Source organism: Ammospiza nelsoni, chromosome 1, assembly GCF_027579445.1.
Source record: "Ammospiza nelsoni isolate bAmmNel1 chromosome 1, bAmmNel1.pri, whole genome shotgun sequence".
Classification (NCBI taxonomy): domain Eukaryota; kingdom Metazoa; phylum Chordata; class Aves; order Passeriformes; family Passerellidae; genus Ammospiza; species Ammospiza nelsoni.
Window position 1 is genome coordinate 116,224,704 of NC_080633.1, and position 576,716 is coordinate 116,801,419.

The window sequence follows — 576,716 nt, forward strand, 5'->3', positions numbered from 1 at the left end:
GGATCAATTGGTCCTCCTAGTGATTCTGACATATCCTAGAAGGCCTTCCTTCTCTTCATGCTTTTATAGGATAGAAAATAAATATGTATGTTGTATATATACATCTGCAGCGTTAGACACATACACGTAAATCCCTGCCTCACCAATCTGTACAAATATTGAAGAAGCAGGGCTTGCTAGGCAATATTTGCTTTTCTCAAGGAAGTAGCTAGAAGTAGTTTTATTATTTTATTTTTGATTGTAAACAAAAAGCCCACAAATTATATCTATACACCCTTAAGGTAAAAAACAAATTAAAGATTCTAATGAAATCAGTGCTTGATTCTTCTTCTAGTCTACTTAATTGAAAGCTCAGACATGCCTAATAGTTTGTATAAAACACTAATGCAGATGATTTTCTCTACTTTGATGAGTTACAAATCCTTCCAGCAGAAATCACTGGTTAACACAGAGTCTATTATCCATTTGGTTTTCCAGTCATGTTTCAGTCTTGCGAAGATTTAACATCCTTGAATAGCTTTGTTTTGCAAGACTCAGACCTTTGACTTCAGCTCTGCTGTCTGACTCACATACATATATAAGCTGCTGACTACAAGAGAGGTAGAAGTCTTGTATGACATTGGATTTGAGTAATTTAATTGTAACTCTTTGATACATGAAAGGACCAGCTGGGAAATGGCATTTTGCATATTACTGGCTCTCTGCAATGAGAAGCACCTCCATGCAGTTATGTGCTGCCTTTGTAATCTCAGAGACCGCACCATGCACACCTCCTCCAGTTACATGGGTTGCTCATGCCAGCACTTAAACAACAGCAGTAGCAAAAGGAAGAGAGAAAAGTGCAGAAGTTGCTGAAAAAACTGTGTTTTCTTGCAGGTGAAATGAGCTCCCTCAACTCTGCTATTTATCTATATTTTTGTTTAACAAAAGAAGGTGGAAGAGCAGGAGATCAAGAAATTAGAAGAGGAACACTTGAACTGAAAAGCAACTGTTTAAAAAATAAACCCAGATGAAGGTTCAAAAATTAGGAATGTTACCAAATACAAGAATATCAGCCAATATTTCTGTTGGGTGACTAACAATTTTGAATTCCTCACTTTTCAGATCCCAGATGCAGTATTCCTGTGCACTCAGCATCAGACATCTGGAAATATGACCTCTCTTTCACCAACTTGCTTAAGAACTCAGAATTGTTACTTGCCTTTCAGAAGCATTATTCTTCGTGAATGTACCCCACAGAAGGTAGGTATTTGTCTTTTCATTCTCTTTTACCTTACTTTTTATGCTTCCATGATTATTTAGTCCCAGGCTGCTGATCCACTCTATCAAATGGACTCTACAGCTGCAGTTTAGCACAGGAGTATGCTTTAGGATGGAACAAACGAAGGGATTACTCAAGTAAAGGTAACTACGAGTAACTTCATTTATGGAGGAAGTGTCCTCCCATGAGTTTTCCTCCATGTTACAGGTGGGTGGCAGATTAGACTCAAAAATTAGAGTTAGCCCTCGTTTCAGTTGTGGTTACCCAAGTGTTTCTGCTGTCAGGGTAATTCATGCTTTAGCTGAATCCATTATTGGATTACAAAATGTGTTCACTGCACAGAAACCAGCCCAGCTCCTTCTGCCACTTCAGTCTGACAGATGTTCAAAACCCCCTGAAGATTTCACTTGTGGAGAGACAATACATGTGAGTAAAACCAATGGTAAAATCCTAGCTTCATAAAAATAAATAGAAATGATCCTATTGCCAACCATGGAACTAAGACATCAAACTAAGTGGCTTTGTACAGAGCATTTCTTTCTCAAAATAGCCTTTATGCATGGAAGCTTCCACAGTGAAGCTGATTTATAATCTGGTCAGGATCTGTGTACGGGTGTGTACATTCATATGTCTGCCCTGAAAATTTTCTACCAGCCAATCAACCCACCAGAGCAGACTGGGAGCTGGCAGAATAGCTAATTACTCTCACTAAGGGAAACCTGCTGCCTTGATTAATGCCTGTTTACCAATTGTTGCTGTTGTTTCAGCTGTAATCTCAGAAAAGGGTTTGCTGAGGATGACTCTCCTGGAACTTTGTTTTTCAGTTTTGCTGTGCTGCAAGCCTTGCATCATTCTTCATTCCCTGAGGCAGTTCCCTGGACTTCCACAAATGGCAGACATAGTCATGAGTACGTAGTAATTAATACAGTGTCTGTGCAGCAACATCCTCTTTCATAACACTATTCCTCTGTAGATCTAAAACTGCATCTGGAAGGAGGCATCACTATCCCTGTTTAACAAATTGGAACTGTATGTTGAGGTTAGCCCCAAAGCTTCCACCTTAGTTAAAATCTTCCACTGGGATGAATAAGGACTACCTTAACCAACAACGATTTTGGCAAAGAATATCCCATTCAGTTTGCTGTACTGAGACCTATCAGCTTCTAAATGGTATCTTGTCTTTCTAAAATGAAAAAAGGAAAAGCTATTACTGTCTTCTGAAGAATTTCAAGTGCATTTTAAGTGACAGAAGTGTTTGTCCACCTGCACCATCTGCACCATCCCTCTTACTGCACTGATTCCCATTGCTGAGGAGATGGAGGTTGTGGCTCCTTGGGAAAATCAGATTGTGTGAAAATGCATCCCATCTTACTTTGCTGGGAGCAATGCTCCTCAGTTGTCCTGTGGGATCACTCTGGGGGCAGGAGACAGTACTGAGCTGAGTCTGCCAAGACTTTTTTGACTTATACTCCTTGGCCAGGGCTCCCACCAGATCCTGGTGCAGTCAAAGATAACCAGAGCACAGGTCACTCTCAATTCTCATTGAGAATTGGTGGGAAGGAGGCCACCAAGAAAGGCTGGCAGAGGAGCAACTTCTGAGACTCAGAGTCCCCATAAAAGCGGTGCAAAAGGGTATTTCTCAGCCTGTGCAGTTAGGTCTGGCTTATCTTCTTTGTAATGCCAGCGCTGGTCTTTAGCATTTATGTATTAAGTGATGCCTCTGTGTTTCAGCATTTAAGACTGGCCACACCAAAGGAGCCAAGAGCTTCCCCTGGCTCACTCTAATTTCCAGCAGCAATTTGTAGCAGATGGGTTGGGAGGGAGCTGCACCAAAGCAAAGAGAGCAATACCTTCCGTGGCACTCCCTCAGCATTGCCCCCACCAATCTGTGGGTCAAGGGTTCCCATCCCAAAAGTGGTATCCCTGCATTTGTGCATGTGTACAGATTAACAGGGCCCTGTGCATGAAGTGCCCCCACTGCTGCCACCATCCTTCTACCAGAGCATGACCCAGTGTGCCCAGCAGCAGCTTGCAGCCACTTGCCCATATCCTGCCTGCTCAGAATGGGACAAGGATCAGGGACTGGAGCATGCGTTTGAACAGGCTCTGAGCTATGACGCTCAGCTCTAGATTTGTGGCTGATTTTTTTCCTGGAACTGGCCATGTTCTGACTCAGTGTTCTGGTTTGGTCTAAAGCTATGATTTATGTCTAACCCTGAGCCCAGAGCCTGCCTGAATAGGATCTGTTGTTCTCTTTGGAGGCTATTTCAGATAGCAGTGCTCCCAAAGGAGTGACTTTGTGTCTTTTGAAGCAGCTCCCACTCCCAGTGAACACTTTCATCCCAAATAACCACAGAAACAGTCAAGTGAAAGGCTCTTTCTTGCAGGAAACTCAACTCAGACTGAAGATGGAGCTCAGTATTTGTGCACTTGTGCTGTATTTTGTACAAATTTGCAATATACAGGTATAAGACATTCAAGAAGCTAGCAAACTCTACCTTGGCTCCAAGCACAACAGTAGGAGAGGGGAAGGAGGAAAAGGCTGAGAGGAGCACAACTGGCCGTGGGGTCTGATTCAGTGCCAGCCTCCTCAGCAGGCCAGTGGGGTAGCTCACACCTCTTGGGAATCAAAATACATCACTTGTGTATCATTATTCCAGAGATGTTTCACAAATTTTACCTTTGTGTACCGTTGGATAGCAAAGCCTGGGAGATGGAGCTGAGGTAAGATCCAGCCTCACAGGCCAGTCCCTGTGCATGTGGTGCACATGCTGCTGCCCACAAAGCACTGATTAAGGGAGCTGGGGGCCCATTTCAGCTTTGAGAAGTGCAAGTAATTCTCTGCAGTGAATGAATTATGACCTTTTCAATGAGAAAATTACCAGGCTCTATTACCTTCATTTCTGTCCCCTTCTCATCTGTTGACACACAGGCGTTCTGGAAGCAGCTCCTCTCCCAATGACACAAGAGTAGTTAATTTGCTTAAGTTGATGTTTTCGTTTAAAAACCAGTTATTTCTATTGTCATTCCTTACCAATCCAAACAAATAAGGAAAATAAAATTAGTGCTCTGAGAATCTAAACATTTCTTTGTCAACACAGCAGAAAAGAATGTTTGACAAAGCCTAAGGCAAATGATTAAATTCTTTATCTATCACACCAAGGAAAGCAGTGCTGCTGCTCTTGGTAATAAACCTATATTTGTTGTCCCTGAAGGAGAAGGTGAAAAATAAATTAATGACTAGAAGACATAAAATTTTACTTGTTGCATGGTTTATTTCAGGACAAAAATAGCTCCTTTGGGTTTGGTAATACATATGCCTAAAGTGTCAATGGTCATATTTATCACAGAAATTTGAGAAAATTATGAATTCTTGCACTTAAACCAATAGCATTTCCCTGGGAAACATGGATGCTGACAAAATCTACAAAAGTAAGTGCTCTTGACATAATTCTCCTTTTCATACTTTGTGGTTTTGTCTATCAAATCTATTATATTAGGGTTTCCTATATATGAGTTATTTTCAAAAGAATGATTTCCTTTTTAATTTTAAAATTAGCCCCCAAGTTGTGATGTTAGAAACTCATTGTGAAAATGTCCTGGAGACCATGTTGGCATGAGCAGGAAGATGATTAATCACAGGTTGCCATAGAAAAATCAGATTCTGTATCAAAGGCACTACCTTGGAGAAGAAAGTGTTATTGACAGAATTGAAGCAATGAAATCACAGTTGGAGAAAATCACAGATCTTTATAACTTTTATTTCCTTGCCATAGGTCACATTAGCAGAGGTGAATGTGAACAATTTAGATTTCTTGTGCAGTAGATAGGAAATATTAGGATTTAGAATTGTTATTTAATGCTAGAATAATTCATGAGCAGGGAAAAAAAACATGCTGAAGCATATTTATTTGTGATAATGGTAAATAAGAGAATGGAAAAATATTGAAGATGGGCATAATGGTGGCAAAAGACTTAAGACATGAGTGCTGAAGAAATGGTATTACTGGAGAAGGGATCCTTCCAAAAGCATCACTGACTGTGCTCAAAGCTGATACAGGGTTTAGAAATTAATCTTTATTTAAAGAGAGAAATATGTGACAATGAGCCAAACTGTGAGTTTTTGTCTTCATGTTCTGCCAGAGTCATGATTAAAGGAGTATCTGGTTGTAGTATTAGCCTTACACTTTTAATCATTAAAAAAACAGAATAAAAAGCTAACTAGTCAATTCTCTCTGCTTTTAACTTCTCTGAGGCATTTGTTGGCTTCAGGAGACCCTGCTGTGGGTTTTATCCCAACCACAGCTCCGAGCTGCAGGCAGAGTGGGGCATGGTCCTGTCAGAGTCTGCCTCTGCAAGCCCACTGGGCCAGGAGGCAGAGCTCTCTTCTGCACTGCCATAAAAATCAGTCCTCTGTTTTTAATGTCATCCCTGGGCAACACTGGTTTATATTTCAGAAACAAGAAAACAAACTCTAATAAACCTAGAGAGTATCTGGCAAGTACAAACCCCGAAACCACTGAGAGGCAGGGGGAGCACAAGACATTGTTGCAGTTCAGAGGTGAGGTCAAGTAAGAGTGATGGGGAGGAAATTGTGGAGTATTTGTTGGCAGTAGCAAAGCCCTTGGCTGCCTTTTTTGCTGGATGAATTCCTAAATCCACTCATCTGTTTTGCAAAAGACAAGGCAACACTTCTAGAGTTAATAATAACCAATTTATATTTCCAAAAGTGTCAAAATGTGATATAGAGAGAGTATTTTCTTGACTAGCTTGTCCTGTTGAATACAATGGCTTATTATTACTGTTTTCATTACATTGTGAATATTGCCTTATATGAATGGAATGAATAACAACTTCCCTATTGAATTAAGTTGTTCAAGATTGCATTTGTACTTGTTGAAGCCCTCACCTTTCTTTCCTGGGTTACCTCAGCTCTGAGGAAAAGGTGAATAGATTCCTAAGAGATGGTGGCTTAATTGTGAATTAATCCACCTGCTGGGCATTCTAACTAAGTGCAGTGTCTGGCATCTTTGCTGGGGCATCAAGCTTGCCATTGCCTCCACAGCTGACCCAGCTGGTAGGCTCAGTCCCAGAATTGTGATATCTGCTCAGATGGCATACAGTCTTTGAGAGAGAGTGTATAATGTGAAGACATTTTTTATGAGGACTTATGTTAAATGAATTTCTAAAAAAGTTATCTTCATTGCCTTAAAGAGATTTATTAAAACTATCTGCATGGTAAGCTTGTATCATATAGAAGAAGAACCATTTGCACATTGCCTGTAAGATTTCAAAGCAGCTGCACCCATTCTTCAGCATTAACCTGGTCTCTTGTGACATATTTAGAAGGCAAATTCTCAGGTAAAAATTCTTAGAATAAGATACTTTAACACATGCCAGAGTTTTACAGTATTGCTCCTTAGCTTCCTCACAGACACCCCTGTGTTGTCATTACGCTCTGGGAAAGTTGGTTAGCAAAACTTGTGGTGGTCTGGACTGTAACAAGAACACCCTTACCCAGCCTCTGGCAAGAGGCTGTCTCTGACTCTTAATAAACCAACCAAGTGCTGTGGAGCTGGAAACAATTGTTTTCTGTAATATTTTATGAGCAGATTAAAAAATCATCACTTGGCAGTGTAGGAAAAGCTACACTTTAGTGCAGGAAGACAAGCTGTGATTAATTGTATGCTTATAGCCAAACTCTACAGGGAGAGGCTGTGGAAATATCTAAACACCTTGGGCACTCGCTCTAGCTGATCATGTTTAAGCAAATGGTTTGGATTTTAGAGTCTCCAGAGGTCCCATCTAACCTCAACTACTCTCTGAGAAACCAAAGAGGTACTAAAAAAAACAAGAGCGTATTGATCATCCTAAAATATATTGTTATATCATAAGGTTAAAGGTCTATAGCACCATTTTCATGTATAGGAAAATAAAGACAAGCTGCTTGAGGAACAGTAAAGAGATTGAAAAGAAACACATATTTTAAGTCCTTTAAAATAGTAAGGAGAGGGTCTTCCAAAGGCTTAACAACACAGTGTTCATTAGCTCATGGTTCAATACCATGACATAATTTCACTCTTTTGCATAATTATTTGTGCTCTTCCACACCCTAGCAACGTGCACAGCACAGTCCATCTTCTGCTTTTTTCACCTGTAAGCAAAACTGTAGCATGTACAGATGTACACATGCAAATTTTCTCATGCTCATGACAGATCTTCAGAGACTGCAGGAACTCACCACATCCCCTCTCCAGGCAGAGACAGCTCAGCTGGACAATCTAACACCCTCCGCAGCTATTTCTTCTATAGGATGGCTTGAAAGTGACCCACACTGCCCCGTGTGGTCTCTCAGGCTCTCCTCGCAGGGCTCTGGCACACCAGCTTCCTCCACCCTGCCTTGATTTCATTCTTTCAAGACAAAATCACCCCTCAAGTGGGGCAGCCCTGGACAGCTTTTAAACTTCAAAGGTTTTTGGCAGATTTTTGCATACCACCAGCTCCCAGAGCTGGAAATTATGCTGAAAACCTTGGGAATCAGTGATGAGAGCATTTTAATTTAAACTTAATATAATATAAACCACATTATTCTGTGCCACTGGCGACATAATAGTTTTGTCCCTCCATTTTGTCTCTCAGTTTCTGTCCTTCTTAATGTGTGTATATCCCAAAGCCTTGCATTAAAATAATTTGTTTGTCTTTTGAAAGGGAACCTTCCAATGCATGTCTGATAAAGCCATCAAAAGCCTCTGTTATTATGTGCTATAATGGTCCACAGGAGCGTTTGATTAGAGCATTTTCCTTGTCACACTGACAAGCTATGAGATATTATCTGCCTCCAGAGGCTAAACGGAAGACTTGAGGGATAAAAAGGTCTGTTGCTATTACATGCATAATCTTGTGACTGAAAATGCCACCTGGGATTAAGAGAGCTCTTTGGATGCATGGAGTGAAATATTATATGTAAATTAGTTTTGTTTACCAACACTGCTGTGTTGTAATTATTTTATCCAGCTACACTTAAACTTTAGAGTGAACTAGGGAATACTCCAACTGTGATTTGATTGCTTTCTCGTTTGTATAAAATGTTGTTTTCTTTATAATGGGAAGAAAGAACTGATATAGATAACGAGGTAAAGACACTTTTAACACAGGAAGCTCAGTAGTGATATTAAACATTAACATTACATCAAACCTTGACATCCCCTAGGACTACTCACCTATCTCCAATGCCATGGTCAGCAGGACAGCTTCTCCATGTAAGCAAATAGCCCCAGCAGTCCAGGCACACTTGGAAAAAAAGAAACTGATCCTGCTTTCTGCTAAACTTTGTCAGTGCCATGTAATATATTTTTATAGGTTTTGCACTAGGAAAAAATAGAAACATTAGAACTGTGTGGTGCAATGGAAAAATATTCCTGAATATACCTGGTTAAATGCATATAAGGAGAGGAAAATAAAAAGGACAAATTATGGCCCTGTGGGTGCTAGATCACAGGATGTTGGTGTGCTTCTTCATTTAATTGTGTCAACAGTGATGTAATTGCTGTCAATCTTAGGCAATACACCCCAAATATATATTTATAGATCTATTTATATGATAGATGCACTGCTCTAAGAAAATGCTGCTTTTCTTGGTGGTAGAGCAGTTGTTATGGTGACTCCTTCCCTCATTTAAAACAGGAAACAGAGCAGCAAAATAAAAATAATTCCATTTATGGAATTTATAAGAAACCCACTCTGATGCTGTAACTCCAGAAAGAAACCTTTTGGAATATTTAATCTTTATTTTATAGCATTTGTCCTTTCATTCTGGAACTTGCAATTTTGTGAAAAGATTTAGTAATAGGAAATAAATGGAGGGAATGCATTTTTCTATGGTATACACTGTAACATTTGCTCATTTATAATATTTTTACAGTATTGTGGTCACTGAATGTACAAGTACGTTTTGCAGGTTAGGTACCTACTGAGTAAAGGTTATGCAGGGTTCTGTTTGGAAGACCTCACTAGGAAATAAGATGGATGCTTTTTTTCTCTTGGATGATTCAATTTTTGATAACACTTTGTAGGTTTCCTATGGGTGTTAACTACAGTCATAGTGCTATAATGTTAAACAACATTTCTGTAATTTCTTGATTGTACCTATATATTTCACAATATTGAAGCAGCAGAATTTCCAAGAGGCCTCTTTTTCTTCAGTTTCTGCTTAACTCAAAGTTGTTTCTAAAGCTAATTTGAAGATTAAATACTCCATGACCATATAAATTACTTAACATTTTATGCCAGCTCTGAATTTTGAACACCTTTACTCCAAGCTACCTGATAAGCATTGGATTTCTACTTTATAACTAAGAAGCTGAGGCAATCAGGTGTGCAGGTTGAACCCAGACTGAGGTTATGTCCACAGCCAGTGCAGATGTGATTTTGTAAAATCTCACTCTCTCTACAAGAATTTGAGCATGTCTTATGTTGGTCAAAGCTTCCAGGTGGACATCAAGGATAAGCAGCTCTGTAAAGTGCTTGATCCCTACCCGGTGGAGATAATGATCCTTTCAAAGTATCTTCTGCGATGCTAATGAAGAATTTGTGCTTCCACAGAGCAGATATACAGAATGCAGAACGTGGGCTGAAGCAGTCATTGTCAGGAAGGGACAGCAGAAGCTGATCGACAAAAGTGCTCTGGAAGGGAATCTGGGAAATTATCTACTGCAAATATTTAGAACAGGAAAAAAGGAGCACACAGAAAAAGGGAAAATACCTTAAGTACATACGTGTCAGGATGCAGCTGGGGATGTGCTCAAAGAATTGAGGGAATGCCAACTGGTAAAAGTGAAACTCGTCTCAGGAAATGCACAACTCAACAACATTTTTTATTTGAAAACATTAAAAGGTATCTGTGGTGAAGTGTTGCATTTTAATTACTGTGAGAGGAAAACTTCCCCAATTGCAGTGTTATCTTTCTATCAGCCTCCTATAGGAAAGTAGCAATATCACAGTAGACAAGAATTGATAAAGTTTATTAGGACTAGACTACCAATGTAACTTTTAAATGAGTAATTTATCACCCTTACAAGGCCTGATTTTTATTATCCTCACCTGCAGCTGAAGATGAATTACTTTCCTAGTCTGGGAGCCAGCAGCCACAGAGCATCCCCTTAGCAGCAGCAAGTCATTTGCCTGACCAGCAGGTCCCATGCCACAGCAGGCTCACACCTGAGAGCACAGTCGGGCTACCTGCAGCACTTGGACTGCAGAGGGGCACCAAGGTGCCCTCAGTGCTGGTGATGGCAGCCCACTGCATCTATTTTCATGCTGAAGGAGCCAATTTGAACTAAAGTTCTCACACCCTATAAACATCTGTCACTACTTCCAGGTAGAATTCCTGCTTCTCCCAGGTGCCTTCTCTTTTTTACTCTTAAAGCCTCACTAGCTTAATTAAACATGTTTGGAAACCAAGTTACACCAAGGAGTGACATCCTTTGCATGGAATCCCTGAGCTCAGCTCTAGTGCTGCCCAGAGCAGGAGCAAGAGCAAGAGCTTTAAAGAGGTGTGCTGAGGCCAAGCAGAAGAAGAGCAAAAGCCAGACAAACAAACCACAAGTCAATCTAAGAGGATCCACTTTAGATCAAACTGATGACTGCTCAGTTTAGGTTCAAAATGTAGCCAGAAAGCCTGCTGGGATTTTTTTTTTTAAGACTTCCAAAAGAGAGAAGGGCAACTAAGCTGGTGAAGGGTTTGGAGCACAGATCTTATGAAGAGCAGCTAAGGGAGCTGGGGGATGTTTAGCCTGGACAAAAGACTCAAGGGCTACATTATCCCCCTCTACAACTTCCTTTAGAGGAGGTTGTAGCCAGGTGGGGATCAGCCTCTTCTCCCAGGTAATGATAAAGCAACAGGAAATGGTCTCAAATTGTGCAAGGTGAGGTTTAGATTGGATACTAAGAAAAACTTCTTTACCCAAAGGGGTGGTCAGATAATGGAACACTCTTCACAGGGAAGTGGTGGAGTCACTGTCCCTGGGGATATTTAAAATATGTGTTGTATCCCTGGGGATACTTAAAACATGTGGTACGTAGGACATGGTTAAGTTGTGGCCTTGTCAATAATATATTAATGGATGCACTCAATTATCTTTCAGGTCTTTTCCAACCTAAACAAATTTGTGATTCTATTGTGTTATAAATCCTGCAACTGTGAATTTGGGAAGGCTGATTTTATTCTGGTTTTAACAACTTTGAAATAATTTTTGTAAAGCCCCTCAGCTGATACCTAAATAATCTATAGGGGGCAGATTAAAATAGAGACATTCAGAAGAAAATACCTTAAAATTTTTCACATAAGGGCATGCAATTCAGTTGCTGTTTAATTTTCAAGTCACACACTCGTAATTAATATTTTGCAAACATTTAACTTTCATTCACAAAAAGTTTGATCTATTAGGAATGTTGGGAAGCAAGAAAAGAAGATTAGGTCATTCTGCTGTTTGATCATAAAATGTTGATTTGAAGAAAGAAAAAACAGATGCTTCTGAAACACAAGGAAATGAATCCTGCTATATGCTCATTCCATCCACTCCATTCACTGCCACTCATTCTGACAAGACATCCAATCTATGAGTTTGCAGGACCAAAGAAACAAACCCACAACCACCCTGAGATAAGGAATGCCCAAGCACATTCTTAATATAAACCCCATGAAAAAAATTTAGCTGCTCTCTGGTTTTTATGTGATTCTGGATTCCCCAGGAAGATACAGCAGTGACTACTCCCAAAGCTGAAGAAAAGGAGGTTTGAAAGTCATCTGACTGATATAAGTAGTTTTATTTTAATAATTGCTGTTGGAACAGACCACTCAAATTGGCTGCTATGATTTCAAATAACTCAATCAGTAAAAGCCAAATAGGATAGCTTAGAATGCAAATACCACCAGCCACACAGCTGGAGTAGATGGGTATCACAGTGGTATTAATAAAGGAATTGTAAAGTATCACTAATAAAGGAATTATAAGGTGTGAGAGGGCAAAGCAGAAAAAAACACCAAGTGATGTCCTGGATGAGAAAAACAAAGCCTTTTAAGGATAAAAAAGAATACAGAAAATTTCCTTCAGTGCTTACTGCAGTGGCAAACTAGGCAAGCACTATTGCAGGATTTACCTGTGCTAAATGAAAAGGAACCCTCGGGAGTCTACGTTCCACTTTATGGAAGCAAAAAGACAACATTTAAAAAGAGCACATCTAGCACTCACTGCAGCATAAAACCATGTCCCAACACATTGCCATACTAGTTATACATCAAGCCAAGGGAAAATGAAATTCAACCTTTCTTCTTTCCTTTTGTGTTGGTGCCAAGGGACAAAAATATACCATAGGATAAAGCCCTCTCTGCCAACCCCAGACAGTTCCAGCATAACATACAATTAACTTTCACAGCTGGTCACAGGCTTTGTCAGAAGCCTGGGGAAAACAAAAAATCCTCTGTGCTGAACTTGATTGTGAATGTACTTATTAAACATATCTCATTAAATCCATCTGAGTTACCCTTGCTGCTAGCTGGGTTAGCTGGCTGATGGTGTGCTTACAGGACCACATGGGAACAGTACAACGTGATCTACCTCATCAATAAAACCCCTTAACTTCCATGGTCCAAATTACTTTCGTTATTACACTGTATGCAGACACAGCAAGACCACTGAAATTGTGCTTTTTTCCTCACTTTGGCTTCAATCCTGCCCACAATTGCACACATGCTCACAATTTACCAATGAGATTTATTCTACTGCAATATTTGGACCCCACCTGTTAACTCTCTATGGCCAAAGCTATCATTGTATTACATGCACTCATATGCCTGGGTGTCAAAAACTCTATTTCTGTGACAGTTGTCCCTTTTTTGACCCAGGAAAACATGGAGGGATGAGGAAGTTCTCACTTATTGCTCAGAAAGACTAGTGAAGAGGTTTTTCGACCATCAAACTGTAACCTAATGACTTTAGGTCATCTGACAAAGACTTTCTCCCCTTGTAGTACTTGCATTAATGCTTTAGATATTTGCCACATGCCTCAGAGGTTTGTGAACCACTCTTTTGTCTGATCCCAAAATAAAATGGTACTTTTTTCCACCATACCAAAATTATATTTGGCTACCAGCCTGGAACCAGTCTGGTAGGTATATTGGATTTGGAGCGTTATCTGAATTCATCCAAATTGGTTTGATTTCCATAGACAGGCCCAAACCCAAGTTTTTTAAAGGGATGATCACCTAACATTAATTGGGTTTCTGGTAACTGCAGTTATAAACCTAGTCTAGCAGAATTGATAGCTCTTTAGAATTACAAATAATGTAGTTCCTCTAGCTACACAGATCTGTTTATTTTAATTAAAATGAAAAGTCCTGATCCTTATCAAGTACTACCATAAGATAAGGTAAGGGGTACTGGATGAGGTGAATCAACCCAAATTTAATAATTTCACTTGTATTCTTGTTATTATTTCCAAACAATCCCCTGGCTGGTATAATAGCCTTAGTAAAATGAATGGAATGGTATTTTTTCTAGGTGTCCAATCTCCAGAGACAGATTGATATTTTGTGTTCAACAACTCTATGTGAGCCGTGTATGTTTTTATTTGTAATTCACAGCATGATGTTGCTGCTAGCAAGGAATAGCAGTTCTCCTGAGACCACTTTAACGTATGTACATTCCTATGGGAAGGCTGTGAATCTGATGGATAAAGTGTGTATTTCACTACAATTCCTCTTTAGCTTTTCTCAAGGTTCACCTGTTTTCCCTATACCTATTACTGGGAAATGTTAAATCAGATCTTAATTGCTCTTGATCACAGTTCTTTTCTAAAGCAGATCGTCATGGAAGCCAAAACAGTGAGGAAAACATAAACACAATCATCTGAAAGTAATCCATCGATTAGCTTTGTTAGGAAAAAGAAGCTATCCCAGTGTGTATATCCATCCATTTAATCATGAGCACTATAAAATTCCTTTCAAAAACTGTCTGGCATTACAGAAGTGGTAGCCTGTTTGCTAACAAAAGCATTTACCTCTGTTTCTACATCTGTTTGCACTTGCAAAAACGTTCAGCCTAAGAGCTGGGCATTGGAGACAGTATTAAACCATTTAAATAGCCAGCAAGGAGAAAAAAAGCTGTTCTAAATTTCACTGTAGATGTTGAGTGTAACACCAGCCTCTCTTAAAAATATACATTTATAGATCATAAAAAATGAAAACCTCTCTTCTAGAAAGAAGGAGTGTCCACAGGCACAGAAACTGGAATCATATTTACTCTTAAACACCAGAAGGGTCTCCAGAATGTATGTGGCATTGATTGATTTGCACTTTTTCTCACAGCTCTCAGGCATCGTGTGAGACATAGTATAAGGCAAGGACCACTCCCAACATGCAGCTCTCCTATTTTACCTGATAGTTGAGTATTACATGGGATATTTGGTTCCAGCTGTCACCACTACCATGGAAGGGGTCCAGAGAACTTTAGTATACTACTGTAAGAGCATATCCTTAAGGAACCCTTGCTCAGCGAATGGAGCAAAATTAGCTTTGCTCATAGGCTCTTTGCACATGAGAGAAGCCTTTAGTTTACACTTCAGTATTTATACAAAAAACCCTATTTCACTGCAGCATGTTTGACTTAGGTAGAGAGAGATAATCCTTCCATAGCCTTGAGACTTCAGTGAAAGCATCTGCTTATCTAGTTTGTTGGCATGTTTCATCTCTGTGGAAAACCCTGGTAGAGGAGACAAGTTTTTTGCTCCTTTGATTAGGAAGCTGTGTTAGATGTAAAAGCTAACTTGATGCATCGTTTTTGCCATGACTTTAAAAACCAACCAAACAAAAGGGCCTGGCAGATGTAATGTGCTGATTCATAGACACAAGTCCATATGAACCATAAGGTTCACCACAGTGTTCATGAACTACAGGCTTCTGTCAGGATCCCATTAGCCTGCAAAAGCCTCATCTTTAGTCTCCTGAAACTGGATATTCAGTCATGTAGAAAATCAGCTTCCCTTCATGCCCATTTGCAATTTATATAATTTGAGGAAAGCTCATTTCTGCATTTCAACAAATACATTTTATGGTTCAATTTCTAAGTTCCACTGTCAAAATGATGTTACCGCATGTGGAAAGGAATAAACTCAGGCACTTCTAGGATGCCTGGCTGTATCTGAAGTACCCAGCTCACGTACAGAGAGCTAGCTGTGCTGTACAGATAGATAACTGCTTTCTGCCTACACTGACATATGGCTCTGAACTTCTAGGTCCTGGACCTGAGGACTGCTCTAATCTCGCTCAGCATTTTGTTTGTAATTTTTTCTCCCTAGTGAAAGACACTCAGAAAGGAAACTATTCATTGTTTTCAGTGGCTACTTCCTTCCCTAAAACTGCTTTTAGTCCATGTGGCATCTTTTATGACCTGTACAGCTTTATCTGTCCCAAATTAAGCTTCTGAATACTTCATTCCTTCTTCTGTCATCAGAACACTTATCGCCACCTGGAACAGGAGACTTCAGATAAAAGTTGCCATGTGCTCCCAGGTCATATTAATTGTTCACCATGATACGTGCTTTTAAAAAGAGAGGGAGAAAAAAACATATTCTATACACTTTGTTTTTAAATTGTATTCTAGAGGTATATATCTTTCCCCAGAACAGTTCTTAGCCAGATTTTTAATTATAAGAGTCTCTGCCTTCCAAAGAGCAGGACAAGCTCTGCAAAGATAAATTAGTTCCTCAGGAAGTCTGAGAGAATATAAAAGAGAGTGTCCCTCAGAGACCATAGTGAAGGTAAAAAGGAGCTTGTAATAGCACCATGTTCTAATGGAGTCCTTCTGCCAGGCAGGAATAACTCCAGAGGAAATATTATAGATCACACTCAGGAAAGGACTCATGTGGCCTGAAACTGAACTTCCTCACATGATATCAGAATGTGTTCCCATTGCCTTCACTGCAGCATTCCTACTCTCAGTGAATTTAAACACAGCCTAAGCAGTGAAAGTTTTTTTTTTTTTAAAAAAAGCTAACCCCTTTTCCCCAAATCTCCAAACAAACAGCCAAATTTACCAAGTGGAAAACGTGTTGAAGACCTTGTCAACAGAGAAAATCTAGAAGCTGTGTGGCAGGAATGCTCAGAGTTTTGTATTAATTTTGCCTGCTGAATGCAATTCATCAGATGACATCACTGAGAATGCTTGCTTTGAGTCATGGTTACTCTGCAAGTCCTTTCCAGAAGAGCAAGCAGTCAGCTAAACCTAGCTGTCTTGGAAAAGTTTCGGGTTTTTTTCATAGGTCCTCACACACAAAAGAATGCCCAAGTGTAAATTAATGATACACAACCTCTAGCAGTGACATAAAGCTACTTCAAGAGTGAAAGACTGATGGTAGTTCATGTGGTACTGCACAGCTGCAGTATTTGGAGACAGAGAATTCATGGCTGAGGACAGAAAGGTGAAGCTACTTCATAAATTAGCGAGGAGATTTTTTAATGTCAGTGCTGCTCTGACAGAAACACAGCATTTGGAGTCTGGTCTTGAATATTCAGCATGTAGCAAGCTGAAGGGAGTTCAATTTATTCAATGCAGTAAGGAGAAGTGAAAACTCAGTTTATCAAAGTAGTTTTAGCAACTGATGCTGGAAATTCTGCCAGCTGTGATATTTTAAGTTTCATTGGAAAACTTGAAAATGCCACTGCCCAATCTAAACAGTATCACCACTGCAAGTAATGCTGAACACTTCCTTTGAGTGCTCTGCCATGATGCTGTGAACTGTCTGAGAAGGCACAAAGGAAATTTTATGCATCACCACAGATGGATTGTGACATTTTGCCAATCATATGTTTTTTCAGCCACCAGAGCGACCTCAGCAGAACCTTGACACATCACCCTCTGTCCTCAACTTCCTTCCAAAAACCTCATCAAGGACCTTTGTGGAAGGGAATCTGTGAAAGCTGCTAGGATTCTGAAGGCATGCCTGGACCCTGTATTTTGTGTGTAGTCACCTTCCAGGCTGCTGCAACCTCCCCTGATGAGTGGAGCCATAGCACTGCTACCAACACACTCTCCTCCACAGTGACACTCGTGGCCTCCTTCCTTGCCATCTGGGACAGGACACAGCTTTGGAGCTGGAGGTGAGATAGTAACTCCGAAGTCAGTGAGACCTGCAATAAAGCAAGAGAGGTGACAAAAAGAGATAGTTGCTTCTAAGAAATACCTATGGAGCAGGTAGAACACATGACTGGGAGTCTGAAGTAGGAGGAGGTGTGGAAGTCTATGAAGCTGTATGGGGAAGTTTCCTATGGGATGAGCTGTGCTGGGACTGGCCATCTGGGTTTGTGTCTGCTGTGGGGTGACACAGTATGCATAGCCCCCTCACCCTTTAACGGTCTGACAGAAATGCCTCTCCGAGTGAACCTACCCCACTCTTCACTCGTGTGACCAGTCCTTCCACGGCACTTTTATATGAACACACATGGCATCTCATAATTTATGATGGGATATTTGGAAGAAGGAAAGGTGATATAAAATTTGGACTTCTTTTCCAGTCTGAAATGATTCTTGTGATTCAATTCTCACATATTTTGTAGGTTTACAATATTGCAATCCTTGGCCAACTCCAATGCTGGGTAGTGATGGAAGTAAAATAAAGAGGCAAAGGAAAAAGAAAGAGCCCTGCAAGCTGCTGTTATATGACTTATAACATCAAAAATCACAGATATACAACTCTTGGTGTTCTTCAGGAAAAAAAAAGTTTATTTGATTAATATTTAAGGCATTCATAGCATAATACAGAGCATAGTATCAACAACCATCAACAATAAAGCCAACAGCATGGGAGTACTAGGAAATGCAAAGGCACCATAAATGAATGGAAGGAAAGCATCCCTAAGAGCATATATACAGCTTGTGCTATCTCTGGCATCAAGACACTCCCTTTCAGAGATCAGATGAAGAGTTACAAGGTAATTTTAGATGGCTAAAGCAAAAAGAAAGTCTTATTGAGAGTAAAGAGCCATAGAATGCTTTGGCCTTGTATCTAGTGAAATCATTGAGACAAAACAATTTTTTCTCTCTACCATGAAGAATATATATCCACATGTAGACATGACTCATCAACAGTGACAGCTGCCTTGAACAAATGGAATAAGAGTCAGAAAAAGAAGGTGAACTAACTCTGGAAGCTTCAATGGCTATGATTTTTAAAAGTTGTGCTGGAGAAGCTGAAGTCCATATTCAGGAGAGGGAAACCAGAGACTCATGGCAAAGAGATTATATTAGAAATACTTTGCTTTGATGACCTCTCTGTAACATGAGAGACATTCACATCCCCTGAAACACGGCTGAGCTGTCATCAGCTTCACCCTTTCAAAAGCAATACAGTAATATCAACGGCCTGGTGTTCTGTGTCAAGCTCTTCTGAGAGGCTCTGAGACTGATGACTTCATGTGAATTTATCAAATTTTGGAGTCTGCTCCAAGCTGGTCTGGAAGACAGAGCACACAAGAAAAGAGGAAATTCAGGCAGATAATATTCATCTGATCATTTCCCTTAGGATATTTTGTGGCTCAGCTTTTCATGGGAAAGTTTTCTTTTCAAATTAAACTATATTATCTGTACTTCATACCACAAAACCAGAACTGTTTCCCAAGTGTCTCAAAGGCTCAAGGGCCAATGTACTTTACATGTTTGCCATCCAATCCATTGCCCAAAAAGGAATTAAAGTACTGTCTTTCAGCCATATAAAGACACATGGCAGAAATGAGAATCTAAAGTAAATCTCTTAAATGCTGGATTTACTTTCAGCCATAGTAAGTATTTCAGCAAAACTACAGTCAAGATTTCTCATATTTATTGAGGTATGGAGTCCTTTTATTTGACACTGAAATGTGCATTTAGTGGAGGTTAAACATTGGGCAGCACTGCAGATACTCAAGTTGTGCTTAGATCGTTCACTGACACTGTGCATGATCCACCAGACTGCCTTGAATTCCTGCACTGTGGAAGCACAATACTCTTCCTGACCATCAGCACTGCAGACCACCAATATCATTTTAATGCAGTGTGACTGTCCTACTGCTTTGTGCAGCATCCACTCACCTATCTATTCTTTAGTCCCTTGCCCTATCCATCCCACTAGGAAGAAATTCTTTCAGATTGTTACATTTTTGAATATGTTTTCAAAACAGTAGCAATGTATGCTGTGCACACCTCATCTTTGTTCAGAATATTTTATGATCATTATTTCAAAATCAGCTCTGCACATCCCACAACACAGTGCTCTAAGAGTCACAACTAAGTCACAGAAGTTATAGGCAAGAGACTTGCAGGGAAAGGATTGGTTTTGTTTACTTCTTTCAAGGACAGCAATACAGAATTTCAAAATTTGTATGTAGTTTTTTTACTGGAGAATGTAATTTTTTAAATCTGAATTACAGATTTATGCATTCTATCTACAAAGCACATACATTTTTGTGTTTGGGAATAACAATTTTTTCTTATATCTTGAGAATAAATTGTGTATGGTTTCAAGTCCTTTCATGTTGTCAGAACAGTGTTTTGGTATTAATGTAAAGAAGAATCTGGTCCTACAGGAATCTGATTTTCAGAATCCCTACTTGATTTTCCATAAGATGTTTCAACAGAAGAATACAAAAATTAATCAGTACCTGAAATATATTTATTTCCTAATAGCTATTAGGATAGGGAGCGAGCATAAATCCTTTCTTACCAATTTCCCCCAAGTACAAAATCTGAGAATTTGATTTAAACATTAAATATATTCATGTGACCTAATGGTATGAGAACTGAAATCACTGTAGATGATATGCCAGATGATACGTTCACCATTTCAAATGTCATGCCAGTTACATAATGCAATGTTTTCCCACAGTATCCATCAGGAAATGCACACTAATGTTAAAATTATAAATATTTTTAATAGTGCCTGAAATCATAAGTTTTACCAGTCACTAATCAGCATGAAATCTATTCACTGTGCATCTGTTTATATCAGTTGAATCTAGATAGTAGATATTTGATTCTTCTTGTCAGCCAATAAACATGAGAATTTAAAAAATCTCAGCAAGAAAGCAAGAGGAGAGAAATGGTGCTTTTCTCACATAATTTTTTAGTGCTAGGGAAACCATTTCCTTTTGCAGCAGGCTACAATACTTATTATATTTCTGGTGTTTATTACATTTGCTCCAATACAGTTCATTTCATTGTGTGGCGGCAGAAAGACTTTAAAGTCTCATCACTACTATTGAATACATTTTAAAGCACTGCCTGGTGACAGATTTTGTTTCTCTATATTTCATAACACAACCTGCATATATTTTTTTTCTGATAGCTGATATTGTTCATAGGTTGAAGTTTTTGACACATCTGTTTACATAATTTTCACTGTTTGAGAACTAAATTATATACCAAATTTTTATATAATACATGCAGTACAGTGAGGAATGAGTCCTTCTTTATCATTGTTACTTCCAAGCAACAATAACTTACCCATCTATGTATCATGCCAAGTAGTGGGATAAGGTAGCAGATTATATGACCTGGAACAATCTAACTGAATGTCTTTGCACTGCATGGTCAGGACTATAATGTTAAACAGAAGAGGGCATAGAAGTGAATTCAGAAACCAAAGCCCTGAGTGCCCGTATTACTTAATTGCCAGCCTGCTCTGTTTTAGCCTGTTTCAACAGGGTCTCTCCTTGAAAAACCTACTCTAGAGTGGTAGAATGCTAAGTACTGTGCATACAAGCAAGTCAGTGCCACTTGGCCTCTTTCATACACCCATTTACATGCAACTGGAAGTACATCTACATCACAAAAAGGAGAGACTTACAGAGGAGCTCAGAGTCATGGGAACCCAGATGTCTGAGTGGGTCAATGCAGCACTGCTGCCCAGCATTGATGTGGATTGTCCCAGCAGGTGGCCAGATGCAGCGCAGATGTGTAGGGTGGCAGGGCTGACTGCACTGTGAGATAAATTCTGGTCCTGAGGTGACTTATTACAAGTCACTGCCTGATACCTTGTAACCCACAGGGATTGTTGTTGGAGCATGGTAATTTGCCAGAGAAAAAAGGATCATCTTCTATTGGTTAATTAGTATGGAAATCATGAGGAACCTTTTGCAAAAGCTAGACTTCCTAACAATATCTACTTGACGTTTTGATTCATTTCTACTGCTGATCTTTCTATTCAGTATCTTGAATGTTGCTTAGAAAATCCCATGATATCATTTCCTTTAATCAAGACTTTTTCTTTTTTAGCCTGGAAAAAAAGGAAGGGATAAGCCTGGTACTTTTTCTCCCCTCAAAGATTTGACACTTGCACTCTTTGTTAGTCCTGCCTTCAATAACTGCATTGATATTTTTGGACATGACAGGCAACATGATTGTGACTAGCAAGTAGTGATTTAATCATATTGGCTTCCACAAGTGTTTTCTGTCTCCTAATGTTGTTTGCCTACAGAGTTAATGATAACATTTTCTTCAGTCAGCTCAGCTAAGTCTGCTCTGTTGCACACAGCCCTGTTCAGTATGTAACCACATGACATATTCTTGGAACTGAGTAGAATAGGCTGTTGTGTGGGCTTTTAAGGCTCTGCTGCCTTTGATGAATCTCAATATAAAATCTCCATGAAGAGGCAAAAAAGTCATCCATTCTCTTCCTTCTAGTTTTGTAACATAATAAAATTCACCAAACATAACCTTAAATTTATAAAATAAAATATTGCTAAAATGTCAAGGTTCAGTCCTACCTGGACTCTAACCTCAGTCTAGCAAGATAAATTTGCCTTGTAGAATAAATAATCATAATATTTGAAAAATAAATCCAAGTAATCATATCTGAAAGGTCACTTACAGCAGCAAGGTTCATTTGATGTTTCATGGAAGAAATCCCTCTGACTTACCACATTTCACAAAGAAAACACTGGCAGTACTGTCTGATGAAGCACTTAGAGCTGAAATATTTATGCACTGTATGTACCTGGGGAAAAGTAAGACTTCAGACATTTCTTCTCCACACATATTTGCATGACCCAACCCTTGACAGTTACATCAACACAAAACATTGTGCAAGGCCTCAAACCCTACCTCAACCTAACCACAAGAGATGGCATGGCTGGACCACCTGAAAAATTTCATTGTACTGTTTTCAAAGCTATACTATTTACAATGTAGGTAGGATGTTTCATACTTCTGTAAAAGGAGCACTTATCTCCAGTGGTTGGGTTTTCAAGGGCAGCCAGGAAATCACACCTGCTGCTGAAGGTTTTCAAGACATGGGATCCAAAGTCCCTTAATGCTTGGAAAATGCCATTCAATGTACTTTAACCTGATATATTTATTTCTCAAATGTAGCACAAACAGTAGCATAGCCAGACCTCCAGATCTGGCATTTCTAAATGTTTTCTCTCTGTCATGTGGCTATTTAGTTCAGCTCCACTAGCTCCCACTGGCTTGGGGGTGCAGTCCAGCACCTTGTTACTCAAGTGAGGAGATAAAAAATGTTTCTGTATTTCATTTCAATGCACGGGTATTTTCTCAAAGAAAGAGCCCCACATCCCTGTGCAATGTCCTGAGTCCTTCCCTCTTTAAAAAAACTCCTCCATGCAAAATAACCACAAAAATTCATTCCCTTCCCAAGGACTGCTTGCCAAAATTCTCACCTTTGGAGCATAGCTGGCTGTAATGGCTACAAGTGGCCCATTTTGACTACAATGGTGTGCGGATGATGAGGTTTGCCCAGTACTTTTAGAGAAAGCCTAACACTGCTGAAGGAGCTGTTCTAAAAGGAGGGCATGGGGCTGTAAAACTGGTTGGGTTTTTTCCAGCAGGAAAACAAATGAGTATATCAACATTAGGCTAGAACTAGCACCAGCTGGAGGTGAGAGAGAAAATATTAAGGAGACCACCACATCAGTGCAGTCAGGAGAGTTTGATGAAGTGGCTTCTTCTTGCCTGTGATTTCCTGAAGGTGTAGCTGCTCAGGACTTACAAAATTCTCTTGTTAAATTTAAAGGACCTTAGATCAAGCACATTGTAGTGTAGAGTGCATTTCCTGTATTGCTGGCAAATAAATCATGTTGCTTTTTGACATCTTCCCTGCTCAATAAGCAGTTGTTGTGTCTTACACAGTGTGTAAGGTTTGTCAGATTGGTGCAGTCTGAATCAAAGAGCAATTTTAACTCAAATGCCAGTTTTCTGCAAAAGCCTTCCTTCAAGGGGGACTCATTCCCTTTATATTCTCCACCACCCTGAGGGGGTCTGTTTAGGTACTGAGATATTTGTAGATTATAGAAAGGTCCTGTTATTTGGATTTAAACATTTTCTTTTAATACTTAATGTGTTTTTATACAATTCCAGGGTTTTGTATCTTTCAACCACTTGGATTGGTCTTTTGAAGTCTGGTGGGAAGCATATTTGTCACTAACTCAGAACAAAGGGAAGCAGATACACAGCACTTTTCCAGCCTTGTTTTTTGTTCTACAGTGCACTTATGTTGTCTGGACAAAAGCACAAACTCCAATAAATTTAAGATTGCATAAAAACCACACTGAGCTTCCATTATTTTTTCCTTTCTCATGTAAATTTGCCTAGGATTAATTCTTTTAATTAGAGTATAACCTCCTAAGTGACACATATTTTGCATAATCTTACTTCATTCTCAGATATCTTTCTTCTGCAGCAATATATTTCTTATCCAGTGAATTTTGTGTCTTCCTACCACCTGTTCAAACAAAATTTTAAAATGAAATAGCAAAATGAACTTACTGTATATTAAATATATTTGCCACCAAGTCAACTGCTGAAGTGTCTGAGGAGTTCCTAAAGGGTTCCCCTCATTTTCCCACACCTACCTTCCTTTATCCATCCATGTCTTTTACCAAAGGTATTATCTTGGGGTCTATATTGTAGTTAATGATACTTGGGTTTTTCCTCTTTTCATATGCTAAATTTATGCAGTCATAATTTGTTTTACTTGTTGTTGAATCTAAAGTGAATGAAGTAACAAATTTATCTTTACTGTTAATAAAGAGAAATTGGATTATAGATTCTCTAGATGCTCTGCCCAAATTTTCACTTGGTAAAACATGCTGTGAAACAGCCTTTTGGAACTTGGTAATTTCCTCTCATCCTCAAATTTATTACAGCTGTATATTTTCATCAGCAAAGCAAATTAAGAATAGGTTATGCTGGTTTAAACAGAAATATTAATGTGATGTATAAATTAATTCACTGCATTCCACAGTGCTAAATGCAAATAATTTCATCAGTCACTTCCTGTCTAATTAAAAAAATAAATTAGAATCTTCTCAAAATTGTGCTATATGTCACTTTTAAATAGATTCTTATATATTACATTGCACCAGAGCCATAATTCAGCTTTCATGTTACATAATTTTGTGTCTCTGACCAACAGCTTAGAAAATTCTATTTTCTTTCAGCAGAAATATCTGCCTCCAAATTGTATCATAGTGCAACCTTCAAGATGCATAGCAAGGGCAAGAAAATTGTCAATGTACTCAGCTTCATAACCTCTTTCAGAAACTTCTTTGACATCAAATATGGTATTTGCAGATATGAGCATGACTTCAACTGCTCTCAGACTAAATTTTTGAGTTTTGAGCCCCTCTTAGGGACATATTGCCCTGTTTTAAGTCACAAGAATATCTCCCCCCTTTCCTCATCTCCCATTCATCACACTTACTGCCACTCTAAATACATATATATTTTTAGCCTTGACTGCCCATGCATTTAGGGACCCAAGTGGTGGAAAATGGTTGTTGTGCCTTATTGTGAAGAAAAAAAATACAGTGAAAACCGAAATAACATTTCTGTCATTCTGAAATGACATTTTTTCACCATTTCACTCTTGCTAGGACACTCATAGAGAATCATAGAACCATACAATATTAAGGGTTGGAAGGGACCTCAAGAATTCTCTAGTTCCAATTCCTCACTGCCATGGGCTATGACTCTTGGAATTGACCCCAAAGCAAATGTAGTGAATCAGCTGCAGAATCACCACGTAGCTGAACAAGATTCTACAGTGCTAAGGCCAGAGCATGAGCATCACCTGTATATCCATACCACAGCTTGCTTGTATGCTGTATTAGTGAACTAATGCTAAGATTTTCCAAAGTAAAACTAGCTGGTGACAGCATAATGGAGGATGGGAGGCTACCTGTAGCCCTAGAGATAGCCAGTAACTCCCAGAGCCCCAGAGCTTCAGCTCTGCATTATATAGGATCTACATTACATAGCAGAAAAGAACAGTCCAATATTCAACAGTGCTTTGGTGTTTGCTCTGTCAAAGTCAATGCAATGTAGAACAGACTAAATTCTCATCAACTTTGTCTCATCTTTACCTGAAAAGAAATTGCCTACTCTCAAATGATACCTCAGGTTTCAAGATGTCACTCAATATGACAAAATAAAACTCTATCCTGGAGAAAATCAATAGGTTTTCTGTGAATGGTTTTAAAATAAATATCTCTGTGGTGGAACTGAGAAGTTTTCTTACTGTGATATTGAAACACCATGTAAGACACCCCAGAATACTAAAGCATAATGAAACAGAAAGTCACTTCTAAAGGTAGTCTTCCTTATATTTTGGGGACAATGTATTTCATGAAAGATGCACTCCTGGATGCTAGTGAAGAATACGGCCTTTTGTGTCATTTTAACATCTTGCACAAATCTCAGTAGACAGACTCTATAATCCAACAATCACAATCAATGCCTTGTTACGCCGTTGAACAGAAAAAGGGTTCTTTGACAGGATGATTTGGTGTTATACATGCTAATGTGAGCCATAGCATCTGCAGAATAGCTCATGAATACCCCCAGTACTGCTCAGCACTCTAGTCAAAGATGTGTTTTACTTAGCTGTAGTGCCAAGATGCCGTTTCATTAACCTTATTTCTCTTTCTTTTCTGTAAGGCATAATTCTGTTGTAGCATAGACTCGCCAGGATACGTCATGGATACCAAGTAGAGTAAATAGTATTAACATAATATGCACAGTCTGTGCTTCCAATTTCCATGCTTCACACAGGAAGATGTGTAATGACTAAAGTCTGACAGTTTAATTTATTCAGCCCTATGAGACTGGTTTGTTAAAAAAGCTTTCAATTTCAGATTCATTTTCCTTTCCTTAAACCATGAAGAAGGAAGTAATTTACTTCTATCCTGCCTTAATTTTTAACTGACCTATAATGCATACGGTTAATAGAAAAGCTCAGATTTTTCAAATGTCAACAGGAACTCTGTCTGTAGTCTATATTTAAAATTCTGACCACTTCTTAGTATTGACCTCATGCCATGGTCTTTCAAAGTCAAAGAACAAATGAGTTAAATGTATATTCAGAAAAAGAACAAAGTTAGAAACACTATATTAGAAGTGAGTTCCAGGATGCAAAGAGGTAGTTTGTTATTACAGGAAGGAAGCTGTTTCATCCCAAATTTCAGCAAAGCTAAACAAAAGAGAACCTGTACTGTGTCAAAAGTTGATGGAAATAAAGTCATTGCAAAAAAACTGGCAAATATTAGTGCATGCTTCTGGAACGAAACTTTTTCAGAGAGACCTTTCCTAAAATCTCAGTTCAAGTCTCCTTCACAGGTTTGCACTGTAATCCTAAACAAATCCCTTATGAACAGATTCTTTAAAGTATTTAAATGCCAAATCCTGTTAAACATTTTTTTCTGTGTCTGTAGCCACTGGGGTAGCTTGGAAAAAATCAGCCTCTCTGCCATAAAATTCTATTGCGGAGAGGACAGACATGCTGACTTTGCTCAGAGGTGTTGTAGAAGTCAATAAAGTACACATTCAACTGATAACTTTGGTAAATTAAGATACAAAGAATGCTTCCTTGTAAATCTCAATTCTCAACATTCACAGAATTCAGATTTTGAATTTTGCTTTCTATAGTCTTCAGTGGTTGATTTCTGGCAAACTTCAGTTGCAAAGGAAGGTACAATAATTGACTACGTCAGGACAGTTAACCTGCAGAGATCACATTACAGCCTGAAGGCTCTCCAACTTCTTCCACATGTGAAAAAGTTTTGGACTCTGCTATCAGTATAATTGTTCTGATGACTGAACTGCTCCTGTTACATTATGTCTCTTTCAACACTCTTATTTTTAACCCTTTCCAAGATTTCATAACCTAAATAAAAACACCCAACTTTCTAACTTGAACTTTTTGTAAGGTTACAATATTCACTCAAAGGTGGGTAATCTAAGTCATGTTTCTTCATTTTTGTCACCAACTAAAAAGACACATGAACAGCTATCTCCGTGTGGTTGACAAGTAGCAACTCATCAAATCACAGATCACAATTGTGAACCCTGTAATCCATATTTTACCTTAAACCAGAACTTTCCACAGAATCAAACCTCCAGATTCCAAGACAAATTCCACACAGTGGCCTCCTTGGTTTAGCACTGAAAGCAGCTTCTCATGAGTGAAATGATCCAGAAGTTCAACAATGTAATCCAATACTCCACTCACATTCAGAAGAAGAGGGATTTTGAAAATTCAGAGTATATTTAGACAAGCAATTTGAGCTAAATGTCATTGCCAATAAGAGAAATTTAGTAAAGTCCCTCAATGGCTTAAAATATGCTTATTTTGATATACTTAATCCAACAATATTCTGCTGAGCAATTCACTGTATTTTTCCCCTTTTCTTCCACAATAAAAATCGGTTCATTTGTTTCCTTACACAAATGCAGCATCTAATTGCCTCACAGATGTGCCATGCCAGAGATGTCACTACAAAAGAAATCTCTCAGTTGATCAAAGATCTTTATTTTGTTATTGTTTCTCTCCTGGAAGAGGATTGCTGATAGAGCTCACCCATACCATTTGTTCTGGCTCTGCTAGACCAATGTCAGCACATCTGAAAGTGCTACACCTTGCTAGTGTCTTTAACTCCTGTGCCAATGCCAGCTACTTGGTGAAGCTAACAACACTGAATGTGATTCTACAGTCACAAACGTTAAGCAACATAATTGTTAACAAATCAACAGCTCCTAATAGTGACCAAATTTGAAAAGTTTTGATAGCAAATTGAATAAAAATCCAGTAGAGTAAGAAACTGATACCATGTAACACCAAGTAATTTCAAACAAGAACCAAAATGCCCTAGAGCCTACTTGTGCAGATACCTATGAGACTTGGGAATCTGTAAAATATTCCATGTGGAAGAGTTTTTACAGAGAGATTGGCTCCATCATAACTGTGTGACCTTGAAATATCCATCTTGGGAAGATTCCATCTTTACTAGTGTATCATCATGTAGAATGACACAGTAAAGTGAAAATGAGGGGTGTTGAAGACCCTTTTGTTTTAAAGTGCTTTTCACTTAAATACAAAACAAGTCAGAGAGAAAAATCAAGGTTTATATAAACACACTAGAGAAAACTCCCAACAACCTCTTTTTTGAAGACAGACAGATCCATGGACAGCTTGTGGATCCTAAATAGCAGATCACAACAGAAGTATGAATTAACTCCTCAGAAATTCTTTAAATAATCTAAGTCCTGCTAATGTTGCTTTTCAGTGCTGTAGCAACCAGCAGTTTTTTCCTTAATTTGTGGTGAATGGGAGGATATCCAGGATCAACAGGATGCACACAAACCTCCATCACTGTCAAACCTGGGACCATTCTTACCTTACTCTTTCACTAGCTCTACCACAATTTGTTAATATGCTGTCACATCAGTTTGAAATGAAGTGCCTCAGCAAGGCATATAACAAGAGAGTGCCTTGACTCAGGCAAGAGACTTTACTATTGGAGAAGCTCAAGAGTACTTTCTTAGTTATCTGCAGGGAAAACCAAAGCAGCAAGACTGCAGAACTACCTAACCCTCCCCTCTTATAAATACAGTTGAGCAGAAATTTCTCACTACAGGGATTTTTTGACTCCACAGTGCCAGATTGTCACAGTTGATATGTTAGTGAGGAAAGGGCCTTGGTTTCAACAAAAATTTGTTTCTAAAAATATTTTGGGGAAAACTGGTAAATTTTGAATCTGTTAAAATATCTATTAGCATATTATTAATTGGGATACTCCAAATCTACTAAGCTGCTTATTTGGAAATTCAAGATACTTCAAGCTATGTAAAATAAATAATGAAGAAATCCTTTTTAAAAAAAATGACCTATATAATTTTGTTCACAAATATATTTCAAGATTTCAGTTCTTCATCTCAGTTTGAGCAAGGGCCAAACCTGAAATTAAAAAAGTAAATTAATGAAAGAAAAACATTTTACTTCCAAAAATAAGTTGCAGTTCACTCACAGCTACTCTAGTTTACAGAATTCTGCAAGCATCAATCTACCAATTTATGTCACAAGAAGTGACCTTTCCTGAACTCCTCTGCTTTTGCCTCGTACAGAGCACTTCAAAGACTCAGCAGAGATGTCTCTTTTTCCAGGATTCTTTCCTTATAGACATTTTTCAGGTGATGTCTTTTTCCAAAGTTCACATGCACAAATGGCACAGGTGGTGTTCATCACCTCTCAGCTGGAAAGGTGTGGCAGGTTCTAGGACTTCACCATGGGCTGCCCCCACTAATGCAGATTAATGGGAGGGTGATTTGTAGATTTCTGTCATTTGTCTCTAAGAGCCTAGACGATACTGTTGTAGCTGAGAAGTAGCAGCCAACAGCTGTCTCTTGTTATTCACCTCCTTTAATTCCTCTTTCCCTCCTCATTGCTTCCATTTACTCTTTCAGCAATGAGGGAAGATTAAAGAACTGCCAAAGATGAGAAATGCAAAATTCAGAAATGAAAGGAAAGGCTGCATGGACAGGATGCCTGTAGATGATTTTCTGGAACTTACATTGATTTAAAGGTCAGAAGCTTAAGTGAATGGGGATGAAGTATTGCCCATATTTCCAGGTACAGTCTTAATTTCACTCTCAAAAAAAAAAAAAATCAAGAAAATCAAGTCAAACTGTGTTCTAAGATGTAACACAGGATAAAAGAAACAAAGACCAAAAGAGTAAGCATCCCTTAGAGACAAGAACACAGCTGAATGTGGGGATTTTTTACTAGATGTGTCTTTCTGAGCATTCCTGTGCAACTAGGCTCCTTATTTAAATAGAAAAGCAACAACAACAACAACAAAAGACAGAATTGTAGTGGTTCCCTAAAGAACTGGGGACTTAATCAAATATTATAACACACAGTGCAAATAATGGGAAAGTAAGCATGAGAACTGTGTGTAATTCTACTTAAAAGAACAGAAAATTAACAAATCAAATTTAACAATTACCATTAGCAAATTAAAGAACAAATTAGTATTTCCTGGGATTAAATTCCTTGTAATGTATTACCTGAACTTTAACTGATGTTTCCTAAAATTTTGAAATTTTGCCTTAACTTATGGTAAAGTTCTGCTCTGACAGACAGGAGGAGAAAAAAAAAAACAAGGACAACTGATGCTTTCTCCAACAGCATAACCATGGGACACTTGTATTAGGAGGGCTTTCTGGATAATATGTTTTTCTTTGAATAAGTTACAGGGTAAATAATCCCATTTCAGATAAGAAGTTGAAGTGGTTGGAATGTTATTCTATGCAGAGAATTTTCTCTACACATTCTTTTTCAAGTGCCTGCCATACAATGCAACATTCCAGGCCTGTCTCTTTATGTTTGCAGTAATACAAAGGTATTCATGCAGGTGAGAACCATATTGAAGGTAAAGAAACCATCTCAACTTGACCTATAGTTCACTAGTAGCATTTTGTCAAAACTTCTGAGAATTTCCATAACTGCCATGTAACATGTTTTTACCTGTTTGCCTGAACCAGCAGAGGAACAGAATGCTGTATAGTGTCTTTTTGTTCTCTGTGTATGCAGAACTTACACCTGTGTGGCACTGGTACACAGCTACGGCTCTTAGCCTTCACAGCAATAAGATGTCAATATTTAAAATTAGAAAGTGACGTGGTGATGGTATCAGCTGGAAGGAAGTCTTGAAATGTTGGCTTTAAAGCTGATCCCGCAGATCCTGCTTGCTTGTTGTATCAGCACCACCTGCTGGTACCTCACATCTTTTCCATTGTAATGCTGGCAGAAAGTTTTCCCTTAACATTTCACTTAAGCTCTAAAAATATTTGGGGAGGCGTCAGAAAGAAAGATTGTTGTTTCCTAATCTCTTTGGAGACCCCACTGAACAATTTATACTGATGTTAGTTCATCTAAGGAGAACAGAGAAAGACGGTTACTCAAATCTCTTAAATCCTAACTTAGGAAAACCCTGCTCTGAAACCAATAGAAAGGATCCAGGGAGTTGACTCCTGGTTTGCATAATTTTTTCACATGTTATCTAGCTCATCATATTTTGGAACTGAAACAAAATTGGATTCATCAGCACAGTGAATGATTCTGAACAGATGTGTACACACAGTATGATTCACCTCTTGAGACATTTCTAAGGGAGGATTCATCTCACCTAACACAGTAACATCCAGGAGTATGTTTCCAATCCAGCTGAGTGCATCTTTTATTTTTAGCTGACAAAATATATCACTATTTTTACATTATTTCGAACTCAAATTCTCCTTCTTTTTTGCTAGATAGTCAGATCTACCAAATAGATGCCCATGTGAAGTGGAGATACCTTATTCATGCATTGCAAAAGGGAAACATAAGGATAATGAAGCCTGTTCATTCTTCTGGGAGGCAGTCAGCTGTACATTCAGCTCTGGACAAGACTCAGCAAATGACGTCCATGATCCAAGTGAGGGATCAAAATAGGTGTCCATGATACATGGCATGGGAGATGGGCCATTGCAATGCAAGTGTTCTGGGGACGTAAAAATGGTAATGGCACTTACAGGAGAGGCTGGAGGTTCCAAAATGGCTTTAGGGAGGACACAAAGGGAGAAGCTGATATTTTGGCTTGGAAATGGAGAAGGATAATATGGGACGAGATATACAGGGAGAAATGGAAATAAGGAATACAGGATATAGATTTGTAGGTATTGGCTTCCTTGGTTCTGTTGTACTGCTCAATATGTCTATTTTTCCAGCTTCCCTCACAGCAGAAGCAGTGGAAGGTCTTTTTCAGACCCACTGCCTGTAGGCTTGCTCTCACATCGATGTAAATATGTCCTCACTGCTTTTCCTCATCAAGATGCTTTCCTACTGCAGTCTCATAAATCTGGTTTGCAGCAGTTGCTGCACTACAGACCAATTGTCAAACCTCTGACAGCTTCATCTTTGTCTGTACTATGTCTCTGCACCCATTAGTTCCCCTGAGGGAGGCAAGGGCATGGCTACTGGAGCATCAAAATGAAATAAACATATATTAGCACTGGCAGAATGAATTTAAATATCCTGATTTCAGAGCATCTGCAGGAAAAGCAGGCTTGATCTCAAAATAGCCTTAAAAATACAATAAAATATCTACTTTACTTTTTATTTCTTATCTATTGCATACAGAAGGTTTGTCTCATGTCCTTAAAGCCCTCTTGTGTATTCTTGAATCCTTTGCTCATGGTGTGAACTGCAAGGTTAAGGTTGTCAGGGATCCTAATGACGTCTACTTTCTCTTCAAAGATATGAAATGACCAGCCTCATTTGTGCACTGTAACTGGAAGCAGTTCAATTCTGGTCTTATATGCTACACCTGAAGCCATAGTTTTGGAGTTTTTGTTTGTTGGTTTTGATTTTTTTTTTTTTTTTGTTTTTGTTTTTGTTTGCTTGGGTTTGTTTCTTTTTCCTTTCTTCTCTCCTGTCTTAATCTTTCATTTTTTTTCTACTGTTTAGGCTTTGACAGAAAACTTTGCCATGTTCAATTCTCAGTAAGTAAAAGGCAAATACTTGTCATTTATAGATCCTGTAACTGAATGATACATTATTAAATCTTTTCATCATCCTAGGTAAATATAACCAGCAAAATGCTGTCTGTGATGAAACATTTGGAGACAACCAAAGCAAGCAGAGAAATGAAGACACTGTTGCTCTTTTGCAGTTATTCTAATACAAAGCTTGTAACAAAATCCAGTACAAATTGTGGAGTTAGGCCAAAGCAATTCTAGGTTGAAATGATGATGAAATAGCAGAACATCAGACCTCAATAGCAACAAAAAGCCTATTTTAACATACTGAGTTTAAGAAATGTAGTGCTTTAGAAATTAGAAATACATGTTGGTTTTTAACAGACTATGTTCTATTTATTTTGGAGTTTGGTGGTGATTTTATTTTTTTAATACAAATGTGAATCTCTCAGCCCCTAAGAAATTTCCTTTAATTTATCATACAATGTTATCAGTTGCAAAACAGCTGGTACATTGTGACCATAGGCCATGACAACCCATTGTGTTTACCCCAAGCCTTTTCTTGTTCCTAAATTATTTTCTGTGGGAAATTTCCCTCTAACACAGTTTATTTCACAACCACAAAGCACAGATGCTCTCCTCTTTACTGCATTCCTCTCTTTCCAGACAAGCTTCATGGAACTGAAACTCATGGAGAAGTAATAGCATCAGTGAATTCCCTGCTGTCCACTAGTCACAAAACCAGTTTTAAAGGACTATGCATTTTTGGCAACAAAAAAAAAATAAAAATTTAAATACAAATGCTATGTCAGCATTTACTCATTTGCCTCTTGGGTAAGAGAGATACAAGTTCACTAATCAAGAAAATATTACAGTTCACTGGGACTTCAGAAGTGCATTTAAAAGTTTTTCTCTTACTTATCTGCATTCTCCACACTCTGGCATGGAGAATTTTTCACTGTATGTATGTGCTTTTTATTTCTTTTTTTATTTGTGTTTTTATGTTTGTTTCTGGACAGCACTGACACTGTAGTGAAATTTTGGGGAAAAAAAAAACCTGACTACCAAAAAGAAGGTTGTAAATGCTGCTAGTTTTAGCCTCTAGGAGGAAAATATCTAGGATAGTTGAAGCATATTTTAGACATAAAGAAAAATACAGTATCTAATTTAATTAAAGAACTAGAGCTGCCAGGTAGTAATTAACTGTTTTAAATCTACAGCTGTGTGAGAAAACATTGGTCACAAGAATAATGTTATGCAAATTAAAATGGATGCTTGCATTGCACAAATTTAAATTTACAGATATCTGTGACAATATAAATTCCACTGAGAAAATAATTATGTGCTGATCTGTATTCAGGTGATCTCCTGAAATGTTGTTGACAGCCTTAAGCAGAGGAGGCAATCACAGAGAAAGACAGACAAGAATAATGCCAATGTTTAGGGAAGATATGCCTGTCAAAATATGGAACACCGAATTATAAAAAACAGATTTTATAATAAAGTTACTTGGCTTTTAAAGTGATTACAGTTAAGACATCCTCTCTGCTAATTCAGTCTGCATCACCACAGAACATTTTGACTTACAGAGAAGCGGCACACCACATATCAACCCAAGGAAGGCTGAATGAAATAAAGTGACTAAAGCTTTGCACTTGGCATAGTCCTCACACGAATGCTTCAAGTACAGGAGTCAGCTGAGGGAAGATCTATTTCTATTCAGTTTCCATTTTTTCCTACATCAAGCAAAGAGGTCTTTGCAAGCATACGTCATCAGCATTTAAAGTTCTGAATGTGGGAGCTGCATGAAATGTATTTTATCTGCAATGTTATATAAATATGTATACATAGAATATATCTTCTCAGTGGTGCCATTCTTCTTTGTCAAGGACACAATATAGTTCTGTAGGAAAAACCCAATCATTCATATCTACATACTCCATAAGAACAATATTGTCACCAGTGTAGAGACCAGTGTCACCAGTGTCACCATTCACCCTTGAGATGGATCTGGGTACCAGATCATATGCTTTTTCCTGTGCTGTTTGTGGGCTGGGACAGAATGTTCTGTCTGCATTCTCACTGAGAGTTTGGCTGACTATGAAGGCATGAAGTGCAGAGTTTAATAGTCCAGCTTAAACATTTCTATGAGATCCCAGCTCCATTTTCCACAATTACCAGTGTTTCTGGACTGTAATCCAGCATCAATAGGGTCTAGAGAGATTGATTAGAAAGCAGCAGGTGTTTGGGCTGCACAGCCCAAGAGAAAACTGAGGATGGTTGGCTGGCTACAGCTACAGCTTTACAGTACTGCAATTCAGCCTTCCAGTCACAGTCAAGAGTTCTTCATCCTGTCTAGGCTGCAGTTAATTTTCCATAAATGCTGTGTTTTGGATTTGTGACTGAAAACCAGTGTTGGTAACACAATGGTGCTTTGACTATTGTTGAGCAGGGTTTACACACACCAAAGCTTCTGCTTCCCACCCTGCCCCATCAGTGAGCAGCCTGGAGGTACACAAGGAGTTTGGAAGGCACACAGATCAGCTGAACCCAAATGACTGCAGAGACATATCATATAATATGGCATCACGCTAAATTTTAAGGAAAAGGAGCTGTTTCAAGGAAAAGAGAAGACACTCCCAAGATGGAAGGTCTGCCTGGACAAGAGCCACCAGGAGTGAAGTCAGCAGAACTCAGCAATAACTGGGGGAAGAGAAGGATCCAGAGGAGGGCCGCAAAGCTGGTGAAGGGTCTGGAGCACAAGTCCTGTGAGGATTAGCTTAGGGACCTGGGGGTATTTAGACTGAAGAAAAGAACTCTCAGGGATGACCTTATCACTCTGTACAACTCCCTGAAAGGAGGTTGTAGCCAGGTGGGAGTTGGCCACTTCTCCCCAGCAAAACGATGAGACAGCATAGTCTTAAGCTGAGGCAGGGAGGTTCAGCTTGGACATTTAGAAGAATTTCTTCTCAGAAAGGGGGATAAGATATTGGAATGGGCTGCCCGGGGAGGTGGCAGAGGGCTGAATGTGACACTCAGTGCATTGTCTAGTTGACATGGGGTGTTTGGTGACAGGTTGGACAAGATGATTTCAGAGGTCTGTTCCAGCCCATTTGGTTCTGTGATAGGTAATTCCGGCAGTGGGTGACTACAACCACCAACTCTTTGACGGAAATGGACCCCAGACTCAAATGGAGGGAAGAACAGCACCTGCAGACTAAGTAGCACGAGAAGCAAGACATACAACCAGCAAGCAGGGCTTTGTCGACGGATGGACAAGCTATGCAATTCGCCACGAACGGATGCTAAGGGCTTTGTTCGCTGAGGCGCATAAGCGCGGTAAAGTTGTGACTATCCGGCCACCGGCCCGCGGCGGGCCTGGCGCGGCCTCTCCCGTTGCCATGGCGGCCGCTCCGGCGGCGCTGGCCCCGCCCCGCCCGGCCTTGGCCACCGCCTCCACAAGATGGCGGACGGCGGGGCAGCGCCCGCGCAGCCGGACGGGGATGTGCCCGCGGCTCCGGGCGCCGGCGCCCGCAGGGACCGGCCGCCCCGGAGCAGCGGCCGCCCGCCCAGCGCCCGGGATTTGCAGGTGAGAGGGCGGAGGTGCCGCCCTGCTCCCGGGGCGGGGCGGGGTCGGGCCGGGCCGGGCGGAGCGCCGCGTTCCCTCGGGGCCGCCCCGGGCCTTCCCTCGGGCCGGCACTGAGGGCAGCGGGCGGTGTGCGGGACCCCGCGGGGCTGCCCCGACGTGCCCTCTGCACCCACTCGGCTCCGCTTCCTTCAGCTCCCACGCCCTTTTGGGGCTGGGGAGGGGAGGACGCCTCTGGAGCAGCACTAGGCCCTTTAGGAAACGGTGTGTGCTCAGTTCTAGGGCTCTCCCGACACTTCACTAGTTGGGTTTTCACTGTCCTTGAAGTTATTGAAGTGCCATTGCATTTCCTGATTAATCGATAGGAATGTCTTGTCCCGTATGAAAATGTCAGTCCGTGCAGATGTGGTGTAAGGCTAAGGACAAGATCTTCTCCCAGGTGTATGTGGGAAAAGTAGAGTGTGATCACAAATGTAATTCAGCATCAGTACTTAAATTTACAAACCCTTTAGCAGTATTACAAACCTTTTTTTTTTTTTTACATGTGATTTGACAGTTTATGAAGGTGCAAAATCTTTTAGCAAGAAATTGATTGGAAAACAGGTGAAACTTAGTAACTGAAACTGCCCGTGTTCTATTTAATTGCATGTAATTGACAGAGAAAGATGCGTATGTTTTTTTTCTTGATTACTATTTGGAATTTTCACAGGTTCCTCTTAAGGTTAATTTTGCTGTAATAGGATGCTTTGAGTTGGAAAGGATCTTAAAGATCATACGGTTCCAGCTCCTGTGCTGTGGGCAGGGACACCTTTCACTAGACAGTGTTGCCCAGAGCTCCATCCAACCTGGCCTCCAACACTCCCAGGGATGAGGCATCCACAACTTCTCTGGGAAATCTTTTCTGGTGCCTCACTACCCTCTGAGTAAAGACTTGCTTCTAATATCTACTCTAAATCTCTCCTCTTGTAGTTTAAAACCATTCTGCCTTCTCCTATCACTATCTGCCCATGTAAAACGTTGCTCTCCCCTTTTTTTGTAAACCACCTCTAAGTACAAAAGGCCCCAGTGAGATCTCTCTGGAGCCTTCTCTGCTCCAGTGTTACTGTTGTGTTATTCTCTGAGGTTGCTATTTTGTTGCTACAACGTGTAACAGTAACAAATTCTGTGTTAATACTTCAGGTTCTTAAGGTTGTAGTCAGCTGAAGCAGGCTGGCATTTTGGCTAGATACTTATTGATAAAGTGTTAAACCCCACAGAAGTACCCTCCTGGGTCTGTACTTGATTTGTGGTGCTGCAATACGAGAGGGAGCATGAGGAAAGCGCAGAAACCTGGCTGTGAAACCCTTCCATGCTCTCTCAGCATCCCTCAATAGGGATAGTACAGGGTATGATGTCTATGACTTACCCATCAGCTTTAAATATCTGAAAGGTATTTTCTTCTATCCTCAGATGGAATGGAGGCCTTCAGCAGATTTTTTTGTGCTCACTTTTCTCAATTTAATTTTCTTAATGGACATAATTCCTCATATTTATTTTTTCCCTGCAGGAAATACCTCATAATATTATAAAAACAACAAAAAATAATATGGGATTAATACCCTGTGTTTGTAGCAGTGTGTTTTCAAGGACAGATGATGTTTCATTTTATTTTAATGTGTACCCCCTCTGCATAAAAATGTAATGAAATTGTAGCCTAGTACCTTTTCTGATGTATATGATAAAATATTAATGTCAGTCACATAGTGTGAGCAGAGTGGCTTGGGGACAAAACTAAAGATGATTTGACAAAGTAGAGTCTTATTCAGGACAAAAGAAAGGTTGCTGAAGTGACATTGCAGGTCCCTTACATCCATTTCTAAGAATGAGCTTGCCAGTGACGTGGCAGCATTTTGGGAATCTTTGGGAAAAAGTCATTGGGGTTTGTGTAAGTTTTTGTGGAGTGATGCCTTGAATTCAAGCAAGCAAGGCTGAATTTGTTCTTCATCCCAGTACAAGCTTATTTGAATTATGTTTTTTACATTTCTATGTCAAATGTTTGTAAAAATTATTGTTTGCTTCTATCAGAGGGTTAGATTGCTGCTTTATTTCAATTTGTTACCGTTAATGAGCTGATGCTCAATATTTCTTTATGTATTTACTCTCATGACTGAATTTAATACAGATTTTATGTAGCTGGTGAAGCAGTGGAAACTAAAGGATAGCAGAGTGCAAGTTTGAAGTCATAAAGGCATTTAAGCATTGTGTGGTTTTTTTTTTTTTTTTTTTTTTTTTTCATAAAGCACAAGGGAAGTTGAATTTTAGTTGAGGTTCCTTGTGTTGATATTTCTACTTTTCTAGAGAGATGGATATTTCACATTATTTTTTGTCTTATTTCTATGCAATATGTAGTTCTTGAGTTACAGACTTACAAAAATGAGTTTTGTTTCCTCCAGCTGGCCTTGGCAGAATTATATGAAGATGAAGCTAAAAGACAGTCATTGTGCTCTGACAAGCCAACATCTACAAAGATCAGTAACCCAAAGGGATCACAGAGGTAAGATGTGGGGGTTTTTTCAGAAATGTGTGGATAAGTGTCTTATCAGCTCACAAAACTTTGTCATTCCTGCTTGATCCCTCCTAGTATTAAAAGCAATCTACAGTAATTCATAATCAAAAATTGTGAATCCCTGCAATAATTCATTGTCTGTCTTCTCAGAATGCTATTAAAATTTATTTAGGAGCCTTTTTACCAATTGGTATTCCAGGTATTCCAAAACACTTTAAACCCATTTCATGTGAGGTGCTATAACCAAAATGCTGTGTTGCTCATTTTTTACACAGACATAATTTGGGAATTTGCTGTATCAGAAAATTGCTGCAGTTCTTTGTTTCTTCAAAATTCAGTAAACTAGCAGCTTGTGTGAAACTTGGCAAGTGAACTGCTTTCAGTGTTGTTTTTATGTCACTGCCTGATGAGGCAAATAGTGATTCTAAAAATTATTAGGATGTTCCTTTGGGGTGACAGAAATAAGGGCTTCTTAATGAATTTGTTGGGCAGGTGGAAGGAAACATGCATATCTGTATTTCAGTCCAGCTTTTCCTAGAACACTACTAAGCTGCAGTGTTTGCAGTTCACATAACATTTGAAGATTCAGAATAGTCTTGGATGTTTTTTTATAAAATTATCTTGCTAGTTTTTAATTAATTCAAAAATAATTTAAAGAAGATAAATATTTGTAAAACTACTGACAGCCATAGCAGGTCTTGTATGTGGCTTGTTTTTGAATCACTGCTGCCAGTATGGATCTCAGTGTTAAAGGAGGTCAGGCAACAGAAAAAATCTTAGTCACCAGTTATGCTTCAAGTTCACTGCAAATGCAGAAATATCTTCAGGAACAGAGACAGAATATGGGACACTTGGAAGTAAAGGGGGTTTTGAGATTTTTAGTTTATTTCAGTGAACCCACCTAAGCTGACTAACCAGCTACACAGGACTAAGTTTACAAACAAATAAAGCAAACAGCTCAATTTCCCAGTACATCTCATGAAGTTAAAACTCTCCACTCCCAAGCAAAGGAGAAGCTGCAGTACCATATCTCAAATACTTCAGTGTGACAGTTGGCAAATAGTTGTTATTTGCTGCCATTCATACTGGAATCTGCGTGAAGAGGAAGAGATGAATTAGTAGACTTCAGTTTGCTCTCAGATGAGAGCAGTGCATTAATTGCATGGAAGCAGTGCTGCTCTTCTATGGTAGAAAAAAATAATTCAGTTGGAATTGACCTTTAGTGACCATCCAGTGCAACTGTTAATCCAAAATGACTCTGCCATGTGTGTACTCTTTCCTCCTTGTTCACTCAGAAGCATTCATGGCTGTGTACTTCAGCAAAACAAACCCAAAAAACCAAGCAACCAAACAAAACTCCCAAAACCAGAAAACACAACTCGATATTCTTAGTTTTTGAAAAAGAAGTCGTTTCAGAAGTTAGATATGAAGTTTATGTGCCAGTCATCTTCAAATGTTTTCTTTTATTCTCTTGGCAGTCTTAAACTGGATTCTCTTAAAAGGTTGAGAAAACCGGAGAGAAGCATGAGCGATGACAAAGAAAACCAAAGGTATTTTTAAAACAAAACAAAACAATTTAACAATTGTGAAAGTAATTGGGGTTTGTGTCACATTCACACTTTGCTCCCTCATGTTCTTTCAAAATGCATGTGAGCTAGGTCTGCCCTGCAAAGAGCTAAGGGACTTACTAGAGTGTTAGCTGTACATTGTTGTTGTAAAATTACATTTAGCAGAATGTGACTGGAGTGATGTAGGACCTGTAGTTGCCTTAACCTGTATGGTCATAAAGGTTGTAACTTACACTTGTGCTCAAAAACTTTTTTGTTATTCTGAATATCCTGAATTGTTCTGTGTATCTATTGCTCAAATATTTGAGTACTTCCTTTCTTTCTTGAATACAAATTCTGATAAGAATTCCTGTTTCACATCCTTACCACTATCATTCTTTTAAATCTAATAATTAAAGATTTTCCATATAAAATCTTTGGGGGTTTGGGGGAATAAACACAGATTTATGTACAAAGGAGACATGTCACTCAGGGATTGACAATTATGTGGCATTATAAAAACAGTATGATTGTACAGTAACCTCATACCCAATACTCTCTTCTGATAATTGTAAAATATGATGGAATCAACACATTGTGAAGGCATTGGTCTGAGAAACAGTTTCACATGGATTGACTTGCCTTCCCCCAAATGGTTAAATGTAAAAGTTGAGGAAAGTAGAAAGCAGTTATTAGTTATTAATGCTTCCTGTAATCAAAGGCAAAACAATCAGGTTTGCTAGATTTTCATTTATTTACAGATTTTTTTTACAGCATCTATTCCAATGGTATTTAGAGATTGTAGTGCCTTTCTCTAGATAATTGTTGAGGAATATCTTGATCTTTATCATCAAACAGATACAGTTTTGAACAGAACTATTTGTAGTTTAGCATTTTGTCTTCAAGAGCTAGTTATGGTGCTGTAAAGGAAAAAACCCCACAAAGTAGCTTTCACAACATTTTCTGCACGTTTTAAAAAGCCTTGGAAGTTAATAATATTTGTTTTAAAATTTCTATTTCTGATACTGTTGAGAATGAATGTATGCCACATCTTTGAATTAAAAAATTAAATTGTGGCACTGTTCAGGTTTTCCAACAGTTTCATACTTGTTTTGCTAAGGTGGTGTTAGCTCTGAGTTTATATTCTGTCCAATCCAGGCACAGTCCCATGCACAGGACACCCCTGAGGAAATCAGTCTTTCTGGGAGTAGGTGACAGCCATATAAGATGTCCAGCTCCATCAGGACTGTGTTCACTTAAAACTTATGGCCTTGGCCTCTGATCTTTGGGATGTGTTCTAGAAGGCACCTTGGTTCTTTGTTAGTCAAATGTGTTTAGTATAGTGCTGCTTGGATTATTGAGAAGTTTGGAACCAAGTGAAGCATTTATTAGAATGAAAAGGATTTGTGCCAAATTTGCCTCTTTGTTAATTTTTTTTTCTTTTGATGGAAAGAGAAAAATTGTGCTTTTTATTTAAGGCATTGTTGCTTATTTGCATTACTATTCTAAAGATTTTATTCAGGTGACTCAGAATATAGAGGATTACAGATTTCTGGGGCTTCTACAAACCCAAGTAAAATTGTTGCTGAGCTCTTCAAGGAAGCAAAAGAACATGGGGCTGTCCCATTAGATGAAGCCTCGAGAGCATCTGGTGATTTCAGTAAAGCCAAGGTAAAAGTTAAGAAATGTGTTGATCTCTCTTTACATTTGTGTTTCTGAAATTCATCAAACCACAGGAGAGCAAGTGCCTTATAAAGTGATTTATAAATAGCAGATTTGCTCAAAACAGTTTTATATTGTCTGTTTTCAAACAGCTTGCTCTAGAAAATGAAGGACCACACAATTTCAGAGGGAATCATTAGAAATCATCATGAACTGGAATTATATGCTTTCTTTTTAATTACAATTGATTAAATAAGAAACCAGACTAAATTTGCATCCCAAATCTTACCTATAGAATTGCTCCTAGAGTTGTGGTCACCAGTTCAGTGTCCAGATGCAGACTGGTGACAAGGTATCCATAGAGGGACCAGTGCTGTTCAATATCTTCATCAGTAACACAGACAGTGAGGTCAACTGCATCTTCAGCAAATCTGCAGGTGACACCAGGCTGAGTTTTGCAGCTGATGTGCCTGCGGGCTTGGATGCCATCCAGAGGAATCTGAGCAAGCTTAAGAAATGGACTCAAGGGAACCTCATGAGGTCAACAATGCCAGATGGAGCATTCTGCATCTGCATCAGGGCAACCCCCAGTATCAGCACAGGCTGGAGCTTGAAAGGATCAAGAGCAATTCTGGGGAAGGACATGGGGTAGTGGTGGATGAAAAGTTGGACACGACCCAACAACGGCACTCACAGCCCAGAAAGCCAGACATGTCCTGGGCTGCATCACAAGAAGCATGGGCACCAGGGTGAGGAAGAGAATGCTGCCCCTCTACCCCACTCTGGTGGGAGCACACCTGGAGTGATTCATCCAGTTCTGGGGTCCACAGCACAGGAAAGACATGAACCTGTTAGAGTAGTCCAGGGGAAAGCTATGAAAATAATCAGAGGAATGGAGCATCTCCCCTGTGAGGAAAGGCTGAGAGAGTTGGGATTGTTCAGCCTGGAAAAGACAAGGGTCTGGGAAGACCTCATTGCAGACTTCTAATACTTAAAGGCAGCCTATAAGAAAGATGGGGATAGACTTTTTAGCAGGCCCTAAAGTAGGACAAGGGGTAAAGGTTTTAAACTAAAATGGGGTAGATTCACACTAGGTATAAGAGAGGCATTTTTTACAGTAAGTGTCTTAAGACACTGGAACAGATGCTCAGGGAGGTAGTGCATGCTCCATTCCTGGAAACATTCAAGTTTGTAACCTTTAAAGGTCTCTTCCAACCTGAAGTATTCTATGATTCTTATGTTTGAAAAAGTGTACAGAACAGAAGCTGAAATGTGTCACAAAGCTTTCTTAGTCTGACTGTGGCTGCTAGATATAATTTTCCACTTAGAAAATGCGTGGTAGAACAGTACTTGTTTTTTATCTCAGAAGCAAGCTTGTGGATGGCTTTTTTTTCTCTTGTTTTTTTTTTTTTTTTGGACCTAGAATTTTGATAAACTGTTTTAGATAATTATTTTATAAGCTTTTCTTTTTATTTTTTTAGTCATTTTCTGGTGGTGGATACCGATTGGGTGACTCATCACAGAAGCACTCTGAATACATATATGGAGAAAATCAGGATGTAAGTAAAATCCATAGCAGAAAACAGAACCTCCAACAGAGGCCTGCTTAATCATGTGTACACCTTGAAATGCCAGTATTATTGTAACTATGTTTATGAGGTGAAAATAAAATCTAAGTATTAGCTACATGTTCAGTAGAAATTGTTGAAGTTTCCAAAGAGATGTTTGTTGGATACCCCTAAGGCCTCCATTATGGAGCTGTCAGATGTAAATTTGTTTAAAATTCTTAGCACACCTCATTTTCAGTGTTGTCCTTTCCAGGTGTTGTCCTTGATTCTCTTAGCTATGCTAACATTTTAATGCTTTTAGGAATTGATTCTTATTGTGGCTTGCAAAGAAGCCCATCTCAAACTGGAGGGCATGGATGGTGTTCTAGGGAAGGGGAAGCAGCAGGCTTGAGGCCTTTCTTTCCTATCACTTAAAAAGCAGGATGTGAAGGAGAGGATGAGGAGAAAAGAAGTTCTCTGCACTTTGCTATTTTTGTGAATGGCTAAAGCAAATTTTCAGCTTGTCTAGAAACAGCTACTAAGGCCAGAGGATGTGGTCCTGGCTAGGGGGTGCTGTTGTGCCACACAAGGAGCCTTCTGGTCTCCAGCAATCCTTCTACTCCAAGTAACAGCCAGCTGTACCCAGCCAGAATCTTTTTTGAGTGGGCTTTCCATAATTGGAAGCATAAATAGCTTTCTAAGGGTAGGCCAGTGATACTGGCTGGGAAGCCTAGTTTTGCTGGATGGCAAAGCACTTAGAAGGAAGAGAGGATGCAGGTTTTGAAGCTGGAAAGCCCTGGCTGGACCTTTCATGTAGGATGTAGCAAAATCAGAAGGGAGCAAAGGAGGCTGGTGTCCACGATTCTTAGCTTTTGAGCTGAATGGAGCTACTTTCAGCTTTGTTGGAACTCAGCATGTAATAATCTGAGGAAAGTGTAGGTTTTGCTGTAACTGATGTATCAGCAGTAATTTGTAATTTTATGGGTTTATTTCTTAATTTCTCTGTAAAAATGTTTACTACTTTTGGAAATAATTAGAACACTATGAAGATCACTACACCCTCACTGTATCATACTTTATGTCATGGATAGCAGATTAAGAGATTCTTTTTACCAAAGTACGAGAGTGGTCTAGAAGAAGATGGTGGTCTATAACTATTGGGCTTTTTAAAAAATAATCTAACAATGACAGTTATAGTGCAAGGTATTGTTCTTATTTTTTCATTTGCCTTCTTGTTTGTGGTGTTGTACAAAATCTGTTTAGTGTACATCAAAATTTCTATAATTAGTCTGTACACAATTGTGCTGCCCTCTTTGTCTTTCTTCACTTTTTTTTAAACTTTTTTTACTTCATAGGTTCAAATTTTGCTGAAACTGTGGAGGAATGGATTCAGTTTAGATGATGGCGAGTTGAGATCCTATTCAGATCCAACAAATGCTCAATTTCTTGAGTCGGTTAAAAGAGGGTAAGTTAAAATGACAACTTTTTTGAGGTATGTCTTTGAAGTGAAGTGAACAAAAATCCTTTCTCCACACACTTATCAAAAGCTCCAGATTTCTTCTCTGCCTGAACCCATAAAATGTTATCTGTATTTGCCACCAGATGCATGGGGCACTTAAAAATTTGCAATACTTTTGTTCTTTTGGTGGGTTAACTCTGAATGATACTTGCTACAACAGCTTTTATGTTCACAATTTTTTCCTAGCTCATTCTATGATTCAGGTGTCAGTATATTCTAGGTTTTGACTGTTAGTTCACTGATTTTTTTTTTCTTCTTTTATGGTGAAATCAATTCATAAACCAATTGAATGTGACTTTGAAAGTATACATAATCTTAGTATTGACTCATACTGTGTGTGTACTTTTTGGTTGATTTCACAGTTCAGAATGTAATTGAAAGTGTAATTATTGTAATGTATTATTTTTGTAATTCAGAGAAATTCCTTTGGAACTGCAGCGACTTGTTCATGGTGGCCAGGTAAATTTGGATATGGAAGATCACCAAGAACAGGAATATGTGAAGCCCAGACTACGATTCAAAGCTTTCAGTGGTGAAGGGCAGAAGCTTGGAAGGTGAAAAAAGCTAGATCTGTTCTGTGCTCTGTATTCATATGCTGTTTCATTCATGTGTCTGAAAATTTCAGACTACTTTGTCATGATTGCATTAGTAACATCTGCTTTGGTTTTCTTCCAATCCTATAGCCTTACACCTGAAATAGTCAGCACACCTTCTTCCCCAGAGGAGGAGGAGAAATCCATTCTTAATGCACCTGTTCTGATTGATGATTCCATGCCAGCAACTAAAATTCAAATTAGATTAGCAGATGGAAGCCGGTTAATACAAAGATTTAATCAAACACACAGGTAAATTGATTCTGAATCAATGCAGGTAACAGTAACTATTTCAATAAGTTTGTGTTTTGTTGTTAAATGAGTCTCAGCAAGACATCAAAAAGGGGGAAACACGAGTCTTGCTGAAATGTATAATTCTGTGTCACTTTCATTACATGGATGTATGATAAACTGACTGTCAAAAATTCTGTACTTGGAAACACAATACATTTGATAACTGCAACTTCTGTTCAAACTTTTATAACCAATGATGTCCTTTGTTTTTTTAGGACATAGTACAAGCTATAATTGTTCCCAGGACAACTGAAATCTGTGTAGCCCCACTATGTAGTCATCCCAGCCCTGGGCCCTCCTTGGGAGGACCAGGTGGATGAGTTGGGAAACACTGTGAAAGCACTTTATTGCAACGTGTGGAGTATAGTCTTAATTGGAATATAGTCCACACTATGGGCAGAGAAATCCTGTGGCCCATAATCAAGAATTTCAGCTTTCTACCTTGTTATACTTAAGGTTGTGACAAACATGACATGGGCTGTAAGGGTAGACTGCAGCTCATATGCAGGAGGATATATAGACACTTCATGCTCATTTGCAATTCCAGCATGGGAGTAGGACATAATACTGAGAGGTAACTTCTGTTTTGGATGGTCATCTCCTAAGAATTGGCAGTGAACTTGATGGAGGTTTTAGATTTGTTAGTAGCTTTGCTGATTAGAGCTTGGCACTGGTTTTATTGATGTTGGGGCAGTGCCACAAACAGTGTTGGCCAACCCCATGAGGTTATGTTAGTGCAAGGTTCTGCAAAGCTCTGCTCTCCACTGCTGAGAGATCTTTGGGCAGAGGACAGAGATTTGGGCAGCAGTTCCACCCATGCTTTAGCACTGTTAAAGCCAGCCTTAATCTGAAATCTGCACAGTTGTGTTAGAACATGGCTACAGCTTGAATCCTGACTTGGAGGTGGTGTTGGCATGGACCCATTTCCTTGTTAATATTGTTACATGGAGAGGTCATCTGTTTCCTTTTTTCCTTCTGGCTCAGAATAAGGACAAAGTGTAGTTTTTCTACCTGACAGTATACACAGACCACAGTGAGGATATTTTAGCTGAGATACCAGTAGGGGGGAAGATACAGCAGTACTTTTTTGATAGTTTAGACCTGATAATATATGCTGAGAGTGCAGGCCCAGATCCTTTCTTCACAGCATCTGCTGAGAAGTGACTGAGACAAACCATGGGGCTTATTGGGAGCCTCTGTAGCTGAGTTGTGTGTTCTCTTTGCATGGAAGGGTAGAAGTGGTAAACTTGCCAGTAACATCTGTAACAACCTAGATTGTGTTGACAGGAACTTGTTTAATTATTATTAACTTTTTCTTGACTGTGAATCTTTATGGTTATCTTCAGCAGCTGATTTTGATCATAAATATGGCAAAGTGCATTACTTGTGTCAAAGGCCTTGAAGACTGATAGAAAGCAGAAATCACTACTTATTTGGCTACAGTAAACTTGCCAATTTATTAATTACAAAAGATCTTCACAGATTTATTCTCAGCTTAATGTCTTAATAGAAAACCCTCAAATTTCAGGATTTTATCTCTAAAATACTATTTTTTATCCATGTCTTAAAAAATTAAATTCTTCTTGTTATACTGTTTATGTGACTGTTTTATTAACTATTGTTCAGAAGTTCGCTACCAAGTGAAAATAGGGGAAAGCTCTTGCTATTGAAGTGCATTAATGATTCCTGTCTGCTTCCTCTTCACTGTGACTATATATTTTAAGATTCTTTCTTCTTTCTAACAACTTCACTTTTTTGGAATATACCTATTAATAATGAAACTTTTGACAGTGGTGTTGAGTTTACTTGACTTCCTGTGTTTGGTATCAGTTTGCAATATACTTCCATGTTAAAATTATCTTTTCTGTTATTTGAGGAAACAAGCAACATTCACTATCATTTTTCTGGGGATTTTTTTTATGTAAGAACCAAAAAATTGTGAGCTATAATCATTACATCTGGATCAGAGAGAAATATGAAATCTAGAACTTACCTAGTGGTTTAGTCTGCTTAATGGTTTTGTGTTCTCTGATCATGTTAATGTTCAGAGATGCATGTCAGATGGAATCATACAGAGGTTTTATGTCCATCTCCTTTTCACAGGATTAAGCATATTCGAGATTTCATTATCCAGTCCCGTCCAGCTTTTGCAACAACGGATTTTGTTCTTGTGACTACCTTTCCAAATAAAGAGCTAACAGATGAAAGCCTGACACTACAAGAAGCAGATATACTTAACACTGTGATTCTTCAGCAATTAAAGTGATCTTGTGATTGTTTTACAACATAGGGACCCTGCTGTACTGTCATACAATATGTTTCCAACAGATGAAAGAAAGGAGATATCAGTGTCTTTTTATTTCCTCTTTTCCAGGGATCATATTTTTGGATTTCATGTCTTCCAGCTATAACATATCTAACTTTTTTATTTTAATTTCTCAATATTATTCAGGTTATTTTCAGTCTTAAAAATAAGGTTCTGTATGTTAATATGTTTCAAACCACGTCTTATACTAAATGTGAAATGAGATAGGACTTTGTGACTAAGTTTTTTGAGGGGGGTGGGGAAAGGAGCATTTTTCTGAAGGGGACAGTATCTTTCATAGAGTTGGTAAGATTTGCACTATGGAAATGTTCTATGCTGCATTGACAAACAGCCATTTGAAAACTTAGACTGTAGGTTATGTTTACCTTGAAAATTGTATTAATATTAAGGTGTTCTTTTTAATAGGTTTACAGATAATTAATGCCCTAATATAATTTTTGTATGTTCTATTTGTAGTGTTTCATGGTGTAGTATAATATTTATATTATAGTTTTTATGTCATTTTCCTTGTATTGTTGCTCGTATGAGTGAATCAGTTCAGGAGATGCAAACCTCAGCTGTTGCAGACTATAATAGAATGTTCTGAATTGTATTCTAGTTGTGCTACTTGTGACAAAAATAAATATGAATTTTTTTCTTCTTAGAGAAATGTGAGAGACCACTGTCATCTGGGGAAATTATGTGATTTACAGGAGGCCTCTGGTCATTATGAATCTGAGTGTGCAGTTGGACCCTGTGCAACAGCATGACTCCTTACACAAACAGTTACTTAACCCCAAACAAAAATACATTGAGGTGCACAAACACAGAACTGGTCTACTTTTGTGCATGCAAGTGACAGCATAAATGTGTTAATTGGTCACATATTTTTGACCTGAATTTCAGTTGTTTATATTTGGAATTTTGGCCAAAGGTATTTTGTAGTATTCACTGGGGATTTGGTTGTACAGCTTTCACTGTGCTTGTTTGGAAGCTGTATAATTAAACCCCTTCATCTTTGAAATTACATATTTTATAAAAAAACCTGCCCCAACACTGCACTAAGCAGACAGGAGTCTTATGTTGGGGGAAACTGGCTGCTGTGCTTTAGTAGTATGCAGTTTTTTAGTATTTTTGGATTTATATCAGATGAGTGGATCACACTCTGAAGGAGTATAGGTGGGCTGTATCTCTTGTACCAGTATGTGTTGAAAATTGCTGTTTTCCATGTTTATTTAGTTCTGAAAATATCAATACTTGTTTATTTATGTTAAGGTTATAATTGCTTAGTATATTCTTACATTTTTACCTCAAAGTAGATATTTGACTGAGTAGATTTTAAACATGCAGTTGTTTAAAGTATTAAAGTATTTAAAGTATTTTGTTTTGCAGTCTGAATATCTGCATGATTTTAATCATAATTAATTTCATGTGCTAAATAATTAAAACTTTATGTTTAAGATCGCAGACAAGGTTTCTTGTGTTATTCCAGATTTATGTTGTGATAGAGTGGTAATTGTGTTGTCTGCCAAATATTTAAGCCTAAATATAAAGGAATTGTCATGTACTGTGCTGGTGTTTTATATCCAATATACAAACAATTCTCTATGTAAATGCGAGGCCAAAGTTTGTGATATCAGTTTGGGCAGTCTGTGGTTTGGGCATATTTTGGTTCAGGATACAGGTAAAGTTACATGGCTTATTACTTCTGAAGACCATTATTGATTAAGCAGTGATGTATGAAGAAAAGGGGTTAACTAAATTGTTTTTTGCCTCTTATGCCAAAACCTACAAGTACATATTATCACAGTCTCTTTGTTTCAAATACCTGTTGAATTTTAGTGTTTAATGGCAGCTGAGAGTAACTGGGGGTCCCAGAAGTTAACAATATTTTGTCTAGCACTAAGAAAATGTATCAATGCTTATGTTTAAATATTTCATGCTTCTCAGTACTTAAAAGCCTATGGAATCTTCCACCTCATAATTTTAAGTCATAACTTTTATTATATAAATTGTCACTTATAGCTAACATCGTGGCATTTTTGGCACAAAAATGTTCTTTGAGTGCAGACCTATGTGGATATGCAGTTAAGATGGCTACAAGGGAGAAAGAGCTTGGTAGAGGATGATGATCTTTCTCTCACAGTAAGGCTGCTATGTTTAGGAGTAACATTTAGTTTCCCTTAAATAGAGGTAATAATCCTATTGCTTGCTCTTGTAGGCAGCCTATGAAAGGCTGAGGCTTCACCTCTGCTTGGCTTTCCTAGAAATCCTTTATCACACAAGAGCCAAATAATCAAAACCTGAATGTTTTCCTTAAAGAAAACTCCTCAGTAATAATTGATTGTGGATAAACACAGCCTTGTTAGTCTTTGGGTTTTGGTTTTTTCCTCAGCAGACCACTGAGATGTTTGCAAGCATTCTGCTTTAATTAAACTACTGGACACACTTGTATAATTAGCATATATTAGCAGTTATCTCATGCTGTTCTTGCTCTTTGGTGAAAATCTGTCCAATGTTAAATGAAGCAAGGAAGAGCACAGAGTACTCTGAGGAGCTATTTGCTAGCTCCCTGCTTAGTTGCTTGCACTAAGTTACAGGTCCCATGGTCCTTAAATTGTCTTATGCTGTGCAGGGAGAAGAGACAGAGATGCATCTCCCCCTTGCCCATGCTGCTTAAAGCTGGCAGGCCTCAGCATAGGCATGTGCTGCTCTGGGCAGGTGAGACAGCAGCAAGAGGTGGGGGAAATGCTGAATCAATGGCCTGCCAAAAGCATGTCTGGTGTTTTTGTAGGATGGGTATAATTGCAATGGGTCCTGAAAACAATAAAAGTGGTGCTGAATCTATTTAGCCTGGAAAGCACTGGCCCTGGAATGGGGTTAGATGAAAACAGTGCAGCAGAACCATCTACACCTATTTGAGGTTTACAGAATTGGCTTTGTGACTGGGAGATGATTTTAATCCCTGTGTTTGTAATTAGTGAATTTGATCAAATTTGAGTTTATGATGCTGGTTCTGCTTCTTAACGACCTCTCTTGAGAGAGCATTTCCAGTGAGTCTTTGGTCCTAAGTTAAATTTCTTATCTTAAAAAAACTAAACAGGTAACTTACAAGGAGGAAAACAGGGATGAGGTGATTTAAAGTGGGCAGTTACTTCACAGGGAGGAAAGCATAACACTAATTAGAAGCTTGTACAAAGCTGGAAATTCAATTCAGGTATTCTCAAAGGGAAATTCAAAAACAGTTTTCAATAGCTGAACTACTGGAATGAAGCAGCCTTAAAAATCAACTTTCTTTTTTGTTGTTGTTTTTTTTTGTTTGTTTTGTTTGTTTAAATTTTATTGTTATGCTGGCTTTCTGTAAGATTTGTTTTAATTATACCAAATTTATTTAGGTTGGTACTGATGTAAAATAAAGTAAAAAAAGATGGCTTCATTTTTGAAAAGCAACTTGCTTTGCCTTTGTCTAGTCATAATTAATAAATTCTGATGTATGTTTCATATTCAAAGGGCTGGAGATGTTATGTATATCACTGTATGAATTCAAAATTTCCTTTACAAGCCTTCCAAAAAAAGTCTGCTGAATATCAAAGAACTCAGATACTAGAACTCAACTTCTTACACTTCTTAGTTTTAATTCTCCTTTAGTACTGGTCTTGTTCTGCCCATAATATAAGAGCTCCCTGGCAGCATATCTGAACGTTAAAGCAAAGAAACTATGTTTAAAAACTTTTTCATCTAAAACTGAGAAATGAGGAGAGTTCTGTTCACTGGGAGCTGTCTGCTCTGGAGTTAAATATGTGATCTACAAGTTATGTGGTTTGGCTCTTTTTCAGGGATATGGGAAGGTAGATTTGTTATTCCACACTGCATTAAGATAAATCAAGAGAGAAATTCTTAACTTTATTAAAATTATTAAAATTAAGTTTTAAAAAATTCTTCAGGGATTTATTCTGGAAGAGCTACTATTTTGCATTTATAAACCTTTTCCAGTCCAAATTTATTTGGTGAGCTCTTAGACCATTTAAATACTAACAAGCAAGAATTCACAAATGGAAATAAGCATGAGTCATTTTTCTAATCTGATGTTTCTAGCTGAAGTTTGAATAGAAGGGACTGTTTATGCAGGGCCAAGATATTGGTATTTGTTTTGTAGAATTTGTAGTGTCTGACTAGGTGCTGATATAAGAATTTTGATTGTCTATTCTAGAAAAAGAAAAATCAAAACCATTTATAGTGTTTGCTAGCTCTAACCTTAATGCTACCAAGTAACTGCACTTTGAGGACAAAGTAAATTTTCTGATTTTCGAATTAAATTTTCATTTTTGTGAACTTTTTTATGACAATAGCTTTCTACAGTGTTTTGCACCAATGGAAACCTCAGAACTTCAGTGCTTACCTTGTGTAAGCCACTGACAAATTTCCATTTCAGTGCAAAGAATTAATTTCTGTTTATCTTATAACAGTTCCTAATCAAATTACACTAAGTCATCATTAATCAAATGTTCACAATGTAAATTTCCTTACAGGCTCTCATGACAATTTAGTCAATTTTAAACTAGATTTTGCCAACCAATACCTCAGCCTGAATCTGAAAGTGTATGTACTAGTTTTTTTGTAAGTTTGCTGTTAATAGAGAAAAACATAGATAACATGTTTACTTCTATTTGCATTCGAAGTCTTCTTTACTTAGCAAACTGATTCTTGATACAAGAAACTGAGAAATTTTCAATGGAGAAGACTCTGTCTCTGAATGCAGAAAAATGCTACCAATCTTTGTCCATGAGTGAGTATCTCAATACATGTCAATAGTAGTTTCCACTGATTTATTTATCACTTTTTTGGTATTGGTTCTCTTGTTTTGATACTGTTTTCCCATGTATTCTTTCACCTCTTTTAACTATAAAATTATATTCTGCATATTGTTATTAATGTGGGACTTCTTCCTATAGCCCTCAAGTCCTGTCATCTAAAAGGAATCATTGAAAGCAGAGGAGGGAGCATATGTGGATATAGGCAAATGGTTGTGTCAAAAAGTTTTTTATTAAATTATTTGCTCCTGCTCTTATAGTCTAGTAATTTGTTTCATTTTCTAAGGCCAATTCCTGAAAGCTGTATTTCATGGAAAGAGACACCAACCTTAAACCAGGTCACAACTGCTTGGTAACCTTGGTCACTACACAAAAAAATTGTAAGCCAGAATTTGCTTGCTGAAAGAACTGGAGAGATCAGACAATTAGACCTTAAAAGGATCTGCTCCGGGTTCAGTCTTACTTTTTCCTCCCCCTTACTCTTAAACCCTAAGACTGGAAAAGTTTGGATAAACCACACACACCTTGCCACCATAGGACTCAATAATATGTAAGGTTGACTTAGCTAGTATGTTCTGTATTCCTGTTGTTGCAAAGCCTGGCCTTTGGAGTCCAGTTCTGTCTGAGTTTTGTGTGTTTGTATTAGTATCTCATGGCCCAAGTTAAGAAAGAAGCTTAGATCATGTATATAATAAGGATGTGGAGTAAGTCATAGTGTCACCAAATAAATAAATGTGAGAAAACTAAACCTTGAAAGGATTTTGGAGGAACTTTGACTATTCATGTTTCTTCTCTAACCTGCACTGGCCTCTTCCACACAGAGGTTTTCATTTATTTACTCATCTAAACATTATTTTGGGCACATATAGAAAGTCTCTTTAAATTCTGTCTTTCTATACAATTCCTATTGGCCTGCTTGTAGGCACCTATGGGAATAATGAACTTTATGTTCAACGCTTTCATCCTAGGTATTTTTGTGGCTGGTTTCATGTCTCTCAGCATAAATAGTGGCTGCCTTGTTGTAGTTGCAATCTTCAGGCCCTACTGCAATGAAACTTGGAAACAACAAAAGATCAGATTCATGTTCATTATTGTTCCCATCAGCTGTAGCTCCTACTGCTTTGACTGATATCCAGTATCAGAACATGTCGACCTGGCAAGGTCTGTTTGCCTTCGCTGTCTCTGTGGGTGCTATTTCCCAACCGACTGCGCAAGCAGAGAAGGTAGAGCTGACCCAAAGTCAGTGATTTCCAGATGGCCTTTACTCATAGTCAAGGCCACCAACAAACACACATTTAATTTTCTGAGTTTTCTTAGAACAGTAGTCTTTCCAAGCTCAGAGAGTGCTGCTGGCTTTGTACAAGTACACTAACCACTTATTAAGTGCTGTTCAAATAGTGAGATGTCTTTATTATTAAGAAAGCTACATTTAGCTAATAGGCTTGCTAAGAAGATGATCAGAGGGATAGAGCGCCTCTCCTAGGAGGAAAGACAGAGAGATGGGATTGTTAAGCCTGGAAAAGAGAAGGCTTTGGGGTCACCTAATTGCCGCCTTCCAATAGCCAAAGGGAGCCTTCAGGAATAATGGAGAGGGACTCATTATAGCAGGGAGTGACAGGATGTGGGGAATGGCTTCACATGGAAGGTAGGTTTAGATTGCATATTGGAAGAAGTTAGAAGAAATTAGAGCATTCTCTGTGAGAGAGGTGAGGCACAGGAACAAGCTGCCCAGAGAAGTCGTGAATGCCCCATTCCTGGAAGTGGTCAAGGCCAGGCTGGATGGGGACTTATGGAAGATGTCCCTGCCCATGGCAGGTGGTTTGGAATCTAGATGATTTTTAAGCTCTCTTCCAACTTAAACCTTTCTATGATTCCATGATACTCTTAGATGAGCAAATCAGTCTCTTTCCTGTGGAGTAAAAATGTGAGAGTCAATAATGTGTTTTTTTGTAATATTTTTGTAACATATTCACTGAAATTGAGATTCTGTAGCATTGTTATAGAAAGCTTGATCATACTTATAAGTATATGCAATTCCTGCAACACAGAGTTAAAAAAAACCATAACTATATAATTATGGTCCTGGCAAATGACTAGGTGCATGTTCTTTCTCCTTTCTTTATCTTCACGTTCTGAGGGAGGAATAGATTATAATTCATATCAGGTATTTCTCCTAGAGAACCTTCAACAGATGTGAGTGACAATGAAAGACACTGCTTTCTTACTCCAGCTATCTTAGCACCACAGAGCTTTCAGTCCATACTTCCCATGAAGGCGGCTGCCCATCTCTGATAAATGTCATTCCTTTTTTCCTATTCTTGCCTTCTTAAGCACCTGCCACTGAAACTGAGGGAATCTTCTGACAAGAAAGTTCCATTCTATACTGTCAGGATCTCATCTATTATGTTGCACCTCATCCATTTTATTTGGACTTCTGCAGCTAATGCTTCTGCTCAAGTAATGACATGCTCGTGTGGCTGATATTTATATTCCAGCTTATATTCCAAGGACTCACCTTCTTTCTGAGAACTATATTTTTGTCCATATTTAAGAAATTATTTGGAAGAAATATATTAAAATAGAAGAAAATAACTCTTCCTCAACTCAGCAATGATTGTCACTTTTCATTCAGTCATCACTAATGGATTCTGCTTTTTACACTCTGCACTTTTTTTCCCCCATAGCTAAGCTAAATTTTTCATATCAAAGATCTTGATTATCTTTTGACTTTTTTTGACTAAGTGGACAATTATCATGTTTAACTTAAGTTCAGGGCACTTTGGCAGTATTACCTCCCCAGTTTTACCCCAGTAACTGTGGTTTCAGCCATCATTGCAGCTGATCCGTCAACCCGTGACATGCTAAAAACTGCAGATAGTGCAGCCTGGGAGAACTTCCCCTTTCTATTGTTTTTCTTTTATTTTTTCTTGTTCCTCTGTGTTCTAAAGCAGAACAGATGGAATTGCTGTAGAAGTCAGCAGGAATTTGTTCTCATCCTGTGATCCAATGGGTTTGTTTTATAGATAAGGAAGTTAAAAGGCAAACAAAACAAAGCAAATCTTGAGCAGAAAATGACTTCTTGTGACCTTCCTCTGAGCACTGCATCAAAGGTTAAACAAGGCCAAGTGCAGGGTCAGGAAACTGCATGAGGGCAACCCTTGGTACTAGCACAGGCTGGGGCATGAAGGTATTGGGGGCAGCTCTGTGGGGAAGGATTTGAGGGGTGCTGGTGGATGAAACGCCAGGCATGATCCAGCAATGCGCATTCACAGCCCAGAAACCCAAACATGTCCTGGACTGCATCAAAAGAAGAGGTGATTCTGCCCTTCCACTCTGCTCTCATGAGACCTCACCTGGAAGAGCTGTGTCCAGCTATGGGGTCCTCAGCACAGGAATGAGGAGTGAGTTCAAAGAAGGGCCACAAAAGTAAAGAGACAGCACCTCTCCTATGAAGGCAGTCTGAGAGAGTTGGGGTTGTTCAGCCTGGAGAAGACAAGGTTCCAGGAAGACCTTCTTGCAGTCTTTCAGTACTTAAAGGGGACCTGTAAGAAAGATGAAGACAGACATTTTAGCAGGGCCTGTTGCAAGAGAACAAGAGTAAAGTCTTTAAACCACAAGAGGAGACTAGAGATGAAGAAATTTTTTTCTGATCTGGGTGGTGAGACACCAGAACTGGACACCCAGAGGAGTGGTAGATGCCCCATCCCTGGAAACATTCAAAGTCAGGCTGGACTGGGCTCTCATGTAGTTGAAAATGGCCTAGCTTATTTTAGAGGGGAGTCTGGACTAAATGATCTTCCAGGTCCTTTCCAACCCAAACTGGTCTATGAGTCTATGAATTGCCTGGCAGAGGAAAAATATGTGATGCACATTTCAAATGGGAAGATAAAGGTGTGTGGACCTGTTGGGACCACTGTCACCAGTGACAACTCTTTGAAGAAGGACTTCTTTCCCTTTGTTTCACAAATGTTGGGAATAGGCATTAAGAAAGGGAATGACCGCAAAGACTAAAACATAATCTTTGCTCTTAGAATCATGACTTCATAAACTTTTTAAATATGACTTAGTTTTTTATTGTATACCAGTGAGATTTAGGGTACAATTCTTACCAAAAAGAATTTTCCAGTTTTCTTCTGGTTTCTTTAGAATTATTTCTTTGAATTACATGATTAATGAATGTAATTTCTTTGAGGGGGAAGAAGTAACAATGGAAGTAGATTTGACATGCATCTATGAGCTGAGCAAGACAGGATTTTTTTACTTTCTGTTTTTTGCCTTCTGTTTTTTTACCTTCTGAGACTGTTTTCTTTTGCTCTCTGCATAAGCAAGTAAATTAATAAAATTTCCATGCAGCAAAGAATGTAAATGTGTAGAAGTGTATCAAAATAAATAGAAAACAAAAAATGTAGTATTATAAGATACCAGTCAGTGACTTTGATTTGACAGTGATTAGGAATTTGGGAATTGGTCTTTTCTGTTATATTTTAAAGTAGAAAACCAAGATGCAGCACTGCACCTGAATATTTATTGTAAATGGTTTGTGCAACATCTGCCTCACCAACTGCTTTGTGCCTTATGGCTGTGATGGTCATGAGACACTGGATACCAAAATTTAATATCAGCAGACAGAAACATCTCTCTAGTTTGATGGATCTGTATTTGTGCATACAACAATAGATGGAAAATAATTTTTGGAATCTGCTCAGATACATCTCTTCTGTTCATTCAAGTTAACAGAAATACACAAAGTTATTCTCTGTCCTTATTCTAAATGTTATAGAGGACAATTTCAAGAGCAATACACAATGATTTCTTTTCCTGTGGTGAAAGTTTTAGATTAAGTGCCTTTTGATATTGAGAAGACACGAAGCAAACCAGTGCTAAGTGTCTTGGGGAACTTTTACTGTGTAAGAACTCCAAAGAATTTGTTGGTAAATATTTTTGAAAGTAAATACTCTATGAGTTTTTCTTTGGTTTCAATACATGAGTGCCTGGTAGCAGAAAGTTAACAGTTCTATCAGTAAGATTGAAAAGAATTTTTAATTACTAGGGAAATTATGAAAATAATTAATTCCAGAAAGAATTGGATTATAGCCATTTAGTAGATTTGACCTAAGTCAAATATGTCAGAGTTTTCAGCAAACCAAAATATTTTGACAGCCAGTATAGATCAATTTAAATAAAATCATATGTTTTCCATCTTTTAATCTTTTAACTTGAAGTAATTTTGAAATGAAAGCTTTTTAAATGGAAGAAAACCAGGAATGTGTCATTTTGAATAGAACGGAAGGAAAGAACTAATTTTCTTATTTGCAATTGAAAAGGGAATATGAACCCTGTATAGCTGGTTTGAGTGGTTACAATTTGCATTTTTCCCTCAGAAATTGTTGACCAAACTATTTTTGAGATAGGTGCAATCTTGACTTGCCTAGTTTATGCAAAAATTGCATGATACAATTCCCACACCAAAACCACTGTCTCTCCAGGACCTCCTTTCAGAGTATAATCAAGAGCGGAAATGTCCAGGGCAGTTTTATTATTTACATGCTCGATAGCTTTCGTTCCTGTTGATATAAAAATTTACTTTTGAAAGCTGATGACCAAAACTGAGTTCAGAGCTTGCATTTCTTTGAGGGTCCTCAAAACTCTGAGAATGGGATTCAGTTCAAAGGTTAGGGCACTTAAATGTAGGTATCTACTTGTGCACATTTTTGTATGGGCAGAATGCCCAGCTCCCATTCTGTTCAGTAGAGGTTTAGGGCTTGATCAGGCAGCTATCCCACAGCCAGATTCCTGGAGCTTTTCAGTTTCTGAAGGCTCCATGAGGTCAACAGACTCAACACCTGACTTTTGGGACGTAAGTCTGCATGAAGGGAGCCTAGAGATGCATGGGTTACTGCAGGGTATTTCAATGTCTCTGCTTCCTGTGTGGGGACAAATGAGTCAAACCCCTTGTGAGTGCCATCATGTCAATTTAGAGATTTTTTTGGTTTACCCTAAAGTAACACCACATACTTTGGCAGCTGCTGGTGTTCAGCTGCCTGCATGTGCTGGCCAGATCTCTGCTGTCTGTATGAATTTTGAAACTAAATTCATGTTTCATAACCTGTGAACTGACTCTTATTTTGGGTGTCTGTCACTCTCAAAACAGGACTTTAAATATTTTTTTAATCTTATTTTCCTGTAGTCTTTGGCGGCACAAACTTAATATTTTTCAGACTACAGCATAGTTTCAATGTGACACCCATTATTTCCCTTTCTCGTATTCTTACCACATACTCATTACAAAAATCACTATTACACTGAAATTAGGAACTAAAGTCTCTTAGGTTATGAAAAAACCTTGCCTCAAAAATATTAGAATTATTCCCTAGATAAGCATAAGAAGCAGTAAAATCTTGTATTCCTTTAGCTACCTCTTGTTATCCAGCATATTTTTGACAATACATAAATTATAATAGTGGCTACATGTGTGTCTTATTTGCCAGGCTCCAGATACATTATACTCTGTATGGCTCAGTGGCAGTCCTCTGCACAAGGTTCAAGGCTGATTGATGGTACACTTTGATGTACTGATCTTTAGCAATAGCTGTAGTAGTGGAAAACCTTAATAAGCGCTGTTCAAGGCCAGTTTCAAGGCTGGACATTATCACCTAATTACTTTGATCAGAGTGGTGGCAAATATTTGCATAGTACATGCATGTGGATTCAGCCTGTTTTATTTTATTTACAGAGTAACTTTTTGGAATAGGGTCTGTCTGAGGTCTACTCTGGAAATTGAGATTCATGGTTTCCACAGAACCATGCTCTTGCAGACCTCTTCTCCTCATCCTCTGACTCCATCCTATTGCATCTCCTCAGAGCCACCCTGTCATGCCCTCCCTTAACCTTTTGTTCCTCCCTAAATATTGTTACCTAATGCAAACTTATTTCTGTGCTGTTCATGTTCTGTTCCTTTCTTGCTTCATAGCTTGATGAACGCACATTATAAAAATCACATTGTGGAACACTGCTTTGAAGTGCTGTTCTGGCTCCCCATCAACTGAGTTTATATCTGCTTCACTCAAGTGATGCTGCTTCACAATGTCTTCAGTTGGGCTCAAGACTCAAAATCAGTACCCCATCCTCACTCCCCCTTGGTCACCCATCAGCAATCTGTCACTGTCTGTGTCCTCTTTCAAATGTTGTCTTGCCTTCTGCAAAACTGCTGATAAGATATAGCCTTCCACAACCATTCTCCTAACAAACATTCAGCCAAGTGTTTCCTCCTTGTGCTGCAGTAATTTTCCAGTGCTGTCCTCCTCTCCTACCTCTTTTTGCCACAAAGAGCGTTTATCCATGCTGTCATCCCTCCTCCATTCCTACCTTATCCTGAATTCTTTATAGCACCAAATATAAACTTTTTTTGCTTCCAAGGAGCTTTGTATCTTAATCCTCATGTCTCTGTCATCTGGTATTAACTGCCCAGTTCTAGTGTTTTAGATCTGACCAGATCAAGAGGAATAAGCAAGGAATTTTTGCTATAATTTAGCTTTAGGAATCATTAATGGGGCAAGATGGTGCTGGCCTTCATCTCTCACCTCTGCTCTGCCTGTGCCACAAACATCAGCAGGGAGCTGGGGTCCTCTGAATTGCAGCCAGGCTACTCTCCTGTTGCACTGCAGTGCCTTCCCTAGGAGCCTCATCTGCAGACACCTCTGCAGTGTGGTGTTTGTCTTATATCTGCATCCAGCACCCCTATTCTCTGGCTATGGTTTCTGCAAATTCACAGGATTATTAAATCAACGGGTTTTAGGGACAGTCCTCTGACTGTAATCTCTTTCCAGACACAGGAGAATTTCTTCTAAGTGCAGACATAGAACTTCAATGGACAACAGTTGTTTTGGTCTGTTTAGCCAAATTTACTGTGTCTAAATAACACGTGTAAGAAGCTAATGTACCAAGAGTATGAGGCACAGTGAACACAACTCATGTGATTGCATCATTAATGGCTCTCCCTCTTGTTTTTAACATCAGCTTTTCATTCTTATAAGGACATTATTCCTTGTTCCAAGAAGAAACAAAATAGCCATGAAATTCTCCTTTCAATGTGGAGGATGTATTTTTAGGGAGTGTTCCCTTAACTATTTATCTTTCCAAGGTTTTGCTAACTTGGGCAGAGCAGTCGAGCTGAAATGTAACATGAAGCAGAGAAGTCTTTCCCTCAGCCTGAGGAGTGATTATCATTAAAGAAGAGCAGAGCTGAGGTCACTGCAGGTCATCAAGGCCCAGTTCCCCTCTTGCCTGGTGATTCAACCCTTGGGCCAATGTTCCTCACCCTGTGTCTCAAACCAGACATGGAAGTTCTCGGCAAGGGAGGAACTGAGCTTTTTTCACAGGCACAAAGTGTTTGTATCTGCCTCCAATTCCCTTGCAGGATCTGGCTTACCTTTAGAGTCCAGGTGTCCATATGGAACAAGGGCTGAGACGAGGTGGGGTCTGGTGCTGTTCTCTTTCCAAACCCAGTGAGAGGCGAGTCTGGCCCGGAGCAGCTGGCAGAGCCACAGGCACATGCTGGGGACAGTGGGACTGACTCTGTGCTCCTGCCAGCCAGCACTCTGCACAGGGTGCTTACTGCAGCTGACACAAACAGGAGGCCTCCCAAAGCCCTCCAGAGCCCAACACAAAACCAGCTGGTTTTTTGAAAGCTGCTGAGCACCTCTGAGAGCAAGTCTGTTCCTTAGGAACCTTGCACAAGCATCCCAAAGAAGCTCTGCTTGTTCTTGCCCTGGGTAAAGGGGAGCTCGTTCCATACCTAGAGTGAAGTGACTTCTAGCTTGACTTCTTCCAGCCTATGGTATTTAATGTTTTTCCTCTGGGTGTTTTTATGTCTCAAGTCTGCAATTACTGGGGGCCTTTTCCAATCCTTCTCCAGCTGACTGTTACACAAATGTTACTGAGAAATAATCACACGGCCAGTCGCACTGAAGAGTTCTCAAAACAACAGAGATTCAGCCAGCCAAGGTGTGTTAATCTTTCAAAATTTCTGTGGGATCCTGCTATCTGATGAGACAAATTTTAGTAATTACTGTTATCTTTAAAAAGATAATTGGAACCCACAGGAATTTATTTATAGGTGATTTAAGTATAACAAACTTTTAATTTTAAAAATCTGTGGCTCTTTCGTGAATTGTTCTGAAGTGACCTCTCTCTCCCTTCATGACTCACAGGTCACTGAAGATCATTTGATTTGAAATGTGTCCCCCACAGAGTTGCCTGTCTTGGCAGAAAACAAATTAAAGTAAACAAGAGTTAGCAAGGTGGGTATTTACACTGATAGCACTCCTGTTAATAGTATGTAACCTTTTTATTATTTAATACTAAGGTTATTAGGAGGCAATCACTGCTTTTATCACCAAAACCCCTGTATGCAGCAAAACATAATTATGGTCAAGCCTCATCTGCATGTTCTTTAACTGTATGGAGCTGGTGGTGTAAATGAGAGGAGATAATAGAACCATAGAATCATAGAATAATTTGGGTGGGAAGGTCATGTAGTCTAATTCCCTACAATGAGCAGGAGCATCAGAAGATTATGGTCCAACCTTCAGCCTGTTGACTTTCAGATAGAACAATCTGTGCAGGTCATAAATGGCAAATACCTATTTATGGTGCCACAGCTTTCTGTTTAGACAAATACCATGAACAAATTGAAGATGCTATCATCAGCTAAGCAATAGTTATCTCTAAAATGTATTTCATGCTTTCAGAAAAATTATGCCATGATTTTTCCTCTTTTTGCTTCCTCTTTTATTTCATCAGAAACTTGCATAAGATGTCTCATAATAGAGATACCAGTTTATCCTGATATTCTTACAGTAAGATAAAAAAAAAAAATGAAGAAGGGTTGAAGAATCTATGCTCAAAACCACTGTTGACACGTTGAAGAGTGGCTGCCTGAACTCAGCTCTGTTACATCAGCTGTGGCCAGCATGGCTTCAGAACTGTAAAACTGTCCTGTTTTCTGACATGGTGTCATGTTTCATTAGTAGGGTCACCATGTCAGTTCCAAGAGCTCCATGATCAGTAAATATTTCTTTTAGCCTGAAAAAACTCTAGAACATTTTCACTGCCTAGGTTCACTCTGCTCACCCCAAATGCTCACCCTCCTTCTGCTGGCTTATGAGCCACGCGGTCTCATTCCGCCAGCCTTGCTCCTAATCCCCAAATCACTGTTCAGAGGCATCTGACCAGCCCAATGTCCAGCTCATCTGGGTCCAAAAAAATCTGAACATTTAATTTCCCTGACGTGCCCAATCTATGTTACACTTATGTGTTCCTTAAGGGTTATCCCTCTCTCTTACTCATCCTACACAGGACAACCACAAGCATTGAGCTGTCCCTGGGGGTGTGGGAGAGACTGAACTCACCAACTTCCTCAGGGACTGCAATCCCAAACTGAAATTGAATCTTCTCTCAGCTAAGAGAGCACTTTGGCTCTAAGGGCACTGTCCAGAAGTCATGCAAATCATCCTGTTGAGTCTGTTACCTTTTTTATTTTTTTGAGAAAACACACTACAAATTCCCTGAGAAAAATGCCTGAGCTATGCTAATGGTTAGGGTGCCCACCTGGAGGCTGAGGTTGTGGCTCCTCTTCTGCCCCTACCTCTTCATGCATTTTAAATAGTAAGTATATAATGTGAAATACACAGCCCACAGCAGAGGCTGCCTGCTTGTTACCAGCCTGGATCTGTCCAATATATTTCTAATTGCTCCTATGGTTTTAGTATTATTTTTCTTTGTTTTCCTGTCTTAATACAAGTCCTGCTTTTAGGAGAGACCACAGAAAGAATTGCCCTGGTATAACCTTGTGGTGTTTGTGACCCTGGCAAGGCAGATGAGTATTGATTGCTGAAGTATTTGATTACATTAGCTGAGGCATAGTGCCACAGACCTTGTACTTTCTTTTCTCCCCTCACTTGCATCTGTGCAACCCCCTTAATAGGTTAGAGGGGGTTTTCTAACTGAGGTTAGAAAATTAGCAGCTACAGCAGTAAACAAAAATACTTGTATATGTAGCCCTACATATATTAAGAAAAAAAAAAAAAAAACGAAATCCATATCAAAGCTATTCAAACAGTTCATCTGTGTGTCTTTTGTCACAAAGTGGAAGCATACTTAGGGGCTTATACTGGGTCTTTTCATCTGCATAACACAAGGTCAATATGAAAAAGAAGAGTCCCCTGCAGACATGTTTTATCATCCTCAGGCTACAGGAGTCCTGAGCTGAGCAGAAAGGACTGGTTGCCTCTGTTCTATACACTGCATATCAATCTACAGGTTATGTGCTCCAGCCATCCATGGAGAGCTGCTATCCCAGCCAGAGAGGACTGGCCCAGGCTGAGTGGTGAGGACCATGGTGCCACAGGAGTTTGGGCAGGAGCTCCTGAGCCACCCTTGCAGGGCCCTGTCTGGTGACAATGTTGGTTTCTACCAGCTTGTGGTGATTCTGCACTTTAATCATTATTTTCTCCACAGTGGTCAGAACTGGACTTTAATCTGTGGAGTGATCCTCTGATGTTTTCACCTTCCCCTGAGTTCTTTATTGTAAGTATTCCTTGGTGTGTGAACCAGCTCAGGCAGGACACAGGAGCAACCACAACAGCATGGATGAAATGGAGAGAAAATTTGGTTTTGTTGAAACCAAACCACAAGTTTTCTAGCTTTTACCCTTCTGATTCTCTCTCTGATCCTACTGCTGGGGGAGTGAGTGACTGGCTGTTTGGGGCTTGGTTGTTGTCTGGGTTTAAATTGTGATGCCAGTGGGAGGATTCCCAAAGCAGCACACAGGCAGAGGCACACAGGCAGGGATGCAGACACCATGGAGATCTCTGAGTGCTAGGGGATCACCAAACCTTCTCTTTTTCCTTCTAAATCAGGGATTCATGCAGGTGTAGTTTACTACAGTTTGGTTGTTCCCACAGCAGGACAGGAATCTCACCCATGCTCAACAGGATACCTCTAAATCTATCTCAGGACTATGTTATCTGAACACAGGTGTTGTCCAGCACATGAGGCTAAACAGTAACTGGTATGATGTACGTGGCTTTTGACACCTCAGCTTGCAAGCCATTTTACCATGTTCACCAATCTTCCTCACCCATCTTCCATTATTCTCCCACTCTTGGGAAGCTGAAAGCCAGATCAGCTTGAGGAGCTACTGAATACTTCAATCTCTCATTCACCAAAGGAACTCACAAGAACCCCTTAAACCACAGCCAGAAAAGTCTGGAGCAGTTGGTTTGAAGCAGACAATGGGATGTAAAAGAGGCATAATTTTTGAAGCAACCTAGAATTAGTTTAGCAGTTGTCTTATCTCTTTTCTGTTGTTGTTTTCCATGTTGAATTCCTTTTCTTCAAGGCAGTGCATTTTTCTTAAAATATTACATAGCCACGCTGCCCTCAAAAACTGCTGTTTCAAGCAGGATTTATTTAAGAAAGAAGGAGCAGATATTCTAATGATAACAACAAGTACCAGGGTGCATGTCAGGCTTGCATTCACTCTCCAAATTAGCTTACATTGAATATGCTATAATTTATATGAATCATACAAAATATAATTGGCAGAAGTGTGGAAACAAGCTGTACTGGATACTACCCTTCCCAAGAGAACCAAAGTAATAATTCAACCCTCCTTGCATTATATATAATTGTTTAATATTATACATCGTGCATGAAATTTATGTTCTCTGTTCTCCTTTGAAAATGCAAAAAGATTAAATAAAATTACAAAGACAACACACAGATAATAAATGTGTGTTGCACAAAAAATAAAGTGTTATGCACATGCTGCATAATCTTTTTATTAACCTTTGAATATTTAGCACAGTGGATGTGAGAGGAAAAAAGAATAGATAATTCAAAGTAATTCTAGAACTCAATCAAAAATTCCTTATTTAGGAACAATTCTATCAGCTAGGCTGGATATCTTGCCAGAATGTGAAAATATCAAATAGTCCTGCATCTCATCTTCTCTCACGAGGCTTACTTTTGAGTTAAGGACAAAAGGTCAGATCAAAAGTTCTTGGAAAAAAGCAGGATAAAAACAATGTTTAAGTCCATATGTTCTTTTCATCAGCAAATTATAAGAAAGCTCGCTCTTTTAGACCAAAGAAATTTCATTAAAAAATGGACTTTTGTGACAGACATACATACATACATCCGCCACTTGTAGCAGAAAAGGACGGGAATATTAGAGAGAATTAAATTATATTAACCTTGAAACAATGGTTCTTATGGACATGCCATCACTAAAAATAAAATGTGTGGGCACACCACTACCCATGGTAACTTTAATGGAATTAGACTAGGAAAAAAGACTTAAGGAGGCTCATGGAATATGGAGTTTAGGCAATGAGGTTAAATGAAGCCAGAACCACTGGTGAATATGTGTTAGATATTTATTTATCTCCATATTGGTATTTGAGCTGGCTAGTTTAAAACTGGTGTGGGTGGCTTTGGATGAGTGCATAAACCTTTGATAATGCTAAGATGTTAAAACAACAAACAGTCTCGAGATGCAATTGGTTTAGCCAATATAATTTATTTTAAGACAGTTAGTACTTTCTAAAAATAAGTATCTTACAAAGAATATAATACAAGTTTTGAGGTTTCACTTGAACGTGAATATTTCTGTAGGTTTTTTTCAAATCTTCTTCCAGTTTTTCATAAAACCATAAATGTAATTCCCCAGGAAACTCTCTCCTCCCCACTGTGAATCTGCCTTTATACAACAAAAACTTTATTTCACCTATGAGGAGGCCCAGCCCCCCACCCAAGATTTCAATTATAGAAAAGATTATATTTTAACTGCAGTACAATTTTGAAATTATTATGAATTAGCTCATGAAATTCTACCTGTGGGAAAGTATTTGCTGACAGAAAAAAACCTGGCTGCTGGACACACACAATGGAAAACCTTAACTTGCCTTTCAAAATGGTTGGTAAAAAGGGAAACATTTGCATCAAAAGAGAGCACTAAACCCACTGAATGCCGGTACCACGCTGGTGCACATTTTTCATTAAAATGGTGAAGCAGCATCTTTACATATATTTTCCCCCCAAGACTTGAAGCATTTCATTTGCATATATACATAAAATGTATATAAAGCATATGTTATACAGTGCATTTAGTACTGTTAGTATATACAGTGTATTTATGTACTACTAGTACATAGTGCATATGCATAATACAAAACATGTACTCATAAGCATTTCAGCCTGTACCTGAAATCAACGTCATTTGATGGCTGCAAAATACCCAGTCCTGCACGGGACTGGTCTAGAGAGGGACACTTCACATTACTGTCCACAAGCTCTATCTCAAAATATGAAAAAATCAGAGCCAAAAACTGTTTAATCTCGTGGACAGCAAAGAGCCTTCCCGGGCACTTGGCTATGCCTGTCCCAAAGGGCATGTAGTAATGCTTCAGCCTCCGGCCGTGCCGGTAGAAGTCGGTCTTCTCCTCTCCCTTCTCGTTCAGGAAGCGATCGTATTTGAATGTCTGCAATTAAACACACAAAAGGGTTCCTTGGTATTTGGATACCTCCAGATGCCAGATAAAGCTGCTAAGCCAGGCTGGGAAAAGGATGTCTCCCCCAATCAGAATTGTAGAGTACCACCATTCCCCATGGGGTTCTTTACGAAAGAGTAGCTGCTGACAAGTTCTGTTATGTGGGACAGGATCCCAGGTTCTTTGCTGATAACTCCCCTTTTCTTTCCTGACCTCTAAAAATAAGGATTGTAATCTGCATTCTTATTCATGTAGCAGAAGGAGAACTGGAAGAATTCTAATTCTGTGCCTTAGGGAAATTATTATCTTTATCCTTCTTTAAAAACCCTCATAATGATGATCTTCCCTCACTGAGGAAGGCAGTAACTAGAGGGCTGTCTGGGGCTCGTAGCACACCTTTTGGTTGCACTAAAATCTGTTTTGCAGATAGTGCTTTCACTGCCTTTGTTTTTTCTTGTTATCACATCTTCAGGTGTAAGAATGGATTGTCTGGGGTACAACAGAGAACCAGCCATGGGGCACCTCAATAAGTGCTTTATCCAAAGGCCTGTTAACTTCTGCCAGAACACCAAGTTCAATGCAGTTTGCAAAAAAATGCTTACCAAGGGATCAGCATAGATTTCTGGATCGAAATGCAGCAGCTGAGGATAAAGAGCTACAATATCATCTTTGCGAATTTTGTAAAAGTCGTTCTCCAAGTGCAAAGTGAAATCCTCCTTGGCCACTCGGAAAGTCATGGATGCGCTGGAGAGCCTCATCGCCTCCTTGATGATGCTGTCTGTTGGGACAGGACAAGGAATGATTGCCATGGAAACAGTGAAACTGGGGGCAGGTCATGGATTTTGAACTATTTCAGAGCCGTTATCCAACCCTAGATTTATTAGAAGAAATATTTTATTATTAACTTTCTAAATGCCTAAAAAAGTATCTAATTTCTTTTTAGCATTTCTATCCCTTCTGCAGATACCACTGAGAGCCTAATCTGCTTTCCCCACAAAGAATGCTTAGAGTGGACGAAACAGAATGTTCAAAAGTGAGACATATTTTCACTCTGATATAAAGACCAAACCAGTGAAAACTGAAAATATAACAAAGAAACAGTGCAGTGAGCAGTATTTTCTGGAGCTTTAAGAGGTCCTGTATAGAAACCCATACTCAGAAAAAAAGTAATGTGGGAAGTTTTTGTTTCAATATTAGCTGACTCTTTTTTTAAGTAACAGTAGTTAAAAAACAGCATCATAACAACTCTCTGTAAGTTCTGAAAATTATAATTTAAAAAATATTGAGAGGAAATATAAGTAATGATATTAGAGAACATTGCTTCACATGATAAGAATAAGGATTTAAGTTTTGGCAACACCTTTTTATTTGATTTAAAGACATAATCAAACAAAATATTGTTTAGAATTATCCATGTGTCTATGTTATGTTCAGTATAGGATTATTGAGACATACCATTACCCATGAAAAAATGCTGTTCATGTGAATTTTGATAGTCTCAGTACCACCTGGGATATTGGGAAGCCTGGTTGTGTTGGCTACTGTTAAGCAACATAATAGTTTCCTGTTCTCCTGTTTCTTTGCTAATTCCATAGGAATTCTATAGCAAGCATTTATATGGTAATAAACAGAAGACCATGGAAATTGTATTGTGATTTCTGCATAAAATAATCCTGCATAAAATAGTCATACCCAGTATTGGCATATTATCCAGCTGTTTCCGGTTCAAGGAAATATGTTTGCCATCTAAGCTGATACTCTCTTCAGCACTTTCCAAAACACTTTGCACTTCTTTGGTAGCTGCTCTCATTGCTTCTGGATTCCTAAGATCAAAAGAGCAAAGGTATAACATAAATTTAAAAATTCTTTAAGAAGTGGTTTTGCTATTAATTTTCTTTCTGACCAAAATTTGTTTTGTTGAGAGAGAAGTACAACCTTCTAAAATAAAAATGTTGCAGCAAAAAGCTGCAGTTCTATTTATTTCATGTCTTGGCAAAGGTATGATAACTTCAAAGGAAAAAAACAAGAAAAAAAAGGAATCTCAAGTATTTGATTTTGTCTGCAATGACAAGTGGGACAGAACTGATGTGTATAATTCAGGTAATAAACAGTATTGGCACTAAAAAGCAATGCCAAAAATAAGGAAAAAAACTGCCAGTTGTAGATTAGGAAATAGCCTCACTGCAGGTAGAAAGGTTAGGAACAGGATTATAGATCAATTTTATAACATCATTTATTCTGACTGCTGTGACAATATTGTGTCTAGTTGAAAAGAATCTTCCTAATACCAAGAGCCCACATAGCACCCTTCACTGTCTAGCCTTTCTTTCAGACATGGAATATATGAGCTTTGGTGAAATATATAAACACAATAAAGGAGGCCCCAATTGTGTCTTGAGGAAGGCACAATCAGGGTGTTAAAAGACCCCAAGTTCAGAAAATCTAAAGCAAATGCATTATTGGAGCAAAAAGTACTAAATAATCTCAAAAATTAGCATTGGAAGTAGGTATGATAAGTAAAAGTGTTAGCTGAAGCAGATAATCCAGAAAGGCCCACTCTAAAATGGACATTTGATAGCATTATCTGAGCTGTGCACTTGTCTCACAAGTAACAAGCTCAGCACGTGCAATCTACAGTAGAGCTTCAGTGGGGTTCATCAACATATAAATTATTTTCTATTAAGTATCTGTGAAAACAATAATGAAGTTAAACCTCATTTTGCCTGCTCTAGTGAGATGGTCTAAAAATGTCTAGTTATATTTGTAGCCTTTAATACAATTAATGTTTTGACTGTAACTAGCACTTTTAATGTCATATCATACAGATTTACTCCAAAGCTTTCTTGACAAAGTGTAGCATTGCCCTGGAGTGCTGTTCCTTAACAAAAAAAAAGAAAGTTTCTAAAGAATTGCTCTGTGCTCCCACCACTTGTTCTCAGATGGGTGAAGGGCTTTTCTGTGGAAGTCCTGAACAACACAGCACTTCGGTTGCAAACAGTAAGTTTTTTACCACTGATGAGGTATCAAGGAGTTGAATTGGCGTGTACTAATGAATTGGTTTCTGAAAGACAAATATTTTGCTTGTTTGGGAGCAAGAAGCATTGGGACTTACTTAAGAAGATAGAACAAGGTCCAAAAGGTGGCAGGAATGGTGTTTGCCTGAGAGGCCCAGAGCACTGCCACGTGGGTCTTGGCCTTCTCCATGTCATCGAAGGTTGACAGGGTGTCGTTCAGGAACATGCGCAGGGTGACAAGCTCAGAGAGGTTGTCCCTTTTCAGGAGGTTCTTGTGCAGGAGGGCCTCTCCCAGCTTCTCACGTGCACTGTGGGCACTCTTGAACAGGTGGATGGGCAGCCCTGCCACGAGGGCTGGGAAAATCTTATCAAATTCCTTGAAGTTTTCAAGGGCATTTAGGATATGAGCTCTCTCAGTTTCCTGCTTTGATGATAGGTTTTTGTCATTATTTGAATTAAATTCTTTACCAAAAAGTGTTAAAAAGCCAGACTCAAACATCACTTGGCAACAGAAGGTATAAAGTCCTTCTGTCACCCAGGTATTAGACTGAAGCTTAGGTGCTCTTGACTGCAGCATGACATACTGGAGGTTTTCCATCATTGCTTCAATGAGGGCATCTAGGGCATTGCCTTGAAGGGTTCTAATGAAAGTCTGATGAAAATTTTCAGTGGTGTTTCCCTCCGCTGGGTCAATGCTACCATGCCCAAAAGCCTGTCACAAAATAAATTGTATGCATGATAAGTAAGGCCTGTCATTACCTGGATGATAAAGTCTAACAGAAACACAAGCCAAAGTATAACTTCATAGCTTACTAGAGGAAAGGATAACAATGTAACAAAATAATGTACAGTCTTAGAATGATGTATAGTCTTAGAACATCCAAATCACTGCAAATTTCTTTTACATTTAGGAAGAGGAAAAAAAGATCTCAATATTTTAAACCAGTAAAAGTGCAGAAATGTGAAACCAATCCATAACTATCCAAAGGCACAGTTATGTTTAGAGGGATTAACTGGGTATGCCAGCAGATACTTTGCATGTTAGATATTAAAACCAGGAATACCTTGGCAGAAGTAGCAAAGTGGAACTTTTTCCAGTCCAAGTGTTTTCCCTGGCGCATCAATTCATGGTATGAAAAAGGGTCAGTGAGGAAATGAATGTATTTCCCTGCTACATGGCAAGTGAAGATGTGGCCGTGCTTCTTCTGCTTTTCTTTGAGGAATTCAAGGGGGTTGGCACCAAACTTCAAGGCACAGCCCAGGTATGGAAGGAACCCATTTTCAAGTGGTGGCTCACCTTGCCGCCTACAAAACACAAACAAAAGCTCCATTTAAAATTATGTATAAAGATGTCTTCTCCAGAACTATCAGGCATGTAAAATACTGATGGTAGGTTTTGTGTAATGTGAAAAAAAAAAAAAAAAGAAGACAAAAATCACAAATAAGTAGTTTATTTACAAGTAATTTTTCTCCCCTTTAAGAGCTAAGCTATATAAGAAAGAACAACTTAACTATTAATAGACATAATAATACACATAATAAACCACTTTGATTATGTAATATTTCTTTTCCCTGGATCAGATGTATATTTTTCACCTGTCCAAATGCAAAATTATTGCTATTAGCTAAAACACAGTTATGAAATTGTCACATTAATAAATAATCCATCACACTAATATTATCTTATACATTTTTGGACAATTTTGTCCACAATTTAATTTAAATACCAAGCAAAGACTCTTTTTAGCATAGAAAGGTTGTTATTATTGGCATATCTCATTAATAGACCAGATCTTTCTAAAAATATGGGAATTTTGCTATGATTCTCAGTAAGCATAAGAGCTAGTGTTCCAGAGAATGTGTCATCAAGTACATGCTGTAAATTAAGCAGATACTTAAAGTGAAGCATATGTTTAAATTATTTTCTTTTTTTAAGCAGAAACAACTTTCCTGCATAAGGACATTGACTGCTGAAATAAATTTCATATAATATTTCAACTTTTCCAGTAAATGAAGTTAATTATTTTCACCTTTTTTAAAATTAAACTTTTAAAAATAAAACTAGAAAATGACTGTGGAAATTAAAAGATAAGAAGAGTTAAGCAAATTACTCACTCCTTATGTAAATGTGTCAGCAGGATAAATGCTTTTAAGGAATACACCTCATACATAAATATTACCTGTATTAAATTGTGTTACTAGATATAATACAAAAATGTTTGTAAGTAGGTATTAAACAATAATTACATATAAGTAGGTATTCTCTGTGATTACAATACAGGTGAAATTACATCTCAGAACATTAGGAAATCAGGACATACTTATTAATATTTTAATTACCTCCCTGATGCATAGATTTGTATCTACAGCTACCTCTAGGCATCAATACACTATTATTGCAGAGTTCATACACAAAAATTCGGTTGGAACATAAATCTCTCAAAAGACCAAACTACAGCATTGTCTATGCTGTCCTGCGTGTGTCTGACAACAGTTCTCCTAGTGATGTACACAGGATATTTGACACAAATAAGGGCCAGGCACACTGAGATGCTTTTACAAAGAGTCCTTACCTTCTCCTCCTCCCTAGAAGAAACCAAGACACGCAACAAAGTATTACTGCCATTCCCCAGATCCAGGATGCCAGGAACATTTCTGGTAATGCCCAAAAGCTTCCAAGTGGAAAATGGGTAGCTACCAGGATGGCAGGAGAGGTGACTGAGAATGAAACAGAAGACAGGTCACAATTTATATACAGTGGGTACACTACTGTATCTAATGGCACTGAGTCAACCTAGCAAGCTATTGATTAACCATTTCTGGAGAGAGCTTGTTCCCTCTCTTCTCTGTCACCTTTCTGCAGAAAGCTTCGCCAGATTGATGCAGACAGTTGCAGATCTGGCCTTGAGCTAATGTCACGTAGCAGAAGCAGTTCCAAAGTAACCAAACAGCTGTAATAGTTGATAATTTGAAGGTTAGCCAGGTGTATTTTGATGAATCCTGCAGATTTACCAATTGCAGTTTATAGTTCAAGTTTAGCAATATATGAAATGGTTACTGACCGGTGTCCAGGAGATTCAGGCTGTGCTAGCTGGTGGCTGCAGCCCGTGCTGCCCTTCAGCTGCCAGCCTGTTCCCCTCCCTTCTCCGTGTGGGCTGCCCTGGCTCTGGAGTGCCACTGCAAGAGGGAGCGGCGGGTTCAGCAGCTGGGCAAAGGGATGGCTGCGGAGGTGGACCTACTTCCTCTAACAATGTTTGTCTGGAAGAAAGGGTAGAAATGGTCTTTCACAGACTCATAGAGTGAATCAAAGAAGAAAAAGAAAGTAGATCTAGACAACCACACTGGTTTCAGTTTTGTTTTTTTTTTCATTGTCCTTGGACCACCTTTTATTTTCCCACTAAATATTTTCTCCTTTCTGTTGTTGACTTATGAGAATTCAAACTTTGGCTTGCTTCTAGAGCTGGCATCAAGCCATCAAGGAGGCAGCTCAGGTACAATGATGTTCCATTAGTCATCCAAGGCCTAATATGTCTTTAAGAGAGAAACTGAAGGGTTTTTCAGACTCACTTTTGTACCAGTTTTTGTTGGTGTGCCTACAGTTATGTGAAAAAACAGTAAAGATTTGGGCATCTTGCTGTTGCAATAGAACACTACACTGAAGGCATTGACACTCAAATCTGGCAGGTGGAACTATTGTCCTGGCTTCAAACCAGGGCAGGCAGTGAGGCATGGGATAACTGTGCACATGTCATTACATTTGAGTCAAATTTTAAATTACTGTACTGAAGAAATTAACCTTATTTGCAGCATCAAGGATTGCCCTCACTTAATCTAAAAATCACTCCTTTTGCATGTCAGGTCCAGTCTTCTATCCCATTTTCATTTAAGCACAGGTGTTTAATTTATTTTCCCATAAAAAGTTATTCTTCATTAGCTGAATTTAGCTTGATATTATATAATTGCTTTATAAAAACCTTGCTTTTCCATTTCCTGTCTGTTTGCATTATTGAAAAATTCAGTTCTGGGCATCATCTTTGATTTCATCCTGTGACTTCTTCATCCTAAAAAATAATAATAATTTTATTATATTGGTGTCTAATTCTTTTTGGATGTGTAGTTGAAACAACACTGAAAAAGTCAGAAGTTACTGTCAATTTTGTGTCCAAGACCCAGGAATAACATTTAACCAGCAGCAGTTGCCTGTGTCCCCTCATCATATCTTGTGTTGCACTAGGTAGAGCTGCCATCACAGTTGCCTCCTCTCTCTGTGCTTTGGGTTGTTGTGCTGCAAAGTGATGATAACATAATTTATAAATGGCATCCTGCTGCCAGAAAACAGCAGCAGTAACTTCTCTAAAGCTGCCCACCTTCTTTCACTTTCTGCTTTGTACATATGTAATAGCTCTAAAATAGCAGAGCACAGGAGCTCCCTGGCAACTTACCTGAAATAATTTCTTTTTCTCTCAGGAAAGTCTTAAATAGGCCAATCTACAATCCCAAAGCCAGCCTGTATTACAACAGGCTGCAGGCTGTGACTTGTGTCCTTGTGATAAAGGCAAGCAGGAGTCTTGTCTGCCACAGATACTCCACCAAATTTAGCAGATGATAGGTGTGAATCTCCTTCCATTTATATTAGTGGGCATTAGGCTTTCCTGATTTTTCAGCAGCACTAGTGGAGTGCCCTGATGTTCTGGGTGTGGTATTTTGGTGTTCTTCAGACAAATACAGTATTTCCCACAGACAAAGCTCAGGCAGTTGCCAGTCTGTACAGCAGGGATTAAAGGCACCATGTGGTCCTACTGATTGACAGAGAGCACGTTTTCTGCAACCCTTTGTGTGTTGTGTATGAGCTTGGCTGTCTTGCCCCAGCCCAAGGGGATGACCCACAAGAGTTATGGGTGCAGTCAGAAAAAACGTACTGCTCTGGCTCAGTGAAGAAAACTCCTCGTGTAAATGGTAAGAAGAATATTAATGTGAAAAACTGTCACAACTTGGGCTCAAGATTCAACTCAGGCCAGTGACAGCATCAGGAATAAAGCACTGCATATGTTTGAATGTATAAGCCTTTGTTCACTGCAGGTTTGAGCATGGGTGTTCATCAAAAACTCAGCAAGGTATCAAATAGTAGGTAGAAAATGCAAAACCTTTTAAGAACTGTAATAGGACATTTTGGTCAAGCCCTAATGAGCACTGAGCTAGAACCAGTTCAGAAAGTCCAGCTCAAGAGCACGTGGATGCAGGCATGCTGACATTTCACCCAGTACCCGCTTTTAGCAGCGCTTCCAGCCCAGCATGGCTGCCCACACGGGCTCCGGGGGCAGCCGGGCCTGCACAAGGTCTGCTCGTGTCTTCAGGGCCAGGAACTGTGGTGAGACTGCTGCATGGTTAGATTGCACCACTTTCCCCCTAAGGGCACTTTTCACCCAGATACACCCACTGGCTGTGGGCAGAGGCTGCCAGGAGCACTCTTATCTATCACCGCTGCTCCAGCCAGCCAAGTGGAGCCGGGGCCTCCATGGAGCCAGTACCCTTCCCATAAAACAGATCACTTCTGTGGTGATTCCTGAAACCTAAGAGAAGGCTTAAGGCTTGTTTCCTCCTGCTACCCCAAAACTGCTCACTATCCAAACCTGAACTTTATCTCATATGTTGTAGCTGTACGGCTTTTATTAGTGACAATCCATACATGGTATTTAAATTAACAGAAAAAAATAGATAGACCAAGCTGAGGGGAATAATGTTTTTCCAGGGTTACTAATGGCTTCATAACCTGGGAGCACTGATGTGCAGAAAGGGTGTGCTGGACTTAGGAGAGGCTGCTGATTACATTTGGCAGTAAATAGCAGATTTCCACACAGATTTCCATACAGCCAACTCTATAACTTGTTTATTCATGGGAAGTAAATAAGAGATACACTGTACAAAGAAAGGATTGGCTTTTTTTTCTCATGCACATGTTGTGAGAACTAGTTTATTTCCTTCTATCAACAGACAAAAATCCCTGAAACCACACAAACCAAGCATTTTGCCCAGCAGTGGGAAGGCAGCCCTGCATTTCACAGAACACGAGCAGGCTAACATGCTACAGCCAGAAGATGCAATTGCAGCTAGGAAGCACGTCTGCAGCTGTGAAACTTGTAAAAGAGATCTCAGAAAGGTGGAGCAATATAAAAGGAAAGCTTAAACAAGAAGTTTCACAGTGAAGCTGCTTGTAGCTCAGAACCTTTGCAGCCAGAAAACAGCTAATAAATAATTATATGTCACCACCTACTGGTAACCTCCTTGTGTGGCACTTGTGTTTTACAGCAGCCACTGAACTTGGCGAGTCAATATTTGTTTCTTGCCTCCATACACCAAAAATGATATTTCTTCCATGGGTCTATATATTTTTCTTTGCATTTACATCAAGTATCACTTAAATGAAGATATGGAGATATGCTGGGTAAGATCACTGAGGTTTCTGAGGGCCAAGCTGAAGACCTGGCTTTTTTGGGATCACTGAAGATGTTAAACAGAACAAGAAATAAGGCTTTAGTCCTCACCAGCCACAAGAAACATCTATTTTACGAGAGGAATGATGGCTATCAGCACACAGGATCCTGTACTGGGGACAGTCCAGAAATTGAAGGTTCTTGTGCAGCACCAGTGTTGACTTGGCACAGCCATCATATGTCTGCAAGCTGAAAGGCATCAGCAGTGCCCTGGGCACAGGGAAGAGAACACTGGCTGCCGTGTCCCCTCACAACAACAGACCTGACACACCATGGCACACCATGGCACAACACTGCCCAGCCTGCCCTCATAACCCAGCTGCTGTTACCAAGGGATCATGCCAGAAACGCAGCATCTTCCCCAGAGAGATTGTAATTACAGATATAGTTCCAACAGATCCCTAGCTGGATTCACCTTTTTCCCCTAGTTTTCCTGGGTCAATGGAATAGGTGGAAATCTTGTATACCTAAATTATAACAGACTATCTAAAAGAATATGAGTAAAATTATACTAAAGACACTGTAAAGAATAATGCCATAGTTTAATTATTTAATAATCTACACAACCTAAAATAAATTCATGCTATTACAATATCACTCCACAGCTCTGTTAGCAACTGTCATGGTTGTTAAGAGGGCAGACTTTGCCTGCATTATACCCTGCCTTCTGCAGAATTTGTGAGTCATCTGACTCCAGCAAAATAGCATGTTCCTGTTTCCTTAAAAAAAGAAATTAAAAATAAAATTTTTAAAAAATCATTATCAACATCATCTTTTTTTTTTTTCTTCCTGCTGATTGTAAGTCAACTGCAGAGGTACAACTCTTTTGTAATCTGATATCATTGTATATATTACAATACATATGTATTTGATATATTTGACCCTGTCATTTTTTTTCATGATGAAGCACTCTGCACAGACAATGCCTTGTATTTACATTAGGATAACCAACATTGATGGGCTATAAAATTAGACAGGCTTGGGAACTTGCATCCTGTTTCAGAACAATTGCCCTGAGCATTTTAACAATAGTAAGGACAGATATTTCCTCTAATGACCAAATTAATATTTCCATATTTATCTCAGAGTATCTTCTGAATGTGCTTATATATCAGATAATCAACTTGATTTACTTGCACCATATCAGTTTATTTTCTTTCTGGAATTTTCTTTGTTTTTTAGGAATGTCAGTTGAAAGTTTGGCAACCTTCCTGTCAGACCTGGGATTTACAATGCCACTATCTTCCCTTTAATATCAAGCATTAGAAACTAAATCTCAATCAGAAACACCATCCTTCACTTGAATTTTAATAGGAAAAAAAGGAAAGGAAACTATTAAACATATGATTAAAGTAACAATTGATAATATTAAGATTTATGAAAGTTACCTTTTTCTAAGTTTTGCTGAGGAGAAGCTGTAAAGAGAGCAATTATGAAAGTGGAGACAAAAGAGAACTCATACGGGAACCCAAACAGGAAAAGGAAATGGCTGTAAAATAAACCACGAGGAGTTATTACCATTCATCCAGTGCAGCAAACTGCATCTTCTTAAAGCAGTTTTTTCTTTTTTAAAACCCTGGAGTTGAGTTGTACAATTTCATAACAAAACAGAAGCTTCTACATTATCCTGTTACTCTAAATGTGCAATTGCAGGTGCTCAAAACACTTAACAGGGAGAAATCAAATCTCAGATGTGATTATAAAAATTATGCAGCTCACTGCTACAAAATAATTATTTGAAGAAAGGTAGTTAGGTAGCAAGCCAGGAGAAGATTGCAGCAATCCAATTGTCTGGGTGAATACTACAAGCTGTTCTGGGCTGCTCCAGCAGATGGAGCAGAGAATGCAACGGCACCTTCTGCCTCACTTTGCTTGTCTTATCTTTTCTTCTGCTGATGCTCTTTTCCTTCCTTCCTTCCTTCCTTCCTTCCTTCCTTCCTTCCTTCCTTCCTTCCTTCCTTCCTTCCTTCCTTCCTTCCTTCCTTCCTTCCTTCCTTCCTTCCTTCCTTCCTTCCTTCCTTCCTTCCTTCCTTCCTTCCTTCCTTCCTTCCTTCCTTCCTTCCTTCCTTCCTTCCTTCCTTCCTTCCTTCCTTCCTTCCTTCCTCCCTCCCTCCCTCCCCCCCTCCCTCCCCCCCTCACCCCCTCCCTCCCCACCTTTTAAAGAGCTGCACTGCTCTGTAGCTTCCTAGTTGCTCTTTAGCTGTCAGTCCTGCAGTATGTAAAGGGGGCTTACAAGAAGTATGGAAAGGAACTTTCTGCACAAACTTAGTGATCAGACAAGTGGTACAGGTTTTAAAACAAAAGAAGGTAGATTTTGATTAGATACGAGGAAGAAAATCTTTACTGTGAGGATGATGAGGCGCTGGAACAGGTTGCCCAGAGACATTGTGGACTTTCCATCCCTGGAAGTGTTCAAGACCAGTGTGGATGGGACTCTGAGCAGCCCAGTGAAAGGTGTTCCTGCCCATGGCAGAGAGTTGGAACTAGATGTTCTTTAAGGTTCACTTCCAATCCAAACCATTCTATGATTTTATGATTCACTGCCTGAGTTTGGCATCCATTAAGTGTAGCACTTGTTTCATGTCCCCGCCTTCATCACACTCACAATTCACTCTACATCTGCATTTAGAAGCCATGGAGACTCAGTCACACCTGCACCTATTCTGTAAGAAGGGTGGCATCTTAGGAACCTCTCTGTTGTTTACAGCTATTTCCATCTTCTCTATGCAAGTGCTGGTGCTGCTCTGGTCCTGCAGTCTGGATTTGGGTCCCTTTGGCAAACCTCACATCAGGTTGCTGTGGGGTTGGATTCATGCTCCTTTTCTTCCTGAAGTGACCACCTGTGCAAGGACAACATCCATTGCTCCAGGGTGAAAGGAAATCAGAAGGCCCACCACCTTACTGGCAAGAGGCAATCTGCCTGGGAGCCAGCTTGGCGCCTGTAGTCACAGTGGGGACTTTTTATTTCAGCTATGGCCACTACAGTTCTAAGGGAGACAGAGGCTGACAGCTGCTGGAAACCACCAGCAACTTCCCCTTGATGGTGATTTCAGCAGCTATTAGGCCACTTTGGGATTTTAGAAGTCTCCAGACGTTTAGGGAAAATGGAGAAGCTGGACTAACAGTGCAGCTGGAAAGGATCCACAGCCTGAAAATGATGGGTGTCATCAGCAGAGCTTTCCTTAAACAGTTTTTCTTTGGTTTCAGAATATTTTTACTTTTCTTTTGCATTTACACATGAACACAGGAATCATCCTCTCAGAGCATCCCTGGTGGATTTATGCAAGCCTGTTGCCTAGGTATGGAAAATTTTGCCAAGAATGGTTGTATATAAATATGGTTTTTAATGGAGATCTGAGCTTCACTGGACTGTGCAAAATGCAAAGAAGTAGAAGTGTGGGGCACACAGTTATGCAACTGGGCCACATTTTACTCTTCCAAGGGAAAATACACATTCTTCTACTACTAGATTTAAGTAAAGATTTCTTTTTCCTATAGCTATATTCTACTTTTTATAATACAATATTTCTTGGAAGATACAAGCCAAGATTGAAGAGTGAGTGCCTGTCTATATTACAGAAGAAATCTGCCAGTCATCACTTCAATTCTTCTCTGCGATGCATTCCTCTTCATGATCATACTTCTGTGAGCCAAAGCTTCTTTGATTTTCTTTTTTTTCTTTTTTTTTCTTTTTTTTTTTTTTTTTGAGAAAGCAAACTGTGGCAGTGAACAATGTCTTCATTGTGCAAAAGAAAGGAAAAATAAGGCATGGTGGTGTCACAGACATAATATGAAACCAACTTCAAAATGTAAGGCTGTTCAACTACTCAGATTAGATTAAAAAGATATGAATATGGGGCTAAATAAACTGTCCAAAGTGCAGCCCACTGGTTTTACATGTGAATCAGCCTTCTGGCTTAGGCAAACTGAATTGCAACTGAATGCAGATTACTAATTTGGAAAAGTAATATTAATTTTCACTACCAGAGCTGCTGTAATACTGCATGTGGCCCATTTATTTCTATATGTTTCTATATTATTTTTTACTTAAATAGGCAAAGATCAGAGATCTACCTCTTACAGCTTTGCTTTGCAGTTGAAAAAACAAACTATAGGTGGAAAAACAAAAATTAAAACAGAAACACACAAAAAGAACAGGGTAACAGGAAGAAAGAAGCTGATGGAAGAAGGGTGACAGGTAGATGTAGCAGAGAACAGGAAAATAAAGACAAAACACAAGGTAAAAGATAAAAGGATTTAAACAAATGGTTAGTTTACAGATGGGGACAATTATTGCTTTTTAAACAAATAGACAAACATTGGTGCTCCAGTCGTTATATAGCTCAAGACTGGTCTTATAAGTTAAACAGGTTTGGTGCGGTCAGAAATGCAGTGGCAGGCTGCCAAAAACCACTCCTGAGCTAAGGGAAGCATTTGACTTGCTGAGTCAGCATGGAGACAGCTCCCCAGAAAAGTAAGGGCACTGTGCCAACACCAACACATGCCTTTGGATGAGCCATCTCCTGATTGCTCACAGCAATTCAAGTTCCCATGACAGTCTCCCCCAACATTTTTGGCTTGGTCCAAAGACTTCCAGTGGTGACAGACATATAAGCGAAATTCTAATTATAACTGTTCAGCAGTGGTAATTTGTGACTGAGGAATGATCTGGCATGGAGAGCAAGGAGGGATTAAACTGGCTGGAAGCAGGAATGCCAGAGCCAGAACAGACTCCTTCCAAGGGAGTGAAGTTTCCCTTGGTGATGAGATAAGAAACAGTCTCAGCTTTGTCTTGTAGCCATCCTGGAATAAGAGTGCTCAGGGAGCCAAGCGAAACTCAGAGCAGCAGAGCTGGGTGAAGGGTGGATCCACAGGCTGAGGTGCCCCATGCAAATAATCTTGGATTGGTGCTGTGTACATAAGGCATCTGTTTGTGGTGCATCTTTGCAGATTCCAGTAGAGGCACATATTGTGATGGGGACTCTGCCCAGTGCATTGTTCATTGGCTTATTTTGTAATGAAGCACAAGGGTGCGTTTAATTCACCTCGAAAGTACCATAAAAATTCTCCAACAGGTGCCACTAGTGAGCCTTGCTGTAGCAGCTGCTCTTGGCCTCTGCCCTCCTTTGCCACTTCCAGAGGTTACAGCCCCAATAGCCAGAGCAGAGCAAAAGGACTGCCCACCTCTGTCCCACCACCCCATCCCAAAGGCAGATGTCTGCTCAAATTTATCCTTGGAGGCATTTTAAGACAAAGAGCCAGGCATCAGACCTCATGATTCCTCATGCTATATTTGCCACAAGCACTTGTGCCCAGGATAGGTCGGATGGTTGGACCAGAAACCTGGTCTAGTGGAAGGTATTCCTATCTATGGCAGGAGTTTGGAATTATATGATCTCTAAGGTCTCTTCCTACCCAAACTCTTCTGTGATTCTATGAGGGCAGAGGGATCTGTCCTTTTGTCTTGCTTCAAGCTTCATCTAGACTATGGAACACCACCTATATTAGACGACAGCCTTGGACTGAACTAGACTATATCTAACATGAATGTATAAAATGTTAATTCAGAGTTCCCAGGAGAAAGGAAAAGACATTGAATCCCTGGAAAAACAGTTAAACACAAAATATTACAGCTACTGTGAAATATACACCTCATTTCCGCCATGTCTATGTAGTCTTTACAATATGAAAACAAAGAATATAGGTAGTCTTTACAATATGAAAACAAAGAATATAGATTTTTAAACCCTGAATTGTGTATGTCAGAGGTAGGAAAGAACTGTTCAGGTTATTTAAATGCTTTCCAGCAAAATCCCTCTTGTGGATAAGGCACAGGAAGAGCACAGTCACTCCTCCCGCTTGCCTGCATAGAGTTCAAATCCACCCCTTCCTTGGCTCTCTTTCCTGTCTCCTGTCTCCTAGGACTGGCTCAGGATCATGAAGGAGCTTGTTGTCTGCAGGACCTCTTCTTCATCTGTTGCAAAGGCTACAAGGTGTCTGAGGAATGAGAAGGACAGAGGAACATACTGCTCACACCCTAGACTGTCAGGCAGTGGAGTTGGATGCTGCTGTCAGGCAGTGACAAATAATTCCTCTCTCCAGACTCTCCACAAAGCAGTTCCTGTGTTTTGCTCATTTTCTATCTGCCCCACAGAGGCTCTAGGTCTAATCTGCAGAAGTGTTGGGCACACTCAATCATGAGTGAAGACAGGAAGGTGGGGATTTAACAAAATATCTCCTGTATTACCACAAACATGAGACATGAGTTTGTAGAACTGAGAGCTCAGAATAATGCATTATGAGCATATTCAACTTGAGTGTCTGAATGCCTTGTCTGTACCCCAGAATTATGATGGAAAATAAATGAGCAACTGTTTGCACAGCACTTAGAGCATTACTTAGTAAGGATGGGGACAACATTAGTATTTCCATCTTTAGAGTGGAGTTTGAATAGTAGACAGGAAATCAGGCATGAAACTGCCAACTGAGCAGTGGAAAATAACTCACTGAGTGCCATCCACCCCATGGGTGTTACGCCCTTAAAAGTAATATGCAATAATATGAAATTAATATGTTATAATGCCCTTAAAAGGCAAGATCCAAAAAAAATATGAACAGGGAATGAGGAAAAAAGTGACCGAGCAGTATCTAATGCTAAGTACATTACTGGGGCAAAGCTCCTGTAATGTAATCTCTTCTGCATAACAGGGGTTTTTGCTGAAAAATCTTATTTCCACATGGAAAGTACAAAAATTCTGGTAGATGAAGTCTAGAGGTACAGCTCAAGTGCAATGCAGCCCCACAATTAAGCTGGTTTGGGGAAAGCTTGTTCTAGAAATGCAAACAACATGTTTGGACACTCCTTTCAGCTGGCTTAGAGCAGGACCCATTAACTCCCTCATAACTACCCCAGGTATGGAACCACCTTAATACAATTATTCTGTTTCCAGTGCTGACAGGGTGCTGTCTTGCACAATTGGTACATGTTTTGAGCAACCACTAATTGTGGAGTGGGTGGAGAACTTCCTTACAAACAAAAGCACAACCTGTTTTCAGCTTCAAAGGAGAAATGTGTATTTTTCAGTAATAACTATGTATTATTTTATTAAGATTTTTTTCAACAGCTGAGACTGATACCAATCAGTGGGTGGTTTCTATTATTCTTTGAAAGTTGGCACTAGGCCAGCAAAAAACCCACAAATAGTACACTGATGATGGAAAGTTATCACACTTGCCCATGGGTATTCTAACTTAAACAAGCAAACTCTAATAACTTGGCTCTTTGTTCTACTTCTTCCAAACAACAGATGCACATACCTTAGGAACTAATCTTGGGCAATTCACCTCTGGCTCCTTAGAGCTCCTCAGTCTCAGTGGAGTTCTTAGAAAGATATGGCCTGGCCCTTCTTCTGTCTCCCTCCAAACTCCAGAACACACAAGTATCTCCCTTGTCCCAGGTGCTCAGTTCATCTCACAGAATGACTGAGACACCAAGACTCTGACTGCTACCTCCTTCCAAAATTTGGTTTCCTTGGGAAAGATACGAGACTAGACCAGCAGTTGGAACTGTCTTTGGTCTGTGTGTTTAAAGGATGAGGATCCTGAGACATGCCAAACTGCATTGGTTGCACAGATTAGACATAGCCATTTTTCATCAATTATCTTTCTGGTCTATTAAGTTTTGTTCCTACATTTAAATGAACAATTTCTCAAAAGTGTACTCTTTCTCTCTCCAACAGCTGTTCTTAAGCCAGAAGAAACACCTTTATGCAGATTTTCAAAATCTTTATTAAAATCATGTTTCACAATATACTGGGAGATGAGGATGATAAGATTCACTTTTGATACCAAGATGGATGTCCTGCAGGTGGACGCGGTGCCAGAGCTACTGCCCATAACCTGGACTTGGCTTGCTCTTAGATTATGTATCTGCAATAGTACACAGATGGTATGCTCAATGAGAAATAAACCACATAGAGCCAAGTTTTTGGGCTAGGACATCTTCATAAAGAAAATGAACATCCATTACAGTCTTGTGGGTAAAATTAGGGAGGGTGCATTGACAGTGCAAGTCAGATACCCACTAGAAAAGGCTGCTCCCTGCATAACAGCAGGCTGTCTTGAAAGACCACAAGGAGATAGAGTAATGCAGAGGACAGCAAATAACAGCCTAGCTTTCTGGAGAGAAGAAAGGTCTTTGCAATGAGAGGAGCATTCAATATCAAACCAAAAGAAAACATCATCCTTCAGCTGTCAACACTGGCACCCAGCAGAATTGCACTGGAAAACTCTCAATCATACACCTGCAATTTCCATGCTACATGAACACTACAGTGCTCTTCATTCTACAGATTGGGTCCAGGGCTTCACTGCCCTGAGGTCATTTCAGGATGAAGAGTAGCACACTTTGTCTGAGCACAGTTTTAAAACTTTCACTGCACTTATGTTAAAATCTCCTTCGGCTACATAGAAAATTTAGCATTTCTAAAGCAGTAATTATCAGTCATTATTAAACTAAAGCTAGATTCCCTCCTTTCCTCCTGGCCCAGAAGACGCGTAATACAGGGTTTTTGTGAAGACTGTGATACCCTAAGCTCAAGATTTCACTTCATATATATTTAATGACCCGTAGTTACACGACTCAGCAGCCAATGGTTCAGGTAGTGGCATGCAGGAAGGTTCCAGGTCTGGCTGATTATTGGATATAGAAACAGAAGCCTCCTGAGCTGCCAAAGAGTTGCTGCTCCTCTGCATTCAGCACTGCTGTGGCTGCTACCCCAGACCCTTGGATGCTGGCAACTGGAGAGAATCAAGAACTGGAAAACACACTGCAACAGCAAGAGAAAAATATATTGCCACAAAATTTCTGTTTAGCTTAACTAAGGTTATGGTTGTGCAGACAGCTCAAATGATGAAACAGCCTGTTAGTGCCAGAGTGAAGCGAAACAACCTTCCCTCTCATTCCCATTTCTCCTTCTGCTTCCTCCTTTCTCCTGTTTCCAGCCACACAATCCCTTGCTTTGGCTCATGCTTGTGTTTGAGAGAGCCTTTTATTGCTAGTATGGCTCCAACCACCATGTTTTTTGGTGGATTTGATTTCTCCTGGGGCAATGAGTTAAGCTTTCTCTCAGAAGAGCTGGGCAAATGCTGGGACTGGCTGAGGGCAGGAGAAAGAGACTGTAGGTGGGAGCAGACCTCCTTCTGGATGCTGGAGGACTGCTCAACTCCTGAATGCTCAACCTCCTACTGAATGTTCTTCTTAGGTGAGGAGAAGCTTTATTTGTGTGATGATTATTTGTGTGATGAACAATATTTGACATCAGGCAAAGAATTGTAATGAAGAAGGGAAGACTAAAAAAATTGATGCTAGAGAAGTGCATACTCTAAATAAGGCAAAGACAGGTAATTATGGTAATTGACTTATGAAAGTTTCTTTCCGAGCTTGTTCTGGGGTTTCTCTGTTGCTGGTACGCTTTACATCATGGTTTCTTCAGGGCAGCCTCTCCAGGATAAAAGCTGATGCCTGCCTGTAGCAGAAGGCAGGGGCAGCTGTTGGACTGTGGGACAGGTGATGTGGTCACTCCGGCTCTGATGTGTCACAGCTTGCCCATCCATGGCAGACATACAAAACAAGGCACACACGAGGCCGTTAATGGAGTGTGCTTCATTACAGCAGAAAAAGGTAGGAAAATGAGCAGAAAATAGTACTTTTTCTCCACGAAGACGGCAGCTATCAACCAATAAAGGCATACAAACGAGTCTAAGGCCTGAGTCTACAGTTCCCTGACTAGAGGTTATGCTGAGGTGGGGGCTGGACTCTGCCGTGCCTGCAGTGAGGGGACCAGAGCAAATGGCCTTAAACTGAAACAGGGAAGACTCAGATTAAGTATTATAAAAATTGTTTCACTGTAAGAGTGGTCAGGCACTGGAATAGGTTGTCCAGGAAGGTGATGGAGTCACCATCCCTGGAGGTGTTAAGAGGCGTCTGGATTTGGCGCTGGGTGATGTGGTTCAGTGGTTACAGCGGTAATGCCAGGTAGACAGATGGACTGGATGATCTTGAAGATCTCTTCCAACCTTGATGATACCAAGATTCTGCGTGAAACAAGGAGCCTGAGGCGAGTGAGCCCACCGCCACCCCGCTCGCCGCCCTCCGCTCCACAGCCGCCGGCAGCCAAACCCAGCCACGGCCCCGGCCCCGGCCCCTTCCCCGCCGCCGCCGGAGCATGCGCGGGGCCGGGCCAGTTCCGCCGCCGCCCCCGCTCCGCTCCGTTCCTAGCGGCGCTGCCGGGATCCAGGGGAGCCGCTCCCGCCGCCCCTCTCCGTACTGCGGGCCCCGACGGACGGCAGCAAACAACCCCCGGGGCCGGAGGTAAGCGAGGGGCCGGCGAGCGGGCCGGCCCCCTCCCCGTGGCCCTTTGTGCGCTTCTCGGGGCAGGCGACGGGCGGGGGGCTGCGGGCCGGGCATGGCGGAGCGGGGAGGGGGCGGCCGGCGCCGGGGCAGCCCCGCTGTGCCGCTTGCGAGGGCGGTGTGGGTGCCCGCTCCAGCCGCGGAGCCGTGTCGTGCTCCTGCGGGGCCGCCGCTCCCCGCAGCCGGCCGGGGGAAGGCTTCAGCCGGGCTCGGGGCGCTGCCGGCCCGGGGGGCTCCTCCGCCCGCGGACAGGGAAAGCAGCGCCTGGATAAGGCCCTGTGTGACTGCCTGTGCCCGGCCCTGGGGTTTGGGAGCGCCTTCTGGCCCCTCCTTGGGGCTCCGCGGCCACTGCACGGCGGAGGCTCGGGCATTTCTATTGAGTTCTCTTGTGACGGGCTGAAGGGTGCTGCAGCAATGGACTGATGCGACGGGCCTTTTCAGGAGTGATATACGACGAGCCTTTTCAGGCAGACGAGCCCTGCTTCAGGTCTGAAATGGAGGCAGCAGGTTTCGGAGCTGAGCGCATAATGAGGGCAATTGCTCCCAGGCTAATTAGATGTGTATCAGAAGGGAAATACTGAGTTATTAGTAGAGAACGCGTCTTACGAAACCGTTCCTCGGTTCGTGATGTCTCAGCCTGACCTTGGGGAAGTGTTGTCCTCGGTCTGCTCTAAAGATGAATTTCGGGGCTCATAAGCTTCTAGTTTCTGGAAGTGGGAACCAGTGTTCCACTGTAGGTGCCGACATAATGGCCTGCTGTACTTCTTCCACGGGCTACAGGAGGAAGACATATGGGTGGGGGGACGGTTTTTGTTTTGTTTTTTTTTCCCCCCTCCCACAGTTTTGGCTACTGGTGCTTTCAAAGACAGCAGTCACTACAGACTGGCCAGGTTGGGGTTTCGCAGGACCGTCCTGCTGTGCTTTGTTCATGCTTTCCGATCTGAACAATGCGTCGAGAAGGCCGTCTCCTCCCAGCCAGGCCGCCGAAAGCAGCTCGGGATCGCTCCCACCTTGGAGACTTCCTGCTGGCAGGCTCGGGGTGGTGTCACGAGTGACGCCTTTCATGCCTCTCCCGTCGGTGGCCCGGTACTTCCCTTTGGCAAACAGGATCTCCTTAGTGGGACATGCTGGCAGGGGCAGTCAGACTTTCCAGCCAAGTGTACTGAAGAGGGGGCGAGGTCTTTACTGCCAGGTTTTGTTTTGTGGGTCGCCAGCTGAGTTACAGCTCCTGCCCCATACATTTCCTTTTGTTTTCATTTCTACGGCCCTAAACACTTGTTCTCCTCACAGTATGGAAATGATTCTGATGTTGTTATAGATTGTTAAGAGAGGAGAGGAGGTTGTAGTGACTCACGTTTTGTGGTATCCACTCCCTAGTGCCTAAAACCGTTACAGCACCAGCTGAAATTCATGTTTATACTGTGAATAACACTGTACAGAAGTCGTGGACAAGTTCTTCCTGCAATTACTGGTGGTCACTGACGGTGGCAATTATTACTTAACAATCCTTTTTTAAACTAAATGCAATATTCTTGTGGCTCTCACATTGTCTAACATGGGGTATTTGTGTTACCATATGCAAAGTTATGAGCTCATTCAATGCAGTTACAGTGGTGACTGTTCCTCTGGCTATTTAGTTGGAAAACCAAAACCAGGAACTGTTGAGTTTATGGCGAGGGAGCCAGCCTAGCCAGCCAGCCTTTGTGGCAAACACTTGGGTCTGTTAACCCTTGGCTGGGGAGGGAAGGATGAGGGGGTTGTCAAGGGGCAGGATAAACTTCTGGAATGTTGTCTTATGTAATCTGAGCACTAGTATTTGTTTAGCTTTGCTAATGCTTTTCTGCAGAAAGCACTGGGCTCCTCTTTCTAACTAGCGGAAGACTGGGGTTTTCTGGTAATCGAGTAACTGTGTGCAGAGACTGGTCTGTGGAGGAGAAATAAAGCTGGCCAGGGTGTTCCATGGAAGTTGGTCACTGGGGCAGGGGACCTGGCACTGCCTGTGCTGTGCTCTGCAGCCCTGTGGATGCCAAGATCATCACCTGCAAAGTGCTGCTGTTGCGCCTCTCCTCACCCTGCCATGGGGTGACTCCTTTGGGAACACACTGTCCTTGGCCTGCCCTCTCCTGCTGCCGGGTGTGCTGGCTCTGAACATGTGCCAGTGCTGGGACCAGCACCTGAACCTACCGGGGCTGCTGTGGCACATAAGGACATGCTGACTCTGATGCTGTGTGTGCCTTGGCTGGTGTGAGCAGCAGAGTGGAGCATCCAGGAATCACTTTCCTGATCAAGGGCTTTGGCTAATGTTTGCTATTACCCATTTTGGATGAGCAAAAGCATTTCATTGTTTCAGGTTGATACTGGATTAAAACAGGACTTCAAACTGACCTTAAATGCATGTGTTATAGCTTCCAGGCTTTGACTATGTTTGGTAGAGTTGCAACAATTAATCAAAAAAGTCAGTGGCAATTAATTATTGTAATATAACAGACCACGTGTTTACAGTTTAGGTCTCTGTCACATTGAGAGCATGCTTTTTTTAAGTTTTAATTGCAGTTTGACATGATACTGGAGCTATTGGGCGCTGCTGAGCAAACATAAAAGCTGTTGATGAATTTAGTGTAATATGAAGAGATGTCTATTGTGTTACTGCAGTATCACATTAAGCATCTGTGTGTGTGGCATTCATTTAGAAATATACTGTGTCTGCACTTAAGGAAGCAATCGCTCAAGGATTTATGCAATGGTCACTTTTAGTCTGAAATTTTTGCTAAATTGCTACTTTAATAAGAACCTCTTTACTTTGAATGAGAAAATGAATCCCCAAACCAAAAACCTTTAGTAAAACTTCTGTATTAACTATGTTTTCAGTACCTTCTGTGACTTGCAAAACTGTATCACATTTTGTTGTCTTCTGGTTATGTCCCTCCCCATCCCTCTCACTAAAATGTTCCCATGTACTGATGTGGAATGTTTTATTGTGGGTTTCAAAAGTTTAGCTGATCTCAGTGAGAGTGTGAGTTAAGAAGCTCTGGAAAACTGGGATTTCCTGAAGCCTCAGGTGACTGGTTCTAGGAGAGCTGGATGTCAGCGTGGTGCCTTAGAGTACCATGTGAAGTGGTTTAGTTTTTTGGGGTTTTTTGGGGGGTTTTGCTTTAGGTTTGGGGTTTTTTTTCCCTTTTTTTTTTTTTTTATTACTTCCTGGTAAGTTGTCACGGGGGCTCTCTGAACATCACATGACAGCCAGCCTGGAATTTCTGTGTTTTGAAACTCGCCACTGACTGAATCTTCCTAGTTTTTACAGATCTCTTGCTGCAATTGATGCGTTGCAAATGGAAGCCAAGGTCTGTCTAGAGGCCTCTTGCTGGATCTCATGGTTTAGCTCCAGCCTAAAACTGAGCACCACAAAATTGCTTGCTGATTCCCCCTGCCCCAGCAGGACGGGGGGAGGGAATCAGGAGAGTCAAGTGAGAAGTCATGGGTTGATGTAATTAGATAGTTTATTGTGACAGAAAAAGAAGAAAAAAAATTAAATAGTTGGAATATATAAAATGAGTGATGCACATTGCCACTGCTCACCACTTGCTGACCAATGCCTGTGCCTTTGGCCAGGTTTTCCCCCAGTTTATATACTGAGCATGATGCCACATGGTGTCCCTTTGGCCAGTTTGGGTCAGCTGTCCTGGCTGTGTCCCCTCCCAGCTCTTTGTGCCTCTGCAGCCTTCTCACTGGCAGGGCATGGGAAACTGAAAAGCCCTTGACTTAGTCCAAACACTTTTTAGCAACAACTGAAACAACTAGTGTGTTATTAATATTCTCATCCTAAATCCAAAACACAGCACTAGGAGGAACATTAGCTCTATCCCAGCCAAAAGCAGGTCAGTGGAATATTAGAAGTGTTGAAAGTGTTTAAATATTTTAGACAGCAGAGCGGAAGCTTCCACAGTTGAATGTAAAATGCTGTCCCTGTTGGGACAGGAGTGATTAGGTTTTTCCTCCTAAACCCCATTGTAATTGCTTCTTGGCCTCCTAAAGTCCTTCTTTGCTTCCTGCAAAATGTTTTGCTCTGTGTAGGTTTTCTCTTCATTGAGACCTAAACTTTGACAGTGCTAAGTATATTAAATAAAGCCTATTAGCCAAAGGCTGCTGTTGATAACAGATTAAATGGGTAGTCTTAATGGAATTCATCTGTAGTGCCAGATAGCTTTACTGCTGACTGGCAGGTCACAGAACACTTGTTTAGCACTTAGTCTGGTTAATTTATTTAAAAGAAAAAAAATTAAGGAGTTAAACTCTGTAAATATCTGAAAGCTAATCCTCTTGTTTGTTTGCTTTCCCATTTGATTTTTTTTCTAGTCTGCCTTTGCCCGGTAGGACTTCATCAAAATGTCTCTCTATCCTTCCCTAGAAGATCTGAAGGTGGACAAAGTTATTCAGGTATGGTGGACTTTAAAAAAGATGAGTTTTGATGACAATAACTTATCTGATATTTAATCCAGGAAAGGGGAGACTTATTGTAGTTGAGAACATGTTGGAAAAGACAATGTGTTTACTTTGTAGCTTTATCTAATATGATTAATACTTATTTTACTACCTGGATATATTTATTTTGCTTTATCTATTCATTTGTGTTCATTTGTCTTTAATATGTTTGGGGTTTTTTAAGTATAGATACATGGTCTTAAGTAGACAAATATAGTCAGTGTCTTCACATACTTCAGCTCTGACTTGATGACTAAACTAATAAATCTGCTGCATCTCATTCCCAGTGTCCAAATCTGTGGCAGAAAGTTTTTGTGGTCATTGGAGTAAAAAAAAAAAGACAAAAAAAGTAGCACTGGTTGTCTTAATGCCATCTGGAATCAGACTTGTCCTCTGGAATCAGACTTGTCCTCTGGCTATTTCATGGTAGTCACCAGTTCTTACAGTACATCCAAGATTATCACCTTTGTGCAAAACCCTTTATTTGTAAGAATATTGGTAGTTTTATTATTAGACATGATGAGGACTAAAACATATCTGTGAAACAAAATAATGAAAAACACTTGAATGAATTAACAACTCTATGAGAAGTTTGATGTGGATGTATTTCACAAGGAGTTTCCTTACTTTCTTCAACATTTTACCTCTTCCTGAACTTAACCTGCATTTCTTCCTGGTTTAATAAACAGCAAGAAGTTATAGTGTGTTTTAAGGTGGCTGATACTTCTGTCCTTGCTGTTTTCATTGGGAAGCCATCAAGCAAACTCCTAGAACAGCTTCTTAACTCTCCTGTTCTATCCCAAAATGCAGTGCCCTGTCTCATCTGTGTTTGTATGTGTGGGGTGGGGCTTTTGCAGTTGTGGGCGCTATGTTGGGATTGCTCCTGGTTGTGTCCGCCCACTCCATTCTTCTTATGTAACCACAGTCCTTTATCTACAGTCTGGTAAAACTGAACCAAAAATTGAGTAGCCTGGAGCCAAGAACAGGCTCCTTTGGCTTTTTATTGACCAACTGCTAGAGCTTATGTATTGCAGTTGAAAATTTTCATAAATGTAATCAGTAAGCCATTCCATTTTCACAGATACTTTTCATAGTATCATTGAATAGTTTGGGTAAAAGTCCTCTGCAACAAGCAGGGACATATTCAATTCCATCACTTTTTTGAGAGCCTTAGATGTCCCAACCTGACCTTAAATGTCTTCAAGGATGGGGGATCTAGCACCTCTCTGGACAGCCTATTCCAGTGCTTCATCACCCTCATTTTGAAAAACTTGTTTCTCATATCTGGTCTAAATCTAAATCTAACCCTCTGTTAGTTTAAAACCTGTATCCCTTGTCCTCTTGCAACAGGCCCTGCTAAAGGGTTTTGTCAGCATCTTTCTTATGAGCCCCCTTTAGGTTCATAAGAAGGCTGACAAAGGCTGCTGTAGGCTTCTCTTCTCCAGGCTCAACAACCCAGCTCTGGCAGCCTTTTATCATAGGAGAGGTGTTCCATCTTCTGATTTGATTACTTCTGTGATAATTTCTTTGGGGCCTGCTCCAGAAGGTTCATGTCTTTCCTGTGCTGGGGGTCCCAGAGCTGGACACAGCACTCCAGGTGGGGTCTCACAAGGGCCGAGCAGAGAGGCAGAATCACCTCCCTTGACCTGCTGGTATCAAAGGCTAAATTATTTCCTTCTCCCAAAGAATGCATTTTAAAAATGCTGTCTCTTTAAATAAGTTTGAGGGCATTTTTAGGAGAAGAGGGGGCAGAGTGCTGAAAGATGTCTGTATCTGCAGCGAGTGACTAAGATTCAAATGACTGCTGGCTAAAACAAACAGACTTGTTACATTAAATATTATTCTAACCTGCTCTTTTTGTCCCTCATTTGAGTTGGAGCCTGTGCTTCTAAATACACGTGATATTGCTAAATAATGACTCATTCTTGCTGTGAAACCTTTTTTTAAAGACAACTTCCTGGAGTGAACAGGACTGAGAAGTTTTCTATTTTCAAGCGTTTCCTGAACATCATGAAGTAATTTGACTGTCATGTTGCGTTAGAAAATTTATGTGTCCCGTTCAGCATAACATTTCAGTATGCATTGAGTACTTCCTCCCCCTGCCCCCCCACCTCTGACATTCAACCTCAGGAAAGTTACTGGAATAGCAATTTCCATCATGCTCTAGAGGCCTCTCTAAGGCTGTATTTTTCACTGGTCATGAACACACAAGGCCAAAAAATAGAGCTGAGGTATTGAGAAGGAAGGAAACTGACTCACAAATATAAGAGAAGTTAATAAAGTAAGCCAGTCAGCAATACAGAAATAAAGCTTAATGTGTTCACTGTAGTAGCTGTAGAAAAATCATCTTGGAAGATCTGATTCTTTCAGAAGACATACTAGTAGCACTGGATTGTGTGGAACTTGACACCTGAAAAGAACTATGGATCTCACTTAACAGTGTCTATAAATGGTGTGAAGAAGTAAACCTGCTGCTCTCTAACTGAAAAAAGTAATTGCAAAACACTCTGCTAAAGGTCACACCTTAAAACTTATTTGTTAAGCTTTTTTGGACAAAGGTAATGTTTCCTTTAAGGCTTTTTAACTTGCTTAATGATGTAAATAGACCAGGTTGACAGGAAACCCTTTTTGCATTATCATTGTAGCTCTTTCTCTCAGGAAGATATGAGTTGATTTGCCAAAGTAGCTCTGATACTATTACAGCATGTTGTATTGAAGCTATTTATTTCACATAAAAAGTTTGACTTCATTACTTCAAGATGAATAGTAATTATCATGTACAAGAAAAAAAGAAAATACTGAGTCTCCTGCCTGCATAATTAAGATTTATTTTTTTCTTCTGCAAGATAACATATGTGAGTTTCTTTGCTTTTAGGCTCAGACTGCCTTTTCTTCAAATCCAGCTAATCCAGCAATCTTGTCTGAAGCTTCTGCTCCAATTCCTTGTGATGGAGGTAAGCTCATGTACTGCATAGTATCCTATGGATGATGTTGTGGAAAGCAGTTATTAAATCCTAAAGTTAACAGTACAGTAAAAAATAGCTATAAATATGTTACCCTATTTACAAAGGGAAATAAATGTTACCCTGTTTACATTTCCATTTTGGAAATGCTAACAGCCACCTTGGTAAGGTGCTATAGGAGTCAAAACAGTGTTTGCTTATAAAAGGAAGTTGTGGCAAGCAGTCACCCTTCTCTTTTTGCAACCTTTTCCAAGTGAGCCTACCATAACAAGATTTGATGTTGGTGCCTTTGGGCTCTGTTAGCTCTTACCTCAGACACTTAGTTGTCCTTATTTATCACATATGTATTTGTAAGCTTTAGAGGACAGTGTGAGTCAGTCTTTGCTCTACACTGAGCTTGCTTTGGGACAAAGACAAATCTCTGTCAACAATTCCCAGGAAGCTGGCACTTAATCCTGTTGTGCAACCAACATAAAGCTTGCAGCAGATTTTGGAATCAGATTTGTGGTGGGAAATCCATCAGATCTAAAGCTGAATGATTTGTACTTGTACTTTCTCCTTCTTTTCTTCCATGCACATGTACATCCACAAAGGTGCACAGGTATGTTTGAGGTTAGAGCTCTGCTTTAGTAAATTTAAGTCTAAAAGGCCTAAAGCCTTGTGACCAGCAAGACCAGCAGCAGTGCTGGAATGGTGGTCAGGAATTGCTCAGATATTAAAGGCTGGTGGATAGAACTTTGTCTCCAGTTCTCCTCTGGATGCTTCTGTGTCTAAGATGACTTTAAGGCAGATGTTTGCATAGCTCACCAGAGTTGCCTCTGGTAGATCCTATCTGGATTAGGTACTTCCCTGGCCTAACCTCACCAGACCAGATTTGAGATTGCTTCAGCAGTCTTGGCAGCTCTACTGTCCATAGTTTGAATTCTCCTGCATGTGTTCAGCAAGTAGGAACCAAAACATAATTTTGACATCAGTTTGTGTGTGAATTGCTCTGGAATTCTGTGACTGAAGAATGATCAATCATTCAATATATCCCAAATGAAAGAAGGCCTTACATCACCTATAGGATGTGCCAGACCCACTGGAATTGCTTCTGTTTGACAGAAACAGGAGACTATACAACATCAAGAGTTTTGTGTTCTGCTATGAGTTCCATTATTTGGAGCACTCTCTGTTTTAAATGAGAATTTGATTCAGCCAGCAAAGAATGCATCTGGTGTAGTAAAGAACAAAACAGAGGAATTGTGTAGCTTCAGAAATCTTGTGCTGTGTTGTGTGTAATCCTAGGGGCTTGCTTGAAAAAGCAAGCAAAAATAGAAAAATTATTCATCAAAAGCTTTTTAATCAATAGTGGTGAATTATAAGCTTCTGGGTTAGTCCAGAAATATGATCAGACTGCTCTCATGCAAAGCAGCATATTAAAGAGCAAAAAAATCTCTTGTTTATATTGGCATTCACCTGGCATTGACCTTTGCTCCTTCCCAGAAAAGTTACTTTCTGTTGCTGGTCAGACATGGATTCTTAAAATAGCTGGTTTGATACATTTTTGCCCATAAATGAACGCTAGAAACCTAAGCCTTGTGTACTGGGCTGCTTCTGAAGCCTTTCTTTACGCTGCCTCTCTCTCCAAGCAGCTTTTTCTTTTCCCACTCATTTAGTGAGAATATCAAGGGGACTCTTAAGAGTTCTCATAACTGGCACTTGTTAGATGGCACCAGTTAATGATCTGTGGAATGTCAAGAGCAATATCAAGGTTGTTTCCAGAGTTGTTCAGCTCAAGGTCTGTCAAGTCTGTCAGTTCAACTTCCTTTCCTCCCACTCCTTGTGCCTCCCTCTGCTTGGGTATAGAGCATTGTTTTAAAGGCTGTGTGTGTTTTGTCTTGTTGAGAGGCATGTGTAAAGTCCCTCCAGTTTGAAGCTGTGACAAACTGACAGCTGCTTTCTCATGAAGACTCACAGCAGACTGTAGTGTGAACCTTAGAACCAAGAGGTTTCTGCAGAAACCGTCCCATGCCTCAGATCTGGAATATCCTTGTTGTGAATGCCTCTTGCTGTTTTTGAACTCGGTGGAAGGTCTCTGTGTGTGTTCTTCAGCACACCTGGTTTGGGAATGGGGAGGGGAGCAGTTCTCCACTAATTGCCCGGAAGTTCTGGAGTTGAAGAGCGTGTCCTTATGCAATGCAGCACAGTGTTGGTTTTGGAACGTCACCGTGTGTCTATTGTTCTTAGTGTTGTAAAGGGTGAATAGAGTAAGTGAAACTGAAAGTTCTCCTTTAAGTTCTTTCTCTCAGAAGTGCTGCTTGTCTGGTTACTCTTCTGAACCAGGCCAGAATAACAATTCTGATTCAAGTGAGTCTTCTGCCATAATTTTCCAGTTAAATAATTACAAAAGCACAAGATTTGTTGAAATACTTGTTCCTGTGAAGGCAGTTAACTGCTCCTTCTTTTAAACCAACTGTTGTATTGATTTTTGTTTTGTTTTTCTCCTCTAGGCTTGTACCCCAGATTGTATCCAGAACTTTCTCAGTATATGGGCCTGAGCCTCAATGAGGAGGAGGTGCAGAGAAACTTAGCAGTGGCAGCAGCTGCTCAGCCACAGGGTGTAGGTACCAGTCATGCATATTCTAGAAAACAAAAGTGTAAAGACTAAATGTGTACCTAGCATTCTAGAGAGCAGATTATTATTTGCCTTAAGTACCATACTTGACTGAGAGGTGAATTATTTATGTTGCAGTGTCTATTTTAGTCTGTTCTGAAACGGAACAGTCCATTTCCAATGTTGGGAGGTGATGGGGGAAACTTGGTGCTGTGGCTTATTTTGTGCGTTGTTTTTTTAAAATACCACTTCATACAAACTGACATATAGCTGTTCTTAAAAGTTGAAACTAAGTTGTCTGGCTGTTTTGTTTTAATCAGCAACTGGTAACACGACCTTCTACTAATTACATGGTAGCTCCAGTGACTGGAAATGATATTGGAATTCGCAGAGCGGAAATTAAGCAAGGCATCCGTGAAGCAATTCTGTGTAAAGATCAGGATGGCAGAATTGGACTTCGCCTTAAGTCTGTTGATAATGTAAGTGTAGAAGTTGCTTTTGCCTCCAGAGATTTTATTGCTGGACTATATTAGCAGTGAAGTTAGGATGCAGTCTGGTCACAAAATAGTCTTATGTATAACGGTTTCTTATCTGTTACTGGAATTTTAAAGTCCTGCATTAGACTGGTAATTAGATTTCCAGCTTTCTGGACTAGAAACTGAATTTACAGCTGCAGTTTAATGCCTTGTGCTTTATAAGATCTGAAAAATACTTAAAATATTTTTTGTTTCACTTTAGAGTGTGAACTTGTCCTTACATAGTTGCTGTGATACTTTTTATCAGTTCAGGACTGCTTGTCTTTACCTTTGTGCAAATACTGGGCAGTACTTAATGTTCAGTAGTATGTAATAACTGCCCACTGTTTACAAGTATCTCCTTTTTTGTAAAAGGTGCTTAAACAATTTAAGTCATTTAATCTGAATGTTTTAAAAAATTTGTACTGCAGGTAGCATATAGGGTTAAAATACTTTTCTGTAGTTCTTCCTATACAGAAAATGGGGTTTTTGTAGAGTAGCATGGGGTGATGTTTTTTTAACACCCCTCTCTCCCAAGGTATTATTTATAATTTGCTTTGATATGCTTTACTTTGATTTAGGGGTAGTTTCATTAGAAATAGTTTTGTAACACCTATTAAAACAGACAAGTATTTACCCCTTTGCTTAAGACTTTAATGTTATGCTAATGGGTTTTTTTAATTTTTAATATTTAGAGATCTAGATAGATTTGCTTGGTTTTGAACTTTGTTCTTGCATTAAGTATCTGTCAGACTTTTAAATACATCTAGAAACAGACTGAAATTTCAAAATTGCCCTTTATGAAGAGATAATTAGCATGTCCTTTTGTCTTGTCTGTTTGGCTGATATTGTGTAGAATGGGAAACTTCAGGGGCTGTGTGTTCTGTGACTGGTCTTCATCTTTAACCAAGAGCTTCCCTTTCTCCTCCCCTCCCCTTTTTACTCCTCTTTTGTAGGGTATATTTGTCCAGTTAGTTCAGGCAAACTCTCCAGCATCCCTTGCTGGTCTGCGGTTTGGGGACCAAGTTCTGCAGATCAATGGTGAAAACTGTGCAGGATGGAGTTCTGATAAAGCACACAAAGTTCTGAAACAGGCTTCTGCAGAAAGGATTTCAATGATCATTCGGGACAGGTAATGCCAGCTGCAGATATGGATTTGCCGTAATCCATCACTGAGTAATTCTGAGGGGTTTGGGTCTCCCCTTGCTTGTGCAGGTTTAACAAAATCTCATTGTGCATGTGCTTTAGTAGTAAAGATCTTCAGAAATGGTCCCTTTTGTGGGGAGCAATCAAAATGGTTCCTAAATTGTAAACTTCCTGGGCATGATGAGGCGTAACATTTTTCCAAGATAAACTAGTGAGTGAGAGATGCCACAAGTTAAATTTAAACTCTGAAGAGTTCTGTGCTTTTTTTCAGACAGAATTTTTTAATTTAGTTAAGTCAAAGTCAACAATGATAATGCAAAAAGGGTTTCCTGTCAACCTGTTCTATGTGAACTCTGTTGCTTACATAGAAATGAATGCGAATTTTACTAAAAGCATGCTTGATGACCCAATATGTTTTTTAAATAATGATCTTGTAGCTAGCTGTATGTAGTAACCACAGGTCAGATTCAACATAAGGCTTGTAGGCTGCAAGAAGACAGATGATACTTCATGTGACTAAGTGTATGCCTCAAAGCTTTTTCCATGCTCTTTCCTGCTTAAGAACCAAGCCTGACTCAGTGGAGGGCAGCTGCTTTGATTGGGGGCAGTTACTTCAAACACTGAATTAAAATATTGTGCCAGTAGATTCCCTGCTCTGTCTACTACTTCTGTGCCCAACATGGCACCCTCTTCCTATATCTACTGCCTTTTTAAGACACAATTTAAAGGTTTATTATTTCCAAAGCAGTTGAAGTGTTGTTGGGAAGCCTTGAGCTTTCAGAATCCTGTAGTCTACCTACAGTTGTTAAAACTCCCTGCACTGTTTTATTGACCTTGTAATGTTTGTAGAAAACTTTATCTTTAGTGGATGTTTGTTTGGTTGGGGTGGTAGGTGGGTGGATGTTGTTTGGGATTTTTGTATTATTATTAATCCAGATGGTGAAATATCTGTAAAACAGGGACAACATGTAAGGTTTTTAAACAAGTATATTTTAATACAACAATATTAACAAAATTAAGTTAAACCAAACAACTTTTCATTATAGAAAATATGAGTCCCTTAGAGTACAATTACTTTTTGTAAGCTAAAGATGCTAAAATAGGATGTGGTTTTTTCTGTGGTTTAGTAGACTGAAGATTTTAATTTTAAATGTCTTTTTAGACCTTTTGAACGGATTATTACCATGCATAAGGACAGCACAGGACATGTTGGTTTCATATTCAAGAATGGAAAAATAACCTCAATAGTGAAAGACAGTTCTGCTGCAAGAAATGGACTTCTGACAGAGCACAACATCTGTGAAATTAATGGCCAGAATGTAATTGGGTTGAAGGTAAAATAACCACTATGTGCGGGGTGTGGAACGCTGTGAGCTTTTTATGTTTCTGTAGTGTGTTTTGGAGAGACAGAAAAGGTTGTAATATATTGTTCAGTGTTCATAAAATATAAAATTCAGTCATGATGTAACTTGACTGGAGAGACAGATGTTTTAGCCTCTGTGCAGTTTTGTATTGGTTGTCAGGGCAGCTCATTCTCATCCTCTCTGCCTCTACCTGGCAAGGCAGATAAAAAAATTCTGTTTTTATCTGTAGTCCAACCTTGCTGGCAAAACAAAGGGTCAGCTTCCTCATTCCAACCTGCATCAAATTTTAGCAGGAATTGTGTATGTCCCTTCTCTAGTCAGTTCATGCAAGATACTTTTAACCAAACATCTGTGAAGTGGCATTGCAGTTTCAGTGATTTGTCCTGAAGGTTGAATGCTCCAAACAAGGAGTTGGGAGGGGTCTCAAAGCCACGTGAAATATGTCTAGAAGAAGCTCTTGAACCGCTGCTTTCACAGGCAGCTTGAGTTGTGTTGCTCATGTGACTTCTTGTTTCTGACAGGACTCGCAGGTTGCAGACATCTTGGCAACAGCTGGAAACGTAGTGACCATCACTGTCATGCCTTCCAGTATTTATGACTATATAATAAAGAGGTAGGTAATACAGAGCAGCCGTGGTGTTATTTATAATCCAGTGGACAGTGACTAGAAAGTGTACTTGTGGTAAGATGTCATTCCAAACTTGAAGACTGTAAAGGGTGGGTGGAGATGCCTGAAAATTTGTTTAATCTGATGTTTTGGTTAAATTGGTGTGTGTTGGTACTGTTTTTAACCTATTCTGTGTTTGTGATGATTCTTTGCCTTTTCCTCTCTGGAAAAAGCCTTTTCTAAACTTCTTTTGACTATGCCTGAATTTCTGAGAAATGAATACTAAGGTATTTGTTACCTTTTAACTAAAATGTTGTTTGTACTGCAAGTAATTCCTGTGGCTTAAAAGTGATTCTGGGCAGGATGGTTCTGGGTTTCTTCCTAATCCTTTGGAAACAATGGCTTTCTACAAGTAAATCTGTCCTGCATAAATACTTTTTGAAGTTAGTAGACATTAATAATGCTTCAGGTGTAATTGAGTCTTTTTTTCAGGTAAAGGAAAAGGATATGCCCTTGGCTTGGTATCCTCTTTCTACAGAGCAGTTTTCAGTCTAACAGCCACCTTTTCCCTCTGCTCTCCTTCCCTTGTGCTTGTACTCTGCTTGCCACATGTCCATACCTTAAAAGATACCAACAACACAGCTCAGGTGCTAGAAGAAGTGTTGAGCACTGGGGGCTTCTATTCAATCTCAGGGTGCAGTTTCATGAGCTGTCTGTAGCAACTTGTCAAAAATAGTGGAGTGAAAGTCCAGCTTCTGGTTTGTATTGAAGGACTGGCCATGACAAAGCTACTGTGAGCAGAGGCTTGAGTGGTCTTCTATAGTTATCTTACAAACCTGAATGCCTTTTCCTTTTCCTTAGGATGGCAACTAGCATCATGAAGAGCCTGATGGATCACTCTGTTCCTGAAGTCTAAACTTGCACCATGGATGTGTGTGTATATAAATAATGATGATTCCACTAAACTTGGGCTATTATACTCAGTGATCTCTTTCTTCTGCACATGAGCCTTTCTGGAGGCTGAGAGAAGATATGCTGCATCAAGCATTTGCATCTATAATGGCTGGGAATGTCACCGTTCAACATATCTCGTGTATTCACACACTGTAAAACTTGCAGCCTTACATGCTTGACAATGTGAAATTCCTATTGTGTTATGACTTCTTTTTGTAGGTCTTTTATTTAGCTTACTACTACTATAAGCCATTGCAACTAAAGGAACCAGGTATCACTTGCAAAGCTACATGTTGTTACCCAGGACAATGCTGTGCTTTGTATGTCTAAAAAGAATGAGTATTTTTACTGCTTTTTGTCTGCAAGAGTAGATTTGAAATAGCATATTAGAAGTAAGGCTAGTACTAGTTAATTTTTTGTTCTAGTAAATACTGTTTACACAAAAATGCCACTTAGCTGAATATGGCTCAAGGCATCAGTAAGCATTAATTAAAGTAGTGTACAGATACTCAAATCTTTTTATTACTTGTTATATGAATTGTAACAAATATGCTTCTTTCTCGCCTTAACCATGTTGTTTTAAGGATTTAGACATAACCAAATAAATGACCAAAAGTTTACATCCTGTGTGTGTACCTACTTCAGGTAAAACAGGCTTATTTTATTGAGGTCAGTTTCAGCCAACAACTAAGATAGGAAATGCAGTGTAAAATACTTTAAAAATCTTACTCGTTTTAACATTGAAATGTTTCAGAAGGGGTAGCTCTGGACTACTTTAAGTAAGATGTGTTGAATGGAAAAAAATTTTCACTGTGAGGGTGGTGAGGCACTCGAACAGGTTACCCAGAGAAGCTGTGGATGCCCCATCCCTCAAAGTGTTTAAGGCCAGGCTGGATGTGACCCCACCAGCTTGGTCAAGTGGAAGGTGTCCCTGCCCATGGCTTAGGTGATCTTTAAATCCCTTCCAACCCAAGCCCTTTTATGATTCTAACTCTCTTTCTACCTTAAGCTTAACATACGGAATAGCAGCCAGCTGTTGTACTAATTGTAGAGATGCAATTTCAGTGTAAAATGGCCTACAGCTTGCTGGGTGTGCTAGGTCTGGCTGGGTTAATGAAGGTAATGAAGTAGGAGTTGAATTTAATTTTCTTGTAGGAGCAGGTGTGGGGCTGTGTTAGAGGCCTGTGACCAAAGCAGGGCTGATAACACAGCAGGGTGTTTCCTGAGTTGAATGTGCACAGTGTCAAGGCTTCTCCTGCTCCTCAGTCTGTCCCCTGTTCCTAGAGGGAGAGAGGGAGCACAGCTGAGGCCACTGATCCAAACTGACCAAAGGGAAATTCAACACCATTTGACATTGTGCTCAGCAATAATTAGGGGAGAATTTTCCAAGGCAGGTGTTGGTCTGGTCATCAGTCTGCTCTGGGAATAGGGGTATGATTACCTTTGCATCACTTCTTTTTTCTTCCCCACTTTCTATTTTCCCTTTGCTTAGTTCTCCTATCCATTGCAATCCATAAATTCTTGTAGCTTTTGCACTTTTGAGTCTCTTTTCCCTCTTGCTATGGGGTAGGGTGAGTGAAAAGCTGATCACTGGGATCAGCCCACCACAACAGTTCATGTTCAACATGGGGCATGTTCAACTGAGACTTGAAGTTTAGTGATTGCCTTTTTACTATTTTTCCCCCTCTGCTCTGTTCCAGGTTACAGCTATGAAATCTAGGATTACTGAACTTCAGTTTCCCTCATATTTGGCAGCAGCATGAAGTCAAAGCAAAGAACTTGAGTTCAGTAGAGGTATTATTTTGTAAAGATGTATTTGGGGAATCACTTTAGCTATTCCTTCAGAATTTACTTGGATCAAGAATTGGTCTGGGGGTGGTGGTGGCATCTCAGTTATTTCTTTGTTTGTCCATTTAAGGGACATATGCAAAAGATTCTAAGAGACCACACCCAAAAAAAAAGCAAACACTTCAGAGCTTGGCAGTCTGCAATAAACAAAGTCTCATCTACCACTTCCTCATTAGCATGTGTAGCTAATTGTAGCTTTTCCTGGGTTGGGAGACCTGCTCTTCCAGGAAGGACTGAAGTTCAGCAGTGAAGAAGTGTCTTGATATGTAGCTTGCTGTTTCTCAAATGAATTTCTTTGTTACGGTAACCCAGAGAAAACCATTACAGCACTTCAGGCTGGAGAGGTGACCAAATTCATCCTGCAAGCCAATTTAATGGGACTGTTTGGTTACTAAATGATGGTCTCTGGAACCACTGTGGCAAGCCTACACTGGCAGTAATTGTTGGCTTCATGTAGCATTGGTATAATTCAGCCTCATGGGCCTAGCCCTGTGCCTGCAGTTATCTCTGAGGGCTTTGCCAAGCTCCTTTGCTTAGCTGTGAAATCCCTGGAGCCCAGACACTGATCTCTGCTTCTAACCAGTTTTAACTTAGGAGCAGATGAGTCAGCAAGGGCTGATTATAGATGTAATTGGGCTTTAAAACTCTGTTTACAGCTTAACAAGTGGCATTTGGTTACTTAAATCTTGTGACTCCAAAATAAACAAATCACACTAAAACTAAAACTGAAAAAAAAGAGTAAACCAAGAAAACAATATGTTAAGGGAATGTAAAATGACAATACTTATATTTTTTGTTATCAACCAGATTGCTGGAACTACTGGGGCAATCCACTGGAAAAAACAGTGGTAGACTGTCAGTACAAGAACTTCCAGCTATAGCAGATAGCAACCAGAAGTAAAAGGATAATCAAAAAGCTCCTGTTTTAAGGCAGAAATTAGCTAGCACTGGAGAGTAACTTATGATTAAATATACATATGCATATACATAAATACAGAGGAACTGGAAGGAAGTATCCAGTCAACAGGGTTAACTTGATTTTTCCCCTTTAAAAAGCTATGGTTGCTTTAGGCAATGGAGCAGGGTGAGGGCTCTGTTTTGTGAGCATGCTTTACAGCACAAGGTAACCTCAGCTGCACTCAAGAGCTATGCATACCATGCATCCATATTTAATCAAAAGAATATGATGTCTTGGTGAGTTTGACCCTGAAGCTTCTGCTTCTTCCTCAGGTTTGAGTTATTTTCATCTGCTTTAGCTCAGCAGGAGGCCCCCTAGTGACAAAGGACAATCCTGAATTCACCCAAGCCATTTCCAGGCAAGTGTACAAGAATCACGTTTGCATACACACAGATATGTTTGGGAAATAAATTTAAAGGTGAAGAAACAGGGCAGACACCAAACATTCTCCTGCAAGATTAAGATTGGTACAGCAGGCATGCATGGTATGGCTTAGCCTTTCACCATGTGTGGCTTCACCACACACACTCATTGATAACATAAAAATAGTTATCTGCTAAGCCAAGAGAGTAGTGCAGCTGAAATAAATACCACTTTGGTTTAATAGCCTTACCTTACTGAAGAATAAGCTCACACTCTGGCATAATAGAATAGAAGACTGGGGGAATGACAGAACAGCACCTAACCACAAGCTGATTGTTTCACAATACCAAGAAACAGCTGTGTCTTGGATAGGCATTGGGTGTCAAACCCAAGGCAGGGTATCTGACTGAACACAGTTCAGTAGAACACTTCCCCTGGACACAGTGCCAGGACACCTCAACACCAGCAGTAGGGAAGACCAGCAGAGAAATAAATAGATCCTCAGTCATACTCAGGCAGCATTACAAATGCAAATGCTTATTGCTATAAATAAACCATTAAATACTTCACTTAAACAATTTAAATATTTCAAGTCTTTCACTTCAGAACAGCTCCTCCCAGGAAAAGATACCCTGAAGTCCTACAGAGAAAGTAATCCTTGTGCAACACTGCTTTGTTCCTGGGTTAAGACAACTGGGGGCTTGGATAAACCCAGGAACTGGAGCTCTGTTTAAATGCCATACTGAAATTCCATCTCAAAGGAGATTTGAGTTAAAGAAGGTTGGGAACACTAAACAAAACATGAAAATACTGAAGATTACTAAGAGAAAAAGATAGTAATAAAAATGAGGAAAAGAAGGAGTGATAGTTTTTTATGCTTCAACTTCAGGCACAGGATTAGGGGAATATTTATCCCAACACATATATGTGTATCTGGTCTGTTAGAAGATCAAATTTATGCTTGTTTTCTTTTCAGACCAATACATTAGTGCTGGTTTTAAGTAAGAAAAAGCCAGAGAGAATTTGTTCTTACTGTGCTGTATGCCTTTGCAAGTAGCCACAGCTAAGGACTGTCAGGAGCCCAGACTGGGGACAGCTGCTGCAGTGTTCAAAGCAGGATTTATAATCACATGCATCTCCACTAAGAAGAAATGTTGACTGCACATGACAGAGAGCATTAAGCTCCACACACCCTAAAAGGCTTAAATTAAGAATGCACATGCTGCTTCTTCTTTCAAAGCAGTTCAAACAGCAAGCTATGATACATTCCATGTAAATCCAACAATGACTGCAAAATATGAGCTCTTTAATTACAGAAAAATAAGTCTTTTATTTCATATCATTTTACACAAGCAATTTCAATATGATAGTCCATGAAAAACAAATGCATACTCTATGGAAGTTAAAAGCTCTCAGTGAAGTCAACATAACATAGAAAGTTGTGGTTGAACAAAGCTTCCTATCTGGTTGAACTTCAGCAGCCATCATTGCACAGAGTTAAGTTCCTTTAAAAGGTTTGGTTTAAAATTAGAGTTCATTTAAATGACTGGAGGGAAAGGCACTTAATATTGCAGTTTCCAGAACATGATTTGTTTGTCTTCCCCTCCTGTAATAACACTGTTGCACTGTTCATTCATCCACATGGACATTACAGCACCTGGGAAACAAAATCACAAACAAGTAAATAAATCCAAATGCAAGTAAGTGTGGTACTCAAGATGACAGCAGAGATCTTTCTTTGAGAGAGTTTAGCATAGTCTGAGCATTGGATTACACTGACACCATATTTGCTAAGAGGAATTTTAGTAGGGTCCTAGGTAGCTGCTCTTATTCATAGTAAGGATCTCATGCTCCATTGCCTCAGCTGACTTTTGGTACTAGAGGGACATCACTGCTACGTAGAATGCAGATGGCAACTATGGAAAGCATTCATGGAGAATGAGCTTTTTCACTGACATTTGGAATTTTCATGGTAAAAGTGTATTCACATCTTGTAGCGTATGCCTCAGAAGGCCACTTCTGAAAAATCCCCAACTACAGAATTATCTCTCCACAGGTCAAGTTCCAGTGTAAAACTTACAGCAGGGAAGTTTGAAACAACTGTTCTTAGTTAAATAGCCTTAAAAACTTGACTTAGTAAAACTTAGGTAGTTTTCCCCACACATCCTGGTTGCTGATACACTGAGACTATATAGATACATTTAATCTGCCTATAAATCCCCATCCAAAACAAATTTACTAGAGAACTTTACCTAACGTTGTTAGACTCAGCCTGGACAGACTGTGGCAAAGAATACAGTACAGTCAGAAAAATGTTGACTTTTGCAATGTTGTGGTAATTAGAAAAATTGAAAGTCATTTCCCTTTGGCCAGTCTTCTACAAAGCAATATTCCTCCATTCTTACTTGATTTCCTAGGAGGCTTACATGGACCTACTTCTAATTCTGGTGTTTCAGGTAAAGCTGACATCAGGAACAGCACGCTGGCTGAGCAGATAACTCTTAAACTTTTCAGTGCTAAAAGAGCTGGAAAATAGGAATCTCACATTCAGTTTGAGAATGGGAATAGTTCAGGCATACCTGTATGTCCTTTGATTCTTTCAGTAACTTTTCCTCCAAGAAGGTCCCAAACCAGTAATTCACCAGATTGAGATCCTGATAAGATGGTATTTCCATCCCATTTGAAGCACCTGCAAGTAAATCTGAGATTAGTTCATGTCAAGCTTTTGCATGGTGACAGCCAGACATTTCCAAACTAGCTCAAAAAAGAACTGGAAATAGAGATATGAAACCAAAGGAAACTACCTTTTAACACAGTCTTTCTGGAAAGATTATTCCCAAATTATTTTAAAGATCCATGACCCAGTCTTGGTCCTGTGACTGCCCTAGACCCAAGCCAGGCCTTCCCCTGGCAGAGTTTGAAACAATTCCATAACAGAAGAGGGCCCAGTCAGCTATGCACATGTGTGATATCCCAGTGCTCTCATGAACCACCACTTTCACTTCTGACACTTCATATTCCTGAAACCATCACTTAAAAAAAAGCAAAGATGACTTTCAGGTAAATAACTAGTGAAAATATATGTGAACAAGCATATATAATTATGTATACCCACAAAAAAAAAAAAAAAAAGAAGTGTATTCCATGTATAGCTGCTATATTTTTACTCCAGTAACTGAGTAAGCATTCCATCTGTTTATCTGATAAACCATAAATAACTGTATACGTATACTTTTCAATTGGTGGAAAAAGGTGATTGGTCTTTGATTTTAAAAGCCAATCTTTTTTAAGACTATCAAAAAAAGAAAACATTAAAACAAAACTTCCACAAGAAACCCAAAAAAATCACTATTAGTGACAGATTATTTAAATAAGAAAACTCAACTTGTTAGACATTTCAGTAGCTCAGCTGCTGGAAGAGCTGGTTAGCTACAGCTGCCATCATCTTTAAGGGACATGACAGTTGTTGAAAAGTTGTTTACTTAGAGAGCTGTTTGATTTTGCCCCAGTTTGGAAAGCTTGATCATAATGCTAGAATGCTAGAATGTCAGTCTTTTCACTCTAAAAAGTGATTCAATAAAACACAGTTCCCAGTATTACGGCCCTTCCCACTCTGCTGTCACCAGCCATCTCCAGCCAGCTCCATAACCTGCATGTTCTCAGCATTACCTCTGTGGCTCTTCAGTGCTCACAGAAGATACAAGCATTCCAGTTTGTACATCTATTACTTTAAAACAACAGTCCTCCCCTGTGCTCAGTAGATGTCTGCCGTCTGTACAAAAGAAGGAAGCAAATAAAAGAAACAACAAGAAAAATCATGTTCAGACATTCCGTTCCAGTTGTCAAAGCACTCTGTGATCAGCATGTTGGATGTGACATTACCTCACCTATATATCTATAAATAATTTACTGGAAATTAAGTCTCTAAGCAAGTAAAGATAAACAAGATTGGTTTAGAGTCTAGATGGCTGGTCTGCAGCCTAGCATGGCCTTGTGTACAATTAAATTCTTTACAGAGGAGATGTGTGACAATCCAAAACATCTCACCATCCCCCTTAAAGCAGTAATTCCAATAAGAAAGATATATTATATGGTATTAATAATAAGATTCCCTCTGAAACTCCCAAGAGTGCACGTTAAAAACTGAAATCCAACCTACCAGGACTAAAAGCAGCATGAAATACAGTCCCAGAATGATGTGGCAACTGGTGCAACACTGTTGCTGTAGTAACATCCCAAACACTAATGGTACCCTCTTTGGTTCCAGATGCCAGGATGGTATTTGCAGCATTAAGGTCCATTGTATTTACCTAGGAAGTTAAACATCCCATGACTCCCCCTCTTCTTTCATGTAAGCCATCTTGAGACAGGTTTTAAACATACACAAAACAAGCCCATTATCCCTAAGAGGACATTTTATTTATGAAAAGCCTTGAATTTAATTCTCAACACCCTTAATTAGGTACAAGTATGAAAAATCCAAACTATAAGAGGAAAAAATAGGTCACTTTAAAGACCTTTTAAAAAGCTTTTGCTTTGCAGAATCAGAAATACTAAGTGACATTTCAGATTGCTTTTAGTACCAATGCTCTCCATCTAACTGCTAGACTCTACCCTTAAGGGTAAAATTTTTAACTTTTAAAAAACTTCCTACCCATCAGCTGTTTCCAGTTCTCTTGGGTACAGTTCTTAAATGCTATCAGAACCATTTCAGTATTTGCCAACGTTGTGATCTATTTAAAAACTAACTCTTAGGAAGGTTTAGAACATAGTCATTTTAAATATCTTCACAGACTGATGTTAGAGGCCATAAACAAAAGTATGCAGTTACACATTACTGATGCATTGCACACAATGTGTTTGTATATTTACAGTGAAATTCGTTAAGATATTTACCATGACAGCATGGTAAACAATTCAGGATTTCTTTTTCATTTGCTTTCCTTACATTAAGAGGAAACTAACAATCAAAACACTTGAAAAAAGATTAATCTGTTTTCAAAAGCCACGAGGCAAACAAAACCACCCAATCCTTCCTGCCCCCCATAGGAATTCTGAGCTTGAATGCTGAGCAAGACAAATGAAGAAACCTCTGTTTATACTGGTGCTTCAGTCCCAAGAAATGGACCTTTCAACCCAGGAAGCCTGGAACACTGGTGCAGAACCATCAGACAGTGAAAATCCCAGAACAAAACAAAAAGCCCCTACACACATTTCCCAAAATACACCCCTCAGCCCCTAACCCAATCTTTGTGCTTTACCACTAGATCATGATTTAAATCATCAATTAATTTTCTTGTTCTCAGACACTGCATCAACATACTTACACTGACATCATGTTCTAAGTGTGCAAGCAGTTCAAAGTGGTGTTTTTTATTGCTCAAGGTCTCTCCAGGAACACAGTGCCACACCTACAACACAGATAGTTGTGTTTGTTCAAGAAAGCAGTAATATAACCCCAGATGGGTTCCTTCAGTGCTGAACTCTCACATTACAAGGCGGGGCTGCTTGTGTTCACTGTGGGCCTTGCCTGCGTGGCAGAGTACAGCAATGGCACCTGAACTCCTCTACCCTAAGCACAGCCACATGGTGAACACAACTCTGCTCACTCCAGATCCCCTACAGAGCCTACCTAAGCATGGGTATATCACTGCACTAAATGTGTACTTACCAAAAAAATCGTACACAGCAGGCTTCGGGAAAGTTTTTCCCGTCTCTAGCTTCCAAATTATCTTTCCACCTAACTGTAGGCATGCTCTTTAGATTAGCAAGTTTCTGCTTCTCTTAGCTGAAGAATGTAAACTAAAAAATTATTAAACATTTTAGAAATCTATTCCACCCAAGAAACAGAATCGCCAAAGTCACAAAACATTCCAGTTTCTCGAGTCCTCATTTTTTACAGTAAGTTATAATGAATGAAATTTCCTGAAAAAAAAACACTTTAGCTTTGAAACAGTTGAGCTAAAGCTAAATGAAGAATAAGCTCTGGAAATAAACTTACTGTGATACTAGCCAGTTTATTACTCTAGTACAAAGGTACAAACACCTCAAAGCATTTGGCAGGCTGAATATTACAAAGTGCTGGCTATAAATAGTCATGTAACTGTAACAGTCACATCTACAAACCTTCACAGTGGAATCCCAAGATGCAGAAAATAAGCGCCCATCTTGCCAAAAGATCTTGCTGACTGCATCATCATGGCCCAACAGGACATCTTGCTGTCTTCCAAATGCAATTGAATAAAAATATCTAACAGAGAAAGGTTATAAAAGCATTACATTTTGTAAAACTTAAGGGTTTTTCTTTTAAATAAAGTAACTTTGTTTCTGTGGTTTCTAACAGAAATCTAGTGGGAAAAAACAGAAATACAGACACTGTGTTTTAAAAATGTGATGGTTTTCTGTATCATTATCTAAAACCATAAACATAGCAGCCAAAGCACTCCATGAAATTAAATAAAGTCAACAGAAAGTAAATACACACATATGATTGTCCCATGAAGAACTTATGACAGTGGTATCTCCTGGTAAGATTAGACAAGATGATAAAGCCTGCAAGAAAGAAAAAAAAATTACTCAATTTCTTACCCCAAATCCAGTTCAAGTACATTAACATGCTTTTGGAGAACAAGAAGCATTTTAATCTTCTATAAAAATAACATGCAGATGTTATATGAACACTGATCAAGAAAAACCTTAGAGGCTAGACACTGAACATCAAGAATACTTAATCTCTATTAAATAAAGGTAGCAGAAACATTCAGAAATACATTCAGAACTGATAAATCTTTCTAAAGAATCTCGTATTTCAAGCACATGGTATGTAATTCCTCACTCAGAAGTAAGTGGGTCAGCTCTTCATCTTGTAAGCTGCTCTAAATTCTAGACACAAATAGCTAACAGAAACTAAAAATGCAGATTCTTTTGATGTTTGTTCTCCATCACAGGTACTTATCTCAGTACCTAAAGCTCAGGTCTTTCAAAGAAGAAATACAACTGTCTGATTCCTACTACTTTGAACAAGAAACATTATTTACAGGTACCTGCTCAGTTACATTACTGTCACTAGGAATGGCACGGAAAAAACCAACAATCAGCCCAGTGCTTCTACCTGCTGTCATTACTGGTCATATTTTAGGTCTGTTTGAAAAACAATAACCTGCTGGACTGTGAACACTACTCCTTTTAACATTGCTTGAAGTGTTTAGATCAGCACTAAAACTATAGGGGAAAAGAATAAGAGTACACAAAGCCTCATGAAAAACAGACTTGGCTTAGCAGTCAAAGAGCTCCCTTTTCACAGTGCCAAGAAGCAATGTTCCCAAATTTCCCTTTGCTGAAGATTAGGAATTGATGTGTCTAGATTCACCTGCTAGTGTGCCCCATGGCAGACCATAGGGTCTTGATCCTGCAACTTACTTGGGGACCAGTCAGAGCATGTTATGGCTTCTGTCTGGACAACACATTTGCCATTCTTGATCCCCCTAGAGATGGTGATAGACAGAAAACTGATGTATCTTGGTGTCTTGCACCAATGAGACTGAATATGGCAACTGGGAGTGTATCTTTGTAACCCAGGTCTGGCCACAGTGTTCAATCACAGAAAATCAAATTCAGAATCCCTTTCCCAACTCTTTTAGGAGCAGAGGGAAAGTGTTGTTCACAAGTTGCTGAGATCATTGCTCATGGAAGGATGGCTCATTTTCACCCAGCACAGATTCCACTCCCTGTGCTTGGTTTTTCTCTGCTGGCTGACTCAGGCTTCCAACACTTGGGTGCAGTAAGGCAATGCTGGTGTGAGCATGTGGTGGAATTTAAACTTTGAAATTCTGGTCCCAATGGCAGTTCAAGGTTGCTCAGGAAGATATCCCTGCTCATGCCAGACTGTCTACCACAAGCTCTTCCCTGGATAGCAGGGCAACTCAGAACAGAGACAGTGTAACCATTTAATGCTTCTTCCCCATATTTGCAGAATGTTCTCTGTCTCTCTGGTGGCCTGAGAGAGTCTCAATTCACTCTGCTAAATTATTCACACACAATACAACTGAGTAGGCAGGGGAAAGAAAAGATGCATTGATGGATGCTAAGAGCCATCTAAATGAGCAGCTTTCAGAGGATTCCCAATCATCTCATTCTTATTTTGACAGCAGCCTACCATGTTTGAAAAGGACACACTTCTCTGGATGGTTTTTGAGTCTCTGGAAAACATCTTCAAAGTTGAATCTGGGGATAAGGGACAAAATAGAAAATAAAAAGACTATTTTATATTCTGGAAGCTAATAATTTTGCTCCTGCTTGAATATCTTAGTATGAAAAACAGACACAGGTTTCTCATAGTCTCTGAGAAACTCTTTATAAGGCTTGTGACTTGGGCCTGGAACTGCCCAGTTTTGTACCAGTTACAGATGGACTACCACATGCTCATCAAACTCTAAGAGAACTCTGGTATGTAACTGGACAAACTTCCATTATTATTATCACTGAAATTATCTTCCGAGCCTCGATAATATTGAAATGCTTTAGTCAAAATCATCTAAAACTAAGCAAATTCATATAGTAAAGGTATTCAATTACATCAGATACATATTTCAGTTTCATGCCATTTTGTTAAAAAAACAACATTAACCTGCATTTACCCTGCAGGTTGTGGTAAATACCTGTGCAAGACTTACCCTGGGATGTAGTGAAAACAGAAGACCCATTGCAAGTGACTGCTATTCCAGTAATTGCCCTGTTTAATACAAGTAAGCTTGTGGGTAACTTCATAGATTTTGAAACTGAACCACCATACTGTAAATAGACTACAGCTGAAATCTGTTACTTGAGCTCTGTAAGAGCTAAGACATTCAAGGAGATTAAAAACACTACAGTGGTGTGTTACCTGCCTAGAGACAAAAATATACCTTGGCATAAAATGTGAAACACCAGGACAGGATCCCTATAGTGTTCCATAAGAACTCCATCTGCATCAGAAGGGACTTGCCCATGTGAGAAGATAAATGGTTTCACATTTAGCTTTTCCAGTTCTGGATTAGCTACAAATAATCAGGAAGCTGCCTACAAGCAGATACTGAAACCTCAAGTGTAGGGAATTGGAACTTGCACTTTTTTTTCTCTTTTAATTTGACACTGACAAAGTCACTACAGGAAGAACTTTAGACAAAGCTTATGTCAGGGAATTAGGAAGCACAGAGCACACTGCACAGCCAAAGTTCTGTTACACAGCTCTGCGTCTCATTATTTCTCAGCAGTCTTCAGGAAAAAAAAGTAATAAAAATAATCTGAAGCTGAAATTTGAGTCTCTTTTCAGGATCAAGATTTTTTTAATGCTAACAATCTGGTAACAGATTTCTCACTACAAATATTACCTTGTTTTAGGGACATGATAATGTTTTCCTAGATTCGATTATAGTCACCAAGAAAGTAGCTGGACTCACAGTAGTAAGAAATCCTCTTAACCAGCCCAGTCACTAGGACAAGAGATGGGGGCAAAGGAAAACCTGTTGTTTAACACATAGCTGATGTTGTTCATTATTAGATATTTTCAAAGTTCGCCTGAAAAGAGCCCCTACTGACCCTTGAATCCCTAGGAATCCACCAGAACAGTAGTTTGGTACCCAGATAAACTAAAAACCTACAGCTGGAGACCTGGCAAACTGCTCATGCAGCAACAGCTTGAGGTGTACAGTGGAACAACTTAAGTGTTTAATCTTTCAAATCTGATGGGATGAAGTTTGTGCTCCTGACGTTATGAAAAAAAAATAAATTGGAGTCTTTATCTGGCTGCTGTTATCAGTTTTAGAGAAGAATAATCAATATCTGCTTCAGGTACTAAAATGATAATGAACCTATACAGATCTAGAGCTAAGGAAAAACAATAGCAAAAATCAAGCTGACAAATACCTTCTCTGGATTCATAATCCATCCTATACTCAAGTTCATCTTGCATAATCAAATCACTGAGTCGTCTCCAAAAAAAAAGTATTTACCTTAAACCCTAACCCATCATTCAGATTGACACAGAGATTTCCACCCCCCCCCCCCCCCACCCCCCCGCCCCCAATTCAGTGAAAGAATTTTGAGAATTTTGACTGGAAAGAATAGTACCTACTCTTTGTGAATTTTACACTGTGTATCTAATTTTAGTTTGGCAATATTGTTCCAGGCAAGTGTTATACTTTCTTCTGTCAAATCTTCAAATGATTCTTCATTTGGAGAAACTGCAATAAAATGCCACAATAAAGTTCCATCACAAATAGAAAATAAAAAGACATATTTCAAATACCTACGTAGCTGACATAAATATGACATTACAGAAATCATTCAGAGTTTCAGGAATAAGATTGTTAGACTAATCCAAAGGAAATGGAAAACAAACAAACAAAAAATGGAAACCTAAAAACTCTGCAGCAATGTTTTGATGTCCTTTGAAACATCAAGGCCTTTCCAGAAGAAAAAGAACTAGAGAAGCCATTTACTGCTACAATGAAGCATATGCTTTTATTATTCTATTGCATTATGTTAAGAGTGTCACAACTTCATTTCACTGTTGCAAAAGTTAAGGGATTAAAAATGCAACAAAACTGAGATAATTAGATGTCAATTATAAAATGGTCAAACTCAAGAGAAAACACTGATGAATGAAATAATGACTTAGACAGCAAATCTATTTAATACATGACCATTACTATCACCCCATACAACTCTCAAAGCTCCTCTTGCCATTGGATGCTACAGGTTGCCATGCTAAGTAGCCCTCATTGTCACTCCTCTGCTTCAAAGTCAAGGCCATCAAATGGTAAATGAATTGAAGACAATCAAATGAGAAAGATCTTTCCAAGTGATACCTGGGCTGAATCTTCAGCCCAATTTATAGTTAAATCACTATATAATTTATGAAGACAATAGCATCTTCGTTTTGGTGAAGTGGTTTAAGTCCCGCTTTGAATGGCAACTGTAATGCCTGTGAGGGCATTACAATCCTTTTCTAGAAGAAAGTTACTCAATCAACTCTGTCCCTACAGTATAGGGGGAAAAATATGTCCTTTCAGATTTTCATTCAAGTCATGGAAAAGGAGAAAAAATTCAGATGCTTAATTTAAGTTCTTAAGGTTTACTTTGATCAAGCTAATTAATTAATTACCCCCCTAAGACATTGCTGTTAAAAACCCAAACAAATATTTACATCATTTAGAATGCCTGCAGATATGGCCATTGAAACTGCCATCACATCAGCTTGAATTTAAAGTGTCAGGAAAGGCCAGGGATGATCGCCCTCCCACAGCTTCAGAAGCAGAGGTGCAACAGTCCCAGAGGAGACCACTGGAAGAGAAGGCAAAATACAGGGCAACACCTGTATAGTGAAATTTGAAACTGGTCTGGTTTTGTTTTTCTTTAATATTTAGTTCATGGATTTATCTTGAGTTGCCTTACAGGGAAAGTAGCCAAGAGAGTTGTATAATGAGATCCTGTGGGAGAAAGAAACTACTCAAAATTACAAATCCTTCACATTGTTAGTTTATCTATTAAACATTTACCTGGAGACTCAGCTATGGAAGTGCTGTGACTAGATGTTCGAGACAAGCTTTTCAATTTCTGAATTTTCCTTTGAGGATGAGGGGTTGTAAACAACTGTTTTGGCGTCTGTCCAAACTCCAGGATTTGTGTCAGCAGAGCTACTTTTTCATTGGGGTCCATAATACTTTACAAAACAAGATATATAATTAAGCCATGGAGGCAAGTACTTTTTTCCCCTCCCCTTCCCCAAAAGCATGGAACTGTGTGTGCAGTTACTACAGCCCTACAGATCATCTCATGTTCTTACAGAACTGATTTACTGAAGATTTACAATCATAACAGCTTCATAACTTTGTTTATGTAAAATATAACTTTGTTTTTGTAAAATAACAATATTCTCGATGACTGGAAAAATCAAACACTTCCAGAAAAGCCAGACTGAAGAAATGCTTAAGAAACAGTCTTTCAATGAAAACTAAAACTGAGAATATGGTGCTGGTTCTCTGCATATTTGGGAGTATAAAATGGAAGAGCAACACCATTCATGTACAGAGCCCTTTTACAGCTGGCAGAGAACCTAGAGAGATACTGAGAAACTTAGCTAACTGCTTTAACAAACATTCAGATTCTTGTTAATTACCTGTTTAAATCCACTCCTCCTTCATAAGTTAATGGGTGAAACACTGGAAAAAAAAGTTTATTTGTACAATGTGGATATACAAGGCTCATTTTGTTTGTCCTCCTACAAACAGAGCTGCATTTTTACTCACAAATAAGCTATTTCAGCAGGCATTAGAGTTTGAGGTCTTACATTTTAATCCTGTTTTTTTTTTACCTGAAAAATCTTAGGACTTCCAAGAGATTTTCAGAAAGTTTCAGAAGGAATTAGTACTTTCATAGAGGAAGGATTGCTTCCTAAAGCTTCAATACCTACCCCCAATAAATAAATATATAAACAGATAAATAAGAAAGCAAGCACAGTTGCATAACTGGATCCTTGGTTAATTTTCAGACAGGGAACAGAAAGTAATAAATAATGATCAGAAAGATCTGTGTATTCACCTTTCCAGGTGAATTGATGTGACGCAAATGACTTCGAGGCTGCTGCTTAAGAATATTTACTTTGACCAAAGTTCATTCATACACAGATCCCTTCTGACTCTCTTATCTACTTAAATGTCTGCAATTCATTATGCTAATAAAAATCCATACTGCATCAGAAGCAGCATTATGCATAAAAAGTGGTCTCTTTTGAGAGGTAAAAATATAGATGCCATAATTTACATGCTGATTTACTGTATTTAAAGTCTGTGGTACATTGTAATTGACACTTATCCTCACAGTATGACTGAATGCCAAACCCCACAGCTCTAAAATATAGCCAATCATATGTTAAGGACATGTAGAGAAAGTGCACTGGAAAGAAATGAACAGCAGGGAAACAACCCAACCCGCCCCCAACCAAACAGCAAAAAAACCCCAAAACCAAACAAGCCCCAGCAAAACAATCCTTGCTATCTCAACTATCTCTCCCTGGAACTAGAAATTAGAAACTATCTTTCCCTGGAATTAGTGCCAAGTATCAAAATGTTGCTTATTCCTACCCTCACCACTGTTGTAGGAAGGTTTTCTTTCTGAACTTATTACATCTTTAAGTGCAAACTATCTCAACATTTTCTGTTACTAGAAATCCGTCAAAAGGACCAGGGTTTTTGGAATAAACACCCTAAAAATCGGATCTGCTACTTTTTTTTTAAAAGAGGGCACTTTCTTATTGGGTAGTAACATACACAGCTAAAATACCAGACTGAATGAATAAGTTAATCATTGGTAATACTATTAGGTGTAAATAAACACAATTACACAGCAGTAACATAACAACATCCCCCTTTGTAAAGGGGATCCCCATAGTGGCTAGATACATGTTCAGAGTAAGGTTGCAAACACTGAAATGTCTCACATGCAGTTAGGCATTTCAGAACCAACACATACTTTTTCCTTCATTCTTGCTCCAAAGACCTGGAGCCCATTAGCCCATTCTTTCCCTTAACAATTCTCTCAGGAGGAGGGGGAAATTGTATTGAAATTCTCCCACTGAAATTACACTGGAGGAAGGCTAAATCCATGTTTATCTGGAGACCCTGCAGGTTTCCATTTTTAATTGGGAAACACTAATTCCATACAATATTGCCACACCATGATGTGCAAGCAATTCCCAGCAATGCTACAGAATCATCTTGTCCACCCTCTGAAGCACATCTTCAAAGATACAAATCACTTACTGCCAGATAAGTCACTATTTCCAGTAAGGATCAAGCATTCAAAGCACAGTTCTGAACACTCAAAACAAAATAAGCATTACAAATATGTTGTGATTTACCATTCCTGCCTAATTGAGGCATCCCCTATTTTTGCTAGTTCTATAAATGTGTATTTACCATTGTGAGCTGCAACTGCTTCACTTCCTTTCTGCTTGTAGCCAAATATGATGTCAATCCATTCATGAAGATGTTCTGATACATATGGACTTTCTAAAGCCTCTTGGCACTTCTGAAGAAAGTCATCAGGACCTGACAAGATACAGGTTAATTAAAGGAGAAAATATCCCTTTCAGTATTGGCATCCATTTCTCTTCCTCCTCATTCTTAAAAAGCCAACAAAACACCCCACACTAAAAGTCAATTTTCTTATAAAAATTAAAAGCACCTATTTATTATGTTAGTGCTTTATAGAAAGAGTTCATTTAGAAGAAACCAGAATGGACATTTTTGAGGAAGAACAATGATTCCAACAATCTTGAATTTAATTAATAATAGAAGAAGTTTGACTATTATTACCTGATGCCCAAGGTGGAAGCTCTACATCTTCAACCATCTTTCCACCTTGCCTTTTTCCCAAGTCCAACTTCAAACTATTTACTAGAAAACTAGAATCATTTTCATAAAATTCTGGAATCAACTGGAATTTTAAAAAACAAACAAAAAAAACAACCAAGTTTTGATATTAGTTTAGCTTTCATCGCTTAAACATATCATTCAGTGGAAAGAAAGTTAATGAAGTTCATATGTCAAGCCCTGAAGTTGGGCAGACTTTCCAGGTTTTCCCTACAAGACAGTTCTCTGAGCCAAACTGCTAAATTCAGAGTGGCACACATTTTAACAAGTAATGTGTGACATATGAATCCATAACATCTATGAGTATCTTTAGAATTATTGCATAGCTATGTTCTCATTTTTAAGACATCAAGTAAGAGTCAAGACTAAAATCTAGAATAAAACTAAAATTATGACAAATTTCAGAGGTTAAACCAATTATTTAAATACCACCATATCTAACCATTAACTCTAGACTATTTTTTAAAAAAGCATCACTGTATTAATGTTTCTTTGATAAAGGAGTTTAACAGTATTTACTATGTGACAGTTTATTCTTCTCAACACATTCTACAAGTTAGGGTTTCTCAGGGCTCAAAAACCCAAGACAGTACTTCTACAGTTTCTTCTTCATTCTCTGGATGAAGCACTGCAATATAGCCAATCCTTACAAGATTCCAGCAGACAATACATAAAATTTTCTTTTCAGCCTTAATCCACACTCTGGTAATTTCCATGTATTTCCATTAACATTCACATTGTACTTCTGTTGAACTAAAAGCCAGAAATCAGGCACAGATGAGCAAACATGGAGTTGATATGGGATTATTATACAGTTAATAAAGGACTCATAAAATGCAGACACCAGCCTTACAAAAAAACCAAAAAAAACAAAAACCAAACCCATACAACTGAAAAGCAGAAACAACAACGAAAAACAACCTAACACACTCCAATCAAACACTCTCAAATCAACAGTACATGAGAAAGCTAAGCACAGATGAGAAGACTTGGATAATTTTCCAGCCATTTATTTACCTCTTTGAAATCTGTTGCACCATCCAAACAGTTTTTCCAGGTTTCTGCAATGCTAGATAAGACAGATCAATCACACATTTGTTAAAGAAAAAATTTTAAGGCTTTGTACTCCCCATTGATGCATATCTGAAAACAAACCAGCCTAGTTATAGACAAAATGTAAACAAACCTGTTGAACATTCTGTCAGCATGATCAAACTTTCCATTCTGCAGACAGAGCATGTATTCTGGAGCTAAGGAGAAGGAAAAACAGCATCAGCTTGCTCCAAGCCTTGTCTGCTTTGGAGGTGTCTGCTCAGAGAGCATATAAAAGGTGCCTTACCAACTCTAACGAGATAAAACAAAACATAACCCGGCGAAGAATAATGGCTTCCATACATGAACTTGGGCTCTGGCATTTCCTGGTAACGTTTCTGCAGCATAGGAAGAAGAAAGAAATGTCTGTTTCAAATCAGCACTGCTGCTTTGCCTCAATTCTGAACACATACACACTGTTTCTTTTTAAAGGCACAGATTAGGACCACCCACCCTCAATTTTTCTTCCAATGATAAAATAAACATTTAAGTTCTAATATTCATGCAGCTTTAATCAGAGCAGTAAATCAAGGACAAAATAGTTGTCATAATTGATCATCCAAAACTATCAGGGTTTCAGTGGTTTTTTCCTCTCTCACTTTAACATGTAACTGCAGTGACTCAAATTCAAAGAAGTGCAAACAAAGAAGTGCTTCCTTTTTGTTCATGAGAGTATGGAAGAACATAGTGACTTCCATCAGCCTGGGAGATTCCTTCCTGTCTGAAGCTCCCATGCATTACTCTAAAATGTAGCTTAATACAAACAGAATGACTTTTACTGCAGGAAGCATGAAGCTAATAACAATTTAAGGGAAGTCAGACCTTAGAAGGGAGACTTTATTTACTGTTACTGTAAACACAATAATGTTCATATTCTCTTGCCTTCCAGAATCTTAGGAAGCTATATGATTTTGAAATATTTTAATCTTTTTTTATAAATATAATGGAGTTATTCTGGCAGCATTTTTTTCTAATGTCCCATAAATTATTTTGCAATAATTAACTTTCCATAGAAGACAATAATTTTACACAAATAATTAAAAGCCAAATAACTGAGGACCTTCAAAGTCTCTAAGTATGTGTTTGACAGCTTATGAAAGGAAAGCCTGCCTGCCTTGAGAAATAAAAAAACTTGGCACACCTATATATAGGTATATAGTATTTTCAAGTTAGTGCTCTGACCTCCATGGATCCAAATTTCCTCCCTTTAAAGTTCTCTCCTTCAAATTCAGTATTTTTCTTAAATGGAAATACTTAAGATTTCTATTACTTTTTCTTATTTCTTTCAAACATGTGTTTTACATTACATACTTAAATCCATGGGTTTTGAAGTTTCATAAATTCACGTATGTTTACAGCATCTCAGTGCCACCATATATACATTAACTGGATTTTGGAATATTATTTTAAAAGTAAGGCAAAACTTTCAAAAGTATATATGTATGAAAAGGTAGCAAGAGAGAGGAAATGGATTCAAATAATTTTAAATTAGTACTGACAAAACCAGTTCTGATTAAATTAAGCTGGAAAATAAATGTGGAATGGTTACAGGTATGTTTGCTTTTGATAAAGTTTATAGTTAACTTTTGATAGAATAACTCCTAAGACATAATTCCCAAAGCTTGCTGGACAAAGCTCCTTTTATTGCCAATATGTACAAGGCACAAAATGTTCAGCATATGAATACCAAGATATACATACCACAAGTCTATCCAGCCTTTCCTTATTCAGGGCACCAACTGGTTTACTAAGGTCACGAAATGTTTCAGGCTTTGTCAGATCTTAAAAAAAAAAAACAGAACCAACTGCTTGGTTATAGACTCCAAGCATTCTACTAGACTTTAATGTACTCTAATCAATATTTAAAAACAAACCAAAACCCCCCAGCCTATCCAAGCAGCAACAAAGCAAACAAAAGCCAACACAGAACCCCTCCAGTAAGTTTCTCCCTCCCTACTAGCTGCAATCCCATAAAGTCTTACTGTAAATAGCTATTCATCTTCCTTCCAAGTATGAATAATCTCAAACCTCTTGCTGAAGAACTAATAGTTAATCTATGGGGCAGTTATTACAAGTAGTATCACCTAATCAAGGTACTGCTACCAAAGGAACAAAAGCAGCTGGTATCATCTTCTTCTACTCATTAACCACTCTGTCAGGCTACAGTTAAGTCCCACCATACAACTGGATTGAAGTGTTTGAGCAGGTGCTGATGAATACCACAAGCTTCCCCTATTCTGGTTCTTGCAGAGGGACACAATCTTCAAAAGGACAAAATCCCAACACAAACTGCACTAAGACCCTTAATCAAGGAGCCTATTCAGGCACAAGCCTTGTCAGCCTCTTGCATTCAATCTGCAATGCTAAGAATCATAAAAGAACACCTGGATTCTACACATTTCAGTGCATCTAACTTGTTAAAAAAAAAAAAAAAGTAATTTTACTGCCTCTTTTCCATTTATAAGAATCACAGTGTCATTGAATGCTCAGTACTACTGATCTGCAAAGCAAGCCAGCAGATGTTTGGTACATACTCTGTATCTGAGGAGTGCAGTACTTAACAGAAAAAGGTGAGATATTTTGTCCCCTAAGCTAAAGGAGAGGGGTAAGGCCACAAGAAAACACTCAAGACCACTAATGCCAGGTTCATTTTGATGTAACATCAAGTCTATGCAGTGTAAATGCCCCCCCACACATTCCAGGTTGGTCATGATGCAGTAAGGTGCTTTTCCATATACACATACCTAACACTGAACTAGAGTAGTCTGCTATGATCCAAGGAAATACAGGATACTGGGAGAGATCGTTGCAGCTTCTATCAGCCAGATTGTTGAGATGGAGAAGATACTGGTAATTTGATATATGTCCTCGCTGCCACTGCAACACATAACTTTCAGCTGTGTGCTCTGCAATATGATTTTCTGAAATAAAATAAAATAAAACATTAAGAGCTGGGAGGTTTGGAGTTTAGCCCCCAAGTTATACTGCAATTAATATTATGCAAGATACTGTAAAACAATTAAGGGCACAGTTTCTTAAAAGAACAAGTCAGAATTAACTGGCAACTTCGTGTTGCCACAGCTACCATACTCGACACATTTTTTAATATCTCTGCACATGGGTCTGAATTGCATTTGGCCAAAAAAAAATCATAAAGAAGGAGTGCTGAAACCAAACACAGTAAGAATGGATGAATATTTACATAGGAATGGAAAAATATTTGCAGACCATGAACATCTCTCAGCAAGCTGGTAACCTTTAGGATTTCAAATTTCTAGAAGCAGTTCTGCTTGAGTCAAGAAAAAAACTAAATATATTTTCCTACTGTAACCAAGGACACCCACTATCAGTAACTTGTGGAAAGAAGTCATGTATGTACATGAACAGGATTTAATTTCACATCCACTGAAACAGAGCAGACGAAAAGAAAATTGGCCCAAACTCAAAAAACTAAGAATTATGCACCTGGAGTTCTCTTTGAAGTATAGGCAGGAGTTCAATACATTCAAACTGCACTACCCTGCTTATTAGCTGTAATGTGAAGGTATGCTGCTGGAAAACTGGGTTATTTATTTACTTTTAAACTTTCTTCCATTGATTCTGTATACAGCACCTGGGCAAGTGCCTGAAATAGAACTGAAGGACGGCACCCATGGCATGATGGAAAGAAAGAAACTTGGATTAGATTATGGCAAGCCTCTATTTTAGCCTCTATTTCAGCATAGGATGGAAAGACATTTTCCCATCTTTCCTTCACTGGAAAGACATAGTCCAGTATTTCCTTCACTTTAGGACTTTAAATTCTAGTAAAGTGAAAAACATTAGCACATTCAAAGAGAGGCTCTTCTGCTGCCAGAGAGATACCGAGGTGCTAAAAACACTTCTAGGGAAAGGGCTCACCATTTTTTATTTCTAACCTCCAACATCATCATAATTTTCATCTACATCTTGAAATTTCACCTTAGAAAATTATCCAGAAAAAGTCTGAAGCAGGGTAACAGCATGCAGGTATTTTAACAACAGAGAAAATGATATCAGAATCTATTTCCTTTCCAAAGAAAAATATAAAATATTAAAACAGTTCTAAAATAAAGTTATCATTCCTTTGTGGTCTTTCCATTTTTCTTTGTGAAGCAGGAGGGAAATGTCAACTGATATTTAGGTGAATTCATTGAAACAGAACCAGAGTCCTGGTACAATAATAAAATAGCACAAAATTTACATAAACATTTTCAATATTGGCAGTAAATATGTATTTCAATGTTTCAAATTACAGAAAAACTCAGCCTTTTTCTCCCTTTTTTCTCCAGGACACACGCATTTTAGGAAGTTTCTGTTTACAATATGCAAAAAAATAACCATCACTTTCTAGGAATTAATGTATACAAGATTTATTAGAAATGAGAACTCAACTGTTTCAGAACTGTAATTTTCATTAACCACTCCTAAGACTGAGAAAATTTCAGGTACTTTTGTGTAGACTGGAAATCCACCTATTACAGGAAGTTTCTCAACAGGGTTTTAACTGAGTCCTTGGGGGATCCACACACAAGCTAGTCTATATTTTTTCAGCAAAACACAATTTAGCTGAGTGGATCTTATTTATCCCTTACTTTGAAGACAGTATTTTGTGGGGTTTTTTGTTTCATTTGTTTGATTTTTGTTTTGTTTTGGTTTTTTTCTGAAGGGGGGAAAGGGGGATGTTAAATGACAGTGTATATCAAGTTGCAAATTAAAAAAAATTAGTTTTGCCTCAATAATGCCTCCTCAGCTTTCACACTCAGCTCTTCAAACACAACCAAAGTGGTGCCATTTCACAACATTCATTCTGATCTTTGCTCACTTCTATTAAAAATTGTTACAGCCTATATATCTGTTTATTTTTCTCATTCTTCCCATGCACCAATAGAGCAAAATCCAGGCAAATTTCCCTTCCCAAGGTACTACACACTACATTAATAAATAAATACTCCAAACCTATATATTTTGCAATAAGGCGATAGACCTCATCTCGATCCTGACAGCTGTAGAATTTCAAGTAGATGTCAGAACATAGATCGTTTTCTGTGCAAAATACTTCAAGTCCCTGAAATGTTAAAGGGGGGGAAAACAAATGAGAGCAATCATTAACAAGCTGTAGTACTTGTAGTTTTTAACAGAATGTTCCAGTTACTAATAAGTCTCATAACTCTATACTGGGTAGCAGCTTTGCCCACAAAATCTAACATACTAAATTTTCTATTTCAAATCACAAGAGCATTCAGTTTACACTGAGCCAATAGGTTGTCTCTGTCTGGATTGATTAAGCCTAGGTAATAGGCATTTAATTCTTTGCATCATTCCATTCACTTAGGCAAAAAAAAAGTATATTTGGTTTAAATGTGTTTTGAGACAAAAAAATTCTACAAGATTGAAATTTCAGTGCTACTACTGAAAGCACACAACTGAGGTTTCACTGCAGAGCTCCTGACATTCCTCAGTCATGTACAGCAGGAATCATCACTTCACATTAGTCTCAATATGAAGCAGTGACAAAACTTCCTCCATGAATCAATCCAGAGAAAATACACCAAGAGAGAGAAATCCATTCTGTCCCATGATAGGTGCTTGAGATAAATGGAATTAATTGCTCCCTAATGGTACTCCCTTCTCCTATGCTGACTGCTTATGAAAGAAGTTTCTCTCCTTGTCAGAATCCACTCTGTTTTCATCTTTTTGACAGTACAGGAAAAGGAAACACTTAAAAACACCGGAAAGGATCATTGAGTACTGTTGATTATTTAATGCAGAGTTTAAGAACACATGGCTTTTACCTAATGCAGACTGTTACAGCTGGTCTCTTTAAGAAACCATATATACAGCAAGACAATAAAATAAAATAAATACTTGAGCTTACCAGTGGCATCAGCCCATGTCTTCTTTTATAGATGCGACGCACATTTTGCAGTGTAATTTGTACAACTGGTTTCTGTGGGGGGGAAGAAAAGAGGAGACATTCTAGTAGGTTTATGTTCTTCTACCTAACCCTCCTCAGAAAATCTGAAGTTTTTCTTGACTACAGATATTAGCAATATGAAAACAATATCCATCCACGTTATTGTAGCAGTGGAATAGTGATGCTAAGCAGTTATGTTAGAAAGAGGAAGCTTGTCTTTGCTGTTGGTTTTTGCCCGAGCAGCAGAGCAGTTTAGGAACAGGTAAGCAGCAGTGCATTATCCCGGGTCTGTCCCCAGTAGCAGCGCTCACGCACCAGAGGAGCACAACAGGACGGACTCTGTCAAAGGGAGCCATTGGGCTGCCGGGAAACCGTGCCAAGGCTGCCACCTGGCGCCTGGAACCAGAATGGCACCGTAATCCCCCTGAAACTCCTCCGCCTTGCTTGGACTTCCAGCACAGCCGAATCACAGAGTAATTCAGGTAGGAAGGGACCTTTAAAGGCTGCCGAGTCCAACCCCACTGCAGTGAGCAGGGACATCTTTAACTACACCAGGTTACTCTGAGTGTGGTCCCACCTAACCTTGAATATTTCCAGGGATGGGGCATCCACCACCTCTCTGGACAACCTGTGCCATTGTTTTACCACCCCCATTGTAAAAACCTTTATTTCCCTCTACCTAGTTAAAATCTAGCCTGTTCTAGTTTAAAACTCTTAACGTTGGCCTATAGCAAAAGGCCCTGCTATAAAGTCTGTCCCCCAAATTCCTACTCCTTTGTCAAAGATGTTTCCTCCAATCCCCTTTTCTCCAATCCCCTTTTCCCTTCTCTGTACTAGCTCCAAACATTCCTTCCTCTTGTCACAGACATTATCTCTCTAATTCAGTGTTCCTTTCAGAGCACTCAGAGCTTTCCCTTTATTTTCCCCATGTCTGAGTCCCCAGACTCCCTGAATCTTCTGCTTGTCTTTTCCTTGTCCTTAGGACACTCAAATCAGGCAGATTCCTTTCTTTTCCCACAGAGTACCAGTGGATGAGAGCACAAGAGTAATGCTCCAGCCCTCAGCCCTGGGGAGGGAACTGGCAGTTCAGCACTGGGATTAGAGGATGGGTCTAGCTTGGTACTTCATCCCCGCCCAGACTGTGCTCCACTAGCCTGTAGGACCAGTCATACCCAGCTGGAGCAGCACCAAGGCTGCTGATGTAATCTCACATGCTGACAAGTAAATTGGAAAAAAAAAAAAATTAATCTGAGAGTTAAAGTTTTCTGGTGATTGTGCTACTCCCATGTCCATATTAAAGTTATTTCACAGAATCATAGCTAAGTCAATGGCCAGCTGAGATGATCACTTCTGTTTCTATGACAAAGTTCCAAAGCAATAATCCATCTGGAACACACACTCAGTTTTCCTCCAGAGAAAGAATGGTCAGTTTAATAGAAAACCTAGCTAAGAGCTCCCAAAGTAAACTACATGTATATAAAGCTCTCACTACGTTGGAAAGGTATCAGACTAAGATGGAGAAATTTATCTTAAATGAAATGTAACAAATAGTGATCTTCAAATATTAATAGAGCATGAGCAAAGGACATTTTGTGCTTTGTCAGTAGGAGGTAAACTTTAAGCAAGTTAGAACAGAATGAAGCCTCAGAGAGAGAGAGATACACTGAATGCAGCAGAGATCAAAGGAAAACTAATGACCTTCTAAAAATAACTGAAAATAGTCGCCTTGGAGATGTGCTCTAGGTGCATTTCAGAGAAAAAGTACAGAGAATTAAAACTGTCCACTAGCAGGGCAGCGTGCTCACATTGTAAGCAAGACCATCTATGAGGCACTTACAGGATATCCATTAAGAGGCTGGAAGTACAAGTTAGCATCACTAACGCACACATGCCCTGGATTAGTCACCAGTGGCGTCACCATTTCTGCTTTACACTCCATATGCAGCGTTTCAGAAATGCTTTGAAATCTACAAGTGAAGAAAAGGAGTAAGTTTACCTCCAGTTCTTACTTTGGTAGAGACACCCTTAAATTACTTAGAAAGGTTTTAGTCAGTTTATGGCCTTGGGACATCAGAATGGGGACTTCAGTAAGCCTATTTTACACAGGAATAAATTTCTTTTTTGGGACCACCACCACCACTTTAACAGGCACTCCAGAAAGGAACACTGCTACATTCTGCTTCAGTCTCAGGGCAGTTGTCTTCTCTCGAACTATAGTTTTATTTGGCATATACTGGTGCCCAATTGCAACAAATTCATAGAGAAATGAAACATTTTTGAGACAAAGTAACACATTTATCTTCTCAACAGAGTTTCCTGCTGTACATTCAAGGTGCTTCAAAATACTAAGAAGCTAACTCTCTGAATAGAGAACTTAGACTAACTCAACCAGCCATCTAACTATCAGTGCCGTAGACTAATCAACCAACAAGATGAAAATGATTCCCAGTAGAAAGTGATTAGAAAAGTACCTGTATTTATCAAATGAAGTTCTAGCCAAGCGTGATTGTAATATAGCAGTTATCTGATGTGGAAGGAAAGAAAAGTTAATATGGTATCTGATTCAAATGCAATGAGAAGTTCATTATTAAACAGTGATATCACAATTTCATTATTAAGCAGGGATATTAGAAATAATCAGATACTCACCATGGCAGCTTGATCTCCCATTTTATCTAGACAAGAAGCCCTGTAAAGCTAAACAATCAGCATTAAGTGAAATTGCACAGAGATGTCCCACACAGCTCAGAAGTCAACAAAACAGGAGGGGTTTTAGCCTTCTTGGTGATGGCATACTAAAAGATCTATTACGATTTCTTTTTAAAGTAGGAAATATTTATTCACTTCTACTGCCACGTTACTACTTTGCTTAGCACCGCCCTGTACAATGAGAGCTAATATGAGACACTTACAACAGCTGTCAGAACTAGATGCTGTGTTGAAGTCCACATTTTAAAAATAGATAATCCAAGGTTTTCACCTTGAGTACAAATAAAATTCTACACTAAAAATCAAAAGATGCTGTGATGAACTATGCAGGGATATCAAATAGCCACATACCTGATGTAGAGTTTGTACAACATCTCCTACTTTCCAAGCAACATCCAGTTGGAATAAATGTTCTGTTCTACCCTAAAATTAAAAGTACATTTACTACTAATTAATTTCAAATAGAACTCAGTGGAAAATAAAATTAAAGTAAAGAAAACTAAAGACCCCTAAATAATAAAACTCTAAAACCCAGTAAAATTATGCTATTAAAGATTGTATTATATGTCAAAGATTGCAAAAGCAGATGTTGATGTTTTTTCTTTACAAATATATCTTCCCTGGGGAAAGCTCTCTGTGCAGCGTTGTTTAATACAATACAGCACAACAGCTCTGAAGTGAATAAGTTAATGTAGTGCAAACATCAATAAATGAAAAGTAGTACCTGTTCTGCCTATTTTGACATCTATTTTAAACACATGCAAATACAGAACTAGCAAATGACATGTTACACATTTTAAACAGCTACTGTATTTCTTATAGATGAAAGACACCAGCCCATCAAATCTTTAAAGATTAGGCTCAAAAAGTTAGTCACTCTCATCTGCATAAGTAGTTTTGAGCTGAAAAGATCCCAAATCCAGTCACAGTCTATTTTGACTAGTCATTCACAAAAGCCTCACTAACACATCAACCAGCTTATGTGGCACACTCATTTTTCTTCTACAAAGTTTTCCCAACTTTCTTAAGAGTAATTTTATAGGAGACATTCCTGCTTTTACTTAAGTATATTAAAAGTATGTGTATGGATCAACTGGCACTAGCTTTACTCACAACTCATATTTAGCAAAGGTTGTTGAATACTTTCATGACCCCTGAATGCAGTATAAAACTGTATCAACATGTTTCTGTGGCATTTTGTGATTTCTCAGGCTAGACTTTCAAAAAAAGCAACAAAGTGATCAGTAAGACTAAAGCAAGACATCGGTCAGTAGATACAACTGGATTAATTTTAACTGAAGGAAGGAAGACATGAAAATCTAGGTGATCTTCAGGGTAATGTATGTGATCTGAGCTGAACTGACAGAAATGCAAGAGGAAAGCATACTTCAAAAAGCAAATGGAACTGGATTATAGGGAGACATTAAATTCAGTAGCAATTTAGATAAAAGCCCAGCAACATTTCACCCAGAGCATTGTTTTCCTTCAACACGAAAAAAACACAGCTCCCAGAAATCCTAGTGAATGGTCTACAAGTATTGCTTACAGCCAACAATGTGACAGTTTATGTGAGCAGTTTCTGTAGCTCTCCACCCATATTCAATGACAAGAGCTCAGTATTTTGTAATTGATCTGAAACAATCAAAGAAAGACATGGAAGATAAAAAGTATTACTCAATTCCAGCACTCAGTGACATGTGGAACTGGCAACAATTCAAGTACAAGATATCTAGCAGCAACAGAAAAAAAATCAGGAAAGATTGAAGGTGAATTAGATTTCTTGTTTTAAAATGCAGAGAAAAAACTGCACTTCAGCGGAGTAAATTGTGATGGTTAACTGTCAGAAATGTTTTAGCTGTGGATGAATCATAACGTAGAAGAAAATGAAGAGAAGAGCTTTTCAAACAACCCTTCTGATTCTTTCCTTTTCCACTTTGTTGGCAATGAGATAAGGTATTTGTCTGATACTTAATAAATCTTGTACATGTCTGCAAAACAGATCATAGAAGGACTAGAAGACAAAACAGGTTCAGCACATGAAGAATTATCAGAATAAAAAAAAAAAACAAAGAAAAAAACCTTTTAAGTACTAGTTCAGAGGCAGATCTAATCACAAAACCAACCCAAAGCCCTTGTTGAGAGAACAGAGATCCTCTCTTGTCTCTTTGCTGTCCACTACAGTAATACGGATTTATAGACTCCATCATTCTTGAAGTTTCCTACTTAAACAAAAACATTGAGAAATATAATTCTATCTTTTTCAACTCTTGGGCAAAAAGTGAATTAACTCTGAAAAATAAAAGTTTTGCATTTGTGTCTTAACTAATCTCACAATTTAAGCAAAAAACCCTTACTTGTATGCCTTGAATCCTCCAGGCTCAGAATTGGAGCAGACCGACCCTATCAGCAGACAGCAGCGAGCAACAAGCTCCAATTTCTGCTGTGAGCAGCCTTACCCACCATTTCTTTGAGCTGAGAAACACTCAACTGGGAAGTATCAATTAACAATCTCTCATCTGAGCAGAAACTCAGCAATCTCAGTCTGAGCAGAACTGAGGAGATGCCACTTAGCCAGGATGCAGTGTCCACTGTACATGAGCACTCAGCTGACAGCTCTGACTGTTGAGCCCATAGAGCTGCACATCAAGATAAATAGCAAGTGTCAAGCCTGCAGCATGTCCTCCAAGAAGTATCAGAAAGCCATCACAGAAGAATTCAGACATGCTTTTTCAATATTTTTTTAAAAATACTTTTTTTGAAAGTTTCACTGTCATATTTCTCAAATGATAATTATTTTAACTCTTTCAGAAATGACAACATAAATCCTTACAAAACTCCAGTTTGCTAAAAGCGGTGAAAAAATATATACTTACTCTTACTGTTTTATAGGGTGCAATAACATTTCTTTCTTTAATGAGAAAAACCTGAAAGAATAACAGACATTACAGATTCACACCTTAAAAAATAATATAATTAATCAGAAGTACCGGTAAATATAAAGCTAAGAACACTGTTTAAGCAAGCAAAACACTGAGTTGTAATATCCTGCTTTAACTACCCCAAATAAACTGCAGGAAAACAATGAGCTTTTACATCAGCTAACTGTAAGGAGGGCAAGAGTCCAATTTTGTTCAGAGGCTTACTTATACAGTTGATTAGTGGGCTTTTATCCTAATCATATGATCTTCAAGGAGCTACATTCAGAGGGGCAGATCCTTCCCCTCTTTTAGTGGCTCAAGGTTCTGCCCAAACAGGAATTACTGCAGACTGGCAACACGCAACACACCCTGTGCAAACTTTCTCAAATGAATGCCTTTCTTCTGCTGCTAAACATTTCACTTCCAGCTCCAACCACAACGAACACCACATTTCCTCCCTCATCCAATACCATGCTTTTGAACAGTTTTATTTCTCTGGTGCTAGCCTCATCTCTGAGAACCTCTTTCCTCTCCAAAACCCACATAAAACTACTCTCCTTCTTCAGAACATTCTCACAACTCCTATAAAAAGACCTGACTGGTAGCACACTAATTTGTATGCTGTGCCTTACTATCCACTATCTAAAGGGCAACAAGCCAGAAATAAGTTATGGTTTTGCTGCCTGTAGAGAAGGCTCAAATCTGCTAAACCTCAGGCCTAAGCTCAGGACTGGTTCTGAACCAAACAAAATATACTGTACTGCTGTCCTGGGGTGACAACTGCATAACCTACTGTGTTCTACTCCGGGCCCAAGAAACTTGGATGATCACAGGTCCCTTCCCAGTGCCTCAGTTCCCTTCCTATAGGTAGCACACTGACAGATTCATTCAGAATCCTTCTGGCTGCTGTATACAGCCTTCCCCCAGCTGACAATGGAACCAACCTTCAGTCCATGACTGCTCCAAGAAACATCCAGCTAGAACAAAGCAAGTGGCAGGCTTGGAAGCCCATAAACTCAGCATGCCTCTCTAAGTGCTACATTAAAAAACAATGGTAATTAGTGCCTTTCATCTGACATCATCATGTACAGACCTGAATCAGGACATGGGAGAATCAGAATGAGAAATCTGCTTCACATTCATTGCTCTTCTGCAGGATAACTACACTGAGTACTCTACATTACATAAGAAGTAGACACAACGGTTTGGTTTTCTTTACTTGTAAGCTGAGCAAAAACCTAAGCATACTGTAATAATTTCCTATCTTTGGAGGATTTGTCTCAGTTTTATCTCAAGAATAAATACTGAAATAATGCCAAATTATTACTCCCATTTACTATATTTTAAAGCCATTAGTTCTAAGTTGTCTGTTACATAAGGAAAAGCTGCTTATCCAGCTATGTACTAACAATTTTTTCTGATTCTAAAAGGCAAAGATGTTTAAGATTTTCCAAGTATTCCCTATGTGTGGTTTCCTACAAGGCCAAACTTCTACTTAAAAAACCCATATTTTTAATTACATCATGATCTGTCATAATTACAACTAGGGAACTACTGGATACTTGGAAGTCCATATGCGCTTTATACAAAATACCAGCATTTATGATGCCATCCAAGTACTTCAGAACATTTCCTCAGAGATAGGAAGATGCCTGGCAAGCTACAAATGGAGGAGTGAGATGTGCTAACCACACTTGCCATCTTAAAACTTAATTCCTCTTTCCTATAAGATGTTTCTTACAATCCCTTGTTCTTCTGGCTTGTTACAAGAGTAATGATGTATGGTGGAAGCATTGCCTGGAGGAGTTAGAAATACGTTTTTAGAAATCACTCAGTACATAGAAAACCTGCCAACTCAAAAAATAGATTACACAGTATTTTTCACAGAAGCAGTTTCAAAATGAAATTAAATATACTGGTTACTACGACACAAACCACAAACTTCTCTGGCGTAGACAGTATTAAATGCTTGAGTTTGTTTTTGACTGCACATAACTTAGCAAGGCTATCAATTTTGGGCATTGGTAAAGACAGCTTTTAGAAATTAACAAGAATATTTAAAATTGTATTCCCTGCCTCAACTTGGTTCTATCCTGAAAGGAACACATGAACTTTTTTTTTTTTACTTTTTTTTTTCTTTTAACTTTTACAGCTTTGGAACACTTATCAACTGAAATTTACCAAAATTTAAAGTGCATCCCCTTGGTAAACTCTAAGAATGAATACATGCACAACCACAACTCTTGACTGAAACTTTAAGACAATATTTCAGGACACCTTCTGAAAACTATTTGGTGGACACAGCACAGTCAAGAGTTTTCACAAAGCTGAACTGCATGGACCAAGATAGCTTTGCCATTACCCCAAAATGCTGCAGAAAGTAGATGAAAGAAGTGTAAAAAAAATCAAACTAAAGATGATCAATAAAGTTTTATTACAGTCTATTCTTCTTTTTCATTCAATTCTAAGGTTTCCCAAAGCTCCATTATAAAATGCACAGGGCAAAAATGTTCTGTTTATTGAATTAATGACTAAATTAAGTCATTAACAGTTTGCAATTTCCAGCATCAACAGTTTCACATTAATGCTAAGTTTTTGACACTAATTAGTTTGGTTTTCAGTTAACTTCCCACTCTTAGATTATAGCTTTGAGGAAAAATACCATTAAGGAACATAAGCTTGCTCATTTATGTAACCTCACCCATTTATACATCACGAATCTATTATATGCATGTCTTACCTGGCTACATACAACAGAAATCCCTCCAGGTGTATTCCTAAAATGTAAATAAGATATTTGAAATTATGGGAATTTGGGCTTTAAAGGAAGTTAAATACATACAGTATTCCAGATTTACCTACCTTGTGAAAGGGTTATTTACTTCATTATCTTCTGGAGCTTTTATACTACTGCAATCCCGCAATGGTATCTGCACCAAGTCATAAAAATACATCGTGTTTCTTAAAAGCTTTTTAAAGAGAATCTTTAGTTACCAAGAAATATAAGTTTGCACTGCTTACCTTGATAATAGGCTGGATATTGTCATCTGGTTCAAAAATAATTGACTTAGAACAGATTTTTAGGGAGCCTCTGAATTTTCTAAAAGGAACAATAAAAACAAAAAAAGTTGTGCATATGTTCAAGACACATGAGTCTAGAATGACTCCAAAAAGTGAAGGTATGTAAGAGTTTTGTACCTTTCATCTTTGCAATCTTTATTTATAATATGATTAGCTGTGTGCTGTTCAAAGTAATATTCTTCCAGGTTCAGAAGAAGCAGCGAAAACCTACAAATAAAAAATAAAAAAAATAAAAATCTTTTATTCTAAGAGAAAATACCATAACAGTTAGTGCTCTCGAAAAACATTTCAGGTGTTCGGAAAGTTTTCTCTGATCTCTCTGCTGCATCCCACACCCCAATAATGAATTAATTTAACTTTTTAAAATAACAACCTATATGGAAATTGTGTACATGTGAAGAAGATCAACAAATTCTCTTCCAACACATATAAAGTTAGATATTTGATTCTGATGTCTTAGATGGAAACTATTCTAATATACCCAGGCTTTCTGCTTTAGCTCTGATGAATGTATGCCAGGTAAAATATGCAATGACACAAAAAGGTAGGGCAGGAACTAATTACTTAGAACAGATGGAATTAGATTGTTTTGAAGCAAAGCTAAATTAAACTGGTCTAAAATGTTAAGTGAAAACACTGGCACAGATTTTACATGAGTGAGTCACTCAATGGATGCCCTCTGAGGAAGCATTACCTTCCTCACCAACCACATTTTGTACTTCCTCCACACCTCTGTTCAGTCCTCAGGAAGCCTTTTCATGGACTAATGTGATTAACAACAAACCTCAACAACAACAAAAAAAATAGGAAACTGAAGTCTTTGAAAATATTTAATTGCAGGATCATAGTAATGCCAGTGTTGGTACCAAGCAAATGCAAATAGGCCAGATTAGGGGGAACATGGAAATGCTTTCTCTACCAACTTAAGTAAAACCACTGCAAGTGATCAAAACTCAACAATTTTCTAACAGGGTGAACACAGTCACTGAGTGTTTTAGCTGTAGAGAATGCCTGTGGATACTGGCACAGCAGGAGGAGCAAAAACAACCTCAGTTGGAAGTACAACTTGTTTGTGTGAATTGCTGATCTGATCTGCACAAGTACTTAGTATTTATTTAGACCCACATTTTGAGCTTTTTGTACTTCATTCATGATATGCTTCACTAGAAATGCCTGTGAAAACACTAATAAACACTGAGTGTCCCCAGAGCAGTATTCAAACAGCAGTAAATATGTCAGGAGTTCACAAAATGAACCGAGTGAATCGAGCAGCCTGTTCATTAAAAAAGCAGATTTCACAATGGAAAAAATAACAGTATTGAAAATATATCTTGTGTACTTAAAGACTGTGTTGTGGTTGTTATCTTAAACAGAACATAACAACACAGGTTTTACTGCAACTACAAGTAACAGTGGCTCTACAGACTCAAAACTGTGTTTCCAAGATACCCTGTCTTACTGCTCGGCTGCTTTTTTAAAATGGCCTTATCTTAACTTTCCTTTCTTGAAAATAGTCTTTTTATGATCCCATTTCGCTGGTCTTGGCTTGGTTTTCTTTGCAGTGACTACTATGGGGCTTTGTTTTGGATTTGTGCTGAAAACTGTCGATAATTCAATGATTTAAGCACTGAGTGTGTTTAAACAGAGTCAAGGCCTTTTCTGCTCCACCCCACTCTGCCAGCGAGGAAGGTGAAGGTGCACACAGAGTTGGGAGGGGACACAGCCAGGACAGCTGACCCCAACTGACCAAGGGTTATTCTGTGCCATATGGAATTATACTCAGTTACTGTGGGGAAGCTACTATGTTTCATATCCTATTATATTCAAATTTTCAACATAGCATCCCATTGAAATCATCCAAGACAAACTTAGAACTTCTGATTTTGCAAACTCAGATCTTGCAAGTTCTATCACATTTTAAAAGTTTTTTAACAAAGCTATGTTAGGATGTATAAAGAGCAATTCACCAGTAAAATGCTCTTCTTTCTAGTATGTATAAGCACACTACGTATACTATACATATAATTATTATTATTATTTAAGTAATAAAAATACAAAAGTCAAGAAAAAAGGTAGCATCCAGGTTTGTTTGGAAAAAATCTATCCTCTTTCATCAGGAAACAGCCACAATTGATATAGAGAACATGAGCTTCAGAGAAATGGCATTTATGGTTCCACAATCTCTTTTTTTCCCAAGAAAACAATAATGCCTGTTTAATAAGAATTCATGTCTGAAATTATTCATGCTTGGTCTCTTTCTTTTATCTCCACCTATTCTTTTAACTAACTCCTCACATTTTTATATTCTTTTCAAATTCACCTGTTGACAGCACTGGTATTTACTAGATTTTTAAGTTTTTGGTAAGTGCAGGCATCCCTCATGTATTCAAGACAAGCCATGTTTTTTATATCAAAACATTGGCTGTTATTCACAGTAACTATAATATGCTCAACATAAGCCAAAATACATAAAACAAGAGAGTTCTCTTTGAAATTTTTCTTTATTACTACCTCTATGAAACTATTGTATCTTTGTATGCTTGTCACTTTATAAATCAATTCACCTTCCCAAAACCAGAAGCTGTAGGCAAGGATTTGAGATATGCTTTCCCCAGCATAACACTTACTGCTGCTGAACTAGATGGTCATGAAGGAAAAAAAAAAAAAGTAAAGATGTGCACAAAAACTCAACATAAACTCTTTATGTAGGCTAAATAGTTACTGTGGGGAAACTGCAGGTTTACTCCTTTTTAAATACTCCTTTTTTTGCTAGCAGTATCCAGTTTATCTTTCTGCTATTCTGTGTCTGTCCCACAAGTATTCATTCTCCATGCTTACAGAGACAGCACTGCTGTAGAGCTTCTTGCTGGAGACCAGTAACCTCCTGTGCAATGATCTGCTCACTGCCTCAGCTTTGCTGTCTGGAAAATGGGTTGTAAGGCTGTGCTGGAAGCTGTTAAAGCATTTTTCCTCAAACACTGTCCATCATACAGGCTAAGTGCATTTTGCATATTTATCTCCCCCTCTCACTCTCTGCAGAGCCTTTCATGTAGTTCTGAAGCCTCTTCCCAGCATTTCTACATTTGCTGCTAGTCTACTTGCAAGTCCACTTACTCCAACTGCATTTTCCTAAATTGTCAGGCTGTAACAAGTCACTTCTGCAGGCAGACAGAGCCCAGATATCAAATCTCCACAAATGTCACAAAAACTGTCCCTTTTTAAATTAATATGATACCATAAGTGAAAGTAAAAGTTTCAGACTTGCATCTCACTACTGGCTAACAAATCTAGACCAGTTCAAGCTACTGCTAATAATGAACTCTGAAGAATTATGATGTGTGATCTCTGGAATTTCTCAACTCACCTTAGTCTTTACTGCTCAAATATTTAAATTTAATTTGCCTGTGTTAATGATCCATAGAGCTGTCAAAGAAAAGTCAAGTTTCATCACATGTTACTAGAGTACAGTCAGCTTTTCATCTTCACAGAAGTAGTATCTTTCACATAAAATAAACAGAGCCACTGATAGTTATTGTATCAACAGGGTCCCTCTGGAGAACCATCACTGCACATAATGATGCTTCAGGCTTGCCAGGAGGTTTAACAAGTATCTACAGAGAGCAAGGGCACAGATCACAACTCTGGCATGTTGCATAAGTAGGCAGACAGTGTTGTGAAGGCCTGAAAAAAATCAGAAGATCAATCATAATAGCTATAAAATTACAGCAATGGGGATCTTCAACTAAGCAGCTGGCCTTTGGGCTGACTGCCTTCCAAAGAGCTAAAGGAAGTATTCCAAAGACATGTGTGATATCAAGATGATCGGCACACCAAATTTGTATACTATCAACTGCTGTGTGGTCCTACAACAAGAATTTGTATGCATACATTTAAAATTAAAATTTAGCATACTTTTAAAATAGTAACTTAATTCTGCACATGACAGGAAGACTTAAAAAAAAAAAATCAACAAGTAACAGTAGGCAGAGAATGCATATAAGAAACTGGTTAAACCTGTAAGAGTTGAAAACTATATTTTGGTTTTCAGCCACTGAGCAGCTGTATTGTTCCCAGTGCTGTGTAAGTAACAGCACACACTGTAAGCCTATGACTTTATCACACTGACCTGCAATAGCAAGCTGGATCAAAAAAATCAATGCCAACACAAGTAACAATAAGTAAGTCTGTCCCCAGTCTACCCTTCCTTGCCTTCAAGTCCAATCCCAAGACGTAAAAACCTCTCAATCTAAGCAGTTAGTCAGGCAAATCAAAAGTTTTAACTCGTAAGGTACAAAAATGCTTTGGTATCTCAAATGAAAAAGGGTTTAGATTTTTTTTTTCCACTTTTAAATTATCTGCAAGAAGCAGCATCTAAAAAAACCCCAACAAATAAATCAATAAACAAACAAAGTCCAGTTCTGATTCTTACATATTCACAGGAGATCCCTTCAAGTTTCTATCATACACCTTTGCCTGGTGCTCTAAAACTTTGTATTCCTCTAACACAGTAACAAACAAATATCACAAACAGAAAAGGATCCAGTTTGAGACATTTTTCTTATTACCAGCAAGTGATAATTTTGATTCATTTTCAAAATTAATAGCCCAGTTGTTAACCAAAACTTCCCAAGTATAAATAATTAATGATTTTTATTAAAAATCTACTTAGAGAAAGGTAATGCTATAGCTTGGAAAGCAACTCAATAATCTGTTGACACAAAATTCTTTGAAATCCAGCCATAAAACTCACACCCTAAAGTTTATTACAGGATGTTTTTATGCTTACGCCCTAATAAAGACAGGTTTATGCCCACAAATGTAGCGGCCACTATGTATTCAATGGTTTGCAACACACTGATTAAGTTAGTAAGCCACAGGCATGTCTTCAGGGATCATTGACCTTTTTTTCTTCTATAATGAACTTGACATACTAGGCTATCCAAAAAAAAAAAAAAAAAAAAAGCCAACATGTTTTGAAAAGGACACAGACTCAAATTAGACAAGATTTTCAAAAAAGTTCAAAGCCCATGGAAGTAGCTGTAAGAGTTGAGAGTCTGCAAGATGTTCAATGCCTTATACTATAGCCTCTTAATAGTCCAGCCTTTATCCTCAATGTCTCACTAACAGCAAACAAACTTCCAGAGAACTTCCAAGATGACTGTATTTTCTTACTATATGTAATATTTGAAAAATGGAAATTGAAGGAAAAAAAAAAAAAAAAGCAGCTTCAGTAGCTTTGCTGGTTCCACACACTTGTAATGCTTTAAAAACTACTTCCAGTTGTGGAGACCAGCCAATTTTGACTTAAAAAGTTATCACATTAGCGGATAGTCCATAATGCAAGCTTCTATTCAGAGCTGTGGAGTTTTCCCAGGATAGTTTTATACATGGAAGGGTACACAAAACACCAGAAACAGTACCATGAGAATGGGTCAGGCACAAGAACAAGGTGGTCAGGAAGAAGACTCTACCCTTTGGAATGCAGCAAACCCACACAGCCTATTTTCTTGCTGTCAAGAGATGCTAGGAATGAGGTAGTTTCCCTTTCCAGTGTAAAATAAATCGGTAGCCACCACTACACTATGGCAAAGCTTTGAGTTTTAGAGTGGGTAGAAAGGCACTTGCATTAAACCTGAGGTGTAACAGTCTAAGTTCTGCATCCAAAAATCAACAGCAGCAGCATCTTGGAGAGGGAAGAAAGAAGAACATGCTAGATAAGGGAATATCTTTTATTATAACAATTCACACAGCTGGAAAAACCAACACCATCAACTTAAATAACACAAGGAATCTCCCAGATCCAAAATGGAATAAGATTTTTAGCCATAGTTGTGTCTGTCTGTCCAAGGGTGTTTGTTGGGGCAGTGGGAGCTACAGCAAGAGATGATTGGTACAGTGTAGACACACACATCTCTACCCCCCCAAGATAACTTTGATGGAGGCTTTAAGAGCTTTTGTGCTGGAACATCTTCAGTCCTCACACAGTGTTAAAAGTACACAATATCTGGTAGAGTTTGAGCTTAAAAGGTAAGCACCTATACTTAAGGGGAGAGGCAAATTAAAGCATGCCAACTTAAGTTAGCTTGAAGACCTATTTCAAATTTCTGTCTTTGTATAGTCCCAGAAAGATTATATTAAGAATAACTGAAAAATTCACACTGCAGTCAGTGGGAAGGTATTTTCTTATGTAGGGAATCAGTATTCCTTTGAGAAGCAGCTCCAGGTAAAAAAAAGAAAAAGGTAACCATCTTGCCAAGAAAAACAGAAGTTACTTCCTTTTTCAAAGAGCTGGCATATAATTGCTACTCAGAAAAGGTCTGAGGAATATGAGTCAAGAACACACCCAAGATGCATAAGAAAACTCGGCACTAAGTAGCAAGAAAACACTTGCAAGACTTCAGCTTGTATGATGTCATTCCCAATACACAAGGTTTGGGAAGCCAAAGGCACCCACACATTCCTAGCATTGTTCTGAGTATGCAGCCAAGAAGCCAATCACCCTTTACAAACTACAGCCTGGGTTTGTAACTCCTGCCAAGATGCTGCAAAATATTCTCCAAACAAAAGTGTGCTGCATCAGGCTTAGTCTACTTGACAATTTTACTGTTCCTCTGCTTGATGTGCATGTCCCTCTATACTTCAGTCTGCAAAAGACTCAGACATTCGACAACATCTGGGGGAAAAAAAAAAAAAACAAAACAAGTCCACAGTTTATTTCATATACCAATTTCACCTACCAATTGAAGCACTGGACTTACTCAAACTGGACACAAGAATGACCATGCAGGGACCAGTGCCATGGCAAAATCTTGTTTATACCACTCAGGAAAGGTACTCATTGATCCTGCTTTAAATTCATAATCTGTGATTGAAGCCTTACTATTTTTGCCCTTTCATCAGAAAAGCACATGCTGGAAACCTGCTTGGACACAAGGGTTTCAAGTGGCTGATCCAACACACCTTGCACAATCACTCAACCTGAAACTAGAAGTACAGTCCTGATAAGAGAAGGAAATTGTCAGGGATGAAGAAGCAGGGCAGCCCAATCTAGCAGTAGCACACAGCTATGCAAAACCAACTCTAAAATTAAACCTCCTCCCAACAAGAACAAATTATCTGTAGACCAGGTGTAGGACTCATTTGCTGACCTTTGGATAAAAGCCTTCATTATGCATATTTTGTCTCAAGAGAGTAAGATAAGGCTACTGACTAAAAAAAAAAAAAAAAAAAAAAAAAAAAATATATATATATATATATATATATATATATATATAAAAATCCAATGCCCAAGCAACCATCAATCACACCAAAGATCCATCTGTAGCACCTACATGCTGCCAGGAGGTTGCTTCATGTGAATGATGTTTCCAGCAAAGAGATGAACTCCTCCCATAGGAAGCCAAGCAGGGTGCAAGACAAACCATCAGCACTGCACAGAGAGACCCCATACCAAGTGTTTGCACTTGTCTGCACTTGGGCATACTGCCAGCAGAAGAGAGAAATCAATTTATAAAGAAAGCAACGACCTGAGCCAAACACCACATCATCTAATTTGATGTTTTGTAACTACAATTGTTTGTAAAAAAGGATTGCTGTTCATGAAGGATGAATATTTTGGGGATTAAATAAACTGTCCTGGACACAGGACATTTCAGCATTTTCTTGTTTTCTTCTAGAAAATGGCATATACTCAGAAGAGAAGGTTTATGTAACTAGATATTAAAGTGGACTAATGAGTTAAGAAGAAATATTTTTTTTCAGATCACTTAGAACTAATCTGATCTTCCTTCCCTCCAAAGCAACTGCATAAGAAGATTAACTTCTTACTTACCAAGTTTCACACTACTCTTAACTGGAACTTTTACAGCTTAAAGTTTTGTAGAAAGCAACGTACAAGTAACAAAAAACTAAAAAAACCCCAACAAATCCCAAACAAAAACACACATCAAATGCATTTACCAAAAAAACTTTAAGAAGTCCTGCTCATTTCACTAGGAAATATTTTCCCCAAGGATACAAAGATCAAGCAAAGCTTTCAAGCAGAAGTTGGTGTCTCTTAACAGCTACCCAGCACCCAGAGAAAAAAATTCTCAGGACCTGTCCCTTCAACTATTTTTTCTGTTTTAAGATAGAACTATAGGGACAACTTGCAACAAATATACAGTGCTTCTGATAATTCTAAGCTCAAAATATTTTAAATCACTAAAATGCTTTTAAGATTTCCTAATTGAGAAAATCACAGGAATAGAGGGACAGGGAGCGACGTGATATAGGGTACAAAACTTATACATTTACTTAGATTTTATACTAATATCAATTGTTAGGTAAGGGAAAGAAACACAGAAATGAGTTTGCAGATACAGGAAAAGCTGCCAGTGCAAATGAGAATAAGACTGACCTTTCATAAACTGCTCAAATTACAAGCTCAAATAATAAGATCCTGATATGCTTTCAAGTAGGAGTAAAGAAAAAAGTTCTCATCAACAACGGTAGATCAGTAATACTGACATTGATATGCTGAGTTTGCTCTCAGGGCTTTTTAGAAGAGATTTGGACCCTATTTAGGTTCTTTGGGACAAGTCTGATTTTTGGCCTTTTTTTTTCAGCGTTCCAAAAAAAGAAAAAGGCTGTTTACATTAAACCCGTAACACAGCTAACACAGCCATTTTACTTGCTTTTCCTACAATTAAGACGGTTTCTTTACAATTAAAAATATTTATCTTTTCCTTCAATACTGGAAGTTTGTCCTTTCTGCCTGCACTCCCTTACACACATCTGAAACCACAGCAACCCCCCCAAAGCAACAAGATATAAAAGATATACAAGAAGACAAAACGTGATCCAGAACACATCTGCACTTAAAAAAAAAAAAAAAGTAAAAAAAAAAAAAAAACCAAAAAAAACAACCACTTCAGAGGATGTGGTAGCTTCATAGGCTGCACAGCTATGAATCAGAATTTATATGGACAGAGTGAGTCCAGCTCTCCATCATGTGGTTTTCTGTTTTCTCATCAACAATAAGCAGTGCAGTGTAACCAGCAGAGAGCTGCAGCAGGAATTGGCGCAGGGCTCACACGGGACCAGCCTGCTGTTTCCCTGGCTCCTGCAGCAGGAGACACCTGGGGATCCCTGATCCCCCAGAGAAGGTGGTGTCCTGCTCTGTGACCCATGCCGACCTACTGCTCTCACAGAGATTTCCTATGTGGAAATGTTAGGCTTGCAAAAGATTTTGAAAGTTTTTGACAAGACAGATACAGCGAAGCCAGGCAAAAGGAAGTGGGACATTACCTAAAAATAAGAGAGTGAATTCAGGATACATTCAAGCATGTGTGATAAGCCTTTGTTGTACGTTCAGAACAAAACAAAGATTACAGTCAGCAAACAGGAGCGCGTAAATTGAATTTAACGCTTTAAAGAAACAACACAGAGTCTGTAATTCAAGGGCTGACAGTACACTGACTATAGCGTTCAGGAAAAAAAAAAGGAAAAAATATCACAACAAACTACAACAAACGACAGTGAAGCACAGCTCCACGCCACAAGCGCAACTGAGAACAAACTAATAAAGACGCTATTTTTCATGCAATTTATGCAAGGCAAGCAGCATTCCTGTTTTTCCAGGTCCTTTCTACACCCTTTTAAGCCTCAGCTCAGGGGACCCATCAGCCACCTGACGTCCACACTGACAACAGCGAGGGCAGCACAGCGCCCGGGCTCTGCTCCCGGCGCCGCGGCCTCTCCGGAGGCCCCGCCGCCCGCAGCTCCGCCGGGCCCTCCGAGGGGCCGGGGCCGAGCGGGGGCGGCCGGGGCCGGTGGGGCAATGCCGCTCACCTCTCCTTGGAGTACAGCTCCCGCTCCAGCCGCCGCCTGCGGATGAAAGCCATGGAGCCGAGCCGCCGGTGCCGCCGCCACAGCAGGCCGGGCCGGGCCAGGCCGCGCCTCAGGGAGGCGGGGAGAGCGGGCCGGCCGCGGCCGCAGCCGGGCTGGGGAGCCCGGCCCGCCCCGTTCGTGCCGCCGGAGAGGCGGGGGGAGGTGGCACTGGGAGAAGGCCGAGGGAACGGAGACAGTCGGCGCCGAGGGCTCTGCGCCCTCGCCCGGGCTGCGGAGTCTCTGCGGGCCTTCGGGGCCTCCGCGGCGCGCACGGAGGGAAGCGCACGCTGTATTACATTGTGAAACAACTTCCTTACGTGGACTAAAATAAAAATTTTGAATGTAGTGCCACTGCAGTGAGATCATTGTGCCCGTAATGCGTGTGACAGAAGCTGTCCAGGCAGGAGGTGTGTTCAAAGCCTGGAATCACAGAACGTGCGGAGCTGGAAGGGATCCAGCTCCCTGCGCTGCACTGGGCATTCCCAGGAGTCACAGCCTGTGCTGAGAGCATTGTCCGAACGCCTCTGGAGCTCTGTCAGGCTTGGGGCTGTGACCGCTTCCTTGGGGAGCCTGTTCCAGTGCCCAGCCACCCCCCGGCTAAACAACCTTTTCCTCATACTCAGCCTGAGAAACCTCCCCTGACTCAGCTTCATGCCGTTTGTTCAAGTCCCATCACTGCCTAGGAAGACCTCTATGGAAAGAGGAGTGTGAAAAACGCCAATCACTTTTTTTTTTTTTTAATTTTAAAATTTTAATAGTAATAAAATGGTTATAAAAATAGTAATACAATTAGAGTAATAATAATTTGGACAATTTCAATTAGGACAATATGAGACAATAGAAACAAAGAGTTACGGACGTCCGGGTACCCATTTTCTGGGCAGCACAATCCGAAAAAGACACACATTAACAAAGGATTGACCCTTAAAAACAATAGCTTGTTACATATTCATACACCTCATCATACATGATGCATAAATTCCATTCAAATACAGGATTCTGTCTGGTCATGGTCAGCTTCTTCCTCTGAATCCTAACAGCGCCTTTGAGATGGGAAGAAGTTCGTTTCTTCTGATAAGAGGGCAATAAATTCTTTTTCTCTGAAAGATTTAGGTGTCCTGTGGCTGCTATCTCACTGCAAGTCCCTTTTAAAAAAAATGTATTGTACATAGCACAGTTTCTAATTTAACATTTCTTATAACCTAAAACTATATTTAACACACTACTTAAGAGAATTAATACAGCATTACTTTCTAACACAACACATATAATATTAATTTCAATATTTGTGAACAGTCAATCATAAAATAGGCATTTTCTACAGTTAAGTAAAATCTCTTAGTGTAAAACCCCTTCAATTGATAAAACTGCCACTGTATTTGAACAACTTATTATGCGTTTACAGACACGACCTCTTGTGCAGTAGAAAAATCTTGCTTTTTGCATAAGTTAGAAAAATGGATTCATGGAGAGGATACAATTTTTCATATAGGAATTAAAAGAATTACTGGCTTCTAGACTGCAGGAGATTGTCTGATGCACTTTCTGCACTCAGATGGATTCAGGTATATGTTGATTTGAGTGTTACTCAAATATTTTCAATTTTTGGGCATAAATATGACAACTGTTGTATTTACAGAAGGCAAGTTTACTTTGGCTAATTGTCTTTCAGGGTTCTCTTCAGGACTACTTCACATAATCTAAGGAGGCAACAGATCACAGTTTGAAAACCACTTTTATCATCTGCATTAAAAATTATTTCTCTTATAAATTTTTAAAAGCACCTGTTTGAAGAAAATCTGCAACATTTGTGTGTAGCCTGTACAAACTTCTAGCAGCATCTGTGGATATATATTTATGCAATAGCCAACCTGATTTTTCTTTGCTGCATTCTTTGTCATATTTCCAGTGGAAATCATGGAATCACAGAATCATGGAGGGGCTTGGGTTGAAAGGGACCTTAAAAATCATCTAGTTCCATCCCCCTGCCATGGACATGGACACCTTCTGCTAGACCAGATGGCTCAGGGCCCCATGCAGTCTGGCCTTGAATGCTTCCAGAGATGGGAAGCAGGGATCCACCACTTCTCTGGGAAACCTGTTCCAGTGCCTCACCACCCTCACAGTAAAGAATTCCTTCCTCACATCTAACCTAAACTTTTTCTCTTTCAGTTTGACACCATTACGCCTTGTCCTTGTCACTACATACTCTTGTAAATAGTCTCTGTCTTTCTTGTAGGCTCCATTCAGGTACTGGAAGGACACAGTTAGGTTACCCTGAAGCCTTCTCTTTCCTTGGTCGAAGAATCCCAGTTGTCTCAGCCTTTCTTCAGAGCAGAGGTGCTCAATTCCCACCATAATCTTGGTGGTCTCCTCTGGACTAGCTCCAGAGGCTGATATCCTTCCTGTGTTGAGTACAGGAAGCTGAATGCAGTACTTGAAGGTGAAAGGTATTTATGTGCCTCACATATGTTTTAATAAATATTTTTGTATAAATATAAACTTATTCTTATAACTGTTTATATGTGAGGATATGTATATCATCGTCTCATAGACTAAACACTTTTTTCACTTATCTTATAGACTACACTCAGAAATGATTTATTCTTCCAGCTTTATTCTGCCAAAAAAGTCACATTCCAGTATGACTTTTGCCTTTATCTTAGGATATAAGGCACCAACACCAACTACAGTGCAGTAATTATGCCCCATGTGTTACACATGAGAGGAACATTCATAAATACATCCCAGTGAGAACATGCTTGTCTTATTGTGACAGCAATTTCTGCTCAGAACTGATTCTAACATAATGCCATCTAGTTCTCCCCCTTTTCTCCTACATATATAAATAAGTGCTTCTCAGGTATATTTTGCTGTGAGGATTTAATCCTGATAAATTTAGACATTTATCCTTCTTAAGAAAATAGTTTTGAAATTTGATAGTCTTCTAGCTCTCACAGTGATGAGAATGAGGTTTTTTAATATATCTATATTCTGTTGCATCTTGCAAATCACAAATGAAAATACTAAATAGAACTGAAATGACAACAGATCCTTATGGGTTCTCATTGCAGGTCCTCTCCAAGTCTGATTTTTGTAAACAATATGCCAATTGCTTGGTGCTTTCATGAAAATTATGTTTCTTCTGCTTTTTGTTTTAATGAAGCTGTCATGGGACAGTATCTAAATGATACTAATCTCAAGACCTATGATAGTTACTGTTTCTCTTTTTCTACCAAATCAATGAAATGGATTGTAAAAAAGGGCATTAGAGTAATGTGAGAGCATCTGTTCCTGACAACGTTATGGTAACTTCTTAATTGTGAAACTTATTCTATATTTTTCCTTGACATGAAAATAAATCTGGATTGCTTTAGACCAGCTTTCCTTAGATATATGAATTTTATCCTTTTCCTGTCTTTTACAAACCTATATAGTCTTTTAGTAATTCAGAGATTGTTTTTGATATATTATTAAGTAAATTTCTTTAGGCCCTATTAACTTGATTACATAAAATTTATATAGTTTTTAACTCATTCCTTCTTTAAGCTCTGTGGTAAGATAAATTTAACTAAGTATCTGGGCACTTCTAATGTATTTCCAGAATATTTTCTTTTTGCATTTATACTCCTTTTTACCTGTCACTCATTTTGTACTGTAGGCTTTGTAATTTTACTCTTTTATTCATATTCTTTTATTTTACTCTTCAGTTATGTCCCCTTATTGTGACTTCTTTCTTCAAATCTTTGAAGAGCTTTTAATGTGATGTTAATACAGTCTACTTAAGCTTCCTTTCCTTCCTTTTGTTCACATCAAGATAGCTTGCTATTGTATGTTTAATTAAAAATGAGTGTATTGTTCGCTGTAGAAAATCTAGGTTAGCTTTAAATGACTGAGCTCAGGCCTAGACTGTACAGAAAAGAGGTTAATTAACTCATATAGAATGGCATGCTGTTATGATGAGCCTGCTTTTAGTACCTAGACTAGCTTGATTAAAGCTAGCTCAACTATTTCTACATAACAATGCAATCCATAGTTGACAGTGCTGACAAGCTTTTTCTTCCTCTTTTTCGCAGAGCAGGGAAATCTATTTTGGTCAAATGTGTCATGATCACTTTCACTCAGTTTACTTTCTGCCTTTAAAATCAAAGTGAGCTCCTCTCTACTTGTCATGCAGTTCCAGTTGGTAATGCCTCTTGCAACTTCCTCTGTACTGTGAGGCAAAAGTTCATCCCTAAAATACTACAAGAACTTGATGAACATTTTGTGTCCTGCCCATATTGTTCTTCAAACTGATATTCAAGTGATTGAAATCCATTGTTGTCTCATGGGCAAGCTTCTTGAATACCTTCATTAGTAGCTCAGAATACATCAGAAAAAAACACCAACTTCCTCATTTCGATTACAGCTGTAGTCTAGTATGAAAAATAGACCTGAATCATAATGTAATTTTGCTTCCTCCTTTTAATTTTTAGCAGGAATGGTATCTTTTGTCTTTTCCTGAATTCAATACACATTGAATCATCATCCCCTGATTTACTGTGCCCATTTTCCCTAGCATTCTTATATACAGCTATCACTCATGATATGCTGCCATATCTCTGGGGTAATACTAAACCTGTACTTTTTCCATAGTCTCACTGGATCCCTGGCATTTGACTTCAAAATTTCCAAGTTGTTTTTAATTGTTTTTTTCATTTTTGGTTTCTGGCAGATATTTCCCATGGAATTTAACCACTAAAGCTTTGTCTTTCAGGTATCTAAAAAGCTTCACTAAATATAATCCTCAAGTGTTTCTTGTCAATCCATTCCATTCTATTGGGCATTTTTAAACATGTTCAGAGTAGGTTTAACCTCAGCTGTTGAAGTCAGTGGTGAAGTTCCTGTTGGGAGTACAAAAGACTCCTGAGTGTAGTTCAAGGATTCATCCAATAATATATTTATTCTGAAAGATATGTCAGTAGCCAACCTATGACACATTAACCAAAGGCAAAACTAGTAATGAGTACTTAAGCTAATTGTTAGTAGAACTAGTCAGAAAAGAGAAACGCATTTTTTTCATGGGGAAAAAACATTTTTACCTCTCATTAAAATTACATTTAAACTCTTTAATATAAATTTGCACTTTTGTAAAGAAAACATTTTTTGAAAGATACGAATGAATAGTTTTGCTATCATGAGAAGTTTAGGACAGAATAACTTCTGCAAGAGAATCACTGGCCCTGGTTTTCTGTGACACACAATCTTTTCTCTGTGTGTGTACTCAGAGCCTAGAATAATAAATAAATCCCTATCTGGTACATCTTGCTTCTACCACAGTAACAATAATAAAATCAACAACAATTAGATGGGTCATGGTTTAATTGTTGCCCTGATCTGAGTGACATCCTGGAAGTACATGCAGAAACTCCACTAGATTAAAAACAATCATGTAAAGTTTACCCTCATGATAGAATTGCCAGCTCCATTCTGAACATATTTAAACTAGTTTGTAATCATCTTTCTTGTACTAAATTCTGCTAAGATTTTTTGAGTAAGTTGTAAATCAATTTATATGTGTACACCATGTGTGTTTGACTTAAAATCAATTTCAATTAAACCATTTTTTATCAATAAACAAATATGTAATTCACCATTTTCCATGGAGAAAAAAATAATCCTTGAGGCAGATTTAAAGCATCAACATTTATAGAGGTTCTGTAAGTCAAATTGTAAAGGCAAGGATGACAGAAACTTGTACAATTATTTTACATGTCAAGTTAAATTGAAGATTTTATGTAAAATAAATGTTTCTAGTGAAATCCTTCTAAACCACATCCATTCTGAAATACAGTACTTGATTATAAATTGGTTTGGTTTTAGTACTCCTTGAAGGATTTCATCTCCTTTAGGTCTCTGTACTCCTTTGCTAACATTACTAAGCTCGTTTTCATAGGTTAATCTCTCTAGAATGTGAGGGCTGGATTTTCAGCCACTGGTTTGGTACACATTGTGTATACAGATTCCTGCATTTCATTTTGGAAGCATCCTGAAGAGGACTCATAAAATAAGGCAGAGTGCATGGTAATCCAGAAATAATCTGGTACACTTTTATATATCTGCATTGCTAAGAAAGAAAATAATACTAATTTAGGCATGTAAATTTTAAAGATCAGAGACAAATTTGTAACAGAAAAGAATATATTTATTAAAACAAATTTGGAACACATGTGAACGATATGGAAAAAACAGCCGAATGTGTTCATCGAGTAAGATACTCCCACACCCCTTCAGTGTTCCAGCTACTTTATGGAGCTGATGACTTGGCTTCCCTCCAGCAGCCATACATACTTCAAGTCATTAGAGGCATGAGTCACTCTGCTCTGCTGTAGAGCTGCTAAATGTGGTGCCACAAATGTTCAGTTGAAAAATGGATGAGCCCTTGAGTCATACTTCAGTATAGCTGGTGTTTTAAGGAAAGGCCTTTTAGTAAACTTGTTACATATAGTCCACAGGACAATGGAGCTGTAATTTATATCATAGTCATGAAAATAAACATGGACAGTGGTGGTGAGAGAAAACCTGAAAAGTCTTAGGGAAGGAGGAAGCATCTATTAAGGATAGATATTCTCTGCAAAAGAAGTATTCAAAAAACCTTACTGACTAAACAGCAGTTTCCATTTTATATGCCACTACAACATGTCACTTAAATGTAAATTTAAAAATTGACTTGTAATGTCATTGGGTTTCCCCTCACTTTGAATGGGCACAGTTCAGTTGTTGGCAGAACATTAGTTAGCTGATGAATACATTGTTTCATTCCTTTGCTCATGAGCAAGGGCATGTGACTAGATGTCGAAGAGTATATGTGTATAAAACTCAAAAGGATGTTTAAATCCCACTTGGTAAATAGTAAAACCACAAGTCTCACTTTTTTTTGGTCTACGGGTTCAGTGTTCTGGCGGAGAGTGTTTTTCTTGGCTATAAGGGAGGGAAAATAAAGCAGAAGAATTGAGATGCAGAACTAAACTGTTTAATTTGCTTATGTAGTTGGCCTTTAAAACTCTAAAAATGTTTCAGCTAAGAATATTTTAAATGCCTGTACTTTTTGCAGAGGTAATAGTCCCAGATGTGTCAGGACATTTATGTAGTAGCTACTTCAACTCTGTGTCCAACAGCATTCTTCCTGCAAAGAACTAAAGAATAATATTCATGCTTCCATTTTAAAACAGTAAAACAACTGCATAATTTAGTTTAATTTTCAGACATGCGTACAAATGAATTATTTTTTTGACATATATTCTTGTGTATTGGTTGACTTTATCCCACTTTCCCTAAACCTGAAAAGATAAAGAGCAAACCTAGGTTATCATAAATTCTGTCTAAAAGCTAAGACTTGTGATCAACTGGGGATATAAGATCAGCACAGCTAAGTCCTGCATAAACAAATTAGACTGTTTTTCATATATTGGAGAACATAGAACAAATATATAAAGGCCTTTCCTTCTTCTTTCCCATCTAGAAAACTTGGCATGCTTTGTATGATGTCTAATAGAGAAATCCTATGACTATATTTATGAATATAAGACTATTTTTTTTCCTAGAGTGGAAAATGCTTTCTCCTCTGTCACCAGTCAATAGAGTTATATATATTTTTATAGCAGCTGGATAAGTGACAAATGAATACAAACAACATTTCTTTTCAGAGCAGTTGTTTAGAACAGAACTTCAGGAAATAATTGCACTTAAAGCACTAAGGATGAATTTTTCTCATCTAAATTTAGCCAAAATGCAAGTTAAGCCTTTAGTCTAAGGTAGTCTCCCATGCTTCTACTGTGCGTCATGGGGAGAGATGAGTGATTCACTGTTCTTACCTTGGACATCACACCTAAGGGGAATGGATTGCTTCCTATAGGATCTCTGCTCACTCTGGGGAGAGTACAGATGACTGTCTTAGATTAGACCTTCAGTTTTAAGGTATTTCAGCTGAATGAAATGAGCCATGTCTGCATTATTTGTCAACAGCAACTCCAAATTTGCCCTGAAGATTAAACTTACCCATTGCCATATTCACATGCAGGAGCAACTTTAGCACATTTTCAGCATTTCAAAATGTCTGTGACCCTGTGGATCACATAGTAATCAGACATGCCTGGACAGGTTGGACACCAGGCAGCATTGTGGAGGGAAAGTTCCCTGGACATGAAGCACACTGCTCATATAGCTGTTTTGTAAGTTGTGCTTTTAATTGTGGTGGAAACACATCTGCTATCAGCTGACTGGTTCGAAGGAGAGAGGAAAAGCAGTCTTTTGCATTTTAAGAGGAGCAGAGGTGAAATTCTGGGGTTTTGTGTGTTCTGAAAAATTTCCAAAACCAAGCTCGAGCTTCTGTTCAGTACTCATAAGCATATGGTAGTTTTTACAGGATCACATTTAGAATTCCTACTTGGTATGATATGAAAGAGAAAAATTCAGTATTTGATATTGCTGCCTCATTATAATAGCTTGACTTCAATAGCCTTCTGTTCAAAGAATTGGAACAGAATAGGGTGTGAGAAACTACTTAGGACTGCATCACTCAGCAATATGCAGTAAATAAATTGAACAGCTCCTCATGCTATATGCCTTCTGATACTTACATTTTTTTGAAACTCCTAAAGCAAAAGACCATTAATGGATGAAGTTCAAATTATCTGATCTCTTCTTTTAAAAGGATATTGGAAAGATGGTTTAGACAATGAAGGAGTATTTGGCTTGTCACTTTTAGATGGTAAACATTAAAGAGCCCACCTACTGCAAAGACATACTTCAAGTACCCAAGAATCTTTAGAAATCTAAAGCAAAAGGCACCTACTCTTCCTCTGAGATTTTGAACCTGAAATGCATGCTTCAAAGGAAGCATGTGTGCTCAGCATCTATAATGGTCAGGCATTAAAGGATACAGCACTCTGGTTGACAACTTAAGCAATGAGCTTGGTGATTTGGGAAGACAGGAACAGAAGGAAAAAGACAGGAGTATGGTTTTTTATCACTGTGTGGATCACCATATCTATGTCCTACACATGGCTGCATTCTTTTAGCCAGTTGTACCTGTGTGTTGGATGGTTTTGACTGGTTATTTTCCTTCATCTGACTGTAAGGATTTGTTAACTCTTTATGCAAGAAAAAAGTTATTTCTTTGGGAGAAGGAGCATCTCTTGGTTGTATTTGTATAATATGTGACAGGATATTGGGGCCCATGACATTAAACCAATTATAGCAGTAGAGCTACATTAGTTACTGGTGATGGCACCTGAGTGATAGGAAAGTCAAGGAAACCAGCAAGACTCCAGAAGTCTAAATTAAGTGATGAGAGCATAAGCAAATGCCATTACTAAAAGGAAATGTTATGATGGACAGGGTAAGATTCTACTAGTCAATTACTGACAGAATTTGATTGACATTCAAGTTTTAGTCTACTCTGACCAGTGTTTCTCAGTCAATCAGAGCACCAAAACCTTTCCGCAATTTGAAAGCTTATAATTTATGAGTGATGTTTAAAGGAATTGTATTTTAACAAAATATATTTCAATTTTTTTTTTGCCAGAAAATGCATATATCTTTATAACAGGTGTTTCTTTGGTCTGTGCTGTTATTTGTGCTCTGGTCACTGTCATGTGTCTCCAGATACTGGACAACTTTTTTCTCCCCTGCCTTTTTCTCAAGATATTTAGAAAGTCTTAACTTATAAATTAATTTAGATATAACTTATTTTTTAACTCATAATTTTTTATCATTTCATAGGAAAGTCAGAAACAAACCATGAGGAAGTACAATGAATAGATAGGAAGTTATCATTCATTTATATATGCTGCAGTGTCTAAATATATCAATACTGATTACACAGCTCTCCTGCACTTAGGACACTCCCACCTAACACATGAAAGTACTCTAAAATCTAGGAGATATGTGCAGAGCTTTCAATTTTTGCAGGGCTTTTCTAACTGTAAACCACAACCTCTTGTGAAATAGCAACACCACAAAGGTTTGTTCTTGTTATATTTCACCAGAAGCTGTAACCACAAGTGCCAACTGTCTACAGATGATACAGGAATTAATTTGTAAAGGAGGAGATGCAACAAACTATCAAGAAAATACTTCTACAAAATCACCTGTGGTGCTGTTTCTGCTACTGGGACTACAAATAACAAATATGATTTGTAGTGATATTTTGCTCTGCTCTCAACCACAGGAAGCCCTGACAGGCCAGTAACCTTGAAGCTTGTTTATTGCACACCAAGGCATGAGCTGGGACTTTTAAAACACTTCTATTTACTGTTGTGTCTGTGGAAACTCTGCCAACTTCTCCCTTCACTCTCTAGTGTGTTTAGTAAAGTGTTTGCATTTCTTTTCTTCCAGTTCTAGGCCTTAAGCTTACTTGGTGGCTGATATACATCTGTCTTCTGGTGGGAAATCAGTGTGATAGAGACAAGACAAAACAAACTTACTCCACCTTAAATTGATGCTTCTAAGATTTTTTCCATCCTAATAAATCAGAAATGTACTATGTATTCATCTTCTACATTGATAGTGTTTGAAATTTATGTACATTTATTTTAGACAGACAAAATAGGGAGAAATAATTTCCAGAAATATTTTCTTAGAAGTTTACATTACCTGTGCTTGTTTGTGCAAAGTTTGATCCTACAATAAGTGGACGTATTAAAACCTAAACATTTTTCTTTGTCCATCCATTTCAATCCATTTAAGATTCTTGTTTCTGACAGAGATAGCTACTGCATTTCAGAAAACAAAATAAAGATTGATTCATACAGTTTATTATGTCCTTCATTAAAAAACCCTCTATCCAAGCCTTTGGATACCACAAAACAATAAAAAACTGTTATGAGTTTTCACCTTGGAGAGATCTCCTATTGAGTTCTACACGGCAAAGATTTCAGCCAGAGGTGAGTGAAGTGCTTCAAACCTCATAAACTGTGAAAACAGAGGACACCTTGAAGTATCAATGTGTGGAGGAAATTTTGAAACTAACTTTAGAATTTTTACTTGAAAATTTCATTCTTGAAATGCCCTAAATGTAGATGATAAACTGCTTGTGAAGCTATTTGCCCGTGTTTATATCAAAAGGATAACATATTAGCTTTCTTTAGATTAAAAATAAAATAAAACAAATCAAAACAACAAACATAGAAAAATAAGAGTGTTGTTTCATATTTTTGGTCACTTGATGGCACTAAACTAACACTGTATACATATTAATCACCAATAGCATAAGAATATTTCTGTGCCAGTGTTTTATTTTCTTTTTTTAAGACTTGGCCCGATCAAAGTGCTTTGTTTTGTTGAGGGCAGATTTCAGACACAATGAAGATTAAAATAAACAAACATAAACCCAAGAAGCAGTAAGTAGTGAAATCTGGCTGGCTGTGTTCCGTCTGTCTTGTTAAAGTTCATGACATACTACAAATACCATGATGGAATGAAATATGTAGCATTTCCAAGGGAAAAAAAAAAGTCAGTTTTTCAAAATAATACACCAAAGACCAAACCAAGCCTTCCAATGTAAAATCTGAGAGAAGTATCTGCAAACTTTGGACAGTGACATTTACACCAAAGTCTGTGGCCATCAGGTGGCCACCCACATGAGACAGAACATGTGGACACCCTGGACTTTTTCATCTCTCAGTGTCTTTGGGGAAAAAGCAAATATTTCAAGGCTAAATGTTGGGTTTATTGTGTGAATTGGAAGTGAAGCAGAGAGAACTTTGCTTGAATGGTCTCAGTCATGTAATACAAAGCCTCTGCTGTGATACATGCGTGAAGAAGGGATTGCAGGACCACTCTGTCTCCTAACAAAGGCATGTCCTCACAGACTGTCCAGCAAACTGTCTGTATTGTATTTATTTGTACTGAAATCTGAGAAATCCTCAGTTAAATGGATATTTTTGGGGGATCTAATAGAGTAGCAAGGGAGCATTTTTATTTAATTGTTGAAAGTTTTGCTCTTTCAACATAATTTCCTCTTCTACATAGGAAACAAACCCGCATTTTTCAACAATCTTCACAGATCAGCAACTAGAAATGCTTTTTTTTTGGCTCAAGGAACATACTTCCTCCTCATAATGCTTTTTCTCTGGATGTTTTTAACTTCTTTTTCAACACAAAGTTACTTGAGTTTCAAAATCCAACTTCAGTCCTACCTGGACTTTGGCCCTTCCAATTTTCTCCCTGTAGAACCTCATAATATCCTTGTAGTCCTCCTGAGTTGCCTCCCCTTCTTCCAAAGATCTTAAAGTCGGATTTTTTCCTCAGTTCCAGCCAAAGCTCTCTGTTTAGTCAGGCTGATCTTTTTCCCCACCATCTTGTCTTTTGTCCTGCGGGGACAGCCTGCTCCTGAGCCTTGAAGATTTCCTTCTTGAAGAATGTCCAGCCTTCCTGAGCTTCTTCTTCAGGACTGCCCTTCAACCAGTCTCTTATCCAGGCCAAAATTTGCCCGCTGGAAGTCCAAGGTGGCAGTTCTGCTGGCCACTTTCCTTATTGTGGGAACTGAAAACTTAATCTTTTTGTGATAGCTGTGCCCCAGATGGCCTCCAACCATCACATCACCCAGCGGTCCTTCTGTGTTCACAACCATAGGTGCAGTGAGTACGTTCCCTAGTTGGCTCCCTCTTTAGTTCTGCCAGGAATTTTTCTTCCACACACTCCAGGACATTCTGGACGGTTTCATCTCTGTTGTGTTGTATTTCCAGTAGACATCTGGTAAGTGGAATTTCCCTATGAGAATAAGGCCTAGCGATTGTGAGACTTCTCCCAGCTGCTTATAGAATATTTATTCTGCCTCTTCATCCTGATTAGCTTGTCTGTAACACAGTCCCACAAGAATATCTGCCTTGTTGGTCTTCCCTCTGGTTCTCATCACAAACACTCAACCCTGTCAGCACCATCATTAAGCTCTAGACAATCAAAACCTGTGCTGGGTGTTTCCATTCTTGCTACCTATTACATTTTCATCTATGTGCAGTATGGGAAACTTGGATGGAACTCATCCTGAAAGGGAAAAGATCCATGATTTCACCACTTCTGGAGCAGTGAAGCATTTATCTGTGGGGTTTTTTTCACTGTGTTGCGGTTTAACTGCTGAAGAGATAAAGGCCCCATGATGGGCTTCACTTTCTCTTTTACTCATAAGCTCCTATCTTCAATTATTCTGCAACTACGGAGAAATAGATCACAAATCAAAGAATATTCTGAGTTGAATGAGGACCCAGAGGGATCAAGTCCAACTGTAAAGGGGCTGAACCAACAACCTTTGTGCTATTAGCACCCTGCTCTAGCCAACTGAGCTAAATAAATATGGCATTTTCTGGGAGTTTTTGACCTTACAAAGAATTCAATTAAATTGAAGATTTTCAGCTTTCTAGCCAATGAATCCATCGTCAAAATTTTGGTTGCATTTATCATCTCATATGGTCTAAACCATGATAAGCTTAAGGAAAGGAGTTGCAAAGCATTGAAGCGATTTCCACAGTATGCAAAACCAATTTCAGCTCTCCTTTCTACTCATGAAAGTTAATGGCTTTCCACAGGAGGTAAATGAGGACAAATTTGGCTATCTTGGTTTAAAAAATACCTTGTTTTCATGGCTATCTGCACCACATTTAATCCAACTACAACAAATGAATCTGTTCACAAAGTTGGATAAATGTGAGCTAAGCTAATATAAGCCATGTTAAAACTCACCCTGTTCTATGCAGTATCAGTCAAATAGTATTCGAACTTCATATGAAAGATACATTAAAATCTTCTCAAAAATAGTACATGAAAGTGTAGTTTTTAGATGCATGTCTATTTTTACATGATAAATAAAATCATAAGATCTCAAATTTGAATTTGCAAGCTTGCTGCCAGAGAAGCAAAGAGAAATGAGGAAAAGCTCAAGAAAATGTCCTTTCAATATCACACACTGTCATATAAGTTTTTCATTGTTGCATTTCTTAGTCTCTTGTGCTTCCTGTACATGTGCTGGAATCACATAGCACAAATCCAAATTTTTTATAGGCCTGGAAAAAAATCATCATAATTTTAATTGCATGTGAAGATTTGATTATAGTTGTAAGTATGCAGCTCAGAAACTGCCCTCTCCTTATGTTGTTTTCAAATCATCTTTTGTTCATGCAGCATACAGTTGGTTCTACTTCTATAAATTTCTAAATGGTTTTAAAAACATTGCAAACTTAATCAGTCTGTAAAAATTTTAACCAAAAATGTAGCATTCAATGGAAGAGCTGCTAGAGGGACTTTCAGGAGGACAGACACAGGGAAACTGAGTAGCTCTGCCTGGTGGAGGGGTGAGTGTGCTGCCTGAATGGCATGGGCACTGCTGCCTTGCCTCTCTGCGTCTTCATGGAACCTTCTGATCCCTATTCAAACAATCTGGATACCATTTCTACCTGAATAATCTACTGCTCATCCTTTTTAGCCCTGATCAGCCATTAGCTACCTAACAGGGCAGACCCACAGTTCTGCTGCACGCAGTTCTGTCTTCTATCTTATGATTATGTACACACAGATACACTAAGATGCATGCATCTGACAGATCTATAGCCTGACTAACTCTTTAGGTATAGGCCATCCTGTTTGGACAATGTGCAAATGAAAAGATGAACCTTCCCTTTACAGAGCCTACTGATTTTCAAAAATTCACAAGTTATATTTTAAATTATAAAAATTTTTTAAAAGGTATCAAGTTACAGACTAAAGACAAATTATTAGATCATGAATACTGAAGGCTGAGTTGAATACCATGAGAAGAAAATGTTGGGAAGCCAGATACTAAACTAATGCAACTTGACATAGTTCCCTTAGCATCAGTGGAGTTCTTCTGATTTACACTAAATGAGAATCTGGCCCATTAAAAAATAAAAATAAATATACAAGTACCTACTAAATTTGGCCTTTGTACTTTGAAATATAAAGCAGACTTTTTATCCACAGGTCTGTGCAGTCCTTGGTTAGAATCCACTGGGATTAAGACATTATTTTTGGGCACTGTAAAGTGCTCATATTGTTCACTAAAAGAAACAGAAATATGTTGTGAATTCAAAAGAAAAATTAATAGAATTTTAAAAAGTCATTAAAATAAAGAAGCCTGTGGAGTTCAAATGAATCACATTCCTTCAACACAAATTAATAGCTGTGTGCATGAAGATCTGCTCAAGAAATCAGACTTAATTTATCTGGCTTCCCTTAGCACTTAAGTGTGGTAAAAGAAGCAAAGATTTTCTTTCCCCTTATTGGTAACTGCTCATGCATCTCTTAATCTTCTCAATTCCAGTCCTGAATAATGTGTGAAATTCTGGAAAGACTTAGTCTTTAACAAAGAACTGCAATTGTAGTTGTGTGCATTGCTGGTGCAGTACCTTGATGATGGCCACCCTCAATCCAAAGGAAGCCTTTGCAGCTTCTGTGCCTGCCTGTGCCCTGCAGCCCCTCCTACAAGCTGCCTGGGAGGCTGTGGGGTCCTCGAGGACCTCCTCTCCCAGAGGAGTCCATGGCAGAGGGCAGAGGGGCACAAAGCCTCTCTGAAGATTATGGAATCATAGAATCATTTAGGTTGGAAGAGACCCTTCAGATCGTTGAGTGCAATCATGTAACCCACTTGTGCCAAGCCCTCCACCACTAAACCGTGTCCTTGGGAGTCCTACCTTGAGTTTCCTACCTACCTACAAGACTTTTAAATAACTCCAGGTTATTCAGGAGACTGAAGTATATCCTAACAAATGTTACACAGACAAAAAGAACTGACTTCCCAGATCATTCAATCACAGATTGGCCATGTTTATGAGGCCAAATAGAGCCCCAGAATTCAGAGCTGAAAATAGGTGTGGCTTTCCAATTATCGTGGGTTAAACTTGACAAAATGGAAGTTTTGACTTTCAGTCACCAGTGGAAATCAAGAATAATTAGATCAAAATCAAAAATCAAAATTAATGGCCTCATTTGGAAAACTGACCAGAGGATGTTCTCACCCAAATAAATGCACACACCCAAATGCTGCACTCTTGAACCACTGGAAGCCAGGGAAGTGTGTAGCACCCACCTACCCAGCTACATAGCAAGAGTCATGGAGAAACTCACACTCTGCTCAGCCAGTAATCTGAATGATTACTCATTTGCTTGCTGGCATGATTTTTTCCTGTGCCAACTGGCGTGCTCTGTCATAAGATCGGAGTCAGATTTGGGGTTTGGAGTCATTAAAGACCATTCCCAAAAGGGCAGTGTTAACAGAGTGATGCAACTTGGCTCCCTCCACTCTCACCCTCCTCCCTCCACAGCTCTCCCAAACTGTGCTAGCAGCTAGCAGCTTTTAAACTTCAAACATATCAACATATCAAATCCAAATTGTGTAACCCTAATTTTATTTTCATGCAGTGAAAGCACTGTTCTAGTAAGTTGCAGTGCCTTCTGTATTACAGTGAACATTGTGAGCACTCACAAATACGATGATAATTGTATGTTACAGCCTCAGCGGTACCACACTGGCCTGAAGGAGACCTGAAGGACAGGAGATACCTGGTGTAGACAGGATCAGGCCAGGCCACCTCACTTGAGAGCTAGAGAGTGGTCCCTGAACAGGAGTTGTTTGGCACTTCAGCCACAGTCACACTGCAGTATCAGGGACAGAAAATGGATGTTGGTGTTGCCAAGTAACATTTCTGTGAAATGAAATGCCACCTGGCAGAACACAGCAGGTACAAACATAGGAAAGACCTTTATCCTAAACATGGTTTAGGCAACTACATAAAGACATAAAAATAATCCATGATATCAAAGTATAAATCTGGCATGCACTTTTCATTATAGTAATTCTTTAAAAAATATCCCTTTTAAAATAAAATCCTGAATATTTAACAAGCACATCTCGTTGGTATGCTGTATTATGCCTAGCAAACCAGAACCCAACAGTAATAAAACCCACTGTTTTATTGGACAGAATGCATAATGCAAACTTTTCCATCTAGAGAGGTTCCTTTTTTTCTCACTGGGATGAAGTAAGTATATGAATAATAAACTAGGTGGAATCTGTAAGAGACCAGTGTTCATTCTTTCTTATATAAGTTAGAAAGGCAGAAAAAAACCCCAAACCAGGAAAAGCATCTTCTAACTGAGAGATGGCTATTTTGGAAAACATTATGTAGGAGCACATTTAAGTCCAGGTAGTCATTACTCAGCTATGCTCACACAATTCTTATTGCCTTAAATGTGTATTTAGTGCTGATCTGTGCACTACAACTTCTAAATATTCATGTTCAGTTATTGAGAGTAAATATTCTTGAGACAGAAAGCTCAAGGCCCACTGTAGAAAATCCACTTCAAGCATCGCTGGAAAAACATTACAAATCCTGGACCTGGAGAGACAGAAAACATCTCAGCAATGAAGAAATCTATATTCAGAATGGCCTTTAAATTAGTATCCATTGTGATGGACTTTCACAAAAAGGATCAGATTTTCTTAGGAATTTGGAATCAATCTGACTATGGGCCTGATCCTCATGGGACAGTTTAGTTGAGGTGGTGTTGACATCAATACAGAGTGAAACTCACATTTTGTCAGTGTAAGGACCAAAGCAAAGGCTCACTAAATCTATTACATGACTTGTTTGGGCAATATTTTGGCTACTTGCTGCATGTATATGTGTAAATGTGCTTAGAAAATAATGAAATTCTGTTTGACATTTTATTTAAGATCTTCTGCCACATTGCACAAAAACTTTCTTAGACTTCTGTCTACTCTCTCCATCTGCAACCTGCAAACAGCATGGAATGTACGCAGAAAAGTGCATAGGGAAATTAAACTTCCTGATACATTTTTTCCTCTCAGGGATAGATAAATAGGTCAATTTAAAAAAAATATTAGCTCCTAAATTTAGGGACCTGAGTAGTCTGCTTTTAAGATTCTTAGTCCTGGTGCCCCCAGTGAATTTGAGTAGAGTCAGTGATACTGTCTAAGGATTAGGTGACTGGTGCTTTATTTACTGGATTTTTAAAAATGCAGACATGTTTCTCCACTGCAAGATGGCTCACTGTTTTGCAGATTAAGTATTCATAGCAGATTGTGCATTCCTAGCAGATTGCATTTGGCCTTCAGTTATCGATTACAAAAGCATGAAAGCAAGTAAGTTTACATATATAGGTTTAGCTAAAATAACAACAACAACAAAAAATCTTTCTTAATCCTGTATAAGGCAGTAAATGTTAACTTAAATAATTTCCATTTGCCATATGGTCTTCAGGTGATTTGATGTAATTCAAAACAGGCATTCAGTAGCCTAATGGTTTTAGTGTACCACAGATGTGTCATTCCCTTGAAATGTATTTTTAGTTTGCTTCTCAGGCCTTGATTCTGCTGGCATTAGAAGTCCAATTACAGAAGCAAAGCAAATTCCAAATTCAGTCCACAAGGCTACATATCAAAACTCTCTCCACTGGAAAAATATTCATGTCAGGCTTGAAATACCTTAATCATATTTCTCTTCATTACCCAACACAGTATATGAGGATATGATGTAGAAGAGCTAGAAGCTACTCAGGAAAAACTCTTCCCTGTTTTGTCCAAGTCATTTCAGAGAGCTGTGATTTGAGCCTGAGCTTAAGCTCATGGGGTGGCAGTTTTAACATGATTATGCACACGCATGACTAGCACCCATACTCGAGTGCACATACTGCAGATTTTAAGTCAGTGGTTCCAAACACGTCTTAGTTTGTTTTGTTGCTGTGTCTAAAGCAGTAATGATAGCTCTGCTGTCATTAAAAAACTGCTTTCTCTGAGAGGCTTTAGGGAAGAGGGGTTTTTTCCCTTTGCTGTTTTTATTTCTTACAATAACAGAAGTATTAGAAACATTTGAGCTCAGATGGGAAAATTCTTAGACTGAACGACTGTGTATTCATGGACTGATGAAGTTTAGATACCTGTGAAATATGTGCATGAAACCTTGGGTGAGCAAGTCCACTTTGTTCTCATTCAACCATATGGATCAAAGGTTAGTGTAGCAGACATCATAGATGGCAATCCCCTAAGAAAGCATGTCTTTTCATTCAGTTGCTTTTCTCAGCATTATATCTATTACATCTAGTATATACTTCAGGTGATTTTGTTTTAAATTACTGGGATTGCTTCAGATGACTGGAGCGATGATGGAGTCACTGGCTCTTTAAAAGATTTTCAGATTCCTTCTCAAAAATGTCCACATCTACCATTAGGAAAGTGGGACTTCACACACACATCTCGCCAGTGGCAGCAGTATATACTAAAGCAACTGCAATGAAACTGAACACTGTTTCTAACCTTTCATTAGTGAGATCACAGTTGCTAGTTCAAAGCAGGTGAAACAATAAATATGTAGTTTGAACAGAGAAAGTTAAATGGTACACAGAACTATTTATTGCATAAAAAGCAAAAAATTGTACAGCAGACATGTTGCTTCTTGCCAAGCTCTTGTTGGTGTTCCAAGAAAATTAATAACTGACCTACTATCAAATGCTATTCTTTTATTACTTTCTTGAAGCTTTCATCAAAAATAGATATCTCTAGTGTCTTGGATATTTCTGGTTCTTTTGAGGATTTGCTGCAACATTAATCTTCACAGTGTGGTTGTGTTAACACCTTCCTACTGTTAAACCAAATTTCACCTTCAGACACAGGGGGACTGAATTTTTAGACAGGGATAATCCAGGACTCAGCAGCAGTGGATTTTGGAAAAGTGAGTGAAATATAACCCAAGCTGGGCTGACTCGGTTGGCAGGCTGAAGCTGAGACAGCTTAACAAGAAATGAGTCTTTAAAGATCCTGTGTGTTGATACTTCAGGAGTATGTTACTTTTTCTGACACTTCCAAGGGGCTTTATGAGGACTAGAAAATGTTATTTCATAGCTGCAGAGGGACAGGTTTTTTTCCTTACAAACAAGGGATGTCCATCTCAATCAATTATGCCTCATCAGCTGCTTTGACAGGAATAATCATTGGGCCTATTAAAATGTCTGCAGATTCCTCTTTCTTCATGAATACATAGAAACTAGAGTTGAGTGTTTGCTCATGTATTACAAGTTACAGGCATTACAGTGCTATGCACTGTATAAGATTGATAGATCGATAGGCAGGCAGATAAACGTGGAAATGTTCTCAAAAGTTGATGCCATCAGTATGTGTATGACATCAATTATATGCAGGTGAACCTCTCAGGCTGCAGTCTGGGTAAGGGATTGCTTGGATGAGGCTTGACTCTCAGAGCTGCAGGTTGTTCACTAGATAAGAGCAATTCCTGAAGGACACAATGGAGGTGAAATCAGAATTCGGGTATTTCTATAGCTATTGCAGATGAGGGGGGAATTTTGTCCAGTTACTGGTACCTCAGCTCTGGTTACAGGAATAAACTGCTAGGGTGGTCCATTGGCATGGGAGTGTAACTTTTCAATTCAGCTCATTATGCTCATACACAGAATCACAGAATCACAGAATCACAGAATCATTGAACAAGCTGAGTTAAAAGGTACCCACAAGGACCATCAAGTCCAACTCCTGGCCCTGCACAGGATCATATATTTATATGCACACATATACATATACACAATACATAGCAATGCGCTCTGTGTCAGCCTCTGCTCGGCAAAAAAGTCTAAGCAGAAACTCCAACTACCAAGTTTATTTTGTGTACCTTGTTTGTGCAAAAAGAGTTCCTCCATTCATTTAGTTTTTGAAATAACAGATTGTCATTTAACTTGAAAAGCTCTTTGGCTATGCCTACCTTAGCAAATGTGCAGATGAATCCAGGAGTGGATCTGCAGACATTTTAATTATATACATTTCAGAAGGTGTTACTTTGGGTTTATTTTATTCTGGTCATATAGGCTGAATGCCTGTCAGTGACTGAAGTGCCCTAGGTGTGCTGTGGGAGGGGGTTTCTTTGGTTTTTTGTTTGTTTGGTTTGGTTTTTTGTTGTTGCTGTTTTGGTTTTTTGTTTTTCTAAAACAAATTTGAGAAGTATTCACAGTTCTCAGTGTCTAACCATTATACTTTGAACATTTGACAGGTGGATCTCAAGGAGCTTTGTAAATCTTTGCTGCTTCAGAGTGGTTGAGATAAGTCCTGTTATCACATTACAGCCAGGGAAAGCAGCATACTGAAGTATTGCGTAACTTGCCACCACAGAAAGTCTTTGTTTGAACCAGGTGCATATGCCATGTCTGTTGACAACCAGCTAATTTTTAAACCTCTCCTCAGTTTTTTAAGTACAGTTTCTTTCAGAGCAACAAGCAACTATAGATTTGTACTTCAGCCTGTGCAAAACAGTACTGCTCATCATCTAATGAACAAAATGGGCAAGAAATAGATAGGCTGTATATCAGATTTGTTCTTTGTGATGATATGATGTGAAAGCAAACTCCAAACACAGCCAAAATAGAATGGTATTTCAGTCAAACCACATTTACCTTGTGTACTTTGAATATCTATGCAATGTGCAACGTTATATAAATCAGGCATGCAACTTGAAAGCAAAGATATTCACCAGCAAACCTAGCAAGTGTCATATTTAAAATGAATGAATAAAAAAGAACCAGACTGGGCAATAAAATATCACAGATTTTCAACCTCAAAAGCAGCGGTGACATACCTCTGATTTGCACTTTTTTATGAAGAAAAAAACCCCCTTTTAAATCTTGTCAATGTTAAAACTATACATGCAGTAACTTTTTGTCTTCTGCCAAAAGCCTGCCCTCTATTAGATCAATGACATTTCCTTTGAAAAGCACCTGGCTTCTGAGACTACAGTGTCCATCAATGAAATTCCTGGTTGTGAAAAAGCAACAAGGAGGTGATATAGCAGGTGAGGTTACTGACATATCTCCAAATAGGATTTCCTCTGCGGCAATTCTGAATAGTCAATTTTGAACATTTAAAAAGAGTTTCACAAATAGACAGTGAAACTTCATTATCTTCAACTGGTGAGGAGATAGAGTATTCTAGAGTAAAATAGATGGCTACCCCTTTCAATCTATCATCCTGCCTACACATGTGTTTATTGTCTGATTCTAAAAGTGTAAATAAAAGTCCACACAACAAAACCAAAATACACCTGGTCAGTTGTGAAATGCTAATTTCCTAAAACATATTGCTTTCTGACTTATATAAGTAATGTGTTTATATCAAGAAGCATGCTGTTTCATTGCACTTAATTATCTTAGCATAATTATAAATGCTAATGGTCACATAATTATCTAGATCTTTTTAAAATCCAATCACTCAACTCCCTATTTCATTCGAAAAGTCTCTTGGGGCTGTAAATCCCATGCTTTGCTTGAAATAATATTTCCCTTAATTCGTTCCTCATTTAACTGCCATTAATTACATCATATAACATCTTCACATATTTTGGAATACAGAAAGACTGGGTGCTTATCATAGTTTTATATTAATAACACCACGTTTCAGTGCTTGTTTTATAAGTTAAACCATAAAAGAATACATAAAAACCTAGTGAATGAGATGATGACAATAACAGAAAATAACAAACTTTATGAGCTCTGTTACAACCGCTACCTTAAATCATCATACAAGCATTCCTGTTCAAAAATATGTCAGGCCTGGAGTCAGCCCAAAGTTGAAGTGTGTAGGTGAATACTGAAGAGATGAGTCCAGACTTTAGGAGTGTATGATAAGCTCGTTCTGCAAAAGGCATTGTAGAGAGGTCCTGCATAGTCTGAAACTGCCAGGTCCCACAGACCCCAAGACCCCAGACCATCCTAATCACAAGTTGATAGTTAGGAAATTTTTACTCACTCCTTCATTTTAATGTCTCAGTTTTGGACAGTCCTCCTCTTGCACCCTTGCAGATAACAATGTTGCCCTTCCTTCCCCACCATGGCTCCATGACACCACTGCTGTCACCACACAAATCTGGCTCATCCCCACAATTCATTGAAATCATGACATTTTTTCACTTCAGAAATCTGACCCTTACCATAAAGCCCACTGCAGGGTCTCTTTTTTAAAAAATTAGCAGTACAGGGACCTGCACCAAGGAGAGCAGGCAAGTCTGCATGCTGCCTGAGATCATTGTTTTTGCAGCCTGTGAATGCCATCCCTGCTCTCCACTCGTAATAAGTACATTACCTTGCCTCCTCTTTCCTGCATTTGTACATGTCAGAAGGCAGACTCCTTGTCATCTCATCCTTTGGTGAGGCAGGGTTCTCAGAAGGCACTTCTGAAGACTGTCAAGGCTAAACTCCCATGTTCAAGTAGTGTTGATTAGAACAAACTGCCTAAGACCATGCCCAGATGGGTTTTAAATGTCTTCTCTCTGCTCTGCTCTCCTATCTTCTAGAAAGAGAGATCCCATTCAGAAGCTGATAGTCTATGAGGCATCTGGATGCAAAAATCTAAACATTTATGCAACAGACAAAATATGTTAGCATAGATTTCATTTATTATCGTTTATTGTTATTTTTAATATGATAAAATGTTTGTGAATGGTTGTGGAATCCGTGATGTCAGCTGTAGATCTTTAAGCTTCTGTTTTAAGAAGAATTTGCTTATTTTTCTTTGTTTTCATGTAAAATTATAGCAGAGGAATAAGGAATGTGTTAATAAACATATTATATAATAATGTTTATATGTGTATACACATATCCATATCCACATGCACATTTGTATATATGAATATAAAAGACATTTGCTTTGTGTACATGTGAAAAATATTGTCAAAACCAATTTTACTGCTTTCTCCCTTTCATCAGAAAAAAATTAAAATTGCTGCTCTGTACACAAAAGCACAGAAAAAACCGCAAACATATGCCCAAGCTGCAAATGTTGAACCAGATAAACTTTGAAATAAATTTCTTTGCTGTGCTTTGAATAGCACAAAGAAAAAAGTGACCTTCTCCTGATGTCAAGGAGATTGCAGAAGAGGTATGTAAGCTAAAAATGCAGGTTATGTGGTTAAAATGGGACTGAACAAAATCATATAAACAGCATGAGAAGAGCTATTAAACATGTTGTTGATACAATGTCAATATTGTCTTGCTCATAAGTACTTCCTTTTGCATTTCTATATTCTGTAGGTTGACCACTGCAAATGTTGATAATCTTAATGCCTTCTCTACAGTAAGCAAATTTTTGACATTAATGGTGTGATCATGTATTGGCTGTGACCTCTTCCCAGAGAAAATCTTGATGTTGAGTTGTAAGTTATTTTAAAGAGTTTTGCTGAAGGTCATTTTCAGTTCTGAAGAAACATTTAGCTTTATTCAGAAGTTATGCCCCGGAAGCTAATTCTGAATAAGAAATATCTAGTCAAAATGCAAAAACTGCTTTCAGATTTATATTATTTCAAATATACTCATCTCTCACATAGCTGCATTGGCTCCACTTTTGTTTATTATGTTGAACATAAGGTACTTGTATTTGCCTTCATGACTCTCCAAATTGTCTTGATTTTTAGGCCATCAATAATAAACTGATACAAATACTTTATTATATTGCACATTTCCTCTTTATTATATTATGCAGCTGTGTAAATGTACAGTTTGAGGAAGCCAGACATACAGAACTAAGTAATTTCCAAATATTTGCAAAAAAGCTGGTAATAAGTAATTGATGTGAATTATTAATTGCAAATGATTATGAATATTGTATCCAGTAGTCTGGAAACCATATTTTCCAACTGAAAAAGAAAAGCCTAAATCAAATTAAACTTTCTTAAAGAAAAGATTATAATTATCCCTCTACATTTTGTGAAAAGGAGATATTGCTAGTAATAAATATTCATTAATGTTGATTTCTGAAATGATCAAAAATTTAAAGAACAACGTGTTTCCTTCTGAAACTTACTAATGCAAAAATGTCAAGTTATGACAGTACTATAGCACTGTAAACAAAGGGAAACATTTCTATTTATATGTATGTACAGTACATAGTGTAGAATGTATCAATGTCTAATATGAACTCTCCAATTGTAACTGGAGAATTTTTCTGAGAACAGCTGTGGAAGAAGGGGGAAGAAGGTGATTTCAAATCAGCAGTTTGGTCATCCTGTACACATGAGTTTAAAAGAGCTGGCAAAAGTAGTCAATGAACACAAATGCTGAAATTGAGTCAGCATTGAAGCACTAAAAAAATTCCATTAGACATTTATAACAGTTCCCATTGTATTTTAATAGGCAATAGGTAACACTCCAGGCAATTATGGACCTATCAGCCCCTTCCTGTTCAAATAATAACCCCAGAATAAGTAAACTTGAGTGCTAATAGAGTTCTCTGCTATAGTTCCTTTAAAGTTTTAATGTGATACTAATGAAGTTAACATCAATTCACAGGCACACATGGAAAACAGATCTGGTCTGACCAGCCTGATAGCTTTTTAAGGGAAGCTGGGTGATAAGTGTAGTGGTGCTTGACTTTTAGAAGTTTTTAACAGAGTTCAGAGCAACCTTAGGGGTGAAAGCTGGAATGATAGAAAGTAACATGGCATATATAACTGAATAGAAAATTTCCTAACTAGTCCTTGAAAATGTGGGAAACATGTTGGGCAGTACTTCCCACTGGGAGCAGATCTGGAACCTTTCCTGTGTCTCTCATTGCTGATTGGGTTTGCAGAAGTAAGGAATGCTGTGGGAAAAGGTGAGTGATGAAGAGAAAGGGGTGAGCTGCTCATTGTAAACAAATTTTATTTTTCAGACAGTCACATATAATGTCTCTCAAGTTAGCCTTCTTTGTGCAAATGAAATCCAAGTAGTGAAGAAATAGGTCAGCTCAATAGACGCTCTTGTTGTATGGCAGTGGGCTGCAGTGCTGATGTGATCCTTGGACTATAAACAGAGTGATATTAAGAGCTGGGAAAATATATTCCCTCTTCATTTGGCATGAATCTGACTGTTACTGCAATCCTGTGCTAATGTTTTCTCTGCAGCCTGAGGAAAATGTTTGCAATTTGGAGAGCATTCTGGGAACAGTCGTGACAGATACAGAAGGACAAGTAAACATACCTTAGAGAGAGAGAGAGAAAGCAAGAGCTCTGTCTATTTAGCTCAACAAGGAGCAGTTAGGAGAATGCCTTTGGTCACAGTGTACAGCTGACTGCAGGAGGAAAATAGGTTAGAATAGAGGGTTCTTTGGTTTGGATGTAGATGCATGAAAATATCCAGCTTTGAGAAATTGAGGACACAAACACACCATGGTAGTTGGAGACTTTAGTTGTTTACCAAAATCCATGGTGAAGTAATTTGGAAATATCTAAGTTGAGATCACATGCTCTTTAAAGTGTTTTTCACTACAAGCAGGAACTAGCTGTGTGAAGCCCAATGGTCAATGTCTGAATGCTGATCTCTGAGTCAAATCCTACCCCAAGACTCTTCCAATCAAGCATATTTAGTTCATGTTTGGCAGAAGAGGAACACCAGCCATTTCAGTGCCTTCTCCTGCACACAGAGAGCCTCTCAGAGCCAGGAGCTGTTATGTTTGTACAGGATAAGCAGTTAGTACTGGAGTTGTCTCCTGTGCCATCTGCTGATGGCTCAGCACCGAGGCACACTGTGCCTGCATTGGAGCGTGGATCAAACAGGCTTGTACCACACTGGCAGGAAAGCAGGTTAAGTGATCACAGTGCTCTCTTCTCCTTACATAATCTTTCAGTCTAGTTAAATGAGACTGTGTGGCTTTCTTTAGTATAACTCTTTAGAAGGAGTGTGGATAGCGAGTTAAGGTCCATTGGGTCAGTAGCACCAGAGGCAGCCTGATTTGGACAGTCTAACAGCAAAATAACCTTACACACAACAAAACACTTCATATTTATCTGAGTGTACCAGTGGGTCTTACGTGCCCTTGCTAAGCTTAGTGACTCAAAAACATTTTTCCTGATAACTTTTCCCTAACCTGACCATATCTTGGGACATGATTTAGAGTCAGTGGGCAAACCATTTCTGGGAAAAAATAACTCCTGCTTTTAAATCTTTTCACTTTTATCTTTATACTACCATTGTATTTTTTTTTCATTTACTAGTTCCAGAAAGTGTTTTATGTGAATTTTCCTCTCTCACTGAGTCCAGTTATCATCACATATGATCTTTGTACAGCACATGCATAATGTGTTTTGGGCATTTAGATTAAGAATTACTGCTAGTTATCTAGTCCCATCAAATATGAATTTCAGGGAAACACTTAGCTGTTGGAATAAAAGGAGATTTTTAAAAAATTCCTGTTCTCTGAATATTGAATTCATAGTATTGTAACAGCCTGAATTCTCCTCAACTATTTGTCTGTACTGTTGTAAAGCCCAGCTGTTCAAAAGACACTAGAAAATAACATAATGTTGCTTCTCTAAATCACTCAGATACCGCCACAAAGGATGGCAAACACACATCATTGCTTTAGTAAAGGCTTTAATCTCAGAAATTTGGAAAGGGATCTCTTGAAAAGTTCTGCTCTTTGGCCAAAGCTGTAAAAAGCATTCAGACTGAAAATCAAAAAGGAAGATTACGCTAAATTTTGCACAGTTTGGGAAGGAAGATTAGAGGTAGGTAGAAAATTATGTTAGATTCACAGTCCAGCCTAATTTCCAAGTAAAACTCAGATGTCAGTTATTGTGAAGATGCTGTCTAATCCCAAAGGTACCTGCACACCTTACCACAAGTATTTCTTAGAACTTTCCTTCAAAGTCATCTGTCGCAGACATTTCTCCACAGAAATTCTTTCTTTCGGATTTCTGTGTCTTCGGGAGGCCAGAGGCCTCCGAAGACAAGGTAAACAATTATTATCAGCTGCTGGGGAATGCAACAGGGGCACCTATTTTGATTGGTGATTGGTTCATGTTTTATGTTTATAATTAAGGGCCAATCACCAGTGCAAGCCAGGGGACTGAGTCCTTGGCCACAGCTTTGTTGTGGATTCTTTCTATCTACCTAGCTTAGCCTAGCTGCTCTGCAAACCTCTCTCTATATTATTTTTAGCATAGTTATAATGTATTCTATATAATATATAATAAATAAGCCTTCTGAATCAAGAAACAAGATTTACCGTCTCTCTATCACCAGCCAGCGCCCACTCAGGCGCGGTAATAGTCATCATCTCCACTGAAGGAAATCTTTCAGTCCTGTGTTTGGGACATTGTGCAACAATGGGTTGGTGTCCTCTTTGGAAACAGCAGGCAATGAACTCATGTTTTCTGCTCTCTGGACAGAAGGTTGTTGCTGCTGCTGTCACCTGAGAAGAGGAATTGGTCCCTCCTGAATGCTTTTAGAAAGCTGTTTGGAGAAAACCCAGGGAAATCAGCGAGTGTCTCCCGGCAGCACAGAACCATTTGCCATGGGGCAGGAGATGGGAAGATGCACCTCTGTCCTCAACTTCTCCCAGTAACTGCCTGAACTGTCTCAGGTTGCTGACTGCTGTGGAAGCAGTTCTGAGACACAAAGCTGGCCCTGTGATCACACTGAGTGCTTACTGCTAACTCCACGTGAAGGCTTTCATTTCAGGAGTCTAGACACATGAAAAGTAGGAACCTTCTTTTGCAAACTGCTGAGCTTTGTAGTCTCAGTCTTCCTCTTCATCTCATTAAAAGCACTGTAGCAGAAATTGTGCTTACTTGATATATCAGCGTGTAGTTTTTGTACTGTTCAGGTGAATAAAGTGAAAATGATAATCTGGAAAACATTTGTTCGTACTCTGCAAGGGAATGACCACAGCACTAAAATAAATGACCATGACATTTCCTCAAATATATGGAAGTGTTGTTTAGAGCTCTTGCAGAACACAAACCAACAAACCTACTTCACTACATGGAAAAAAAAAGAAATCAGGCCTTCCCTTTTCCCACTGTTTTTCAGCTGAGTAGATTCTTTGCTCCAATTCTGCTTTTTTGTTCCAGCAATTTTCTGAAGCTTTCTAAGTTCTTCAACCTCCATGCTCTCTTGCGTTTTATGGACAAAATGTAGGTGTCCACATGACATCTCACCTGCTACTCATGTTGTTTCTTTCTCATGTTCCTATCAAATTTCCACATCATAGTACAAATATGTAATGAAATCTGTTTTGTGTGATTTTTTTTCTACACTGCGGGAGGGATACTCAGTGTGAGAAATTTCCTTACTGCAACCTTTCAGGATGATATAGATGTCCTTCAAGAAGGCCAAGGAATAGATATTGACCAACTTTGCCAGCCCAAACTTTTTAGACTATTGTCTACCTCCTAAGATTAGGTTTTATTTTCTGTGATGACTAATGATTCACACACACTCAATTTTTTGCATTAATTCTTTACCCTTGCTGCAGCACCAAACCATGTGCTGTGTACAGACCCTTGAGCACACACATGGTGCAGCACCGTCTCTCAGTAACAAAGCCATTAGTGCATGTGGTGATGCTCCCACTGCACAGCCAGGGAGTTAATTTTTCATTGAAAACTACAAATCTCTTTATTTGGATCAGGCTTGGATTAATTTGTCAAACTAGACTCGCAGGGCTGCTATTATCCTTTCCAGAGGATGGTGATTAGATCTGTACATACGTTGGGGGTCTAATCACTGTCTTATATAGTAAAAATAAATATTATAACCTTCTTTGCTTTATGTTTTTTCTGGCTGTGCAATCTGTCAACCAGTTTATCTTCTTCACTAATTAGGCTGGGGGCTTTGGGGGAATTATACTATAACTCCTAAATCTCCTTTCTGATTAGCTCCATGTTTACCTTTATAATTTGCTTTGATAATTCTTACTGTTATTTTAATGCAGAAGAATATAATTATTAATATCTTAGGAGAGAGGGCATTGGTACCTTGACTGGGTAACAGGGGTAAAAATAGCTAAACCCCTGCTGTGCTTTCCTAGTGCTGAAAGTGGCTCTAAATGTCAGTAGGAGAACGGCTTCCCTGTGCTTTCAGTGTTTATAAGTAGCTGTCGAGGACAGGGACTGGTTTTTCACTTGCATTACATTTTGGAAGAGAGTAAAGAAACAGATTTGTGTGGTAGATGTGTGGATTTATCCTCCAAAGCATTAGCAATGGGGAGTGAAAGTCTTTACTCTGCCAGGAGACAAGTTTTCAGAGGGAGTGAAGGCATTGCCCACCACACTGCACAGTCCCCGGCACAAATGACATCCATCATTTAACTGACCAGCAGCTGGTGATAATGGGAGTTTGCCCTTTGAAGGGAAGTACAGGAAAAGTTTCCCAAGCATAATTTTGGCCCTCTTTCTTTGGGAACTGAGAACTGTAAGCAAGGGACCACACGTTAAAGAAATAGTAGAAGGCAGAAAAAGCACTTTGAAAATGCATTCTAAGTTTAAATTCTGGGTTTATGACTGAAAATATCAGACCACACATTAAAAAAAACTTGGAAGAAGGTGCTTTCTATTTTTCAAGGGCAGTGTTTTAATGAGGTAAGGAAAGTATGACACCATAAAAATGCCCATTAACTTAGGAGTTCATGTCCAAAGAATCAATAATTTTCTCAAATCAAATTACTCTACTTTTTTTTTTTTATTATTTTAAAAAATCCAACCCAAACCAGGAAATAAAATACAAACCTACAAAATCTGCATAGGAAAAACTTAAAAACTTGAAAGGAGTGAAAATCACATTTCTCAGAGAAGCAATGCCTTGGCTGAAGAAGACATTTACAAACTCTTTTGTGTGATCTTTTTCCAGTGGTATCTTGATATGCTGTATTGTTTTTGTCTGGTCAACAGCTATAGGAAACATAATTCTATTTGAATGTGAATGGTGGAAAGCTACCACGATATTACTAAAAATGCTTGGATTTAATAAAGACCTGAAATGACACAGAATCAGATGAATTGTAACAAGGCTTTCTGAGTGGTGCTGATCTAGTTTACAGACAAAGGAAATGTGAAAAAGTCAAGGAGCAAAAGATCTTAAAATCCTAATTAGGGGAACTTAGATTAATTTTGAGCTCAAAAGTGTGACTAGGGTCAGGTTCACCAGCTGAATGAAGGGTTTGCTCTATCCTAAAGGACACTTTGCTAGTTCCAGCAGCAAGTAATTTTGGTTGGCAGCCTGGGAGGGGGCACAGCTGCAGGCATGGGGCTCTGTGGTGGAGCCAGTGTCAGCACACGCAGGACACTTAATGCTGCTTTACTCAAAGGGCAGAGAAAAGAGTGAAAGAAAGGCAGTGCCTCAACAAGATATTACCATGGATGAATACCATGGTTGAATACCATGGATGCTCAGTAGATTCAAAGAATTTCTTCCTCAAGGGTTCAAATTCTAAAGGATTTGCCATCATTTCAGTTGTGGCAGCTTAAAAAGTGATCAACAGAGCAAGCTTGGGTGTGGACCGATCCTGCAAAGGAAAGAGGAGAAAAGATTCCCAAGACCAGCTTGAGTGTACAGTGCTCAGGCTGTGGCAGGGGCTGACAGGGAGGTGGGGAGCCAGAGGCAGTGCCTTCCTGCAGGGCAGCCAAAAAATCACCCTGGGACCAGACAGGAGCAACAGGACCCTGAGCACAGCAAAGGCACCAGAGGGGGTGCAAGCCAAAAGGAGCTGAACATTCCAAACTCTCTGTTTTACTGCCTTGACCCCAGCCAAATCTAGGGATTTCTAGGTTAAAAAAAAAAAAAAAAAAAAAAAAAAAAGAAAGGGAAAAAAAAAAGAGAGCTTGAACCACCTAAATCTCAGTGTCTGTGATAACAAGATTTTGGATAAACAAACAGTTTTGAGAACTTAAGCTTAGAGAATTAGGGATATGAAATTCTCAGATTTCATCATAATATGTTTGCTCTTTTTCAATTTTTAATATAATATATGATGTCATTGCGGTGTGTGGCTACTCTTGAATGTAGTTCAATAGACTGGCATGCTGAGATGGCCATGTGTGGGGAAATAAACATCTTGGTGAACTCCTTGGCATGTGACCAGTATTGAGTATAAATCTACAGAACAAGGAAAGGCAGCCCTTTGTGTCACAAGATTATTTTGAACTTGAGCTTTCAAGTAGCTATCAGAGATTACCTCTCATCTGTCACAGTGTGAATTTCATGTTCCTATTGTTAGAGAGTACAGAACAATATGGAAAGCAAGAAGGAAGAAAGGAGGAATTAAAGTACCTAAATCAGCTGAGTCATGGCTGAAATACAAAAAGGATTCCTGAAGGGTTGAGATTGAAACAGTAATGAAAAAAATTCCTCATCTATAGCTATGGGGTTACTTACTACAGTGTTTTTGATGAGCATTATGACTCAATTCCTGGGGACTATCTTGCTTCAATTAATTAAACTCACACTGAGAGGACTATTTCAGCCCTGCAATAATTATTTCTTTTTTCATGGGAAAGTAGGAAAAGTGATTTGAAAAGAATTTCCTGACCCTTTTTTTCATTTTCTGATGTTGGAGGCTTTGAGTGGAAACTAGAACTGGAAGCACAGACCTGAGTGTGGGAGCAGAGCTTGAGAGGAGAGGTGATAAGCATTGAGGGCCATCACTGCAAGAAAACATGGACAAAAATCTCTCTAATAACATCACCTCTCATATCAATTTGTTCCCCTTTCATATTTCTTTTCTGTGTTCCTACTGCTTTTTGCCTCACCCTGAATTTCTTTTTGTTTTTGATCTCCAAGTTGCTTTTTCCAAAAAATAGAAAATTGTTTTGGTTCAATTATTTATTTTAAAGTTAGGGGAAAGGGTAAGTCTTCCACTCTGGGGATAAAGGAATCACACTAGCTCCAGTGACTGCTAGGCAGAGTAATAGCTAACTCCTTGGAGCTGAATGGTCTTTCAAAACAGTCTGTTATTCTCCAAGGTATCAGTTTAACTGCTATAGGAGACACTGCTGCCCAAATTTTGCTCCTTTCCCTTTTCTCAGAAGAAAAATGGGTTATTTGGAACTATTTCCATGTTGAAACCAGCCACCCATCACTGCAATGTTCTCTCTCGTTGAAGCTGGACATGCAGTAGTGCCTGTGGTATGAAAACACTACTGGGTGATAAGAACCTTACAATTAAACCCATGACTGATAATGAACAGATGCTTCCCTCCCACAGATGTTTTCTCAATCAAATGAAGTGTGGCTGCAAGATTTTATCAGTACGAGATGTTTACTCAACTTGGGAGAAAAATGTGACCTACCTCAATAATCCCTGTATGGTTATCTTTTGCTCCAGGGCTTTTTTACCTATCTGGGTAAGCTTTTATTGCTTTTGTTAAACTGATTTTTCTGATCTCACCAAAATTAAAAACAAAAAGGCATGTGATTCCTTGTGGGTTTACAATAGACAAAGCCAGTGCATGTGTACAATCTGATGGTGGATCTTCCTCTACACACTGACTAACCATTCTTGAGATATTTTTCTCCTAATGGGAGTGGACAAAGATAAAATGTATCAGTTTGTATCAGTAAGGAGATGCTGAAAAAACTTATTAGTCATCACTTTTAATCCAGGGGTGGCCAGGATAGGATGGTTTCCAGGAACAATCTGTCTTTAACATGTTGAAACTTCTCTTTGCCCTCTGGTATTGCCACACTAGCATTTACTATGGCACTGCAGGAGTAACCCCAGCACAGGCCTGGGAAGTGATGGGGAGTTTTTGCACTGAAGCATGTGCAGGTCTCAGGCAGGCTGGGGAGCTGTGAGGCCCTGCAGGTGTGGGGTGGTCAGTGTGGCCAGGAGGGCAGCACAGCACTGCCAGCTCTCCGGGTCTGCCACTGCTCTGCTTAGAACCCTGGTCAACCATTAACTTCTCTGTGCACCTGCCTCTTTATTCCTTTTTGTCTGTCCTGATGTTTTAGATGGGAACCTCTGTAGGTGAAGGATGCATTTTATCATGTGCCTCTCAAGTGCCAGTTTTGGCTGGGAAATCTCAGCACTCCTGTGATATGAATGGTAATTCCAATAATAAAGGCAAAGCCTGGCCATCTGGCTGCTATTATGGTAATGTGTTGCTCTGTGACACTGGGACAATCTGTGCAGCTGCTTCTCTGTCTCATTCAGTATTGGAAAAGACTGCTCTTAGGCTTTGGGCTAAAGCTCCATGGCTTGGAGATAGAAAAGGCCTATGGTAATGCCACCTGACCCAGGTATAGAGGCTGAAAAGAACCCCACAATCTGGAGAGTATCACTCAGGATTGACTGTCCTGTGGTGTTCAACTGGAAACAATAACTACACCCCTGGATTTACCCCCAGAGTGAGTGACAGTCACTGCTCAGAAGTGATCATCTTCTCAGACCATTCCATCCATGCCTATTTAGGCAGATAACTTTCTCCTTCTCCAAAGATAAGAACTCTCCTGCTTTTATTTTATTATCTATGATAATGACAGGAATCTCACTTAGTAACAAACCTCTTTGCCTTCCAGTCAGTTCCAGATCTGGCTGTGCACCCTGCCCACCTCACTCCATTTGCTGCTTGTAGAATTGATGCAGTTCTGGTTGGCATATAGCAGACCCTTCAATGCTTTGGGATTGAGGTATTACTACAGCCATGAATTACAAAATGAAACAAAACATAAATTTGAAATTACTTATAAACTGCATAATTTATGTTGATTGAGTCTCGAGGTCTCTAGCTGGTCAGAGTGACCCTGAGATAAATTAGAAAGTCTCTTTTCCCAGCCTGGTGGTCAAAGAAGGAGTCAGAGCTCTTAATTTCTTGGTCTCTAGGTTGTTTATTGTATCTTATCTATAAAATTCTTACTCCTTGGTCCACTCAGTCCAAGGCACTCTGCCTGCCCTGGGATAGTGTTCTCTTTTTATACTAAAACTACGTGTACAATATTTACAATTACTTTCCAATACCTATAATGCATGTTAGACAGTGAGCTTCTACTCTAAACCAATCTAAATATGCCAACATCACAGCAAAAGACGGAGGCCAAGAAGAAGAAGGAGAAAGGCTGGACACGCCCAGATTCCTCCATCTTGCTCACTGAACCCCCATTCTAAAAACCCCAAAAATTCTATTTTTCACCCTGTGATAAATTCACTATCATTCTACTTAAACTATCGTGGCTTGTAATTCTTCATATAAAGTTGGAAATTGCTTTTTCCAAGGGCTAAATCAAAGGCACAGGGGTCTTGGGCTCTGTGCCAAGGTCTCTGAGCCCCCTGACAGGGTCTTGCATCCTTCAGGGAAGCCAGAGGAGTTTTCTGGGTTCCCATAACTGGGGTTTTTAGACATGGCCTTTTTCATATTATAAGACAAAGCATGACTCAGGATAATAACTCACATGGCTGAATATAGTGCTACTGGTAATAATACTTAGTAGAGAGAAACTATCAAATACTTACCCTTGCTATTGTATATTATGTTCTCCCATTAGCTGTTTTATTTTATTCCATCTGGAGTTTCCTTCAGTTTGCATGCTATGTTTGTCACAAACTACATTAAAAAAATGATATTGCATATACAAAATTATTTTTACCGTCTCAGAGAGATAGCTTTCAAACTCAAAATTTAAACTAAAACTCCTTTGCCTTTATGTCTGCATACAACTCCAGAAAAGGCAGGGACCATAGCATAGCTGGGTGAGAAGGAAGAATTTCAGCAGTCTCTTTTCTCCATAGTGCCAGTGCTCCATCCTATCCCAGTGCCACAACACACAGATCAGTTTGCATGAAAAAAAGGAGGATTTTGTAGCCTGTTGGAATATATAGCAGGAGAGATAGGCTGTGTGTGGGAAGGGAACAGGGTCCTTAGGGTGATGGTCATTGTGCAAATAGTGCTGCGTTGGTGCAGTCTTGTTCATCCTCAATGACAAAACCAAGGGGTTTCTGTAGGGAAATGGGCTTAAAACCATACCAAGCCTGGAGTGAAGAGAAACTTTGGGACTTCACCAAGGACATGTCCTTCCTGACCAGCCTAGTCTTCTATAATGGAGTGACCACAACAGTGGACAAGGGAAGGCCTACATACGTCATCTACCTGGAGTGCTGTAGGGCCTTTGACAGAGTCTCCACAACATCCTTCTTCCTAAATTGGAGAGATGTGGATTTGATGGGTGGACTGCTTGATGGATGATGAATTTGTAGGACACCCCATTCCTGAAGCAGTCAAGGTCAGGCTTGATGGGGCTCTGAGAAGGAATTAGGTCAGGATGGGCCTGAAAACTTGTCCCTGGCGGCTGCAGGGGAGTTGGACTAGATGACATTTAAAATGCAAGTTATTCAAAGATTCTATGATTCCAAGAAAGAACCCTCAAGGGAGAGGGTTAAGGAGAAACTTAACCACTTAAGAAACACAGATATCAGGGTCCAAGACTGAACGGATGAAATAAGTTATTTGGCAGTACTGCTATACTTTTTAAATCCCAAAGATGTGCTGAAGTGTAATACAGATTTTTTTCACTTGTGTTTTTTTTTAATCACTGTTCAGGCCAAACTTGCTCATATCCAAAAATCATCACAGGCTGTAAATTTTTAAATCCCCATGGAGATCCTGCTGCAGCAGCGTCCTCTGGAAGAAGAAAGGTTCTTTGCATGGCCCAAAGCAGGTGAAGCATTCATATGTCATATTGCAAATTAGATACTTATTCCTTTGGGAACTCTTCCGTTGTGTGAGGCGAATTAAATCTCTAGCTTGTCTGAGGACAAGGAAGGAAGACTCTATTTTGAGGACAATAGGGAAGTTTTTCTCTCTCTTGAAACATAGTTTCATTAATTTTCAGCGTTTATTTCTGTGCCTTTACCTATTTTATCTGTTTCCCTTTCGGAAAACAGCATACCATAGAATTAAGGCATCCATTCAACACCATTCGGTGCTTGGTTTCACTCATATATTTCTGCAGGCTATATTGGTTTTCTACTTTTTATTCAGTGGCATTCAAAACAATGGCAAAAGTCCCTTTAATTTTGATGATAGAGAATGAGATCTTACTTGAGGAACACCTTCTTAGGCTTCTTCACTTGCATGTGTCTCTCAGGAAAACATCTTCTGATTTATTTCGGAAAAGGCATGAAAATCTCAGGATAAGAGGAACCATTTGGAAGGTAACCAATGCAGGCAAATCAGTCGCAACAGATTGTTCGTAAGATGAGTTACATTGTTTTTCTGTTTCAAATATGTACCATGAGGCTGGTGTTTAAAGAGATGAGGTGGCTGTTTCTGCCCATTCCTGAATGATTCATTGTAATTCAACTCATAGCTCTTTTGAGGGTGCACAGGTCATGGTTTAGGTCCATTTTCTCTGACTGGATACACATTATTCTTTTGGAACCTGTTTCCCTGGTATAAACATTCATCATCACAGACTCACTGTAATGATTATTTGCTACTGTGATGAGAGTTCCCTTAGAGAACAGGGAAGTTCTGGTCACCCAAAGGAATGTGCTGAAAATTTTCCATATACTTGGAATACAATTCCATAAAATACCAGCCATGGTTCTTAGTCCACCTCAGTCTTACATGGCACACGATAGTTAATTTTTCAGGTGTGACTGGAAGAGTTAGCAAAGGCTGATGACACACTTGACTTCAAGGCACAGAGGAGGAGTGGAGATAAGATCAGAAAAATGCTGGAGGAGAATAATAAATGAAGATGCAACTCAGTAGCTTTGCCCATCCACCTGCTGATGCGCTGGTGTGCTGATGCAGCATTTTAGGTGTGGAAATCCCCCAAAATGCACTTATTAGATTCCTTACCAGCCTGTGAGAGATATCTCCTATGGTCTAAGTGTCCGCTGTACTCCTGGGGCTGGTGTCTGGGAGGGCAGGCAGTGGGGCCAAGGCATCGTGGTGGAACAGGGATGCCAAGGAAGGGAGAGACTGATGCAAAAGAAAATAAACACCTGAAACCTTTACCTGCCATCAAGTGGAAAGCTGAGTCATCAATGACAAAAAAGAATTCACTAACTTTTAACCTTGGCAAATGGATCCACATCTCACAGTCCATTGAGGAGCATCAGATGGGACAGTAACTTATCCCTGGTGTAAAACCTTCTGTGGGGTGGAGGTGTCTCATCCAGACCTCAGTATAAGAGATGTGCTTACATCTGTTTGGATTATTTAGTGAGGAAATAAATGCCAAAACATCCCCATTTGCCATTTTCCTATCTAGCTTTTTATCTTGATTCAGGAGGCACACCATAAAATAAGTCTTGGATCAGCAGCTATTTCTGCCCCATGGATTATTTCATTTGCTTTTGTTTCATATCACAGGGGCTTGTGGCTGTCTTGGCCTGGCTTAGATTTTTCTGGTGCTGTTCATTGAAATGTTTTATTTTCTACCATTGCCTGTAGGCACTGACATGGATTAACCTTGGCAACACCATGCAGGGGGCTTACACACCCTGGTGCTCACTAATTACAACCTCCTGAGCATCCAAAGAGCTGTAATAATACAGTGATGTGTATATGAAGTCATGGCCTGTCAATGCATTGCCCCTGTGGTGTAAACCCTGCAAGCAATATACTCATGGCTGGAAATCCCTTTATTGCATGGAGAGATTTGTTCTTCTGTGTGATTTCTATTTACATATTCTCAGGTTCTCTCAATGTCCAACGGAATGTGATACTTTACCAACCCACATCTTGAAGACAGATGGGGATTTTATTTCCTTTCTTTTACCCCTTTTTTTAAATTGCTTTTGACTCCCTTACCTTCATCTTCCCACAGCTGCTTGTCAACATTTTTTCTAGCACAGTACCTGAAGTGCCCAGTCCAGGAAAACACATGAAATGTTTATTTGTTTTTTTTTTTTAAATCTCTGTGTTAACAGTTACAGCATTTAGCTTGCTGAATATCTAAATACCTGTCAGATAAATACTATCAGGGTCTAAATGTGAGTTCATCCACCTAATTGCTGGTGTGAGGATTGCTGAGTTACAGGTGATGAGATGCAGAGCAGGGTAAGACAGCAAGTTGAGTCCTATATGAAATGCCTGGACTTCATGCAGAGGAGCTGTCAGAGCTTTGGTCTCCTACATTTCTGCAACCAGCTGATCAACTCCTACTCACCAGAATTATATCCCAGTGTAGACATAGGTATTTAAGGTCTCCACGTGTTTTAGAGAATTAGGCAAAGGACAGAGGATTTTTTTCCTACATAATATGGCCCACGGAGGTATTGATCCTTCTCAGGCTGCAAAAGGAGGCCAGATTCCTAAGAGTGTGCCTCCATCAGGTGTTCCTGTTAGGTTCTGTTGTTCTGCAGGACCAATGGGCTGGGTGGTGGACACCCCTGAACACCTGGAGAGCCCCACTGAAATGAGAGAAAACAGCATGGAATGTCTCATGTGGACCAACCATGATGGCCATGAAGAGATTCCGGAGTTTCCCATGTTCTACTTCATTCAGTCCAAAAAGATTTCTTTGAATGATATAGAAAGACCTCACACACTAAAAATTGCTCAGGTATGCCCTTCTAACCTCCCTCTCAGCATGTGTAAAGCAGAGCTACATTAATTTCAATGCTGGGAGTAGTTTCCTATCCCCAGAAACTGGAGAGGATTTTGTGTGTAATGTCAATTAGAGTTTCCAGTAGTGAAACTCCTCTGGTTTTCACACACTGAATGCATTCTCCAAAGTAATGACACCAAGACAAAAAAAAAAAAAGGAAGATTAAGGGTTTGCATCATTATGTTTGACAGAACATATACACTACTTTTGCAGAGATTGAAATAATCATAACTAAGCTCATGGAAAATTGCAAATACATAAAGGTTGTGTGAACAGATGATGCATAAATCAGATTGTGAAGTAATTTTAATGTACTTTTTTGGACATAAATTCTTTTAGAGGACTCATCAACCACTTTCTGATATGAATCTTATGTAAGGATGATGATTAAAATATTAGACACTGGTGAAAACGTCTCCACTTCTAAAAAAAAAGTTATATCTAAGCCTTGAGGCAAAAATGTTAAAAATAGATATTTCTTGTATGAAACTATTTGCACAAATGAAACTAATAGGTTTTTATCTAAACCATCTGGTGGAGGAAAAGCATTAAAATGTAAAGTCACTTATTGAAGCCCACAGAGATTTATTCTGAATGCTATATGTTTAAAAAATACAAAAAAGGAAAACTGTATATTTTTCTTCATTTATCTGAGGCCTTGCTCTGCAGAGTCCAAGTTTTAACCAGTTTATTTTGCTTGGGCAAAAACAATACACTCCTTCTGGTCTTTGCTGGAAAGTTGTGCTCCCGGTAATGCAATCTAAATTCATTTTAGAAAAGTGATTAGTGGATTATCATTTATGATTTGCTTGGGAGTTTTTTCTCCCCCTTAAATAAACCTCTACAGGAAACTCAGATACGAATGGCATTCACTTTTGTTTTTTCTGTACATGTAAAACCAGACTAAAACTTCAGTTAAAAATAGCACAATTTACTGTAGCATGAGATGTAACAGGAAGCAACCAACTCTCACTCCCTTCCACAATGTGAGGCCAAACAACCAGGTTCTGCTGGGTTTCTGTCCCATCTGAAACTGATTCACAGACTAGAACTGGAAGGGATCTCTGCAGGTTTTCTGGTTATCCTATGCCCAAAGGCAAAATTGGTACAACTTAGAAAGGGCTTTTCAGGGCTATCCTGTTGACTTTTGAATGTTTTAAAATATGGAAATCCCACAGTCTCTTTGGGCTCCCGTTTCAGTGTTTTCAACCTTCCCCCAGTGGTTATTTTTACCATAATGTGCAATCAGGACTTCCCTTATTCAGCCTGTGTCTGTTGTCTCTTGCCCTTCATGTATGGCTCCAGAAAGATTTGGGCTTTGTCTTCTCTGTAAAGACCCACTGTGCAGTCACAAACTGCAGAAGGAATTCCCCTCCTTGAGACTAACCAGGTTCAGCATTCTCAGCCCTCCACCTCAGCCCTGTCTTCCAGCTCCTGACCATCGTGGTGGCCTCCTCTGGATTCATTTCAGCATGTCAATGTTTTCCTTGTACTGGGGTCACTTCTGGAAAGGTTTCCACTTCTAGAGTCATGATCCTTAGTCTGAAGGTGACAACAATACAAGAACATACGATAGCCTATTTCTGACTTCTGTTCAAATTGTCCTCAAAAAATTCTCCCTTGAGAGTTCAGAAATACTCAGCCTTGAAAATCTATCAGCCATGTAGTGCAGAGGCACAACCTTCCTGCCAGGAGCTCACACTGTGGCTGCTTCCAGCCTGCTGGCAGAGGGCAGCTTCTGCTGCGGGCTCAGATGCAGGACAGCCCCATTCAGCTGTCATGGCTCTCTCCTGGTGAGGCTAATCAGTTTTCTTGGTGGCAGATATGTGTTTGTGTACTGTGATCTGTCAGGTCTGATGTAGAAAGGTAGGTAAAGAACTTCATTGACTTCTAGGCAGAAATTCTGAAAAAATAATAAAAAAAAAAGACCAAGAAATAAATCAGTTTCAGGCATATGAATGATATAGTCAAAATTCCAGTCTCATGAGCTTTGATATTTTAATCAAAGATTCCAGGAACCTCAAACCAGGGATTACTCAGATGTCAATCTTTTTATTTCACTTTTAAAAAATTAATTTAGAAGAGTTAAGTTTGAAAATAGCACTCGGCTGTCCACATATGACTTAAAAGTGGAAAACTGCTGAAGACAAATAAAACCTGGCAACTTTCCCCTATTTATTATTTGTAAAATCTCACTTAAGTCAAAACTGCCCCTGTGGATCTGAGCACCACTTCACAGATTTTGAACTTTAGTTGTGACTAAAGCAGAAGACTGTTTTTTAAAACTCTTAGATCTCAGCTACCTTTCCTCTAAATTACTCTTTGTCCTTGGGCACATCACTTACGTCCTTTCATTTTCATTCTTTAACAAAACCATGGAGCATGTGCTTGTATGCCAGAGGAGAGGAGAGGATCTGCTCATTATTTTGAACTCTGAGCAAAACATGAAGGCTTCCTCTGCTAATTAGGGCATCAGCCTTATTTATTCAAGTGGTGACATGTTTTTGCATGAACTTTGGATCTTCATGTTGCTATCTAAGCAGTGCTACATAGCAGGAAAAAAAAACCTTTCTTGCATCTTCAGTATTTAAAAATATGACTGTACTGATGGCACAAACATGGATCCAGATGTTTCACTGAAGAAAGTTGGAATTACAAAAGCAGCCTGCAGGCTTTGTGTCTGCAGGGGGCTTATGCTGCCACAGGTATTGTGCTAGCACCCTGTGTGCCCCCATCCCCAGCCCATATCGCAAAGGTTTTGGACTTTTTTACTTTCCACTGAAACTTGGCATTATGGGAGCACCAAGGTCACCATATTTGCTGTGCATAAAGCTGGGAAATGTTTGACTCCATGGATCAAAGTATGAGAAACTTGAATGTTCTGTAGAGGTTTTCTTCGTCTTCCTTTCTATTTTATTTTTTTGAAGGTATTTGAGCCAGGCAGATTGTAAGGCAGAACTTCTTAGAAAGCAGTTTAGAGCAGCATCTGAAATGTGTGATTCTTGGAGCCTTCAGAGACTTCTGTATTACAAAAAGTGTGCCCAACCATCTGTGAAAAAGTGGTGCATGGAATCACCTACCTGTATGTTTGATTTAGCTAAAGAACACAGTTTATCAAAATGACAGAGACATCCATCCTTGATCTGACTTTTTTTTCCCCCAGGCAGTTGTGTATACACCCTGATGCTTGGCAAATGCAGAGTTAAAAGGAAAAATATTTTGGTTTGAGTTTGAACTAAACATCCAGCCTCTGGTCATGGCTCTGAGTTCTGTGGTTCTGCCTGCTCTGTGCGCTCGGTGTCTGCCGTCCGCATCCTCACTGCTCAGCTGGCCGGCAGTCTGGAAAATGCTGATGTTCCAAGGGTTACTGGATTACAATTGTTCTCTGCAAACAGAATTCACATCTGTTCTGACAACTTATTTCAGCCTGATGCAACTTGAAAAGGTCGAGATTAATCCCAGAAAATCAGACTTCTATTTGAAAGGCCAAATCAACTTTAATTGTAGCACATGGCTATTTGTATTGGCATTTAGCTGCAGCCGTTTATCCTGCTTTCCACTGGTATTATTTGTTTCTGAGCTTGCTACTAAAGCCTACAATGCCAGCTGAAATGCTTTAAGTAATGTAACAAAAATAACAGCTGACATATTTTCTTTTTACAGGTTTCCACTGACCCAGGGTATTTTGTGTGCATGGCTTTTATGACTTTATTTATCAGCAGTCTGGGTAAAAATGTCATAGAAGAAAAAGTTGGTTCCTTTTATACAGATTCATGGTGGCTACTATACCCTCCTATCCTGCTGGCTTTATCCATCAGAGCCTGAGGGGATGAACCATGTGCTGTGAAGTTCTGCCTCTTACCTAATTTGGACCCCAGACGTTCAGGGGTTTAAAGCCCCCTTGCATCACACGGGTCGCAAGCTGTGCTTTTCCATGTCGGTGTGGTGACTCAGAGCAGCACCCTCCCCTAGGCATGGTGTAACACCTCTCCAACCACCCCGCTCCTCCTGGCAGCTGCTATCAGCTCAGCCTTCAGCCATCAACTGATAGCTGAGCTCTCAGATCCCCTGAAAACTGACAGGATGAAAGAGACTGATTTGGCAATACTCTGCTCTTGCTGTTTGGCCTGGAGAAAGATACTCTAAGTGGTAAGATTGTTTAGCAACAGCTGGCAAGCACCCGGGTGTGAGCCTGATTTTCAGACATGACAAGCACTTATAGGAATGTTGCCAGATACAGCTGTTTAAAAGCCTTAATAAACAGCAAGTCAATACTAATCTTTGCCAAATTAATCTTTTCCTTGACAGCCCATCAGAGCAATTATACTCAGACTCATTGTAAACACACAATTGTCAGAGGGTAAGGATCTTCTCTGCAGTATACTGTGGATTTTTGCACACAGATTGTTTTCCAAATAGGTAGGCTTCCTTTTCTTTTCCTCTTCCTCTCTTTTTTATATCTCTTTTTTTTTTCCCCTTTTTTTCCCCTCTCTCATTTTATTTTCAGGCCGATTATTTGATTGCCAGCTTGGTATTAGCCTGAATAAAATTTCTTTGTAAAGTGTCTATCACAGCAAGTCCTTAATAGAATGTGAAATGATGACAGTCACAGGATCCATGCAGATGCACATTTGCTAGTGGGTTTCTCTAATTAGGCAGTAACTGTGACAGACTCTGAAATGTTACAAGTCATTGTTCTCACTTGTCCTCTTGTTGGTGAAGTAAGAGCTACATTTGAGATGTGATTTAATGTGCTGCTGGGTAATAATAAAATACATGGGTTTGCAAAGGAGAGCAAATGGTGTCTGTGAGACCTGACACAAAGCACCTCCTGTTCTCCAACATGCTCAGCACCTCCTGCAGCACTGCCAGCATGCTGCTATACCCACAAAAAATATTTTATTTCAATGCAAAAGGGCTTGAAAACACTAGAAAAAATAATTAACAGGGTAATCGTTGTTTATCTGTCTGCCTGCATATTTATCTAGTCTTTTTGACTGTATCTGTACCTCTATACTCACCTATCAATGGGAGTCTAGGGGAGTAACTCCTCTATGGGCTACATAACATCTCTTAGCTAATTCTCACAGTATGTGCAAAATACAGATTTTTTACCTACTCCATTTTCCCAGAACACAGAAAAAGATCTCTGTGGATCTGCCATGTTTACAGGACTGGGGAAGAAACAGGTTTGGAGATGGTAGTTCAGGGTGGGGGTGATGTCTGAAAAGGTTAAAGAAGGTGGTAAGAGCATGTTTTACCTTCCAGTAATGAGCTCTTTTTTTTTTTTTTTTTTGTTGGGTTGCCTGTTTAGAGAGGAGCCTCACAGGGAATATTTGGCAGACGCCACTGGAATCAGGAGCTGGTATTTGGTGAGAGAGAGAAGTGGGCATGAATACATTACATTTCCCTGTGAATGGCTGGGGCCCTCTATGAATACATTACTTACTGCCTGTGGATGAGTGTGAGGGGAAAATCCTATGGCAGGCCCATTTGAATTAGTTTGGCTTCTTTGGTCAGAGGCAGCAGCTGGATGAGATTTCTGCCTGGAACACATGTGAGTCTGGGGATAGAGAGACCAGGATATCTCCTGTCACCAGAACATGGCACACTGAGAGCAGCAGTAAAATCAAAGAGCTTTTCCTTTTTAAAACCTCTGCTTACCTTGTGCAAGCAGATGGGATTTACAACCGGCAGAGTCTATATGTTGCCAACCTTGCATTCTGTCCACCATGTTTTAAAAGTAATTTTAAAATATATTATTTTCAACGAACAGCAGACTATTTCCTTTGGTTTCTATCAATCTGACAGATGTTTTTATTATGTTTTCTTGCTGTTACTGTGTAGCTTCCATGTGCAGGTTGTTTAGTTCCTGTGTGCTTTCCCATTATCATGGTTAGGCCAGATGGTGGCTTACAACCAGTGACTGGGGTGTGTGTGTTACTGTGGTGCCTAAGGCACAGTGCTGCAGTGAAGGATGGGGCACATCTTCACCAATTCCACTGGAGTTGCACCTGCTTCCAGAAGGATCCCACCCATCTATTGGCAACTTATATCTATCAATACACAGCCGAAAATAAACAGCAGACTGCCCATGGCTGGCAACCATTTATTTTTCTGAGGTCAGACATGAAGAATGGACATCTATGGATTGAAGCTGGATCTTCCTTTTGGGAAAAAATGGTTTCACTATATCCATGGCCAAAACCTGCTGTTCTTCAGCACAGTTGTTTCATCTGAGCAGAGACCAGACACAGAACCTCACTCAGAGGGTGGGTACCAGAGCCACACTGGATGGGTAAAGTGCTGCACAGCACACACACCAGTTTCCCATGCTGACAGACTGAGAGACACCAACTAGCCAGAGGTTCATACAGAATAAGTATTTTATTCATGATGTATTTTTTTATTTACATTAAAGTTTTCTTGTATTTCGAACTCTGCTTGGATACCGAAATTAACAACTTTATGTGACTGCACACCTGCTCTATAAGAAATGAAGATAACACAGTTCTTTTCCATAAAAGAAAAAAGAAAACTGCCTGTCGAAATCAAAGTTGATTTTTCTCATTCTCAGTAATTATCTTTTCTCTTTAGAATTAATATGAGTGGAAAATGTAGTTTACTGTAATATAATAAATAGAAGACATTGGGTAATTAGTAGTGCTGGTATATTTCTAAAGTACTAAAAAGACAAACAATAAACTGTGAATTTAATCACGAGTTCTCATACAGTTTCAAGACAGGAAAATTAGAGCTCTCAGCTACAGTTATTTGAGTAATCACATCTGATCTGCATTATTTATTAGTTATTACATGCCAAGTGATTCCGATTGTACATTGCCTGAAATAATTCAGAAGCAAACATGCCTTTGTTTCTGTTTTGTTTTATAAAGAAAAACCAATGGCATTGCCAAATGTGTATTCTATCTGAATTGCTTCCTTTATTTCACACAGAAAATACAAATCAATGGTAGTGTCCATTAATGGGACAGGCATCTGGGAAAAAATCATCCAGAAATATATTTTCAGAGCTATCCCTGATCCCAAACATTGACAAAATACCTTCTTTTGGATATTTTTATCCCTTTCCCTGTGGCTGTTGAACTTACCTTTCATTTTAGGATTTATTTCTGATATACTCCCTAAAATTCTATAGGACTTTTGCATATATAATAAAATGGCTGAAGCATATTTGGTAATATTTTTGGTAATATGTTTATTCCACTTGACAAATCAACAAAACATGATGAAGTTTCAAGAAGCAGTGTTATGTAGCTTTATTCAGTTAGTTTTGTTGGTTCAAGTCTTAGTTTTGGGCAACTTCCTCCTACAATGCTTTAAAAAGGGAATTACTTAAAATACCTTTTCTTTTTTATTTTCCATAACAACCAAAGAAATAGAGAAATAGTTCTTGGTTACCTTCATTTTCTGCCATTAAAGCAGGTTTGTTGTTATATTTGTCACTGTAAAAACTAAATAAAGTATTCACATCATCAGTTGTGAACAATTTGTGCCAGCAAAAGTTAAAGCGTCAAAGAAACCTCTTTAAAATGCTAACAAATTTACTTACAAACACCTATATTTATTATTTCATAAATAGGCGCAACAGGTTCCATAAAAAAGATTAAATACAGACACAGTATGAAGAAACAATAATACATAGCCATATGTAGAGGTTATAATTTAGCTGTCTCCAATCTGTTTCTGCATCTAATAAAATATCAGGTAAGCATTTGGCAGTTTTATACATAAAAGGACTTAAATGACGTTTACTAACCAATACACATAAAGTGATTTTCTTTTAAAAAAAAAGCAATTTTTTAGGCAGTACAAAATAAATGTGTTTGCTCTTTATCAACATTAGTTTTTTCTCCTAAGTTTTTTGTATTTATTTCATGAGACAAAGCCAATATTTTTAATTAATATAATTTGGGACTACTTTACTTTTTTTCTCCAAATACTTTGAAAATATAGACTATCAGTCAGTTGTTTAAAAATGAAGTAAAAATATGAATGTTTGCCAATTTTACCCTTATTGTGAAATCAATAAACTGGAATGAGCCAGTTTCAATTACAATTAGCTACAAAAACATTCACATTTTATACTCTAGGAGAGTGTAACATAGATGCTATTTACAAACTTGCTATGACTGCTACATCAAGCCATTTAAAAAGTCTTTAGTAGTTTCATATAAACACCCATTATGAAAAACCAATGGAAAATCCAGGACTTTTATCCGAGACATCTACAGTTGCTAAGGCAGTTACTACCGCAGCACTTCACAGCAAAAACCAACATAAAATCTGAATGGTCCAAGTTTCCTTCAGGGAAGAAGAAAAGCAATGTCCGTTATGGGATCTCAGGGAAGGGTGGAAAGGAGAAAGAAAGAGAAAAAATGGGGAAAAAAACAAAGAAAAGGAAAGAAGCGAGACTATTTTTTCCAGAGTGGGTGACCCACAAGCTCAAATAGTCCTAAGTGCTTAGCAACTTGTATTTTCTAATAAAATGCAGAACTGCCCTGACTGCATAAAGCAATCCATGATGAAAAGACTTCCCTGCATTCCTCAGTGAAAGGAAAGGAGAGGTGTTTCAGATTTTCAGGTAAGGTAGAGTGCTTTGTCCCTCTGCATGCCCCTGTTCAAAGAGAAAAAGAACAAATGTAACTTTTTTTCTTATATTTGAAAAATTTTTAGTTCTATTCTTCAAGGAAAAAAAAAAAAAAAGATCAGCCCCACAACCCCACTGCATGTCATTAATTCCAAGCATATCACTGAAGTACAGCTGCATTGCCATGGTAATAATAAGAAAAAGTCATAGTGACTTATAGCAACCTGGAGACCACATCTGTCTTTAAAACTGCCCAGGACATGGGTTTGAGCACTGGTTTGGGGAAATCTGCAGTAGTGGGCTGGTAGCACTGACTATCAAAAACTGCTTGGAGCTCCAGATTTAGCACAGGTCTTGGAATGATGCTCCATAAGTGACCTATAAGAAGCAGCCAGTTTCCTCAGAGGCAGAAGAGCTTCATTACATGAATATAGGTGTCAGCCACTTACTGAGCCTCTGGCATGCTGATTACTGGTACAGATATACCCAAAACATGCTGGATTGGCAGCATTTGCATGATAACCATTTGCAAGGGAACAGCAGAAGCCAAGCAAAGATAGTTTAAGTTCAGATGGATTTACAAAGTCTTATCTACACAGGGTGGACTATCTACAGGGATATGTGCTCAGAGAAAGCTGCTGGGGATGGGAAGTTACACCCACTGCACACCTGGAGAGCACTTCTAGGAACAATGACACATTGCTTTGTTCCAGAAGAGACCAGGAATCAAATCCACAGGTGGCTGTGGCTTGTTTGACAGAGGACAATCTATTCAGAGCTCAGTGCAAGTGGTTGTAAAAGTTGTGTAGATTTCAGCTAGGGCTGCAGTACATGTCTTGACATGGTGGTAGAGCACAGAAGTGAAACTGTCCTGCTGAACAAGTGGGCAAATCATGGGGCAGCAGTGATAGGTATGGGAAAGAATGATGCTGCTGTTCAGACTAGCTAAAGTTCCCCTCAGTGTCAGCAGGTTGTAGCAAAGGTGTTATTCTGAACTAGTAGCCAGAAAATTATTTTTATTCAGTTCTAATTTGAGTTCCAGAAACACTAAAACAATAAGGCAAGTGAAATTTTCGGTTTAAGTAAATGTAATGGATCAAACTGGTCTTTAGTTCTGCTTTCTGTTCATTTGTCTGGGCTAGATTTGGCACTTTGGGAGCAAGCAAGAGCTTTTATCTCCCATTGCCTTGGGGATTCAGGCTAAGTCAAGGGGAGGTCAGGCTGGTGGGCATGTTCACAAGGCACAACATCTATAATTTAAAACTGAAAAGATACCTTCTGTTCAGTGTTAAATGTTTCCAGGCAGTTTGTGGCACAGTAACATGGCTCCACAAAAACCAGGCTGCCAGAAGTTGAAGGTTTGAAGGGGTTACTAACCTTATATTGAGGACATAGGGCTCCTACAGGTATAGTGTTTTGTTTCTGGTTACAATCATGTGTTCTTCATGCCATTCTCTTGCATGTATCCCATGTATCAGCCCTGCTTCTTGCTGATGTGGTTTTTCATGAGCCCAGCTAGCTATTTTCATGACCCAGACTAGAAAATAGTTCCCGTCATTTGCCTCTCATTGATACAGAGTGATCTTAAAACTTCTTTCTTACTCCTTCTCCCTAAGATTTCAGTTCTGATCTTCTGTGGAATGCAAGTTCTCTGAGACCTAGAAACTGTATGTGCTGTGATAAGGTGACAACAATGTCCGATAAATGTACGTACTAACAATTGCTCTCCTATAACAGACTAATAAATACAGAGCCATCACAGACACACTTCAGAAACACTGTGGGGAAACGGGCAACAATGCTGCTCCCAAATTCTCTGTCATATACTTGTGTCATGAATGTTGCTCAACACAAGGTGGCATTCACTGGCTGCTTACCCATTACTGCAGTAGTCATTCCAGTCCACAGTCTGTGCTGGAGGATTTCTGCAACCTGAACGAACATACTCCATTGCTTGGGTAACAACTTGTGCAGCTGTTGATGTTGGATTGATGATATTCTGATAATCAGGCTGAAGAGTAAATCCCTAGAGGAGAAAACAAGTACATTAGAAAGAATGGAAAAAGAGTAACAGGTTGGGTGCATTAAAAAAAAGTAAAAATGCAGGCCGTACTGTGCAATAGTAGAGAATACTAGTTTTCCAGGTGAGATTTTGGTTATAAAACCTATAATAGGCCAAAATGTGTAGGTGCTTTCTAACTTTTAAAATCTTTCTTCGGTTTGAGAAATGAAACACTGCCAAAGCTCTGTTTGCTGTTACACAGTCACAGGATGGAACTAAAGGAGACAGAGCAGAAACAATTCAGAACCAAGAGAACAACTCAATCAGCACTGGGACAAAAAGGTCTGTTTGCTCCTTAGAGCTTCCATTTAGATTAAATGTAAGCACACACACTAGTCACCAATTCCCAGAATATGCAACAGAATCTTTTTGAAGGATGTAGGCAGCAGGTGGCTGACTGTTTTATTAGACTACACCTATTCACGTATTGTTCTCAAAACCCTTTTCCTTCATTCACTCACAAAGGGACCATCTGCTGCTTCTTTTATTTGCACTTCTCTCTCAACTAAACGGAAATTCAACCAAAGGTTTTTAACAGTTGTTGGACTAATGTAGTGAAAGTAGCACAGAATAACTTGCTTTTGAAACCAAGGAGATGAGAAAAAAAAGTGGAAGTTACAAAGAGACATCTAACCTGCTCCCGGAATTTTCTGTCATATGAAAAGTCATAATCATTTTTAGCTCTTTTGATATATTCTGATGTTTAAATATTGTGTTTAAAACCCAGGAGAACAATTGAAATTTCAAGGCTAGTGTATCTGGTTCACCCTGTACATTGTGTTCCGGTAAAGTAGGAAGAGTTGTACTGGGTAAAATATGGGAACGTTGTATTAAAGCAATCGATGTCTACTGAAAAAATCCAGACCAAACTCCTTCCTGGGGCAAGGGCATACAATCCCACTGAAGTTAACTGGTTATGCATAGCTACTAAATCGGAAATGGAACTTGCACCAAGATGCCTAGTTTGGAAACTCACTCCTTCCAGCCAAAGATCACATACAGAATAGATAGAATTAACTCTCTTAGTTTTTTGTTAATTCAGTGTTAGTGTGTTGTGTGTGATTGCTTTTCTTACACAGCCTTCATTAGGACAGGAATTTTGTGGACAGATGTTTGTTTTCTGCAGGTTTAAGAAGGCAGCCATGCTACCTTTGTCAAGATAAATGAATATTCTCAGCTTTCTCTTGTCCCCCTTCATCCACAGAAATTACCTTCCTTCAAATGGAATGTCACTTCCTTCTTCTCATCTCTCTTCCCTGGCTATTCCCTGAGGTCCTGCAGGTGTTTTGCCCCACCTCTCATGTGCACTGCCACCTTGGTCCACTCATCCTGATCATGGGTTTTAGTCTAGGCCATAAATGACTGCTACTTTATTTCTTAATCTTTTCCATATGGAGAACACCCTGAGCAACACTTCAGTACCTTAAACACTCTTGGAAACCTCACTTTATCCCTGTTGACTCCAAGAAACAGACCATTAGTAGTGAGCAAGTTCACAGCTGAATTTTGCATCTAGTTGCCGCGTTACTTATATACTGCCCTGTTAATGAGATTAAATAAAGCCTTCCCATGGTGGATTTTACACCCATGGGGACTGTAACCCCCACACTCATGCACTACCTTTTCACCAGGCTCTAAATCTGTGCAGTGAGCTGCAGAGACAACCCCCATACCTGCAACAGATCCAAAGGAAACAGTAATTGAGCAGATTTCCCAATGACTTTGATTGGAGTTTTGTGTAATTAGAAGGCTGAAAATATAGGTTTGTATACCATCTTCATAATTTTTGTTCAAAACACCAACCATAAGGCCTTTTTAATTCAGCTGTAAGAGGAAACCAACCACAGAAACACATCCTACCCCCAGGCACTCAGATTTATCTTCGGTAGTGAATCCCCTGTTCTATCAGCTATACAAGAAAAACACTACACAGGGACAGTAGCCAGTAGCAAAGCATGCAAGTGAGCAGGCACAGAGACTCAAGTACTCCTAAAATCATAGAATGGTTTGGGTTGGAAGGGACCTTAAAGATCATCTGGTGGGCAGGGACAACTTCCACTAAACCAGGTTGTTCATAGGTCCATCCAACCTGGCCTTGAACACCTCCAGGGAGAGAGAGCATCCACAAACTCTGGACAACACTCATGAAGCAAGGAGACAGTTCCTCCAAACCCAAGGAAGAGACCACCAGTACAATATCCATTCAATTTCTTCTGGAATTAGGATAAATAAATAGCTTAGGTGTCAGAGAATGGTCCTGGGTTTTAATTCAGGAACTGGGTGTGGATGGATTCTCATATTTTTTCAGGTTTTCTGTGTGACCACAGCCAAATTGCTTTGGCTGTCTTCCAGCAAAGCATGTGTGCACGTGTGTTTTGACTGATTTGGTACCTCTCATGTTAAGGTTGGGGCTGCAGAGCCAAATTTAATTCTTCTACCTGCAAAATAAGGCATAACAATGCTTTCATCTTGTACCTGGCAAGTTCTACTTAGTTTATGGCTTCCTGGGATTGGGCTCTGTTTCTTAGGGCACACTCAGGTGATAAATGCTAACGTGGTGCAGGGGTATCTGTGCCAGGCTCCAGTCCTCAGTGGTCCCTCTGGGGGGTTGAGGGATACCAGAATACCTGATGGAAAACATGCTTGTTAAAGCCAAGTCATTTAAGCAACCTCAACTCAGTACGAAGGACTGATAAAGTATGGCACTGTCAAAGATGTAAACAAAAATTACTTCAGCTTTTTTATCAACAGAAAAAGCTCTGATAATACAGATCTGTACAACAGAGGGAAACAGCCTTGTACCAGGCTTGTGGTAAATATTTGGGTATTATTTATGTAAGCCCTTAACAAACAATGATGAAATAAAAAGCGCTCAGAAAATGAGTGCTTCGAGGTCTAATTAAACAATGCTGAATGTTTTTGCATTGTAATGCTCAAGAGAAAATCACCAACTGTTTTGCAACATGCCTAGAATTTTAAATTTCATTTTCTTGTCCCAGATTGAAATAAAAATAGGGAACTTGATAAAGATTAATTTGATGTCAGGAGGGACATTTGTTCTTTAATTAGATTTCTGTAGCCCTAGCAGTTTCGTTGTGCCACTGTAGCAAGTCCTAAAAAGCCTGCAGCAGAACTAAAGAGTGATCCTCATCTCCACACTTTACTAGGAACTAATTTCATTTCCTGCCTGTCTGGAGAGGTATTTTCAACAGGCATCAATGTTTTTGTCTTCACAACTGATTTATTCATCAATCTCAATGTGATATTTTAAACCTTTAAATTACATCCAAATCCTAAAGCATCTGTTTATTACACAAGGAAATTGAAAATCTGTCTGTGTGATATCATACAAAGATTTTTCCTTAAGGTTATAGAGGAAGTTGACAGATATTAATGATTTTTTTTTTCTCTTGACCTCATTCGAAGACAAAGCTTAACAAAAAAGAAGAAGAAATCTGGACAAATACAGCAGGCTCCTGAGTTTGCTGTATATAAAATATATACCAGATAAAATGAGGTTATTATTTTTGGCAGGCTATGCAATCATCTTGCTGTATACATTTATTTTCTAAAGGAAAAAAAATACCTAAAAGTAGACTAAAATAAGTTATTATTAAAAAAAAAAAGTTACATACATTAATCTTCTGGTGCTTTGTTATGCATAGGTACTTGCAGCCATGGGTACTAGACATTCAGAATTTAGTTTTGCTTCCTCTACCTGAGAACTGAAATGGGACAGAGTTGGACATGGGACTCACCATCCCATGCAATGCTTGGGTGCAGGATTTTGAGCAGGGAAGGTGATACTTCCAGTTGGGCTACTTAAAAAGGCTTCTTAACAAGATCTGGGTGTATTAAGGAGGGAGTGAAGCCTCAGCCTCATCACTCTTCACACCCAAGAGCGCAGTGAACAGGCTGGGCAGAGGTGTATGCTCAGAAAGAGGCACAAATGTCCGTGTGAGCAGAGAAAGGAAAGGATGACCTTGCCAGTGAAAACAGGCTGCAGCTTCAGCTGCTGCTTCAGCCTGAACTCTGGAGAAATTGTGCTGATTTGAATGACAAGGGTTAACAATCAGATCATCTAAGGCCAACTGAGCAAAAATTAAACATCATGTCAAACCTAAGAAACAGACTGGAGAGAGACAACTCTGTATCAGTCAAAAAATTATACAGTGATAAGATGCTCATATGAGCATTTAATGAAAGAAAAATCACACTCTTCAAATCTACTGTGAGTCTACTTCTCTGTCAAAGGTGGATAAAAGAAAAACTACGGCAGAGTGGATTTTGACTTTGAAAAGCAAAACTTTAACACATCTCCTGTTAATGATATTTAAGAAAAATTTAACGAATTTCAGAATTAGAAGTTAATAAAAATCAGGATCTAATTTTAAGCTAAGCATGAGAATAGAGATTATGGTCATTTTTTAATAGTTTAAAAGGATTATCACTGTAAACAAGCATCCCAAAGGTCTGCAGTAATGACCTTTTAAAAATTTATTTATTAACTGCTGGAACAGAAGAGAAAAAATGACAAAATAATCTACCTTCAAGAAGTTAAAATTTAGATAACTCAAAATAGAGATTGTTTAAGAGAAATTAAAAAATAATTACTTATACTAGGCATATGACCAAAACGCTAATACCGAAATTTTATATTGCATTTCAGAACAATTTGGATGCATTGCATCAGCTGCATAGTCCACAGAGTTAATTGATTTTAAAAATAACAGAAATTGTGCAGTCACTGAGGACTTTTGGCTACCAGCACTTCTGATTTTTTTGATGTTCTGTAGTTTTTGTGGATCCTCAAAGGAGGCTGCCCTTCTCCAGCTGGCAGTCACTCTTGATTTGGCAGCTGCACACGTGCAGGCAAGGAGTGCTGGATGTAGAGAAGGACATGCTGTTCCCTGTAGAGCTGCTGAAGATCAGCTCATTGTCCTGGAAGCAGTGGGAACAGAACTCTCTCCTCAGGTCAGCACTTCTTAGCAGACCCTCCTCAAAGTCTGCATAGAAGAGTTTGTGAATTTCACGCACAATGTTTTTTGGAGAACTGTGTTCCTGCCTGCCAGGACTGAAATCTGGATCTCTTTGTGGTTTTTCTTGGAGTTGGCAGTCCTTCAGACATTCTACAAGATGGCCTTTGATAAGAAACTATCCTCCTTTTCCTGGAGAAAGTGACTGACCAAATGTCACAGAGCCAGAGTTCAAGCAAGGGATATGTTGAGAGCAAGGATTTGTAGAGCCTGCTACTGTTGAGTGTCACACTGGTGAGCCATGGACTATTTCAAAGAGGGATGTTTGAAAAAAAAAAACGGCCAAAAAACAAACCAAACAAACAAACAAAAAGCGGGGAAAAAAAGCAAAACAAAAAAGGGAAGGAAAGGAAAAAAAAAGAAAGAAAAAGAGAACCCACAACTGATGATTTTTACTTCTAACATGCCTCCAGCACAGTCTGCAATGAAGTTGCCCAGCCAGGTGAGCCAACACCTGCAGCAGAAAACTGCTCTGCTGGGAAGCTGTTGGCAGACTTACTCTTCTCTTGCCTATTAAGCTCCATGCTGCAGTATGACATGACAAAATTTGCCTCTTTTTTTTTTTACAGTGCATTAGTCTATTTAGTATGAGTGGTGCTGAGGCTTCCAAAAAGGAAAATTACTTCTGTTGCAAGTCACTCCCTAGGGAGTGGTATGTTAACTAGTTTCTGTTCTTGCTGCCTTCATGGGGTCTTCGGACAGGTTTATGGTGGCCATACCTAAGCATGGAGGAAATAAAACAACTTGAGGGAAGAGGAAGTGAAAAAAAGTTGGTTTAAAAACAACTATTGCTCTCCTTTCTCAGAATTCATATTCTTCCATTCTTCTTGGATTTTTATTCAGGAGAGTGTTTTACACAGTGCTGTTTGGGACGGAACATCACACCCAGACCTCCCCTTCCCTTCTCACCACAGGCCAGACAGACAGTGTGGTGCCTCCTCTTTCTCCTTACTGCTGTTGACTCTGAGCTGCTGGGAGAGCTCAATTTTTCTCCCACTACATCTTTTCCTCTTTAACAAGCTCTGTGATCAGCAGAGTGTTTGCTCTATTTCAACCAGAAGGGAGAGCAGAGTCCTTTGACAATTGAGTCAGAAAGAGGCCCTTACTTTTAGGTTGTAATCTCTTGACTTTTTGCTATTTGCCTCCTGGTGACCAGCCTATCTTCTATGTTCTAACACAGTATGAAATCCTGGTGTTGTGTTTTCTATCATTTCTTGACTAAAAAAAGTCATACCTAAGAAACTGAGGATACCACTGTTCTGTTCTGTTCCGTCATGGCAAATCATGGTATTGTCAGTACACCTGTAGCCCTATAATGTAATATATATTTTGCTATATTTAAATTCAATTCAAAAACTCTATAAGCTGTTATATGTTAAAAAAAACCCAAACAAATATTCCAAAGTGAAATGACATAGACTTTCTCAAGCTCAAAAGCCACAAGACTGTAAAGCAAAAGCAGGAGTGTAAGAAATATAAATTGGCTTGTAGATATTACACAGTGATTAAAGAGAGAAGAGAGGTGAAGCATGGCAGTGAAGCATTTCAGCAAGTAACAAGCACCTTGAGTGAAACAGAAATATCTCACCACAGTATCTTCATTAAAGCATCAGCCTTTCTAACTAAGGAATATGAGTTAGCAAAAAGCATTTGACCTAAAATGTTGTGAGATTAACAGGAACACAGAGGTACAGCATTTTTACTTAACTATAATTGTCCTTAGTTAAAAAAAAACTCATCATGATAAAGATCTGCATTCTGACTTGTAGAGACCTGTTTTCTACAGCCAAGGGTCCTGTATTTTTTCTTAAGCTAGAAACAAATCAACTGTGTGCCATATACGTCACAGATGACTGAAAGTACTTCCAAACCATGGATGCACAAACCTTATGCTACAAGCTTGCAACTTGGCAAAATAAAACATTATCAGATTCATACTACATTAGCTTTTCTTTGGTAGAGAGTTTAAAGTAATGCCTAAGTGTTTATTCATATAAAAATGAGAGTTTATGTATAAATATGTAAGTATCCAACATCTTTTGTTAGCCCCAACTCTACTCATAATTCACTAAATGGAGACAGATTTTCAAATCTATTCAGTAAATGATGCCTAAAAATTCTGGAAAAGACATAGGGAATTCTGCATTGGACGACTAATACGCAAGTGATACTGAAGCTGGCAAACAATCTGAACTTGGAAGACTGAGTCACTGTGCAATAAAAACTTGTTGAAATGTAGTTATAGGATCTCAACAGGTGGCGGTCACAGATGTAATTCCTCATGTTTGGTAAATGAACCAGAGTATTGCCTTGTCTCTCACTACTCTGAGACTTCAGGTGCAACCAGGACTCCTCTGGGCTTAGGATCTCCAGACAGACCCTCCTGGCTCACCCACCTAGGACTTCCTCCAGCCAATTCCAGCTGCCCGGGCTTGGGGTCAGCTCCTGAGTTTCTCTGAGCATGGCTCTCCTGGAACACTCACACCAACTGCAGGAAAACCATCATGAATACATGCCTCCACATATGTGTGGTCATAAGTCTGTTGAGCCTGTTTTCTCTGATAGTGACAAATTGACCGAACTAGGAAAAAGTGGTGAACACTTCACAAGTTTTCCTTTCTGATTACTCCAAATCACTCCTGAGACTAAGATCAAAGTTTCTGAATAAATCCCAATCTTCCTGAGCATATCTTGATTTATCTCCTGAACAACTAAGTTTATCAGTCCAAATTGCTTTCAACACTTTTGGGGGTTTTTTTGTGCTTTGGAAAATTTCTTCCCCTGTTAAATTGCTCTCCTGGCAAGAAGCTATGGTTTGCATTCAAGTATTCTCAATTCTAAAGACCAATCTTGAGATGAAATGTTTCTGGCTTGGAAAGCAAATGCAAATGCCTTGTTAGCAAAGGTGAATTTTTAGAGAAATATAAAACATGGAGCAAGTTCATGACTATGTATTATCACTTGGTACTGACAAGTTTTGTGCATACAAATTTTGTAGATTCTTGCAATTCCATTCAAAAAAATTTCATTTTACTGCCACTTTGCAAAGCAAGATATTATTATTGATAGTTAGATCTCATACAACACAAAAGGAAATTTTCTCTCATGCAATCAACAGTTTATCTGCTCTCTTTATATTCTTCTGTAAGCCTGGAAGGCACAATACCATGGATGGTCTGCATTAACTCAGAACTCGTAGGAAATGTATTGAGAATCAACTATCTAAAACATTCAGAGTAGGGGAAAAAAAACCAAACAAAAAAGCCCCATATTGGGATGGTGGACACAGCCCATTTATTTCCAGTAAAAAGAAGGTATGTCTATTTAGCAAAATCAAGCTGTGAATGTGGAGTAATGTAACACACTTGTGTTCACTTAATCTAGCATGATCAGCCCAACCTGGGCTGCTTTACATTTCCTCTGACAATTCCACACCAACGTCAGCACAAGGATAACAGCATAAGCTACAATCATAGTTTTTCTAGACATGCCTGCCATTTGTTTGCAAAGTGTGACTCCTGAAGGCTTTGCATTTCACTATTTCAGGGTAGCCACAGATTTGCAGATCGATCTATGGGCAGTGATGGACATTGTCACTGCCACAAACACTTCTACTGCAGTTTTCCATCCTCTAGTTAAACTCCTTCATTTGTTCTTGCCCTTGGGAGACTAAGCCTATACGACCATGGTTTTAGAACCAACGAACCAACTTCTGGATGACTACCCTCCCCACACCCTCCCCAAAAATAAAATAATCCCCCAGAGAACTGTGAAGCCCCAACTTACTTGCTGCATCGTAGGTGAGTGTAAAGCAGACTGGACCTGCATTGGTAGCTGGTTTCCAATGGGCTGCTGCATTGGGATCGGCTGGTGCTGCTGGATGTTGAGATGCTGGTGCAGAGGGGGGCTGATCTGGAGCGGAGGAGGAGGGGACACAGCCATGTTTGCTATGGAAACAGTCACTGGCATTTGGTTGTTGGGCTTGGGCGCTATGTTCCTGGGGATATTGGCATGCATGGCGGTGATGTGGGGATTCATTCCTGCTTGTTGGTGGTAGTGGGAACTGAGGTACAGTGCAGAGTGAGCCTGGGCAGGCCCATGAAACACTGACTGCTTTGAATTCATCATCTGAGGTTGTGGGGAGGCTTTAACATCCACAGGTTCGCTGTAGCTCTGTTGGAGAAAACAAAAATCAGAAATTGCTTAGACGTTACCAAATATGGCTGTTCTACCCGCCTGAAGTCTGTTTAAGTGCCACACCATAGGCAAACATTTATCTGGACCATCAAATTTTCCTTGAAATGGAGTTTGGTTATTACTCTAGAAAAATAATTAATCCCTTTTCACCTTGCACTTTTGCCTTCAACATTGTAAAAAGAAAAAGTAATTTAGGTCCTTCATTTCCTGGTCTAGCCTGGCATTTTCTTTATCCAAACTTGGAACTGCCATCACTGATCTAATATCTTACACAACCAAGGCAACCAAGCCTGACACATTTTTTCACATAAGCAGCCACTATTATTGTCCTCAGATTCCATGGCCTAGTTGAAAGGTGAATTAGGAGGGTGGGTTACAGAAAAACTCTGTAGTGATTTTTGACTTGCCCTGTTTTTCCATCTGCAAACCATGGACAAGATTTTCAAGATCTTTTACCATATACATTGATATTGCTAATAGTTATTTATCAGTTAGTTAACGTGATGAAGAGGCTAAACCCCATCCTCAGTTGTTCTGCTGCATGGAACAAATACACTAGCTGCTGTGCCAATCCCTTTATTTTGAAATATTTTGTGTTGGAATGCTATCCATGCCATCAAACATATTATATAGGCCATGCATTAAGAGAAATAGAAATACTCTGAATAATTTCTCTTTTAGCAAAACATGCTTTATTAATCCAAAAATTCTGTTTAATACTTACAGCTATATAAATGTTAGCCTGCACTAGATATAGGGAAGTTATCTTTAGTCTAAAGCTAGAAGAATACTGCATAGATATGAGAAACTGCAGCTTTCAGAAATATTATAGTCGGTCCTGATTTCTTAAAGTTACTAATAATAAAACTTGTCCATGAATGAATATGAATTTTAATAAAATTTTTGTTCTAATATTTACAACTTGCTACATTTGGTTAAACTCAATTTACTCAATTGTTTTCATACATTTATTTTCTTAGATATCTGGAGTGCTAACTGTGTGCTCAAATAAATGAGAAAAAAATTTAAGAATTAACTCACATGCTTATAGGTGGGAATCATAATTTGAAGTTAAGTCATACTGGGATTAATAGTCAGTGAAAGGTGAAACATGCTGGGAAAAGAAAGGCAGAAACGTCCCTCTGGAGAAAGTCACTTTGTCAAAACAAGGCTTAAAGTGGAATACAAGCCCTTATTCTGTGATCTCCGTGTCATGTTTGCTCAGTTTACAAGTCAGAGTAAGCTTCATGTTACTCTCAGCACTCCAGGGTCAGTGAAGTCTGTGTTCCTTCTGAAGGATGCAACATCACCAACAATCTGTTGACACGAGCGCTGCTGAAATTGCTTCATTATATGCAATGATGAAGATGAGAATGATAACTTCCTTCTCCCTATGTGTAACTGCAGTTCCATTAGCAAAAAAACCCTTGTTTTCTCCAGTAAATGAAGGCAAATTAAATGAATATGAAAAAATTAATGCAAATCTCTGTCTCTGTGGATCTGCCTAGCTCTGCTCACATGTGGGTGTACACGTGTGCAATATATGTTATGTTCATGTTTGCAGGATTCAGATGCTGACGTTAAAGCCTGAAAGTAGCTGAAAAATCTGCCATTATTTGGACATTATTTTTTAAACATTGAATTAATGTTCATGAAAACATGGGAAGAATTTCCCCCCCCTCTTCCCAGTCGTATTTTTAGAACACTCCTGGGTGTAGAAGCAATGATGGGCAGGTTTACTGAAATTTCAGCAATTCAGAAGGTTTGCTAATTAGCAGCATGGTCAGGAGACTCCTCTTGGGTGTCCCATGCTTATTACACATTACAGGAGGAGCAGGCTGTGTTCTTTCTTGAGAGACTTGGAAATTTTTCTGAGAGCCCCGTCCCCTCATGGAAACAGTTTGCCTTTCCATGATGCAGCTGGCAGGCTCTCTGTGGTCCAAGCAGGGATAATTGCTCCTGAAGTGTCTAAGGGCAGATTGGCTAAACTAATCCTCCTGGAGAGGTGAGTGCTGCAAAAAGCCTTTGCTGACATACTGATACACACTTCTATTTCATTTTTCACTACAAAGATGCTGCTATACACACCTTTAACAAAGAACCAGGGAACCAATCTAATTACTGCACAATTCTGAGTTCACACATAAGTGGTGGATGCATGGCCCACACTGATAAAATTACAGACATATAGATAGTATAATTTGATACTTTAAATGCTGAATTATGTTAAGAGGAATTGCAGAGTCTATGGTCAGAGATAAATAACACTTATTACACCTCTGAGAAGAGCTCTGCAAAGTGATCAAAAGGGACAGTTTCAGTTGTCTCAAGCTATGAATCAACTTTCTATATGTTTCACCATCCAGTAAAAAGCACAACACTTCAGCTTAAGAGCAAGTATTTTGCTATAACTTAGGATGCTTTAAGTCATATGTGATCTGAAATCAAATTGTCCAATATCGGTGGAAAACACATCAATATTATCAGTTACTGGAATCTTGATAAATGAACCCATTAAATGCCATTCTTCAGCACACTGCACTTTCAGCTTTTTTCTGCAGCTAGGTCAGAAACACATATTTTGTAAGTATTGCTGGACCTAATAAAATAGGTGATGTCAAGTATTTCAGCTTTGTGATATCACTTTGCTGTGAAATATAACAAGAAGCATGTATGACACAGGTCACACTATGATTTTGGGCTCACTTGCTGCTCTCACAGACTAGAATGGGCATTGCACTGGTCCAGTGCAGTATCAGACAGTCTTAGGCAAGGACTTTTATTATGGGTAAAAATTGGAATTAAGAAAGAATGGATTTGACTGTCCAATAAGGGCTTCAAATGCACAGTTACATTCCCTACTTTTCAGGTTGGATTTCAGCCAATATTCTCTTGACTTATCCAAGGAGAAGAGCACACAACTTAAAAAGCTCTCCCAAATCTGCCCCAAGCCAACAGAGACAATTTACATCACTAATATATAGGATGAAGTTCTAGGACAAAATTCAGATATATGCAGTGGAGACCAAAATTACAAATCCATGCACACAGGCCACCAAACACTGGGGCCTAATAAATCCTAAATCCTAAAAAGTCTTCTACTAGACATGTAGTGAGGACATCTTCCGTGACAACTACCTGAATAATGGTGGTGCATACCCACCACTAGAGGGTGACAGAATATTACATTTAGTTAATGGCAGGTGGTGGTATTTTACACATCCATTAGGGAACATGCACTAGGGTGACAAATTAGTTTTTTTTATGCTCTTTGAATGGCTTATACTTGTTCTGGAGAACAAGTTGAAGCCTTACTGTAAATCTTAACATTCTTCATAGTCTAGGAGAAGGATTTCCTATGGACCTGTCTCTCCTTCTAATATCATCACCAAATACTATTGTCTAAATTAAATAATAAATAAATAAAAAAAAAACCAACAAAAACTAAACTCAGAAGGTGAAGACAAGACAATGGAATGGTACAGAGAAAGTATGACTGCCCTTTAGGCACAGCACAAATCCTCTTCCCATCTCCCCCAAAAGAATCTGTTGTTTTACTGAAACACAAAGAAAAAAGGGAAGAACATTTTGAAATCCCAACAGAAAGATAATGAAAGTAGAAGAGATATAGGAAAAGGGACAGAACAAAATAAGTACTACTGTAACTCTGATGATAACAAATATAATTATATTAACTAAAATTACTGGTGGTGCATGACCCTAGGTCCACAAAATTATTTTATTTGTACAATATTTTCAAGGAAGTGCGTGATGATGCAGATGAGTGCTGTTCTGAACAGAAAGTGTTCAGGGTGGATAATTTTGCACAAAGTCTGGAAAGTGCTGAATCAAGTTATTCACCATGATTTTCACCAAACTCATGATCTCCCTTCCAATTTTAGTGCAAAGAGAGCTTTCCCATGCACTTCTATTCCCCAGCTGTGTGCCAAAACGCCTTATGCTTTATTGCCAAATTAAAGAATTCAATTAGGAATAAGGGGTTAGGCACTGCTCACTTAGTTGTGCCATTCTTTCCTGAAGGGAACTGCCCTGGGCCTAGTGGTCATTCTTATCACACTGCATTCAGGCACAGGGAGTGTGTCTGCTCCTTAGAGGAAAGTGACATTGGGATTTCACCCTATTCAACTCTCTCCTGTGGTTGAGAAATTATTTTTGGTAAAGACATCCTGCTCAATTTAGCTGTGTTATTAAAAAAAAAAAAAGCCTAGATGATGCCATTTTGGCATCTCCATATCTTTGGGATATAATCTGAAAACTTTGAAACAATTTGAAAACTCACACTTTAAGCTCTCACCTATGTGTCTGTGTAACCAAAAAGCTCTTGAAACCTACACAGAGGTATTGGTTCTCTTTCTAAATTGTGTCTGCCTTCTGGCTACTGTTGGAGATTGCAATCCCATTTCTGTTGGAACATAAACATCCATGTGGTTGAAAATAAAGCAAGAACATGTTTTAACAAGGCAGTACTCAAAGGGCCTAATCTTTAGACTACTGAATTTAAAGGAAAATCTATTATTAATTCAAACAGAATTTGGATCACAGCCCAGCACTGTTACTGTTACTTAAGTATTAATGTCTGGATGTCCATTTTATTTTTCATGAAAACCAGGTAGGATCTGACTAATAGAGGCTAAGAATCACTCCCAGCTGATGATCACTGCTTTTGACCTCTGATCCATTAGAAGCATGCCTGGAATCTACAAGTGCCTACACTTATTTCCATTGTTAACATGTTAATGCAGTTTTTGTTAGAAATGTTGCCAATAAGTAGGACTACATAGATCTATTCAGAGATGATGTATATGGATATCTTCCACTCACATAATTTATCCATGCTTCATATGCAGATTTTTTTTCTACCATAGAATAATATGTGGGAATTAAATAGATTTTTACAATAATTTCACTCTAGTATGCAGTGCTCAACTAATATTGCTGCTTGCAATGTGAAACTAAAAAGTCAGTGTTGTCCCAAATAAACCAGAGGTGTTCTATTTAGAGAGGAAAAAAGGTTTTTTTTTCTTGTGTTCTATTGATTTCAGAAAATTAATGATCAAAGCCTTTCAGTTGGAGCAATATAATTTCAGTTGTTTACAGATGAGATATTATCAAAATGCTTCTTTATTAATAACACCAATTAAGCTCTCCTTTGTAGTAAAATACTCAGTAAATACACTCAGAACATTCAGTAAATGTTCTTGATACTACTGGATGCTTATGTGTCCTTTAAATATATGCTGAGAGACCTCCTCAAGGACAAGGCAAGCCTTATGGCCAATATGCAAACAACAAACAGTGTAAGCAGCTTTACTTGTGGGCAAACACAATATATTCCAAATTCAGAATTATTATTTTTTTTTTTTTACAAAGCCATAATGGTGTGACATAGGTCTCTTTTAAATGAGAAACAGGTGTTTCTCTTTAAATAAGAAATGGAGGTCTGGCCTCCTCTCTCTACAGACTGGAACAGGCACTATGTGAGGATTTCAAAGCCTGGAAAAGAACTAAACCTAATTCAGGTTTTACATGAACATGTATCATAAACCAACGTGGCTGCCACACTGTCCCTTTCCATGACAGTGCCAGGCTCACACCTGGTGACTGGTGTCTGTCCTTGAGGAATTCAACAATCTTCACACTCTGTGACCAGAATGAAGGTTACATTCAGGAAGCAGCAGTGATTATGTCAGCTGGTACCAGGATGGTCCAGGCTGTGCAGGCTGTGATCAAACTTAGGCAGGCCTGAGTCAGCTTAAAAATGAGTTCTCTTCAGTACTGTGACATTACAGAAGCAGATAGAAGGAAATTGGCTGCATATTTATGCAGCTCCTACAAAGCTTACCTAAGCTTAAGTTTGCATCTGCTGTCTTTGCTGTCTCTTTGGTGGAAAGAGCATCTTGAATTGTTTATTCCTTCTCTCAGCTTTTCTGTGTTCACATAATCCTGTCTGTAACATTTTGGACATTTTAGGTGACTTCCAACCCCAAGCATGTCCTTGAGAAGAATCCCTTTCCCAAGCCTGTGTGGGCTCATCCATTTTATTAATACCCCTGTGAAGATGCTTTTGAGAGAATGACTTCTCTCCAGCACTGCTTTCTCCTCCTGCTTAGCTCTTTAACTCCTACAGAGATACCTTTGATTTAACTCTCTCCACTCCAGTGGATAACTCAATGCATATTTGCAGCGCAGCTGCCTTCCTACCTAAGCCACAAGAGGATCTTATCAAATGACATTTCCTATTTTGTTAATTCCAGTCACCTATTGCAATAACAACATCTGGGACCCCAGAGAGTTCAGAAAGCTTTTTGACACATTCTTGATGTTTCAGAAACAAAGGAGTAAGCCATGGGCTGTCATCTATAATTAGTCAAGGTGGCTCAGAAGAACATCTTCAAATCTAAATATACATTTTGTCATCATCTACAGGGGATTGTCATGGATTCATTTAGGATATGTAAGTAAAAATGGATGTTTTATGAATGTAACCTGGGTACATGTGATAAAGGATATGCAACTTTAATTTGATACAAGTGTTTTAATTCCCCAAATGGAAGCACTAGGCTAATAGTGAAATCTAGTTTTATTAACTCATTTCAAAAACAAACACAGTTCCTCTTCAAATCAAAATCTGGCTTCTATCAAGATGAAAACATTTCTGCCACTTTTTAGCAGAAATTATGTGAGAGCATCTCTCAGCTTTTGCACTGCTGAATGTAAAGTATCACATGATTTTGCCTCAGATCAAATTCATGGAACTAACTTAAATATAGTTTGCTCTTTATTTTCAGCTGCAGTAGATCATTGGTTTCCTTGCTAGGCAAAAAAAAATGTTTGGACTTGTGTTATGATTAGATAATTCTTTTATATATACACATTTTAGCATATTAGCAGATACTCTGATGCATCACATATTTGCGCATAAAGGATTCAATTTACAATTCTTTGAAAATTTCTGACTACATCATAATAATTCCAGAAATAATGAAAGAATGAGGTATCACAGAAGCATGAAGTACCTGCTTTGGAAGCTTTTCATTATAGTTTTTTTATCTAGTGATTCTAATGGAAAAAGGTAAAACTTGCATGTGTATGTCATCACTCTGGGACTGGTTTTTGCTTTAAGAAAAATATTTCTATATGCCTTATAGCACTTATAGGCTACCAAAAAAAAAATCATGCATCAAACATAACTGTATTTTTTATTTATTCTTTCTCTTATGCTTTCACTGAGAATAGCCTAACTGGTTAATGAAATTCTAAAAACATCTGCATGGACTAGGTCGAGATATAATGTAGGAAAAGCTGTTCTCAGCAGCAGGTGCCTCTTTGCCAGCAGCAGAAAGGATGCTGTTCTCCTTGCATGCAATAGCCAACCTGTTAAAGCACTGACCAGGAGACAAGACAGCTCAGTCACTAACTCTGGTCAAGAGATATTAAGAATTTTATTCCCAAAAGAAATGTCCCAAACCCCAGCAGCTGCTTATTTCAGGGAGGAGTGAGCCAGGATACAGTGCCCCCCTTCATCTGAAGCTTGGCCACTATGAAGTGATGCAGTTACACAAAACAAATTGTGGGGAGAGCACACCTGCACATATGCATTTATTTCATAGTTGGGAAATGTTTGATCAGGGAGACCTAATATATCTTTTTGGTTTTTTATATGTTAGGCAAGTGCTCTCACACATACATATATGAAATTGGAAACTAATATCAATTTTATCATTTTAGTTTTGGCTTATTTTGGGGGTTTGATTTTGTTTTTGTTTTGGTTTTGTTTGCTTGTTTTGTTGATTTTTGTATTTATTGTTTTCCTTTTCATGGTCTCCATATTGCTTTTTACAAGAAGGTCAAATGTTTCCATTTATGTTCACTGCATTTTTAAGAGACTTGAATTTCTTAGGCTGATCATTTTTATTACACCACGGGCAATGTAACAGATACTTTGGGTCCCTGGAACTCTCTGGTTACAAATTGCTGGGCTAATGGCATTAAGGCAATGTCAGCCTTACAGATATGACCTTTAGTTTTCTTATGAACCACAATTGCAAGATGATGGACTAGGAAAAGCTAAGTCTGCCATAAGTTTCAAGAAGCAATTTTACATGTCCAAAGGATTTGCACTGTCCACAAAACTGAAAAATGTCCAATGTGTTCACTTCAAAGTCAAATGAGGACACCACTTTGACTTAGATACAGCATCAGAGTTTTGAAATATGCCTGAGTATTTTGATATTGAATAATATTCCCCTTGCTGAGAGGTTTTAGCTTCAGCCATAGTCACTAATATATATCTTCATGAAACTTGAAATGGTGGAGAATTAAAGATTCACCTAGTCAAAAAGAATAAAAAAGGAACAAAAAAAATCTTTTTTTGTACTACTGAAACAGATACAGTTATACTGTTATAATTAACACATATATATGTATCACTTATATGCACGTAAATGTTATGCATGTTGAATACCTAACATGCATATATTTTATAAATATTTTTATAAATTTTATAAGTTTCATAAATATTCATAGGTGAACCTATGTAATGTATGAAAGTATTTAACATTTACCCATATACATGCATATTTAATATATATATTTGAAAGATGCAGCAAAACCTCTAATGTCAGCCAGAAAAAAGGCTGGTTAAGCTAGAAAAAGTGCTTGTTTTATGAAAAAAAAAGTAAAATTGCAATTCACAGCATTTTATGTAATGCTGTACAAATTACCAGATATCAGAGACTGCATTTCTGGACCTGAATAGTACTAAAAGTTGCAACTGAGGGCAAATATAAAGACACTTGTTTACAATGCAAAGGCTTAGTCAGTACTATAAGCAATATGGCAATCTGCATAGCAGAAGATATAATGCTTTGTTATGTGTTTTTACTTTACCTATCAATTCCTACACACATGAAAAAATTCAAAACCACATTAATTTCAAGCAATATTAAAAGGAGAAAATACAGGAAATAAACTTATAAATGAATGGGAATTAATACATACTGACATATTTATACAATCATATGTTTATTTACTGGGTGGTAGCCATACATGTCTTACAAAGACACCATGAAAGCATTTAAAAGTGTACTAGAAATGGGCTGGCAAACCTATTACCTGACTTGCTGGTGACACTTCCACTCTTTTCAGCTAAGATTTTGTTAAATAACGCAGTCTGATATGATGCACAGTATGGGTGTGTGTGAGCTCTGTGTGTGTGAGCCAAAGTCCAAACAGAACTGCTCAGCTCTCTAAACAATGAACAGGGAGGGGAGGAAAGAAAAAAATCAGAGTAAAGGGGCAAGGAGCTGAGTGTCATGGAGCAGGCCACCCTCTCCTCCTGATGCTCCACATCCACCCTAGAGCTTGGTATGAATACAAGTGTGTCTGAATTTCATTACTCTGCTGTCAGGCAGAGGCTTGGAAGTGTCCTGGCAGCAGGAGTTCTACCTTGCTCCTCTGTAATCTTCTACTTTGACTATTCTGGAATCTCAAATGGCCAAGGTGGGTGCCATGAATTCAGTTCCAAGTCTGCACTACTGAGGTAGAACATGTCACATGTCCAGTCCTTGCTTTTCAGACAAGAGAAGACTTGCAATTAAACGCAGAAAAAACACGCACAGACTCTCATAGGCTCACTAGTTTAAAAACCAGTAGTACTTCATGAAAAAGGCAGCAGAATCAGTGTCAAAAAGATAGGAAACAGGAAAAGCAGCTTTTCTGGGAGGTGTAAGGCACCTGCTGAGCTGGACAGAGGGGACCTGAGCAGAACCCTTGCCTACTTGTGCCTGCCTCTTCCTGCAGACAGACACCTCTAGGAGGGGATATGAAACAAAGTTTGATATTGGATAACTTTTGGATAGCCAAAGCCTATCCTGATGGGATATGAAGCATAACTGAGTATCTCACAGCTGCCACCCCGAAGTCATTGGAGTTCTGCTAAAAACATGAAGGGCTTAATATTGTTCACATACTTTGAAAAAAAGATGTTCCAAGGAGAATACACAAAATTAATGAGAACCTGATTTCACAATTGTGTTTGAAAATATGGACTATATAAACTTCCTGGTCCCAAGTATTAGTGATAATTTCTTTACACCAAAGCACTCTTGGGATGAGTAGCACATTCTATAAAGCAGTAAGGTTAAACAACATGCAGTAAATACAACTCAGGAGGATCCAGGGTGAACACCTGATTATAAGTGTGAGGTACCACAGAGTGAGGCACAAAGCACAAAATATAACTGTGAGCAAATCATTAATATGGTAATAAAGAATTTTTGGAAAAAGTGTGTTACTTTTGGCATGTCTAAGCTTCTGATAATGAGATCTTGGAATCTTAATAATACCATCTAAAAGTAGTTTTTATGGATGGTAATGTAACAACATGAACATAAAAGACCATTTTGACTCCAAATAACCTTAATTATGTATTATATATATTCTCTCATGCTTACAGGCTTGTCTAAAAAACCACAACTCTTCTGGTGCGATATAAATATTTAATAATGATAATGTAGAATATACTGATATTATATTACAAATGGTTATTTTACATCCTTATTCCAAAATGGACTTGCTTTTGTTACATGCCAGCTCTTTTAGATTCACTGAGTGTGTTCATGGGAATAAGCAATCAGTACTCAGCTTCATTAAGTTTATATTTTTATACTTTGAGGAAAACATTACATTATGGGCAGAATTTAAATAATTGCTTAAAAGTTAAGAAAATGCTTCAGTGCTTTTCTGACTAACAACAAATTTGAATATTTGCACTAATGGATTAATGCACTGAACTGATCAAGAGTCTTCCAAATTTTTTTTCTAAAAAAAAATTTTAAAAAAATGCCACATTTTTTATATTGTGCATTTCAAAATTAAGCCATGTAAGAGTGTTATGTAAATAGTCCATGATGTACTGAATAATGATAGCCAAGTTATCTTCTCAAGTGAAAAGCTGGGTTAAAACTGGAATATTTTGAGCTTTTTAGACCTATTTTTGCCAATAAGCAAGCTATTTCAAAAAGATTTGCTTGTGCTCACATGGTACTTTTTCTGAAGGCAATGATTATTTCTGGAACCAAACAGTCCTAATACAGAAATGAAAGACATACTGTAAATAACTTTAATTAAATGCAGGAGTATTTATAATGGCAGCTAAAAAATGGAAAGTTATAGGACAAAACCCCCAAAAATGAATTAGATGGCAGCCATACTTCAGACTTTTAAATTCAGAATAAACACTGACCAAATACAGAGATAATGCAGAAGCATGCATGAAAAGTCCTTGCATGGCAAATCATATAGCAAATCCTCTGAAAAATTAACATAGTATAGAGAGTAGCACTGTGTGCAGGGCGCCAAAAATATTTTGAAACTAACCAAGAAGTTCTTCTCATGTCCTACCTGCCTGTCCTTCATACTGTGCTCTTTATCTCTAAAATTGATTTTATTTAAGTAAGAACAAAATTTATCTAAATTTGTTTTGATAGACCCAAACCAAATGGTTCTAACTGGTATGATTCTGAAGTTGCTCAATGGGTTTTTCACATTGACACAGTATAGTTATTTCACATTCTTCTGCATTGTAATAGACATTTAATGTAATGGACATCTAAAAGTCTATAACAAATTCTAAAGAGTCTACTGCAAAATTATGGGCACTGAGAATGTGTGAATTAATCTATTTAGAAAATTGCTACTGGCTGTATATTTGGTGTCTTCCAGTAAAGAATGTTCCACCATTGCCTTAGTGGTGACCTATGCCATGCTCACAATGGCCTGCTGGACATAAAATGGAAATTCACATTTCTTATGGAAACCTTCAATATCATCTGAGCTTGACTATTTCTGTCTTGTGATTGCAAGGTAAAAAGCAGTAGTAAAAAAACCCACAAAACCAAACCCAGGCATCTTGTGTGTGATATATATTTTTCTTCCTTATTGGTAGCACAGTGGCTGCCTGGCACGTTTGTTATATGGAGGTCTGTTTGCCACTACCTCCTTCCCCTGTTGAACTTACATGTTAGTCCCAAACTGAAGTGCTGTCCTGATGACCAGGAGGGAAAGGATGTCTTTATGTGGACAGATGACTGTGTTTATTGAGCATTTGCAACTTAAACACAAGTTCAAGGTGATAACAAACAAGGCAATTTGCACTAAATACTGCGTTGCTCAGCTGAAGATGGTTTGCAATATGTCACTATATAGATGTGTGTATGTATATACATCATGTGTTACCTTGGATACAAGGCTTGCTCTGTAGGCAGCTAACTGCTTCAGATACTCCTTCTTGGCAGCTTCAGTTTTCTTTTTGTATACCTAAAAACAAAGAGTGGCACATTGGTAAATTAATCTGGTTTTGTTTTTATATATCACTCGTGTGTCTCTATGTCTTTTTAAGTAAACAGCCTTTCCTCCTCATATTGCTTAAAGAGTGAAATAATAAACATCAAATATTTTAAAGAAAATATTATTTCAACTGTGAAACACCATTTAACTAACCAGCAGTACTGAAAAAACAATATCCCTCATAGTACCTCAAGTTTAATTTCTCAAAGTGAAGTGTGGGTTGCACTTTCAAATGGGACCTTTGGGGATGGGGGAAGGTGTGTGTGACCCTCTCTGCTGGCTTCCACCTGTGAGACCAGTTAAAACCCTCTGGGGAAGACAGGAATTTGCAGAAAGACATTTGAGCTAAATGAAGGAGGAGATGACAGCACCACAGATTAGCCAGGAGAATTCCTCTCTTCCCTGGCTGAACTGTTGGGGCAGTCAAAGAAGCCCATGGAGCTGCTAAGGATAATAAATGTTAGTCATTATTCCAGTCTTGATCCCATATCGGTCTAATTAACTTCTCAGAAGCATGGATCTATTTCTGTACATTTCTCTCAACTCACCAAATTATTTTAAATGTGGCATGTGCACAATCTCATAATAGATTAAAGACCTTGGAGAATCACTTCAATTTTGCCCAGATTTCAAGACCAAAGACTATCTGCAGGGTTGAGCAGGACCTCATAGCACTACAGTAACATGATGTTACAAAAGCATGTGTGGATATTTAGGGTTGAAAGCTCTGAGGAGGAGAACCAGGTTGTGACCCATGGAGCCTAGCTAATGATTTGCTGTTAACCATGTCACTGACAGATTTAAGAACAACTCAACATTTCTGTTTGCAAATATTGTCATGAGTTTCTCATTACTTCATGTTTTGGGTTTTTTCCCAAAGGGGTAGATTTAGGAGTCATGCATGCATCTGGGCTTCATGTAACTAAGCAAGACTGACTCCTCATCTTTCTTGTTGAAAGGAGAAGTTTAGAAAATATCTAAAGGTTTAAAAGTGAGGGAGAAAAATAAAGGGAAAGAAAATTTACTTTTTTATTGTTGTTATATTTAATGATTTTTAAGTCACGTGCCAAAGGTTAATTCACATGTGGATGGGCATTTGGGGTTCCATAATATTGCACAAAATGAAACTGCAGCTTTGTGTATCTGTTGTCCACTTCCCCAGCCAAATGCACAACCTGGGCACCTGTGGAAAGCCCCCATGAGGAAAGTAAAGACTGTCCACCTTCCCCCTGCCATTCCTCACTGCCTGGTTACCTGGGCTATTGATTCAAAGCTAAAAGACAGGCAAAGCTATTTTGGAGGAGAATTTTGGGGTGTTCTTCTGAATTCCACAGCTAAAAGCACACATGAACATCTCCTCCCTAGAAAGATAAACTTTATGGAACTTTAAAGTGTTCTCTTTTGATCTTCCAATGCTTCAGTAAAACCTGCAGTCCTGTAAATGGAGAGGACCTGGCAGCACAGAGTGTACACACAGAGGACAATACAGTTGCAGACAACAAAGGGAGAGTGGTAATGTCAGGCTGGAAGGATCCAGTACAAAACCATTTTTATAAAGAATGTACTCGTGAAACAATTTTTTGTTTCACTAACGCTTTACTTTCAGACACAGAACAAATCTCAGATACAGGCTGGCAAAACTCAGAGGCTGCCTAAAAGGATTAAAGATTTTGCTTCCCAGGGAAGCAAAAGATCATAATGGAAAAAGAGAAGTCTTAGGCTTCAAAAATTGTAACTATAAAGACAGAGAGGGGAGAAGATTGGTTTTAGCTGTGCAACTGTATCTTTGCACCCTTGTAATTTCTCCAGATTAAGATAAATATGTAGTGTTTGTTGATCTCCTACTGTTCTGCAACTAAAAAAAAAGGTAGCAATTTGCTTCTTAAGTTGTAATCATTTGTGATTATTAGGGGAATTACTATTTGTTTTGAAAAAAAAAAGAAATTAGTCAGCAGTCTACTAAAATTAATTCAGCTTGACCTACAGAACAAAGACTAAGTTATACTGTTTTGTATATTGCAATGCCTCTGCATCACCCTGATAGCCAACTTAAAAAACAGAGCTGAACAACAAATTTTACACAGAACAACATTCTTTAAAAACCATGTATCTACTGCTTCCACATTGGGTTTTACTTTGCATTACACAAATATAAAAAATAGACACTCTTGCTTTGCTCCTACAGTCACAGCATAATTGGAAGAGTCCTCTGAGACCTGACTTTTCCTACAAATAATAATACTACACAAGGTTAACTCAATAATACGAAACTAACAACAATTCTGGAAATCTCCACCTAAAACATCACTACTTCATAGAAATATCATCAGACAGTTGTTATTTAATTATGTCCTACCTGTGCATCTAGCATGTTCAGTGTACACCCTGCCTTGCCCTCTTTTGAATCTTTTGGTGAATGAATAATAATCACATGAACACCATGTCTTCCCTGGCACAATAAAATTTACTGATTTAGCAGGAGGTCATTATAGTAAAAAAGTCTTTACTGGGTGGGAAAAAGTTTTAGATTACCTCAGCCTGCTTTGATTTTTGCATTGGCAAGAATAGCTCCTGCAGGCTGGCTGGCCTGGAAGGTCATCAGCTCACCCCAGTTTGTCCCTGGAAAAGCATTGGTGTGTCCTCTGAGGCAAACAGGTTGAGGTCTCACTGTGTCCTTCCCAAGGTCCCCACTGCATAGGTTAGCATACAAGTAGGCTGATGATCCTCATGCTGGTTTTGGAAATTGATTGGTCATGGCCTAGACTAAAAATTAGGGTAAGTTCTGCCTGTCTGGGAAGAAAACACTTGGTGGCATAAGTAGCAACAAAGTCTGGTCTGGCTATCAATATTTCTCTCTGGAGGTAAATGAATGTGGCCCTGGCAGTGGTACCAATTCTCTGGCTCTGGGCTGGACTGGACCTGCACTGGGGGCTTATGAAGGCAGGGCAAGTGGGGAGTGTCTTCAGCACGTGCAGCAGTACCTCAAACAGGTATGAACAAGTCAGCTGCTTCTCTCAAACGATTTTAAATTTTTTTTCTGCAGCTGTGAGAATTTTTTTAGCCCTCAGGCTTAAATAGTTTTGTGTTGTTGTAAGTATAAGGCTTGTATTCTTGCAGCACATCTGGGGAGGAAAAAGACTTGTGTCATCATTCAAGTGTGCTCTAGAAAACAGCTGAAGGTCTTTTGAGCTTCATGCTTAAGACAGTGCCAAATTATCAAGCACATCATATCCAATAATACAATTAACATTTTTCCTGTATCATAAAGCAGGGTTCTGTTCACTTGCTTATCTATACTGTAAAGTGGGAACATTTAATTTTATTTATAGCATCTTAGAAATCTCCTATAAGGTCATTTTCTTGTCCTCTGCCAAGCAAGCAACAATTATTAAATAAGTAACTTGACAGGAACATATAGTTATGGAATTAAGTAATTTCCATTTTGCTTTAATTCGATTAACATGATAATTGAACATCAACTGACTGTCACTCAGGCAGCATATTTGTGTCCTTACACAGTATTTTATTTTCTATATTGTCCCAGTTGTGGAAAAAAAAGAATGTTGGCAGAAAAAGACAGAATTTTGTATATGCAGGGTGGGTCAGTTTAATTTATTCTTTTTCTCTTCAGCATGTTATAGAAACCCCACAACACCAAGACTGCCTACATTTATCTATAAATGGAACTTGCTGGCATTATTTTCCTACTGTGCTTCACACATGCAAATGCAAACAGCATAATACACAGGTCCCCATTTAATTGCACTTCCAAGGTAGCTTCAAGTTCCCTTACACTGTACAGCAAAGTGTGTAAAAAGGAGCGAGCACAAACCCCTACTTTTTGCATATAAATATAGATATATTATGTATAAATATAAATGTAAGTAGAAATAAAAATAAAAATAGAAATTAAATATATAACATATAATAATACAATATATATAATATATAACATCTAATATAATATATATCATATATATAATACATAATTTGAATTAGGCCACCAGGAAAAATTAATGCCCTGGGCTCTCACAGGTTGGTACCAGCCCCCAGGCCATTGCACCAGCAACATTTAGCTCAGGTTTCCTGGGCTGCCCACGTATGTGGGCCACCAGAGCTACTGCAGCAAGGACTGAACTCTACTTATTGACAGTGATACACATCCCTAAACTGAATGCATCCAAAATTCCACATGGAGATAGAAGGGTGGCAAGTTATGGGACAACCACTCACAAATACTAGATTCACCAAATTAAAGCCACCGTAGAACTTAAGCACTTTTGCTTTATGCTGTCAGATTCTGGTCATGTTTTACTTTATGTATTTTAACTGCTTTTCAGGTCTTGTCTTTTTGGATCATAAATTCTTTGAGGTAGGCTTTATGCCTCCTGTGCTTTTCTATGTGCTCTATAATATGAAGTTCATTGCAGATAGATAGATAGATAGATAGATAGATAGATATAGTTGAAATATACCTGTAGTGTCTTAAGCCAGGATTTTGTTCTGGTTAGCCATTTTTTCACAATGAACTTCCTCCCAACTTGCTTGTGGAGGATTATCAACACGTCACAACACAGTAAGCAGCAGGATTACTACCCTGTCACTTGTGGCTTGCACCCTTATTGCCTGAGGGGAACAGATCCCCTTCCCCCAGTCATCACAAGAGCTCAAATGTCTGCAACCAAATTATTGCTTGGGACTACAGTCCCCTTTGTTTCTAGAGATGATCCTAGACTTGGAGACAGTGAACTAAACTGACTCATAATTTTAGGAGAAAAAGACACTTTCAGAATTTGTGTTTTATGGAAGTCTGCAAAAGCTCTGTGTCTCCTAGATGACAAAGCAAATTACAAAGAACCATGCTACTTCTGTGGCTTTGCCTAAATAGATGGTACGAGGATGACAAAGAAAGGGAAATTTTCTGTTTATCTTGTGGATATCTCCTTAGAGCTGAGAGTTGCAAGCAAGTTATATTTGTCTTTTTAAAATGATATAAAAGCGCCCACATTTGTTTTGGTGGAAGTGTTCCAGAAACCCCACAAAACAGTATATGCAAAAACAGTAAATCAAAAAGCAACATGACTGATTCTGTATTCTTGGTCTCTGCAGTGTTATATCCCATGGGAGTGTCATTTTCATGGACTACAGTTACAGGAATGTCATCTGATAAAATACAGTAGGCTCCAATCCAAAATTAAATTCCACATTCAGATTGTCATTCCTGGCCCTAAATATTTCAGCTCATAGAGAAAGCTTGTATTTTTTTCCAAGTGGGAGACATATCTCTAGTTTTAATCTCCTGATTTTGTATCAAAGGCACCTAGAGCTGCATACACTCATCTAAAATGTGGAGAAAGATATTCCCACAGCAGTCAGAAAAAAAAAATCCTCAGAATTGCTTAATGGACATTGAAATATATTACCATTTGATTTTCAATCTAAGTACATACAGTAACAAAGAGGCCCAGGGCTAGCTATATGGCTCAGTAGTCTCTTTGACTGTAGAGCATGGAAAAGACACTGACGACATATCAGAGGCTTAGGGGAAAGAATTCTGTCTTTCTGGCACGTGGGGGAAAGATCACAGGCCAAATGCAGCTCTAGCACAAACAATGAGACTCCTGGAGAACACTGGAAATTGCAGCCATTTGTGCCAGGCCTAAATAATTTGACCTTACACTCTTGATGCTTTCAGCTTACAGGAACAGGACTGCACACTTTATCAGAAACACACTGGATGAAAGTTGAGTACAAAACAAGTGACATTAAACACATGATTTATCTGATGATTATTTCTACCTGCCGGTACTCTTTTTTTTTTTTTTCAAGGATGTGAGCCTGAATGGAGATATAATAATTGGGCCTAAATCCAGTTTTGTATGCAAATGACATAAAAGTCATGTTCCGATGGCAGTCAAATGTATGGCTAAAAGCTGGGGAAGAAGAATAAGCTGAAAATTAAATCTAATATTTATGCACATTGCTACAGCAGTATTTGAAACCCAGGGTCCTTTTGACCCATCTGCTTCCAAGTACAATAAGAAAGTGGAGTTAAAGTCAACATTTCATAACTCAGGGGCCTTGTGCAATATTTCTGTAGGAGCCAAGGTTGTTTTGTGCTGCAAATGGATGTTAGAAATCCACCCGGAGCAGAGGGTGTCTGGTGTTCCCTGTGACTTTACAGAGGGCCTGAAACATCTCCCCTCTGACCTCAATGGAAGTTAAGGGGTTCAAGGACTGGCCATGTAGATGCCAGGGTGGAAAAACCTGAAGATATAAATTTACTTATGTGTAAATAGACATGAGTTGTATCTGCACATAGTATGTGTCTATTATTGGCCTGTTTGTGTTCCAGCTCATTAATGATGCTTTCATTCCAGATGCTTTCAGAGGAAGGGAGAAGGAGAATACACCAGGATGAGGATCAGTTGTTTTGAAATCTTAACACCCCAGCCTAGGCCTTCAAAGGGTAGAGATGCAATTCCAATAGAGGAATCTGTAAAGAAAAACAGTGCATCTCCCAAACACTCCTAAGATGCAAGACTGGTGAAAGCACATAGGTGCAAGTAGCTGGGAGGAGAGATGTAAAGTTGTTGTCTGTTGTGCCTATTCCAGAATCCATTTTGCTTATAATTCACTTTGGCAGTGTGCACACACAGATGTGCCTTCTCTTCCTATTCTGATTTACAAAAATAAAACAAAGCTAAACCTTGTGTGGTTGTTTATCTACTAAACTGGAGGTACATTCTCATCCTCTTACAATTGAGTTAGTTACTCCTTGGAGATTGCTTCATTAGCATGGAGCAAGGAAGGGTTTCTAAAGGGAGAATAAGAGATAAACAAGTGCCTGTGTGAGTACATCAGCATGTATAAGGGAAGAAATTGAAAATTTGTTTTAAAAATGATACTGACTACTTTGACCTCATGGTGTGCACATCTTCAGAAGCTGTTCCAGCAGCCAGTCCCCTGAGCTGTCTGACATCCTGGCACAGGGCATCCCTCATGCACGGCAATGCAATGGGGACACGATGGCTCTGCCAGCCCTGGGGTGGGTGATCTCATCTGTCGTGTCAAGGGATGGGATGCCACTGAGGAGGAGGATCTAGGTTGGGTGTTCCCAAAGGACCAGTGGAGTCAAGGCCTCTTGAAACACTGATCTTGGATGCACTTTGATCTGACTTGCAGTGTTTCACACAGAAGCTCTGGAGATATGAGGTGTTGGCCAGCATTGCTTGTAAATACCCTCCTGATCTACCTGGTTCATCCCAGCAGTGGATAATCTGCTGCTATGTCTAAAACATCCCTGTGGTCAACAGAAAAACTTGTTAAACATGTTTTGTTATTTTTCATGGTCAAATTAGTCTGGGTTCTTTTAGAGACAACATGAAAACCCCTGAAAGCTTGGGGATTATAGTGAAAATGTTAACAGCACCAAAAACATTGACACTAATGCACAGGGACTTAGTTTTACATAGGTATTGGTAACATACAATCCAATTCCATCAGATATTAAAGAATAAACTGCAGCTTTTATCTAGTGGGTCTTTGAGCACCAATGAGGAGTAAATGATTTGATTTTGTGAGCTCGGAGGATTTGTCAGCTGCCTCATATGTATAATTCTGGCTCTTCATATTCCTGCTGCTTCTAATTTAGCAGGACAGGCTCATAATTGAAGCAAATTAACTATTTACACTTGCCACTTCTACCAGGGGAAGAGGACACATCAGCAGGAAAGAATGAGTGGGAAATTAAATTCTTCCCACTTGTGTCAGATCTGCCCTTATATAAACACATTAACAGTAATTTCATGAGGCGTCAACCGTAGGAATAAATACTGAGGGATAAAATAATGAGGTGTTGCTATTGAGCTGAACTGTTGCAGCTAATATTACTGTCTATGAATTATGCAGCCTGAAAGAAAGCATCTGTCACAGCACTCAAACAGTCACTTCACCTGCTTCTTCTGATTGCTGAGTTTTGGGTGAATCCCTCCTTCTCCCAGCTGTAGGACCAGGGCAATGTTGAAGCAAACACACAGGAACACATACACACACACACACAAGTATGCACACTGAGCTGTTCATAGCAGGCCAAATTAATTCCTACTAGAATTCCAGTTAAGTCACTGAAGTAACACCAGAGATTAATTTTGTTGAATGTTGAATAGACATTCAATTCCATTTTTAGAATAACAGAACATTTATTAAGGTCTTTGGCTGAAGTTTTAAAGTTACACTAATGTAAACAAGAACATTTTGTTTGTAATTTGCCACATCTATTACAGCTTCACTAGGACTCCAATTAGAAACTTAAGGTTCATTTAGTACATGCACATCTGGTACTGATTTAAAATTACTTTCCTTTTTCATCTAAGGACAGAAAATGACCTAAATAGCCTTTTTACCCAGTTTAAACCAGTGTTCTGTCTGAAAGCCAGTGACTCAAACATTTAGCATGCTGATCCCTTTTTCCTGGGGGCTGTTTATCTCCCCTTTGCAGTAAAAAAGTGTGCAAAGGGCAAAGATGCACATAGATAGGCCATAGAAATGGGATGCACAGAAGAATGGTACTACAGAGAAAACAGTGTTTGTGATCATAGGAGAGGAACTGAAAAAAAATATCCCAGTGCTATGGCTACAGCATTGAGGAGAATGTACCTCAACACACTACTGCACAACTGTGAACAGCTGCCTACTGTTCACAGATTTATTAATCCGAACAATTTTAGAAAGCATTTACAGTGAAAAATGAAGAACAGTGCCTGCTTCTGATCACGTTTAATTATTGTACTCTATCCAGAATTTGAGAAGTCCGTGACAAAGTCCACCATGACCACTGAACTCCTTTTAACTTCTAGACTCTGTAGATAGAGTTGGACAAACAGAATAAAGGCACGCACCAGCATTGTTTGCAAATGGGCTTTTTACATACAGAAATTATTGGGAACATATGATTCAAAAATTCAAATATCTTCATACGATAAATTAAGAGGGAAGTACACTGGTATCTGCTTTAGTCTAATGAATTGCATTATTCTCATGGTGAGAGTATCAGAGTGCAACCCATTTTAAGCATAACCCTCCCCTAACTTCAGTAAGCACCCACAGTCAGGTAGTTCATAACACCATTTCCTTTTTTGTCATTCAAATCCTATTTTCTCAAATAGCACTTTCCTAGTTTTTCACAGTTTGAAAGACAGAGGTGGTTATAGCACAAGGCTTTTCAATATGCCAGGTTATCAAAATTTTGTTGCAAAGTCTTGGACATATATTGCCCTTAGGTCATTATTGTACTAAGTTTCTATATTTTTATTTATTCAGTGGTCAATCTTCAGGAGTAAACAAGAAGAATTCTATGCATTTCAGAAAAAATGGCTCAGATCACAGCAACAAAGAAGATTTCATTTTAGCATGAAAACATGAGGCTATTCTTCTTTCTCAAAAGCTGCATTATGTTCTACTTTCTGATTCATTTATATTTACTATTTAAATAGGAAAAGGAGTTCCAATTCAGGAAATATAATTTGGAAATATATTTCTATTTAAATTCCAGAATAAGCATTAGCTTCCAAAACATAAGCCAGAAGCTTTGTGATAATTGAATCCTTTTCAACAAGTATAATTCATCAATAAAGTTGTCCTCTAATGATGTTATTTTTTCTTTATTTAACTATTTTTGAATTTCTGAAGCTTCTTCAATGCCAAATACCAAATGCTACATTAATAATTTGTATTTTTAGAGTCCAATTTTCCTACCAGAGACATAGATTTCATAGCAGTTACTATGCTCTGGATCTGAAAAATTAAGCCTTTAAAATACAGGCTATCTAGTCAGTTAAGATGTCTTGTAATCATTACTATTAGATCCCTAATGGAAAAAAAATTAGTTTAAATTTATTGTAGAAAATAGGATTGCCAATTTTATTTTTTTTTTAATGGGAACTGTCTTTTATTATTTTTGTACAGTGCTAAATTAGAAAGGGCTTCGGCCTGGAATTTTAAAAATGTGCTTAATAGATGATAATGGATAGGCAAAATGAGTAAAAAAACAATGAAGATTTGCTAACTCAAACTTTTTAAAGAACTGGCTTAAAAAACATAGTTACAGCCATTTTTATATGCATGTGTCATATGGATTCCAAAATGCATAATTTATCTGTGTTTCAACTTAGATTAACAGCAACAGAGACAAGGAAAAAAAAATTTGCTCTGTTCTTACATCATACGACTTATTCAAATTTTGCTCTCAACCATGAATAAGAAATTTAAGTTAAGCTGGAAATTTAGGGTTTCATGCATTTTTGTTACACATTTCTATGGAAGAGCTTTAATATTTTGGTGGTAGTACTCACATGACAAGCCCAAAGGAAACGTGCATTTTATGCAATTAACAGTCTTTTAGGTTGGCCTTTGCTGGGCATATTAAAAAAGGGAAAAGAAAGATACAACACGAGAAAATAACTGTAATGTGCCAGCCCAAGTGACTTTTCTGATACTTGTGTTCAGAAAGTTACTTTTCTTCCAGACAAACCTTTCAAACATGGGCCTTATTCATTGGTAGACGAAGATAACAAGAGGTTTTATTTTATTTTTTTTAGTTAGTCAGTGAGTGCCAAATCTTGATTCTTTTACACTGGTATATTTAGCAACAATCTAGATGTACTTACACCACCCAGTTATTAGCAAAGTAACCCTTTTTTTTTTTTCCAAGCCCAAATAATTTTACCTACCAATAAATCATTAAAAAGTTTTCTTTAATTCTTAGTTTTTTAACTGCAATTTTGTAACACCAGTGCATGAATGAAGGAGATTCAGTTCATTCCCAATACCTTTCCACTCTCTGTGCTAACATCAACCCCAGTCCAGCTCTCCTGTAGCCAATATAACTCTCACCCAGAACATCCTTTCCTTCCATAACTATTTCTTTCTTAAAGTTCCCGTTCCTTTATCAATCCAATCCATTCTGCTGGCAGTTAGTAAAAATGAAACAAGAAGAAGAAGAAGAAGAAGAAGAAGAAGAAGAAGAAGAAGAAGAAGAAGAAGAATAGCAATGGTATGCTACAGTGTGGATCCATGGTATTCGCCAGCTGTCAACACTTCAATGTGATGAGCTTCCAGAGTCGCCCACTTTTACCCAACTTTGCCTGACTTGGAATTATTTCTGCAATGTTTCAGGTCCAGCTCTGCTGGCCTCGTTGCAGAACCAAGGCCTTCCATGGAAGACAGAAGCAACCTTGGGAAGTGATTTCCACAGCCCACGTACATGCTAGAGGATGCCCTTTGCCAGCATCCACCCTAGCTCTCTTTGGGTCAACTCATCACTAACTTCTTTTATAAAAGCCAGGTGGTTTGGGAGCAAATGTGAGTCCAGTTTTACTCCTGGCATCGTGGGATCATGGAGAAGGGAAGCATCTGCAAGTGGGAGCTCAGATATTCTAAGTTTTGGCAGCAAGGCCCCTGTACACAGCAGTTTCATATACAGGGCAATGACATTGCAAAATCCTAGGACCACAGATTTCAGCATAAAACATTCCTAAATATAATCCTAAAACTTGTGCCACATCCCAAAACAAGGTAAACTCTTTTAGTGGTTTCATACAGATAAAATAAAATGATACTCTCATTATCTCAGCCTCTTTAAATCATATTCCTGAGATGGCACATATTCAAGTTTCATCCTGGCTAACAAAAGAAGCTGCCTACAGTGCTCAGATGACCCTGATAACACTTTTCTGAAACAAAGCCTCTGAGCTACAGCACATATTGTACCTGTTTTTGTTCTTCTCCTAAGCCGTCCCACATTGAAGCCACAATTTTAGAGACTTCACCAAAAGTAGCATTGGGGTTTTGGCCCTTGATGGCTGCTTGAGTGTCTCGAAAGAATAATGCATAGGCAGACACAGGCTTCTGTGGCTCATTTGGGTCCTTCTTCTTCTTCTTTTTGGGAGTTTTGGGTTTCTTTCCTATATCTGAAGCAGGTCTCTTCTCGCCACCATTGACCTGTAACATAAAATGAGGAAAGTACTATTAAAAAAAGCCAGTTTAATTCATTCCAACCACTTTTACAGCCTCTGTGATGCAAAAACTTTGGATTTGGCATGCAGAAATGGAATTTTTATTGTTATCTTTGACATTCCAAATGTTGACACTATCTGCATTAGTCGCATGCATAAAATTCACTGTAAGTATTTTGGATAATGATTTATATTCCTCTTTCAAATAATTGCTGTAATCTCTATCTGGTCATCTTTTCACCTTTTCTAAGTTTTATTGCTAGTGGCTATAGCAAGAAAATGATGAGAAAATTAAAATGAAATTAGTTTCTCTATAGCCTGAGTATCAGTTCAACAACATGAACCATCTGCAGACAGCAGAAACACTGTCATTTCTACCTTTTGCTTATTCTCATCTTTCCCCAGAATGACCCCAGACCACTGTTCAAATCAATTTCTTCTGCAGCTGGTGGTACATCTTCCAGGAACTTCGGAGAAAATCTGATTTTGAACCAAGCAATTCAAGTTACAGACATTCCCCTACATACTTTCTAATTAAAGTCTGAAGAAACAAACCTTTACCAGTATAGACAGTTTAAAGCCCTTTAAAGGAACAGTTTTGACCTATCTGGATTTGGCTGAGTAGTTTTTATATCTGCTCATGTAAAAGCAAATGGTTTGAGGAAAGGAGTGAAAGAGGAATGGTGTATGGAGGAAAGCTCATGTGCTTTATTTATACACCACAAGAAAAAAAGCCCCCACATGAGCATTTGGATGCCAAAGCACCCAATTTTCCTAGTGAAGTTGGTGAAAGGTCTGGAGCCCAAGCCTTGTGAGGAGCAGTTGAGGAATCAGGGGTTGTTTGGCCTGGAGGAAAGAAGGCTCAGGAGAGACCTCATCACTCTCTACAACTGCTTGAAAGAAGGTTGTAGCAGTGAATGTTGGGCTCTTGACCCAAGTTACAAGCCAACGAAGAATGAGAGGAAATGGCCTCAAGTTGCCCCTGGGGAAGTTTAGATTGGATATTAGGAAAAAACTCTTCACCAAAAAGATTGTCAAGCATTGGAACAGGCTTCCAGGGAAGTGGTGGAGTCACTCTCCCCAGAGGCATTTAAAAGATGTCTAGATGTGGGCTCCAGGGCACATGGTTTAATGGTGAGCTTGGAAATATGAGGTTAACAATTCAACTCCATGATCTTAAAGGCCTTTTCCAACCTAAATTATTCTAGGATTCTATGACTTACAAGCACGTAAAGGGGCAATAACCTGATTCTTCAACACATTGGAGCTCCATGGCAAAGTAGCTTTTCTTGATATAATCACTTAATTTACTGTATCTGTAGAAATGGTGTGTGATCTTACAAGTGGGTTCAAAAGCTTTTTTCTTTTGTTGGCATGACCAAAGCACTGTGCATCATAAGTATTTTTAAGAGAAGAGAAGATCAAGAGCATAAATGGTATGCTCTAGGCTAAGGATCTACTAGGCATGACTTCTTTCACTTCCTTCTATTATTATTTTTTAATAATGTGTATCAAGTGGCACAGGAGGATACAGGTGTTCAAATCATTGAACTGCACGAGGAAAATGGCTGGAAATTCACATTTTGAGAAAAATGACTTTTTAATTTTCCTATATGCCTCAATATGTGGTGACCAACAGAAGTCAACTGACTACAGTGAAAAATCTGAATCTCTGTGGCTTACTAAAAACAGCAACAAAGTAATGACCAGAACTTGAAAATGAAGTTACTTGGTTTTTTGATCATTATGTTACAATAGCTGCAACTTTAATACAAAGTTAATAGACATGCAGCCTATTTTCAGGATTTGGAAAATATGGAAAAACAAAATACTCTTTATTAAGTTATCCAGCTTTTTGTCTCTTGCTATTTTTTAATTCTACAGGATACACAAAACTAGCAGTTAAAGTACAATTAACTAGGGGTGTAATTTGAGAACATTAGTCTGAACTTTTCAGAAGTCCAGTGCAACTGGAACTCCATGAGCAAGAAGACTTTGAAATAATTACCTCAATAGTTAAAATTTTTCCCGTGTGATTCACTAACATTTTTCTCCTTTCAGTTTACTTTTGAACCAATGGGATTTAAAAGTTCTCTGTATGTTAGTATACCATATTACTTTAACTACCCTTAAACTAGGTGATATACTACAGAAACTAGTGTAAGTGCCTTCTGGTAAGCTGTTTTGTGAAGAGCTCTAAAAACTTATTCTCCAACCTTAATGATCAAGAGACTTTGAAAACCCACTGTTAAAAACAGAGTACTCACAGGGGAAATTCTGTTTGTCTTATATGAAAATAACAAAATAAAAAGAATACCAGAATTCCAGTACTAATAACCTTGCAAATGGCTGAGATGATGGTCTACCTTATGCTCCCATCAGTCTATCAGCTTCATAGACTCCACTTCTAACCACCAAAGCAGAGACAGATGGAAAATAAAATAAAAACCATATATATTCTGCTAGGCATAGACTTGTGCCTCAAAATCCCTGGAGGTGTAGTTAGCTCATGGTAATCCACCTCCTGTCATGGCTTATTGCTTAATTATGGTGATGTATTTAACTTATTTATCACAAGAAAGCAATAATCTTTCACTTTAAAAAAGTGTACATTAACCATGTTGCACACGTAATAGATCACAAGAATATCTAGTGCAGGATTTAAAACTATCAAGTAAGGCACATCATTGATATCTAAATGTCCCTTGAGAACCTGGAAAATGTCTATAAGCATATTTAAAATAAACTGCAATAGTACCAAAGCCTTTAATGGAGCTAGGAGAGCTGTTTTATGCACACTATCTTGCAGTAATCGCTGTAGTTTAAAATAGATTTTAATCAAGCACCATCTGCATAATAGGCTGAACAGACAACACAGAATTCCACTTATAACTCCTATCATATAAAGTAAATATTGTAAAACCTCTGCCACATAAGGAGAATATGCTGCAGCAGTTCTTTAGTAATTGTATTTCTGTTATTTAATTTTTGCTACTTGAAGTCCTCTTGCTATCTTTCCTCTAAAATACATTATTTGAATTTCTCTCATAAGTGATATGCAAATTAACACGGAAGAAGACCCTGTTATCCATCTATGAAGAAATACTTATTTACAAACCAGTAATGCTTCCAGCAGCTCACAATTATGCTTGGCAATAACGAAGTACAAGTTTAACGATTCAACAGTGTGAATTATGGCAAGAATTACAGAAATATAATATTGCAATGTTGAGGTGGTCAAAGTAAGGCATGTGCTAAGTGGTGACTTTGTTTAGGATGTTTTTATAGTTACTTACAACTACTCATTTTTAGTAGTTCTCCCTTTTTTCTGCTTCTAACAATAGCCCCACATAGGAGATTTGTGAGAATTAAGGAGCCTTAGTGATGTGCACTCTTTGCAGAGACAATACCCTCAGTCTGAGGCTACATTTCACAGTTCCATGGTCTTAGCAGCTCCCTGAATGTATATCCAGCCTTACAACTATGCTACAGTTGTCACTGATCTCATGGTCAAGCCACCTCAGCTGTCCTGCCTTTAGAGCAATAGCATGAAGGGAAACGGAGCCCTCTAAAATGCAGCTCCTTTCCCTTTCTTTGAGCCAGGGAATATAGGACAGTTGAAGTCTGAACAGCCTATATGAAAGAGTTGTTATGAGAATGAGTATTACTAAATAACATTTAGCAGCTGCTGCCATTAGTTCTGTGTATGTTGGATAAGGCTTACAACAATTTGAATATTTATCATGGAATGAACATCCACAAAGCTCAGTACATGAAAAATTACATCAGTTTGTAAAGCTTAATACTGGAATTTGGAATATACATATTAAGCTGAAATGGTCATTTCCTTCATTCATGGAAACCAGTGGTTCATAGGGCAACAATTATATTTTTTGTCCAAATGTGTATGCAAAGCATGTATTTTTCGCACCTTCCATCACACTCTTTCTATAAATTCATATAAATATTAACAGTATATTGAGATGTCTGTAAATTTTTTTTTTTGAGATAGGAGTAGGTATAGTTTTTAGGGACCTCTCTGCCAAAAATGCTATGAAAAGACCAGTGGCTTCTCTTCCACACATTTCAGTTGGCATAAACTGGGAGAGGTCTTACATCTCTGACTGCACAAAAAGCGAACTACAACAGCAACCCTATCACTGCAGCATTTGTATTGCTACCAAAGGACTGCCTAATGAGCTCTGGCCCTGATCTATTAAATAATACCACACATCTGCATGATAGTTTATATATCAAAGAGAAGAATCCAAATTTCGCAAAGTTATACTCAGTTAAAAGACAGGTGTTCTCACAAGAGACAGAACAGTCAATCTATCTGCTCCTGTCCCCATCCAGTGCCTTCTTTCACTTGGAAGTGGATTTCTGGAGTGAGACCTTTAACAGGCCCCACCAAAGCAACTCTGATAAAATGTAATACTGTTGTATCTGGGGAGAAAGATCTCCACAGAAAATTGATTTATTTTGAGTATTCTTGGCCACTCACTGGCAGCTTCCAGGAAGAGCAATGTGCCAAAAAGATACACAGTGGAGAGCTTTAAATCTTGAGGTACAACAAGACACTTAGGCTAATTATTCAACCCCTTTTGTCTTTTACAGAGGGCACTACAGAACCATCGCATGGGGTCAGGTGTGCCAGCCCATGGCCTGTCTCCACTGGTGGCCAGCCTCAGGTGTTTTCACAAAGCCCTAAGAAATCCCACAGAGACATGTATAGCATTATCTGCTCCCCATCAAGCTTGCTGTTTAAACCATACTTGATGGAGAAGACTTTAAGCCTCTGTCAATATTAACCAAATGTAATATCCTTTTAAACTTTTCTCTTAGCAGTGAAATTATAAATATAATTTTAAGGCAATGTGTCTACTTTAGCACACTGGATTTAATTTTGTGTCATGCATTGTGCCATTTGTCATCTTTTTCTGCTTAGACTAAGCATAAGAGAATTTTAAAGAGGGTAACATCCTTATTAAAAGTTGAATGCTATATATATTTGGTTTTCATAAGGAAAATAGTCTGCAGTGCTTTGTATTCCTCTATTAAAAACATTAGCTTCAGATAACTACTGCTTGCTTTAAACCACAGCCCTACACTTTTGTTAGCACAAAGTGCTACAGTCAAAAGGTACATGAAAAATATCGATTAATAACTGAAATACTTGATAGAAGTAGAAAGGAAATCCAAATTATTTGAATGGATATTTTCTCCAGAAGTTTAGAGCATCTTACACACTCCCAGCAATGTAAAAATATTAGCAATGCAAGAGAAGTAGCAAATAACTTATTCTGAAAAAGTAAAGGCTGCCTGGAATTATTTTTACATAACTGTATTCTAAAGTCTCCCTCAGTAAGGAAGTGCTCATTTAAAATGTATGAATTATTCAGTAATTTTTAAAACCTAAAGTTTGTGAAATCAGGGGAATGTCCTGAAATAAAACTTTTGAATCAGAATTTATTCAAAATGTAGTAAAACATATGTCTCCAATTACATGATTATTTTATAGCTGGAGGCATGAAAAACAATATAATGTTAAAACAAATCAGACTCACATTTCTTGACTGGATTATACCTCCTCAGTGACTCACAATATGTTTTCTTCACATTCCCTGCAAGTCTGCAACTTTTCCCCACCAGACATATCTGTGGCACACTCTGCACTGCACGTGGCACACTCTGCACTGCAGGAGTGCTCTAAGAGGGCTGCTTTTTTCCAGTGACCACAAAACAGAGCTAAGCAGGTCCCCAGTTTCAACATGCTTTATTAGTAGTTTAAGGGATGACTTAGTACAAAGTCCCAGTCTTCCTGTGTCTCAGCTTTTCTGTCTGCAAAATTAAGATAATAGACTTGTGTATTTCTGGGAGGTTTTCAGGATTTTGGGAGATTTGGGAGATTTTTGTATGCGAAACCTGCTATATAGATTGACATTTATCCTTTCAAAAAATTTATTATGTAAATTTCTCTTATCACTTCATTCCTGCACTGACATGAAAATGAAGCTTAAACATGTCATGATGAAGTGTCAGCACCTCTCAAAAGTATGAATGCATACAGGGTCTTCCAGATTTTCAAGGTAAGGTTTTTAAAGTTCATAGGATCTTTCTGTTCTGGTTGCTATGATGTTCTGTTTACACATCCTGTGACCAAGTGGCAAAGACTAGCATATTGCACAGACTGTTCATACTTTTTATAGCAGTAACTTGATCTTTAACTGGGAACAAACATCCCTGCTATGCAAGTGAGAAAACTCAACCCTAAAGTCCTAAAGGAATGACTATCCTTTCTCCTTTCAGTGTCCAACAGTATTCCAGTTTGCTCTCACAAAGAGGAATGATGCAATTTACTCAAGCTGCCTGAAGAATTGCCTGGATATTGTAAGTTCTGTATTCATAACCCTTTATTCACTTCAGTGAACCACCAATCATGTATAAAGTATCACCTTAATAACTGTGGCCATATCATTCATTTAGCAGGTCCTAAAAATATCCACCATTTACATAGCAATCCTAGCATCTAAGCCTACCTTAGAGCTATCTTCTCCTTCATCTTCATGGACTGAACTGGATGGTGAAGGAGTTGCAGATTTGCTTCCAGGTGGAGAGGGCGAGTTGTGAGGAACACTGTTTCCACCCATATTCAAACCAAGCTGTGCACTGAGCTGGGACTGGTTAATAGTAGTCAGATGCCCGTGCTGCATCATTCCTGGCTGCCTAATATCTGCAGGTTGAACCCTTGGCCTCATGGTTGCCATCTGAGGATGGGAACTATACTGGGCTCCTTCTGTATTCCGTAAATCTTGCATCTACAAGAGGAAAAAAACTGTATTAAGCATATCACTAATAAAGTGTTCTGTTCCTTTAGACCTTCCAGGTTGGCCTGATTGGCTATGTAAGGCTTAAAGGAAATGGCAAGAACTTAAATAAACATGTAAATACTGAAAATAAACATAGTAAGGATATGACTGACATTTGCAAAACACTGACTGTTGTAAAGAATTCAGGCTCTAGCCTCAGCCCTTGGAAACAGCAAAAAAAAGCAATGAAAGCTCAGGTTTTATTTCATGGGGGAACAAAAGGGCACTGCTTTCTGTAACTGTGTGTAGAGTATTTCTGAAATGCTAACAAACAGGGACAGCTTTGCACTCTGAAGTTCAGACCTAGACCAGAACAATAACATACTCAAAATTCAAGATAATTTCCAGATCCTGCTTTTTTTCAACTTAGGATTTTGGTGGTTTTGAGTTGCGATTTGGGAGCTGCAGGGAATTTTCAGAGTCTGAATATCTAGTATTGGGTCCGAATCTATTTCCCCTGGTGCTGCCCAATGAGAAACTGGACTTCTCAGGATTCAGACCATTGACAAGAAGGATGCATTGATAGACTGATTAAATGATTTCTGAGTCGATTTAATGATAAGACATATATGAATGGAAAGCTCAGAAATCGCAGGATTGACAAATGAATCCATTGTGCTATGTGGGTCACTGCTTCTTAGCATTAACAAGACATACTATTTGAATGCAAGCAACAGATTCAGCCTCTGCAAGGATAAGAATTAAAAGCACTGGAGGATGAAGCTCCTTTCTTGTCCAGAGCTCAAATGCACCATACACACAGACCTCAGCAGATTGCCTGTAACCTCTTTTCAGTATACTCATACGACAAATAGCAGAGAGTTTCAGAGAGAAGCTCAGATTTAAGCTAAGATGTTCTGTGGGTGATTTAAAATGGAAGTATCAATTCAGAGCTAAAGTGAAATAGATACAGTTGTCTTTCTGTGCATCAGAAAACATGTGTGTATGTATAAAGTAGAATCTGGCAGAAGCTACCATTGTGTAAGTTCCATTATGATAAGGACATGTGTTAGCGGTTCAATATATTAACATAGCCACATTTATTCTACTGACAGTCTTTGTTAGACATGTCATCTTAATTGTCTAAAGATCACTCAGATTTTATTTTTTTTTAAATCTTTTTATAGCTCATGACTTCTGTAACCTATCTCTCGCTCATACACACACTCCCACATATCACAGCAATCTGTAAGATACCTTTCAACCAGTAACACATAGGAAAAAGTAAAGATAAAACCCATAACTGCACCTTTTCTCTTATTATTGACTGTAAAAATGTGACAATTTTTGGGAGATATTTTATTTTATGAGCTTGGGGATTGATTTTCATAAAGATGACTGGTTGGCAGTAAATCAAGCTAATAATACCATTAGTTATGGCATACTTACCACTTTACATGTACTTGTATCTCTGAAAGCATTTGAATTGGCTTCTGACAATGTGACATCACAATTATACCTGTATTTATGTTATTTTAGAAATTAATAGCTTTTGGTAAAAAGAGTTATCGATACAAACTTGTTTTCCAAGTTCATTTAATGACTACTAAAGCACCGGAGGAGATGAGCACAGAGAGCACAGTGGATGCAATCAATTGAAGGCTGAAATTTGAATCCTGGTAGACATTTATATTTTTAAATTACTACTGATTTCTTGGTCCCTTCCCTCCAGTATCAGCTCCCTCCTTGCCAAGCATATTAGCCTTGAAAGCTATCATTATCTCTGCCTCCAGCAGACAATCTGTATCAAGACAGTTGTGCCCATGCAGCTGCAACTGCTGCTCAGACACTTTGCTCTGGATCCAGCTGCTGAGCTGGGCAGCAGCTGGGGAAAGTGGAGCAGCACTGGGGGTCTCCAGGTTCTCTTGGCCAACATGGGGCAAACAGTAAAGGGATGGGAACCCACACAGTCTCTCATGTGCTGGGCACAGGGAGGCACAACCCTCCCCAGAGCCTTCCCTTGACCCTGTCTGCAGCACTCAGAGTGGGTGTGTGCCCTCCCCAGGCACCCTGCACCCTGCAGGGGCTGAGCCCTTGGGTTTTCATGGGGCAGCATCTCGTGGTGCAGAATAAACCCTTCCAGGAAAGGCTGGAAAGGCTTGACTGCTTTTTAGGAAGGGTAGGCATCCTAATGATTTCATGAACTCTAGAAATGTAACAACCATGATATGAAACTCCTAACTCTTATTTTGAATGAACTTCAAAATGATCTATCTCTAAAAGCAGAGCAAGGGCTACCATATTAATTACTTTCCCTCAAATAAAATATGATACAATTGCCTTAACTGATGCACAGGAAGCTCTACCTGAATATGTGGAAGAAATTCTTTATTGTGTGAGGGAGTGGTAACTGTGCACTGGAACAGATTGCCCAGAGAGATTGTGGAGTCTCCCTCCCTGGAGATATCCAAGAACCATCTAGATGCAATCCTGTGCCATGTGCTCTGGAATGACCCTGCCTTAGCAGGAAGCCTGGACCAGATGACCCACTGTGGTCCCTTCCAGCACGACCCATTCTGTGATTCTCTGATTCTGCTATTATTTAAAAAGATCTCTCCTTTAAGAGCTTCAAATATCAGATAGATAATACAGAACATTCTGTGTTTGTCTTCTTTAAACAACATATATTTTTAAACAGTCTGTGATATAATTTAACTCCAGTATTGAACATAGGCTGTGTTTTCAGATAATATAACAACTGAACAGTACTGAATGTATCCCCATACAAAATACATGTGTATATATATTTGCAAGGGAACCCTTCACCAGGGAAATTCTGAGGAGTGCAAATGAAGTGGTGGAGTAAAAAACCCCAGTATTTTTCTTTTCACATGAATTCAGCTTCTCTCCTGAATTTTAAAATCAGATGAATACCAGGCTACCTGCCGAAAACCAGGTGTAAGCAGCAAATAAGCTTGTTTAACAGTACAATTTTCTCTTTCAGATGCTAAGCCAGAAATCCCCACCTAAGGGACCTGCCTGCAGAGAACAAGGAAGTCTAAGTCCATCTCACAGAGCTGTGGCACTCAGGATCCACAGACGGGATTCACATCTGTTGATGAGGCTTCTGGCTCACCTCTTTACCATGCACTGCAGAGCCTGCCTTCTCCCATCCTGCCTCTACCTGGTGAAAAAGTGGGATTGTCCGAGAAAATGGAAACTGCTCCTTCCTTCAGTAAGAATGGGCAACTAATCACACAAATGTAAAAAGTTGTGAGATCACTCCGTGGAAAACATGAACTTCCATGTTCCTAAAGGATGAACAAAACCAAGAACTGTCCCACCTCCTCTGTAGGTTCAAGAACACACTCAGCCATGAAAACCACACACTCAGGTCACTGCTGTGGCATAATGGTGTGTCCCTGTTACAGATGCTGTGACAACCTCATCTCTGCAGAATAGTAGCACTGATCACACATACACTCTGTCAAAAAGTATGACCAATTTCTTCTAAACTACTTCAGAATCTGAGACCTCATATTCCTTGCTCCTCCAGATGGAGTTTTACAAAGCCCAGGGCTGTGTGGCTGTGCTGGAGCCATATTCAGGATGCAGAGGCAATACTGAGAACACGCTCCTGCCGAATGCAAAGCTGAACAGAAATCCTGACGGATGGCAGAATGCCAAATGGAAGAGCAAAGTTAAAGAGTTTTGAGCGTTACAGAGGATAAGGACAGTCTTAAACTGATGTCTTCAATGGTTTCTGTGATGAGGTAATAATGATAATATCTGGCACTTTAATATCATTCTCCATCTGTCAGTTCCAGGATGTTTCACAACTTGAGTTATATTCAGCTTTAGAACATGCCTGATTTTATTTTAGTTTTACTAATGGGAAAGCTATGATACATTTCTTTTCATGTCAATTTTTTTTTTCTGTTTGCATTTTGCTTATAAGCAGAAACTGAGCATTTAGCCAAATAAGTGTTTGATTGCAAGTTAAAAGACAGTACAAGTCCCTAAATCTAAGGTGCATACCAAAGCCCCTTATTGACAGATGGGTAGTGCAAAACCAGAACAGGGCTGTCTGGTTGAAGATGAGCTCCTAATGCCCTGCTCAAAGTTCCTGAGGTACTAAGAATAAGGCTAAAGAGCTTCAAACATCAGACTATTGTTCATCCCATCAGCTTACAGTAAAAACAAAGCAAAGCATGCAGTGCAGAATTCAGTGATATCATCCCTGTAAGGAAACCTCACTGTAGGACAATGCTGTGAGTACAGTATCCTAATCACAGAATCACAGAAAATAGTGCTAGAAGGGACCTCAAAAGGTTATTTAGTCCAACATTATCTCACAGCAGGATTAGCTACACCTAAATCATTTCTGACATATGTTTGTCTAACCTCTTCATAACCTCCCTAGGCAATTCTTGTGCTTAACTGTCCTTACAGTGGAAAGGGCTTTTTTCCATAATGTCTCACCTAAATCTCCTGTGTTGTAATTTAAACCTACTGCTTTTTACTTTGCTCCCAGTGGACATGAGGAATGTTTTTCTCCTTCTTTACAGAAAAGTTGTACACACTAGAAGGCTGTTATGAATTTCCTTTCAGTTTTTTCTTCTTTACTCTAAACAACTAAACCTGAAGATTGAAAGACTTTGTTCGTATGCTGTGTTTTCTACACCTCTTATCATTCTTTCTGCTATCCTCTGGACTATATCCAATAACTTCATATTTCTTGAAAGACTGTGCTCTGAAGTCCACAAAATACAGATATTTTCATCTGACACAGCATTCAGATAGAATCCTTCATCTCTCACAGAAGGTATCACATAGCAATAAAAAACTCCAAAATTAATTAACAGCTTTTTTGATACAAGCTGGTTAACATATGCAAGATGCAGAAAGAGTCAAATTTCAGGAGTCTTAACTAATGTCCTAGAATGTAGCTTTAGGAAGCAAATATTTTTTTTTCTGAGAAGCATCAGACAGGCAGTTTCAAAGGGAACATGCTGTTAGCAAAATAATTCACGTCATTTTTCTAGGTATAATTAATAACCGTGAGGCAACATCTCTCTGAAAAGCTGCAGAAGTCCCAGTTGTCCCTCCCTATTTAGATTCATTTATAATAAATGTTATCACTAAATGAAAGAAGAAAGACAGGTTGCCTTAACAGATCAAAGTAAATACAACAGGTTTATGTACAAGCAAGAAACACTAGAGATAATTCACTGGAGATGAAAACATTAAAACATAGGGAGAAATACACAGGGCTTACTCACTGAAGCAAGTAAAGTTCACATATCTCACTACTCTGAGAAAATTCATATCAAGGAACAGCAGACATTATTACTGTTATCACCAGCAGTTCTTGAAATTATTTTTGCATAGTTTTCTACAAGTTGAATGCTCTTGTGAATATTTTTGATGGACACTGCAGAAGGGGCGGACAGTTCTTCTTGTCTGAGTGGTCAAGGTAAGTTAGAGAGTAACAACTTTTCAGATTATACAAAGCTGTGGTTCAATCAATTAATTAAAAAAAAATAGGAGAAAACCCCAGGGGATCTTAAGTGTTATCTATGAAGATACCCACAGTGTCCTTTCTTCACTGGCATGACCCACCTGAGTCACCAGGTGGACATTCTTTGGTAGGCAGAGGGGGTCTCTGTTAATGGGAGTATTCTTTTATATTCCCAGGAAACTTGTGCTACTACCTGTGCTGTATTAAATCTGAATGTTTCTCTGCTCCCAAATAACGCTACATTAAATGCAGTATTAGTCTGGTTGTGCCAACCCCCTGAAAAGCCATGAAATTTGCTTAGAAATGTTACTGCTTTTATTTCAGGCATTTTAATTATCTTCTACCATAAGCCAATGCACATCTGCAAGATGTTTTCCAGTGACACAGAGATGCTCATTAAAAAAGAGAGGAAAAAAAGTAATCCCTACATAATCACTGATTCTGTAAGTGAAGGCTTCAAAAGAGAAGAAAGAAGGGATAGTGTTTGGGAAATTATACAATTTAGGATCAAGACACTTGATAAACCAAAAAGACCTAATAATATTTTTATTTTTCTTTTAGTGCTACAAAATGCAATCAATAGTCATAATACAAATGGTGAACAGGCTCCCCAGGCAAGTAAGTGGTCAGAGCACCATGCCTGACAGTGTTCAAAAAGTGTTTGGACAATGCTCTCAGGCACATGGTGTGACTCTTGTTGATGTTTTGTGCAGAACAAGGACTTGGACTAAATGATCCTTGTGGGTCCCTTTCAACACAGGATATTATATAGTTCTGTATAACCATACATTCAAACTTAAAAGAGCATCTAAAATCACAGAAATGTCAATTTTAGACACCTTTTATTCAGTTCATACAGGTGATGAAGCAATGGTACCTCGTGGCTGTTCAATGCACATTGATGGTCAGAATCCTAGATTAATGCCAAGGGAATAAAAAGCAAATCACAAATCATGCAGTTTTATCTGTTGTTTTCCACTGTGGTAATGCTTTTTCACGAGAGAGCTTAAAACTTGAGATAACTCGAACATCTGTATTTATACACCAGAGAAAAACAAAAAAGTGACCCAAATATTTGGAGATCTGAAATCTGACAGGACGTTTGAGTTTACTGATTAGAGTGACTAAAACTGGTACTTGGTATGTATGTCCTGTCACGAACAAAGAGTGAGTGAACCCAAAGATTCACAATTTATCAGATCATTGTTTCCATGAAGCTAAAGGAGAAATCATATTTCCAACCAAGTCTTGTTTTAGAAGACCTATAAGTGAACAAGTGCTAAAGAAGGATTTCTTATGAGAGTCAAGGTTACAGTGAAACGACCACAGAGAACCATTCAAAACACATTAAAAGGAATAACTCAAAGCACCACCTAACAGAGGGAGGGGAGGTGTGCTTTCATCATCTCATTTTTATAACTCTCTTCTGTATCAGCTAACTGTATAATGAAAGACTAGTTTTAAAGTAAGTGGGTATTTAGGGAATATTCTAGTGCTATACACAGGAGTACTTTATATACTACACCCACTGCATTTTTTAGAATAAATTGAAAGGATCATTCAAAATGATTTTTGATTAGGAAAACAGTCTTAAAATTAAACAGCACAAAACTCACATGTAAAGAGAACCCTAAATGAAAAATAATAAAACCCCCCACTCCTATTAAATCTACTACACTAATCTTTTCAAAATAATTCTGTTAAAAATTAAAACACTTAAGGTTGTTTTATATAGTACTGGATCTGTAAGTGATCTTAAGCCCTTTTAAAGCTATTATATACTCAATATTTGACTGCAAAATTTTATAGTATGATCACATAATGACAAAAATGCAGTCATATACAGTTTCTATATTTCTTGGTACACAGTTCATTTGGTGACTATTAACATTCTTTTCTACTTTATGTTTTAATATCCTTTGAGCCACACAGGGCCAAGGTCTCAAAACTAATCATAAAAAACTACCGACTGCTATTCACTCTAATATAATAACCCTTTATTTAAAACAACTTCCAATAAATTTCATTATAAGAAGTTATTAAAAGGGTTAAAAACCTATTAAATGTCAAAGAATTTGCCTGACTCAAACTTCTAATAAAGAAACAGAATAGGCTTTCTTTCTGAATTATTTAAATCTTTACTGACTGTGCACTGAACCATGAAATTAGAAAAGTGTTATTAGAAGTGTTCTCTGGTTTTTATAAAAGTTGTAGCATAGAATATATCAAACCACAGTCTTTAACTAGACTAGTTAAAGAAATAGGTTTTTAATCCTGAGTACATGGTTTTCCCTGATATAAAGGGTCATAATTAAAAGTCTGGCCTGGAAGCTGAAGATAATAAAATTATTATTACAGAAGCATCCATGTTCATTTGGTATATTCTGGATGCATGTTTCCATTTTAATTTGGACAAATATCTTCAATTTTGTTTGATCTTGCAAAGTCCACTAATTTAGACCCTCTCAGCAAACAATTAAGCTTTTAATAGTGACTCATTTTAAAGAATTAATGGTGAATAATTTGTGTTATCTTTTTCTCTTTTTTGAAGTGTCTAATGCTTAACAGAAGGTATAGGTTGACAGCAGACAAATGGAATCTAGGAGGTACAAGGCAAATATTCTACCACACAACTGATAACAGTGTTATCACTTAAGTGGTTTTGTTGGTTTGTTTGTTTTTTGGTGTTTTTGGTTTTTTTTTCAAATGACAAAAGAACAATTTTCTATTTCAGCAGTTATTTGCATAAGGAAAACAATCATGCATTTCACATTTATTTTCATGATGCTAAAGAACTCCTGAGTAAGCAGTATATTCACAGATTCACTCAAACACACCTGAATCAATAGCCTTTCATCAAAAGAAATGAAGTCAGAAAGATGCCTTAGAGACAGAATATTGTCTCCCCTTCTTTTATACAATAAAAATAGAGGCATCAGGGGACATGAAATGATTAAGTCTAGGAATACAAACTAGATCTTTGGAAATAATGTTAACTGTGTGCTTGGTGTAGGGCAGGAGAGAAAAGGGGATGCAGGCAGCTCCTGTTGCCTTTGCAATGCTTTGCTCCTGTGGCTGACCAGCAACAGCAGAGTCACCAGTGTGAGGTTGTGTAACCTTCCTTGGCTTGTGCTCTATTGTGTCCCATTCTATTCTGTTCTGCTCTGCTCTGTTCTGTTCTGGGTTTTTTCCTATGGTGTTCAGCGCAGCAGTGACAAACTCTCTTCTTGCAGTGAGTCGGGCACTGTGACTGTTACCTGTCACATGCTGTTTGCTGTTTGCTTTAACACACAAAGGTACCCTGACCACACCACCCAATCCTCCCTACCACCAAGAAAAGGAATTTCTATTGGGTACATCTCAGGTAATGTATAGCAATGTATAGTGATGTCCATGTGGGAAGAGTCAAAAAATTCCCTCTGGTTAGAAAATCACATTAAACCAGCTGTGACAGCTGAAAGGTTGGTACAATACTGGGGTGTCTTGTGTCTGTTATCTCTACAGGAAAACCCTAAATGATCTAAACTGATCTCTCATCTCAGTCACAAGAAATGCTAATTCCTTCCCAAAGGAGCAGCACATAACTAAAACAAAGAACTTTTAAAATACTGTCAATGAGATTTAATCTGAGTTTGCTACTTGTCTGAAGAAGTTTTTGCAAGGGAGGAGTGGCTGTCTTTTCAGTATCATCCACCTGTTTAGGCACTGAACAGAAATATAGGGCAGAAGGAACCTCAAAGGAATCTCAACTTTGAAATTTCATTTTCACAAAATGAAAATTTCTGTCACACAGAAGGCAGAGAAAGGACTAAAACCAGGGCCTTCTATGTGCTCTACAAGATATTTGTCCTCTCACTACCCCCATCATTAAGTTTATGAGAATTCCTGCCATTCTGCACAAACATTTCAAGGATCTTGCTTCCACTTCAATGGGACATGAAGCTGGATTTTTGAACCCACTGTCACACAGGCAGATCTAGTATGCCATTTTCTATATTCTTCCTCTTGGGCACTGTGATGTGGAGCATCTTGAAATTATTTCCTGGAGCCAGAGGGTCCTGTCTGGGGTTGTGACTTACAAGTGACTGCAAAAAAACCTCCCTGAGCATCAATCATTAAGCAAAGTCTGAACGTGAGTAACTCCAGGCATGGCTGGCTAAAGGAAGAGTCAGGTCAGTGCCCTGAAGGCCCATTGATAAATTCCACCTCTGTCTAAGCAAACTGTCCTGCCAGCCATTTCTGACCTGAGTAGGATCCAGGGTGCTGTGCCCGCTCTCGCATTCCCACATGCGGCAGCTGCATGAAACCAGAGGAACCTTCCTGTAACTCCCTGGTACTAATGATGAATGCACATTATTCGTCATTCACCTGAAATCCACAGTCATTCACATTTTGTTTGTGCATTTTGAGTGTTTCTGGACTAAGATAATTTTCCTTGGGAAAGATAATTTTTCTGGCTGATACCAGTAGCTATGAAAAACCACACCATATCCCACAATCTACTTTTCATTGAGTACAAAATCTTTAAAAAAAGTAATTTAGACTAATAAAAATGAGTTGAATGGTTTAAATTACATTAGTGAAAGAATCTTTTAGCAAATATTTGTGCTGCTATGTTGCAGCCCTGTAAATTCTCAGCATGAGTGATAGAACTAATGGAAGCTGAAACAAAAGGACTGCAAAATGTTTAACTCAGAAAATATTGCTTTTCATACATATGATCTTGTTATCAAGTGATAAACTTACTGATATTTGTAATTGTATTGTCATAATTTCCTCTGTAATATAAACTTAATGCCATTGTCAAATATTGTGGGTTTTGCAAATGTTAAGCCCATGTGTTACTACTGGGCAAGATACTTTTTGTGAGCTATGAAAAATATGCTTGGCTCTCAGGGAAAAAGCAATTTAATGATATGCTAATAAGTCCATCATTCTTCTGTATTGTATTATTTACAATTTTGCCTCTAAAACCTATTTAACATCTCCAGTGTAATTATCCATCTGCATCTTGCCAAGTCCAATATTATAATTCTGAAACAGGAAAAATCTCAATTATTTTATTTTCAACTATGTGGAAGATGAACAGATATCCAGCAGTCGCAAAAGCTGAAAATTAGTAAATTTATTTTGTTGATGTCCATTATATTGGCATGTGACTGAAGATAATCCAGGGAATTATATTTTTAATTAAGAATATATCTTTATTTTGCTGGTTTGATATATCTAAATGTGGATATCTTACTCAATAAAACCTCATCAGCTTACCAAAACAACTTCAGAGAAAAAAAGCAAAACCCATAACTTCTTGAAAAGAAATACTTTGGGCAATCACAACTTCTTATTTCTTTTTAAACTCATTATTCAGTCTGTTCTTTTTGATTATGAAGCTCTTATTGTCCCATTATTCTTTAGAATAAAGCAGCAACCTTGGTTTGGCTGAGAAAATTCCCTTTTTTCTCATTCATCTTACAAATTTTTACTTTCAACTGGTTCCTGAGCAGCCACCAACACCTGGGAAACCAATATTTGATGATTATATATACAGTGATTTAATTCCATCCCTGAATGCCAAGGAAGAACAGTGGAGTGTTTAGTAAGAATGTGCTGTGATATAATACTTGTTCTGCAGATCCTAACACAGACAATAGAAAAAAATCAAAGAAAATCACCTGTTTTGTATGAAACCTACTACAATACAGAAAGGTATCATAGTGAAAATTACGAAGGAATCAATTGCTGTCTTCAAGGTAGAAAATAGTGAATATAGAAATTTACAGAACATGAGCTCAGGACATTAAAAAAAGCCACCCTGAAATACAAGAATTTCAAGCTTTGGAAATGATGACTTCATGGTGAAGAAAGTGATGGATACAATGATAACATCACACATTACCTAGATCCTACAAAGCTGGGCTTTAGAAAGAATTTCACAAGTTAGAGAAGGCTGTACCCACTCTGTGTTGAGAGTGGCGCTGTCCACAGAGATGACAACATGTCAAAGAAATGGCCCTTGTGTTTTCTTAGCGTAGCCTCACGAGCTCATCAAAGTGTTGAAATACTTTAGTCTGGATTAATAGTTTCTTCGTTTTACAGAAAATCTGAAGACCTCTAGGATGTATTTCACCTTTCCTTTTTTTCTTGGATGATGGTCTATAGTCATACTATACTTCTAACATCTGTTTGGACCATCTAACCTACTGTTACCTGGAAGGAAACATGATGACAGTTGATAATATCCATACAGCACAAAACAAAGCTTCTTACATTTCCCAGGCTTCTGAGAACACCAAGCTTGTTCTGAAATCCCCAAATTCTTCTGCTGCCCATAAATCAGATTTGTTGACAGAGGCCTTGGTTCTAATTTTTGAAGTAACATGTCTAATCCAGATTAGTGTAATTGGATAAAATGAACCCAAATATGAGATGGGATCTATGTGCCAAACTTTTGCCCTGCCAGAAGATAACTCTGGAAGCCTCTCTGACCGGGCAAGTACTCACATGCTATGGAAGAGAATAGTTAATAATTTGAAAGCTTAGAATTCACATAATATTAAAATGACATGACAGAGGAACATCCCAAGTAACACAAAGGCATTTCTGCAGCCTTTTGTCTTGTTCTCAATGCCACTGGCTGCCTTCATGTTAGCTGAGCTATTCATGCCAGTCTACCATTCAACCACTGGCGTTAGTACAGCTCTTTTAAGTTTCATTTATAACCTAGAATAGGGTCATCCTCTACTAGTAATCATGAGTTTTGTAACTACCTTACCTTCTCATGATTTTCTCAGCAAAGTAATGATTTTAGTCACTTCATGAAGAAATTTTAAAATGTAATTGCAGTGTGTGCAAAACTGCATCCATGACTGTTCACATAATTGCTGCAATTACGAATGCAATTCGGGTAAATATGCAAGCAGACTACTAGCTAACTCTCTAACTGGTAATTTATGTGTGCCTTTACCCAATTTGCATGGGCAATTTTCATAATTACCTTCCCAGGTTTAGTACATAGATCTCGGGACTAATGAATACTAATAACTAATAACTAACGAAGGAATGATGAAGGATGCATGAGCAACTAGTGGAATAAGTAAATTACAAGCATATGGAAAAAAAAACAAATGGAAAAAATTCAACTTTAGCCTATACATTTGCCTTTTTGTACATTTTATTTTGAAAGAGGAGTAATGCATGAGTAATGCAACTAGAGAGGTCAAGTTCCTTCAATTATCCTTTCTTCTCCTATATTCAATATGCAACATACCCTTTCTGGTAGTCAAGAAGCCAAATGATTTTCAGACAGACAAGCTACATATGTAGTGTAATTTACAGTAAGTGAAATTGTCATTTTAAGTGTCTAACTCTTCATCTGAGAAAGGCAGATGTGCTCCTCATGAATGTAAGGCCAAAACACGGGCCCAGTGGTGTTTACAGATAAGCAATTGAATGAGTTTACAAGTGTCCTCCTTCAGTGGCAAATAAAGGAAATATACTGCATTCGACTGAGAGGCATTTCCAGAAATTATATATGTGTTGCTACACTTAAAACCACATTAATAATGAAAATCTTGGCTTGTTTGTTTTGCTTTTTAGGAAGACAAGGAAATACAAGATCATACCTAGATGCTTCTGTTAGCCTTGATCATTAACTATAAAAGAGTTATGTATGTAATGCATTGGCATTACATTTACATTATAGCATTTTAAGGAGAGCTGTACCAAAATAAATATAAAATATGCATGTTACAGAAAAGTATGGACCCTAAAGTGCCTTCTGTAACACTGTGTAAAAACTGCATCCTGTTATGGAAGCCTTAAAATCAAGCCCATGCATTTAATTACTCCTAATCTTTCATAAAGCCAATTTTAAGACTTTTAATTCCTATGTCTACAATATTTAGGAAAAAATATTGAAAACTTAAAAAGATATATTTAAATGTAGAGAATTTCTAGATTTATTTTGAAAATTCTGAACTGCTTTTATACAGTGCACATGAACCTCTTATGGTTGGCTTTTATGGCTCCTGAAAAGATCACTTTTATTCTCAAAGTCGAGCAAACAACATCTGCCACAAGTGTTGGTTTTGAAGAGAGATTGTTCAGATATGGTCATATGTAGAAAACTTGCTTCCCATGATAACTCCAATTAATCTTTTTAGCTTATTAAATTTTACTCCTGCCAGCACTGTAGAGTCAACAAAACCATAGGATAGTAAGTGGGGCTCTATTTTGCTAAGAAATGGTAAACTGAATTCTTAAATAATTTCTCTACCACCTGAACCAATCCCATTACAGCACAAAAAAGATATAAGGGGTGAACTACACAAGCAAACAAACAAACAAACAAACAGTCAAATCCCTGTTCATAAACAAATAATACTTTTGTCTCTTCAAAGTATTGCTAAAATAACTTAGTTTTTAAAGTACTGAAAAATTATACGCATTGCTTTATATCATACTGTATCAGTGGTATTATATTATTCTGAAAAATAACTACACTTTGCAGTGTTTAACATAACAGATGCTAAATCTTATGTTTGAATGAAAAATATTTTGCATGTAAGTAACTGCCACTGCTAGTTAGGAAGTACAACAAAAAGAAAAAAAAAACAGCATTATGAAAAGAAACAAAGAAGTAGTGTCTTCATCCTTCTACACTGAGGCCTAACATCCTCTGTATCTGTTGCAGTCTGGAGTCTGACAAGCTGTCCTTGCATCCAAAATGTTTTCCCTAATTTTAGAAAAAGATAGCAGATTTGTGACCGATTAATCTTGATATGTTTGCAAACAACGTTGATAGACTGAACACACTAGAAGTACTTCTGATTTATATCAATGTGATGCTCAAATTTTTCAGCTTGAAATTAATTTTTAAATTTTGGGACTAGCAAAAATAAACATGCTCAAAGGAGATAAAAGAACTCTACAAGGTGTTAAAATTCATTGGATAATTTTAATTGCCCCAGCTAAACTCTAGGTGAGTAGTTGTGCCCACATAAATGCCACACTTTTCAATTTTCATGCTTTTCATTTTTCTAATTATTTTGCTTTAATTCTTTTTTCTGACACCTCACTCCATGCTATTTACTAACACTGATATTATGGCAGCATTCTAAGACTGAAATTTTAGAACATGTAGGTTAAAATTCTGAATCATCAGAGCATCCCTTTATTGCAGTTAAATGCAATTTCTACCCTTACTCAGTGGTTGTCACTTGTGATAATCTTTAAATTCTGACTGGTCTACTGTAGCTGGCAACTACTGTGAAAATCTTTACTTTAAAGACTTTAAGGAAAATGTTCAGTTTTACTGTCAACAATTTAACAAGAGACATCTTTTTGTTACTGCCTCTAGCAAATCCAGATGCTGTAATTAATATTGTAGAAACTACAACAGGAAATTCTTTCCTTCTCCTGGAAGGAACTTACAGAATCTGCAAAAAAAGAGATGAAATCAGGTAGCTCTGCATCTCAGAATGGTTCTTTAGCGTAGTCTGTGATGTTTTTTAGCATGGAGATTCTGATTCAGGGACAGAAAAAAACTAGCATTTTTTTCTTTCTTTTGACACTGATGGGACATAAACCAGGACTATAGTTTCTTATATATTTAGAAATACCAATCTTAATGAGTTATTTGCACGCTATCTTGTGGACATCTTGTTTTCCTAAACATATTGGTGAAATGCAAAGTGCTCTCCCACACAGAGAAATAAATGAGTTTTTTTAAAGAAGCAGAACAAGTACTGTAAATCTACGTTCTCTGAATTCAGTTCTTGTAACAATAAAGTTACAGTGTTTTCTCATGGGAGAAATAAATATGATTCAGTACTTAATGTAATTAAATTAGGGAGGTCATCAATACAAGAGAGTATTTAAAAAAAGTTATGTATAGAATAATAGATACTGATAGAAAGATGAGAGATGATTCAACTATATCCCATTCTAAATGTAAGGAAAAACTGTTTAAGAAAATGTTTAATAACTAAATTAAACCTTGACTTTAATAAAGAATTCAGAAAGCATGATATAGGTGTACATTTTAAAGTGAGAATTTTGTGCAGTTACGCTCCCACTTAAACTAGGAATAACAGTAAAATACAGGAGGTGGAATTAGAACACAGCTTTCAATTTCTGTGATAACTCCTGGAAACTATTTAATTTATGTAGCAGATGTTCACTGAAATGAGTGCCATACTACTTAGTCTTCTAAAAACTGCTGAATGAAGCAGCTATTCCTAATTGCTATCCCACTGTTACCTAATTTGTTCCTCCCAAACTGCAGTGCATAGGCTGACCTGAACAATCTATCCATGTGTCCTTCTCAGAGGTGTGGATACACGACACATGGCTTTGGGTTATTTTCCAGTGGAGCTCTGAGATGGCAGGTCTGGCTAGTTAACTTGTGAGCATTTGCAAAGCTTGATCTGACATGCTTAAGAAGCCAAGCCTCACCGAGCTGCATATGAATCAAGGAGCTAAGCTTTACTTTGCCTCCCAAGGCCTCAGAAAGTCAGGATCAGAAAATGTATGAACTGCTATGCTACAACATATCAGGATGATCCCCCAACATAATTCACATTTGAATGCACACATTGATTTCACTGTTGTATATGGTTTAGCTTTAATATTTGTCTAAAATATTCTGCAAAATGAACCCTTATGTTTTGGACTCCAAGCTGCTGCCACTGCTGCCCATCTCCAGAATTCTGTTTAAAAGCAGCCCTATTCTCACCATCTTGTACAAAGATGATTTTTTTTCCCCCCAAAGCTGATTTTCCTGCCTCTTTGCAAGACTGTGTTTCACATACATTTCACACATTACAGCACACATGAGATGCTAGAAGTGAAACCATCACCTGGTTACCACTGAGATTTGGAGCAAAAGTGAGCAACTCCAAGTGATGGTGCACATGAATGGTGAAGGAGCAAGATTGTTCCCACATTTCCAGAGGTACCATGTCTGCCTCTGGCACTGTCATGCCTGAAGCAAGGAGGGAGGTGACTGCTCCTAGGGGTGCAATATACACCTCCATTGAGATGTCTGAAAAAACATTTACACTGGATTCAGCCAGGCCTCAGGGATGTGGTAGCACACTTGCTGGAGTTATTCTTGCCTCTTTTCTTCATGTCACTTTGTGAATCCATAGCGTTAGTTATAATTTAGCATTAAATGTGCAATTTCAAACAAATTCCTTTCAGATGGATACACTCACAAAACTGAAAATGAAACCAAACCCAGTAACAAAACCCAGGTTTCTACCCCAGTGTACAAATTCTCATCTGTATGGTCTTGCCTATCCATTTCTTAATCAAAAGCGATATAAGCAAAAAGATGAATTTGAATAACTCCTAAGTTGATAAAATCTCCCTCACTTTTAATTTGTCAACAAATCTACTTTGGCAACAGAAAATTATATTTTTTGCTTTCAGAGCAGGAGGTACTCAGCAAAATATTCATTTTAAGACAATGTAATGTGTATGAAGACTACATTTTTCTACTGAATTTTGAAATTTAATTTCTTTCTCTAGATCATTACATGAGAGGTTAGATATAATTTTCAACTTATTCATACAAAATAACATCTTCAAACACATTTACAAAATCTATTAATGCTTTCAGTTTGCAATGAACATTTGGAAATGATAATTATAGAACTGTGATAACTAACTTAAAGTTCAAGAAGACATGATTGGCACAATAAATAATGTGTTTGCTCCTACTTAATCTACATTAATGTAAACAACAAATCTTCTCTTAAATAAAGATTGTGCGAATCTTCATTTATCTTTTATGACAAGAGAGCAAAGGTTGTAGCTTAATGAATGGAAAGAAGCAACAAGGTCAGATTTAAAAGCCTCAAAGGTCAAATTTCTGACATCTCTGAACACTGAAAAAAACCCCTAACATGGTAATTACTATTTTGGTCAAGTCACTGAAGTCTATTTTGTATTTCAAAAAGAAAGGGAAAAAAGCACTATACTTCAGAAACTTGAGAATCAACACTGGATACACATACAGTCTGCAACATTTAACTTCCCTGTATTACAAACTCCTTCTATCATAGGAACAAAATACAGGATACAGCAATGAGAATTCCATTTGAGTCTATTAAGTAGCCAGTGCATATCCACACCTGGAAAGTGTTTAGGGAAAAAAAGCAACAAGCAGTCTCTCCTAGAACTGTGACATTGCCTAACTTTGAATATAAAGTATTTCCAGGGATTCCTATTCCTGAAGCACCCCAGCTTTGGTGAAATTACAAGTTCTGAATCTCTGCAGACAATGGGAACATAGGCACTGATAAAATGTCCAGAAAGCCACATAATTTTATTTTACATATGCATTGATTTTTGCCCAAATGGAAGACCTCTGTCATCTAACAGGGTTATCCATAGATTCAAAGAGTTGATCAGAGTCATTAATAACAATAGTAAACTGATCATCATTCCAATAGGACTTGACAATGGCTTTTTTTCACAGTGGATACTAATGTATCGATGCCTCTGAAGTTCATTACAGCAGTAATAAATCATTAGCCTTCAGAAAATGATTTATAAGTTGGTTAAAATGCATTAGAATGGACTGTCAAGCCACTCCACTGAGATGATGAGGCTGGTACTAAAGATTTTTTTCAGGTTCTCTAACAAAAATGGTGATGACTCAAAGTAATCATATCACAAAGACAAAAATAAAACAAATCACTGTAATGATTTATTTAATAGCATGTTTCAATCTTCATAAAAGGGTGAGTGAATTTTACTTTGAATTGCTGGATACATTCCTTTTATTCACTGCTGGCAGCAAACTCTTAACCTACAAAGCTCCAGTACTTACCCCAATGATTATATTTGTGTTTACTTTAACCAAAAGAAAGGTACTGTGTGTGTAACTATGGTTACTCTGCACGGGTGCCTGTGTAATAACAGTTTATTATAATGTATAAGTAGCTTGTCAGCCATAAGATTAGCAATGATAATATCACAGGAAGTATATGGGCCACAACTTGATGCTCACAATGTTTATGTTATGCAAATCTTTTACTATATCACATACACTACTTCTAGTTACCACTTAAGTAGCTTAACTACAGCTCAGACCTATCAATATGCAACTCCAAGTTTTTTTTACTTTCACACACATTTTTTTAATTAATACCCATTGAACACTGAACAATTTATTCTGCAAACTCCACATTAAGTCCAACACTCAGTCTCACAGGTTCCTCTGCAACATTCCTGCAGCCATGCCAAAGGCTCCCTGTGTTAAACAGGTATGTGACCAGTCTCCTTGGCTATCACCCACTGCCTCATTCCCAAGGGCTGGACAGGCCTGGCACCTCATGTTCTTTCTCATTGCTGCCTGCTGTGATGAGCATTGCATGGCCACACAGCACGGGAGGTGTGTGGGAAGACCCACTACCACACAGGACAAGGCAGGATCACAGTCCTGTCATTTGGAGAGGCAAAGGCATTGCTCTCTTTCTCTCTGGGACCATGCCCAAGATGACAAAGATGGGTTGGGAGAGACACGGCTGGTCATGCTGCTCCTTTGACCCAGGTGCTGGTGAGTAAGGACCGCACTTGGACAGACACAAATGCCACCACGGCTCTGAGTTTCCATGAAAACCTATTTCCACTTAGTTTTCTTCTTCTTGCACCGTATTGTGCCTAAGTGTCAGAAATAAGCCCCAAGTGATTTATCTTCACCCATTTGAACAGTCCTTGCTTGAGCAAGTAGCTCTTACACAAGGAGCCCTTCCAGAATGAATACATTAAAGGCTTGTCTGAAATGCCAAGAATCAAATAAAATGTCTTCTGGAAATACATGATAAGAATTATAAGCAACCCTACAGAAGACAACACAATAACATGTTATCCTCTCTCTGTAATTCAATTATAAGGGTGCATTGCATAAGGGCCATGAAACATTTAGGACCAGATATTCAAAAGGCCAAGTCTGTATGTTTACAAGCTCAATTTTGTGTTTGCAGTCTGAAATAGTTGTGCTTCTATCTAACTAAACTGGCTCTCTTAAGGTATCATTAGGGGTAGAAGGACTTTGGAAATAAGAATGCCTACAAAGAAAATAACAAGGTGATCTGAATAGCTTTGAATAGTATAGTTAACAGCACTAATGTTATAAGATAATTTCTCTTCCTGTATTTACAGTGGAATTTCTACAGGCCAATTCTCCTTTCTCTAATTTGTAAGAAATCCCCCAGAGGATGACAGGTTCCTCTGAATGCAGAAAGAGAGGGGTGGGCATGTAGTCAAACTTAGAGAAGGCTGGGGGAGTTTTTAATTGCAAATTAAAAATGCCATTTAGCACAAAATGGAGCTCTCAGACCAGCCAACAGGGATGGATAGAATTAAAACATCCCACTAACAATTTCATCCCAAGTAAGCACTTGGTGAGAATCAGAAAATATAACCTTAAAATATGATCATTTTACTCTTAGTTAACATTTCACTGGTGTATTTTAAAAAGCTTTTCTTCCACAGAGGCAAATGGTAAAATAAGGATGCCAAAAGTATAAATGAACACTTGCACATGCTAACAAAGAAATTACCAACTAAGTAACCAGCACAGAAGTCTTCAAAAAGTCATGAAAATATCCTTAAAATCTTCTAAAATTGAGAGTATCCCTATTAGAAATGCCAGTAGAAAATGTTTATCTGGTTCTAGTTGGATTCAGTTGATGTGTATGTTTTGGAAGAAACCCCCAAGTCTTTTAGATGGTTATGAAATTACATCTCACAAAGACTCCTTGAAGTATCCCAAGTCAAGGCAGTACTTTAATACTTGATAAGCATAAATTGGCATAGAACAGAACAACTACTAGTGGCCAACACAAGCACATAATGAGAATTTTCACCCATTCAAGACATGGGACATAACTTGCTGGCCAGGTTTCCTTTAGAAAGATTAAAGTAGTACAAATCACCAGTCTCTATCTGGCAGGAACATGAGCCAAAATTTGCCTAAGTCTGTGCTGCTGCTATATCCAGATACAATTCTACCAAAAAACTTTCGTCTTGGCACTCTGCTTTTGTCCAGTCTGTGGCTGTTCTCAATTCCTGCTACTGGACTGCTCCTCCAGCTAGGAGTGGATGGTTTAGTGAGCTTATAAAAACACAGGGACTGAAGAACGGGTACAGTTCTCACCACGTGAGTTATAAAATCGTCACACAAGCATCTTTATTCATGCCAGGAAAAATCCCAGTGGCAAAATAGACAACAATCTGCCTCACTGCACAAGTGCCTTCCAAAAGCCAAGACAATAAATAAATGATTCTTATGCCAATGTAAAAGTTCTGCTATGGATTGAAGTTGAAAACTCTTCAGTCAAACTAAAAGGAAGCAAAGACATTAAATGCCTTTCCATCCTCATCCATGTAAAACTTGTGTTATCACGATTTTAATAAAGCTAAATCATAGAAGGACAACATCCAAGGTATGCTACTTCTTGCAGTTTTTTGGGGTCCACTGAAATGCTACCATCAGGATAAAATCCAAAATTATGGACTCTAGAACTAATGAAATGCAAATGGTTTCCTGAGAGTATGGTTTACTTCCTCCAGCAAACATGTATGAAGAGCTAAGTGAAAAGACACCACAAGACATCATCTCCTGGCATCAGGAATGAGTCTGAGCATTACAGGATAGATTTTGGACAGCCCTCCAGCTGCTCAGAGTGCTCCCCTGCAGGCCACCACTACACTTCTCCTTCATGAAGCAGTTTGAAGGATCTCCACATTTCCCATGCATTTTTTAACCACCATGTGCTCCTTACTGCTGCCACCACAGACCTGTAGCCCCACTTCTTGAAGCATGCCAGTAACCAGGATTTTGTTTATGCTGTCCTAAGCCAGCACACCTCTTGAGGAGGATTCTCTGGATATCATATTCAGCCTAAGGAAAGGAGGGCAGGCCCATGAGCAGAAGTGCATAGACATACATCAGGACACAACATTGCACGGATACACAAAGACACAGCATCAATTCTTGCTTGCTTTTATAGCCCATTCTCTCCACAGGGGAAAATTTTGGCCCTTTATACTCTTTCTATCTAATACAGACCCTTACCACCATCTCCTCCAAGTGGAATGTGTACCTGCAATTGTTGGGTGATAAAAGACATTTATCTCAATCTGCTCTGGGAAAACTGACAATGAATGAAGATAAGAAATCTCAATTAAGACCTGAGAAGCAAAGACTGACACAAATTTATGAGTTTTTTTATAATATCTGTATTGTTTGGTGGTTTGGTTTTTTCCCGTACTCAGATAAAATAAATGTAATCCTTCAACTCAAATTCTGCATTGAGGAAGAATACAGAAGCAGAATAGCTTCTGCTTTCTCTAACAAAACAAACAGGTATAAGATTAAGGAAATGCATTAACTTCACAATGAGCAAGGTAAAGCAGATAATTTATTTGTACAATCCTGTACAATAATACAGGATTTTTCAGTACAAAAGACTTTTTACATACAACATTTTGAATTCCAGAACTCAATTTTACTGTACACTCCAAACCCTATGTGCTAGTAATGCAGATAGACATCTTTTCCCCCATTTCAGACAGGGAAACAGGGGTACAGACAGAAATTTCTCAAGCAAAAGTAAAAAAACCAGGATAAGAGCACTTCAATGCGTAACAAAGGTTTAATTCTAAGTCCATCAGAAGTATTGCAAGCCTTTCCAAATATTTTTATGGGATTTGAATCATGACCCAGAAGACATAGGAGTAGCTTTCTGTGTCAGACATTAAGTTCTCAATCTGACCTCTTCTTCCTTCGTTCACTTTAACCTGTCTGTAGTTTGGACTGTGATCCTGTCAGAGGAACTATGTGAAATGCAGAGAATGATGCCTCGGGTTTTAGCTTTTATATTTTTCACATTCTGTACTGCTTTAGTGTGTAGTTCTGAGCTTCATATCATGGGACAGTAGGCTCTCTTCACTGAGTAGGTAGACAAAACAATTCCCTCTCTAGCTGGGGTCCAAGGACAAATGATCCAAATTTCAGGCCCAAGAGCATAAACGATGGTGGACTGAAGAGAGAAAAACAACAAGGATGGGACTTCATAATCTAAAGTTTAATAACTTAAATTGGACAATTAATTCCAATATGCTAATGGACCAGAACTTATAAAAGTGTGAAACCCTGTGACTGGTCATCCATTTTGTGACCATTTTGGGTTCATCCTTGGTGTAGCCCTACCTGGGCTCTTGTACTGCCCAAGGTGTACCCATTAAAGCTTTCTAACAATTATCTACTTGTTTCTTTAGCTCCATCTAGCCTCTCTTCTAGGTCAGCCTTCACAAGGCATCAAGAAATGCAATGGAAGCATGAGAACTTCTCTGAAAGATCCTCCAGCAGCTCACTAGAGACATCATGTCTCTATTCTGCACTTGATGCAGGAGACAGGAAAGCTAATGATGGAGACCAACACCGGTTCTGAAAAGATCTTAACATGATTTTTCAGCTAAAGGTAGCTTTCCAATTGCATATGCTTGGAAACCTGAAGGTTCAGGGCTGGGAAATCAGGCATGAAAGACCTCATTCCTTCTTTCATATTAACACTTCATTATTTTTTCCATCTTTAACTGTAACTGACAGATTTTTACTTGATCTTCTATACTAACACCCAAGGAATCATCTCTCCTTTCAGATATGTACACACATTATCATTGACTGTAATGTCCGTATGAAGGCAGAATTTAAATCAGTCATTAAACTTGTAAATTCATATTTGACTGTGATACTCTCCTATTCTGCATGTACATGAATAAGTACTGATGAACACTTTGATTTTCATTTCCTAGTAGCTGGATGTCCATTGAACTACCTGAAATGCCACATTTAACCGTTAGGGCAATTAAGAAACTTATGCAGAAAAACTGCTACTCTGTGCACTCAACATATACAGACTGATACTAAGCTTAAAAATGAAAATACAGTCCTATTGTAAAAGGAAATGAAATATCTCCCTAGGTAAATGGACATTATACCACACACAACTACTTCCTGTGCTTTGGAATAGCTGCTTTTCAAAACCTGACATGGGCGGTTCCTTTGCCTTTTCCCCCCACCCTCTGCTGCTGGCCATTATGTCAGTTTTTGACACATACTCTGAACCAAGCTTAAGATTTTGTTTTGTCTCCTTCTGAGGGCTAAACAGGCTAGTCTTTTTAGCCAATATTTTAAAGGACTTGGCATAAATCTAAATAGCAAAAGAGATGATAGGAGAAAGTTGTCTTTGACTAAAACCGGAGGCATTGAGACCTGAATCAGCATATATGTTTTCAAGAAGTGCATTGAATAGAAATTTCTAATGATTCTTCGTTTACTAGTGAGAACAGTAAGAATGTATTAGCCACCTCTCTGGTCCCTGCCAAGAATTTGCCAATGTTTTCTGTTTGGTAATGCAGCAAGGCTGCATTTCTTGGCATGTCTGTGCAAAGTGAGAAGAATATCACTAGGTGGTTTTCTTGGCTATGACACTCCCAACAGACTGCAGCATGTGTCAACAGAAAAACCAGAGTGACATGCCTTCCACTTTAAGTGACAGATACATTACATGCCAGAAAAAAGCAAAAATATCCCTTTTAATGTAGCCACTAGAAAGATATCTAAAATTTGATCTATGAAACTGTTCTACCAAATAAACCATGTTCACTCATGATGTGTTTGACTGTATTTAGATTACTTATTATATAAAGATCATTATCCTTGATATAAAACTGTCACATATTAAAAAAGACCCTATATGAAGATAAAGGTTCCCCAGAGAGCATCTCAAACTCACACCATATTCCAGAGCTCTGTATCTCATATTTGGGGCTTTTGAGTTAACCAGAAGCCATACAAAAGTACATGTAACCAGACAGCTCATTATTGACTTTGTTTCTGAGGAGGCTTATGTACATTATTTATTCAGGGAGCTGTAAGAAATAGAGCGCTCTTATGCAACATGTCTCACATTTGATGGATTCACATAAATGTATGCAGTGGTTATGTCAGTGCATTTGGGCAAATCACACCCTGATTTCATTATATTCATGCAAAAAAATGCATTAGGCATGTTGCTCTGATATAACAAATTCTTTTGGAAGAGGGCCACTGTGGGATCTCAGCACATCAGTCCTGATGTGCAGAGTCACCAAGATAACCCTTGGGGGGCTTGGAGGTCCTGGAATGTTGCCAGAAGTGTCTGGTGGCTGGACTTTGATCCTGCACAGGAGACAACACCTGTATGAGGATGGGAGGATCTCACGGGGATAAATGGTGAAGGGATAGGTTAATTATAGTGTGAAACACAGGGTTTTGAATTTCAGTACAGGGGGGTCTAGAGAAGCAAGATGGAGGAATTGGGGCGTGTCCTGTCCTTTTTCTTCTACTTCTTGGCCTCCATCTTCTGTGGTGGTGGTGGCACTTTGGGATTGGTTCTTACTAAAAGTGCACTTGTCAGTAAGGGTGAAAGGCATTGGGGAAAATAGGTAAATATCTTATACGTAGTTTTGGGTATAAAGATAAGTGACTGCCCCAGGGGCAGTCAGTGTGCTCATGGCTGGCGTGCTGTGCGGACTTCTGTCGGGCCGAGAGAAAATCTTGTAGATAAAAACTAATAAACACTGAAGACCAAGAAAAAACCTGAAGACTCTTCTCGTCCTTTGGAGCGCGGGCTGTCCAAGGCCACCCCAAGCCTTTCCAGGCCATAAAAAACAGCCGAGAACGGGACAGGCCACAGCCAAAGCATGGCAACAGTTTTGTGGTTACAGCTATATTCACACAGAAATATATACTTTGAGTCCTATTTTGGTGCTGTTTATGTCTGGGCATTTCATAAAATAATCCTTCTCTACTCCTTTAACATTGCTCACTGTTTTACTGCAACAGTGATTAGTTCCCTGTTCAATAATTCTTGCTGATGTGCAACATCAGACAGAATTGACTCTATGTTCTCCAGCTGGCACAACTGTACATTTTCATAAATTACACAAATATAATTCTTTATATAATGTAGCTGTGAGCAAGAACTGCAGACCTGGAACTCTACCTTTTTGCACAAAGCATGAATAATGATTACTTCTTAGGTGGGTGTGAGCACATTCTTGTTTTATTAGATCAGTCTCACAAAAGAAGGACTGCACTGTGAACGCCAAGATTATTTTTACCATACTATCAAAACCTGGAAAAAGCAGTGGCTATCTGAGGCTACTAATTTATCACATTTTACTTTATCACTCCTGATTTATTCTCTTTTTATTCCTAAGTCAATATCTGCAATGTGTCCTAACTAAAATGTCGGGAATCTTACTGACAGGAACAAATTTAAAACCTCTACTTGCCCACCTGACTTAAAAGACTTGAATATGTCCCTGCAGCTGGGCTGGAGAAAAGAGGTCACCCATTCTAATTTTGCAATACTTGCCAGTCATTTGAGATTTTCAGTAGGACTGCAATTCCTTTCCCAAACTGCTATGAATTTCATGTGTTCATACAATTTTGAGACTTTCATACAAAAAAAAAAGAAATCCATAAATTAAATCCTCCAGAGAGTACTGAGGAGTGGAACAGAACACGGTAAGTAATATTGCTACTAAATCACTGGAATCACAAGTGCAAAAGAAACAAACACCTGTTCTTCTATACATATGAATGGAAACAATGGAACATAGTAAATGAGCATGAAAATATATCCTTGAGAAGTAGTATTAATCCACCAGCTTCAACTGAATAATCTCCTTATAACACCTTAATACTAATAAGAAAATAAATTATCTGTTTTAATGGAACATTTAGTCTGCATTCAATACAATCTTGTCATGTTGACACTAGTAAGTTAATAAACAAGTGGGTATTAAATTAGAATACAGTAATAAAATATACACTACTTGAATCATCTGAGGGGAAAATACTTGTTTTCAGTCATCATTTTAAATTGTTATAAACCTATTAGACAGAAAGATCACAGTAAATACACAACTTCAATATGCTCTAATTCTGTGCAATTTATGAGATTTAAGCAAATATCAGTGAGAGTTTTAATTTGGATCTCCCAACAGCTAGACAGGATTATTGTGAGTGTAATAGTTTTATGTTCAAGTGGGATTCTGCTGTATTAAACCCTTTGTTAAACAAATCAGTCAAGCTCTCTCTCTGCAATTTTAATTTGCACCTTTGTAGATGACCGGAGTTTCACTTTTAATGTTTGATTATTAGCACATACTTTAAAGAGGCAAGATCTTACTGCTTAATATCAGTTTCCTTTCATTTTCACTTGAGCGAAATTATATTTTAGTCCAAAAAAGGTTATCACTGTCTGTAGTCATGTATCTCCCAGGGCATTTAATTTGCAGTAAAAAATGCTCTGTAAAAAATGTTGCCATGTTGTCAACATAACTAAAATCTGTTTTTTGTTAGGCTGCCAACGTTTGCTATCATGTTAACTGCAATAGTTCCATCCTTTCCCAAGAGCAGTTGATAGCAGTACTCTCAGCAGCATCACCAGAATCCATATGGAGACAGAAACACAGGTTGAAAATTTCCATGACAAGGCAGCTCGCTGCAAGACTCTTCAATTTTCTCAGTGCTGTCTCACACTGATTCTTTCCTGACAGGTAGGTAAGACATAAATGAGTCATCTCATCCCGATTCTTAGATTTGCTTTCTTACTCTAGCCTCAGTCCAGAATTAAAGATACACTTCCAAGACAAGAAGACCTTCTCCACAGCCCCAGCTTCCCCGATATTCCTCTCAGCTGCCACCTGGACTCACCATGCAATCTGCACCCACACAACCAACAGTCTGGGTTAGCAGAGAAGTCAACAGCAAGCCCATGTTGCACCAAGGACTCACAGAAAGCTCAGGAGGCTCTCAAGAGGCCACAGTCTACTGGCTCACCATGCAGGAGCAGGGTTATGGTCTCTTCTCACTCAGGTGTTCAACACAACCATTTTCAACAGTAAAGTAAGTCTGAAGCCTTTCGAAAGAGCTTTATTAAATTGTGTAAGAGGAATTATGACATTGTCCTGAGACTCACAGGAAAGACTAAACTATTGACTGATAATAACTAATCATTTGGGCATTCTTATGGGGTACAAACCCAAAAGGTTAAGCTCTTTGTGTAAACAGTGCTGTGCAGAAGCCCAAGATTTGGTCTCATATATCCAGTCAGATGTTCTGGGTATTTTAGAATGGGCAGGTCTCCCTCTCTTTTGATCTCCCTTGTCTCATGTCCTGACCATGCAGACTTGATTCTCAGAAAATATTAACAGTAAAAGATTAAATGCAACTGATACTTTCCTCTTGCCTCAACTCTGGTTTCACTGCTCCGGCATTTTCCAACAAAACCCTTTTCTGCCAAAAATGCTCATCCAACTCTGACTGCTGTTGAATGCCCAGAGAGTCTCAGGGGAAAGTGAAGCATCTCCTCACTGTTGGATGGAAGCCTATGGTGAGCACATTTTTAGCACAGAAATAAGTAGTGAATGCTAGATATGAATGTGCAACCACTTCTGACTTTCTCTGAGACATGACTACCATACCGTCTGGGAAGAGAGAAGAAAACTTACTTCATTCATGATGAATCCATGAGATCAGTTCCAAACCTCTCCTTTTTGTCACTGCATATTGGTCAACTGTCTCAAACTCTCCCTCAAAGGTAAAATTGAAGTTTAAGTCCTAGCTAATATAATTCTTAATTAGAAATGAGTAATGACATACCTTATACAAGATTCTATTCCCAACTTCAAAAGGAGCTACCTAGGTTTCCTTGGTGTCTTTACTTTGAAGAAAATGTCTTTTATTACTTATTTTAGTACAACACATTAAAATCAAATATCTCCTGTAGCAAAACGATTCAAGTCTCTGGAACTCAAATAATTTTCTAATAAAAAATGCATGAGACAAATAAATGCACTTTATGTTCCACAAGAAAAGGCAGTTTCAACAGGCTAATGCTCAGAGAAAATTCATTTTATCAACCAGCCATTTCATTCTTTGGTGCTGTTACAAGCTCCCCGCGGTTGCTTAGCAACCATAATTCATCGTACCTTTTAATGGATACTCTGCTACTGCTGAGAACATTAAGGTGAAGAGAATAAATGCCTTGGGTGAATCTTGAAATCTTTCATTATGCATGTCATTCTATTTCTGTAATGCTATAATGCTGAAATGTTTCTGTGGCAGGAAACTGAGTTGTGGTAATTGCATATTCCACTCATATATGTTTTGTAAGCAGAGTAGCACGTACTTGTCTAAAATGAGGTATTTCTAACATGATTGAAATTGGACTTTTCTACTTCTAAAGGTAGTAAATAAATCTAAGGGGAAAAAAAAAGAATGAGTCTGGAGGAAAACGTCTTAAAATTTTCAGCAAGAGTGACAAAATCTTGTGGCAAAAATTGAAAGTAATCAAATAGGCTTGATTGTAACACAGAGTGGTATGTGAATATATAGTACTCAACAGAAAATGCAAAAAACACGATGAAGAAACCATATATCCTGTGCAACTTCCATATTTTTAAAACACATGATATTCAAAGACAGACACGTGTGCTAGACCAAGCATCTCTGCATTATTAAAGCAAACCTCAGGTTTCAGCCAGAAGCAAATGTTCAATATTATGTATATTTTCCACCTTGTCATTTTAGGCCTCTCGTCCTCCTGAGAAATACTTCTTTATACCAGGCAAGGGGGCCCCTGTATGAGCACAATTTCACAATTAGACCTGTATTTTTCAAATACATAGTGAAGACATTATAAGGTAAGATAGAGTGCTCAGATAGTGCCAATATTGTACAGCATGACGAAACCCTAAGATGGATCTGTTTCTTTGGGTTCAACCTGCATTTCTTATCCTGATTATCTTCTCTTTCATGCCTATATACACCATGTGACATACTCTTAAAAAAGCCACTATGTGTAGGTCATATGTGGACTATTTTTTCCTTGTTTTGAACATTAGCCCCAGATATACGCTTTCTTTATGTTAGAAAAAAATACAATCAGACTTGGGGAGAATCTGGTTACTTATTTTTTTGTATGTACTTTTTAATGTCACTTCTCTATTTACATGTGTGGGCTTGTCCTTGGAAAAGCTCAGTGACAAGCAGCATTTTAAGTTCTCCTCCTTGATCATTTACAACCTAGCAGAGGATGGTGACCTGAAACTCATGTTGTAGCTGCACAGGCAGTAATCCTGTGCTGTCCAGAGAGGACCAGTCAGGGAACTCCTACAGCCCTGTTTGTTTTGATGTTGGAGAGGAAGGGCAAAGCCAACCCTTTTGCTTACCCTATCAGAAGCGGTTGAGGTGCAATTTAAAATTTCTTTGTTAATCTGTATTTTTATGTGACCACTGAATTTCTGAGTGTTTTGACAGTACAATTCTTCAGCTACATGGTGTGAAGGTGGATGACCTCTGTCTCTGACAAACCTTTTGCAAGCTGTTCCTCAGGAAAATGATCTGGAGGAAAAAGCTTATATGCACACAAATGAAGAGAGGAGAATTGTTTGGCATGCAGTAAGGAGTCAGAGACTCTGCATCAGCCTACCCTGCAGGGTTTGTACTTGTTGAAAAGCACAAGAGGAAACCAACACACAGTTGTAACAGCAAAAGTAATATAAAGAGGTTTCAACTCAAAGATAATGCAAAGTTAAAACAAATGCATAGTATGTCAATACAAATTATTTCTTTCCTTTTCTCCTTTACTTGAGTATTCATACAACTTCACTTTTCACTAAAAGAAAGCACACGTTGTGGGAAATGGATTTATAGAAAATACTTGACTTTTCTTACTCTTTTTTTCCCCTTTCCTTTCTTATTTCATCTTTGTCAAATACTAGTGAAAAAAACCTAGACTATATGTTTTATACCACTGCCTGATTATTTTTCAGTAAGGAAAATGTTGACTTTCCTCAAACCACTGATGTTTCCTCCAAAAATATCCCCCAGAGTAAAGGAGCAGTAGCTTTGCTGACTCATTTTCAAAGACTTTCACTCTTTGCTAATGCAAATCTCTCCTTTCCTTCACTCCAAATATTTTTTGGGTGGAGTTTCATTAGTGGGGTTACATGCACCTGAAAAATGTCCCAAAAATTGTGTCTCCTAATGATTCTTCTTGCTCTTTTATACTTCTTAGAGGGTGGTGATATCAGAGAGAAGTCACAGCCTGAAAAATTCTTAAGAGGCTGAGCTACTTATGACTTCATATTTTTCTATGTAGTTTATCAAAATTGTGGGAGCAAATGGTGTTTTTCCACACAGTTAGAGTCGATCAAAATTATAATTCCTAAAGTTAAGAAGATTCATGCTTAGGTAAGTCCACATTTCCTCTGGTGCAAACCTGCTTTGGGCAGTATCATGCAGTTTTAACAATGGTAAAAAATAATATAATAAAATAATACAAAATTAATGTTTTAAGCTTCACCGCGAGGTAAAAAAAAAGAGATACTTAATATCATGTATCAAAGTAGGAAGGGAACAGCAAACTGAGACCTAACCACTGGAAGGTCACAACCAATAACTTTTCTGCAAATGGAAATCGGTTGCAGAAGCATCAAATGATAATTACTGTTTGCTGAAGAATTTTAATAGAGTTCTACGTCACAGTATAAAATGTTTAATTGTAACCCCATTTTAATAACACTATCTGATTAAATGAAAAGACGCCTTGCTGATTGCAATTACAATCTGTCAAACTGCATATTTATTTACAGTTTGGTTTCCTAAAACCACAAGATAAAAAAAGGAAACTCTATTCAGCTTGTCAGCAAACTATAATTATTGTGTATCCTTCTGTCAGTTTCTGCATAAAACTTTTGGTTCTAAAATGGATCTAATTATAACTACATCAACATTTTTATAAATGCTTGCTTTCCATTCTTTCCCTGTCCTTCCCTCCATCCCTAGCAGTGAATTCTTTGTCGCAAAATCAGAAGGAAAAAATTCTTCTTGGTAAATAACACTTGTTTCTCTATTTCATCCTTTCTATCCTAAATTGCTGTTAGAATACAGAAAACTCTATTCAATGTAAATATTATTTATGGCAGTGCACTGTCCTAGCACTGTGCTCAAGCAAAGCCATGGGATTAAGACTCTCTGGGGTTTTTTCTGCTTTGGCATTAACGTTTGGATATCAGCTGAAAAACTCTTTCCAAGAATATCATGTAGCTCATCTTCTGCAAAGTCTATTTATTGTAATTTATAACCTTTCACAAGAAACAATTTGCCAGACAAACAAGAAACAAGTCCAAATATCTGACACCAGTGTATGTATCAACCAGTTACAGAAATTACATCTCAAAGAAAGGTCTATTAAATCACCCAACCCATCTCTCAGCCAGTGCAGGATTTTCCCATACGTACATGTTCCAGCGCTTTAACACTACCTGGCAGACTATTCTGATGCCATTAAAAGGGTTTTTTCCCAACCTTCACCCATTGTTTATTTTTATCCCATTACTTGCAGTGACATTCCTTAGGTATCATAAACATCCATTCCTTCAGCCTGACTTTCGAAGTAATGGATGATGATAAATAAATAAAATATTTAAAATGTGTACATAAACAATTTCATAAAATAACACTATAGCTGAACCTTCAAGAAGAGCTATTTTGCTCAGTGTAGTTCATGGGCTAACACAGTCTGGATCATGATTATATACTAATAAGATTTGGGGAAAGCTGATTATTTTTCTACTGTGTCTTAAATGGTCAAGTCAGCTATGAACCAAAACAGTCTGAGTTAATATACATCTTCTTGATTATTTATTTCCTAGCTGTTCCATCAACATCTATTGCCTATCATACATTCTTAAATAAAAATAAAAATAAAAATAAAAATAAAAATAAAAATAAAAATAAAAATAAAAATAAAAATAAAAATAAAAATAAAAATAAAAATAAAAATATAAATATAGATATAAATAGATATAAAAAGCACACCTTAAAAATAAATGACAAAATATTGAAAATATTAAATGATCTTCATTAACCGCCACCGCCTGCTGGATATTATGTATGGTGATTTTTTAAGGGTGAGAACCTCTATCCAGAGCTTGCATGAGGAGTCTAGATGTATTCTCTGAAAAATAAGTTAGATCTGTCAGAAATGACAAACCTATGGTGTATCCTGCTCTCAGTGAGATGACCTTTTAAAATCCTACCTTCAAGTACATTAAATGAGGGACATTACAGTTTCCTCTGGACCAATTTAGGTGATTTGGTAAGTAACACAACATTATGGCTGCACTGAGCCAGGATCTAAGAGGTCAGGTTACTCATGTGACTTCTTCTGTTGCACAGCTTTCCTATATTGTCTTTAATTATATAATAATCAAAACAATAAAAAATTGTTTTCAAACAGGACATTCGATCATGATTTTTCTCTTCAGTCTAGTTGCACCTTGTACTGATTTTCCAAACGTTACAAAGAAAAACATTTTAGAATTATGATGGCTTATGAGTGCGGATCATTACTGACAAACAATTTTGTTGACACACCTTCTGATATAATGTGAAATCTAAATTCTCACAATTTAAGAAGAAACGAAAGCATCTGTTATAGAGCTAGTTCTATTTCTTTTGAAACTCTGGGATAGCTAGAGTAGGATCGGATCAACATTAAGCCGGAATATTTCTGAAAATCCCACTGATGTTTTCAGTCAGCCACAGAGCTCCTAAAATGTACTTCAGAGGCAGAGGCCAAAAATGATGAAATCAGTGCAACAGTGCCAGCCACAATTAAAATTACATAGGCCAGGCCCTGGGCAGAGAACTCCCCTGTTTTGAGTTTTCCTCTCCCTGCATTCACAAAGCTGACGACAAGTGAGAAGAAACACATGTGCTATGGAACTGGCCCGTAAGGGCTTGGGCTGGAGATCTGGGGCAGTGGAGCATCACACTCTGTGGTTAAACAGATACTGCACTTCTCCCCAGAGCTGACTGCATTTCGAGGACAAGCAAAGCAATGCCTGCGTCTTTTTCACATCTCTTAAATAAGGTTGCTGTATCACTTCCAGGTTGCTTAAGAGCTTAAAAGTCTCAGCTACCCTAATATGCAGTCACTGTAAAAACTTTATACTAGATGTGCAGCACATGGCAGTTAAGTCCTGCTTTTATTACATGTGAGGACATCTGCTAGTTCTAATATTGAAAGCTGACTCTCACCACACTGCTAACCACCTTAGTGTTACTGAGCATCAAACATGAAATTAGCTCCTGGTAACACTTTCATTATTACAAGTCCCCCTACGTAGTCATTTTCATCCTCCTCCTTTAAGACCTTTCTTATTCAATTTAGGATTCATTTGTCTTTGAATATGGTGAATTAAATTTTGCTAGCTTTTAAATAAAGTAAGTGGTTTTCTCTCCTACAGTATAGTACTTGACAGATAGGAGGGACTGATATTGTGAACATCTACTTGCACTGTTAGGAGTAAACTACCTTCTCAGCTAATTAGTGACTGCAAAGCACTTCAAGACACAAGAAAGGTGCTTCAGAAGAGCAGAGTGCTATTGGCATTATTTTTCAAATGCTGTCAGTTGTACAAAAGATAACTTTTAACAAGTTATTTTACATTGTATACTTTCTGTCAGGTAACTTAAACTGCAGATAAGGATAACCAGATAAGGACCAAGCCTATTCCACTAAACAGTTTTTATGCTCCCACATAAGAAAAGGGAGCATCATAAAATTAATTAAAATGAGATTCCACACTTGAGTATTAAGGCATGTCTTAGAAACTAAAGCTTATTTACTGAGTTAATCTCTGAAATTCTTTATGTGTGAATGAAAGTAATCTTAAAGTGTATTAGAAGGAAGTTGCATCTCCAAATAAAAAAGCATTGCATTCTCAACTGTGGCCTGATCCTGTAAATACACTACAAGCAGGCCTTTTTTTGGTTAATGGACCAGAATATCTAGTTTAAAATTTTTTTTCAGTTTAGTTCATTTTTGTAAGGATGAAGTTAAGGTACCTATAACCCAATATTGTTACTGTCTGGAAGCAGAATTTGAAAGATGTGATAGGAAGTTGTTTAATCTTGTTTCATTTTGTTACCCATTAGGTATGTCATGTCACACTTTAGCAACTAGGCTACTTCCTTCATTAACTCAATTAGCAAAAGTACACATTATCAAAGTTACTTTCAGGCACTGTAACCTCCCCTATAACTCAGGAATTTGGTAAAAATATTGTATAATGCAGCCATGTGCAGCACATTAATTAAATCCGTTGAATCTAGTTCAATAATTTGGCCCTAGTTTCAGTCTCTGTTTAGCAACACCATGGATCCACAACCTGAGGAGAGGGGGGATGTTGCAGATGCTACATCCTGTCTGCTACACTCCCATTCCAGCAGAGGGCTTCAGTGATTAACAGTGAGGTACACACTTACAGACATATAGGTGTTCATATATATGTGTATAGTGTGTCCAGGTATAGATATGTATGTGTGCATGTACTCTGAGCACTGCAGTCCAACTCTGGGTCAGGGCAGGCACACAGAGTGCCCATCATGACCTATAACATCTCCTTCCACTTTTTTATGTCCCTGCATGTTGGTTGAAAGAGGCATTTTGGATACATCCTGATAATATGTAAGATAAAGTGAAATTTCATTCATTGTGGGGATTTTGTAGCTGAAAGATATGCACAGGCACACCTTAGAGGTGTTCCTCTTTCCATAATGCTTCCTGCTGCCACTCTGTAACTTAAGTCCTTTTTTCTGACTGCATCCATCCATGATATGCACAGAAAATGACTTAAGGAAATTCATTTTCATATCTTTAGTGTACAAATACAGAGGCATCAGCATGTACAATGTGCCAAAAGTGCAGTTCAAGGTGTGTGAGTGAGGCTACAAAGATCCTGGGTCACCTGCATGTGCCTGAAGTGCAGCATCACAGGAGCAGTGGAGGTTAAAGATTTTACACACTGCCCACAGGCAATCCCAACGTGGAATTTACATAGAACAGGCTTTGTACAAATGAAGAGGAGGTGGAAGGGGGAACAGAGGGGCAAACATCCATCTAAAATGAATCTTTATGTTATTAAAAGGACTAGGGAAGAGTAGACGTCTTTACACTTTTAGCATTTCTTAATTGCCTTGTGAAAGAAGAAGGGATAAAAATAACAAAATAGTTATTTTTCACTTCTGATTTTTTCTTCAAATCTCAAAACACAACCATGTAGAATATTTTTCTTCCATTCCTCATGTAAAAAGTCACTGGTAAACTCAAACAATGATACTTAAAACTCTGTAAAAATCACAAAAACAGATAAAAACCCCCTGAGATTATTAATTGGACCATTTAAATTCCTTCAACTTGGAAAGTCAAGAATGGGCTTTTCACCTCAAAATGAAGAAAAAAAAATTGCTAAACATCTATGACTCTATATATAAGTTTTAAGGAGAAGAATTCACACTCTAGCAGGTGACACAGATGAGTTTCCAGCGTGCACGTGGCATCCAGAGTTAAGACAGAACATTCTGTAAAGGGGCTGCTTTTGTCCACACACCTTTCTAGTACTGAACAAAACAGGATGAGATGGTGAATGCAGCTCAAATCCACGAGGGATGTGCAGTCTTCTCAGCTGCTTTTGAGTTTCAAGGAATGCAAATTCATGCATTTAAATGTTGAAACAGGTGGAAATAGAGGCTACTCCACCTGATGCACAAAGCCCTCTCTTTCATCTGCACTGTGGGCTTCTCCTTCCTTTTTGTCTTCATAGAAGCATGTTCACAGTTTTTGAGAAAGACATTTCACTTCTATTCCATTTCCAGGACTTAAGATCACTAAGATTTTTTTTGCCAAAGTGTGAGTCTTCAGAAACATTTCATTATCATGCTGTTCTCGACAACTACATGCAATGTTAAAAGCAGCAGATTAAAGTCAACAATCTCTGCTGCTGAAGCCCCTGATTTTCTGACATTTTCTGAGAGTTATGTTTCCTCTATTTGCATACTCTATTATCTGTTTTGTTTGACACTTGCAGCTATGATGCTGCTTATGCATTAATCACTCCTGTGAGTACTTCACATGTGAGGTGTTGTATAATCTACCACCCACAACTGAAGTCTTTCTCTCTGCACCACATTGATCTGGTCTTAGCCTGCGTCTATCTGGTTAAAGTCCAAGTAAAAAATTAATACAACTAAACTTATTTTTCTTACTTTTTATATGTAGCAAAATAGATTCCTATCAGACAATGGGTAACCACTGTGAAAAAGGTCACCAAAGTATTTTCTATAGAAGGATGTTTTCAAAAATAAGATAGATGACACCTTGTTATTTCTTCTCTAAATTATACTGAAGTTGTTTTCTGACTTGAGTTTGTGAAATATGTGAGCCCCATGGATTCTCAAAAACCACACTCAAATAAGCAGGATGCTGTGTTTCCCAACTGACAGTAAATCAACAGCTTCATTTTCAATTTTAAAAATGAGACCTGAAATTATTCTAAAAAGAGTCCAGGTCATTGGTGTACAAATATTTTCCTACAGTAATGTGCAAATATTTACTTGATCTATCTTTGAGGCAAGCCCTTAGTACTTAGAGACTGAGAGCACAACCCATACTGAAGAGTCAGAAAAAAATGCTCCACAAATACTTTCACAGGAATTCTTGTCCTAGCTGACCTGAAGAAGGTGGGGTCCATCAGTGGCCTGCATCCACAGAGTGCTCTCTTTTACTCTGCTGATGTTCTCTTGGGAGGCAAAAGCTGCAGAGGTGCTGCCAGCTGAGGTGGTGCCAGCAATGTTGCCCCTTCTGCGAATGCACGGACCGATGTTTTTTGCTGAGAAGGCCCCAGGGACAAGGTGAGCCATGGGAAGGTTCTGGTCCTGCTGCTGCAGTGTGAGGTCTGTAAGTCCAGTCCCAGATAGAGGACATCTTTTTTGAGAGTTATCCCACTTGAATTTAATCATGAGGCACAGAGAATCAGCCGCCTGCCACGGTACACTATAGCTAAATGGCATATCTCTATCACAGCTCAAAATGCATGCTTTGTTTCACTCTGATTTTATACAGCTGTAATTTCTGACATCAAAAGTTTCTTGTAGCACAGTAAAGAGCCTTGTAGTAGCAGATATGCAATATTCAGGTATTTATGAAACCTTGATAAAATAACATCTTAATCAGCTCCTGTACATATCCTTTGTGTTGTCTGATGACAAAAGAGTAGAGCAGACATCAGAAGAAAGGAAAGATAAAAATTATGTCTCAGAGTCCTTGATGGAATAAGTAGTCATAATTCTAGTAGAGACAATAAGGTTATGCTGATGGACATGAGCTGATCAGGGTGTTTGACAAAACATACATTAACTATTGTAACCTTTTTCCATGCAAGGCTTATTTCAGTAAAAAAAAAACCAAAAAAACAAAAAAAACCTACTCAGAAAACATGGTGGGTTTTATTTTTTGTCATTTTGTTGTTGTTGTTGTCGTTTTGGTTTTTTTGCTTCTTTTTCTTAGGGAAAAGAAGAATACAAAGTTGCTTAATAAGAAAAAAAACAAGCAACTTTAACACAAGATGTTCTATGACCTTAGCTTTAGGATTTGGTGGTTCTGATGGCAATAACTCACTGCAATAAAATTTGGGGTAGCAGCAGGTCTGTGTAGCATAACAGTAAATTTTGATGTAAACTGAAAACCAGAGACTGGTAATGAGGCACAAATGGGAAGTATTCACCAGAGACAAAATGAATCTGCTACCACTGGCATGTAATACAAGCTAGAAAAAAGTATCCAAACATGATTCAAATCTCAACACTTAGGTTAGGAGACACAAATCTCTCTCTTTTTTTTTTTTTTGTTATGAAAGTCATTCATCTTGTTTATCAGAAATAATGAATTTCTGTTTGACTCAGTAGTTTCCACTGACACTTAAAGGTGCAAGAAAAAAGAATCAGCTGTATAGGTCAGCCTCAAGATGAGTCATGAACACTGAATTTAAACTAACATGCATGAAACCAGTAAAACAAAATCTCTTAAATGCATCCCAGATACAACAACAGTCTCCTTTATTGCATTTATTAGCAACTGTACTGTGAATAAGGAATACTAACTTCATTCTACCTGAGATTAAAAATGGCAAAAAATAAAAAATAGATGTCTGCTTTCTTCCTTGTTATACAATGCCACATTTTGTTTAAGATATTAATCTCTCATGGGTTGCATAACTAAAAATATAATTCATGAAAAAGTATAATGTAATTACTCAGGCTTTGATGAATTGGGGCATAATATTAAATAATTATTCATTGCCTTTATTCTTCTGTCTAAGTGTGAAAAAAAGCAGCTTTTTATTGCTTTTTTTTTATATAAGGACATAGGCCTTTGTGACATGCATTTTATTTTAAACTAATGCTTCTATTATTCCACATTTGAATAATTATAGCTGACATCATCTACTCTTCCGTGACCTAGAAGATCTTTAGCTCTAGCACACTGTTACATATTTTATGCATTACACGAAATAAAACACCTCAAGATTTCAAAAATATTTATTTTAAAAACAACATTGAAATTGTCTGTAATCACATTTTCTGCTCTGCTTTGAAAGCAGCATTATTCAATATGCCAGTGGTCTTTTCCATAAGAGCAACATATTAGAAATTCATGCTGCTCTAATATATCTGAATTCCTTGATGTACTGCACTCCCTATAGACCTAAAGAAACATTTTTGCTTCAGTTTCATATGTCCTGCACATTACCTACTGATGTGGTGGTTGTCAAAACAGTTGTACAGTAGCCTTTGAATTCAAAGTGTGCCTTGACTGCATAATAAAAATGACAATAAACCTAAGTATATACATTATGCTGGCTTTTGTTGCCAGCACAAGTAGAGCATTTGGGAAATCAAACCTCTGATTTTATTGTCTTTTAACATATTTTTCACTTTAAACTTAAAACCCAGAAAATTGAAGCATTTCAAGAAATTTAAATCTTCTATTTATTTCTTGTAAATTTTCTGTGGTATACCATCATGAGCAACATGTTCAAAAAGATCAGCACAAGATTACAAATGAAAGCATTCCAAAAATAGGTTGGGGTTTTTTTCCAACTATGTAAAAACAGCACTGCAGTTTTTAACTCTGGTTTCTTGCAGAAAAACCAACTATCTATAGGATACACTAAAGAAGCTAGAATGTCTATAATTTTATTGATACATAGAAAAACCCATTTTATAGAACACATCTAAAACATCCAAATTCTCACACAACATGCAGTTTTTGCAAATTTTAGAAGGGTAATTCTTGTGGTCCTTGAAAATATCCTTTGGGATATTTCAGGAAAACTCACATCAACAGAAAAAGGCTGGCAGGTCAAGCCCCAGCTGGGATCTAACCAAACCCACAGAGTCTTCAACTGGTAGGAAACCAGAAAGGGATCCCTATTCCATTATATAGAAGCAAACATGTTAACAGGATCATAAGTACATTTTCATTAAAAAACACTTCTATCTATATCAAATTGCATCCAATTAAGAAGCAGGAATAGAAGTCATATCCATTTTGAAGGAGGATTTTAAGGGCTCCCATGATGGGGCTGGACTGTGGGTTAATACCACCCTGACTCACATTCTGCACAAATTCTGTAGATTTCTGAAGCCCTGATATCCAGACATAATGAGCCCCTAAAGAAATCTGTATGTGACAGCATGGTAGAAATTAACATGCATGTGCATGTGTATATTCTGTATGTCAGCTAAGAATGCAGAAATACACAAACATAGAAGTAAATATGTGAACTGACAGCAGAATAATGAGAAGGAAAAATTTTAGTGGTTTTGTTGTTTGATTTCTTTTTTTAAATAGTTGGCATGCAGTATGAAAGTCCAATCAATCAAAAAAACTTCAAAGAAGATTAATTCCAAATTTAAGACACTGTCAATGGCAATGAGAAATTTTCATCTCCCAGCACTGCAAAAAAATTTTTAGAAAGAATTCCCACAGTGTAAGATTCTGTAAGAAGCCAATCCCTAGTATGAATTCACTGAGCTGGTAGTGGGCTCTTATTGTGTGTATTTAAGCACTTCTGCAGAGGAGAATTCTTAGAGAGATTGGGGTAAATCCTGCCATCCTTACTGAAAGGGATTCTATCTGCAGCTTGGAGGGAGTACTGCACAGTATGAAATAGGGACTTCTGATGGGGGGAGATTTGAAGGGGTTTTAGGAAGGGTACATCCTCAGTTTTCAATCTGTCCAAAATCACAGAAATCCTCATGTGAAAACACCTGGTAGTTGAGATGGAAGAAAAACACTATACTTAGTGTATGAACTATTTTCTAACTGTTTCTGAGCTCACTGATATTGCTTTCTCACATTTGGCTAGCATTAAGTAATGTTTTGTCTATAAGAACACAAACTGAAAAACTCACTAGTTCTAACACAGATAAAATAGAAGGTATTATTGCTAAAATACCAACACAGGTTAAAAACTAGCTAAAAAGAAGGATGTTTAAATAAAATAAAATAACCAAATTCTATTAGAGGCACATTGCAATGCAGCTGAATTTGTCCCAACATAAGTAAAATTTGCTGAAGATATGAAATTAATTAGGGACAGAGAACAGCCAACAGATTTGCTTCCAAGAATATTTTTTCTAAAAATACCCATTAGTGCCCTGAAAAATGAAGTGAGACACATGTTTTCCAAGTACACTAAACAGTACTTGATATACCAGAAATTATGTGGAACCAAGGGTTTAGATAGATTGGAGAAACTTATAAATTATGTTCTATATGAGGCAATATAGGAGTGATTTAGACAAGAACTTGCTAAATGGATCAGAGTTTGATGAGATAGTAAAAAGGAAACTTGGAGATGAGTAATACCACAAGAAAAGAGTCATATTGAAAAAAAAAGTTAAATGTTCTGGATTATAAAGATTCAAAACTAAGTAAAGAATGTTAACTCTACAAAATCCCCTGTTTTTCTTCATCAATGCTAAGCCAAAAGAACAATGGGGTCATTCTATTAACTGAAGAAGTCACTGAATTCACTGAAGAGTTAAATTACTTCCCTCAAGTTAATTTCTCTCAAGTTATCAAATTCAAATCAGAGGAGCAATACTGCCAAACAGCATTTGAGCTGTATGAAATGGAGGTGTTAACATTGTACCAGTTTGTACTGACACGAGCTGTAGCTTCACCCCCTGCACAGACAAGACAGCTGGAGTTCAAACTATTGCTAGGTAAGAGGTGCTCCTGTGCAAAAAGGGCATGCAAGTTAGGGTAACAGCTGACTTTGCACATGACACTCCAAGGATCATGCTTTATTTATTGAACAAATCCTCAGACATTATTGTCAAAATTCAGCACATATTTTCTTGACATCTGATTTTTCATCTCTTCCGATCTTCACTAAGTTCCAACGGCAAAATTGCCTCGCTATATTATTCAACTTTTTTGTATTTTCCCTCAATGCGATTATTCACTGCGATGATCTACAGACTCTCAAGGCCCTTTGTTCAGACCTTGTTGCAAAAGGTTAATGTGAAACATCACAGCTTAAAAGAATGCATAGTTCTGAGCCATAACCATGGCTCAAAAGAGGTCAATTCAATGAAATACTGCCTGTCTTGACTAGAGTGTCAAGCATTTCTCTTACTTTTCCAAGTCCTTTCATAGCTCTGATTCTCAGAACCCCACACTAGATTTCACTCAAGCTCTTTAATGCATGCCATCAGCTTTGCAGACAAGCAAGGAAAATATAGGCTCTTTCCATAGAGCATATTTCTATTTCTCTATATAAATCTGCCTCTCCTCCACTCCTCCCATTATTGAACATAACCCTGGGGTCAGATTCTGACCTCAAATACGAAGTGTGCAACATCCTATTAAATCAATAACAACTGTGCAACATATAAGAAGCCAATACTTGTGCCCCTATGCTTTTTTGGATATCCTCAGAGGGAATGCAGAGCTCCTCAAAATCAAGGAAGCTTTATTTTAATTAAGTTGCAACGAAGCAATGTGACAAAGCAGATTTTTGTTGTAAACCAAGTCTTTTCCAGCCACCATCGCCCCTGGGTCTGAGCCCCAGAGGGGCTGATGGGAGCTGAACCTGGATCCCTGACCACCCAAACATCCACGTGTTGTGTCAGCTCTCGGGCTCCCAGGACTGATTTGTGTTTTTCAGATAATGTGGTGGGGAGCTAGCAAGCTGGAAAGCCTAAACAGCCTCAGTCACTAAGTGCAGAACTTTTGGTGAGAAGCCCAGACCCTTTATCTCTACGAACAATAGATTCTTATCTTTGGCTGTTGGGATCTGCAGCTCCTGGGCAGCCCATTTAGCCCACCTAGTGCTTGAAGTGCCGTGGGATACACACAATGTCAGGCTCCAACCTCTTTCATGGGATTTTTAACTCTTTGGGTTAAAATTGTGTATCAATGTGAAATAATCTTGTCTGGAGCTTCTATGCAAGAAGTATACTAATGAATTGGAGAGCCCACTTGAAAATGTAACATGTACAGTAGCTCTGCAGTTGTTGCAAGCAATTTAACATTCAAATAAGTGATTTATAGTATCAGGCTTCACAAGATTATGACCATAATGACTATCTGACAGACTTTATAAGCAAGTTGTCCAGTCATTTCAATTGGATTCTGGCTGGCTAAGGACTGGGAACTGTAAAAAGGCTGTAAGATTTGGCCTAGAATCAGAAATAACATTTGCTGTTTTCCAAACGTGCGGTAAACAAGAAAGGAGATATTAAATTTTTGTACATCTCTCAGCACATGCAAATGAGAATGGTAAGAGCCTCATCAGACAAATACAGAACAACAGCCATCTGGATCCAAACCCTGCTCCAGCAGAAGTCAGAACCTTCAGCCTCTTTCTGTCATTATTTACATCCCTGTAAAGGATAACCTTCTGCCCAAGGTGGTGGAAGGTATCACTCTGGCTTTGAGGAACTCGGCTGAAAATTCCCCTTCACCTCAGCCAGGCAGAGGATTTGACACAGGGAATGCAATGTAACACCCAGAGTCAGGCCAGGACACTCCAAAATTTGAGATTTGAGTGGGGCAGGTGTTGGCCCCCTTGAAGGATTTCAAACAGATCTGTATTTCCATGATTTTTCACTTGAAACAGAACAGAAGGGAAAGAAGAAAAGTGCTTACCACAGAGAGGGAATTGGAAAGCAGTGTCCCGTCTTGGCCAAGCATGTTGGAAACTGTAATTTCAGGTAGATCCATGTTTTGAGGGTGGAAGGGAAGGAGGCCATTGTGGTTCATGGGATGACACAGAGAGTGGTACCCGGACTCTATCTCATTCAAGTGCACCAGGGAGTGGTCAGGCAATGATGGAGGAGTTATAGGAGGTATGTTAAAATCTTCACTTTCGAGACTTGGGCCAGGAAAAGACTGGAAAAAAAGAAACAAACCAACAAACAGCAATTGCTATGAATATCATATGAGCACTGATCAATAATAAAATAAAAAAAAAAAGAGCCAAACTCACATACTTCTAAACACAATCTACAATTTAATAAAGAATATTTTCAAGACCTATATATTATACAAGTGAAGTCTCACCATTATGTATGGAGGAAAAAATGCCTCTAAGGCATAAGAATCTATGATAATTTTCCCTTAGAAATATTTTTTAAAAGAAGGTGAACTCACATAGATTTCAAGGGTCCTATTAAAATTTTCTGAGAGTGTTCATCTAGCTGAATACCTTTTTCATGGGAATTGTGGAAAAGGGAATGCAATTTATAAAATTAATATCGGCACAAAATCGTTCATTTTACTTCCTGCTACTCAGACCAAGAATTACATACTGAAGAAAGATACGACTTTTATACATATGGGAGTGCCATGCATTTACTCAGCTAGAAAGAAAAAGAAACAGTACATACTCAGTATGAGTATGCTTTGTATTTATAAAAATGCATTTGAAGTTTTTTAAAACATCATTTGTTTTTCTTTCTTAATCTATAACCCGAATTATACATACATTTTGTCAGTTATCTGAATTAGTAACTACACCAAACAACTGTTAGTCTTTTGTTGCCTGCTGCCATTGTCATCCAATTCAATCTGATCCAAGGAAAAGCCACAGGCAAAGTCAGAGTAATGCACCAAGGTGGATAATTGCTATCATTTATCTACAGGTTTTGTACAGCAGGTAGGCTCATTTGTGGGATAGGGTGGGTATATGCACATTTCTAAAAAGGAAAAGGTGAGCATAATAAAGGGTTAAAGAGATCAGCTGCAATGGCTCAGCCTGAAAGCCTGCTCTGCTTTTCTGAGAACAGCCAACTCCTTTGCAAAGTGATCAGTCTTTGCACATCCCATGCCCACAGTCAGGAGATTTATAGCACAGTGACTACTCCCACCCTTCCTGCCCCTCTTCAGCACAGCAGTCCTGCTCCGAGTGCTGCTTTTGTTAATTCTGGAAATGCAAGGATTCAAAATACATTCTGCTTCTGAAAAGTAACACCAGAAAGGATGAGCATGAGGGCACAATTTCAAAGAGCAGCTATTGGAAGAAAATGTTTTCCCCAATATGAGTTTCCAAATGGAGGATAATACAGTGTATGAATTCATGCAGAAGGACAAGGGGAGAATCAATGGCCAATTATAACAAAGGGATTTTTCATTAGTCATCATAGTAATAATGTCCTCCTGATGCCTGAGGTTACTCTCCTCTGTACAAGCATGTATAAACTTCAATCAGACCAAAACCAAACCATATTAAATGTCTTCAGTGAGCTGGTGAACACAGATAAACCTCCTCTAATGCACATTGCCATGGTTTTGGCTACTTTGTTTTTTTCCCAAAAAGGTTTTAATCTCTTTACCAAATAGTATAAAATAGAAGAGGAAGTCTAGATTGGAAAGACCAAAGTAAAATCCCCAAAAATGAAAACAACAGAACAGGGTTTGACAGTGATATCATCACTATTATGTGTGAGGACTTTGACTCTATCCATGTATTACAGCTGTGTTTCACCCTCAGCACAGGAGTTTGCTCTCCCTCTGCCTCTGCTTTCCTCTTAATGGCAAGCTGGTGCAAGTCTACTGACCTCTGTAAGTTGCATTTGCCCCCACTTCTACAAGCCATGATGCAGCCATTTCTCCAAGGAGAAATACAGTAAAATAGACCCTCAATAAATGGAGAGAAGGCTTAAACATGGTAAAGAGAACACCACATTTACTCAATAGCAATGTATAAATTTTGCAAATTTTGTAAATTTTATTTTACCAAATAAAAGTATTAGGGACAATGCATACACTAGCTAGTTCCTAATTACTATTATATAAAATCCATGATGAAGGGAAAGGTGTCTAAAGTGAGTTTAAGACCTAATACCACAATAACTAAACAGCAAAGAAGAGAAATGAAGGAAGGGATAACATCCATAATGCTCTCCTGGACCAGTGCTTTCCCTGCAGGTACACTTAGATTTGGTAACTGTAATCCTGGTGAGCTTGGATCCATGTAGCCTACAGCTTCCAGGAGGGATTCATTAGCTGTGAAAAGAGGACATTTATGTTCAACAGTGTCTTTTCTAATGTCCCAAAAGACTAAAGGCCTCAAAAGAGTTTTCTCTCCCCTGATTTTGCAGGTAGAAAGTATTAACATCTATTTTCTCTCTCTTGCACTGTCCTGTGAGACTTCAGTTTGCTTCTAAAAGCAAATATTCCTAAATCAAATATTGACAGGATATTGGAGGCACTTAGCATATCTGCTTATTTTTACACCTCTTTTTGCATGTCACATATGGATGGACCAGGCCTTACTTTTGATTTTTTGTGTTTCAAATGTTTCTTTAACCAGTAATACTTCAAAAATGGTGGAATCAATTAACTGCCAGTAGGACACTAATTTTGCTTATTAAGAAGGAAGTATAAAGCACTAGCAGCTCCACAATCCAAGGTGTGTCATGTACAGGTATATAATAATGTTATATATAATATATGGATTAAGAATTTTAAATAAATTCTTGTTCTCTGATTAATTACCAAAAAAACCACACAATGGTTGCTGCTTGTGAACCATTTAAGAGTGTATTTGATCCCACATCACCTACAATATCACTATTCACTACACCTAAAAGTAGGATTAGAATAGCAAAAGCTGTAATGACACACCAAATAATATATAATTCAAATTAAGTATCTCCTATGTTTCTCTATTTTTAATTTTTTCTTAAGACAAGCTATAGTACTATTTCAGTAAAGCTAGGCAGAATCAAAGTTTATGCTAATGCTATGGACAGAAATTCAAAATCATTTGCAGAGCACCCTACTGACCTTACATTTTCAGCCAATTTGATATTTCCATGCTCAGTATTGTGTGCATGTAATGCATATAGACATAACTTCCTCAGGGAAGTTACTTCAACAGTGATTTGCTGGTATGCATTTGTCTCGTCCAGGAGCTTGGTTCAGATGCTTGTAATGACTTAGCACACTGGCATATGAACCCCAAAATTCCTAGATATATCTGCAGCAAACCCAACATATCCCAGGAACAAGGCTGTTGCAACTGTGCCTGGAGGAAAGGCACGAGGAATGGGACATGTGCTTGTCCTGTGAATAGCAGCTACAAGCTTCAAGCATTCACTCCTACTTTCCTGCCACCTCTCTCCTTGCCATTGGAAAACCTATTTTAGTAACCATCTGGGGTCCCCTTGATGCAACTGATCCACTGCTGGCAATGGGCTCTCCTGGAATGTTGTATTGTCACCTTCTTCTGTAAAGAGAAACTTTAGGGAAATTTACCAAAAAGGCAGTCTCAAGCTTAACCCTGCAGCAAGAACTCCCACTCCCAGACCAGCTATCATCCTGCCCCAGCCTCTGGGCTTCCTTAGAGCACCATTTCTTCCAACACAAGCTGTTTATCTGAAATTTCTAATTAAAGCAGTTATCTAGCATCCAGAGCATCAGGGAAGGCTGTACCCCCTGTACCCAACCACAAGTCATAAGTATAGCTCCTATGTATTCATAATAAAGTGTGGCCCGTACTTTCACTTCTGCTAGGTTTTTCTTGGGGATGGGGAAAGTTAGGGTCTTTCCCTTCCACTCCAAGGCTTTTTCCTTCATGGCTGGTTTTCCTATCAGCAGGACTTGCTCTGTTCAGAGAGACATGGAATAGCTCCTTTTTATTCTACCAGTCACAGAAACATCAGCAAGATCACCTTTTCACTTTTGAATAACAGAAAAAAAACAAACCCAAAACTCCCAAACAAACAAGCAAACAAAAGTAGCAGAAATTCTTTATTTTCTTTACCACTTTTCCACTAGGAACTTTGCTGGTGGTTTCACTTTCAAGACTATAGTAGAGAAAGAGGTGTTAATCAGCTCTTCAGTTTAGGGGAGTTTCCTAGGCCTTTATTGCATTCCAGAGAAAAAACCCTCTGCAAATTAACACCATTAAACCAATTGCACAGCACTTAACAGATACAGGCTTAAATTTTTCTTTATTCTAAAGAGCATTTTATTATAAACAGATTTCAGTCTAGTTCAGATGGAATCTACACAGTGGGAACCTCAGAACTGATTATCCTTACATTTGAGCTACCTTCTAACAATGTTAAGGATGATTTTTGAATTAAGAATGTCTTCCCAAATTTAGAGGACTATATTTTATGTTTCTGGCTAAATATTTGTGACATTTCTGCTTGAAATTATGTAAACTCCATAAAACAGATGATTGATATGCCCACTCTGAGATGAGGAGCCTTATCTATATGCTACCTTGGCATATCATTTTATGAGAAAAGCTTGCCAGAATAAAAATGATATGAACACTGAAACCTGACTCACTGTCCAACACAAACCCAAGCTTTTGTTTCTGAAAAAGACCCCATTGGTCCTGTAAAATTTACTTTTTAAGCCAATTAGCCTGGTCAAATCCAGCAACAAGCTATGGAAGGAGGGGAAAAACTGGGACACTGAGAGGAAGCGTATGTCAGGAATCAGTTCTTTACTTTGGCAACACATAACTCAAATTATGGCTATGCATCCAGCTGTGCTGATAACACAGATACAAAAAAAAATCTAGTATTTACTTTTGAGGTTACTCATTAGGAAAAAAAGGGAAATGCTGGCAGGAGATACAAATACAGCCCCTTTCCTTAAGTACTCTACAGTGAAAACTGCATATTGGCCAGCAAAACTGACTTATGTTTCAAAATAATTTCAATAGAACTTTAAGAAGTGATCAAAGAAGGAAAATCAAAGGAGAAGGCTCAAACAGACTGACCACAGGAAGCGGCAAGCTTTCAAACATCCAGTGTAAATCCCTCTGGAAAGAGCAGTAATGTTCATATATGACAGCCCAGAAGACAACATTCCCTAAGCAAGTCTGCTCAGTGGTTGCATCAGTCATCATGCATTTACTCAACAGAATCTCATATTAGCAACAGTTCCTTAAAAATTGGGAATTTGCCTATAGATATTTAATTTAAATGATATGAATGGTTCTGCCAACTATGTAGAGCGTGTCTTAATTTTTCATTTGCACCAAGGCTTCTGCGTCTGAACTGTGGAAAGATGCCAGTTTTTGAAAGATACATGCTTCAGGCTGTCTCCTCTTCTATTATTGAACACGTTGTTACATAACTGAAATACTTATGAATCGAGAGTAATGTAAAAACAATGAGCTCATTAGAAGGGGAAAAACAGCCACGTACCTTATACAAATTTGAGTTAGGATAATATATTTGACAGTGGATACTTCCAGGAGTTTTAATAGGACCAACCTTATCTCTAATTTCTAAATGGAAGACCTTCAGAAGCAAGTGTTTTTTAGCTGCTTTTGTCTCTGCATGAACAAGGCTTGATAGCTTGAGACTATAATGCATTACTGTGGAAACCTTCGGTCTGTTACATAAATCATCTTAACACTCAGCAAGAATTGTCCAACAGTGCCATTGATATGTTCAAGTCAATGATCCTGAAAACAATTTTTTTTGTGTTTCTTCATATGGTAGACAACAGCAATAAATCATATTCATTTAAAAACACACAATATACTAATTTATCAAGCCACAGCTATCAAAAATGTATTACAGGGGAAGGTATAACTTTTTTGTATTGTGTTAATCAATTTCTCTAATTTGCATTAGTTAAAGGCCAAAGCCCCAGGCAAAACATTAATTTTCCTGTACCAGATGAATTCTGTTTTCAAGAAAGAGAATGTGCTGACAATTATATTATTAATTTTAAACAATCATAATTTTCAAGGTGTACATAACTATGTAAAACAACAAACTGTTTTTAAGATTTCACTCTTGAGTCTTTTCATTAATTTCATTAATTGTATGCCTCTAGTGTAGCAGTTTGTTGGGAAATATGTTTTCAATGGAGGCTTTAAATTGAAACACAGTTTAAAGATGACAATAAGTAGGAGCACAAATATTATAAGAGGCTAAAGGATCTGGGGCCTGCAAACACCAATAACGTTATTGGAGCAGTTAAACTTCCCTTCAGACAAGAACACAGCGGTGCACTTTTTGCTATTTAGAACTTTTGAATAAAATTTAAAGAAAAGAACAAGTCTTTTATGAACTACTGACCAACTGACCAAAGCAGTTCCTCAAGAATATACAAGAGGTTTAGGCACAAATGGAGCATCCTTAGCACCCAAAGTGGAGTCTTGTCCCTTTAACCTGTGACAATCTTTCACCTTCCTTAGCATGTCCCCAGTGGGGATCCAAGTGCGGTCACTGTCCAACACCCTTGTCACCCCTCTCTCCTGAAAAGAAAGGTATTTTCTCTCCCACAATGTCTACTACTACTACAACTACTACACTACCACTACTATCAATATTATTCTTGTTATTATTTTTGTTTTTATTAATTCTATTACTACTATACTTCTACTACTACTACTACTACTATTACTTCTACTGCATTTTAATGAAAGCTAAAATTTTTAAGGTAACGGTCCTATTTGAAAACTTTGGTCTGTACTACAATACAGGCAGCATCATGTATGGTATAATCTTGAACTCAGCACTACAAGACATACTTCCATAAATCAGTTACTACGTGCACTAAATATTCTTTGTCAACTAGAGATAAAAAGCATATTGGATATAAAAACTTTTTAGAGATTCTGTCTGCAAAACATACCTAAATTATGCTCAGTACAAAGCTCTGGGTAATAAAACTAGCAATATACATATTTAATAAGCAGAATTGAACTGAAAAAAAAATAGAAGTCACATCTTCAGAAATTGTGCTGCCTGAAAATATAGATGATACACCACATTTAACCTGTCAGAAGCCTCATTAGCATCATAGCATAGACTCTAAACCAGCAATCAAGACAGTGTGCTCTTCACATGTTTACATTTTTAAACACTCTTAAAATAGCAGTAGTACAGATTTACATTTAAGTATATTTGTTTAGGGGGCATATATTCTGTCTAAATTTCCATATCCCTTCTGAGATAGACACCAAAAGATGAAACAATATTGTACTCAGGGCACACAATGATGAAGGACAAAGGATCCTTTTATTTTTTTGTTCATGATTTTTTTCTCCTACTTTCTCTTTTCTTTCCTTAGAAAAGCTCAGAAACAATGGCTTGCTTCTCACTATTCAAAAGGAGAATGGGTCCTACCTGTGCTACACTTCTCCTGAATGACTGATGAAATAGCCAGAAAAAAAATCTGATTTAATGTAAAATGTCACCACTTGAGAAAAGGAGGATCAAAACAGAGGCATGGCTATTCTTTGTGATTATGATGTAACTTTTGTTTAGTCCTGTGCCAATCACAGGAAAAGCTGAAAGATGAGGCAGATCAAAGCTCCCAATTCCTACCAGTGGTCCCCCTGGCTTTCACACCTGGATTTTGGACCTAGCGCTTATCAGTAAAAAGGCCAAGGAAGTGCTCGGTATATGAACCAGTACAGATCATTTAAGCAAGTAAAAGTGGCAGGATCTGGCCCTCTTTTAATAAAGTGTCATGTAAGCTTGGGACTGCTGGGACCCCAGTAATAAGTTCAATCCTACTGATGCCATACAAACTATCAGCAGCATAGTACCTATTAAGACATTTTTATAAACTGCAAGAAATATGCAAGCTATTACAAGATATAATTCTGAAAAACAGACTTCCATGTAAGAAGCCAATTTAAGAGGAAAACAACATAAACAATAGTAACTTGCATGCTCAAGTGAAGCATCTTTTTAATTTTGAGTAATGAAGATGTCAAGCCAAATGCTAGAGTAGTTTAACTTAATTAGGTGGCCTATTTTTCCAGGCAGCCTTTCATTTCCCATTGAAAACTCAGCTTGTATGTGAGGCAACAAGAGCAATTTTGTCTGTAATGAATACCTCTGGGACTCCACGGAGTGATCATTTGAATGTTACATTGAAGACTGGTTTGAGTAACTAGTTAGGGCTTGTTGAGATGCCAGATTTTGTAAAACTAACTAGATTAATCAAAGACTGGCATCTTATCGGTTTATTCGGTCAGGGGTCAGCAGGTCAAACTGACTCCACTGTGGCAGCCTTTGCCAAAAGGGACAGTATAATAGTAATTGGTCTAATTTGTAGTTCAAATTCACGTAATTCTTCCAGACGTTTTATGGACCGAAAAAGGTTCATTTTATGTGAAGCTCAGATGAAAAATACTGCCTTTAACATTTCCCATGGTTACATCCCATAATTCATCCACGCTGCTGACCTGTAACGTTTCCTGGAAAGGAAACTACATAACTAAAATATATGATGTCTGTAATCTGTTTTCACATGCTAAAAAAGTTGTACTTGGAGGAGCAGAGGGAAACATTTTGAAGGATATTTTATACTGGCTGCTCATTAAACAGAAAGTTGTCTCATGACATGCACAGCAAAAGACAGTGTTTTTTCTCTTGTGATTTGTGAAAAAATACCTCTGGCTTTTGGACAGAGAATTCATCATTTGATGATTGATTTTCTGTTTACCTTTTTCATGGTAAAATAATAGCTTTTGTTGTTTTTACTTTATTGATTTATTGTGGGCCTATCACTGAAGTTGCTGTCATCCTGATGCCACAGCTAAGACAAGATGCAATGTTTACTTCAGTTCCCTCTCGTGCAACTCTTGAGAAAAATACTTTTATTTGATGCACAGAATCACTGTACATTCAGCAGGGCCAAGTTCACAATTTTAGCATTACTCTAGAAGTATCTGACATTTACTTCTAAATCCCAAAATTCTGTAGCTATGCAATTACCCTCCAAACGTGTTTCATTAAAAAGTTTTCTGCCCACATGGCTGCAAAGAAAATATAAGTGCAAGATTTTACAGCCAGAAGACAAATAGAATGCTGAAAGATTTGTTATACTTGCTGAGGTTTCTGATACGATCTCAATTTTACAGATCCACGTTAATGATTTTTGAAGGCTAGAAAGGGACACTTTTGTTTACACAACTGTAATTATGGGGATGTTTGCTTAGGATCCTTAGGGACTAGATTTTGCCCTCTTTAGAGTTTTTATAGCATGTGCTATAGAATAGGCATTAAATGAAAGATGCATTAAGTTAAGGCATGCTTAAGTAACTCATTTTTCAGGGATAAGTAGGTTGTATACATTTCTTCTTCTGGTCAGAGTACAAGTTCCACACCTACTGAACATAACTGACTAAAATTAATTTCAGTAAAAAAGGGTAAAGGTATTTCACCTGAGTTACATCTTTAAAGTGAAATTTGTTAAAGCTCCTAAATTCCAGCCAATAGGCCCTAATTCTGACTTATATTTTTATAAAAGTTGAGGCCTTTAATTACAAAAAAATATCCTTAAATATGTACACAGTACATGTTCATACACTTTGCATTAAAGCTAAAGACATTCATACATAATACAACACATCCCTGTGGAGAAGGGTTTGGGGACACTGAGGGATGACAAGTCGGACATAAGCTGGCAATGTGCTTGCAGTCCAGAAAGCCAACCTTGTTCTGGGCTGCATCAAAAGCAGCATGGCCAGCAGGATGAGGGAGGGGATTCTGCCTGCTCTGCTTTTGGGAGATGCCACCTGGAGTTCTGCATCCAGCTTTGGGGTCGGCAGCACAGGAAAACATGAACTTGTCAGTTTGGGTCTGGAGAAGACCACAGAGGTCCAAGGGCTGAAGCACTTCTCCTATGATGAAAGGCTGAGCTGGGGTTGCTCAGCCTGCAGGACATTCTAAGGAGACCTGATAACACCTTTCAGTACATAATGGGGCTTAAGAAAGATGGAGAAAGACCCTATACCAAACCCTGTAGTGTCAGGACAAACAGCAACAGTTTTAAACAGAGGACAGATTTAGACTGGACACAGGAAAAAATTCTTTACTGTGAGGGTGATGTGACACTGTAAGAGATTGTGCAGAGAATTTGTGTGTGCCCCATCACTGGAAGTTTTCAAGGTCATGTTGGATGAGACTTGGAGCAATCTGATTTAGTGAAAGATGTAACTGCTCATGGCAGGGAACTGGACTAAATGATCTTCAAAGATGCCTTCCAATTCAAACCATTCTATGATTCTAAATATGAATATCTATAAATACATAGCCTTGTTAATGCAACTGTTGGTGTATTTTTATCAGGAACTCTGTTCTTTCTAGATTCTGCCTGATGTTAAGATAATATTAAAAAACTATGTTTTACTCAAAAGTGAAAGGCAGGGTAAAATTATATCTACCTGTAGCTGCTCATTCAGGATCTGAAAGGCTTGCCTGGTATTTTTCTTTCCCTGAGGCCATTTTAAGCTATGTCCTTTTTTTGTTTTAATGTGACATTTAGAGATCACTTCAGAGAAATGGAGGACCAAGAAGTAGACTCTCTTCTGTTGATAACCTATTTTTGAAATGAAAAGATGGTGGATCAGGAAGAGGGAGGTGGAACATGGTCCAAAACAGCCCTGGACTGCAGCCAGCCAGCAGGCTGCCCAGGTAGCATTGTCTTTTCACTCTCAAATAATGAGCTTTTCCAAAGCAAAAGCTTTCCAACTTTTGGGCAGGATTGTGCTAGACTTCAGGACAGGGTAGAGTGTACCCATGGGACTACATTGGACCATGAAATGATTCTCCATGTGAATCATTTTCAAGGCAGCCAACTCCTGCCTTGCTCTGCTGATGGAGACTGTTGCAGGCAACAAGACTGAAGAGCTGTGTCTTCTGGCAGTACCCTGGAATTCTAGCCTACCTACAGGGAAGGAGCAACATAGAGCAAGAGAGGGAAGCTATTAGGTAGCATTTATCCATCCCTACTTCACATGAGCCATAGTTATGTCATGAATAATCTAAGAAATTATGGTATAAAAATGTAAAAAATACAAGAGGGCTATGTGTAGGGCCATGAGCATAAGGCAACATTAATATGAAAAATCTCTCTTTTCGATGTCAATCCATCCTATTTCACCCTGTACATGTATAGGACAAAACAGTTTTGATACCCATCATGCCCCCTCTATCAAAGAGCATGCAGATATATTTTAGATAGATCTCCCTGGCATAGCTCTGGGAAACAGGAAAATACCACCTCTGAGCAATCAGTATTCCTTCCTCTGCCTCAGATCTTTTCTTCCCAGTGGGACAACAGGGGTACTGCCCAAATCATCAGCTCCAGGGCTGTTCTCATCCCCTCCCTTTGGACTTTGCAGGGAATTTGGCAGCGGCACTCATTAACCTTAACATTTATCAGGCCTCAGGAAGGCTACAAATGTGTTAAAGCTTTGTGCAAGAGTCCTGAATTACATTCCATATTGTGACTAGGAAGAAATGTAAAATAAGCAATATAATTTTATACTGTGCTCTGTGGGGCCCACAAATTACAGGAGGAGGAATAACATAAAGAGTAATTCATGTCCAAGGTTTCAATTATAGGTATGGGGAGAAAACAATAATTGGTGGGAATCTCAAATGCAGATCAGTTGGCATAGTTTTAGTTCAAAATGATAAATTATTTCAGATCCAAGTGCAATTAGTAGTGAAAATGTCACAGTTTTACTGTGTATGTTTGTTAATATGGCTGGCATAACTAATTTAGGAGATGCCTTCAGTGTAGAGTCCTGTATCACATATATTGTAACCAAAAATGCAGTACTTACACATATATATAAAATGTACACAGAGACAACATTGCCAAACAGCCTTTTGGGATGCTTTAAAAGAATATCATTAATTTTTACTGTATACTTACTCTTCTGGCTCAGTTCCAGCACTGGCTTTCTGTTAAAATCATTTCAAGTATAGAATTATGCTATTTGCTTGCAGCAACATCACAGGAACAGTAGTGAGCCATATGTTGCTACTTAGCAACTTGGTCTGTAAGTCCCAAAGCATGTACTGATTTGAAAATTGAACAGAAATGATAATTATTGTTGAGGGATGCTGTGAGGCAACTTGTCTTGGATTACCAAACTATGCAGATGTTTGATGTTATACAGCAAAAGGAACAAAACTATATTTTTTCCTGTCTAATGCCTGAGCTTTTATTTATGTTAGCCTAAGGGGGATAAATTGATTAAAACCTGTAAAATAATATAAGGTGATGTTTTTCTGGATAGGAACACTTTGGAGCAAACAGAAGAACCGAGGTGCTTGTCAGCATGTATCTGGACTGCAGCAGGTCTGCCCCTATGGTCACCTAATCCTGAGGACAGGCAAGTGGAAACCCCTTGGTGTTACATACAATGACTCAGTCTGCCAGCCCACTTCCCAAATAAGTTATGCCAGACTCTGAAATTAAAAAATGATGCTCATGTCTGACTCAGCATGACCAGAGCTTCAATAAAAGTTTCTATAGGACTGTGTATGTCCTTACATGTGGGATTCATATTTTAGTTAGCAGATGTGAATGCATCGAGAAAAGCAGAGTAATTTACTCACTTCTCATTATGACAGCATTCAACCCCTATCTCTGATCTTGTGAGGGAACAGCCAGGTTATTAAGGGTGGGAAAGAGCCTGCATTCCTCACACTGAGGTCATGCAATGGCAAGACTCATGAGCACAGGTGCAAAATAGACATAGGACAAAATTATGATTAGAGTAACTATGCTGTCATCTGAGAGAGAACATTTCCTCCTCTCTTTTTATGGCATTATGTGTTTTACATCCACTAACAGTGACAGGAAAATGAACAAACAGTCCTAAAGCTATGGTCAGAAAATATAATTGCATCCTTTACTGTTCCTCTCCCTAGCCCTGTAAGTTACACAGTCTTTCATGCTTTGTTTTCAGAGCAGGAAATACTGTATTTTTTCCAGTTTTAACCACCAGACTGGATTTTAAAATGGTAGTCAGTTCACGAGTTTTGGCCAACCACCAAATGCTTATGCCCAAGAAAGGAACACACCCCATTACAGTCAGTGAAGACCTCACAGACACTGCCAATGAAGAGTTGTTTTGCTCCTTTGAGGAACAACTAGCAGCTGTCTATGTCAGGAACAGGTTTGGGAAGGCTCCTCTCACAGTCGTAAGTTCTTGATGAAACATAAGAGACAGGTTTCCATCACACCTCATATTCCTGTTCTCAGAGAAGTTGTTTTGTCTCTCTTTTTTTTTTTTTTTTTTTTTTTTTCAAATACTGTTATTATTACAGCCTTTCACATATGCTCCAGCCCACACAGAGCTGGAACACCTCTTCTGTGAAGGCAAGAAGGCAGGCTAAAAATGCTGGGGTTGTTCAGCTTGGAAAAGAGAAGGCTCCAGGGAGATCTTAGAGAGTTTTCCAGTACCTAAAGGGAGCCAGCAAGCAAGCTGGAGAGGAACTTTTCACCATGGCCTGCAGTGGTAGGTCAGGGAGGAATGGCCTTAAGCTGCAGGAAGATAGGTTTAGATCAGACATTAGAAAGAAGCTCTTTGCTACAAGGGGGGTGAGGCGCTGGCACAGGCTGCCCAGAGAGGTTGTGGAGTTCCCATATTTGGAAGTTTTCAAGGCCAGGCTGAGTGGGGCTCTGAGTAACCAGGACAAGCGGAAGGTTCCCTGCCCATGACCTGGTGGAAGGAACTGGATGATCTTTAAGGTCCATTCCAACCCAGCCCATTCTATGATTCTGTATATTCACTTAAAACCACTGCCACAGTGTAAGCACCAGGAGAAAATCCACGAAAGGGAAAGGAGGTTGTGACAGCCCAAGGCTGACAGCTACTCTCAACCAGGCACAGAAGGCTGTTTGACTGGTGCACGCTTGGTAACAACTTAAAACACTCTGCCTGGCAATTGAGCTGCTTCTTGCCACATGGGTTCCCCCCAGCAAAAGACAGAAGTTGCCTTTGGGTTTTGAACTCCACCTGGGAGCCAGACATCCCAGAGTTCAGTTTTGCCATGGTCAGATTTTAAGCCTGTAAGCCTTTTCTTGATTCCAGCCCTCAGTAAGAATTCAGAGTTTTTTGATATCTTTGAATTTGGAAATGTCACATTTGATAGATTTTTTTTTCCTTGAAGACAAAGTAATTTGCATTTAAAATACCAAGGCCTGGCTGGCTCTTTAAAGGTACTTTAAGAACCTTACTTTCACTTCAACCAGTGAGTGTTAGATACATAAATATCTCTGAGAATCTGGGCCTTGTTAGCACATGTAGAAACCACATAAAAGATTAAAACTTATACTCTTAATTTTTCAATATGCCATTTAAATTATTTAAACTACATGCATACACAGTACAAAAATATCAACAGAAGAAAAATAATTCTGATGTATAATATGGACTTGCAATTCTTTATTCAAAACTATTTAAGACAGACATAATGATTCTCTGAAAGGTAGCAGCTGCCTGATAACAGCAATCATTCACAGAGTTTGTATTTCTACTGTTTCAAACAAATTCAATTAGCCCTTGCACTTCAAAACCCTTAAGGCAAGAATGAGATGATACTAGGCTGCTTTAATCTAATAGTAATACTAAAACTTGTCAGGACAGTTTTTGGATTAATGGTTAGAGAAAAATTAATAATATCATTTTTCATTTTTTAATCAAACAGTTCTATTCTAAACTACCTCTGGATCTTGGAGGGTTCTTAAGCTGAATAAGTTCAATCATGCACAACTCCTAAATGCAAAGTACTATTGGTCTCTAAAGGTATTTCAGAATGACTTCAACAGAAAGCTGAGAAGCAACATGGTGGCACACTTTAAAAATGGTCTTTTTGATTGAACCATGTACTCATCTAACATAAACCTCCTTCTTCTCTGCCCCCCAGGAACCTGTGTACCTGAAGAGCACCACTTCATGAAGACCTTTAGTTTTGAATGCACACTTTCCAAAGCTGTTGATTCCTAAATTCCATCCAGATTATCTGAACATAATTACTATTCATTCAAACTTCCCACCCAATGAGAGTTTTGCATGTAAGCCTCCTGGTTTTGTCAGACCAGACACCACTGGCCTGAAATATGGCATGACACAGACCACAAGTTTGGTTATTCAGGGCAATTTCTGACACAATCTAACTGATCTGCAGCACTATTCCCACCACTTACTGGTGCAAAGTTAAACTGAAACACATGAAGTAAGTGAAAAATTCCCCCCTGCATATAGATGTCGCAACAGGTAGACAACCCAAAACTTTCAAAACTACCTTTGCTTTTCAAGGAGTAATTACAATTGTAACTCTTAAAAATCTGTAGGATCTTTGAGGTCAAGTGGAAAGGTGGAAGATATTTTAATACACATCCAGTATCAAAATTTAGTTTTATGGTTCTCCAAAAGGAAAAGGGCTCAAAAATACCTTTAAAGAATGCACATCACGTTAAGCCTTTTGGCCTGTAGGCTACAGAAGGTCAAGTCATCACCTTAACCCCACTGCTAATTGTGTAATAATAGCAACATTCCTCTGACACAGGATTAGAGCTAAAAATGCAATTCTTCAACTGTTCTATGAGTGATAATTAAAGATATTTGTGACATGTATAGCTTATAATGATTAACTTGTCTGCAGTCAGATAAACAAATAACCTGCACCTGTAAAGACTTTATTTCCTGAAGGTAAAACAACTGTTTAGGAAAGATCATGCTGGCAAAACAGCTGCTTGCATTCTGGAGAGGAAACAAGGTAGTATCTTTCAACAAACGCCAACTCTGGTGTTTTATCAGCTCTATCTCATTAACTGGAAACAAGGCTTAAATGCTTTGTTTATAAATTATGATTATTCCTGATTGCAGCAGTTACTGATAGTGCCACTCATTTGCAATGCAACTCTTTGAATTTTTTAAATTACAATTTGAAACAAGGCAGAGAAGATTAATTAACCCACCTGGCTGGCTGGCACGTAGTCCTGGCTTGGTTCTGTCATACTCATATACATGTTCTCACCGTCAAACTGCAAAGGAAATAATAGTAAACATTCAGCAAACTCGATTTTTTAGCATTGACTGAAAAAACCAGTTGCTATAAAATAATATTACAGCCTGGTTTTAGAGACTTGTAATTGCATGTGTGCATCTTGTCTTTGATGTTCCTGTTGTCATCCTTATTGACCCTGGATGTCAGTGATTTGGAGTAATTAGCGCTCTAGTAATTACAGCTAGCAAGGAAGAAATGAATGGTTTCCTTTCATCTGCAATCTGTTTTAAAACAAAATGCCTCATTTTGTGCACCATGTATACATATTGCTGTTGGTTGCAATGAAGTACTAAGTGAATTGCACACTTACTGAGAAAAGAAAGATGAGAATAGAATCTGCACTAAAATGCATCTTAATGGATTCCAACTTCAGCTTCTGAGCAGAACAAGAGTTGAGATTTCAAAACAAATTAAACCTCCTCCAACTGAAATGTTCCCATGTCAGAAAGTAGGAAATACATTTCCAGACAGCTTTCAGACATCTGAATGTATGAAAGAGTATATCTCCTGTCCGTATGGTGTAAGAGGATAGTTTGCTTGATGTGTGAATAAAGTAAACATTCATAATCAGAACTGCAAAAATAACCATCTGTAAATGATAAATACCAATCCTGGAAATATATACAATATATAAAAATCTTCTTCCCTTTTCTCCTTTACTTTTTATTTCTTTTTTTTTTCACCTCTCAACTGCAGTTAAGAAGTAACGGAAATGTCATAGAAAGGAGTTGATTAAAATCTGAAGGTCTAGATGGAGAAAAACTGTCAGATCTGAAGTCTCATCCTGTACCAGCACAAAGAAGTGTAAAACTACTGATTTCTTACATAGTCTGGAAAATGTCCCCACAGAACTCTCATCACACCCACTCAAGTGGCAGTACCAACAGGGCAATGACAGCCCCAGTGTCTGCTGAGGAGCTAGGGAAAATCTTTTCAAACCTTTTAAGCAGAAATTAACAACAGCAGGAATTCCTATCTCCAGACATGAACCACAAATTTCCAGCTGTTACGAGGTCTGTTTGAAATAACTTGCACCTGACCCCTTGTGTGAATGCTTAGAGTGACATATTTTGGACATCAGCCATTGTTTTGCATGACACAGCAGCTTTTTAAAGAAGTCCCTACTACTGAGATTGCTCTGCTCCCACAGAAGCTGCCAGTGAAATAACCCATGGACATTTCCTTATCAGTGTTGGCTTCTGGGGATATTCTACCTGCAAGGTCTAGTAAAATCAACTAGCCCAAGGTGGCAAAGTGAAACTGTGTCTTTGGCAGATAGCTCAACCAATTTTTGCTGAGGTGGCTGGAAAGGTTTCTGCTTCCAGCTGTTCATCCTCTTTCTCTGCCAGAGGCTACAAGGCTCGTAACAGCAGCAGTAACATGAACAAGTGCCAGCTCCTGGCACAGCAGCTGATGGTCTGCCCTTCCTGGCCAGAGATATTTAATAGTCACAGACTATCTGTCAGAAGTCCTAGTTTCATGGGGGGGAAAGGATTATGCCACAGACACAGATCTGCCATAGGGAATAGAGTATTTCCTAATTTTGACAGAATAGAGATAGTTAGATTAGATCATAATATAGAGATTGATGCTTGTTCCTTTTTCGTTTCTTGTTGGCATGCACCATTTCTTTTGGCTTTCTCAAGCATTCAAAGTAGAGTTCTGGAGAAAAAAACTGGGTATCTGGTTTGGAAAAAAATGCATTGTTTCTTCTACTCAGATGAACAGGTGAAATTCTGAACAGAGATTTCATAGCCAGTAGTTGGAAAGCAAGCACTCCAGTGCTAGGCCTACAGGAGCTCAACTTATTCAGCTTGTCAGACGAAAGGCTGAAAGGTGCCTTGATCACTGTGATCGGTACTTACACCCTGGAAGGATGTCTGATAGCAAGATGTCAGCCTTCCTGACAGTGGTATAATGAGATCTAGTGTTGAGAAATGGAAGTTACAGAAATTCAGCCCTGAAATAAGATACAAGTTCCTACTTTAGGAGGTAATTAAGCATTATGTCAACAGCAAACTCATCATTTCTCAGACATTTTAGAATGAGGTTTATCTTTTTTGGAACAAATGCAATCCATATCATATTTATAAGAAATCCCATGGACAGGATAGTTACACTTGCTGGTTATGGGAGTCCTATCGGCCCTGGAAACCATCATTCCTTGAGTCTCCTCTTTTGAATTTCCCTTGTTATCTTCATATATTTGTTGTGATACATTGCAAGCTTTGCTATAATTCAAATACTGTGTTGCAGGTGTTTAGTTGCAGTGAATATGGAGAAATTTCTTTTCTTTTCTGCCTACTGGCTAGATACAGTCAAGGATTATTTCAATTTATTTTGCCTTCCATAATGCATGAGACTATGATTTAAGAATCTTTATGAAGTAAACTAGTCTTTAATATAATTCCCTCTTTTGAATGTTTGGTCATCTGTCCTTACTCCCAAGCTTACAATCACCAAATCTGCATTCTTTGAATAATTTCCCTAAGGTATTTTTCCATGAATACTGAAATTTTTATAATTCTGTGTGTTGTTCTTGGATTATCTGCCTACCTAATCAGTGCCTTGCTATTAGTGGTCCCCCTGGCATGAGAGGGTCTTGGATCTCAGCATCTCCTGTTTGTTTTTTGTGGCCCTCTATTGAGCTCTGAAATATTTTTTTATTTCTGCTATGGTCTGTGGGCTTTATATGAACATGTTTCAGAGAAACCAAAACAGAAAAAATATGTGTAAATTTAAACTTTGTGGCCTTTTGACCTTACATTACAAATGTACAGGGATTGATGCTTACATGAGGAATGACCTTCTCCAACATTTTGGATTAATTTGTTAGGGTAAATTTTCAGAAAAATAAATTGATGAATAATGTTTGTAAAATCTGAGTGACCTGTTAACATCTAAAAATACGGAGCAGCTGTCTGATTTGTTACTTAATGTCTTCAATATTCAAGCATGGAATTTACACACTGCAATATTTAGCATCTTCTTGTCAGAAGTATGTGCAAGATATTGTGTAATAGGTTATATAGGTCAGCAAGATTTGATGGGATGTGTATTTTTTGTAGTGTTTATATATGCAGATTGTGGACTGTAATGCATCAGCTTACAATAACACTCTTGCCATGTTAGTGTTTGTACTACATTTACTGCTGTTTAAATTATTATCTGCCCTCAGTCCAGTGCAGTGTGGTGCATGGCTACTTGGCAGATCCTAGAACTTTGGACATGAGCCTGAAAAACACTCATAAATTCAATGGATGAGGCATATACACATGCATTTTGTCCAGCAGGTATTGCCAGGAAATACCTCCTTCACGTTCTCAATGTTTACTAAAATGTTTATAAAAGAGTGAAAATATGATCTTTGTATATCAGAATAAAACAAAATATTTACTCCAATGCTGATTTGTTTATTCATCATCCCCTTTCCCAACTACCAAAGCAGTGTGAAATAGATATGACCTGCACATCCCACCTCAGCCAAAAAAAAGGGTGCATAAGCCTTCAATAACAAAAAATTCAGAAAAATTGATGCAGCACAGATACAATGCTCACCTTGCCCAAATGTGACAATCCCACATCAAAACAATAAACTGACGAAAAATTGTCAACAATTGGATCAACTGGAAAGTTCTGTTCATATTTTTTCCTCATCTGTTTAGAAGCTTCCAAAATATGCCCCTAAACCCCAGAAATGAATATTGAATCATTTCACCTTTAATAGACTGCTTTGTACCGTGCAGGCTTTAAAGCGTGGCACCTTTCAACAAGTCTCCACCTGGACCCTTTAATTCAACCTATATCCAGCTGGAATTCAGCTTTACAAGTAAGGTGTTGTATTCAACAACAGTTCAAGCAACCTATCCGGATCAGAGTGAGTCTAAAGATGAGCAGATATGGCTCAAAGATGTCTTCAACCACCAGAGTGTCCTTCCAGGTTATACTCTGTGCCTCCAAAATTGTCTTAATGTACTCATCATTCTCAGGTTGGCAATCTCAGCTTGTATTCCCCAAGCTTTCCTGCCACTCACTGTGCTTGATTTCAAGCAAAGAAACTGCACAAGCATCACTTAACCCGTGGATGATTCATCCCAACAGAACAGAAGAAACACAAAGGCAGGCAGTTAAATGAACTGTCTTTCATGAACCTATGTATGATGTATATATATCATATGACTTTTCATATAAAGCTTTCCCAATGTGTCTCCAAGATCGCTCAGTATCATTAAGACCAGATTTCAAAATCTTTCATTGTAATCTATTAAATGTGAATGCTAATACAATATTCTGGTGTGTGATAATAACTACTCTTGACAACATTTCTTTTCACATTAAAGTGTAACTGCATGAGAAGTTTGGGTAAGAGCAAACGAAGAATATGACAGCATTGTAATATGAAAAGAAATATAACTGGGAACTAGTTCTAATATAAATTCAGGATTGTGTAATATTCTTTATTTAAATTATTATTATAAATAAAACATACAGGCAACACTATGGCAGGGCCAGTTAGAAGCCCCCTTTAGAATGACCCTTTGTAAGACGAGTTGTAATGTTCAGCAACCAATATGCACAAAATACCCAACTGCTGTCATTAAATACAATTTACTCACAGAAGTTAGGGATGTAATTACATAAGCACTGGCTGACTGTAACTGATGCAAGAGCATGACAGAGTTTAGCAAATGCCCAGAGAGGAAAAGGTGTTTTAAGGGATGCAAGGCTGGCTTCTGCCTTCCATTAATGTGGCATCATACCAGAGTCGCACAATGTATGGCCAGGAACCTGTTTTCATTTAAATTGCAGCAAACTTTATCAGCATTTATAACAGCGATTATGAAGTAGCAAAGCTTGCAAGAATAGTATTTTTTATTCATTATTAATGTGCTTTAAATTAAAAACACCCTGCATGGACTATGTCACAAAGATACTATAAACAGGTTGAACAGACAAAAAAATTTCTCATGGTGGCACCAATGTAGAGAATGTTTATTTGATCTCCTTACTAGACAGAAAGCACTGAAATACAAAAAGGAGGGTGCAAGATGGCAGAAAAAGCTAGAAGGGCTTGAAAACCAAAGAGGATAACTGGAAATAAAATATGTTTATATAGTGGTGTGCACATACAGTGATTGTAAATGCAGATTGGTATCTGCATTAGCTTCAGGTGGCTTGTTCAGATGACAGCTACCACATAGACATACATGTTAAACAAGCCTTCAGCCTAGCTTCGAGTTCTCCCCTCCACTTAAACTACCTTCCTCTGTACCAAGTCTCCCTGTTTCCATTGCCAGGATCACCTGGCTGTCTGGATTACAGGGAGAACGACATTTCTCCCCTCTACATCTCTCTTCTTGCTTTGTGACGCTTCATTGCTGTTGTTGTGAAATGAAGGGTTTATTTCGCTCCTTTTTCATCCAGTTTTTGACTTCTGAGGGTATTGCATAATTACTCTCTCTTTCTATGCATATATATAATGTGTGCCCTAAGTTCTTCAGGCAGAGTTATATGAGCTATGGGAAAGAAAAAAACCAAGAACATGAATGTTTGAGCTTTTTCCCATTCATACTAAAGAGGAGCACAATGTGCCAGTACTGCATCTCATCCAGCTGCAGTGTGGGCAGGGAAGAACAAGGAACATGAGCCCAAATGGCTTTCGATGCCAAAACATGCTTGGGACAGGGGTATGGAGGGGGAACAGCTTTGGACAATGTTCTGGGCACAAATAAATCCCAAAAGTGATATCCTAAAATGCAAAGATTAAAGGAAGAGAAACAAGTGGAGAGATGATTATATTGGTGAAAGGTGCTATGTTTAATAAGTTCATCTTCTGGGTAAAGCCACTTGGACTTGACATTCTGATTTCTTCAAAGGATCTTACAGACCTTCAAAGCATGTGTTATTAATCACATAATCTAAATACAAATTTGTCCCATCTTAGATTTGAACTGGAAGATAGATTTAGGTTTAAATATAAACTTTAGTTATATCATTAAACCATAGTTTACCTTACTCTGATGGTGCCCCAGCACAATTTATTGTACTTCATTTTAAGGAGTTGCAATAGCATTGTGTAAAACGATTATTTATTTCGAGTGATTTTGTGATTTTACTGCTTACAGGTTACATATATCATTTGTAACTTACATTATCTAAAAGCCACTAATCCTGAAAAATCTTTAAAGATAGGTAATTTTGTTTATTTTAAACCAAATGCCAAGAGTGGATATTGTCTCATGTTGCTTGATGACAAAGAGTGATATTTTGTTTTACTCAGAGCTGCTGAAAAGACACTAAAATAATAATGGGATACAACATAAATCATCAAATTGCTATGCTAAAGAAACAGTTGATCTTGTTATGGCAACCATTAAAGATAAAACCAGAGATGCTCTGTAAACATTACACACAGTGGAAAATCCCTTTCTTGACACAGTTTGGCAAAGCGGTACATTTGTATTATATTGAAACTCCATTTTGTCTCCTAAACTCCATTTTGTATGCTGTACTTGAACACGTTTAAATTTGCCCAAGACAGGTTACAGTAATGCATTCCAGACAGGCACCCTTCCCAGGAAAGAGGCTTGACACCTCACTGAAGGACTATCACAGGAAAATTGTCAAAAAACAATCTAGTACTATCAACTTTGATTGTTCTGCCGTCTTCCCTCCCTCCTCCCATAAACCTTGTTTATCAGCAGAGGAGTGTACTGAAAAACCATGAGATTGGGTGAAAATGACTGAATGGCAAAAAGAAGTCAAATTCTTTGCAGAGCTGAATGTCCCTCTGTGGCCAAAGCGAGGTGATTAGTGCAGACTGGCAGGACCTGGAGGAGTCCTGTCCCATCTGGAACACTAGGAGCCCTCCAGGATACAGAAAGTTTGATGAGTCAAGCCATAGAGTAGAGATTGCATGTCTCAAGACTACTACTACTACTACTACTACTACTACTACTACTACAACAACAACAACAACAACAACAACAACAACAACAACAACAACAACAATAATAATAATAATAATAATAATAATAATAATAATAATAATTCTGCTACTAGTTTTCAGGAACAAAGTATCAGGAAAATCCCTTATGTCTCTGGTCCTTTCATCTTCTTCCAGGTTGCTGAAGATTCTGAACCAGGAGTATGGGGTGTGTTATCTTTATGTGGTCCGAGTACAGTGATGTGTGGACTGGGCAGATTAGAGTTGGGAAGGAATCTGCCCAGAATCTGCAGCCACAAGGTGTGTGAGAGCACTGGCAGCAGCCTCAGAGCAGGAAGTGAGGGTGCTGCTTCACAAGGAAACACTGTCAGATATTTCCGATCTTAGAAAAAGCCACAGACAGCAATGAAACTCTTTGCCCACAGCACCCCACAGACTTGGACCCATTTGGTGCTTGGATCCAAGTGTGATAGGGCTTGCAGAGTAGCACTGCCTTTTCTACCAGCTGGCTTTTAAAGACAAAATGTTTTGTAAATACACTGCTTGATTCTCCTCAAATGAGACCAATTTTTTCTCAGTTTTCATTTATAACACCGGCTATTGCCTCAAAAAAGTACAGACAGTGCTGTCAAAGTTTTCTCTCAGATTTTCATGCCTGTGTCATAAATGCCCAATCCACCATTGCCTTCCTCAAGCTTACTCACTATTCACCTCTTTCATTGGGGGAAAGGGAGGAGACAGAATGTTTGCTGAGTATGTCCTCATAGGTGGAGAGCTGGCCGAATATCTAAATACACACTGGTAGTTAAAACCTGAATAATGGCACTACAGCATTTGTGTTTTCCCTGCACTTAATGGAGGTTAATGTGAAACTGCAGGAAAGGTGAAGGGGAGTGTTTAGCTTCCCGCCTGGAGCCTGCATGTGTCAATGCCTGACAGAGCCTTGAAGTTGTTAGCCTGCATGCAGAGCACTAGCTGAATGAGGTTACAGTGCTGAGCACAGCAGGCTAGAAGAAGTAGGATCAGACTGATAGGAGGAGTGGCAGAGTCCAGGCACAGCAGAGTGTATCAAAGACAGCCCAGGGGAGAGCGGGTACTGTATTAGTCCTTTGTGTACATTTAAATGGAAGGCAGTGAACATGCAGAGATGAACTCTGAACTCTCTCAGCTGGGCTCCTGCTCCTTTTAACCTTGGCTCTGTAAATAAAATAAAATATTATAAAATAATAATAAAAAATGAAAAAGAAATAAGGTAAAATAAAATAAACCCAGCACACTGTGGTCTGGACTCCTATGCTCAGCTTTTTTTTGCATATTGAACACTCATTAAATAAACATACCGAGATCAAAGTAGCAAGTGCTTTTGTTATTATTTTACTCAATTCACACTAAATTATAGATGTAGACGCCCACTGGGAAAATTGGGTGATCAGGTGGAAAGGTTTGGACAACTAAGATAAGACCCTTTTCTGCCCACAGCAGCTGAGGAAATTTGTTTAACCTGGTAGGCTGGTAACATTTTCCAACACCGACAGACCTGATCGATTTCATTACAAGGTCTGATCCTGCATCATAGAAGGTGAATGGAATTGTGCCATTGTCAGTTGGACAGGAACTGGATCAGGAACCAGTAGACTGGAAAGGGAATAGGGATCTTCTTCGAGTTTCATTAGTAATGAGTAATTTTTGTCAATGCGCATCTCTGCCTCATGGTGTAAAGTGGTAGATTATATAATGAAATGAATGAAAGCCTAATAAACAGGATCTACAGAGGGCAAAGAGATGACTAAAAAGCAGTTTTTATATATCCACATGTAGAACTCCCGTGCTGGAGTGTAGCAGAAGGGAGGTTCCATGGATCATAGTCAACGAGTTTTGCACAACTAGGACAGAACCACTGCCTTGCATGAGTACAGCTGGAATATCGTAGGGACCCATGGACAGAGTTCTATCTACTGTGTTATTTATAGTGAATGGTATACAATATAGTTCCTAAGGGTAAGTACATCTCCTTCTGCACAGCAGAATCTTAGAAATAATAAGGAACAGAATAACATCAACCAAAAACCACATTACTATTCTGAAAATCCTATGAAAGGGGATCTTGAGAAGCAAATAAAGGTGACAATTGCCAGATAAATAAACAACCTTGCCTGAATGAATCATGTTTGAAAGAGTAAGTGGGAAAAAACACATACATATGTAGAAATTTTTTTTTACCTATGCCATATTTAAAAATCCAGTTTTAAATAGTATCACCTAAGAATTTAAGTGTTGTAGACTAATGCAGCAGGCCATTTGGATCACATGTACAACATGTATTAAAATTATCCTGTTGAAAGAAATGACAATGCAAAAATACTTAAAATCAAGCACCCATTCAAATATGCAGTAAAATAGGACCCAAGAGCTCAGGTATTTACAGAAACAGGAATAAAATAATTAGGAATGTACCAAACTCAGATGGAAAAAATCAGCTTAAATTTCTGATCGACCAAATTATTTAGCACAGTCTGATGGGATCTCATTAGATAGAACTAATTCAGACCTGGAGAGAGTGATAACAGAAATGACTAATTGCAAGGACTTGGGAAAACATGGACATCTGTTAAATGACAAGAGTGTTGTAGGACTGATATACAATCATATTTTACCAAAACAGCTACTGTGGCAGCCATGTGGACAATCCTACTTCCATCCACAATTACTCTGTTACTTCCTTAATTTCAACAGCATTATTTTCATTAAAAATGTCACACATGTTTATTTCCCTTGCTGCATCAAATAAGAAGAGCCCCATAAATGTTCATAAGAAGAATCTGAACCAACATGGATTTTTAAACTTACAGTTACAACAGATTCAGAACCTTGACAAGGCTTGTAGCTTGACTTACTCCTTTGCTGAGATTGTCTACAGATCAAACTGAGATACCCTGGCAGAGCAATGTAGAGAACTTAGCAGTATTCTATCCTAAAATAGGTCATTTGGGAGTAGATGTGGTTAGAAATGTTCAAAATATTACTCAAAAGCAGAAGAGGAAAAGTTGTTTTACTTTTTTTTCTAACCAACTTCAGTGAAGACATGTCCTTGATGTGAGATCACTTATCTGTTCTCAAAAATTCTAAGTGTTCTATACACCTTTTAAGATAAAACTTGACCTTCAAGTTCACTTTATGACTAAATTATTCCAAGACTGTTTTCATCTTTTCTTTGTATTCTGCCAAGTTGCACTCATAATAGCTTTTTTAAAGAGTCTGCAGCAGTGTTTCCTTTTACAATTTATATGTTTTTTTAACAGAAAAGAAGTCAAGTCCATGGAAATGTAATTCAATTTTTTCTAGGTTTTGAAGGTAAAGAGCTAAAATATAAAGCTACAGTTGTACCTGCCACTCTGTTATCGAAACCCTCCAAAGACAAAAATGTCCCACCTCCTCCTCCCTCCTGCTTGAAGAACAGGTGCCATGCTCAGCTCTGGCTGCTGCTTTTCCCATCTACATACTATGAATCTATTAGTGTTGAGCATTCTTCACACCAAATCAGAAAGTTACTCAAATCTGGCATTACCAGCACCATGGCTGCTGTCTTTCTGAGAGGCCATGCCTGTCAGCATGAGACAGTCACATTAGTGCTGGGAGGAAGCTCCTCGAGCAGGCAAAGCCGTCCCTGGAATAACAGCGGAACAAGCTTCACAGAGCATCCACAAAAACTTATTGTCAATTCCTGCCTTACAACTCCAGCAATGGCACTTTCATACATTTTCCTCTTTTGGTTCAAACTCTTCAGCTATTTTGCTGTTTTATCTCAAGGTCTTTTTCCATCCCTCCAGTCTGCTGAGACTAATGACTTCTACCTTTCACTAACCCTTGTGAACACAAAGACAGATACTCTGTCCTGCTCTCCAGAAAGCCAATTTAAATTCCTTTAACCTTCTCTGGAAACATGATTTTTTCCAAGCTTTTCTTCATTTGTAATCACTTAAGTGCTTCCCTTTACTGATGTCCATTTCACCATCTCATGTGCTGTCCAAAATGAATGTAGTGCTCCAGTGAGACATGGGTAATCCTGAACAGGTTCTTTATCCCAGGCTTCATCCAGACCCTGGGTATTCATCAACCTCTTTCTTCCTGTACACATTATTATTTAGAAAATGCTTTGCTTTTTGGCAGCCCTTAATAAACGAAATCTTTGAAAGCTTATGCTGATTTATACAGTAGTATGGAAAGTTGCCAGATAATTAGGGTACATAGCATGATCTATGACAAATGATGAAGACCTAAGCTCCATGGATTTTGGCCTAAGTCAGAGCTCTATGGATTTTTCAAATAAAACATTTTCAATTTCATCATCATTTCATCTTATGACGAAGAGGACTTTTAAACATTTACATGAGGAATGAAAAAGACACTTTCACCAGAAGAATGTGGCACTTCAAGCACACAGTAGCAACGTAGGAAACCTTGTTTCAGTCCTACTCTGCCACTCCTCCACACATCACCTGCACATCAAGGCCATAGGCTGGGTCTTCCCGTATCACATATGTGGCTGTCAACTTCCTAAAAATATCTGTTGATGAAGAATTCATCTCTCTCACATCTAGTGCAGTGTTCTCACTCACAGGACATTATTTACTGGTATCAGTCTTTCCAGCTTTAAGCAGAAATAATTTCAGGCCCTTAGAATTTCCTCTTAAGAACAGAAAATAAATTGGCAATTATCATCTCATCAAATTAATATTGGCAAGACTGTCACTTCAACATTTGCAGCATGATTTATTTCAGAAGTCCCTGAGTGCAGTGAAACAAGCTGGATTCTGTTACACTGGCCATGCAGAGACACGAGGGAAGTGCTTCATTTTTATCACTTACCATGAAGGGAGCACCAGGCTGGGCTTGCTGCTGGCCAGCCAGGGCTCTGATTCACTGGCAGTGATTCTCCACCTGCAGCTGCCCAGAGAGACACAGGTACTCCAAACCCCATGGCTAGAAGAGGAGTTGTGGACACAGGCTTCCCTCATTTGGTTGAAATTAAACTAGCCAGCCCTTGCAAAGTGCATGGCAGCAGTTTTGAACTGGACCATGACAGCAATGTAAAAACAAACCTCTTGAAATACACATAATCCTATGATTCACACAGTGCAGCCTGTGCTTCAGTGCACTGAAATAGAAGCAGAAATCAGTATTTGTTAATCCTACTCTAATTATAACAATCTGTGTTATAACCGCTGCTAATGAGCTAACATAATTTTTTTAAAAGTGTATATTATAACAATGTGATTAAAGCTTGATGGAGCTGTTCTTATGCTTTTATGATATAAAAATGGTTTCTTATTAGCTTTTGATGTTTCATTTCCCCCACAGCATCACAATATCTGTTTCTGTTTTACCCAATTGTACAATAACTTTTGTTTAAATTCAGCAAACTCATAGCCTAGTCAGACTCTAGCCACTTGATAAATCAATGAAAATGTTCTATAACAGTAATGCCATGGAATACATGCCTTATCATTTCAGTGTTCCATATTATATTCCCTCACCTTTCTCTACAAGCTACTGAAATATTAATATACTGTCCTCAGGATTTGATAAAACGTGTGATGAAAATTATCATAATGTTTTACGCCTAAAGACCATTACATTAGCACACATTAAACTCAAAATAAATGGATTCAGTAATTTTTGTTTAAATGTGTTCTTTTTGTTTGGAAGACATGCATGTTGAAATTTTTAAATTTATGGAGGAACCTACTAAAAATTACAGCTTCAATGGTCATGCCTAAGATTATGCCTCTGCTGTACATACACAGAATAAGCTTTCTTGACATAGTCAAACTCATTTCCAAACTAAACTTTCCCAATCTATAATAACTTAATTCTGTGTTTATTAGGTAAAAAATCCTCCAAGCCAAACCAGTAGAGGGAACAAAGAAAATCAAACGGGCAAATTGTACTCAGATTTGCAGATATACAACTCCAGAAGAAACACAACAGCTGCATAAATATTTCCAAACCCATATTTGGCTCCTTACCTCCCACATTAAAAGGCAGACTCAGCACAAGTTGAAATAATCATGTTTTTCCTGATGGAGCAAAATGTCCTTGATTTGAATGCAATTCAGAATTAAACACCTTTTCACAGATGGCGCTGGTACCAGGACACTGGTCGGGTCTATATTGGTACAATCCAATTGCTTTCAAGACTGAAACTGATCAGTCTCAGGAAATTCAACTCTTATTGAGGTGCAGTTTTCTTTTTTTCTCATTTTTAGGAAAGCCATTACATGGGCTCATGCATTCAGCACATAACCTCTTTTGGTGTCAGCAACAATCTGTTTTGTGATATTCTTCTAGGAGAAGTATTAAGAGACTCCAGGGTTTGGCAGAGGCTCCTGAGTCTTAACAGCTGTATTCATAAATTGCTCGCCATATTGTATCACTGCTTCTTCCTGTGCTTTAGAGATCATTTAATACTCCCCAATTTCCTTTATGTCAGTGCCTACAAGTCAAAAGTTCAGAAATAATAACAGAGTAAGATATGTGCCATCATTAGATTAGTGTTTTGATAGAAAATTAATTTGGTGCTTTATTCATTTGTTTGAAATAGTAACTACTGCCTTGAAAAGTATAAGGTGATTAATTTCCAATATTTTCAGATCATATTAGCAATACACAAGTGTTTTGACATGCCTAATAGTTGTACTCATAATCAAGATTTTGCAGTTCAGAAATTCTTTTAGCTACATGAGCCAGAACCTTACAAGCTAAAATAGTCAGAACATTGATTTAAAAGCTGGGGAAGTATTTTAAGCATTACAGGGCATCACTGAAGATCTTTTGTTAACACAGACAGCAATGTGAAGTATGCATGTGATTTTATTTCTTACTGTTCAACACAGCTTATCGGAAATGTATAACCAGCTCCTTTTTAAGGATACACAGCAAAAGCAATGTCATGTATTATGCTACAGCAGGTAGTTCAGTTCCTTAGATAGGATTAGCCAACAGATTTATCAAGCAGTCTCTAAGGAAAGCAGAGTTCAAGTCTAGGCTCATCAATAATACATAAATAAACTGAACAATTAGGTACGAAGTGGCTATCTTGTCAGACAACTTATTAACCGATAAATGATATACTCACTGCAGACAGTGTAAAAAGGGGAGATATGTAAAGATAGGCAAGACCTGAAAAGGGAGAGCAAGGTACTGTACTCCTCAGTGTGTTTGTGAACTCGATAATTCCCTTCAACTATCCATTTCGAGCTATGAAGTCTGGACAAATGTGGTTCAGCAACACTTCACTACCAGGAATCACTTGGGTTTTTTCTGATAGTGAAACACAGATATATTCCTTTGCTCTTTATCCAGTGGTCTAAGGAAAAATATATATCACTTTTCCAATGCCTCAACTTCAACTTAATCTGCAAGTTTTACATAATAAAAATTACATAAATACAGTCATCCGCAGTGTGTAACGTCACCACTGGGCATTGCTGTGGTACAGTCCTACTACTTAGATGCATCAGTTCCTAGAAAAGGGTAGTTGAAAGCAGTCAGGCTTACATCTGGTTTACACAACAACAGCAACAGGTCTTAAAGGCATATCCATGGTGTTAAATATCAAAATATAGGACATTTGGTCCTTCTTTACTATCAACAAACTCAAATTATATTTTCTTTTCTGTGCTGCCCTGCACTTTTCAGACAGAAAACAAGAAAACCAGAGGTAGGAAGGACTGTTCCTTTTTTTCTCCCCTCATCCAAGCAAAACAAAATAAAAAAAAAAGTCTTCTTTTCATTTAGGATCAACAAGTAATCAAGCAAATTTAGTCCAAATAAAATCTTTTCATATGCACCTATCTGCCTCGGCTCAGAAATCATGAACATTTGAAGTACAGATTTCAGGATTTAACTCAGAATGAAACAAATATTTACCCAATATGATGTTTTTCATGCTCAAGTACTCCAAAGTGCTTTGCAAATATTGACAGAATTCAGCCTTTTTTTCTGTGCTCAGCACCCCTTGACTCCAGTAGCCATTTTCAGGGATATATGGAAAAGATGAGTAAGGCCTAACACACTTTGCTAATGGAAATGTAAATTATCAGTGAAACACAGTCACTTCTGTAGCGAAAAGGGGACATTACCCAGGATAGTCTCCAGAGCAGTATATATTCAGGAATTTATAAATATCCTTGCCAGATGGAAAATGTGGATGAACTGAAGAAATCTGTGGTGACTTCACTCCATGGCCATTGTGCTTCAGCTAAACAACATGGACAATTTTGACAATACTCACTGTCATTTTACTCTAGACTCATTTGAGTGAAGAGTCCTTCCATTTTGCATCTGAGTACCTTTGAAAATGCACTTTTATGCCTTGTACAAAGACAAGCAGAGCCTGAAGAATACTGTTCCCCTCCTACTTACAGAGTAAACTAGTTCTCTGACCCAGAACATCACCCCTATGGGCTCCTGAACTTCCTCCTGTGCTCATGCTGGGCCTCCCCAAAGTAGGCAGATGACAGCTAAAATGCAAGCACAGCACCTGCAGAAAGACTGGCATGCAAGCTGGACTAAAGGAGGATGCACACCTAGGTAGGAAAGACCACATCTCTCCTGGGGAGTGAAACAAAAGATGAAAAGAGAAGGAAGACAGGTAACAGAGCTGATTTTCCATCTCTCAAGCATGTTTCCATGACAGACCAGCTGAACTTTCTATATGATTTGCATATTTTTTCTTCTGCTAAGTATAAAAGGACTGTAGGGCAAATGTATAAAAATTCAGACGTGTAAAAGTTGTGAGCCAAACCCCAAACAGTGCACATGACAAAGTGAATGGGATGGTGTAAAGTGTGCATTAACTACCTCTGGGACCACGTGTCCTCTGTGTCCTCCATCCCTGAGGAGCTGAAATGGCATCACTGAGGCATTGTGAACCACATCAGAATCCAGTTCTGGATTTTTTATTTTACTTTATTCTGGAGATCAGGGCAAGGGACTATGAAGAACCCCTGGGATGGTTTTGCCGGCTGTATAAAAGGATTCCCTTGTCTGAGGGTGACAGTTCTGTACGTGCACCATTTTTCCCAAGAGCAGGAAATAATAAAGAGTGGGTTGGATTGTGGGATATGGATGCAGACATTTTTTGCAGCACTACCTGCAGACTCAAACTTGAAAAAGAAGTCACGAAGTGAAAAATTTTCATAGTTGCAGTGAATCTATGGACAGGCCGACGGCACTGCAGCATGAAAATATTGCAATCCTGCCCACAAACACAACCCATTATTTATTAGTTTGGACTGTTAGTGAAAGAAGAAACAATTTAGCACAATGCTTGGAAGTAAAATGGACTTCTGAATTGCTATAGGATAATTTGCACCCAATTTATGAGTTTTTGCAGAGCTACGAGATGCTCTGATCTGTTTCATATAAAACTTGGTTGAAAATATGTTTCTTAGAGTGAAGTATGAGGCAATAAAAATGTGATTAAGGTGTTCTAGCAACTTTATTTTGGCAACTTTATGCTGTGCCTTTGAATTCCAGTATATATAAAGTTTGGCTCTTTTTCAATTGATAGTCTATCAGCTGAAGACTCTACATGCACAAACATTAATAAATTCACAGACAATAAAATAAAAGCAGTCTAAAACTACATGCTATAATCTCTCTCTTTAAAAATAAATGTAGGAAGTCATAATGTATAGTTTATAATTACGATATCCAAAGAATTTCAGTTCAGTGAAGCCAAAGGAAATTGCTTACTATGGAACTAAGAATGCGATAAAAAGAAAATTAGGCACTGGCCCTGAAGCTCAAAACCAAACTAAATCACATATTTCCTCAAGCAGAAAGGGAGTCTCATTTTTCATGGGGAAAAACTTACACAATAATGTTAAAACACAGAAGTCCAACTACTAATCAGAAGATACACATTAAAAGTGAACAAAACCAGTTATAAAATCCCTTAAATTGTAAACATATTTCTTTAGACTCCAACAGTGATAAGCCTAAAGTAATTGTGGAAATCACTTTCAAATTCTAAACTTGGACTTTTCTTTCCTACACAGAAATTCACCCCAGTCAGAGTACTGCTTTAATTAATAGCTGACATAAGACAAGATCTCTTTCAAAGTTTCTTGTCCCTATATCCCTGTAAAATGTAAATGAAAATTAACATTCACAGGGTTATAGTAAACAAATGTTCAGTGGAGGCAAAAAAAAAAGTTTACATGTAAAACTATCACTTTCATATCTGTATGTGTAAAGATACTTTATCCTCTAACAAAGAGCTAATCCATGAAAAGCTTCACTAAACATTTTCTTGTACTATTCACATTTATGTAAGTGATTTCTGGAGCCTTAAAGAAGGTTAATGCACTCTCAGACTCTAATAAATGAAAACAGTGTGACTTACACAATCTATGTTCTTTGTCAAATTTAAGCAGTGTATCACTGCAGAAGATCTTTTGCTGACAGGAGCTTACCGTATGATGGAGATGCTGGAATCCTCCTTACACTGGTTGTGCCTGGCATACCATGCTGTGCCTGTGCAATGATAAAATTAAAACTTGCAGGACAACCTCAGGCTATCCATCTCTGATGCTCAAACTAGTGGATATAGCTCACCAAAGACATGTAGAAAGAGTTTTTTTCACTGAAGTAAAGTGGAATTAAAACAGAATTTGACAAGTATGGGTTAACTCAGAATTATGCTACTGAAGCCTAAGAATAAAAAATTCAGTCCCTCAGATAATTACAATTAAATAGAGATTACAGACAATTGATAAGTTCCTGCCTCCTTTCACTCAGTACCTATACACAAGGACTACTACCATAAGCACAGTGTATCTAATGACTGACCGAGTTCCCTGATTTGAAAATGGCATTAAAAAATTTTAAGTATTTCACAGAGCTCATCCATTTCCCATCTGTACTAGGAAAAAAAATGAAACCTGTCCATGCAGTTTGTCCTTTCTGGACAACTTTTGCAATCACAAACAACTGCTTGCCCAAGGTGCAATATAGGTAAAGCATATATATATTCACAGCCTGACTAGCCTACCTGAAGCTAGTGCATCATGCGTACTTCTACATGCCTATGCCAGCTGACATACTGAACCCATAAAACACATGGGACACCATGCAAACAGAAAAGGTGTGTCTCTGGAAAGCCATGTGAGGCTGCAGAACATTTTTTTCCCAGTTGCTCCAGAAAATGCAGGATTACTTATCTAAGAAAATATTGTTGTGAAAAGTTGTAACAAGATGTTGAAAGATACTGCTCATAAGAAAGGTTCACTTGGAAATTACATTATGTCCTATTGAACAAATAGCAACTCCTACTAATGACCTTGAAGTCAGTTATGCTAATCTAAATGATTAAAAAATTTTAGTCTAACTACAAGGAAGCACTGTATATTTAACAGTTCTGCAGTGTATCTGTTACTCTTTAACCAAATCTAAAGGCTGCCATGAAGGTTTTATGTGTCTGTTTGGTCATTCAACTCCCCATTAGAACCTTTGCATATTCCAAAATTCAGATAAAAACAGAAAGCAAGCAGTGCAATCACTTTAGGTAGAAGAAATTCCAAAGTAGGAGATAACTTAGAAATGGTTGCAAAGATAGTTACTAAAAAAGATAATATACATCTTAGGATTTTAAGCAACACATTCTGAATGATGGGGTAAGGGCTTGTTAGAGAGGAGGTGAAATTCTTCCTCTTCTAATCTGGTTAACATTTTCTGAAGAAAGCCACAGGGAGTACTTAGGTATGGAATTTGCACAATAGGAATTGTGTTATCTGCTACAGCGTTCATCCTTGTGTGAACCATTACACACCCTAAATAAAGTAAATGAGCAAGGAATCATGGTGGGGTTTTACAGCGGGAACTGAGAATTATTTTGCTTGACACATCTAAACCATTGTTTTTAATCAATTTTTCCTTGACTTGTCTTGACTCTTCATTCCTCAGTGGAAGGCATGCAACCCTTTGCATTTTCTGGGAAAACTAACTTCTACAAGAACACATTCAGGTAAGGACTTAAAACTGAATACACATTAAGTTATATTTAGGTCCTCAAGTCTTAACACTGAAAATAAACTAGTAAACAAGGACAAAGCATCTCCATAAGTTCTACAGACACATGAGAAAAAAGCCCAAATAAAGCTTATGGATAGGGTGGAAGGTTAATAATAGGGGTAACAGGAAGGCAAATTATTTTTATGATATAATGTAATGGGTTCAAAAGTTCACTAAGAGAAATACGGCAAAAAAGGAGATCAGACATTCAAACTGATCTTTCACATATCGCACATCTCATGTAAATCTTTGCCATACAGTCATTGAGATTCTACTGCTAGAAAAAGACACATTCTAGGCATACACATTTCAGTGGCTCTTAGATCTGATGCATTTCTCCCTCTATTTATCCTTGTGTAAGCTTAGGAGTTATGTGTACACACACAAATTACAGGAAATATTTTTCACATTGTACTAATAACTCCCATAGATTTTTTTGGCAAATACAACAATATGACACATTTGGGATGGAGTGCATTCAATTTCATTTGAAAATGGGCCCTATCAGTCAGAATAAAATGAAATTTATAAAGGTTATATCATATTTATGCATTTACTAAATATAAAAGTCAACATATGGTGCAATGTTACCATATGCTTGATTTTGTAAGAGCAGATTTCCAATGTAGTAGGAGAGTTCCCCACAATAACAGATCATTAGCTTTGCATTTCCTTTAAAACACTTCTGGAAAAATAACAGCCAAAAAGTATCCAAGTATGAGACACATGATCTATATGCATACCTACAATAGATTCAAAACACAAAATGGACCCTACAACATTTATTTCCACAACGTACATATAATGTCTATTTATTACTACTTAATAAGCTCTTATTGCTCTCAATACAGCAGAAGTTAATGAGTATTTTCTGATCTACTAGGTGTGTGAATTTGAAAAAGACGTCAAAAGAAACAAAGTTCTGATACGAAACAAGAACTATGAAAAAACACTTTCAGAATAAAATCATGAGGAAATAATATTGTTTTCTTGTTGTTCACTGAGAGATTATATAAAAGCCATAGTTTGATATGGTCAATTATGGTTTGGACCCCTGCCATAAATTACCTCTAATGCAGTTTAGATATTCTGCAATAAATGTAAGTGCACTTTAAATTTAAGAATAAATTACAAGCTGTCAATATTTTACAGAAAAATTATGGCATATATCAGAAATCTAAATATTTCAGTGGAAACACTGTTGATCTGCTAAGTTACACTGCTGTACACCTGGTTCTGGTTGCTTTAAAAGGCACCTCAGCTCCTTCCTTCTAAAGAGATAAATATTGCCACCGGACAGCCAGTGAAAAATTTGGAAATTCCATTCTTGGTCCTGTTTTTGATTTTCCAGTGTGAACTTAGGTTAAATATTTCTTTATGCCAATGTCAGCAAAATAATATAAAAATACAACATCAATCCCTATTTTGAGTGCTTTGTGGAAGACATATTTTTAAACATCTTTTGAAAGCTTTTTGATCTCCAGTGCCAAGCTGTCAGTAAAGAAGCCAAATAAATGCCAAAAAATACCCAGTTACTAGTTTTCCTTTGGTATTAGCACTGTCTAAAATGCATGTATTGATCTATTCTGCTAGTATTTAGCAACATCTGTAAAGCATTACAGGTGAGTGCACTGGAGGTAATGTCTGAGGATCCAGTTTGGCTAATTGAAGCTGCACAAACTCAATTTTAAGCGGTGAAGAAAACATTCATTGAGAGAGTGAAACATGTATTCTAAAAGACACAGCAGTAAAATTACAACAGACATAAAAAGACAAGCAGCATCACTCTCATACAGAAGTGACTCAAAAGGTGAAACTTGGGCCTTTTCTCGAATGGATGTCTTCCCTCTATGGTACAGAACAGGCAAACAAGCAAAGGATTCACTCAAGCAAGGACCAGCTATGACTGTAGCACAGCCAGAGGCTGTGACAGTAGTTGAATATTGCATATAAAATACCATGAACATTTTTCAAAACAGAAGAAGAAAAGGCCTTCATCACCCCACATATGCACTCTCACAACACTGAGATTAAGGCCAGCTTCACTTTGGGTTTGTAAGACTAATATTTCCAAAATTAAACACAGCCAGATAGACTACAGTCTCCACAAAAGGGAACATTAAGATCAGAATAAAGATCGGAGAGGCTTAACAATGTCAAGGATTGTTTCCTGAAAAAAGGAATAATAATGGCTCCTGAAAAGTAGTTAGCATCATGCCCTTTGACAGATTCCAAAATGGCCCCATAGCTTCTCTGTTTGTCTGCACTTACCAATAATTTATTCTACAGATCATAGCTAGAAAGTGCTCCTTTACATCTTGCGTTTGAAGATGTAACATTTGATGATATCGAGGAATAGTCATCTCCAACTTTGTCAAGCTTAACTTTGTTGGCATGACTGCAGATAAGGCCCCTGAGATCTGGATCACCCAATCTACAAAAATATTTTAACCTTTTTTTAGCAAGAAGTGTTCAAGTCTGCTGCCAAATGCTACCAGGGTACTCTTAGATCATGAATCTGTTCAATGCTACAGCAGTGAGAAGAAAATATCTCTGCATCTTGTGCATATGCTAAATGATTGGAAAGACTCCCACATTTACTTCTATGGACTTAACATAAAGTCTTGAATGTTAAAGAGGTTAACCAGATTTGCAGTGAAATAAAATTAAACTAATACTTATGAAGAATGGACTCTCAACAATTTGTTCAGACGAAAAGGATGGAATAAGAAACTAAACACTGAGAATTTATAGTTATGCAGTGAAAAACAGGGAAAGTAAATTCACTGGAAAATTATCATTAAAAGGATACAAAAAATGGAAAATGTTTTGCTAACTTCTAACTCATAAAAACTAAGAAATCAATATAAATTGATAAATAAAACTCACTTCTAGTGAATTCTGCTTATAAGATTTGGCTTCAAATTACAGATTTTAACATTGTCAAATTCAGACAGGTTTTTACCACCATTCACTTCAGCCACAGATTTGAGTGCAATTAACTGAATTAAAATCTTACAGAGGTTCTGTTGATCAGTCAACTTGACATAAACCAAAAAATGCTTGGCTTTTAAGAGTATTGTCCACAAAGAGCAAATATATACACTATTTGTAGTTTGCATGTGTGTATATATATATATATATATATATATATATATATATATAAAACTACATGCACACAAAAATAGCCACTGTAAAAGCTGTATGGAGTTTTCTTCTCATGGGAGTTCTCACTCCCATGTCACATTTACTTAATTTACCAATCAAAACAGCATCTCTACAATTTCAAGCCTGTAGGGTTAACAGAGTCAGTGTAAAGAAAACTATCTTTTGTCTTCCTGCATCACCACTAATGACAATCATTCTACATAATTTTCTTTTTCAAAAGAGAAATAACAATGTTCAAAATAGAATGAGAACCAAAACAAACAAGAAAGTGTAGTGCTGAAAGTCTAAGCCATTTCTTTTGTTTCTTATACCTGCAAGAACAATGGATAGTAAGCAATAAATGCTGTTTGGCAGCAATGCAAATAGACTATGGTGTTCACATTAACTTCACTGCAGTTCCTCTTCAACTCCACCTGGAGTAAGAGGGGCTTTGCTTCCCATCCTGCCACCTTCTTCTACAATGCACACAACTACAGTGGCAAGCACAGCAGGCATATCAAGGACTACTTAGCAGCAGAGACCTTGCTTGCTGCCTGAACAGGCCATTCACCTCCAAGACAGACATGTCAGATTCTCTTTTACATTACATTTTTGACTCAAACTGCGTACCTGAAACATGTCCATTTCATATAATCCTTTACCAAAGATACCCACACTAATCAGCTCTAACAGTTATAAAGAACAGGAAATGATTTCAAGAAAGAATAGGAAAATGAAACATTTCTTAAATAAAAAAGCCATACCTAAATACCTAAGTTAAACAGCATTAAGTTACTAAATAAATTATTCAGCCAGACATAAGTTTTACTTGAAAAATGTTCACAGTAATTATTTAGTCAGCAATTTACTCATGTCATATACTGAATAAGACTGCAATAGCTTCTTTTAATAATGATCACTTTAAAAAGTGTGCAAGGGATCTCTGGATTTGTCACTGACATTCAGTAGAAAATCTACTGACTGACTATTGATTGAAGCAAGATATCTGTGAAGACACCCAAATCCACTGTATTTTGTTGCCACTAGTCCCAAGAATGTCCACACTGGTCCTTGGAAATTCTCATGACTATATTTAATTACAAACCATTGAAGAAGCATGAGATTCATGAAATGCTGGCAATATAAAATATGAGTGGCAAGCTCCAGAACCTGTACAGACTTGTCTGGGTTCACATCACAGACACATTCAGGTTGGAAGGGACCTCAGCAGGGAACTTGTCCAGCCTCCTTCCCATGGCAGGGTCAACACTACTCAGATGAAGTTGCTCAGAACTTTGATCAGCTCAGTCTTGAAAACCTACAGCAATCAAGATTCCACAGTATCTCCAAGTAACTGGTTGCATGGGCTTAATTATCCCCACAGATAATTTTCTTTTCTGTCTATCCAATAGGAACATCTCATGTTTCTATTTATAAACATCCTGTCGACCCACTGTGCACCTCAGTAAGAACATGGCTGTGTCTTCTCAGAAATTCTTTGTGGATTCTGGGGGGGTCTGCTCTTGTACCTCAAACCCACCTCTTATTTGGGTTAAAAAAATCTTGGTCTCTGGATCTCTCTCTGACAGCTTAGGAGGCTTTTCATTGAAATTCTTCCAGTTTACAAAGTGTTTCTATACTGATGAGCCCAAACCTGGACAAGTTATTTAATTATTATTAAAAATGCTCTAATGACTATGAAGAAAAAGGAATAAAGACACACTTTGATCTACTGCCAACAGACTTGTTGGTACAGCCCAGTAAACTGTTAACCTCTGCCACTTCTACAGCACATTGCTGGCTAGTGTTTAGCCCACTGTGCCCATCAGGACCCCCAGATCATTTTCAGCAGCATCCCAATCAACCAGATCCTTGCTGATGAGTCCATAGCCCATACCAATGCAGGGGTTGGTTCAGCCCAAGTGCAAGACTTTGCATTTCACTTTTGTTGAATTCCCGAGGTTCCTGTTGGATGATTGTTCCAACCTGTGTAGGTGCCGCCGGGTGGTGATGCTGCCCCCAAGAATATCAACTGGCCTTTTCAATTCTGTGCCGTTTCCATACCTGACAAGATTGTGTCAACTACGAACCCCTCCAAGTCTTTGAAAAAGATGCTGAACAGACTAAGTCCCTTCTGGGACCTGTAAAGACCTCTGCTTTTAACGAAACTCAAGGCAGTATGTGGACCAATAACTGCTACACGTGGAGTCTGATGAGCCATCCAGCTCCTCATGCATCTATCATTCCACCCATCTAAACTGTACTGTTCCAACTCAAGTACAAGGATGCTGAGGGAGATCATGTCAAAGCCTTCATGAAGTCAGGATCAAAAATCCACTATTCTCCTTTCACTCCCAGATTCAGTCATTTCACTTCAGATGGCAGAGAGGTCACTGGGCATGATTAGTCCTTAGGAGATCCATGCTGCTACTCCTAAGTTCCTTATTGTCTTTTGTGTGCAGAAACAACTTCTGGAAGGGGATACTCAACAATTCTCTCAGGAATCAAATCAGCTTTAACGAGCCTGTAGTCCCTTAGGTGATCTTTCTTGTCCTTTTTGAAGTTGGGTACAACATTTCCTGTCTCATTAGGAATCTCTTCCAGCCCCTCAACAACAAAGAAGAATGGCCTCACAATGCTTTCAGCCAGTTCTCTGTGTCCTGGCTGTTCCCCATCCAATCCTATGGACTTCTATGGGTCAAAATTTCTCAAGAGATCCCTGACTTGATCCTCTCCTACTGCTGGTAAATCCTCTTTTCCTCTAGCCTCAAAGAACAATGAAATTTTGTCAGTGGGCACTGAGGTAAAGGTAGCACCGATCACAGGTTTATCTTCCTTCACTTTTACTATCCACTTTCACAATCAGGATTCAGTAGCACCCCCCTATTTTCCTTGGGTTTTTAAAATTGTTTTTCTTTTTTATTGTTATTGCAATGACAGAAGCTCTTCTCACTGTCACTCTTTGCCACTTTAGGTGTGCTAAATTTTTCTCAACACCTCACTCGTAACATCTCTTGAGATTTGCAGCATAAGCTCCTAAAAGTATCCACAAAATGCCAGAGATATTCTAGGAAGCATTAAGAACCAATAACATGTTCATTTTGAAATTCAATGACTAAAGCTTAGATAGTTCCAAGAGGCTTATCACAAAACTCTTGAATCAAAACTTGTATTACTGTTTTTCTCTTAAAAATCTCAAACCCTTAAACACAAACACACTGCAACAATTGAAATAAATGACAGGTGGAAGAATTACTCTTCAACAGGAGCAAGTTCTCCCACAAATCTCCCTTGCAAATGCAACACTGCAAGTCTTACAGTTGATCAATACATCCTGCATGCAATGGTTGTACATGGGAACCCTGAGGCTCGATTTGGTGTTAAGCAGCAGGTTACAGAGGCAGTCTGCAGCAATTCCACCAAAAACATCAGGAACTGCTCCCAAATCAAACTGCTCCCAGTGCAAAGAAAGAAGCTGCACATTAATTATGCCATTCTCCTTAGCTCCTACTTCATCTTCATTGCCCTCTCCACAAGCTGGCACTGGATTTGTTTACTTTGTTATTTAACTCTGATGAGAAATGTATTTTCATAGCAATTTCTCAGCATAAAGGTATTGAGAAGTACACAAACAGATTAGTCTTGGATGAAACAAAACTGCCAGATATACTACAACAGTTAATGAGTGTTAGATCCCTTGGACCAGCCAAATTTGAGTGGATACAAAGTCACACATCTCCAAAAAACTTATGTAACAACTAAATGCAGCAAGCCCATGCCTGGTCCTGAGCACCATCTGTTTAATTCCACAGAACTGTTAACCTGCTGCTGCAGGGGTTTTTCAAGCTCTCACAGCTTAATCTACCACTCTAGACTAAGAGCAGTAAAGTTAAGGCACCCTCTTGCCACCCCTGATGACTCTGAAGTCATAGGCTATCACAGAAATGTGGATTTTCAATTAAAACATCTCACTGTTCAAGAACTGTGGAAATGCCCAGGAAATATGCATCCCATGCAATTATTCATGTTTTCAACTTAGGTTTTTGAGGTACATTTTCTGATGTCAAAAAGCCTGAACCTGCTTTCCACTTAATATTCTTCGTTAAATCACATTTTGGGCAATGAAAATGGACACTTTCATTGTTCTGAAGCACAGCCTTGCTGGGAATGAAAATATTAAAATTTATTGTAAAATATCACCTCTGGAATGCAAATATTAAAATTTATGTTAAAATATCACCTCTGCTTTTTGTTTGTATGATGAAAATACAGCCTTCCCTGTTAAGTTTTAGAAATAGCAATATGACAATTGATCACTCCTAAATACAGAACAGTATACAAAAAATCTAGAACCCTATAAATCAGCTCATCAGACATCCGAAAGACATCATGAATTTGAGATGTTGGGATTCAATAATATAAAATAAATCCTGGATTTGACACTATATCCTCAATCCCAAATAAAAAAAAAAATTAAATTTTTCATGTAATTATTCATATGAAATAGGAATTCCATAGCAATAACATCTTATGGACATACTCTTGGCAAATTGTATAGATTTCTAAATTTGCATTAACTACTATAACATTTTCAGTTCCTTTTTTTTGAACAGAAAAATTCTATTTGTTCAATCTGAAAAGTATACAATTACTTTCATCATTTTTAATTCATTTTTAAATCAAAATTAAATTACTATGCACTATAAAACACACAGATATTAGTTTTGCAGCTCTATTTTTCTGGAAGAGTGTCAAATGTTTTGGGTTTTTTTAATAAATAAAGTGCGAAATTACAAGAATCTACAAGTACAGTCATGAAAATATAATATTTTCTTACCATGAATAAACTTTTCATTGCAAGTGGAAACTGGATACTAAATAAAATGGACTGTCAGGACTAAATTACAGTTTGGGTAAATTCAACATGTTCATTCTATCATCAACTCATATACAGCAATGTGTTTGTACTTTTGCCAGTGCCACACATTTGGATTCTAGTTAGAGTCAGGTAGAAAGACCTGTGCAATTCCCCAGTTTAATACAGTAGATTGCTGCTACAGCTGCTCTGAAAGTGACCCATATAAATGTCTGATCCTCACTTCCAAACAGCCTCTGCAACTGCTAGCAATTCAGTTATTGGTTTAGACTCACAACAAAGAAAACAATCCAAAGTTTTGTCAAGAAGGAAACGAAAATAAATGTTTGTGATGTTAATCAGCATGTTACAGCCGGTTTAAAAGCTGGTATCACAATATTTGTTTAAATTATAAAAGAATAATGTATTTGACAAGCTCTGAGAAGAAGAAAAATGGTATTGGAAATTATATCCATGATCCCCTTTTGTAGTCTGTAGTCTTGTTAGGACACATGTTGGGCATGTTCTAGCAGATCCTGAGAGAAGATACAGAATTACTATCATTTAATGAACTTCAGCATTTTTGCTGAGTTCATTGAACAGCTCATCATTGTGCAAGGCAGAAAAATAATGCTCAGTTACTTAGTTATTATTCATTAATGAACAAAACAAGGCAAAGAACAGGAAATTATTCATAGTCATCTTTAAGCTCTAATGGTAAAAGAGCCTTGTCTGAATCTAGAATCCCCATTCTCACCATATTCGAAACTTGAAAAACACACTTGAAAAGCCAAGTGAACTTTTATCTTGCAAAAATTAATAGTTCTTATTTTATATGCTGATCAACCTGTAAAGGGAAGTGAAATATACATTTTAATACTTTATATGACTATCTGCCAAATGATGAAGACAAGAATTTGTGGGAAGTGATGAGTCTTAAATTTATATGATCACATTAATCTAAGCCTTGCAAGTATTCTGTGCTTAAGTGGGTGAATTGCAGTCACAGCTTTGCTAAAAATCAGTTTGCAAAAATACTGAGTTATCTCATACATTCATCTCCTTAGATTACAGTTTTCTGTTTTCTACAGTAATAATAAACCTCATTAAATGTTCAGCTTTGTTAGCAGGAGTCATGGGAAGGTCTCCCCTCTCCTTGGAAAAGAAGAGAGAACACAAAGTTTGAATGTGAACCTATAGTTCCGGCATAGTCTGATCTGTGACTAAATGGTACCCTTTCAACTTAATTGCCATATGGAACAGCTTCCTAAGGATGGAGCCTGATCAGTAAAAAAGAAATATTCAGGATCAGAGTAAATCGTGCCCCACTCAGTCTTAAACACTCCCTTCATTAAACAATTATTTTCAAATATTTTAATCATATTTTGAGTGGTTTTACCGGGGATCGCGTGAAACCATGTGAGATTTTTTTCATAGAAATACTTAGGGAAAATAATAATTGTCCAAAATGCCCATATTTAGTAGCAATAGAATCACAGACTCCTAGACTCGTTGAGGTTGGAAAAGACCTTCAAGATCAAGTCCAGTCATTAACTGAACATGGCCAAGTCCACCACGAAACCATGTCTGCAAGTGCTCCATTAAGATATCTTTGGGGTACCTCCAGGGATGGTGAATCCACCATTTCCGTGCACAGCCAGTTCCAATGCTTGACTACACTGTCAGTGATGAAGTTTATCCTAATACACAATCTAAACCTCCCCTGGTGTCGCTTAAAACCATTTCCTCTTGGTCTGTTGCTTGTTTCTTGGGAGAAAAGACCAACCCTCACCTAACTACAACATCCTCTCAGGCAGTTCTAGAGAGAGAGATAAGGTAATCTTTGTGTCTTTGCTGCCATGTGGATTTCTATTCCCTACCTCCAGACAGCAGACCAAAGGATCTCACTAGCCCTCTGTCCATCAAACTTCAGCATGCTGCCCCCAGATTTAGCTTTAGTGAGAGAGCTTTTAGCCCTTTCACCCTTCCAATCTAGTTTAAAACTCTCTCAATGAGCCCTGCTAACTCCTGTGCAAAGGCTCTTTCCCCTATTCGAGACAGGTGTACACCCATACTTTGCCAGACTTGCTGTCGTGCAGAATGACCCATGAGATCTCCCTTTAGAAAACTTGAACCACTATAAAAAAAAAAAAAAAAAAAAAAAAAAAAAAAAAAAAAAAAAAAAAAAGGCAAACTGGAAAAATCACTACAGTGATTGCCAGAGAAACTGTTTCACAAGTCTGGTACAGAACTGACAATCTTAGCTGAAAGACATCTTCCAATATGAGCCAAGGTTGGTGACAACAGAAAGTGTATGATGATAACTCTGGACTCCAGAATTCTAAGATCAATGCAGAAATAAGAAGATGGATTCAAAGTTCATTAAGTTTTACTTTCAAATATCTCTAGAGGGCCATATTAGGGTTTCCAGGCATTCAGTTCTTTTGCAGACATTTTTGATAAGAATTGCTGAAGAAAATTATGTGCATACATAGTTAGCTATGTTTATAAAGGCTAATATAAAACCATGAAAGACCTTTTGTGTTATGGCACTGCCATGGTTTAACCCCTGCTGGCAGCTATGTACTACACAGCTTCTCACTCATCCCCCATTCTCCCGGGCAGAGGGAATTGAAAAAGAAAAATTAAGCCTTGCTGTTTGAGATAGGAACTATTTAACAATTGAAGCAAAATAAAATATTCTAACAATAGCTATTATTGTTTTTGTTGTTGCTGTTGTAATGGGAAGAAGAGAGGAACAAGACAGATAAGTGATGTCCAGTACAGTTGCTCACCACTCAAAGACTGATGCTCAGCCCATCCCCATGCAGTGAGCAGCCCCTTCTGGCCAGCTCCCCCAGTTTACACACTGGGCATGATGTTTTGTGGTTTGGAATAAGATTTTTCCTAGTTTGGATCACATGTCCTATCCATGCTACCCTACCCTCCCAAGCTTCTTATGCACCTGCTCACTGGCAGTGCATGGGAAGCCAAAAATTCACTGCTTTACAGTGAGCACTACTGAGCAACAACTAGAACCTCAGAGTGTTATCAACACCATTCTCTTGCTAAATTGAAAACAAAGCAGTGTATCAGCTGTTAGGAAGAAAATTAACTCCATCTCAGCTGAAACCAGGTCAGGCACTAAAACTGGCACACATGAGTCTGGAATCAGAAGAACAATTTTTCAGCGAGGTCTTATTTCAGGGCCTGCTGCTGTACAAGCTCAGCCTGGCCAGGATCAAGCCCCAGCTAATGACAGACACCTCAGGCAGACTGGGGAATGCCTAGCATAGCAGAGGAAACAATTTTTATGTTGTGCTTGTAGGGGTTTGACACTTTTCTGTGTAAAGCTGAATCACATTTTTGCCCGTCTGTCATGAGCACCATGAAGGCTGCAAGTTCCTCGGGGCAGGAGCCTGTTAAACACTTAGCACAACACAGGAGCTCTGAGCTAATAATTACCATTGCTATTAAATACACTGTGGCATAGCTGTTTCAGTAGCCTTACCCTCTTATTTCTGCAAGGCTGTCAGTATAATAATGTTATACTGAATTCAATAGAGAGGTTTGGGGAATGTGAGGAAATGCTCTATCAGTTTTCCTGATCTCCTGCAGTGCTAGGCAGCACTTTTGACACCAATAATCTACAGTCCCACTGCTGTCAAGAATGAAAAAATGTGTTCACACAATTAACATGTGACATCACACAGAACCACCCATCAGGAAAATTCTTAGCTTCCATGCATATTATGACTGAAAAGCAAACACATTTGCTCCCAAAATTAAAAGCACCAGATCCCTCCTTGTGCAGTTTAACCACCTTCAGTTCAAACTGAAATCACAATTCCCTGCTCTATTTCTCCCTCATGCAAGACAACTCTTTGATGGTCTAATATAGATAGGAGTCCCCAGATGAGATCTAGGCATGAAATGCATCATTTATACTCAGATTTTCATTCTGTGTACACAAAGAGGAGAAGCATGCTGCCTTTTCCAGAATCATCCATTAGAGCTCTCCGAACCCAGGGCAGTGTGGAGTGGACTGGGTGAGCAAATGTAGTCAAAGCCAAAGGCTGAGGCCCATAATAGCCGTTCTCACATGTATGAAGTAAGAAACTCACAGTCAGTGTGAAGACATTGCTCAGATGGAAGTATGTGATGTGCTTCTGAGAATCACATCAGAAACTGAGAATCCTACTGAAGAAAGTCAAGGATCTTTCAAGATCTCAGGCTTTGTCACCCTTCAACTTAGGCTTTTCTAGATGGGACATATGGAATTAGGAAGATGTAAAAAAAGTAATTTTAAAAGTACATTTTCCCATCAAAATTTTGATTAGACACCACCTGCACATCTCAAATCTGTGTCATTGTTTTAATACAGAAGTATTATTAAAACTCTAAAAAGCATTTTTCTGCCCTTTGTTTACATACCAAATCTTACTTATACAGACAGACATTCCACACAGAGAATGGAAAATGTTAAAGGAGGCTATTATTTTCCTACATGCTTTTGTGACTGCATGACTGCATAAAGGAACCCCTCCACATATACACATATTGCAAATATGCAAGCTAAAGTCTATGTGGATTTTTTAAAATAATAAAATAAAAACTCCAGGTTTGTAGATACTAAATTATTGATAGATTTTCCATTTAAATATAAATTTGACTTTTGGTTTTAATCAAATAAGTACTATTTCCAAAATTTTTCAGTAACATTCTGAAATATGGGAGAAAGTTGGCAGTATGAGATGTGTCTAAATTTGCTTGGTATAATTCTTAGTAAGATAATGTTGGTGCATTTTCTTTTATCAATTCATCCAAGTTTTTTATCATTAATATTTGAAAAGAAAATGAAATGCATTGTACACCTTCCAGGTTAAGTAAAAAAGAAGACAGTTTACTTGTAGATTTTTGTGCTTATGGAGTGGGAAGGAAAGTGGATTTTGCAAAATAATGATCTCCTGGAAGTAGTGTAAAATACAGGGAAAAGCAATGAGAGTTCAGGAGTAACATTATGACCAAAATTCACTATGTGTTTTTTATTATGTCAAAAAAAACTCTTTTAGGAAATGGAAATCACTACATTCTATTGATTCATGCACAGAATCTTCAGGCATAAGTCATCAGTGTTGACACTTTCAAATACATAAAACGTGACATCTGCTCCTACAAACTCACTACACAGGCTGTAAATCATCAAAGAGAAAAACAGTTCAATGTCATTTCAGCCACTGTAAGCTATGGTTTACAACAGAGATAAAAATAGTCATACTGTCTCTATGACATCTAAACCACTTTTCTACTGCAGTATTCTATGTTCTGATTTATCTTTCTGGTTGAACAACACACAATCAATTGTAAGCAACTAGTGTAGTTTGATTCCAGTCAACAGCAATTTTCTCCAGCTTTATCTTTTTTACCCCTCACTGCACTGACTTTAAGTGATCTCCCAAACCCACCCTTTTCCATGCAGTGTTTTGTGGAGACTCTGAAGGCTTAAATTCATCATTTTAAAGTGTAAAAGTACAATAAAAATGCATAACATATTTAATGGTTTCCAAATACTTGTAAAATCCTTTTTGTGTTACACATCTGCGTTCACACTAATGAAGAATGTATGTATGCATTTTTCAACACCAATAGCAGGGATCACAGTACAAGGTACTTTTAACATGCACCATTCCTCACCAAAGAAAGCAGTATCAAGTATCTTGATCCTTCCTTGAAAGAAATGTTAAATTGCTTCCTATAGCTACTTTGTCAACCTAATTATTATTCAAACCAATATTCAATTTGCATAAAGTACTAAAACAGTTTTTCAAACCTTCAGTGATTTACTTCATTTAATTATGAAGTGAGAACATGACTATTGCAAGTGGCATATTTTGTTATTATTAGCACCTAAGAGATCACAACATGCATTAGGATTCAAATATTTCTTGAACAAGAAAAAGCCCAAGGAGGTGAAATATTTTAACCACAAGTATTTAGTCTTAGTGTTTGCAGTAGAAATAAAACATTTATATGGGTAATGAAAACGTAAAGAATAGGCCCATCACCACAACAAGTGACACAGTGATCTTGCAATACACCACACATGGGTAACTGCCAGCAAGCAGAAAGCAACAGAGCAGCACATTAAAGAGCTGTAAGTCCAGCATGAGCCAGAAATAGCTTTTTCCATTTCCAGGTTGTAAAATCTTCCCAACATACACGAAGACATAATCACATTCCTTTCAATTTTATTTTACTTTACTTACAGGCTTAGTTTTCTGGGCACAACCCCTTTTCTGGGAAGGACATGATCTTTACCCTTGGAAGACCAGTGTCCAGAATCTCGTCTTTAAACTACCAGGCAGCCACCCCAGAATCTATTTCTACAAGCATGCACTCACCCAAAGTATCAAAGAATCCTTCTCGCATAGAATTTCACCCAAACAACAACAATAACGCAAAAAATAGTTTTACTAGTGAATAAGCGAACAGTTTTCCAATGACAGGCAGTACAACTAGTTCTTATAACAGTGTAAATGTGTTGTGAGTTTAAGTATGAAGACTATGAGAATTTTATCATCTCCTCTTCCTGTTTAATGCACGGTTTCTTGAATTTTGATTCCATAAGCTGTTTTTTAGATCTCAACATAACTTCTCACTTAATTCACCACACAGGTGTACATAAATTAAGTGGGGAAGCCATTCTCAAGTTTCAAATTTAGTAATTAAAAGTCAGATACACACATCTGTGAACTTGCTGAACCACAGCCCTCAACAGTTTCCTTCAGGAGTGCTCCTGAATAAACACCCAAAAGCCAGTACAGCATGAGCAGCACTGCCTGCCTCAACCTGTTGTTAGGGCTACCCCCTTTTGTTCACTCAACCTGTAATTAACCCCAGGGAACCTCACTGTGTTTTCTGGCTAAATACACTAAATGCACTTCAAACCATCCACTGGTGGCTATAAGATATTCTGTTGCATTAGTGGCTGAAACCTGATAGCAAACTCATATGCACTATTACATGTATGTGCTATCATGCACATAATACACCGTCTGCTGACTTTGTCCCCCTAACCTGTCTGTAAATTCTACAGCCATTGCACTTTGGTTTTATAAATGCCAGCTTCCAAAACCAGATTTCAAAGATTTGGCTGCAGTGGTGTCCAGAACTTATCCCATTTACTGTTTTGTTCTTACTAAATACTTGCTTGCACATTCCCAAAATACAGTCTGCTGTCAGCCAAGAAGCCTAGAAAGCTAAATCAGATTTCAGATGTTTGCACCAGTGGTTCTTTCCAACTCTCTAACATAGTCATATGGTCTAGCTCATAGCAAGATTAGAAAGGCAACATTTTTTCACACGTTTCCACGTAAAATCTTGATTTGTCATGTGCGTGCGCACATACACGTAGAGGAAATGAAGGCGCGTGTGTGCACACGCATGCACATAAAAGCAGATTAGCAGATCTTATCTCTATCCACTGAAATGCCTCTTTTCTTTCCAACTGTTCCTCTGCTAAATGCTACTTGACGACATGCAAAGTGTTCTCAGTTCGCACTGAAACTCAATAAAACTATGGGGACACTCAACAGTTTCAAAATATCTGAGGCACAGACACACGTATAACTACATGGCAGAGAAAGAACAGTATAATTTATGGTTGTGGAACAGGATAGGTCTGCACCTGAAAATATTTATTAACCTGATGAACAGTCTGTTTTTTGAAAGCTAATCTAATTATGTAATCCATTCCAAAACCATAAATTATCCCCCCATACACACCATGCCTCTAAGCTAAGAATAAAGAGATGTTTTATAATTTGTAAATGGATATTTTAAAACATTAAAACACTAACTTTAACATTATCAGAACTAGTAGGAGTATTGTAAAACTTCTTTTACTTTCATTGGAAAAATTTACTGTATATTTGAATGTTTGTTTCTATATTTGACTGGATGGCAGCGATGCATATTAATAACCCTCTCTCATGAGGAACAGTCCCAATGGCATTTCTAAGTAAAACATCTATGTTTTTTCAATTTTGTAGTTCCAAAAAGCTTTCCTAGATGGGTGAGTGTTGAAAAAGTTTATACATCAGCTTCACCAATTGCCATAAATACCCAGGATTTACCAAAATTTAGCTGCTTCAAGCTGTAAAAGGCTGGTATATAACTTTGATAGGGGCTGCATGAATTTAGAAACACCAATCCTTAGACTTCCCAGTGATTTTGGAAATCTCCACCTAACACTGGATCTGTGAACATGCAAAAGCATCAAAGAATTCACCTACTTAGGCTACAAAAATAAATCCTGTAACGTCACTGGCTGCCATAGTTGCTTCCTAATATGAAATGCTAAAAATTATCTCTATTCTAAAAATTACTGTATTCAAAGAGTAAGGCAAAGGTACTTTGCATTATCAAGTCCCTCATCACTTGCTAACAGTTCCATGGCAAATCCTTCTGCCCATAAAGTGGAAGAGAAATTCTTCCATATGCTGTTCTATTTGCAGCTAGTTTCAACAAAAATTTATTTGCAGAAGAGGGGACAGTTGTGTCAGAGAAATACTGAATGAAAGACTCACTACTTGTTCTCCTGCATGAACTCTTGGAGCCCAATTATCGAGGAAAACCTCCCCATCACCTTCATTAGGATAATTTGGCACCTTGTGACAAAAGGTCCACGGGGCAGCCCTCTCCTATCCATGAAAAGTAACCAAATGCAAGCAGTCTCACTGTGGCCAATGGGCTTACCTGCACAAGTAATTTGTTCAATGACAAAACAAAGGCTGAAGAGTGAGCCATCACATCCAGGTGATGGAAATTGAGGATAAAAAGCAAAAGGTATATCAAATGTAATTTATCTAGCATTACATGTTATCTTTATTATTTTCATTTTGTTGCTGAATTGGTAGAACTAGCATAAAACTGGAAAAAAATTACTAGTGAAAAATCTATTAGTGTATAAAGGGAGATATTTCTTGCAAGTACCTAGAGTTACATACAATTCTAATGCTATACACTGAACTCCCACTGACACAAATGAAAGCTTTACACAAAGAGTAAGTACAGAATGCATTCCTCAGTTTGTATGCAAAAATCTGCAGCTGAGGAAATATTTTACCTAACATAGGAAATAGCTGACTGGGAGCATCTGGGGAACAGACAACTCATATCTAAAATACAAGAGCTCATATGCAAAATAATGGCTACTCTTTTTTCCATTCACAACACAGGCATTGACATGGACACTATGTACAAAAACAAACATTATCAATATAGTATTCACAATGTAGAAATGGGTTTCTGTGACTTCACCCCTTCTTTGGATAATACAGAATACTGTCAGTGCTGGTTATTTTTTCACCATAAAAATACTTGACAAGGGGATTTAGAACGTGGGGTTTTGACTGAAACAGATAAACTGAAGAAGGTCTGGAGTTTATGTTTATGTGGCAGTAGTTTTGTGCTTTCCAGAAATATATTTCTTCCTTCAGAAATTAAGTGTCTTAAATGGTATCTTAAAGAAAAAAGAAAAGCTTACATCCTACATCTAACAAGTTTAAGCACTGAATACTTAATTCACCATCAAAACCCTATGGAAAAATGTAAGATGTAAAAAGTTATATTGTGAGACACTAAGAACAACTAACAGTAAGAAAAGTGTTTCTTTGTTCACTACATCCCTGCAACAGGCTCAAAAATTTACATTTACAGGTACCAATAAGAGCTTATGGTTTCCAGTGACAGACTCTCCTGAAAGAACCTCAGCTATTTGTCCTTTGCAATTTCCAGCCCATTTTACTCCAAAAAGCCTTGGCATCATCTCACCACATTTCCTCATGAAATCACATATGGCAATGCAAACAGAATATTTCTCTCCTTGAAATCTGCCATGTTCTGTGACTGTGTGTGCAAAGACCTAGGCTTTTTTACCATCCAGCCCAGTTAAACTTCCCTTGGCTCTCCTTGTAGGTGTTTCTAGAAGGGCTGTCAGACACTGAGCTAGGCCAGGTTGTAGTGCCCCAAACCGGACGCCCGATCCAGGCTTCTGGGCAAAGAGCTTCCCTGCTCAGTGGCAGAAGTCTTTAACACAAAGACTTAGTCCAAACACTCTGCTCTTTACCAAGTCTGCATTTTGCTCCATCCATCTGTAAAATAAGGAACATGGACGTTTTTACATTTCCTGACTACTGATGGTTGACCTGAAGTATTTCACGCCAAACTACATGGGCACGCTGTTGGCTTCTTTGGCAACTGCTGTTTTCTCTCCTTTCTCTATTGGCATCCTGCTGGCACCAATGAGGTGCATGGAGTTTAATAAAAGCACGGTGATAACACATCTGCTTTTGCTTGCTGTAACAGCTCTGCCTAGCTGTCAAGACATCAAAAACTTGCTCTTCCTGATTCAAAATCTAAAAATTATACAAGAAGCAAATTTAAGTTTTGTATGTATACTACATTATTAGTCAGTGATTAGGCTTGTATATCATTTTGAGGAAAAATCCAAGATCACTTACTAGGGGCTCTCACTCCCAGTCTCATAAAAGGATCATGCATCAGCATATTCTCATCCATACATGAATGCTCAGATTCCATGCAATAAGGTTACTATTTTGCCAAATTTGGGATTGAGTTTATGGCTCTTAATGGGATTACAGATAATTTTTGAGACTTTGGGGTATATTTTCACGGTAATGTGATTTGGCCACTGCAAAAGTTTAGTTTAATTCAGTTTAAGACTGCGCTCTCATTGGGGGTTTAATTACCTATTGATTTCAGCAGAACTGCTGCCCATCATCATAGTAGACATCTTTTGTGTAAAATCAATAGCAATATTAAGTCTCTTTTCAGTGTAAGGTCTGGACTGCGGGCTAAAGAAGTTTGTTTTCTGTTTCACTGTTCTTACTCAGATTTTTTCAGATGTTTCTTCGAGAACTGTACTGGAATCCAGAAGCTGTTATCCACACAAAATGTTCCTATTAAAGACTCATTTAGATCAACAACACTTTTAAATGGGTTAAAATTTCCTACTCTTGACCTGACAGTTTCAGCCACTTCTGGTTTGATCTGTCTTGTGATTTCTACAAAACAAATCTGCAGGAGAGAGGAATTTACCCGTGCACCAGTGCAGTGAATTGTTCCATGCATTTTTAGTCTTTTTATACCATCTGAAGCCAATTCTGAGTAAGAAGCATTCTTTACCTAATCCAATTTATTTAGTCAGACTAAGCAAGAAAAATGAAGTCATCTAGATTTTTTGTGTTTGTTTGGCTCACATGATTAAGGAGAAAGGAATAGAAATGATATTCCTTTTGGGAGTAAATTCAATTCAATAGTATTGAACAACTTCTGTGCTTTCAAGGTATCTTCCAGGAAAGCATTCCTTACACATTTTCATTTATCATTTTATGTTTCTCTAAACCCTCTTTTTTCAAGTTACATTGGGGCAGAAATTGATTTAAACCAAACCCATAACTTTCACGAGGCTCATTAAATGGTAAAATGCATTCTTCATTCTTGTTTGTAAAACTGATACTAAGTTTTTAGTACAGGTACTAAATTGTTCTCAGAGCCCACCAATATTTTACAGGATTTCCTCTGTATATAAGCTATGAAAAAAACAAACAAGTGAGTTCAGCTATGAAATATTTGTTAGAGAAACTTTACTCCCATAGAGCACTTTTGCAAAATTTGTGATATTCTCAAAGTTTAATGTTCAAAGATCCCCTTGTGTTACTTCTGACTCTACTTTTTCTTACATCACTGATACTCTTGAGATTTTCTGGCACACATATTTAATAGCTTTCCTACTCTTAACTTCTTAATCTTTGAGCAGGACAAGAAAGCAAAACCACAGATTAATTTCAAGTAGGCTGAGATCTCAATCCAACTGATGGTACTTGAAAAAGCAATAGGAAAAATACAAACATCTCCATTTCATCAGAAAAATAATCCTATTTAAACAAAAAGCTCAGGAAGGATCAGCAAAAAACAGTGGTGAATAAAAAAGTAAATGACCCTGTGGCAGATATAACATTTGTATGATGATGAGAAATAGACACCAGTTAATCTGGGCTATATTCCTAAAATTTATTTTACACTGCTTTTAGTTTTTGGGCTTAATATTCGCTGAATATGCCCAGGAAAAGGCAGCTTGTTATTACACGTAACAGTTGCACTGTATGGATGAGTGGTGCTACAGCACTTAAAATTACACAAGCACAAACATGATGGAAATTAGTATTACTGCAGATATCAAAAGCAAACAGACCTAATTAAAGAAATAACTGCAACAAACCCAGATGCAACCCAAAACAAAAAAGGACAACTCCAAATCTAATGAATCCTTTGAATATTAATTACAGAATTCCTAACAATACACTGGGAAAGCTCTCTTGGAGAATTCAGTTTACTGTTTAACAGTTTCTGACTAATTTTATTAACCTGTACATCTGAGAGGATCAACCCCCTCTGGGTTTAATTAGAAGAAAATTCAATTTAAATCTAAATGTCAACAGTGGTTACTAATTATGGCAGGGCCCTGGACGAGACATCCAGTCTGTAATCAGGCAGTTCTCTGCTAACAATTAACAGTTTCTTTCTGAGTTATGAGTGCATTAGGATTTTCCTTTTTCTAAATAAATATGATTCAGCATGGGGCACAACTAATATTAACAGCACCTACTGCTACGTGCAGACATGCAGAAGAGGTTGCCAAATTAAATTACAGAGATTTCTCAAACATATAGCTGAATAATAAGCAGCTACAAAACTAGGTCAGGGTCGCAAGCAGTCAACCACAGCCCCTCCCCCCCAACATGCAAAATAAATATACCCACTATCTCTGAATAGAAATCAGTCTTTTGTTATGCCCTTTGTCAGGAATATGTTACTGCAAAATGATATTTATTTCCACAGTCTTCGCAGCTGTGAGCAGGACTGAATTAATCTTTCGAGAACTGATTTCCTCTTCAATTTCATGTTTATGATTATGAAATGTAAATGTATTACTCTAAAGAAAAAATGATAACAAAAGGCATAGATTTAAGAAAGGCAGCTTTATACCCACGGCTTTCACTTGCCCTTTACTAATGAAGAAAACAGCCAACTAACTAAACAGACATTGTAGGGAACGTGTAGAAAATGCAGTGCAGAGAACGTGTAGAAACACAAAAACTGGGGAGACACCTAAAATGAAATAATCTGAAAATCTAACCTGAGCAAAAAATTTACGATCTAAGACAATTACCAGAAACCAGAAACATGACCAAAACTAGGGTGAGGTTAAAGGGCTTAGTCATTTAACTTCTAACCAGCCCCCACACTCTCAATGCTGCTGCTAAGGACAATACTGAAAATGCTGATTACAGCTGAGAATTGCAATTTCTCAGCTTGGTGATAGCTTTTCACAAAAATGACAATAGTCTTTTCCAAACCATTTCATTTTGATGACCTACTAATTAATTACATCCACAGCCATAAAATAGTAACCATGCTGGGTTTTGTGGAAGTTGTTGAAAAATTTGTGTCATTTCATCTTGGGACTTAGCAGCCATCGTCCTCAAATATTCCAGGCAAATATATTTTGGGATTTGTTAGTGGTAATTTCTCAAGATCACTATCTATGACAGGGAAAGCAGAAATCAGAGGGTATCTGTATGGAAATACTGAGGCAGTTCTATGAATAGTTTTAGTTTACACAGTATAACCATAGCAATCAAACATGCAGGACTTGAGCTGTTCTTTGCTAAACAGGAAAGCTGTTTTCTTTTTATGCTAAAACCCAAACCAATATAAAATAATATTAATAAAAAACCTCTGCATATTAAAAATATGCATTGGATTTTACTTTTGTCATTTTTTTGCACAATTTTTTGACCAGAGGTCAAAAAATGGCAAGTGGCAAATGAACATGCTAGCATCATTGCTGATAAAAGCTTGTATACAATACTATAATTACAGCTTCAGATACATTCTTAGTAGTAAAGACATCCCAATCACTTTAGATGGTGTGAATACAGTTCTTTATATTTATATAAATTTACATTAAATTTATATTATATTAAATTTATATATTTCAAATTAAAATTCCATAGGCATGTGCTTGATTTTAAACCTGTAAACAGTTTTATGTCCCATCCAAGAGTATTCACAAAACAAAAATCAAGTAAATATGCATATATGAATGAAACACTTCTAGAGGTGTAAGCAGGTGGTTATTGTTAAGAAATAAGTAAGCAGCTCTATTTAAGAAACTACTTATGGATATTAACCAGTGCATATTACATATATTATGTAAGGGTTTCCTGAGTAATGTTAAATCAAGCACATCTTAAAAATTAAGCATCTTATTTCCCTTATTTCTGAACCAATGTGGCATTTTTTTTCCTCCATAATGAAAGGATTATTCACATTTTAAAGTATAATGGAGAATATGGCTCTTAAAATGTTATGATGAAGTGAGTGGCTGCTGAAGATGTTCTACAAATGTAACACTTGAACCTGACAAGAAAATTATGCAACCATGACTACATTTGGATGCTCCAACTCAGATTAACTGCGTGCTCTCCACACACACCAAAGCCTGTTGATACTGGCAGCTCTCTATGCGAGTGAACTTTTGCAGTCAGATTGAAAGTGGGTGTTTTAAGCCTATTTTTGTCATAACGAACATTATGATACCTGGCCTCCCTTGCATTACTGGCTTCACTCCAGCTCCTCTACAAATGGTATGTCTTTATCCAGCAAGAAAAAGGGGATCGGGACACCTCACATCTTAACCTTACTGTCTGAATAAACATGTCAAAAAGGCAGGATTGATAGCATGAAATAATTTGCCGCTGACATCTGAATTTGTAACTTAGCTCCTGGGGACAGTGGGAGGAAAAGGGAAGAAAGGACAAGGGACTTTCCTCCTTCACTGCTTAAGCTGCGTTAAAAAAAAAGAAAAAGTCCCCAAGATTAGTAAGGCCATAGATGAATTGCCAAATGGTAACTCTGCATCTCATTGGGACCCAGGTCCTGGTCTCCCACCTCTTTATTCACTGTCTCCTGCATTCTGGAAGAACCCAGGAACTCCAAGCACCAACACAAATCTAGGATTTATGTGATGTTATTTTGTCTCCACATTTTTCAGTCAATGGATATTTGTTTTAAGGTGAAAAATCATGTTTTTACTTGAACTCAGCTTTGCCCTCCTCCCACCCCTGGGTGATTATTACATTTCTCAGGTGGTTAAATTTATGCCTACTTTAGTTTCAGGTCTTGTATTTCTTCCTGAAACAAGTAACAACCACCCAAAAATACTCATCTGGCTGTTCTTTCTTATTTTGTTGTAAAGTTTGTGCAAAATTTTGGCCTCCATAAAGTAAGCAGAAGTTTTGCTCTCAACTAGAACAGGACAGGGCTTCACACTTCATGTTTCTAAAATACTCCATTTTCAGTTCCTTTAGTATTTCTGTTTTAAACTACTATTGCTAAAATTGTAAACTATGATAGCCAATGATGTAAAATATCTTGTATGCTTAAAGTTTCAACATTAAATCAAGCTAAGGAACAAAAAGAAACATTTCTGTCTTCTGCCATGCCAAAATGTAATTTAGAAAAACTATCCAATCACAACTAACGTTAGTTTTCAGACTTCATTAGGCAAAGGCAAGTGTCTCTGTGTATTTTCCCATCCCTGAAAGCATCTATTTCTTCTCCATGTTCAACTGAAGCTATAGTTGAGATCTTTTTGATAGTAACAAAAAGGAAGTTCTTTTAACCACAGCTCAATAATAAGATGAATGGAAAAACAGTTCGTTTCCTTCTGCTTCAACTGTTTACCTTGATCTGTTTTCAGCAAAGAGACCCTGTATATATTCTTCATTACATAACAACCACAAGCTACACAAACAAAAAAAAAAACCAACACCATAAAACAGTTTTGTTTTCATGATTGAACTCCTACAGCTGTAATTTTTCTAAGCAATACCACTTCAGAACAAGAGAATTAAGGACTTAAAATTACCATCTAAAATATATAATAAAGAGGCCCTTAATACCTAGCCATAAGGTGGAGACCTGATGGAAAATCACTGAAAACAAATTAAAGTAAGGAGAGCTATAAATTGTTCTGTGAGTAACAAAGAGAAATAAGAACCTACAGTTATATGTTTATGAAATAGAATTTGTCATGATTTGGAAGGACTGAAACCTGGTATGACAATTCACATGACAGAAATTTATTAGTAAAACCTAATAGGAAAGACAACCAGTGGAGTCCCACATTAAAAGTGTTATTTACATGCTTCAAAACTACAGGCTAATTCAGGATAGTTGTACATGACTGACAAAAATATCATGTTGTTTCTAGCTGCCAACACAGATGACAAAATAGAAGAAGCAAGCCTCTAAAAAGTACTTCTAAGTGCATGTAAATATGTAGAAATTCACACAGGTTTCTGAAGACATATTTTTGATGATACTACTGATAAAACATTTTTGAAATATCTAAAAATATTTCAAACATCTATTCCAAACATAAAAAGCAAATCAGGCAACTTAAAATCATTCTGTGCTAGATCTCACTGTGGTAGATAAAAGATCATTGCCTCTAACTGGCTGTGCTAGAACATTCATAAATCAATTTCAGCACGCAGGAATTATGACATAGGTTTCTTTCTCTGAAAGAATTCAGTATTCCCAAATAATTTAAAAGAAATTTACAAACAAAACTAAACAAAGTAGTAATTATAATGCAAAAAAAAATCTAAAAATCAAACTATAAAAACTTTGCAATTTTGCATCATGGAAGCAGGAAATTTTTTGGTAAATACCCATCCCAACTGAGAGGAAAAGCAGGTAGAGCAATTTTTTTTCTTTCAAACATGACAAAAGTGAAAATGAGGAATTTTACAGAAGTAAATGAAAATCATCAGTTTACAAACACAGGATATTGATAATGGATGTCAAAAGTCTGAAGAAGAAAAGTAGTTTCTAGTATGATCAAAAAGTGTGAGTAATCAATGAAATCTGGACAATAATACAGCTCTGGTCCCAAAAGTTGATAATGAGATTAACTGTTGTGGTACAGAAGAAAAGTGAGTCTAATACATATTTCAGAAAGTGATACATTCATCATTTGCAGTGACAATTGAACAATTGTGATTTCATTTCTAACTATGTAGGATACTAAATATTAAAGTAAAGTGAAGTAAAATATATAATGACAGTGGATCAGAGAGTTTACACCCAAGGGTTTAGAAAGGATCAGCTCAGGAGATCTTGAGCCTTCCCTTGACTTAATTTTTGACTAGATTTTGAAACACTGGAGAAGTTCCAGTGGACTCAGGACAGAAATTATAATACATCAATATTTCAGAAGCATAAATAAGATAAAATACATGTTAGCCTGAATCTGGAATCATTAGACCCTATTAAACAACACAACAATAAATAGTAAAACAGCAAGTGAACCAATGGCATTGAATTTTATTTTACAGAAAAAGAATCTTCCCAGAAAATCTGTTTGTTATGACACCACAAGCCTGACTAGAAAGTACCAAATGATACAAGAAATACAACTACATAATGTAGTTGTATTTCTTGTATCATTTAGATTTCAGCCCACGTTTTTTTAAATAATGTACAAACTCAATATAACCCACAATATACAGCAAAACCCTTCTAACTGACAGACCACTAAAAATAACTGCAGTTGTGGAAATATCATTGTGAGAAATGCTTCAAGGCATGAAGTTCTCGACCTGATGCTCTGAAGTATCTCTATCTCTCACCCAGTAAAATCTGGAGGAAATGTAAAGAGCTGATGAAGTCACAGATACCAAATGGGGAAGATGAGCCATAGAAAAGCATCTGAACAGTGCACTCATTTAAACTGCATTTGAACACAGTTTTGTACATGTTGCATTCATAAATGAACAATGGCAGACTGGAAAATGATTAACATGTAAAGTCACCTGCACATGAAGTGAAATTACTGCCAGAGTAAGAGTCAAGCAGTTAAGAGCAAGCAAATAGTCTACTGTAAGAAAGGGAGTAAAGAATGCTAGCAGCTCTGCAACAAGTCACCAGTAGGACCAGTACTGGAATCCCATGTCCAATTCTGGCATGTCTGTGCTTCAAATAATATCCAAAAGCATGAAGAAACAGTTGGGAGCCGAAAGAATAACCCAGTGTCAGACTATATGAATCTTATTTTTCAATAGTTTACCTTAAAAGAAGGTTATGAGATGCTTTCAACACAAACTGCAAATATCAACTCAAGAAATCTGTGCTACTGATGAGTTCTTTATCGATCAACAGAGGAAGAGAAACACTTGAATGTTTGGAATTCATGCCAAATTCATGCCAAAGAGAAACCACACATATTTAATTGAGAATAACATCTCACAGAAGCAACTTATCTAGGAAAGTGAAGTATTTCCATAAATAGAACCTCTAAATTCAGACAATATGTACAAAGCAGAAGTTCTGATGCAGAAGTTTCTCATTGTGGTTGTTTTCTTGGCCTCTGCGTGAGCTTGAGGTCAACCTATGTATGAGAACAGCACCTTATAATTCTAAAAGTCTATGCTTAAACCACAGATTAGAGTTACCAACAAAAACAGATCTATTATCCAGGGTGATATGTAGCAGCTCATCTGTACTGCTGAGCGTAACAAATTCAAGGTGACAAGAGTTTTGTCAGGTAGACAGAACCTTAGCCAAGGTTAGAAAGCCAAGTGTTAAAAGTTGCAATTTGCATCCTTTGAGACTACACATAAAAGCTCTGCTATTATTTAGCAATGGATCGTCTTAAAAAGTTCTAACATCTGCCTTTTCCCTGTGATATGTGTAGGGGCGAATTCAGTGAGTCTAGTAAGTGCCTGATTTAAACACCTATGCCATCATAGGGCAGATAATTATATGACCAATGACAATGCCTCAGTACTTTAACTGTTTGCTCAGAAGTAATGGCAATCCGTGTCTCAAATGATCTCCAACCTCTTCACTGAAGCAGAGCTAAGTACGTGGTTTTCAACTAATTACCATCAAACCTATTCTAAAAGAAAATGCCCAGTAATGACAGAGTTATCACAATATTTCTAAGTATCCTATTCCAGCATTTTATCTTCATCCTTTTTACAAGCTGAGAGTGATTATTAACTCTCATCTTCTTGAGTTAATCTAGATCTTTCATTCTTCTTGCCTTTTTTTCCTGGACTGTGTCAAATTTGTCTTCATCCTTCCCTATACTCCAGATGTGTATGAAGTGATAACTACAGTTGTATAGTTTTTGATGGGAAATACCTAAAGAATTACAGAAATGTGGAGTCTCAAATCCTCAAAAGAAACCTAACATTTACTGAAGTCTCTTGGCACTGGACACTTAATAATTTGAAGATCGAGGGTATGTGAAGCTTGGTCTCAAGAAGTAGTAAAAATATTCCTTTCAAGGTCAAGTCCCAGAATTCCATGTGGTCTCAGAAAAGACCAGAGTGCAAAGAAGCAATTTATCTGTAGAGCAGTTGGCTAAATTGCTTCAGCTGTTGAGTAGAACTAATAACAGCTTACACTATAAAGCATACGATACATGCTAAACTCACCACAAATCTCCCAAAGGTTTGACAAGGCCAGTTCACAAGGTCCCCTGTTCATTCAAACTTTAAGTAAAAAATACACTCAGGACAATTATAAGGCCAATATTGGGAACAGTTTTTACATAGGTACACAGGATAAAAATCTTTTAAGAAGGTAATTGCTATGCTGTCACTGTGAGCAGGCGAAAATGTCAGAGAAAATATCCAGTTAGAGAGCTTGAGAAACAAAGGGGTTAGCCCTGTACAACTGACAGATTTAATGTTAATTGTTTTGCTTTGTGCAGGCAATAAATAAATAAATAATAAATCAGACTTGCACGGACTGAGTAGCTTTCAATTGCCTCCTAACACAAGTGCTGCACAACTACAGAAAAGCCACAACAATCAACACCTCTGGACAATCTAGAGCTGGACTCGATATCTGAGATCCCTCTTCCAAATACCAGTGGCACCAGGAAAAGGTGCTCTCTTCCAAGAATGATTTCACGGTACTTAGACCTGAGAAAGATGATGGTTTACTCCACAATAGTAAAAAATGAGCCCTTCTGAATGTAAGAATAAGTATCACTTTAGGCACCAGGGAACTAATTTTCCAGAATATGTAGAAAAATTTGAAAATGGCAGCAGTGTCAAGCTGGGTCCCAGCTTCAGGCACGGGTCTGTAGGGTTAGGGGAGAATACGTGCAGCACTCCTCCTGTGCAGACCTCCATCCTACTCTGGGCTGAAACCATGTGGTGAAAAGGGTAAAAGACATTGGTTTACACCCCAAACTTGATACCAGGGAAACCCCTATGCACTTATCTGAAGGATATATTATTGCACTGCTCCAATTTATCCAGTTTCTGCTGCTCCCTTAGCATATTCTTATTTGTGAGACCACAAACAAACTTCCTGCTAGAGCGAAAATCATTCTTGGGTCTAAGCACTGTGATATCTCAAACTATTTCAATTTCCTTCAGATTCTGAAATAAGAAACAAAACAGCTTTAATATTTATGTTTTCAAAAGGATGATGATGACTTTGAAATTTTCAGTTAAGGAGCTACCTTGAGACTGTTACAACAGCAAGGGAAAAGAGTAAATTGCACAATCTTGACCTTTTAAAATGTTCTCTAATATATCATGTAAAAAAAAAGTATAGTATTAAATAAGAAATTTGTTAGCCTTCAGCACAGAGGCAGGTTTATTAGCAAACAACTAATGGAACAAAACTAAGTGGAACAAAAATCTATAACCCTGATCTTATTGAAATAATTACAGAATCTTTAATGTCCCAGTAGGCATATACAGAGAATAAGATGGAGCACACAGAAAGAGCACAGTAATGAAAACAGACAGAAATAGGCCATTCATCCTACCTTTTACTTAGTGCATACAAACGACTGTCAGAAGTAGAAGACAACACAAAAATGATTACTGACCAAAAAACAGTCAAAATCTCTTTTATATTACTACATTTTAGGAATCTGTAGAATAAAATTAAAATTAAAAGTCCGCATTTCTGACAAATAATTATTTTTCATTTATTGATATGCCTAATTTGCACTTAAAAAAACCCCAAAAACTATAACATTGAGAAGTCAATAAGAAATCTATTTGAAAAGTACCTACTTAAAATCAGAAGAATCTCACCATTCAACTATTCTGTATCTTGCCCATAGTATATTCAGCAGAGATTTAAAACCCACATTAATAAAGTTTTCAAAATTTAACCAGATGAAAACACATAGATATGTTCAAATTTCACACTGAGAGCAAAAGATCAGCTATCTGGCTAGATACAGCATGCAAAAGTACATGCCCAAGTTGGCAAATGTGTAGAAAACTTAACTTTTGAATTTCCTTTACAATTTCTTTGGCTTTGAGTACAAAACTTAATGGCGCAGAGGAACTTTGTCACAAGCCAAAGCAATAAAGACAATGCTGCCGTAGACTGGAAAGCAGAATGTGACTTCTCCACGCTAGGATGGACTGAAAGATCTAAGATTGTTCAGGCTGGAGACAAGCAGGCTCTGAGGAGATATTTTTCAGCTTTTCAATATAATAATATATTGTTTAATTAAAACTGTTTACTATCTTTATTAATGACCTAGATGAGGGGATTGAGGCAACCATCAGCATACTAGTGGAAGAAACAAAATTGGGTTGGAGTGTAAATCTGCTGGAGGGTAGGAAGACTCTGCAGAGGGATCTGGACAGGCTGGATAGATGGGCCAAGGCAAATTATATGAGTTTTGACAAAACCAAGTGCTGGGTCCTACACTTTGGCAACAATAACCCCTGTAGCACTGGCTGAGGGCAGAGTGCCTGGAAAGAGGCTGAGTGGAAAAGAACCTGGGAGTGCTGATCAACATCCAGATGGACAGAAGCCAGTGTGTGCCCAGGTGGTCAAGAAGGCCATCCTGGCTTGGATCAGAAATAGTGCCAGCCAGCAGGACCAGGGCAGTGATTGTCCTCCTGTACTTGGCACTGGTGAGGCTGCACCTCGAGTCCTGTGTCCAGCTCTGGGCACATCAATTCAGAAAGGACTTTTAGGTGATGGTTCAAGTTCAGAGAAGGGCAATGAAGCTGGTGAAGGGTCTGGAGCCAAGTCCTTTGAGGAGTGGCTGAGGGAGCTGGGGTTGTTTAGCCTGGAGAAAGGAGTTTCAGGGGAAATCTTATCACTTTCTACAACTCCCTGAAAGGAAGTTGCACCAGGTGGGGTTCAGCCTCTTCCCCCAGGCAACCAGCAACAGGACAAGAGGACATAGTCTTCAGTTGTGGAAGAGGAGGTTTAGGTGGGACACTAGGACACATTCCTTCCCAGAAAGAGTGATGAGACTTTGGAATGGGTTACCCACTGAGATGGAGGAGTCACCATCCCTGGAGGTGTTTAAGTAGAGATTGGATGTGTGGCACTCAGTGCCATGGTCTATTTGAACGTGGTAGTGTTGGGCCATAGGTTGGCCTTGAGGTCTTTTCTAACATAATTGATTCTGTGTGATTCTCTGATAAGGGGGGCTTATAAAACAGATGGAGAGAGTTTTTACCAGGGCTTCTGGTGCTAGAAGGGGCAACAGTTTTAAACTGAGGGAGGGTAGATTTGGACTGGTTATTAGGAAGTGATTCTTCACTATGGGGGCAGTGAAGCACTGGAACAGGTTGTCCAGAGAAGCTGTTGATGCCCCATCCCTGGCAGTGCTCAAGGCCAGGTTGGATGGGGCTCTGACCAACATGGCCTAGTGGAAGGTTCCCTGCCAATGACAAGGAAGTTGGAATGAGAGGATTTTTAAAAACCCCTTCCAAGCCAAACCAGTCTATGATTCCTGTAGAGCTAAATTAGATGAAGCTGTCGTGGGTACAGACGGCAACTGCTTCACTTTAAGAGAGCCAAGATATCAGCCTCTTCTTAACTTAAATAGGGAGGGGATGTGGAGGCTTTGTACGAATTACTTGCCACATGCTGCAAAATACACAATGAGATTTTGGTCTACAGAACAGGAAGCCATGCTCCTCATGCTTCCTTTCTTCCAGGAAAAACGAGATACTATGCAACCCTAAAATAAACCAGCTATTTCCCCTTTCCTGTCTTCCCCTATATGGGCTAAAATTAGTTTGGTTTTTTTTGAGTCAAACAACCTCAACAATGCTTTGACATAAACCTATGGTGAGCCTTCTTCACCTTCACAAGGAAATCTGTAAAATGTCTTTTATGAAAGCGAATGAGATAAAGGTAAATTATGCCTCAAACCACACTGTGCATTGTGGGCTGCTACTGAAAGCTACTGAAAGCAACTCCCAGTTTACAGAACTCAGACTCCTAGATATCATTACAATAGAAATATCTTTCCAGCAGATAGGGAGAGTAAATGCTGTTGTGAGGGAAAGGCTAAATTAGACAGAATGCTTCACAGCATAATGCAATTGTAAAAACACTTCAGAAACACTACAATCTTTTATTTACATCTTCAGCATTTCATGCATAGCGGTATCCATTCCCTTCTTTTCTCTCCAGTTGAGAGGAAATACTAACAATCTCACATGTAAAAGGAGACAAAGAAATATTTTCAGGACAGCTGCCATTCCCTTTACTTTTCCTGGAGAGAAAGAAGTATATCACATCATTGTCATAGCTGGAATAAAGAAATTTTAATTGTGACTTAAGCTTGCAAAGGGAATGGCTTCATTAGGCTCTCCTAATTCTAATAGGTTGAGATAACAAACATGCTAGAGATATTTTTTATTGTTTCTCTGCACAGTAAGTAAAGCTACAGTTCCTTATAGGGGTTTATGTCTATGCCAAATGCCAGTTTCAAAGTCCAGCCTCCTTGGTTCAATATTTTTAAGCATTTAGACTTTGGTGCATTTATTTAAATATGGAAAGTATTTTTCAAAATAATTTAAACTACCTCTATATATTGCAGATTTCAATGATAACAGTTACTGTTTTCTAGAGATTAAAATCTGCTATTTTATACTAAAAAATAAATGTGTTTTAAGATCATTATGAGCAAGGTTAGTGCTCTATAGCACTAACAGCCCATATCTAGCAGGCCATATCCTGCTGTTTCAGGAACTACTGTACTTGTTAGCCACCAGAGCCACAACAACTTCTCTTGTTCTTATGCAATTGCTGGTCAGGTCGTCAATTTTACTGTGGCTCTTTCACCCTGCACTGCAGCAGCATTCCAAGGAAGGCATGCACCCAACAGTCTTTGCCTGTTCATACTTTGCTTCTGCACAGTATAAACTGCTCCTCCCAGTAGGAAAATACCTGAGGTAACCAAATCACATTACATCTTGGCAGGAAAAAGAGAGGGAGAGTGGTTTGCTATTTATTGTAAAATGTAAAAAAAAAAAAAAAAAAAAAAAAAAAGGTAGCATAAGTTACTTACTTGGAGAAGATACAAAAATGTTGAATGGGAAATGAACATTATATTTAACCTAGCTACATGACAACTTAAAATTATCTTTTCTTTATTTATTGTCATATTGCAAATCTTAATGTTCTCTGTAGAGGTGTTTAAATTTATGCTAGTGATCAGAACAAGTTTTCACCATAAAATTCTATGGCTCATTCTGAGTGAGCCCTTTAGCAGAAATTAAATGCTAATATACAAAGTATAATTAGAATACAGTATGCATACTGGAGCTTCTTACTACTGTAGAACATTATTTTCAAGGTATGTGATTCCCCTCTTTTGACTGTGAGGGCACAAACTAGAACAAACACATAGTGAAATGCATGAAATTCATTATGCAGGTTCTCAACTCCTCACAATATTCCCATTAAAAATGCATAACAGTGTTCTTACAAAGGGTCAACACTGTGCACTTTGATTTAACAAAGAAAATGCTTTGCTGAATGTTTTAAACATTTCTCTGTGGTGCACAAGAGTAGCAGAATTTCTCCTCTGCTCCTTCATTGTTTTTATTTGGAAGACAGTCCAGTCTCCAGAAATGCATTAAAAACAAGGCAAATATTTACAAGTTAATAAAGACTTAGCTTACTCTAGTCAGGGAGGTTCTGTTCAAACCTGATGGGGACAAACACCTGCCAGAGAAAAGGATTTTAAAGTGCTCCACAGCAGCATGGAATGAACTCACACCTGGTTCCCTTACCACACTCCTTCTCCAGACACAGCTGCTTACTGCAGGCTGCACCATCCACCTGCCAACACACCACAAAGGACAGTCTGCTGAGTCCTTGGCCCTCTCTACCCTTTTCTTTTCCTGCACTTTGCAGGATGCAAGCCTATAAACAGTGTGCCTATAGTCATTGTCACACAATGAATCATCCACAGTTTAGTAAGTTTCAGTTAGACCATCTCCTGCATACCCAAACTACATGCCTCTTTAGATAGGAGAGCCTCAGATGCATCAGAAACCAAAATAATTTGCTACAGATTATTATTTTGTTTCAACAGAGGCTGAGACTCATTATGGATAATGCTTGATTTTTTGATGCCTCAGAAAATGATCACAGCTCATAATCCATCACCCAAAACAAACAGACAACTGGTTTTGACTGGGGTAGAGTTAATTTTCTCCACAGTGTCTGGTGTGGGGCTGTGTTTGGATTTGTGCTGAACACAGAGTTGATAATATAAAGATGCTTTTGTTGTTGCTGAGCAGGACTTACACAGAGCCAAGACCTTTTCTTCCTGCTGCCACACTGGTTAGGAGGCTGGAGGTGTATGGGAGATTGGGAGCAGACACAGCTGGGACAGGTGACCTCAACTGACCAAAGAAATATTCCACACTATAAGGCATCATATTCAGGATTTAAAGCTGGGGAAGAAGAAGGTAGAGGGTTGTTTGGAGTGATGGAATTTTTCCCAGGTAACTGCTACGTGTGATGGGGCCCGGCTGTCCTAGAGACAGCTGAACACCTGCCTGCCCATGGGAAGCAGTGAGGTAATTACTTGTTTTGCTTTGCTTTTATGTAGGGCCTTTGCTTTCCCTATTAAACTGTCTTCATCTCAACCCACAAGTTTTCTAGTTTTTACCATCCCAATCTCTCTCCAATCCTGCTGGTGGGGAAGTGAGCAAGTGGCTGTGTGGGGCTTTGTTGATAGCTGGGGTTAAACCACAACAGCAGACAAGAATTAGTAAGGTTTTCCTGATTTGTCTATGAACTGTCTAGTTTCCTTTTACCATTTAACATTATGTTTGCAAGAGCAAATACAATCAGGACACAGCTACTCATAATGAAAAGTGTAGGTGAAGCCTGAACCTCCACCTGTAACTTCAGTGGTTTTAGCAGAGCTATCCCAGAATTAAGCTGGAGGACTATCACATGCCATACAGCCTAGACGGAGCTCATTAAGAGACAGATTCAGTTTTCCTCACTAAGACAGCGTGCAGTGACATGTCTGCAGCCACCTCCTCTCCACGGATCTTCTCCAGGGCAGCCCAGGGATCTCTGTGAGTAGCCCTTCTCTCCCTCACTTGCTGAACCAGGATGGGGAAAAGGACAGTGGTTGTGTGTCACAGTCAAGGGATGAATCTTAATCCTAGAGAGCTCATGCACCTCATGCATATTTAGGGCAAGCTAGGTAAGGCCAAGTATCAGCAACTGAAACCCAGATGTTCACCTCATCTTAGATTGTAGTCTTGCTTACCAAATTTTCAGGCCACTCACTTAGCTGGACCATGCACTGACCCTTCCTGTGCGACTGCAGCGAGCCAGACAAAAGGTTGAGCTCCCCAGACTTGCTCTGAGATGGAGCTGGGACCAGTCCCAGCACACAAGCAGCTCTGGGAGTCACAAGTGTTTAGACTCTCCCAGTTGAGCCGCTGTCTTGGAGGATCAGGTTCCTAGCCATCAAACATGAATGGGTGGAACAACCAATTATGTTGTATTACTTTGGCTCCCAGTGCAAGCTAAATCAGTTATAAGATCATGTGCAGCCTGTTCTGAGGATTTGACAGCTACTACACGCTTTCAAGTTGATTCCTACCAATTTGGAGCTTCTCAGAAACAAACATGGACAACCTGCAGAGAGAGACATTCGCACATTTGGCAGAAGAGCCTTCAAAACTGAAGTTTGTAAAGAGAGTGCTAGTATTAAAGCACTATAAAAAGACACTATGAAATAAAATTTAAAAAAATAGAAACAGTTTGACAAATTATAGCCCAAATTCTGAAAGCAAAAAGTTGCTGAAGGTATGTAAGCCTATATAAATGTAAATAAATGTGTGTATATATGGGTATAGATACAATATGAATGACAGATTGAGGCATCTAATCTACATACCAAAATTTTTTGAGCAGATTGTTAATTTATTTTAAACTGCATAGTAACACTTCTAAAATGCACTAATCACAACAATGTAAATACTCCTTAAGATTCATGTAACATACATATTTAGCTGATTTCATGTTTTCAGGGATTAAAAATGCAGATATAAAACCATTTTATAATTTGATGCGCTATCATCCATGAAAAAGATTGAATACCATCAGGAGATCCAAGAATCCTTGGCAAAGAGTCCTATATGTACTCTTGAAATATGAGACATTAACATTGCATTGTCTAACTGACATGTTATCCTTAAATCAACTTTAGATACTATTTTAATGATGTAATTGTCAACTGTGGAAAAAAAAATATTTGAGGATCAATAGCCTGATCATAGTTAAGGACTGCGCTACATACCCCTTGGGTTTATTTTGTTGGCAGGAAAAACGTGTCAAGGATCATGCAGCTCATTTAAGTCCAGCAGGAAACATTTGCTTTTACTCTTAGCTTTATTTAACTTTGAAATTTGGGGGTAATTTAAAAAGCATTGTTTAATTCTGCAGAAACCCAGCCCACCTGCTCCCAGTCAAAGCTGCACTTCTTTCTAAAGATTCCTTTTGAGACATGATGATTTATTAATTTCCAGATACTGAAACACACACGTAGACCCTCGCTCTCATCTTGACATTGTATGGTATTCCCTCTCAGATTTTCCTCGACTAGGTCTCCACTTTGCTGCTTAAAAATATTTGAGAAAAAATGTTCAGAGAGCTGGAACATCATGAATCAAGTATCTAAAATGATACTTATATTGGTTTTAAAACAGAGATACCATTGAGAAAATGTGTACTCAGTTCATGTCTAACAATGAGAGTTTAGATATCTATTTATTTTCTGATAATACCCAGATGTGTAGTACTCCATCTTTGAATACAAACAGAGGTTCTTAAGTTTCGTAAAGAGAACAGCTTCTCTAATAATTCATGTGTAGTTCTAAAAAGTCAACAATCAGTAAGTCCCTCTGCTTAACACATTGCATCACTTCACTGTTTTTCCTGGATTAAGCCAAACACTATTTTTGTATGAGACAAAAACCACTGCTAAGCTGCCATTCCTTATTTGTTTAGTAGCACACAGTCATTAATGGCCATTTTCATTAGACAAGAGATCTGAGCTTCCTACACTAGCCAGCTACACAAAACCAACAATTAAAAAAATACGGTCTTGTCATATGAACTCAAGAAGGAGTTCATTTTTGCTCTCACATTCTGAAAGAACACTAATAACCTCAATAGGAAAACACATCCCTGGATGTCACAGGTTCTGCCCAATCTACCTATATGTACCTGTTGCATGCACAATAGAATAGGGAAAGAAAGCTGCAGAACCCTTCATCCCTTCGGGTTCAGCTGGGTCTTGCCTAAATTTCAAACAGCTTATTCATATCCAAAGTCCAAATGCAACCTGGCTACCACCATGCCTAGTGCTTCCTCCTTGCCAGAGACAGCCCTGAGAACCAAATGAAAATGTACATAAGACAGAGGCCCTGGACAACCAAAACTGAAATATGAAGCCCAACTTAATACAAACCCTTAAACGGAAAATTATTAGGCACAGGTCTGCATTTGTCAGCAAGGCAAATTCACAGTGCTGTTCACTTAAAGTATTTCACTGTACCAAAAATCTTCACCTGAAATAAAAGATCATTTGAAAGAACTATAAAACAAAAGTACATAATTTGCTTCTATGTAACTACTGATTTGAGAAAAATTTCAATAAATCCTGTAAAAGAAGTATTCGATTTTGAGATAATAACAATTACTATTAATCTTGTATTTAAAGAAACAAGAATAATGTTCCAGTTCTTTGTTTGAGAAAATATTTTGATAATCAAATTAACTAATGGCATGAGTATAAAACATTATTCAATTTTCACAGCCAGGAAAACAATCTGTATCAATGATTTGGAAGAGTGATTCATATAATTTTTTTAAACTAGTAGAGATATTGAACAGTGTCATGTTTATTTAATTAGATTATTTTATTTTGTTTACAAAGATTGAATTTCCAAGGAAATTGGAACAATATAACAAAAAAAAAATCTGCTTTTAATAAAAATGCATCATCTAATTTTTCATTTTTAAATTCATCTCTTTTAAGCTTTAATCTTCTCAAATTTATGCTTAGGAAATGTAACTGAGTATTGAAAAAGATGGGCATACAGGTCTGTTGTATTTTAACTCCAGCTGGCACCTAAGTGCTACCTAGCTACTTGTTAACTCCACTTTCCCCCCAGTAGAACGGGGAAGAGAGTTGAAAATGGTAGAACCTGTTGAGATAAGAACAGTTCAATAACTGAAACAAATTAAAACATAATACTAATAATAACAATAACAATAATTTTAATGAAAAGAGAGATAATAGAAAGAGATTGATAAACCTCAAGAAAAACAAATGGTGCCCAATACACTTGTTCACCATCTGCTGCTTGATGCCCAACCCACTGCCCCAGTTTATATACAGGGGATTAAATTGGAATGGAACATCTCTTTGGCCAGTTTGGGTTGGCTGTCCTGGGTTTGCTCCCTCCCTTCTTGTGCACCTGTTCAGTGGCAGAGCATGGGAACCTGAAATATCCTTGACTTAGTGTAAGCACTGCTCAGCAACACCTAAACATCATTGTGTTATCAACATTATTCTCACACTGAATCTGAAGCACAGCACTGTACCAGCTACTAGGAAGAAAATGAACTCCATCCCAGCGAATCGCAGGACGAGGTCCCACAGTGAAATCCCAAGTTTCAACTGAGTAGCCTATTCAGTCCCTAAAATTATGAAAGTCAGGAATGTGAGGATGAAATTCAGAAAAAACCCCAATATTTTCATAGATTAAGCATAAATTAAAAATTTTTGAAGTCCCGTCTACAGTTTAGAAGTCGCACCTGTGGTCAAGCATCCATTTTTTTCTTCTGAGTATATTTAAATTAATGGTTTTGCTATGCCAGCTTTTTGTATCATACCCTACAGGAAAGATTTCCAAAACAGAAGTCATGATGTACAAAGTGAAATAGGATATGACACCCAAAACTACCTTTCTGAATGTAAAGTTTCTGTTCTGTTTCCTAATGGTTACAGCTGTTAACCAGGAGGGAGCCTTGGACCCTGTCCCTTCATTCAGGAATATGTTTGTTATCCTTAAGATTGAATTAATGGATAAAATATGCCTAGGTTGCAAACCTTGAGCAACCTTAAGTAGGAACAATGTGATTTTTCATAAGTAGTTGCATTTATGGCTACAAATAGGACAAGAATGGAGCATCTCCATGTGCATTTTCAGATGCTAAAGATGCAAAGTGTCTGGGTGACAAATCAGGGATTCTTCATGAAAAATGTAGTTACTTAAGTGTCTGCATGACTGTAGGGCTAAGCATGGTACAAAACATATAACCTGGCATTTTTACTCTAGTAACCCCTAGTAAGCCAAAGCAGTTCAGTTATTAGAGATGTGGTGCAAACAATGAACAAAGTCTTGGGCCTGAGGATCTGCAGCATCTGTGAAGACCAACTACAAAGCGTTGGTGTTGTGAAATATCAAAGGAGTTGAGGAGAGCAAAGGGCACTAGTGACAACCACTGATTACATAAACTATCTGCATTTATAATAATGTGCTCTTATTTGCACATATCTAGGATTTATTGTGATAATAATCTGCATCAAACACAAACAAACCCAAAGCCACTTAGAGCCATCATATAAAAAGCAATCTGTAGATCTGAGCATTTTCTCAAACCCAAAACACACTTCAGTCTCCAGATCTACCTCTCTATCTCTGAGTATCAGCCCTCAACTGGACAACATGAAAGTCAAGGTTATTGGAGTATTTAAGTACATACATAGAGATCACAAACTCAAGATCTATTGTCGAAGAAGGAGAGAGAAGCTTAGTCAAATGCACAATGCCTATACTGAAAATGTTAGCAAAACACTTAAAAGTAAAACTTTTGGATTTAGCTTAAAAAAAAAAGTTTGGTAGGATGTATTATTATGCAAAAGCAAGATATTATTTTTCCCCCTGCAGATTCATAAATGATGTATTTGAGAAATGGAATGTTTACATAACTACAATCATGCATATATTGTGCCTTTAGCAATTTCAATAGTATAGACAGAAAATGGAGTTATCTTCGTTATGAACTTCATATGTACAACTTCATAAGTAGCACTGCAGTTAGATAATAAAATGAAATAAAGATAGCACTTTAGGCCATATTCAAATCTTATTTCCATTTGCAGAGATCAAGGGTATAACAGGCTCTTTATTTGTAGACCATACAGTAACTTTACTAACTCAACTATGCATTTTTCCTCTAGCACAGTTACATGATCCATGAGCTTCCAAATAAAAAATGTGTTTAGCTCTTCAAAGTTATTTCTTATGGCTAGTTCCCAAAGTTGAACCACATGATAATATCAAAAGATACTTGTTATTTACTGTGTCTCTCCACCACTAAAACCCCACCAGCCTTGGCAAGAACAGCAGTTGTTAATATAAAAGTGGGAATATAAAGTAATTTGACTATACTAAACTGCATGTCAAAAAGAAATGAGTACTATAGTTATCAGCCATTTTCCTAGTTATCACGTGCATTCAATATGATAAGCAAAGAGTATCTTAGTGAACCTTGAACTCTGCAGAGATGTAGATGAATTAGAGCTTTGAAGAACATGCTTTTTTCTTATCAGCACACAAATAGATAATAGCTTGTTTTTGGCAGGGATTCTTTATAGCTAAAGTACTTCCCCCTCAGGGAATCATACTGTCATTTGTTTTTATTTTCAAAATGAAAACAAATGGCACTGTAACTCCTAAGGGTGAAAATGACTTCAGTCTACTTTTTCCCCTGCACTCCCATCTATTCATTTTCAGTTAGATGGAATATAGATATAGTATTTTTCCCCCCTTTGGCTTCCATTGCCACAAAATGTATTCACTAGCTGTACAGTAATTAACAGCTCTTGACTGGAAAACTGCCAACATGTACAACGTGACACTCTTCCTTTGAACACTAACAAAGTGCATAAGTAATTTATGTTGGATTAAATATCCCTAACAGGGACCCTTAAGTAACCCAATCACTTTAAACAGGCTCCACATGTATGCTCCTGTGCAGTGAAAATGTCAGACAGTGATAACCCACTAATAGCACAGTTCTAACTATATTCCAGCCATTAGCATTTTATGACATCAATTCTCATTAAATCTGGCAAGGAAAAAGATACTAATGTTTCCCAATTTTGCAGCCAAGGTGGAAGAAAAATTGAGCAAATGTAGACAGGTGCTGTCTCCCAAAAAGGATTAACTTTTTTTAAAATGTAGTTGCAATTTTCTGTTAGTACCTTTGTTTGTATTGAAAGAAAGACAACAAAGAGGTAAGGGCTACAAGGACCTCAGTGGAATCCAGCCAAGAGTGAAAGAAAAGACTGGTATTTCAGCCATTGTGCTCCCTGCTAAAGCACTGTGCCAACTCATCTTCCAACCCATTATATGAAATTTAATTTAACCTGCTATGCAATTAATTCAGATGTTCAGCCTATTTTTCTCATGGCAGAATTCCTCACACAATGCCTTATTTAAATATTAATCAGTCCTCTTTCAATTAGGACTAATTTGCTTCACAGGGTTTCTCTCATCTTCTGATTGCAGGAAAATGGAGGTAACTTGCAACGTTTGAGGATAATTAACATGGTATTTTTATAATACTGATACATCAAATGGGACCTTAATGAACCCCGCTGATTCCATTTAGTAAAGCATGCCTCAAAGTTATAATCAAGAGGAAAGCCATTGCCATCTGTTTAAAATACTAAGGAGCACAATTTAAACAGAGAATAGTTATTTCTTTAAACTGTCCATTGTAGGGGTCTGCAAAAGTCATTTTTTTTCATGGAAACTAATTGTACAGTATTTAAATGTGAACCTTTTATAATATATATGCAAACAATATCTTCCTAAAATGTAGAGGGCCCTCTTAATTAAATGTTGACAAACTCAGATATAAGTAATGTTTGTTAATGTTAATTTTCCAAACATGCTGTGTATTTGATACAGAAGCAAACAGTCAGATTTTACTCTGTTCTAAGGAACATAATATTTTCTGCTCAAAACACAACAAACCACCCCCCCCCAAAAAAAAAGAAAAAAGGAAGAAAAAAAGATCTGCAGCCTTCACAAAATAAAGGCATATGTTGTTCATTTGTTGGTTACTAAGAAAGGCAAACAAGTTAACATTTACACATGACCAGTTGCTCACAAAATGTTCCATCTGCTACAAAGAAGGTCGAAGTTCATCTTTCTTATGTTTAGAATTGCTCTACTGTTCCTAGGTAACCTGTAGTCAAAACCCATGTGACTGAGATATCAGATCCTGACTTCATCATGAAAGAAAAGTCCTTAGTGTGAAAAAACAACAGTGAAACACAGATCAGACCCCGTACTTCATTTTTGCTCCCCTGTAAATTTTAAAAGTTCATGATTAAGTATTGACTGAGCTGTAAAACTTGCTCTTTCTAAAGTCAAAAATATTAGTACACGCGACCCATTAAAGATTCGGTATTTTGCTTTTCTTGTGTAAATATACTCTCCTGAATATGTGACTATGAAAAAGGAAATGTCATCACTCTGTAAATGTCAACAATTTACTATAAAAGAACATGGTACAAACCCAAAAAATTTAGTCACAGCAACTCTGAACTTCTCAAACACGATTTCTGGCAGCTCAGCTCTGTGTGGATTCTCAGGCACCAAAAAGTATGTTTCTGCCCTCATCAGAGCATTTTTCAGTAGTTGCAGGTCTACCAACAAACCTCTTCACAAAAGCACTGTACTTTCACAAAACTTTGTACTAAGTTAATGATTTTGAAGTTTCATTATGCTTGGAACAGGCTAAGCCTTATTGGGAAAAACTGTTAGTCAGGCTGATAGACAACCTGAAAAATTAAAAGCCATGCATAATTCAGAATGGATCAAAACCTCAGCTCTGCTCACTGGGCCTCCATAAATTATAGCAGCATTGTTAAAAACTGCCCAAAAAAGAAGCATGGACAAACTGGTGGTTTTCTACCCACCCAAGGCTAGAGGGGACATCTGGGAGGACATGAATACAAGCTGAAGGGAGCGAAGGAAGAATAGTCAGCTTTCTAGCAATCTCTTTCTAAGTAGTGTCATCTCTAGAGCCCTTCTGAGCCAAAACAAACTTGTATTGTATGTAAATTGAACCATAGCCATCCCTGGGGACTGAGCGTAAGCCAGATAATTCTCCTGTGTGGATACACAGAAACAAAGATATTTTAAGCAACCTTCATATGCCTGTGCTCAAACTTTCACTACCTGGAAAGCACACTACAGAACAGATTTTTCTGTGGTACATTTGTTTCTTTCTGTATTTTTTTTTAAGGCCACAGATGTGTTAAAGCCTACCTAAGGTCTGCTGTTGATAGAAGTTATATTCTTTATGAACTCACAACCAAGGAAACATAGAAATATGGAAGTATGTCGAATATAACCTTGGCCTGAATGTGAAGGGTGACTAATCCTAAATCAACACCACGTCCAAGCATAGGAAGAATGTTTATTTGCAAAAATCATGAGACATTTACTTCCATTCTATACTTTTTTTGGGGTTAATTTTAGCAACATTTGAGTAATCCAGGTCACTGTTTGCTTGAATTAGATGTGTGGATCTGAGTACTTCAAGGCATTTAACTTTATGGACTATGTAAGGAGGCTCTTCAGTTGTGAAACCATTTCCCAGTAACCAAGAATTACTCAGATTCTTCAAAGCTATCTTTTAATTCACCACTGCCTTTATCTGGCTGAATTTTGGCAACCTTCTTCTCAAATCAGTTTTTATTTTTTTAAGGTAAATTAAAAAAAAGAAAAACAAAAGAAACCAGCAAATTCTGATGTTGCACTTCAATAATATCAATAATACCTTCTTAAGAAGGACATTTAATCCAAAAGGGTAAGAGACTCTTGCAGATCACATAATCTAGACATTTGGATATGCTGGACCATTGCAGTTTGTTTTTGTCACTGTTAAAGAACCAGAAAATACTTGGCAGCAGAATTAAAACTTGTAGTTGTGAAAATCTCATCATTTTAGATCTCTCTGAAAGCCAATTTGTGATGTACAGCAACCATGTGTGGTAGACAGCCAATAAATAACATATTCCTCTCAGAGCTGAAAGCTGTCTAGGTAGAATGACTATCAACACTTTAACATGAACATGACTAAGGCCTCACTTTGTATAGCTAGTGCCTTTCCCATGGTCTAACCAGAACTAGTCAAAAAAGTGCTCCAAAACATCAAATTTTATCAAAAAATTATCCTGGATGCAGCCTACAGGTAAGATCGTTCTAGTTCTCTGCTTTGGAATTATCCTGCATAAATCTTTTTAAGATACATTATCACTGACTACTCTGTAGCTTCTCTTGTAAAGAGTAAAGGATTTCTGGGTTACATCAAAGATGTAACAGACTCATAAAAGAGTTTCTTGTGCTGCTGGTAGTTGACATCCAAGTGTGCCTTGTGTCATTCAGTTGGCTGTTTTCTGCCTTCATGCTTCATCTGGCACAACTCATCCCTGTCTACAGAGGCATTCAGAAAAAGAAGGTGACAGGCAGCCACTGCTGTGAGGAATGAAGACTGCAGTGCTTAATCAGATAGTCCATGGGGTGAGTCTGTGCTTGGGTGAGATATATTGCTACACTGGACACTCAAGAATTTTGCTGGGTCCATGAAACTTCATCATCATAGATCTATATTTCAGAAGGAATAATGAGAAAATTCTCACTTTGTAAAGAAATCATAAAAACAGATCAATGAATTGCACCCTTGAATGATATAGCTAAGGTGAATGCATTCAACTGAAGACTGAAAAACTGACTGAGATAACTCAAGAGGAAACCTTACTACACTTTGAGTATGTATGCCCATTTATCAGAATTATTACCCAGATAATTTTAAAAACTTTTACTATTGTGGCTATAGTATCTCCAGTTCCAGACTTAATGGCTGCTCCTTAAGTTCCATCTGGAACTTGTTCAGTAATAGGACAGAGTTTTTACCACCCAGTTCCTACAACTGACCCAACTCCATTTTCACTTATTAGCTGAGACATCTCAAGGAATAGTAAAACTGAATGTGCAGAAAGAGGTCTGCATTTATTTTAGATTCAATAAAACACCTGTAACAAAACAGTAGGGCCAGTTAAAAGTGGAGTATGTTTCACTTAATTTAAAGCATATTTCTGCTTTCAAGTATGAACTGTGATTTATATGTATACTAACACATTTAAAATGGAACAATAAATATATTATTAAAAAAAAAAAAAAAGGAAAAAATAACCCCACTGTAGCATTAGAACAAAATCTACAACAGGAATAAATACAAATATTTTAATTATCAGAGCAAATTTAAAATTCAAGAGTGCTCATTTTACCAAAATACATATTTATGAAAATGCCCATGTTGGAAATTGTGTGACATTTTTGAAGAGCAATGAAGAGCTATTTCCAGCCCTTAGTCCTGTATTCCTACCTCCTCTCTCCTGTGCTAAACATGGGACCTAACACCTGTTGGAGTAAGCCATAGTTTAGACAACACTACATTGTTTTGGGAGTGTATTATACTTCTTCTTCCTTCTTTGTTTCCTGAGTCCACATAAATTTTGTAAATAAACACTGCCTCTTACAAGAGGGAAGAGTGTTTCATTTTTTTTTTTCTATGACTCAATTGCTCACAGCACTATTAAAAAAAATTTTTATACCATAAGGAAATATATAAGTAGCATGTAGGGAAAATAAAACAGATCTAACTATTTTGGTGCAAATTTCAAAGAGATTACATGAAAAATAGTGAGTTGAATGTATTAAAACTACCGTGGCACAGTCTTAGAGCACAGAAAGCAAACATCCCCTCATTTTACATAAGGCTCATCAAAAAAGATGGACTGCAGCCATCAACACTGCCAGAAGTGTCAATAATTAACAGATTTGAAAATATAAGTAGCTTGTGCCAATCACACACATTTGGCAAAGGTGACAGCCACATATTTGGCAGTTGCATGTGTTACCTGGCTACTACATCCTCCCTCAGTGTTCCACCTTGGCCAGAAAAAGCAGTTTTGAACTCAGCTAATATCATGGATGAAGGGCAGGTCAGGGCATCCATATGTGCAGCAGGACAACGCACATTCCTGTCAAAATTTTCGTAAGACTAACTGGCAGGTAACTACACACAACAGAGCTGCTCACTCACTCCTCTGCGCCAGAGAGATGGGGAGAGAATTGGGGAAAAATTACATTAAATGGGTTGAGATAAAGACAGTTTGATAGGAAAGAAATAGATGTGAGGAAAAATTAATAATAAGAGAATTTAGAATTGTAAATCTCGAAAAAATTATGCACAATGCCACTGTTCACTGGGGTTAGCTGTCCTGGCTGCATTTCCTTCCAGCTTCCTGTGCCTCCCTGGCCTCCTTGCTGGTGGAATGGTAGGAGAAGCTGAAAAGTCCTTGACTAAGGGTAAGCACTGCTCAGCAATAAATAAAACATCACCATGTTATTAACATTATACTCACCCTACATCCAGAACACAGCACTGTACCAGCTACCAGGAAGAAAATTATCTTGGCCAAACCCAAGAGAGCTTGTTATATCATCTCCCTTCCTTCCTTTAATTATATTGATATTGCTGTCACCACATTGGAGGGGATCTGGACCACAAATGAGAACATTCTCTTTTGGGAAAGAAAAACATACACAATTGCTTTAACTAAATATTTATAAGCTCACTGCTTTTCAGTGAATGGAGACTGACCAATACTTTATTGATATACCTGTGCAAAGAGTAGCCAAGTCTCCATTTAGGCATTGCCTCAATTTGAAAACATTTGAAAGAAACATGTGCCATCTCTGAAATACAAGGCAAAAGTTCAAAGAACAACATGAAGTGAGGTAACTACCAAATTCCATTATTTTGAGCCTGTAGCTTCATTTCTGAATTACAGAAGAGAAACATTAAATCAGAAAGCAAATTATTTTGTCTCCAGAAGTAGAATGATAAAAGCAGACTGAAAATAATTTTACTCCATTACCAGAGGGATGGAGGTGAGTTCTACAAAGGCTTAGCTTCCACTGGGAATGAATAGGGATTGAAGACACTGCCCTCTTCAATCCCGGGATATGCTTCCCAGTTCTGGACATGCCAGTCTGATGCACAGAGTTGCCAGCAAGAGACCCATTATCAGATCCCTGGGAATGAGACCAGAATAGCTCCTGGTTGGAGCCATTTGCAGCATTTTGCATCCATATCCCACTCATCATCCAAATGCACTGCACAAGAAGAAATGAAAGGTACCACTCTATTTTTTCACCATACTCTCATTTCTATTTACAGTGGCTGAATCACCCTAAATAACAACCTCTTTCTACTTCATATTTACACATATCGTGTTGCTGGACAACAAAAATAATGCTTAGAAAGAGCTGCTGGAGACTCAGATTTACAATTTGAATGAGAAAAACACTCTGCATCTGCAGCTACATTGATACAGAAATTATTTTAAAATGTGAAACTGAGAATTTTGAAGAACTGGTAACTTCAAGTCTGAGCATTTCAAAATAAACAGATAAAAGTGTCATTGCTAAAAGAAATAACAGCTTGACAGCATGGAGAAAATAAATATAAGTGCTTGCAGCAGTACTTTGAATGAATAACACAAATATCTGACAGATGACACCTTCTTCTTGCCCAGTTCAGGAACTGCCAACAGGTTAAGCTCTAAAGCAAATTCAAAATCATGTATTATGGCAAAATGTATTCCTACTGTATGAGTTTGTCTGAGTTATTTTTCAGAAATGTTGCCTGATACAAGTATTCCAGTAATTTTTGCAAATGCAGTTAAAAAGTAGTAAATTCACAAGTAGTAGTAGTAGTAGTACTTTCAGCTATAAAGTTTCAGAAAATAAAATGTAAAATGGAGGCCTAGAAGTATTTTGTTAAAAAAGCTTTCATGATAAATTCACAAGGAGAACAAAAAAAAAAAAAAACATTTTTTTCCAGCATCTTTGGGAACTTGATCTTTGAATTACAATAAAATGTGGTTCAAGATCAGATTTAGTATTCTTGGGAAAAAGACCCCAAAAACCCTTATATTTTATTGGTAGTGTTTTTCCGCAGCTGGTATTTCTTTCCATTGGTAGTTCTTCAATGTAGCTTTCATCTTACAAAAAGCTTCAATTTATTACTACCTAAAGACTTAGAAAAGATCCTTGTTTAAGGTGGAATGTAGTATATGTATTGTGGATGCTACGTTTCAAAACTTCCAATACTATTAAAATAATATGGTTTAGGATTAAAAACTGTGATGGGCAAAATTTGTTGCAAATGCTTAGTTTTACTTGGATATCAACCCTCACAGGCTATTTCTTTGCTATGAGATCATCTTTGAAAAGATGTCGGCACCTGCAGGAATCTTTCATTTTTGGAGGAAGAGGAAGGCAGTGAGTAAAGGCAGGAACAAGGTGTCTCATACTTGACGAAGGTGAATGAAGACATGCCAGTGAACGAGAGTGCACTATAAATCTACTTGGCCAAATATAGCATGGATATGGAACAGCTGGCTATGCCTGCCACTCCCGCTCATATTCTGCTGCATCCACTGACATCTAAGTACGTACTAGTTATTACATGTTAAAGTCTGCAGAATCCATCCATCACTTCCAAGTATTACTCTCAGCATATGGCTCTTTGGTGCACAGATGGATCCAGTTCTGCATATATATCCTGCGTAATGATCACGAGTAGTATCCTTGGACTTCGCTGTGATCTCATGCAACTTTAATTCCACTGACTCAAACAAAATTCCCCTGATTTACAAAACTGTGAAGGAGCTCTGGACCCTTGTTTTAGTGACCTCAGTCACACAGGCACAATTTGACAAGAAAATGTTTACGTGATCATAAACTTTAACATACTGAAATATTAAATTGAAGATGAACACATTATGTGCAGTATTATCAAGGAAATTAATGAACCGTTAGCCAATGAAAACAACAAAATACATTTTTATTCAGCTCAGAGAAAAAAACCTGAATTCTGATTCTCTCCAGAAGTGTTGTTGGTTGCACATTGTTTTAGATTTTTTTAAGTTAACTGTTTAAAAGAAAAGTAACTCTGGGGGATACAAGGCAATCTAAACAACAGTTGAAGTTTTAACTTCAGAAACACAAAGCTTCTTAAAACATATTCAGGAAAACAAGCTGTATGTAAGCTGATAAAATTGTATGCACTGATAATTCCCCCGCATCTCCACTTTACTACAAAGTGAAGGTATTGTTATGTTAAACAGAAAAATATTTTTCAGTAATTCACTGAAATCCTATTTCCCAGCATCTCTTTCATGACAGGCAATGTTATTGTAGTATTTTCACAATGCATGATTACAGAACTTGTTAACAAAAAAACTGAAATGAACAAAGAAGCTGGTAGGAAATGGCAGGCATGGCCATCTCCAGGTCACCAGTACTGAAAGGTTAACAGATGAAAGGGAAGTTGTACTGTGAATTGACAGAAGAGTAAGAGGCTTTTGCCCCCATTAGCTCTGGCCAGCATGAGCTCTCATATCAAAGCCAGAGCTTGTGCTCACACCATTAACGTGGCACCAGGCCACCCAGCAGGATCACTGTAGCATTTCAAGGTAGACCTCAAATGTGGCTTTTTTCCCATTCCACTGGGTAGAAAAAGATGTGTGAAATGTCTAGAAAAGTGGACAGACACCAAAGTGGCCAAAACACTCTTGAGTAGAATCTGTCATCTGCTGTAAATGCAAGTCAAGGAGCAGTTGGCCAAGGAAATTACTTATGGCCCACTGCAGAATTCCTCCTAAGCCACACACACCCCTGGAAGAAATGTGTTGATGCTCTTGTCTAGGTTTGCCCACGGTCATGCATTTAGCAGCCAAGCAGTGAGACAAAATTTCCATTTCGGCCAATCGAGTATTTTCTACAGGCCCTAAATGTACCTCATCAGAAATGCTGAACATTTGCAATATTTGAACATGGGGTGTTATAATGAAGATATTACATATGTGGAAAGATGACACTAAGCACATGATGCTGTTTTACATTTCCTCAGAACCACAGACTCCCCGTGAATACTGGAGTATTTGATATGGTTATATACAAACATAGAAAGTCAAAATGCCTTCATGTATTTCAGCTAAAGAAAATTAAATGCTTACTACTAAATTATGAAAACTTGCATTTCTCCTGCAGCGCTAGCTTTCAATGGAGAATCAGTCTTATCTGTTACCTTCATGAATACTGAAATAATTAATTGATTAGTCAAATGTTAACAATTGTTACTGAGGCTGTGCCATGAGATTATATACTCACACTGAGAATCAATGGTAATTCAGTAGTTGATCAATGTAAGCATCTTTTCAATGTGTACAAAGCTCCAAAATACCAGTCCATTTGGAAAACTAAACATGACAAGTGAAAACTCTTCAGTGAAAGTGAATTTTCTTCACTGTAAACTATTTTCTCTTCAGAGTACTGCTCAAAAAGGTATTTTCCTTTTCTGACAGGGAGTAGAGGACTCCGTGACATTGACAATGTGTACAGTTTAGACTTAAAAACAAACTCCTCTATTAGGCATTATACCCTAGCATAGATAAATCTGACTAAAGTGACCAAAGCAGACTGGAATTCAAGCAATTCTGGTGACAACTGGGGAAAAAAACAAGTCAATGGAACATACCCATTTATCAGTGTCTTTAAACTATATAGTATTGTAGAGATCACATTGAAGCATTTCTGATGTCCACTTCTGTAATGTACAACAGTCTTAAAAGACTTCCAAAAGTATTTCTAATATGATTCCTATTTAAACTCTTATGTCATGTCATAAATTCTCAATTGATCTGCCTAGTCATGAATATGTCATTAATGTGTTGTACTGCCTCAATTTTACACATACATGCACACACATGACCATACACATAAAAGTGCAGTAAATTGACTTTAAAATGAGATGTACCTCATTAAATCAAGAAACTTATGTTATATAATCTAAACCTTACACTTATTTAAAAACATTTTACAATTGATTTGCTTTGCAATAATCACCCCTCTTTCACTAGTAAATTGTGAAAACATTTACAAAATCCAAAGAGGCATTCAGAATTTTCCATACTTGCAGTGTTTCTTATTGTAACTTTCCCAAGTTGCAGTGGATACAGTCATAACAAAAAATATTATATAGGTAAAATGGAGTCCTAGGTGAATCTGAAGGTTATTATTTTTTTTTGTATGATGTGAACATTCCGTAACCTGTTCCAAGAATGATGTCAACCTTTCAAAATAAAACCTGTATCAGCTCTTTAAATCTAAAATGAAATGCTATATAGCTCATAACTACTGATATTCTATCTTGGTTGGCTTTTTATTTCATCATAACAGAAAATAAAATTTTGGTTTTACATGATTACATGGAACACTTGAAATAGACAGAAAAGGACAGCTCTAGAAAAAGTTTCAGAGAAACTCTAGGACTTAAAATGCTTCTTACCTATCTTTGCTACATGATCTGAACTCTATATTTTATAGCCCATTAATACATATAAAACACAACACTGCGAAAACCAACATTTTCCTTTTCAATTAACTGTACTGAATATGTTACTAGTGCTTCCTCCTCTGAGTATTATGTAAGATATTTCTGCACAAATATATGTATAAGAGACATGTATAAATCTATTTGGATGCACAAATATAGTATTGCCATATAAATATCAGTATTTTTCTGCAAAAAGACCAAACAGGACTTTAATACTACAAGTTTTGCTCTTGTTGCATACACATAGCTGCTACTGATGGTAAGGAAAAAAAACCAAAACCAAAAAACCAACAACCCAGAAAAGCCTTGAAGAAAAATGATTTGTAGACTGAAGAGGATTTATGCAGTGTTTAAATTAAAACACATGATGGTCTGACAGTGAGTAATTTTAATTCTGCTGAAATATAGACACCATAATATCATCACACAATCTCTGTACAAACTGGGACAATTGCCTGTTCCTCCTCATTTCTTAATATGTTTGATTAATAAAGATAACAAGGCATCTTATTTCTGGAAGTTCTCGTCATTAGGCTAACAAAAAGGACAAAAAAATTAGCAAGAACTTGGTATAGGTTTGCAAGCACTCTAAAATAACCATTCTCTTAGCCTTACTGCACTGTCTGAAGAACTTCAGCAGGTTTGTCTAAGAAAATATATTGGCCTGTCCTGACTAGAAAAAATATAAACCATAATTTTAGCTGTTGTTTTCATTCCTTTTATACTGACCAATAACTCAGTTTTCTTATATCTGGCAATGCAGCCTTTATAACATAGTTTGGTTTGTACTGGCATTTTTTGACCATTTTTCTTTAGGTGTCATGTATCTCAAACAGCTTTACAGAATGAATTACTGTGTTCGAACAAGCATTTCTGCAGTATGATATGAAGCACATGGATCAATCTGTAGGTAGTAGTAAGACAAGGAACATGATTGTTTGTAGCTGTGGATTAACCTTTGGAGTTTTCAGATATGGAACTCAACAACCACCAGCTGAAAGAAAATCCCAGCACGACGGTTTAAACGAAGGAAAAAATCTGTAACAATACAACGTCACCTAATCGAGTTTGCTCTGAGACATCTCTAACTCAAGCCTTAATGGCATGATGTGGGTCCCAAACACACAACCTTCTCCTCTCACGTGCACTACAAGCAATTCTACAAGTCTGAACTTCTGGATGTTTACAAAGATGGAGTAATAAATGTTCTGGGGCTGAGATATAAGAACTGCTATAAGCCAACAATCACTGCTTTTGAGCATTTTCTAAGAGTTAATGAGAGCTGCACAGAAGACCCTGAAAGGACAAGTCCAATATTTTAAATCTTATATCTCCTAATTTAAACATTATTTCTTTATCCTCCTTTGAAATGGGACTATACAAAATAACTCTACTTCCAGAGTCATTGGGTTATTAGAATATTTTTAATATCATGATTACAGATCAAAGTATTGAAAAAAGTGTAAAAACAAGTAGACAAAAATACAGACTCCTACAAACAGGCCAGTATTAAAGTGACAATTAAAAATGGTTCTTTTAATAATTAATCAAATAGCTGTATTATAATAGTAATAAATTATCTCAGATGTAATTAACTCAATTATAAACATTTCTTACAAACACATAAAATATTGGAATTCATTAGCATATAAAAACCACTACAAGTTCTGGTCTATAAATACACTCAAACAAGACTTTTAACTGCTGAAACCAAAATGCACAATATCATCCAGAATTCATGAAAGCCAATACAATGATATCAGGATATTCCTTCTATTTCACTTAGTCTTCCCAAGTAGCAATCTTATCATTATAGCTCATATAATTCCTGCTTTGATATACTATGAGCTATTTTCAGTCTCAAATTATCTCCAAAAGCCCAGCTACAATTTTCCCAGATAATATTTCTGTTGACTTCAAAGTTTCTCTGGTTTACATAGTGCAACTCAGGCAAATATAAGATCAACATATTTATTACAAAGTTTTATTGCCTAAAACTAATTAACTTCTTTAATGCTAAGTGGAGGATACCACAAGACTTATTGTTTCAGTAAAAGGCCTCAGTAATATTTTCAGGAGAGGGAGGGAAGGAAGAGAATAATTTCTAAGAAACAAAGAAGTTAAAAAAGGTAGCATGAGAAGCAAGTTAAAAGTGGAAGAAACACCATGACCACAACACCAAAAATAGTTTTTAAAAATGGTAGCACAAGAAAAAGAGCAATATTGGACAGTGCACAGCAAATGAAAGGCATTATGAAAACTGCTCACTCACACTGTATTTTGTTCTAAAAACATATGGAATTGATGTTTTCAGTCTGTTAGTATTGAACACTATAAATGGCTTTAAATTTCAAAATCCAATAACATCCATGACATTGCTTGCTATGACAAAAGCTACGTACAATATTATATATTAAGTATGAGCATGAAAATTTTACCATTACCAGCTGTGGTATCTAAAAAAACAACTAACCCATCTCTATCCAGTGGCAGCAGGCAGCTTGCCTGCACAGAAGGCTGGAGAGGTGCTCTTATAAAATCCAAGCATAGGATTCTGAACTTGTCAGGAATATTTACATTGACTTCAAAGCACTGATGATACTTCACCTACTTAATTGTCTTCTCCAGCCTTCCAGAATTAGTGATTCCATTCGTAAGAGATCTAGCACCTTAAGGAATTAGCATGTATTTAATGGAGGAAAAAAAAATGTGTCATTTAAAAATATCTATAAATATCTATAATTATTTTAGCAAGAGGAATTAATAGACAGACATTACACACCCCTGGTTCATTACAAAATGTGAATACACACCAGAGACATTATTTTTCTTCAAGTTCCCTGAGTATGGTTTATGAATTTAACATTTGCTGCTATTTATGATTACTGAATTCAAATTAAGGCTAGAAATTAACTCAGCCCCTTTCTGCATGTGAAGCATAGTGCATAGCTGTGAGATGCCCAGGAAATAAATGCTTACTCAAGAATTGCAGCTCCTTTCTGCCTCTCCCACAGTTTGAGAGTGGGACAGAAATCAGTGAGAGGCAGACTTGGAACTTTTTATGCCCTCCTTCCCCACAATGGGGCAGCCCTGGTTCCTTCCAACACGATGGGGAAAAACAATGGCTCCTGGAAGCTTGCTTTCACATACTTCAATGGCTTTCACATACAACCTTGTGCAATGGATAAACAGTCATGCCAAGAAAGGGGAGGGAATACACTGCATTTCTTTCTTCTTGTCAGCAAACCCAATTTGCTCCCAAGCAAAAAACATCCTACTTCACTCTGTAAACTATCCCAAAGTGAAGTATCACATAAACAAAAAAGTAGGCAAAAACCGGCAAATGTAAACAGAACACCTCAAATTAAATTAAACATAAGAAGTGCTCACTAATTACCTAAATACATGAGGATCTATTTAGGATACATAGAATTAAATTAGTGTGAGAAATTTTTAGAAACTTAAGCAGAGGAAGAAAACAGAAGCTGAATTACACATAATCATGCCCTCATGTCATCTGTAATGTATGTCAAATTAGAGCGCTTAAGAAAAATGCAGGAAATCTAAATGTGGTCCTAGACGGGCTAAACCTGGGCTCCATTTCAAAGGACTTTTTCTCCAATTGTGTGCTGCCTCTTTTAAACCTGATAATACAGACTTGTGTCTGGTCAACTTCAGACTGGCATTTGTCTTTGATGACTTATTTCTTCTGTGCCTGATTATCTCTTCAGGCAGCTAGTTTCTGATAAAGTTTACTCTAAAAAAAGTCTAGTATGAACAAGTAATTTGAGACCAATCTAAGTACATTTACCCTTTCCAACATTAACTTTCAAATGATACAGACTAATCAGGCCTTTGTAATTTGAAAAATCTGGAAAATGCCAGAGCTCCATGAAACAGTGATTCAAATGGTGACAAGTTTTCATTTGTGTTCAAGGCACTGTCCTTTATTGACGGATGCCCTGGTGGCAGGGTAGTGGATTATGAAGGCTCTGCTGCTTGAGTTGGTGATAAATTTTAACAGCTGAAGGGGATTTGTTTGGGGCCTCACTCTTGCAACCTCTTCTGCAAGCATGTTTCAAATATTGTTCTAACTAGTGTTTCTGCAAATGAAGTAAACTGCAGATAAGATGGAGTCGGGGGCTTGATGTTATCTGGCGAAGCTGCTTTTCAAGTCTTACAGCAGATCCTTGGACTTCTATGTGTGTTTTCAAGCTTGAATTATGTGAATGCATATGAATTTTCATATGAATATGAATTTCATAAATATGAATATGAAAAAGAATTTCATCTGCACTTGAAGACATATTGTTCATTTTAGAAATACAGAATACACTTTTCTAAATTCACCAGGACATTGTGATATGATTTTCTGCTCAACAAAGAAAACCACTGAGACATCACTGGTAAACTGATACTGTCAAAATGTGACTTAACAAAGCTCATAATCCAAGGGCTAAATCAGATTCCTTCATGTGAATAATTTTAGTAAAGCAAGCAGTCTATACTACTGCAGATGAATTTCAGTTTTGGTGCTGCAAATTGTTAGCTTTAAATGCTCATGACTGCATTTGTATCTTTAGGTGACATTATCATACAATACCAACATCATACAAAATGTGACAACACTTCATTGGTAGTGCAATGATTCCAACAGGTAATTTCCAGAACTGTTTTGTTTCCCACATAATAAGCCTGAATTTAAAATGTTCTTTTAGACTGTATTGTACCTAGAACAAGTGACTTTTTTCTTCAGTCCAGCTGATCTTATCAGCTAAGTCGAGCTAACCAAGCAATTGGTTAACCAAGCAATCAGCACTGGCTTTACTGCAGAAAAAAAAAATCATGATCAGCCTTACAGGAAAAGAGCCAATACTTGCAAACCAAATAAAAATTAGATAGAAACACAGACAGACAGACAGATAGATGGACAGACAGATAATACTGTAGCTACACCTCTATTAGAAGAAAAAAAAAAAGTCCTATAACTGATATGAAAATTTAAATTATATGACTGCTATATGTAAGACACCAATCTTAAATTAGAAAGAAAACAGCCTCCCAAAGAGCCAAAGAGTTCAGTGCTAATTTAAGCTTTTTTTCCTAACCATTCAAATGAACAGGTGCATGGTTGTGAAAAGTGCTGTTGAAGAAGTGCTCTGTTTGCCAGAATTCAAACAGAAAGAAGAAAAACTTCCATGATTGCAGTCATAAAAATGTCTAAAACTTAACCTTTAATCTTCTTTAGCTAATGAATGAACTAAATGTAAGACTGAGATTTTAACTCTAACAAGACATATTTACAGTGATTGACTTTTACCATGTAGTGAATTTTTGCTTATCAGATAAAATCTTTAAAAATAATATTATCCAGTGTACCCAGTTTTATACCCTCATCAACTTTCATTTGTTCACAGGCATATGAAAGCTGATGAGCGGAATTTAAAGGAAACTTTTAAAGGCATGTAGTTGTTTAATGGTTCATGATATTTTTTCAGTTTTGTGACATAAAAGTCAATTATTTGAGATAGGGCATTAGCTGCCAATTGAAACTATTCGTGTTTTCTTTTTTGCCCCAATCATTTTAAAAGCCTGAATCACCAGTTCATCATATTACATACAGCACTATACAACTCACTATGAAAAATGAAGAGATTATCCTACAAGTTTTCTTACTCCAAGATGAGAAATAAAAGCCTTAGAAAACAATAAAACATGGTAGAGTGAGATCAGGCTTTTAAGCACAACCACAAACAATCTAGGTGAAAATTGCACAACCCATGAGAATTCCTATGCAGCATCATGTTCCAGACAAACTCTGATGCCTTTGTTGTCCCCATCCCAACACAGTGGCTCATCGTAAGAATCTACAATATTTATCTCGCTTCACAAAAGCTGTGCTATGTTCTCAGGGCTGAAAAGTCAACCTTGCTCATATTTAACATGTTATGAGTGGTCACTCTTCTCTATGAATTCTCCACCTATGAAGTTTCCATCTCAGGCAGAAGTTGCTTTCACAAGTCACTGATGAAAAACACAAATTGCTGTTGAGCATGAACTTCTGTTGTGCACACAGAGGATCATTTCTTCCCCAAATGCACAGACACCCCTTGCTGTCTCTGGTTCCTCTCCCTCTGCTCTGCACTGTGGCTGAGCTGCTGCACCACAGGGACTGAGACCCACTCTGACCCAGCCTAGGGGGAACTTGCATGCTGAAGATAAGCCCTAAAATGCAGCTGTCAGACTCCCTGTTAATGTGCTGCCATAAAACTGCAAACTACAAAAGAGTTTGTCCTTCAGGAATCAGGACACATAGGGTAGGCAATCTAAGCCTGGCTATCAAGGCTGTAATGAAAGCCTGTGTATGTACATTTTGTTATTTATAATATCTAATTTGCAATTATTTGTAATAGGAGGAAATGTTTGAGAGAAAAACACATAATTGCTAGCTGTAATTAACTCCATAGCCTTTGCTATAGCTTACAATGAGTTTTATTACTCGAAATGTTTTTAGTATTATTACTAAAAATTTACAAAATATCCAGAATGTTAAGAGTGAATGTTAAGTTATGCAATACAGAACATAACCTGTTTTTTCCAAAGCTGTTACAGCTGTTATCGTGAAGACCAAATCATCGGACAGCAGTTATCTACTACACTTCTACTTCAGTTATTTAGATAAGAAAATGACTGTAGTACTGGAGGTGCTTACCAAATGGTGTCTGAAGTTATTTTTAAAATAGAGTAGGACTAAAAGTCATGAAAATTCTTGAAAATTACTGCTATCAATTTTTGAAGTTAGTGCCTTAGTGGTACAGGTACTGAGCATCCTGCATAAATCAGAAGTATATGATGTGAAAGACAGCTGAACCAGGCCCTTACAGGTAAGTAACGGTGAAAGCAGATTGTAGTAAAAGCACAGTTCTTCAGTACTCTTCAGAAATCTCTAAAAATACCTTCAGGATTTCTTCTTTTGTGGAGGCAACTTTCTGAGAGCTCTCCAGGAGCTGTGGACCTTCTTAAACAAGTAAGAATGAGTGATGGGTTTTTACAAGCAGAGGGGAAAGCTAATAATTCTTCACAAGAGGAGATAAGAAAGAGCGTATTTTTTTTGCTTAGCCACTCTACTACTTAAAAAAGAAAAAAAAAAAGAACTTTAAGGCAAACATGGATGACAAACAAGAGGGTTAAACAAACATAAAAAATAAAAACATAGAAGTTGAAAAGGAGGAAAAGAAAGAAAAGAAAGAAAAACATTAGAAGTACTTCTGAGCCCTTCTGAGAACTAGATCTGAAAATTACACGTCAAACTACTGTAATTCTGTCTATTATTATGTCTTAGGGGACACTGATAGTACTGCAATGGGAGTAATAATTATACATACATAGAAGATTCATTTAAGGGGATGGGAAAATAACACCACTTTAGGAAGTGTTACTAATTACATGACATTATATTCCACTAAAAATTAGAATTATTTCCATTTTTATCTTGCTCAAAATGCATTATGCTTTTTACCTGGTTATATTTAAATGCACTCTTACCATGCACCTTTCACCAAACTGACCACTCACTAACTACAAAAATTATTCTATCATACTATGGTGGAAATATCAATATTGTCAGGAACGTACAAGGCTCTGAAATGTTGTCAAAACAAAGAATATTGATCTTCTTAAAACACTGCAGTTAGTATATAAATCATGCAAAAATGATTGACATTAATATGTGCCTTTTGTGCAAATGCACTTTATCATGTACCTTTTTGACAGTAATAGCAATTTATTATACTGCATGGCACCTTAACATACTGTACAGACAATTTTTTTCAATTTGAGAGTTTCCATTAAAAGACAAAAAAAAAAAAAGTTGTTGAGCAAAAAAAGAAAATTAACTGTCTTCATTCAGTTTGATTTAATACCTTGTCAGTTTGGTGCATTTTGACGATTCTTTGTATAAATAAAAAGTTGAAAAGAGCTATTCTAATGGTAATTTGGATCAACCTTAGAAACATATGATTCCAGGTTTCTAAAAGAGGCCCACTTGAGGGGGCTTTAAAACTGAACAAAAAGAGCCCTAGGGCTCTACAACTCACATTTAACCTACTTACATGAAAAAGGAACTGCTTTGGTTAAGAATAAACTTCCACAAGCTCAGGTTCAAACCAAACATGCCAGCATATTAGTGAGGAAATGAAACAGCAAATAGTAACTCCTTTCATACTTGTAAAAGAATACTGTATTTATTTAAACGCTTTGGCAGAAATTCTTATTTTAATTAAATTGCTTTTAGTGCAATAACATTTTCATAATTAAGAAAAAAATAACCAATTCATTTTAAAGACCTATGAAAAGCACAGCAAGATAAAATATATGGAGAAAACATGTAATCGCGTGAATAAATCTGTCTGACTAACATGGGACATGAGTCAGGAAAAAATGATAGTCTGTTTTTTATGCTGGGCATGCCTATGCAATGCAGTCACAGTAACTCAAAGAAATTAACTTCTGTTTGGAAATAATTTTAACCAGTACACAGTTTACAACTGTGGTTCTATTGGATGCATTTTTTTCCTTCTAAATAAAATTTCTTGCTCCCATCATGCATGTTTTTTCTTTATGTCCACTTATCAACAAAAGCGCTGGACTGTACTTTAGAAAAGAAGATTTAATTTATTTCATTCTGCTCTACAAAGTGTAGAGAAAGAAGAAAGAAGAGAAAGACACTTTCCTGTAAGGCCCCTGTCACTGGCCACTACATCACAGAAATCACAGACTGTCTATGAAGGTTTTCTTTTAGCACTTTTGTAGCAATGAGGTCAGAGACAGGGAAGTGGTTTCACTGTCAACACAAGGGTGACGACATACATTTAAAATAATAGAAGCAGCTAAAAACAAAACAGAACAAAAAGCTAATTATCCTTCCATGAAATGGTCATGATCATTCAATCCACGTGCTGGCAAGCTACCTTAGTTTAAAACCTATGCCTACATTCCTGAGGTCCTCATCATGGGGATAAAATATATCAGATCAGTTTTAGGCATGTGTCATTGATTAGTTTTAATACTTATTAAGAAACCTTTGGAATGGAAAAAATTACAAAGTCTACAGTAACACTTTCTATTTCTCATGTTCACCATCCAACTGCTTTATCATTTCAATCTCATCCTTCCCCAGGTCATTCAAATATACATTTATTTGGAAACAATAGTGCAGCTGCTGCTTGTTTGCACTGTTTCTAGAGTTACTCAGCAATTTAACTAGTTCACTGCTTGCAGAAAGGAAGAGAAGGCACAGCAAAACTTCAGGAAACAGAGGCACAGAAGCCACTGTCTTCAATTTCATCTGTAAAGGCCTTCTTAATTTGCTCAACATTACTCCAGCTGGTCAGGCAAGCTGGTCAGGCATCCTTGTTCTGATGACTGGAAATTCATTCACCAGCAGTTGATAACTATTTGCCCTTACATCAATATTGTTCTTTCATTTAAATTGCTCTTTTCCCTCTCTAGAGTTTTTCCTCCCTCAGATAGTTATGAGTTAAATAATCTCCTCCCTCATCCTTCTTTTTTGGCAGACTAAACAAACTGAGATGTTTCCTGCATGCCCCTGAGCTCAAGTGTCAGGTTCAGTCTAGATGTGCTCAGCCACTTTCTGTGCAGGTACACTGCCTTGCTCAGGAACCACAACATGTCCCTGCTCTTGGGGACTGGATCAAAGCATCCTTGTTAGACACAGCTGTCAACATAAAAATAGACATTGTTTTCTCCCTGTTCCCTCCCATGATCATCCTAACAGCCCTTCCCTATACTTGTTTCATTCAAACCTTGTCTCACTTGAATACAGGTGATCAGATACAGGTGATCCCGCCAGTGTCTCACATAGCATCTTATCCACCTTCACCAGAAATCTTCCCCCAGACAATCTGTGTATGTTTGCTATAATTATTGTCATGGCACATGTTGGCAGTTTTTATCCTTCAGCAGGTGGCCCACTCTTGTCCCTGCTCCCTGCAGCCAGCTCTGCTGTTCAGCTGGGTGCAAGCTGAACTCTCTGGGCCCACCCTTTCACAGCAGCCCCTGACACTCCAACCTTTAGTGCCTCACACTTCTTGATATGCTGTGACTTTTTGTAGCAATGCTGCCTCTCCATATCTGGTCATCAGCAAAATTAAGGCATTCTTATTTGTATGACTCATCATAGCATTCAATAAGAAAACATTCAATAAGATCTCATAATGAATCCAACAGGTCCTGTGATTTCTTTCACCAGTCCTTTCAGAATCCTATTGACTTGATAGAGATAACCTAACCTCTCTTAAGATTATTATGCACAGCAGGGTATTTCCAAACTCCTCTACCCAACTACTCAGTATTATTTTTCTTGACTGAATATAACATGTTCTGTTCAAGTGTTGAGATGCTTATAGACAACTTCTACTCTCTACCTATCTGTACTGCACAGCTGCTATACTTCTCTCCTTGTTCTGTTTTCATTTATGAAGTTGAAAAACCCTGACTCTTGTTCTTCATATCATTTGCAAAGTCTACCACGTTTTATTTTTTAACCATTTTCTCCTCCCTAACAAGACTTCAATCCTTATTACTTTTCCTAGTGGCATTAGTCTTCTTGGGATGACTTGGGAGGGGCCCAGAGAGAAAGCCATAAAAGAAGTGGCTGAGGTCACTTCTTCTGTTTAGCCTGTGGAAGACTGAGGTGAGACCTGGTAGCCGTCTACAGCTTCCTCAGGAGGGGAAGAGGAGGGGCAGACACCGATCTCTTCTCTTCTCTTCTCAGCGACCTCTTCTCAGTGACAGGGCCTGAGGGAAGGGCCTGAAAGTGCATTCAGGGAAGGTTTAGGCTGAATATCAGGTTCTTTATCCAGAGGGTGGCTGGGCACTGGAACAGGCTCCCCAGGGAAGTGGTCACTACCCCAAGCCTGACAGAGTTCAAGAAGCATTTGGACAATGCTCTGAGGCGCATGGTGTGACTCTTGGGGATGATGATCCTTGTGGGTGCCTTCCAGCTCGGGACATTCTATCATTTTACGATTCCTCCATCAGGCCCAGACTTCTCAGAACTTAAACATTCGTTTTCTTATCTTCTGCTTTAGAAATAAAGCTCAATGTCTACATCTTTGACTGCAAAAATGTCCCAGTTTCTGTTTAATTTTCCAATTCACAGGTCTTTATTTTGAGATGTGTTTTAAAGACACTACAAAACACTATCTTTCTTCTATCAAAATGGGAAATGAGAACTCCTGTCTCCACATACTTCTCTTATTCAAATAAATCCTTGTAACAACACAGTGTTTCTTTCTTTAGGAAAAAAGCCAAGCAATCCAATTTACCAGCTTATAACTGCTCAACATACTGCTTTGCTTTCTGCTTCTCTGGATTTTCCTTATTGCTCCTGGCTGCAATTGTTCTTTAGCCATGGTTTGATTTCTTTTCTTATCAATCTTCCCCTTTCCAAATTGGAAAAAATAAATTCAGGAATAAGACTTGAAAATAAGTGTACAGAGGTACATTAGGTGTATGTGTATGTGTACGTACAGACTACTATTTATACACAAATATAGGCTATTTCTTTGTAGTTTAATCTCATTCTGCAGCAAAATTTCATTGGTTCACTGGGTTTTTCAAAGTTTCTTTAAGAAAAAAAACCCCTCTTCTTTCTCTGATCTCTCAGTTAAATTTGACTCTACCAATGATCATCCAGTCAATACTGCTGTTCTACTGAAATGTTGTCTTCTCTGAGTTTTTTCCCTAGACCATGGCAGGGATTTATGGCAGATGACAGCATTACCTGTCTCAAAATGAATTCTAGTCTGTAGATTGTTTTTAGCTCCTCTGGTGCCAAATGCATTGATTCTTTTCAAGAAGAAACATCCAACTGCATGTCATGCCTTTCTCAGATGCTGGTGGAGATCATCTAGCAGTCTGTAGCTTACAGTTTCCTATCTTGTGCAATTTCTAGCAGTTTCTGGCTCCCAGCCCCTCTATTATCTCAGTCTTGCTTTCTAGAGATAGTATATCAAAAAATTGCTGCAGAGTAGCTATCTTTTGACTGTTCATTTCTCTTCTTTATTTCCAGTACACCAAGTCCCTATCTTAGTTTTATTTCTTCCCCATTATTAGATTTCTTCCTCTGCTTTGCTAGGGGGTCATTCTTTGCAACCAGAAAATCTGGTCCCTCCAAATACATTTGCCCATTAGACATGTGCAGATCTGGAGGTGCTCATGCAACTTAACTCTCTCCCTTTTTTTTCATCACACTTTCACATCTTCATCTGAACTGCCATGCACTCAGGCACGCACTTTCATTCCTCACCTCTTGTCTTTCATAGGTTTTACAATTACGAGTTTTCATTCCTTTGGACATTACTTTTCAGAATGCTATGTTTAATTTATTCACTGCTAAACTAAAACATGCCTGAATATTCAAATGTTCAGACAGAGGAATGTTTTAATTAGCCAATACATCCATCTGATATTTGTCTGATGTGTTTTGGATTTTGAAATGTATAGTATAAACTACAAAGAAAATCAAATTACACAAATTCACATAGAGAATGAAATATGATTACATAAGGTCTCTTAATGCCTGAATGAGCATACTTCAGATTCTCTGTACAGCAAGTTGCTTTCCATTTCTATCCAGAGAAATAATGTTCTCAGTCGCTTCATTTATTTATTTGAATTATCACTATATTAAAGTAAATAATGCAATGTCCAATGTTTATTTAATAAAGAAATAAGAAGTAATTTTAAAAATGTGGTTTTCCCCAACAGGTATGCACTTAGCAAACTAAAATTAAGGCTTTGGTTAATTAAGTTACCATGTATTAAAGAAAAAAAAGTGGCTTATATACTGTATAGGAAAAAAAAACCAGCACAGGGGAAAATCATTAAGTCACATAAAGGCTTTTCCTTTCATTTTTTAAGTATTTTCTTTAATGATTTTTTTCCTGAACCTTGGTCTGTATGTGGTATCAGATCCTGACTGATTCAGTCCAGCAGTATTTTGTTTTCAGCTCCGGCTGTCTGCAATTCAGTCCCTACTGCCTGGCAAGATGGAGGCTCTCACGTTTGCACAATTCAGAAGCCTGCACTTTACAGCCAATTACTCAGATGTAACATAGGCTCAAGTGTGCTTTTTTTACAGAAAGCACAATAAAAGATAAACTGCCTTATGCCCTGAGAATGGGTAGTCTCACCTGCTCTTGGGTGCTGAGCGACTGAGAGTCGTGGGGCATGAGGCACTCCCTGTTCCATGGCAATGTGCTGGCAGAAGGCCACAGCAGTGTCTCCAGAGCACTCTGGATGTGAAGTGTCCCAGGAATATTGCAAGAGGAAGAGCTGGAGTCACAGCTGATCCTGCCTTGGACCATCTAAGGCCTCTACACCATTGCTACCACTAGCATAAATGAGATCAGGACAGACACCAGCTGACAAGAACTACTACATACTCTATTCCTTTTTTCAAGTTGGAAAAAGTGCTGCGAATATTTTATGGCATATTTAGGACATTATTAATTTTTCATTTTCTATAAAGGAATGAGTGAAGAAAATCATTAATTTACAGACAGCAACTGATGTGCCTCTCTTACATATTGCATTTTGAGCCTAGACATCATGCTGACAGTACAACTGCAATATGAAAGGAATGAGAGGAAAGTATTCATAGAAAAATTGTTTTTATCAACATTCTGACATTTTATTATATCCTCCATTTCTGTTAATTGTACCAAGAAAGCAGACACAAAATTACATGCACTATGGTATGCGTGACCCTGAGAATTCAACTACCTCTCTACAGCAGCAATAAATATCTAACTTTGGACATAAATAAGAAAGTATGGTTCAGGAGAAGTGGTGATGAATAAGCCCATCATGGAGGACAAACAGTCCAGAAACTCCCAGATCTGATCAGTTTAATCTGGGGCACAACTGCAAATAGCAGAAGGTCAATTTTTGCTGGGTACAACAAAATACTAAAACATGAACCAGGTCTTTGGGCCATCCTTAGATATGCTCTCTCTTGTTTATCATGTGGAGGCACAAAACAGCGTGTAGTGATTTTGCCGCTGGTTCTCCAGCTTATATGTTCAGAATGACCCCTCTCCCAAACTCCAGGCAAACTAAAAACATGAACAAAAATGGAAGCACTCAGTATAAGTTTTCACTCTCAAACATTGGTGGCCAGTAAAGGGCATCTAGATGTGTATAGTTTCAGTCAAAGTGCAACATTCTTATGCAAATAACAGCCATATCAAAATGTACAGGAAAAAGTAATGAAAAACCGTCTACAAAACTTATATTCTGTAGCGCAAAACAAGGACAAAATTATTCCTAAGCTGCCTGCAAACTGGAATAAACTTGGAAAATCACTTCTGCACCAAAAAGCTTGCAGGATGTTTCGAAAAAGGATGGAATCTCTCTCTGCAGGCTTTTGTGTCACTTCCTTAGCCACTTCTGGCCACAACAGGACAATGTGAAACTAAATCAGTAGCTTATATTGCTGAAAAAAATAGTCATTTTAAATACAGGTTATTTCAGGAAAAAGGCATGATCCAGAACTGGATATGTAGTGATCTACTTGGTGCTGAAAGAATAAAAGTTAAAAAATATAGAGTTTATCTTCAATGTGATGCTTTCTCCTACACTATTCAAAGTGACTACATCTAAAATATAGAGCTCATACTTAATCCATGAGGCTATGCAGCATAATCTATCCAATACCTTGGGCTATCAACTCTGTCCAGCTGGTCATTAATCCCCAGGAAATAATCTGCACCTCAATTGGTACTGCTTAATTAAATGTAGCGATCCATCTGACATACAGAATAAGGATAGAAAGAAACCCTAATAGAAGGTGACTCCTCCAGAATTGGAACTCACTACCTTTCCCTTGTAGACATAATGTAACACAATGTTTGGTTACAGTTTATATGGGTTTCTGTATATTAAATTACTTTGGAGATGCTTTCTATTGAATGCAGTGTAAATATATGTCAGTACACAAATTTAACCAAGAAAACATAGAGAAGGTCAGATAACTCTTCTGTATCTATTCTGATCTTTTAAGTTCCTGAAAACAAGATCTGCTTACTCATTTGGACCTGCCCTATGCATACTATGCCTACTCTTGGCAAAATCCTGTGATGATAGGCTTTTAGAACTATTAGCAAAGTTAGTACAGCTTGGCAAGACAGCTTAGAGCAGGTTTTCACTTAACAGTGAAAGAAAACAATGCCTTTTTACTTCAGAAAAAATATGAGAACATGTATGCACTTCATGGAGATGAAGAATTACTTGACCTCTGTATTGCCTCTTTAATATAAAGAAGATAAAATCTTTACATTAGATCTTTCTCCAAAATAAAAAGAAATTACGATTCATGTGTTTCTTGATTTATCAGAACTATGTAAATGACAAAGCTTATTACATCAAAGCTGATTCTGTAGTGACTGTAGATCTTCTGCTAACTTTTCCTGTATCATCACCATAACGCTCAACTCAGCATTTCATTATTCACTCAGCTTAGGAAATAATATTTGATTGTCAAGCAGCTGCAAAGAAAAGCAAACATTTTGCATTGTAAAACATGACTAACATAAATGAAAAGAAGTGGGCTCAACCACACAGTGAACACAAGCTAAAAGGTACAAAAGCAGACAGGGATCCATTGCTGCCCTGGTATCTGAAGATAGAGCTGATATGGCACCAAGTTGAGAACTGAATGCAGAAGTCCCTTGAGCTATGGATCAGAGAGAAACCGAGAGAAACCGAGAGAAACAGAGCCGCATTTACTACTCAGACCTGATGGGGGCCCTGTTAGGGTATGAAAAGACAAATCCCTCTGCCAGCCCACACACACATCAATCTTGTTTTTAGTAAGATTATTGACAAGGAGAAGGTCTACAGCAGTGTCAGTGACAGGTTTTAGGATGTGTTCAACTATCTACCCTGGTGAATTCACAATCTACAACTATTGTCATCTGTATTATAGGCAAGATCTACTCTTACTGCTTCCTTACAAACCAGAGTACAATTCAATCTTTGAAGTGCATGTCTCAATTCTTGCTCTTCAATTTCTAGAACTACTCACAGTTCTTTCAAATGCATGAAATATAAGAAATATTTCACAATTGTTCAAAATTCTTTTAGAGAATTCTTATGTAACAGACCTACTTATTTTTTTCATGTATCCCCTTTCTAGTATTTATTATGAATGTTGTTTTCATTTATAATATTGTTTACACTGTCATTAATAAAAGATAAAGCACCATAATTATTTCATTTTCTTTTCTTATGTTATTCTCTGTTAAAGAGTCACTAGAAAATTCAAAACTCATTCATTTTGTCAGAAATTATGTATTACTATAGTTTGAAAAATACTCAAAGTGAAGTACTTGTATTAATGAGAACTGATTCATAGAATTCATCTCAATCGACAGTCTCACATTGGAAAGCACCATTAGGATATAAGTCATTCTCCTAGAGAAAGTGAAAAAGTCTGAAGCAGGTGTCAGACTCCTGTTTAGAGGATTGAAAAGTCAGAGTTTAAATATTTGGCCTCCTGGCTGCCAAGACACTGCTGACTCACATTCAACTTGCCATCAACCAGGACCCTCAGGTACCATCCCTCAGTGCTGCTCTCCAGCCTCTCATTCCCAGTCTGTCCATAGATCAAGGGTTGTCCCATTTCCAGTGCAGTCCCTGACACTTACCCTTGTTAAAGTTCATACAGCTGGTGACTGCTCGGCCCTCTAATTTGTTGGGTTCTCTCTGTACGGTTTCCCTGCATTTCAGGGAGTCAGCAGGTCCTCCCAGTTTTGTATCATCTGCAAACTTGCTTAGTATCCCTTCCAGTCCTGCATCCATGTTGTTTATGAAGAGGGCCAGACATGTCTTGGGGTGCCTCAAGCACTGCACTGCCTGCTGGTTGAGGGAGGAGATTGTCCTGCTTTACTCTGCACTGATGCAGCCTTCCCTTGAGTCCTCTGTGCAGTTTTGGGTGCCATAATAAAAGAAGGATGTAAAGCTACCAGAAAACATCCAGAGGAGGGATTTGAAGATGGTGAAGGGCATAGAGAAGAAGACATATCAAAAGTGGCTGAGATCCCTTGGCTTGTTCAGCCTGGAGACGAATACATTGAGGGGAGACCTCATTGGAGTCTACAACTTCCTCACAAGAGGAAAAGGATGGGCAGGCAATGATCTCATCTCTCCACTGACCATTGACCTGAGTGAATGGCATGAAGCTGTGTCAGGGAGATCTAGATTCAGTATTTGTTAAAGATTTTTCATCCAGAAGGCCCCCCCCAGGGAAGTGGTCGCAGAACCATCCTGACAGAGTTCAGGAAGTGTTTGGACAATGCTCTCATGCACATGGGTGTGATTCTTGGAGTAGTCCCATGCAGGGCCAGGAGCTGAACTTCCATCATCCCTGTGGATCTCTTCAAACTTTCACACATTAAGTAACAGCTTACCATCAGGAAAATGGGTCCTAAGGATGTTTTTTTCCCCTTCATAGGTCCAAAACTCTATGTCTGCATATTAAAACAACACCAGACCTGATGTAACTTAATATTGTTACTTACTAAAACAAAACTCTGTGATACAGTCACTAGTAGAAGGCTGTATTTAAAGTGGGCTATTTATAAATCCCTTAAAGGGTGAGATACAATGGTCCAATCTTCTGCAAGAAGTCAGACATCCCAGTTTCATCTATTTGTCTTTCATGCTACATTAAGTTCATCTGTGAATAATTTAAGTAGAACATAATTTTTCAGGTGATAAATAAATTACACCATGCTTTCATATTCTCAAACTTTCTATCCAGACATCATTTGCTACCAAATGAACTTTTGGACTTATTGCATGTCTCCCCAATGCATTTTTAAACTAGATGCCAACCTGCAGGCCAAGTTCAGTCACCAACTCAAGCTCATAATATTTAAATGGCCTCTTTGGAGATGCAACCTCTCTTCCTTGACTTCCAAGTATTCTTGAAGACACAGTTAAGTGACAAAAGACAGGTGACATGAAATGTAGGCCAGGACAGTATGTGGCATGTAATAATGTCCACATACTGTCAGATCATGAGTCTGCCCACCAATCTGGGGGATGCCATGTTTGTTTTTCACACAGCAAAATAAGAAAGAAACTTTTTTTTTTTTTCTCTAAGGGGTAATGTAATAATAATCAAAAAAATTGTAAGTTGTGCTAGAAAAAAGATGCACAACCCAAAATTATACTTCCTTATATTTCAAAATTAATAGGTGTCAAGCTGGGAGTGTCCTTGTGTCAGTTTATGATCACAATTTAATGCTTGACCAGTTTACCATAAATAAATAAATAAATAAATAAATAAATAAATAAAATGTTGTTACTATACTTGTTTGCAAACCCAAAGCAATAACAGCTTTTGCTGAGGTGAAATAAATCTGTGTTACTGAAGTACTGTAAAGCAGAACATATTAGAGATTCAATCAATCCACCTCTCACAGCAGCCTGTAGCAGTATTTCTGCTGATTTCAGTGAGAGCTGTCAGTCTCTACGAAACCTTTGCGCGTGCTCTCTGCTAACCCTCCTCCCCACCCAGACAAAAAACACTGAACTCTGCTCTTGTCTTCTGGTTCAACATCATGTCTTTCCCCTCCCTCCTTCTGCTGTAATAAATATTCCCTCTCTATCCCTGTTACTGACAATAATGTAGGTGAACTCTGCACCACATACATCTGTCATTATTAATGACCACAGTGCAGAGAAACGATAGCTTACTCTTAGGAACCAAAAGGGCAAAATGCTTCAGAATTTTCCATTCACATTTTCTTTTTTAAGCATACTTGCTTGGTGACTTTCCAAAGTCATGAGCATGACTCAAACAAGAAAAATATCTCAGTGTTTAACCTTTGCATAGAAAATTGTTTGTTTAAACAGAGGGCACTTGTTACTTGGAAAGTCTCATTTGCTTATAATAATGCTATACACAGTACTTTACAGAATACACTAATACAACAAGAGACTTAGTCCACATGGTAAATAATTTTGTTCCTAGCAGCACTACATTTCTTTCAAACAGAAGGCCTTAACTGAGATTGTTTTCTTTGCCATTCATTTCTCTACCAACTCTGCTAAACTAGAAAGTACAAGACAGCATCTGAACTAATTGTGAAAAGTGCTGCCAAAATGGCTGTGACCATAGACTGGTACTGTACCCTGAACTCCTCCAGAAAGGCTGCCCTTATAATAACACTTTACTGGGACTGAATGTAAAGGCTAGTTCTCTACAGGCAGCTGATGAAATCTTGAATACTTTTTTCTCTTGAGACAAGAAACAAAATTTGAGATGCTACAGCAGTTTAACTGCATTGCTGCATAAGCCTTTGTCCCTAACATAACGACCTACGCAGCACACCAGGTGCTTTCCATGTAGAGAACACATTGCATAAAGGTGCTGCATGGGAGGGACAAAACATTCATCTCTAGTAAATTTAGTGTTTGGAAACACTACATCTCACACAGAGCAGGGGCTGTTTTATAACACAAACTACCTACATTGCTAGGTTTTTTGCTCAACACATATAGGCCCAGAAGTCTCCTCCCTCCTCTAACATTTACACTGTAAATAGCTCTAGATATTTTCCTATCAGATATTCTAACCTCAAGTGAGACTTTGTAATAACCATTTGTTAGTTATGCTAGGTGTGCCTGAATGGACGAACATACTTAAGAGCAAATGTAGTGTTTGTAATGGCAAACATGAACCAAAAACCCCGTGTAAATGCTAGTCATTATGAGGTGACAAAAATGTTACCTTCTGCTTTTCTAGGTCTATATTACTTCATGAACACATTATTTTTTTTTTTTTTTTGCAATGAGTTAAAGCTTTTATTTACATTCCATGTAAGCTATATGCTATACATATCTGTCACTCTTCTTTAGCATTTATGTTGATGAAACTTTTCATGAAGGTTATTGTGACTTGCTAGAAATGGGCCTTTTCAGAACATAAATTTTAAGGCTTAAGCAGACACGTGTTAAAACCACTAATATGTTCTGCTAAGTCTCTCTTGTCTTCACTCAGGCTCCTTACAAGGTTTTAAGCAGTTTTATTGACATTTGAAATTCTGAAAATGTCAGCTCTTGGCAAGTGTCACAGCCTAAAAGTGTTATTAGTAGTTCTCTTAGGAAGTGTAAAAGAGTATTTTATAAGAACAATTTTGTCTTTCAACAAACCTTTTGGAAATGATGTGATAACCACAAATTCTGCACAGGAAAAAAAAATAAACTGTAGATTCCTCAAACCATATTTAAGAAACAATTTTTTAGAAAAGTTATATTATTTGGTGACTCAATAGTCTGCATTCAAGTTGATACAATCACCACTTCCCAAAGTATTGCTAGGGGGAATAATACACTGAGACAGAAACCATTCTCACAACACTCTGCCTCCTTTCTCCCACCATCTCCCATCTGCTAGGTAAGCATTTGAGGGCTCTGACCCCAGATCTTCCTTTATAACAGTCCTTCCAGTCATTTTATGCTCGTTTGCAGCCAAAGAGTCTCCTGAGTGTTTTAGTCCTGTAATCCATCTCCAAGGACTCCTATCCTTCTAATATGAATGACCACATAAATGCCCCAGACTGCACCTTCTCCCTTCACTTGTGCACACCATCACTCCTTCTGGAAGCCAAGTTGTGGTGGGGATTAATGTACAACAAAGGTGACTGTTTTTTTTAAACGTATGAGCAATGTATTAAAGTCATCCCAGGCAGAGGGGGAAAAGATTGGCGTCATACACCTCAGGGAGTTAAGCTGCGTGTGTGGGTCACCAAGTAGGGAAATATACTGGCACATTGCAGTTCCAGTGCTCCATCTTTGAAGAAGCAGACTCTCTAGGGTTGGGGGAAGCCCTGTGACTCTTGCTGGTCACCTCATCTTACTTCAAGTTATTTACAGCTCAAATGTCTCAACGTATCACGGGACTGGGGGGGAAGATATGAGAGGAGAAGCATCTCCCTTACTTTGTATAGCAGCACGCTTGAATTCTGATGCATTCATTCAAAGTCTGAAAGAGTATTGCCTAATTTTCAAACCACAAAAAATGCAAAGATCCATCAGTAAGTATAATAAGAACATAAAAATCATTAATTCCACAAAATTGCTCTGAAAGATTAGTGTGAATCACTTTATCCTTAAAACTGAGAAAACATTGTGGTTTTAAATACTCAGTATTATCATCCAAGCAAATTGGCCCAGGTCAAATGAGCAAATCTAAAAAATGAGATCACTAAATTTTCTCAGCTTGATAGCTTAGTAATAAATAATGTGCTTCTATTCAATCTGTACATTAAGTCTTTTATGTGGCCTAAAGGCACAGTCTTATGGCCATGGCCATTACAGGGTAGCCATAGAAACTGACACATTTATTTCTTGGATTAGTGTGCCATTGAAAATATTAATATAATGCAGTAAATGGGGATTTGATCTAATCTACTGATGCTAGGCTGAAGTTACTAAAAGGTTGTATGCTCTTCCAGTGGAAGAAGGATTATATTTGTGGAGTACAGCTGATGTTTTGGTTACAAACACCATTTAAACAACCTATCACATTTCACATACTCTACTGATTCAAAAAGGTTATATCAAATATGTAGGTATATCCACCATGAAGGTACTGTTTTAATATCACAAACCTTCTTTCTAAAGCAAAAGTGTCAAAAGTGGAAGTCATAAAGGAAGAGAAAACATAGATGCTCTGCATATTGTGTACGCAGGGCAACTGAAACAGCATCTCACCCTGCAAATATGCAGGGCTGTACTCCATGGACACGCCGCTAGCAGCAAAGCTTACAGCCACAATATTATCAACATTTTAATAGCATTCCATTATTACTTTCACATTAAAAAAATGTAGGGAAAATATTTTAAAAAATCTTAATTCTTGGTTTTCTTAATTTGTAGGTCCCTATCAGGTCTCCATAAATGTTAGGGTTCCCATTTCAGTTTGTTGTAACGTTTCATAGTATTCAAATTCTGACTACCCTTTACACTGCAGTATACTACATAAATTCAGAAGATATATTCTGACAGATGAAGCATTGTTGAAAAGCTAAGTACAGCACTTTGTCCTTGAAATGTTAACATGTAATGCCATAAAGTATTCAAATAATAATTTACTCAATCTTTCAGGGTAATTAATTAAAACGGTTTAGGTGTTAGAGAAAATCACCTTGAGCTTATAAAATTGGAATGCCTCCTCTTTTCTTCTCTGCATGCAAGCTGTTCCAATGGACTTACCACATGCTTTCCCAGTTATGGTTTTTGATTTCAGCAGATAATAAATAGCCAGGATCTAATTTTGCCATGTCAAAACCGATTATGTTTCACAAGAAAAGGTGGAGTGCTCACCTACCAGATGAAGGTGAAACATAAAACCACTTTTATTTATGTGAAGTGTCCAAATTCAACTCAACCTGGCACTAGGTACTAGGAGTATGTAGACTTTAACTGTCATATGAATTTATGCATCCCTGGAAAATGTCAAATGTAAACATAAATTTAATCAAGGAATGGAAACCTTTATTATCAAAGAAATAAACACAGTTTTTGACAACTAATGTAAATTTTCTTAATCCATTTTTCACTTATTTTTCAGAAGGTCAAAGAAAAGAACAAGAAACACTGAACAGAGACATGGCTGATGAAAATATTTCAAGCAAGTCCCAGTCCAATTATTAATACTGATGTTCCAAAAGGAATTTGTGCTCTTTAGCAACAGCATTGCATTCACATGTGAGAGTTCCTTTTCCCATTCATTACAATGGGATAAAACAGAAGGCTTACAACAACAGATAAACAAGCACTCTGTATTATTCCGTAGTTTTCCTCAGTTGAGTAGTCTTTGGACAGCATTTTAATGGCTGAAAAAAAACCCTGCACATGATGAATAAGGATGCCATTCTCAATTAACATGGACAAAGGATCATAGCCATATTTGGCAAATGAGGTAGCTGTGGTGTAAGAAAAGCAGGAGTATTCACAGACATTGCCACATACATCACTGTCCGCAAATCAAAACAAGTTAATGACATTTTTGTACATCTGCCCAACTACATGACTACACATTAGTCTCTCAAGTACTTATTAGACCCAAATAAAATAGCACAATGATTATAGTTCATATTTACTAAATATAGTGTTATTAATTTATACAGCACTAAATACGGATGCTACCAGCATATAAATAAATGATGAGTACCGAACCAAAACAGCCAAAGTTACAAAATACATTATCTTCATTAGATATGTCTCAGTGCTACGAATGCCACTATACACACAGTTTCCAGTAAAATACATGTACTACCATGGAGGAACTGTTATCCATTCTCCACAACAAATGCACAGACAACACACTCAATCCCAACAGCTCCCCTCTCAGTCAGCCTCCACATCGTGCACTGGGTACAAATAAAATCACCAACACAGAAGTACCAGCATCCATGGAACAGATGGTGAACTCATTGGTGAACAGTGGAGCAAAAGCCCCACAGGACAATCCACATCCAGTAAAGAGTGGGATGTTACAACAAGGAACCTCAGCCAAGAAAGACCAGTAGCCTACACTAGAAACCCCAGGTGTTTAACATTAGAAAAATCATTGCTACACATAGATGCCTTCAATGTGGAATTTATGTACCATTGGTTATGCACAAGCTTAGCATACCATGCATAAACTTCACCATCTTTTTAATAAGATGTTACATTAATTTTAGATGCCTTTAGTCACAAACTAAGGCACACTGGCAAGCCAGATGAACAAAGAAAAGGATACTTTGAGGAAACATATGTTACCTATCTCTACTGCTAAACCATCCATGCCAGTTTTATGGAGGATTCCTATCCCAAAACTTTGCCTGTACTTAAGCTTTAGAAAACAGACCTTTGGCACAATCACATCTAAGTCTCTAATTTAAATATTAACACCAAGGAAGTTTCTGGAAGATTATGTGAAGATTGAGAAAACTGATATCACATTTCTTTAACCCAGAATTCTTGTTTATCAATTGTTAACAACCTGGATCCTAAACAATATCACTGCTAAACTTGCATATTTCTTTCTATCATATCATTATTTATTTGCCCAAATTTGTGCAATGTAGACCTTGGCCACATTTTATTTCTGTTTCATAAAAGATTTGGCTTTTATCTGATTTTTTTCTTTTAAAGATCTCACTTTTCACTTTTATGGGATCAGTTTCCAACAATTGAGCTTATCAGCCACATCTACACTGCTAGTAATTCAAAACCTTGGCATATTTATTGATTCCAAAAACCTATTACATGATATCGCTTACATCCCTGTATTAGATTAGACTGAGTTATTGGGGGAACTAACAAAAGATTACTCAGAACTCAGCAGAGAGCTTATACAGATGTCATCTTACCTGACATCTAAACTATTTGCTCTTGCACCTTTATTTTTAAGTGTTGCACACACAGAACAAGTTTTGCACAAAACAAGTATCTGAGGCAGCTTTACCTCAATTTTTTTATTCCACCATTAAAAACCTCAGCTATGAGATAGGTTGTAGGTATAAAACATTTATCCTCTTCTTTCAGAGAATATTGATGAACAACTACAGAAAGTTGTATCAATGAGTAAGACGTATTATAACTGAACATCATCCAAGTTCAATTTAAACCTGAGCTATATACTACCTCTGAATATAGTATGTATGAGATATTTATATACGAGTATGAATTATGCACTTCTTTGGACAAAAAAATGCCAATAAGTTTAAAACATGAATATGTTAATTAGATTTAAATTCATCCATTATAGAAAATATTTTGACAAGTATTCTAAGAATAGTGTTTTTAAAACAGTTCAATGCATTAAATATATGCAAATTTTGACAGTCAAAAATGCATACTGCATATCTGAGATACTATCATTCTTCACAATCATTGCAGCCTCTAGCTAGATACAGATTTTTCATGACAGACAGAAACATTTCCTTCTGTGTATCTCATATTCTCAGATTTCTACTTCAAAATGATTCCTGAAACACTTTTAAAGCCAGACTTAGAACTACTGCAAACTAGAATGGTTGCTATACACTCCAGTTAGCCAAGCCTGCCAACGCTGAACCATGTTCAATCTCACTTTTTAAGCAGAACTGCTTGTCATTGGAATCACATCCACTGGTGAATTTTAGGACGCTTCATTCTTGAATTATCTGCACTAATAGTGCATATATAGGTTATTTTCAAAATATGCCTAAGGTACACATATACATGGGATTTGCACACACAAACACATTAGCACCCATATGAATTTGAAGCACATCCTCCGTTTTGAAAAATCCCCATGTAACTTTAGGGTGCAGTCTCAGAACTGGCTAAAATCCATTTTAAATTGTAACTTAATGTGAATTCTGTCCCCTCTTTGCAGACACATATCAAACCAGAGCAGATCTCCAGTTATAACAAGAACTTAGTATGAAAGAGCAGAAAGCTGTAATGTCCATTTGCTTTCAAAGCAGAGTATCGTTCCATAAAGGCATCCTGTGTGGGCATGGAAGTATCTGCATGGAATGCTACTATACACCAGGCAGAGTAGCATAAATTCACATCACCCAGCACTCAGCCACACCCACAGTCTGCTGTAGATCACGGCAACAAAACTGTAACATAGAACAAGGTCAAGAAAGAGATCAAAAGGAACAGTGAACAAATTCCCTGTATCAGGAAAATACACTGATTCTTTAATTACAAGTATCTACTTATGCAAGGATTTTGAATTTTGAAATGGGAATTTAAAGGAAACATTAAAAGCAAATTTTTACAAGTAGTAACAGTTGGTCTTCGAGATGTCCCAGGCAGGCAGCAGCCTGAATCACACTGTGAGAGCCTCACAGCCTAGTGTGAGTCACATGTTTCTGAAAGATCCGGTGAGAACATGTGGATGGAAAGATGTGTAATTATTTTACAACAAAAACAAGATTTCTGGCATGAGTTTTCCTCAGCTACTGAAGTTAAGTGCAAGTTCCCTTACAACTACTAAAACTCTTTATCCTACTTAACAGGAAAAGGACCTGGAGGGAGTGTTACAGGGACTACTGCAGAAAGGCAGCAGGTTTGTGGGTTTGTGCATTTGCTTCTTACTCCAGATGCACAGCTTGTGTGGGCCTCTGTCTTACTAATGAAATTCCCTTTGAATTGACCCACTACACAGGGAAAATACAACTAACTGATTAGTTTTGGAGGAAAGAGTAATTCAAATGGACTTCAGCCACAGTTTTGCAACTGCAGGAGGACCAGATAAAATGTGATCTTGTAAGTGTGATAGCTAATACTGGGTTAATGTACTTATAGGAAAAAACAACACTCAGTAGAAAATGAATTTAATGTTCTCAGTAAGATATCTTTAGGGTCAGTAAGTATAAAATGCAATAATCTTGAAAATTAACCCCAGGTGTGTCATTTTGTTAATAGAAGAAATGTGCAGGACAGATAAACCACTAAATTTTATGTAATGTTTTATGCAGGGAAAAAGGGTTCCTAAGACGGGGCTATATAGCCCACCAGAGGCCAAATCACAGTCCTTGAAGAATGCAAAACTCCTCTGGACATCAGCAGCATTTTTCCTAGGGTAAAAGCTGCAAGGCCAAGCCAGTCACTGAAATACTCTGATACCACAAGGCTCTAAAAGCCAAAGCAGTGATAATGGCAGAGGAGCTGTTATTTCTGTACCATAAAAAGAAATTTTCAGAGATGTTATTACATTTAAATGTATTCTGATATTGCATTCTGCTTTTCCATCTCAGACACTGTTCTATCTGAACAAGATGGACATAACATAGAACACAGTATTTTCTATTAAATATAGTTATAAGGGAAGAATAACAACCTTGGAATGACTCACTTGCAGGACCAATTCATAGGTTATACTGAATATGAAAGGCAATTTCAGTGTAGTGGTGGAAAAAAAGGAGTTTTATAACAGAGGTGATGCAAACTAATTTGGAGACTCAGATACACAGAGAACTAATTTGGAGACTTGGGTACATGGAGAAGTACACAATGTACTATAAACACTTCAAGGGAGGAAAGAATGGGGACTTTTCCAAATACAGTGGTATCTGCAAAAATAAAGTCCAATTCTGTTCAGTAAGAAAATCATTAAAAAGGATAAAACATATTAAAAATTCAACACTAAAAAGGCAGCAGCTTTGTACTTGTGCTGCACTGAGCCTAAATACAAGATACTAAGAATGGGGAGCTGTATTAAGGGCAGGACTGGTGACAGACACTGGCAGTCCTATACAAGTGGTGCACACAGAATGTAATGAGATATTCATGAGTGTATTCCAGCCCATATAATAACGCACCAAGGGGGTAAAGTTTTTCATATGGTGGCATTACTTCCTAGGATAATGGGATAAAAATGGTAAGAAAATACAAGGTTTGTTTAATTCTTTCACAAACATCTTGTCACAGTTCTGTATCCTAGATGATACAAATCTTTGTCAGGACAAATATAATGAAGTTTATCTTGTAAAATCTAATGCAACAGACTTAGCACTACTTCTATGTAAAACCAGTATCTTCTACAAAGGAACTGTACCATAGAAATTGATGCTTATGAAATGTTAATATAATCTAAAACCACAAAGCAAGGAAATTCTTTAAGTTAAGAGTTAAAATGAAACTTCATCCTTAGCCCACCCAAAAGTGTTTAGATATAGCAGGGCTTGCCAAAAATTAATAATCCTATATACAAAATATTTTGCCATCACTAGAAATTTCAAACTAAATATGGAATTCCAGCTCTAATTCTTACCTTTCTCTTCTCTACTTTTATGGGTATAAACAAGACCTTTCAAGTCCTTCAGCACTTGTGTGGTTAATAATCTTAGGCTAATTCTTTTTAACTATTTCTGTGTAGCAAATTTTTTTTTGCCAGTTTCTCAGCTAAACAGTCAACCCCAAGAAAAGGGAAAACCAAAATCCAAATAGTATAATAATCTTTATGGAGTACTGTGGAGTGGCCCTGAAGGGAAAAGAATTCACATATCTGAGCGATCTGCTCCTTGTACTTCAAACTCATCCGAATTATTTTTTTTTTAGGGGCTAGAGGCATAAGTTATTGAACCACCAGATAAGGACTCAAATAAGATCTGCTGTTGAGGAAGAAAAAGGTTCTCATCCAAGTTATGAGATAACAAATTATGATGTGGAGAAGAGTGATTTTTTTCAGAAATGGAGGAGGAAGGGGTGTGGGGAATGGGACAGGAGATGACATAGCATCTCACAGTATTTCTCTAGTTCTACTCCACAATAAATTTGTGTTGAAGAATCTCTACATCCATTTTCGGAGACTGCTCTTTCTGCTCTTTCTCTCAACATGATCCATTTTTGGTTATACTACTTTTCCTCATTTCTCTTATGAGATCTCATCTATATAATGGCCAAAAAAAAAAAAAAAGGATTTCCTGATATTTTGGATTGTACCTTCTTAAAAGAAAGTTCCAGGTAGGAAATGATAAATCAGTCTCTTGCAGGAGGTCAGGACTTTCTACAGAACATGAGTGAGGAAAGTAGCAGATGAATGCAGCAGGGGAATAGCTAATATGACATTTCATAGACTAAGACAAAAAGCACTTCCCAAAGAAACTCCTACAGCATGAGGAGTTTATCCCATGAGCCAGCAAACATTGCCTAGAGTCATGCAAGTTCACAGAAAAAGCAATACCTGTACCACAAAGACTTCTGCAAACCCACATGCACATGACTTTTAACATCATCCAGCACTACTTCAGCTGATTTGTCCTGATCCTAATAGTCCTGCTGCCATTTAAATCTGAATTTGGCTGTTTTCCTTAAAGCAGACATGTTGTCACACCAGGTCTGTGAACCTGAGATTTTTGATTCATCCCAAAGAACTCAGGGTGAAAATTAGTCTGTCTCCACACACCTCTTCTCCATTATCAGTACTGGTACTACAGGACCCTCTGGTGATGTCCCTATTCATCTAAGAGTCAGCTGGTCAGTTTTTCCTGGAGATAGTTTAGGTGTCCATACTGACGGAAATGGTATCCAGGTATAACCAAGACCAGTCAGAAAATCTTCTTTCTACAGAAGATCTCCATATTTTCTTCTTTTCTAGAAGAAAAGTTGCAATTCACCTGTCTTTTCAAAGTTCAGCCTCTGTGTAGGGTGAATACTCAAAACATAAAGGGAGAAAGGAGGGTCCTGGCAGAACAGAAAGTGGTATTCAGTGATGGTGAAATACAAACACATTCTTGAACCAGCATGAAGGACCACAGATACAGCTCTTTCGCTTACATGAGTTCCTGAAACACTCGGTGCTCCCCTTCTCTGCTCTCCTCTCCCACACTTGACTGAACACTCGCTACCAGTGTGTGTGAAAAGCTCATGTCTCCTCAAAACATTTCATCCTTGCCCAGGATAGTAGGCCCTGAAGATTATGACACTCTCCAATTCAGAATATTCTGTGATTTTTTTTTTTTTTTAACTACTAATCTTTGTACAGGTCCATTACAAGCTCAGTAGTAATAAGGAAAGATTCTGATGAGTGGAAAATGGTAGAAAATTAACTTCCAGGCCTGGTACATCAATGTGCCCCATTGCTTACACCTCTAACAAAGAGCTTCCAGCATTGCTAGAATCCGAGATAACCATGTAGGAAGCAGCAGGGTAAGGGCTGTGTAATAAACTTCTTCCTACAAAGTCTGCAGTCATCTGCTCCAGCCAAAGCCTTCTAAACTCCTCCTAAATCCGGAACTATTTTACTTTGCAGTAAATATTAACATTTAAATTTTGAATTTCTGAAAAGAGTTAATAAAACCACAGCCAAGTTTGAGAATGCTACTTTAGTATTTCCACTGTAGTGTTCTGTTTGAGAAAGTTCTCTGTCTGAGAAAGCATTCTTAAAAGGGCAATGGATTCTGCTGAGCAACATATTTTTTTTTCCTTTTCAAAAATATCATTTCTCTGAGCTTTTATTATTATATACATGGACTCTTCTCTATCTCGAAAAAAGAATGTTATAGGATGAGCCCTAATGATTTTTAAACTAAATCCCCTGGTTTTACTAGAACTGAAATAATTTATACAAATTTAGAAAGTTTAGTATAAGCATATATTTAACAGATACTTTTTTATTTATTTCCATAGGCATAGTAACTATATATATGATAATAAATACATGCACAATAGGCTTTTTCTTACTTACAATTGTAGGTTTAACTATAGTACATATAACTGCAATTTTGGTCACAGTATCTGTATTTAGAGTTGGAGAATTTTTAGCCTTAAGGAAATTCAATCAGCTCCACTATCTGCAGGACATCTTTTGAATTCAGCAGAAGAAAAGATACTGAGATAGAGAAGTGCCTTTTGTTCAGAGATAAAGTTTAGAAAATAGTAAGGCCTTAACTTATCCTTGAGTTCCTCGTCCCAAAATGGGGGCATTGTGACAAAATAATAACACAGGTATTCTCATGCTCAATCCAAAACCCATCGAATGTAATGCGTGAGTCATTACAGCCTGCACCAAAGTATCAGAAAGAAAGGATTGGTAAGAGAGAGCCCAAGATCTTCCTAGCCCCACCAAGACTTGGTCCTCACTTCATTCACCATAACAAAATTCTCTCTGCTACTAAAAAGGAATTATCTCTGCAGCAGAAAAATCTGTGCGGCAATGCTGAAAAGACTCAGACACTCCTCAGAGACAATAGGAATGAATGATATGGACATGATCAAATGAATCAGCAAAACACACAAAAAATTTCTTCTGAAACAATATTATTTGGGTTAGAAAGTCAAGTGATCAAAATGTAAAAATACAAATTTGAGGCTGCCTGAAAGTTTTACTGTGGTGCAATTTGCAACTGCATTAATGATAAAGTTGTAATGGCATGATCATTCATCCCATATCCTCTGTTTTGCTCAGATTCCTGCCAATGAAAACATACTAAAGAGCAAAATCAAGACATCCTTAAATCTGCCATTCCCAGCATTAAAGTGCCTGACTTTGTAACCTAACAAAGTGCTGAAAAATGAAGTCCTGATGACATCAATGTTGAAATTTTTTAACTTTATTTCAAGGGCTACCATAGTGATTTACAAAAATGGCTCTGGTATTTAATGTTGAAAAATCTAAGTCGATTCTTTCCTCAACATTGATTAAAAAAAAAAAATTAAATTCTTCATTTCATACAGGATTAAAGTTTCAAAATCTGGAATTTTCCCTTGACTCTTGTGGACCTGATGCTCTATTTTTTACTCAAAATCTTGACAACCCATAGCAGTGTCAGATTCTAGTTGATCCAACCATACATCAATGTCATATATTAAGTCAGAAGTGATCTGCTTCATTAGAAATAAAGTAAATCTCACTGATTTTCTTCTTAAGGTGTTCACTTATTTTAAGCAGTCTTGCGGATTTACTGATGTTCAAGATGCAGTTGGGTGAGATACACTTTAATCCAGCACAGGAGAAAATAGGCTCTGTAAAGGTGCCAGCGTGTCGTCAGAGCATTCCATGTGCCTTCAACAAGTGGTGAGCATCCTTTCTTCCTACACTTTTTACACAAATATAACCTGAAAGTCAGAGCTGGCCTTACACAAAGGGCGAAAGAGCAAAATTTGCTTTTCATTCAAAACAAATCAGGAGAAAAGAGGAAAGAAACTTTGTTACAAGTAACAATTCCTTCCCAGGGGTCCTCACAGAAAAATGCAACTGTCATCCTCCTTTAGATTTTCTTGTCCCTGTACTGGAACAAAACACAAACTCAGCTAAAAGTTCCTCACAACTGTCTTGTAGCTGTGCTTTCAGCTGCTGATGCTTTGTGAGCTTTAAAAGGAATACAACCAATACTGTGGTTTTTGATACAAAATGAAACCTGGAATCTAATTTAAGATATTGACATATAATTATTATTCATAATAACAAATATTTGGCTTTGATATTTTTATGTTCTTGGTTATGGAAAATAATGAGGTCTGTTTAGCAGAGTTATTTTCTAGTGATGTATCATTTACTGTTCTTAAGGAAAAAAATTATTTAAGTTGCATTACAGTTGATACCATAACTTGGTTTTAGTATCAGAGTTAAAACTGAGATCCTTATCGAGATAAATCTCCCCCAAAATGAACAGTGTTGCCCCAAAAAGTGTGCATCAAATACACTATAAAGAAGAAACCCCACTAGCTCTCAATAGAAATGAAAATTCCCATCACTTCCCCTTGTCTCTATAAGGGGACAAGACTCAAGGGCAGCCTGCCTCAGTAAATTTTTCCACTCTGCTTCTTTTTTTTTAAAACTGATTTTGTTCAAAGTACTCTTGAAAATTAAAAAAAAAAAAAAAAAAAAAAAAAGAAGAAGAGAGAAAAAGATAAAGACACTTCTAGCAGTCTTTGGTCAATGTAGACTTGGTATGAATTTACATCATCAAAACACCTCTTAATTGTGTTAAAAATTTATTGCACACATTTTTCTTCCAAATTCACAGGAACCTTTTGCTTTACAGTGCCTTCTTCACTTGTATACCCGTTTTCTCTCTCATTGGAAAATATATCAATTGCTTATTAAAAAAAGAAGTGTTTTGGCATGGCTGACCTGTAGAGATACAGAGCTAAGCAGAGTCAGTGAATCCACTCACTCTGATATGCACACATGATATGCAATTAAAATCTCCATTCACATTCCTACAGGGTTGTCAATCAAGAGAAAAGCCTTTTTGACAACCTCCAGTGAAGCGTACCAACTAACTGCTGAACAGGAACTTAAACAGTAACAGCTTTTGTTACTAGCAAGAACGGATTTTACCAAGATTGGGCTCAGTTTCTAAAGAAATAATTATGTTAAAATTTTGGGGGCTTTTCATTAAAAATTAAAATGTGTCACAAAGCTATTGTGTGTGAAGCTATCATATTATGTAATACATGAGGGTTATCAGATATATGTGAAAAAAAAACCCTCTCTAACCTTTCTTGGCTGTAGGAAACAATTTATCCTTTCATATTTAGAACAATGAACAATGATTACAAGCTGGTTTTTAGTGAGAAGAGAACATTATTCTAATTGCATGTTGTCTATTTGGTAGGCATCGAATATCTTTTATAACATGACATTATAAGCTTCCCAGACACAAAACTAACACTGAAAAAGGTCTGCTACTGCCAAAAATGATACTGTGAACAATTTATTACTGGTACACTGGAAAATAATTATAGGTATTTCCAATTCCATGAAAATATCCTACCTTTCAATTTACAGAGAAAAACAGAAGAAAAGTCTTGGATAAATATTGAAGATGCTAACATTTACTTTCTAATACCCAGTCAAGTAACACAGAAGTTGTAAGAGCATTAGGGTACTTTCAAATCCACTCTGTAATGGTAAAACCAGTAAAAATACATTGATTGACAATAATCTCATGTTTGTGTTTTGAGCACTAACCTTGAATTACAGTTTTCAAACATGCTAATATTATTAAATATTGAAATATTTGCCCTCTTGCTTATCACACTCCATAACTGAAGAGAGAGCAGATGCATCCTGACTATTAACAGTCATGACAAATTGCCTTACTAATGAATGTTACACACTGAAAGTGCCATAACTGATTAAACTACAGTTTCCCACTACCAGATAGAGAGAGACTTGGGAACTCCAGCAGTGGACAACTCTGATGTTCTGCCAGCAGGCCTCCAGGGCACAGTGTGGTATTTAGAAAAACACACTGTAAATTCCATATGAATATATTCTAAAAGACTATGTGTATACAACAGGTCTTAAAGAACATTAGATGAAACAGCTTAGGTTTGTAGCCGATGAGCCATGCAAAATGGATGTGTTTTAACAATTTTAGAATCATTACAAGGCTGCGTTAGAGAATATTTCTGTTGGGCTCCTCTGCCCCTCTCCCCACCTCCCCAAACATTGCTTGTGCTTTGCTTTCACATAAAATCTTTCTTTTGTCAGTCTCTTTGTTGGTGCAAAATTGGCAGTGGTTCAAATTCAAAGTACTCCTATTCATTTACTGACCATTAAACCAATGTCATTCTAGTTCACATCAGCCAGAGAGCTAAGCTCTAAAAAACATAAAAGGCTTGCTTCACCACTGACGAATAATGTGTACATTTTTACAGAGCTTAAACCTTAATGCTTTGCCTGAAACTAACAATACAGTATACCTTATCATTCCTTTTTCACAAGCAGGCAGCTGCTGAAACGCTTGCCACTTCAAAATATCAATTGCTTGCCAGAGTTGTCCTCAACACACCCTGTCAAACTCATGTATATTGTGCAATGAAAATGGTGCAGGACTGAAAGCTAGAAATTGTGTCAAATTCTGCTGTAATGGTATGATGTGCAAAGAACAATGTATGACAACCGTAGAGACTACAAACAATAGCAATGGAGCCAAACACTACATATATCACAACTGTGCCTGTACATATTTTATTGTATGTATTATATATTTAAAGCATGACAAATGTGTCGCTGAGGCTATGTGCTACACCAAAAAGAAACCCTTGAGCTAGTTAAGCTTTTTCATTGCTCTTGATGGAAATGTAATAGTATTTTTCTGCCCTCTAAACATTTGTTTGTAAATCACACAGCACAAGGAAAAAAAATCAGGTTTTCAAAATGAGTAACAGATAACAAAAGACAATACTACAAGATGAGAAAATGAGATTTTGTTCAATTAACACTTTTGCTTTTCTCTACAGACACAGAATCAGGCTACGTTAAAGAATATCTGAGGCTATGCAAGACAAATACAATATCACTACACCCATAAATTACAGTGTACCTAATTTTAATGTAGATAAGTGCTGGCCTATTGATTTGCATGTTTCCCTGGCAAAATGGAAATCCCATGTGAGTATGTTCTTTGTCTGTAGAAAATGCATTTTAAAAAACCTTTATGAATACAGCAATCTATGCTAAAAAGGAAAACATAAGTAACTAGTATAAAATTATGCATGGAACCTAGGGGAAGTAGTGCTCATGTACACACATGTATACATGCATGTGTCTGTGCATGCATGTGTCAATAGCTGTTACACAGTCACATAGTTTTTTAGCACACAGAATTTCTACAAAGTGTCTTAAGTCATGAAAATTCAGCCTCTAGACAGAATCTTAAATTAGCGGAAGAAATAAAATGAACATTGCCAAACTAAGTAACAAAGCAAGTTAATCATAAGGTGACCATGAAGTATTAGTCTTCATGTTAGTCTCCAAAAAAAAAAAAAAAAGTTGTGATGAAAAGTGTTTAGGAGGAAAGATGAGTGCAGCAGCCCACAGCAGCATGTAGGTTGCAAAACCTGAGCACACAATATTCCGTGAGGGTCATTAACTGATATAATCCTAACCAAAATTAATAGATACACCATTAAGGTGTTAATAAATATTTTGGAAAGAGAATGGGTGTTTTAGGTGCTCAGGGTTGCTGACCTTTGCTGTGTGTATTAGTGGGACAATGATGCATTATTAACACAGAGCAGCTGTACCTGAACTGCTGCCATGAACATAATAGCCTTTTATAGCCATCAGGGGAGTGAGATAGGAGGCCTTTATTAACCACTACACATGATTAGCACATTATGTGAACTTTAGTAGGCAAATTATCTCTTATTGAAATATAATGTTGGTTATAACTAATTGTAAACATGATTTAAAAAACTTCTCAATGCAAAACTAAGAGTTTTACTGCCATTTAGCTAATAAGTGGCTAAGCCACTAAAAAAATAATTCTTCTTTTCCTTTGTTCAACCTGTAAAAACAACTGTGCCTCACAAAAACCTACTGTCCTATGATAAAAATACCGAAGTGACAGAATGACTTTCATATCTTGAATATTATTTTTCAGAACCATAAAAAAAGCACAGACATTTCCAATACAATTAAGAAAACTGCTGGTGAAGTAAAAAGAACTCGCCTTACATTTTCCTATAAAGACTACAAGTAGTTCCTAAAGAATCATTTTCAAGAGTTAACTTGAAAAAATAACACCATGATTTACTTCAAAAAGCTTAGTTTTGGGTAAGATTATCCCATTAGCCTTCGCAACTGAACACAGGACTGAGAGTCCATTATGAGCAGTCTTTTATGCCCTAGCAGAAAGTCATTAACATAAAATAAATCATTAGCTTTGATATTAAGCCTCTACTATCTGCAGGTTTCTATGACTAATGTTCACAACTTTGTCTGCCAAATGATCAATTATGTTTCTGAAAGGCTACCATCGCTTCTCACCATTATTTTTCCTTTTACTATTTATTATTATTTCAGATCGATGCAAGCACGATGATCATAGGAGAAACAAATGTTTTCTCTTATTCATGAACACAAACCTACCCACTTTTGGCAACTGTGACCAGAACATGACTTCAAAGCCAATTACTTATAGTACAGGATAGAAATTATGCATTCCCAGAGTAAGTTCACTTCTTTCAAAGTCAGCAATATATGTAATGAAGCAGAAATCTACATGTGTGTATATACATACAGAGCAGCACAGATACAACAGAAATTAACATGTTTACATAATCTTCTCTCCTAGCAGGAACTGTCTAGATAAATCTTTTACTTCACATTGCAGGCTTCATACTTCCTTTACTGACCCATTTCCCTAAGTACAGGTTATCACTGCCTGATTTCAGAGTTCTGAATTCTTGCATATAGAATAAGAACTGGAGTTCACTGCAGATTTTCTTAATATAACAAAAATACATACCAACTACAGTAACTTCTATTTAACCTTTAAGACCATATAATCATCAACAACAATAGCAGGAGACAAAAGTACTACCACAGCAGCTCAATTTCCATGCTTAGCCAGCAGAACCTTTGAAAAAACCAACTCGTGCCACTTTTGATTGGTAGAGAGTGGTTTAACAGTCAAGAATGTAAATGCTAAAACATTCTGACATTTCCACTAACCTGGATTTGTCAGATGCTCATGTAATTCAAGTATGTTTTGCAACTTAGAAGGCAGCGTGTTCCTTGGGAGGAAACCATTCAACAAGAGTCTGTAGCAAATCAAATAGCAGCCCAGTGAGAAATACTAAATGAACAGCTCAAGAACAGTGTTAGCATATGTGCAATTGAAAGATAAGATATAAATATTATTAGAGCCATATGAAATTCAAAGGCTAAAAATAATTTGCTGCAAACATAAGAAGCAAAACAAAACCACAGACATTACAAATATGGGTTGCACCAAGATGCCAGCTGAAAAACAATTTTAAGTTTGAAGGTCTAAATCAAGAGCTAAACATTTTATTTGATGACTTACCAACTGAAAACTCATTGCTACCAATGAACAGAAATGGCAGCTGCTCCATTAGAAGGGGGGACAAGAGCTCTTTACGTGCACTCACCGCTTTGGAGGGGCACACTTTGTTGCTGCTGCTATGGCCACATATTCTGTGCCTAACCATAGAATAAGGCAATGCTGCCATTTTCCAACTGAACACTGCAGGGAAAAGCACTACGATCAAGAAAATCTCATTTGGGCTGATGTGAATTCCATGCCTCAAAGTATTTTGGAAGCATTGCTATAATTAAGAGTCATTTGGCGAATCTGCTATAAACCATGTTTTGAAGCAGTTTATAACTCAACACTTTTAATGAGAAATCATTCTTTGGGCAGAAAATTGGTATGTAGTTGCGTAGCTAAAACAGCAGAATAAACTATTTCAGTTGGAAGGGATCTACAACAATCACGCAGTCCAACTGCAACAAAAAACCATTTAAATTTAGGTTACATTTAAAAAAAGTATTTTATTGTATGAAATCCATGCTAGACATTCAAAGAGCATGTGTCCTCTTCAAAAAGATAAACAAAGCTGCCACTAATTGCCTCTCCTGTCAGTTCCAGAAGCCAAGGTCTGCACTGATCCAGAGACTACCCTCTCACCACGCAAAGTGGTGCTTTCAGGTCACTCTTGAGCAGTGCTGAGAGTGAAGTCAAAGGAAGCTTTTTTACTTCCAACATCTAAGCTTTTTTATATCTACCATCAATACAGGACTTAAATATCCAAGAATTTCAATCTAAATCCTACCATGATTAGGACAATTCTCTGCTAAAATATAAATTGTGTTTTACACACAGTCCATTTTTCAAATGCTTCTGTACATTTTTAGCAAGACAAGAAAGTCTTGCTGACATGGGAATCTGAGGGCCAGAGGGTGCTCAGTTCTTCACGGTTAAGTGTGATCATCCCTAACACACCCCGAACTCAAGAGAAGCTGGAACTGCAGAGTCCTTCACAGTATCAGCTTCTCAAAAACAGCTCCAGCTCCTCTTTGGTTTAATGTAAACAACAAAGGTACTGCATGTGCTGTAGTGTTTAGTTAATTCAGCATTCTTAATAATTTACTGGTTTCACTTCTCTTTCATAAGACCATGATAGGCTGATTGAGGGTAATGCTCTAGAGATGAAACACATCGTTCTGGTATGAGAACAAAACATAATTCCTCTCCGGGTACTGATATTTGGCAGAAAGAAAAAAATAAATTACTGCAAATGCTTTGGTTTATAGAAATCTTTGAGAAAGATTTCTCAAAAGCACATACATAAATCATTTTCTATGTTCCACTAAAATTGGGACCACTTCTTTTCTGTAACACTGGAATTTAAGGAGGCATGCTTGAGACTTGCCCACAATTCTGAAACTACATACTAAGATATGAAAGAAAAGACCATTTCCTTTCTTCATATGTGGTATTTTTGAAACTAAAAGACTTAACACTTGAAAATCAACAGTCAGCCCCAATGCAACTGTTTAATCTCTCCTTTATAAAACAGTAACAAATTTCAAGTATGATTCTAAGCCAGTAGAGGACAAGGTATTTTTTTTAAGGGGGAGGGGGAAATATGTTCAGGATAAACAATATGAGCATAATCTAAAATGCTGTCAAAACAGAAACATAGTATTTCAACTTTAGAGCTGTCCTTCAGAGACCCTGCTTGCCACAACTCTGTTTGAGATAGAGACTGGATGGAAGCAAGCCCCTGGAAATAATGTACACTTTGTAAACAGCCATGGAACATTTTATTTAGAGTAGTCTCTATGGTAGGGTTAAGTTTACACAATAAATTACTCTAAATGCTGAGTATAAATAAATGCACTTTTGCTCCATGGAATTCTGATTACAAGCGGGATTGTTACCTGCTTACAAAGCATTGTATTATATCTCCTTATCCACTTCTACCCAATGTCACTCTGCTTTTTTCATTTGAAAGGTTTTGCTTCCCTCTCCCTCCTTTCTCCACTGTATTCCTCTTTTTAAAAACAACTACAGTCTATCATTTTACCTCTGCTGCCTGCCTGTATTTTTCCACTGCACTGACAACTATCAGTGAATACAAGAAAGATGAGTTGTAGGCTCCTGTATTTTTGAATAAGGTAGCAAATCACAGAAGAATCCAGTGCATAATTCTGCAAGGCTAACCATTGGGAGCAGTAAAGACCATTATTTTCTGCCTACTGATGGCAGAGGTCAGCATCCCTGTCATTAGCTGTGTCAAACTACAATTATATAACTGCACTTTATGTGAACAGATATCTGAAAACACTGTGAAGTTGCAAATATGAAAATTAAAATATACCTATCCTTCTTATAGCACTGATCAAAGTGGTCTTTGCAGGTGACACTTCAATAGGGAAAGCCACAAGACTGTTATTTACTTCTCTCTACTTAAACATTTAAACTTATCATCCGACTTCTTCCGGCAGCTTGAAATCACTGGCCATATTCTATCAAATTAAGACACCTGGATTATCAAAGTTACTTCTTTTATATAATTCAACTCAATTACAGAATGTGACATTTCCTAAAATAAACTTCAACTGAACAGACTACTCACATTAGCCTGAACGTATGTGAACTGCAATTATGCTTCAAGTTTCAAGGGGTGAATAGTATAATCTCAACCGTAAATCTGTCCAGCATAAGAGCTCCACTATGTTATTTCAAAGGCTGACCTATATACCAAAGCATACCATCCATTCTGTCTGTTTGTATAAGAGATACCTCTCACAGTTGTCATAACCAACATTGTTTGCATTGTTTCTTCACTTTTCTCTCTCCATGGGTAATGCAAGAGAAACAAGGAAAAACCTGCATAACAATATATGCAGAGCATAATGAGCTTTCACAGCAGATAGAGAAATATTAGGCTAAGATGCTTAGAATGCTATTTTAGGTTTATAAAATAAAGATCTAAGCAGTCTTCTGAAACAAAGCCTGTCAACTGAAAATTGTAAGATAAGAGGCGATTGTTTGAATCTACATTATTTTCCTCTGGCTACAGAAAAATGCACAGTCAATAGCTCCCATGCATGTGCCTGGGAACTCATATGCTACAAACAACCATCTGATCAGGGAAAACAACTAGTACTAACAGAACAACTAGAAAACTTAAAAGCCTAATTATTTTTGGAATACATTCTAAATTACCAGCAGCTCAAGCAGACTTCAAATGTAAACAATCAAAGTCTGGAAAATTTGTAAAAGGAAAAACACCACCAAAACCTAGATATGAAAAACAGGGCCAAATCCGCTAGTAAGTGCCAAAAGCAAGTTTTAACTAACTTTACAAGAAACAAGAACCCAGAGGATCTTGAATGAGTTCCCAATGAGTTTTGCAGGTAGATTCCTAAGGAAGACCACCATTCTGGCCTAGAACAAGGATCCATCACACTCCAGCCATCATCTCCTTTCCTGGGAGAGTTTAAAAGTGAACACTCAACCAAACATACTGAACATAAAATTCTGCAGGCCTCCCGCCCTTCCAACTCCCTAAATACACACAGCCTGAAAATGAGTGACAGAGCAATACTGTAACACGATGACATGTTTAGAACAAGTCAGATAAGTTTTCACAGCAATGTTAATCATGCTGGGCAAAGGGAGAGAGTGAAGGGGTGAAAAATGAAATGTTCACTAAATGTACACCTCCAAGGGGCCTGGCAAATCTACTCTGTCCATTCAGTGTTATCAGTGGTCACTGGTAAAGACATCTGAGAAAGACAATTGTTCTGTACTCGATTTCTTATATTGAAACATTCCTGGTAAGTCTTTTCCAAGCATAAAACATATGTCTTATGACTGTGCACTTTTAAGCACATTATCAGTTCAGGCAAAGTGAAATAGAAGAGTTGCAACTTGTCTACAGAATGAGTGTCTCATTTGCATTTGAAAAGAACAGTTTGCTCCCTCATACATGGCATGACTTGAAAGAAGCTTTAACCAGCTAGTAAAGAAATTCTGAAAACGACTTTCTAAATTAATTTATTCGATTTGGAGTGCAACACACCAAAAATTATTTAAGGAACTTAATTGGAAAATGATTTAATATATTAAAGTAATTCCTGATTTTCCAAAGCATTTAACTTTTAAATTAAATCTGGCCACTATCTCAAGAATGATGAGTGAAATGTGTATTCAAGTCATTACCTTCCTTCTGAAGCTTTAAATCATTGATAGGTTTAATATCGTTTGTCCAGTTTCACTGCCAAACAAGTCTTCAAACACTTTGGTTCTTATGGCATTAATATCAGCCCAAGCTTTTCACGTGGCAACATTTCACTGTTACAATTTACAAAACTGACAATAGAGAAAATAACAGCAAACCACAGATGAAAAGTAGCAGTAGCCTCATGATTACTCAGAGCACTAAGAGAAAATTAATGAACACATAAATGCCCCTTTGCATTTGAACTCTTCCTGCTGAACCAAGTTCACTCCTGGCACAAACTTCCAAAATATAGCGCACGTTTGCCAGATGCTGCAAAATAGTTACTTAAAACAACGCTAACAGTCATACCTCTGGGATCTCTCTTGAAATATCCTGGGGCATCCACCACAAAGGGCCCGATTTATCCCTGGATTCTATAACTCCATTGAGTATATGTGAAATGCAGCCAGGATGAATTTGGTCCTTTCTGTTGTGATTGGTAGATGCGACCATGTGGGAAACCTTTCCTGAAAACTGAGAGGGCTTCACCCGGGCGCCGCAGCCTCCGCGCCTCAGCACAAGCACACTCTATTTTGCTGTTTATCTCTGAATCGAGGCAGCTGCCCGGGATGAAAGGGACGGCTCGGAACGTCTCTCTGACACGTGAGACCGTCACCACAATAGCGGGGCGCGGGACCGGGCCGTCCGCCGGGCCGGGCCGGGCTGGGCCGGGCCGGGCTGGGGCCGCTCCTCCGCGGCAGAGCCCCGCCGGCCACCGCGCCCCGCCGCCGCCCTCCGCACCCGCGGCCGGCCCCGCGGAGCCTGCGCACGGCGGGGCTTGCGCTGCGAAAAGCCATCTGCTGCTGCTGCTGCTGCTGCCGCCCGCCACGGGCTGCCACGGCGGGCTTCCAAACAAGAGCCCGAGCGCGCAGGTTTGAACACATCGCTCTCTCCCGGCTTGCTCCCCTTGGCCGGGCTGTGCTCGGGGTAACTCGCATTTTCCGATCATTTCCTACGGCCAGCGTTTTATTCACGTGCAAAGCACATTCCGTAACAGCAGAGAAAGTGCAGTTCATACATTAAGCACCAGCTGGCTCAGGCTACAGCGGCAGTAACAATGCAGGAACCCCAGCCCCCTTTCTCGGCAGCAAAAGTCACGCAAAGTGCTCCGGGATCGCAGCACCAAACTCTCGGAACCGGACACAGGATTAGGGCTAAGCGCATGTATCCTCTGCGGTTCCTCCTTCCCCAAGGCTCGGGGACCTAACACTTAGCTCTCCTCAGATACTGGCCCTATTTGCAGAGGTTTAATCAAGTTACAGAGAAATTGGGAAGGCAGTTGCACAGCCGTGACAAAGTGGAGCCGATGTTCTAAACCGACTAGTAAACACCATGCAGACTTATTATGCACACAGAGAAATGTGTATGCCTGTGTGTGCGTGTGTGTGTGTATATACACAAATATGTCACACACACACACACACACACACACACACACACACAAACGTGCTTTTCGGCTCTTTGACACATGAACTGCGGGGCAGAGTTCCTGCCGGTTTGTGGCGGACGCGGTCTTGCTGATTAATAAGCGCCCTGGAAATTCAAGTCCCCCGCACCAACATCCCCGTCCACGCCGTTTCTCCGAAAAGATGTTATGGAAAATGCCTCTCCCACCCACCCCCCCTCCCCGCTCCAGCCGCCCGCCCCCAGACTACTCCGGGGGTTTAATTTGGGGTGCCTGCGGGGGAGCCGCTGTGTGTCCCGGCGGCACCGCTCCGCGGCGGGCGGCACTGCGCTCCCCAAACCCCAAAGCCCGGCAAGTGCCGCTGCCCTCCCTCCGCCTCGCCGGGGAACTTGGTGCGCGGCTCGCCAGAGCGCAGCGCCCGCTCATGCAACGCGCCGCGACAACAGCACACACCGACAGCACAGATAAAACACCTCGGACGACACAAAACACGAGTCACCTTGTTGCAATAGTAGGGGTCCAGGCAGGGGGAAGGTCCCAAACAAGGCGTATCAGGAGCGGCTGCAGGCTGAGGAGGTGGTGAATAAAATCTTACGTCCATTTCACTAAAACATCAAGCAAACTCCTTTCCTTTTCTTTTGGTCGTTAATGTAGGTGCAAAAAGGGGGGTGTGAGAGAGTGTGTGTGTGTGAGTGTGTGTGCGTGAGAGAGAGAGAGAGGGAAGGGGGGGGGACACACAAGACTGAGAAGAATAAAAAAAGAGGTGCCTGACTTCAGTAGTCAAACACCTTCCCTGCCTCACATCCGTTTGTGGTTTGTAAAGAGAGAGAGGAGAGGAAAAAAAAAAATTCTCTTCCAAAAAAGCACCGGTCTGCAGATGTCTGCAAGAGAACCCACGAACCCTCCTTCTTCTACGGCAGGGCAGGTAACTTCGAGTACTTATTGTTTCCCCCGCGCATCGGCACCGGGGCGCTCGCTCCGTGCGTGCCGCTCTTTATGGGAGTCTCGGAGTTGGTTCGCTTCTCCCTCCCTCCCTCTCGCTCGCTCCCTCTGTTCTTTTCCCGTTCTTTCTTTCTTTCCTTTTCTTTTTCTCTCTCTGTTTTTTTTTCTTTTATTAATATTGTTATTATTTATTTGCTTTGGTTTGGTGGAGTTGTATTTTGGTCCCCCACCACACCGAGGGCCTTGGGGGGGGGCTGAGGGGGAGGTGGCGACAGCAGCCGGGCCCCCCGCGCACCCCCGGGGGGAGCGGGGCGCCCAGGCGCTGGAATAGCCGCCCCGAGCCGCTCGGCTCTGCTCGGCTCTGCTCGGCTCGGCTCGGCCCGGCCTGGCCGGGCTGGGTTGGGCTGGCGGCGGCAGGGGACGCACCGCGCTCCGCCGCGGAGCCGCCGCTCCGAGTGTGCCTCACACAAAGGGGCCGGCGAGGGAAGAGCCATTTGCGGCCGCCGGGGCCCGGAGCCGCGGAGAGGGGGCGCTCCCGCGCCCGCCATCCCGCCGCCGTCCCCGCCCTCGCGCAGCGCCCTGCGCCCGGCCCCCGGCGCCGCCCGGCCCCCGCCCGTTACTATGGCACCCCCGCCGCGCCGCGGGGCCGGGCCGGGCCGCAGGGCGGCGGGGATAGGGCTCGGTGCGCTGCCTGGCGTGGGTCGGGCTCAGAGTGCCGGTGTGGCCGCGGGCAGGTCTCTTGAGGGGCCTCTGTGACACCCTTGGACCCATTTCCGCGGACCTTTGGCAAAGTTGGGGCGAGCCCTCTGCCCTGGCAGCCCTCTGAGGCTGGCGTGGGTCGCGCTGTCAGCGGACCCTCGTCTCCAGTCCCGGCGGAGTGGAAGCTATCGCCCAGAGTTTGTGGTGACACACATAGGCTGTGATCCATGAGCGTGTCCCAGAAAACAGGAAACAAGTTGAAAGTAAAGCGCACCCGTGAAATATACAGTCATCTGGGGTGTACCCCAGTAATGGTGATGCTCGGACCTGGGCGCACAGGGTGACACCAGGCACAGGATGAAGGAGGGACATTTGAGGAGATGGCCTAACTGCGAGGGGAGGAAGGAAGGAGAAGCGGATGGGGTAAGGAAAATTAGGAGGAGCTCAATTAGGAGCAAACAAGGGTGCTGACAAAGGAAAGTTCGGAATCCAGTGGGATGCGGGAGAGGGATTGATGAGCATAACAAGGTTTAACAGGCAAAAACAATGAAAGAAAAGGTGACTTCAAGACACCATGAGCAATCCCACTGGGTTTCCTGCTGAGTCTTCAGTAGTCTTAATCAGGGCAGAAAGGATGGAAGAGAAAGAATACAGGAAGGACACTATGCTGAGCTTAGATAATGCCCAACAGAGGAATTGTGTTATGAAAAGAAAGGAATGTCTTTTCTTCTTTAAATAAAAACGAATCACTTAGTGCCACACAAACAAGCTGAGATTATGATGATTAACAGCAATGGTTACATTTATCAATACTCATGAACATTTCCATCACAAACCAGTTAGAATCTTAGAAGATTTGTAATGCATGTTGCCACACAAAACTGTCTTCTCATCACTGAAAAAAAATTCTACGGTAAAGATTTCAAGGCAACTCAGTATTGTGGGGGAGCAATTCTCAAATTTCAGGTGAAAACATCACTGCTTGTGTGAGGATATACACATACATTTACAAAGATATATAATCTGCACCTCAGATATTTTGATACTGTAGAGTCCTTCAGGATTGTGTTAAGTCATTACTTTCTTCCATGTCTAACAACCTGCTTTCATTAAAGCTTAATTATCTGAAAAAAATACGTAAGTAATGCAAATGAAACTCTAGAGAAAACAGATTTGAAGCAATATTCCTATTTCAGGATTATTTGATCAAAAACATCTCTGAAGGTACTTGGTTGTCAGTTCAACAGAATTTAAGTTTGATGGCAATAAATGCTTTTCTTAAACGTGAAATTACAAAAGGATCTCAGTTGCTTTCTTTTTAATAATGTTTGAAACCCTTCTGGCCTTGGAGAAAAGCTTGAAAACATGACCTAGAAAAAGCTCCAGAAAGCAAAGGAAAGGACATTAACATATTAAAAAAGAAAAAAAAAAACCCACAAAAAACCCCAAACCCTCATGATTTTTGGCATCTGACTCATTATTTTACATGTTTGGGATTAGACATTTTGAAAGTTAAAAAATCCTAAAAAAGATTTTCCTTTGCAAGAGATGTACTTGACGCCTGACAGATATATCACTGCTGCAAATGGCTGATATGTGGACCATAATTTGACAAAGTGAATGGGAGACAGATTGCAAGCTCCGTATTGAAAAGCTGCTGTTGAGAAACTTGTTATTCATGGACAGTGGATTAGTTTGCAGCCTGTTGTGGAGAGAGGTGGTAGAGATACAGCAATTCGAGATGAGCTGTTCTAGGCAACCAGTGTGTGCAGGTGCATACAAGTGCATGCAGGTACAGAAATGCAGAGCTGGAGATGTCAATACCAGAATGACTGGAGTGTCTGATAATAAAAAGTAGAGAATTGGCTTTTTATTTATGTGAAATATTACTGACTGCTGCCTTAGGAAGGGCTTCGGGTTCCTCGGAGTCTGTAGGAGTTTACAACTGTACCTTTTGCTTTGCGCAGCACTTCAAGTTATTTTCAGTACTTAATGATGCAGGCCCTGAGAGTTATAAAATTTTTGCTGCTACTTACAGAGATGATTTAATCATCAAGATGGTAAAACACCTGAGATTTGTGGCAGTTATCTGTACAGTTGGTAAAAATTAAAGAGCTAAATATATATATTATTCTGTTAGAACATTCTTTTGTTTTGTAGGGAACATGTTCTCTAGGCTTTTCAGAATAATGTGTTTGTGGAGACCAGAACTAAAATTGTTAATAATATTGTAGGTTTTGCCTTGATGGACTGAGAAAGCAAGGGCCTTTGCAGGATAATTCAATGGTATATCAAACTTGGCCACTTTAGCTCATGGAAGCGCATTTTCCAGAAAAAGAAAAAAAAAAGTTGAAACAGATTTATAAGAATGAATCAATTTTTAGAAGCTCAAAAGGAAGGAACATTTGTTCAGAAGGGCACTGAGTTTTTAAAGCCATTCAACATTCAAGTGAATGTCTCCAAAATAGTCTTGAAAGAGGTTGCTATACCTGCATATGAGAAGAGTGTTATTGCCTTTCTCATATAAATAGGAACAAATGCCTCAAGGAACATGATCTTTATCTGCCAATACTAAAAAAGTTATTCTTTTAAATGCTGTCTGCTGGAGTTAGACTGTGCAGTGTAAATACTCTCCATGCAATGGAGAACTCCTATGGCATTCCTTGCCAAACAGCATTGTGGATGCAAGAGGTTTATGCAGCAGACTGGAAAACTGAGAAGGTCATTAGATGGACAAACCATGAATGGATCAGTAACTCCTCTGGGCTGAAAATATCTGGAGGTGGAGGACATGGAAGTAGGTAATGGCAGTATTTGCCCTCAGCTTGGGCTGTCACGTCTTGAGCCGTCATTGGAGGCAGAGTACTGCTGGGACACCCCCTCGGTCTGAGCCAGTCTGGCCATTGGCACAGTCTCATTTGAGAATGCACAGTCTTTTCAGTGGCCAGGAGAACAGAATTCAGTGGAACAAGTAACTGTGTCTGATATGACAGATTATTTTCTTGTATATCGTACTGTCTGACCCAGCTGGTCTGTCTAGTGTGTTGGGGGGGCATCAGCAGACATAACTAATGTTCTCAGCCAAAGAGAAATAAAGTATTTTAGTTTAAAAAACAACCGTCCAACATCTTTTTGTTTAAATTTCACACATATATACCCAGTTTTATTTGAGACCACTAGATATCTGATAATCTATTACAAAGAGCAGACTTCCTGGTCTTCCTAGAAAGAAGGAAATGTGAGACTGTGATGATGGCTTAGTATTTATTATACTTAGGCTAGGCACCACAAGAATCTCTTCATGAGGCTGGCTCTTCTTTAAAGAAAAGTTTTCTGCTGCGTATTTTTAAAAAGAGTTGGATTGGAAAATCATTTTGCTTCTTTCTTTGTGCACTGTACTTTGGTAGCCAGGAGGAACAGATAAGCTATAAGGGAACCAATGAGATTTTGCTAAGAAAATCCCTCCTGCTGAAATTTTTGATTTACTATCTCACAGGACTGTTTACCATTCATAACAAAGGTCAATGCTCATCCATATCTAGATAGTAGTTAATTAAATAATAATAGGACAAAGGGTCTGTCTCTTTTGTGTGGATGTCCTGTTTCATGTTCTTAATCTGGATATGACACTTGGATCTGGGAAGATGCAAATGATAATATATTAAGATTGCAGAATTTTTTTAAACAATGTAATTAATCTGGTTGTTTCATCAGAATGAACTCAAATCCTTTAAGAAATTGATTCGTTTTAAGTGTTGACATTCTGTGTATGCATTTATAAGTAAGCATAAATCAATGTGAAAAAAGAGATCTTCAGTACAGTATAAAAACAATAGGTGTAATATATGTTTCAGAGTATTTAAACAGTTTGTAAGGCTACCTGATAGTGTGTCAAACAAAGTGTTATCAAATATGTAATGAAAGAGATAGCTATTTTATTATTTTAGCTATTGCTCCTGTCTTATTTAATTTGTTTGTGGTGAAAATGATGGGCCCCAAATTATCACACTTGTATGAAAATAAATTGTTCTCTATAAGGAAGTACAAATCACTTCTAAAAGTTAAAGAAAGCCTCTGAGTTCCCTTTGCTACAAAACAGAGAGAAAACCTGAGTATTGCCATAACTTCTTAATCCAAAAAATGATCCACAATTTAACACTGGAGGAGGAATTGACACATGGGTTGAAGCCGAACTGTGTTTTGCATCTCAGAAAAGATTCTTACAACTCATCTGCCATTGCCCCCAGTAGGAATTAAGCACAAAATATCTCAGAGAATCAAGAACTTAAATTACCATGAAAGAAATATAAAAATGTAAAATTCACCTTGCATATTTGCAGCTTTGATCCATTCCCATATGTCTCAAAGACACTGCCAGCTGATTCAGTTCAAATTACCAAATTAAATGTGGCCTTGCAGACATGGGGAAGGTAGGCCAATCTCAAAAGCAAACATTTTACTGGGCTTTAGATTATTTCTTGTGGTCAGAGAAACAAAGGGAAACATGAAGTTCCTTTTATTCTTTTCCTGTATTTTCTATCTTATCAAGGTTTTTTTATGAGTTACACTGTCCACATGGTATGAAGGAAGGAAGGCTCAAAAATACATCACAGTGTGATGTATGCTAGTTCTCAATTGCAAGATATACTCAACTGCTAACGTTGCCAATTTTCCACTCTTCCACTTACCTTGTTAGATCAATCATGAAACATCCAGAAGTATAAGGAATCAGGAATTTTTGGTTTCGTGCTGTTTTTTTTCTGAAGTGTACTGGAGGCCTGTACTTAGAGTTCAGTAACTTAGATTTTTTAAAGGAAAGTTATGTTTTCAACAATTTATTTGCAGTTTAAAAGCTGTCTAAAGGCATTTTGGTTTCTCCTCCAAAAATTGAGGATTCATATAAGTTGTATAAATGTTATCTGGAGACTGCATCATATACAGACGTCTTGAGAACAAACCTGTATTCATAGTTGGTACCATTAATAATACCCATCTGTATTTGCAGGTATTTTACAAATGTACATATTAATATGTCACCTGAATAGACAGGAGAAAGAAAAGACCAAACTGGTCACAAGCAGAGGAAGGGTCTTTATCACCAGTTTATCCATAGCATTCAACAGGGAATTCTCATCTGCAAGACAGATGATAAGCAGGTGATTAATCAGTTTTAAATTCAGAACAATGATGTCATCATTGTCTATTTGATGAACCTCCAAACAGAGCTGAATTGCCCTGCATGAGCTCCCCTGACATGAAGGGATCATTACAGACTTACTTAAAACTTACAAGCTTACTTTTCTGTTTCAGATGTCTTTTGCTAGAGAAGATTTTCATTTTTGTTTATATTCACAAGGTCTCTGTGAAGAGAGGGATGTTTCTTAAATCCCCAGGCGAGTAGATGTTTCAACAGGAGGCTCCCACCCCAAAGCAGTGGGGCAAAAAAGTAGTCTAAGTACATTCTATTACATGGGTTTAATTAGTTTAATTCAAGCTCAGAATTACAGATGTTAATAGAGAGAGGGGTCCAAACTGTATTCTCTCTGAATACATATAAGTATAGTAAAGTTCACAGAGTAAAAAGAAAAATTTAGGCCTAGAAGGTATTACAGTTTATTATCCCATTTTAATTTTTTAGGTGGAGAAAATAAAATTACTTGCTTGAATTTATTTTTCTCCCTTTGGCATTCATGATTGCTGTCATAAAAGCACCATACAGTTGGCACAGTTGGCATTTCCAAGTGCAAAAGGTTGTGACTGAAGTATAGTAAAAGTATATTGGGGGTTTCCATTAGAGCTTCCTGTTGTAGCAAATTCCATCCCATTCACACTTGATAGGCTGAAACAGATATGCCATCTGCATGTCATCTGCAGTCAATTTTCAAGGGGCATGATAAACTGTTAGGACTGCTGACTTGGGAGCAAAATTTACTTCTTTGCTGAGATTTTGGCATTTTTCTGGTGGATCTCTAGGAACTTCATATCCCCTTCCTTATAACTGTTATGGTTGTTTTTTTTCTTGATGGAGTTGTCACTCTTAAGTCTAATAAAAACTCTGTCTTCCTTTTCTGGGCTTTCTAGTTTGACAGTTTCATGTTATAACTTTGTTCCACAATAAAAATAAAAAAGCTCTGGGTGTTAAGGAAGTCCTTGGAAAACTGTAAGTGATAGAGTCAGCATTTACAGAAGATATCACAACAGGTCTGACTGACCTTGGCAGCAATAGGAGATCACCATTTTTCATGGATGAGCTTTTCTTGAATGTCTGTCTTCTATGCTGTATAAGGCAGAAATACCTTTTCTGGGTCAAGGCTACTGCTTTCTGTTTCTCTTATTCTTTAACAGAGATTGTCTACTACTGTCAAGTATTATCTGTTTAAGGAATTTCTCTCAATCCCCTGTGTCTTGTTCTGTGGTATCTTAAGATAAATCTACATCACTGGTATTATTTTATAGTCTTACACTATTTTGTTGAGGATTATTTGTTTGAGGATTTTGAATGGTTTACTTTTATCACAGTCAGACTGCAAAGATTAATGTTTGTGGACGTCCTCCAAATCATCTCCCTTTACTCTGGCTACCAGAGTGTAATCAACACTGTTTTTTGTTGGAATGGCCATTGTCCTTTTTTTTTCAGCAGTTGGCAGGAGTACCAGTTGGAGGGAATGAATCATCTGCGTTGGCTGTTCATCTTTAAAAATTGACCCTTCAGTAGCATGTGTAAGTATTACAGAATTAAATATACATATTTATCAGAATATATGAAACACGTGGAGGGGAACTCCCAGGCCACATTTGAAATTATCAAGTTTCTAACAATTTGTTGAATGCATGTAGATTTATAATAGCTGTGTGGAGACAGTTGCCTGACTGCATAATACGCTGATAATTAAGTAAAAGCAAATAATAATTTGAAATAAAAGAGAAGGAAAAGAAACTCAAACTCGTTTACAATTGTAGAATATAGGAAAAAACCCTCCATCATCCTCCTAAGATACCCTCCCCCTCCTTCAAGCAGTGGAATTTCCCTGCTTGAAGTTATCTTGAGAAGACACAATTTGCAATTTGCCCAAGAGGTCAGCAGGCCCAAACTACTGTACCACAGTGTAGGAGGTGGTTTCAAGGCTGACAGCCCCCTGGAAGGAGGATCTGCAAGCATCTTACTTTTTTTTGAATAAAGTGTGACCTCCACTGGTCGTTGTTGTATTCAGGAAAAGGGGAAAAAGTCCATCATGGAAGAAGGCCCCAAGGCATTTTGTGGCACAAAGTCTTGCAGTGTCAACTGCAAGGTTCCTACTTAGTTCACTGGAGAAATATGTAATAGGTATTTACATATGTTTAAGTGGAGCTGCAGGGGGGCAGGGAGAGAGCTGAAGCATGTGCTTGCACTTGCTGAGAGTCATGCATGTCCTACATCTGCCTGCCTGTCTCTCGCGAGCGTGATTTGTAAGGTATGTGTTGAAAAATAAAAGCAAGAATATCTGGTTGCCAAGACTAATACATACATACTTTTCCTTTATTTTTCTCACATCTGTGTTTCTGTAATCATTTGAAAAAATGGAATTATTTTAAAAAACCAAACAAACAAACAAACAATACCCCCCCCCCCCCCCCAGACTGTCCAGGGCAGAATTCAGTCCACAAAGAGAATGCAAATTGAAATAACCTTAAAATAGAAAGTACCTTTAAGGAGAAATGTAACATAAAGAAGAGGTTTAAGGAACCTGAGTACAAGTCATTTTTGCTACAATACATAGCCACACTGAAGAGAGTAAAGGGTAGGAAGACACAATATTTCTGAATTTCCATGCCTTTGGGTTTAAGTCAGACCCTTAACCTTATTTGAATATAGTATTTTTTTTGGTTTAATACATTTCATACAGAATGTATAAAGAAGATTTAATAACTGTCTCTTAGCTGTGGTTTATCTCTACCTCAGAGAAAGCTAAAATGAGTTTCTAGTGAAATGGCTGAAAGAGCATACACAGTAAGTCTTCTATCAAATTGTTTCCAGTCTTGCTGATTTGTAAAAGAATTTTTAGAAAGATTCCGGCTTTCTATGTAGAATGTTAAAGTTTGATTCTGTGCCCAAAATTTATAGAAGCGAACCACAAAAAAACAGTGGAAGTCTAGCTTGCCATGTTCTGTTTTTTGAAACTCCTGAGATTACTTTGCTATCACGTGAATTTGTGCTAGTATTTAACCCAAGTTTTACTCTCAAAAAGAAAATTGTATTATAGTGTATTACATATTTCTGGCTGTAATAGCAATTAAATATATTGGAAGAAACTAATCAAATCCCCAGGCTTCTCTGTCTTTTTTGTTTTTCTCTTTCAGAAGTGCATCACAGATAAAGGACTAACTTTGTGAACATACTCCTGCAGTAAAAAGGACAAAAATGAACAATTCTTATGTAATTAGTCACCCGACACAAGTGTTCCAGGATAAGATCTTCTGAAGTATCATAGCAGAAATATAAATGGAATACTTAGAGTTGCTGTTGTCAGCTGTTAAAAATGGAAGGATTTCTGCAGCATTTCAGGTTCTCTGGATAGTTGTACATCAAACTAAGGTATTCTCGTGGCATTGAACTGCACAAGGGTAGTTAACTGCTTTCCTCCTGCCTCAGAAGACAGCCCACTGGCACCAATTTTAGGCAACAAAATCAGGCTGGACCAGGCTTGTGTTTGCCCTGCTTCCCTAGACTTTTGTCTGTCTTAGGTGGTATAAAGGCATTTCTTCCATTTGAATGTGCTGCAGTGGTTATTTGAATAGATGCAGTTTCCTAACATTCCAGCTCAAACACTGAAGTGCAATAAACCTGAGCTGACTGGGCATCAAAAGGCATGAACCAGCAGTGTTAATACAATCAGTCTCATGAGATCACTACTGCTCAAAACTGGGACTACAGCCCATGGGTATTATTGTGTCTCTTCCATCAGCTTCTCAAAGTGCTCTCCATGCACACCCAAAAAGGCCATTTCAGACAATTTCTCCCTTAACCTATTGGAAATAAATTTGTTGAGGTACACATATTTTCACACACAGCTTAAGGGATATGCTCCCATAATTACTAGCACTGCTTTTAAGTCAGGAGTTAGTGCAGGCATAGCATCCAGGTGTAGGGTGTTATTACTGGTTCTGCTTTGGAAACATACTCAAATGTGCCTCTCTGCCATCTGGCATTTCTGATTCAGGAGAATATCTGTATTTTCTTGTCTTCCTTGAACGTTAAAATCAAGGGTCAAGGTCTGCTTTTTTCTTTTGTACAGTTTGGTTCATTTGGGAGCTGTTCCTAACATAACAGAGCTGTGGTTTTGCAGTAGGCTTCAGCAAATTTAAATCTGTGCTGCTGCTGAAGATAGTGGTACAGCTCTCTTTCCCTTCCTGCTCCAGCTGCATATTCTGCTGTCTCCCTTGGGAGAATGAGCATGCTTTTGACTTCAAGGTCAGCTGTGTCAGGAACCATCTGAAAATTAGTGTGTGGCTCAGATCTTAGGTGGATCATTTTGTATTTTTGATCTGGCTGACTCTGAGGCAGCATGAGAACTGATGATAAAATGAGAGGAGTATTTACCTAGGTCTGAGGAGAGGAGGGGGAGGGAGGTGGTGAGTGGGCCTGCCTCTTGGCACACTCCATACTTAGGGTAGCTTAAGCCAATAATGAAACAGCACCTAAGAGTCTGCTTGCTAAACTCAAACTCAGAGGTGCTTCTGGTATTAGGGAAGACCAAACACTGGAAAATTCCAATGTTCCAATGCCTTTTTTTTTTTTTTTTTTTTTTTTTTTAGCAATTCAATCCTTCTTCCTGCAATTCCTACCTAGCCAGGCCCATGAAAACTGTGGTATTGGTGAGGAAGTGGTGCCTCAAAGTTACTCAACATGTGAGTTGGGAAGGGAGCAGGGGGACTGTGAGGGGAAAGGAGGGGGAGTGGGCGAAACACGGATGGATGGATCTGAGATTATGCTGCAGCTGAGACTGAAATAAAATTTCACCTTAAAATGGGGTGGCTGCTGCTTCTATGAAAGTCTTGGGGATAATTCATCTACCACTTGATAAATTGGCAGGGTTTCTTTCCAGGTTCTCTTTTCTATTCTCCTTTATGCTTTGTATGTGTATACATGTGTGTGAGGTATGTGTATGTAATTTTCAAGAGATCTGGCCCTTTCTTTCTCCTTGGCTAACTTCTGAAATAGAGTTGTCAGGATGATTCCAGCATTTGGAGCCATATTCTTCTTGACAGAATATAACTCTTTTTCACAGTTTTCCTTTTTTATGGCCTGAAGTCAATGGGAATATTCAATGCAACCTAAGGTCGGGTTCCTGAATTTTAACACAATTTCCCATGAGAACTAGAAGAATGAAAATTCCTTTAAGACAGGGAAGAAAAAGTGGAACAGTAATGTCAGGACAAAACTCTTGTTATGTGGCTTTAAAAAAGCAGCTTGAAGAGATTTCAGATCTAGGGGGAGGTGAGCTTCATTTGATCTGTCCAGGAATTTAACAGTAGTCACAGAGTTATCAGTCACTTGTACAAAAGAGTTGAACTCTCATAGCAGCTGGCTGTGCTAGCAGTCCTGAAATTCAGTAGGCCAGCTGCAAGAAGATCCATCAAGTTAAGTAATTTCAAAAATGTATTGAAATACAGCATATGCAGCCATATAAAACTATATGATGTGGCAGGATTTTGAGCAGTGCCTTAGCAATATGGCTGTATGTATAGCCATGGGCTAGACAGAAATACAACCACTCTTTTCTAGAACATAGAAAAAGGGTTGGTTATGAGCTGAACAGGTTTGACTGATTCATTTATGTCTGATCAATGACATTATTTGATGCCTTGGAAGGCAGAGGTTGTGCACATTCAGTCAACAAAAAATTTTGTAATACTGAAAAGAAATGGTGATGTTAATTTATTTTCTGCAAAGGATGAGGTTTCATGCCTGTGCCCACCTCCACAGAGTGGAAATTCACAGAGACCTAGTTTTTATCTAGGCAGAGTTTCTCATATATCAGTGGAAATTTTAGATCTCTCTAATATCAGTTGTACTTTGAAAAATCTAAATTTTCTTGTTTTACATATTTCTGATGTCAAGTCTTACATTTTGCATTAGTGAAATAGGATGAGAATGAAGGTGTTGCTATTTACAAACTCTTTGAAGATGTAAGGTGCTGTGTATATATATATAAATCATCAATTTCATATGAGTTTGGATGTGCTAAGAATGGAGTACATTTCATTGGTGATAAAGCATCATGATCAATGAAGGATCTGAATATTCAAGTTAGAAGAGAGTATTTTATTTTTATAATATCCCTGTATATGTTCCATTAAGAAAGACAAAATATGCTTTATTAATGTAGTATTTCAAGCTCTGTTTGCTTCCTGAAATGTCAGCTGTCAAACTTTGTTGCCATCCTTGAGAACAACTAAAAAGTGAGACATTTTTCTGTTTGGAGGCACTTGCCTTCCAGTAATAACCCTATCTTACCAATGGTTTAAAAAAAGGTTTTAAATTAAAACATTGGCTAAAAATTATATCTTATGATATCTTTTGATGTAGAATTGCAGAGATTAAGATAAACTCCACAGAGTAAAACATGCTGTAGGTAAGAGAAGTGGAAGCAGTCTGGCCTGTGGCAAGATGAACTACAAAAAATCCAGTTTATAAATGATGAACAGTCCAATTACATTTAAGTTTTTTATGGAAAACCTATTCTGCAGAATATTTAAAGTCTTGAATGTGCCTCTGTTGATTTTGTGCTTTCTCCTAATTTTTTTAGTCTTTCCATAAAAGTTGTTTCTATTCTGTTTTCAGCCTGCTTCATGTTCCCTTGTCTTACCTCTCTATCCCTTTCCCCCTCCTCCACATCCTTTCTCTCTTTCTCATGTAATCTCAGAGCTGTTAGAAAAAATGCTGCTTTTTTTTCTGTGTAATGTTCTTCAGCTTTAGCAATTTTCCATTTCACTTATTTCTTGTTATACTTTTTCCATTTAATATTATGGGAGAAAAATCATTCTATTTTGAGTCAAATACACCATCACGATGTTTTGGCCCATGTTAGTTTTTTTCTTTTTTTTTTTTTTCAAATATAAAGTTTATTTGCAGTTTCCTGTGCTCTCCATTTGATTGCTATTAAAGGAGGAGGAAAGGAATAAAAGATCTTAACTTTTACCATCAGCAGAAGGTGTATCTTTACAAATGTCACTGTTTCTCGTCCCTTGTTTGTTTTGTATTTGTAGTAGCAAGGAAGCTCTGCAGGATTGTTTACACATCCTGGGTCTCACAGTAAGATAACTTGTTTGTAGGATGACATTGGTCTGGAGTTAAAATGATTACAGTATATTTTAGGGGATGATGCACTCTGAATGAGTTCTAAGAAGGGAAATAAGTTGAATTATGTACTACAAAAATTTGTTAGGACAGTGTGGTGTTTTGTGGGCAGCTGTGGGTTATAAGAGCTGGTTTGGAGGTAGAATGCAAGTGATTTTGGGTCCAGGATGTTTGAAATCAGAGAAGCTTTTATCAAAGGAACACCTTCTACTACTGTTTGGATAAACTATTTTCAGAGTAAATGAAGACTGAAGGAAACAGGATGATGAATTTTACTACTGATTTCTGTTTATTGCTGCAGAAAGCATCTCCTTGCATTTAATCCGTGACTGTTCTGTCCTAGCTGATACTTTTTTAGAGTTTATATAAAAAGGCTGTATAAAAGTGGACAAAAATGATGACACCACTTATGATACAAGAAAGCTGGCAAATAACTATAGTGCCACAGCATTTAGGCACCATGGTGATAGGTGCCTTAGAGATACATGCAAGAGAGACAAACAGAATGAGTCAATGTATTGCCCAATTTGCATAAATTTTTTCATAAAATAACTTGCAGTGTTTGAGAAAGAAAATAAATATTTGGTGTTTGGGTTGCTATGGTGTTGTAGTAGTGAAAAAAGCAAAACTATGAACAAACAGTCTATGCTGCATTATGAGTTTACTAAGCAGACAGGCTTCTAAGTAACAAAGTGAATATGAAAAAAGGCTTTAATTATGTAGAGGTTAGTTGTGATAACAGCTAGTGTAATGACAGCTTTTTCTGTCCTCTTCACTTAGGAAGATCTTAAACACTGATTTCAAGAAACTCTGAAGAGGATTGTGCAGCAAGTGCTGTGAATTTCTGTATTTACTCCTTACTTTGATTTACTTCTTTGGACTTAGATAGAAACAGCAGGTTTTGTCAGCCTCTGAGAGCATTTCCTGCTTTTCCTTTCAGTTGGGATGAACTGAACTGAACTCATATTTTACTGTGCTTCTTTTTAATTCAGAAGCATTTTTAATAGATTTTTCAATCCAAGGGGGATGAGTGCTCTCTTTTGCATGCTCTTCTACACTAACATCTGGTTTCAGCAGACCTCTTAAACACATGCCTAAGTGCATCCTTAAATATTTGGTTGGTCATATGCCTAAAGGAGTACAGTAGTCACATTAAAGAGCGGGATATTCTTAAGTGCTTTTTTGAATAGAGACCTAAATGGGAATGAAAAGACAATTATGTACTTTTAATTGCGTGCATTAATTAGCCAAGTATATGTTTCATTTACTAACATTATCTTTTGTAGTTATATAACTTTAAAGAATACAGAAAAGTACTTAATCCAAATTTTGTTCAATAGGTGTGTTTTAATAAGTATACTTACCCACAGTATAATTTAGCTGCAAAGGTGTCGAAAAAGAATAAATGGTTGCTTCCATTCAGCACACATATTTTTCTAGTAAATGAACTTGCAATACTGAGAAAAGGGTTTAGGGGGGATGAAGAAGAAAGAAAATTGAGAAATTCATGGTAACTTTTTGGAAGGCGCATCAAAGTTTAAGAATTTTGTGCCTTTGCTGCAGTGTAATTATTTTTCAATTGTTGCTTCTGACTGAGCAGGCAATAACCTAGATTTTTCTGCTAGGCATGAATGAATGAGCAAATTTAAGAATTAAGTACCCAAACAGAATAAACATGTCATTTTGTAGTTTATGAAACATTTGGCTCTGACAATGCAGCTCAAGAAAGTCATACTCTTTTCTAATGAGTGAATGGCTTGAAATGTGTTCTGTATCACAGTCTGAAAAAAGTAGTTGCTTTATCTAATTTGCAATCCTTTTGCTAGGGGCAAGGGTAAGAAATTTAGGGATGAGTTAACATATCCAGCCCTCTTATGGAACTGCATGGTACTCTTAGAGGGGAGGGAAAATACTGAGCAGAAATGATAGCAAAATTAGACATCAGTATTACACTAGAGTTACTCAAATTTAAGCTCAATAGAATAGTCACCTGAAATATATTTTTTTAACTCTGCTTAACTTTTTCTGAAAACTCTCTCAAGAATGGTATATTTTACAATATTTTTCCTTGGAGATAACTTAAAATAAAAGAAAGCTATTCCCCAAATGCATACTTGTGTAAGCATTTGGAATGCAGTAAGTGTGTTTTCATTATGACTGAACAATTTCAGCTGTGAGCAACTATACAGCAAGAAGAAGAAAAAATGCATCTTTGGAGGTAAATTAAGTTGCAGTACCCAAAGAATTGGGATCTGTCTTTTATAATTTAGACATGAGAAAACTAAAATAAAAATAAAGGTTCAAACTAGATTCTCCACTGCTTTCAAATGCCTTCATAAAAATGAAATTGAAATGGAGTATAGGGAATGACAGAACTTAAAAATATTTTTCTCTGCATTTTCAACATCATCAATGTGTACTCTGTAAAGATTCTGTCTACAACTCAAAAAGCCTTTCTAAATGAAATTCAGCAAAAAACAATGGTCTGTCTAAGCAGAAATCATCTTATCCAGGCCAGTCATTTGGATAGTGTATGGCAGTGTATTTGTGTACATCTATATCTATGAAGACAATTTAGAGAAGAGGTAGGGAAAAGAGAATCCTGATAATATTATTTGTAAAGTATATCTCCCCTGAATGATATTTCACCATCTAAAAGACTAATTAGATTGCATGATTGCATGACTCTCCAGAGTTTTGCATCTTAGCAATAAAATGCCCACAGAGTCATTTATCATGTCAAAGGGTCAGTGGTATTTTTTGGGGTATTCATCTGGATAGATGAAAAACAAACACTGCAGTTTGGAAATTTGTAGATACATAGACATAACCTGTGAATGAATGATCTGCAAGATTACAGACTGGATGCTCTTTACATGGAAACATGAAAGGCATTTCTGTGCATACATGCTAGATGTCTTTTTTAAAGTTCAAGATACTTTTAGTTACAGCCAGCCCTCAAACACTTCTGGATGCATCTAAATTCAGTATCACAATGGCAGTCAAAAAAATATGGAGTGAGTTCACAAAGGTATATGGAAGTGGATTTTGCACTTCTGATTTTTTTTTTTTTTGATGGTTTAATTCTTTTAGCACTAACCAATTTGTGTTGCAGGCAGGCCACCATGTCACTGCAAGTGTCCTAGTTATATTCAGCAGTCTTCTTGGCTGAAGTTTGATAAATGTATCTTTGGAGGACCATAATTTTTCTAAATGGTATGATTTTTTCAGTGAGGACTTTGGTCTTGAGTCTGCAAAAATCAACACTTTTGATTGACTTTAAAAATACAAACAGTGCAGTCCTTTGGAAAAGACCCTTAATTTCCAAAAACACGTCAAGCTGGACTCTACAGACAGACTTTTATGCTTAGTTCTGTGAGTGCTTATCTTGCCTGATTTCAAAATACCCCAGATCAGCTGCAGGATAAGGCCAGGAGGATTTTCATCCTGAGTTATCAATGTCTTCAGTACAAAGACATGTCTTTTTTGGATAATGCCAGGAGAAATGCAAATGCATTAACCATGCATTGACCATGCAGAGCAGAGTAGTCTTTTACATTCAAACTCTATTGGAATTCTCAAAGTAAGCATTCTTTTCCCCAACTAACCTATATAACTTAACTGGTAGCTGTTAGTGGTCTATCAATTATATGTGTGGAAATTTTGGCCTCCAGCATTCCCACTTCAGAAAGTTTCCCAACTAATGGTTTCCTGAGTATGCAGGGATAAGGGACTGCTAAGGGCTTAGTAACTATGGCCTTCTCTTACAGAAAGGGAGACTTGGTTGGGTATAAGGCATTTATTTTTGAAAAGTTTACAGTTTTATTTTTTTAATCAATTGATAGATCCTGGGTCTCTCCTGCTGCAGGCTGTAATCCATGTCATTCACCTTGCTACCATCTTACTTTCTCCATCTTTCGTAATAATTTTTTTTTTTTGGCAGGACAAGAGCTGGAAAATGCTTCTGCATCTGGTTTTCTTTGGGAGGAAAGACTTTGTGAAGAGTGAGGTGTGAGGAAAGACTCATTCCCCTTTGGATTATAAAAGCAGTGCTTATAATAAAACTGTATGTTGTGACTCTTCAGTGGATGGAGGCCTGTTCTTCTATGCATGCTCAATGCAACATAACTGTGTAGATTAAAGATTCTTAATAGTCCCTTCCTTTTGATATTTCCAGTGCACTCTCCAGTCAGTGCACTCTTCTGAGTGCACTGACTTTCCTAGGTAATTTCTGTTGTCTGCCATACCTAGGTCTCCCCAGGACTTCTTAAGAAATTTTGCTAGCTAAGCTGGATGCCAGGAATTCTATTAAGTGGTAAATTGTCCTGTCCCCTCTCCTACCTTCTTCCCCATACCCCAACCCCCCCTCACTAACAAAAAGAATGTCTTTATATTCTAAAAGTTGTTATTATAAAGTGCATTACTGGACTAGGGAAAGACTGAAATTGCTACTTATACTCATTCTTCATTATGTGAGTGAACTTTGGTAATGCAAAATCGTTCAAAAGTACTGTTAACCAAGAACTTGGCAATCCTGTGGGCAGAGAAACATCTTAATCCCTTTCTTCTTCAGAATTTCAGAATTTAAAAGCTTTCCTTATATTCAGTTTATTCAGTAGGGATTCCTCTTTTTTTTCCCTGGGTTTGTCTTTAATTTGTCATAAAGTACAGATCACAAGAGAGAACCTGGGAGGTGGAGCAAAAAACATTGGTCAGAGTTACAGGGAAAAGATCTTCCATTTTTTGAAGATGCATCCAAAAGAAATTATTTTTAGTCTGTGAAGCCTGATGCATCTCACCTAGTTTCAGGTGCCCCTGGTAAGGGACAAAAAGGAGGTCACCCTGAATTTTTCCAGTTGGATATGGAAAGTGGTGGTCAACTCCAAATTGCTGATCTCACCTCACATTTTCTTGATCCTTCACCACTGATTGTAAGGCACTTAAGCTTGCCACTTAGAAAATAGCTTTTTTAGTAAGGTTAAAACTCAGGCCTTAAAAATCATATATTAATGCTAAAGATATTTTAATGCTAAAGAATGGAAAGAAAAAAGACTGGGATTTTCAGAAGACGTTTAACTTCCATTGATTTCAATGGGACTCTATGAATACTTTGGAACTTAATGAGGTTCCTGAGTACCTTGAGAAACTATGTCTGCAAACCTATATTTAATGTTATTTATTTTCACTGAAAATAAATAAATATATTAAAAGCTGTGTCATACAAGAAAGTCAAAATTTGATGTTTTAGACAGTTCAGTAACTTTCAAAATATTAAAATTTATCCACTCATTTCCTAATAATTGGATCTTCAGTTTGTATAGGATGGTCTGGATGCACCATAAGATTCTATGAAGAAAAAGATTTTTTATAAAAATAAACAAATTCAGTCAAGATTTGTTGGTAGTGGGAAAAGTTAAAAATGTAGCTTAATTTTTGCCCACCTGCTTATATCTTTTTTTCAGACACGAGAGATTTGGAATGGATTTTGCTTTAATAAAGTGTGCCTGCTGTGATATTGCTGCTGTTTCTAAATGGAACGTCTCACTCCTTGTGGTATGAAACTCCACAAGTCCATTTTATTGGGCAAGAAAGACAATCCTTTGTTGGCTCAGAGCTCCACTGACTTCAAGAGGGTGTAATGCCAGGGTGTAGAGTCTTCCATGTAGAACCTTGCATGAAAAATTTAGCAGGATTGAGCCTGAACTTGGCTATATTTGTATTTCTTGTAGCTGAAATATGCCATCCTGTGATAACAGCATCAGTAATCTTTTAGTAGGGTATTACAGAAAGGGAACAGCGCTATGTTTATAATAAACAGGAAATTGTATACTGTTAGTGATTAATTAGCATAGAAGGACATGTACATAAAAAAATTATGAACTAAAATGGAGAGCATGTTCTTATGTAGTGCATTTTTGTTTTTTATGTTGCTAACACTTGTATTATTATGCAAATAAGCAAATATTTGTAGAAATCATGTATTTATGATTTAACATTATTAGAAAATTTCAGAAGGAATAGTTGGCACCTCCTTTCTTATTAAAACACTTGTGTAGTCACTGGAGTGATAAATTTTTTAAATTATTTTAATATAATAAATATAATAATTAATATAATTAATACATGAAATAAATATAAATAATAACAAATAAAATAATAATAATATAATAATTTTTTAAAGGATCATATGCAGATGTATTGTTACTCTAGTTTTTCCCCTATGTCATTTTTAACAGCAGTATGGAGTGATTTTAGTACCTGTTTCAGTAGAATATTTCAACAATAACACAAATCTGTTGCAAAAGTTACTACTTGAGAAAGTTCGTGTACTTTATAAAGTGCTACTTATGAATGCAATAAGTGACATAAATATGCCAATAAATCTGACTTGATCTAAATCACCTAAATCTAGGTGACATACCCATCTATAAAATACATCAGAAATGAAGTACAGGTGCATCATGAAGGTGAAGTTAAGTAAGTTCTGTAGTGAGGTCTTTGATAAAACTTTATTTTGTTAATTATAAGAGGTGAAAATTAAATAAATGCTAGCTTTTGCAATGAATGAAATAATTTCATTCCAAATACAATAACTGTAAACTTTGCATACCTAATTAATGTCTTCTTTCTATATTCAGGCATGACCATTAAATTTTTAACTAGCTTACTGCTGAGATAATTAATTCCAGAAGTACTATTTCTGACATGTTGTTTGGCTAAAGCAGGCATTCATCTATACCTTAGAAGTATTTTTGATACATTTACAAAAAATAGTAACTTTATATATTTCTTCCTACAACTGTGATAAAGTGTTGATAAATTTAAGTAGCGTATGTTTAGTAAGCATTTTTTGGTTTTCTTTTTTTCAGAATAAAAGAAAAAATCTCTATTGAATGTGCAATGGAAGCAAATGTTTTTCCAGTTCAGCAGTTTCTGCTGAATTGTAAACAATCGGGTTGTTTCAGAAGGAGAGTAGCATGGTCCGTAACTCCGACAGCTAGTAGTAGTTTAGTTTACTGCTTCTACCACCTGCCTTCTGACTTAATATTGGAAGCAAGAAGCATGCAATTAAGTATGAGGAAATGAAAATAAATGACACTGTTCATTGCACATTACAAAGTGCCTGGCAGAAAGAATGCAGCTTGCCTGGACCTGATGACCCCAGGGGAAAACATGTCTCGTGCCTGGGAAAGTGCCAGCGAATCAGACACTGACCCTGGCTTTAGCCACTATCAAATGCATTGGGTTCCTTCTTAGCAATTTGAAACTTTATTTTAAAAATTATAATTGAGTTCTGAAAAGCAGGGAGATATAAAATGAAACATGTACTGAGTATGGGATAGGAGCTACAGGACAACAAATGTGCAGGAGTATTTTCTTTATAATTTCTTGACGAAAGTTATTTGGATTACATCCTGAATTGGACTAATTTGAAGTGGTTATTAAATTCTATGGTTTCTAGAGGTGAAGAGGTTTTTGAAAGATTACTTCCATCTATGCAGCAATATTGCATTCACTGCAATATTACTGGATATATAACTCAAAACCTCACCTCATTCCAGAATCTGAGTGCTTAAAACCTGTTTCATTTTAAAATGTCTGGTTTGTGAATGTTTTACTCTTTGTCCTACATGTGGCTTATACAATGGTTAGAACACAAAGTAATAATTGTATTTCTGTCATTTGTCCTAAATTTTCTATGCATCTTTACAGAGGTAAGTAAATGCTATCCTGATAGCATTTACCTGAAGAAACTGGACCATAGAGAAATCTGATGGCTTGCTCAGAACACGTAACACATAAAACAGTAGTCGAAAGTGAGATAACCAGTTGTACAAGAAAATAAATGTTTTCACATAAATCATGTTATTTTGCTACAGAAGTCCAATATGTCTTTTTTTTAGATGGATATAGGTGCACTACAAATGAATTAACACATTACAGATTACTGTAATACATTAATTCAGCACTACTGTCTGATTTAGATGGCCATGTATAAATAGTGGGGAAAATTTCATAATGAAAGCAGAAGCAAATAGGGATTTTTATGTGTTCATGATCTGGTAAAAACTAGAATTCAGATGAGATATGCCAAAATTTGTAGACTTTTCAGTGAAACTAAATAGCTACAGAGAATCTTATAGAACAGATAATTTCAGGTAGAAATGGTGCCAAGACTTGGTGGTTTTTAATGATTTCATCTTGAAGAAAAGAGCATCTTGGTAACTTGATAGGTATTGTTTTGAGTATAATTTTTTTCACCCCATAACCCAAAGTAAAACTCAAGGGTGCAAATTCAGAAGGAATTGAAACCTTTTAGGGAGTCACAGACCCTCCATTCCAAAACCACCAACTTTCACTTTTCTGGCTGTATGCAAGTACATTGATCTTCCTTTTCTTAAATATTGTATGTACCTCTGTAGAAGGATTTTTTTCATATTTCAACCAAATTTTAGGTAAGTTCCTCACATTCTATGAAAGACAGTCTTCTTTACTGCACTTCTTCACAGGGCTTTTTAGACCCCAGTAGGAAAAAAAAAGGTATTTGCATGTCAGTCATTGAGTCTCTGTGAGTTAAAAATCATGTCTTTCAGATATGCTTTCTATCCCTAGTCCTGCACAACATGAAATATGGTTGACAGCTATATTACCACACTGCAGATTGCAAAGCAATTCACATTCACACTTCTAAGTGCCTCTCCTTTCAAGACTTATGGATGTGTGCCAAATTACTTGCATTGTGGTATATGGCCTTCTATATGTACTTTATAGAATAGGTCTCTGGTTTCCATTAAAATCAATGAAGTAGAGACCAAAAGAGCTTTTCTGAAGTGTTTACTAGATGTCAGACAAGGTTAATAATAAAATAGTTCATGTATAATATGCATCTTCAGTATATTTCAGTGTTTATCTTTAAGAAGATATTTTCTGAATTTAGGATGGAAATTCCTCAGCTAAATTTAAATGTTGAGTAGCATTAAGTTCAGCTGTCATTGTTTGCTCCCCATTAGTGTCTCTGTAAAAAATGAATGCATGATTTCATACCCTATTTAGGGAAGTGCTTCCAAACATAATGGACCAGTAGCCATTTAAGGACTCTAAGGTCTTGTGCTAACCAAATCATTATGGTTATCTCAAATGAAATGGGAAAGACAGAAGATGCCTTTCAATGCCATTTCTTCTAGAAAAATTAGTGACTATGCCATGTCATCAAGCCTCATTATTAGTTACTATTTCATTACAGCAGTTCTTTGTCAGACAAGTTAAAGTGGATGATCAGCAGTGATAGTATAATAATATAATTAATTTATTAATAATCATTAAAATATTAGTGTGATTGCTTTCAGGCATATTACTTGGTAAATGAGGCAAAATGGTGGGGGGTAAAAATAAAGACCTGTGACAAGCATTACAGTGACAAACTGAATTATGGGGGAGAGAAGAAAAGAGAGATGCTCTAAAGTTATCTGAGTGAAATATGGAATCAAGTGAATTTAGTCAGTGTGTTTAAAATGGACTTAAAGTGGGAGGAAAGACATTAAAATGAGTGTATGATGGTGGAAGGTATGTTTCACCTTTCTATTTTTTTTTTTCAACTATATTATTAAAGTTTCCCTTAGGACTACAGTACCTAGAAGAAAGCAGCAATACAGTTTTAAAATTGTCTTGAGATTTAGAGAGGGGGAAAAAAGAAATACATGGAAGTCATTATCACTGGCTTTTGTCAGTAATCCTAAATGCATGAGGTTTTTGTTCTTGTCAAAGGATGTGTTTAACCACAGTGGGAAGTGTGTAAGTAGGGCTAGTGACTTGTTTTTCCAAATAACATTGTATTTTTGTAGCCCAGAGTTCCACTAAGTTATGTTCTCCAAAGGATAAATGAATTATATGCAGTGTTTTTCACTTGAACTTTACCATATGTGAAAATTGTTGGTCTGTACCTCAAAGATGTTCTGTAAAATCATCCACTGTGGTTAGGAAATGTCAGCATGTCCATTTATCAAAATAACTTGGAAGAAAATATAGTGAACAGGGACCTAAATGTACTGGAGCAGTTGCACTAGGTAATTCTCCAACAGTAAGTTTGAAAGTGAAGCAAACTGATGCCGTTTAGAAAAATTCTGGTCTAGTTACTAAGACAGAAAGTTTGCTGGCTAATTTCAAAATACAGAAAAGAAATTTCTGGATATTAAATTTAGTTTTTAAGAATTCCTGTACCGGAGCACACTTCCCCTTTGTCTCTGAAAATAACCCATGGAGGGTAGCAGTAGATTCCAGCAAACAGTGTGAGTACAGCGTGGTCTTTCATTTGATATGCCCACGTACGCTCAGCAGTTGCTTCTCGTAACCCCAGCCTCCATGAGCCTCATCTAATCTCTTGCAACAACTATCAAGTGTGTCACAGCAAGAAAGTTTGTCCACTGAAGTGGCAGAATGGAAAAACAGAATCTCACAAGTCAGAAATATTTATGCTTACTTCACCAAACTGTAAAGAGTCCCCCATGGTTACATAAGCCTTTCCTGCAGGGTTTCACCAGCTCTAAACATGCTTAACTAAGGCGACAAAAATCAACAAAAGTACCAAAAAATAAGATGTAAACAGCATGAAGACAAATGAAGGCAGAAAAATTAAACTTAAAAAAAAATTTGCAGACATCCTTTATGTTAAAATAACTAAAATTTAAAAAAGAATAAAAATAGAGGTGTTCTTAGTTCTTTGCCCAGGCTTTCTCTTCCATTTCAACCAGATGCTGGAGATGAGGAAAATGTGGACAAATAAGATGCCTCAAGTGGTTTAGAATGAACATTAATGTAAAATGTGTTTCCGAGTCCATAGGAAGTTTCTTGGTAATAGCAGTGAACAGAGAAAAATGAATTTCCACTCAGAACTACTGATGCTAAAGTTGAATCCTGCACAGATTGCTGGAGAAACAACCTTTCTAGAAAATATAGGAAAATTATGGCACAACAGTGACTGCCACCTGCTGCAGCCCTGAGATAAAATGAGGGTTCCAGGATATTATTTCCCAGCTGTTATTAGCTCATTGGTGGTTTCTGTAAAAGTGCTCCAAGACAACTGCTCTGGAGACAGCTAACCAGATTTTCAGCTCCTGACAAAAAAAGACATTATGAGTGTGAGGAAAACATCAAATTCTCGCTTCAAGTCCCTGGTCTCCTGTGCAAGGACCTCCTGCCAAAATATTTTCAACTACCTCTTTAATTTGTCTATTTTTGTCCTTTACTGTTAGCCCAAAAGACCACAGCAAGCCCAGAACTATGGTATAATAAAATCCAGTGTTTCTTAAAAAATATTGAGAGCAAGCTTATATACTTATCCAACAGAAACACTGGAGACAGCTTTCTACATTTTTGGTTTAGCTTGAAAGCATAGACCAAAGTCATGGCTGCTGGTCCAGAGCTGCAAAATATAGCAAAGCCAGCATTCAAACATGGCTGGTAGAAGCTGAGGATGCTCATATTTCTTCATAGTGCACACGTAAGTGTGGTCTAGTGTGATGTCAAGTCTACCACAGAACATATCTTGCCTTTTTGGCCTCAGAATTTTATGGAAAATTAAGAAGTTGCTATTGGCAAATGTGTATAAAACAATGTTGAAAAAATAAGGGGAGGTGGTGATTTTTTACAGTGGAAAAGAAAAATCTCTTCATAAGACAAAAAAGGTGATCTATTAGCATAATAATGTCATCAAAGAGCAAGTGTTGTAGTATTTTATATTTTTACACTGCTGTTCCATAAGCATACAACAATAGCAGGTTAATATATCAAATGTATACATAAAGTCTTCCCACTGTGCATAACTGTTCCATATATTACTGTTATATCTTCTGAGATTAAGTAAACACAGAATGTAATGTACTGTACATAAATATAGCACTACTGAATCATAATAAAAATTTAAAAATACCTTTTTACCATGAGAACTGTGTCAGACTCTCTCAGGGAAAATGTTGGTTAGCTGAAATGAGAAGGCTTTTTTCTTTTACCAGAAATATACCAATTTCAGCATAACTTGAGTTTCAAGAAGGATTTTCTGGTTAAACCTGAATAAAACCTAACATAGACAACCAGCCAATGGATGTCTGTGAACCAGGAGGGAACAAAGGTCAGTTTGTTCTTCTGTCTTTTTTACATAAGAAGCTTGAACCTGGATTTTCTACTTAGGTGAATGCCCTCCCTCTTGCTGGTAGTTTCAGTTTCCCCCACCAAATGTGCTCCCATCATTTTAAATCTGTAAGTGACCATTTGAAAGGTGGAGCCTCAGACCACTTCTAGCATAGCAACAGGGGAACTCAAGGGGAGGAAATGATGTTTGTGTTCTCAGAAAACTTTTGCATATTTCCAAAATCAAAGTTCTGACAAATTTGAAAGTAACAAGGGTTTGAAAGTTAAAAAAAAAAAAGGGAAATTTGAAAGATATTCATGCATTCTTGAAATAGCAGTATTTCAATAGGTAAACACTGCAACAGTAAGCAACCTCGTTATTTACTGTAAAGGAAGTAGCACTGCATACCAGAATGTGGTCCATGTTTGTAATCTGTGGAGACAGTGACAACTTCTTGTTATGGCTGAGAAGAGTACGAGTTCACTACCTTCTACAGACTTCTGGAAAAGCACACTCCGCTATGCCAGCTCTGGCAGGTCCGCCCATGCAGCAGGCAGCCGAATGTCAAAGCCAATTGCTAATCCACCAAAGTGACAATGAAGAGTTCAGGGCTGCATGGGCTGAAGACAACATGAAAGAGAAAAAAAATGAAGCCACTATATTTACTTCTGTGGCCTTGTATGAGTCTGCCATATTACCTTCTTACCCTGCATTCATTTCACTATCCAGCAGTCTTCTGAAACATAATTTCTTTGCTTGTCCCCTTGATAGAACATTTTACTTTATTTAAAATGTTTGACTCTATTTGCAAAGGCAGGATAAAAAAGCATTTTATTTGTGCTATGAAATAAGAGAGTGAAGCAAGTTCCTGCAAGCAGGCTGCTTTGTTGAGTCAAATTTATACTCTCATTTTGAGTGTGGAGCTTATACCATTCTTCCCTTCTCAGGAAAAGATACGCTTTACGCTAATGCACAGTAATCTCTGTACAATCCCAACTCACTTTCTCTGCTTTCAGCCACACCCTAGTCGGAAATTTCTCTGAGAAATGAACACGGGAATCAGCTTTTAACTGCATTTTCAAATATATTTATTGGTTAATTTTTTTTTGTGAAGTTATGACAAAGAGATTTTACTAATTAATGCTAATAGGTCTGTGATAACAGATAAAAGCCAGACACTGGGAAGTGCTACGTGTGGACCGTTTACTTTCCTGGAACATGTTGAACATGAAATAAGTTAAATTGCTGTTATTTTCAAAATACATTATAAATTGGAAAAGTGGTGAGTGAAAAAAAAGGCATTCACCAAGTATTAACTATTAAGAGTGAAGTTAAGAGTTATAGATGGTCTCACACTGTTTTTATTTTCTGTGATCAGTATAATAGAGTGGTAGTATATAACAGATAATGCCAGCTATTTCAGTATGGGTGTCTTGCAAAAGCTAAATAAATAAAAAGTGACTTAGCTTTTATTTACCTTGCAGCAGGTGAACAAATAAGGTGACAGTGAAATAAATTATTTTTTCCTGCCAGCTAAGCATGTCGTCAATCCTTCTTACTAAAGTAATGAAGCAAGGAAAAAATATTTTGTTTTCTTTTCACTGTGGTGGAGGACTTTTACATCAAAAAGGAAGATAACACTTCAAATATGAGGATAGCTGTGGCATGGTGTTACTGTTTGTCTTCTTAGTCCTGCTTTCTGTTTTAAAAAAATCTGAAATTGCTCTAGACTAGCCTGTCATGAGTACTGCCTCCTAGAAATTGCTTGAATAACATGTAAAGAACACATATGGACAATTTATTTGGGTCTCAGTTTCACTCTATTGTGGAAATTTTGTTTATTTACTACACAGGATTTCTTCAAGGAAATGCTTGTGTCTTCTGCCTAAATCAGATGCTCAGAATTTCTTGTAAAAGTGGAACTGTCAAGTGCAAAAGAAAAAAAAATTCCTCATTTATTTCTTTCTAATTCATTGTTTCACTTGGGAATCCAGGCTTCAGTTTAAATTTCAGGGATGCCATTCAGAGCAAAGTATTTGTAGAATTTTAAAAATGTCCTTTTATAAAGGCAGCAGTGAAAATGGTGATCTGTTGTTTACTTTCTGTGGCAAAATTGCAGGGTGGCTTTTCTCCATGGGCCCTTTGATATTAGACTATTAAATCCACTTTCACTACCAGTCCTGGACTTCTGAAAACTTCTAGACTACATACATATGACAGCTTTGAGAAGCAGTGGGAGGAACGTGAAAGACGGTGCAAAACTGAATTCTGTGGCAACTGGGCAAATTGCCAGTAAATTCAATGAAGCTTTTCATTAAATTCAGTGTGTTTTACATTAAAGTTGAATTTGGCCCACTGTCTACAGCTATTAAAGTTATAGAGATTTAAAAAGTTACATGAAATTTAATGTACTTGAAAAAAATCAGTATACTGTTGAATCTATTTTAAACCAATTTGAAAAATACTTTTAAATTATCCTGTTAAGGATTCATATGGTGTGTGGCTTCTCTCTTTATTTTCTGTCTGGATGGATCAGATGAAACACATGGTCATTGGTTCCCAGAGTTTTCTGTATACACTTGGCAGCATCAAATGAAAATATGCATGCATCTGTTTATAAGAAAATTCTTCTGTTCTTGTGAGATTTTTTTAACGACCATCATAGAGTGATAGATAATTAAGATTGTTCTCTTTTCTCCTTGAAGTTTGTCTTAGATTGATGTTATAATAATGGCCAACTTGTTTCATCAGTAAATGTCCAAAAGTTAAGGATTTTAAGAGCTCTACAAAGAAAGACATACTTTTATGTCCTAAAGGAAGTGGAAAAATAGCATTCTTTTCCTGCCCATCCTAAGGAGGTATGAATACAGAAGCTAGAATAACACAGATCAAATAAGTCAATGAGACCTGCTTGCAGGATTGTGGCCCTATTTAGGATCCACTATTCTAGTTTTGCAACTTCTGTCTAAGCACCAGGAGATGTTTGCAGACAGGGAGTGTTATTAACGATTTTTGTAATGGAAAGTCTTTGGGGACAGTCTGGACAGAAAATCACATGGTGATATGTAAGGAGATACAGGGAAGAGATCAAAGCTAAAATTTCCTGTTTGCATGTAAATAGCAGTGAGTTTTACAGTGTACACTTTGCTTGGCTGAGAAAGTTATGTTCATTAGGTCCTAATTCTCCAGCAAAACCCAGAGGGAAATGCAGCTGAATGCCTCAGGTACATTCAAGGAAATTATGTGAATAGAAATGTGTTTTCATAGTGAGCATTTCACAGCTACAAAGCCTTAGGTTGTATATTTTAATTCCACGCTATACAGTTCCCAGGTCAGAAGGCAAAATTCCTGACCAAAGACTGTGTGCTGACACTTTTGAAATAAGCAAATGTCATCCGTTTATTCCCTTGTGTCTGGGTGCCATTTGCATCTGGGAATGTTATGACCAAGAGGGTACTACAAGTCCCTTGGTACAGAAGACAAAGTTATATTCAGGGATATTAGATCACTAATACGTAAATTATCCTGTAAATTCATTCAGGGACACCAGTTTTGAGTGTTGCCAAGTTAATTTATATTGACAACACATCTCTAAGATGAAGAACATTAGCAGGATTTGGCTCATAACCAGGCAGGTACCGAGTTATCCCAAAACACAAGAGTTGGCAGTTACTTAGGGGGGAAGTCAGCACATGATGCTCAAAGCACTGCTCAGGGGAGTTCAGCTGATTTACCTCCTACTTCATTGGGGTTTTTTTGTGTGTAACAGGGTGGTTAGTCCCGCATGAGGCATAAGATGGCTGTTTTTCCAGCAGCATTCACAATCTTCAACCCAAACAGCAAAAGCAACAATGTTTTCTGTTCCCTTTCCTTGTCATAAGTTTTTCTCTCCATATTTTGGTCAAACTCCAATTATTTTCTTTTTAAAATATATCCAGTTACTTAATTTTCCCTTAATGAAATTCCATTCTGTTCATTTCAAGAGCACCTTTTCATTGCTGCTTTGGTGACAGTAAAGTGACTTTTGTCCTATATTGGTTATGCTGCATCAAAGTCTAATTCAGGCTTAAAACTGCCCTCTAGCAGTTTTTTCTACTCACTATTTGAATTTATCCCTGATTATTTAACTAATAATGGAATAACCTCAAAAACTCAAGAAGAAACAGGCAATAATGTGCAGTTGTTGATGGTTTTTATTTCTATGTTCCTCTGCCACGACAAAGAGTATCCCTTAATTATGTATTTGAATTATTGATGCTGCTCAATTGTAGAGAACTCTATCATCTGAGTGCCTTTTATTTGGATTCCTATCATTTTACTTTGCCAAATCTATATAGAAAAATACAGCATTTACTGTAGTTTACTGTATGTTGTCAGTAAATAAATGAAGTAGGACTGCATCTTTCAGTGACAGGAAACACAGCTGAAAGAAGAAAAAGAAATTACACAATGACAAGAAGAACTGTGAGCCAATAGGAACATAAAACGTGTTCACCTTCTTGTTATCTCACAGCATTCAGATGATCATAACAGTTTAGAAAGCATACCGCCCACACCACAGGATCTTGCTCCTCTTTAATTTTCTCTAATTTGTGTAGTGAATAACCAAATACTCATAATGCAATTAGAAGATAATCAGGCTTGTAATTATGTTAATTGCTGGAGACTTACATCAATCCTCCAGCAAAGTGATAGGATTTCAGGGGAACTATTAACATGGGAAGAGAGAGGAAGCACACATGAGAGAGAAAGAGATTGGGGGAGTGGGTAAATTGATGAACAGCTTAGGCTTGTATCATTGAGCAACAATGAGAATACAATGGTGCAACAAATGAAAAGGGCCTCAAGGGGAGAAGCTCAGAAAATGAGGTTTTAGGTACCAGCAACTCAACCTCTTTTGTCTGTTTTCTTCCCATAAATAATCATGTTGTGCATCTATATTTATTGTAATAAGCCCAATTCAGAGAAATCGGATCCATAGCTGAACAGAGAACAAAGGGGAACTGTTCAGCTATGCAGCAGTTTGCCATGTCTCCCACACCACTGAAAGAGCCACTGTATTACCTTCTGTCCTCGACTCCTGGGGGTATTCTTTTCTCATGGTGATGTCCGATATTACATTTAAAGCCATAATACTGCAACTGCAATGGGCTGTCTCAGAAATGTCATGGATCAGTCATAATCTCTGAAGAACATACAATACATAGTGGACTGACAGAATTTATAAAGTAATCCACAGTGGAAATGGTTTTTTGTGTTTTTATTTACCTTTTTTGTCAGTACCTCATCGAGGTTGTAATGAATGCTTAAGTCTTTTGAAAGTGAGTTTTGTCAGATGTAGTCTGATATAAGTTGTAGATGATGACTGCACTCTATTAGGGTGGCTATTTCTCAGTTTACAGAACAGTTTTCTGTGTTTACACTACCTGTCAGAAATTGACTAGCTGGCTTAAAACAAAAATAGATTTTTTAAAAGAGTATAGTTATTATTACTAAGTTACTTTTTGTAGTTTAAAAGTTAGTTCCAACATGGAAAATTAAACTAGTAAGGATAAAGAAAGATTACCCTTAGACTAGTAATCTTTTTGCCCACAGCTGTCATGATAAAGATAATGAGTAAAATCAGTTGTTTTCTCTTTTGATCTGTATGTTTATACATGCAATTAAACTAAATGGCATTTTGCAACATTTGATTTGCTCTAGGAATATACCTAGATGTAAAAATACATTAGGTTTTGCAAAATGGAAAAGCACATTTTGTCATATGTATTTTAGTGGGCATTAGACTATTATTTATGAACTATGAATAATGATCTAAAGAGCTGTGGGGTTAAGAGAAAATATTTAAACATGTTAAAGTGCCCTCTTTTGAAATATTTCCTATAAATGACTTTTGCTGTAAATTTGATTCAGGTTCAACTATCAAGTGTCATCGGTCATTCCTACCATATCATGTCTTTAAATTCCAATTAAGTTTGATTTCTCAGTTCTCAAAAGCCTAGGAAGTGTCAAAAGAAACTCTCTTTCAAGGGCTTCATCTACTGGAGATTTCTCCCTCATTGTTTCTTCAAACAGATGAGTGCTGCATACCTTGACTCCAGCCATGACAACACAATTCCCATGAAGCAGCCCTTAAAAATCACTCTGGAGCTCACACAGCAGGAGACTGAAGAACATAAACCCAGTGTAAGCCCAAGCTTCCTTACACATAATTCCTCAGCTCTGTGGGGCTGCATGCCCCTCTTTGGCCCACCCTGGTGTACCCTTGTTGCAGGAGTGTGGCAAATACAGGGGCTCTGAATTGATCCAGGTCTATTCTGGGCCTCTGCGAGTGTCTGAAGGAACTGAGTCTGTCTGACAAAAAGATTGAGCATTTAATATGTTCAGAGGACATCTTCAAGCAGGTGAGAAACCAAGAAAGGGAGCAGCACCTTCTTCTTTCCGTGCCCTTCCCACATAGCTGTACACAGCGCCCCGTGCAGTGGGGAGTGGATGTGCTACTCAGCAGTCCTCCCCATCAGGGACATGGCAATGCTCACTTTACTTTATACAGACTGACACATTTAGGCCTTCATGGATCCGTAAAATTTCATGTTACCTCAATGACACTTTCAACATTCTGAAAGTGAAGCTTTAAATGCCAGTTTTCACCCAGAAAATAATGTCCCAGAAAATTTAAGTAAAACAGAACAAAATATAACCCTATATATTTGCATTTGCTTCTTTTTACTTCTTGCATGAAAGGTATTGACTGACACCTCTCTCCCTTGTTGGTAAGCTTTGCTGTGTGTAGTGTACCTAATAATAATCTTCACATAAATGCAGTTGTGAAGATATCACAACCTTACTGTTACTAATTTTTATAGATATTGTAATGAGCAATAAAGTATAATTTATTTTAATTAAGTACTCTTGTAGATGTGGATACAGTTTTAAAACACTTTCACCAAGTATAATCTAATTTTACTGTCTTTTGTTGAGCTGTGCCCTGGATTCCCAGTCAATCTTAGGGGAAGAAGGAACAAAAAGGATGATGTAAGCAGAAAAACTGTTAAGCAAACAAATTTAAAAAGTGTATTCCAAGTAGAAATTTGAAAGAAAGAAAGTTTTCTTCAGTTGTGACTCACTTTCATGCTTCTTTTGGAATCTTCCTTGGATTGTACCTGTCAGCCACAAGGTCTTTAAAACTGGGCTTATCTGTGCTTGGAATTTGGGTTTACAGGTAGGATAAGGGTTTGACTTATAAATCCCAGTGGTGGTATCAAATGCAAAGGTCTCTTCAGGGCCTCTTGGCACTTTCTGTTGGTAGCACAATAACTGTATTTCATGACATTGTCCAGGATATGGAGCCCAAGCGACAGAGAAGGTATTATTATCCACAACCTCCCTGTGCTGGTTCAATACCCTATTTCTTTTCTCCACAAAATGTCTGTTCTCCTGGCTGTCAAATCTCAGGATTTTTCTACAGATTAGATTCTAGATTTCAGAGATCCTTGCCTTCTCCCTACCACTGTTTCTATAGCTGTCTTTTTCCAGTTCATTCACAGAGTGTCTGTATAATTGAAGGCCTTGGAAACTGCTGCCTGATGTGCCCAAGGTTATCCAGTTTATGTAACATTTCAAGGAGCATCTCAAGCCTGAAATAACTAAAATATAACCAGCAGAACACAGTGAGGCTCATTGTCCTGATACCAAGTGCCCCCAAATGTGGCAGGTCTCAGCCTCTTCTCAATTAATTGCATCTACCATACTTGTAAGGGTGGTATCTGAGAAGTTGCTGTACAGGGATGAAATAGAGGCACACAAAATGAAAACAAGTATCAGCGTCTGCCTTTGTCAAGATGTCAGGGAGGAAATTTTCTCTCTTCTGTGGAAGAAATGACTGTACCTTTGGTAGCACATTCTGTCCCAGCCTACAGTGTAAAGCAATAGCAATCCACACAGAAAGAAATGAAAGACACACAAAAAATTTCTGTGAATTGAATGAAGTTCCCACCACAGATCTATGTACCAGAATCAGCAGCATAAAAAGCAGAAGAAAAGGATTGTCCCCCCGCTCTGTTCCTCTTGGGACTCCTGCTGGAGTACTGCAATCACATCTGGGATTCCCCAACATAAGAAGGACATGAATCTGTGGGACGAAGTCCAGAGGAGGCCACAAAGGGATGGAGCACCTCTCCTATGAAGGCAGTATGAGAGGATTTGGGTTGTTTAGCCTAGAAAAGAGAAGTGTCTAGGGAGACCTTAGAGCACTTTCCAGTACCCAAAGGGGCTACAGGAAAGCTGCAGAGGGATTTTTTGCAAAGACATGTAATGACAGGACAAGGGACAATAGTTTTAAAGTGACAGAGGGCAGGTTTTAAATTAGATATTAAGAAGGAATGCTTTGAAGTTTTCAAGGCCAGATTGGAAGGGGCTTTGAGCAACCTGGTCTAGTAAAATTCTCCTTGTCTGGTTGGAATTAAATGATCTATCCAAACCAGTCTATGATTCCGTGATGTCATTGAAAACCTACACATTTAAAAGAGCTTCTACAAATAATTTCAAAGATATAGTCTAATGGTAAAACAGCAAAGCATCTTTTTGCCCCATTGTAACATCACACATCTCCATGCCCATGACTGGATTCATTAAAGGAAATCTACATAATTAAAGGAAATGTACATAATTCTTATTTTCAGCCTTGAACCTACCCTGAGCAATGGTGGGGGCGGGAAGGGCCTCAGGTTTGAACCAGAAATGGGATGGTTATTTCTTTTCCTTTTTCGTCTTTTTTTTTTTTTTTTATTAGGAGAAAGTAAGCTAAAATCAGCATTTAAAATTAAATTACATCAACAATTGCCTTCCAGCCTCTGTTATCTCAATATTGACAGTTTCCTTGTCAGTATAGAAATTGTCAGCTGCTGCTTTGCAGTGATTTGGAAGAGCTTACTTTCAGATATCAGCAGTCCCTAGCTTGTGAGTAGGTGGACATATCCTTGAGTATTCATGTGCCAGTATGGCAGAGGGTCAGAGGCAGCTGTTCACACAACTCCATTAAAATTGTCTCACAGCAGTTTTGGAAGCATTTATTATTGCTGTTTATTAGTCAAAATGATGTTATGATATCATCACGCCTTTAATTGTCCTGCCACAACCTTCTTCTTGCATATGAATAGAGAAAATGCAGAGATGGCAATATACTCAGATTTCTCAGCATTTCCACATATTCATCTGCTCCCATGCACTTTTGGTCCATGATGGATCCATGCTGTGGCATTCTTACACAAGTGCCCAATGGCAGCGGCACACATGCACCCCCAGGGACAAGGCCCTTGCTCTGTATCCTCAGTACACGTGAGTAAATACAGCAGCACAGTTCCTCTGTAACAGAAGATGATCAGAGGCACATGTGGATGCACATCTACCATGTGTGGGACCAGCTGTGCCAGCTGCTGCAATTACTGCCAGTGGAGGATCAATACAGCACAACACAATTCTCTTTTGGGGAGAGCAGTATCTGAGAAAAGTAAGTTTGGAGTTTGTATTATTGCTTTTGTAGAAGGAACATCAGCTTCTTCTAGAGCAGAGTGCAGGATGGTCATTGTTTTAGGAAGAAAACACATGGATACAAATCAAGCTGGTCTACAGTGTGGATGTCCTTTTGTGTGTCTATAAAACTAAACTACTTATCACTGAGTGCCTTGGCCAAGGTAAGCTTTGCAATGAAGAAAGTGTTCTTTTTTCTAAATATATCTTCTAGGATGTACATGAAAATCCCAGTAAGGCCAAGCTATGGTAGCACCACTAGTCAGTCAGGAAAAATGCAATTAATTTTTGGGGGAGTGGGAAGTAGACAACACAGTACAAAGTGTTTCCCAAAACTCTGGCCATACTCAGGAAGGTGAAATGTATGAGGAGAGTTTGGGATGAGAAATATGGGTTTAATTTCTTTTCTTCTTTTCTGAAGGAGTATTGTACATCGAGGGAAAAGAACAACAACAATAACAAAAAAAAAAACCCCAAACAAAAAACCAAACAAACAAACAAAAAAACTCCAGACATTTCAAGGAAGAAGGTGGAAGAAATCCAAGGGCAGACAGAAAGGGGTGAAAAGCTCAAAAAGAGCTAAAGAGAGTATATTTGGGTAAAGCATGATATAAATCTGAGATGTGGGTACTTGGTTTTGGTTTTGTTTGAAACAAAATATTGCACACATTTTTTGGGTAGACAAATAATTACATGAAAGAGCTGCCTGACTTCCTTAGCAATTCGCCAATATGCAAGACACTGATTTTAGCTAAGTGCTTATTAAAAATTAACACTATTTTCCATTGGCGTGTGAGGACATTTACTGAATTTAGTAATACTTTACTTTGCTTTTACTTTGTTATTAATATATCCTCAGATATTCTAACTCATATTATTTGCATTCCGTAAAAAGATGCTTGTAAAATTAGTTTTAGAGCCATGTTTTGAAACAAAGAGTTTAGAGATAAATAAATGGAAAGATTTTTTTGTGCTTTTCTGCAGAATGGTGTCTTGGCACATAGCAGAATAGCTTGCTTACTTATTTGGATTTACAGCCTAGAATGAAAATGAAAGAAAACCTATGAAGAATAGAAAGCAGAAAAGAATTAACTTCAACAAAACTGGAATGAAACTCCTGTAGATTCTGCCAGGTCTATTGTCTCAGCTGCCAGGCTTCTTCATTTTGTGCCAGGTTCTCTCTCTAGATGCTGGTTAATTTTTCCATACATCAAATGCTTCACACCTGATTAGACTGGCTTTTACACTGCTAGAAGGACAGGACATTGCTAACCTGCTATGAGTAGAAGCCAGACTGTCTTTTGAAACATTGGCTCTGTTTGGAGGCTCTCTTAGGGACACCTTGTGGAGGGTAATCAATTTCCATCAGGACAGGAGTTCAGCCTCTCTCTGGTGACCGCCATAATATAATTAAAAATTATCCTCAAGAAATTTTACTGTGTATTTCCACCAGCTGTGCCTGACTCCTTTCGTTCTGCTCTTTTGACAGCAGTAGTTTTGCCCATCTCGGACGGTCTCCGGTGATCTCCTGCATTCAGAAATGCATTGTCTTTTGTTTTAAGTGACCTACCAAAGCCTTTCTGTCAGTGTCCTAGTTTCTTTTCCACGCACTCACAAATTTATTAGATTGGCTTCATCATGCATCATTAATTACCAAACATTTTTGGTGGCTTTTTTTTCCTAGGAGTTGTTTGTAACATGAAGAGTTTTCTTTTTCACTCTTCTCAAAATGAAATAAAGTCCAAAAGTAATGTAAGAATGTAAGAAAAAAAAGATGGTGCAAAAGGTAATCTTTCCTCTGAGGAGTTGCAGCTGTACTAATTACCAAAGATTAGGAACAGGCCTGCTCTTAACAGGCCACAGCTCTGTCCGGTGAGGATGAGTGCTATAAAAGAGTGGGCTAGCTGGAGTTTGTTGGCTGTACTGTGAAGAAGGAGTCAGTGCTGTGAGGAGTTGCCTATGAGAGATCACCAAGAAGATATGGAACTTTTGCAATAAGATGACAACAGCCCACTGTGAAACATCCTTCAAAAACCTCCTCAGGTCCTCCCCTGCTTTGCTCTGCAAAACTGCATTTTAACTTCATTTAACTGCATTTTAACTCAGACTCCAGACCATGGTACTCACCTGAGCTGTGCTGTGGCTGTGTTTCTGCCCGGCCACAGACCTCTGAACCCAGGATCTACTGCCAATGACCTCCTGGCTCCACCTTGGACCTGCCTCATCCCTGTGGATCTGTCCAGTGATCTCCTTATAAAAATCCCTGACCTTGCTCTACTCTTCACGTTGGGAACACCTATATGTTCCCCTCTATACTCGCTTTCTTTTCCTTTTGGTTTACCATAAAACTTTTATTTTATTGTAGAAAATACATGAGGTTCAGTGTGGAATTTAGTGTATTTCTTCCTTTCAGTGCATTACTTTCTTTTTTAAATTTGTAATGGCATGGAATTTTTATAAGGTGATGGGCATTAGGAAAGAAATGCAATTATATGCTTAGAAATGAAACTTATGGACTGAAAGTCTGAGATGTTCAATTGTTCATTGGTGAGATGTTCAATACTTCTAAAGCACTGATATGTTTATTACATTAATATAAATACTGTAGAAATTTATCTGGTTTTGTGTATCTCTATCCTTTTACTATGATTCCATGATTGCATAGTGTGATGTAAGCCCATTTTCAAGAAAGACCTCAAGCATGTCTTCAGGTTCCTTCTATTCAGGAAATCACTTCAACATAAGTTTCAAGGATATCCTTGAATAGCTCTTTTGCTTTGTTTGTGTAACTGGGCCTACTTTTAAAAGTTGGAGTAGCCTGACTGAAAAAGAGGGCCATTCCTAGGAATTAACATTGCTGGTAGATTATTAAGGTCATCCAAAATGTGTGCATAGTGTTGAAATAAACACAATATTCATTCTATAATATATATGGGTTTTTTTTCATACAGATTGACACTTTGAAAGCATCCAGGTGTTTCTAAATAGTTCATTCAATTTCGTTTTCTTGGTACAAAAGTCAAGAGCCTGTCAGTTGCTCTTTTGTGAAACACCAAACGCTCACAACTCCCTTCTGAGTCAAGTATCAGTGAAGGGTAAATGGATATTAGGAGAAAAATTAGTTACGTTGTCCAGAATTTTTCAAGAAGGAACTTTCAACTGTTAAAGATGTTCTTGAGGCTTACTTTACTTTTGAGAGTAAAGAGTTTGCCTTCACACCAAAGGTTTGATGTAAAGTATAATGGGGTTATAATGTACTCCTCTGCAAAATTTTAGACAGAAATCCAAAAAGGTTTATATGTATATTTATAAATTAATATTATATATATAATTAATATTTCACTAGGAAATTATGTGTATAAGCTTTAGCAGGAGCTCCATCTAGTATTCCAATATAAATCGGTTTTCTTCTTGGAACTATTTATTACCTGCAGAATACACAGAAGAAACTGCTTATACTCTGTATTCCTAAGCCATATACTGTGTATATGGTTTGAAATGGAGGACAGAGAAAAATCTTAAAATTAAACACATGCACTGAATCAGTAACATTAGATTAAGTGAGACTTGGCAGTTACAAGTGATTTCTGTGTGTTTCTCAATGTGTTTTCTGTTCATCAGTGCACACAGTCACACATAATTCACCATGCTCAGGGGAGCCAGACCCTTGCTAAAATGAGATTTAAAAGAGAAATAGTTTCACTCTAACCTCCAGTTTTCTTTTTACTAGCAAGCACTGTTGTACGCTGTTCTGCCCTGGTAGCTGTGGTTGCTTTTTGTGAAGTGCATTTCCCAGACTTGGGCTGTGTATTATGCACATGATGCAGACCTCCCTGTGTAGAGGTGTCTATGCAGAAAACTTTTCCCCTGCATAGGGCAGCCTGAGGCTGGTACTAGTTTCCTCTCCTCTCTTGACTTTTGGGATGTTTTAAATACATTACAAGGCTTTAGTACATTTGTGAGCTTTGGCAAGTGACAGGTAGGGTGAGGAGGACTGATGAACATTGCCATACATCAGTCCTGACAAAAATTCATATTTTGGAGGCCTTCCAAATCTATCACTTCTCCCGTGTCTAATATTTTGTACAAATACTTAAATGGGCTTTAGGAAAGAGAATTTGGCTCCCTTTGTGTTCAGTGTGGGATATGGGCACAGTTGCAGAGAGCCAAACCCACCATGGTTCTGAGCATGGCCTTTAAGCCCTTCCTTGTTACAAATACCCCCAGCTGTTTTGTCAGATCCGTTCCAGGGAAATGCTTTTACTGTGTCTGCCAACCTGTAGGACATTACACATTCAGCAGTGCACAGAAAGCACTGTAATTTTCATGTGAAGAAAAACAGTAAATCTGTCTCTAGACTAAATAGAAACAAGAAGAGAAGCAACAAGCAGTCAGACTTAAAATACAGTTGTCCTAGGTAAGCAGAAAATTGCTTTATGAAACTGGCATATACAGCCAATTTTCTACTGTGTATTGAGAAAAAAAGCTTGCATATATGGGATTTCTGGCAATGGAAACTTGTCTAATATAGCAGGTCAGATACATGTGAGGAGTTTTTATCTGCATAATGGTGCATTGTGGCAGACTACTTTTCTTAACCTTATATAATTTTATTGCAGCATTGAGGTATAGCTTTTAAGGGTGAAAGGTATAACCTAATGTCATTTGGGGAGGGAAGGACAGACTGAATCTAACCCATGGGGATGTTTTTCTATATTATAATATGCTCTTTTTTCTGTTCCAGGAATTTACTGTAAATACTGCAAAATTTCTTTGTCTACTTATATGGAAGTAGCACTGACCAATCAATACAAGTAGCAAAGGAGAGGGGCAGTCGTGACCAACTGTGGCAAGTTTAGACCACTTGTGATACCAAATTGGGTACTTAAAACAAAAGTACATTACCAGTGATCTGGGAAAATTGTATTTTGTACCCCTTTGTAAGCATTTCCTTCTGAGTGAATTTTTATGTAGTTCACATCAATTTCTATCAATAAATATAGTTCTTCTCACATGCTGTCCTAAACACTCATCATGATATCAACTTGTCCTAAGTAGAAGTGTAGCCCTGTGATCTACATGCCTCTTACAATTAATGATCTTCATTGTCTGCTAAGAATGGTCATCTTAAATGTAGTGTGTTTTCAAGGTCCAGTGACACATTTCAGAAGTATTTGGTACCTACCTAATCCTCAGTCTACTCCTAGACCTATATTGTATAATACTTGCTCTGTTTTAGATGCTGTTCAGCTTTACTAAGCTCAGCCCTCTTCCTAGTCCACAAGAGACCTAGAAAAACCAAGGACTTCAACTTTTTTGGGCATCTTAATCAAATTTTACTTTGTTCTCAACAATTCTTCCTGCTGCAGGTATTGTAAGAATATAATTTCCTCATCTGAAATATTTGTAGCTCTTGTAATAGAATCAAAATACAAAGTCAGTTTTTCTATCCAAATTTTCAAAATCTCTCACTTAATGTAACTGCTTAGCAGGCCAAAGCCACATCTATTGAAACTCTCATCAATAAACCTTTTTGTCAAGTGATTCTTGCCTGCATTCAAGCTTTTGGTCTTTTAAAAACCTAATGGCAGATCTAGATCTTTCTTCTCTGGTCCTCTGAAAACTAACCATGGCCCCAGTCTCAGACCATCCATCCACAAGTCATCCAAAATCACTGATGTCTGATGTTCTGAACATGAAATCTGACTGATAGGGGCCCTTGCTCATGGTCTGTGGCCAAATGAGATTTATGTACGGATCACTGTCTATAGTTGTGCTAGATTCAACTTTCAGGAAAAAAAGATTTTTATTTCCTTGCAATCAGGAGGCAAGAAACTATAGGATGAGAGCTGAAGCCAGCTAGCTGTTAAGAGCTAGAATTTAGTTAAGGACCATTTTTGTCACAGTGATTCAACCAAGTGACTGTAACCTCTGCTCTGTCAAACCCTTGTCATTGCATCCTAGTCCCATGAGCAAGCCATTTGTGCCAGAGAACTTACAAAGGGATATTTCCCATCAGGAGCAGCACTTATTTTAGAAATGAAGATTTCTTAGGCTTTGTCCACACACCACATTGTATTTGGTACTCTCTTCACCACAGACAGAGATGTAGGAGTTTTTAATACTCATTGATCCAAAGGAGACACAGAACTGAAGTGTTTGGCTCTGCTGGCAGTAAGATCTGTGGCTTTGAGGATTACAATTTCAGTCTAAGTCTTGAAGCCCAACTGTCCCTAACCTTGGCTTAACTGTAGCTGTTTGATCTGTGTCCATGAAGAACTGACTGTTTAAGCATTTGGCCCTATTGAAGAAAGAGTAAGCATTAAACTTTGTGTATCTGGAATAATGATGCTTTAGTGTGGTCCTACACTGGATTATGTGAGTGCACATTCTCAGATCAGGTTTAGTTCTGGCATTCCTCTATGGAATAGAGGAATAGCCTGCTTATTTTGAGCAAATCACTTAGCAGCTCTGCTCCTTAAATTGTTTGGGTGGGGACAGATGGCTGTGACAGACCTTGTATATTCTCCTCTTCACAGCTTCTCCAATAGTCCGTAAACCCAACCTCCAACACCCTAGAATTTCAGTTCTTGGCTTTGTATCACCAAAAATTGCTACTGTGCCAAATTTGGGAAGCAGAGTAGGTTTTGAAATATGGAAAAGTATCCAGTAGGGACCAAGCTGAAGCTATCATATTCATTGAACAGATTATAAACCATATTTAAAACTATTTCTCCATGGGTTAAAAACAGGTTCATTAACAAAAGATTTAAATGTTCCCCATGCCTTTGTCTTGGTACAGCAGAAAAAAATTCTGAAAATGTGATAGCTCTGTGCTGCACTGAACAGAATAAAATCTTTCATGTAAGTCAAACTTCAGTTCTCTACTAATAAAATCCTACATGCCCCTTTATAGCACATGTTTATTCTGTAGTGGAAGCGACACAAATCCTTAATACAGCATCAGTGCTGCCTATTGAGCTTTGTATTCTTATAAATGTTCCCGTGGGAAATCTGAAGTTTGGCACCAGTAGACTGTATTTTTAAAATATCACAGATGGGGTGGAACCCAGCATCATGTTGCTTATTACTCTGGTGATCTATCTAAATGGTATTCTTTGCTGCTGAAATCTAATAAAAAATAACATTTTTGAACTATTAGAGATTGGATTAAAGCTCCTAATTGTCTCTTTCATAACCAAGAAAGGTCCATATTAATAATTCTTTCCAGAGCCATTGAAGAGAAGACATCTGTTTCAGCATACATTGTGAAACTCAAATCTGTCCAGTGCAGTTTTATTCATTTGTTACTTTCCGTGAACAAATGTGACTGCACATTTATTTAAATCTTTAGAAATGTGGATGAGCAAACAGAAGACAAAGTAAAGTTAAACCTGAATTGGAGACATGCTGTTATGGAAGAAACATTTCCACCTGCAGTAGGTGGTTTCTGCCTTTGCAATAACCCACTGCAATAATTCTGATATAGTCAAACTGTGCCTCTTGTATTCACTGCCTCAAATGGATGGACAGTTCCAAAAAGATTGCAAATATCCCACTTGTTTAGTAAAAGGTCATAGGAAAAAGAGAAGAAATGCCAGGTGCAGAGACTGACCTATTCAGAATATAATCACACCTTTCTTTAAAAAGACATATACATTAAAAAGGGTAGATATCTTACTGCATCCTCCCTCATTTTCTAATGCAGTTGCCATGTGTAAAACTTTCAGAACTGAAGAGAGTGTGGCATCAAGTTTTATTATTCTGCCACTGTTTCTATTTAAATTATTAATAGTGTGCAGAAGTATAAGAGAATTTTATTTTTGGTGTACTCAGGCAGCAGTTTTCTGTATTTGAGCCATTGCTAAGATGAAATGAGGGTGACAGTCACAAAAGTGCTGCCCTCTGCTTGCTACAGCTCCTACAGAATGAGCATTTGCAATATCCCCAAGCGCAGATTTGGCAACATTATGTCTTTATGACTGAAAAAACTAAGTCAATTCTAACCCACAACATCCTGAAAAAAACAAACCAATCAAAGGAAATGACTGACTGGAGGAGAGGACATGGATCCAAACAAGCAAAGGAGAAGATGACAAAGTTAGAAAAAAATAGGTGAAATAATGTTCCAAAATGACAAATCTGGAATGTATGCTCATCTTGGCTTCACAGACAATGGCAAGAGAGTAGAGGCTCTGCTCATGTCTTATTAGAGACCATATATTACCTCAGCTGAGAGTACAGAAAAATTACCCTCCTCTTGATTTCTTGATGTCTGTGCCCCTGAGGGGCAAATTTGGGAGCAAAAAAAACCTTAATTTAAGTGTAAAGATGTGTGTCTTACTGCTGTAACAGAACACTAGAGATTTTTTTTCTATAAATTATCTATATTAGGAGGAAAGAATAGCAGCCCTGGTGGAGTAAAGAAGAGCTTACAAGAGCTTCTACTAGGTAGAATGTATATTTGTGATGATCCTTATTTTCACTTAATAAGGTTTACAAAGAGACCTGTTCTTGGAACATCAAATCTCCAGAAAAGTGCATGTTCATAGCACAGCAAAAAAAAAAAAAAAGATAATACTGTTTTAATTAGGTAGCAATTTTCAGCAGCCACTGCCATGAAACTAATCAGTATTTTGTACCAAAAGCCTGGCACTCATAGTAGGTGTCTCCGAAACTGTAATAGTCCTTTACAATTTTGCACAGTGTCTTCCACCCCCAGATAGCTTTTGCATTTTGTATGTACACAGTATCAGACCTGGTAGGCTGCCTGGAGGAGGCACTTAGCAGGCAGCTGACCTGAAAGACCCTGCATGGAGTGCAGAGAAAAAAAAGCCAGCGTTGCCTCTTGGGGTTCCCTAGTATATCTACAGTGTTACCAGAAGGTTCAGGAAGTTGCATCTGTCAAGTGCGAAATTCTTAAGCTCAGAAAATGCCCACTTGGAGAATTAGGAAACACCTGGACATTTTCATTCGCCAGAATGCTCTCATCTCTTCATCATACGCAATAAATGTAGCCTATATATGCATTTTTTCAGAAGTGTTTTATTGCCCATTTGTTTAAATCCACATTTTATGTTTATAACCTTTCAAAGGTGTGAAAGCAATACTTGTTCTATATTAACAATATGTTTATTTATTACTAATGGTATGATTTTTGGCCTTTTAATGCCAATGCTCTGCTCTCAAACATTACAAAGCTGTATATGCTCTATTCTGTGTTTCTATAAATCTCAAACTAAGATGACAATGAGAGGTTAAATGCTGGTTAAAATTTATTAAATAACTTCTTTCTCTGATGTTTTAATTTGCAGCCTTGACCGTGGTCAGGAGAGTAAATAAATTTATTACAGCTGTGGATGAGTATTCAGCACTGAGACCTGTTTTGTATTCAAAGGGTTGTGCTGAAAGTTAAACAAACTCATCAGAGTCACCTTAAGCACATGAACATTGCTGCATTTTGCTGTTACACAGCTTGGTCCAAAAACAACACTGTGAGGTTATACAATAAGACACTGAAACAGCCAAGGGACACAAAAACACTGTCAGAATCACTACAGTGCAGTTACAGAGCACTTTATAAAGTAATATGAGTAATTGCATGTAACAATTGCCAATATCCACAAGTACTAACCACGTCTGTAGTGCAGTAGGTGAGAAATGCTGTGGCAGACTTTTAAATGATGATCGTCCTCTGCAATTCCAAACTTGACATTTCCCTGCAGAAATTTCTCCTGCATCTGACCTGCACTACTGAAAGTGATTTAGTAGTGACAAATTTTGTAAAATTGAAGTATTTTGAATCATCATTGTTCTAGCTAAAGTTCTGTTAATTTTTTTCTGATTTGCAAATATCTCCACAGACTTATTTTAGCTGACAGGCCCCTAGGTACTGTGGAGATGGGGTAGGGAGCTTGGTTTTGTTTTGTTTAAGAAACAAACCCAAGACAGTGTTGGAATCAGGTAGTGAATCAGGATTTTCCATTAGTATTTATAAGAAAAATGTTTTGGAATAACCTCAGTATCTAGAGCTACAACAAAGGTCTACTGTCATTTCCTCAAAGGAGTTTCTCAGAGTCAAAAGCTGTAAATTGCAGAGAAAAACAAAGAGGATGCTTTTAGTCAATTAATTAACTACAACTTCTGTAAAACAAGAAAAAATCCAGTAAGTAAGTTTTTGATGCAACAGAAAGAGTCTTTAAATACTTGCTGTACCCTTCTTCTAACTTGAAAAATGGCTCATTCTTTCTCTAAACCTCATTCTTTATTCCCAGAGGAGTATAGAAAATCATAATAGGAATACTTAAGCCTTTTTGCTAACTAGAAATAAAACCGTTTACTGACACTGTCAGATAGTCAAAAGGATAAACAATTCCAAACAGAATAGTGGTTGTGTGCTTAACCCAAAGATGGAAGAGTTGGTGGGTGGAAAACCAAATTATGAAGTCCAACTTTTAGTGCCATAGTGACTCCTGAATTGTAGTGACAATCACTTTGGTCAGTGATCCCCAGAGTAGAGGAGTACTGGACAAGAATTTACTAGCAGCTTAAAAACAAGCTAATATCTGAGGGCTGGTGATGCAGATGGAAAATTCAAATTCATGTATCAGTGACTAAGCTAAGAAGCCAAGCATTCCATTGCAGAATTTCCCAACTAAATGTTTGGTAACTGGTGCATTTCAACACTAATTCTTCATTTTGCATAAAAGTACATTTTCCAGCTAGATACCATTCATTTTAAAAAAACCACCACCACCACAAACAAAACAAAACGAACAAAAAACACCACCCCAAATTTCAGCCAGCTTTATTTGGGAGTAAAGGGGCAGACTGTTATGAACACATAGGAAAAAAGAAAACATGTCTAAACATGCTACTGCTTGAAAAATGGTCATGTCAATTGAGGACACTGGGAAAAAAAAAATCCTTACATATTGAATTGTTAAAGCCAAAAGATTAACTAGATGTTGTTCATAGTTCTTTTTTTTTTTTTTCTTCCAGGGATAATAGATAGAACAATAAATAATGGTACAAATGAGAATAGAACTTTTTGCTGTTTGACATAAAATACACAATGGAAAACTAATATAGTTACAATAATAAATCTTTTAAATGTAGAGAATTCCCTCACTCCAGTGTTGTGTTATGAATTCAGTAGCATAACACTTTATGTGACAGTTGGTAGCAAAACTTGAACTCAGATTATTAATAACCTTTCCACAGCCTATCATTAATGTCAGTGGGTGCGGTTTAGGAGTTTTATTTTGGCAAGTGTAATATGTTAACATATTAACTGACTGCTCCTATAGTCAGAGCAGGGATGTTAACCAGGGAAGGCATTTCACGCCACTTCTGAAGGCACTAAAAATAAACTGCTACTTACCAACTCAGACAACTTGGTAAATGTCTGATTCCCTCAGCCTCTCAAGTGCTACATCAGCACTTAGTCTCGAGTTTACGACATTTCTTTCAGTAAGCATTTACACAGGAGAGGACAGTTTGGCTACAGGACATTTGCAGCAGACAAATCATGTCAGTGATATCTTGTCAAGTTTAACATCCTGTGAACGCAACCGGTGTCAGTATGTGCTGCTGAAAGAAGAGGAAGCTGAGATTGGTCTGTGGAGCTGCTGCCTGTTGACCCAGACCAAGGGGCACAGATTCAGATATCTGCATCTTATGTTAGGCAGTGGAGACTGCTTTTGAGTGATTCTGTCACATGTAATACCTTTGCTGCTGATACAGTTGGTACTCTGTAAGAGGCTGCTGCATGAGCTTGGAATGGCACATAAATTAAACTTCCTGCATGAAAAACTGGATGAGCCCTTCAAAATTTGCTCTGAGTTAAGAAGCGAGCACAAAAGTAGACTGGTGGAGATCAATTACAATTTCCCATTGCCATTCTTTGTTCTGGAAAGAATTAAGTTCCTTTGCCCTCTTTGGTGCACAGGTACCACAGGGTAGTCATTACTGAAGGCTGTCCAAGACTCTCCTAATTCATAAGAGACATTACCAAGGGAGGGTGTATGCTCACTCTTATGGTATTGATAAATCTGGAGATAGAGAGAATGTAAAAAACTGTGCTTGCAAGTTACCTTGGAGAGATCCTGTTCCTTCTCCTCCTACTAGCCTGGGGATGCACACGTAGACCATTGCTGACAGATTCTTACTGAAACTAGTTTTTAAAGGACAGAGGATCTCTTAAAATCACTGTGTTTCACTGCTAAAGGCTGGTCAACTATTTTAATACTAGCTGGAACAATTTTTTCATCTCCTAAGAGCTGCCATAAGTGCCTCATGTTACAAAGATTATTATTTCTACTGCTCTCACTGGATAGAAAGTTGCATAGAAAGTTGATCACTGTCTTCTTTATATTTATTAAAAGAAATATCACTTTTCAGGCTAAGAAATAATTTTTCTTACAACTTTTCTTTATGTTATACTGTCTACTTCTTTTATAATTCTTGGTTGCTGGATTCATATTTTATTAATTTTCTTTTCTAAAGGGTGATGAGATTGCTGAATTATTCTTGGTCTGTCTTCGCAGTTTAATTTGTTGAGTCCAATTTTTATTACTTTCTATCTCGTGTTCTTTTCATCTGGGTTATCTTTTCTCTTGTGTGTTTATTAATGCATTGTTTAGACAGTTTTAAAAGCTTTACCTATAACAAACTAATTTAGATCTATTACTTTCCACCAACAAAAAGAGCAATTTTTCTCCCACAGAGAAAAATTATACACGCTTGACATGATACTTCCTCAAAATCTGTGTTTCTTGTCAACTTATCCTTTCAACACTTAGTTTTGGATGGATATTGTGTAAGAATAATGGCAGCAACAATGGTTGTTGTATGTGTTCTAACAACTTTAGACACTAGTTTATCTCATGAGCAGTACCCTAAATCTGCTTCATTCCCTTTGCAAGTTGAGTACATTATTTTACTGAGCATATATTCTCCCATGTGGAATCATTCTGCATCTCTAACAGTTGTTTTAGTTGTTTTATATTCTAGTATTCTAAATATGGAACTTCAGTGCCTTTACTTAACCTTAGCTTTTCTGATTTTAGTCTACTATTTTCCTTTTCTGTCTTGATACCTTTTCTTTTGCTGAAGTTTTGTTGGGTGGTGTCTTTTCATATTCAATCTCTTGTTTGGGCAAAATGGCACTGGATAGTACAGTCTGCACTTCTTCATAGGGTTAATTTTCTATTAACAAATGGACCTGATTTCCCTGTGTTTTTCTTTAACTTCTAAAGGACTTTAAAATCTCACTGGAGATGCAAAAGTGTGTGAAAGGAAATTCAGGAGAACTCATATTTGGTGATTCTGTTCTGGTTAATATTTTGCCTGAATTCAGAGAGATGGGATAGCTACAAAAAATAGTGTAATTAGTTTATACTGCAGAAGGTTTGCTTAAGATATATAATGGACATATCACAATACTGATGAAAACTTTCTCCTTTCCTCTCTACAAGTATTGCTGGACCTTGAACATGTTATTCATTTGATAGGACTCTTGTTTTCCCAATACCAATGTAAAGACAACACAAAAATAACAACTGATATTAAACATTTTTTATATAGTTGGTATGATCATACTGCACTGTTAATGTTAGTAGGCTAACTTGATGGAGTGATATTACAATAAATAATGTCTTGCAATAAATTATGTATATGGTGACAAATGATTTTCATAATGACATTCAACTAAATGACAAGTAATTTTCCCAATTTTCACATCATACCAAATGCTTTTCTCTATGCTCAGATCTGATTTCAAAATGTACTTCAGTTTTGAACTTTCTTTTGAAACATAAAACTTCAAATTCCCAAATGCTTAATTAAATGGACTATTTTCTTAAATTGTAAATGAACTATATTCTAACACTGTGTCCCCATTTTAAAGTGCATTAAAACATATTTAAATTATTTTTTCAGCTCTAATAGTATTTTTTTTGTGAACAACAAAGTGATAGACTGAGATTTGATTACAATTGCAAACACTTCCCATATTCCTAGTTCAGAATTTCTGGAACATACAAGTTTTACTTTCAGTGGTACAAGTTACCCAAGGCAATTAAAGACAATGAGATAGTTGAAAGTCAAAAAGTAAATAAGGGCAATAAATAACTTCCTATTACTTTAATGCCACTGGACATTTAATGAAGATGTTCTGATAGCATGGAAAATTCATAAACTTCTTTTTTTAATGTCCTCCTTAGAGATATTTGTATTACCACCATTTGATGAAATTTCTGAGTCTTAGATGCAAAAACTCTGCCATTCCTTTTCCCTCCTGATAGCTGGTGAGAAAACTGCCAGAAATCCCTGATTTTTTTCCCATCTCAAAGCCATACCTCTGCAATATACTTCAACAATGTTAGGACTCCTCAAGTTTTGAGTTAGTGGGACATGAAAGATTGTTTTTTCTTTATGTTATTCCTGGAGTATAAGACATAAGGATACAAAATTACATAGCAAGCATCTCAAAAATAATGTAGGCCTGTAGGACATATATCCCTCATGTCAGGCTGTCTCAATGCCAGGCAGGTTGCAGTGTGCACCCAGGGCTCTCCCCTTGCAGGGCCTATAGAAATCCTGACGTAATTATCAAAATCTTTTTGTTTGACACAGAAAAGCTGCAGGATACAAAGCATAAGAAGCTAAATGGAAAGAGACAGGTAGGCTGTGTGGGATTTTTTGTCTTTCATCCCTCTGAATAATATATCCAGCAGTAGATGTGTAGACATGCCAAATGAAATAATAATATGGTTGTTTGGAATTAGGAAAAGCTCCAGTTCTAAAGACTGAAAACTGACAGAAAGACAAGAAACAGCAGAGGTTGTATTATTCTTGCATATAATGTTCACTTAAAAGCACAAAGAGTTAATCTTATCATCCTACACATGGCTGCATTTATAAAAGATAAAAATCACAAACAAGTAATGCACAGTTACTTGTTACATATTCTTCCCATTACAGTTGACAGGTTCATTAATCATAGAGTGTATTTTACTATTAGAAGCTGTAAAAAAGATCAAATCTCTTGTAATTTTTCTTCTTCTTTTCCATTTGATAAGTGTGTTGTTTCAATGTGCAGATAAAATATAATGTCAGTCACAAACTGTCCCAAGGGAATTGCAACTCTCCAGTTAGAAAATTCATCCTTATTTGCAATGTAAAATTCCAAGGAAAATGCATCATTTCCTTTTTAACCTGACCATCAGACTGAGTAAAATGCACATGCCTGGGTATTCACAAAAGAAGCAATCCAGAATGTAGTGCCTGTGGATATGAGCAACGTTTAACTAATAGAAATATTGCTTACTGCATGTTGAAAGCATTAACTATGAATACCCCTATTCATAACATCACATTGATTCATAATTAAAGCCCTGTGAAAATTATAGAGAAAGTTGACATGTTTCACAAGCTGTTCATGGCAAATGTAGCAAATTTTACAGTTTGTTGTGACTTGCCAATAAAGAAATCTCAGGAAGAAAGATTAAAAAATGATTCTACAATACTGAGTCTTAGCAAGTGTGACTAAAACAAATGATGACCTATGTAGAAGCCTTAGACCAATTTTTAAAAAGAAAATTATGAAAGCTTCTATTTTAGAATAAGCAGTCTAACATGTCTAATGAAAAACATTTTGGTTGATGTGCAGCAGTAAATTCTCACCTATGTAAGAAGCCGGAAAGCCTCAAGAAATAAAAATAACTCAACCTTCTCAACCAATGAAAGTGAAACCAAGAACTGCATAGCTGTATGAAACTGTGAAGGTACATACTGAATTCTTACTCTTATTTCCTTTTTAAAGAGAATTAATAGTAATTCTTTGCCATTCTGAATTGTGTGACATTGTAATGTATACTTGATCTGCCTCATGTTAGGATTTCCACATCAGATATCCCACTAAATATTTAGAAAGAAATATTTTGAGCTAGAATATAGTAGATGATATCCTAAAGTGGGTGGGCATCAAGATGCTTTTCCACAAAACTTTTCAGAAGAATCGGGGAATGTTTGAAGACCTCTGTTTTAAACGTCTTCATGAAGGTAGTAAAATACTATATGGTGTGGCATATCCCTTTGTTCATTTGGGGTCAGCTGTCCCAGCTGTGCCTTCTCCCAACCCCTTGTGCATCCCCAGCCTCCTCACCAGCGTGGCAGCACGAAAAGTAGAAAAGATTTTGGCTCTGGGTAAGCCCTGCTCAGCAAAAACAAAAACATCTCTGAATTATCAACACTGTTTTCAAGTCAAATCCAAAACACAACCCCACACCAGACACTATGAACAAAATTAGCTCCATCACAGCCAAAACCAGTGCAGGGAGGCCTAACTTGCTAAGGTAATTTATTAGGTGAGTGAATAGTTTGAAGTAGTTAAGGAGGAATGTAGGGCTGCTGTACTTTTGAAAATGAGATTAAATGACTGCTAGTCACTTGTACTTTAAAGTGAGATATGCAACAGGGCTGTAAAACCACCTCCTAGAGCAGTTGTGAAACTGGAGGAAGCTCAGTAAAATTAGAAAATCAAGATTATTAACCACCATTAAGTGTAACATTGCTGATATCCCTTGACTTTTTTTCTGTTGGATTTGCAGTTTTTAAAAATATGTACCCCTAAAAAGAAATTGACATGTCAAAGTCTAAACTGGGAGTACTTAAAATAAAATACATATTTGGGTAAGACATGACAACACTTGGATAATTGTTAATTGTTAATATACTAGTTGAAGAGGTAAGGCCAAATCCTATGCTTTTTAAGGAGACATATTTATATGTAAAGCTATAATCTTACATTGACAGTGACAGTCTTTTTCAATTTAAACTGAAGTCTTACCAGTGTGCATAAGAATGTATTTAATTTGCACTCAATACAAATGAGTATGTGCCCTGTGTTCATGAAAAATCAAATCAGCAGGCTTCTCAGCTGGTGACATAGGAATTTAGCTGTTGGAAGCTTTATCTGTGGAAGGCAAACCAGCCAACGATATTTGAATGAGAGAAGGTGGGAAAATACAGCTGAGCTGAAAAAGTGGTAAAAAATTACTTCAGCAGATGTGAGCAAAACATCGTCTACAAATGTTAGGCAGAGCAGTGAAAAGTATCCAGAGGGGACATTTATGAAAGTTATGTTACTTTTTTCTTTCCTTTTTTGTTTTTTTGTGGGTTTTTTTGTGTAGCAGTAATGATACCATTGATTTCAAACAAAAAACAAGCTGTGACAAACACTGTGAGAGATATTCATGTAAGAGGTAGGTGCAAGCAGTTGAATCTACAGTAGGAAAGAAAATTTAAGTACAAAAGATGGTCAATGATTTTCTGTGAGACGAATAAATCACAGAAAAGTTTACAGATTTAACAGGGCTTTTTGCACTGCTAGAGTTTTACTTCATGTTTTGCACAATCCTACTATGAAAATCTACTGAAAGCTTCTTGGGAAAAACATACCATATGCTGGTGCCATACCTGGTTTAGATCAACAGTGGAAAAAAACTACTTACCAAACCTTCTTGAAAGTCATATGAGACTGTTGCTGCACTGTTTCCATTCAAAGACTGCTTGACCTTTTGGGAAAAAAACTCCACCAGTCTATTTCTCTCAGGATATTTCTCATGTACAGTCAAAAAAAAAAGTTAAACTTAGAATGCTACTTCTTGTTTTACATACTTTGTTTTCATGGTTATGCGTACAGAAAAAAATGCAAGTACATTTTCTAGGTTTGTTGCCTGAATCATTTTGAGGAACATCTGTTGATGGTTGTGACATAAAGAAGTTGAAAGATCTATCTGAGGGACTGTCATGATTTTTGTGTACGGCAAGCTGATGCACGAGTGCTGATACCTTTGTGTAATCAACACCTTTCATAGCAGCACCATCTTAGTCCTGTGGGAAAAAATAATTACAGCTTTGGCAATGGACTCAAGCTTTTAAAATCTCTTTTAGTCTGTTTTGCTTTTTCAGAAAATATCAATTAGGGGAGGGGGTGAATATTACATCCTTGCAAGAGACCTCTCCTGAAATTTGAGACTTTTTTGCACTGGCTAAATGTTTTGTTTTTCCAGTGTAACTTATTGAAGTAGGGTACTTCAAACACAGCCAAGTCAAATATGCTTTGTATCAATTAGGTTTTGGAATATGATTCCTGTTTTAAAAACAAGTTATTCATAAGGACAAAGTTCAGTGCAATTTATGATGAGATACCCAAAACCAAATTGTTTTCCAGTGCTATTATTGCTTTAAGGTGTTTACTTGTGCCTACTAGGAGTGTAATAATTCTTTTATTTACAAGTATGTTTTTAAGAATGACATAGCAAAGAATCAGGAAAGTCAAACCCAAGAAAGTTTCATTTCAGACCAAAGCACCTGTTGGAAGGGACCCACAAGGGTCATCAAGACAACTCCTGGCCCTGCACATCACCATCCCCAAGAGTCACACTATATGCCTGAGAGCATTGTCCAAACACTCCTTGAATTCTATGAGTCTTGGGGCTGTGACAATTTCCCTGGGGAGCCTGTTCCAGTGCCCAGCCACCCTCGGGGAGAAGAACCTTTACTGGGATCCAGCCTAAACCTCCTCTGACACAATTTCAGGCCATTCCCTCAGGTCATGTCACTGGTCACCACAGATCATTATTTGCTCCCCTCTTCTTACTGTGGTGAGGACTCTCCTCAGTCTCCTCTTTTCCAGGCTGAACAGACCAGGGCTTCCTCATATGGCTTCCCCTTAAGGCCCTTCACCATCCTCATTGTCTTCCTTTGGAAGCCCCTTTTGAGAAAATAAGTTGAAACAAATCTGCTTAGTAGTTCTCTTTTTCTTGGCTATGACAACCTTCTAGGAAAAATAATATTACTGTCTTTGTGAGATTCAGAGGAATCTAAGAAAAGTGTTAAGCTGTAACTTATTTCTCAATGTATGAAAGAAACTATATGCTGAAAGTATACCTATGTATTTACGTATCCTGAGGACAGGATTTAGGTATTCTGAGGACATGTTTAGCAAATCCTCAAATACTTCATGCAAATATAAGGAACTCTTTTTTCCTTTAATGAACTTAAAAACATTTGAAAGCACTACTGTGCCATGAAATATTTTGACATAATTAAACACAATAAATTAAATATAATAATAAGCACTCTTTGTACCAACAGTTTTCACCGCTCTGTTGTACTTTCTCTGGTGTTCTGTTAGCTTCTTGGAGTCCAGGGTACCGCTTCAGGGTGAAATATTTATTGTGAAGCATACACATTGCAAGTTATGCCAGTAAGAAGTTGTTATATACTGCAATATTAGCCAGAAAAAAGACCTGGTTACTGACAGGCTTTTGAGTGTCTTCAGGGAGTCTACATGTGCATGAACAATTCTGCTTGTATTTCTCTTCTCTGAGCTATTTAGTGTTTCTTCCACCATGCGGTCTGAAAAGATATCTTATGAAACCTGACTTACCCCTGCTGAGTTCTGCTGTCTCCTCAGGGTTGTCTGTATTGTGTGTGCTCCAGGGACTCATTATTTATGAAACAGATAATAGGGAAACTAGAATACTACACTCAATATGTGTTTTGGGCACTTTTCTGTCCAGTTGTGTTATCTTGCCAATAATTACCCTTGCAACTCTATAGCCACCATGGTTCCCTATGTTTTTCTTATAAAGGAAATCAAGTTTCCACCTAACATCTTCCTATTTCCACTTATTATCTGATCACCCTGAAAACTCTTAATCAAGTGCAACTGCTTCTTAAACAATCCCACTCAAATATTTCACTTCAATGAGAAGGGGGGACCCCTTGTAAATACCACCAAGTACCAAAGTACCATCTAATATCTACCCCCAAAGAACATAAAGTATAATTTCATTTATTAAATGTTACCTTTCAGGTAAGAGACACTCAAGTTATTTACTTCAAGTGTCATAAGTATCACTTATATCAATAGTTTAAGAAAAAGAGAAAGAACTTTTATGGTGGGATATTTTCTTGGTAATCTCTGCCTCCCTCTCTCCAGTAGGGACTGAAATAATTTTCTGCCTATAATAATGACAGTAAATTAATGGACAAAGAATCTGTTTGTCCTAAAACCCAAGAGATTATCCAGAAACCCCTGAAGTTGATTGTGCTTAGTGAGAGAGGAGGGAAGTACCTCTTAACAGTGCTTTTACAGCAGCTGCCTTAATTTGTCATAGTACAGCAGTCTTTTTTATATTTTTCTTTCTTCTTTTAAGATAGGATATGTAGCATAGAATATTTTTCTCTTGGGAGTTAATAAATGTTGTTTAAATGTTTATTGTTTTTCTTGAAGTGAGTATAATCTCCAAAATCCCTTTTGTTAACTCTGTCTTTCTTTGATATAACTAATTTTTAAGAAATTCGGAAAATTACAGTAAATTTAAATGGAAGGTATCCTACTAGATTATGTTCTGCTCTGACACATGCATATCCATTTAGAATGAAAGTCTATTGGAGGAATCACTTCTGGGGGCAACCAACTAAATTTTAAGGAAAAATGATCCAACTGGATTTAATTTCTGAGTATATGACTGACTGATCCTCATCTTTTTTTGTTGTTGTTGTCCTTTGCTCCTAAACACTGTTCATATTATCCAATTCTTATACTCTTATAAGCTGATTCTCAAGAACAGCTTATTGTTCAATAATCCTGTGAGACAAAATAGGAGAAAAAACCAAGAATGTAGATTAACCACCAAAAGGCAAAGCTTGTGCTTGCGTATTGAAATAATTTCCTTCTAGTGAATGGATGGTGGATAATTAATTTACAATTTTTTCCCACAACTTTGGAAATTTTCCTTAGACATTCTTAGACATCTGTAGTGGAATTGCAGTTATAAATTCAGTATTACATTATTTAGGGCATTCACAATTTTATTGGCCAACCTCCTCCTGCTTTAAAAATAAATTATTTCTTGATCCATTGTGATTCTTCTCGAATCAGAATTACACCATCAGCAAAATTTTTGAGTTCGCATTCTTTTAGCTGAATACACAGGCACTTTGTTCTGGCATCCCAATGACTGATGGGAAAATTTCTAATCTCTGTTATTAATGAAGAAGGCACTTTTAAGGAGAAAAATAATACTAGAGAGAAAACAAAAGGAGACAATTTTGTTGTGCTTCTCCACTTTACAGCTGTAGTGCCCTTGCCTTCAGGGGTCTCTTTTCTTCTGACTGACTTGTATGAGACTCAGTATGGAAGCACAGTAGCCACCAACAAGTAGGAGAATGCTTTTATTAATCAGGCATTAATTTTGGAGTTTGCAAAGCCACTTGAAGCTACTGTACCTGCCTGATAACCATTTGTTCTTAACAGCTCACAAAAAAACCCTGTGTCTTATGAGAATGTGCAACAGACCATCTGCTTCAATTATCCTGGAACAGACTGTATGGAAATGATCCTGAATTAGAAACATTTGGATCTATTTCCTTGTCTAAAAATTCCCCTTGGAATTAGACAACACAAAACAGCTAGCACTTACAGGTTACCTGTTACCTTGCACAGTCAGCTGTTCTCTCCTTCTTTGTCACTCTGTGAATTTTATTCTTTTTAAAGGTCTGGTTGTAATGTCATTTTCAGGGTTACCTGTGTGACTTGTGAAATCTAACATTATAATAACATACTCACGGAATATTTTTTAGAATAGAGATGTAATTCTGGGTCAATGTATTCAGCATGACATGTTCTCATCCTGTTTTAAATTGCACAGTTGAAATTGTCCTAAGTCAACAGATTGAATTGCCCAAATCCTATTTCTCTTATTTGAAGTAAAATAGCTCAGAATTTTTTACCCAGTGATACATAAGGTTCTTATAACTGCTGAGAGGGTATTCTAAAATGATTGCGAGTTGAAAATGTGTTGCAGTATAATATTTATGATGTTCAACTTGCTTAGACTATCAGAAAGAAGATGAAGAAGTGATTTGATTATGGTGTGCAAGTATCTACATGAGGAAGAATAACTGATGCTAAAGGCTCTTCAATCTGGGACAGAAAAGACCCAGTATAATAAAAGCCAATTGGTAGTTCTTAAATATACGCAAATTCAGAGAAAAAAAGACCCATTTCACTCTATTTTAACAGGAAAAATAGCTAAATATTGGAACAAACTATCAAAGAATATTTTAAGCACTTCCACTTCTGAAGACTTTATAAATCAAAACTAGGTGTCTCTGAGAGGAATGTTTTCACAAACACAAGCTTTTGAGTTCGCTTTGGTGTAAGTATGAAATTTGATTGCTCATGTTACATATGAGGTCAAGCTACTTGTACAATTGACTATCTGGCCTTAAACTCTGTGTATACATGAATAATTTAGCAATACATCTTTGCTTGTTTTTTAAATTCACCAACAATTTGTGCCATAATGATTTCCTCTCAAAAAGCTTGTTGATTTGTTATACCTACAACTGTTTTCCCATTCTTCTTTTTCTACTAATATGATAAAATATTTGTTTGTATTGCCTGCTTGAATTTGTATGCAGACAAAAATTTAGGTCTATTAAGACAAATAATAAAATAGTCTTTAAAATAGTACTGATAAAATTACTTCAGGCCACGTATTCCTTCATTTGCAATGCTCTTGTTTACTGCAGCTTTCTCAAGGCTACATCCTATTACTGTCATCCAATCAAAACCGGTAAATGTTGCACTGACTTATCTGATGTAGACATTACTCAATTCCATTTCATTCCTGTTGCTTGTTCTTGGTTTTTTTTAGTTCTTTCTTATCATCTCACCATAATGGATATACAAAAAGCCTTGGAAGTTTATTTTTCCTTGGTTCCTCAGTGCTGCTCCCTGTGGCAGTTTACCAGCATAACTGGGTTACCTGTGGCGTAGCTGTCCCTTGCTTTGTACTTTGTACAATTAGTTGTGCTACACCAAGTACATGCAGGCAGTACTCTCTTTATAATACCCAGTAACTCTGATTTTATATATAAATAAATAATGTTTTATACCTTTGACTAGACCTTAGGCGTTGGATTTCCACAGATGGACTGTTTGAATATAAAATTTAAGTTAAATTCTCTGTTTTGCTTTCAAACCTTAAAACAAACTTGTCAAAATTTGAGTCTTACTAACAACAGACTAATAAAGTCCCTTGCTCTTGCTAAAACATGATTTCTAAAATCCATCTGTAAAACACGCTGTTACAGAATAATAAAAGAGAGAGATTAACTAACTTTCACAAATGTCACATTGTCACTTTCACATTAGTCACATTGCAGAAGGCACTACTGGGAATGTAGGGATACCATTAATGAAAATCAATATAAGAGACATGCACTCTCCAGACCTAAAGCTGAATGAAACTTTACCATGCAGATTCAGGGTCTGTCTTAAAAGAATCCAAAAGCACAGAAGCTTCACAGCTTAAATGAGCATTGCATTCTTTAAAATTATGAATTTTTTTCCTTTGTCATTAAAAGTATTTCTTTATTATATACTGTATACTCTACTACATAATAGCATTGAAAAGGTAGCACTTAGTCTTCTCCAGAGCAATACTTACTCGGTAATGGTAAGTGATAATGTGAATTGTCCGTTTGGCTCCTTTCTGTTTTGTACAACTACTTTTATAGTTGTCTTTAGGGTAAGCCAAGAAAAATGCATATTGAATGTATATTGCATTATACCTTTTTCTTTTAGAAAACAGTCATCTTTTATAGACCAGATTTGATGAAACCTCGATTCCTTAGAGAACAGATTTAACTGTGATTGTTTTGTTTTAAGGATAGGGCATGAATTCTCTGTAAGACAGCAGGCCAGGCAGTTCTTGACTACAGATGATTACCCTCTAAAAATGGCAAGTCTAGAATGAGTAGTTTGTATTAGTTTTCTTTTTTGTTACAGCTGCTGTCATGAGAACAGAACCATGTTGTGGCAGTTGATATTCTCCTTGCAGATGCTGTCACAAGAGAAAAACATGAAAGTATGAGCAGCTACCCATGCCCATGAAGACATCTGAATGCCAGTCTTCTTTAACCTTTTATAGGCTTACCATTGTGACTGACGAGGCACTCCAGTAGGCATTCCTCCTCCTTCCCCAAAGTTGTTGGGCCTGTACAGGGCAATCAAAGAATGACAGATAATCAAATGGCAAAGCACAGTAAAGGGCAAAGGTAGTGAAATTTATTCCAGTCTTTTGCTGCAAGTATGGGACTTTTCACATTTACAGCCTACACAGGCAAAGGTTGCAGAGCTAAAAACATATCAGGACATGAAGATATTGGATCAATTATGATTGTAATGATAATAGTGAAAATTATCATGAGCCCCAGGCACCTCTTTAAAGTGCCTGCCTTTTATAGAGTAAGTTCAGCATGCTTCCTTCATGCTATATTTCAGGGTAGAACCTCTCCAGCAAAGCTGTTGAAATATTATTTCTACATATTCTTTTATTTTCCTCTTTGTAATATCACCAGATTCATGAATGTCTTGTTCTCTGCACTCTCACATATTTATGCCTTTGTAAAATTTTTGAAAATCTTTTCCATGCATCCTTGACACTGGTCCAGAATTGACACTTTTGAACTCTCTTCCTCCCGACTTTTTTTGCTCAAATGTTGCCTTTTGAATTCACTTCAAGGTGATTGGGTAGCTTGGCCATTGTCTTGGCTGAGGGGTATTTTTTTGGCTTTATAATCCATGACTTTACATACTTAATTTCAAAATTCTAGAATATACTCCAAATAGAAAGTTGTGCAGGAGCAAAAACCCCCTGTTGCTTCGTGCGTATTGCAGCAGGAATTCTAAGGAGTTGTAGCATTGCAGAATATCATACTAGAAATCATGAGGAATTACAAGGAGCATTACCTCAGCACTGCTACTTCTAAATATATTTTTTACTCATAAGAAGTGCACATTTCAGCCTCTTGGGAAGCTCCAGCTAGATCAGATATCATAGACCACTATGTCAAAAAGAATGTCTTAGAAATTATAAAATGTATCCATATATGAAATTTGATTTACACATTGCAGAAGTATAGAAAAAATTATTTACTTTACTTCCTGCCCCTTTAAAGAGATGGAAGTATCTGGAGGTTCTTTCAGGCAGGAGTAACTTCAGAATTTGTCTTTTCTTTTTGTGTCCTAGTGGAGGGTTGTAGTAAATGAAAGCTTCATTGCATGAGTTCTCAGGGAAGAAAACCCTATGCCTCCTAAAAAAATAAAAGTAAGTTTCTGGTAAAAAAAGCTAGAAACACTCTTGAAAGACAATAAAATTATATTTTTTAGCAATTCAGCCACTTATCACTAAGGTCTTATGCTGTAAATACTTATGACTGTTTATCACTACAAGCTTGTAAGTAAACCTGAGTTCAGATTCTAAGAGGACAAAGTTATACATGTGATGTATACATTAGGTGACCTTTAAAGGTCCCTTCCATCCCAAACCACTCTATGATTCTACATGAATAAGCATTTCAAGCATAAAAAGTGTCATTCCAAAAATATGTGAAAGATCAAACATTTGTTGTCTGACACAAAACTTTTCCAAACAGTGTTAAGACAATAATATAAAAGCAAATCTTAAATTGCAAGCCTTCAAAGTACACTGTATGGTGGCATGCACACATGATGCAGTATTTCTACAATTTTTATATGGCCAGTTGATAAGTATACCTATCAAATATTGCCCAGTTAGACAAGCAGATGGTTTTTCCCCATGTATATCCCAATTGTAATTGGTCCAGAGGCTTCTTTGTCCCATTTCTTTTTGTGTCTTCTTGGATTCTGGCTGGAAAACAAAACGTCCCTCTAGTAGGTTCTCTTCTTGAAAATAAAACTATGCAGTATTTCAGGAATGTGTTAGAAGGTTAGCACATTGCTCTAAAATGTAGGAAAAAAAAGTAGGATAAATACTAGAAGCTACAGTCATGTGTTAGCAGTCTACAAAGCTACAAAAATACAAAAATATATATATAAAACTTAAAAATCTTGGGTCACCATATTCACTGTTGCTGTTCTTTGTAATTGTATTTATTCTTCAGTTGAGAGATTTTTTTTGCCACATAAATGTCTAGAAATGAGAAATATTGTCATTTTATAAAATACTGCAAGTCAACAAAAATTTGCTAAAAAAGAGAACAGTAGCATAGGTTAGGTTCAGGTGACACTGCAAAATGGACAAGAGCACCACAACGTGACTGGGAAAAAGTCTGCAATAAATACAATGTACCAAATAAAAATACCCATCCAAAAAGTCAAAGCCTCAACAAATTGTACTTGGAGGACCATTTTCTTTAGTAAAGAGGTTATCTGTTTGTTTTCCCTGTTTAATTTAATGCAAATATATTGTGAATGACCTTTCTTTCTTTCTTTCCCTTTTTCCCCCCTGAAATGTTTTCTCTGAAATATAATATCAAAACATCTGGTTTACACTATAGCCTTTTTAATGTTGACTTTCTGCTCTAGGGAGATCTTTTTTATGTAATACAATCATAATGTAGTAACCAATTCTTTTCATATTAGCACAACAACATAATACCATTGGTGACATTCAATAGATTTGCCTTGGTAGTGATGGGAGTCAGATAAAGCAATAAAAAATTCAAAATGCAATTGTACATTTATTTTTTTACATACTGCCCATTTATTTTTGCAATTACATTGAAATAACTAAGCATAATCTTCTCTCATAAAAAATCTTCTTAGCTGGTCTACATGTCAATCTACATATTTAGAATACCATTTTCTTTTCAGCATGCTTTTGGAAAAACTAAACATTAGCTAAATATTTTCCAATTCTTGAAATGTAATTTTCTAGGAGGATATCAAAATAAATATGCAGAGGAGTTAAATAGTTATATTTCAAGGAGTTATCTTTTGTGATTTTGAACATCTCCCCTCAATACTGTTCAGTCTAAATCCCTGAAACCAAACTTGAATTGCTTCTAACTAAAAAAAAAACAAAAAAATAAAAAAAAAAAACAAAAAACCTGTTCTATTTGAGATTGTGGCTTTTTCTTTAAAGACACTCAATTTCCTCAGCTTTACAAATCTGCAAAAAGTGACTCAGAGGCAGAGAGGAACACAATGGCTGACACCTTATAACTGTCTTGGGAGCTCACCCTTGACACAGGGTTTTCTGTCCACAAGGCTGAGTATTATCATCAGTCTCAATGAGTGCCAGGAACTTGTGTTAGATCTTACTTTTCCTATTATGAACATCCAGCAGTAAGTACATATTGAAAACAAAGCAAGGAGAACAAGAACCTTACCAAACCAGAATATCACACTGAATGCCTTTCTTTGTCATGGCAAGGGAACAACAGGGACAGTGACACTCACAGGCAGTATGCCCTGGAATGCATCTCCTGCAAAGTGATAAAGAACTATAATCAGAATTTTCTGAGTTGGAAGGGACTCACAAGGATCATTGAATCCAACTCTGAAGTGAATGGCCCATACAAGGATTGAAGCCAACTTTGGTGCTATTACCACCATGCTCTGACCAGCTGAGCTTATCTCAGGGCCTGAATATGAAAACACACATGGAAAAAAATGATTTCACTGAGTTTTTCATTCTAACCGTCATTTGGTCAACCACTACCTTAGGTGGTACAACTGAAACAAGCTGATAGACTTTACTGGGCATTGTTCTTGTTCCAAGGGAGACACTAATTTCCTGAACATTTTTCCAGTGTCTTCTGCTTTTCGCAGGCAAATATGACAAACATTTTGTAATAACAGATTTTGCACAAAATCTATCATCTTTTTACAAACCATCTAGATAATTTATACATTCTATAGCATGGTAGCATGCCACAAACATACTCTGCATTGTTTTCAGGAGAATTATAAGCATTGATAAATATTTATCTGCTACAACTTACTTTGAAGAAAACGTCACAGAAAATTTCTTGTACAAACTTCTTTTCTTTCTTTGGCCTAACAAAATGAAATGCAAGCTGTGCATCTTGTATGTTATTAATATTTTTGGTCCTTCCTTCCTTCCTTCCTTCCTTCCTTCCTTCCTTCCTTCCTTCCTTCCTTCCTTCCTTCCTTCCTTCCTTCCTTCCTTCCTTCCTTCCTTCCTTCCTTCCTTCCTTCCTTCCTTCCTTCCTTCCTTCCTTCCTTCCTTCCTTCCTTCCTTCCTTCCTTCCTTCCTTCCTTCCTTCCTTCCTTCCTTCCTTCCTTCCTTCCTTCCTTCCTTCCTTCCTTCCTTCCTTCCTTCCTTCCTTCCTTCCTTCCTTCCTTCCTTCCTTCCTTCCTTCCTTCCTTCCTTCCTTCCTTCCTTCCTTCCTTCCTTCCTTCCTTCCTTCCTTCCTTCCTTCCTTCCTTCCTTCCTTCCTTCCTTCCTTCCTTCCTTCCTTCCTTCCTTCCTTCCTTCCTTCCTTCCTTCCTTCCTTCCTTCCCTTGATTTCTAAAACTTTTATGCAATTATCATGCTTTATACTTATGGTACCAAAAAGGTAACAAAACAAAAAGTATCTCTATAATAGAAATTTTGTTTCTCTACCAACTTCTGCTATGAAGCCTGTAAAATATTTTAAAGTATGAGCTGTTCCCATTTTTTAAAGAAAATGTTAAAGTGACTTCTAGGAATCAGCATGGTTTGAAGCATTTGATATTTCAATCTTTTCTTACTCAACCAGGGCAGAATACATTTTTAGGACATTAGGACTGCCAGAGTCCTGGTCTCATCATGTCACCTGTTAGTGTGACCCAATGGCCTCACCTATAGCCTCACAAGCCTTGAAAATTCTCTGCCTTTGAGTTCCAAGGAGTTCTAGTAAATGTGTTGAAGTCTGTGGGTCAAACTCTGTATTCTTTCCTAACAACAGGTAGGAAAATTACCATGTTTAGTTCTGCTTATTTGGGGATTGAGAAGGTAACAGCAAATATACAACTAATTTGTAGATGGTATCAAGAAAGAAGGTGGAGAAGAAATTTCACTAGTATTTTGAAATAAAGTAGGAGTACCTTGAAGAAGAGATTTAGAACAGAAGAAATAAGATTATTTGTAAGTTCCCTCTTGTGGAATAAAAATATTTTTTAAATTCAATGAGGAACCAAAAGACTGCATATTTGCTGTGTTGAATTATTTTATTTCAGTAGAGTCAAAGAATTATAATGAAGTGAGAAAACTTAAATTATCTAGTTCAGCAGTCTCCCATTGACATTTTTCCCTTCCAGTACTTTGATTTCAATGAAAGTACATTTTCATAGGAAAGGTACTGTTCCTCTCACCTTACTTTGTTCTAAAATAGCCCAGATTTGTACCCTTCCAGGTCATGCTGTGTAGTCTTTTTTTCCCTTGGGTGTTTGAAAATGAGTTGGAACTGAAAGGATAAGAAGTTATTGGAAAAAGAAGGAATTTGATGTATTAAATTGCCTGTGTTATCAGCAGTGGTGGTTATATTGAAATTGCATTTCTATAATTAGACTTTATTTGTGATACATTTTTAACTGAAATGTAATGTGCACAGTCATAGGAATTATGAATCCTTTCCAGTATAAATGTGTAACTATTTCCAAATGTATAACTATAATGTCTAAACTAACAGATAACACTTGTTGGTTGGAGTCACATACCACCTTTTGGATCTCTGTTGCACCACTCAGAAAAACAAAACAGGGGTCACATGCTGAATTTCTGCAGCTATATGTAACCCTGAAGCTGTGGATAAGAGGCCTAACACTTGGGCTGCAGAAATGCAATTATTTTACCATGGTCCACAATTCCCTATGATTTTCTCCAACTCATTAAGCCAGCTTGCTGTCAGTTGTCAGGAAGGACCTGGGGTACCTTGCAGCAGCAATGCCAGCCCAGCTGCAAAACCAGAGCTTGCTCTCACCAGTGGTAGTATGTTTTTCAAAGGTACAGGCCACGTGGAGAGTATTCCTCACTAGGAAATTGTCTGATGGACCCAAGTGTGGTGAAATGAAAGCAGAGAAGCCACGCCTGTGGTGGCAGCATGTTAGGAGCTGTTGTTGTGCCTGTGGAGTGCCAGCTGCTGCTGAGCCAGAGCACTTCTCTGCCTTCTGATCTCATGGCCCATGGCTCACAAACCACACAGAATCCTTTACATGACATGGCAGAAGTGTGAAACAGTCTATATTTCTGTCAAAATGTGTTCTCTTAAACATATTGACTGGGCTTGAAAAAAATCATAAAAGCTGTGAATAGTACCTGTTAGGTGGTACCAGAATTTGAAGCTTTGCTAGAGCTTTCCAACAGCTAAGAGTATCATTACTAATAAATCACTGGAAGTACTTAAAGGGAAAATCAAAAAGATGAAAGCTCATTACAGAAAATGAACAGCCATTTTCCACTGTTTCTGCAGCAGAATCTTGTTATCTATTTACATACTATTTCTAATATTAATATCACTGTAGTAAGATAAATCACTCCCCACACTTTTACATTTTTAATTACATTTTACTGCACTTGTTCTTTTGTTTACAGTTAGCCAATAAAATATTTATTTTATCTTATATATGGGATGAGGTTTCTGTATTTTAATCAGATTTTCCATATAATCTTCCCCCCACCTTCCTTTACTGTCTTTTTTTACGACCCTAAACACCACAGGATGTTTTTTTGTAGAAAATCTCATTATTTTTTAATGCATGGCTATTTATTAATGTATTGTGTATATAACAAACTATGCATTTCTTTGCATTGATGAATACATTTACATCCACTTGAGAATAAGAATTCCCTTAAGGGCCAATCTCACAATTCTCTGAGTATGCTGCCAAAATATTGTGCGTCTGATGTTTTTCTGGTTTTTTGTGGTTTTATTGTAGTTTTTTTAAGAGGCACAAAGGGGTCTGCTCTGATTTGCTGAGAAGATCTTTCTACCAGTAGACAACGATCATTATTCATTTTCTGAATGTTGACCTACGTGTGCTGTGGCAGAGATTACCAAAAAAGGCAGTCATATCTCAGCTGCGTTCTAATAAAAATGCTCTGACCTGTTCTTTCTTACTGTGAAAGGGGTAAACTGCTCCCACATCACTCTGATGCCAACACTGTTGTTTTGCAGTGGCAAGTAAGCATAGTTTTTTGCTAACAGCTAACAAAATAATAAAGAAAATATTTGTCTGAAGGCACACTTTAATAGCATTAGGCCTTAAAAAAAATTCTACCAAAACCAACATGAAGTCATAGGAATTTATCATATGGGAACCCAGTGGAAGACATCAATTCGTGGGAATACAAAGAATTCAGTCATTTTCTGCATTTAAGATAACATGCATTGGGTACAGTTACCAGTGGGCTTTTTTGTACCTCAGTGACTTTAATCATAATTGGGAAAATTAATCTTGATTTTTTATTTTCATATTTGGACTTGATTTTTTTCATACATTTTATTCTTCATCTGAGCTAAAAAACGAGCTAAATGCCATTTTTATGGCACTTAACTGTGCTAAAAATATTATTTTAAAATATTATTTAAAATTTATTTTAAAATATTATTTACCAAACTCTGCGGACAATTCCTACTTCTTTTAATTTTTAGCAAGTAGTTTGGTGTGAATATTTAATAGCTGAAACATACTAAGTCATCTCTCTTAACAGTTATCTGCAGGAACTTTTCACCCCAAGAGAGTCAAGCACAGACAGCCCTGTATCTCATGGAACCTTTGGAACAGTACCTTATGAATCATCAAGTTTTCAACACTCACTGCAAACTCCATAGAAATTCATACTTAAAGCTAGTGAGCAATAGCAGGGGCCAGAAGAAAAATAGTAGGTTCTGGAGACTTTGTGTCTCTATGACTCAAAATGGTCTTTTATTTTCAGGGTATAAGTCTACAATGTAAATGAAGGATAACATTTTCTCCACACCACATGCAGAACTCCCTTAAGCATGTGGTGGGATAATTTAGCATAGTCTGTTCTGTTGTTTTGAGGTGGCTGTGAAGGGTAAGGAAAATGGCTCCCCCACTGCTGTTTAAAAACCAAACCAATGCGCATGTGTAAATATTTTCTTTAATCATCTAATGCACTCAGATGACTCCAAACCAGATTTATCCAAGACATTATTATGTCCTGAATCTCTGTAACTGCTCTGCATGGAGCCTTTATGGTCTATTGGGTAAATAATGCACATTTTTTAAATGATGCAAATACTTATATACTTGAGAAATCCTAATGTTTCCAATGGAGTAGTTATGTTGTGTAAATAACATGCAAACTTAAAATTGTCCCATTACAAATTTATGCATAGTGTATCATATGTTTGTGTTTGTGGGAGAAATCAAAAAAATAAGCTGATCAGTTCCTGATACATTTCTCTTTTTTCAGATGCTTTTAATTTGATTTTGCTACTAAACAGATCATTTTTCCTTCTAGATATATTTGTGCAGATATATTTTGTCTAGATATATTGTCTAGATATATTTTCCAGCAAACTGCAAAGAAGAAGCAAAAGGAAAGCTACTTTAGGACCTAAACCTATACAAATTTCAATTTTGCAAACCCTTGCAGATGAAGAAATATATAACACCACCTTCTCATACAAAGGTCCAATAAAAATAAGTCCAATAGTTTGACATGGTTCTTATCAATTTATGCATCCTAGAGAATTTTTTGGTGAGTAGACTTCATTTATACTGTATATATATATGTATACAGTATATATACTTCATGCTAATAAGTAACAAAAGTAGATGGAGTAGCATTTACACAATTTTTTTTCTGTTCCTTTTCCTGTAAAATAGTAGGGAATTATTGTCATAACCTTAAAGAGGAAAAAAACAGACTTGCATATGTGTGACTTTGATTCCTCCTCTGCATTTTGCAGGACTGTCTTACAGTCCTGTAAAATATAAAGCCACTAATAACTTACCTAAACAACTACCTTTTTCTCAATTCCTCTTCAATATTCTTCTTTCCTACTGGCAGTCCCTTAGCTCTTTTTTGAGTTGTTCCCTTTGTTTATAATGTTATTTCATTGTCATTTGAGGCCTATTATCCTCTCTTGAATCTTCACGTCTCTAAATAAGGATCATCAAATTCTTGCAGCTCTGGCAGCAGCAAGCTCTTCAATAGCTTTTGTCCTTGAAATCAAACAGGTTTGGAGAAGATGTGGGTCAAGTGAAGCCAAAATACTTTATATGGAAGTATAGGCTGTAATCCACCAAAAGAAGGATGGTAGCATCCCACCAGTCCAAAGTGGGTTTGTAAAATTGATTTAGCTCCTCCCTTGCAGGTCTGTCTCTCTTTAAACCTGGAACAGGACAACCAGATGATACACTACACAGGCATCAGATCCATGAGACTGCTCCACAGGCATCAGATCCATGAGACTGCTCCTTTTTTACTTTTCCCTTTTTTTAAAATAAAAATAATTTGGGGGTTTTACAATTTGTTAATATGGTGGGGTTTTCCATTTATTATCAGGATGTTTCCTCTTAAGCCAGCATTTACTGTAACTAATAACTCATTTATTAGAGCTTCTGTGGGCTAGATATTTTATCAGGATGATTAAATAACAAATAAAAAACTACACACTGGTAACCCCCAGCTTTTAAACATTTTTAGGTATTATTGTTGGGTAAATAAACATTAACAACGACCACATCAATGCCTCCAAAGCATTTGGGGAAAGTTTATCTGAGACAAAAATGCATTGTGACACAAACTATCTTCTTAGGAAGATTGCTTAGACTATGATCTGAAAATTATTTTTATATTCAGGGCACGAAGCAGCAACAGACAGAAAAAAAGGACTAGGGAAGATGGACACATACATGAGTTTTCAAAATGATTGATCTGGAACCAATATTTTTTTTCCTGTCAGCACGCAGTTACTTCAGGAAATACAACTCACACATGTTTCTGTAATTAAATTTCTAATTTCTGCAGATTATTTTTTAATTATATGCTTATTCTGATTTCACAATTATTCTGCATGAACATTTCCTATTGAGTTCAATCAGAGTGGCTATGGTGGGTCAATAAGAATATAGGGATTATTAGTCACTATTACACATACACATGGACACATTTGCCCATGCAAATAATTGGATATATCCAAATAACTAGTGAGGTTGAAAATTATTGCCATTTGCTTAGTCTGAATGTCATGGCATTAGTGTGCATTGTTCCAAACTGTATGTGAATTCTGCCAAATGAGTAGCAAAACCTTGCTCCAAGACAAATGGGAAGGCACAAGCTGGTAACTATAAAGTATGCTACAGAACAAAACAGCATCTTGTCTTCATTGTGGCAGTGCCTCAAGAATGGGTAGAGTCTAGGAAATTTTTGAGAAGCAGAAATAGAGAACTATGTATACTTTAACCAAAAACCTGGTACGTATATTAATACATGTAATAATAATGAAGTAAGAGTTCTTCAAGAAAACTCTCATGATCATGGATGCAAGTTGAACAGAATAAAAACATTTCCTTAAGGATGTAACATCATCTCTTCTCCAAGGCAGTCTCACCAAATTATAACAGCATTCTGACCATCATGACCATGGTTACAGCATAATCTTTAAACTGGAAAGATGGATTGAAGGTAACCAAGTAGACATAGTAAAATGCTGACATTTCATAAGCTGTCTGATCTAAAGTTCTGGCTCTTGATGGGTATAGAGCACAGTAAGACTGACCCTTACCACAAAAATTCACAATCTAAGCAAAACTGATTTTAGAAAGACATAGTAACTGCAATTTATTGCCTGAGATCCCATTATCCAGAGGTCCTCACTGGATTTGAGTAGGTTTCCATCTTGGCAACCCGCTAGCACCACATAGAAACTTAACTTATGGACCCAGAATATCTTCAGAGGTGAGAGAGACAAGACAGTTTGAGGCATGGTTACTTTCATCTATACAAAATGCTGAGTTGAAGATTAAATAAATAACTCTGTAGATGAGCCTATTTTTCTACATTGTTGACAAAAGGAATCTGAAATTCTGGAGTTATCTATGCTGTGCATGTCTATAGTTATGCCTTGATTTGGTCAGCTAAATCCAGTCCTAAGTATTTTTTCTCATGGTACAGCTGACTTATTTAGCCATTGTTATTTCATCTAATTTACCCAGTCTTACCCATTTTTTTCCTTTTAAAGAGTAACTTACTCTGATTCTTCAGTGATAAAACAGGCAGAGCCAGGGCAGGAGGAGTTGCCATGTTATTCTTGTAATTCTTCAGTACAGGACAGTAGTAAAACAGTATTTAAGGAAATGAACAGACTTCCTTCTGTTGTTTTCAGTGATAATAAATTATTTAGGAATTTAATCTCAATTTTTTCATGCTTTCATTCCATCTCCCACTGGAACCACTTAGAACCTGATCCAAAGCTCTTCTAAAGTTTATGTTTCTAAAGAGTTCAAGGCAAAGAGAATTTTATTTTTGCATACATAATTTCCTTTAAAAATTCAGAGAAATAAAAATGAATTTTCCTACATAAGGGTGAAAAAGAAAATGAGGATCAGATGACAAAATATGTAGCAACTTTAATTCAACGAGTTCACTTTGATAGCTCTGGTCCTTCAATTGATAATTAGAAAAGGTTATGGACTGTTCTTTTAGTTTCTTAATCCCATTTGTAGATGGATAATTAGAGAAAAATTATTTCTTTATATCAATTCTCATCTCTAAAGTCCAAATTTCAACCTTCAATTTTGAAATGTGATTGCAATTTCTATAAAACTAAGTTTTCATGTATGAAACCTGAGAAAATGTCTAAATTCCTTCCACAGACCAAGAAACAAGTAGTTTGCCTGCTTGTCCAGCTAGAAAAAGAATCATAATTTCTCTCTTAGAAAGGGAGGATTTCATTTTAGCTGCACAAGCTGTGACAAAATACTGGATTATACGAAACACAAGTAAAATACTAAGCATTACCAAGTAAGCAGCAACTGTGTATGACCCACTGTATAAGGCACACAGTGAAGGTACTGTGAAGTGCTTTGTGTACAAAATGAAAAAGAAAGAAACTTTCAGTTTTCAGGCAAGTCCTCGTGTGCTCATGATTCACCATTTTAGGTGGCATTATCCTTGTAAAGATGTACCATGGGATATGTCACCTGACTGAAAAATGGTGCCTCTTCCAGCACACCATCCATATTTCACAAAACCTGCAGTGATGTTACAAATCGACCGATTATCTCAAGGGCAGTTTGTAAATATTTTCACTTCTGGTAAACACTCAGGTCTTGTAATGGTGTTATATGCACTTGTTCTCAGATATTGCTGCCTGTGGTTGGGCATGTTTATCCTCTCATAAGACAACTTTCAAGCAGACCTCACTCCGACTGAGGTCTGTCTAAAACACTATTTGACAGACACAGTATAATTACTTTTTGAGTCCCTAATTATGTGTGAGGACTTAAAAATATATTGCTGCTTGAGCATAGTGACAAACTCTTGTGATCTACTGCATTTTGGCTTTACTGCATTGCTCTGTGTATTACTTTATGTTCTGAAATAGGGAATCTGTCCCTACTCAAAATTAAAAGGGAGAACTGACAAGTGCTTTCTTATCAATGATAAATGCTAAAACAACAGGTGGAGAGATATGAGGAAACTTTATTCTCATTAACTTTATGGTACAGATGATTCTCTTGACAAAATCTTTTCATTTGATGCGAAATTAAAAATGTATAACCCTGTGAAACGCGCAAAGATTTTTCAGGAGTAAAAAACTCACCACCAAACACTGAACGGTATTTTATGTTATGTACATTTGGTCTTGTTTGTGCAGTTCTAGAAAAACAATAAAAAAAACCCCTTTATAAAAATTCTTTGACCCTGCTTTTTGCCAACTGAATGTTCATGGTTGATTGGAAAATCAATGAAGTGCTGTGAGAATTGTACCTCACTGTTGCAGAAAAGCCACACAAAAATCCAACTTTTCACATGAGTTGAAGATTGCCTTTGGTTCATTTACTCTCTTAAGACACATTAAAATCAAATCTATCACCCCATTTGGCCATCTGTCAATTCTCACTACACAGTAAATGAGTAGACTTTGTTCCTTGATCACCAGATTTGGAGGATGTTTTGTTGTTGTAATAAATGGTCGTAGGCCTTAGAGACAGAAATAAATCAATGCAATTTATAAAGTTGGGGTGAAAATGTTAGATCCAGTTTTCTAAACTACAGAGAATTATGTATGGATGAATTGCAATAAATAAAGCACAGCTTTAGCAGCTTACAAAAATAAATAATAAAGATGAAAGAAATTAATGTGCAGTCCTTTATTTTGAAACCTTTTAAAGCGTAAAATAAATACAAGTATAAGTTGCACATCAAAGGTGCATCTATATACACATTTCATTTTATCTGGTCAGGCAATAAATAAGAGAGTTCATTTTCTTCTTATCTTAACATAAACTTAGTTTTCAAATTGCAAAATACACTGGTAACTAAAAGAAAGTCTCCTCCTTCTTGCTCAATAATTGTTAACATGCACATTAATTATATCCTAGGACAAAGTATGAGTTTCACTGCAAATTTAACTTTTGAGGAGTAGTTTCTATTGAATTGAATTGCTTCTGGAATCATTGAGCTTTTGGTGTCAGAGGCTGATGCTCCAAGAGTCCAGGTGCTGCATTCACTAAAAGCTTGGTTTCAAGCTCCAATCAGCACGGTATCTTTTGGCATACCATCATTTGCACTCTATTCTTTGTTTGTTGTCAGCAGTCTTGTAAAACTGAACTATCTTGTAGGTAATTAGCTCCAAAACAAAATGTATGAAAATACAGAGACTAAACATCTGGAGACAGCCATTAACAAAGCCATCAATTCCATATCCCAGCAGACTACATTAGTACAACAAAGTTATTTTCAGGAGACTAAACCATCAGTTCTCAAATGATGGTCTATAACAATAAATGGTCTTCAGTGGTTTGCAGAAGAATATCACCTTTGTATTGTTCGGAATTAAAAGTATGATGGCAAACATATAGTTCAGAGATTGAGAATCACTGAAATAAACTATCAAAGTCACAGGTCCAAAACAAACTACTGCAATAACAGATGCAGAGCTTTTTTCTTTAATATGTGAATTTGCAGGAAAAAAAAGAAGTATAATTGTTTAATAATACATATAAATATTTTGATGTAATTTCTTTTTTTTTAATCTTTTAATGTAAATGGAAATTTAGGAATTGGATGGAGCACTCAGTTTGCATTCTGCAACAGTACAGATTTTTGAATGTTGCTAAATATGCAGATACTGATGAGTCCAGTTACTTCTTCTTCTAAAATTTAATTATCTTATATTGCTTATATATACTTATCACATTGCTTATATATACTTATCTTGTAAAATTATATCTGTGCAAGTTCTGACTCAAGATGCTTTCTGCAGAAGCTGCAGTGGTTGAAGTGTAATATAGAAGCTTATCACTTTCAGCTTTGCAGATAATTAACACTCTTGCTCCTATCTAGTTGAGATAATCAGTGTTCAGCAGAGGCAGCTTTTCAAGGTATTAAATCTTCTTGGAAAGATTTTGCACATGATACAAAGTTCCAGGTGGTCAGATTGTGGCTGGCCTGCCACCCATATGCAAGCTAGCAAGTTAAAAGCAAGCTGTGACTTTAGGGTAAGTCTTTACTACACAGTTAATCCAAATTGAATGGGATTTTCAGTCCAGCCCCATTTTACGTAGACAGAGGAATGGCTATAGGTACTTAGAATAGTTTTAAGCATGGTTTTATTTTCACATAGCTGAACTACAGTCTAATTATGATTGTGACAATCCTCACAGTAAAAAATTTACTTAGGTGTCTGTAGTCTCCCAAAAATAGTATTATGTTTTTCATGGTAGGGAAACAGCTTTGCAGAGTGAATTTATTATTAGGAATTCTTGAGCATCTCTGGGTAAGGAGCTGAGAAACACGTCCCCAGACACATGAGAAAATGTAAAAAGGAGTGTGCAACAATGTAGATTGAACTCCTTTGGAGACAATGTTCCTTAGAAAAGCTGCTGATTACTTGGGCTAGGCAGGTGGTCTGTAACTAGCTTTCAATGTGAGATTTAAAAATGAAAGGCAGCACTAGCCCTTGGTAAAAACCATTTTGAAAATCTTTATACCACCCTACTGTTCAGTACATCCACGTGTGATAGAAAAGGGTCCTTGTAATGAAGGAACAGAAATGTGACATCAAAACTAAAGAGCAGCAGCTCAGAGCTTGTTTGGGAATGATGAACTTTACACTGTTTGCCAGCCTGCTATTGTATCACTTAAACTGTTTCTTTTATTCTTAGAGATATCATATAAAAATAGTTTGATGAACATTCTTCAAGAAATACCTTTTGTTCAGAGTGCTCAGAGCATTTTATTGACAGTTCAGTCAAAAGGAAGACTGATAAAAGAAATAATAAAGTACTGGCTTTATTTTATCAAACTATCAGCTCTTTTTCTTCTCTCACTTGAGCTCTCACTCTCACAGATTTTTAACATGGTCAGTCTTCCTATTAGTCCAGCACAGACATGGCTACTTTTTTCTCTTGCTGCTCTGTCAGCTAGAATAGGACAGGGCAGAAGCTATGACCTTATCACTGAACCTACTTTTACTTTCTAGCCAATCATGGTAAAATCTTCATTCTCTAATTTTTTGCTGCACTAAGGATAGCTAGGAATGGTAAAAAGGCATTGTGCTACAGAGGGCTTCCCTCAATTTTTTTATAGAACTGGGTTTTTTGTTTGTAGTGGAGCTTCATTAAAACACTAGAACGTAATGTGTAAACAAGAGTCTCTGCTCCCAGCATTTCCCTTAAGCTTTTATTTTGTTCCTGATTTCTTTTTCTGCTGATTCTATTTTCGACATAGAGTCTGAAAATCCATATTGTGACAATACTCCCTGGGAGAAAGCAATGAGTTGTTCATGAGAACTTACTTTTAATGTGCTAATGTCATGAGAGAGCCAAGCATTACATTTATGAATGCCATCCCCTGATGGTAGTCCAGGAAAACAAGGAAAAAAGCAGAAAATCAAAGCAGCCAGTAAAAGCAACACAGAAAGACACAGAGGAATCCTTTCTACTGAAAACTCTTGTTTAGCTGAAAATTGCAGGATGTTTTTCAAGACAGCATTAAAAAAACCTTACACTGAAAGCTTAGCAAGAGTGAGCATTATGTGCAATAAGAAACTCAACAGTGAAGCCAAAACACCCAGTTTTGTATTTCATGGTAGGAAACTCCGCTTGCGTCAGTACTTGTATTAACTTATTCCTATGGTTGCAGCCCCACAGATGTGAAGAAGTACAATCCATTGTGAAGAGCTAGCATGGGTACAAATGGATTAAAGCCATCAGAAGAACTAAATAGCTAAAGGCTTGCAATAACATTAAATAGCACTTTTGTGAAAGCAGCATGCAATTGTGCTCATGAGCACGTGGACTTTTTAGGACTTTACCTTTACAGACAAACTGATTGCCTTGGAAGAAGAAAAATATTCCGTGCAAAGTGAGGTGATGAAGTACAAGCAGACCAGCAAAGCTTTGATGGTTAATGCCAACACCATCAAACATTAAGAGATAACAGCCACTCATATATGCTTATATGCCCTGACATTCTCAGAGGTTTCCAATGACTCTCATTCATACAGAAGGACTACTGGAAGCCACACAGAGCCTTTATGAATTCTTAGGCCTATTTTAGATTATTATTCTAACTCATGACAATGACAATTGCAGGAGACTGTAAAGAAGGCATGCTGTAGTTTTTCCTTTTGTCAGAGTATCTGGAAACTGTTCTTTGTCTGTGCTGTGAACAGACCAGTGCAAACACACACAAGCCCATTGCTGCTATTATAAAAACAGGAGTCATAACAGTACCTCTGCTACAATTCTGCTTGCTCAGATTACCTTGGCAATGTTTCCAAAATACAATTTTTTGCTTTCTTTTTGCATACTGGAGAGGAAAAGTGATGTTAAGGGGGCATTTTTACATCACTAACATATTCCACAGGAAATGTGTGGATCCCAGCTGAATAATAAAACATCATTAGATTTACTTTTTCTCTTCTATGTGTTATGGATATGCTATTTCAGACTTATGTTTCTGTGCCACTACCTCAGTTGGTGTCAAAATCTCCGCAAATTAGCTATGGCAATGCATGCATTCAACACAGAAAATCCTCACTGATATATTGGGTTCCATATTAGAGTGTTAGATTTCTCACTTGAAATCTGTTTGTAAAAGGATTGCTTTAACTTTGGCAGAAAATTTCCTTTTGGTGACTGGCTAAGGCTAATCATCAAGTTATTAACAGGATTAGAGACAGCTTTACAGGGGTTATTTGTAATAATCATTGGTGTTTTTCAACCTAAGTTATTATATGATCCCAATTGTGTCACAGAACAACATGGCGTAGAGTTGGACATTGGTGTGCAATTTCCCATAATACTCTGATTTAAAAAAAGCGGTGTTGGCAGGGTACTTCTTCAGTAAACCACAGATGGGCTTCATCCAGAGCCCAGGCATTGAAATCTGCACTAAATGCTGAGTTGTTCTTCCCAGGGGAATCTGGCAAATTGCTACTATATCAGTATGAACCAATTTTTTTTAAAGAAACCTAAAAATATGGAAAATCTACAATATTAAGTATTAGCTATGATTATAGTAATAGAATTAACTAAGATTATTTAATTTGAAAGTCACCAAGGCATGATGTGTTAAACCAACATAGTGAAAACAAGAACTGTCTAAGTTCTCACTTTAAAATCAAAGCCAAATGATGGAGATGGAAAGTAAAAAAGTAATTGTAGTGGCTATGAAAAGACATTTGATGTTTCAATATTATGTCATTACATATAATAAATTGTTGAGCACTATGAGAGAATGGTACAGAAACAGTTGTCATAAAATTATTTTCCACTTGACACAACCACTTGGTTACATATTGAGCATTTAATCCAACATGGCTTTCCAGAAGAAACACTTTTTCCTCATCTAGCCAGAAGTTTGGGTTTGCTGCTGGGAGTACCAGGTGGCTGCAGTGATAAACAAAAAGAACTGAAATGTTCACAGTACTTATTTCTGGGTTTATGAAGTCATTCTATATCTTTATGCCTTAGTTTTCTTCCATGTGTAATGGAGTAATATAATCACATCTGCCCTTTTCCAAGCATATTAAACCAATTCGTATATGTTTGAGCACTGGTGCCCAGCCTTTCACAGACTGAAATCCTCTGAGAATTTCCTTTCAAGCAGCAAATACAAAATATGCTCTTCTTACTGGCCAAACGGCTAAGCAGCGTGGTGATTTGATTCTTTGCAGCTATTAGTACTGATACAGGAAGAGGAGAATGGAGTTTTTGAAAAAGTGTCATTGAGCTCCAGGCCTTGCAAATCTGTGCTGAGCATCAGAATCGAGCACCAAGCGTGGAACTGAACACAACTAGAAATCACATAATCATAGAATATCTCGAGTTGGAAGGCACCCATAAATCATGTCACAGGCATGATGTGGACATAGCACAGGCTGTGTCTAATTGTCTACACAACAATTTTAACTGAATATGTGAGCTGCAGTAGTTTGTCTCACTTAGGGTGTAACTTGAGAATATATAGTGTTGTTAGTACTTGTATGGAGGCTAATGTTATATATATATCCACAAATCAGTATTTTGCATTTAAAAAGCTTTTTCTACTGGAAATTAATAATAGATAAAATCTGACTTTTTGAGCATCCAATTTTTTTAAGTTTTATTCATTTTTCCAAATTTCTGGTCACTAAAAGGAGGTAAGTAAAAATCTTTTTCCAACTACTGCAACATAAATTTTAACTAACTATAAGATTGATAGCTAACATGGGTCTTTTATAGGTCTGTTGAAAGGAAAAGCCTTGAATTCTGAAGGAAATATTCTTTAATTTTTTCATCCACTTTCCTGTAACTTTTATTGGATTATGAGTGTGTCTTCCTAACTTACTTTTATTATTACATCTGACATTCAACCTTTTTGTAGGACTACAGGGAAGATCTTTGCCTGGAATTTTCTAGATGGCTCAGTTACAGGCACATGTAAATGGCAGGAGACACATGAACTCACCCTTGGGTGTTAGATAGCCTTATTTGAAAAAGACTTTAGGCAGCCAAAATCCCAACAATTAAATAAACAAAAGTATTTTTCTTCTGAGCTGGTCACCACAATGTTATTGTGTATGTAGGAACTGTATGTGTCATATTTAGAAACTGCTACGGGAGTGGACAGGCTAACATGGTTTTATTTCTCAAAATTAAAATAAATATTTTTTTCATCTTCTTATATTATTATTTTGAGTGTATTGATAACCCTAAAAAATGAAAATGTGCTGAAAAATCCTTTGCAGGGCTGTCACCATAGAAATAATTATCAGTTTTTGAATGTGGAAATGTTTTCAGTTGATTCAGAGTTAATGCAGCTGCCAGGGCACTACATAGCAGCTGTGTGACAAAACCTGCCTTTCCCTTTGTGGCTCTGTGGCCTGGGCTGTACCTACAATAAGGGCACCATCAGTAAAAGCTGATGAGACACTGCAATAACCCTTGAGGGACAGAGTCTTCCACAAGGAGACAGGGTGGTAAGATACAAGCCAGAAAACACTTCCATTTTGTTTCACTTTGGGCAAAATACATCTTTTATTGTGGCAAACATTTTTGTTGTGGAATTTCCAATTTCCAAGAGCACTTTGAGAGAGGATTTCCATCCAGCTTCACCAGGATGAAAGTTTTCACCTGGTGAACCAGCAGTGTAAGGACAACAGTGTGTGTGAGTGGGAACCACTGTAATAACCCAACCATTCATAGAATCGCAGAATCATTAAGATGGAAAAGACTTCCAAGGTCATAAATTCTGACTGTTAACCCAGCATCACCATGCTCACCACTGCACTGTGTCCCCAAGGGCCACATCCACACACCTTTTGACTGCTTCCAGGGATGTTAATTCCACAGAGGGACACCCAAGCTGCGAATGGGGGCCCAGCAAGGCAGTGCTGGTGTGTCAGCCAGCTGGTGACTGGTGCACTGCACCTCCATGCAGTGAGAGACAGACAAAAGAATCTTCATTTTCAAGGTGAGGTAAGATTATGAGAAAAGGGAGATCTAGTTGTTCTCTAAACAGGTCTGGGAAAAACCACTATAGAAGCAGCAGAAGGGGAAGCAGAGTTCCTGCTGGTGACACCATGGGGCCATTCCATTTTTTCAGGTAGTCAGTGCTAAGGAAGTGGCAGTCTTCTTCCCTCACATGTATTAGTGAGGCTGAAGTAGCAGCTTTCATTCCTCCCTCTGTGAGCTGGCAAGCTGGCATTACAGCTGATGAAAAATGAACCAGGTCCTGGGGATGTGATGAGAATTGTCTGTGCTGCACACTTGTTAGTGTTTGTGCTTTGCTGCTTGGATACTTTTATTGATGAAGTGAAGTACTGCATACTATTAAATTATCATTTCATGCTACTTATGATAATAGGCAGAAGAGCATGGCAGATTATTATTACTTTCATTTGTAACTGATTAATGTGTATTGTTGATAGCATGCATTCCTTCCTTAAGGAGGGTGGAGAGGTGTGAGATTTCAATTTGAAAGATTTTGTTATGTTCCTTTATAGAGTTAGATTCTGTAAAAAGAAAAAAGAGGAAAGCAGAGAAAAGAGGACAGAGTGAAAGGACAGGGATAGCTGTGTTAAACAAGCTGAGATGATGTTGTAATAATAACTGTTCTATGTCTCTATGCATATGGTGCAGAGCAGAATGCATTGATTCCCCTTAACAGTTATGTCTTTATGTGTGCAGTCCCCCTACAGTTAATAATCTATTGTACCTGCTCTTCAAGACACCTTGCTATTGAATGAATTACTAAATAGCACAATGTGTAGCCATTTAATGAGGCTGAGTAATTCTATTATCTCTTCCTACTATTTATTCACCAGCTGCATATTTTCCACCTCCACCACAGGTAAAGTTAACAAAATTAATTCTACCATCAGTTTGATAATCCTATCATCTCTGTGTGTGTGTGTCTGCGACATGGATGTGCTGGAGATCCACCATCCTATGGTTTGTCTATGTCCTACTGTACTTGAGGTAATCAGAAGACAAAATAATTACTATAGGAGTATTATACATAATAGCCATAGAATGTCATTTTACTAGCCATAATATTGATTTTCACAAAGAGTGAAAGGAGTTTATCTCTCCTTTTGACCACATGCCAAAAGAGAAGTTAGGGCCTGTTGTACACAAGGCTGCTGTGTCATGGTACAAAGTGAGAAGCACCAAAGACAGACCAAGTAAATTGCACAGGTGCTGCAGCCATGCCACAGATCCACACTGAATGAACCTGCTGATTGTTGAAACTAGTATGTTACATCAAATGAAGCATATAAATCCTTTTTACTGCCTTTCACACTCTCTGAACGCTTCCAGTGCCATTATTCCCCCACCAGCCATTGACACTCAAATTCCAAAACTGAATTAATGGGGTTTTTTTGCATTGTGTTGAGTAACTATGGCAGACATATTCAACTGTCACGTGAACAGCATAAACACACACATCGCTACACGAACAGTGTCACAAAGTTATCCTTATGTATGGACTGAACCCACATGATGAAAGAGGAAAGCTGAAGGTCTGTTGAGGATGGAAATGAGAATGGCAGTCTGATAGTCTCTCTAGATTTGGCATGGAGATCTCTGCTATCTACCAAAGTGTTGCTCAAGGCAACTGAATTTAGTAAACCCAGAGCAAGATAAGAAATTAAGATAAAATATAAATTATTGTTGAGGATATTTTTATGGTGTTACACTGAACTGGCCCTTTGCCATCAGATTTTCATAGTGGGCACAAAGGATACTGTGAATGGACAGAAAAGTAGGAAATTATATGTAATTTGTGAAAGAGACAGAGAAAAATTTGATGCAAAACCCTGTTGTTGGCTCTGTTTAAATTCAGACTTCTGCTACTGATTTGCCCTCATAGCCATAGCTCTAAAACAAGTTGCTTATCACACAGATATGGTACTGTCCCTTACCTCCTTCCTCATGTGGATTCAGTTTGGGGGCCAACAAATTGCTGCATGTAGTCTTAAGATTTACTTAGGGTTTTGCTCAATAGGATGCAACACTGGCATCCTTTGAACTCTGCCACACATTTATGAGCACAGATTGTCCTCCTGAAGTCTGTTATAAAATGGAGGACACAGCTGCTTCAGGCCCACACAGCAGTGCTGAAGGACCAGACTTTAAAACCTATTCCGCCCCCCACCAAAAAGTACACAAACCTAAAAACATCACTCATGATATCAAGATTATTGTCAATCCCATACAGATATATACTTTGTTGCACAATGATAACTATAACTCAGGGGCACTGAAGCTTTAAAAGTATCATTGAAAAATATCCTTCTGTTTTAGCTAGCTGAAAAGTTATACTGAGGCAGACAAACAAAAATCTTGCAAATCCAACCTGAGTGCCTTTTTTCTTCTCTACTTCTTAGTCTTTCTCTTGTTCTTACAGTTTCCATTTTGTTTGGCTAGTCTTCAAATTTAAATGAGATATTGAGCTCAAAAATCATCTGTCTCTATCTCTCCTCTAGCTGTCTGTCCCTGAGAGACATGTTTTCCTTTCCAGTATGTGAGAAGCCAAGAGTTGGATCCCTTCATAACTCAAAGAGCAGGTCAGTGCTGCCCATGGAGGAGCTGCCATGCTCGGCTGCAGCAGAAGGGAAGGAATGGATGGAAACCATCCTTTCAAATGTGAGTTCCTACCAGGGAGCATGTTCCTAACAACAAAGCAATTGCACCAAAGCACTAGGTCCAGCTGCATGTCAGACCCCAGAGCATGGTGGCATGTGTTACTCTAGAGCAAAAGAGATTTCTGTTATAGTGTTATAGATGAATGACAGATCTGTATACTGGAGAGGAAAATGTGAGGACTAGCTCTGTCTTATAAAACCTTAATCTATTAATATGTGTTAATCCAGTCTTCCTGATAAGAGAATTGTCAGTTCCCCATGGAAATATTTGGAGAATTTGGTTTTACCTCCAGCATGAGAATCCCACATTCACACTCAGATAGAAACTCTCATGATGTAATGGCCTTCTGTTTTCTTTGACCTGGCATAAGAGAGGTACAGGCATGGAGAGACATGTGCTCCATGTCACCATTTTGGTTGAATTTAATAGGATTCATAAGTTGTCCTATGAGAAATTTTGGAAGCCAAGAAGTAAATGCTGTTGTTTCCCTCTCCCTACACCTGTAGTAATTATTTTATCAAATCTGCTTATTTGTGACAAACTTCTAGCTCTCCATAAACCATTGCAGCTAAATCCTAATTCAACTTATTCATGCTCCTTTTACACTACATCTATTAATGTTTTGGAAATTAAAGTAGGAAGTTATATTGTAGAGGCAAAAAATGGAGCATAATAAACCTAATATTGCCCAACAGTTTAATATTTATGCAAGTGGCTAACCTCAGTTCCTGTTAGAGGTTTCACCATTTTGGTTCTCTCATGTAAAACAGCACCACTAGAAAAAAAATTGTGACACCCTATTAAACAGTGGACCAAATGTTTCAGTACCACAAATCACGTGAAAATACACTGAGAAAAAAAAAATTCATTTGATCAAATTATAGACATATGGACATAAGCAGTCTTAAATTGTGCATTGTGACACCTGTCCAGTTACAACGTTTTCAAGGAAATGAGCCCATATTCAGCGAGTTACCTAAATATTAGGCATAATATTAGGCACATTATTAATCTTTGTGGTCTTGCTGAGTTATGAATGAATTTGAATTGAGGAACAAATTAAAGTTGATTTTTAAAACTTGGGTTTTTTTCTTCTCTCAAATGCTACTCATCCAACCATAACTGTCCTTAGAAAGATAAAGTAGCCATTGTCAAGTACCAAAAAAAGACTCTTTACTAGTCCTTAACTAGAAAGACGATGGTGAAAAGAAGTTAAAAAGGAACAACTTCCAGACTGAGTCAGAGATCAGGAGGACTCTGTGAAATAGTGTTTCTCACCATGGTAACTTTGAGAAAATTGCACTAAAAGAAGAGCACATGGTTTTCCTTTAAGCTAAAGAGACAATTATCATGTCTCTCTTGTTTAAATTAAGTGAAAATCTGAGATATGCGCAGCATAAATGAGGAAAGCATATGGCCCTTGCTTGGTAATTTAAAGGGTAATTTGGTTAAGAAATTGAGAGTAGTTCAGACCAGAGTACTATTATGTAATATCAATGCAAAGCAGAAGCCTCCCCAGATAATCAGGTCCTATTTTTCTGACACATTTTTATACTTCATGATTCATTTCCCTTACTTCTCATACTTCTTATTTGTGGTTTTTAAAATATGTTCAAGTTTTTTAAAATAGGAAATGGTGCTTTATAAAAAAAAATTAAAAAAAAAAGAGATGTTAGAGTTAACCTATATAAATGAAAGACAGGGAAGATTTTTCTCTTCAGTTTCAATCAAGCAAGAAAGAAATAGTCATCCTATTCTGCAAAATGTTTTGAGTTCTACTATTTTGTATATACCTACAAGAGAAAAAGATTTTGCAACAAAGGATTTTTTTCCTGTGGAAAGCTAGAGTTGGAACCCCTCCACAACATTCAATAAGAGTGCACTGGGACATCTTTAAAAATCTTTTCCAAAATGGGCAGAGCAAGGACTTTTTGGTAGTAAATTAAAATTTGTGCAGGTTAATTCTGCTTTAAGCCAGCCTTCTCTAAGTGCTTAATGAGAAATATATACTTGACCTCCCACTAAAAATTTAGTCAAAACTGGTAAGAACCTGTGTGTTTCCCCATGAGCAATTGTTTAACAACACTTTAACCTCAGAGATAACCACAGTCCACCCATGAAGATATTACCTTCTTACTTGGGTCAGTGTAATTTGTATTTTATTTTTCATTATATCCTTACAACCAGTGCAAGCAAAAGGAAATTTGTGTCTATTGGTATTGTAGACATAAGGATATGCATCTGATTCCACAAAATCTCTAATTACTTCCCTAAGTGCAAGATCCCAAGTATTTCCAAGGCAATTGAGTATACAAATGTAGAATTCAGGCAGAAACCTTGTATCACCTAAAAGTTCTTTGTATTCTGCTAGATAATCCATGATTTAGTAAATTATATGAGTGTGCCCATAAATATTTATTTTTGTGCAAACATACTTAATTTCAGAACACATATTAGTGACTTACTGAATTTAAGCCCAAAATATGCAGGTTTATGCAAGAATTATTGACTTCTGACAAATCTGTGCTGCAACCTTCAGAGAAAGCCAGAGCTTTTTGAAAGCTGAATTTATGCTTCATTTATGTGACTAGGCACTCCTAGGGAAGCCAGTAATTTAACTTCAGTGATATGCTGCCATTAAGTCAGAATCAGCCCACAAATACTTTTGCAAGCCATGTATGTATAAGCACATGAACATGCAGAGTAGCAAATACTTGCAGTAGGAACCCCACAAGATATTCCCTTAAGGGGAATATTTCCATATGCAGAAATAGGAAGAATATCTTCCATATGCAGATATAGTGCAAATTCCCTTTAATTTTTTAAAGAAAAACAAAGACTCCATTTTATTACTTGAGAAATAAAACCATCCAGAGTTTTTTCACTATAAAAATGGTAAGCTAGTTAAGAGTTAAAAGGCATGGACCGTAACCTTTGAAAGTTTCCCCAAAGCTGCACAACTACTGATGGGGTGACATGAAAAGCCATTTCCCTTATAATGAGATACCAAGCGGATCTGTCTTCTTTTAAAACCTGGCATTTAAAAATACATTTACCTCTATTATGTACTGGCCTAACCTGCACAGGCTATTTCTTGTGACATATTACCAGAGCAGATGTTTTAGACAACCTGCTGGCATAACTGCAAAGAATGAACAATGTTTTTTGTTTTTTGTTTTTTAATTTTGACAAACTCTTGCAAAAGTTTATTTTCCAGTATTTTAACACAGGTTTATCCAAGGATTTCTTATGTAAATTGCCTATTATTTTTCCCCTACTGTGCAACTGAGTAGTGTAATATGAAGAAATGGGAAAAAATGGACACCCTGATGACTTTTTTTCACAGGACATCTGCTCACCTTACCCAGATCTTTTGCAGCCAATTTGTCTAAGACCATATGGATGAGATCAAATTGAAGAGAACTGGGGGGAGGGGAGAATGCAGAGGAAAAAACAGGGGCTAGAAAGGAAGAATAAAGGAAAATACAAGAAAGAGATGAGTTTGATAAAATGATATTTTAAAGAAACAACACCCCCACACACACATTCCCCCACTGAGAAAAACATCACTGACAGAAAATAAAAAAGAAGAAAGTTATGATTTTATGTTTTTTAGTTACTGCATATCAGCTCTAGGTTAAAACTTCGCGTTATTATTGAATAACAAGATACTTTGTTCCGAGTAGCTATTGCAGTCTTTCTACTGTCATGACCTTTCCTATAGCTTAATAACAGGATCTCAAACTGAATCTGTTTAATATTTCATTAAATTGTTTAAAATATAAATACAGAGCATTATGCTACAGAATATATTTGTACTTTTTAGCAAGAGACGGTGTATTTCTGTATTCATGAAGAAATGACCTTCAGGATTTGGAAGAAGGTCTTCTCTGTTTCATAGCTCCCTATTCCATTTTATTAGTTTTTTTCAGGCTGTACAGAAATATGAAATTCATCTCATCATCTCTAACAAATGTATGATCAATCAGGGAGATGCAAAATCATCTAATGTTTATATTAGGTTCCTGGCACAAGCAATCACCCCTAATGACTTAGTAATGCCATAGTAAGCTGTGCATATGCTCAAGTATTTTCATTTGTGTTTCTGATATTTATCTTTACATGGCTATGGACCCAATCCTTTGGACAGTTGTATGAGTTCTTAAACTGAAACAACTTGAATTCTGTGGCCAGCTTGCAAACTTAGTTAAGTATGTGCTTTACTGTTTAGTTAAGTATGTGCTATACTGTTTATAGAACATCTTTGTTTAAGATGCATAATAGATATAACAGCTGTGTGAAAGAAAAAGAATCAAGCAATATTTTGACAGAAGAGTAAGGGGTTACCAGGCAAGAATAATGAAAAAATCAATGCAGAGGTTTCAGATTCCCACTGAAATCAGGTTTCAGATCTTGGTAGGACCTGAAAAATTATTTTAACATTATTTTGCAGATAATTAAGGAGTGCAAAGATATGCTACATAAGTTTGCATTTGCTTTTTTGTTAAAACTGATCTAACAGTTAACAACACTCAGCTGCTGCACAGCCCTGTGTTCAGTTGCAGTAATTTCTTTGTGTATCTAATGACTGAAACACTGCTCTTGGATTTTGAAGGAAGCAGAGTTCTCAAAGGAGAAGCTACCTAGCAAAGCATTCAGCTTTACTACATGAGCACACTCTTGCCACTTGCAGTTGTCACCTATTACATCCGTTGGGCCACTGGGAAATGTAATATTGAAAAACTGGCCAAAAGAGCTCCCCAATAGGCTGTATAATTAAATGAATCCACTGGAATATTTCTCATAAACAGTGTGATGGTGTCCTGGCCTACTGAGCAAGATGGGTAAGGAGCACTGTTTTCAATTGCATAATTTGCTGATCTTGGTTTTTGATTCATACTTCTTTATGAAGAAAAGCAGAATGGACAATGCGATCTTTCAGGCTTCTAAATTTTGTACTTATTTCAACTGTTTTCCAGCCATTTTCATCTATTTGAGTTTTTGTTTATTAAAATCACCAGAAACTGATAGCAGAGGGAAATATCTCCAATGCAGGTCTGCTCCTTTGCAAAAGTGACTGAAGACATGACTCTTTTGACAAAGAAAAACTCCTTTTCTAGGTTTTGTATGCAGGCTTCTTTTGGCCAATAGCTTCTTTTTGTTGGAAGTTCAGAGTTGGAAGTTCAGCCCCATCTACATTGGGGCTGGCCAAACTTCCACAGAGTTCAGCAGCAGCACCAGCTTAAGCTCTTTCTGTCCATGTTTGTCCTCCACGTTTGCCCCTGGTAATTTTAACAGACGCCACTTCTCTGGTCTGGTTCGCTGTGGAAACTCTTGAGATGGAGGTCTGTGTCTTCTCCCAAGAACAAGCAGCAGGACAAAAGGAAAGTTGCTCCAGGGGAGACTTAGATGTCATGGTAGTAAAAATTTCTTCCCCAAAAGGATTTTTGATCATTGTAACAGTCTTCACAGGGAGAGTGTTGAGTCACTGTCCCCAGAGGTATTTTAAAGACACAGATGTGTCAATTAGGAGCATGGTTTAGTGGTGGACCTGGCATTGTTAGGTTAATGCTTGGACTCTATCATCTGATAGGTCTTTTCCAACCCAAGTAATTCTATGATTCAATGAATGGAGGAGGCATCTGGGAGGAGTTAAAAACAGCTGAAAGTGGGGAGAGAACCAGAATCCACTGAGCAGGTGTCGATGCTAATAGAAATGACCCTTGAAAAAGGCTTTCTTCTCTGCCTGTCTTTCCACCCTAGCTCTTATAGCCAAAGCAGTACTCAGGCAAAAACCTTCACAGGGCACCTGAATTTCTGAGTGACATTGCATTTGCCTTTGTTCTTTAGTGAAAACAGCTGCTTAACTGTCTTTTAGACTATCTGAAAAGGGCTGTGAAGAAATCTTCTAAATTAATCTTATATGAGAATGCTTCAAGAGAATCAAATAACAATTAGAAATATGTTAGGGCTGTCTTTGAGTTTCTGTTTAGCTTAATATCATTCTGTAAAGTAGATGCAATACCAGAAAAGAAAAAAATAAAGAACAGTTTTCTTATCTAAGCTCCGTAAGTGTTCATGATATATATTGCAAATGTAGATTTAGAAGACTGTATAATCAATACATTTCAAAGAGAATGATGCAAGAAATTGTGCTTTTACTAATAGCAAAGAAGTTTTCTTAACCAAATGCAGTATGTTATGTACACTGTACATGATCAAATGAGCAAATAGGAAACATGATCCAAAAAGTAGGATGCCTGCTAGAAAAACAATCAGACATGAGAATAACACAAGGAACCGTTCCAGCTGTAGGGAAATGAGGCTAAACAGTGTTTTGGGCAACAGTGGCAGCTGAGGGGATTTTTACAGCTGTGTTCAGATTGGAAAAGTGTTATTTATCACGTGATAAATTCACAGAGGGTCTACAAATGAAATGTACTAAACCTTATGGCAGCTTTAACTCCTTTTCATAAATGCATACTAACCATTAAAGGAGAATTTAGGGAGCAAAATAGCACACTGGTTAATTAGATGGGGGTCTTTTTCTCATCTTCCATAAAGAGTAATTTTTGAGAGTTGCAAACTTCATTATTACATGCTGTATTCACATTCCTAAAAGAGGGTGGTAGTGAATGCAAAATACTTATATAGCACAAAGAGACTGATAGAAAATCACCTCCAGACATTCCATGCAGAATAAATACACTGGTGGACTGGTGTGCTTAATAGGTCTTTTGAACACAGAATTAATTTCACTGCATAACTGGGTATTTTGTCAGCCCAAATACTTATTTAATAGTCCCAAAATAGCCTAATGAAAAAGGTTTTGAGTCAAATGTTACTTCCTTTTGATCTTCAGCACTAAATAATTAGACATTTTAGAAATACCAAAGGAAGATACTAGTAAAAACTTGCTGATGTGAGTGGGAGCTCCCCTATTTGTTTGAAAGGACTCAAGACAACTGGATACTTAACATTTTAAAAGTGTGAACTGCAGCTCCCACACACCTTCACTCCTTTGTGGACAACATGTTTTTGAAGAACATCACCTTCTTTCATCTTATAGATGCCAGTTTTTTCTCCTCCACCCCCTTGACTCCACTTGCCATCTTCAATTTTTCGTACTAAAACGATCAATTGTTTAGACCAATATATTCTGAAATGTGTTTAAAGCTGTCAAAACCAAAATGCCCTAGTTGCACTCCATGGCTCACTAGTCATGCTTTTTATACTCTTGAGGTGAGTCCACTAAAGCAACTCCTGAAAGAGGTTGCAATGGCTCAAAATATCATTATTGAAAAGGCATTTCTGTCAAGAATTCACTTCCTCAACCAAAATGTGGACACAGTTTGATAGATCTGCATAAAATTACTTTGGAAAGTATCTGCCCATTGTGGGCTGGAAGGAACTGCAGCTCAAAAAGATGTTAGGGAAAAACACGTCTGCCAACAAAATAGCTGCTGCTGCTGTTGGACACCAGGAAAGCATAAAGCAGAATGACAAGAGCTGTGGGTGAAATCCAACTGACTGAAATATTCTGAAATTCAGTATAAATTGTATGTAAATTAAAGACATAATTTGACTGTACAGGGAAGAGAGGAGGTCAAGCACTACTTTCTGAGTATTTGTGAGGGTTTAGATAAGCCTTTTTTCCATAATGGCAAGTTTTTGCCCTCTCGTAGTGTTTTAGGAAATAATTCAAACTACAAAACGACTCTGAAACTGGCATCCAGATTTTATGGATAGAAATATATATAGCCAGCAAACATTTATCAGGTCCTTCCAAGCTTTTTGTCTTTGCTAGTATTGGAATATTTTTTTATTAAATGATTTTTCATAACAGTAGGAATTATTGCCATGTTTATTAGCTGGAAGATAGGTAGATAGATAGTAGTGCTATTGGGTAAGCATATGAAGTGTTTGTGTCATCTCTTGGTTCCTGATACTCTACAGACAGAAACTGATTATTAATACTGCACAGGGAAAAGCTGCTGAATGTTTAAATCTACCCTATCTGATATGGAGAGACTTTAAAATTGGACTGTTGAGACTCCAACTGAGTGGCAGTAAGCTGCCTTAATGGTACAAAATAATGGGCTAAATATCAGAAGACTAAACTCTTGTGGTCTTCTCTACACCTGTACCTAAGGCTTCCTCAGCTGTTTTGGGTCTTCTTTTATTGGATTTGGGTTGATTTTTTTCTTGATGTTTGCTTGTATTCCTTTTTTTTCTGATTTTTTAGTTTTTTTTGTTTTTGTTTGTTTGTTTGTTTTTGTTGTTGTTGTTGTTGTTTTTGTTGCTTTTTGGTGTCTTTTTTATGGGTTTTTTTGTTGTTTTTGTTTTTTGGATGGTTGGTTGGTTGGCTGGTTGGTTGGTTGGTTGGTTGGTTTTTTGGATAGTTTTTAGGGGGGTTGGTGGTGGTGGGAGAAATGTCTGGCCTTTGTAGAATTTCCTCTGTAGAATTTGTCAAAACAGAAATAGCATGATGAAGTTTCCTCTTCTTTTCTGTAGTCAGGAGAGCTGCTAAAATGAGCTGACACAAGTACAGCACTGTCTTCTCCCTACATATGTCTTGGGTCATGAGGCATAGCAGCATCTGAGCTTCAGAATGGTGCTTGAAGAGCGTGCTTCACAGGGACATGAGCATGTAAGTAGGATGACTTAATTTTAGTGCACATGCATGCATATCTTTCCTCCCTTGTGAGCAGTTTTTCATTAAAGGAAATGATTAGGTTCTTATTATTTATACATTGTTTTCCATTGCTTAGGGAGATTTTTCTGTAATCTGCCTCACACTCTGAAGGATTTTAAAATAACTTGCTGTCCATTAAGTAATTGGCTTAATGCAAGAAATAGAGAATGAAAGAAATCACGTGTGCAGGAGGCTCTCTGTTGACTTTTACTCTCTTTAAATTGAGACAACAATCTCTTCTGGCCTCATTGTTGTTTAAAAGCTTTTGAAGATTTTTGGCTGGAAAACAAAAGAAAAGGAGGAAAGGGGAAAAAAGAGCCACACAGTATGTTTTAAGCTAATGGAGCACCCCAGGGAGCTTGTTCTAGAGAGACTCTCCATAAAGGCAGCAGCAGGGATGGGGAGAATCTCTGTCCATCTTCCCATATCCAGTTGGGTTTACATGATAGATGGCTTGATGATAAGATAAAGAAGGATGCTTCTGACCAATTATGTAATATTAATTCTGCATATGACCATAAGGACTCAGATTTACTCTAAAGGGAATGGCTGACCATAGAATTTTTTTTTTCAAAATTCATAGCAGACATAATCTTACCACCTTATTCTCATCCAGTAGCACCTAACTCCTGCAAACCAGTGGAATTTTGTTAGGTGAGATAATAGTTGAAAGATTGCAAAATAGGAAACTAGCTCTTACTGAAAGAGGCATTTCTGCCATCACCATATCCTAATGTATCTCCCTTACTGTCCAAAGTAACTGAAGGTTGGGATTTGTGCCCCTGTCTAGTTTTCACATGACTCAGAATCTGCTTGGTCATGATATGAGTTTGAGTCCTTAACCATCACTTGCATGAACACATATTCAGTTTTTTCAATCAAGTCATTACAAAGTTGTATTAGGACCATTGCTGCAATAAAATTTCTTGCAGAATTTCACCACAGTATGGTCAATCTGGATGCTATATCTGAAGGCTAGTCTGTATAATAGTTATTAAAATGCCTGTGCTACAGATAAAAAGACATGAAAATATTGGCTCGCGAACACTGGGATAGAGGTCTTGAGTGTGCAAAATACAGAGTGCAAGATGTTGGTTTTTTAGATGTTCTAAAAAAACCCAGGAAAATAGGATGTATTGACAATAAAAGTCATTTTGGAATTTTTAATGGAATATTTTTATTTGCAAATGCAGATTTAATGGGGTTAAGGAACATGCCGTTTCAATTATAATTTCATCAAATAGATACTCTCATTTAGATTTAAAGTGAATATGATGTTAAGAAACAGCAACAAAGATAATAATTTAGTCCTAGGAGCCTGCTTTCCATAAAATGTCATTAGAAATGGACTTTTTAAAAGGGTAAGTCAGAGCAACAGCTCAACACGTGTGCTTTAAAGACCTCAGCATCCTTTTCCCATGTACACAATAATCAATAAACTAGAGAACAAGGCAAAGATGGAATCAGTCAGGAACCTCCAGTCATCCTGTGCTACAGGCAGGTGTCCTAACCCTGCTTAAGGGCTTGGTTCCATTCTGTTGGCTAGTTAGCTATTCAAATTATTTTACTGGATTAAATTGGTAGACAGCTATTTCCAGAACAGTTCAAAAGGTTACAGTTAAGTCAGGTATTTGTGAAATGAAAGGCTAAAGATCAAGACTTTAGTTTCAACAAGGGAAACCAGTGTGACATCAGTAATTTTGGCTGGTTGTTTGAGCCTTTCACCTCCTGAAATGACTTCTGAAACCCTTTTTATTTTTTTTCTGCTCAATAGGAGAATATTGAAATTTGTAGAAAATAATTTTTTGTTCCCTTTCTCACTTCTCTTCCCTACCCTTAGTTTTCACTAAGAAAAAGCACCTTAACCCCACTATGTAGGGATAGAGCAGATTTATGAAAGTTTTGGGTTTTTTTACCTTGATAACTGCAAGTACAATGCATGTCTCTGTATTTATGTGTGTGTGTGTATCTGTAGAGCTGAAGCATGCAGGAACCGAAAAGATTATTTTAATGAACAGTTTCTCACATTCACCATTCCTCACAAAACAACCAGACAATGAAATACCATGGAAAGAGAGAGGGACTGAATGAAGCTTCCATTGTGTTCAATAACAAAAAGTTTAGAGTAAGAATAGTTGCAGTAGAAAGTCATGTCAAAGAATATAAGAGACACAATAGGTAAAATAGTGAATTGTACTGATAAGAAAAAATGAAATATTATTTTTCTTGTGGTAAGCAGGAAGTGAGTCTGAGACCAAAATCTTGCATGTATTAAGACTCTGGAATATATTTTTTGGAGACTAATTCTACCTAATGTACTAATTTAATTAAATTCTGAAATCCATAAAATACTAGAAAGTTAAAACCAGTAGAAAATTAGAGCCTGGAAAGTCTTCCGTAAGGGATCTGTGTGCTTTACAATAATAATAATAACAAAAAAATATAATGTTAACAAAAAAATATAATGTTAAGTGTGGAACTCTTTGATCTCTGGATACAATGAGTGCAGGACACGGCCAGTGGACCACCTAGTCACTACTATGAAACACTGCACAATTGTGGTAACAGTGTCTGACTGGCTGTGGGCACCACAAAATTCTCTGTGAAATGCAGAGAGACTCTTTAAAAGATCTTTCCAGACAAAAATTATTTCAATCCCTTAGATGAAAATTGGTTAATATGCTGAAAGCTAGCATCTTGTTTAAATTTATATTTTTTTACCAGAGTAACTGTGGATGTTCTCATTACTCAGATAAAATGTCAATTCTTTTTCAAAAGCTCCTAAACTCCTGAGTGCACTGATATTTCATGACAGCCAGTTCCACAGGTTCATTGCAGATGGTGCAAAAGTGTATTGCTTTTCTAGTTCATCAGAACTTTTTGTTCTTGTATTGCTAGAGGATGAATAGAAGCTTCTTATTGACCTTCTGAACAACAATTGTTGTTTTAGCTGAATCAAATATATTTCCTCTGATTTGTTTGTTTGGGAGGTTTTTTCTGTTTTTTTTTTTTTTTTAATTAAGTAGATCAAACAATCTTGATTTCTTCAGTTGCTTAGAAATTTCATGTGGTCTGTAACCCTTTTCATCACCTGCCTTTGAATACTATTTATTTCTTCTAGAACCATAACACAATGACCAAAGTTCTGGTACCATTAAACCCAATGTAAGTTCTTGACACTTCATTTTTAAGGCCAGATTTTTGCCAGTGGTACAAATAAGGAGACACTATTGATGTTAAAACATCTTTTAGTTCTTGCTTTTGTCTCATCTCTTAGGCTTCTATTCCTTTTAAGGGTAAGGTGTAATTGTCATTAAGCTTCACCATCTCCTTCAGGATATTTTTGAACCCATCAGGGAGTACAAATAAGGTAAAGAATTCCTTCCACTAAACATTATTTTGTGTTTCTCAGAATTTGCATAAGTTAATACTCACTGCCCCAATTTTATATTTTTCTGAAGTTTTATGTGTTTATTTGTGGACTGTGAGCCCAGCTTTTCTTTTTTCTTTCTTTCTTTCTTTTTCTCTTTTCACTCAGAAATGTATTTAAAATCTTCCAAATATATTATTTATGCTAACTTTTCTGGTTCATCCTTTAGCCAAAGCAAAATTTGCCTAATTAACTAATGGTTGTTTTCATTAAAAATCTAAGTCATGCTTAGAAGTCTACACTTTAACAAGCAGACATTTTAAAAATAATAATTTATGAACAAAATAATTTGCATAGTCAACTCTAAGTTAAAATTCATCATGTTTATTTGCAAATACTGCATGGATTTGTACTCAGATAACTGTACAAGTATGTGGGATTTAATTCTTTTTGGATAAGTGTACTAGCTTTGGCTGTAGTAGAGATAATTTTCTTTATTTTAGCTCCTACTATGAGGAGGAGTTTTGCCAGATTGCTGTTGCTCAGAATGGATGTTCATCTACCAGTAGTGAGCAACAGATTTTTGTGCCCCTTGTTTCTTTCTGTTTTGTTTTGTCTTTTTTGAGTATTAAAATGTCTTAACACAACTCATGAGTTTTCTCACTTTTGCCCTTCCTATTCTCTTACATCTCACTGCAGAGGGAGAGAGATAAAAGCTGAGTGGTGTTTGGTTTCCTACAGGGTTAATCCACAGCAGAAAGCCTTTCAGAAAGCCCTACAATCATCAGACTTGTAAACAATAAGTTACAGGTGTAAAATGTGGGTGCCCTGCCTATCACTTGTCATGCAGGGCTGCTTCTTGTTTATGAGATTTTTAGAACCTTCAAGGCATTCGGCAATCTTCAGAATAACCTGATCAAATAAATGCTGGTTTTGTTTTACAGAAGTAAAGGAGACAGACATGTTACAGTGAAGATTTTCAAGGGTGAGCCAAAACAATCAATTATTACTGTATTTGAGTGTTAACTGTCTCTGAAATCTACTTTAAAGGATGGAGCTTAAGATCTGTCCTCAAAGCCTAAGCCATCCAATATTCACTAATAATGGGAAATTTGGGCAATTGGCTGGCAGACCTGTCACAGGAGTTCTGATCTCCTTGTCCTTGGTTGCATGATAATGCATGCTATCACAGTGATGTGGCTGCCATTTCATCAAAAGATTTCCCAATTTCAAGTGGCTCTTCAGGGAGCTCCTGACTCACACAGAAAGCAGTGAGTGTTACCTGGCCAGCCCACAACACTTCCTTCATCTTCACAGCCACACCTCCTCCCACTGTTCTTTTTTTCCCTCTCTTTTTTGTCTTTCCTTCTCTTAGTCTTACTCAATCAAGATGAACAGGTCATCACAGCACATGTGACAACAGCTGCATGTGTATTTATTTAGATAAGTATTTAAAAAGCAGGTTCATCCCATGGGTTCTGTCTGTCTGTTTATAATGTATATATGGGCAAAATGTAAGAGTATTTTAAACAGCATCAGGTATAATTTCATATGAAAGCTGATAGCCAAAACTGAACATACTGTGCTTATTTTTTTCACAAGACAACCAGTTTGCTCAATACCACCAAGTTGCCAATTGTACTTTAAAAAAGAAACTGTATAAGACTATCAAATATTTCAGAAAATATCCTCTGAAATCAATAAATGGTTCCTGAAAAGCAAAGGCAGCATATTGTCCTCAGGGTAAATCTTCACCTTATAACAATGGACCCATTATTACTGGGTGCAGCTCTGCTCAAGAGTGATGGGGTAGCTCCTATGTCAATGAGATGAATTCCACATATTTTCATATCTTTCAGGAAAATATTTCATATATAACTGAGATATTGAGCCCTCTCCCTGCATCGTAGACAACATATACTGTATTGCAAACATAACCTAGCCTTCACATTCCAGCAGAAAATGTAGTAATGAAGTTTTCAGGAAAAAATTTATTTTGTGTACCATAATGTATTGTGAGAACAAGAGATTTCCTGAGTAATTCATTATATAATGAGCAGTCACCCAGAACCATTTGCTGACAATTGGTTATGGATTTCTGGTAGCTGAATTGCAATCTCAAAATTTTAAAAGTCTCTATAACACTAAAGTTATATATTAGTCTGATCATATAAATTACTTGCATAGTATTTTAACAACATAAACGAAATTCTCAAATGGTTGCAAAAAGCTTTCATTATTAAATTTTAAAGAATTGTATGGATTTAATGAAAAATGAGAAGCTAGAAAAAATATTTGGGTTACTAAATTTAATTTAAAGCAAAATCACTGTTTGGTTATGCATCTGAAACTTCTATTAGTTGAATATGTTGAATAATAGTATCATAAAGCCTATGCAACTGCAATGCAAACAATAAAATATGAGCACTAGTTCTGTAGTTAAAATATTGTTAGCCAAATACACACATAGTGGAAGGAGAGGAGTTCACTCTTGCAAAAATGCATTCTGCTTGTTCTCTAAAGCTGCTCATACTTCATAATATCAGAGTTTATATATATTGCACAGTTAGAACAGAGGATTGAGGGCAAAATGGTCCCAGCTCAGCTTTGCCATTGGTATACTTCTCCAAATCAAGTAGAGGTTTCTACAACCTGTAAGTGACAATGATTTTTGGTGGCAAATATTTTAATATTTTAATATTTTTAATTTTTTCCACCACAGAGTGGTGGAAAAAATTAAAAAGGGCAGCTTGAATTCTAGGCTCATTTGTTAAGTTTTGAACTTGTTTTTGTAACTCAGCAAGAAATACTCAAATACTGTGAAAAGCAAGAGGGCTTATGTTGCACTCCTGCCACTAGAGTTTTAATATCCGAATTGGGACATATTTCAGGACTACAAAAGAACAATGGGTGGCTTGATATGCACATCTTGATCATTCAGGAGCTGGACTCGTATGACCATCTAGACTGAGAATTTGACTGGACTCTATCAAAACACTTCTACTGCCTGCATACCTCTCTTCCCTATCCAGACAATCAGAGCTCAGGGAAAGGGTGATGTATGGGACCCCACCACAAAATCGAGGATAGGAGCTGAAGCTCAAATATGTAGAGACCCAAAAGATGGTAAGCAGTTCTGGGTCCTTCAGCTAATATATGTGCATTATGCATTTAAATGTGACAAGTAAAAAAAGAACATATTTCAGTTATTGAATCATCCTCTTCAGGTGGTGATAAGGTGGTGAAGAAATAAGATGGTCACATTCCCATGTTGTCCCATATAAAATGAATGTGAAGAAACCAGTCCTCTTCCGTGGGTTGTATGGCTCTCTTATGACTATGGCAATTTTATTTAGGGAGTTCCAACTAGACCTTAGGCTGATGAAAAAATCTGGAGAAAGAAGTATGTCTTCAGAAAATTACTCACCTGATCCTTGCGAGTCATGCAACAGAGACATACCATGTGCAGTGATGGAGAAAAATACAAAATCAGATATGCTGATGTTCATACAATTTCCTTGAAGAGGGTTAAGATGATTATCTGTGAAGCCAAGAAGTGACTGTGAGGTTGAGTCATCAGTGTGAGTCCTGAGTAGAAACTGCGCCAAGACAGAATTCACCAGAAATATGCTATGACATATTTACTTGAAAGCAGATCAGACAGGCTTGTTCCCTGTGAGGGTGATGATGAATCTATTGTATCTAGAAAAGGTATGCTGCTGAGGACCATTCTCAGAACTATTGAAGTAGAAATGGAAAGACAAGAGTTTAAACAGGCTTGATTATTTTTTGAATGATTCTTATCACAAGGCTGAAAACCAGAATAATATTATTAAGACAACTAATTTGGTATATAAGTTTTTTTGGGGGAAACTACAGTGTGTTAGAGCAAGACGGTAAACAGTGCCTACTATTCCTAAACGACTGTCATTCACTGAATCTTTGTGAAGCAGATTCAGCCGAAAATGGTCCCAAAGCTGTTGCTTGTGCTGGCATAGTGAAGACTGTTTCCAGTTTGCTTTGTAGCATTCCAAAAAGCCAAGACACCCTGCAGCGTCACACTGGAAACTCCCTGCAAGGGCTCTCTGGTGCAGGATAGACAGATTGTGTTAATGGTGACTGATCCTTCACAGCTTGTTTACCAGGCATCAACACAAATTTAGAAAAGCATTTAGAAAAATCTAAAATTAAAAATGACTAGGACATGGAAGGAAGTAGATGAAGCTATAAAACAATACTCTTGCATGTACAGCATGCTGGTAGCCATTAACTGAAGGAACTGAATGATTCAAGAAATACTCATGATGCAGAAGTGGAAAGTCTGCAAAACTTGATATGTGGACTGGAAATCAAAAGCAACAGTTCTATGGGGGTATTCTGAGCAACAATCAACCAAAAAAAAGAAGAAATAATTTCAGATTAACACTATAGCTGACAGAGGAATCACAGTTTATTTCAATTACACATTAATCACACAGTTTATTAATTAATACACAGTTTATTTCTTCTTAGACTGTCACCCAACTTTTCAGCTGTTTGTGGAAACATTTTGTGGTTTTCAAGACTATGTATTTATGGCCTGTATTGAAATTTTACTTCTCCAAAACAATTTGTATATGTTTGAGCTGAGTCAGGAAATTTTTTGCCTTGAGACAAAGTCAATTTTGGAGTGTGTTATCATGTCTTTTCCCAAAGATAGACTGTGTGGGATTTAAAAAAAATAATTTATACAGATACCAGTTATTTTTTCATACATTGACACAGCTGCATCTCCTTACCGTCACAGAGCAAATTCATCATCAAAAGCTCTTACACTTGCAAGTTAGTTCAGGACAGATTGCATTATACTAATAAAACATTTTTTCTCAAGAGTGACAGAAGACTGAAGTAAAAAATCAAATCTAGGGCCTGAACATTTCCTTTTCTCAGGCAGCCATGGAGACCAACAAAGTGATGGTGATGGTAGAGCACAACAGCAGATGTGATCATTTGGGTTTTATCATGCTAAATCTGTTATTTTTAGGTGAACTTAGGGTTGTAATGTTGAAACTTTGAGACAAAACATGGATGGGCCCAAACATGGCCCTGTCCTCAAAAATCTACAAAAGATTGTCATAAAGAAAAGAGAAGAAGTTGGTTCTTCTACACAGGAAAAAAAATCATTTTTGGTAGTTTTTGTTAGTGGGGAGCCAGAATGTTGACAAGGAAGAGAAGGGAAGTTTTTTGTGCATATAAAATGGTGAAAATGCATGAGGATGGCTCTGCCATCCCAGAAAAGTTAAAGAGCTTGGAAATATAAACCAAGATGTTTGTCTACTTGTTTTTTTAGTTCCTGAAATTAGGATTCTAAGTACTTTTTGATTCCTTCTTTGTTACGCTGTTTCTTTTTACCTCCCTATGATTTTACTTTTTAACTGACTTATTTTGATACTTTGGTCTCTGGACTAGGTTCAAGCCTTCTGGACATTTCATCTTACCTGAGTCTACTTCCATCTGTGGAATACTTAAAGATGTCTTGGCCAACCTGCATGCACACAGTGTAAAACCTGTGCATCTCTGTGGGCATCTCAGATCTGGGGCTGGGAGGTATCAGGGATTCTCTTCCTCATGCAATGCTTGCAAATTGTTGTTTCCATGGCTCACAACCCTCATGTATCATTTAAATAACCCAAGTGGATATGCTGGTAATATTCAACAGCAGTGGCCTAACTTCCTGCTAGATTCTGTCTAGAGGTTTTAGTGATTGCCTGGTTACTTTTCCCGTTTCTGCTTTTTTCCCCCCCCAAAACTTCAAAGAAATGCAATTGTTGTGCTTTTTGATTGAGAAATACATGACTTATATGTCTTTTCATCCAACAAGATGTTACTGCTATGATGACCAATAGCACCCACAAGCCCATTTGTGTTATATTTGGGACACAAAAATACTTTTATTTGTCTTTTTTATGTGTAGATACATCTTTGACACATGAATTCATTCTAATTATAGCTTCCTAGTCTTTGTGATATTGTCATTACTCCTAGTTCCTTTGTAATAAGGATGTATCAGAAAAAAACATACTTGTCCTCCAGGAAACAGATTTCTGATTGACTGAGCTACAACAGTAAGGTCTTTCATTTGGTGAACATTTTGATCTGCACACTTTCCATTCCACTTGAGTAGAGATAGCCTTGAAGGCAAACAATGATTCCCCTAGTAGATGGTGGCACAGGCAATTTCCAACTGGCTTTCAAAGACACTTTACATGCTGGATCCTATTTAAACATCAACCAGTGAATGTTCTGTGGCAAAACCTGGGGTTCAGACTTTTCCTCTACCAGTAAAGATACTCATAATATGTATGGTAAAGACCCCTGTCCTTTGGCTTGGTCTACAGCCTCATTCAAAGGCTTCCCTTAATTATCTCAGCCATTAACTGGCTTCCTGCTCGGAAGTCAGAAAACCACATCCTCACTGCAGGCCCTGCTAGTTCTGCACCAAAATACTGTGTAACAGAGAATAGGCTGCAGTAAGGACTAATAGTCCTCTTTGTTATTAAATCACTCTATACAGTCATAGGACATTGTTGCTTATTTATTTTACAACTTCTATGAATTCTGGTTAATATTCTTCATGACAGGTATCAGCCCATTATATGTTACTCTTAATCTACAGCCAAAACTACTGTTTCATCCCCAAAGCTGTGACTGGGGAAAAGACATTGCTTTTCACTGCTGTCAAGGCTTTCTCTGGTGATTGAGAGCCTGGGACAGTGCTGGAGATGGCAACAGAGCCACGCATTGAAAAAAAGGCAAAGAGAGTTGAATAGCTCGTTAGTCACACAGCATCTATTCTGTGAGAAATATCACAGGTGATCTTGTAATTAAATAGTCATAGACACAAAGGAACTAATTGAAAGCTTTGTAGTCAGCTAACTTAGAGCTGTAATTTACCTTACTTTGAAAAACTATTTTTAAATATAGTTGTGTGTAGTACATCTTCAGTGAATGACACATGCAATTAATTTAATAAATAATCATTAATTCTTTAAAATGGATATACTGAAGAAAATTAAATATTTAACTTACACTTGGAAAAACTTACTAGCCTAGTTTTAAAAGCCACTAAAGGCTTGTATTTCTCAGTTAATAGGAAAGATGAACAGTCAATGCCTATCAGCTTTTCTTGTTTTCTATTAAAAAGGCTATGTTTACATGGATAAGAAATGCCATAGTTATTGGATGCTTCTGACTAGCCTAGAGCACTAGAGGAAATTACTCTGCCTGGAGATGAGTTAAAGTTTGCTTTGAAGCCTAATCTAAATTTCACAACTGAATCGTCCATGGAATTGGTTAAACAAAATCTCAGTGCAAAAAGCTATTTATTTAGCTAAAGTTTTTGCGAGGCCCAGAGAAATACAACTTGTGGTCTTCTCCACATCTAGTTGTCCAGATACAAAAGGCCTTGTACTGCATGATAAACCACACTTGAAGTCTTACCAAATAGTTAATTAAAATATATCAACTTCATAACATACATATTTTTATATATATTTTACTGTGCAGTGGTTTCAATTTTCAGTTAAATTCAAGGATATTAAAAGATTCAATAATATATTCAAATCTGAGATAATTGAGATTTGTGCAGACTACCCAAATCTACAACTTCCAATCTTTGTAAATTTGGCTGAAGACTAGTTAGGTTCATTATTCACAGCACATGTATCTTTATGAGTCCTCAACGATCAGAAATGTAATGATGGCAGAAGCCTGGTACCCAATCCATTGATGATGCTGGATATTCTTTCAGAGATGAGGTGCAATTAATATGAGAAGAACTATCATAGGTTACAACCTGCTTTATAAAAAATACTTCAGGTCCTTTTGGACTTTCACATGGTGATTTCCAGAAGAAAATATTTAGATTACAACATTTAATTGTAATCTATTTGATTTTAAGAATCTGAGAGTCTTTATTTGTAGTGCATGAAGGGTGCTGAGTTTTAGAGAATACAGCTCAACATTTCACATCAAGGCTAGCACCTTTTTTACCTTAAACACAAACCTAAAATGGTCTCTCAGGGTTTGCTTAGCAATGATGAGAGAAAGCCAGTAGTTAGGCTAGTGATTTTCTGCTTGAGGCAGTGCGAGCACTTGTCAGTGAAATGTTCTAAGGGGACCTTTTCACAACCTGACTCCACTGGTTCACAGGCTCTCACAGGTGCAAGGCCAACTCCACACCATTTGATCGTGAGCATACAGTTCATGTGACTGGGGAAGAAATTCAAACAGCTCTTTCAGTGAACATTTGGGTCAGAACTTTTATTATATAAATAGGTACCTGCTGCACAGAGCTGTGGCAGTGAGCATTGTAGGCATATGCTGCTATTCCAGCATCTCTTCTAGGGGAATCTCTGATGTGGCCCCATACCTGGCTGCTTCTAGCTGTGTCTTCATGGAAGACACTGGCACTATTTTAAACTTTACATGCTTCTTTCTTCCTCCTAAACAAGTTTAGTCAACATTTTCTTCCTAGAGCTGAAGCATCTAATACAAATTATAAAGGCAAAGATCCTGCAAATCCTTTGGTGAAAATGATGGCAGCATTCCAGGTAAATATTTAAAAAACAGAAATATAATGAAAAACTTCAGACATTTCTATTCACACTTCAGTAATTTCTTGTGCTGTGGATACAATCTTGCCACATTGCAGCTTGTGTTGGTGTTTACAGTCTACCCTATCAGGGCGTATTTTAATTCTCCATAATTCGTGGACAATTGACTAGACAGGTCTTAATGTGACCTCAATTATTTAGTGAATAGTATTGAGAAATACTTCAACTTCTGTATTATGGACTCAGTCAAAAATTGTGACTCTTTATAATCACAATGGTCATTAGAATCAACATTGCTAGTGAGAAAAAAAATGACCATTAGTATCCAAAAATGTCTGCAGAATGTTTTAAAGTATTTTACCATCCATATAAAGTAACCATTATTCTAAAATAATTAACTTGGTCATGAACCATTGAACAACAATCAGAGATGGAAAACAGGCAAACCAAAAGGCCATTTAGCAAATTAATGTTTCCTGCTTCTCTTCAGGATTTAACTCCCTGAAATCTAGTTCACGTGAAGAAGCTAGAAGAAAAGTCAGTTTGTCTGTGCTCCATCACTAAGAGAAATCTGCCTCGGGGACATTTTTCATTTTGGCTACATCTGTCTATTGTGTCCTCACCATGTCCAGCTGATGGCATGAGCACACTTTAATTTGAAATTAGCTTTGCAAGATGCAGGCATGGCAACATATTGTACTTTGCAATGCTGTACATCTTTTGGCTTGTCACGTCCATGGGAAAGAGTAACATTTCATACAAACATATCTCTGGATTTGAAAATAGAGTTAACAAATTAATCATTGCCTGCTCATCCTTTGATCGTTTTAGAGGCTGGGTTTTTGGATTTTTTTGGGATATCTTCTATTCAATGAAATGGTAAAAGGATTCATATTTTTCGGTTTTCATAACAAAGGTCTAAAGACACTTGAGACTGATGCTGTCTGAGACCTGTGCAGAGACCTCCAGAGCTAAACCTGGATCAGGGTTTCTGGTTTTCCAGGGCTGATTTTGTTATTCAAGGCTGGGGACTGAGCACTTTGACCCATAACCACCATTGCTACTCCCACATTTCTTGAAGCAATTTCTGATGCCCTCCACACAAAACCCCAAAGCCTCAGTTTGCTGTATCCCACTTACTAAGTAAACAAGTGTCTCTCACTCATCTACCCTCTACTCAGCAGGCAGATAGGACTAAAGATGTATTCTTTTAATCAAGAATCAGGTTAGCAGGAGAAAGTTATAATAATAATAATATAATAATCAAATATGATATAATAATCAAAAACCTATCTGTTAGCAAAGAGGTAACAAAAACTGCTCACCACAGATACATCAGAAGCAACAAAGTTCTCAGAAGGAAATCTATATTATTAATTGCCATCAGGCTAAATCAATTTCATTATGTCTAAGAACTTAGCTCAAATATAGCAATAGGAAAGAGATGTAGAGAAATAGCAATATATATATATTATCTAAGAAAATAATAAATGCAGGAGAAATCAAAGTATCATACATGCTCAGCTAACCATTTTCTACTCCAGAACAATCACCAATAAGTACAGAAAAACATCACATGATGAAATACATTAGTAAAATTTATAACTGGCTTCTTCAGTAAAGTGCAGCTTGACCTTGCACTAACCTTGAAATTTTGTGAGCAGGAGCAAACAGTCATTAAACTATGAAAAGCTTGCATAATATTTAAGTAGCAAATATTCCCATGAAAATTAATTGAAGTATGAGAATTATGAATACAATCACATATTTTTAGTTTTGTCAAAGGTAATTTAGATACTGTTTTTCTGACTATTCACACAGGAGGCAGCAGGAAAAGAACAGTGACCTCCCTAACTTACATTTTCCTAAAGATTTTAAAAAGAGAGACCATCTTAGCAGGTCAGTTTTCCAGGAATGTGAGAATGTGTGTGTACCAGTATCAAGTTCCCAGTGTGGATTTATTTTTGCACCTTGGTATTTTTGTACATGTATGCTGATCTAGACCTGTTGTGCATGCAGTCTTCACAACAGCATGCTAAGATACTGAAATGCTGACTAGCCATGAGCCCCAGATGATGTTCATGCAGCCCATTGGCACTAGATAGCAGCACCTTTGGAAAGACAGTCTGATGATTCTGAAGTTCTTGACAGACTAGCTAGTAAATACTAAATCACTATGTGATTTTTAGTAATCTCATCTAAACCAAATAATATAACATCAATATAAAACTGCAGTAATGCACTAGCTAATTAAGCCCTTTGAACAATTAAAGCGTATTTATAGATCTTCTAACTCAAAGAGATCATACCTGGCAGATCAATGCTAGTGTTAAATAAGTTATTAGCCTCTTCAAAGATTGCACACCAGGTCAATGAATTGCGATGGTGGAACATTTTAATGAGCTGAACACTTGACCTATGGGAAGAGAACTGACAACAATTCACTTGGGTGGAGAAGTTCTGCATTTCTGAAAAGCATCAGGTTGTCTCTCTAGACCTTGATTTCTCAATCAATAAAATGGACACCATAATACTGCAACATCAAAAAACCCCACTGAAGGTAAGTAATAGCACATGTAGAAGGTTTTTAGTGTTGTTATAGCGCATAAAAAATGTGTTATTAAGGTTACATTTTGTCCTCACATTATTACACCAAGAATTTATTTTACAACTATTCTCACCTTACAATATACTATGGTTTAAAGAAATACTAGAAAACCAAAAGAACTGTGTTACTGCTGAAGTGAATCTGGCACACTTCCAAAGGTCAATGAGGATTTTTTTCAGGTTTCCTGAAAACTTCCTGGAGATTTTTAGGGCCTCAAATCATACTTTCCTTTCCTACCTGTTTGGAACTAAACATGACAGTATTGTGTATCATCTATTTGTCATCGACAGTGAATGATAAATCTCTGTGATAAGATAAATGTCCTTTTATTCATTAAAAAAAAGCAAATCCAACTCTGAAAAAAGAAACAGAAATCTTTGCCAGCCCAGGACAGCATAATCAGTGGCAATGTTTCACTAATATTTCAACCTGAATTGGAATTACCTTCTCCAGTTCATTGGTTCTAGCATATCTGTCATCTATCTTCTAAAACTTATAAGAAAAAATCTAATTGCATTTTCAACTTTGTTATTGGACCCCTGACTTTAAGTTATAGAGGTGGAACCATTCCTCACTTCACACATGGTATGTAACATCTGTTAGAAGATGATATCAAGCATGCCTTCTGTATCATGGATTAGGCTTAATCAGCTCTTTGATTTTCTTATTTCAAACCCTAGAGCTATTATATTAACAAAATCTAGCTTTTGTGCTTTTCTGTCACTGCCTGATTTTTCCTAAATTTTCTATAATATGGTTTGTTGAGAGAAAAGCTTAGCTAACCATTCATACTTGAATTGAGAATTCAGCATGATTGCCCTGTGAGTGTGTGCCTGGAGGGAAGTAAAAATAGGGTTGCTACATGGAAAGATGAAGTGATTGAATTCAGTGCCTGAGGCCACAAACCTCATTTTCATGACTGTTAATATGTAGAACTAACTGAAAGTGAACTTGTGAGCTAGTGCATGCTTTTATTCTTGTTCCATAAAAACTAACATTATGTGTTCTACCTGGGAGCTTTATTTCCACTCTTGTAAAAAGGAATGTCACTGAGCTAAGCCTACAATCTGGAACATGATCAAATGGTCTACTGCTACAAGAAGCTACTGAACCAATAGTTGGAAATTCTATCTAATGTACTTTTCAATGCCATGGATATCCATAAAAGGCACATTGTTCAAGCCCTTGAAATATTATTTGGGACCCCAGCACTAATGGCACAATGGCTGAAGACGTTCATAGAACCAAAGAGTAATTGTACGTGGTCTCATCATGAACATCGCTCAAAATTGTGTTCTGCCTTGATATCTTCACAGTAATTCCTGTTATGGATGAACCTCTGTAAATATTAGTTTAGAAGTAAGTATTGTCAGGGCATTCAAGCACCATTGAATTGTACAGAGTTATCATTTACAGACATTGCTTGTGCAGTATTTCTAATAAGTAATGTAAATTCCAAGCTCCTGCTAGTGATACTTACCACATACAGAAAATTCATCACATGTTGTTGGATGATGCATCAGTGCTCTGTTAAAAAATTCAATCTACCCCTGACTTTCAAAATAGGTTGGCCACATCACAACAGTGGTGTCTGGCCATTTTGCCAGGCTTCAGTATGTTACTAGTGACTACTGGGCTCAAGTTTCTTTAATGTGTCAGTTTGACAATGGGCTCTTAAAACACTGTGGGAAGTCTTCAATGAGACAGTCTCCTAGACTCTCCTAGATCAATAGGTGTCATCTTCTCAAGCCCTGACTATAAAACATGATAGATGGCATGAGCAATAATAGATCAAGCAGGCCTGGGCCATGGCAGCATGTCAAGTGATTTGAACAAGGATACAGCTAAGAGTAAATGTGTGCTCAACAATACTCAGAAGCTTTCTTGTTTTGTCACTTTCTAAGAATTGTTGGAAAGAAAAAAGCCTGTATCTACTTGTCCAAATGAGCTGAGAAGTAGTAGAGCACAACTTAGCTATTTTCATTTGGATTTGGAAATGTCAAGGACTGTTGGTTTCAGGGAAATCAGTTTGTCATGTCTAGAGGCACTATGATTCATTTAGAATAGCAAACATTGGCTAGTTTTAAAATATCTCTTAACCACCACCTCATTACCACAGAACTTTGCCAATAGAAAAGATTGTTTTGCCTTGTTTTGTTTTGGCCTTCTGGGTTGCTGCAGTGATAGAGTAGTCCAGAAGTTAACAAAAGTTAACTTCTCTACCTCCGGGGAGGTTGTGGGCTCACCACGCTCTGGAAGCGTTCAAGAGGTGTCTAGATGTTGAACTTGGGGCTATGGTTTAGGGGTGCTAATGTTGACGCTGGTTGGACTAAATGATCTTGAAGCTCTCTTCCAAACTTGATGATTCTTTGGTTAGTACCTACAAAAGAAGAAAATGTGAACGATAATCTAGGGTCAGTTCCATAATTACACCTGTTTGTACCAATGTATTCCAATGCTGATTCTACAATACTATTTTAATTTTTTCTATCTGTTGTGGAACTGTTGGGTTTATGAACTAGTGGAGAGGCGGTCATTTTATATGAGGGTAATATGAGTCTGTGTCAGTGCACACAGTAGATCAGGAAGCACCCCTGGAAGTTGTTCTGCAGCAACACATTTTCATTTACAAATACTCATATGTAAAGAAAAGGAAAGTTTGTACTTTAAAAAAAACTTCAAAAATAACTTATCTTACTATTGGTTCTGTTTGCTTCTATCTGAAAACAAATACATAGTTAATCAAAACCAGCATCTTACCTTGTTGCTATAAGTATAAATCCTCTCATATGATCGTGGCGGACATTTTACCATCTCTATGGAGAAGTCTCATCTAGTTTAGCAGCTGATTTTAATCTCAACATGAAGTATGGATTAATAAGTGAATTATGGAATGGAATGATTGACAAGTAATATGGTATTAGAAAGCAGTATTTGAAAGCATTATTAGAGAATGCAATGAGTAAGTGTGAGCATGATGATTAATAGTATAATGTAGCAGAGGAGGAAAAAGTTGTTAGCATAGTAGGAAGGGAAAACCTTGGCCAGATTGTCAGCTTGTGTACATTGCCCAAACCCAAAGGAAATTAGAGAAGCTCTGACAGTTTACGGCAGCCAGGAATCTGGCCTCAGGAGAAACAGACTGAAATTAGGAAAAAATTAAACTTTAGCTAAATATCTGAATAAGAATCCTGACAGCATGATCCCTTTAACTGAGAAACAGTCTCCAATGGGAAATGGTGAATATTTGGAATTAGATTAGGCAAAGCATTGAAAAAGTGTACTGTGGGGACAAATTTGTACTGGAGAGGAGATGAATTAGACAGCCAAGAGGTAATTTTCACACATTCTATTAATTACTTAAAACTGATTGTATAAAGAAAAGAAGGAGCTTGGCAGTTTTTTTGCTGGTATAGCTGTCCACTGGCCCCAAGAAAGTGTTCAATGAGTGTCACATCCAGATGGAAACATTCCATTGCTTAGGATATGGCATTTATCATCTTCAGCTGGATGTAATATTTATTATGAATAGCTTTTTTTTTTTCCATGCATATAATGAGAAATAATGAGAATTCAAAGCCATTAAATGGAGATGTTTCTGTGGATGTCAACGGGATTCGAAAGTTGCCCCTGAAATAGATATTTTTTTGTTTCCCTATGTTGTTGTACTGGAGTCATGCCAGGCATAAGAAACAGAAGGCATGCTCATCTTAAGTTGTAACTGAGAATGTACCTTCTTTAAATTAAAAAGGGAAGTCTAGGCTGTAAATGAGAAAAATATAACATCAGGCTCCAAAAAGCCACTTTCATTTTCATATAAATATGTAACCATCATTTGCTTAACTCACACCAAGCTATCAAATTTTGTGGTGGGCTATAAACTTGTTGAGTCATTAGCCTGGCTGCTTAATGGAGGAAAACTAAATTTCTGTTCCTGCATAATGACACTTATTCACTGTAGACATTTGCATCACTTGGAAACGATAAAACCTCATCCTTCATAATGAAGTTCTGAGCTGACAAAGAGGAAAATATAGTGTTGTGGGACAACTATGAATATAAAACAAGCTTAATAAAGAAGTAGTGACAAATTATATTATGCAAAATGCAATGCAATAAAAAATGTTACTAACTCATTGGAAATGTCATAAATAATCTAAATAGTTTTTAACTGTCAAAGCCTTGAAAAATATATTCCTAAAAAAAATGAGGTACAGAATAGATGCCAGTTTAATTGCCACCATATTTTGACAAGCATGGAGAACCTTGTATCCAGTTTATTTGCTGAATTTAGCTCACTTGCCTAAGATGAAATTATGAGGGGAGCAACACTATACTGCTTTTTCAACTCAGTGATGCCCCATCAAAAACAAACTACTTCACCCATTTTTAAATATTGATGTTTTCCATTTCAGATCAACATTTACAGTTTGCATTACAATCTCAGGAAAACTGGTCGTTATAAAGCAAAGAGAATTTCTAATGTGGATGTTCATTAAATTCATGTATTGCCTTCTTAAAATCAACATTCTTTTTGAACAAGTAAATACACTGTCTGCTGTATCTGTGTGGGTCAGCAAGTGTGTGAAATTCCACTAGGACAGCTCCTTGTAATATAAAAGTCTTTGTCCAGTTTGTGTGCCCGAATTACTGACTCTTCACTCTTCCAAAAATTTCATTTTATAGAAACAAAAAAGACACTAGCATTTCAAGAATTGCTGGAGGCTCAAATAATGACTTAGATTCTATTTCTGCTGAAGTTTCATTGATTCCAATAGTCCCAGTGACTTGAATAGAAGCAGCTTTGAGGCTTGCATAACCAGAAGCATTTCTATTCATGAAAACAGTTGCAAAATTAACTGCCAGTGTGATCAAATCCTCACTTCAATGGAGATTTCCCTGCTGACAGAGGCACTTGTTTAATTATATGCTGCTCATACTGTTAAATGTTCAAGATTCTTGATACCAGCTACTATGTATTCTGGAGGCTGGTAGGGACAAATGATACATTTAATGTACTGTTAAGAGATCTGCTGAAAATCCTATTGCCTTGAAAATACAAGATTTGACATGTTTAGTTAATTATTTTGATGTATTTAGTTTTTTATGTGAATGACAGGCATCAAAAGTTGGAAATCCTACTTTGCCTTTTAAAAGTGAGACATCTTCTCCCAGGGAAAATGTATTTTGAATTTTCCCTCTGTTTTTCAGAGAAAATAGTACTCATGTCTCCACACAAACCCAGAGGAGTTTCATCCTAGATCAAGAACACATTAAAAATTTGAGCTATTTTCAAAGTATTTTCAAAGGAACGTGGGGATTTTTACCATTTGGTTGTTATAATAGTGCTTCATTTCAGAAACACAAAACTCAAAGTGAGCAAGTTTTCACATGCTTGTGAGCCTAGTGTGACTTTTACCCTTTCACATTTGAAACTGGCTACAAAATATTTTCCATTATGCAAGAGGATTTGGAGTCTCTCCGACAGCTGTGCTCTCTTTGGTCATGACCAATAACTGATGTGTCCAACAACCCATTTGAATTTCCAGCTCTCCTGGGCAAGGCACCAGTCATTGTGATTATCTCTAAGGCTTGTAAATCTTCTCCTATTTTGAAAGGGCTTCATTTAGCACATTTAAGGCACAAACAAGCATTTACAAAACAAAAATTAAGTGATTTTTAAGCCTGAAATGTGACTGCAGAGATTCCATCAGAGAAGAAGAGGATCCAAATTGGCCACAGTTTGGCTGCTGGCAAATGAGGAAAACTTTCTTGCCCTGCTGGTTTTGTCTTTTAATAATATGGAGGCGAACCTAGTGTTTGTTAGATTTTTCTAATTCACTTTGTAACAGTAACTTTCAGTTCTATCTAGGGGCTCTCCATCTGTCCAATGCCAAAAAAGAAAACTACTCCAATCTGATAAGAACTCTGCTAGAGAACAGAAAGATTAATTACATTTTTTCCAGATCGTATTCCTTGGATCTTTTGTGGAGGACATAATCAGCTTAGTCTGCAGACACACTCCATGGCAAAATAGGATATATGGCAGTATTTAGATGGCTGTAAAATCTTCTTTCATAGCTGTTGCCTGGTCTATCATAAAACTTGAAATGAGAAAAAAAGCTTGAAGATACTTCCCAAAATGCCAAATGAAGGGGAAGGAGATTAGCTGTGCCAAGCTATCCTGTAATTTACTAGACATGCAGGACAAGACCTGCTTGGTCTGAGTCAAAAGCTTGAGACTGGTTGCCTACAAGCACAAAAGACTTCTGTCATTGTTTGCATGTCTCAGTTTTTACTCCTGCTTTTTCATGTTGTATAATTCAGTGGTGGAAAGAGCAACAGATTGAGCGAGTGACAAGCCATTTAGTTGAGAGTGCTCAGACATTGCTGGTTAGAGCTGATTCAGCAGATAGTTTCAGTACGGGTTCCTCACTGACCCTCAGAAACTTTTCCTTGCTCAGTTCTGATTGTCTTCCCACAAAGAGATTTTAATCTTCTGAATGGATATTTTTGGCAGAAATAAATTAACTTTTGTAGATGCTAGAAGTGGCAGCTACAAAAATGTAGTTAAGAGGAGGTCTGGTTTATTGTTGCTTAGCTCACTCTGCTCTTGCCTGTGCTACAGTGGTCTCCCACTCTGGCCTATTTCAGGGCTTCAGGGCAGTGAACCACAGTTGTTGATGTTGATACCAAGCTTCTTGTGCCAGAAATTTCAGTATGCTTTTACTATTTTTATTTCCTACTTTTTGTGCATCGTAGAGGTGGTTGATTAGAGACTGAAATATTGGGGGTTCTACTCTTTGCTGGAAATATTTTATGCTCATGGGTTCTGTGGGACCTGTCCCAAATTTCCTTCTCAGTCCTGAAGCTGCATTGGATCCCTTCACAATGGAAACAAAAGTAAGAATATTCGTGTGACTGCCAGACTTTCTCAATATTCAGCAAGATATTAATTTTTGGAAATCAGTTGTCTGAAGAGGTCATCTTTTTACCTGCATTACCCTTTATGTCATAATAACAGCACTATGTTATATAATATGTTTGTGTTTCAGTCATCTGGAAAGGCCTATGGTGATGTTCCTCTATCCCAGAATGACAGAAGTACAGACTGTACTAACTGTACTGGCAAGAAGGTGTCATTTTTGTGTTTTTAGGAACACTCTGGACTTAAGCCTTTACATCTGCTGATCATCCTCATCTCCCATTTCATTTTGTAATTTACTGTCTCTTTACAGAATGTTTAATCTATATAAAGACACAGATTTTATGCCAGCATTTGACATGTCAGTCTTTTATGTATGCCTCTGCTTTTCTCCCAGTCTAAAATCTACTTGATTTGGCTTTTCTCTGTATAAGTGAATATTTTTTCACAAATAGAAAAATTAACCCACTAAAAAGGCTAATTTCTGAATAAATCCTGCTGTGAGAAGGAAGTTACATTCATTTGAGCATTACTTGGTAATAGCCATCAGTTTGGTTGTAAGAGCACTCTCTCAGTGTACAACACCAATTCAAGGTTGTTTTTTTTTTGAATAAGCACTGAAGTAGATCTCACTGGTTCTATGCATTGCTTCTCCCTTTCAGTTATGATTAGAAAGGCAGTAGTAATTTACTCTGCTGTGACTGCTATTCAAGCACACAGATTATCTTCACTTCCCTCTGGATCAATGTACATAATGGCTCTTCTCTCTGTGCTTCTGGACTGCAGCTCTGTTGCCCACATGTCATACTAAAACAGCAAACCCATAACATGTCTGTGGCACCATTTCATCCAGACAAAGGAAGGTACCTAGAGAAAACCCAAAGAAGTTCTCTAGGTTAAGCTGGCAATGCCATGTCCTCAAAATAATGAATTTGTAGGAGAAAATAAATAATGAGGAAACCTCTCTGCACATACACACTGTAGTACTTCTCCCTGGCCTGATAAGTAGCCTTTGCTTAGCTCAAGCACCCTTAAGTCTGTTGTTGAGTGAGAGAAGACTGCAGCACCTCCTTCACTTAGGGCTTGCCTTTTCAGGAGCTGTGGATAATACGCTTGGGCTGTTCCCATGAGACTGGCATAGCTTGAGCCTACCCTCCATTGGCACTAGACTAATGAATGTCGTGGGATTAAGTATATAAAATGTAGATATGAAGTGCACATGTAAGGCTTCAATGAGCAACACACTCCTTTAGGAAGAGCTTGTATAAACAATGCCTTCACAGGCTTATGGAACCAGATGATGCCCAAAAAGAAGCAAAAGACTTGACCTTTAGTTTAAAGGAAAAATAAGGTAAAGAAAAGCAGAAATTATATTTCCTTTCTTTTTCCTCAGACTATATGCCAGTGGATCCTTTCATCCCTTTCTGTCTTAATGCAATCTGTTGTAGTATGTTCTGGTATTATTTTTATACACTGTACAGGTGATGTTTTACTATTTCTGTTCATGTTCATAGCTTCAGACATAACCTGAAACATGGAATAGCAAGGTTAGTCAGCATGTTACAAATCAGGTGCTACAGTATTTGCAAAAGAATATGCAATCAAAGAACATCAACAAAACATAATTGACATCACCCATTGCATCTCATTGAATCAAGAATTATCCTCTGATTGATGCACAGTAATATGCAATCACTTGTAATTGATTGGAATTTGCTCAGTATAGAACGACATGTTGAGTAATTGCTACTGGGAAATAATGACTGGTTAAAGCAAAGAGGATGGGCTTCAGCCAGGCCATATATTCTGGATTTGTCTCCTTAAAAAATTTATGAATACCTTAGTTTGCAGCTTATTTTTTCTGTATATTGGACTTCAAAAGTTTTATACTGGCCTTGCTGTCAGAATTCATTACATAGAAGTTTATTATATCTTCAGGTTAGCAAATGAAAAAGCTAGATGAGATGTTCTAAATGCCTTGAATCTTGAACAAATATGCACAGAGAGCATAAAATATTAATGCATGTCCTTAGAAAAGCCTTTTTTCTGTATTTAAAATGAATAAGGCAGGATTTTCTAACAGATACAGTATATTTAACACAATCATTTTATTCTTGGTTTTCAGAGAAAAATATTAATTCACTGAAATCAATGAGTTTACTCTTTCCTAATGTAATGTTTTGAATCACCTGCAGTTTCATACAAAGTTTGGGAGAGCTAGATACAGTAGGTAAGCAATACAGGGCCAAATGCTTTGTTAGTGTCTCTGGTGAACTAATTTTCTCTTCATATTACTTATAACAGTCAAATCTCAAATCTCAACAGGTTGCAGACAACATATGGCAAATTACTGCGCCAAAAGATAGAAATTTAATTTGTTTTTACTTCATTTGGCATAATATGACATATATACTATCATATTTACTTCTTTTATTTTTTACCATAATCAATTTCTAGCAAGTTTTCATTTAAGATACCCTTACTATATGTGTACATGAGGCAATTTTACCACAAAATCTCATATAATTTTACGGCATTTTCTAATGTGTGTTTAGCCCACACAACATAAATCAATCCAATACTCTTTTGCACAGAGTCCTTATATATTCAGCATCCTATAATAATCTAAATAAGCATAAAAATTTTCACAAGAGACATTTCCTTTTTTTCAATTAAAAAAATCTTTCAGAAATAATACCTGACCAAACGGTAAAAATGCCACCATTTTTGTACTAAAAAACTCTACATGCACTCTGTTTCAAGTGCCTCACCTTCTGTGTTCTGGGTTTAAAGCTTACAAAGATATCTGTTTGTCCAAAATACACAATTTTCTGACCAGAAACCCCCAACAAATTCACAAATAGCTTGCCTTTTTGTCGTGTTCCCCATTGCAAGGCCAACATTCTCCTTTTTTGTGTACTGGCAATGAACACTCAGAATCTAAAAATCTCTCAAGTTTCTATGAAAATGTCAGCAGAAAAATTACACTCTTCTGAAATTGGAGACAATACAGGGGCTGAGATCAAGAGATAATACTGAGAAAGAGATCAGGCTGTGTTGCAATTGCATTCTGAATAGGTTTGGCACATGTGAACCACTTAAAATTCTTGCCTGAAACAGACAGCTTGAATGGACCAGAAGAGGAATGTGAAGCTGAATGCCCAGACAACACAATTCACTTCTTTGACTATCTCCTTTTTCCCCCTGTAGAGATGAGTTTGATGTGGACTGAGACAGAAAACAAAGGGACAAATGAATCAGTTCTGCCTCAAAAAGCAAAACTCTAAGGTTTCTGGGAAAGGGACTCTTTTCCTCCATGTAGGACAAGAGTGTCTGGTGCACCATGGAACAAGGAGCAGGGGAAGGGGACGCACAGAAGTCACCTCTGTAAGGTGCTTTTGAGGAGGTTCTTTAGTCCAGTGAAGGCTAGTGTAAGAAAACTGCTTGCCAATATTTCCTGCTCTTAGTTATGGACTATCCAGCAGTACTGAGATGCAATTTATTGCAGCCTAACAATTTTTTACCCTCTTTGTACCAAGAAAAATTCTTCAAAGAGCTGAAAGACACTTTAACTCATATTTTTTTCTGTATTTCTTACAGTTTATGGGCCCTGTGATTTATTATTACCAGTGATTTGATGACTGGCAGGTGCTAAAAGGAGTTTTCTGTTTCCTAACATCACATTCAGTTATTTTTGGCTACTACTGTAATTTCGAGTCAACTCACTCGTGCAAATATTTTACCCATAGCTTCAGGTTTTTGTTTTTAAACTGAAGTGTTAATGCTACTTGCTTTGAAAACTTGTGGAATAAGGATAAAGTAGTGGAGGCTTATATTGTGGAATGATAAGTAATATCATGTGGAAAACAGGAATCATGATGATACCAGGCCTCAGTAATTTGCAAAAAACACCAACAACTACCATTTGTACTAGCATATAAGTGCATAAATTTATTTTCAAGCTGATTGTGTACTTTAAACAACAATAAAATAGTTGCTGCCACTTTATGAAGCTGATAAAAAGGTACAGTAAAATTTGTCTTTGTGAAGAGCTCCTTGTGTTCCTGAATGCTGGGGTGTGTGGCACTGTTTTATGTGCTGTCCTGAAGGGGGATGCATTAATTGAACCAAATTACTGTGACAGATGTGAGGAGTTCAAAAGTTTTATAACTGGAGAGAAATAGGAATTTTTAAGAAGTTGAGATTTTCAGTTCATCTGTGAATTGACCCTTTAAGATTTTAACATTAATTGTTCATTGGCACCCTTATTATCAGATATTTTCTCATGTTATAAGTAGCATTATTGAATCTCTAACATCCTATTCATGTAGGGCAGATACTGGCTCTTACCTTGTTTCTCATTAATGCCAGCTCCATACAGGCTCTGATGCATTGCGCTTGCAATTCTATATACTACATCTGTAAATATTTCTGAGACATAAAGCTCTGAAAATGCTAGGACAAGACATGTTTTGGATTTTATCTGTTAACCCTAAGTATTAAGTGGTGCTAATTTCAGATTACAGGATGATTTCTATGGAAGCATCAGAGCCAAAAGAACATTGTATAAAACAAATTCACTGGTGACATTTATTAATATTTTGTAAATTGATTTTATAAAAATTCTATGACTTATTTTCAAATCGTATATGACTATGTATACTTCATAAGTGAAATTAAATATTTATTTATAGTGTATTTTTCCCACTTGGTTGCTTGCTTCTTTGTACACTTGGACATTGGAGCATATAAAAAATTGTCTCAGTTGATTTGATTTAGAAGATTACATGGCTTCAAGAAGACAATGGATGAATTTAGGGTTATTTGACATATTTTATAAGTAACATTGAGCTTTGAAAGCCCTAAGTTTAAAAATGAAGTTTGTTAATGAATATCTGTCTGCACCAATCTCATTCTCCTTCCTAAATTGGAACAGGATGTGGGACTAAATGTACTCGTGACCTGATCTAGTCTGACCCATCCCATATGTGTTTAGATCATTTTCTGATCTCCAATGGCGCACTAGTTTTATAGACCACCGAAACACTGTTTGTTTCACTTTTCTTAGTAAACCAAATTGTTGAGATGCAAAGCAAGAAAAAGCTTTAGAGGAATGAGTCACGAAATATGAGGGCAGCATAGTCATAGAAGTATTTGTGTACATAAAAATATATGTAAGTATAAAAGGATTTTTTTCCTAAAAATCTACCAAATTGGCAATCCAAAGAGAAGAAATGAGAAAGAAAGAGAAAGAATCATAATAGATTGGTAGTAGTAAACCCAAAGATTGACCTCAGTTTCCTTCATTCTCTATAAATCATTGAGAAATCTTCAGGCTTCCTAAATTCTAAATAAATTTATAGTGGAAGTATGTAGGAAAAGAGTATTTAATGTGGTATATTTGCACCTTGTTACCACCTTATATGCTACCTTTTTTAGGATCAAGATAGTGCAATGCAGAAGATATCTGAACAAATTTTAAAGTATGCTAAACTTAGCAAAATGTCATTAAATGCAATATACAGAAAAAAAAAAAAAAAAAACCAGCTCTGAATTTGGTCAGCAGATGCTGTTACTTCCTGCTGTGTAATTTCTCCCTTTGCACATTATCACCAGCATTTTGAAGGACTACTCAAACATGCAATTCCCATAAATCCAGACTACCCTAAGAGTTTCCTTCCAGTGTAAAAGGTTCTCCCACACTGAAGAGCCCATTCCAGTTGCAACAGAAATAATTTTATTGTGAGAGCTCAAGATGACTGTGGAGGTTGGAGGCAAGGAAACTGAGCCTTTTCTACATCTAAACATAGAGTACACATAGAGCAATTGCAGGTGCCTTGTGGTGGTTTAGGAGTCAGCTCACTGAACCAGCCTGTTGTAGGGTGAAGCCTACCTGGAAAATCACATCCTCAAATACATGATTTCTACTGCTTCTGCCCAGCTTCAGTCAACTGGATTAATTTCAGATGGGGTAGAAATACAGTAGCAGTAGACAAAGTGTGCCTTGGCAGCTATTGCTGAGTTCACAGCTTCTGCACCACATTTGAGGAAGGAGGCCAGAGGGTGAGAGAACAGAGTGGCAACAGCTGCATGGGCTTAGGTACAGAGAAAGTCAAAGAGACTGGTGCAAGGCTACATGCTCAGCAAGGCCACGTGCTCAGCAAGGCCACTGATGACATAGGAAAACAATCTCAATTAGAAGGGAATTAATCAGTTTAAAATATGTCCATTGTTGGAGGAATGACATACACAGATGCCTGAGATCATATGGAAAATGGGGATGAGGAGACACTGGCACATGTCAAGGCAAGCAGGAGGCCATGGGCATGTCAGCAGGAGGGGAGATGGTTCTGCTCCTGTGCTTGTCTGAATGGGCAGAGGGAGGGGCTGGTGTATTGTGGGCATGTAGGATTTGTTGAAGAATAAAAATTGCCACTCATCTGCTCTACCTGTCCTGCTAAGTAAACACATTCTCAGTAATATCCCTGGGTGGTGTGAGTGCATTCTTGAAGCCATCCCACCCCACCAAATTTCCTGGTGACTCTGCAAAATGAAGCAAATCACTGCCTGTTCACTGGAAATGTGGAGTGCTATTTGATGCTTCTTCTCAGCTTCTCCTGTTTGGGCTGTGTGTGTGCTGTTTTGTTTGGTTGGTTGGTTGATTGTTTTGCTTTGGTTTGGTTTGTTTTTTTCATGACTTTAGCAGTTTACTACCTATGTAATAATTCTATTTGCTTCCACATGTTCTTCCTGATGTGCAGTTGGCCATGCCAAGACATATGTATATGTTTGGTACTATGGAGAATGCATCCTAGTTTTAAAACTTTATATCAAGCAGCATTTTTATATCAACAAGCTAGTTCCATATTTTGAGGGTTTTATATTTAACTAAAAAAAAAAGATTTTACATCTGCAATTCTCAGGAAAGAAATACAGTTTATGCTATACAAGGATGAGTGATGAGGAAATCTTTTTTTGTTAGTTGGTGAGATGATACTTCCTGAAGCATTTAAACTAGTTAGAGCTTACAAGCTTCATGTCAGAAAAAAAAGAGAAACAGAAATGGGGGAGGGAAGAACCTCTGAGCTGCAAATGTGATTCCTTGCCTCTCAGAAAAAAAAAAAAAAAACTGGAAGAGTTTTATCTTCATTTTTATTTCTCTAAAGCATGAGTAATGATATAACAATTCCATGTGGGCAGACTAAACAGTAATCATTATGGACTAGGTTAAAGGAAAATACCATATTAAAGAAAAAAAAGAAGTTTCATCACCTAGAGACAGTTTACACACTTAAACATTTCTAAATGTAATGCTCATTTCTAATCTTAAACTCAATTACTAGATTTTCCTCTCGCTTAGATCAAGGATGAAAACAGACTTTCTTCAAAGTGTGTTTGAAGTTCCCAGAAAAGTTGACTCTGCTGACTTTTTCTGTTCAGATTTTCATAGTAATTATCATAAGATATCTGAAGTTTTTCTAGTTGTAACTTCTCTATTTTCTGACAAAACCAGATGTTTAGCATTTCAATTATTTCCCTCATCTTGGCTAGCTGTTATTATTTTTTCTTCATTGTTCCTCAACTTTCTAAAGATTTTAAGTTCAAAGTAAAAAGTTTTTCCCCAGGAATGTGCAAAATATCTAATCTTTCATTTATCAGATATAATAGAAGAAAAGATCTTAGGAAATAACTCCAATTATGAGCTGCTTGGAGGCACAGTCTCTGAAATACATGTACAATAAGCTTGTGTATAGTTTGAGAGGTAGTCAAGATTTTTAAGCCTGCTAGTCTAGTGCAGTTTAGTTAAGTGAGGACATTGTGCCAAAATTGAGATAGAAAGAAAACTACTCCTGTTTGCTCAAGTTTGTAACATGAATGCTCAGCAGGAAGGACAGCACTTTTCAATCTAGTTGCACTACTTCATGTGCAGAATTAATTAGCTCCAGAAAATTATTTTCTTAGCTGGCATTTCTGATGTTCCAGTGGACAATCATGTATTAGAAAAAGGTTTTCTGAAGACAAAAATAAGAATGCAGGTATGAAATATTAGTTACTCTAGAATATTGCCAATTACATTGCTGGTTACATTCCATGTTTGGCAGTCTTTTCCACAGCTCTAAAGAAAAGAGCATGCTGGGAAAATATCTAGCCTTTAAAATACGTGATAACAAAACACCTTTATTCTCATCACTGTATGGGCCATCAAATATAGCAATATCCTCTGACAAAAGGCCACATATGGCTGTTCATTTCACGAGTGAATTAAATAATCCCAAGGGAGCAGATGGAGCTGACCTGCACAAAGCTTCAAGGCTTACCTAGCTGCCATGTTTCCTGGTTCAGTGTGCCTGACACATAATGTGTAACATCACAATCAAAAAGCAAATTCCTCTCCCTCAGGTGGGGTTCTGTAACCAGATAGGTTAGAGAAAGTGAAATTATAATGGAGACATATAACAGCAGGGTTTAACAGTGTCATCAACTACAATGTATTGACAGATATTGCTCCAAGTTATTCCTTAGAGAGGGAGATTTCTTCCAAGAACATACGCTTGTGAACATGTAGAGGAATAAATGGCAGTGCAATCAGGGGCAGGGCAAGAGACTTTGCTGTGGTTCTCCCTATCTCACTAAAGGACACGTAGTAAAGTTGTAAGGGAGGCATAATTTTAAAAAGTTTGCATGTTTGCAGGAAATGGATTATACCTGATGAGGTATGCTTAGAGCATAAGCACACTTCTCTATAGCTTAACTCAGCACTGCCCACTGTTAATGCCCTGTGAACAACCAATAAATCTGTTGGAATGCTTTATAAAAAATATAAAAAGCTATTTTCAGAGTTTACACTGTGCAGGAAGCAAGAGTAGCTGTACCAAGATCTTCTCTTGAGTTTCTCATAGTTTCTTGGCATACCTCCAACTCTGAATGGCAAAAAGTTAGGTTTTGCTTAATAATCTTTCTCAGGATACAACTCCATTTACACGTGTGCCACTTTTGCAGCACAGTCCAGTCCAGATCAGACAAACAAGATGGAAAATGTCCACCACCAAATATGTTGCTCTCTGGAAGGTGGCGCACACTGGGGCTGGCTCTTTTCCCCTTCGCATTACCATAACACTAACAGATGCTGTGCTGAAACTGGGATGATTTACAGCAGACCTGCAGCAGCCTGGGCTAAGCAGCAAACAAAGAACAGCTGCAGATTGCCTTTACTTTGATGTAACTACTTATATCCTACTTTTCCAATGTAGGAAGTTTAAGGCAACTCCTGTTGTACATTCATGAAGGTCCACTGACAAATTCATTAATGTCAACTTGATATCAAGGATACTCTGGAGCCTCTACTAGCCAGTACTGTTCTGCCAATGGGTGTGATTATATGTAAGGAACACTGAACTTTACTGCATGTGCTTATCCGTATTCTTTCTCTGTTTCTGGTAATTTTATGTAGCATAAATTATTTCATCCACATGTTCAGTACAATGTAATTCTGCCAGGCATGGATTGTACTGTGTTTGTTGCACATTGCTGAGTTTAGCAAAGGCCTCCCTTGGTCCCTCTGTAGGTTTGTTAGACAAGAATAATAATTGTCATGGATCACTATAAAGAGTTTTTGCAAACATAAGCTCTTCAGGGAAAAAAAAAGGCAACCAAAACCCAAACAACAACAATAACAAAAAATCACAAACAACACCACCACCCCTCCCTGCCATGAAAACCCAAACAAAAAAAAGGAAAAAAAAGAAACCCAAACACACACAAGAAAACCCTCAACAACTGTGCCAGCCACAAGGAAGCTTTAGATGAATTTGAAACACCCTACTCCCTGTCCCTTCATTCCAACATCTTCTACTGGAAAGAGGAAAAAGTGCTAATTAACTGGGTAGCATCTAATCAGAAAGCAAACATCACTGCAAGCTCAAAGTCAACATCAGCCTCACATGTCCTGTCTGTGGTGCTTCATTTGCTACTTTATTTTACCTCTAGCAAAACATGATTTTTGGCTGAAAAATCTTGAAAATAGTACTAGGCATAGAGGCCATTTCTTTCCCATTTTGTGTGAAGATAGCAATAAGGCAGAGATAGGGATAGTTTCATAAATGGCTAGTTTTAGAGGCCCTTGAAAGGAGTTTGGTACATGAAATAGGTACATGGCATACAGTTATCAGAGTTACAGACTAATCTCTGTCTCCCCTGTGGGCATTATAATATGGTTTTATTTTGGGCACCATGAAAGAACTATGGAAATTCTGAGCTTCACATTATAAACACCAAAGTAGCCATAATTCTTCATTTATTACAACTCCTAAAATTTGTTTATAGGGACAGAATGGAAAGTTTATTAAAAATGTCCCTTTGATGCAATGCCTGGCATGTTGGAAATGCTATTAATAATGATGAATAATGATCAGTGAAAGTACTGCTCAAGAGTAATGGAAACATAGTCCATGCAATAATATTTATACTTAGCATTATACTGACTGTCACTTGTATAGAAATGGCTGTGGTAAAGAGTTACTTTCAGAATGAACTCCATTCCTTTCTCAAGACAGATAAAATGTAGGTATGACACAAACTTAAAAGTCCCCTGTGGATAACCGATTTAAGCAAACCTTCATATGTTCACATACAGGAGATTTTTTGATTAAATCTGCTGCTCTGGAACATTTAAGAGAAAGCTACTTAAGCTCCCTGTGGGAGAGGGAAGCTGGGAGTTTTTTCTTGTTCCCAGGTGTGCATATATGCATGGAATTTTGGACTTTGACAGTATTTTGATTTCATGTTGAAATGAAATTTACGTGCACAGCATAGCTCCCTTCTCCCTGTCCCCATACCACATCATACTCCAAGCTCTGAATCTCAGGTCTATTACTTTTCCTACTTCACTTTTGATCCCAATGACACTCTCTGTTTCCAAGTTGTTCTCTAGTAGTAAATTTCAAACTGCCTGTGTAAGGAAGCCCTTTTATAAAATTATTTAATTAGATGTTCTGATGGTTTAATCATCTTCTCTTGTTCTCATGTTGAAGGCCTGAAAGATTAGTTCCACATTCATCTTAACCCCTGCTTTCAGGATTTTGTAAACCTCTTATCTGTCCCTCTTGTCTTCAAACTGAAGAGCTTGGCCTTTTGAGCAAGGGGAGCTGCTCTTCATCCTTGGTCATTTTATCTGACACCTTCTCTACCTTCTTAAAGTCTTCTTCCTTCCCAAGATGCAAGAGCAAGAACCTGAAGTGCACATTGAACTCAAGATATGAGTTAATCAGAATTTTTATGCAGTAGTAAAATTATGTTTTCTTCTCAAGATTCTTCTGGATGATGCAAAACGTCTTCTTGTGTCCTTTGGCTACTCCTGCCCATTTAGCCAATGATTTCATCCAGTGAATGTCAGTGAATGACTATAAGATCTCCTTCCTAGTTTGAAGTTCTACTACATTGTGCTACAAACGGTTTGGAGTATTTTTCCCAAGAATTTTTATCTGTATTGAAGCTCATCTCTCATGTTTTATGTCACCCAGTCTTATGAAGTCCTTCTGGAATTTCTTGCCATTGCCACAGCACCTTACTTCCCAGAAGAATTCAAACTCATCTGGAAACTTGTCATATTCACACCCCCTTTCTTTTAGGTCCCTTGGGGGAAATTAAGAAAGATCCTGGAAATTAAGGATCTCTGATTAATCAGGGAGATAGGATTTTCCTTCACAGAAGCTACACTGATTCTTGCTCAGGTAACCATAACTGGCACCACAGTGCTCCCATTCTTCAGTATAGACTGAAAAGTCCTTGATTCCATTCTTTGACATAAACTCCACCACCTTTGCTAGTACAGATAGCACTGCAATTTGTAGTTTTCAGGATATCCTTCTGGGCCCTCATTCTATCAGGAACTCATGTTGGCGATCCATCTGCCACCCATCACAGGGGCTGTTTGTAGCCCCATGGGTGGCAATTCTGCAGTTTCCCATAAAGGTCAGCCTTGGATGATGCTACCTGGACTGGGTGACCTACTGACTTCCAGCTAATCCATTTCGTCTTGTACCTGAGTTATAATTATTGCAAATATATCTACCTCCTGTCATGGTTCTGCTGCAAAGACCATTTCCCACAAAGTGTTGCCTTCAACAAGGAATTCACTGAGCTTTTCTGCTGTGGCCTTTGTCAGATGAGTGCTGCTTTTACACACTTGTCATCAATATTCCCACCAGTTCCACTCTGAAGTATTTCAAGAACTTTTGTTATCAGTGTGAAAATCCTTTATAAGGTATACTTGAAATTATTTTTAGAGCTCTCAATTTCCTGCTTATGTTTAACCTATAATTTTCTTACGGGTTTCTCCTCATTTTGGCAAGCTCTCATTTTCTTAAACACTGTTCCCTGTGATTGTCTTTGAAACTTTTCCACTGCTCCCATGGCAGCTTTTTCTGTGGTGTGTTTTTTTTCTCTTTAAATGGTGGTGTGCATTTCATCTTTCTCCCAACACACTATTTCTTACAGACTCCAGGCTGTTTAAAGTGTCTTACTCTTTGGAATGTCCCCTTTTGGATTTTGGGGTTCTACTCTTTGGTTGTTTCTTTTGTTGTTTTTTTATTATTGATGGTTTTTTTCCCCTTTTTTTTTTAATATAATATTTTTTCTTGAATTTGCAGAGCCACATAGCGTATTGAGCATACCTATCTACACAGTGCTAAAGCTACTTATATTATGGTTCCTATTACAGAAAGGCTATCCCACTAGCAGTTTTAGAGGTGTTGTGTGCACTACTACTACTGCTACTACCAAATTCAGAACCACATCTTTTCCAGGATCCTAAGACTTAATTTTCTTGTGAGTAGCCACTCACTACATTCAAAAATGTTATCTTTACATTTCCTCCTAATGAGGCATTGATCCAATCAATATTTGAGGAATTGTTTTTCAATAACTAATACCTGATCTGATCCCTGTTCTAGCACTTAAGATATTCCTTGTAGGCCATAGTGCCAATTTTATTCAACTCAACACAAAAAGTGTGACATCCACACTTTCAGACAGGTAGAAATTTAAGTGCTTTTCTGTGCTGAGGCCAAGGACAGCCCATTACATCCCTAAAGATTTAATCAAAGAAAAATTATTCTTTTCTTTAAACACATCCATCTGGGATTTTCTGTAGTTGATATATGTTCTGGTTGTAGACCATGTTTTGGGGTATTATTAATTATGCATTTTCTGTGAAGGATAAAGTCTTGCACATTGTTTGAAATTGCCAAACTATGTTGACATTTTTTTTACTTCCTTAGCATATAGAAACAATTCATTATTTATAGCTCTGAGATGGCATGCTTTCAGAATACTTCCGAAACAGAATTCTCCATTTCTTTTGTGTTACAGTAAACCTTTTGTCATAAGGGTTGTAAACAGGATTTATTCCATTTCACCATTTAAACTCAAATTCTCACTTTGCCCTTTGTATTTCCTAATTACACGAGGAAGATGGCTTTGTATCAAAGTGTTTTATTTCAGAATAAAGTTCTTTGTGTGGCATCAATGGGTAAGTTATATTTTTCCTGATGTCAGGCAGCAATAAATTAGCTTCCCATTTGGTCTCATTCTTGTCAACATGAGATTTATTTAGCCAACACATTGAAAATCAGAACAAAAATTACTCTGTGGGCTTGAGTAATTTAATATCAAACACAGGACTGAGCTGTTAGTGGCACTTCATGCAGCTGTTATTTACCTGTTCAGGATGTAGAGGAGGCCAATAGAGAAGATGGAGAGGAGACAATTCTAGGATCTGTAGTGCTGAATGCAACCACTTCTACCATTATTTCCTCACATTTTCTGGGTGCTATTGCTAGATTTACTTTCACCCTGAGTGAAAATAGTGGAGGATTTGGATTTAGGTGAGCTACCTGAAAAGAGTGGTGTCTCTCAGGGCTCTGTTCTGGGACTGGTGTTCTTTAATATCTTTAGTGATGACAAGACAATGAGAGCAAGTGCACCCTCAGCAAGTTTGCAGATGATGTGAAGCTGAGCAGGGCAGCTGACACAGCAGCGGTGCAGGATGTCATCCAGGGGGACCTGGAAAAACTTGACATGTGGGCTCATGATAACCTCATGAAGCTGAGTAAGTCCAAGTGCAAGATGCTGCACCTAGGTCCGGGCAATCCCAAGCATGAATACTGTCATGGGTAACACGAAAGGTTACTGTGTTCCACATTTACCTTTGTCCCAAAAATTGTTACTGTCTCTTTAAGACCCAGCACCATGACCAGAAAAGGCATTTCAGGGGGTATATACTCATATACGTATTTCATTCCTCTTTATTGGTGGAAAATGATTGGTTGAAACTAAGGGGAGGTAAATTGTTTTAAAGTGTCTACCTCTTTAAATTGTCCTAAACCAAGACAAGTATTTATCTGGAGAAGTACTCAGAATCACAAAATCACAGGTTAAACTGAGTTGGAAAGGACTACAAAGTCATCAAGTCCAAGTCCTGGCCCTGCACAGGACACTCCAAGAGTCACAGCGTGTGCCTCAGAGAACTGTCCAAATGCTTCTTGAGCTCTGTCAGGCTTGGGGCTGTGACCACTTCCCTGGGGAGCCTGTTCCAGTGCCCAGCCACCCTCTGGGTGAAGAACCTTCTTCTAATATCCAGCCTAAACCTCCCCTGACACAACCTCAGTCCATTCCCTGTGGTCCTGTCACAGGGCATCACGGAGAAGAGTGGTGTACCAGGCCGCACCAAAACAAGTGTGACCGGCAGGTCAAAGGAGGAGATTCTGCCCCTCTACTCTGCCCTCATGTGACACCCCCTGGAATATTGCATCCAGGTCTGGGGTCCTCAGCACAGGAAAGACTAGACCTGTTAGAGTAATCCAGAGGGGGGTCATGTGGATGTTCAGAGGTATGGAAGAGCCTAACCTGCGAAGAAAGACTGAGAAAGCTGGGCTGTTCAGCCTGGGAAACAGGTAGCTCTGGAGAGATCTCATTGTGGCCTTCCAATAACGTAAGTGGGCTTATAAAAAAAAGAGACTCTTTATACAGGCAGATAGTGATAGGAAAGGGGGAATGGCTTTAGAGAAGAGATTTACATTAGATGTTAGGTATTGATTCTTTACTCAGAGAGGGGTGAGGCACTGGAACAGGTTGCCCAGAGAAGTTAGGAATACCCCATCCCTGGAAGTGCTCAAGACCAGGTTGAATGGGCCTTTGAGCAACCTGGTCTAGTGGAAGGAGTCCCTGCCTATGGCAGGAGTTTGGAATGAGATGAGTTTTAAGGTCCCTTCCAATATAAATCATTCTATGATTCTATAATTCTATTTTACATATGTCTAAGATGGGCTTGATAAGATGGTAGTGAAATCAGAGGATATCTCTCTCACATGATTTGAAGAAGCTTGTCTATCTGCATCCTTTTTATTTCCTGCAACTTAACATCTCTGTGTCTTTCTGACTGTCCATGTGGTGGCAGCCTCAAAGTATATTTCATCTCCTCTTGGCAGGAGAATTTTAATTAATTCTTTAATAGGTATTTGATTCCTTATCAATTTACGAATGGGCAAAATAACCCACTGTGAAAAGACACAACTCTTGGTAAAACCAAGAGAATACTTTGTTATGCATGAGTTCACTGCTATTGCTCAGTAGTGTAGATAATGTCTGGTCCCTCGCTCCACAGCTGTGGGGTGTGGCACCACATGCTGCCTCATGCTTACTTCTCCTCCTTCCTAAACAGGGCAGCCTCCTACAAAGACTCTGCACAGCCATTTGCAGATCTGAGACATTGTACTATTTTGAGAAGTAGGAGCTGGCACAGTTCAAGGGATGTGAAGAGGTATGCTAATGATTAAATGGTTCAGAAACTGTGGCTAAAACAGTGTCCACTTCTCTGTGACTGAACAGCCTTCATCATGCTTTAGCTATGGATATTGGCGTTATTTAGTGGTACATGGAAGAGGGAAATCCCATTTTGCTTGTGAGACACATTAATTTCTCATTAAACTCTAAGAGGTGTGATCTGGTTGTTTTGTCCTTCACATCCTTTATGCATCCTTGTCACTTGAGTCATAATCCTAGTGTGACAAGAGGTCATGCTGTGGTGATTGGAGTAGTTAAAGTTTCCAGTCCTTCAATGAAGATATGAAAGGGACACAGCTGCAATGACATTTTCTCAACCACTGTGCTGAGTTCATGCCTTTGGAACTCAATTTGCTTCTCAATTGTCAGAGTCCTACAGTGCTGTGAGTCCTCTGGCTTTGTAGGCATAACACACAGACATAACATAGCTTGAAGTGGAACATGGGATGGGTGAGAGAGAATAAGTGGCTTCTTCAATTTGAGATTTTCTATGTAAGTATTTTCTAGAAAATTATGCAAGAAATGTATTTTAAGTACAGATGTGGTTCCTACAATGGTAGATGTATGCCATTTATAAAGGAAATAACAAAATAATTTTAAAAAATTTTAGGAGGTGAAACATTTCTGTATATTTCTCTCTGAGTCTGAAAGACTGTTTTCACCTCATTCAGACAGATGTAAATAAATCTTTTGTCTGTCCACTCAGCTGTATTTGACCACTAAGAACTTTAAGTGATTTTCTGGACAACTCAAAATGTTCTAGTGCAGATTGGAAGCTGAGAAAAACCAATCACACATCCTAATGTAAGTGGAAAAAAAACCATAGAAACAAAGCAAACAAATATAAAACCCTATGAATAGTATTACTACACAGGGAAGAATCTTGATGAAGTGTGAAGTATGATACAGGGCAGCTTGCTTGGGGTTTTACTGGTATGAGTGGTATGCCTCTTAGTTTATTAGCCAGGAGTAAAAATAAAAACCTCTGAGGTGAACTACAGGGAATTCAAGTCACACTTTAAATATAGTCACTGAAATAGGAATTTAATTTAAAAGTTTTAAAAGTGATCAGGTTTTAGAAAAAACAAATTGTTTCTAGAATGTCTCTATTGAAATTCATCAGCTACTTAATTAGATACCTAGACATACAGTAAACATTCACTGAAACCCAGTGGACATGTAATTTGACCAACAATATTTTGTGTAACTAAATACATCACCATATGTTTAATTACTTGGTAAGTCCAGATTACTACATGTGATAGGAAAAGATGTTTCAAAAAATTATTCAGGAAAGTCAGAGAAAATAAAAACTTTTGCAGTAACATACTTTTACATGCTAATAAATGTGTATGTATGACCACAATTTACAACAGTGTTCAATGATTTTATGCGTCTCAGCTTTTGAAAGACCCTAAAAATGGACCCCATTTCACAGGATAAATATTTAGTCTATTCAAAACCTCTTGCAGAAATCTTGGAATGGGCATCCTGAAATGTGCATGGCCATCATAGTGTGCCATTTGTTTTTAATCCTGGTAATAATCTATATATTTTGCTGAAGTCTCAGTTCATGGTCAAGCCACACGTAAAAGAAATAAACAATAAAATATTTTAAGAAAGATGAGTACAGAAAGTAAAAGATACAGTTTTCCTGAAGTGAATCTGGTACTTGAAAGATGACAGGAAAATGCCCTAAAATCCCACATCATCAGTAATAAAAACAAATTTGGGATATGATTAAGTATTTCACATTTTCCTCTCTTTGGAAGACTCAGCTTTGATCATTAATATTTTAAGCTCTGCATATTTAATCATCTTCTAGTTTTCTTGTGCAATTGTAGCAAAGGTATCACATTTGAAGTAGGAACTGAACCACTGGTAACTGGACCAGAAACTTCTCAAAATTAAAGTGACAAAAAGATATGACTACCATTGCCTGGGATAAATACTTTTAAAGCATTTTTAATTTAAGCTGCTTATGGAAAAAAATCCTAATTATGAAAACCAATTCTTTCTGGTTTGGATTTTATCAACTTATAATAAAACAGAGAGAAGTTACTGCTATCTGTTCTGTCAGTGTCAATATTAAGTATAGGAACACAACAAGGATGCTTTAATGGAAGGCTACTAAAATGGTAAATTCCAATCCAGACATGCATTACTATGAAATTTGATCTGAGCTTTCTCATTGTCCTAGGTTGCTTCTCTCAAGGAATTTAGGAGCTATTCACCTGCCCCCTCATCTAGTCAGCTGTACATATGGCATGCAGTGCTTGTCTGCCTGGGCAAGAAGAATAAGCCTAACAATGCTTCCTGCTCAACAAAACTTGACAAAAAAATCACTGATTTAATCTGCTTCTGAAAAACGTGAATTTATAATGCCCTCTCACGGGCTAGATGCCCACCAAACTCAACCATATAATCCTGTAGGCTTGGCAGTGAATTGCACTGGAGGTAGGTCCCCAAGTACTTTATAAAATTGTCTTCCATTGCTTTGGGCCAAATGCAAACCAGTCAAATATTCAACTTCTAAGTCCTTTCTTTCTGTGTCTTAACTTTTTGCCTCCATTGAAAAGAGGTGAGCAAAATATCATTGTAGAGGAACAAATCCTTAAGAACAGCTGCAATTTAGAGATGTCATGTAGTCCACAGAAACCTAGGTTGCTCAAAAGAATTCACAGGCACTATGGAAAACACAGCATCTCTCTCAGTGCTCTTTGGGGAAAAAGAAGCTCCTACAAATATTACAGCAATATTTAGAGAAATAAAATGGACCTGGACAGTCATTCTTCACAGCATGGGAGAGACTTAAATGAAAGGGAGATGCAATGGATGCTAAATTGGATAAATTAACCAAACGTGTGCATGCAACAGGGGAAGGAATAAGCAACACTGAAGAAAGGGAAGATGAAACAAAGAGATCTATGAACTGAGACAGAGTGTTGATTTTTAATGTTGAACAAAGCAGGAAAATTAGAAAACAGAAGCCATTGTACTCTTGCTGAAATTGAAAGTATAGAATTGTACAATGTGGTGCTTTTTGTTCAAATCTTGTTCAATTACCTTTTTGAGCGTAATAAAAAAGCCTCCTCACATAGCCTAAAGGACCAAATCTGAGCTCTTCTGAGATCTGACTATAGTGTTGAGATTCCAAGATAAAGACTATATTAGTTAAATCAGATAATACTGACATGGGCAAGAATTTCTGGCAATCAAGATAAGCAATTGCTCTGTATTTGAATCAGAGTATCAAAATCAGATAAACACAGAATAAAACTCTTTCAGAGCTTCATTGGTAGGAAGAAGTCTAGAGCATGCAGAGAGGTATTAAACTATTCAAACACTAAAGAAGCCCTTCCAATTCTTCTCAAAATTTTTGAAATTCTGCAGAATATTAATCTCTTTCAGATTATCAAATCAGTTTAATGCCTTCCAATAAACACTGAAATTTAAGACAGTGTTTAAGAAAAAAGTTGCATATTCAATGTATATTGAGATAGGAGATTAAATTTTCTCTTTTTTAGGAGTTGTGTATCTGCTGAAAATATTTTTTTAAAGCAAGCAAACTTGCTTTAAAAGTAAACTGGTTGACATAATTATACATAGCCTCCTCATCCATTTTGTTTATTTGTTGTTCTGTTTTGGTTTTGGTTTTTGTTTAGTTTTTGGTTTGTTTGTTGGTTTGTTTTTTCTTGCTGTGAATATCATATTGACTTTGAAAAAATACTTCACTGCTTACAGGCTTGAGGGCTGAGTTGGGGGACAGTCAGGATTTAAGGTAATTTCTAAGAAAAAATTTTGGAAAAAATATATTTTTGCAAACAGTTCTCTTTATAGAGATATTTCTTGAAAAAAAGTTGCTTTTTAGACACCTGGCATTATCATTCTGAAATTATAGTAATACTTTCTTGTGTCGTGTTGCTGTTTTACTTGGTTTGATAACTGTTTCATGTAACTAAAAAGAGCAAGATATATGAAGGAAATAATGGTCCTGCAGTTCTGATTTATCCTCCAGTGGGACTCTTCTCTGTGAGATCCCAGCATTGACAACTACTCAGGTGGTAGGAGAGTCAAAAAAAGACTTTTAAATAAAGATGAGTCATTTACTTGGGAAGTATTTGCTGTCTCACAGAGCATGGCCTGAAGACAAATTGTCCATGCAGGTGTGGGGCAGTAAAGGACAACGTTTCAGAGCCCCTTATGTGCTCAGTACAACCTCCCTGAATGCAGTCTCCTCAGTGAAAACATCAGTGTCCCCTTGGGTCTGCTGCAACACAGCTCTGTTTGGCTCTCTCCAGTCTTGACTTGTTGCCTTGTTTATTATTATCTGTCCTTGTCCAAAGCCTATTCTTAGAATTTCCTCTTTTCTCAAGTCTCATCAATTGTTATTTTCAAATTTTTAGTGACTATGCATTTGATAAGATAGTCAACCTCTACTAGAAACTGTTAGACTCCTTCATGGTCTTGGTATTTCTTTACTTGTCTTCAATTTCTGTGTCTGGCTGTAGACCATCTAAAATCCTCAAATACTCAATAGGCAAAAACCTCTCTTTAGTGTTCACCTGTTTGCCATCCTACTGATGCAATGGAATCATCACAATTTTGTACTTTCCCCATTTGTCTTCTCCTTTGTTTCTTCTTCTTATACTGCAAAACCAAACATAAACACTGACTTAATGTGTAGGGATCTGGTTTGTGCCTAATCAACTCTATCAAAAGATAAACCACTTTTACCTTTCCTTGGCCTTCCTCCTTATATGGCACTAAACTGTTAGAATACTATACTAGGATATGGCATCCAATGAAAAATAGATTCCAGTACTACACTGTGCACTGCACTCATGACCAGACCTTCCGGGTTTCAGCTGTCCTGAAGGGTAAACTGAACTATGTTGTTTTGGGACTATTGCATTTGAAAGGTGGATTTGCCACTGCGTTACTGTGCATTTCACTAGAGTTTCCTAACCCACTACTTCTCATTTTCCTTTTCTTTTATAGAATATACTATGAAGATAAGCAGACGTTCCTACAGGATTGTGATGATGGAGAGACAGCAGCAGGGGAGGATCACATTGCAGCTGGCTTCAGGCAAACATCTTTGGCCAAGTGAAAACACTTTCCTCTCTTCTCATTTTTGATGTGAGCTTGCCAAAAAAACAGTAATGACATGCAATTTCTAAAGCTAGTATTTTATTTAAACAACAAAAACAAACTATAGCAAAAATTACTCACTAAATAGGGGAAACTCCAGAAGAACTGAGTGATGCAGATTGAAGATGTTTGGAAACAAATCAACCTCCTAACCATTATGTCCTTGAAGTGTATATATACCTTTTTTCCATAATCAGTAATTTTCAGTTCAAGTAAAATTCCAGTTTTCCTCATTACAGATCATCCTTTTGACTTTTCAGGAAAGTCTCTTATCTGGAACTCCCGGGGGCAGACTTCAGACTGCTTCCCTTTTTAGACAGGACACTTTTTTGAGTATCCCATTTTCTCTCTGCCAGTACCAAACTCCAGAAAGTTTTCCAGAACCCATCAAGCTCATTTGGGCTACTGTGGAACTAATCTTTCTCTTCATCCTGCTTTTCAGAAGAAAATGCTTCAGGAAGTGCATTGACTCAGACAAGGTAAACAGAACACTTTCCTAGTCCTCTGCACAACCTGTTTACACAATATAAATCAGACAGCATCTGGCACCATGTAAAATGATTGAATTAAATTGAAACAATTTCCTGACACTGTCTGAAATTTCTATCTTGAGAGTCTGTATCACTCAAGGTCACACCTTTTTCTTTAGCTTCTTTCTTCCTTCCTGGACAGCTCTACACACACATGCATGTTTGTTCCTTTTCTGTCTTGAGTAGCTGCAGCATTGTGATTGCTGTTCTGTTCTCACTCATCTCATGTTTTTTGTCTAGTTTTTAGGGCTATCTGTACTGTCACTTGCTGTCAGTGTCCCTCCATTCCTTTTCTGGCTTTCATTGATGTCATCCTGTTCTTCACACTGTCATGTGGTCTTCACTCTCTCAGTGAGCTGAGTCCTCCCTGCCATTTGGAGACCTTCCACCAGAGTTATGGTTCTTCTGCCCACCCAAAACCTGAGAATCATCTGTCCCCTGTATGAACTTCACTTTTGACCTGCCTTTTTGAAATCCAAGGAGCTGCATGTGGATGCCAGAAATCTGAACTTCTATAATGCAAATATTTGCTTGAAGATCTATGTTACACTCACACCCATGAAAGAAGTTGACAGAAGATGAGACCAGATAAGAACAGCTCTATGTATTGTTATGTAATATGAAAAACAGTTAATTTAAAAATTAGTCTAAATTTAAGTCACATTGTTGACTTTAAACTTACATACCTCAAATTCCCATCTGTAAGCTTCTTGTTGCATAATGAACTCATCTGAACTCTTCTGGTTTCATGCAGACAAGTGGATTCCTATTTGAGAGATATTTTGATGATGCGGGAAGTTTTCCTATAGTGATGTTCCAAGGGAAAAAAAACATTTCTTGGTGCTTGGTTTATTCATTGCATACATAGATTTGGGCCATAGGTGAAAAGAGAAAAACAAATAAATAAACAAATATTGAATACTTATTAAATGAACACTGTCCAGCCTATGTAGAGAAGGGGGCAAGAATCTTGTGGAAAGCTCAGATAGATAGTGGTCAAGAAAACGAAATATGTTATTTCCAACATGTTAATATGTGAATATGTTGTGTTAATAATGACAACTAATACACCAGGAACTGAACAGAGGCTGTCCAGGCCACTGTAGCTGTGGCATTACCTAATGTGAAGAGGAATGACTTAAAACTTTGGTAAAGTTCTTTTAACACAGGTTTTGTGTAAAATATCAGAAATGCATAAGTGGCGTGAAGAGGACTGGTTTTCCTCATGTGGAGTTAGTCTGTTAATAATCCATGATGACAGTAAAAAAACTCATACTATCGCCAACTATAAAAACAATGTTGAAGTAACTTCTCATAATATTACAACTGAAGTTAATACCTCTTGAAGAAATCAATTCAAGCTGTATTATCATTTTGACAGTGACTGGTTTTGGCTTTCCTGTTCTACCTTTCATCAGTTTATGAGAACTAATCCTATTTGTATAACAAATTATACATATTATGGCATTTTGGTTGTTGTTATGCGCAGTAATTGCTGACATATATAAACTTATAAACAGCATATTTTCCATTCTGATGACACCTAAAATGATGATCACCTAAAATACATGATCCATGTACTCATCCTTACTAAGCTCCATAAAATTTAAGAAAGAACAAACTATTTTTACTAACTGCTTGTTTTAAAATAGTCATTAAACTATTTATAGGGCTTAGGATACTCTATTATTTCTCACCATTACCTTTCAACTTTTGAAATTAATTATTTTGTAATACGCAAATAACTTTTTAAGAGTTGGTATAGAAAAGGGAAGCATTTAACTCCTCTGGGAACCATTCTCAGTCTCCACAGAGCTGGATGACATTTCCTGTCCCAATTTTAATCTGTATTAATAGGAATTATCTCCAAATCCTTCTGTCGGGTTGGCACATACACTCTGAAACAGCTCAATAAACTGGATCAGAAAAATCTATATCAAGATCTAAAACTACATGAGATATTCCACTAGATTATACTTGACTGGAAAACAGCTAAATTTCATGGTTCATTTGCAGCCATTACTGATGAAATTATTTGAATGGGAATACTTATACAACTAAATTAAGCTGGGTTTGGTCCATTATGATAGTAGTTCATGTTGAGAAATTAAGTTATTTTCATATTTAGAGTCAACAATGAATGTTTTGAATCAAATTATTTGGGCATATTGTTACTAAATATATGTATATATATAGTAGGAGGAATGGTGATAAAAGACTAATTGATAGGCATTCTAATCATGTCAGTAAAATACCAAAATAGGCTTCACAAAGTGCGACAATTACTTCAGAATTAGTGAACCATTCTCCTCTTTGCAAAAAAAAAAAAAAAAAAATGCAGTATCAATATGCTTTCCAGCTAATATATGTATTACCTATGTGCCAGTAAATGTCAGTGAATGTATGACTCAAGTAAAACTTAGGCAATGTGGAAAGTTCTAAAGGTAAATCCACAGAGAGACAGAGAGGAAAAAATATATTTACAATAAAGAGCTTGTTCTTCACTGAGTTATAAAAAAGCTGTATACATTTTTGACAAGCAGTCATTTGAATTAAAAAGGCTTAGGTAAGAGCAAAAATATAAAGCTAAGTAGTTACTGTCATATATGAAAAATGGAATTCAAGCACAAAATTTTATTAGCATGCATATATCACAAATGGAGTTCTGTAGTGTAAATTGTTATAGCTCAGCTAGAAAGTCAGGATATTTTTGTGCATTACAAATTTCATTCCTGGAGGTGATTTTTGTCCATATAGTTATTGAAATATTGCCAAGAGAGACCTAGCCATATAATTATCTAGAACTTTAGCAGCAAATAACCACAATAAACCATTGTAAAGACTTCTGTAATTATATTCTCCTTGATACCCAGAATGAGATAACAAAGAAAACAAAACCACTTCTGAGTCGAAAGGTGAAAATTAATGAAATCCACTTTGTCAAAATGTGAAAATTTGCCTTATGAGAAACACAGAAGTTATAATGTTGTTTATTGAACATCCTTGTTGTTCAATCAGAATATTGTGAGTTTGTGAAGGCAAATGTAAGCATAAAATGTCCTGCTCACATCTACACTGAATAGTCACCCTGCCTTCCCTAACCTCCTGCGTGCATTCTTAGCTGTTGTGAATCTGGATAGCTCTTTGTTGACTCCAACTTCTACTCATTAGAGCCTTCATAATCCTCATCACTAATTTCCAGTGTGATTCCCAGAATGATAGGCAGTGTTATGAGCATCCATTTTACAAGCACTTGAAGTGAAATTTATATTAGTGTAAACATCCAGCACACACTTCTTTGCAGTGTTCAGAGTCTTTCTAGGCCCATGGAATCAAAAAGGTTTAGACAAAACGGTAACATGCACAGAAAAAAAAATATTCTTTTTCTATGAGTGGATGTTGAAAGCCACAAAGAAGGTAAGCCAAGAACAAAATGTAAGGATCAGCTGTGAGGGCTGTAGATATTGGTTGGAGAGATTCTGCTTCCCAAAGCCCTCCAAGCTTTATACAATGATTTTATGCAGATGGAGTAGATTTCACCCAAGGGGAGAAGCCAGTGCAATGCATGGCTTTCCAAAGAGTATGCATCAGCTTTGCAAGCTAAATATCGCTTATCAATTATTAACATTCAGGAAAAGGTGACTAAAGTCTATCTGTGATGCTATAGTGAAATTAGATGAGAACTCAAAAAGCACTTAGGATAAATAATAGATGATTAACATGTCATATAAATCAGTGTATCATGTTATTTTAATTTGTTTGCTTTTTCTTCTCTTTCTTTCCTTATTCTTAGTTTATATTCTTACTCGTTTCATAATACTGTTAAATTTCATTCTCCTATGTATTAGGGGTAACTCCTGTTTTATTTATGGGCTAAGATAGAGTATAGAAATTAATAAGAAAATTGCTAAGTGTTGTAATGATGTATCAGTCTACTGCCGACATTTAAAAACTGAAGAGCTGTATGTTAGGCCTGCCTTTTTCTTATGGGTACCTGACACTGGTCAATTAATAAAAATGCGTGCAATAAATCTATTCACTTAATTAAATACCTACAAATAAGGATTGAAATACCATTTAATAAACTTATAAGAACAGAATCGAGAATAATAATAACAATAGTTAATAATGACATTCAGCAACTCAGGAGAGGTCTATGGGTCTTCCTTGAAGATGCATGCATATATATTCTCAATGATTTAACACCATATACGGTTAAAGTTTTATTTCGTAGGTCTGTCATTTTCTCTTGCTTATTTTCTCTCTTTTCTACTCTATCATCCATAGCTGGAGGTCAATTTTCTCTTTTGTATGATGAGACCCACGTTTGATAGTCCTGAAAGAGGAATGCACAGATAGCTAACCGTGTAAGCGCCTTCCCAGCAAGAGGCAGAGCCCTGGCAGCAGGGCAGTGCAGAGCAGCACAGGCTCTGTCAATGGCTTGCAAATATCCGTGCAGTTTGCCATTACAGCTGGGCAGACCTAGACTCTAACACTTGAAACTCCCTGCTGACATGCAGTTGTGACACTCTGTGACACTAGGATTTAAGATTGATCTCTGCTATGGTACTTGATTCTAAGTGGCTGTGGGTAACATGTAGGCAGAGGTGCTGATGCCTACACTATTTCTTGCCCAGCCTTAATAAGTAGCTCATAGAAGCTAAAGTCCAGCTCATAAACTTGGCCATAGAAGAAAACTAAAGCATTCAACATGTGAATACCCTTCCTCATGAGCCTCTATGATTGTATTTTGTAGCTTTTCTTTTTCCCGCTAACATTTCCTAGGAGAAAATGTGCAGATAATAAAATGTAAACATGTCAGTGTTTATTTTTTTCATATATATATATATATTTAATTTGGAGGGGGAAAAACCAGTTGTGTAACAGAAATACTCTATGAAACTGAAATTAAAAATGCAGTCTGCACCTATCCTCAGTAGAGTCATAAACTACACTTTTTGAGTTTTGGAAGAATTTTTATTTTTTTTCATGACTCTGTCTTCTATACATCTGTTCCCAAGGGGAGGATGTTTGACTTTCTCAGGATGCTTACTGTATTTTTATTTGTTTGTTTCTTATTGGCAGGATTTAAACAGAGGAGTTTCTTAAATGAACTAGACCAAGGTTCAGACATCACACAGTAACTGACTTCGTGCATCTTTTCCTTGTCTGTGCACTCTATTAAATGTTCAGGCTGCATTAGTGCCCAAGATTTTCAGTGTATGTGAAAGAAATCTATCCTGATGCAACTTTAATCTCAGTCATGATGGACATATACTGTTGCTTGAGAGAATGAATTTCATTTATAAATGAAGTGTGTTTATGCATCAATATAAAATTTTTGTAAGCATGTCTACTAAATTTTAAAAGTTTAAAACATATTTTAGTTAATGAAGCATATAAAATATGCAGGGCCTTTAAAGCTAAAAAAATGTTGCAAAAATATGAATTTGACATGAATGAGATGATTGATAAGTAAAGAACTTTAAATAATATAAACTACAAGTCCAGCTTTTTAGCAACAGTCAGCTGAGAAAAGGAAAATTATACAGGTGTGCTCTAGCTTCTTTCAGTGACTCAGAAACAGGGATAGGATTCCTTTACAGCTCTCTGTTACTTGCAATTAAATGCTCCTAATGTGGGAGCTGTGCAAAATGTAGCCCAGAGCATGACTCCTGACTTGATGTTCATCTTCATAAGACTATTGCAAAATTCTAATATAAAGCTTTGTTGGTATGTGAGGTTCCCATTTCAAAAGGGCAAAATTGAAAAAGTAGCACCTACCTGATCATCAGTTGACACATTGATGGACAAAAGCCAGGCAATTGATTACAAACCTCCTGTATCCCATGGTACAAACAATATCAAAGTTCACTTTATTTCTTTTGGATGTCTTTATACAAAACTGTCCCTTCTGTTTCAATGACTACTACAAGGCTTTACAATGGAATACTGGTTTTGCATATTTCCCAGGCACAGTTGCATATGGCTTCTCTGATTGGTTTAACTTAAGATAAAGTTAATTCAAGTGTGAAAATGAATGACGTGTCCAAGGATAAGTTTAGTTGTAAGCACTTGTTTGAAGGCCACCATGGTTGTTGTGTCTTGTTCTTCACGACTTTTAATATTCACTTGAAGTATGGAGGATTTCTCTTAACCTCAGAGAGTCAGGTTTAAAATCCTTGTAAGGACTCCTAACAGTAAAAACCACTATTTTCAGTATTTTCTATGCTATCCTGATAGGTTTTTTATATTTTCAACTCACCCCAGCTCCGAATTTATGTCCAGAGACATTTTGGTCTTTAAAGTAATTAGAAATTAATTGATAAAATCTGTGTGTATTTTAACAATTTATTTTCAAATTTTTTTCATTTTCTTTTTCCTCTTGAAGATTACTACCACTGAGGTTATGATCTTGCATAGGTGGTAGATCTAATTGTCATTTACAGCAAGGCCTCTTTTATCTCTTTTCTAAAGAGACTTTAAAATGGATGCAGGCATTAATAATTCACAATTTTAGGCCTCTTTTCCAGAATGGAATAAAAACTGCCTTTGAATTCAGGAAGAGAAGGTTACCTTAAGTTATATGGTTATTTCTTATTCAGATGTATTTAAAATGTTTAAAATAGATTTATTATTAACTTCTTAAATAGGAAGAAGGGATAAGTATGATTTAATGACTGAATTATTATAATTGATATTATTTCAAGGTAGAGAAACCCTACAAGGCTGTAAATCTCCATTATCAAGAAGTTAGACCTTCACCTTCTCAAATTACTGCTACATTGACCTAACTTAGAAACATTTTTGCAAGTCAGCATGAACTTTCAGCATTAAAGGAATAATATTTATCATTGTTACCACTATATATTTTTAAAACACCTCATGAGCTCAGAGTAATACTAATTAATTCTTACATTGCCCAAAGGGAGAATGATAACTGTGATTTTCATCTTTAAAATGAGGAACCTGATTGTATTTTCATTTATGTTAGCATAAATCATAAAGCTTTCCACTCAAGTAGATGGAATTGCACTGCTGGGAAATCAACAAGAAATTGGTATCAGATATAGGGGAAAATGTTATAAAGGGACTAAGTGCTTTCCTAAAAGAATGACTCAGCTTCAAAGCTATTCAGAAATGTTAGCGATTCCCACTTTTTAGTCTGATATCTTGAGCATTAGAAAGCACTGTCAAAACAAAAAAAAATTGAGATCTTTGAGATTAGTAACAAGATACTTAATTGCAACTAAGAGTGATAGTTATTCTGCAATAATTTTATGAGTTTAGGAGTTGAGGAGATACTTTTACTTATATATTTCTAAGAAAAGCATTACTAAGAATGCTTATGAGCATTATCTGTATCAAGGACTATGGGTGGCTTGGTTATTTCACAGTGTATTTAAACTACAGGGTAAATTCTTTATGAGTGGTATTCAAAGAAAAGGTTGGGTTGGAAGGAACCTTTAAAGGCCGTGTAGTTCAACCCCCCACAATGAACAGGGACATTTTTAAGCAGATCAGGTTGCTCAGAGCCTCTTCCAATCTGACCCTGAAAGTTTCCAGGGATGGGGCATCCACCACCTCTCTGGGCAACTTGTCCCAGCCTCAATCCACTTTTGTTAGTTTAAAACCATTACCCCTAATCCATCTTATATAATAATTAAAAAAAAAAAACTCCAAGAAAAGAGTGTTGGAAGGATTGGTATTTCTGTTTAATCTCCAAGCTTCAGCTGAAGGTAGCTGCTAAATGATTACTGTCAAACTAAGAGGACTCAAAGCAGCATATTTTCTAAAGACTGTTGATGGTAATGAAGACTGATGTTTTTTGAGGACTGAAATTTTCTTCTGGTGAGCTTTGATATTCACTTTTTAAAAAAATAACTGGTTTTCAAATAAAGTCACTAACATGATGGTGATAGGCTCTAATTCAAGTTGAACTAGGAGGGGGAGTGCATCCATCACAAATATTATACACAGACACTATCTCATCTGTCCAAACCTCTGTGGAGATTTATACAAGTATCTTTGGAGAGCAAATACACACTCACAAAAAATCCGTATAGCTCATACTAAAATCTGCAAAGTCAAGTTCACTGCTGTTTTGAGTTTCTGATTCATTCTACAACCAATTGATGATGTGATCTTGAACAAAACCCATCCTTAAACTGAGCACATAAAACTATATTTTGGCTGCTGAAAATGATGAATTCAGACTTTTGAAAGTGTTGAATATTTAAAGGATGTTCATTTTAAGAATGATCCAGCACCATTATGCAAGTATACACTCCAAATACCTGCTTGTGGCTCCTGATTCCTTCTGTGGCTCTCTGGAGGGAAGAAGCTGCAGACAATTTTTTTTTATCATGAAGTTTCATGTAGTTCATAGGGATGCAACTTTAACGGAAGTTTGAGAAGACCACACAAAAGGGGGAAAATATCTGTGAAAGACCTGCATTAAAGCCTGAGTAGTCTGTACATAGAACATTAAGGGAGAATGAGGGGTTTTAATAAATTTAGTAATTATTTTCTATTTATTAACTCTTTGAGGATGTTGAAAATTCAGCATGATAAAACACTGCTTGTAATTTTACTGTGACTTGCCTATCTCCCAATGTCATTTGTAGCAGAGGCACAATGACCTTTATATATGGCTGCTTTTTGTTTATAGCAGGAACTTCACATAAGCAACATCAGACACCTAGTGAGCGGAAAAGAAGAGGGGAGTAAATGCTTTGGCCAGTTACCATGGATGACATGGCACAGCACTTTAAAGTCCCTCCTCTCTGTTTGCACTGAAGGAAAATTTTAATAATGTACACTTTATTAAATGTTCATTAATAAATACAGAAGTATATGAAATGGTTAGATTATTTCACTGATAAAAGACAAATCTGTGCAAGCATTTTTTTTTCTTTACATTAAGCTTCTCAAGACCAACATGTGTACCATGTTAGATGAAACCGATATTCATTCCCTTCAGTATTATGTTTCCAATAGATGTCAGTATCAGCTGTCTCCTTAGAAATGTCCAGAAATTATGCAGCAGTCAGGATTTAGGTTCAGAGAAGCTCCCACTGCCAACACATAGACTGCAATTTTCAGTTTGTTTTCATTTGAAAAAGATTAATGCAAAATCAGAAGATACATGTGTGCTTGTGGTTTGGGAAATTTGATATTGTAGTCAAGTTAATATGTAGATTCTACATAAAATCTCTAATTTTCCCTTATTGGGTTGAACACAGAGAAATGGCTTCTGCAGGAGTTCTTCATATGAAGCTCTCAGCACAGAGGTAGGAAGGGAGCCCCAGGGCCCCGCCCTGCTTTCCAGCAGCCTACAAGAGGTCATATGCCAAGTTAGGTATGAAGTTCATATGAATGAAGTGATCTATTGTGCTGTTGAGTGTGAATTTTCCCAAAAAAGCATGTGATTTGCTTGAGTTACTGCTATGGTTATTAATCTTAGAGCACAAAGAAAGGGGGCAATTGAAAGACCGTCATTTAGGAGAAAACTAAGGCATCATTACTGTGGTTTCCACATGGGAAAATCTCATTCTAACATATCATTATGGTTTCTAAGAGGATTAGAAATATTCATCTTCTGAATATACTTTTTTTTTTCCTGCTGTACTTAGCAGCAAATATATCCCTTGTAGTGGTGCTTTGGCTATTCCTAAATTTGCCAAGTTAACTATAAGCCTTGCAGAGCTGACTCTTCATCTGTGTCTTTTTGTGAACAGCTCTGGCAAATTCCCCAGCCAATGCAACCTGGCCTATCTCCATGAAAGTCAATGGACACCAGCTGAGAATTTGGCTCTCTCTGCAGCTTTGGCTGCATGTGCAAATTCGTCTACCCAGTGGATATAATGAATTCAGGCACTGATTTCAGTGGAATTTTTTTCTGGATTCTTTATCAGCAAGGTAGAGAACACACCAGAAATTCTCCTTGGCTTTCACCGTTAGGGAAAACATTTAGGAAGACTCAGGAAAGCCATACAGTTTTGCTGCTGTAGCTATCTGCAGAATTAATCTATAGTGTAACAACTAGAGAATATGCATGTGTTTGAGAAAACTTGGCTTTAGCTGGGTCCTTTGGGTCCTAAAAATCTAAACATGGCCTTCAGACACCTGAACAGAAAAAAGGTGAAATGGTTATTGTTAGAAATATCTCATGGAGAATATAATGGAAACCTAGAAAATATATTTTATGATGATGTTTCTTGCAGTTCATCTACTCATAAGACAGATGAGATATCTGTATATAATAAGACAAATGGTTAATGAACTGGTGCTGCATTCAAGCCTGAGTATGTGACAGCTATTTACAGTGTCTGTCTGTGCTACCAAGTCAAATATTTTTTTTCTTAAGGAGGCCAGCTGGCTGCCTCTATAATGCTCAAGGCCTGCCTATTCAGAGGTTTACTTCCACACTACAAATCTCTTGCTATCCAGAGCAGGGTGCATGCAAGCTGCCCTGAGCACCCTAACTCACAGGATATGCCTAAGATTGACTGAGGACTACTCAGTTAACCAGGACCAGGACTATGACAGGACTCTAAAAATGCTGCAATATTTACTGCACTTTGATGGTCAGGAACTCCTTAAATTGCTGGTATAATCAGAGCCTAAGGCTCCAAGCCCACCAGAGATGAAGTTTGGGGAAGTCGTGTATGGTCATCACCACTGAAGCCAGAGCAAGACCCTTCTCAAACACCTGTGGTTCTGTGCTTTTCTGTGAACATAAGTGCTCAAAAATAATATTCTTTGCTTAAATACTATAAAAGCTTTAGTTGTCCATATGACTTGATTTTTTTTCCTTAATCCTTTACTCCACAACATTCATTCCTAGTCTTTTTTTATAGGATAAAATCTCATACTTTTCATTTCTGTGTTGTTCTCATGAATGGACCTAATTACCAGAGCTAACAGGGTGTTTACCAGAGTAAACAGGGTATGGAAATCTTCTAGTTTCTTGGTAGATTTCACAATCCTATGACACAATCACAGAATCACAGAATCACAGAATTTTCAAGACTGGAAGAGACCTATAAGATCATCTAGTCCAGCCGATGTTCTAACTGCTCAGCTAGATCATGGCAGCAAGTGCCACATCCAGTCTTTTTTTAAATTCTTCAAGGGATGATGCCTCTACCACCTCACTGGGTAAATGATTCCAGTTTCTGACCACTCTTTCTGTGAAGTATTTCCTTCTTACTTCTAACTTACATCTAGCTTGACGCAACTTGAGACTGTGTCCTCTTGTTCTATCCGTTGTCGCCCGGAGAAAGAGGCCGACCCCCAGCTCACCACAGCCACCCTTCAGGAAGTTGTAGAGAGTGATGAGGTCACCCCTTAGTCTCCTTTTCTCCAGGCTGAACAACCCCAGCTCCCTCAGTCGCTCTTCATATGGCTTGTGTTCCAAGCCCCTTATTAGTTTCGTTGCTCTCCTCTGGACACGCTCAAGTAACTCAACGTCCCTCTTAAAGTGAGGGGCCCAGAACTGGATACAGTACTACAAGTGAGGCCTCACCAGTGCCGAGTACAGGGGAAGAATGACCTCTCTGTTCCTGCTGGCCATACCATTTCTGATACTGGCCAGGATGGCATTGGCCCTCTTGGCTACCTGGGCACATTGCTGGCTCATATTCAATCGACTGTCAACCAGCACCCCCAGGTCCCTTTCCACCTGGGCACTATCCAGCCACTCCATCCCCAGCTTGTATCGGTACAGGGGATTATTATGGCCGAAGTGCAATACTCGGCACTTGGACTTATTGAAGTTCATCCCATTTGATTCTGTCCATTTGTCCAGCCGTTCCAAGTCTCTCTGGAGAGCCCTACACCCCTCTAGTTGATCTACACTCATACCCAATTTGGTATCATCAGCGAAACTACTAATAAAAGACTCTAAGCCCTCATCCATATCGTCAATAAAAATATTGAACAAAACTGGTCCCAACACAGAACCCTGAGGGACACCACTGGTGACTGGTCGCCAGCTGGATGTGACACCATTCACCAGCACTCTTTGGGCCCGGCCATCCAGCCAGTTTTGAACCCAGCAAAGGGTATTCCTATCCAGACCACGGCCAGCTAGCTTGTGTAGGAGTATGCTATGGGAAACAGTGTCGAAGGCCTTTCTGAAATCCAGAAAAACAACATCTACAGCCTTCCCTGCATCCACTAGCCGGGTTACCTGATCATAAAAAGTGATCAGGTTAGTTAGACATGATCTACCCCTCCTAAAATCGTTATCTTTCTGTTTGTTAACAGGACTTAAAACAGGTTTGCATGTGATTTTTAAAAAGGCTAGTTAAAAAAAGGGCAATTATCTTACACCCTTTAAAAAAAATCTACAAAATTTTCACCTTTAAAATTACCACTTCATGTGTTCAGTTCTCTCCAGACACTTTAAAGCCAAATGTCCTCATTAGCCAGTTTATCAGTGTATGGCTATTGGAAGACAGCTTTTGAAAAGGTGATGTTATTCCCAGACCTTGACTTGATAGAGGTTGAAAAATACTGGCTCTTGTTCTAAAAAAACAAAATAGCTTCTGGGCTGGATCTTTGTGAGTATCTGAAAATTATACTGGATACTTGTAAAGAAGGATCTCTGAAAGCCTTTCATTCTTAACCTTTTCTGTTTTTCTGTGGGGGTTTTTTTGGTAGTTTTTTTTCTAGTTTTTTGTTTGCTTGTTTGGATTTTGTTGGATTTTTTTAAAACTACACATGCAGGTTCTTTCAGGAGCAGGGACATTCAATCCTACAGAGGTTTGTGAGGTTTTTTCCATTATTTACTTGGCTTCAGTATTTTTCCAAGTACCAAGGTAGTCTCAGTTTTTTAAAAATGAGAAAAAAACTAATGTTGTCAGCATCAATAAATCAACAACCAGGAAGAGTCACTTCCTATCAGGGTTTCAGAAGTGCCTCATGATTTTCCGATCTCCTGTCTGTACTAATCATCTCTGATGTTTCACATATGCATGGTATATGATGCCAGGTTTTGAAACATAGCTGAGGAAGGAAATTGGGAAGGAAGGAGGAAAGGAGGAAAGGAAAAAAGGCAAGAAAAAAGGAAGGAGGAAAAGAAAGGAAGGCAAGCAGGAAGGGTGAATTATCTGTTTATAACTGTATAACATTCTATTCTATCTAGTGGAGGACAGGATCCCTCAGAAGTCAGTTATGGCCAGACACAGGCTAGTAGCTGAGAGATAGACATATAAACAAAAAAAAAGAGGAAACTCCCCCTTATTTGCTGCAAATAAGTATATATGTGTGTGTATTTTCAAAAATGTATAAAATAATCACACAGTAGTCAATATTCCAATATTTTTACTTGTATTCAGATCAATATATAAATGAAAAATGAACAAACCTAATCTATCCTTCTGGCTTAAAGCTGTGGATGCTAGAAAGCTGCCACAAATACTGCTGCCATCTGCAATGCAGTTGTTGAAAATTGCTGTCATTTCAATAGGAGGAGAAATTGATATAATGCCAAGTTTTCCTAGATGTTCATAAAACCATTTGACATTAATTTTCTTTTCACTAGTTAATTTAACATATAGATATTATTAATGGTACTGACGGTTGGTTGGTTAGTTGGCTGGTTGATATTTTTGTTTAGAAAACCAATCTTAAATGGTTTTCTAAACAGGTTACCAGTTTGGTGTGTATGTGTTAATTTTCAGTGTGGTGGGGATATGGCAATGTAGCAACAATATTCATTTCAACATTCATTTCAATGTAGCAACAATATTTCATTTCCCTTTCATTGCAGTCAGCATTGCTTTAATGAAGTATTCACAGTCTAGTTGCTCTTTTTTTTCCAGCTTACTTTGGTTTTTATTTCAGAAAATTTATAGATATGTGTTACTTGTGGTGCTTGTTTTTCTTGATTCTTGAATAGGAAGACAACATATTGCCAGCTTTTTAAAGGTGAGTTCTAGCTCTGGAGCTTTTAGAAAAAGCATGAGAATGAAGAGCAGAAGACTTGAAAACATGGAAGGGAAAACCCATTATTCTCTTTATGAGTAGTTAAATTTCATTACTTCATGTGGGAAAAGGGGTCTGTTACCATTTCTCAGATGCTGGAAGTTGCAAATGATGCCCTTGTTCTGCAACTTCATCAGTTTATGCAGTTATTAAAACGGCCATCAATACCCATAAAATTTCTTTGGGGATAATATGCTGATTTTCATAATCTTCAGTAGGAGTCCAGAAACATACACAGGACTTTCTGAGGATGAGACTTCTATTAGAAACTCACCAAGCTTCTCTTTGCTTTGTCCATACACAGTCACTCAGCTAAACCACAGAAGAGTTAGAAGCACCAAGAAGTGACCAGATGAAAAACCCCTCTGAAACCAGAGTGGTGTTGAAGGGAGGAACAGCCAGTGTTCCTCCCTGTGTACCCTTGGACAGAGCTGAAGCACGTGCCCCAGGGCCTGGGAAATGCTTCTGAGAGTGACTCTTGGAAAACTTTTCTGAATCACCAGCTTATTCGCTCTGCATCACCTCCTGAAGGATGTCTGGGGGTTATTGTCCAGACTCAAGCCCGTGTAGCAAAAGCCATCTTGCTTTCTGCACAGTCTTAACAAATGTACATCATGTTTATAGAGTATTAGTGTCACCATTGACCTTAGGATACTTTCTGAGGAATTTACGCCTTGATGCCATGAACTGCTCTGTAAAAAATATACACAAAGCTGTCTTCAGGTATGGTAAATTGGTTCAGCGGGGCCAAGTCAGTTCAACTTCCAGCGGTGCTTAAGCAGTAATTTTAAAACTGTTCAGACTGTTTAGCAAACTATAATTCATATTGTTCAGATTCTATGGTACTAAAAGAGAAGTAGAGAAAAAGCTGGAGAGAGATGTGTTTCTATTAATATATAGACCAGTGCCCCAAAAGGTTTCTTTCATAGGAGTGTCACTTGGAGTGCTGAACACCAGGAGCTAATCCACTCAGGTCACACCAAAATAAAACTGACAGGAGAAAGAATCGAGCCAATAGGTAAAGATGGAGAAATAACTTCTATTAGCATTTTTAATGGTGTCCTGTGACTGCCAAAGAGGTAATATAGAAAAGTGGTTTTAATGTAATGCAGAAGGTTGTAAGTGTTCAAAAAAAATCATTTGGGATTTTGCCACTGGCCTCCATGGGAGAGGGATCAAGGCCTCAGAGAGCTACTTTGTTGGCTTTTAACTTTTAACAGGCGAGACAAATTTATTATTCACATGCATTACAACACCAATTTTGAAACATGAAGGAACAGAGTAATAGAGGAAGTACTTGGCTTCTGTGGGACAGAGTGAGAAGTGTTATACCGATAATTGTAGAAATTAGCTGAGTACACTACACACTTTCAGCACATGACATGACTGAAACATATAGCTGTTCTAGTATGTCATAATTTTTCACTTCTTAAAAGAAGTGTTGAACCTGATGAGGAACAGCTTGCTTTGGGTCCCACTGATTTAATTTGTACATACTGTAATTTACCAGGCTGCAGTAAAAGCAGTCATTTTGTGAGGCTATCATAAGCTCATTAGAAGCGTACTGAGAAAGCTTAATGGCTTACAACCCACAGCTTCATGCATCCATTTTACAGAGATCCCTCCCAACAGAGCCTGACGCATGATGTTCTGTGCTGCTGGCAGTACAGTAGTTTTCACACACACTCCAGAAAATTAGAGGTATTTGTGAATAACAAGATTAAAGACAGAGCCAACATTTCAGAAGCACTTGGAGTGCTGCTGGGACAGGGAAAATCTTATGTATTGTTAACCATGGTGAGGCTGGTTAGCTGTTAAGTACTGTATAGTGTAACTAATCAAAAGCCCTAGCATCTCAGACAATGGAACAGAAATAATTACTCTCCCAGAGCTACTATTGTTTCATGTTCAGCCTTCTCTGGACTAATAAAGGGTTTAATTTAAATTGTGTTAAGAAAATACCAGTATTAAAAAGAACTACAGCATTCAGTTGCTCTGAACACAGCATCAGGTAAACTACATAATGGATTTAGACATAATGGCCCAATGGAGAGTGAAGTACAAACAAACTCCTTTTCCATCTCCTTCTCCATTTGCTCTCTTTATTAACCTCCAATGCTTTAGGATACAAAATAATAAGGGCACTTTGCCAAAAAGAGAAGGGAAATAAAAAGAATTTCAAATAAGGAAAAAGGAGAGAGAAAATGAAATGCATAGAGTGTTCTGCATCCAATTAACTGAGCTTAGAGAGGGGTAGGTTTTTTAGCATCAAGTGGATGGATGCAATGAGCTAGAAAACATAGAAATCAGGACATCTCTGTTCCTATAACAGGGGCTGCTCTGATTTGACACCATCTAACATTAAGATTCATATTTAGAAACTTTTGTCTGTGATTCTCTTCCTGAAAGGAAGAGCATGCTACTCCTGTAGGATGCACTGGTGGCTGGTGTCCAGAAAAGCACTTTAAACACATGCATGCTCTCACAGCTGTCAGTAAATCTCATCTTCCAGTGTAAACCAGTGTGTGTTACTGGATTTGACCTACAATTCTTACTGCTCAGCAGGTTTGAACATGTGGCTGCATCCATTACAGATTGTAGCTGTGTGAGCTCTCTCTATTGAGAATAAATTAATAAATTGCCAGTTGTCTCACTTTGTCTTGTTCAAGTACATTAGAAAAGGAAAAATATCATTATTGGAGTACAAGGCTATTACAATAAAACCTTTTTTTTTTTTTCCCCAGAAACATGTTTCCTTCAGTCTTTTTACAATATTTTGTAATTATGCTGATGTCTCTTAATTGCATAACTGAGGGTTAAATGGCAGGTTAATTCTTCTGAGAAGCTGACTGAAAATTCAAGAGTGTTGGGCAAAGAGCAAGGACCTGGGGAACAAAGGCTGACCCATGGCAGTAACAGAGAGAGTTGAACGAGTGGAGTAAACCATTAGTTGCATGCTGGAGAGCTGAAATTAAAATGCTTGTGGGCACATTGATGCCAGTTTCAAGTTTGCTTGGATGTAAGTTTACAGGTTTATTTTCATTAGAGCTGAGCTTGTAGGTGATCAACACCCACAAAATCTGTTACCCTTCCTTTATCAAAACTTGGAAGTTGTCTCTGCATTTCTGATCTCATTCCACAAAGACTGCCTCCAAAATACTGTGCTTCTGGGAACTGCTAGACTAGAAAATGCTGACTGCTTGCACTACAGTTAGTTTTGTTATAACCATTACTTTTCAGATGAGATTAATATTATTCAGTTGCAAATGGAAAAAAAAAGTTTGGTACAGCACTTTTATTGTAGCTCTAAATGTATGCTCTGGTTATAGTAAAAAAATCACACTCAGCACAAACCCCCTATTATTAATTTATTCCTTGTCCACTGCATTCAAAATGTCTTTGTGTTATTAAGTTCAAACTATTTGTGATTTGAATTCAAAGACTGGTCTAACCTTTGAGGTCAGCAGAAGTAATATATAATTTCCTAATCAGAACCTGTTGCATGCTTCTATATATTATGTGAATGTCTTTTTCACAAAAAATAAAATAGAAAGTGGATGAGGTTTTCTGAGGTTGATATCTTTGTTTTTGAGCCAGACACTTCTTTATCAGATTGCCCAAGGAATAAGTTGTACCTTAAACAATTTTTTTCCCTGAAATATGCCAGAGTTTAGACTTCATTTAGGGCTTCATAGAGAAGCTTGTTCAGCAGGGGCCTTTGATCTGAAGAGTTCCAGAGACATGGGATAAACGAAAGATCTGGTCCTAAAATCTGAGATTCTTAAAACTGATTAACTTCTCTGTTGGTTTGTTCTATTTCACTTCTCTCTGGGACACTCAATTAAATGAAAAAGTATGTTTATGTCTGTGCGCCTTGGGGTTGGTTTTTTTTAAATAAATAAGCGAAATCTAGTTAAACTTAATTTAAGAATTTACATACAGATTTTTCAACAGTGAAATGAAGGGCATTTTAACTTTATGTATTTCTTCTTTTTAGGATTTATTTGACCATTCTTTGACCCAAGACAATCCTTGACTGGTCTTTATGCATGTAGTTATTTGGCACACCGTGCATGGCATATTCGAACAACTATTCCACACAAAAACATGAATTACAGACACATAAAATTTTTGTGAACTGGGCTGTAAAATTTCTGATGCAGTAGTCTCTATCTAACTTGACAGCTGGTATCTGATCCGAAAATAGTGTCTTTTTCCTCAAATGTTAGTCATCCTGTTACTTTGCACTGCATAGATATGAACACATATATGGATAAGAAATAATCTGGAAAAAAATATTCTAGAACAACCGTAATTATGTGCCACTTTGGCATGAGTACACTGAGTCCATGATGGTCTCCTGGAAAATGTGTTTCCAGTGCTGTGTGTGCTTAGCAAACCTGTAGATCAGAAACAGATATCCTAAGCCAAACCTTGCAACATTTATTCTTTCAAAGGAAAGTCTTCTGTGAATTATATTCCTAAATAAAAGCCTGAGAATTGAACCTCAACTTTGCATGTGGAGGAGCAATGGATATAGTAGATGCTCTGCAGCACTCCAGAGAGGATGAGCTGGAGTAAAAAATCTGAGGAAAAAATGCTCTTGACAGACAATGTCAGAGCTGGAAGCAGCGGTGTGCAATGTCTGCTTTCTCTGCCTAGATAACAGACCTGATGTGGTTTTCATTTGCATTCCTGTGCCAACCCAAGCTTTTGCTGACATGTTTTGGGTCTGTGCCTGGGTATAGAGGCTCAATTTTCATAGAATCATAAAATATGTTGTGTTGGAAGAGACCCATCAGGATCATCGAGTCCAACTCCTGGCCCTGCAGAGGACAGCCCGAGAGTCACACCAGGTGCCTGAGAACATTGCCCAAAATATTCTTGAACTGTCAGGTTTGGTGCTGTGACCGCTTCCCTGAGAAGTCTGTTCCAGTGCCCAAACACCCTCTGAGTGAAGAGTCTTTTCCTGATATCCAACCTAAATCTCTCCTGACTCAGCTTTATGCCATTTTCTCCAGTTCTGTCACTTGGTCACAAGAGTCAAGATATCAGGACCTTCCTCTCTACTTCCCCTCATGAGGATGTTGAAGACCACAACCCCTTCGTCTCCTCATCTCCATGCTGAACAAATCTCAGCCAATCTTCATCAGATTTGCCTTTCAGATGCTTCACCATTCTTGTGGCCCTCCTTTGGACACTCTCTAATAGCTTAATGTCTTTTTAATATTGTGGTGCCTAAAAATGTTCATAGAACTCAAGGTGAGTGCACAGCAGAGAGGGACAATCCCCTCTGTTGCCCGGCAGGTGATGCTGTGCCTGACTCCCCCCAGGGCACACTTGGCCCTCCCGATTGCTGGGGCACTGCTGACTCATATTTAACTTGCCATCAGCCGGGACGCTCGTTTGTTTTACTGTGGCAGTCACAACACCTGTCAATTACAGCAGATCTAGAAGGAGAAATGCAAGGTAGTTTCTAACATCTTCCTGGAGAGATGTCTTCCCTGAGCAGTGTTTTCCTGTAGGAGATGACAGCTACTCCATCTTTTTGAATTACAGTGGTAGGATGGAGAGCCGATGACAGGCTGAATCAGCGCGGTGCTGACCAGCAGCTTGTGCAGCCTGGGAGCTTGTCAGAGAGGCCACTGGTCAGTGTAGGATGCTGGCTGTGGTTGCACTGAAATGACAATAGGTGATTTTCTTAGATATCTCTCTTACAGTTGGCTGCAGTGAGATGGAGACCAGCCTCAAAGGGAATTTGATTTGGATCATCATAATTAGTAATGCTGTTGTGCTGTCAGGGTACCCTGCATGTAAATCATGGAAAGCAAACCGATTATTACATTTTTCAATTTCTTTCCAGCAGTTTTTCTTCATAATTACACAAAAGATGACTGCTGAATACAAGGGAATGGGCAACATTATTTCTGGTGTGTTTTTGATTACAAAATGTCTGTTTGAATTATGCTGAAGGAATGTATGTGTTTGTTGTTGTAAAGAGTTGATTAAATAATGTTCTTGGGGATAAGAAGAGTATGGGATTTTATAGATCAAGAAAACAGTTATAAGAGAATCATCTACAGTAAAGGGTGGGAGAGGAGCAGAAGAATAAAAATAGCTTTCTGGATCATAAATATTCTCCATTATCACCTATGCAGTGTACCCCACATCCTTCTTTTTTCCTTCTCTCTGTTTCCTAGAAAAATAACTTATTTCAGTCTTTTTTTTTTTTAATTTTTTCAATTTAAGGATTGAAGGATTAGGGCCATGCAGCCCTATATTTGCTCATTCCCTTGCTTTCCTACCAGCATGCCTCCCTGTGAGGCAAATCCCCCCTAACAAACCCTTCTGTGAAGCTTTGTCAGTGACTGCCAGCCTAGGAAAGAAGACGATGAAAATCTCCATCCCAATAATACGTGCAAACAAGCAAACAAAGCCACTCAAAGCTGTTTTGAGTTTGAACTCTTGGAGCTACTGTATGCAAAATTTTTTGTTTAGTGTATTTGGAAATGAATGTCCCAGTTCTTCAGGGTAAAAACCATATTTTCTTTGTGCTATTTCTAAAGTAAGAAGTATAAAATATATTCCCATTTTGCAGAAGTTGGAAAATAATGTGATAACTACCTGTATCCATCTACATCTATCTCTCTGCCTGAAAGCCCAATAAATGTAACTGTTATCATACCTACCTCCTTGTTACAAATAAACTCTGACACTGAAAAATATCACTACCTCCTCTCACAGAGCATCCTCAGCCTGTCTGTCTTCTAATCTGCACATTTCTAGGACAAGGAATTTTCTGATCCTGTGAAAATTCATGAAGGCAAATGTTCTTCCAAGCTCATTACAGATTAAAAAAAAAAAAAATTCAATATTTCTGGGGAATCACAACAAAAGAAACCCCGCCCTATTGATTCATATGAGTAAAAATGTTTTCATGGTTATTTAAAAAATTATTTGAATTTATATATTTTTTTTCTTTCTCCTATGAGTTTTCTAAAATGACAGTTTAAGCTTGCGATTTAACAAGAAAAAAAATCTTTATAAATAATTCAGATGGGATATTTTGACAATTTCAAACATTCCCTGTTCTTTTTACCAAGCAGAAAATTGTCTACTGACAACTCTTTCTCAGGAGATACTACTTTCAAGAAAACAACACTTCTCATGTTGCAAAAACGCTGAAGGATTCTGCTCTGCCACGCAGGTCCTCCTAGCCTTAGGACCACACATTCTCCCCACAAAATACAACCATTATATCTCACTTCTGCTTTCCATGGAGCAATCTAAGGGAAAGGTGACCCACTAAGTGGATTAGGGAAAAACTGTGGATGTACACCTGGATTGTAGTAAACCTTTGACACTGACTCTTACAGCATTCTTCTGGACAGACAGGCTGCCCATGAGTTGGACAGGGTGCACTGTTCACTGGATGAAAAATTGACTGCATGTCCATGCCTAGGGAGTGGTGGTGAATCGAGACAGATCCAGCTGGTGGTCTGTCACAAGTGGTGTCCCCAGAGCTCAGTACTGGGGCCTGTTTAGCATCTTTATTGAGGATTTAGAAAAGGGGACCAAGGGCTGTTGTGGTGTGATGGCATGGTTTGCCCCAGATACCCCAGGTTTCTCCCTGTAGATTTCTTCCCCAGGTATGTCAATCACCTCTCCTTTCCACACCCTGACCCCTACTGAGTACTGTCTGTCAGTCCTGGCATTCCAGAAGGGCATAGACTGGTTGGCAGAATTCAAAAGATGCCTTAGACCACTGGAGGACATTGGGCCATCCAGGTGTCATTTGTCCCTTAAGATTTCCCCCCTACCTCGTTGGTAGCCCTCCGTACCCCTTCCCTCCCCCTCTCCCTGGAGTTAAAAGGAGCAGCAGCCATGCGGTTTGGTGAGTTCTGTTGGAGCTGTTGATGCATTTAGAGGCCTGTGTGCCAGGAATAAAGCTCTGGATCAAACCCTCCAGCAGAACTCAACTCCTTTTCCTTCACCTCACCCAAACCCTTTCCACCAGAGGTAAACCTGAGCTCCTGTATGCCTGGAGTTGTCCCAGGCACCCAGCTGCAGCATCCAGCCAGCCAAAGGTGTCTCTGAGGTGAAACCACCACAGCTGCCACCTCTGGTCAAGCAGCAAGGGCCAGACGAGCCCAGGCATATCCCGTCTGGCTATATTGGGATTTATTCCAATATTTATTCCAATAGAGGACACCATCAGTGAGGTCACGTACACACCAAGTTGAGCAGGAGTGTTGACCTGCTGGAGGGCAGGAAGGCTCTGCAGAGGGATCTGGACAGGCTGGATCGATGGGCCAAGGCCAACTGCATGAGATAGAGCAAGGCAACGAGTGCCAGGCTCTGAACTCGGGTCACCACAACCCCAAGCAGAACTACAGGCTGGGGGAAGGAATTGTTTAGGAAATGTTTGTTCTTTTGTTTGGTTCTGTTATCTGCTGGCAGAATTAGGTGGAACAGTTCCTCTGATGGCTTGTACATGCCCATCTGCTGATGCCCTCAAACAGATTTCATCAAACTTTGCATTTTGTCAGACACAGCGGCTCAGGAAAGATACTATAACTCTTTTTTCAGTCTCCTTGCATGCTTATTTATTTGCTTAGAGCAGCCAAGAGAAATGTCCAAAAAGGACCAGAACCACCTGACCCATTCAGGTGTTTCACATCCCTATTCAGACATAATGCAAAGAGAAATCATCTCGAAAGTACCTATTTCTAGTCTAGCTCTCAGGTAATTATATTCTGTCTCTGGATTGTTCTAGAAAAAGTACCTTTACAAGCATTTCCAAAATGTCTATTAAAAAAAATAATTCTCAGAATTTTGTCAAAATTGCTGAATTTTCAGATGTGTTTCAGTCATGATTGTGGTTCTTAGAACTTGCAGAGGGATGCACTTAAAGTAAAACCTGAGTCAACTGCCAAAAATCTAGGCAAGGTGCTAAGCCAGTAGAATGTATTTTCTCTGCTATCTATGTACTCATCTGTTTGCATTCTTCTCTTACTAAGGACACTGTCTCCATGAGACAATTAGTTGAACAGAACATTGATAATTAAATTGCTCATTGAATCTGTCCTGGATTTTAATTAGTTTTTGAAGTTTAGCATTAAAATCCTATTTTTAACAAAACTAGACACAGAGAAACACTGTGAAATATCCAGCGATTTATTTTAGTATAAGTAGGCATGTATGCAATCATTACCAGCTTTTCAGAAATTTCCAACTGAATTAAAATAATGAATAGTTGTTTAATATGCTTGCTTTGATTAAGTATCTGGTTTATGAGGTTTCACACAGAAGCAGACTTTATAACAGTTAACAGCAAATGCTGATGGAGCTCTTGGTCATTAATGCAGTAAGCAGACCTTCAGGTTTGTTGTGTACCTAGTGACTTCTAGGAAAATCATTAAAAAGTCATAAGATCTTTAAAAATGTACCATATACTGTATGAATCAGGACATAGTTCCTGAGGTCTAAGTTGTATTTTTCTTATCTTGAAAAATTGTGCTGCTGTAACAACTTGCTCTTTATTTGTTCATCTATATTAAAAGACTACCTAAATTATGGGTACTGCTCTAATAGACCTACCCAATAAAATACAGTCCTTGCCACAGAGTCTGCAATTTCAATAAACCACATACAAGGGAAAGGAAAATTACAGTTAAAAAATTGCATTGTCTTTTTTATTTTTTTATCAAGGAACCGAGACATAGCCATCACTTGAGAAAAGTATTTACTTTCAGGCTTGAAATAGTGCCTACTTGAATAATTCTTGAGACTTTTAATTTGTCTGCATAGGGTAATAGACCTGCAAAAAACAAGATTGTGCTGGACTTTGAATTCTGAGAGTTATAAACATTTCTCAGTTAATGCAGCATTAAAACATAGCACTGCTTATGACTGAATCTGTTTATGCAGCCCTCGTCCTGGCGCTGAGCAACTTTCCAGAAATTGACTTTGCAAATGTAATGTTCTTTTAATAAGCTTCTCATATGTAATCTAATACCAAAATAAAATTTTAAAAAATTGTTAATGCTGGCAATGCAGTCTTTATAATTGGTTAACTTGTCCTTCATTTACTTAACAAGGCATTTACTTGTTTATATTAAGAAGCTGCATCATGGCAGAAGACAGAAATTTGAATCCCAAGCAAAATGAAGAGCTTTCCCCCACTGGCCTCACAGAGACCAGGCTTCCTACAACAAAATTTGGGATTCAATGAAAGTATCAAAATCACAGATAAATCTGACTTTGAAAAATCTCATCTCTGCTAAATAAAACAAACAAACAACAAAAAAAGCAGAGGAGGAAGCAGAGAAGTCTTATATTTAAAAAAATATTCCCTAGAAGTTTCATAAAACAAGAGACTTTGATTGTTCAAACTCATTTAGAGATGCAAATAGATGGATTTTCTTACTTAAAACCTTTCTAGATGTACATACCCCTACCTGTTGGACGTTATTTCGTCCTATTTGAAACAGTTCTGGTTTTGTCAAGCTGGATCTTACTGACTTCAGTACTCCTTCTCTCAGGATTTCAGAACTTTCTTGCTGTAAATGGATTAACTGATAATATTTAGAAAAAATCTGCCAAGTTGAATTTCAGACACTGCTTGTTTGTACAGGACTTTATGATCAGCGTTTTGCAAAAACCCAACTGAACAAAATCAAATAAAAACAAAACAACAAAAAAAAAAGACAATATTGAGTGGTTTTTATCTCATTCTCTCTTGGTGGTGAGTGACTTAGAAAAGATGAAAATAGTAATAAGTTACTTGGAAAGGCAGTGAAAATTCCTCCTTGAACCCATGGAGAGAATTGGGCTAATGAGGACTCTGTTTTTTATCAGACTGAGTGATAAAATAAAATAAAATAAAATAAAATAAAATAAAATAAAATAAAATAAAATAAAAGTAAGACCACATAAAATGAAGTTTTTCTTTCTTGTTGCTTACTTTTGAATATGCTGGTTTATAACTTCTATTGTCTTATGTTGGCAAACTAGATTGTAAGGGCATGTAGAGATACAGGCCATTGGGGAACAGGATAGTAACATTTAACATGAAATCCTGAATGCTGTGAAATATTCTTATGGAAGATGCAATATTAGGACTACATGACCTTTAAATGTGTCTTCCAACCCAAAGTATTCTATGATTCTATGTTATTTTTGAGGTGAAGCTTCTCCATGCTTCCCCACCCCCCCCCACTCAGTATCTGATAAACAGCTTCCCTCTTCCTTGTTTGAGTGGGATTGTGTCTTACAAAATGTGAGTTATGCTTTTCCACCATAACTTTTCACCTCCCACAGGTTATTTTTATTTTATTGTGAAAGAAAAATGTTCTTAAGTATCATTTTTCTTTGAAAGGGGAGTTTGTCACCAAAATATAGATTGGTAAAAGCATTTAAAGAATCATGTATTTCTTGTCAAGCTCAATTTTCATTTCTTTAATGTGTATTCTTCTTGTGCCCCTGTTCTTCCTCATATTTTAATACATAAATAACATCCCATTGTAATTCTTTTTATGCAATTCTTCTGTTTACCTCCTGCTGCATGTAGAAATCTTAGAAAAAGCCTATAGAGTGGAATATGGTTTTATCTCTCTAACATATTTAGTGCAATAAACAGTGGGAGTTGGGAAGAGATCAGCAACAAATAGAAGATTTTAAAGAGAGGCAGAGTTAAACTTGTCACTTAAATAAAACTTTTGTTCTCCAGTGCTTTAATGAAGAGGCTCTTTAAGTGCATTATTTTAATTTATTGTGAGCAAATGGCTTTAAAGGTGAAGTTCTGCTTTTGAGCAAATAGCGTAGAAGTGTTTACAAAACCATTAGCAGTTTTGAAGCCAGCTTATCCTTTTCCATGTTAGATTATTTAGGATCGTTGTGGGGAAAGTCGTAAGAATGGTTTAAGAAAAAGCTTATTCTTCTAGGAAGTGCACATGACAAAGGAAGACGTTGTGAGAAGAGAAAAAAGCCATGACCATGATAAGGAGAGGCTTGGGTAAGGAGATTACAGGCAAAATGTTTGAATGTGGTAGTTTTTGCAACATTTGTTGCTAATCAAAGTTCTGGTGATAAACATCCCCCTTTTAGCTTTACTCTTTTATTTTGCAGTGATTTTCTCCTTAGACAGCGCTGGTATTTTAACTTCCCTATGTCTACAGGGTATGTAGAACTTTAAGTTACAAAAAAATCTGGAAGCAAATATGCATCAAAGTGTTTCCTCAGTAACAGTGCTTATCCAGACTGCAGACAGCTGGCAAAAAAAAAAAATTGAAAAACCCAACCAGAAGCAATGAGCCCAACCCAATCTCCTACGTAAAGAAAGATCTAGACTTTTAAAATGATGGCTTAAGTTTGAGGTGACCTGGGTCACTTACTGGGTGTATCCACCTCATTCCATGTTTCTAGTAGAAATCTAAAGGTAGGAAAATACTAATTTGTGTGGACAATTCAAGTGGATGAGAACAGACTTTTGAGTGTCTCAGAAGTAGAAGAAATGTTCAGAATCATTTCAGAAATGTTTTGTCTTCTATGCATAGCCAGGGACTGACAATCATCACAGCAATTTGCATCATGTAATTCAGAGGTTGCATGGCCAACTGATTACTACTACAGTTTTTCTGTAGTGTGTTCTATGTTGCAAATTTTGCTATCAGAAAGGTTCACAGCCATTTTCTTTTCTTCCTTCTCATCTGCTATTTATTTTTTCCTTTTCCTCATTGTAACTACTTGGAAGTTTTCTACAGAAAATGTAGAAGTATTGAGGTGCTCACTCTTCCCCACAGAAACATCCAGCATGAGAAGAGAAGATGTCATAGACATCCCAGATTGCTGGGATAGAGCAAAGGATACATGATCACTGGAAATTACTCCCTAGGTGCCCTTGGCATACTTGCATCCATGGTCTACTGACACACAGCACAAATAATTTCCAAATATATGTATTTATTTCAGCTGCTGAAATAAATTCAAATGTGACTCATGCAGTGCTACTAAAAGGCTGATTGCCCTGTCGTGTATGCTGTCCATTTTTTCTTTATTTGTTGTTTTACATCATTTCAAAAGAAAGTAATTTAGACTTTGCAATGTGTACGTTGTCCTAGGTAATCTTTGGTAGTGAAAAACACATCAAATCAGAACAAATCTTTCATGCTACATAAAAGAGTTTAGAGATATATCATTTGCAAAACCAGTAATGGAAAATTTAAAACCTGCATATAAAAATACACAGCAAGCAGTTTTATTAATTTGGGGTCTTTTAAAAGGACAGTTCATCTAAATCTGTTTGAATTCAGAGGTTTTAACTTTTTTTTGAAAAAAAAAGTGCATATTGCATACCTGATAGATCTGATCAAGTATTCAGGAGTTGAGGATCACAAAAGGGAACAGACTGCATTTAATCTCAATGCAAAAGAACTTCTGTGGCCTCTGCAATAAATGCATTTCTATTTTTTCTGATAGAAAGACAAAGAGAAAAAAATCCAGAAACCTTAAGAAGTAAAGACAAAGTGCCTGGAGAATACACTGGCAACTGGCAGTGGTGTGCATGATTTTATAGAGGATACCAGACAGAAAGCATGGAAAGTTTCTATAAGCTGGAAGAAGAAAGTTGAGCTGGGATCCCTGAAAATTACCACGGCCATTTAAATCCAAAGTAGAGTGAGAGGCAGACTAAGCTGCAATAGTTTCCTTGAGCTCTTTCTTACTGTTACATAGCTTAATATCCTCCAGAATGTTATTCAGGATATATCCACATGAGAGCAAGGGAAATAATAGTCAATTGGAAAAGTGGTAAGATAAAATGCATAAGACAGAAAATTGCTCTAAAATGTTCCTCAGAAAATGATTTTTAATATTAAAAGACATTTTCAATCTATATTTTAATTCGTTTTTCTTCTGTATCTTGGGCAATTGGGATTAGGGTTTTGCACATCTGTTTTAAAAATCCAAATATTGTTTGTGGGAGAATTCTCTCAGGTACAGAGGGTCATAACAAAGTCTTTCTATCATTCATACCAACATCTACCCTTCATGTGTTTTAAGTGGTGCAGGAAAAGACAGGCAGGAAGAAGAATTTCATTCAGGAAAATTATAGCAAAGCATCTGCTAAGGCTTGGAAACACATTGCAACATATTGGTTACTTCTTTCTGAATGTATTTGGCTGTATGTTTTTCCAAATAAATTATTATAGATGACATTAGTGATGCTTTGCTCAATAATGCTGAGCTCAATACAGCACAGACCTTCACCTATAACATTTTAGGGTTTCTGTTCACACTTAAGTGTGATTTTTTTTTCCTGCAATGTTCGTAATGAGATAACACAAAGAGGCAACAATTAATTAATCTTTGAATTAAGGGACAATAGGTGGTTCCATTTATCAGCATTTTATGGGACAAGAGGCATCAGGTATTATTAAAAGAGAGGACAGTGGACAGGTGGGAACTTGAATTACAGATGAAATTCTGTCTAAAAGGAAATTCCATTATAAGCTCTTTAGCAACACTATCTTACTCGATTACTGCGACTCAGGTTTTGTCACATACCCACCATAAGCAGATGTGCCCTGCATTTAGACAGAGCAAGGTGTTGGCACATGGCCAGAAGATTAAAATGCCCCAAGGTGTATCAGTTGTCAGCATGGTGCCCAAGTCCAAGGGATCACTTACTGCCCTGGACAAACAGCATCTCTTCTTCACGGCGTCATGTAAGTGGTTAGATGTTATTCTGCAAAACATCATCAGCATTTCTGACAGGCTCTCACAGGCAAGGATGGAGGCTAACACAGCAGGAGCAACTCAGAGCAGCCTGCAGACTTTGTCATTTGTCATCACCATTTTGGTGTGGATACACTTTTTTTCAGTGCTTTGTGTCATTCTTTCAGGAATCTTTATTTCTTCTGTTTGGAGAAGGGTACTGCTTCTTGAGACTCAGTGCTCTCGATTCCTTCCCTTTTCAAGGGAAGCTGGGATTGATAATCCCATATTCTATAATATAATTCCATTCAAAAGCAGCAACAGCTTAGACATCCAGCAAAAGCAATTGTTTCATCTCTACTCAAAAACTGACAATCAGCACCAAAACCCGAGGGCCAGGGGGGCAGAGGGCTATCCCATTCTCGTGCATGCAGGTCATGCTTGGGAAATCTTTTCCAGATTCTTTTTTAGGGGATCAATGCAATTTACTATTTATGCACTCAGGAACGCTTAAAGCTCTCATTATGTCTCAGAATTTTCAATTAGGTGCAAAAATAAGATGTCAAAGCTGTAATTTCTGTTTAAATTTCCTTCTGTTTATTCATGTTAGTGCAATTCATATGTTGTCTGGAAAATCAGGAAAAGGCCCTCTCACCATTTAAAATCTCCTGGGACATGCTTTACAAGAGGCTGTCTATAGAATGAAAGGCAATATGTGCTGAATTTTCTGCCATGTCAGAAAACAGAGGCAGACCCTTAAAGACCATAATTAATGTTCTTTACTTAGTGGAAATTTTATGTGTATTCCAAACAGAAGATCTGAGAATCTCCAACATAAACCAAATTCATAAGAAATTTAACTTTAAAAATAAGACTAGTCTCAAGCATATGGTTTTCCAGATGAATTTTTTTTTCTTTCATTCTTTCTTTGCTTCCTTCAAACTGCAAAATTGGCGGATGGGTGATAGCTCGCATTTGCACCTAGCACTTGACACAAATAAGACTTGAGAATGTAGTTAAGCTCGAAAAGAAAGACTGTTCTGAGATCTGAAAAGTGACCAAAAAAACCAGTAAATCCAAAGTAATGATAAATGGAATGCACCGAGTTGAAGAAAGTTTAGCAAGGCACAAGCAGGATTGATGACCACTGGAAGTTATTTATAATTTTTGTTAAGTTGTTAGTAGTCAGGTCTATTAGGGAAATTCAAAGACTGGAAGAAGTTTAAACACCTCAGTGGCCAAGACGGAATATATGAGAAGCACTGTGTTCTGTAACTGCATAAACAAAAAAAGAGAAAAATTAAATTTGGCCTGATGTATAATAACATTTGGCAGACATCATGCAAGCATGTTCATTTGATGAAGGAGACAAACCTGGGAAGTAATAGTGGCGCAAGAAACAAAAGAGATTAACTGTGGGCAGCAAAGTATTCATCAGTTTGCAATGTGTAACAGCTGCCAGAAAAAGGGCAGTGCAATTTTAGGCTGCATGCACAAAGACATCAAATGGTAGAGGAGGGAAGAAACAGTATCTCTGCAGCTTCTGTGTCATCCCAGTTAGACTACTGCGTGGTGATGGGATTTTTTGGCTGCACATTATCAAGAAAACATACCATGAATCTGGAAAGAGCTGTAAAGAACAGCACCAGACATGGTAAGTTAGCTGGAGTAATGGGCATCTTTGGCTAGAGAAGCTTACTTAAAGAGGTGCCACGAGGTGGAAAACTGCTTAATTTCAAAAAAAGAATTAAAGTAGCTTAAAGTATTCTCACTCTTTCTCTAGATTCACCCTATCAATTATATTTTGTTTTTATTTAATTACTTTTGGGGAATTTTTGGGGTAGAATTTATATTTAGTATTAATAAGTACATAAAGTGGCAGGACATTCAGCGAAAAGTTTCTCTTAAGACAACTTTGTCTTCTAGAGAATATAGTTTAATTAAATTATAAATAAAAGGAAAATTGAACTACAAATATTTCATCAACACAAGACTTAAACCCAAATTATCTAATTGCATGGAAGCATACTTAAGGGTAATAATATGAAATTGAGAGAAGGGAATTATATTTGAATACCAAGACCCCATTCACACTGCAATATCTTTTGATAGAAAAAAAGTGCTCCAGTCTCAGAATCTGATAAAACTGAACTGAAGAAATTATTTTAAATTTGCTGTTAGGATTGATCCTGTAGTCTCAACAAAGTTTGTATGTCTTAAAATATCTCTGAGTTTGTCTACGATTTTGAATCTTGGATATTGCGCATAATTTGTCAACTCTTATAGTTGGTCTTCTTGGAGACCAGACTTCCTTCTCATGCTCTCACCCACACTTGCATGTTATTACACATTTAACATCTGCAGAAAAGTTTCCAAGCAATATAGCAAATGTAAACATATGTTATTCATTTAAAATAATTACATATATGCATTTAAATTAATATTTGGCTTGGGATAGATCCATATCTATTGATTTTTTCCCCAAAGCAAGAGTTAAAATTTAAAAACTCTATAGTTTATCAGAAGTATAAGTACCAAATGAATAAGTGGTCAGCAGAACACAAGAGTGTTCTATTAACAAACTATTTGTCTTTTTTCAGTACTTTTGCTTTTTAAATTTTCTTTCAAAAGAGATTACCAAGATTGAAGAGTGACTGATAGCTGTCTCAAACACTAAAGAAAAACTTTAGAAGCCGTGAAAAGTTCTCTAAACAGGAAATATATCCATTTTCATTGAAGAAATACAGTATGCACCTTTGCCCCTACATATTATGGGATGAGCAGAGTCAGGTCCAAATGATGAAGGATCTGTGCTGTTTAATACAAGAGTTTTGGGGAGCAACATGACTGAAAATTGTGCCATCAGTCACTGATGTCTTGCTATTATGGCAACAGTCTCCCATGTTGGTCCCCAAATCCACATTAACACCTCAAAGCAGTTCATAATAATTCATGTCCTTTCTGTTTATTCCTGTCACATTTTCCACCTGTTTAACCACAACATTTCAAGAGTCCCTCCCTTCCTCTCTCTGGGTTTTGTTCTGTACTGAAGGTCTGACTGCTGAGCAAATGAATAATGCAGCTCACCAAACTGGGTGATAGGAAAAGCTTCAGTCCTAGCAATTATTTTAGTTGTGGATATAAATCTGGGGTAAATTTAATGAAGAACAATAATTTTTTGTAGACATTATTCATATTTTGAATGTGTTTGTTTCTCAGAATATGTATGTAATTATTTTTTAAGATGAATAGTGACTGTTGCTAAGCTTTGGGAGAAAAAGATAGGGAAAAATAAAAACAAGTATTTAACTATTTTTTGTGAACAGTTCTAAAAATTCCCATTAAAAATTACATTGCTCTTTAAGAGTTAACGGTTCGGATTTAAAAAGTCAGTCTTTAAAATTATAAAAAGGGGAGTTGGTTTTTTTCCAGAGGTAAATCTCAAGGCTTCCTCTACTAATCAATGCCTTCTGATATCTCTATAGCGTAGGAGGTAACAGAGTGAGATGTTATTTATCCTCTGTCTTTCTATATACACTTCAAACATATTGCATGAAATAGCCCATGCACACAATGGTTTGTGTGTATGTATACTTTTACACACCTACAAAAAATGTGAACACATTATTTTACTTTTTTTGTATATTGCCTATGATATAGGTTCAGTAGATAAAATATTATTTAATCTGCATTGACCACTTCTTCAATGTCAAGTAAATAAATGTTTCTAAATTATTTAAATCATTAATGTGATTTTTCTAGCTAACTACCTACTAGTATTATGAAGCATTTCCTGTGAGCTGTTTGGTTTGCACTGTTCAGGTAAAATGAGTTGGCAGCATGGTGTCAAGAATAAACTTTAAAAGGACTCTCTAAAAGTAATGCTTGGAAGGTATTCATTTGACCTTCAGTGACAGAGCTTATGCCTTGCAAATTGATTAATACAGATACAATATCAAATCATTTTTCATACAATTTTTTAATGTTTGTTAAATGCTGGAGCAGTATGTAAACAGAGTATTTGGCATTTTTATTAGGCTGCGGAACTCAGTCATTTCCTTTGCAACAACATCTCATAAACTATTTTGACAGTCTAATAAACTATAAAAAGCTGTGGTAAAAACTGGCTCTGAATGTTATAACCGTACAAAATGGAAAGAGCAAGAGAAAACATCTATCACTGAGATTATTATCACTGTTGCCATGGTAACCTGGTTGCAATGGCAATATCTCCATGGTTCTGCTGTTTGTTATCATCTTTCTTGATTTTACATCATTGAAATTGTAGTAATTACACTCTGCCTGATGAAAAATGCATGCTGTCATGGCAACTAAGTCAAATATTCTTAATCATTTCACCTCTTCAATCTAAAATGTAATTGTTTGTCAGTAAAATAGGTTATACGGAAGGCTTCTATGGACTTATGATTGCCTTAAGTGTTTTGCAAAAATTGTACTTTTAGGCTCAAAACCTTAAGCTAAACTAATAGTCTACAATGGTAAACAATGACTCATTAGAGAAAGTAATCAGTTCTTATTAATTGTAGAGTAACTGTTCTAATGTAATGAAGTAAAAAACATATTACTTGAAATCAAATGTACCAGAGAACATTGACAATATTGCTGGAATCTTGAAGCTAATTGTATGTGATCCAGATTCCCTATTCATTTCATTTGAGCTCGCTTGCCACTTGCATCTCATGAGGATCCACCTAAAACTTAAAATACTCTTGTTTTGTAATACATGTTGACTGCTCCCTTACCTCCACTCTACAAATACTTTTTTCTGTAAATTCAAGGCTGGAGATTTAAAACATTGAAGACAATCTAAGGGAATATAGTAATAAACACATCAAAATTTTGAGCACTATATTTACATTCAC

General features: G+C 37.8%; 5 protein-coding genes and 1 long non-coding RNA gene across 13 annotated transcripts; 3 read left to right on the forward strand and 3 right to left on the reverse strand.

The window, feature by feature from the left end:
- Nucleotides 1–36,548: 36,548 nt before the first annotated feature.
- Nucleotides 36,549–62,770, forward strand: UBXN2B (UBX domain protein 2B). 2 transcript variants are annotated; one of them, XR_009418960.1, is made up of 10 exons: nucleotides 36,549–36,685; nucleotides 39,115–39,215; nucleotides 40,706–40,777; nucleotides 42,286–42,445; nucleotides 43,918–43,995; nucleotides 45,339–45,448; nucleotides 45,919–46,056; nucleotides 46,186–46,347; nucleotides 48,493–53,480; nucleotides 62,715–62,770. XR_009418960.1 is itself a non-coding variant. In XM_059477956.1 (9 exons), exons 1-9 carry the CDS (start codon nucleotides 36,560–36,562, stop codon nucleotides 48,653–48,655), a joined length of 1,110 nt encoding a protein of 369 aa, XP_059333939.1. In that variant the 5' UTR covers nucleotides 36,549–36,559; the 3' UTR covers nucleotides 48,656–53,757. The 2 variants fall into 2 exon arrangements, 1 of the variants encoding a protein (XP_059333939.1); XM_059477956.1 differs by lacking the exon at nucleotides 62,715–62,770 and having other exon boundaries at nucleotides 48,493–53,757.
- Nucleotides 62,771–67,067: 4,297 nt separating this feature from the next.
- On the reverse strand, nucleotides 67,068–78,977 carry LOC132074548 (cytochrome P450 7A1). 3 transcript variants are annotated; one of them, XM_059474427.1, is made up of 7 exons: nucleotides 78,951–78,977; nucleotides 73,645–73,789; nucleotides 72,136–72,376; nucleotides 71,170–71,783; nucleotides 69,750–69,880; nucleotides 68,660–68,835; nucleotides 67,068–68,048 (listed from the first exon to the last, which is right to left on the reverse strand). In XM_059474427.1, the coding sequence occupies exons 2-7, from the start codon at nucleotides 73,722–73,724 to the stop codon at nucleotides 67,749–67,751; spliced, it is 1,542 nt and encodes a 513-aa protein (XP_059330410.1). In that variant the 5' UTR covers nucleotides 73,725–73,789; nucleotides 78,951–78,977; the 3' UTR covers nucleotides 67,068–67,748. The 3 variants fall into 3 exon arrangements, with proteins under 3 accessions (XP_059330410.1, XP_059330401.1, XP_059330419.1); XM_059474418.1 differs by lacking the exon at nucleotides 78,951–78,977 and adding an exon at nucleotides 74,134–74,241; XM_059474436.1 differs by lacking the exon at nucleotides 78,951–78,977 and adding an exon at nucleotides 73,886–73,928.
- Nucleotides 78,978–87,802: 8,825 nt separating this feature from the next.
- Nucleotides 87,803–103,217, forward strand: SDCBP (syndecan binding protein). The gene is made up of 9 exons (XM_059483448.1): nucleotides 87,803–87,934; nucleotides 92,327–92,407; nucleotides 95,328–95,406; nucleotides 97,908–98,017; nucleotides 98,332–98,490; nucleotides 99,483–99,658; nucleotides 100,835–101,006; nucleotides 101,558–101,649; nucleotides 102,505–103,217. The coding sequence occupies exons 2-9, from the start codon at nucleotides 92,357–92,359 to the stop codon at nucleotides 102,557–102,559; spliced, it is 894 nt and encodes a 297-aa protein (XP_059339431.1). The 5' UTR covers nucleotides 87,803–87,934; nucleotides 92,327–92,356; the 3' UTR covers nucleotides 102,560–103,217.
- Nucleotides 103,218–107,071: 3,854 nt separating this feature from the next.
- On the reverse strand, nucleotides 107,072–145,816 carry NSMAF (neutral sphingomyelinase activation associated factor). Of its 3 annotated transcripts, XM_059475104.1 has the most exons (31): nucleotides 145,744–145,816; nucleotides 136,030–136,119; nucleotides 135,853–135,931; nucleotides 135,694–135,761; nucleotides 135,572–135,608; nucleotides 132,787–132,837; nucleotides 130,265–130,336; nucleotides 129,854–129,901; nucleotides 129,676–129,728; nucleotides 129,042–129,171; nucleotides 127,166–127,237; nucleotides 126,247–126,355; nucleotides 124,014–124,190; nucleotides 122,971–123,050; nucleotides 121,517–121,607; nucleotides 121,364–121,427; nucleotides 121,195–121,246; nucleotides 120,121–120,241; nucleotides 119,722–119,853; nucleotides 117,924–117,966; nucleotides 117,304–117,467; nucleotides 115,878–115,986; nucleotides 114,439–114,497; nucleotides 113,922–113,989; nucleotides 112,251–112,318; nucleotides 111,893–112,016; nucleotides 111,094–111,177; nucleotides 109,926–110,076; nucleotides 109,436–109,538; nucleotides 108,346–108,455; nucleotides 107,072–107,423 (listed from the first exon to the last, which is right to left on the reverse strand). In XM_059475104.1, the coding sequence occupies exons 1-31, from the start codon at nucleotides 145,794–145,796 to the stop codon at nucleotides 107,329–107,331; spliced, it is 2,757 nt and encodes a 918-aa protein (XP_059331087.1). In that variant the 5' UTR covers nucleotides 145,797–145,816; the 3' UTR covers nucleotides 107,072–107,328. The 3 variants fall into 3 exon arrangements, with proteins under 3 accessions (XP_059331087.1, XP_059331093.1, XP_059331102.1); XM_059475110.1 differs by lacking the exons at nucleotides 132,787–132,837; nucleotides 135,572–135,608; nucleotides 135,694–135,761; ... (1 more) ...; nucleotides 136,030–136,119; nucleotides 145,744–145,816 and adding an exon at nucleotides 131,460–131,550; XM_059475119.1 differs by lacking the exons at nucleotides 114,439–114,497; nucleotides 117,924–117,966; nucleotides 119,722–119,853; ... (16 more) ...; nucleotides 136,030–136,119; nucleotides 145,744–145,816 and having other exon boundaries at nucleotides 117,304–117,397.
- Nucleotides 145,817–191,581: 45,765 nt separating this feature from the next.
- TOX (thymocyte selection associated high mobility group box) lies at nucleotides 191,582–409,818 on the reverse strand. Of its 2 annotated transcripts, none has more exons than XM_059488752.1 (9): nucleotides 409,596–409,818; nucleotides 295,992–296,057; nucleotides 279,918–280,160; nucleotides 235,980–236,258; nucleotides 229,196–229,426; nucleotides 217,316–217,396; nucleotides 204,647–205,033; nucleotides 195,640–195,788; nucleotides 191,582–193,789 (listed from the first exon to the last, which is right to left on the reverse strand). In XM_059488752.1, the coding sequence occupies exons 1-9, from the start codon at nucleotides 409,695–409,697 to the stop codon at nucleotides 193,753–193,755; spliced, it is 1,575 nt and encodes a 524-aa protein (XP_059344735.1). In that variant the 5' UTR covers nucleotides 409,698–409,818; the 3' UTR covers nucleotides 191,582–193,752. The 2 variants fall into 2 exon arrangements, with proteins under 2 accessions (XP_059344735.1, XP_059344726.1); XM_059488743.1 differs by lacking the exon at nucleotides 409,596–409,818 and adding an exon at nucleotides 408,001–408,179.
- Nucleotides 409,818–427,154, forward strand: LOC132083841 (uncharacterized). Of its 2 annotated transcripts, none has more exons than XR_009419992.1 (5): nucleotides 409,818–410,021; nucleotides 417,375–417,457; nucleotides 419,075–419,309; nucleotides 420,530–420,622; nucleotides 427,018–427,154. It is a non-coding gene; the product is annotated as an uncharacterized LOC132083841 (long non-coding RNA). The 2 variants fall into 2 exon arrangements; XR_009419994.1 differs by having other exon boundaries at nucleotides 409,903–410,021; nucleotides 417,378–417,457.
- Nucleotides 427,155–576,716: the final 149,562 nt, after the last annotated feature.

Excerpts from the sequence above, each read along its gene's own strand:
- SDCBP (XM_059483448.1), top strand. The coding sequence starts at position 92,357 with ATGTCTCTCTATCCTTCCCTAGAAGATCTGAAGGTGGACAAAGTTATT. Across the intron at positions 92,408-95,327 it reads AGGTGGACAAAGTTATTCAG|GCTCAGACTGCCTTTTCTTC; the intron begins GTATGGTGGACT and ends CTTTGCTTTTAG. Across the intron at positions 101,650-102,504 it reads TATGACTATATAATAAAGAG|GATGGCAACTAGCATCATGA; the intron begins GTAGGTAATACA and ends CCTTTTCCTTAG.
- LOC132074548 (XM_059474427.1), bottom strand. The coding sequence starts at position 73,724 with ATGTTCCTGGCATCCTGGATCTGGGGAATGGCAGTAATACTTTGTTGC. Across the intron at positions 72,377-73,644 it reads CTTCTAGGGAGGAGGAGAAG|GCGGCAAGGTGAGCCACCAC; the intron begins GTAAGGACTCTT and ends TGTGTTTTGTAG. Across the intron at positions 68,836-69,749 it reads GGATAATATGCCAATACTGG|ACAGCATCATCAAGGAGGCG; the intron begins GTATGACTATTT and ends CTGTCCCAACAG.
- TOX (XM_059488743.1), bottom strand. The coding sequence starts at position 408,144 with ATGGTCGCATCTACCAATCACAACAGAAAGGACCAAATTCATCCTGGC. Across the intron at positions 217,397-229,195 it reads TAGGAGAAGAACAAAAACAG|GTATACAAAAAGAAAACTGA; the intron begins GTACAATATGTG and ends CTTTGTTTTTAG. Across the intron at positions 195,789-204,646 it reads ACTCACCTACGATGCAGCAA|GGATTTACTCTTCAGCCTGA; the intron begins GTAAGTTGGGGC and ends TTTCTCCTCTAG.
- NSMAF (XM_059475104.1), bottom strand. The coding sequence starts at position 145,796 with ATGGCTTTCATCCGCAGGCGGCGGCTGGAGCGGGAGCTGTACTCCAAG. Across the intron at positions 124,191-126,246 it reads CCTTATTGCAAAATATATAG|AAAATCATATTGCAGAGCAC; the intron begins GTTTGGAGTATT and ends ATTTTATTTCAG. Across the intron at positions 111,178-111,892 it reads CTTGGGATTCCACTGTGAAG|GTGTGGCACTGTGTTCCTGG; the intron begins GTTTGTAGATGT and ends TCTGTGTTGTAG.
- UBXN2B (XM_059477956.1), top strand. The coding sequence starts at position 36,560 with ATGGCGGACGGCGGGGCAGCGCCCGCGCAGCCGGACGGGGATGTGCCC. Across the intron at positions 42,446-43,917 it reads GTGATTTCAGTAAAGCCAAG|TCATTTTCTGGTGGTGGATA; the intron begins GTAAAAGTTAAG and ends TTATTTTTTTAG. Across the intron at positions 46,057-46,185 it reads GAAGGGCAGAAGCTTGGAAG|CCTTACACCTGAAATAGTCA; the intron begins GTGAAAAAAGCT and ends CCAATCCTATAG.